The sequence below is a fragment of the Rhopalosiphum maidis genome, chromosome 2, assembly GCF_003676215.2.
Source record: "Rhopalosiphum maidis isolate BTI-1 chromosome 2, ASM367621v3, whole genome shotgun sequence".
NCBI classification, from domain to species: Eukaryota; Metazoa; Arthropoda; class Insecta; order Hemiptera; family Aphididae; genus Rhopalosiphum; species Rhopalosiphum maidis.
Window position 1 is genome coordinate 83,733,277 of NC_040878.1, and position 485,014 is coordinate 84,218,290.

General features: G+C 27.5%; 13 protein-coding genes, 1 long non-coding RNA gene and 1 pseudogene across 22 annotated transcripts; 8 read left to right on the top strand and 7 right to left on the bottom strand.

Moving 5' to 3' along the window:
* The first annotated feature begins 15,715 nt into the window (after nt 1–15,715).
* Nucleotides 15,716–271,563, top strand: LOC113555165 (solute carrier family 12 member 4). Of its 3 annotated transcripts, none has more exons than XM_026959520.1 (20): nt 15,716–16,211; nt 256,535–256,611; nt 258,933–259,196; nt 262,110–262,295; nt 263,151–263,386; nt 263,530–263,714; nt 264,239–264,400; nt 264,490–264,646; nt 266,214–266,352; nt 266,506–266,759; nt 267,355–267,474; nt 267,802–268,164; nt 268,238–268,427; nt 268,521–268,736; nt 268,826–268,933; nt 269,070–269,126; nt 269,876–269,992; nt 270,062–270,180; nt 270,269–270,408; nt 270,995–271,563. In XM_026959520.1, exons 1-20 carry the CDS (start codon nt 16,061–16,063, stop codon nt 271,084–271,086), a joined length of 3,333 nt encoding a protein of 1,110 aa, XP_026815321.1. In that variant the 5' UTR covers nt 15,716–16,060; the 3' UTR covers nt 271,087–271,563. The 3 variants fall into 3 exon arrangements, with proteins under 3 accessions (XP_026815321.1, XP_026815319.1, XP_026815320.1); XM_026959518.1 differs by lacking the exon at nt 15,716–16,211 and adding an exon at nt 218,699–219,273; XM_026959519.1 differs by lacking the exons at nt 15,716–16,211; nt 269,070–269,126 and adding an exon at nt 218,699–219,273.
* Nucleotides 271,564–282,727: 11,164 nt separating this feature from the next.
* On the bottom strand, nt 282,728–287,296 carry LOC113552806 (protein VAC14 homolog). Its single transcript, XM_026955744.1, has 14 exons — nt 286,686–287,296; nt 286,478–286,628; nt 286,181–286,411; nt 285,866–286,086; nt 285,541–285,661; nt 285,323–285,449; nt 284,839–284,933; nt 284,649–284,774; nt 284,343–284,566; nt 284,037–284,211; nt 283,644–283,762; nt 283,426–283,505; nt 283,214–283,364; nt 282,728–283,074 (listed from the first exon to the last, which is right to left on the bottom strand). Exons 1-14 carry the CDS (start codon nt 286,787–286,789, stop codon nt 282,912–282,914), a joined length of 2,088 nt encoding a protein of 695 aa, XP_026811545.1. The 5' UTR covers nt 286,790–287,296; the 3' UTR covers nt 282,728–282,911.
* Nucleotides 287,297–290,625: 3,329 nt separating this feature from the next.
* Nucleotides 290,626–295,407, bottom strand: LOC113552624. Its single transcript, XM_026955472.1, has 7 exons — nt 295,390–295,407; nt 294,576–294,860; nt 292,646–292,746; nt 292,236–292,386; nt 292,097–292,132; nt 290,943–290,996; nt 290,626–290,787 (listed from the first exon to the last, which is right to left on the bottom strand). Exons 1-7 carry the CDS (start codon nt 295,405–295,407, stop codon nt 290,626–290,628), a joined length of 807 nt encoding a protein of 268 aa, XP_026811273.1.
* Nucleotides 295,408–295,783: 376 nt separating this feature from the next.
* Nucleotides 295,784–298,912, top strand: LOC113554907 (exocyst complex component 6). The gene is made up of 2 exons (XM_026959001.1): nt 295,784–296,091; nt 296,480–298,912. The coding sequence occupies exon 2, from the start codon at nt 296,497–296,499 to the stop codon at nt 298,786–298,788; it is 2,292 nt and encodes a 763-aa protein (XP_026814802.1). The 5' UTR covers nt 295,784–296,091; nt 296,480–296,496; the 3' UTR covers nt 298,789–298,912.
* Nucleotides 298,913–299,404: 492 nt separating this feature from the next.
* On the top strand, nt 299,405–302,258 carry LOC113554908 (conserved oligomeric Golgi complex subunit 4). The gene has a single exon (XM_026959002.1). It carries the CDS (start codon nt 299,604–299,606, stop codon nt 301,779–301,781), a length of 2,178 nt encoding a protein of 725 aa, XP_026814803.1. The 5' UTR covers nt 299,405–299,603; the 3' UTR covers nt 301,782–302,258.
* A 604-nt stretch (nt 302,259–302,862) lies between these two features.
* On the top strand, nt 302,863–306,299 carry LOC113554909. Of its 2 annotated transcripts, XM_026959003.1 has the most exons (5): nt 302,863–303,487; nt 303,855–304,213; nt 304,560–304,754; nt 304,858–304,992; nt 305,068–305,557. In XM_026959003.1, the coding sequence occupies exons 2-5, from the start codon at nt 303,884–303,886 to the stop codon at nt 305,287–305,289; spliced, it is 882 nt and encodes a 293-aa protein (XP_026814804.1). In that variant the 5' UTR covers nt 302,863–303,487; nt 303,855–303,883; the 3' UTR covers nt 305,290–305,557. The 2 variants fall into 2 exon arrangements, with proteins under 2 accessions (XP_026814804.1, XP_026814806.1); XM_026959005.1 differs by lacking the exon at nt 302,863–303,487 and having other exon boundaries at nt 303,884–304,213; nt 305,068–306,299.
* A 1,361-nt stretch (nt 306,300–307,660) lies between these two features.
* Nucleotides 307,661–311,740, bottom strand: LOC113552869 (unconventional prefoldin RPB5 interactor-like protein). The gene is made up of 6 exons (XM_026955858.1): nt 311,416–311,740; nt 309,932–310,178; nt 309,723–309,869; nt 309,464–309,650; nt 309,086–309,389; nt 307,661–307,894 (listed from the first exon to the last, which is right to left on the bottom strand). Exons 1-6 carry the CDS (start codon nt 311,479–311,481, stop codon nt 307,766–307,768), a joined length of 1,080 nt encoding a protein of 359 aa, XP_026811659.1. The 5' UTR covers nt 311,482–311,740; the 3' UTR covers nt 307,661–307,765.
* A 16-nt stretch (nt 311,741–311,756) lies between these two features.
* On the top strand, nt 311,757–315,378 carry LOC113552870 (guanylate kinase). 4 transcript variants are annotated; one of them, XM_026955859.1, is made up of 4 exons: nt 311,757–311,925; nt 312,781–313,051; nt 313,128–313,354; nt 313,428–315,378. In XM_026955859.1, the coding sequence occupies exons 1-4, from the start codon at nt 311,772–311,774 to the stop codon at nt 313,535–313,537; spliced, it is 762 nt and encodes a 253-aa protein (XP_026811660.1). In that variant the 5' UTR covers nt 311,757–311,771; the 3' UTR covers nt 313,538–315,378. The 4 variants fall into 4 exon arrangements, with proteins under 4 accessions (XP_026811660.1, XP_026811663.1, XP_026811662.1 ...); XM_026955862.1 differs by having other exon boundaries at nt 311,791–311,925; nt 312,722–313,051; XM_026955861.1 differs by lacking the exon at nt 311,757–311,925 and adding an exon at nt 311,969–312,116.
* A 6,972-nt stretch (nt 315,379–322,350) lies between these two features.
* Nucleotides 322,351–324,402, bottom strand: LOC113552625. Its single transcript, XM_026955473.1, has 3 exons — nt 324,218–324,402; nt 323,403–323,601; nt 322,351–322,600 (listed from the first exon to the last, which is right to left on the bottom strand). The coding sequence occupies exons 2-3, from the start codon at nt 323,564–323,566 to the stop codon at nt 322,351–322,353; spliced, it is 414 nt and encodes a 137-aa protein (XP_026811274.1). The 5' UTR covers nt 323,567–323,601; nt 324,218–324,402.
* A 6,059-nt stretch (nt 324,403–330,461) lies between these two features.
* Nucleotides 330,462–337,157, bottom strand: LOC113553527 (ubiquitin-conjugating enzyme E2 R2). Its single transcript, XM_026956896.1, has 5 exons — nt 336,251–337,157; nt 334,726–334,812; nt 331,791–331,888; nt 331,430–331,564; nt 330,462–331,354 (listed from the first exon to the last, which is right to left on the bottom strand). The coding sequence occupies exons 1-5, from the start codon at nt 336,428–336,430 to the stop codon at nt 331,126–331,128; spliced, it is 729 nt and encodes a 242-aa protein (XP_026812697.1). The 5' UTR covers nt 336,431–337,157; the 3' UTR covers nt 330,462–331,125.
* Nucleotides 337,151–340,388, top strand: LOC113553528. Of its 2 annotated transcripts, XR_003405200.1 has the most exons (4): nt 337,151–337,307; nt 337,360–337,829; nt 338,672–338,835; nt 340,002–340,388. It is a non-coding gene; the product is annotated as an uncharacterized LOC113553528 (long non-coding RNA). The 2 variants fall into 2 exon arrangements; XR_003405201.1 differs by having other exon boundaries at nt 337,278–337,829; nt 338,672–338,781; nt 340,002–340,194.
* Nucleotides 340,389–345,635: 5,247 nt separating this feature from the next.
* Nucleotides 345,636–348,957, top strand: LOC113552626 (annotated as a pseudogene).
* Nucleotides 348,958–358,837: 9,880 nt separating this feature from the next.
* Nucleotides 358,838–390,841, top strand: LOC113551291 (titin-like). Its single transcript, XM_026953453.1, is given in 6 exon segments — nt 358,838–365,323; nt 378,546–378,782; nt 378,845–379,683; nt 380,151–380,248; nt 380,319–386,060; nt 386,063–390,841. Coding segments are annotated over 6 exon segments (17,982 nt in total). The 5' UTR covers nt 358,838–359,027; the 3' UTR covers nt 390,833–390,841.
* Nucleotides 390,842–397,917: 7,076 nt separating this feature from the next.
* Nucleotides 397,918–443,553, bottom strand: LOC113553255 (alpha-catulin). 2 transcript variants are annotated; one of them, XM_026956484.1, is made up of 13 exons: nt 443,215–443,553; nt 426,804–426,993; nt 417,606–417,766; nt 414,961–415,170; nt 412,339–412,562; nt 408,658–408,838; nt 402,548–402,796; nt 402,290–402,449; nt 402,091–402,203; nt 401,957–402,007; nt 401,522–401,860; nt 400,420–400,626; nt 397,918–400,110 (listed from the first exon to the last, which is right to left on the bottom strand). In XM_026956484.1, exons 1-13 carry the CDS (start codon nt 443,551–443,553, stop codon nt 399,976–399,978), a joined length of 2,559 nt encoding a protein of 852 aa, XP_026812285.1. In that variant the 3' UTR covers nt 397,918–399,975. The 2 variants fall into 2 exon arrangements, with proteins under 2 accessions (XP_026812285.1, XP_026812286.1); XM_026956485.1 differs by lacking the exon at nt 443,215–443,553 and adding an exon at nt 441,450–442,064.
* Nucleotides 443,554–453,706: 10,153 nt separating this feature from the next.
* Nucleotides 453,707–458,848, bottom strand: LOC113553161 (microspherule protein 1). Its single transcript, XM_026956338.1, has 10 exons — nt 458,646–458,848; nt 458,446–458,579; nt 457,703–457,980; nt 457,406–457,624; nt 457,207–457,345; nt 456,218–456,301; nt 455,995–456,118; nt 455,014–455,170; nt 454,735–454,950; nt 453,707–454,216 (listed from the first exon to the last, which is right to left on the bottom strand). The coding sequence occupies exons 1-10, from the start codon at nt 458,711–458,713 to the stop codon at nt 453,839–453,841; spliced, it is 1,797 nt and encodes a 598-aa protein (XP_026812139.1). The 5' UTR covers nt 458,714–458,848; the 3' UTR covers nt 453,707–453,838.
* Between the last annotated feature and the right edge of the window lie 26,166 nt (nt 458,849–485,014).

The following is a 485,014-nucleotide window of genomic DNA, read 5'->3' on the forward strand; positions in this document are numbered from 1 at the left end:
ATTATCCATTTTGATAATTTATTATATTACATATATATATATAGACGTATCAGGAATACCTAACCTACTCGATGATAAAATTTAAATTATTGAAAATACTAATATATAATATTTCAGTGATATTATATTACTGTAATAGATATATATGATATACTTACATGATAATAATATACTACTTCAATTCAATATTCCATTATAATTCAAATAACCCATAGTCATAGTATTTAAATTTTTTACATAATACGGTGATCATAGTGTTTTTTTAAAATGATAATTGATGAATGTGTTATGTAGATTTTAAATTGTAAACATAATAAACTCAAGAGTGAGTAATAACTATTAAGTTAATACAATTTATTATAAATATAATTATAAAATATTTCCAATTGTCTAATTTAAAAAATAAATATGTTAATATTGTAAACAAAAAATCTATTCTCTACAATATAATAATAATAAACAATATTAAACGCCGACCAAAAATATTTGGTGAATTTGTAAATTCTATACTACATAGAGCAGTGTTTGAATTTTCACAAAAATATCCTTAACAGCCCAATATCATGTTTTTATAAACTGTGTTTATTATTTAACTTGTAAGGTTTTTTAAAGCTGATTATGTTACCTACACTATGTTGCCTATTCTAGTATCGGAGTAGTCATAGCATAAACAGCTAGTGTAGGTGTATAATATAAGGAATAAATATAATGAGTGTTTTTGGAATGTTTGAAAGATACATTTTGGTAAAGCCTACTTATATTACAGTTTTATTATAACACTAAACAGTATTATTTTTCAGTTTTCATAGATGAAATATATCAACGAGGACGAAATTTGTTATTAAATTATAAAAATTCCCCTTTCCATTAATTTTTTTACAGTGTGTTCTTAAATTACATTTTTCATCAAATTATTATTTATTTATTGAAAAAAAAAATATGTAAATTTGTCAATACTTATAATAGTGTGAATAAGTAGTTTTAATTATTTCCGGATTTTTTAAGTCAAAGATCATAAAAACAAACACTGAAACACCACGGGATATCTCGTATTTTATATGTTATATACATTATAAAGTTATATAATATTATTTTATTTATTACCTATATATTTTATTGACTACATGTCAATGATTACGATCCAAAAAAATTATTAATGAACTATTAAAGAACGTATTATGATACAACATCATATATAATATGTACTAATGGTACGAATTTATTTCGAACCAACAGTTACTACAGAATGGTGATGCTGTCGGTAAGTGCACTGCAGAATCATAGAGCAGATAAGCTTATCATCGATCGTTCTAAGGATGTAAAATTTATCCAAATACATATAAATCATCGAGGTAATAACACAGGATCGATTGCTATTGGTAAAATTTATTTGGTGTTATAGGGTAGATCGATAATGTTGTGTAATATGGCTTAGCCATATCTCGGAGTCAGAATTTCAAGGATTATAATTCTAAAAACAATATATATTTGCAATTTTTATATCAGTGACCAGTTCAGAATAAAAAACTTCACCACAACCATACATCCAAACCCGCACATGTGAACCAATATTTTAATGAGTTTTTTTATATTCAACAATGAAATTCGTTATATTTGCTATAACGAATATATTGAAATAATGGTCCTACATGGATATGAAAAATGGATATTCGTCAACGTTCTTCAAGATAGGAAATGATGTTAGTATACATTAAAATAAAATGTAAATTATATTATAAATATACCAAACGAGCCAATCAATACGTGAAACTAAGTATTTCAAAAAATATTAATATTATTGAAAATATTTTTTGTACATAATTTCAAGTTGATGAAAAATTGAATTTTTATAAAAACAATATAAATGTATTAGTTTTATTCTCATCATTTTACATTTTTTTAAACTATTTTTACAACGTATATTTCTAATTTCTTATTTTAAGGCAGAATATTAGAATTTTGGAATACTACTTCAATATACCAAAATCAAATTTAGACGTGTAGATTATGAGTTATAATTTATTATTTGGAGTGCCGATGAACAAATTGGAGTAGTATACGAGTATATAAGGGTATCTCGTAAAATATTGATCCATTATTACTCTTATCTAAACTTTAAATGTTTATAATTTATAAACTACTCGTCTAAAATTTTTATTTTATAGATTGAAGTATTAAAAATACTATTCTACTTCAGAATATGAAATAAAAAACGTAAACTGTTATCAAAAATGTATAACTATAAAAAATAATAAACCATATCATTTTTACCAAAGATGTTATTTTGTTATAACTTTAAAATATGTAAAAATATCTTCAAAAAAATTAGTATTTTCTGGAATAATGAGTGTCTCGTGTTAAACGGATGACCTCTTTTAATATATATACATAACATATATATGTGCGTGTGTGTGCCGTCGTATATAGAATCTTCCTAGGACGTATAGAATAATAATTGGTCAGTCTGTGGATTGCGGTTAGGCGCAAGAGGAAAAGCTTCAACATTTATGGCTATAAAAGCACGGTATAAAAGGGTATTTAGCTTGTTAGTATGCGTCTCACCGTCCTAACAGCCACGCTAAAACTTAGGAGTTTGGACTAGAAACTCAATTATTTATTTAGGTAATAGGTGCACTATGTGACCCACTTTGTATTTAAACAATGTTCAATCATCTTTTGGTATTCATTTTAATTGTCAATTTTATTAAATTTATACTTCTTGGAAATATAATACTATATAGTGTGAATTCAAACCGTATTATAACTTATAATAAAAATTAAAAAATAAACCGATACTATTAATGATGTAAGTTATATTAACTATATAACTTTTATTAAGTTAATAGTGGTTATTACTTTTTTACTTTTAATTATATATTTAGATTGCCATTATTAATTGGTTTTACTGTTTTAGTAGTAATAACAAGGTAGGTTTAACTAATAAACTACAATTTTTTTAGTTCAATACGTTTTAAGTTAAAACAATAAATAACAATATCGTTCGATATGAAATGATTTAGTCATTTGGACTTAAATCATTCAGAAAAAATGTGTGTAGCTTTACGTAGTCAAAATACGTTTATACGTGTACAAAAAATTGTGATTATGTATTTTTTTTTTTTATTATTATTATGGCAAGATCAACTTATGAGAAGCTCTACATTAAAACTTACTTTCTTTTTTTTTTATTAAAATAGAAAATTTACAGTCTGTAACATTTATACAATAAGCAAATAAAATATAATAATATGGAAAATATTTACATGATATTACAGTATGAGAAAGGAGGCTATCTAGTGACAGAACCCATGCGGTATTATGGTTGAAGATTAATGCACCAGCGACTTTTTAATCGACGGGGGAATTTTCTGTCAAGTTGGATCCGTCTTGAATAGCTATAAGTGGGTTAGTGTGAATGGCTAGTTTGAAGTGGAAAATGATTTACTTAAAAACAAAAATTGTATTATACATAAATAAAAATAAAACTTAATTAGTAGAAAATGTTAAGTCTTTATAAAATATAAACCACACATAAAGAGTCTAGAAAATGTTTATGATTTAATGAATGTTTAATTTTTTGTAGTTATTTATTTTTTGAATTTTAATAAAATTAACAAAATCTATTTTGTCAAAAATTGCAGGTATTATATGAAATTCTATTATTCTGGTATTTGTTTCTTTTTTTTTATTTCTTCATTGTTCTGACAATTACTGTATATTTTTACTTGTGAATTTCTTGAGTACCAACTTGATATAATTTTTATCAAAAACCATTTTTAAATTTGAACATTAACAGATTTATTGCTTCAAAAGTTATGAATGTTATGATAGTTACAAAAATAAAAACAATAATCATTGTAAAACCAAATAAATTTATTGTTTCACAAAGAACCTAAAAGCTTCGATCAAATAAAATAAGTCACATGAATACATGATTTATTATTCAATTGTGTATTATAGAGTTAGTCCCGACTAGCATCAGATTACCTACTTTAAAACACTATAAGGATCCTCTCAGAATTTATTTGGCTTGATAATCATATATTTGCTATGCCATTAAATGATAATTCATTGTTTCAAAAAAATAATAATCTATTCATACATGCATGGGCGTATCCATGCATTTTTTATGGGGGGATTTTTTTACTATGTTAAAAGTATTATAGTATAATTGTATAATCTAAAAGGGGCGTTGAGTAAAAAAAGGTTGGGAAACACTGTATTATAAAATCAGTGGTTTGACCTTAAGAATTTTAAATTCTGTCAATTAATGGGAGAGGTCCAGACCTGACCCCTCCCCTATTTAGTACGCTCCTGCATATACACATGCGCGCATTGATCAGAATTCGGTTTAAGAGAAACAGTAAAAAATAGGAACCATATAAAAACAAAAATGTATAAGTAATATTATATTCTGCGTACTTTTTATTTTATATCGATTTCTGAGGATAGACATTATTTTTTCGTTTTTTTTTGTCGTGTTTTTGTAATGTTTTGTATTGTATTATTATAATTATAATTGTAGGAGCTTCGAGCTGGACAAGATGCGCCAATGAAAGATTAGGAGAATATTGGTAAAAACGTGAACAATTTAAACTGAGGTTAACTGTGCAATCTACTAAGTGTTTATAATTTTATCCAAATGGGTTATGTTTTAATCGGTTAAAATAGATTATGCAATCGATTGTTATAAGCTTGTTTTTTCCCAATATAAACATAATTTTTGGCGGGTGGATTGGTGCTATTTTTTTGTGTTAAGATGTGCAACTTTTGTTGGCAACGTAGATCATTTAAATGATTTTATTTTACATAGAGATATAGAAATTTTAAATAATAACAATAATACTGCCCAAAAACTTCTCAGTCCATTTTAATCTCGAGTGAATTCCGGTCAAAATGTTAAATGAAAAAAAGAAAAATAATTATAATAAAATATAGTAATCAATTGAGATAAAATTATTTTCTTAGCCTTTTTTGGTTTGAAATTTTTGTTAATGGTTCATTTACACTTGTGTTTCCAACCTTTTTTAAACTACGGTCTAATTTTGATAGGACCTTGATTTTAATGAGACCTTTTTTTTGCTTATAAACAACGTTCACTTTTTTTGCAGATTTTATATTTTACAAATAAAAACATAACATTTTAATTAATTAGGTTAAGTTGTTTATGTCATTAAAAACTTTATAAGATGCATGTAAATATGTTCAAAAATTATTAAAGTATGTTCCAGTACATGAGTAGGAAAATCATAAATTAGAAGAAGAATTTAAGTGTAAAAATGTACATATTTGATAATTTAAATGTGTTTTATTGATTTGATTAAATCTCACGGGTCGCATTTATACCGTTTTAAATGATTAACAGTGTATTAAAAAATACATGCTATACATAAAATATGTTTATGGACCTTAAATAAAGATAGGGTGGCCGCGGGAGAATTTAAAAAAATAAATATATTAGTGTATATTCCTTCTCGTTATACTTAATCAATATCACATTAACATATTTTATTTTTTTTAAAAACCTTCCCAAATCAAGCATTTTAACTTTTAAGTATGCCCTAAAACACCTTAAACGAGGGGTCTTTAACCACAACCCGTTTAGTATTTATTTTAGGTTCAATTTTATAGATAGCATACATTTGTATTCATTCAATACATTTTTAAAATTTTAAATAGTTTTATTATACGAGTGTGGTCCACGAGATAAAAAAAATAATACATTATTATGGCCTATTATCTAAAAAAGTTAAAGACCACCGTCCACCACATTAAGTAATCAAATATGACATGTTATGTCAGACATAAAATGCGTCAAAAATTGTATTATTCATTATTCGTTCAGTGTATACCTTTTTAATACATTTTTAATGGAAACTGTACGTATCGATACCAATACCATATCCATGCCAACAATGATACCAATACGGCAATACCTATGATAATTTTCATACGACTGATCGTAAAATCATGTATGACACATACGATCGTGTTGCGAGAACGAGCACTTGCAGTATGCACTCATAGTATTATTAAAGTATTATGTATATTAAATTGTATTTAGTGCATCTAATTCATTTTTTGTGTGACTTGGCCTTTTCTAGCTCTCTAATAGCCCCTATGCATAATATTATGTTAATTGGTATTGGCCACAGGGAGTATAATAATTATATATTACATCATTTTTAAAATAATATGATACTATGCAGGGGCGTAATTACCAGTAAGGGTTATGAAGGATATATCCCTACATAAAATATATTTTTAAATGTTGACTTAATATACAAATAGTTTAAATACAAATTTATAAATTATTATAAAACGAAATCAAATATAATGTTTAGTTATATTAGTATATAATTAGTTTATTACTCGGTATAAGTATAAGTATGATTTTTAAAATAAATAATTATTTCGGTTTCATCGTTATCTAAGTTATCTTATTGATTTATATAACACGAGGTGCCTTACCTCACATTGTACCTAATTACTAATTAGTAATTACTGTACCTACGTCCTACATGCTACATACATATGATAAAGTAAATAATAAATATTCCAATAATAGGTAAAATAAAATTGCAATTCCAAAAATATAATCTAATAAAAAAAATGTAATATCAAGATTTACAATAATTGGTATGAACGAATAGTGAATACAACGAAGTACGAACGCGCGCTGTCACACAGTACCTACATTGACTTTCATGACTTCGTCTACACACTAAACACTACTCACTGTGACACTCGGTAGCGACTAATATTTTTTTTAAGCAAATATATTAGTTTATTGTTAGAATTTTATACTTTACTAACCCAAAAATCAAAATAGAGCAAAAAAGGAAATAAACTATTAATAATACCACATTGAATTAAAAAAAAAAAAAAATAGAATTCAACAATTTATAATAATATTAATAAAAATTAAAAAAAAAATTTAATTCGATTCTACCTATACTTTGTCCAGCGAGAGGATGCGCCGATTCTGCGCATCCCCTGCGTCGCCGTGCTATCAAAACTACTTCGCTTAAGGCTGGGTATCGCTGAGGAATGCGCAGAAAAACTGATTTTGGTGGTTCTCTCGCTGGACAGAGTATATATTATATACATTTTATTGTCAATTATAGATTACAAATATAGAGAAATAAGTATACTGGCATGTAATGAGATATAAAATGTAGATATGGAAGGTGTTATAAAAAAGTTGGTTTTAAATACTCATTTCTTTATCCGCCCTCCCATGAAAATTTCTCAATTACGCCACTGATACCATAATAATATTTTATCCGTTTAATATTATAGTATAGTATTCATATTGTTTTGATTTTTTTCCATGTCACTAACCATTTGAATCGTACGAAACTACAGAACAGACGCTAAACGAGAAGAAAATAACGTATGAGTTGGCACTTTGTGATGTTGTATACCTGAAAAACAAATATTAATTTAAAAGTAAGGAATTATAAATACGAATGTTGTACGATCGATATTGTGCGGATTCGCCATTTCAAAATTATTATATGTCGTATAAATAATTGCCGTGTTCACTCCGACAAAACGACGTATTATATTATACTCACGACGTTTATATAATTTTAATCTTTTAGTCATCTGTACACGTGACATAGGTATAAGATAAATTCTACTTTCATATTTATAAATATAATGTATATTTCATGACTCGTGATAACATTATAAATTATAATAGTGAAAATGCAGTATTATTGATTAATGTTTTTAATAGGGTTAAAAACTGAAGATGTAATGTATTTGATCAGAATTATGGCATTTCAGTAAGAATATGATTTACTGTAAGAAGTACTACTCGTGACTCTTACAGTACTACCTATGTTTTGTAGAATATAGCCAACACTCGTCTTAATCAGTATGTAATTACTAATTTTCAATAATCCCGTTTAACTAAAGGCGATAACGTCTCTTGTTTTCGCATACCTACCTAAAAAAAAAATGTATATATTTGAATGTTTATATGAATGACAACAATTTATTTTCAGAATTTCTAGAGCCGATTATAAATTAAATATCTTAATACACGATTTTAAATTTAAATTATATTAATATTTTCTGTTTTTTACATATATGCTTAACAAGGTTAATACTTCTATTTGTAATTTTAATTTATTGTAATTCTCTGTTTGATTAAAATTAAGCCAATACTAACATTAGTTAAATCGCAACTATTATAATTTTTATAATATTTTAACGTAAATGTCTTAAATAATATGATTATATATATTATATATATAATTATTTATCTTTTGAATACGCTTTCAGTGATGAATTATAGTTAGGTATATTGTATATTATAATGACAGTGTTTTTTGATCCTTTCAAAGTCATTATAAACGGTTTATTGCTTAAAACGTATACATATAGTATACGAATTACAAAAAAAAAAAAGTAATTTTGTGAAGGATGGGTTTCCGAGCGCTTCATCCCCATCACCCTTGTCACTATATATAATATTATGCTTTTGGTTTATGACATTATTCGAGTTATAATATTATATATACTAAACGATTGGAAAAATGTTGAAATAAATTATGTGTATACTGTATACAAATGCACAAAGGCGGAAAATATTTTTGATTGTCTATGTATTATGATAAACTACAGTTTTGGAAAGTAAGAGACTGTTTGATTAATGAACTATACTTTACTATACGATATACATAATAGATAATACTCACGAACACCTTAATAATTTATATTAAGTACAAAGTTAACTACTAACAATCATGTTATTTTCATGAAACATTCCAAAACAAATTTGTGTCGCGACGATAAAATAATTATATAGGTAGGTAGGTGCCAACTTAACATTATTTAAAACAGAACAATCGTTTCAGAATTAATAGGTATCTCGATTTGTTAACAAAATAATATTCAAAGATAAATAATTACCTTTAATTTATTATACACGGTTTATACCACTCTATCGCAACCACTGTGTAGTAACAAACAAAATCTAAATAAATTATCGGGAGCCGAACGAAAAGAGTTATAAGTAATAATATTTGGGGCATGAATTGTGTGTTTCAGGTGAGAGGGCGGGGGTGACTAACTGTGTCGACCATCGCCATCGAGTCGCGGGTCATTGACACGATTCGTCAATAAAAATTTTAAGAAACGAAAGCGTTTCCGCGTAACGTCAATAATATCGATATCCACATTATTATAGTTATTTTTAGACTTTTCCAGAAACGCAGATTCTACGAACCGACCGAGCAAGCGCATTGGTCGGCAGTGGTTTCTCGAGTTCTCGACGTTTATTATATCGTAGTCAGTCCCTATTTTGATCGTACTAAACGACAAGACAAGTACCAACATTTTACTATTAATATGACTACGATTTTTAACGATTAAATCCCGAACCAAAACCCTATTCGCAGAAGAGAAATTAAAATATCGTTCCTTGGCTACAATTTTTTTCTTAAAACGTTCATTTATAATTGATTATAGGTGGGTTAATACCTACAAGAACGGCGTTACAATAATAAAATTACGATATTAGAAAATTATTGTAGGCTGTGTTATTATTAAAGTTACAGCCGAAGCGGTGCATGTGCAAACGTCGATGGAGATTTGTTGCTACCCGCGAGTCATAAAACGCTGGGTTTTCGACAGTTTTGGGCCCCTACGGTGGGGGTGGGGGGAGGAGGTTACGGGTTACAGCGTACAAGGGTCCGAACACATTCCGACCGCGACGGGCGAGCATACGAATTCTCACCGTTTTTCCTTTGTCCACCGTCGTAATAATAATAGTAATATAATAATATGTGCGAGACGACGTCTCTCGTTATTGGTAAACGAATATTTCCCACAAAACATTCCGCCGCGCGCGACCTTGGGCTTTGACGACAAGAGAGGACCAACCCGATTAGACCACAGCTGCTGCTGCTGTAGGGACGACAACGACAACGGTGGATCGGCGGAGGGAAACCGAACAACCGATTGTAGTATTTGTATATTACTTATATAGTTATATAATATTATTGTCATTAGATTTTCGCTCGTCGGAAATTAAATGCGAAAAGTTATGAGTTGTATTCCAATTTTTATCCACTCCTCGCAAGTCGTGCGGTTACCCATTAGTTAACATTAATTATATTTCATCTGTGTGCTCGATTATTATTGTTATTTAATTTAAAACAGTCATTACTTATCACTTATTATCATCGTCGTCCATCGCAGTCATCGCGGCAGTTATCTATTTCTGAATATTCGGTAAATAATACCGTGGTTAATACGTTGGTTGGAAATTGCTTTTCACCATTTATTTTTTATCTTGAATATTATTTTATGCAAGTGTCTGAGATAGCTTACATACATTAAATTCCGCAGAATAATAAAGCATATGGGATATAAAATAATGATCTTATAGTGATGTATACCTGTATACCTAAATAGGTATGTGCTAAGTATTTTTATATTTCATAGTAGTCAGTACAATACATAATAATATGAACATTATTAAAAGGATGCACGTGCTGTATCTGCCTTACAAACATACATTACAGAAAATTTTCATTCAGTAGAACCAATTGTGTGTAGTGAACTTTAATATTAGAATGAATTACCAAATTTAAAGATACAAACATTCTCTGTCCTTAAGTGTTTTTTTTTTTGGCATATCGAACAATCGTTTTATCATTTGTGTTGTGTTTTTGTCAAAAAAATTAGGAACATTTTTTAAAAATAGGATGTGATGTAACTGAATTGTGTAAACAGTTTGGAGGCAATAATGACTTTGAACAAGTATGCAAAAGAACAAAAAAAAAAAATGTTCGGTGAAAGTAATTTAGAAAATATTATTGAGTCTACTGTTAAAAATTTAAAATATAATGCATATTTCGTTATCTCGGACACATTAAATAAATACATTGAAACATCGTTTTCAATAATTCTCTAACATTATTAAAAAATTTGAAGTACTTCATACAAAGAAAATGTCCAAAGAAAACATAGATGGAAACCTTGTTTCTACTAAACATATGTCAAGTGTTATGAAATTGACATAGAAATGAAATGGATAAAAAATTGGATTACCGTTCATTTTGTCTGGTTTACCATCGAATTTATGATGAAATTGAATCTTTAAAATTAAACGAAGTACTGAAGTTGATCGTTCATGATATCTTGGAACATTGTTTCTTCGTATCTAAATTTATATACTTTGTATAAAATATTTTATATATTTCCAGTCAATACTTCAACAATACAACTGCAGAAAGAAGTTGTAGTGGGTTAAAACTTCTCAAAATATTTTCACTCAACTATAGCTAAAGACCGGCTAATAAATTTAGTAATATTGAACAGTAAGCAATATAGCACAAAAAATTGATTTTAATTATGTATTAAGTAGATACATTTGTGATAATGAAAAAGTATAACAAATTATTGTAATGTTGTTTATTTTTGCATACTTTTAACAATTATTTTTATTTTTATATATCATGATAAAAATATTAACTTTATTTATGTATTATGTATTATTTTTGTATTAAATAAGAATTTAGAACTACCTTCTATTATGGAAATGAAAACAGTCATTAAAAATTAAAATAAATAAATATGCTATAACTATATGTATAAAAATAAAATAATAAATATGTAAAATCCATTATCGAAATTTAAAACATTTAAAATTATTAAAATATTCCAAATAAATTTATTAAATGTGTATAAATTTTAATTTAATGTAGCAAATAAAATAAAAATTAATTAATAATACTTTAAGTTTGTAAATACGTTTTTAAGTTTACTTAAAAATTATTTATAATTATGATTTATGTCTTGTTACATTGAATGTTGGTATTAAAATGTGATATAAATATTAAATAAGGTAAATCGCGATTGACTTTGTAATAAATATAGACATACCTATTTATAGTAAACATAGTTGGTTGAAGCTTTTTCACAGTGACCTCTTATAAATTAGGCAAACTCGCTGCAGTAAGTACTAATATCCTAGATATAGTATAAGTTGTAATATTCATTTCTTTTAACGTCACGAGTTTATAATATAGTTTTAAGTGAATACTTAAAATATATTTATTTATTTATTTAATATGCATTAAACATTGTTACATTGGAATAAATTACAAATATTGTAAATTTGCATAATTGTATAATATTTGTATAAGTGAGTACAACTAAGTACATGACTTAGTTGTATGACGAATATAGCTAAATACATAATTTCAAATGTTGATCAAAAAATTAAATCCAAAATTATAATGCATTATAATGGAATTATAATACATTTAAAACTTTAATATAAAGTAAAATAAATAGAGTATTTTTTAAATGAATATTTTTAACCAGACTTGAAAAATTTATTTACACTTTACGATATCCCTTCAATTTTCAGTATAATATCTGCTAAAACTAATACAAATATTATGAACTTACAAAACACAACTTACTGTATTAATTTTTTCAACTTTAAACACTTTAAAATTCAAAAGTTATACGGACATTTTAAGTTTTATGCAGTCATATTTAATAAAACTCAGTAAAATTTATCAATAAAATCTTCATGAATAAAAATATATATTTTTTCCAACAGAAATTATTACTATTTTAATATATTAAAATAATATTCAACGTTCTTAAAAATTATTTATTTATCATTTTAAATTTTTGCTCTTGTATAGGTATATATTAAAACAATATTGTTATTAAAAAAAAACTATAATTTATGATGATTTAAGTCGTGTATATAAAGTAAGTTGCTTATTAGGGATTAATAAATTAAAAAAAATATCTATCTTGAATATATTTGAATAAATATATAGAAAACAAGAACTTTTTTTTTAAGTATAATCTTGGTTTAAAAATGATATAATATATTAATATTTTAATCACATATTATAATACAATGTAAAAAACATTTTTAATATCATTACCTTGAATAAAGACAAATGTGCAATAGATACTATACTTCACGTCCATTACTTTATTTCATTTTTTATGAAACGTATACAATTTCTCATTAACATATTACATTATACATTAATTACCTACATAATATATGTATGCATTGTAATTAAATCAAAATTCTAAAATACAAGCTTTTGTAAATATATATAAAATGTAATTAATCTTCAATAAAACATGAAATATACCCATATATTCTAATTTTTTTTTAGTTTTTCATTTATTCAACATTTTTTCTCGTATATTTAAAAACGTAATGATATTGAAGATATTATATATTTCTATTGATTAATTTTATGTCAAACAAGTATCTTATAATTTATTATATTCATATATTATATTATATTTTATAATGTTTACAAATTGTTCTTGAAATCATTATATTATATTTTAGTATTACAGACTTTATTATTTTAGAACTACCAAATTTTTTAATGTCTGTAATCTGTATTATGATTAATATCTTTAACTTACAACATATTATAGTAATAAAATTAGAGTGAAAGAAAGGTACTTAATTGTTATTTATAGTACCTATGATATGTGCATCATGCACATTATTTAAGTTAATCAAATCGGTTTACGGAAATAATAATATATAATATTATTATGTAGTGTGTACAGTAATAGATATAATGCTTTCAGTGTGCGTTATATTGGATAGGTACGTGGTACATAGAACTTATTTCAAGATGAAGAGTAATTCAAACACATATCAGACAATAATATACTATACAAATAATACAAATAAATTGACAGATTAATGTGAACATGTATACCTACTTAGAGTATGTCTAACTTATTGAAATTGTGTTATTACATGAAAGACTTTAAAAAAGTCTTATATTATATATTTACTTATATTTTTATACATACGTCAGCTATATATTTGATATTATTATACTTATTTTTTATCATCACAGTTTCAAATACAGACTGATTTAACAGTCATGCTCAATGATAGTCTCATTTTTTTTAACAAAGAATTTATTCAAATTTTGATTCTTGGAATTTTTAGTTTTAAGTGAAAAAAGCTAGAATATATGTCCATCTGAGAGTTACTCGTGATCCTCATAATAGCCAATGTGTTTAAGAGGGTTCTGCGGTTTTTCTAATAAAAAATAAGCACTTATTCATATTGTAAATTGATAAATAAATGATTATATTTTTAAATGTCGATGTACTTATTCTATATAGGTACCTAAATAAAGATTTAAGCAGGTAGATTTTGAGTTATTAAATTTTAAATACTATTGTAATACGTACTGGTTTAAAAGATATTATTGAAGCTAAGATGATTTAAAAAATATTATAAATTTAGATACTCTTTGAATTGTATATACATTTAAGTATTTAACAATACTCAATAATACGATTCTCAAGTTTATTTAAAAGTTCCAAAAACTATAGTTTGAATAGAAATTTACTAAAGAGTAAAGAATCAAAAAAGGATAGTATGCTTAGTGAATCACCCTGTAAACCTACGACATAGCTATACGTTATTACTATATAAGAACAAACGAAGCGTTTTATCAGCTGACACATAATATTATAAAGTCAGTGAGTCGTGGTGGCGTGGTGAGGGTTGTGAAGACACCAATATTCAATTAATGACGCAGTGGGGGTGGCAATAGTGGTATTTCATCAATGGCGGTTTTTCATTCTATTATCGTTATAATAATACTATTATATGGATATTAGTTGAAAATAACAGATGTATTCACCTTTTCTTCAACGTTGGTGTTAAAGTTTTTGAAAAGTGAAAAAAGTAGTTTTGACAATAATAATAATGATTACCTAATAAGTAATAACAATAGTTTATTTAATTAACTAAAATTGATCACCTACTGAATACATTCAACATAACTATTTCTAAAGCATCTAAATTGCATAAATCCTCCTTAACTAATCCAGTGTAAATTTCTAATACATGAAAATAAAAATTTGTCCTTTAAAAACTAATAAATTCAAGATATTTGATTTTCATTTATGGTAAAGTTTAATTATTGTATTATTGTCTAAACAACCAAACTAATTTTTGAATTTTTTGAAATAAACACCATCTAGACGTTATTCATTATTAAATATATGACTGTATACATTTCGTCTTTAGTACAGAGTATTGATAATACTATTGTATTATTTGTATTACCATTATAGCGATTATTATTTTGTTCACTCGGTCGGTTCAATTCGAAAATCGCAACCCATTCCGCGTGATAATACAATAATAGTAATAATAATAATAATACGAGCTTAGCTCGTTGCGGCTGCAGTGATGTACCCATATTTGCCTTTTTAAATCTGCTCGTATGTATCAGTTTTATATTCGGAAATCGAGGAGTATTGAAAACCTGTATTATAATATCACGATTATATTTTATATATATTATTAGGATAATGCTCGTAATTGGTACATAATAAGTAAATTTTTGTGTGTCGCGGACGAGTAGCTGCGGTCGTGTGGGTGGCGGTGGAGATGGTTGTTAGATGGCGGTAGAGAAGCGTTTTATTATTACGCTTCGACTTCCCCTCCTCCCCACCGCGGCCGAATGTACCTCACCACCGCCGCCGCCACCCCAAACGGCGCGATCCTCTGTGTCAGGATAGGCGTGCGTCGCACGGCGTCGGAAAACGCGCGCGAATCGCGTCCGCCCGCCACCGCTGTCCAATCCGTCGTAACCGCCGCCGCGCGCGTTGACACAACCCGACAACGGTCGCGTTGCCGCGGCTGCCGGCAGTAGCACATTGGCCGATCGGCCGTACGTCGCGTCCCTCGTCCGTCTCGTCCGTCCCGTCTCGTGCGTGTGCGGCATTTACGTGTGGTTATACCGACTGGCGTGCGATTTTTTTTTCCCGTTCTCGTTTGCGATTTCGTCGTCGTCCGATTTGTGCGCGCGTGTGGTTTTCTGTCGGTTTACAACACTTGAAACGTTCGTGTTGTGTATGGAAATAAAAACGAAAGGAACCATTTCATTTCCGTTCGGATATATTGCCCGACATCCGAATAAGTAAACACACCGCGTATTTTCCGCACGCATATACCTACCCTACACGTATATTATATTATACTCACGAGCGTGTGCCGTCCGACGACATGGAACGATTCAAAGTGATGAAAGCCTCCGGGTCGAAACACAGCCTAAACAAGTATTACGGTGCCACCGCCGAGGACATGGAGAACACAGCCGGATTGCTGGAGATGACGAGCGTGCTGGGCAACTCGCAAATCGACGAGAACGCTTCAGGTAGGACTGTTCATTACTGTAATATATTATTATATTTATTATAGCTGTTAATATTATAATATGATAATATGATAGTACCTACTTTAATAGCCGTCCTAATATTGTTACTGGCTAAGTACTATATATAGGTTTAAAGTCTTGCAAACTATTATAAATTAGTAATATAATTATACTTAAGATATACCTATTTTTATAAGGGTTGGGTGATAATACTTTATTGCCGATATCTGGTATGTATATATATAATCGATACGAAACTAATTTACGTTAGTTACCTACATTAAAGAATTAACAAACCATATTTTTGGAAAATATCATTTGTAGAAAAATACAAAAACTATAATTTATCATATTAGTATTAATTATTTATAGATAAATGATTGTATGCATTTGTAATAATTTACTAGTGGGTTTTTTCTTAATATTGATTTAAATAACTGAATAACTGATCTGGACTAAAATCAATATTATCAATATTATTTATATTGAATATTGTTTTATGTATTGGCCCTTGCCTAATTTGCATGTATCATCGTAACTTAGAACTATTTTTTACAAAGCTAAAATGCTTTCGAGGACTAAAATATGAGAACGATGTTATTGTGTTACACAATACACTTTATATTGAACTCGATAATAATAAAATGTACTATGTAGGACATATATTATATAGGTAACACAATATTAATATATTTTATATGTATCGGACGAAACATACGTCATAATGTGAACTACCCTGTCCATGCGGGTGGAGACGCCTCCGTAGAACGCGCATTGTAGATAATTATTATACCTAACATTGTATCCGATTGCGTGTGCGTGATAAAAAAAAATTAAATTAAATTAAAAATTAAAATGATTAGTTTTCCGAGGAGTATTCTTTTCTATCTATCTCTTTTTCTCTTTCCCTCTCTCTTTTTCACTTAAAGTGTCATGCGATGTTCGGATCAACAGGTTCCTAGCAGTAGATGTGAGGTGTGAGGTAGGGTTTTTGCAATATTTATTTCAAATTGCTTTTGATTCAAAACGTTCATCTTAACGTTCCAATTTGATATTCCTCTGTATTGCGTACTGTTTTTAACGAGCGTTCGTGCGTAAATTTCGAAGTGTAGATTTTAACCTCGGTTTTAACTATTGTAGGGGATGGTGGATGGTACCTACATAATAAGTAGACAAAAATAAATCTAAGAGAAGATAATAATAATGTTATCCATTATTATTTTTATGATGGTTAAATATAATACATTTCCTTTTTTACGCTATAGTACTATATTAGGTATTTCTAGGTTGCTTTATGATTTTTTTTTTTGACAAAACAAACGATTTATGAGAAAATGGATTCACATATTGTGTCCACAAAAGTTTTGTTATTATTTTCGTAATCGTTGGTCTTAGTGAATTAACATTTTATTTTCAAAACCCCAGCATAACAAAATGAAAGCGTCAAATATGAGATTATATTGTTATTTATATACATTTAGTTTGTTTAAAAAGTAATAGTTTTATACTCAAAAGCATATTATTATGGCATTTAAAAATTGAATTCAATGTTATCCTTATCAGGCATAATATATTATAATACCTAATAATACCTATAATATCTAATAGTTTTATTAATTCTTCTATAAAAAATCACCCAAAATCATCTTCAAAACACAAAACACATCTTCACAAAAATATATACTTACCTATACGCGAACCCTCTCTCTTCTCCACAAAAAGGTTTAAAAGAAAACGATGCCGTGACATTCTTCCCACTTAATGAAAAACGTGTAATCTAATGCCACAAGAAGTGTCGTCAGTAGGTGGCTTCTCAAATTCAATCCTCGTGTTATTATATACCTATATATATATATATATATATTATGCTTTTCATACGCAATTTGTATAGATTGTAAAATTGAAATAAAATTATTTTACTGGAAAATATTATTAAAACTTGAATTTTTATTTCAATAACATTTCTAATTTATTATGGCTACTGTTGTGTGTATACTTGTGTTTGTGTTCTAATTAAACTGCAATTGCCTGATTGACATCATTTGGCGTCATTGTTCAGTTCCGGTGATAATATTTGATAGGTAATATTGGTCATATTTTTATGATTGGTTAAACTTAAGTTACTATGGAAAATGTAAAAACTTTAATCTTCTTTGTTGTCCGTCCTTGTGAGAGAATCACATAGTCGTACAGAAGTACTGAGTACTTATGTAATTTCCAGTTCGCGGAAAATATATATAACATCCGAAAAGTTAGAATTCAAGAATTGGAATTCCCTAAGATTGAAAGATGGTTCACATAGACACACATAGTAGATCTTTATCTTGATATTGATGGTATTGGTATTGGGTCTGTAAAACCGTCCAATGGTTCAACCACTAAGCAATCAGTAGCGAAAATTGTACTTTTTCTTAGTTAAGGACGAAGAAGATTAAAATTGTTTTTATTTAATTTTGTTAGTTTAACATTTTTCAAATATTTAGTAGGTATTTTTATTTATGTTTACATGCTACTTGTTAAGTATTTTTACAATTCTTCTTTTTATTAGGTAATATTCTTGAAAGGCTTGCCCTGTGTAGGGGTAAGGCTGGTAGCGGAGAAGGCAGAATGTTGTGTATATATTTTGGATTCTGGGGGGAGTGATAAATATATTTAATTTTTTATATTTTATTTTGTGTACACAATAAATAGTTGAAAAATGCTTTAATGTTCAACGTTAAAGGGAGGTTTCTCTATTTTGCTCGCTATTTTGTCACTAGGCTACTAGAGTCGGGGCTAAACGTATGTGCGGTTGGTGACTCTACCTACCTCGAGGTGATATTACTCAAGATAGTGTTCAAATACAAACAACTGTTGGTGGGATATTTAAAAACAAATATTTTTACTAACCTTTTTACCGTCTTTTTTATCACAAGTCTGTAGATTATTCAGTTCTATTTATTATCGGTTATAATGGTTATATTATCAATCGTATTAATTTTACAAAACAATAAATTATTATATATTTTATTATCTTAGATTCTGAATGGAGTGATGAATGCATTGATTTTACAATGATGTTTTTTTTTTTTAATTTTTGAGTAGTTATAGTGCTTTGATTTTTGACTTCAGTCCCACTTTGAAAAGGAACATGAATCCCGTTGGTACTTTGGGGGGGGAGGGGGTCAAAAGTAAAAAATGTCCAATAGTTTTCAAAAGCGTCAGAAAAAACCTTGAAAAAGTAACGAAAAATGGGAATTTTTAAGCATAACTAGTTTTTTTATTTTGCTGTAACTTAAAAACGGATCATTATAAATACTTGAAATTGTTATAAAATTTTTATATTGGCGTTATCTATTTATGATTAAATTTTTATTTTTTTACGAAATTGCATAAAATAACTATTTATCCTAAAACGATTTAAAATATTTGTTGTTATTCAAAAAGTATAAGTTGTAGAAACTAGAAACTGGAAAATTTCATCAGTAGTTAAAAAAAAAAGATTACAATTTAAATATAGGTAATAATATAATATATCCTAGACTGACAAATTATCTCTGTTTAGAATTGTTTTTCGTGTACAATGATACCTGTCATTGCATTCAAATTTAACACATCCATTATAGTGACCTACTCTCCACCTCTACTCTAAAGCAGAGCGATACCCCCTTGTCCACCTTTTTTTATCCTATACATTTGAAACTCGCGTAGTAACATTACCTAAAATATTAGATTTTAATTTTTTGGTGACGTTAGGAGGTGGAGTTACCAACCACATATACACTTGGAATCGAAAATTGGGTAGTACATTTAAACTCATTAGTGATTTCACTGCAAATGTATTCACGGTTGCTCTTTATAAATCTATTTTCAGACGAAGTTAGTCCATATGTACAGTGAGTTGTATCTCAATTGCGTGCTTAAAATTTTAGAATTTTTTACTAATGGCCAGTTTTTACCGAATTGCATATACATATATCATATAGTAAATATATCTGGCTAGTAAATTTGGTTTACAGTAATGTATATTTTATTAATGGAACTTTAATATTATAGATTAAAGTGAATTTTCAATGATCTATATAAAACAATACATTGGCATTCAGATCGCTTAATTTAAAATTATTTTACTACGTAGATTCTGAGCAGTACGATCTTATAATGATGTGAATCATCCTTTCAAAAAATGTTTTTGATTTATGCAGAATAATTAACATTGTTATTGATCGATAAAACGAGTAATTTCGTACAAATTTGAACATTAAATGTGTATAAAAAATAACTGTCTACAGAATTTTTAGATTTCATGGTTTCAGTATTCAGTATGAACTACTTATGAGGAATATTAAATTACATGTTAAAGCCATAGATATAAAACGGAAAGTTCTTAAAAATGTCTAACTAAAATTTTATTATTCTTTAAAGTAAAAGTATGGATTGTAGCGGAATAAATTTATAATTTTATATTCCTATACTTAGATTTCTTGAATACATATTATTGCTCTATGGCAATAATATCAGAAACATTAATTATATAATAATCTGAATTGACAATTTGTTCTACAACTACATTTATACTTATTTATAACATTATAACTAAGTAGTTATATAGGTTGAGATACCGTCATAATCGTTTATCGTATACAATGATACCGTTTTGAATTCTAATTTAACATATTCATATTGATGGCCCTCTCGATACCTTTTATGGTACTATATAGCACAGTAGTACACATTTTACCACCTACTGTATAGCGGAGAGATATTCAATTGTTCACCTATTATGTTGTTTGATTTTTACAAACTAAAACTTTGAATCGAAATATTTTATCGAATACATTATTGCATACGTTTATTTGTATATATACATGTATTTTTTTTTTAATTTTAAAATTTTCGATATTTATAAATCTGAGATTTTTTACTGAATAATTATTATTAAATATTTCATTCGTATTTTGAACAAATCCGTTCTGTTGAAAAAACCACGCATGCAATTTAATCTTGATAATAATTTTAGCACGTAATTCGGAAATATCGGCTCAATGATAATGGCATCAATTGATTGGAGAAGAAAAATATTGCAGATAATGAAATACAGTGTAATTTTATACCCCCAGAGCCCTATCGGCCCCTCACTTACAGTGGGTTATGGGAAGCAGTTGTCATGTCTGCATGACATTTAGACATTTAGTTTAGACTTCTGTTAAAACTCTTCTCAATTTTTATGAAATGGTTACACTTCTATTTAAAATAAAAGCCATCATTCTTGAAATTCCACTGATTTTTAAATTTAATAGACCATCAAACTATACTGATTTAACATCAGTGCATTTACTTATACGGGTAGACCTTATTACCCATATGATTTTCCGGAATGTCTCCGCAATAAATTACATCATTGACAATTGATTAGTAATATCGTTCAAGGATTCCGAATACGATGGAATATTGAGTACTTACCACAATTCTTAGCTCGTGGAAAGTGGACAAAACTAATCCGAAACAAAGATTGTCCACTATTACTCTCAGCACTTATGCGAGGACAGTGAATAGTATAATAATATCCCTGAGATGTAAGATAAAGATCCCAATAAGTCATGAGAGGTTGTGTTTTTGTGCTCCATGACCACCCAGAGATGTTACTGGGACGCTTAATGCCAAGTCATGCGAGGTTACTGTTGCGATTTCACATGCCAATGTTCTTTGTTACGTCACATTGAAACTTCCGTAGCAGTCAGGTTGGGACTACTCATCACTGACTTCGCATGAGTGCACATAAAAAATGAATATCCAGGAAAAAAAGAAAAAAGTTCTTGATGGGGGGGGGGAGCATGGGGATATCGTCTACTCAGGTGAGATTCGAACCCGGTACTCCTACTAACTTAATGAACACTATGCCTAACCTACTGGACATGCTACTGAGATACATTCGTGATGGTATTGTAGAGTATTTAGAGTGTTTAGACTCGTGTAATGTAATCAGTATAAGACTACCTCAAAAAGATCTACCGTGCATTTTAGTTTGAAAGACCCTTATTTAAAACAGTTTAAAATATTTTATTATGTAGTGAAGACTCAAGATTGAGGCTTACCGTGCAATTGCTCATATCTACATCATTGGCTATGTATCATATATCCCTGAATATAGTGACTACATTGTAGTCACGCTAAATTTTGTAGAATGGTTGAAAGGTAACTTTTTAAATTGACCTTTATTGACAACTGTAGCTTTATTCTCAATAAATCTGTGGACTTTGTTGTTCTCTGCAGTCTTGTAAAGTATTTTCAAATACTTTTTAAGTACCTAGGTACTGTAATACGCATTCTAAATATATTTGAAAAAAGTATTTAGACACAGTAGGTATAGGTAGATTCAAATATATTCTGTTTTCAAATACTTTTTTCTACTTCATTTTTTATATTTGTTTGTTTTTTAAAGTTAGATAGACTATCTATAAAGTTTTTGAAACCATAAATTTTACAATAATAATAAATAGAAGAAATAGGTAAGTAGGTAGGTAAATGTATAATTAAATTTTGTTTTAAAACGTAAGTTACAACCTGATTTAACTTAGTTACCTATTTATGTGCTTATATAATTCATTTTCCCTTTCAGTTTTATGTGATGTATAAGTGACTTCTCGGAGAGATATAATGATTAATAATTAAACCATGTAACTTCTATACAAAGTCACACAAATATTATCTCAGAGATTTTTTACCGCGAGTTCTTTGGGACTTCAAAAATTATTTATAATAATTTTTAATTTATTGAATGGTACATAGAAGTTCAAATGTGCACTTACATTTTATATTACTTGGTGACTTTGCATGGATGTGAATCTTGCGTTATTGCACATAGTATGATTTCTATGAGATGTTACAAAGGATGTAACATGTACATCCTTTATTTGAAATCCCTTGGATATGAATTCTAATAACTAATTTTTAATAATTATTTTTACGTTCATAAGACATTGTCAGGATATTTTATTTGAGATGTTAAATTATATTAATTTAGAATATTTTAGATACGTATTATAGATGTTTGTTGCGAGGTTGCATTTAAGATTATAAATTGACCATCTCTGCGAAGTGATGTTACTCGCATGGCACAGTGGGATAGTTGATAAACTTAAATTATGTTTTGTTGTTTTGTCGTTTGTTATTTATTTTTCATGAAAGTGGTGTATCTAAAACAAATGAAAAAAAAAATGTTTAATTAATTTGTCTCGGTACTCCTAACCTAAAATATGATATTTGACTTATCACATTTTATTACACATTTAATATAATATGATCAATCAAATTATGCATGTTTTACACTGACAACATGACATATTATTACTTATTAGTGACTTTAGACACTAAAATATTATATTCAATGTCAGCTAAATTGAGAGTTAATAATTACTTATGTATAACAACAGGTGTCGGTATTCAGACACAAATTATATATTTTTTAATTGATATCGATAACTATATCAATCTCTCTTCTACTCCTCACTTCTAAGTTCAAATTACAGCAAACTAACCTTTGGTTTAAGTGTACAGTACTTTTCAGTCAATTCCTGAAACTGTCCTAAGTTATTCTTAATAGTGATTGGTAACATTATGAACTTTATATATTACTTATAAATATATATTATTATTACTATACATATAAAGCCCGTGGGCCAAATCGGTCGTCCAGGCGTCAATCATTATTTGGTCCTAGGAAGTATTCTCACTTAAATAATTTAATAAGTTATCTAACTAATCAGATTTGACTATCGAATTATGTATTTTGTCTCCAGTTATAAAATTAATTTTATTCTTAAGAAGCGAAGTACTTTTAAATTTTGAGAAAATTGAGGAAACTGTTGGCTGTTGTATCGTTTTTTTTTTACTAGAAGATGACGTGCTCTAATGTACATGGTTAAAATTTATGTATAGGTGTCACTTTAAACAGGATTTTTTCTTTATTTTTGTTAGTTTATTTATTTTTGTACGAAAAAATGTATGGTATAATCATTTTTAACAAAATATTAACATTAAAAAAAATTACCATTTTTTAATAAATATAATAAGGCTTTTTTAGTTATATTAATATATTAGTTAATGATTTCTTTTCTTGAAATTTTTTTTTATTGATTTCATACCTACCATACAATCTATGGCATAGATATTGATGTATAAATTGGCATTTTTATATTAGTTTTACATAATATAATGTACCTACTATATTCTTTATGTATAAGTTTAACTTTATTTAGTCAGATTTTTGTATTTTATAGTGTATTTATTTAATGCTATAAGTTGTAAACACATGGAGATTAATTCAGTGTATATCACATTAAAAATATTAGCCATTAATCCAAGAATAGCCAGAGCATTACCATATTTCAACCTTTTAAATTAAAATACATTGTAATTTAAGTATTATTTAATATTTTTTTTAATATTATTAAGTAAAATAATAATTTTAATTATTTTGTTTTACCTAATTCAAAAATATTATTTGTGTAAAATTGAAAATTTTACGTATTTCATTATATTTTATATTCATGCAATAATATTTTCAAAACAAGTAGGTTAATAATGGTTATGGTTTTTTTAAAGCTATTGCCCACCACTAACATTATTATTATTATTTCTCACACCATTCTACAGTAAGGTGGTATTGACTAAAAAGTTAATTACAATAATAAAAATATATAAATTTATAAATATTGTAAGAATTATTCAATATTAATAATAAATAAATATGCAATGTTCACGGTAAAAATAAAATAAACCTACCGAAACACTAATAGTAAAATCAATTATTTTAGTTACATTACTTTAATAATGATTTATCACTGAATTCAAATTTAACACACACGTAATATATGTCTCTTGTGACTTATTCAATGACTGATACATTCAACACCTCTACATTAACTATACGGCAGAATGGATACATACTTTCTTTTGATGTGCTAAATTAAATAGTATCTCAAAATAATTATACACTGTAAAATTCCCAGTAGGATAAAAATAAATAATATACAGTTATAGATAATATACAATTCTTTTAGTTTATTGGCTTTATTACTTATATTAAACTTACAATGAGATAAAGTTTTTAATATTCCTTTTAAAACCCAATAAATAATTTAATGATATCAAAGCTTACTTTTTCGCTATATAATACTAGATGAAATACTAGATGAAATAAATTCACAACAATTAATTTTCTTAATAATACTTCTATGTAGTATTTAAATTTAAAATGTTTCTTGTAATACTTACAAATGCTATTGATTGCATATTTTATACGATTGTTACTGATTACTATAAAATAACAATTTTTAAATTTTGGCCATTGTTTGATATAATAAATTGAAATATTATTGATTTACTGACAACAATAATCATCTTCAGAAAATTTAAACTAAAAAATACACTCCGAATTATAAATCTCAACTAAAAAACCCATATATTTATTTTATTTTATTCTTCAAGAAGATCATAAGCCCTATATTACCTATATTATATTATACATCAGTAATTAACTAACATTATGAGTTTTCATAAATTTATCTATTGATATTGTTATTTTTTTTGGAAAAGTTACGAAGAAGCAATATAACCATTTACGTATATATTATTTTTTAAGTTCATAATCCTGACTTTTTTTACTATTACCTAGTGTATATAATAAATGTTTTGTATGTTGTACATGCTTATAATATAGGTAAATTACCTTAAATATACTTAACAGTTAACACGTAATGTTATATCATTAATTATTGACGACGTTAGTCATGTTTCTTTTATTATTCTTATTTTTAGAAATAATATGTCCATAAGTCCTAATTGTGTTCTAGGAGTCTATTTATTTAAACTCAAGGATGTTATTGCTTGGCTTCATTATATATTTAATTTAATAAATCATTAGAGTCTCTACAATTTTTTCCTTTGCACTCAAAATTAATTATATATTATCATATAACATCATCAGTTATTTCCCCATCACAATTTTATTTCATATATCTAAATTATTCATAATGGAAGTAGGTAATGGATTACAAATTGTATTCGTTCTGCTATCGACCATATTCTTGTTTTTTAAAAAACGGTATACTTTTCCTTGAGAATCTACAAATATTCTGTATTCTCATTTATTTGCATACGCTCGTATATATTTTTTTTACTAAATAAATAATATTCCTATTAAACCTTGAGAGAAATAAATTTCATGGCGAATAGAAATATATCTAGTCTAGCAAGTATCGGATTGGTTCCAATCCGAAACCTCGTTATAGTTGAGGATTGTGACAAATAGCAATATTTTTCATAAGCTAATCAGACGATTATCGTTGTGCGGCAGAGATTTTGGTCTTCCGCCAGAAACATTATTACGTGGAGTATAAATCTATGACTTGGACTTTATTCTCACATATACTATCTACCTATGAAGTACACTGGTGTATATATTTGTAAGTAACTCTAATTTTTGGACTTAACGCCTTGCGCGTGTCCTCAAATACGGTGGCGTTCTTTGGGATTTCTTATATGATAAGTATACAAGACAATGACTCTTACTTTTTTCTGAATACTCCACCAATGTCTTGATTCTCTCAAGTGTCGTTGATCGCAGACATGTGTCTAATCTTTTATTTTTATCCAATATTTTCTGTGGGAAATCTGATTCTCCTACACTATCCCTTATTTCATTTAAAGTACTATCAAGTTATACTTGTTCACCTGTTACTTTCTTTATTCCTTAGTCTCTTTTAATAATTGTATTACTATACATCTAATGTAAATCACAAAAACGGCTATAATTTTTTTCATTTTAAGTTTAAATTAGTTATATACAACTACAAACTGATTTATATTTTGTAATCATCCATTACATTTTCGCATATAAAAATAAATATAATGTTGAATACTATCTTAACTAATTTAACTTGGTTATAAAATATAAATAAAAAAAATGATATAGGTAATCATAAACTTTTTACTCTCGACCGCATTTTATGCGTTTTGAAAAACGAGCTTCTAACTTTGAACTAACCATAATACATTTGACAAGTACCTAACAAATGCATTCATTGAGTTATTTTTTAATATATTTTATTCTTAACTCTGAAAAAACTTCCTTAATCAAACTAGAATATTGTTCTCAAATGATCTACGTATATTTAACGTGGACACGTAGTCACCATATTATGTTATATTATTATTTTTAAAAATGTTATTAGTTGTAAGTATTTAAATAAATAATTTATGAGTTGAGTGGAGTGCACCGGAATACCCCGAAAAAGGTTGCGGTTCACTACTCTAAATATCTAAACATAAAATACTTATAACTTTAATTAACTATAAGTTTTTTTTTAAATTTGATTTTTATAAAAGGTATTTTGTAGTCTTCAGAAAATAATTTTGTTTAGGAATATAAATTTAAAGAATACACGTTGAGTGCTGACCTTCAAACAAATAAAAACTTAAAAGATTAGTATGATAAAAAATATTTAATACGTTTTTTTCAAAAATCTTGTTTTGTAGTTCATTCAAATTATGTAAAACAATATTTTCAAAAATGTTAATAATTGTCGAGATATTAGTATTTACTGTTAAGAACTGTAACGTTGTTTATTTTTAGCAAACTTCATAGTTTTTTACATTATAATAAACTATAACATGTAGTGGCTAGTTATATGACTAATGTGTGCATTTTAACCTACATCTATATGTATATAATATAATATTATAGATATTTAAATTTAAAAACAAAACGCGAATAAAAAAAAAATTATAAATTAAATGAAAAAATAACATAATCTATAGTTTATTTAACATTTGGGATATGATAATTAATTACAGATAATAGGTATTAAGTACACTTTATTCTAGCAATGAGCATGTTTCTATTTATTTTTGACATTAAATACAAAAATGTGTTTCATGTAAAATGTAAATATAAATATTAAGTTTACTTAATAATAATAAATTAAACATGTGTTTCTTTAAATATTATTTTTAATAATATTACGAAAAATATGATTGTATCTATTTTTTTAATTATTATTCATTGTTAAAATATTACATATTTTTAAGTTTATTTTACGGAATAATCACTATAACAATTGAATACTTTCCAATGGTTATTAATTTAAGGCAACTACTTCTTTTTGCAAAAATAATTTTGTAGTATTTAAATGATTGAATCTAATAATAGAACCAATCAAATTTTCACGATTATTGGTAGTTAAAATTTTTATTAATTTTGAACTTATCATCGTATAAGTTTTATATTTTTGCATTTAAAATATTGATTTTTCAAACAGTTTGAAAGATTAAGTACTTAAGGTTTATATATGTATCGTCAATTATTATTAGTATTCGTATGATATTTGAAGCATCTTATTTTATTTTTATACAAGAAAAAAATTAAGAAATTTCACAATATGTATTGTTATATTTAGAATTGAGAATATTACAAATTGAGTATACTCAAACCACAAATGTATAAACATTTAATAATATGTTTATGTTTTAAATTTTTATTCATAGAATTATATTTTGCTTATTATTATTAATATTATTTTTTTTAATTTATTAAAAAACATCAACGAAAAACGTTTTGTTTTTTGGGTTTAGATTGTATTATATAATTGTAGTTGACTAGATATACAAAATTAACATCTCTATTATACTAAACGTGTATTCATAGTAAAATTCAGTAAATATAATAAACAATACACGCATTAATATTATGCATTATGCAATACATACTTATATATTATATAACTATATTTGTTAAATTTTGTTGTATTAGTAATTTTTTTGGAAAGTTAGTAAATTAGAGGAATTTTTTGTATATAAAATGATATACGATGTATATAACTATGTGCTAATACATTCGTGATTAAGTGTTTGAAAAATGGGATAATTTTACTTTTTAGTGAAATTTATTTAATTTATTTTCTAAATTTAAATTATCCAGTAGCTAATATAAAAAATGTTTGAAAAATAGTAAGAATTACAATATTTTATTAGTTGATAGTTCACAATGCAAAAAACATTCTTACCTAGTTACAACCATAATATCAGCTGTCTCGAATACAAAATTCCAAAGGAATATGCTATGTGAGTGTAGACGATTCTAAGACTAAAAAAAACGTGATATAGCCTATGGGAGTGTTGACAAGAAAATCCTTAAACTCTTTTCACGAAACTAGTAAAAAAACTCGTAAAAAAACGTTGTCATGTTTGAAATCTTGTTAGAAAAGACAGTGATGCGTGAATATACCATTTTCATATCGCATTTTTAAATTGTTGGATTTTTAGGTAACGCGTATCATATATTTTTTTAAATCATGAAATAGTTAAATACAACTTCCAAGTACAACTAGTATATGAAACCAATGCCCACGTTATATTAGAGTGGTATTTTTTTTTGTGACTACCTAGGAATTTTAATGAGTGAAAACGAAGCGACGAAAAAATGGTCGTGACTTGAATGAATGTAAAGGATTTAGTTTTGTACTTTTTTTTATTCATGTAAAGAGTATAGTTTAAAAAATAAATTTTCTTTTCAAGAAAATAATATATTGGATGCATATTAATATCAATATAATAATTGTTTTATTGTTGGTTATGATTCTAATTCCAACCTAATATAATTCGTTTTCAGTACAATTAGACATTATAATGCATACAATTTTAATAAAATATATTTTAATATTTAATAAAAACGTATTTAACTATGTAATTATAATATTTATATATTTCAATAATTTTGACAATTTTAATAGTATTTAAAGTTGAGAATGTACAAATATCAATCATTTTATTTAATAAAGTACAACATATAAACAATATAAATATGTATAATTAATTATAATGATTAATATGTATTTAGCTCTAATAGTTAAGGTTTTGAAACAAAATTAGCATAAATTAAAACAAAAGTATATGACAATATACATATTAGTAATATTTTGTCGTTTATCTATTTAACCAAATTTAAAATATCATAACATTAATAGCTGTTTAATTATTTTTATATTATTTATCTTATTAATAATTATAAAACAGAAATCAATCCTAATGGTCACAGTAGACTAAAATTTTGTTAAATAAAAAAAACTGATTACAATCGGTAACCATAATAATAACTATAAATTTATGTTTATAATCTAAACTATCATGATTTTGCAATATATTAATATTATAACATTTTAAAAAATATCGATGATATTTATTTATTTATTCAATTTATAATTTTTAAATTACAAAATTATAATACTAATATTTTGTGAAAATGTTAGTCCTATAATTGTTTATCGCTGAATAAAAAAAAAATTGGTTTGTAAAAAACTAACGCTTTGAAACTACTTTTAGCTAGATTTCCTTCTAGTTTTACCCAATTATAAAGAAAATTAATGACATTTACTTATTTTATACCTCCTAAGTAGACAAATTTTCAACGCAAAATAATTTTCAAAGTTGAAGGTTGAATCAAGTTGTCTCTGCTTCAATACGTAATAATAGACTTAAAAAAAATCATATCATTATATAAAACCATTTTCTGCTCAGCATCAAAATGTTGTTTTTTGATATAAATATTACTACTGATTCTATTACTAAGTTCTGAACATGTCTAAGGCATTGTAAATATAAATCTACTCTGTAATTAACGAAAAATTGACCGAAGCTGTGTTGTATAGAATCAAGTTATATTATGGTTTTGAATTTTGATATAGTTATGTGTTATTTAATATATGCTTTACAATAAGAAAAACTTAAAATAATAGCGTAGTACATAAACGTAATATGTTTTTTTTTCTATAAAATAAGTTAATATAAAATTATAATCATAATTATTTAGTTTAAAACCATCATAGAAATATATTAAATAATTTAGAATTAACATTTGTGATTAAAGTTAGAAGTGAAAATTCAAATAATAATAATTATTATTAGATTTTTAAAGATAAAGATGTTAAAATCAATAAAATATACAATGTATTAAATACGTAATAAAAACTATAACTTGTTATTTTTTAGTTGCATTATACTTTTTTTAGTATATTTGTGTAGGTATTAACATTATTTTTTTACTAAAAATTTACTAAAAAAAAAATGATAATAATAATACGTCGTCATGGCGTACATATATCGTCTCAATAATAACAAAAACATGGTATTGTCAAACATTTTTGTTACAGTAGAATAATTGACTGTTTGCTATTTTACACAAATCTTTAGAATGAAAATAAACTTAGGTTAAACAATGTAGTATAATACACATGTAATAAAAGAAAAATATATTTTTTTTAGAAAATATTAAACGTAAAAAAATATTTAACAAATTAAGTAAGTCATCTTTTTTTCTAAAATTGACGAATTGTGTAAAATTTGTAGAATTATGTTATTTTTATTTGTCTTTGTCACTTGTTATTATATAAAATTAATTTTAAGCTTGTTGTTCTATATATCTAAATTTTAGAGGATATTACAACTCATGGCTTTCAGCCTCTTAAATTTTTTTAAAATAATGACGTAATAATATTTCTAAATTGCTATTTTATACATTTTATATATTCTGTACTTGAATATGTATTATGCGAATTTTTTACGGATTTATTCAATACGCCATGATAAATTGAAAAGAATTATATATTTTTCGTGTTTTTATTGTCAAGTATTTTCCAACAATATTGAAGTAAAAACTTTTTACAAGTTTTCATACTTTTCAAATACATCAGCTTATTACCATATAGTATTGCTTTAAAAAAGGTTTGTAGCATTGCTAGCAATACATCATATCATCATATCTATTACCAGTGGTGAATTTAAGATTGAAATAATAGGTAGTCGAAAAAAAAAATAAGGGGGCCTCGATCATAACTTATCAGCGAGTCACGATACTTACTTACTTTTCACAATACATTTTCGTTATAATTTAGATGTGCTCTAAAACAAAATTTAGAGAAGTTGACTATATAACTGTTAAATTGAACATAGTCTATTACAATATAATAACTAATTGGTTTTTTTTTCTTTGTAATTGAAGATTTTGATAAGAATCTGTAACCTGAAATTGTAACTTAAATTATAGTTTGTTATAATTATTCATTATACTTACTCTTTAGTTGTTTTATTTATATAGAACAATATTTATGCATCTTATAAAATCAGATAAGTCGTACTTTTTATATCTAATTTTATGTACCTTTATATATATTTTTAAATATAATATAATAATAAGATTAGCGTATAGTATGTAGAAGTTTTGACTCTTTTAATTAATTGTATACCTAAATTTTATTAAAATGGATATTTATTTATGTTCAGTATTTTGGTTTTTGAGTTTGATCAAGATTTGCATGGTAAGACTTTTAGTAAATTAGTTTAAAAAAGTAACATGCATAATATTATAATGATTTGTCTAATAAATAACCACAGGAAAATAAACCCGGAAACTTAGTCATTGGGACACTGAAAATATAATCATGGAAAAATAACCCTATAATAAAAATAATTGTGTTTCTACCTAATTATAAATGTGTAACACAATGTCAATAATTTATAAATATAAAATAAATAGCCAATATTTTAAATTATGGTAAATTTTTTTGAAATATCAATAATTTATAAATAAATAAAAATTCACAATAAATGAGTAATACAATTTCAATAATACCTATATAATAATTATAAACAAATAGTCAATATTTTCGTAAATTTTTCGTAGGTATACAATAATAATTTATTAATGAATCCAATTTTAACATTTTTTGTGGTGACATCAAAATTGTACTTATGTATGTTATATATTGTACTATACACAATAACATAATACTAATATTTAAATTAATTGGCCAAATCTTACAAAATCTCATATGAGGTTATTTTTTCAAGGATTATTTTTTTTGCGGTACCTAATATTATATAAGCTAGTAAGTTGTAATATATATTTTACTATTTCGCAATTTATTGACTAAAAATATTACAATAAAAATCTTGACCACAATCAAACATCAAAATAGATGTATTAAAAATTATCAAGTTTTACAAAATACTTATGAACTTAAAAATAATAAAATATAAAACAAAAATTCAAAAATTAATCGTTAACTATTAAACATTGTGTCTATGTAATCAAACGAATAAGTTTTTGTTAAAAAAACAAAAAAACCACATAAGTTAGAAATACAAAAAATAATAATATATTTTTATATAATCTGAAATGTTTATGTTAAAATATCATATTAAACAGGACCTAAAATACATCTGATTTCAGGGGGACACTTATTAGTTTAACTGTTACCTTTGGGCTTTGACAGATTTCTATAGCAAAAAAAATCTGTGGAAGTTGTAACTCCTAAAATCTCCCTTCTTTTATGTATTACTTACCTGTCACATCAATATTATTTATATGAAATTGGTACTAAAAATACATAAAATACATACAAAAATAAGTTCAAAATATTTTAAATTGTGTTGAAATTCATAAAATATGTTTGTTATTACTTATTTCTGCAATCAAAACTAAAAACACGTTATAAAACTTGGGACACACATTTGTCATTCAGGGAACTCACTTTGATTTTGAGGGGACACAGTATTTTAGGCCTTGATATTAAATAGTATAATATAAAAATGTTAAACTTGGCCTAATTCATCATTTCTTTTTTTTCTAAATATGTAATAAAAATATAAAATAAAGTAGATGTAATATGCATTTATATATTATGTACAGTACGTTTAAAATATTCGAAACTATGCACAATTTTATTTTGTATTTAGGCTGGCATCATGCTTTGAATCAATAATAATTGTAACTCACTAATTTTGAATTCAAAATAAAATTCATTGATTTATAAAATGATTAAGTTCACAACCCTGAAATGTATTAAGATTATTTACAATTACATTGTTAAATTCATTTGAATGAAAAACTGATATAATGTATATTATCATGTCTTATATTTGGTATTAGTGGTATTACAGTTGTTTTTTTTACAAAAATTATTTGACGGCTGACTAGTTCTGATCTTAAAATAACCATATAACCTATACCTACTGTTTTATTTTAACGTGAGATGCCAAAGTGATGACGGTCGAACTGTACAAAACTGACAATATGGGTCTGAACATATTGGTTGTCTTCCAAAACTCGAGTTTTGTTTTTAATTCACCCATATTTAATGTTTATCAAAATTTTGTCTTTTTTTATTGTACTATACTTACTTCAAACCTTCTTAGAAAAGTTATGAAAACAAATACTCACGGTGGTTATTTTTACAATATTATGTAAGATAAAATAATCTTTGTATTCAATATTTGCGTTTTGAACAACGAAAAAAGAATTATATCCCTTGTGCAACTAAAAATATTCCAGAAGCGCCAGCTAAGAATTATCTAAATCCCTGGGAAAGAATTTTATAATTGACACGAAATGATTGATGAATCTGGACAAACTTAACACGCAAAATTAGATTTAGACACTATAAAGGTAATATTACAATCTCAATCTATTTAAATTTAAATTTAAAATAATACAGAATTATTGCAGTCGAAGTAAAATATCTACTGCCACTTACTGAATACATATTAGTTTTACAAGAATTTTTGATTTTACTACAGTATGAAAAAACTTAATTTTAAACCTTGTATTAAACTTTAAAATTTTTTTGGAAAGCCTAATTTTTTATGGGTATTTCTAGAAAAAAATTTAGGAATATCAAAAATTTCAATGGTCTATAAATAGTTTAAACAAATATTAAATATTTTGAAAATTTAATCGTAAATATATATCGCTAATATAATGTTAGTATACTAATACATGCGTTTTATTAAATTTATTGTATTTATTCGAGTTGTCCACCAAAAAAATCAATAAATAAACTAATAGATTTTATTCAGTTCGTATGTGTTGATTTATTTTTATCGAACAATTTTGAATTACATATAACACATATAATTTAATTATTAAAATTATAAATTATAATGTATTTGAGCTTAAATAACTATATATTTAGATTAAATTCTAATATTACATGTAACATACACATATTAAATTACATTTATATACCTACATAAGCGTGTGAAGGTCTTTTTGGCAGGGGATGAGGCAATATCTTAGCTAAGAAGGTCCAGATTCCAAACCCCTCCACCGATTTTTCCCAACTAAGACCTTGATGTGAAGCAACGATAATTTAAATAAATCTTTACTCAAAATCAAGTATATGGTTTTATTAAACCACGGTATTGTTCTATACGGTTAAGAGTTAGGTTAAACATAAGACTACCAAAAGAGATTTCAATAAATCCTTTTTAATAACAATATCTTTAACTATCAAGACAATATAATAAAAAATAATTAAGAATACATATAATAAAAAAAATTAATAAATAAAAAAACAGAATTTGAAAAATTTTTAAAATAGGTAATATGATGTTCCATATACCTACGTCGTTTAGCGGTAGGGGCTAATGTTTTAAACATTTCTATTACTTCTTCATACATTTTAAATGTGTATTTTGTTTTGTTTGGATCCAAAATGAAATTTTGATAAGGATTGCTAACCGTATGTGGCATCACACTAATTGTGGATTTTAATACTATTTACTAAAGCATAGGTATCAGTCATAGAGTAATAATCTATGGTACCACGATACCAATATTGAACATTTGAACATATTATTATTTAAATATTATCAAAAATTGGTAGGTATTAATGTATATATAAGATCTTTTGGAATTAGAAAATCTCGCAAGGGAGTCAGCTGCCTCCCCTATGCGCACGCTTATACATACCTATATGTGTTTCCAATATAAATAATAAAAGGGGGGTTAACTGAATCATTTAGCTTTACATTATTGAATTAATTTTTCTTCCAAAAAATCAATACAAAATTAAATCAAAACTGTATTGCTATGTTACATATCCAAATTACTTGTAAATAATATGTAAAAACTTGTAAAATCCGATAATATATTTAAATCAATTATGACATCAAAGTATACTACATGCGATTTAAAAAAAAATCAATAGGTATAATAATATCTATGTACAAATTATAAAATGTTATGTACTTATGGATAATACTTGATAATTAATAAATTGCAGTTTAAAATATTAAGATTTAAGACTAACGTTTAAATATTTAATGCTTAGCCTACGAGTATAATTTAACTTTAAGTCATGTCAATCAGTTATCACAGAAATTCGCTTTTATGAAAACGCACTTCTGTTACTTTTTAAATAGTCTACTAATCTGAGTTAATATTATTTAATTAAATAAGTTAAATATGTATATTTTTTTTTAATCATAAATTTTTTCGAGATTATATCTATATTGAGTGGTGAAAGAAAATGTAGCAGCATTTTATTGGAAATAATAAATTATTATTAATTGATTTTTTTTTTTATTCCGTGTCTTGATAGAGTTAGGGAAATTTTAGTATTAATTAAATTTGTATTACATAGTATAAGAATTGTTTTAATTCTATCATATTAATGTATTAAATATATTTTGAAAATACGTTTCTCGTTACTCAATTTGTTATTAATGAAATAAAAAATAATACAAATAATAGTAAATTTTGTATCAAATAAGTAGGTATATTATACACTGACTATTGAAGTTTAATACTATGAAACGTTTATTGTTTATATTTAGTTTATCATTATAATTTCACTTAAAATAAATTAGGATACAGCACATACATAATTTCATATCAACTCGACTCACGATTGTAGTGTGTTGTGAATTTTTGATATTATTATTTTGAATCAATGGTAAATCGCTTAAGAAAAATGGTGATATGTGGAATCCTGTTAAAACTCGTTTGTTGACATTCCATCAACAATTTTCAATGGTTGTCTGGAGTTTTACTTTACGTCTAGGAAAACAACCGAGAAAATCGTAAAATGACACCTACAAAGTATTAACTAGTATCGATTTCCATTCGACAGATGGGGTAACTTGACCATTTTGTTGGAGCACTTATTCTGCCTTGATATGTGTCTCAGAAAGAAATAAAATAAAAAAAAAAAATATTTATCACTGTGAATGATTATATTATTGGATTTCATTGTAGTCAAAAGTATATTCATATAGGTAATAAAACATGTATTATAATTATTTTACTATTATAATTAGTGTGTTATAAGTAGTGTATATTTTCTTATCGACTTCTCATTTTTGGGTAAAAAAGAAAATTGTCAGTACTAAAGCGTTTTTAACAGTTTGATTAATTAATCCATTAGTTTTCAATAATGTATTAAAAAATAAAATAAATTCTAAAATTTAAAGATTTTTAAGTTATACAGTAAGTTGTTTTGCATGATATGGAACTATGTAAAAATAATATTTTCAAAGAAGTTAAAATTTTAAAATAATATGTGTATAGACTATACACATTTAAACGGGTCATTTTGTATTTCTTCAGCAATGTAACTTACATTTATGTTATTTTAATATGAGAAACTATTATAAAATAATTCTGTTTAAACTTAAATTGCTTATTGATAAAATTAATTTGTATTTTAATTTATTCAGGAAGTAATAATAATCCTCACAGTTTTTCAAGTCACAGCACCTTTTGGAAACGATTGGGTTAGATCTTAATATTTGCACGTATTTTACCAATAAAAGAAAATACAATTCAAAAGTAAAATGTATTCATTATAAGGAATGAACTTTGATAAATATTTAGCTGGTGTAAATTTGTTGAAAATGTGATAAATTCAATTTTCATGTGATTTTTTTTTTCAATAGTTAGAATATGTATCAATTTTTAAAATAACTATTCAACAAAATCGATTTTGTATATATTTTAAATATACTGGTTTTTTAAACAAACACGCTTATATATTTATTCAGTTATCTTTACAGATTAAAATATGATAAGAAACAAATTTAATTTATGATATTAAAATGTAAATAACATACGATAGGAATTTATTATATAACTCAATTTTATAATCATTTTGAAATGCAATATTTTATAGTTTTACATCTGAAAACCCACATTAAAATAGTTTACTCAACCACTAATCACCACACATTTAAATTTTGAGCTAAGCTTAAAATTAAATTAAATATTTTAAATAATTTTTATACAGTATTTATTAGTTCATAAAAAATCATATTACCTTTAAAGTTTAAATTAATAGAATTTAATTTATTTTGTTATAATTCGTATTTTCAAAAAATTAAAAATTAAATGTTGATAAAATGTATTGATTTTCAAAGTGTTCATTAATAATGAATTATTATTATAGATTATTATTAAATATATGTTTATAATACGAATAGAAAGCTGAGCTCCGATTTAATTTTTTTTTTTTTTATGTGATGATGAGTAGATATATCACTATTGATTTTAAATGTACCACAATTCTGCAATGAGATGAAACCCAAACATTTAATTGTTGTACCTATTGTATTTTTTATTTTATTATTTTTTATTGGTACATGAGTAATGAAAAAAAAAAAATTAATATTAAAATTTTTCTTTTATATTTTATAATGAAAACAAATAATTTATAGTCGGTATTACGTAGTCAACTACGTGTTGACTTTAATATTTTATCCAGACATTGTTTTAATTCAACTGATTGATCAAAACTTAAATGCATAATAAACTCATAGATACATTTTTCAATGTTTATTTATTTTTATACTTTTTATATATATTTATTTAATTTACCCAACTTATACTTTTATTTTTGCTTATGAAAATATTTAGATGTCTATCGTTTTGAGGCTATACAATAAATTACTATTAAACACAAAAGTAACCGGAGTGTTGATGTTTTTATTATGTTCTCGCAGTTTGTTATGAGTTTATGTGTTATTAAGTCTTAAATATTTTAAACTTCAAGTTTATTAATTTGCTAAAAATACAACCAAAAATTAAAAACCATTGCAACTGAGGTGGTATTAATTCGTTAGCCAAGACAAAACATTAATGTCTAACCTAGCACTAAACTGGCAATCACGTAAATTGGACTTTATAATGCTAGGCTCATAAAGATATTATTTTAACGAGGATGGTTTAAAGGTGATGGGAGTGGTGACGTATGTTTCCTACCCATACCTGATTGTCTGACACTTGGGTCTTGTTCACGTGTACCATTGGATATTGGGTCAAATGACCAGCACTCGACGAAAACAGTGTAAGTACATTAACTAAACATTTTGACATATTGGCTTTTCGGTAGAGTTTAATGTGAAATGCATATAGATGGTAACAGCGACTGATTATACCTTTACGGTTATGCTTTATCATCCCTCCAGACCGTTTCATTCTGATTTACTTTCACTGCATCAAAAATAAAAACGATAACATGAGTTAAATTTTAACTGAAACATTGGATAATAATTTATTTTGTAAAATATGTTATTGTTTATATATATATTGTACAATAACATATTACCTGAAATGTAGGCTAATTTTTTATTTATAAGAAAAAAATAAAATGTTTATCATTTAAAAAGTTATATATTGATAATATTGAAAAAGTAATTTTGAAATCTGTTGAATTCTCAATGAATGAGAGTAGGTAATTTATTATTTAAAAATATAGGAAATTGTAATTTTAAGTAGATACATATCACTTGTACAAACTAATTGCTTCTATTCTAATATTATTGTACACATTTAACACTATTCATACGTACTCTTGAATAATAAATTAAAAAAAATTAAAATTATCAATTTAAAACTGAAATACAATTATTCAAATCAAGACTTTGGACAATCAATCAAATCTATACATGCGCATGCATAATATATCGATAGAATTTTAAAATTATGCTGAGGTAATAACCTCGTCGAGTATAATATTATTTTGATGACATATTTAAATGTTCTCTTAAAGTAGACATCGTTTGAAGTAGACTTAAATGTACTTAAAATTATCTTTTATAAAATAGGAATTCATGCAGAACATTTTTAATAATTAAAAAAATATATATATATATAATGTAAACGAGAAACGTGTTGATTATTAGATTTTCACGAGTTATTTATACATTTTATTAAAAAGTATGAAAGTGTACAATTATACAATTTACTTCATTTTTGATACTATGAATATTTTTTTATTCATTCAAAAAATAACTAATATTGATATATTTTCTTTATATTATCAACTAGTAATTCTATGAAATGTGTGCTATTTTTAATGTATATATTTTTAAACTATGGTAAAATGAAAATTATTTGTATTAAATATCTATAAAAAAATACACTAACATTTTCCTATAATATTTTGAATTAGGGGGTATCTAATTTTCCACTTAATAAACATGTTGTATAATTGTATTGTATGAATTTTTGTATCCATATTTTATATTTCTTACAGCTTTTATTTATTATCAGTATGGTATAATTTACTTAATGGAATAATATTAATAGGTTTGATTTTTATTGGTAAAATAAAATTATAAAAAAAATATAATTTATTTTGTAGTTATTTATATAATTATAATTTCTAAAATTTTAATAAATAATAATCGATATTAGGTAATATAATAATTATTTAAGATTCTGAACTGATTGTATATTATAATAAGTAATTTGCAATTATTAATTACATTTTTCATGTAAAAATGAGTTTTGTGTCATACCTTCAAGTAATTGCATTGCATAAATGGTAATTTAAAAGTGTCAGCATTTTTATAATTTCTTTATTAATTTTTATGTCATTTCTAAAACTGACATACAGTTACATCACTCAGCAACATTATATTATTTATTTTTTTTGTTTATTCATAAAATATATATTTTTAGGTCTTGACATTTAATATTTATTTAACAACACATATACATGATTTTTTGTGTAGGTAAATAATATACACAGTATAAAAATCAACTATATATTTTATTTAAATCGTTCAACATATATTTATTAGGGCCATCAAATCGTTTCATTAGTGTATTTAAAATACATGTATACCTAAATCTGGAAAGTCACGTTTTGTCAGGATCATAAATCATTACGGGTTTTCCGTGTTCGAGGCATGGGTGGATAAAAGAGAACAGAAGCCAACGTTTTGATCGGAAAACCATAGAAAGCCAATTAAAAAGCCATTAATGTTGGTAATTCGTCATAAGGCCTGGTAAAATTGTTCAAAAATTGTACAGCAAACACTGAAATTCGTATATTGGGGTTTGTTTATGAATTCAAAACCCTTATGTGTTTGAGATTTTCCATCTCGTTAGTCAGATCAGATTATCTGAAACATTTAACTTTTTAAACCAGATGTTAACCCTTACTGAGACTATGAAATATCAAATCTGATTCACATAATTAAAAAACATAACTAAATTTAACGAAACTTCTTTACATAAGTTATATAATGACAATTGTAATTCACAAAAAGTATTTAAAATGTTCAACAGTGCGAATTTATTTAAATTAATTTTAGAAAGTATAGGTAAAAATACCGGTGATTTCGTTCCGCTCATCTTAGTGCAGGACATTCGTGAAATAATTAATTTAAATTTTAGTAATAATAAATCATTTCAATTGAAATATTTTTCTATTGATATTAGAGTTTATTTTATCTATTTATTATTTGTTAACGGCGGCCGATAGTTTTTTACGTTCAGAAAAACTGATTAAATGAATTGAAAGAGGATTGTTTTGTAGCAACCACAAATGTTAAATAATTTTATTATTTAACTTATTCGCATTTCGTTTCACGGAGAATTTAAAATATTGTACTCTATAGGTATTCAGAATCTATATTAATAAGTAATACAGTCGAGACATCATAATTTTATGCAAATAACTATAAAGGAAGTGTATACATAGATTCGTATTGTTTAATTTGTAAATACATTTGTAATGTTTATAATATTTGATAAGTAATCAAATTACTAACTACATTAAATAAATATTGTATTTTATAATAGTATTAAATAACTATGAGTATAATTGCTTTATTTCTAGTATGTAAAACTATTTTAGCTTAAAGATAATAATTTGTATTTAAATACAAACTAGTTATTTGATATTTCTATATACACTTGAAGTTTTACTTTAAGACAAATATTTCAAATTATTTTATTATAATGAATCTGTGTATACAGTTTTATAATTTAAAGTTTTAAAAATATTTTTTCATTTTAAATGAAAATACTAGGTATCTATAATACTGAAATATATATATATTACTATTTATATAGATTTTAGTATAGAATTATAAAGAAATAAAATACTATATTTTATTAAAATGTGTAATACATATTATATTCTGCCTAACTAATAGTTTTTATTTAATTTTTATACGATTTTATTTGAACCATAATTCAGTATCTAATAATCTACAGAAAAAATATGTCTGTTTTTTTATAGTTTACAGAAAAAAATATTGTCGTCGTTAAATTAGTGTATTATTTTTTATAATTATTAAAATTACTTATTAATTTATGAAAAACGATCTGGAATAAAAGCTAGCTTTTAACTTTCCATGCTAACAATATTTTAGTTCTCTGCTAAGATAAGAAGTATTCTTAAAACTAGAATAAAAAAAAAATACATATATTAGGAACTTTTTGCTCACTAGTTTAGTGCTTTAGCAGAAAATTAAGTTTGCATAAAACATTTTTGATGTTGAATTACAATTATCTATGTTGTATTAGGTATATCTATCAGTTTAACGTTTACCAATATTATAATTATTGAATATAGGTAGTAGATATTTGTGATGAATTTAATTTTAAAAATACATGTTTCTAAATACATTTAGATAAAAACTATATTATATTTTATATTAAATCGGTTTTTGGTAGAATCGTTTTAATTATTATTAGCTTTAGTACAATATTGAATAACTAACTATAGAAAATTAAAATATTTCTATTTAAATTTTATATACATAATATACTTTTAAAATTCTTATTATTTATAGTTAATTAAGATTTATATTCGTGAGTAAAACAGCTAGAAAATTTAATTCAGCGTTCCTTATAAAATGGTTTTTATCGAAATTGAAAAGCATCGAGAATACAGTAACAATTTTTTTTTTTAAGTGCTTAAAATCAATTAATTATAAAAATCGTTAAGATCACAAAATTATAAAAAATATATTGTCATATTTAATTTTATTTTAAAAAGGTAAAATTTAATACAAGATTTCTCATAGGACTTTTTACTGAGATTATAAAATAAAAAGTTTATCATTATGCAATATGTACTTTTATATGAGTAATTTAAGTTAAAATTTGCATGAAATTAAATATAATGATTTATCCTTAACGACTTTTTGTTATTTTATTGGAATTTAAATAAAGTTAAAAAATTGTATTTTTAATAAAGTACTATTTTTATTCTATACACAACGAAATGTTCTTAGTATTTAGATTAATTTTAAACTATTTATAGTTATTTGACACATTAAAGGTTTTTAGTTTTATTTATTGCATTATTGGTCTAAATGCTTAAAAAATTTAAACAACATTTTTGACAATTTATAAAAATTTAAAAATATCGAGTATACTTAATATATTTACACATATTTTTTTTATAATATGCATTCAAAGTTGATATTTTGAGGAGATTGGATATTTAATAAATAAATAACGAATTTTAATATTTTTGTAATTCTCAAAAAATATTATTCTTTTTCCATTTGTCATAACTCATAACTATATAGAATGATATTCTCAAAATATTTAGGTTAATTTTATATTATTTAAAATACGAATATATTCACGCCGTGTTATTGACTTATAAGTTAATAGCAATTAATAGCTTAATTATATGATATATTTATATATATATATGATTTTGTTTTAGCTAAAAATAGTTAAAACTATCGTATAACTATAATATCTAGAAATAATCGATTACTTATAGTAGAATAAATGTATTATTATACAATATTATTTTATTTATAAGTATATGATAATAGATGGTCTCCGCTCAAAATCGTTTTCCGTAAACAAAATATTAAAAATTATTAAATTAAAATGTATCACATTCATTATAGTGACCTTCTTGATAACGATATACACTTTACACTTGTGATACATTATAGTAACTACCCTATTTTTTATAATGCTATTAAAACATTATATACATAGATAAAAAAAAATAATAATAATAACTACTGTCATTTTATTGTATTATTCATATTCCTATTACGTCAAAATCGTTGAATAAACGTCCATGTTAACTGCTAAAGATAAAATATGAGTTGTGATCTTGTACCTGAATCTGATATTATAAATGGGATACGGCTGAAACGCTGACAGTTGAGATATCGACATTTCAAAACACCGACGGTCGAAACGTCGCACGTCGACAGGTGCGAAATCACAACAGATTAAATAATATCGACTAATCAAAATAACGTTGAACAAAATAAAAAACACAATAAAACATGCCATAAAAAATTACCTGATTTATAAAATCTGATAAAATATAGGACTAGATTTTTATAATTCATTTAAAAAACAAAAAATTACCTAATAAAATATATAAATTGTAGTTCATTTAAAAAACTTGATTATAATTTCATATTAAATTTATGTAATTCCACGGAATAATTCTAGAATTGTACTTATAATCAAAATATTTTCATCACCTTAATATTTACACTAAACAATTGCTGTAATAATATACTTAAAAAGTATATGATTATAAACAAAGATATTATTTCCAATAAAGTTGGTTATTGATACATGTTACGAATAAAAAATATCAAATTGGAATAAAATCTATTACCATATATTTCATTATATGAATGCAATCAATTGTGCAATACATTGACTTATTTTTTTTTTTATATATAATAAGCATATTAATGTATGTTAATTAAAGTTATGAATGAAAATAATGTACATACTATGGGTAGTGCACTGGATATAATTATTTGTACATTTATTTTATTCCCTTAATGTACAACCATTATATTATTATATAAGTCATATCAGGTTAATGTTAAACGTCACACTGATCACAAAAACCTATATGAGATATTTTAGGAAATATTTTCTTTCATTTATGTGTTTTTGAAAATAATTGTTTTCAAGTTTTTAAATTAGAATAATTAGATAGTAATAATAATAATAATAATAAAATAGTTTTTCTATTACTTTTATGTATACACTGCGAAGGTTCAATCAATCTAAACTGTAAACATTTTATTAAAACAGTAAGATTTAATGACTGTCAAATAAAGTTTGAATTTACTAAATCATGTTGAACATAATTTATTTACTCTATATATCTTTTCTGCTCTTTCCAGTTAATAATGTGGTTCCAAAATTAAATTTATTTTAGGTTGCTCCTTTACCTGTAATATCGTATCTATGTATTATATTTTTGATTGTTATGAAACAAGTATCCTTAGATTTCAATCGATACTCAGATGTTTTTAATTAATTAGAGTATGCACAAGAAAGTTTTGTTTAAATATTAAAAAATTGTCGAAGGAAAAATCAAGAAAATTGTATTAGAGTAATAATGTTTATTACTTATTTTCAGAATTTACTTCATTTGAAACAGGATATTACTTGAAAATTTATTAGGAAAAAATATGTTTTATACTAAACCAATAAAATTTAATAGTATTTATAACTGATTTAGATTTTGCTATGTCTAATATTGAAATATCCTTTTAATTTCACTAATTCTAATTAAAAAACTTTTAACTTTTAAGATTATTTCAATCAAAGAACTAATAATAATTGATAAATAATTAAAGATGTTTTATTATTTGAAGTATGAAAAAAACAGTAGTAATGGAAATATTTGAAAAATAATCATTGCTCAATTAAATTGATTAATAGTTATTGTTATTAGCAATATTGTTTCATCTTTTATTATATTATTGGTTTGTGTTAATTGTATGCTTATTGAGTGATTCACAATGCATTTAAAATTTGTATTTGTGGTTATAAATTATAATATTATGTATAAGGTTACATTACCATATTAATAATAAATATATAGAAAAAAATAACTATATTTAGTAAAACTGTTGCTACTTTATATTAATTATTATAAAATATTCTTAATAATCGTATTATTTTAATGCTTAAATAATTATATTACATTTTTGGAAATAAACGCTAAACGCTTCTTAAATATTTTACTAAAGAAATATAAATTCTCACTATCCTAAAAATTAAACTTATGAGAAAAGTCATCTAAAATATTCCTGAGTTTAGTTGTATTACCAAAAATTATTAGTCTTGCGCATATTATTATAATATACATTGTATATAGTGTTCTTGGGTTCGACAATTATAATGGGCACTGTTATGATTTTTTTAATTTTAGTTTCAAATATTAGATATCAATTAATTTTCTATAAAATATCGTCATATATATAAGTTATAAATTGTTTTAAGAATCACATCATCATAAAATCAATACACCTTTTCCACATTTATGTTTATTACAAGGTTATGAAACTATTGTTCCGTATAAGTTTCATGAGTTTAAAACTTTATTGAACTACCAATATATTCAAAAAGTACTTAATAATTTTAATCAATAAGTACTAGTAAACGTCAAAGTGACCACAGTGAAGTGCGTAATCAATATGAGTTTGTTAACATTAAATCAAATATTCTTTGAATATTTAATAAAATTTGAAATAATAGATATTAATTTACTATTGCAGAATATCTATAACATAAACTCCTAAAAACGAAACTAATCCTATAACATGAGGTTTATGGTGGTGTGGCAAAGATTTTATCAGTTAAAGTATTTGTTAAGAAAGATTTTCGAGGTTATAGGTGACACATTTAAAACTAATAATTAAATAAGTCTTATATCTGTAATCTTTAGGACTTTTAGCAGTTGATTTTTTTTCAATTTGAATATTTTAATGATTAAAGAAATGCAAAAGTCAAATAAATTCCTATTTAGGACATAATGAGTATAATTCCAAAATCACATTGTATAGGTAATATTTATATTTACAGTCATGGTTTATTATTATAGTGTCACATGATTTTTTTTCTAATTTTCGTCGAGTTATACGTCATCTCTATGCATAAGCATCCATCGACGGTATTCGACAAAGTTTAACGAATAATTAACGAACTGTTAATATGAAGATAATGGGACACATAAGTGTGTATATAGTAATTGAATGATTTATATTGAACGAATTGATTATGATTGGGCTCGCTAGTGGTATTTGACTTAGTAAATGATGTAATTATAAGTGTTGTGTGGTTGAGATTATTTACATAGTAGTTTTATTTTGTAATACAATTTATAATTTTTAGTTACGTATTTCTTACTACTGCGTATATTTACAAGCTACTACCTGATCTACAGAAATATTTTTAATTTTAAAAATCTGCAAAGCTTTGTAATTCTTAAAAATTTGTAAGGGACAAAATGCATTAACACACTCAGACTGTTAGGTTTCTCAATTAATTGATGCAATAGGCAAGTTGGTGGCGACTATCTTTTATCGTAAAATCTTCTCCCGTTTTAAATTACGTTTCCCTTGCTTGGTGCAAATAAGATGGAAACCTAATCAATTATTGAAATTGAGAACACTTCTTCTGGTTGATCTGACTGACAATTCGTTGCGTATTAAATCGAACGGAACGCGCTGAAAACCGAAGGTTGTGCTCGGAGACCACAAATCCCTTTCAACGTGAACGACATCAATTATTACGTGGGCCACACAAAGGGCTAAGCTCATCGAATGAAATGTCGGTCGTCACTACGTCAATTTTGGGAAAACAGGAAACTGGGACGATCCCAGTCGATTGGTGTCTAATCGGGAATGATCATTTTATTTGATAAAACAAAATATTGTGTTTATGTTTTTGATTTATACTAACTGTCTATGTTATGACAATTTAATATAATTGGTATAGTAAATATATTCATAATATTGTATTTTTTTTAAGGTAATGCACAATAATTTTGTCAGTAATTTTTTTTTTTTACCAGTATTATTTTCTATATTTCCTAAGCTTTAAACTATAATATTTGTTGCTATAAGTCATTATTTAAGATTATACATATATAGTCTAACAATGATGGTGTCAGTATAAACATAAATATTGATTGAAAAATTTGTCCAAAAATGGAACTAAAGAGCACAGGAAGGCAGAACAGTACATCAATACAGTCATTAAATATGAAGTTAATTTTTTTTTCTATGCCAACTTTTTTTGTTTTTTGGTTAAAAGACTGCTTTATAGTGAGAATAAATAGTTTTAAGTATTTACCTATCAAGACATTTTCTTTTTTATTAACTTAGGATTTTTGATACAAAAAAAAAAATATATATATTAAAGAATAAAAAGAAATAAAGGTTTTATCAGCGATTTCACATTTTCCACTTACCCTTTTTCAGATAGCTATTTCCTTTTTTACTTATTGTTTTCTATGCTTTTAATCCAGCGATTCTGCAGACGTCGATTGATTGATTTACAACTTGCAGTATTTTTAACATGTTTCTTATTCTTTGTTTGGTTTTAGTAAGTCGTAAATGAAAATGAAAACTTTTGATTAAGTTCTATCAATATGTTAAATGTAATCGCTTTCAACTCGCCTAATAATTTATTATAACTCAACACATATAATTTTTGATTTTACTACTTGACCATTAGCGAAATATAAATTTACATTTTTATAATTTATATATTGTTAGCTCAATTAATTGTATAGTAATGTAATAATTTTAATTCTTTAAATCCAAAAATAAACTATAAGTACCAAATTAAATAAACACAATATGGGCTATATAGGTAATTGTAATTTAAATACTTTAAATCCAAGTAAAAAAAATATTTTAAATATATTTATATATTATAAATTTTTAAGCTCCAGATTAATATAATTTAAAGTCAATTACGATTACGATTACGATTTTTTAAACTTTGATATAATAATAATCTGCAAAAATTGTATTTTTATATGTTCAAGACCTAGATGGATAATCGATTTAAATATGACCTTGAGCTGTATAAATGATAAAAATAAATTGATTATAGTTATGTGTGTATTTATTTGAAATACACATTTAACGACATTTTAAATAAAAATTTAACTTAATATACTTTTCTAATTAACTAATAAAATGGTATTTAACTTTCAAGGTTGTCATTGTTTATGTAAATAATAATTCAGTTAAATAAAACTAAATTAAATCTTAATTTCGAAATATATAAGATCTATATATATACTCGTAAATAATAATTCACCGAGTATGCTTATACTCACCTTAATTTTTCCATTTAATAATGCATATATTTAATTTTTTTTTTAGAATTTTTAAACATACTTAAAAAATATAATTTCAAAATTGTGATATTTTTTTGTTCTACTCTTACGTAGAATACATGTTACGATGTAACTTCTATATTTCATATGAGATATCACCTCTTTTTACTGTAAATTATTTAGTGAAAAATATTTGTATACCTAATTTAAAATTCAAACAAATAGTTTTTAGTTATTAATATGCTTATATCAAATAAAATAGTCTTTAAAAATAGTTATACAAAAATATAAAATTGATGTAATTATATCGGTTCTAGTATTTATTATTTTTAGACTACTTTTATGAATTATAAAATATTAATAGATTAACATAAATTACTAACATTTTCAAATTAAAGTAACTTGTTTTTTATCTTTTAAATTCATTATCACGGATCTATTATGCTTAGTGCTAAAAGTTAAATAACTCAAAAAAACAAGTTAAAACTTTCATTTTAATATGTCAAAATTCTCAGAAAATTTGTCAATTACACAACTCACTGTATAATAAAGAGATTATGAAAAACACAAATTTGTGTTCCAATAAAACATTCATTAAGTAGTATAAACAACTTCAAGCATTTTTTTATGTGGTATTTAAGTATATTTTATAAAATTTTTAAAAATCAGATTTTATACAACATTATTAAAGAAAAAAATGAAGTAAACATTCTTGATGGATCACTCTATACATTCAATTAAACCTAAAATATATATTTACAAAATCATATATCGGAAGTTTGTAATATGCATTTAATGTTATTTTAATGTATTTTTGTAATGAAAACACTATACATACAAATTCGTTTTGCACGTTTATCAAAGTAGGTAAAAATGCAATTTGTTATTCATTTAGTTTTTATACACAATTATTTTAATCCGAAAATTTATCTTTGATCATGAGTATATAATTAATATTAGTGATCGTAGAAATAGCATTTTTATAGAAAGTAACTATATTTTTCATTTATACATTTCACTAAAAACTATAGAAAACTAATTTTAAGATAAATAAAAGGTATAAGTTTATATGTTATTATTGAATTACATTTACAGACTAGTTATAGTATTACATAATATACATCTAAGTTTATTTACTTAATTTTATAGGTTTTGAGTATAAGTTGTACTATACATTCATGCCGAAAATACTTTTTTATTTTTATATTATATTAAGTTATATATATTTAAAATGTAATAATTATGAATCTTACGCTTGAATTTACCACATACATATCTATTCTCATAAGTTATATTTTTATTTTAAGGTAAAATGATTAAAATTCAATAATTTTCTTGTTAAAATTTTTAAATATGTATCTCCTCTAAAAATTAAAAAAAAAACTAGTGATAACGATAAGTAGAAAATAATTAATGAATATTCACATAATTCATTTTGTCTAGTACATTTTATCTCAAACTCTGAACTCTAAGCATCATATGATATAAAAATAATAAATAAATAATAAATGTCTACAAAGAATGAGGAAAGCAGTAGTCTTATTTTAATTTTAATGAAAATCTTAAATTAAAGTAAATAACTTATTTTCTATAATTTGGATATAAACCAAAGTCAATGTATTATTTGTAATTCCACAAAATGTTGAGGTTGAGATTGAGATTTGTATGCAATACAGATAAAACAATTATTATCTATTTCATAAGACTAATTTAATATATACATTTATATTATAATTAATTATATACACTGATTATATTGTCAAAAGTAAAAATTATTATTTTTATCTGTTTTTAAAAATTATAGAAAATCAAAAGTGGTAAATATGATATTACCAGAAAATGGTAAAATTATGTAAAATAATATAAAAAAAAAAGAGGAAGTAGATAACTTTTCTGTTAGAAATTAGGTATGGAGTGTACCTCATCCTTAAGTAAATCATTGTAATTATGTTTGTTAAATTTGAATTAAATTACAAATCATTAAAAAGAAAAAAACTGTATTTTATTACTAAGTATATTTTAAGACTGTATTTATAATGCTATTTATGTTATTTATGTTAGTATTGTTAATATAGTTTGTTGAATCAAATTGTACCGAAAACCTTGCATTTGAAAATTACAGTATATTAATAAAATATAATAAAAAACGTTAAAAGTTTCAAGTACCCTCGAATAATACTTTTAATTTATAATATAAATTAAAAAAATCATATGTGCCAAATATCTATGGATAGCTCAAAAATAATTAAATTAAAGTAGTAGTTATTTTCACGTCCTACGTAAATTAATTATATAATTTAAGTAAAATGTTAATATAAAAGTCACAAACAATTTAAGTATCTAAATTCACTTTTTAAAACAAAATAAGAAAATAAGTTTCATCAAAAATCATTTCTCTATTTTGTTTTTGTTTTCCCGATTATTTTAAAAATACTAGGAAAAAAATACTAAATAGATTCACTTTTCTTCCAGAAAAGATATTAAGTTGAAAATTAAATTTGTTCATTATAAATCGTGTACTTATACACAAGAAAAAACACATCATTGTAAAATCAATACTAAAAATATAAAATATAAATACTTTTTAAAAGTATTTATATTGTTACTTGTTTTATCAATTACATGTTATTTTAAATACCTTTGAATATCAGTGTATGTATCTATCTATACTTGAATGCTTTAAAATGGTATTTTTTTTTATAACACTAGCTGCTTTTGTCCATTATTTAGTGTATTTATTGTATGTTTGAATGTGAATGAGCATTTATTTTGAATAGTCGATAACAAAACAAAAATCACTTCTTTTTACAAAATTTTTTTTTTATAAATATTTAAAAATATAAGTTATTTTATAGTATTATTATCAAACAAAACAACCAACTATTTTCCTTTTTTAACCATCTCTTTTGTACATTATAGTATTATAACATTTGTGATTAATGTACATTTATATGAATGCAAATATTTCTTAGGTTCTGAACCAAAAGGTTAGACCTCTAGAGTATACATTTTTTGGAAATTATATTAAAACTTTAAATATAAGTATGTATAAATGCGATATGTATTTATGTATAATACTATGTTTTTGAATATTGTGTAAGTGGATATAAGTGGATTATAAGATTAACTTTTGTAGTTTTGTGTCGAACATCTATATTGGGTCTATTTTATTACTTTAAATAAAACTGTCCAATGTTTTAAATATAAAAATGATAATAAACTAAAAGTTTTTATAAGAATGTAACCTTTTAGTTGTTGTGAATAATTTTTTTCTATTATTTCTGTAATTCAATTTTTTTAGTTTTCAATAAAATTTAAAATAAAAATCGTTTAAAAGTTAATAAAAATTGTATTTTTCTAGACTAAATTTGTATTATATAATTAGTAAATCTGTAATTGTTGCTAAAATTATTTAATTGTAAATTTATTAAATTTACTTTACTTAAGTATACATAATATTTACTTATAAATTTTAAATAAGTGTTTTAAATACATAATATTCATTGTCAATGTATTTGAAAATACATTCTTCGTTATAGAAAATACAATTTTTTAGTGTTACGAATACTATATAAGTTATATTAGATTCAAAATAATACAACAGTTTACTTTATCTTAATTTATTAATTATTTATGACCACGTGCCATTACTGTTTCAAACTTTCGACGACAAAGTATAAATTTGTGGTAGATGATACAATTAGGATAGTAATCAAAAATGTCAAATCATTTTTGTATATAATTTTAAGGAATCGTATTATGGGAGTAATGATACAACATGAATGTAATTTATATGAAATATGTTCCATTCATCATGCAGTGTGGCATACTGTATTTTAATCATTAAAATATGCCCTTAAAACCACGTATGGTTGCAAAACTTGTATTTAATTTGTTGTTAAAACTCACAAAATTAAAATTATAGCATTATATCTTATATGAATGGATGTTGAAATACGTAAATGAATATTTAAAGCGTTTTTATAAAATATCATAATAGTATCAAGATAGGCGTATGTTGAATGTCCACTGTATTTGAATTTTTAGAGGTGAACAGTTTTATGCTATTTAATTTATTTGATACCTCTACCTATGATTAACATAATGATATTTTAAATATAATAATTTTTACTATTTATTCAGATTTCCTAGTGGAAATTATTTTTGAGGGGCTGTTTTAAAGACATTTATGAAACTATTAAATTTACGATTGTACCATTATATAATTTATTATTTCAATAATTTAAGTTCCATATGGATCAATAAATAAGTTTATCGATTTGAAATTGAAGACATTGTATACCTAAAAAGAGATTTAAATAAAATTAAGCAAGTACTAATTTTTTACAATGGCGATCAATTTAAGAAATTTATTTTTGAACATTGTATTTTATTTTTTACCGAATTAATATAATTGTAAATTTTATTCATATTTGTTTTAACAAGATTCTACAAAACCATGTAAAAATTTTATTTTTTAAGTATATTCCCTTTCAATATTTTTTTGGATTCGATGAATAGTCTCTTTCAAAATTATCTTGAAAGCAATTTATTCCTGTAGTATCATTGTTCTCAAATTTATAATAGTAATATAACACTTTCTCAATTCCCTGCGGACTAACCAAGATGGTGACCCGCCAAAAAGCATAATACATTACCCCACGTATAAAGAATAATTTTTCTTAAAAATAAGACGACATTTTTATAATAAAAATAATAAACAATATTATTATGCGTATTGAAGACATAAATTATTAACATTTAAATTGAATACATTTATCTAAAGTATAAAAGTAAAAATGTATGTTATTTTTAATACATATTATAAAATTATCTTCGTATTATGATTGTTATATAATTATGTCGAAATGTTCTTATTGTTTTTCAAAAAAATAGGTACTAGTATTGTACAAATTAAAATAATATCTTGTATATCTTATAAAATTGTTAAGCTATATTAATTTAAATATTTAAAGCTATTAAAATAAAAAATAAATAAATATAAAAATAAAAATATCTTGAATTAACAAACGTTTTCTAAAACACTTATAAATATTGTTATTAATAATTAGTGAATTTATTATATTTAATTTTAATTTTGTTATTTTTAATTATTATACTAATATGATAAATATAATTTTTCGGTAAACAAAACTTTTATTTATTTTTATTATTAAATTTTTATTTTTTAAACTTAAAAATAAAATAGAAGTATCCTTAACTATATTTTGTGCATGAAACTTAAAAATAATTATTCATGTGCTTGTTACTAATTAGGACCAATACAATGTAACTGAAATCATAATTTAAAATTCCTAAAGTTCAAATTTTCTTCATATTTAATTCTAATTAATAATTATATTGTTAATAAATAAAATCAAGCTGTTTCTAAATAGGCCAGTCAATTTCTTTGATGCATCTAATAGATACAAATTAAGGTATTAAAGGGTGGATGTTTTTATATTAGGGTTGAATAGGTAAGGTCGGTCACACCCGATTTTATAGAGTGTGAAAGTCTCGTTAGAGTTGAATTGGGATAACGCCCTAGGACGTAATTTTGTAATGTATTGAATCCACTTTAAAGTTTGAACATATCATATCATTCTCTCGGGGTTTTGTTTGTAAATAACGAATACATTTAAAAAGAAAATAACTTGTTTTTATAAAAAATTATAGTTATTGGATATCATATATTTAACTTTTTACTAACACATTTTAAAATTATGCATTTATGTGCGTAATTTATTATTAATTAATTATGGTTTGAAATTGTAGTGCTTTTCGAAATTTAATAGATTCTCGTAACTAACTAGTTAGTTAAAAATAGAGTAATATGAAAATGATAAAAAAAGGAATATATACCTTAAATCAATTATTCAGAAACTAGAAAGATATTGTGGCTGTATTGGTCATAGCCTTATAATAGGTAGGTAATAATGTATACATTTTTTTTAACATTTGTGTGATTAATAGGCGAGTTATGTATTTAATAAGAAATTGAGTTTTATTTTTAGTATTAATCATGACATTACCAATAGTTATTTAATAAATATTAAATTAAATTAATAATGATGAAATATATTCTAAAATATTCCAATATAATATTAATATAAATACAAAATTATATTTTATTTTTATATTACATAGTTGATGTGCTGGTATACATTATTATTATTATTATTATTATTCTCAAGTGAAATTTAACTAGGAATTTATTATTGCATATATTGACGTCATTGATAATATTAAATATTCATTATAAATTATTCAACAAAGTATAACTCATAAACATAAAAATTCTATCAAGAATAAATTCTTAAGTAGGTAAAAAAATAATTTGTACGTCCATATTTAACGTATAAAATAATGAAAAATACTAATACAGAATATGATAATTGTTTTTAAAAATGTCCTTAGTTTACTGTAGGTACCTATAAAGTTAAAAAGCAGTAGGTTTTTAAATATATAATAAATATTAATAAACTTGTATTATTACTAAAAATTATGTAACGTATTTATATAATATAAATTAATTAATATTATTGAAATATGCTATAATTATTTTTGTACCTTATAACCGTGCAATTTAGTTTTTAGACACAGTATTTCAGAACCATTATGATATGTATTTAATTTACAATGTAAATACAATTATTCGATGCATTTTAATTTTAAGAACATTATATATACAGTTATGTGTTTGTTTATATTTTACTATAAATGATGTAGTTTAAGTAGTCAACTCCGTTTATTTTATGGTTATCTTTCTTCGTGTACTAACCATGTTATATATCGATGTGGTAGTAGCGGCAGCAGTACTTGTCACTATTGCGTGACCCAGTTGGAGTGAAGCCGATTCAATGCCATTCCCCCTTTAAACACGTATAGAACAAGTTTACCAGTATATAGTATACATACACCCTTGTCTAACTACCTCACCGCACAGGTATATTTCGCTTACCTTCAGAACGACCGAAAAACAGGAGAACCACTGTGTATCAGTCACTTAAATAGATCTGATACACAAACCAACCCTGTTAAACTATAAAGTTAAAGTTTTTATTATTACTATTCATGCGAACAACAATAGAAAGCCAATATTGATAGAAGTGATCGTAATAATAGCATTTATTAGTTGTGATGCAATTATTGGCTTGATAATATCCAATCATCGTCTAAATAGATCTTAATACAAATTTAAACTTGACATAACTTATGAACTTTATACTTGCATCTATAGTTTTCGATTCTGAATAGTGCATGGTATGCATTATATTGATTTAACTGCAATCTTGATTTTCATTAATATACTATTTCGGGAAGTAAAGGAACTTCAAAAGTTTCATGAAGCTCCACTGATCACATAAAATCCAAGTCTTTTTAGTTATTTTTAAATTTTATTTTTTAATTAATGCAGTAATTTCTACAAACGTAGTTAAAAATTAAAAAACCTGATTTTCACATTAAAGAAAAATGTATAGAAAATTCCGTAAAAACAGCTTAGCCTAGTTATTTTGATTAAATTATTTATTAATTATTTGTTTTAATAATTGTATACAAAATATTGAATCGCGCTTAAATAAGTAGAGCGATATGAATTATTAAAATTTGATCTGTTTGTACTGCCAACATTATTTTAACTTGTAAGATATTCACAGATTATAAAATAGATACAATCATGTGCTATTTTAGTCTTTTTATAAATTAATATGAGATACTTTTCTTTAAAATACTTGAAGTCTTATAAAACCTTACATATACAGTAAATTAAATATATTTCAATAACTGTATTCAACCAATTATAATTATAGTTAAGAATCTAAACTTTAGATAGAACTTCTAATCAAAAATAGAATTACCAATATATAGGTGTATGGTTTATTAATAATTCACAAAATGTAAATTCTAAATTCTCAAATAATAGCGGTGGTTGGTAGTCATGAGACTATAATGTAATGAAATATTATAGGGTAAGCACATTGTATTCACGTTAAAGACACGATACCCGCACTTGAACAATTCCTTTCAAATGATAATGAGAACTTTCTCGTGTCCCTTGGGTAACATATAATGTTTTTTACTTCTGCAATTTAATGGATAATACAGTTAGTAACTATTTCTTTTGTTTGGTAAAAATAAGATTTTTTTTTTCTCAAACTTATATTGATAAATGTACACGCACACATAAATACACATTTCTTCCAATATTATTAAATATTTAAGTTACAATAATACATATGCATTATACAATATTATACATATATATATGTATATATATGAATAACAAGTATCTTGCTAACTTATTAATATTATTTGATGCGAACAAAATAAGGAGAAACCACTGTTTTATTAAAATTTATGTGATCATTTTTTAAATTTATAAGTAGGTATAGTTTATTATTTTTTACGCAGTTGTAGTCTTAGAAGTAATATCTGATTGTATTATAAAATAACATTAAGATATTTTAAAAATTCTAGGTTAGGTTAGGTAAGGCTAGGTTTACTTTTTATTTAGTTACAAACAATACGTTTTATATTCCGCTGTGCAAGTAAAATTATGTTTAATTTTATTTTTTAGTAAATAAGCAAAATAACATGTTATTATAGCTAATATAAAATAATAAATAATAAAGAAAATTTTTATGTATATGAAATATATGGTAAAAATAAACAATTAAAAAGAAACAACTGATCGATAAACAACTTGAAAATTGAAAGTAATCATTTACCGAACCTAACCTTGTCAGTTGAATTACGAAGAATAATAATGAATTTATGAAAAAGTATATTAACTTTTTCCAATGATTTTAATTAGAAAATTAAACTTTTTAATATTCGCATATGGAAATTAAATGACAATAAAAACAACTTTTAAGATGCGCAAATAAAAAATATTTATATGCAATTAAAAAAAAAAAAAATAGTGCATATTTGCAATTAATTTTTAAAATGTTGGTACATTTTTGAATACATCAGAACAATTTGTGGAGATGGGAATGGGAGGAGCTATGTGAAATTGGCACTTAGAAATGGTTTTTACTTTTTTAACTTATTAAATTTTATTGACTTTTTGGAATTTTTAAAACTTTTTTATTTGGAATAATATTAAATAATGACACATTTTTCAACTAATCTGTCTATGATGGTTGGGGGGGGGGTTAAATATATGAATATGTTAAATATTACGTATTTTTATGCATATATCTACAAATGATATAAATTAGTCACTAGTGAAAAAATTAAAGCAATTAATGGTGGTAGTTATAAAAGCTTTATAGTTTTATTCATTTTCAAGAAAAAGCGTTTTGATTGATTCATTCGTTCATTGAAAGGAGAAGTTTTATTAATAAATTGAGACGACAATCAATACAATAATGACGTGTATATCTTACCCGCAGAAAGCAAAATATAATAAGTTACTTCGTTAATTCTAAAACGTATCAAAATAAATAATTTAACAAATAAAACAAAAGTAGGTAGTTAGATATGTTTTAATACTTCAAAAATGTTTTAAATTAAATATTACTGTAGTGAAATAAGATAAATATTATCGACATAGTTGTAGCTATTTTTATCAAAGTTATTAGATGGTATTTTTCAAGACTAACAATATAACCAAAATATGCTGAATCTTAAAAAGACAATTTTACAACATTACTTATCTAATATCATTATGGCTGTATTGTAAAACATATTTTGTCTTAGTCATTTTCACGTTTTTCAAGTTAAATTATTTTCTCATTCTTTAGCTAGTTGATGCGTTGAGTTCTTTTTTTTATTATTATTTAACTTGTTGTTCATTAACTTTTAATTAATTTATTAATAAAAAGAAGTATTGATAATACTCGTATGTAATCACTAAATAGATATTGGGTGAAAAATAAAAATAATTTTATCTATTAGCTAGGTATTATTTAATTTTCAAACGTTCTAACAGTTTAACGTTATTTTAAATGTTTTTTTACAAGTTATTCATAAATTCTTTAGATCTATAAAAATAATTTTCCATTTACCATTTTTATTTCGTTCAAATATTTGTTTTTATTATTTTTTTTAATGGTCTAAAAATAGAAAATTTACAATCTGTATATAATACAATGAGTAAATAACTTTTTAATTAATTACTTGATATTACGGTGTGAATTTAATATTAATGTTATTTTTTACATATTTTAGATAACATTAATATGAAATCACGCGGTCACTTCCGTTTCAAACGATGGGAAATATTGTTAGATATTGAGATAAAGTATAGGTTGGATATGAAAGGATTTGAGTGATTTAATATGTTGTTATAGAGTTTAGTAAAATAATAATAGGATGTACTAAAGTGTTGATATTGTTTGAATGTTGAAGTCATGGTTTAAATTTCTATAGCTAATATACGAGTAGTATCAGGGGTATTTTTGATGAATTGATGATTTATTGATTAAGGTTATACAATATATTTTTAAGTTAAACATTATTGTAATTCCCCAGAGTTGAATACCGTGAGTCATATCAGGACATATTAATTGTTTATGTATTATAGTTAGTTGCTTTTTAAAAAAATATTGATCGGAGAAGTTGTTTTAATTTATAAAATTTGAGGTTTAATGAATTCATTTTTGTTTTTATGTACCTATGTTTCCTTAACAAGTATTTTGCCCATATAGATATCTATGTATTTAGTAGAAATACTCATAGGGGTTATTTTGTCATTAAAAATATGGGGGACATATTTTTAGAAATGAGGGTTAAGGTGATATGTGTGGTCTTGGAAATTTATTGTGGTATAACTTATGCTAGATCTAGATGAGGTTATAACTGTATCATCTACAAAAGTGGTTAGGTTTGTGAAACTGGGCTGAGGTAGGTCTTTTATAAATAAATTGTATAATAACCTGAGGATATTAAATATTGTTATTATAATTATTATAATTTATCGATTCTTTATAAAGATAAATGTTTTAAATTAAGAGAAGGTGAAGGTTTCATTCTGTAGCTCTTTCAGAAATATTTACGTAGTTTTCACGTAGGTTCATTTTAGTACTTCGACAATACGAAGTAGCCTCAGAGGGTTATCAGTATAATGTATTAACCGTATATATATATTATACATATAAATGTTTATAACATTTATATAAGTAAATTACATACTCTCACTGCCCTATTTGATAAAGAACATTATTGTTGTAGCGAATCTCTTAAAGTACAGACTGTAACAATATTATTATTAATGCTAATATAAAAATGAAAACAAAAACAATAAAGCAAATAATTGCATTAAATCAACGAATTATTAATAATATAATAAAAATATTAATAATTATTTGAAAAAAAAAACTAATCATCGTAGCTCTTGCCAGCGCCCATATTAAATTAAAAAAAATTTGTATTTCAAATACTCTTATATTTATGAAGTAGGTAATGTACTGTTTTAAATGTAAATTGCATATGAATATAATTTATATGAGTTTATAAGAACAGAATAAATCTTATTCAAGTAAGTATACGTCGTAAAAAATATATATATATCCATAAAAAATAAAGGCATTTCGTATATCGTATGTACTATTCTTAATATATTGTACAATATCATACAATATTTATGTCATGCATGATTCTATATCATTAAAATGTGTCACCAATTTTTTTTCTTACATATTTTACTTATATATAAATTTAATACAATATTAAATGTTAGATATTGCAACAGGGACGGATCCAGACCAAGATAATAGAGGGGGGGGGCAATTTTGAAAGAGCACACATTAATTTTGATTAAGTATTTATTTAGGTACATACATAATACATATGTTACTTTCCACAGTCTCGTACAGAACAAAAAAAAATATATCACTATAATTTCGTTACCCTTGAAGTATAATTACGTCAATAACTAAAATCAGGGACTTAGACTATTTTTTTCGAGAGAACGGGGGGGGGGGTGATTGCCTCAATCGCCCCCCTCTAGACCGCCACTGTATTGCAAGTTTAATTAATTAAAATGTCTTACATAGTGTGTATTATAATATTATATATTTTTTTTTATTTATTAATCCTTGGTAACAATGACCATTAGTTGTCAGATTTTTTTGTTACAATAAAGTACGATACGATAAATTTTAAAACACATGTTTTCATATGTGGGATATCACTCAAAACCCAGGTGGTCTCTTATACGAGAATTAGTAACGCCGGGCGGTGCTTGACCGCAGCACCATTCAGTAACTACATCCAAACACGACGCCACACCATGGTGATGATATATTAATTATATTATCCTAAATATTTGAGTTTTAAATTTGATCAGCTAATTGTTAGTATTAATTTAAATTATTTTAAAAATGTCTGGTTCATCAATATATTCAAGTAACGATAAATCAATTGAATACGAATTAAACTAGAGCATTATCATATTTAAAATATAATTTACTTCAAGTATATATGCTAAACAGTATTGAAATTTATTGCTGGCCAATGGTCATGTAGGTGTTTTTGTTTTAAATGTACTTCTGCAGATAATATTTGTAACACTCGAAGCATTCATAGACAGAATTCTAGTTTAGATCTTAACCTTTTATGATTTTAAGGTGTCAAACGATAGTGTTTATTTATTTTGTTATTGATTAAGACTGTTCATATGAGAAAATCATCATTTTTTAAATTACGATGGATGTTATTGATCGGATGCGACATTTCCACGATATTTTGAACACACATTACATTAATTTTTCAATTTTTTTACGTTTCTCATTACTTATGTATTCTATTTTATATTTTTTTTTTTTACCAAAATCCAATAACATTACTTTTTAACATAACATGATCATGGTTTATGACTACGATATCTCAAAAATAACAAAAATAATATTGCAACAAATATTATGGAAAGCATAATATAAACATGTATTCAAAATATGTTCATATTATGTCAATAAAATAGATTACACAGTTAAAAAAATGTTAGACTAATTTACATATAAATGAGTGGTTTTCAAAGCTGGGAATTTCACAATAATAAATAATTATGTATGCATTGAATAAGTCAGCTGAGCAAAATTATAAAGGACTAGTTATACGTGCGATAGATCAGAAACAAAATTCAATTAATTAATAATACATAACATGTGTGATTTTAAAATTATATAATAGATAATAATATATTATATTATATAATTATTAAGTATATCAATGAGACTAAATTTAATAATTTGAATTATGCAATTTTAAAATTAGATTAAACGTTTATGGTTTTTATTAATATATTTTTTAATTTTATAAAGATTATGTTTTATAACTCGGATTTAAATTTTTATATTTCAATATAGATCTGAACTAGAAACTTCAGTTGCTGAAATTTCTTTAAAATATTTCGATGATTGTCATTAAGTTTTTTCTTATGAATTTATAAATCAATATAAATAACTGTTTTAATTGTACAAACTATAAGCTCGATCTTCTTTCTTTTTACTTCAGATAGCAGAAATATAAAAATAATTTAAGTACAAATTGCTATTGTAACGTATAAATCTATCGTTTTATTTAAAATTTAAAAATGTATGTTGCTTGCATATTTCAATAAGATACATTTTGCTAAAAAAAATTTTATAAATAATCTGAATTAGCATCTTATTCACTATTTTTTTTTTATTTTCATCAAATTTGTTATTGTGATCTATTGCAAATATTTTCAAGTTCCAAAAAAAATATTTTATACTACTTCCGTCAATATTTTTCTTGCATAAAAGAACCGATTAATTTTCCGCTGAATCATGTGTCGTGTTAGAGGACTTTTATATAGCTGATAAATCTATATCCAATATACGAAAACAACGAATAGACAGTAACGATGATAGACGTGGGTGTAAAAAGAGTGTTCAATACTGGGTCTCATCGATCTTTACCCGTGGTCAAACCTTTCAAGAACAGAATTACGACCAAGACATAGTAACGTATACCTTAAGATGTAGTCTACCATAAAGTATGCTTTGTATAATTTTTGTTGATTTAGTAAGCCTGTTTGGATGCTTCAATCTCCAAAATCTTTTAATTTATAATCGGGGGACTATGGACGATCACTATTTAAATAAACGAAACGTAAATGCTAATTATTAAAATGGTTATTAAAATTATATTGTTCGATAAAAAGTAAGTACTATTTATATGGTTCATATTTTAAACTATAAAGAAGACGAATAATTAACACTTTACCGTAATTTATTAATAATTTAACATTCTATAGTTTTTAAATATAATATGTATATACATTTTTTTCTTTTACAGAAAATATAACATTAATAATTTTTACACATATATTGAATAGTTTTGTTAATTTTACACCTTTTTAAAAACTGTACATACATTTAAAAATAAAAAATAGTTAAAGTTTTATCATATACTTAATAATAAATAATGGTTAGTTCTATAAAAAGTTATAGAGTACGATTTATACAACTTAAAAATGTTTCCAAAATTAAAATATTAAAGATTTATTGATATGTTTAATTTATGTCTCATTGTTCTGTAAAATCGAGTCTTTATATTCATGGTTTAACGACGATCTTTAATCGCTATGGAAATAATCGTAATTGAAAGTATTTGGTATTATTTTATAAACATAAATACATAAAGCAAGTCACATAAAAATTATGATTTAAATTTATTTTCCCATACAAATAAAATTACTTTGGTATCTTAAATTCCCATGTATTGAGTGCTATTTTTATAAAAATAATTAAGGCTCTTTAAATATTTGAATGCTTAAAATTTTTTAGTTCAGTAAGCATCATAACAGCTGGTTGAATTGAATCCATTTTAATTTTGTATCATTTGAGTAAGCAATGTTTAAAGAAATAAAGTGTGTTGTGGGTTGGCTTGTTGTGATGCCTTCAAACAATATGTTATTACTTTAATGCCCAAGCCCAAGCGTTATTTTATTCGTTATTATTTTAATAATGATGTTTTAAAATATTAAATATGATAGTAGGTACCACTATTATGAAAATTAAATATATAATGCATCAGTAGTTCTTTTGAAAATGAATATTTGAGTATTATAATCTATAATATATATTTAGTTTTTTTTTTAGTGATCCTTTGAAAATAATTCATAAATATGAGTTTGCATATAGTAGTTTCACTAATCATATTATTATAATTTACTACAGTCTGTATTTTAAAAGTTCGAAAATATTCAAATTCTGTTAGGCGTGGAAATTTTTTTTTTAAATAAACAATCGAAGCATATATTTTGTGTCTTGAACAATCTAGTTTAGTAAATTACATATATTTACACGTTTTATGAATTATATACAATAATTAATAGTAATAATAAATTATATTATGTCATTCGTGCATCCACTTATATTTATCTAAGTAGTAAGTGGAGTTAATTATCTCGCTGTTTTACAATCAAAATGTTATGAGCTTACGACATATTCTGCAAATGTCAAAATAATTATGTTATACTTCCTTTATTTTTAATATATAATGGTATACTTACATCATACACACTGCAGCACTAGATAATTGACACACTATTTTTGATGTAGTCTACTATGGGCTCAGGATTTTCTTTATCGTACTAAATTTCTAAGAGACTATGTTTTGATTGAAAATCGATTCTAAAATAAATTCATTTTACCAACCAATTAGAGTGTTTATTTTATATTTGAGAATTTAATAGCGTTATTTAAAGAAACAATTGGTGAATAAATAACATAATGTGCATTATGTACATTGTAGTGTACATCACAAATTCACAAATAAAGGAGTACAAACATAAATGATTTATTTAGACATTTAATTAACAATAATACAATAGTACACATTATGATAGAACTTGATATATGTACAGAAGTCAGAAGTTCCTGTAAGATTAAAATAATTTTGCAATGTTTTTAGAAGTATTAATCCAGGGATAAAATAATAACTCTTTAACATTATACTCAAGAAAAATCACTAGACTAGAAAAATAAAAAGCGTTGTATAATATAAAAAATAGCATTCTTTATTTTGTTCCTCAAACATAATATGAAATGGTTTATATGTATAAAAAAACATATTATTAAATGTTCATTTCAACTGACAGTCAATAAAAGAGTAAACGAAGTGTAAACAAAACGGTATACAATTTGAATATGTTCCCATTCATGACATAGTATTACAGAGTATAATCTACTGTCCTTGGCAAAAACAAAGTACAAACGATAAAAACAATTGTAAGCAGTGAATGTTATGAATATGTGTGTATATGTATTGTATAATATTCACAAAACACCTAAACAACAAAAAAACAACTGAAAACATTTGATTTTTCACTTAAAAACAACCGGGTACCTATAACTTAAAGGTAATATAGTTCGAGTATCTATAATATTTTGTGGTTGACATCTTAAGATATTTATGTTTTGAACATATTAAGCAGAAGCATGTTGAGTGCAGTTATCATTTTATACTTATACTTTTGTCTGTATATTTTTGTTGGTAATAAATACACAACCTTAGGTGATTTAGTGTGTACATGAAATTCAATTAAATAAGATTTATAAGTCTTCATTACTACCTATTGTTGCCTTTAATGGTAAACTAGCTATATTTTTTTACTTCGTATTATTTTTATTTCAAATATCTTTAACAATATTTCGCAAAACGAATATAATCACAGAGCTATATAAATATATTACAAAATAAAATATACCTATACTGTTTAAAGATATGCATATTTTAATACTATAGTTTAAAAAAGTAAAAATCGTTAAAGTAATTTAATTTTATAGTTTGTTTATTATTACACATAAAAGAGAATAAATTACTTAATTTATTTTATTAGCTAATAATTAATAAATGAGGAAAAAATTAATATTGTTGAATAATCGCGTTTATGTAACAAGCTTTAGTTAACTTTTGAAAAACTTCATATGATTTTTTATTTCATAGTTGTATTCAAGATTTTATCCGAAACAATGAAAATATTGTTTTCAAAATATAATGACGTTTTTTGTTTTTCTATGAACAACTTCTAAATTAAAAAAAAACTGATTTAAAAGTTTAATAAAATTATAACTATTATAAAATTAAGTGCTACTTATGGACCAATAAGTTATTTTTTGACCGTCTGTAAAATGTACTAAAACCGTATAACAACTTTTAAAAGATTCTGGTTGCTAACCAAAGACCCTTTTATAACGTTCAATTGGACTCTCCATAAAATATGTATTATATTTGTAGACAAAATCAAGTAATACGATAGTAGTATCTCATAAAATAATATGAGATCATACTTCCATTCTATTGAAATTAAATCTTATTTATTTTTTAAATTTTAAAATAACAATAACATTTATTTAAAAACTTAAAACTGTTTATTTTTAATTTGTAATAAGTAAATTTTATTATTACATGTCTAAAATACCGTTCACCACTACTAAGAATAGATTGGGTATACGAAACTTTCTGAGCACACATAAAAAAGTATGTTTACAAAAATAATCGTTAAAAATATAACAAAACAATTTTGTTAATAAAATATTATTAACGTTCTACCACTTACAATATAATTATTTGGTTTTTAATGTTTAGTATAAATATAGCTTTAAATATTAAAATTTTCAATTTATAATATTACTATTATTACAAATTAGTTATCAATTATTGTAATCAGTTAAATTTATCAAAATCGTTACAATTTTAATTATCAATACAACTTTTATTGATCACTGAAAATATGTATACTAAGTTAAGTTTTACACATTAATTTTCATGTTATATTTATGTTAAAACTTTTGATTTTATACCATTTATTTGTATAAATAAATTTTTTGGCCAGTTTAAGTAAAAACAAATTTATTTTTTTTAAAGATTTTAGGTGATGTATCGGAAATTTATAATGGCATTTTATAACGACATTTTAATTAAATAAAAAAATATGAATATTATCTTAAAATAGAAACGTTTCAGAATTTATTAATTTATATACGTTTAAAATGTTTTAATAGGTACACCATTACGTTAATTGTAGCACTAGCTACTAGGCTATTCAAAAATCAAACTAGTTTTAAACAATAAGTTGATACACTCTCAAAATATAATTATGTATTTATAATAAAGATCATTACAATATTAATTACATTTTCCCAAGTAAGACTATGACGTATTCATGCATGTTGAATAATATTCTGAAACATCTATATTAATATTCTCAAATGTTTAATGATTAACACTGAATTTCTTAATTATTATACAATAATATATCTATAAATATGCTTAAGGTATCCCGTTCTGTTCAGAATGATAGATGGTTCAATGTAGTGCCCACAATTATAATATGGATTATAATGGATTGTTTATTCAGTGGCTTAATAAATCACATTTTTTAAATTATACATAATATTATAAACATATTGAATTAAATGACAACTTATTTTATATATTATAAATTAGATTATTCGTTGGTTTTATATTAGTTCATTTTATTAAATTATTATCTTACTTTTTTTTTTTTATACTATAATCGTATAATATGCTGATTGTAAAGAGTTAACCTAAAAATAATAAGATGAATAAGTATTGATGATAATAGGTAGAAAACAATTTGAAGGAATATAAATACTATGATACGTAAATTCTTATCAAGACGAGTAATCGTGACTTGAAAGTTATTAAAAAGCTCATTTAGGTTTTTAGTGTAATAAGAAAATATATTAGTTTGAAAAAAAAATGAAAGTATATAATCCTCTTTGATTGCTTTTCAGTCTTTCTTTGAAGAAATATATTTCTGTCTCGTCGATCCTCCTACGGTTATTTCTTTCACCATATCAAACTTTTCTTTAGAAACTTTACTTCAATCGTTATCTACAAAATTTTTTTATTAATAAATAATAATACTGTTATGATCTTAAGAAATACAATACCAATTTTATATTTATTTGTTTTAATTTAAGTTTTTATCTCGTTAATACTAAAATATATTTTTGAGTTGTAAGTTATAACGCTAAAAATATTTTGATAGATCAAAAAAAAAAAATCTTATCAACTAAAATAAAACACAATATTATTTTTATTAAATTAATTTAGCTTATGGTACTTATAAGCAGAAAAAAGAAACTTGAAATTATTGTTTGTTATGTCAAGACTAATTCGAGTTTGATATAATTATTATTAGGTATTCGCATTTTAGGTGACCACTATGTATTTCATTTTTAATTTACAAAATTATACATAGTATGGTCATTTAAATATTTCTGCAGTCAAAACCTAAATTAACCATGAATTAGATATTATTATAATGTTACATACTGATTTTGTAATAGCACTTATTATATTTTTGACTATTCTTTGAATTGATTGTATTTTGTCATTTTGAGAATTATAAACTGAACATTCTTTGAGAAATTAGTATATAGGTAGTACCTACATAATTATCTAAATAATATTATATATTTTTTTATTTTTACTAGAAATAAAATGCATCAATGAAAATGTTAGATTATGGTACATTGTAATTTTTGAACAAATCTATACGTTCGTTTCTAGTTAAGTATTCCAGTAGTGATTGGATTCGCATACAAAATAAAATAAAGACTATATAAGCAATAAAACCCTGAGCCCACCTATCTCAAAAACGATATGATACCCAAAGGGACTTCCATAAAAAGAGAAACTACGCGCATTTCCTAGAAAAAAAATAAGTCATTCGATTTACATAAAGTTTCCGGTCGAAGGGTAAAAGTATTTACATTATCAGCAAAATCGCCTCCTTCATCTTGAAATATCATTTTGGGTGTCAATCGAGCTGAAACTTCAGATAGTTGTTTAGTAAATAAAAACTATATAAAATAGGGAAAATATATAGGTACACGTAAACCAATTGAAAAATTTAGTGTAATTAACATGTTTTATAAATAAAGATATTCGTTTTCTCTAGTGTAGTTAATAGTTGTTTGTTATAGTGATATGATATGTTATTTATATTAAATACACGTGTAATAAGTTTTAAAAATCCATCGAGGACAAATTATGATTTATTATATTCGTTTATAATAATGTAGAGTAGGTAAATACTTCTGCTTGTATATTATTAATAATATAAGCTTTAAGTATTCATCTGATACGAGATTAACGTTATACAAATTAGGTTATAGGCAAGATAAAAGTTATTAATGTTGATGAATGATGATGTTATTTTTTGCTGAAAAAATTTTAGAGCAGTTAACGTTATTCAAAATATGTATTATGTATACTAGATATATTCATAAAAAATGTTCTTTGAAAAGGTTACATAATTAGTTATTTTTAATAAGAAAAAAAAATATAATATTCAATGTTTTTTAAAAATAGTTGTTTGGGGTTTTCACCAATAAAACTTCATAATAATATTTCTCTGACATATTGATGTATCCATTCAAGTAGTAATGTAATAAACCATTATTCAAGAAGAACTACATAGATAATGTAAAAATGGATAAAAATGAGAAACATTTTTGCTGGAAAAAAAATATTTATTTATTTCATTATTAAATATAATAAAAATGAATAATAATTTGTTTTTTTTTGCACTTCTTATAAAATTATAAACTGAAAAAAATGGCATTTGAATTTGGTAAACAAGCTACATTAGTTTTGTAGGATATTATAGTTTTTACAATTCACAATAATATCTTGTTTTGATACTGAACAAAACTTATGTAAACATTTTAACTTTAAATTTCTATAGAAAACTGAAATAAGTATAGGTTTTGCTTAATTTTTGTCAATTCTATCCTTTTTGTTGAAATAATTTGTTTTTTAAATTGTTATAGGGTTTGTAGAGTAGGGTTATAAAATAAATGAAATACATGTAAATCCACACTTCTATTTATTCACATTTTCACGTACATGTATAATGTATATCAATACCTTTATCGGTGATATGCATAGAATAGCATACAACGAATCGTCATCACTCAAAAACTAAGTCTTTCTGACATGATCTGTTTGTACTATTGTGTGTTTAACGGGTAAGTAAAATAAGTTGGTTGAATAAATTATTCAAAATCCTATGGTGATTTATACATGCATACTGTAACGTTTCTCATTTATTTAATATTTACTTTTTTGAAAATGTTGGCTCATTATTTAAATTTAATATTATTCAATAATATGATGCATAATAATTATTTAAGTAGAAAAACGCTTTAATTATAATGTTATACAAGTTTTAAATTTTCTAAAAAATTATTTTTTTTACAATACTTATACAATATGAATTTTTAATTCTAAAAGATCTAGGTTATTTATTTTGCTAGTTCTTTTGAAATACTCCTCTAAGTAAACTTTTTAAGTTTACATTGTTTAATTACTATTAATATTGTATGTTAATGCTGTTTTTTAAACACAGGGATATAATTTGGAAAGGTTGACAGACCAATAGGTTTTGATAAGTGTCATGTCATAATTTATCCAATCATTAACCCCAAACGGTGATAGTCACACTTCGATACCAAATTTTGTCGTATTCTTATGTTTATGGATCTACTATATTATCAGTATATTCACTATTTTGCTATTCTTATTTACTTTCTCATTAATCATTTCCCATATGCAAAATCTATTTTGAAGAAGCTCCATGCAATCTTCAGTATATCCTGTTTGACTATCCTTCCCTTACTAATTCGATATTCTTATTTTTTTCTTCCCCTAATTTCTTATGTACATATCACCTATTCAAATTCTTGGTCCTTATAATTTCTTCTTAAAATTTTAAACTTTATTTATAACCAAGACTTGGTTCTTTGGTATTTGATTAATTAACATTTATATTATACTATTCTTTTTTTTAACATCTATACCTATTACCTACCTTATTTTAATTATTATTATTATCACTATTAACATAATATTGGCGTGCTATAATATAAATATACTTATTTATAAATACAATTTATGTTATGAAGTATTATATTTAATGTATTTTTTTAATAATATCAAAAAGGCTTAAAATATAATACAACAAATTGATCAAACCAATATGCACATGTTTTTCTTTGCTTCATTCTGAATCTAAAATAATTTTAGAATAAACAATAAATAATAACCATAACAACATTATTATTTACAAGTTCTCCCCTATAGTCTCCTGTGTTGTTGTTACGATTGTTAGTTATTCGATTTTATTACTAAATAGTATAATATTATAGTTGGCCTTATAGGGTTTATAAAACAAAAATAAACTCGAATTTAAAATAATATACATAATATACCAAATATCATAATATTAAATTGATAGGTGTTAGGGGTGGATGTAATATACAGGTATCTTACTGTATACTAATAAAAATATATAAAGAATATCGATAAGTTTTTGATAAAAATATATATAAATAATATGAATGGATAATCAAAACAATAAATTAATTTTTATTTGTAATGATTTTTGTAGATATACATAAAAAAATAAATACAGTTTAGGTTAAAGATAAAATTATTTTTTATAAGTAATATTACTATATTAGTTTATTATATCATTAATATCCTATTAGAGAATTAATTCAATGATTTATAATTATATTTTCGTTTTTAGAATAATATAAACTAAAAATCGTTCATTTATTTCATCTTATATGAAATTCAATTAAGAAAAAAAATGCTGAAATAATTCTAATTTCTATATTAATCATTTTTTTGTATATTCAACTATGTTATTTTTATTAAAATTTGTAATTATTAATAAATCATGATTATAAACCTCAGATAACCACTTAAAATAATGAACTACCCAAAAATGCAAATTAAATAACTGTTTTAATGTAGATTTTTTTCATTATAATATTATTAAATGTAAATAATATTATATTCTTTTGTTTACAGATGCTATTATGTAGTTTAATTTAGTTTACATATTTAATTTAAGTTTAACTCTATAACCAGACTATACAAAGAAAAACATGTCTATTTCAATATTTAAAATTAATTTGAAAGTTATTACAAACAGTATTCTGTTATACTTCATAAATAATTAATAGTTTAGTTATTGTATAAGTAGTACTAATCAATAATCATATTCGTTAAAATATAAACAACATACATACCTATACGAAATGCACCTATCGTGTTAAATTGATATAACAAGTCGCATACCTACCATTGAATCTATCTTTTTCTAGGTCAACCGTTATGATATTTTGGCATTTAATTTTACAATAGTCAATAATAATAAATCGACTCTCGACTACCCATTATAATATAGAGTGTATTATACAATGTTTGTAAGAGTGTAAATATTAACTAAAACAATATAACAATAAATTGGCCTCTAGAAACATTGAATGAATTTAGTAGACAACTCTGATAAAACCAATAATAATAATATCCATATTTAATCATTTAATAAAAATGAACTGACAAATACAAATTATAAATATCAGGATATAATATCTTGCAAAATGTATATTTTGTTTAAATTATAAAGTATATTTTATGTCACAATTCCATTTTACTTATTGCATAATATTGAAATGGTTTGATCGACCATCATGGTATATTTATCTTGTTCGACGATAAAATCATATATACACATATAAGGCGATGTGTGTTATTTTACATTAATTGTTCTATATAATCATGAAGCCCCACTACATCTAATTATTTATGATTGATTTATTAAATTTATGATAGATAATAATTTCTGGCTCGCGACAAATAATATGTATATCACACAGTCTCGTATCATAGTTATGGCTCCGTTACATTTATACCAGGCCATCGATAATGCAAAATACATGTATTTAAATACGTTATTTTAGTATTCGTTAAATTTTGTTTGTTACATCTAAGTGTTTTTTCAAATTAATTAATAAAATACTTTCATATTCTTTGATTTTGATGCTGATCAGTTGCCAATACATAATACGGGTGTCAGGTTGTATCGCAGATAGAAAATTCTATTAAGTAACATAAAATTACAATATTTTTAGATAATATTAGCTATACAATTCCAGAATACAAGTTAAAACGTTATAATTTAAATAACCTAACTGTTTTATATCTTTTCACTGTGCGTCATAATCTTATGACAATCGATGAGTTTTAATAATTGATTTACTCGTAATTTGTGATATTAAATTATTGAATTGAGACAACAAATATGGTTTGGTTGTTTGAGTTAAGTTCCTTCAGCGTTATACAGGAGACACCATGAGAAGGTAATTTCTCAAGAAACGCGTATTCTTGTTTTAATTGTTTATACGAGTAAATGATAAGAATACCACAGATTTATTTTTAACATATAATAACTAATTTTTCGTTTCAATTTTTATGATTCTATTCTTTGGAATTTTTTAAGATAACATTATTAAAGAATAATTAAAAAAAAAAGCACTTGAATGTGTTTTTACAACAATTTGAAAGTTGAACTTGTTCAACATGTTTTATATTCGAAACTTAAACTTAGAACTATTAATTATGAATTATTTGCTTTCACTTTGACACACACCCAGTGATTTTGTACTTAATAATGGTTATTATTAAAATTTATTAAAAAAATAATAAATGATTAGTCAAGTACACTAAAACCGAGATACAATAACGTAGCACTATACGTTAGTTTGGAAAGAAAAAATTCTTAGTCCATTCTATAAGTTAATAAACAATCAAGTTAATAGTTTTTAAAATCGTCAAATTATAAAGGCTTAAAACTATAAAAGGAATGCCACGTTGTCTATGTACGACGAGTATAAATAACGAATTAAACAAAGTTTGAACCACAAAATAATGTGTTATTTTAATAAGCAACGAATTGTAAAGGGATAACTGCTATGTTGCTTGCTCTCGTGTAAGCTCAGAAAACAATTTTTACTTCTATGCCCCCCTAATCATAAAATTGTGTAATATAGTTTATAAAGAAATATTAGAAAATCGATAGAAACTTTTAAGAATACTTTAAAAAAATATATTTAAACGCTACTTTTAAATAGTCAAAAAAAATTGCACGGGCAACATCGTTCGGGACTAAAGAAAGTCAAAAATATCATCTATATACCAAACATAAAACTAAAAATATCATTTAATTACATACATTACACTAAACTTTGTTTTATGTAATACAATTTAAGTCTGATGCATTTTGAACGGACAAAGAAGTGCACGGGAACAGCTAGTATGTAGTTTATTATATATGTTTCTCTCTTTTGTATTCAATCCTGAGATTGGTTTGTAGCAATTCTCCACTCTTCCCTGTTACTTGCTTTTCTCTTTGTCTCTTCATAAGATTTACACCTTTGGTCCTTCATTATTTGTTGTATATACTCCATTCGTGGTCTTCCCCTACAATTTTTACCTTCTACGCACCCTTCTATAATTAATCGCATCAACCCACCATGCCTCATTACATGTCCAATCCATTCATTTCTTCTTTTCTTGATAACATTATATAAAGTTCTTATCTCAGCTATTCTTTCCAATACTTCATCGTTAGTTACCATATCCATCCAACTTATTTTAAGCATCCTTCTGTAACGCCACATCTCAAAACCTTCTATTCTTCCCTGTTCTGCTTCAGCAATTGTCCACGTTTCGCTGCCATACAACATTATACTCCATATGCATGTCTTCAGAAAATTTGTCCTGGTGTGTATGCTGATATTTCTTTAAGTTAAAAGTTCTCTTTTTTTATTAAATGCTATTTTAGCTTGGCATATTCGCTTTATTATTTCTCTTTTACTTCTGCCATCTTCACTTATTATGCTTCCTAAATATGCGAACTCTTCTACTATATATATACAATATTATATTAGTACATTGTATATCAATAAAATATTTGAACATATTTAAAAGCATTTCTGACATACAACTTATTATTTTTTATTCAATTATTCTGCATGTTATTTAGTCTTAACATGCACAAAACGGAATACTCATGCATCTACATACTCGACAAATTTAATTGAAATTATAAACTTTTATAATTAATTTTGTTTAGTTACTTTCTGAGAAAATTTCCTTTATTTACATTTTATTTCTCAAAACGGCAAATTATACATTTTTTCCGTTTTATTTTAAAACAATTTGCATTTTAATAAATTAGAATTAATTTTTATGGTTTATAGTTTTACAGTTTTTTTTTCATTTTTATAATACAATTAGTCTTAATTTAAGGCTGTATTCATACAAAATAATATAGTCTTATTTGTTTGCAACAGTCATATTCTTCTCTTACTTAATCGGATTTTATTTATAGAATGTATCAACGTAGGTACCTAAACTATAATATATTTTTAGAAAAAAAAATACGCTTATAATCAAAAATGGATTAAACACATATTGGTTACAATAAAGTATCAAGTTTTGGAAAGTTTCAATTTTATAATTTATTTCTTGAAAATAATTAAAAAACCTACTACAAAATGTATTTTGTATTTTTTTAAATTTGATTGTTATAACATTTAGTTTTAAAATAAACTAAAATTAACAATATTGCTTGTAAAGTTATAAAAATAATTATTAGGATATGTTACTTGAAAGGGGTTTAGGTAAATTGGATCCGCAATAATTTGTGTTCATTTTGAAGGCGGTAAATTGAGTCCCGGCTATAAAAAGGAGTACCTAGGTCCTAGGTATAAGTTGGGTCCTGGCAATAATCCATTAGCACAACTATGTATAAAATATTAAAAAATTAAAACTTTAATATTTTATATTTATACAATTCAGTTTTGAATAACTTTGTTACAATAATACGTCATATTGCATATAGTAGTACATCGCTCAGACACCAATTAACATTTGTTAAATGTTTAAAATTTAAGTTTTTTTTTTAAAACATGATATTTATACGTACTAAAATTTGTTTTTCAGGACTCAATTTTTTAAATAGGTATTTATATCATTATTATTTATACCATATTGGCATATTATATTATTTATTTAGAATATGATATTATAAAAACCATATATATTTTAATTTATATATTGTTTTCTGAGACTCAACTTACCTACTATCTGGCACACACACGAATGAAACAATATAGAGTTGGACTGAATGAAAAAATTATCCTTTCTAGCTGTAGAGGTTCTAAATTTACAAATTAGAGGAAGTCAGCTTGATATTTTTAACTGCTGGTAATATTTGTTTTAGGTAATTACGGCAAGGTATTTCTCGTATTTGTGACACTGTTCAGGGTCTTTCCAAGGTATTGAAAACAATGTTATCGTTGTCATTAAATAATACTAAGAAATGTTTTAATGGTGGAAAACTGAAAAACAAACATTTGGACATTTCCTTTTGAATTATTTGACAACGATTACGAAAAATTACTGAATGTGAATAGCCATACTCCTTGTGAATTTAAATATTTTGAATATTTGGGACATTTTAAATTATTATCATTCGGTACTTGTTTATTTTTAATTTGAATGGAATTGGAACTGTTTCGTAATTTGGTGATTATACATTATTCATTTTCTAATATATATACATATGTACTAATATTTTTCAGTTACCCATTCAGTAAAATATTAAAGTGACTGTAAAAAGATATGGGACTAGACAAATAACGCAGTACACATATACACAATGTTGTATATTATTATGTTAAAACGAAACTGAATTTATTAAAATTTAAAGTTTAAACTGAATGAATGAGTTGAAGTATTAATGTCATGTATATTTTTATATGTAAATTTTTCGTTCTTGCAATATAAACTTCAAATAATAATAATAATCTATAAGCGCCTATTATAGTATTATTCCAAAATAAGATTAGCCTGGCCATATGCTAATTTTCTATAAAGTATGAGTTACTTTTTCTATCAAAAAGTAAATTAATAAAGTTTTTAATGTTTAAGTTTTCAATTTTGATTACCAAAAAATAATTTATATTTTCATTAGTCATTGATCAAGTTTTTAATAGTTTGTATCAAATTGTAATTTTCTTGTTTTTAAAAATAAGATAAAACCCGAAACCAAAGAAACCTTTATTGAAATTAGCAGATTTATTGAACCATTTTAATATTAAAAATATTTATTAGAAATGAATTAATACAAATATAGAAATAACAATAAATTCATTCGTAAAAACTAAAAACTATAAACCATTATTTTAAAATAAACACATTTAATTAATATAACATTGTATATACTTATTAGTAGAGTTCGGGACTTTTTGTACTTAAAATTATCGAATTATACAGTCAACATCGTCAAAATATAATTGAAAATATGCAGCTAATTTTTTATTTTGTTTTTAAAACACATAGTATAATAATTATAAAAATGTAATTTTAAAAATTAGAAAAGTACATAATAAAAACCATATAAAATAAATTGAGTATAATTTATAGTTTATAAAAAAAACTGGCTCATAATATATTGACTTATTAAGAAATAACGTAAAAGCGTGATGTGCGATCAGTTAACTGTAATTAACGAATGAACATATACTAATTTTCATTTCGTCGTACAATTTAGAATCTAGATAGTAGATGTCATTATGTTTTACCACAACTATACAATTGTCGATATTGTCGATAAAAAGGTTGATTCGTAGCGATGAAGAATGTATCGTAAACAGACTGTACGAGTCAGATACAACCGACTATGACCTTAATTTATTTAAAAAAATATTTTAATAATAATATATAAAATAATATGATTTCTTTCGACAATTATACTGTACATACATATAAGTTTAAAAAATACAAAATATGCACAGATATGTTGAAAATTACTCAAATATGCACTTTTCCTAAAGTATTACGAAATATGCAAAAATATGCAAATTTAAACTTATTACGTATTTGGTTTCACCATTTCATAAAACAAATTTATAATTTGCCTAGAATAATCTACGACCACTACAAAAAAACATGCAAATATAAGCAGTCCCAAACACTACTTATTAGTATGATATACTATATCCTATAAATTAGATGTATGTTAGTAACAATTACAATAAAAAATTAAGTTATTCAATTTTTAAAGGCACTTAAATGTATATTTTGGTCTAGATTTTAATGGATAAGATTTAGGATGTTATGGGTTGTAAATCATACTAAAAAAAAAAAAAAAAACTAAAGACAGTACCTAGATCAAATTTAAAAGTTGGATGCTAATTAATGTATATATTTTATTTTAAATAATACTCAGAACAAAGTTTACTTGTTAAATGTATAATACTTGAAATATATTGATTAGCTTACAATTGACTTTTAATAATATTAATATTTATTTCAAACGTTTTAGAATTGCATTTTAAGTACTAATTTCTGTTATATCGTGTATAATTAATCGATCATTAAATGAACAATTAAAGCTTAATGATTATTTCTATTGTTCATTGAAGTGAACAAATGGATTTAGTAAAATAAAGACACAATTTATTAGGATATTATACATTATATAGTAGTCGCTGCTTATTTGAGTTACTTTAGAACCAGATTATCATTTGAGTTCATTAAATAAATGAGTCAATAATTAGAAAGACCCAATAATAAATATATGTATTACGTATGTAAAAACGATTATAGATATATATATATTATGTAATAATTTTATTGAAATAGAAAAACCAATAAGCTATCTAATTATAAATATTCACTAAATTTTAAATTTTTAGTAAAGTTCATGCAGAAATAATGATTACAAAAAAAAATATTTTTAAAATAGAACTTTTTACGATTTGTTGATAAATATATAAAATATATTTTTCCTATTACATTGAAATTTGTATCATTATCTGAATACTACTACATTTCTTACAATTATGCAATATGTAAAGTTGCAGGGTTTATACAATATAGGAAGCACTTTTATTGTCATAAAAATAGTTTTCAAAGTAAATACATAATTGAAAAATCGATAGTACTTCTGCGTTTCGTTAGTTTAGAATCGAAAACGAGAATTGCATGCAATAATATGATTAACTTTTATATAATAGTTTATTTATTTAGATATAATAATATCGCTGTTGGATGTAAAGAATGTTTTCCGCTTTCGAAAAATATAACTTACGCAATAAAATTATAAGTATTTAGACATTATGGGAAGAGGTTACATTATACACTTCAATATTATAGTACAAGCTTTTTTTTTTTTTTTTTGAATCAAAGACCTAAATCTTTATAAATGTATTATACTATAATCTGTACTTAAATTTATTCATATGGTATCAAATATTTTATGAATAAATGTAGTTATTTGTATACTAAAAATATGCTTTATGCTTGAGCTTTTATTATTTACAAAATATACATTAGTTATTTATCCAGTAAATGGTAAAACGTAAACTTTTTTCAAAACATATTTTATTACTAAGTTTGTGTATTTAAGCGATGGATACCAACAAGAAAATTGTACTTTATTTCATATATTTTTTAATCAAATGAAATGCAGCACAAAGTTTTTTTTTTTAGTGTATTAAAGATTAAAACATAGACTTGTTTTATCTAATAGTTAATTAAAAATCATACTGAGTATTATAATATAAATCTGATTATCCAAGTTATCAAAACGAAATATTAATTTATCACACATGCGCCATAATGGCATACTTCATAATAAATTATTGTTTACTATTGTTTGTAAATACCAGATTTGCATTGTATAAAACTTTCCAAGTAAGTTATACTTTGTAGAGAGTCTACAAAAAACCTACTTATATTTAAATTAAAATATTTGCATCAATTTACTTTGTCAATAATATTTCATTATAATTGATATTGCTAAAGTCAGAATTTTTGTAAATTCCACTTGATTCACCTAGATTTTTTATTCAAAAATATTTTAAACATAAATTAGTCAGATTTAAATGATTTATTCGATTTAACGTGTATTATAATGGTGTAATTTTATAAAATGAAAAACTATATTTTGAAAAATACCGCTTTTTAGCGTCAAGAAAATATAATAAAATATATATGATTAAATAAAAAATCATAAGTTAAAAGTTAAAATAGGTGTTCAATAACTTAATGTCAGAGAATACTGGAATCATTCAACCATTGTAAGCATTTATTGAATAATAATATACTTACCAATGTTTATTTATTACCTAAATACAATTTAACAAGTTGACTACAATGAGCATCATACATATTTGATACTCAACCGCTTTTATTGCATTGCTACACGTTAATACCAGTTTTTCTTCCGTGTTTCCGTGATATTTTTTATATTTTGAAATAAACTAATTTTTATAGTTGTTGACGTTTAAATATAAGTATAATTATAATAACAGCTTTTAGATATAATATGAGACTCAATTTTGATACTTATGACTTATAGTGTCAAATTCGTAAGTATTAAAATTACCTTTTGAATTAATATTTAAATTAAATTCATAGAAGTTTAATAATATTTTATATTTTAATGCCAAATGTTTTGTTATTATAAAATTATTTTATAAAATAAAAACAGTTTTTTAACATAATAATATTGAAAAATTAATTGATAGTGGAAATTTGATTTATCTTAATTTAAATGTATTAAACAACACCAGTTATATGTTCTAGTACTGCAAGTTGTTATAACTGTTAAATAAATTCAGTTTTTTTTATTCTCTATTTAAAAAAAATAACATTACTAAGGTTTAATAATATGTATGCACAATTTTAACAATAACTTATAACAATAGATTTGATAAGGATATATAAAAAAACCATGTATATTTACCTACAATAAAATAAAAAATAAAATTAGTATTATAAATTATATTACACAATGATTTAAGTATAATATACAATAGAACTCATGTACACTAAATTATTTGTTCTGTTCAAAATTGTTTTTACTTATTACATTTTAATAGTACTCAGTATTTACTTTAATAGATATTAATTTAGTAAAATAATTTTAAGAATACGATTTATTTAGAACATAATTCTATTTTAGATAGATACAATAATTTCCTTACAGATATATATTAATAGTTTACAATACATTTTCAATTTTTACTTTTTTGGATGAAATTTAATGTCTGGTTAATGGTTGATTCGTTCGGATTAATATTATTTTATTATTGTTACTATTTCTATCAAAGTAACTTTTATTATCTACTAAAATAACATGTTGATTTTAGTCAATACATGCATTACTATAAATTTTACACTTCTGCTTAAGCTTTTTAAAATGTAAAAGATAAAATGTACGTCTATATCAAGAAAATAATTTTACGTAAGTTTATATGTAATAATTATTTACATATTTTCTATAGGTTTTAAAAAGATAACAATGAATAAAATATTGGTACTTAATTTAGTTATTATCAATGTTAAATGTTTTTATAAAAACGTATTTATAAATTATTATAATACATACAATTGGTATGTATGTTTTAAATAAATCTCACAAACCATGACATATATTTGTTAATTTCAATATTTCGATATTTTTATTTAAACTATTTTAAATTACCTAAATAAAAAGTCCTTCATTGCTATAATACATCAACGCCACCTAGCGATGTTCGCATATTCTTTAAAGGCGTTTTGTAGCGATCTCTCTCGGAATTAATAAAAACATCCAAACACTACTAAAGGCTGCAAAGATGGCGTTGCCTATTTATATTACATCCACACTGTAAATTTATAAAATAATATTTTAGGATTAAATATTTGACATTTGAAAAATTGCTAGCTTATTTGGCGATAATAGCTAAAGTAAATATGTATGTGCCATTTTTTTATTTTTTGGGGGAGAGGGGAGTGAGGTTTGAATGTAGGTTAGGTTAAATGATTCTGAAAACTTAAGATTTAAGTACATGATGATTCGTAGGAGGTTGTTGTTGATTACTGATTATTGAAAAATAATACAATTTAAAAAATTTAAAAACTATTTATTTCCATAACTTATTATTTAGGTATATTATTGGATTTTACTATTAACTGTTATGCATGTTACATATAATAAAAGAAATAACTAGTTTTTGGATTTTTAATATGTCTATTTATTATAATTTTATAGACTCCTCTTAATATTAGAAATTTACTATATTACTTTAAAACATGATATTTCTGTAGTTATAGGTAAATGAAATAAATAAGATACACATACACTTTTAAAATTATACTAATCTAAACTGAAGATTAACCCATATTTTTTAACTTGAATTTAAGTTTTCAAGTATTATCATAACGAAGAATTGTTGATACTAAATTGTATTTATTCTAGCACGGAATAGGTACTGCGAAATAATCGCGCTGCAAAATAGAATTTAAATACATTTGAATTAATACATTCGATAAACTAGTACAGTGTTGTTAAAATCACTGAAATATATTGTTTCTTCAAAACTATTTCGTAGTTTTATTGTTGCTTAAGAAAAAATTGACACAAATCTGATTAAAAATACTGACAGAACTAGAATTTCAGGCAATAGATAGAGCTACATTAAACTTTTTAAGTATCCACTGAATAAAAAAGTGTTTTCAAAAACTAATTCCAAATATTCTAAATAAATATTTTAAGAATTTAACATATTTTGTTAGTGTAATAAACATTTTTGTATCTTTTTTCCATCAAACTTTGGGTAGGTAACTGAGGGTGTATTCAATTATATCGATTACAAGTTTATGTTATTATATATAGTAGATACAGTACCTTTGGTTCTATAGTTATGCATAATATGAATTATTCAATAATTTACAATGAATTATTAAACAATAGTGATACACAGTTATATTTTAATGAAGTTTATTTTTATTGTTATCATATTATATTAATTGTATTATATTATAATATATTCACAACATAACTGATAAAACAGTGGCTATGCATGTCCATTGTTAATAAATAATTAGTATTTATGTTATGGACAAAGTAGAAAAATAGGGATTCTATTCAATGACCCAGACGATGTAAAAATGATCAATGCATGTGAGGTATATATTATATAGATCATCACATTAAATTACATAGGTAGGTATTTCATAGAACGATTAAGATTAAGTCAGCGATGTAAAATATAAATTTATATTTCTAGTTGTATTTAAGAATAACTACAAGGTAATAAAAACAGTTTTTTATTGTCTTGAGATTTTAATGTACCTACAATTTCATAAAGTAGCTTTGGTGCTTTGCTCTTTGTGTTACGTATGTCTATGTTATGGACATATAGACACTGAACATACGTGTAAAACTGATTTAAAATATTTTTATAAAAATTGTACTGTGGCATAATTTCAATATGTTAATCAATAATATATTTTCGGGTATATTATATATATTTTCATCAAGTAACAAGTTCTTGTAAATACTTACCTATTGAGAATATATTTTGAAACCGAAAGTACATAAAAATCATTAATTCTTATTAATTGTTTTTATTAGATAAACAAATTATTTAATTTTACTCTGACTTAAATTATTAATACATTTTAAGTTAATCCATTAATTATTTCACTAATTATTTTCCATATATTATTCCATTCATTATTTCTGTTTATATGTTTATAATATATTTTTAATGTTATCTTTAGTAAGATAATGCATTAAAACTATTTTTTGCATTTATATTATTGAAACTGTTTACATCTATGTATGACTTTAGTTGTCGGTTAACAATAATGATGTACCCATTAAAAACAAAATGTGTTTTTTTTAGATATGAATCAACCAATATTTCAATAATAGAAATGTATTTATTTTTCAATTCTGTAAATAGAGAATATACTATAATACTATATATTATAATGATTGTATATTTTAAATACTTATAACTATTGCTTAAATTATTAAAAGAGTAATATGATATATTTTTGGACAACAACTTGATCGCCAATTTTACAACTTTAATAGGGCTTTATGTATAGTCCAGATCGACATGCAGTGTAATTGATTTACTAATAAGTTAAAAGAAAAAAAGTGTAACGATTGGATTATTGATCATTGCCTAGTATTTCACTGATGTCAGAGTTGATTTGGTATATTTTTTATCTTAAGTTAAGTTAATTGAATCTAACCTTGAACGACGATTTATTATTTTTAATATTATTATTAATTGGGCAGAACCAATTTTATTATAGTCATTATTAAATCATTATATCTTACTATAGTGTATCAGATCCAAATTAATTAAAATTAAAATTAATATTTTTTATTTGTGTATTCAATTCACTTGAAGTATTATATTATTAAATTTATGTAATCAAATACATTAATTAATTTATAAAAACAATTAGTATTTTTTTGCTAAAATATAACATTATCGTTTTAGTAATGTAATTTATATTTTCTTTGGCAATTTTTATACCAGTATGTTGATTATATATTTTTAATATTTTTACATTTTAACAATTTATGTTTTTTTTTTTTTTTTTTAGGTATGTATGGAAATATATATTTCACAGTTGTTAAAATATTAAGTTACGAATATGTCTTAACAAGAATTCAAGGTAGGTATAAAAAGTGTTTTTACCTGTATTATGTCTTTAGAACTAAGCAAAAAATTATACAATCAAGTTAATTAAATACAATAAAATATTAATATTACTATTGTATATTTAATATTTTAAATAACTAATAATCTATGACGTACATTATTCAAATTAATTAGAGGAGATAATTGACTATTTCACTCAAATGGTCCAAAATGATAATAATAATGATATTGAACTATTCAAAATTGGCATTCAACATTTATTAAAAATTGTGTACAATTTTATCGTCATTTTTATCTTTTATAAGTTACTGATTGCATCCGAAAGAAAAGAAATCTTAAGTTAACACGATTATATTATAGGCATTATTAACTATTAAGTTTAGATGTACTGAACATAAGGAACCTATTGTCTCCTCTTATGAATTGGTAACTTATGGCATAAATGTCAAACTTTCGAGGTAATAATTTGCAGGTTTCTTTCACTATGAACAATTTACTTGTTCAGAATTGTTAGATTTAATGTTTCATAGCTATTTAAAATTACTAGAGAATAATAAATTGTCATTTATGGTTTTTTTTTAAAATTTTAAATTTTAAATTTTATAATGGAATTGGGCATATTATTATTTTCATATATTTATAATTATTATTTCTTATTTAATTATGATCTTAGATGTAAATTTTAAATACCATCAATGGAACTCTTTCAATGACTAATGCCTGTAGAGAAAAGTAAGTTATGAAATTATATAAACATCAAATACTGATAATAATCAATGAAGAATTACAAAAATTAAGTTATGTAAATCAACCAATTTAGGTATTTATATAATGAATTCCCTGATTTACCTCTTTTTGCTGTGAAATGCACATACTTGCTCACACTATTAACTTTACTAACTGTTCACACGAATTATCTGCAGGGCGTTTATTTAAGAAAATTCGTTTGTTCCATCACATAATTAATTTAATAATCATAATATTTAATTAATTTACATTGTTGGTTTTGCTTAAAAAAAAAACAATAAGAAAGTTTTAGTTTCAATTTTGTAATATTTTGTAAACGTCTTTATTAATAAAAACAATAATATGAAATGGCGTTAAATTGTGATGAATGCAACTAATGCAAGTTAATTAAATGAAAAAAGATTGTAATATATCTTTTAATAAAATAATTTTTAAAGATTGCAAATGATCCTTTATTGGTTTTAAATATAAAATATAATAATAACAATGATATGAATAGGTAATAATTGTCAACTTATTAAATATCTATACAGTCTACACCTAGTAAATAAAAGTGGCAACTTGTTCCGTCCTGTAGTAAAAATTCCTCCCTAAGTGTGGCCTAAATTTTAATAATTAAACATGTTTGATATATTAAATGATATAATCTAAACTTAATTTTCCTTCCCACTTTAGTATAGACTTAAAACTGTCTGTAACATCATTACTATAGGTAAGTTAAAAATGTTATTAATTTTACAAAATACGTATATATTATATTGCCGTGTTTCGTATCAGCTAAGATAGGAAATTATCTTGATAAAATGTTATAAACCTATAATATGACTGCTAACTGTAGTCGTTATTATTGTCAATAATAATATTAGAATGTGGGAAAAAATTAAACAGACCGTTACTTGGATACGCCATGAAAAAATCGTCGCAATTTGGATCAGACCTTTTTTCTTAGATATTTTTGGGACGCAACTATACAGTTAAAAATAATAATCATTGTCACATTTTGTAATTTTTACATGATTGGATATTTAAAAGATCTAAAAATAATTTAGGTATAGAGTAATTCAGTTTAAAAAAGTGAATAAATTGTTATCTTAATCTACATAATTATGATTTTAACCACGCATTAAAATGCATAGTTAGTTTTACAATCTCTTAGTATACAATATGAGTCATAGTATTCAAATATATACAAATACAATAATTTCCACATATAATAACTTTTGAAACATTTAATAACTCGAAAATTATTGAATTTAATATAATACATTGTTATTTTACATTCATTTTTCAGTGTATTTTGTTATGGTTAATAATAATAATTTTTAATTCAATTATAACAACGTTGAGGTTCATTAATGACTAATAGCACACGTATGTACGTATTTATATAATATATATATAATATTTATATATTATCAGTTATATAATAATATTATTTTAAATAAATACGTTATTAATGTTGATGTAATATTTTCCACGGTCTAGTTCTATGCTGCCTGTGACCCATGAGTTGGAAACCGGTGTTTTAGACATTAAGTTAATTTAAACTTATGGATAAAAGCTTGTCAGTATACTAATAAAATACCTAGGAAGATTTCAATCATAGGAATCGGCAAAAACAATGATTTATTTCAACGGTTGCATTCTGATTGCATGTAATAGGATTTCACTATTGCGACTGTGTATGTTTTACCTAACAAAACTTAGTGCAACATTGCTGTTGTTTATAACCGTGAAAATTTATAAAATAATTTATATTAGGAAATTATTGCGTACTTATCTTTGATAAGCTCTTATATAAACATTACTATACCTATATTATTCTCAGTGTTAAACTTTTCGGGGACTAACTATCAATACCAAGGTTTTAATTTATTATTTGTATTTGTGTTGTAAAATATATATATTATATTAATTGAATAAACTATTGGTTTTATTTCGATAGTTTTAATTATTAGAACACCTAAATTATTAAAAATGATATTAAATTATAATTTTTATAACATGTTTTCTACTTAACATCTTAAAAGTTAATTTACTCTATTTATTTGAAAACATTACTATATTATAATATTGTTAATACTGAATAATAAATAGTATACTCGAAAATGGTATACTATTATTTAATTCACATTTCAATCTATCGTTGGTAATATATATATATTAAACTAGTCACGTATAATATAATTATTTAATGGTATTATTTTCTACGGTATTCTGCATGAAAATTTAAATTAATAAAATAATATTAGTGAATACAAAAGTCGTTGAAAGTACTGTTGTACTCTTATCTTTTGAAAATCCACTTACTGTGTCTCGTTTATAATTGTATATACTTGTATATATACAAATGACTGATGATAATATTTTATTGAATAAAAAAAAATGTAAAGTAAATTAACCGGTAATACACAGTATAGTATATAGGTAGTATTTATATTAAATATAAAGCTATAATATTATGTATTTTTATCACAAGTGAAAAACTATACTCTATTATTTTTTGTCATTTGGTTGTTTAATTATTTAAAATATTTAAAATTCGTTTTTATAGATTAATAATTTAAATAAAATTATAACTATTAAGTAAATATTAGCAGATATTGGTATTTAAATTCACTCAAAAATAATTTTCCAAGATAATATTATTTTTAATAATAACAAAATTATGTTTCTCGAAACACATTGATAAAGAAATAATAATAATTTTTATTGAGATATATCAGTTTAAATGTCAGCAATTAATTGATATGGACTATAAATCTAATTATCCTAGTCTATGATGAATGATGATAATGAATTCATCCAGAAATAGCAATCACATTGGAGCATTAATTACCATCGACCTTTGGAAATTCAATTTTAGCTAGAGTAATGATCGTCAGTATTACTATAATATTATGGGCATAGGTGATGGATTGCTATGCAATGTAAATAGCCGGAAAATAATGAGTGTTTAATACGCAATATGACAATGCACACAATATGCCATCTGCAGATTTGTTTATTGAATTCAATGACCACATCAAATTATATTTTGTCGTCGTTAATGATACAATGAGGGCAAGCAAGGGTGCGTTTAGGTTTCGAGTTAGAAAATTATTAATCTTCTTAAAATGTTGACGAAAAACCGACAAAACTGTATTATAGTATATTATAACGATGCAAATCGTTAAAATTGATAAAGTATTTAGTAATGCGGTTTGCTTATATATTTTAAACTCATTGGAAAAGTCTGCAGCATTATATTATTAACAGCATACAGATGCATCACGTATGCAACTCGTGACAAATTATTAAAATTTCGTTTAAGTCTATACCAAGTATACCATATACGTTTGAATCGCTAACAACAGCGGAAAAAGAACAAGTCATTTATTATCAATTTTTTTTTAAACACATTAGCGTAATCAGAAAATGAAAATACGGGTTTATTTTGACAAGAAAAAAACAAAAGCAACAACATAAGCTTAAAAAAAATTCCGATAAACATAATTATTTTATCTTAAATCAATAAATTGTAAGTTAGGTATTTAGTTATTTTTCAAAAAAATGGAATAGATGACTAGGTTCTTGTCACTATTCTGCGATGTTAGCGATTTGTATATTATATTTTCATAATAGTGTCATCATTCATCGGCGCATCGCCGTCGTACATAATTTGAACTAGTGCTGCAAAGGCTACATACCTCGTATTTTCGGGAAATACGCATGATCTGATCGAGCACAGTAAAATGCATACACGCAATGATTTTTACGCGAATAAAACGCATGATTCGTATGCATATTATAAATATTAAATAGTAACCATAATATAATACAATATCGTTCGTATATTGTTATAATAATATTTCGGCACGCCATATGCCGTGAAACAAAGAAAATCCGTGTTGTGGCAGTTGGCTCATTAATTGCGATCGACGATTTTCGTGGATGATGGTCATAAACCTATGTCATGTATACGTATATACACACATATTATCGCAAAATGACAGTGGCAAGCGTGTCGATGTCCATGACACGTGAATGAGTTATTTGGACATTTTTCGCATCCACGTGCTCTGAGAACTCTGACGTGCCACTTCTGCGTTGTAGTTAATAATTTCAAATGAAAAATTTTCATATAATTATATTTTACTTAAACATATTTTCATCAAAACTTTTTAAAAATTATTTGATATTATACCATCGTATACTTAATATGATAACAAACAAATAGTTAATTTATAGTCATTATTTTTTTATGATGTTTATCGTAAGTTTTGCAGGCTTGCAGCTATAACTTCGATATAAACAGTATAGATTATTATGTATATTTTTTTTATATAAATTATACTCTACCATAATAAAAATTGATTAACACTTCATTATATACAAATAAAATTGTTCTTTATTAAAATTACAGTTGTACTTAAAGAATCAAAAATAAAAAGTTAAAAGTTAAATTCCATAAAAAGAATCTTGATAAGTAATTTATAAATTTACTACACATCTAATATTATTCAGTATAGCAATTATTATATATTAAAAAGATAGTCAGTAGTAATTGCTAGAGTAAAATGAATAAAACAGTGATACGAGAGCATTATCACCTTGTTGTACATGTACATAATACAATTTTACTAATTACATTTTATTATTTATTCCTATTATGAATGGATTAGAAACTATATTATAGTTAAATTGGGTAGTAAGTATTCATTAATAAAATAAATATCAATAGCAAAGTTTATATTAATAACTACATATTATCATTCTATTTTACCTATGTTATTTAATTATACTTTGAATCGTATAAGTAATAAAATACCTTATATATATATATATTATACGAACGAAATAGAGTCATTTTGAAAAATAAACATCGATGCAAATACAGTAAAATGTTTAGTTCATTTACTAATTTACAATAATGGGAATTTGTGAATAATATGAAAGGAATGGAAGTCTCATGGTTGACACATATTTTGATGATTTAGTTAATTTTAGATGATTAAGTATAATAGTTTAAGATCTGATTAAAACATCTTAGTGTATTCTCAGGAAGCGTATTTTAGCCTTTTAGGTTAGTTGTGAGATAATAAGCTGGTTAAGATTTGAATACGATTTGGTTTGAAAGTATTTGACAAAAAGTATGCTTTAACTGGTTGATGGAATACATTTTAAGATGAGATTAAAAGGGTTTCATTTGATATATACCTGACGACGCTATAATATAACTCGAATGTAGATATTCTGCAAACCTTAAATTGTTCTCCAAAAGGGGTGGTATTACCATATATAATTTTAATATTTAAAAAATGTGAAGGGAAATAGAAAGTAGTGATTACTTTTTTTTTTTTTAGAGAAAATTAAATAGTGGAAGAATACGGTATTTCATTTTTGGAGTAAAACAGTCTCTCTCAAAAATATACTGGATAGGTACCGTTTTCTAAAAACGATTAGTGTTCCAGTAAAATCAGACCAAATGGTAACCCGATTACGACTATGTAGTATGTTACTATAATTTCATAAAAATGTACAGTACCTGTATACATATATATATATATATATATATTGTATCTTGTAATTTGCATGCGTATCGTATGTCATGTTGTATATTCATAACATACAATATTGAGAAAAACCAAGATTATAAAGAATAATAATGTAGTTATAAATGTTTATAATACTATGATGAACTCTATTCCATTATAACATTGTGACGTGTAATATTACGTTCCATTATTTCATATATATCATTTTCGTATATTGTGTGCGCTAGTTGATAGATGGCGTGTTCGTACGTAAACTTTTACTTTACACATTATACGCTAGTAGGGGGAGGGGTAGTAAGTATTAGATAGGAGCGCAGCACTCGTAAACGGTATTTGGAAACGCCTTGGCCTTAGAACGAGTTTGGCTGCCGCGCGATATACAGGTGCGCAGGTATAGGCTGCAGATATTACCCGAATAATTATCGTATTCAAATTCGTTTACCCTCAACCGCCATCACCGACACCCTTCCGAACCCCCACTACCGCCACGCCACCACCCTCTCGCTAAGAAAATACAAATACCTAATTGCCCTATCGCCGTAGTATAATTATATATGTGTGTGTGCTATCAAAAATCGGTCGTTTGTTTTTCGCGTTCTCTTCCTCTTCATCGACACCCCCACCGTCGTCCGACCATAGGTCCTCTTCGTGCGCGGGCGGGCAGTTGCCGCCAGTCGAGTTAGGCGCCACTGAATTGTGTATTATAGATTTGCGTGTCGAAGCCAACAAAAATCGCCGGACTGTTAAAACGCGCACGCTAGTCCCCCGGCACTGCATATCCGTCCCCGAAGACACGCGGTCTCCGTTCGTCCGTCGCGTTCAGTTTTGATTTTTCTCGTCGTTGAATAATAATATTATTTTATTATTTTTAAAACCTAATATTATAATCACTAAAAACGCCTTTCCCTCCATTTTTTTTATAATCATTCATACACGTACACGCGGTTCGCAACAAAATATTCTATATATATATAATACCTGTACATCTTATCCGCCGCGAATCGAGCGCCAGACGACGAATTTACGACTGAACATCGTCGTTGTCGTCGCTCCTGTGCGTATACCTATATAGAAATATAGTATAGTATATATATATTATCTACCTACCCATCTATCTACCAGCGAGCTACCAACTTAAGAACTAAACTATCTACAGACGATTATCACGCGTGACCGACAAAAATGAAACGTAGAACTCGAGCTTAGTCGATGCGTACATAGAACTACGTGCGTATACCTACAGACCCACCGTTGGCTTTGCATATAAATAAATATCGTAAGTTATCGATTAGATTTACGTAACAGTGCACATCATGTTATAATATTTACGTAGCGTTTTCGCAATAATAATAATTATTATAATATTATATATTATTGATCGCGCAGTTTGCATTTAGACAGTTGTAGTGGGCACCGCGCTCGAGTACGGTTGATAATGGTATCTATGCTGATAGCGATACACTATTACTGTTGTATCTGATAAAACGGGTTATATTTTACTTATATTTAGATTGATGTGTTGTACGATTAAATAGCACACCTTATTGCAAATTTAAATTACGAGTTTTTAATAAATAGGGGTTTAGCACCAACAGTTATATTGAGAGTAAACCATTTCTCCGTGTTCTTTTTTTATATTTGATTCATTATTTTATGTATTTCCCCGACACTATTTTTTTTTTGTTTATTAATATTTTCAATGATATATTTTTTTTAAAAGGTTTTGAAGTACCAACTAATGACAAAATATAAGCTATGTATACTACTTACATTATTATAATACTTGCTTAAACGACTGAAATGTAAAATGACTCAATAGTATATTGCCATTCAGGTATAATAATTGTTTACGTGTTATAAAATTAGTAGTGTTATTCGGGTACATTATTGAGTGCTTTGTTTTATATATAATATTATTGTGTCAATCGAAGGTTAAATTGGAATATTTAAATCGTTTACAATACTATTTATCAGTTTTTAAAAGGTTAAATTAGTTTCAGGTGAGTAATATTATCTAAACTTTTGAATGTTTACATTCAAAAGTTAATTAAAATTAACTTATGTAAATTAATTAATTCAAAAATTAATATGATAATATTGGATTTGATAAATTATCAATTAAAAATGATATCTATTGGAATTAAAATATACAGAATATATCGCCTTTTAAAATGTCCACAAATAGAAATATACTACTTAAGTAAATACTAAATGCTTTTTGAATTTAATAAATATCGATTCTTTTATAAAGTAAACTTGAAGTTTATTGCAAGACCTTGGCTTACATAGCAATATTATTAGATTTTTTTAATATATGATTGTATGCTTATAAAAATTGGAAGTTATTGTAATTATATAATATAAATCTATTTTTCTTTATTTTATAATTTATTAAAAATACTTTTATGATATTTCTTTAAGACATAATATATAATAATAATTACAAAGTATATGATATACTTAAAATATATAAATAAAAATTGTTATCTGTGCATACAATTTTCAAACAATATAGCTTTATTGTATATGTGTTATATAATATTGTATTCAATAGTTTTTAAATCAAAAATCGTTTCATTATTTATATATTTATTCATTATATTTATGGCAATTATATATTATTAAAAATATTTGGTCGTAGTTTTATTAAATAGGTAGAGTTTAAGATATAAATGCAATATATTAGATAGACATTAAAGTATTCAATGGCTGCTTTAAAAATTCAGTGTTTCTATAAATTATTAATACATATTCAAATGTATTGAAAATGTATAATATTTTTAATTTAAAAAATATTTTTTCTCATATTGAATAATATTATTTTAAATTACAAATTGTTATATCATAAAGATATTGACAACAGAAAATGCTATATTATATGAATATTTAAAGATAATAATATGAAAAACACTGAATTATTGTTAAATTGATTTTTATTATATTTACACAAATTGACAATGCGTTTAAAATAATTTAATAAAAGTGGTAGGTGATATTGAAGTAAATTATTTAGTTAGTTTAAATTAAAATAGGTACGGAAACATTTATGTTAAGTGTAAACATATAAAAACATCAAATGAATAAAAATTAAAGCATTTATATTACCACCAGTTTATTTATTATCTAAAAATAATAGTTATTAAATAGGACTTTAATAATGTTTTTCTTATTTCATTATTCTCGTAAAATTGTATGTGACCATTATACTGATTGACATGAATGGTGGGATTTTTAAAAGTGTGTATACACATTTAATTCTTTCTAAACTACGAGACTCTTCCCTTAAGTTTTTCTCGATTTATCATAGTGACGTATACGTACTATGATAAATCATACACGTACGTTATTTTTTCTCCACTCCGGAACACTAATAATTTTGTATACAGTATTCCTAACCTTTTATATACTTCAATAGGTTTCTATTTCGTCTATTGAAATTAAGGTATATGTTATTATATGAATCGTATAATTAATGGTACGTTTTATAAACGATTTGCAATGTATTTAGTTTGGAATACCTACTATACAACTAATGAAATATTTACTTGGAGTTAAGTAATGATAACTATAAAGACTACCAACAAAAGTAGTGTGAAATAAATAACTCGTAAATAAAAATACATTAGAGTGGAAATTTATTTTTAAACAATACTTATTATTGGTAGGTGTATAATACAATTAAATTATAATTTAACTAAACTGTAATTAATGAATATTCCCACATAAGCTGGTTTACCCTTTCAATAGATAAAAATTGATGGAAAGTTTTGTTTTTAAATTGATTGTATGCAATGTGCATAGAATGTGAATTTTCTGTTTTTAATAACACGATAGATGTTACAACCGATTTCGACGTTAAAATAAAAATAAAAAAAAATGTGATTTATTATTTATTCACGCATTCTTAACAATTTAAATACAATTAATCAGTTAACCAAAACTATATAAAAGAGTCATCAGTGTATGAATATGTTTTGTTTGTATTCTATATGTATGTTTTATTATACATATATATTGTATCAAACTTAAATTAAAAATTATAAAATATTTATATTATTATACGCAATTCAAGTATAGCTAATAATTGGAGAAGTCAAGATTACAAAAAAAAAAAACAATGTAACGAGATTTTCATGAACCAGTTATTGCTATCTATATATTTCTAAAAGGTGTTTTCACATAAATTAAGATGGGTTAAATAATACAATGTCACATAAAAAACAAGCAGAAAAAAAGGAAAAATAACTATTCTATGATCTTTTATCAGACTATACGTTTTTTAAATTCTAAGCGGAGTAATACTACATCATGTATTGATTTTACAATGATAATATGTGTAGGTATGTTTGTGGTTTTATTTTATGCATTATACGTTGTATATCTTCCTAAATAGATTCGAAAAAAATTTGATTAATATTGATATCATTTTTAATTCAAATACGTTAGTTGGAAAACGAGTGATTATCATTAAAAATTAGGAAGTCGTATGCTAATTGAAAGTATTCATTATTTTATAATACATAACACTTATACATTACGCACGCTGGTTATCTATACTCTGTTTAGTATAGATGTTATTATAATAAATTAATAACTAATGTGATATAATGTATTTAAAAAAGTTATTCTGATTCTGTATTCAACATTAAAAAAGTAACTTAAAACACAGCATATTTAAAAAAAATATGTTTTATAACAAATGAAATCCTAAACTAACTTTATATTATAATAATTACCAAAAAAGTGTACTTTTATTTTTCATTACCCATTAAAATGTGTGTTAGCTCTTAACGCATTAAATATTATTTTTTAAAATTAAATTACAAAATATATATAGTATGTATAACAGATGTTTACCAAAACTGGTACAACAGTACAATTTAAATAATTGTAATTATGTGATAGTCGAAATTTTCATAATGGCCCGTTTTGGACATGGAAAGCGACTAATTTTCAAAGATGACAAGCAGAGTAGACAGGTGACTATTTGCTTAGAAATATAGTATAGTATAGTGTTAAAGTGATGAAATAAAAGACACTGGTGTTTATCATAGGACAGTGTTAGTTTGGGAATCATCGAGAAGCTGGCTGAGTTGATTTACGACTAAGATGTCGCCAAATGCGTGTGAGGGAGTGGCGGGGATTATCAAAATGCCCTTGTCAAGTAACGGACATTGTCGCAAAGTTAAGGGACGGTTTCCAATTCCATTATATAGCTAGGAAACACGGGGAAAAGTATACTTCGATAACCGTTTGCATGAGAGGCTATGGATAATGGGATGTAAAATGAAAAATCGCTTTACTGCTGCCGGTTTAGATACGATCTGATGGATGTTTAAATAAACTAAACGACGCATCGTGTGTTATTTGGTTAGAAGACCAAAATTGTGTGGGGTAAAACTCTTCTTAATACTATAATGGCATTAACTTATAATATTTGACCAAAGCATACTTTACCGAAATGCACATATAGGTATCTGAATTCTAAAGTAAAATATCAAATAAAATAAGAATTTAATGGTTTGCGAAATTAGTTTTAAGCTTTTCTCGATTATTTTCTAAACAGACTACAACAAATGAATTGTACAATATTATATGTAAACATCGTGTTACTTTATTTCTTTACTTTTGTTGAATTTATTGAGCGGATAAATATATTTTTATAATATTGAAAAAGATAATATTTTAATCGCATAGTTTGAGATTATTGTATCGAGAGTATTTTAAAAATATTTCGTTAAATTATTTAATGTGTGCCGTGTACGTTTTAATCTATATTGAATAATATTGATAAACAATTCTCACAACCGCCGATTATATCTACCCATTCATTATTCGTTCTTTGACACTGGCTATTCGATGTGGTAAGCACTATAATGACGCTCAACTACTGTGCGGATCGATAAGAGGTTGAAATTGCGTGACCGCATTTTCAAAATAGTGTAGACGGAAAATGGTATACACAATGGTTTGGGTAGTTTTAGTATCCAAGTGTGTTTTACATCACTAGCGGACAATGTGAAAAATAAATCAAAATGCCCCCCAGACTGAGAGCGCTATCTTTTTTCCACGTTTAAACTGCGTGTACAATAGTGAAAATTATTATTGTTGACCTCGGCCCCCTTTTACTCACCCAGCCATCATCATTATATATACGTATATACCTACACTTACCCCAAGTAAAAGTGGACAATAATACCTCACCTTTTACTGCCAGACAGCTTACAAAATGTATGCGTTTCAAGCATAATTATTATTCCACAAATAGTAGTATACAAATATAACAACTAATTAATATCATATTGTTTTTGTTTTCCTTAAATGTTTTGTTTCATTAAAATTTTATTTTGCTTTCATTTGAAAACAATTTCCGTAATATGTTTAGATATATAGGTAAACATTACAAATTTAATAACAAATTGTTGTGACATTGAAGGTACATTTAAATTAAAAATACATTGTTTTACTTTTTATTTAGAGAAATTATACAATCTACAAAATGTAGTACAATACGCATAAGGAGTAACAAATATACAATAACTTGTTGAAGTACCTAGATAAAGAACCATCCAATGATAGTATTTTTACGTCGCTTTGTTTTTTTTTAAGTTTGTTAATTCTTTTTTGCTTGAGCCTCCTGGGGGGAAATTCCGAGTAAGAAGATAGTCAGTAAATTTTGAACATGGGGGTTAAGATGATTTTGCAGGCGATTTATAAATTTTAGAGTAATGGAGTTTGACTTTCAGTATATGGATGTCACTGTGAAGAGTGCGATTTGAAATGTCTGAGGTATCATAAGTAATAAGTTCTAGGATTTTTGATTGGATGACTTGTGTTTTTTGGGAAAAACTCCAATTATAAATACTTTATGTGTTTAAGTATAAGATAGTATATATGTATTTTGGTTTTGAAAGATATTTTAGAATATTTTCCTAGGATGGGCCTGAGTAGTTTCGTCTATTTTATTTTAGTTTTGTTAAGTGGATGTGTTTGGCGTATGTTTGACGTTTTTCGAAGGTATGGCCTTCGGCTGTGTCCGTGTTTGTTATAAGTTTGTTGTTCGACTATAGAAAAGAAGGTTGATTTTAACGGAGAGCAAAAGTAGTGTCGATAGTTTATTTTCTTTGACTTTAAAGCTTTAGTCGGAGTATCAGTGTGATAAATTATTGATGTAATTTTAAAGAAATTTTGAGACTATAGCAGAGCTAATATGACTAGAGAAAATGACTTTTTCGTCAGCGTATTCAGCTATTTTAGTAACCAGATGGGTAGGTTTGTCCGCTAAGTATATTATATTAAGAAGTGTTGGGAATACCACAACGCCTTGAGAATCTTCAGCTAAAATTGTAAAAATACTGAAAAGTACTGTTCTAACCTGATCTGATTTAAAATATTTAATTTAAAATTTGACAAAGAATTTTATTTATTTATACTTTACAACAGATTAAATCTATATTTTAGTTTAATATAATATGCGTCGTGATAAATTGTAAAACTATATTATAATAAATGTTTAATAATGTTTAACTTGAAGTAAATTATAATTATGTATATTTCAATATATTAAATAATGTCACAAATTATAATCTCAATTAAATTCTTAATTCTGCAGTTATTACTTTTTTAAATTGTAATTATAAAACTGTTGAAAGTTTGAAAAAAAGAAGACTACAAGTTCCAAATTAAATAATTGCGATAGATCAATCAATATTTTGATACAATGATTATTGATAATATGAACAATACATTTTCAAAAACATTGTGTGATGTAATAGCTTATATTAAAATTACTCGTAGAGACTATCATAGAAACGTTATTATATTGTTTATTATATTATATTGTTTTTAAAAGTGTTATTGCTCTTATTTATTTTTATATGTATTATTTTCAGTCGTTAAATCTTAAATCTAAAAGAGGTTAGTTTTGATATAATGTCAGAAAGAAAGATTATTACAGCTTACGAAAGAATGGATGTAGAGATTTATTTTAAAATCGTCGGTTTATTTCTACTAAAAAAAAAAAGATTTTTGTTGTTCTCATAGCATAATTAGCGAAATAACATGTATCAAGTATTCGAGTTTAACACCAGCTGGGATGGTATCTATGAGTGATGTCAAATTGCGACCAATGTCATATTTATAAATAAATAAAAAATTGTAGTATTTATGCAAATTATGAAATATTTTAAACATAAAACACTTAAATGTCTTTTATAATTAATTTACCTACTGTAAAATACATATTAATGCATTTATAATTACAAGAAAATAATCAATGCTATGTGTAATAATAAGTTAATGTGCTCTTCAATAGGAATTCGCACAAACGATGTTCAAAACCAGCTGTTTTAGTAATACGTAATATTTAATATAGTGCAATAATTTGTGGAATTGCACCAAAACATTTTCTAGTGCGCATATTTCAATGGTATCGTTATAGAAATTTTATTTTTATTGCTCGTTTATATTATTTTCCTTATTTGCATTTATCGCCGAAGGTATCAAAAGCTCTTTCCATTGTCGACCATAATACCACGCATCAGCAATAGCCGTCATTCAGAACGGTTAAAATGGAATATACACTACTTGTAAGTAGGTATATATTGTATACTCGGGGAAAGTAGGAAAATAAACGCGAAGGGCGAGGGTGAAAAGATAGTGTGTGATGTATATATGTGTAAAAGAGAGAGAGAGAGAGAGAATATAGGGAGAGATAAGCAGACATAGTTAAAGATAAAGAGTAGGAAAGAGTGAGAGAAAGAAATTCGAAACACGTGTGAATATGGAGATAGAAACAGAGAAACGGAGAAATTACATTAGCGTCATAGTGTATAATATACATATTTGTTTATTAACTGTATATATAGGTATAATACTAGGCATACGTGTAACACACAGTAACCGCCGGCGTCGGTGGAGTAATATAAAATTTTGCTCAGCTGGTCTTATACTTTTGCAGTTTTGTTATGTGAAATAACGCGTACACGACTGTATGTGCAATATAATATAATGGTATAGCGAAATGTCTTGCGATGAACTGCCAGTGTCCGTCAACCGCATAAATTATACCGAAGTGTGTACGAACGAAATATTTCATTTTACTGAGATAGTGGTTAGGTTATGTATATGTTATATATTGCGAGTAGAGGACATACGCCTATATATTATACGATGCGCGTTTCCTAGAATTTCATCGGTCACGTCCTTTTTTTCCGTTAAAATATCACTTGTTAGAAATAGTGTTGAAGCATAAGATTTTTTTTCAACAAGATGGTACATATTTAATAAAAATATATTATTTTAAAAATAGTGGCTATCACATGAAGTTTTTTGGCCATCAAACTATAATAATAATATATCGAATAATGTTTTGGGTTTTGTTATTATCGTTGTTTAATATACCTAATATGAATTAAAGTTAGAACATTATAGCTTGAACACACAAATTATATGATTTAAAATCTTACAATTATGAATTGACAGTCAAACTATGTACGCCACTAATTTACTTACATTAATAGTTACTGACAAGTTAATATAAAACTGTCAAACTTAACCTGATGAACTAATAAGTAAACCCATTTGAAAACTTAATAGACTATAACCTATACCGACCAAAATACTATCAAATAAATAATACTCAATACTCATTTATTAATTATTATCATATACAGCACATTTTAATTTGATTTACGATTTATCAAGTGGTTTAAAGTTTAAATCGGCCTCTTAAGTTCGGTAACCTAGATATAGAATATTTAATTAAAAAATAACATACAAATTTTCATCATAATTTATTGTTAACATTTTTTTTTTTTTTTGGTTAGGTTGGCGTTTTTAATTCAGAATATTCAATAGTACATTTTAATCGTATGTTTGTATGTAAATCGTTCGGTTTGATAACATTTTCAAAGCACGTTTAAAAATGCGCATTTAAATAAATTGAATAAAATATTAATTTATTCATTAAATTTAGTACATATTATTATATTGTAACACTTGTGATATTTTAACAAAACTTTTAAAATTAAGTAATGTAAACAGTGTAGTTAGATAAATAGCAGTTCATTTGATTAGCCATGGCATGAATACAGAAAGTGAATAGAATAATTTTAACAGATAAATTTAGTATATATTATATTTTAATGGCTAGTATTATTTATATTTAAGTGTTTATGATTAGATTTTAAATATGAAATACCAAATGAGTTTTATTATATGAAATTTAAGATTATTTAAAATGCAAACTGCGCGATCAAAATAAAAAAATCGTCTCAACAGTATTATAATTTTCCTAGTATAAATGTATACTCATATGTAAACCCTTAAATTAGTATTCTTTATGCTCACAGTGTTAAATAATGACAACCAATACTAATGGAAAAAGATCAAAATCTCAAGGAGCTACGCCACTTATATTGTCCCCAGCTGATATCGAAATTGAAGGTAAACAATGGAAATTATTCAGTTATTTCAATATACCAGTATTAACGTATATTTTTTTGTTTTGAGAATGTATTTAAAACTATATACAATTTGTCAATACATATATGTATATAATATAATATAATATATATTGACAAATTGTATATTTTATGTGCATTAGTAATAACATGTTGAGATGATTATAGTGTAAGTAAAGTTCACAAACACTTAGTCATAATTTAAAACGTATTGCATATTACGGTTTATGATTAAAGTAACATTATAATTTTGTGAAACTTTTAGTAGGAAAATTATTCTACTATTCAAATTTCATAATATCATTTTTTATTATTTTTTTTTTTGTATTTATACTTTTAGGAAAAAATTATGTTATTATGTATTATATTTTTAATATTTGTCATTGGTAGTCAGAGAATGTAGTTTTTTGCTGACATCGAATTCGTCGGAAGGTATTGTACTATTGTTTATTAAATAATAAATATGCTTACAAATTTAAATTAATTAAAAGAGCTTCGTCAATGATGTTATTATCACTTCAATAACGTCCCACTAAAATAAAAAATAGATTATTAAAAGAATACATGTGTTGCAGTATTATATTGAGGTCAATGGCGTTGATCTATTAATTAATGATGTACTCGTATTTATATTCTTATATTTAAAATTTAAATAACTAAATTATACAAATATAACAATAATTTTATATTTTAACTATTTCTGGAAATGCAGATATTTTTATAGTAAATAACACTTTTAAAATATACTTTTTGTAGAGCGCTCAAAGTATTAAGTTTAATCAAACATATAACTTTTTAATTTAAGCTCATTGCCCCTCTAAAACTATTTATTATTTAATAAATTAAATTATAAGTTATTATTCCATCCGTTAGAAACTGTGTATTGCCCACGCTACATCTTAATATTCAATATAATATTAGTATTATATACATATATAGTGTAATTAATATACATTCTGTGATAACTGACAATAAATAAATGTCATTTATCTGTATATAATGAAACAATAAAATAATAACTACTTCAATGTTTTTATTAAATTTATTATTTTCAATTTTTTATTATAATAATAATAATTATTATTATTATTAAACCAAACAAATAACTTTAATTTGTGGTTCTACCTACTTATAATTACATTATTATCTTAGTGCATGTATATTAAATTCGTATTGATTAAAATGCGATATTTACCGTTTCTGTGCTACAAGTCGCAAAAGTTACTTTGAACGAATTGCTGTATATTATAGTGCTGTAGCTTTGAAGCTATAATATTGCTTATGTAGTATATTATTATATAAGCTATAGTATACATATATAATATATATATTTTGTATACAGGTATCGTACCACTTAGGCAATTATTCTCAAAAATGGCATTGCCAATCGAAGGCCGCAGCAAACATGGTCGCATTTATTTTGACAACAATATATATTTATTCAGTGCCGATGAATCCCTGTCTAATGAAAACACCGCACTAGGTTAGGTTTGGTTGTCTGTATAGCTGTTGTAGCCGTAACAAATTATCCTTAGTAGCTTCTCGTGGGTTGTTAAGTAATAGATGTCGAACGAATAACGTAGTAGCGAAACAGTATAGATATACATGTGCTCAATTTAATGAGTAATGAATATACAAAGGGTTCACTTCACTTGACATGTATATGTGCTTTGTTCGATTTCATCCCTCCTACAGTGGCGGCAACCACCGCCGTGGTCGCACCGCGGAACAATCAATTTCCCCGACCGCACAACACGGCCGTATATCAAAAACAGGCCAAAATACGGCTGAAAAACACTCATTGAAAGTTCGTTTATATGTTTTTAATAACAAAACCAAGCGCAACATAATATATTATAATACAGTAAGAACAGTTGTTTTGAATAAAAAAATAAATCATACATTTATTATTATAGTTGTATTATAATTAGTCGAATAAGAATCGATAACATCGTGCAGTATATGTTATAGACCAACTGAAAGTTTTTGGAGGGCCAATTTATAGAAAAATAAAATTTAGCGGGCCAGAGTATAGAGAGCAAAAACAGGTCATTCAAAATACGCATTTTAATTTATCATAGACGTAGTATAGAGTATAGACAATTGACTTTTAAATTTATGATGTAATTTGAAAATGTAGCACGGGTCAGATAAAAAAGGTTCGCGGGCCGCCAGTTGCCCACCCGTGTTATAGACTATAATAATATAATACCATACATTATGGTACATACCACATTACTTTTTTTTTTTAATAAACGATTAGTAAGTTTGAAATGACATTTGAACTTGACTATACTAGTGATCAATTATTTATAATTAACCATATATTATGTAGTTATAATCCCGTATAATGTTTATGTTTATAAGTAGAAACCTAGTTTCTGCTATGAATTGGTTATCATTCATTTTTCATTAATTTTCTATTAAATAATAATAATTATTATTTCCTCAATCTACTATTTGAAAACTATTTGAAAAATTATCCCATGAAATAATATTAATTTATGTTATTACTTATTTACAATAGTTATGTCATGAATCATAATGATGTTATTTTAAGACTTTGAAAAAAATCCATTATTTCTATAATTTATTTAAATTACTATAGATTTGGAAAACGTGTACCATATTATAATCAAATTGATTAATTATCCAATACATTTAGTGAATTACGTGTATAATAAAATTGTTCAATATCAAACAATATATTAAATTGTATCGTTGAATTTATTTGGGTTATTGCAAAAATACGTTCATGTTATATTAATTTTTAAACAATTCTAATTACCGCAGTTTTCATAATACAAAAATCAAACTGTTTTTAGTTTATCTCTAAATAATATTTATGTTTTAAGCAAAATAATTCTGAATCGTGTATTGAATTAACCTAACTTCATTTTAAATAATATATTAATGTTAAACAAAATATTCCACGTATGCATATTTTTTACATAATATTAGTTAAAAAAACTAATATCTATCATTTTTTTTTTTAGAAAATTAGTTCAATTTTAAATGATACCTATATATTTTACCAATATTTATATTACTTACTAATCCATCTTATTAATATTATCAATAAGGTAAACATTACTTCTACCTAAAAGTAGAGTTTAATCAGAATTAAAATAAATATATTAAAAAATAAATATTGCTTGAAATTAATAATTGGAAAGATCAACATATTTTATAAAAAATTAGTAGTCTTTTTAAGCGTTGGAAAATCTACAAAGAGTCATTACTTATTTATTTTATTATTATTCAATTATCTACTATTGAATCCAAATGTATTCAATCTTTACCATAAACTGCAATGAACAACATGTGATCTTTATACCTTGTTTGGTTGTCTATCTCTTTAAGTTTATCATGGATATTTTATTTGAATTCCACACTAATTTTATTCTTTTTTTTTTTGTCATCTTTTATACAACATTTTTGAAATAAATAATATATTAATTTGATAATACGAGTACAGTGAGTATACATGTGTTATATAATATTGTCTTTGCAATTCTATAGTGTTTAATAACGAGACTTATATTAGTCAAAAGTAAAAATAGTATAAATGTATAATATAATTTTATACAATATTTGGTAATGGTTAATGATGACTGCCACTTATGTTTATAATCATATAACAATTTTATGATATAAATTTTATTTTAAATTATGTAAGGATTATCATTCAACTTAATATATACGACCAGAATAAATAATTATATCTAGGTTTTAGAGGTATACAATAATTTAAGCAATTTTTATTTTACTCACAACACGATAATTCATAATATAATAAATTATGAAGGCCGAATTAAGTTGTATATTCTTAAAATATATATTTAATGTAATATTATCGTGATCGTCAAATAAAGACGTCAAAAGATCAACCGTTTTATTTCTTGGATTATTATTTATTTGAACTTATTTATGTGTGTATACGAGTTATTTAATCAAGATCCGTTTAGGATAATTTTAGTAACACTGCAGGTATAATTTTTACAATTTATATAATATTATACACATATTTATAAAAATATTATTACTATAATACAAATTTATTTTTTATTTTTTACTATAATAAAATATAATATATAATGCAATTCAATATAAATCAATATTAACTAATATAGTGTTTTAATAAATCGTATAAGACGAAAAATGATGAGGTAATAATTATTTCGAAGGTTCATAATAATAGATAAATACCTCAATAAATATTGAGATAAATTATAAATAATATATAATATGAACAATTATAATTACATTTTAATAGACGATGAAATAGCGATTAATTGGAATATTATTAAATAAGTACATACTATAATGTTGTTTCCAGTATATTATTTTTGGTTTACACATACCTTAAATTATAATATGAATACCTACCTACTAATGTATAATTATGAACCAGGTGCAAAATATAAAGTTTTGTGTTCTCAATATTTCATAAAAATTGTTGAATTATACATCAACGTACAAAGTACATATATAATATAAACTCACATTTTGTAAAAAGATTTATGAGTGGTATTAATGTATTTGCAAGTGACACAGAGAGATATGTATTTTTTTTCGTCGCTAAAGTAGTTTTTAGTGCTTCACTTGTTTTACTGACTTTCATTAAGTGTAACATTGATTTGAATTTTCTACATGGCTCCTTATACAATATAATATGTGTATAAATTAAACTTTCTTTTCTATCATTATATATTATTTTATTGGGTATACAGAGTGTAATATTAAATTATATTGAAACATTTTTAAAATCCATTTGTTTGTAGAATTTTAAATAATAGAGAGAAAAATATTTTGGATAATTACTAAAATAATAAAAGTATGCAGTATAGTATATGGTAGATAACGTTATTGTTTATTATCAGATGTTGGTTATTTTTTTTGTTATCTATATTCTTCTACTTATAACTTATACTAATTTTTTTAGATCTATATAGACATAAATCATAATATATACTAATACATAATTGTTTAGTTCAAAAATGTATGTATTATAATTATGTTTAACATACAAATTTATAAATTTATAAAAGTTTTATACAAAAAATTCAATTAATTTAAATAATAAGATATCACAACATTTTCAATTAAAATATACCATTGTTTTGAGAACTACATCTATTTCAAGTATACTGTAAATATACTCGTATATTTTGTGTTATCTGGGAATTGTGTCCAACTCAACCGTTGGAAGGAAGGGTACATATGAGCCAATCGATAAACACCGGGTGCACAGGTGTGTCTTATTCGCTGTGGAGCAGAAATACGAAACAACATTTGAACAAAATCAAATAAATGTAGAAAAATAAAAATAAAAAAAAAAAAATCATGGCTGATCACACGTTACCTCGCTTAACGTACTACATTTGTGATTACCGCTTATATTTAAATTGGTCATAATAATATTATGGTAAATAAGCGTGATTTGCACATATATAAATTATTAAAAATAATACTTACATAATATTCCCCCCAAAAAATATTGGCTGTAAAATTTGAAACTTTTGCTTTCGTGTATATAGAGTGATTTATTAAGGATATTTACTCAAATATGTATTTTTTAACTAAAAATGTATTAAAATTCTGTTTTTTAAATTTTTAAGTATATTTAAGAATTATTATATTTTCAATTTCGAGACTTATATAACATTTAAGGAGTGTTTTATGGCGATATCAACACGTTTATTTCAAATTTTGAGTGGAATAATAAACTTATTGATTTTAATTATGACTATAATATTATTCAATTGATTTTCAATTAAAATGCATCCAAATTAAAAAAAAAAATTCATCCAATAAATAATTTAAAATAAAAAATGTACGATACTCCGTAATCTTAAACAAATCTATGTTTTATTACAGTGTTTATAGTTATACTTAAAAATCTAAATTTGAATAAATACATAGTTACATACAAAGTTACGTTCATTTTACTTATATTAAATGGTAAATCACCCATTATTTATACATTTACGGTGAATTAATTAAATAAGTATGTATTTTAATTAATAATATAATATAAAGTATATTATTATACTTCATCAATGGTGAATCTGAATTGTTTAATCTATGAGCTAATGTATTTATATCTCGTTATATGTTTAAGTTTTGTTTATATTTTATATTTTCCATTATCTGCTTACAACTCTGCCTAAGCACTTCCGAAGTATAAGGAAAAATGTTAATTTAGCTGTCAAAATTATATTATTTGTTGTTTTTTGAACTTAAATAATTTTCATTATATATTTTTAAAATCAGTACTACGTTATATAAGTGTTGCCTTTTTCGTTATTTACGCGTCATGGTTGATTATTATTATTTTTTATTTGACTTTGCGCTACAATATTAACTTTTCAAGGTGATTTTTTTTATGACTTCTTAACTTTCTGACGAACTTGCCCTTCTTAACGCAGTGAAGTAATACATTTTAAGAAGTTACATAAGTAGTACGTGTATAGCGTCTTAATGTTTTCTTTAGAGACTGGCTTGGCAAAAAAAAAATCTATTAAGTTTATTAATAAGACACTCAAACAGCCATCTAGAAATAAAGTTTTTGTTAAGTTCTAAATTAGTGTGAATACATTTTATCTTTTAAGAGTTTTTTTTTTTTTTTATTGGATCTCAAATATAAAAATATACCGATGACATTGGTAAAATTACTTAAATTTGATACTTTTCTATTACAACGAATCAAAATAAAAATCATACAATAATATTATAACAATTTAATATATTGTTAAATATACGGTTATTATATATATATATATATATCACGAGTCATAAATAGCTTAAAGAGATTATCGTGGATAAATGAGACCTATGTTTCAAATCTATATAATTTTTTCAAAAAGTATTAATCTTATCTTAAAATTTGAGTAAATTTATAAATTTGTTGATTTGCAGTATTTTATTACCTTGTTTTTTTTGGAAAAGAAATAGTAGTGATCAAAAACTTTTAAAAAAACTAATTTTTTTAGATTGGAAATATTTATCTAGTTGAAATTTATAACAGTTATTTGTTTTAATTTTTTCAATCGTTTCATTGAGGTCATAACTGGAATTCTTCAATATTTTTTTTAAAAATTCAGTAAGTGATGTTTAATATTTATATGATTAATAGTTTAAGTAAACTTATTTCACTTATATGTATATTGTATAAAGTTTACATTTTTTATTAAATATAAAAGAATTAATTAAAACTAGTATTGTTACAGACCTTAGTAGATTTGTACTTGTTTAAATTATTCAATTAATAAAACAATTTAACTTATTGTTAAATTATATTTTTTATTATATAACAAAACCCAAGCTGTTTTAACTTTCGAGTAATACATGAATGTTTTGTAACATTCCAATAATATTCGTATTTTGTAACTATTGGGATTTTTTTTATGGTCTTATAAAGTTTCATTTTTATCAATCTATAAAGAGTTGTTTTAAATTTTTCGTTTTTTTTTTTAACAGTATAATTATAGTATTTAATTTTATTTTCGTTACCTTAACTATGATTTGATTATAAATCAACAACTGATTGATTAATTTACTAGTAATTTTAAACTTTAGAACATTATTTATTTTTTGCCGAAATTAATGTAACTGTTTTCTTACTTAGTTATCGATATGTTCATGTATAAGAGATTGGATTGGAATAGTTAATTTTTTTTTCGGGTACCCATTTTTAAACATTATTTTTATCATAATGGATAATTTTATTTAAAAGAACATATACATACTTATTATTATAACAACGGATATTTAAAAAAAAAAAAAAACATAGGTACATAGACTTTAAATTTTACCTTAAGCCGTATGACATAATGTGAAACTGGCACACATTCGTTTTGATATTTCTTGCAATTCAATATTTAATTAATGATTTTGGTGAGCACTACGGAGTAGTCCAAAAAAAAATCTCACAAAACAATAGCATGAGTTTGCGGCGTGTTGGTCGATCCATGTACTTGACGCTACGTGTTTCGTATATAATATTATTATATATTACATTTTCTTACGGTTCACCTCTGCAGCGGGCATGTGTCTTAATAATAATTTTATACTCAAGTATATGAAGCGGCACCACAGATGCTGCGCTGGTCGTCATCTTGCCGGTTGAACTGTTCCGTCTTTTTCGGCAAAAACGTATTACGCCGTAAACGACACGGAAATATTTATATATATATTATGGAATAGTTATTATGGGATACGTCGTTAACGTTAGCTTGGGGACGAATTTTTTCAAAGCCATAGTTTATTTATTTATAAGTACCAAACCTTGTGACTTTTCACTACAATTCGGTTCGATGCTATGTCTAACGCATGCGCGCGTGCGCTGCGTACCTGTTGTGTATGCATATTTAATTTGGCCTTATTCGAAGATTCCTAGTGGAACGACAAACCTATTGATTTTGCAACGCAGTTGCGTTTATTTATTTATTTTATGCGTCAGTTTATACAATATATATATATATATATTATTATTATATTATAAGTGTATCTGGCGTAGCAGTCGGTTAAAAGATTTTGGTTATATATAAGTCTCAAACCCTCCCAAGATAGCCGCCATTCGATTCTATTATTTCGTATAATTGTAACATTTTAATCAAATATAAATATATAATTAATAATACAGAAAACATTATTTCGGTTTTCACTATAAAATTATGCGTGTATTAAGCTTTATATATATGTGAAGTGTTAATATATTGAAAAATACTAATCACTGACTTTAAAAATAAAAAGTAGTAAAAAATCTAACTTTATATAACATGGATAACAACTGTATTGCTTAGCTTTAAATCTTATATTTAATATAAATTCACTATGTTTTGCATGCATTTGTATTTCAAAGACAACGAATACAACTGTAGAATTTTCTAAAAATATCAAAATGTATAGTCAAAAAAAAGCTAAAACACAATAGAAGAAGTAACGCAATACACCATTAGTCCGTATAATCAACTGAAAACACATAAAATACATATTATGTTTATTACTAATTTTATGTATCTATGAGATACTCGATTTTAGCCCTCTAAGAAAAGAAGATTTCGATTTTTGGACCAATAAACGATAAAGAATCTCCTGTATAACATTTATTTATATTATCTTTATTATTTTTATTTCATTTTGTTTTCTAATTACTTTTTGACTAATGTATGTTTCATGGGAAAATAATTTTTATAGAATTACTTAGAGTAATAAAAATCGTACTCTTATTGTTTAATTTTTATTTCAAGTTTATACGAAACATTGATTTTATAAGAATTGCATAGCATAGTGCGGTCAAGAAATAATTTCGTATTTATTTTGTGACGGTGTTTTTTTTTAGTATTTTAATAGATATCAATTTTGAATAAACACAAAAATGGATTGAAATATTATAACTTATCATAAACAATACTAGCCAGCCATTTACCTTTTAAATAATAATCTATATTTGAAATTTTTGTTGTTAATTTGAAGTCCACTTATGTAAGTACGTTGTACGTATATAATATTAGTATTCTACACTTGTTTCCTTAAATGTATTTAGAATACTGGAATCCTCTAGATTCGGTTGCAAACTGTACCGATGATGGCGCGGCGTCCGTATATAGGTAATATGCATGTAAGCAGTGTAAACATTAATTCCGGCGTCCTTTTGGAAAACTCGAATACCAGCTGCAACAAAGCGATTCCCTTAAATGGCAGTAATAATATTGCTACCCGACGATAAATCACTGTATTAAAATAATAGTGAGTCTGCTTTTATACAATATATTTAAACCCACATAAATTATAATTGGACTATCCGCGTATAAAATACACACCTCTTCCCTTTTTAAACACACGCACCTCCTACATCATACTTTCTATAACATTTATAATATATATATATATATATATATATATATATATATACATATCATTATGTTATAAGTAATTAGTTTTTGTTTTGATTTTCCGTTGCAACTAATTGCACTTAAGCATCTGTGACTGTGTAAATTGTAATCATATAATATAGTTTCTACAATTTTCAGTTGCTGTATAAACAAAATAATCAATAGTCAAGTTCAAAATCTCTTATAGAGGGGATAGTAAAAATAAATTAAACCATGCAATTTTCAAACAATTTTATTAGTAATTAACAATACTGTGTATAATGTACATTTGTAAAACTACATTTATAAACTTACAAAATTTAGAAATCATTGAAACAAATGTTTATGATTCCAAGTTTAATTTACAGTAGAATGTAGTTGTGTTATGATGATATATTATACTTTTAATAATTTATATATTTTTATATAACTAATACATTTTTTGTCATTTTAGCTTTGAAATAACACGTTATTCGAATTTTAGCAACAGTTTCATAATGTATTTTTGAATTTTTAAAGTCTTTCATCAAAAAAATATGAACATTTTAATGAGCTGAAATACACTCGATATCTTTTTTAAGTATGACAATAATAATTGCCGTTTTAGAATTTAGATATGATGACCACTTAAAATACGAATAAGTTTAAAAAAATGTTTTGGTTATTTTTGGTAAGAATTCAAATGATAACTTCAGTGTGACCAATGGGAAATGCACGTTTTTGAAATGAACAGTATTCTGTTATTTTTTACTGAGAATTTAAATTTAATAGTCAAAGTTGTTTGTAATTACATGCCATTCTAAACATTTATAAATAATTGTGAACGATTACGTCAGGTAGATGGTGTCTATCTATCCTCCTGAATGTAGTAAAAACCTGAAAAACTCTTTTTATCATAGAATAGTAGGTAACTGTATAATAAATTATAAGAATGGAATAAATTTATATTACATTATAATTATTTACATATTTACAATTTTATCTATTATTCATCAAAATTAAAAGACGTGATTAAACAAAATTGTATTTTTAACTTTACTAACATATGATAGTTTAATTTATATTAACTTATGAAGTTGATTTTACTTTTGTAAGTATAATATAAATATATAAATATACAATATACAATTTTATAAATTCTATATGTTAGGGTATTGAAATTGTTTTTATTATAATTTTGCAGTGTTATGACTGTATTCTCTAAATATTGCCACTTATCATGAACAATTATAAAAGTAAATAAAGTTACTCGCTTTGTACTAAAAAACAAAAAAAAAAATGTTTACCATTTAATTAAAATGTGACCGGAAATCCTTTTTTCACCAGATTCATTATATTTTTATGAACACAATGTTTAACTTATATTTATCATAGATATGTGGCACAAAAAAGGGTGAATATTTGTAATGCTATATAGGGTTTATATTGCATGTTATTTTTTTAATTGTTTTAAAAAACACTTGGTTGATGAATGGTTATATTTTTGTATTTTAATTGATATAATATATTAGAAAAAAAATGAACATATATTTTGGCTTTTGAAGTAAGCTTATAAATTAATTAATCTTATATCATTAACTATAATTTGAATACTACTCATGCATATTATAAATAATGTATAATTTGGTTATGTTTGTTAGATAACTAGATATGATTTTGTAGTTTTGTTAAAATTCGAAAAATATTACTTTTTTAACTTTTTGTCATTATACGTATATTATTATGTATAATAAGTTAATAACTAAATTTACAAAATATTTAGAGCATATATGAGCTATTCATACTACAAAATAATTCAAAATATTATACGGGAAGTGGTATTTTTGCTTTTAAGACAATAATGTTCTATGATAAAATATATTTCAATAATTAGTATTATACTTGAAATATTATAATTCATAATATAATAGATTAGTTTATATAACTAGTTATAATTATAGATGTTTTTAATTTAACATATCGTATAACTAATAGATTAATAAATTACTAATAATAAAATAAATACATATATTAAAATATCTTTATAATTCAAAAATATAGGAGGATGGTCCATATTTATTCAGAAACATTTTTTTTTTATTATTATGTACGTATACAATGATTTATTATTGAATTTTAACACATCCATTATTGCAGTAACTTACTCAATGATTTGTTAAGTTTGACCCTAGTGTGACTTCTGCGGTTTTTAATATTTGAATCGCTTAAAAGTTAAAAAAAAAATGAATTTGATAATATTTATACAAATAAATATATTATAGTTAAATGTTACTGAATTTTATAGAAATATTAAAATCAAATAAAAAACTGTTACAATTGTCTAAAAAAAAAAAATCCTAAATATACACGTTAGAACGTGTGAAACATATAAATTATGTTATTTAATATCTTTTATAAAATCCGACAAGACCTTTGCACAACAATGTATGATAAATAATAATAGCGACTAAACGTCATTAGAGCTATGTTATCCTTCTTGGCCATCCAGAGGGAGTTTAATCGGTGTTTAAGCTTCGTTTAGCTCAGATCGTCTACGGTGATGAATGTACAAGGTCTAATGTACTACTAGATGAAAAATACGGCTGCTTGGATATTAATTTTATCAAATAAATAAAATAAGTGAAAAATATTGTTTCAACATTTTATAATAAATATACTACAATGCGGGGTGATGAAAATTGTAAATTAATTAAAAAACGTATATAATATAAGTATTATTGTAAATTGCAGTCGTAAGTATTTTTTATAGTTATGTAACAGTTTGTAAAAGTTATTTAAGCTACTTTATAGTTAATCAAAACAAAATAATAAACAATCAAACAGCATAATTTAAAAATATATCACCATAACTAGTATAAAGAACATGTAAGTTCTGTTCTATTTTTAGTTCAACTAAATTATAATTTAATACGAAAAAGGTAAAAAAAAAAAGTAGAAAACTATACCAAAAAGACAAATTAAAAACATGGTGATCCCAAAAGCCATATTTTTACGATAACTCTCCTAGGTGCGATATTATATTGTTATCTTTAAATGTGTCTTTCGTTGCAAAGGTTTTTACTGTGGCTTTTGCAGCATGGCAAAGTCATCCCGCCGGACCCAAATCAATCGATTCGTGCGAGTAAGTACTTGAGTTATATTTTTCGTCGTATTGTTTTATTATTTTCATTTTCGCCATTCTTTTTAATCACTTAAAGTGGTCTCCAACAAAACGAGACGTGTCCTCTTTTCGGCGGAAGGCGTCGGCAGCTGGCGGATATTACGCAAAGTCTATTTATCCGAATGTGCTATTAGGCCCATCATTGGCCGGTATATAATGAATCAATATTATATCAGCGAAAAACACCACCGCTGTCGGCGCGGACGATCGAGCGAGTGCTGTTGGGTGTGTGGTTGGTCGGGTGGGTGGTTATATGGGGTGGTTGACGGAGTATGAGCCGGACGAACTATACCCTTGGACGGATGACGGTGTGAAGGGGAGCCGGGACAACGTATACGCGCGCGTACGTTCGACTCTAACGAATTCACGCCGGTCCGACCCACTTGCCATCACGAATTACGTGCCCGCAGCGTGTTTAGTAACAAACTGCTAATATATGTGTTCAACTATAGAGTAGAAAAAAAAAAATACCAAAGAAAAAAATAGCCGCACGTCGTTTTTTTATTTTTTTTATCGATCTCCCACATAGGTAATAATATACGCGTATTCAAGTCCCGTGTACGAAACACATATTGCATTACGTATACAGTGTATATATCGTATAGCCACGTTAAAATGAATAAACAGCATTTAATGTTATAATAATACTACTATACGGTATAATATTACCGTGTATAATATAGTAACGATAATTCGCCGGGTGCGATCGATACATATTTACTTATATTATATGTAGGAGTATACAAAAAGATATCGAAGAAATGAAGACGATTGTGTTCATAAGTCGACACGGTTGTAAATAGAATATCTACATGCACGCATACATTTTCATATAATACCTATACCGACATTACTAATACAACAACAACAATATTGTGATGTGCATACAATATAACAAGTTGCGTGGGTCGTTTGCATTATGCCTTTATATTTTATTATATAATAATATTATTATAAAAATTGTACTGTTTGGCACAATATTTGGTCTGCACAAACATAAGATGGAATAATGTGAACTCTCTGGTTGGTACAATAATAATAACATCGAGAATACGAAATCAACGGCGCGCGAATATGAAATATTTCAGGCTATAGTTGACTCTTTAAATTTGAAAGCAATCTTTTTTCTTTCAATCACTGCACATACGAATAACACGAACCGGAATAAATATCATCTTATTAAAAATACAGTCGATATTATTATTATTATTTTTAAATTTAGACACAATCAAATGTTTCACTGTTTCGGTTTATTAGTTTACATATTTTTTATACATAAAACTCTCGTAAACCAATTATGAATGCATAAATGATTTGTCTTAACGTTATGTACAGTGAGAAACAGTGATAAATTAATAGCTAATAGAGGTACCCATGAAATTTCTTGACTTCCTTTTTAATGTTAAACAATTTGGTAATATAAAATTAAAAAAATGATTTTATGCACCTACTTAAAAATTTTAAATCAAATAATACATAAAATTATTTTTATCGTATGTTTTTAAAAAGTTAGGTTAGGAGAACATAAATTGAACAGGCCGACCAAAAAATAAATAAAATAAAGGTATATGAATATCAGACACTAATCAGTAATCACAACTTTTTACTCAATAATATCTTTTATAATGAATTTGAACACAAAATATATATTTTTTTTTATTTTACGTATAACTATTCATTCCATGTTTAAATAACACTTAACCAACTTTTGTGTGGAAAAAAAAACCAAGATAAATCGATTTTTTATTATAATGAATTTTCACCATTCACTGAACAAATTTATAATTTACTCGGATATAACTGATAATAGCTGATAAACTATTCACTAATTATAGGATTAACATTTTGAGAAAACCTATTAAAACTCTAAATTAATAAAATGTTCTTAATAACGCATTGATGAAATGTACCTATATATTGTGTTTTATTTTTAAACAAATTTTGAAAGTAAAATTTATATAAGCTAGTCTTATAGTATAACAAGATAATAATATACGTAATATATCGATAAAAGAAAAGGATACAAATAGTATATAAGATTTAATTTTAGAATTTTTCAGTAGGTACACTTAAATAATTTTTATAACTAAAAATTATTATAAATTAATAAGCATATTTTTAGTGAAAAATTATTTGATTAGCTTATGTTTGTTTGATTACAATATTACTGTTGAAAATATTTTAAAGTAATAAATAATAACCATGCTATTTATTACATAAATAATAAATAAGTAGTTTCCATAGGTACTTAATTAAAAAATGCCTAAAGTTAAACACAAAAGTTGTTTTACATTTTAAAAATATTCATCATGGAATTTCCAATATCCTAAACGATAATTTTGACCAATCAAATGATTCATTTTGATATTTACTTGCAATTTGAATTTCTAATTGCAAATTGTATAATTGCCTTTAAGTGATTCTCACTACTAAAGTAGTACAGTGTATTGTATATACTTATAATAAAAGGTAACTTTTAATAAATTGAAATCACTCTTATATCATTAGAAGGGTTGGTACTTACGAACGGTGTATAAATAGATATTCAAAAACATCTATTGAACCACGCTTAACTATCGTTAAATAACTTTTAGTTACGATTAGGAAATAATAATAAACAATTTGTTTATACTGAAATCCTTTGACCGCATTGCTTGATAACTTTATAACAAGGTCAACCGTCGCCAGAATGCAGTCAAAGTATTAATACGTATATTTTTCGTATATATATATATATATTGTATATATTTAGATCACAGTATTTTACATGGGAATGAATTAGTCCAAATTAAGGTTAATGCACAAAAAAAAAATTGATTAAATCATATTATGTATTATGACAATTTTTGTATTGTGAATAACGTGTACATGATATACCAACATTTTAATTATTACTGTGGTATAATTTTAATACATCAATCGAATCTTGGTAGTGTTGTACATACCTTTTCCACGACGAGCCAAATTACTATAATCTACTTATTTTTAGTGTGGAATTTAACTAATTCCACACACAATACATACATATCATATATATTTATATGTATCTACTCGAAAATGAAAAAAAAATAGACGTGACGTATATATTAATGAACAGTAGTTTAGTTTCGTAGTGAAAAAGTAAATTACAAGAAACGCCAACTTAATGTACGTCTTTATTGATAAAAGTATTATAGTTGACTGTGGAGTAACACTTTGTTACTTTGTCTTGTGGGGTTGGGGGGAACCGTTGCGTATGTAATTTGTACGTATTTATTAATTCGCTGTGGTGACAATATAATGAAGACGTAGGATTTTCTGAAAGTAGTTTAATTTATAGTATCGTCATTAGATACGGACAACCGAGTAAGTGGTCAGAACTGGGCAAGTGTGGGAGTTAGTGACCAAGTCAAACCCTAAGGAGTTATTTTCACGCAGTTCTGGAAAACAATATACACTATTGTTATATAAAAGTAATTTACTACTGTTAATTGTAATATGATAATTATTAAGTTAAGTACCTAGTATTAGTTATGTTATAAATTTATAATTATTAAAATATAATATAACATTTTTATATACATTTTTATACGATTTGAATTAATATAAATAAGCTCATCCCTGAACTACCAATTTTATTTGAAAAATTGTTTTTGCATTTGGTTGCCCAGTTCTTGAGGAAAGTTATAGGCTATTTAAAATCACGCTATGACCTTTAGAAACCGAGCAAATGAAAAAAACTGTTGAGTAAAAACGTCATAGCACTGGTGTGCAATGTGACTGCAAGATGGCCAGAGAGTAGAAAATAACCTGCCCAATGTCAGTTAATGATGAAATAATTTTTAAAAAGATGGTGAAATTTTATTCGTCAGTTATAGATGTTTGTACACCGACAGTGTCCACTATCATAGAGTGTAATAACGAATTGAACAACATTTTAATAATATAAGAGGTGGTCAATTTGTACGGATAACAAAGTACACGTATACAGCTAGTAATACACAGGTAGCATTTATGTATATATACCTATATAGCAGACAGAGTTTAATATGGTTTAAGTCATGCTGAGATCAGTTTTAATAAAAGAGGTAGAATATAATTATAATTGATTTACAAATAATTTGGTAAACGATATAAAATAATTATAATATACAATTTATTTTAATAACTAACGTAAAATAATGATAGATTTTCAAAAATGTATTTTTAAATAAATAATTTAATGATAATATAAAAGTTTCGGAGTAATAATATCACATAATTTATTAAAGTAAATTACATATTCATAAAATGATAATCAGTGCAACACACATTGGTTTTTTATTTAAGCCTGATTCACGTATAGGTGAATAAAATAAAGAACATTATTATTATTACAATTTTAAGGAAAATTAAGATTAAGATATGTGACAACTCACCATTTTCAAAGTAACCATTGTACAACCCAACCCACGTGTAACAATATTGTATATTGCGCTGTTAATTATATAAATTATTATGAAACTAGAGCTACTTTAAAAATATGTTTGGAACAATAGTAAAATTATTGATCAAAAAAGAAAAAGTATTTAAAAAAGTCATACAATTTCATACAATCATCGATTTTACAAATTTTAGCACTGGAAGCGTAATTCCGTCCTTTATTTTACATAAGATGGTTTAGAAAGACGTTAATCGATCCAAATACTATTAGGTAAAGGCTAACAATCAATTGATAAGTTTTCCGATGATTACTTTTACTTTCCACGCTGAATTCCGGAAAGATGTTGAAACTACAACCGCAGTCGCATAAGAATAAATCCCTCAACAGATTTCAATAATACTATTTCTGAGTTTATTGCTAACTATACCATTATTATTATTTCTGTTACTGTTGGTGGTGATATTTTTTAAAATTAAAGGGGCGTTCATGGCGTTATTGCTGTCTACCAACGGTGCACTGACGATGCGCGTAAACGTATTTCACGTGCTGTCGGTTTAAATGACAAAATTAATCGGTCTCATGGCGTTTTGTATATGCAATTCATGTATGCATTGTTGACGCACTTATTAAAAGTAGAATAATAATAATGATTATTATTAATTATTAGTATTGAAGACGATGGAAATATAATAATAATTACAGCGTTACCGCTACCGAACAATGATCAAATTGTATGTGTATACGAGCATACATAAAATGTAGTGGGGACTTTTCAACATTACCCACACCACAAGTGTCATATTTTTACTAACTATATATATACGCAAATCTTCACAAAATCACTATTGAAACCGAATCGAAAATATTCACTAAATAAAATATCAAAAATTATAGGTATTATCTTACACATTTATTTTGTAATCGATACTGTCGTAATAGTTTAAAATTATTAATTTCTCCACTACAAATTGAATGTTAAAAAGCAAAGTTAGATTGGAAATATAATATGTATCGTGTTTATATTTTTGTTCAATAAAATATGTGCTCGTGATAATATGTTTTGCTTTTTAAAATTGTGTTGTTTGTGTTATGTTATTGCATTATAGTTATGTTTTAATACTATATAAATACACTACACTATATTATTTACTCTCATTATAATTTATTTATGTTAAAGTGTTTAAGACCTTTACGAATATAATTATTTAAAAATTTTAATGGATACCAACACAATAAACAATTTATTTATCTTTATAATAGATAAGCACTTACGTTATTAATTATTAAAAAATCAAAAATTACAACTTTTTCGGTTTTATTTATTAATTTTCATTCAGGTATTTCAGACCTTTATTATTTAAACATTTCTTTTGGCCTCTGCTTATAACTTTGCAATACTGTTATAATGCATAAATTTTTATTTTTTAAATGTTTTAAACCAACAATCGTTAATCATATTTAATTATTTAAGTTTAAACAGAATGTAAAGTAATATATCAAGCAAAATTTCCTTTTTATCGATTCATAACTGTTTTTAATTTTTTGTTTAATCCTTTTGTGAGCTGTTTATGTGAATATATGAAATTCACTATATGGAATTGCGGTGTAAAATAAAGTTTAACGTTTGAAAACCAATAAAAAAATAACAATATGTTTACTTATACTCCATGCACAAATTTTAATAACATTGTATATGCATATATATCATGATATAATTTTTACACGACGTCGACAACATTCTACAAATGATCCATAAACTAATGTAAACTTATTAATCTAAAAAAATAAATAATTTACATTTAAAAGTTTGTATATCAAGTTTATAAAAGAAATCGAGAACTTTTATGTCCAAATTATTTTACGTTTAGGTTGAATTCTTATTTCCAAAAATTATTCAATAAATTTAATCAAAGATAAGATACCTAAAATAAGTAAAATTACGACACGAAATAAAAAATAAAATACTATTCTATAACATCGTCAAGGGTAATTAATTTTAAAGGGTGATTAAATCAATAAACAGATCAATGAGCCAAATTAATTTTATTTGAATTAAGTTAAATTAAGATTGAAACCCATTTCACATAGTTAATATTTAAGTGTATTTTTATTAAATTAGACACTAATTTAAATTTTATAATATTTTTATTAAATTTAATAATAATACAATTATAATAAGCAATATTTAAATACATAAGTATATATTTTAATTTTTTTAAAGCAGATTGTTATTTATAATTAATGATTTATTTTAAACATTTCAATAGAATATGAATTCTTATGTGTAAGCAATAATTTTATAATCATATATTTTTCTTGTATTCACTTAGAAAATCGTTAAATAAAAATTATTTTGACGATTTTTTTACTAAAGAACGTGGATTTTGTTAAAAAAAAATTAAACATTATAATGTTAATGTGCACTTAAAAGGATCACTTAAATAGTTTTTTTTTTTAATTATCTCTTAAAAAGCACTAAAATATACTTTTAATATTCTCTTTGTAACTTAATATATACTCTTATTTAATTTAATCATATTAAATATAGTTGTAATATAATTATAAAGCTTGTTTACAAAACTTCTTTTACGACACATTAGTGTATACTGTTATTACTTATTAATAATATAATTTAAAATATAATATGAAATTATAAACTATTAATAATAATATTTTTGAATGTTTCAAACAAAACACATTTGTACGTATCTATGTATAACTATATATATGTACAATAGTTTTTTTCTAAAGTTAGATTTTTTAAACATAAAATAGTAATACATATTTTTATTTTTTGTTATATTATATTTACGTATTAAAAAAGTTTTTTTAATTTTTAAAATCTTGATTTGTCGACAAATTTTTGCTGTTATGTAGCTTTGCAATAAAAAAAAAAATACTTTCACATAAAAATCCCGTACAGTGGTGAAATTCCCAACAGGCTTAAGTATGTTTCAACTCAAATAATAGGTATGGTAAATGTTAAAATAAATAAAAATATACAATAAAATCTAAAATATTGATCCCTGATAGAAAGTGGTATAATTATTAACGTAAATGATAATTTATAGAATTTAGGTAGCGTTTTTATTTAAGTTCATTACCAATAACTGCATTTGATGAAAAACTAAAAATTATTTCACTCCTCTCAGGTGTTCAGGTTAAGGTATGGAACATATTAGGGCACTGCAACGTACATAGTGTGCCATAAAAATTTAAAAACACGCTTAAAGCATTGCAATTTTTGTTTGTTTTTAATGTGATTAAAAAAACAACTTATCTATTATGATTAAATATATTATTGTTATAAGTTATTCCTTAGAAACTCTATAATTCTACTCGATAATTGATGTAATTACGTGTATTTATATATATTTTATAAAACGAGAATGTGATGATCTTTCGTTGTATTGAATGGTGTAAAATATAATGCTACTACGAAAACGTTAGTAGGTATAACAGTAAGATATATTCTGTCAGTTTTTATGTTTTAAAAAGAAAGACAAGGTAAAAAATTATGAAACCCCGTCTAAAAAAAAAAAAAATTCTTAAATTTAACAATTAAAATATGATAGCTTGAGACTAATTGTAAATCATAAAAAACCTAAGTGACCTTTTGCTTTTCTCTGCTGTAAAATCGTTTGACTGGATGTGAAAAATTAACGTTTCGTTAGTAACATCGTATACCAAGCGAATACAAGCCGTGATTGTCTTGGTCTATTACGAGAGAATGAAAAATTATCAACCATTAACATAAACTGCTATGAATATAAATGGTTCGACGAAAAGTTTATTTTGACAACCCAATACAATTAAAACTATTCGATAAAAATGTCTATAATGAAAATGAAGTAAATATTAAAATAAAAGTAATTTAACAAGAAGTTAGATTTTCTATGTTATTTAGTAAATAACGTGTATAGTGCTACGTATACAATAGTAGCATAACATTAGAATACTAATTATTTGTATGATTATTAATGCAAAACAATTGAATAAATTGTTTACAATTAAATATTATATAAAATAAATATTTTGTTTAACCGAAATTATTTAAATAAAAACAGGTACACGAAGATACGCCATTAACATAAATTTAATGATCATAAAAAAATATCGTCAAGTCTAATATTTTTAACAGTGTTATTGACGTGTCTTTTTAAAGATCACGTTGTGTTAATATATATTTTGTAATTTCCTATATTATAATAAATTAAAACACTTGAACTGGCATAAGAAATCCAATATTAAATTAGTCCAATATGTTATATTACCGAATAAATGTAATATAAACCATTTTAAAATAACTTAAAAATAAATAATATATATTGAGTTTAAAAAGTACAAATAAGCTATCAAATAACTTAACATTTACGCAATGAATGAATAAATGTGACCAACTTACTTTAGTTTATAATGGTTTGTGATTCTAAAATAACGAGGGCGATAATATGTTCATGGGATATTTAACTGACCGTATTGTATTATTACGATAGCTTAAGTCGTCATTTCAACTTTAGTTATCAAATAATTTTAAAACGCATCTGTATTTAATAATTGGCATTTAATTATAATATGCACACAACGAGAGAAGATTAAAGAACCCGTGTCTATGATGCACATATTAATCATTATTGCAGATATTCATAAATTATTACAGACGACGGAAAATAATTTAAATATTGTTCACGTCGTACTGTTTTATTATATTACTTTTAAATTTAGCTATTACATTGAAATACTCAAAACTACCTTTTACGTTTATCTTATTATCATTCTTGTTATGTCTTTACTATAATATTATAACTCTTAAATCTTTAAAACAGCCTGAAGACCGATTGAATTTTTGCGTGCCCAAATCCTAATAATCTGTTTCTTTTCATCTCTTATCCTGTCAACATTAACGTAACTTTGATTCATCCATTTCTTAGTCGTTCAATTTGTTGTATTATGGCTCCTCCTACAAGCCGCTGTTCTATTGATTATTATGTTCCTGTTTTAGTTTTATTCTGTTTGGGTTTGATTTTATAAATTAAAATAAATAGATAAAAATAATGAATATTAGTTTTAAAAACAATTAAAACATTTATGCAATTATATCATCAGTATTTGTATTTATACATAGAAAAGTAGGCACTTTATATTACTATACAAATGTTTATAAAAAATATGTGCTCAATACGTACATGAAAAAATAAATAAACTTGAAATGAAAATATTATTGTTTACTTTACATTAATTAATTCATCTTATTAAATTTGTTTAGTTTACTCATTTATCACAAGAATTGTATACATTTAATATTCATATTACAGTTGTGTTTTAACTACAGGGAATTTCTAATTGGTTAGTTTTTAGAAAAATAAAAATTGTTTGCGATGAATTTATTTTTACACACAATATGAAAAGTCATAATAAATGATATATCGAGTTATTATAACTCACTGTAGTTATTTTATTTAGAATTTTACTTCAAAATGTATAGCAATAAATTATAATTGTACCTATACCTGTAAATTATATTATTTTACAAAGATTATTTCATAATACAGCTTTAGTAAGGTTTAAGTTTATTAACTAATAGAAAAATGTATGATAAACATTTTATAATTTATGTTTCACACAATGCATACATATTTCCAAAATAGTTGTACTTTGATAATGAATATATTATTATGTAAGATTACCTATAATATCATGTATTTAAATAATATATGACAATGGTTATTCAATGTTTGTTAATTTATATTTATCCAGTATTTGCATAAAAAAAATGAGTAGTTAGAATATGATATCTATAATAATTTGTTCCATAACATTCGTAATTAAATAATTAAAAACGAATTCTTTTAGAACTAAATAATATATTTATAAATACTTATTAATGATGTTATATTATAGTATTAATTAATATAAAGATTGTATATAACCAAAATTCGTTCTAGGTGTATAGCATTGTTATTGAGTAGCAACACAACAACCGATCAAATAGTAATTTTGAAAATATTTGTTGGTAAATAAAATTTTTATTGTGTTTGTACTTGTTATTTTCTGTTTATGTTAGCAACAAATTAATTAAATAAATAAACACATTGTAATTACAGATAAAACATTTAATTTTTTTTTATTTTTTGACATTCGTGGGAACAAAGTCATACATTTGGGTGACGGAACAAGTTGAGACAGATGAATTCGTTTTGATAAATATAATACATCATAATATATTAGGTTAAGGACAGGATTAGATTTGGGTTTGAAAAAAGTGAACTTTTGCGGCAATAGCTGCTAGTTGAGTGAGTGAAGTGGAAAGGGTTTAACAGTAGTAAAAATTTACCTCGAGAAAAGTTGGTTCAGTTCACGCGTTGTGTCGCTAGCAAACGAAAAACTTTTTCGAGACGGGTCGAAAATCGTTTTCATTTTACCTTCCATTATATGTAATTCGATATTAATATTTTTTCATAACACCGTCTACCCCTGGGAAAGGATTTGTGAGTTATTTAAATTTCAGTCACATAAATGTATCCATATTCTTCTCTAAACATTGTAGAAATATCATGCCATTAGACAAACAATTTTTAAGACAAAATATATATATATATCTGCTTATAATTTATATTCAACTCGAAATACTTACCATTAATATTTACAATAACGAATAAAATTTTATTCATTTAAATATTTGTTGAAACCTAATATTGTAAACCATATGATACATAATTATTATGGTGCATGTTCACCAATCTCATGATTAAATACCGTTTATGATGATGTTTAGTTAAATCGACCCGAGGTTTAATAAATGTGTGTTAAATCATTTGATAAAAAGATTATAATTTTATAATTATTTAAAGTAGATGATAATTAGTTATATGTATAAATTAAATTCTCAAAATATTTAAATTTTGTACGAAATTAATGATGTAAGTTATTGTATTATACTTATTTCATAAAACAAATACATATTAACTAGAAAAAATTCCATAAATTATTTAACATTTTTTTTTCTATGTTCTTAGTAAATTAATTTTTTTTATTGATTCATCAAGTCATTTTTATTTTGTTTTTAATATATTATTTGTTTGAAAATCTAAAACTAACTGATTATTTACAAAATAATATTGACAGTTGACGTTTTAATCGAATATCTACTGTTTACCAAATGTTATATTAAAATTAATTTTAATTTAACTAGAAATATAATATGTGTACTTATAAAAATCGCTTTCTTAATTCAAAATATTTTGAATTTAATATTATACTAGGTATTTGTGTACACCAATTGTTACAATTAAAAATATTTAAACTGTGCATAATTTAATACACTATTGGACATTAAAAAAGTATAATATTGTCCGTTTATACGGTTTTCTTTAGGTAGTATATTATAATATTAGGTATTACGTGGGTAAATAACCTGGAATAGAAATTAATAATTATCTATTAATTGCACTCCCAAGGACAGAGTTGGCCCTGAAAAATATACATTGTATTGCCGCCGATACGTCAAGTATCTCGTATAAAAACTTAATTTATTTGTATACGATGAAAAAAAAGATGGAAAATAATATCATAATAACGCAAAAGAAAAAAAACCATGTAAATTCGATTTCTAAAATGTTTGTTTTCTGTAAGTATCGTGCGATGATATCTTCTTTCGAAAACTATAATTGCCTCACGATTTGTATGCATTATTATTTTTTTCCACGCCTTGTCCTGGTGTTTAAAAGCCACCCGTCTTGGTTCTCAAAAGGATTCCATGCGTGCGTTCACAGTCGTGTATGAAATTTGCAACGTTTGTGTAATCCTCGGTTAGAATGGTTTAACGTGCAATTGTGTGGAAATCATGCATGCTATAACAGCTATCTAGTTTATACGAAATATTATATATATATATATATATATATATTAATATTATTATTATTAACATGTGTGCATACAATATGTCAACTATACGGTTTACAGTTCATCTAAACGCTGCATATTTCATTGTTATCTAATTATCGTATTAATTCGTATATCATATTATACAAATTATAGATCTTAAACACATAATAATAATACTAAATTAGTTGGTCAAAATGGACACACATTCGATTCAACATTAGTAGATGTTTAAATACTTTCAATCGGACTAGCTGATTATATGACTTTTATTAATCAAACTTTAAATTACATATGATCTATGAATTATTAGTATTATGTGCAGTTCGTCGTTAATCATTGTTTATGTATATATTTTAGTTTAACACCTGATTATGTTACAACATTGATTTTTTTAAATGTTATATTTTTTATTAGAATACATTTAAAACTAAAGTCTTTCGTAATAAACTAAGTTAAATTATTATTTCTCGTAAAAAATATTCCATTTAGAAGGGGTATCGATGCATAACATATGTATATTATGTAGAATAGATAAGATAATATACAGAAACAGATCTTAAAAATTAAATCTTTATAATACTTACATAAAAATAAACAAAAAACTCGCTCTGCATTATAGTAGGGGTGGAGAGTAGGTCACTATAATGGATAATGTGTTAAATTTGAACGCAAAGCTGGGTATCATTGTACACGAAAATCGATTCTGAACGGAGATGATTTGTCAGTCTAGGTTATATTATATTACTTAAATTAAAATTTGAACATGTTACAAAAACACATTATTACTAAAATAGTATCTGATAACGTAATAAAAAAAGTACTTGGCCAAGTCACCACTGAGATTTAACCTCATATTGGTAAGTTGCAGTCTTACAAATTGATTAATTATTTTTTATTTAAACTATCGTAAGGTTAAAGAAAAACGCAAAGGTAAAAATATATAGTATGGAATAAAAGAGAAAACAAAGATAAAAGTGATAATTTTCTTTATATATATTGTATACAAGAAAGATATAAGATAATAGACAATAATAATATATATTATATATATATTACAAATAAATAAGCAAAATATATTGAAAATTAAAGTATATAAAGAAAAAAACCAATTCAACTATTTTATAAAAGTTTCAAGTTTCTACGACTAGGAAGTACTTTTTTATTAATAACAAAAATCGTTTAAATAATATATTGTTATTTTATGCGTGGATTTTGGATTTTGGAAAATTAATACTTTAGACGCTCATAAAAATGTTTTATTTGAATAAATTATGCTCGAATTATTTTATAATTATTGTAAGAAAAACGTATGGATAGCCCTGTATAACATTTTAAATTCTTAGCTTTTTATATAAAATTGTTAAAACATTAATTTTTAACTACAAAATAATAAGCAAATATTTGTAATTTTCATTAACTTTATCAATATTTTAACTTCAAAAGTTTATAAAAAAAAATCGCCAATGTATTTTGATAAGTTTTTAATGACTGTAAGACCAACTTTTGTGAAATCTTTTATTAAATTTTTAATTTTTTTTTCCTAGTGAAAATGTGTTTATCAATATTTATACAAAAATAACTCAAAAAAATCAAATTTTCAAACGCTTATAACATGGAAGGCCAAACTTTTGAACTTTAAATGCTTGTAAACAAAAATTTTTTTTTCATTTTTTTTTATTACAATAAGTACAACTTATATAAATCTTGAATTAAATTTTAAAAATTTTTTGGAATGCCAAATTTTTTTTTAAAATAAAAACAGAAAAATCAAAAATTTCAAATGTCTATAAAAAGAAAAAATATTTTTAAAATTCAATCATAAATAGATAACGCTTATATGAACATTTAATGAAAACTTCAAGTATTGACGATGATTCGTTTTTGAGTAATAGAAAAATAAAAATCGATTTTGTTCAAAACTGGTTATGCGTGAAAATTTCCGTTTTACCGTTACTTTTTTAGGGTTTTTTCTGACGCTTACAAAAACTATTGGAAGTTTTTTACTTTTAACCCTTCAAAGTACCAACAAACGCGGGTAAAGTTCAATTCAAAGTACTATTACTACTCCAAAACGTGATGACAGACACAAAAATAAAAATAAAATACACATCATTGTAAAAATAATATATTCATCACTTCGTTCAGAATCTAAAAGTTCGAGCACTATTTTGTATTATTTTAATTTTATATTAAGTTTAAATTTAATAGATTTAATATTACGATTGTTGTTAATTAATTATGTAAAATAAATCCATTCACTGCAATATGGTGTATAACTAAAAAATAATGCGATAAATTATGGTTAATGTATTCATGCAATAAATGGTAATAATCGTTCTTTGAATAAATATATAAAAAAAATTCTATTATTATTGCTATATTTTCTAAAATACCTCCGCTTTACTAAATATAAATAACAGTAGCTTTAAATATAAAATATTAATAATGTTATATATTATATTAAAAACAAAAAGTTGTGTATACCAAACACTTATTTTTCTTCGTTTCATTTATCCAGTACAAAGTATTCACATAAATCTAACGTCATATCAAGTATAAAAAATAATAATAACAAAACAAACTTCGCTTGTATTTTTTTATTATTATTATTTTTTTTTTTTTAATAAGATTAAGAACTCAGATTTATATATACATTGACAAAATAGACTAAAAGTACTTTGTTATTAAATGAAAACTAATGTAATTTATAAACAAATAAAGTAACTTCACAATATCGCCATTAGTTATATATAGCATTCCTTACAATTTATTTGAATTTACATATATAATTTACATTTCAAGTTTTTTTTTTTTTTTTTGTTTTCCAATTTACATAATTGTACAACGCACAGTGTGCATTGTTTCGGAAAACTCATTCGTGTAGATGAGAAAGTGATAATAATGAAAATAAAATCATTGCCATATAAGATGTATCCAACAAAAAGTTCTGTTTTGGAGATAAAACTTACTACTCACAAGTCATTCAAAAATTAATTTTTAATTTTAGTAGAATTTTTGGTTTTAAATTTTCATTGAAATATAAATTCAATACGATTAATAGAATACAAGAAACTAGTATTTAAATTTAATATACTTAATATAAGTTTGTTAAAAGTTTAAATATGTAAAACAACATAATCTTATTTATAGTATTTTGTTGGTATTAAAATATATAAATTCATCAAATTATTATATTTCTGTATCTCATTTTATATTAAATAAAACTATGTAGAACATAGACAATTTGCCATGATATAATATTCTGTATTGCACATCATGTATAATTAAACTGATGTCTACGAATATGCATAGTATACAAGCAATATTCTATAATGATATATACCCAAAAATCATTGTAATAAACAAGCTTAAAGGTAATAAATAACGACTAGATTGTCACGCATATATAATAGGAACCTCTATCTTGGTCACTGCCAAAAGAGACGATCTGTATTTTTAAGGTCAAGCATTAGGAAATCGACACGTATTTATAATGATAAGATAAAATACATGTGTCTTTCCTACGTAAATTCTGTCAGAGAAAAAAGATAGTTAAAAAAAGTAGTTAGGAAAAAGCTAGTTCTTTGGAAGCGTCGAGGCCTTCTATAAAGCCATTTTCCACTCTCTGGTTGGCATGGCCGTATTATTTTTTCACCAATGCATGCAGTGCACCCAACTTGATAACAATTAGTCCTCAGAATATCAAATCATGTGAGACACAATCTAACCCTTATTTAATAATGTATTATATTTGAACTTCCTTATTACAATGAAATGTACGCATATAATTATCATTAATTCGTCTATTATAATAACCACGTGTATGAGTATAGTTTTGTCACAATATTGAAAATTAGCTATCTGTAAATGATTTGTACATTGAAAAGTTTTTTTATTTCATTTGAAAATCGCCATATTTCATATAAATTAAAAATAATTTTAAATTATAACAGAAGTTTTATTTGAATAAAACCGGCTGTGTGAAATAAATTACGAAATGATAATAATTAATGCATAATAATGTACGTTAAAATATGAAGGTAGGTCGTACTATATTTATTTTATTATAATTCATACAAAATGAAAAAAAAAAATAATAAAATGGGATAAATTCACGCATGACTCGTTGTGCATCTCTAGCAAGATAATATATTTATCGACAGCGTTAAAATTAATACCAACTGATTAATGAATAATTATTGGCATATCATAATGTATTATATAAACTAATCGTGTCGTTATTTTGCATATAAATTTAAAATGTCCAAATGTCCACTTGTACACAAAACCGATTACATTATTACCATGATATTATAAATATTAATATCTATTATCTATATAATATTTATTTTATCACTCCGATGAACACTGGCTATTATTATTATTATACTATCATCACTGAGTATGACGGCGCATTGTGTATGCAAAACACCTACAAGCGTGCATTCAGCCGAACGCATAAACGGAATAATATAAATCATGTTAGCACCATATTATTATTATACAATGATATTATTATTACTATAGTGTAGGTACACGTAGAAATCGTTCATACTTTTTTTTTATAACAGCCCCAGCACACTATACAGACGGTTATTATATTATTATTTCATATAATAACGTTCGACTTACACTCGCCATGTGTTGATTTGTCATGTTGCAACAAAACCATAATAATATATGCTATCATCGATGAAGTAGAATGCGCGATTTATCGAGTTTATGTTGGTACCGAATATTTCGGAGCTGGCGGATAATATATTGTGGTTACCATAACAATGATGGTTGTTATACTACGCTGTGTTTTAAAAAAGCGTTACGGGTCTATATGCATAGACCGTCAGAATCATAAAGATAAAGGATACAAACTTATATTTATTAAATGACAACCCGTACCAAAGAGAGCTTTGGTTACTATAAATAATTCAATAATTCAAACGAGTAGTCAATTAATTATTTAATTTTGTATTTAATGAATAATTTGGTTATGATAATGTATTTGGAAGTTATGTAGACTATGGTTACCTGAACATCTTAGTAATTTATATATTAATCTATATTGATATTTATAAATATATATATTTTAAATAGTCCAAGCAAAATAAATTCTAGATCAAATATTAAATCTATTTTATATTTTATAAAACTATTTTTAAAATAAACATTTTAGTACTACTCTAACTCTATAATACTACAAAGTTTGAATTTGGTGTATAACAATATTAAAATTATATATATGGGTTTACTAAGTTAATTACAGTATAAAATGGGGTTACTCATTTGAAAAACATAAGTTTGTATTGCCACACGAATATAGAATACTTCTAAAGTAATAAAACTAAATCTTAAGAATTAAAATATCCATGGTTTCAAGTACATTTAAAAATTGTAGCAATCAGAGTTTTAATAAATTCATTATTAAACGAAACAAAAGGAGTGTGCATATTTGATAAATCAGTCTGTATATTATTATCTTACAAAAATTGTATTTACTTTTTTAGTTTGTTGCAATTATTTTATTTTTCCTCGACCGTCTGGTTCACTAATGCAATTTGCTGCACATTTAATAATGCAAAATCACTATACACCGACGGTTACCTATAATACATACACGTGGGATTAAATTAAATCTGGTCGTATGTACATAGAACGCCTATACCTACTTATCTATCCCAAACAACTCTCTCTAAATCATAATAATATTATACATGATATATTTATATTACAGAAACTATATTTGGGCATGAGTATACAATATTAATAACAGTATCACATATCTACAATATTATTGTTATTATAATATGCGAGCCTCTTCAATATATATATATATATATTTTGTACGTTTTAAAATACACAGCTCTAAGTAGAAAATTTTATTTAAGCGATACTAATTATTTTGTGGAATTTAAATTATAGTAATAACAATATAAAATTGCATTTTATTAGGCCTTTTCGTGGTTTTTTAAAGATATTAATATCCCAGCCCTTGTTATATTAATACGCTACGCACGGAACCTATTAAATCAATTATTGTTATACGTTAACATTTTTTATATGTATATTTTATATTTTTATATATACATCTATATGCAGACGTGATTTCTTTTTACAATTATAATATATGATTGCAATCAATTATATGCTACAGTTAATTACACGGAATGTGATTTGTATGCTTACCACCAATTAACGATAAGATAATTATAGTAACTACATTTAATTGGGCTAAGACTTAAATGTCCCAAAAACAATCACGAAAAATACATTTTAAATATATTATTATGAGAACTTAAAAAATACAATAATGCATGTGTGAAAAAACGAAAAATATTAATATAATTATCGCCTATTTTGTTGAAATCCTTATTTATGAAATATTATATTTTGTATCCATCTCGAAAACGGCATCTACGAATACATCTACAATTTACATTTTCCATTATGTACTTATTATACCAACAGACAATTTTTTTTAATAAAAAAACATTTTGTATGAATTGTTCGTTCTCTACTTTTCTACAACAATAAAATTATTAATAAATTATGTTGTTCATAGACAATAACGATTTGTGAAAATGCTCAAAACTTGTTAACATCAAAAATGTCATATAAAATAAATGATCAAAAGTTCAAAATAAAATATACATTTTAATAAACAATATCACCTAAAACACATTTTTTTCTCGGAGAAGCGTTTTAGTATACCAGAAAAAAATTACATTGGAGCAAAGTCTTGTATATACACTATTACATTATCGGTTTCTGTGAGGCTCTTTCCGGCTATTGTATTACATTATATCGTTCACATTCGCTGTTAACGTGTGTATCCGTATATATAACATACGTTTAAGGTAAAATAGTTTGTGGAACAATATAAAATAGGACTTGTGGTGGGATTTTATGCAGAGTTGAACACGATAGAGACAAAATACCGTAAACATGTTAGTATTGATACGAACGGTAGGTGTAATATCAAATATTAGGTCGAATATTTCACTCTGGACAGAAAAGGGTATAGTTTTAGAATTTTACTCATTCTGATTAATTATATAAAATCTATGTAGGTAATTATTTACAAATATCAGTTGATGATTGGAAGAATAGTTTGAATTTTTAATATCTAAAATGTATTGTTTAAAACTATAACTACTATTAATTTAAGAATATGTTTGTTTTTCAAATTTAGGTTAGGTTACAATTTATTTAAAAATAAGTGTTTACGATTTTCTTAAATTATTAGTTAAGTCGTATAATTACATATTGTTTAATATTTAGAATACTAAATCGATCGACATGCATACATTTAATTCTCAACTAAAATTACAATTTTTAAGTTTTATATAATAATAAGATGGAGTGCAATATTTGAACATTACCTGCTTTTAACCAGAGTGCAATTCAAAAATTTGGGTACAGTTATAAGGAATGCATTTCGATAATCCTCCATATCAGCACTAAACAGACATTTTGACTATTGTAATCCAGCGGCTTTACGCGTTTACCGCAACGACACCAAATACATATAATACTCGTATACCTGTGCGCGTATGCTTTCCCAGCTCGAGTAAAATGTATTATTACGTTGACATTTCATTGGCGAAAAAACCAAAGGGAAACGGGTACGTCATCGATATACTCGCATTATAATAATTAAGCGTGTTAATATACAACCTAACCTTGATGGCAGATAGGTAAAAGGTAGACGCAGTTCAAGTATTTGAAACGACGTGTCTGAATAAGTACACGTGGCGGGTAAAGATTACACATCGTAACAACGAAATTGTTTGTGAGATTTGTTTTTAGCGCACCCGAGTAAGTTATTTGAGACACAAACAATAATTATCATAATAAAATATCACAAGCTTTACTTTATTTACTTTGTCTTTATATCTCGATGAAATTATATTTGCCTAATACGGATGTACTAGCGAATCGTAATATAATGAAAAAAAACGACGAAAATCAATGAACATGAATACTACATAAAAGGCATATTAGGTACATATGAAAATAACTAAATATAATGGCTTGAATTCAGCTAAAACATGTATACATTATCATAGCTACACATTATACGTTAATAATTTTACTGTTTACATGCACTAAAATCTTTACATATTAATGAGTAATTAATTAGGTGAAGTATAATACGGTGTATAATTTAAGCGATTATTGGCCACAAACTTATTTAGCTAATGTCTGTTAGTCATAAATCTAAAAAATATTAGTGAAGAGAGATTTTAAAATTGCATTGTATATTTCAATAAAATTTAAGCGTGCAATTCGACCAAAATTATTTAAGTTTTGGCATGTAATTTGGATATAAAATGTTTGAAAAATATTTAGGTGCACAAAAATTGGTCTGTCTATACAGAGGGGGTGGAAGTGGGTGATGGATTGTGGAAAAAAATCCATCGAACAATGCGGTTGTCGAGTAAGCCGACAGAAAACAGTTGCAACGATGAACGTGTGCCGTGGTTGTCGCGCTAACCGATAACGGTAACCGATCTTCCGCGTTGGAGTAGGGGCCATTTCCGTCCCAATGAATCGCATAATATATCTATTAATATTTTGTAATAGACGGCAGCAAAGTGGTTTTATCGCGTTTTGGCAAAAAAGATACCCATTTGTTTAAGCCAAATTCCGCATACGTAAATTCAAATAAATATATAGGATTATCATGAAAATACTTTTTCAATTGTCTGAATAATATATTTGACCGGGTTGTTCAGGTAGAACATTGTATATTTCTAATATATTGGCCTTGCAGCACAGTTATTTCGTTTTTTTTTTATCTTCTATTATTTATTCTACGCACAGTTTCTAGCCTGCAATGGATATGCGTTTAAGTTGTTATTTTTTTTTTTTTTTTAAATATATTGCATTCAAATAAGAAAACGTGAGACGGTGTTTACTCGTCTCTTAAAGTACTTATTTTCTTTTTTTGTTATTATTATTATTAAATTGTTTTAATCAAACTACCAGTAAACACAAATTTAGCTTTGATTTATAAATGTGTTTAAAAAAATATTCACTTATAGATATCATAGTAAAAAAAAAAAAAGGAATATCGATTTATAGAGGTATTGTAATTTTCAATAATCAAAAAATATGAATTTTGTAACTTATCACTCAATACTCCATCTATCACCATCTACTTGTATAAACTTTGCATAGGTATAAGTATAATAAGTATAATTTACATGCACCTTTGCAGTATTTGTAATTTATTTAAATAAAAAATCATAATTTAATTTTTTTTTAAATATCAATGCAATATTATATTGTTTTATAAAAGCCAATGTTCATACATTATATAAATATTTTCATAAGAAAAACATGTTAATTATTATATTTTCAAAAATTAATATATATATGCATATATATCTTCGGTGTATAAATTGAATCTTGAGTGCTATTAAGTTATTAGGTATCTTTATTCATTTTTAAACAATTTAACAACAATATTTTTTTTTGAAATATATTATGTTGTATGTACAAAATTTACCGCCATATATATGCGTGTATTATGGAGTGTATAATGTATATACTATATATATATATATATATATATATATATATATGTGAGTATGTTGTTTGTTTGTTTGTTTGTTAGCAAACTATTTTGATTTCCCAACGGAGTTTGACAGCATTGTTGTAGGGAGGTTAAAATAAAAACAAATTTCCTTCCTTTTTAAAATTATGTTTTGTTTTTAATACAAAAAAATACCAGGTCAAAAGTGAAAATGATAAAAGGTTCGCATACAATTTTCGTATGACATCGATAGAATGATGGATTATGCATTACTATTAAAGCAGAGTGATGGAGGATTTGATTTTCAACTTTAATATTCAATATCGTTTCCATTAATAGATCATGTACAAGCATAACATAACAGCGAGATAGTTTTTGAACTTTTTATGTAAATATTCATCAATTTAAGTAGTGTCTGTAAACTGTTATAGTATACCATCGTTCTTATATTGAAGTAATCATGTCGCAGTAAAAAATATCATATCAATAATATCGTGGCAATTATCGAAAGTATAAGAATATTATAATATTGTAATAATATATCGCTTGACAAATGTTATAAAAACATATAAAATTGTTAATTAAGAAATATTGCATAGCATTTAAATGCCTCAAGAAGATCTCACACTCCAAAATATACAATAACATTATATATATATATTATAACCATAATATAATAATAATTATGTTTAGGAATAAGTAGTTGAAAAATTATATAGTTAATGTTGAAAATATCGAGTAATTTAACATAATATTGTATACAATAATAACAATTTTCTTTTTATTAAATTAGAGATTTCGTACTTATTTATTATTTTTTTTTTTTTTGAGGCCTAACTGGTAGTAGATTTTTTTATTTTAAAACTATTTTGGCTTTATTCTTTTTTTAAGGAATTGTTAAAAATCCAGATTGACGGATGACGAAAAGTTATTTCCAGCTACCGAGAACTTAACATACTATTAAAACAATTTTACAACCCTCGATTTAATTTTGCCAATTTTACATTATATTTTATTGTGATATTTTTATAGAACGCTTTTTTTTTAATTGCAACATTTTTATCACTAAATATTTTTCATACAATTTATTCTGTTACATTATGATATATTATAACCTATAGTTGTATAATTCTAACCACGTTTAATTTTTAAAATGATTTATTGCTTACAAAAAAAAAAAAATATATATATTATATACATTTACTTATTTAAATTTTAACGTGTCTCTAAACATTGCAAATGTTGAAAGTTGACAATGTATTTATTATGTATATACAATCTACTATAACTAACGTGATACATAAATCGTAAAAAATAAAAATGTTCATTAAAAATATTTTTTTGTCCAGTATTCGGTAAAGTTGTACTAAAGGGTGTATTTTTAATATTGATTTACTGTTACAAGTCAATGAAGGTCAAAATTATCACGACATTTTGACAATCATCATATGAATGTTTTAATATTTAAAATACGGTCATTATTATCAAATCCCCCAACACATATCATTAATTTCTACGTAGATATGATGGGATGGTAATAACTTAATACTCTATTAATACTACTCTTATCGTTTTAGATATATCATTCATTTCGTTTTGACATACTATTTTTATTTTTTGTTGCTACTTGATTAAACTATACCAATATGTTACGCTGTTAAAACTCCCGGATGGTCTTACTTGCGGGATCATGACGTTATTTAACTAGGTATCTCGTAAGTATAATGTGATGAGAAAATCCACCACGCCATGTCACCCTTAGTTTACGCGTAACCTTATTAATATAAATACATTTGTGCAGGTAATTCATCAAAGGGAAAAAACAAATAAATATATTCACATATTACAAAATTAACTGAAATGAAATTAATATATACACTGATATATAGTATAATTTATCATAATATTATTTATCTAGATTCGTATAAAATAGGTCACATAAATAATAAATCATTATTTGTCCAATCGTATTAAAAATGGCTGTAATACTATTTCGTAACTAAAGTTTTTAGTGCATCAATTTGTTTTACCCTTTTTTTGGAAACATAACAAAATTGTTTTGTGACCGTCAAGGTTTACATAATATGTTATATTATTTATGTTATTTCGATAACATACATGCTATAATGTTTTATTTGACTGTGCATCTATAGGGCAAAGGCTATAAATATATTTAACTAGTACCCTAAACTGATGTTAAAATAGATATAATATAATACACCTTTAATATATTATATATTATTATTATTATACAAACATGAAAATGTCACTTACATTTGTCTAATATAGATATGAATTAACTTAAAGTGAAGGATATAATATTATACCATTATATTTCAGAATTAACACAGTTATTACTTATGGGTATTATAATATGCTAATATATAATTGTCAGTACACATTGCATTTAAGTATATTACATTATATTATTATTTGCGTTGACATTAATTGTTTATAAGATTTATATTTGAAATGGTACTTACCACATCTTACCATTATTATTCCAGCGAGCGCTTTATATAAACTTACTTTTCTAATAAACAAGGTAAGAGAAACTTAAACATAAATGAATGAAAAATTAAGTAGAATAAAACAACAATACATTATAGAGTGAAATGCCATCAAGAAGAAAAAAAACGTCAACTATAGATTTAATTAAAGATATGTCAGATAGCTGGGAAGCGTGTGAAACAAAAGGGTTTAGAAAGAAAATTAGCGTGAGAGGCGGGCTTGCTTAAGTATACGAGATGGACAATGAAAACGTATACATTTATATATAGGGGCTTGTCTTGATGAGTGCGGCAGTGAAGATGCGATTTAGAGATAAATAAATAAGTACGGACGTACAGATATAGAGAGGTTCTAGGCATGTTAGGTTTTCGTTTCTTTCAGTCTCCCTAACTTGGTATATATAAAGGTATAAACGATGTGTACACTGTTTAATCTATATTAAACTTTAATGATATTAAATTCGTAAACTATGATAAATCATCTCATTTAAAAAAGGACTTTGAGTGAAACTCCTGTTAGTGCCACATTTTTTGAAACCGCAGTTCCTTAAGTTTCTTCAAAATGTTTGCGACGGCTGTTGGCATTTTTTTTATTTTTTGGCAGTTTTATTCCGAGTAACGATAGAGCAATTCAAAAAAAGTACCTTTTCTATTTCAGTTTCTGTGCGGACAACGTTTGAGCACTTTTTCAACACGTATTACAGAATATAATAATACGAGTTCTAAACACAAAAATCATTATTTGTTATTAAATATATTGTGAATTCACAATTAAAATATAATATAATAATTATTATATAGACTGTATGTTTATAATGTTTTTATGCATGTTTTTTTACCACTGTATTAAGTCTGTTGCTATAATTACCTTTGTACTGTTGTAAGTAAATTCTTTATAATATAAAAGTAAAATTCACATAATTACTATTATTTATATTGTTATAATATGTGTATGATGGATATGCTAATTCACATTTCATATATCATAATATATTTTTATATAGACTATAACGCCTATAAGGATATAACCAATACTATAAAATCTACTCAATTCGACAAAACTGCCCATAATATTAACAAGTATATTGCTTATATTAAAAAGTGCCGTTGTGCATTTTTTGGTGCAATCTAAAATTAAATTTTATTCACTTAAGTAAATTTACGCAATTCCATTAATTTACGTACTGTAAATAATAATGCGTAACGGTAGGTAGTCAATATATTTCTGTGTCAACATTGGTACGGCTACGAGAAATTAATTATTATTAGTGTACTGATGTAGAACATTAATTGGTATACAATATAATATGTGTACTGCTAAAAAAATGCTTTTATTTATACTATTTCCTATGTATTTGATGAACGATTTTAGAAAACGAATTGACATATTAGGGTTGCTTTGTTGTTATGTGTCTACGTTTGGCTTAATTGATTATCCAGAAATAGGTAATGTTTATTTGGCCACAGTTCAACAACTGAATGCTTTTAATTAAATCATTTGAAATTTGATGACATGTTTTATAAATTATAATAATAAAACTCTAATGTTCCAAATCATACGTGAAAAATATATTATGCACAAGTGTTTTAGGTCATTTTTTACTATAGACCATTTATATTATATCATTACTGATATATTATTACATATAGGTTTAGAAAATATGCCGGTATATTACGCTTTTTAAGTACAACACAGGCTTAGTTATTAATCAGTGAACAACACGATTTCAATAAGCGCATTGCTCGAATTATTAATCAAGACAAAACATTTCGGAGATTTATAACAAATTACTCAATCTATCCCAAATTAACGCCGACGAGCATTGATTCCGAAACCCTTAACTATAAAATAACCGCCAATCGAACGCGCTCCTTCGAATTTATTTTATTCTCGTAAATCCTATTTATTTAGTAGTGATTTAAGTTCAATAGAAAACTAATTACCATTTACTAACAAAATCAAAATTTAATAAATAAAATTGTAATTTTATTATAATATTGAATTAATCTATGTATGGATGGAAAGTAATCACGGCAATAGTTATATCTTATAAATATTTTGTTTTTTTAGAAATTTTTAAAAGGCATACTATAAAATAATTAAAAAAAGTGATTTTAAATTGTTTTATAGAATCTGAATGTGCCTTACTTATACATATTTATTAATTATTAAAAAAAATGCGACGTATCCGAAATTCAGCACTATTAATGGGAACAATTTTTTTTCAGACTTAAGGTTGTTTAAAGTTGCCATTTACACAATGACATCAATATTCCTTTGAAGATAAAAAGTTTATTGGTTTCCTCTTGAGCAGACAACCTTAGATAAAAAAAAATCACGAAAAATATTAACAGTTTATGAAATCTTGAGCGTTTGGATATAATAGTTTTTAGTGTTTAAAAATATATTATAATTATTTTCTACTCTAAAATTGTTCGTCTAAAACAATGATATTTATAACAACTTTTTAAAATCGAAGTTATATTTTAACATAATATATCCAATTTGTATTGTATAATATTATAACGTTTAAATTTAATTTTCCACTTCGATGGATATTCTGTTCAGTGTTATACAAAATTAATTTGAATCAACGTTATGAATCATATTATTACGATTATAAACGATAGATGGGGAAATATAATACGGAGTCCTATTTCATACATGGTGTTTGTGACGAAAACAATTCATAATTTGACAATCAAATGGCATGCAATCTTGACAGTGTTATAATATTCGAGTGTTACAAATATCGTGTATAGTGTTTTAATGATAATCATATTTCACATGATAAAATTACCGTATGTATAAAAAAAATTTAGAATATTTAAAACCAAAAAAAATTGAATAGTTTATTTTTATGGTCACCTATATTATTGGTAAATTGTTGTGAAATTATCAATAAAAATATTGTTAATCTAATTTTAAATAAATAATGTACTAATATTAAAATATTAAATATTGCGTACAATTATTGCAATTTACAAATTTTTATAAAATGATAATACAATTTTTCTGATAGTAGGCACCTGCATTAGTACAATCAAAATATGTGTAGGCATTTTTGTTAATAATCATTATTACAATTATTATGTAATGATTGTCTTATGGTGTAGGATATTATTTTATGTATTAAGTTTATATATTAATAAATATTAGTATATTATTAAATAATCTTTCTATAATTATTATACCATGCAATTTTCTAATGACTCCATGTAATTTTCTAAACTGTTTTTCTGTATATTCAATTCTATAATATCTACCATAATATTTCTAGTATATAATTTATTTTATTCTAATTAATAATAATAAAACGAAATTGTTCCGTCAAAAATTTTATATTGGGGCTCACATGTCATTTTTCAATAAAAATCAAACAAAAAGTGATCCTAAAAGTTATTAAAAAGTGTTAATAACAATAAAATTGCACTAAGTGTAAAATTATAAAGGTTTTAATTTCATGAAATGGATAAAATTTGTGTTAATTTCATTAACCTAAAAACAACTTACATGATCGAAGTTCATGAAATGGATACCCATTCCATGGAAAGTTCGGTTACACTATGTGGATAAGGCGCTTTTATTGAGCATTCTAAAATGTTCTCGAAAATATAATAATCTTTCTTTCTTTTCTATCTTTCTTTGAATAAATGATATTTTCTATATTATTCTTATCTAATAGTATATAATATATTAAGATATATTTATATATATATATATATTATGCATTCAAGAATACTCGTATAAAATACATACCATAATTTTGTTTGATAAAAATTCCTGTGTTTGTTTATTTTTATTATACATAAAACCCCAAACATTAATTTATCAAATACAAATTTTCACATTTACAAAAATGTAATCCGATTTTGGTGTGGGTAAATCAAGTAAAGTAAATTGAATATCTCAATATGGGTATTAAAAACGTATACGTAATATGAGGGTTAAAAAGATTGTTATTCAAGAGCGTGATAAATGTAAATATATATATATATATATTTAGGTGTAAATAAGCTGCGTACATTAAACTGTCAGATTTATTATTTGTGTCAAACTCAATCTAATAGATACGTCAAGTTCATAATCAAACGCATAAACTACGGATTCGGTAATAAGTTAAAAGTAATATAATGTTATTCTTCAACGACGATGCCGGTGTGACAACATCAAAACTTTTCAAAAAATAAATTTTTAGTAAATAGCTCAACATTAAAAATTAGTTTTAGACGTTTTACTATTAATTGGTAATCATGTTTGGTATTTATAAATTAACCAATCAGGCATAACCATCATACACCATCATTAACCTCGTATCACACAGATTGAAATTAAATAAGGCACGTATTTGCTATCGTATATACTACCTATGTAATTTCACAACGTTTTTTGTGATCACTAATTGTAAATGATATGGTTCGTAAATATAGCTATTTAAAGCAGTCTGCTGAGCCAAACACCTGTTTTGAGTAATATTCTTTGGTTATCTCTTTTTAGCTATTTTATTAAGGAACATTTATAAGTAATACATCCATACAATAAAACAAATTTCAAAATGCGATAATAGAGCAGTAATTTCAATAGAAATATTTGATAATGTCATTGAAAAGACGATTAAGATTAGTAATTTATGAAAAAATTATCAAGGATTTTCTATAAATTGTTATTTACTGACAACATGATAATATTATGTTTTTGCCATTTTTAAAAAAACTAGCTGAAATTAAAAAAAAAAAAAATCAACCATATAAATAAAAATCTCTATAAATCCTCTATTTCCAACTTCCATAAATGTTTTGCACGAAAAGAGATTTCGTATTCTAACGTCAATAAGTGCTTATCAGAGAAAACAATGTCATAAAAAAAGCAACGCAGTAATAACGTCGTAAAACCAAACATCTATATATAGTAATATTGTTGCTTGGGGTCGTTTGGAATCTAAAACGAAGACCGACAACTATAAATAGGTACCATAATTGGGCCCACTCCGGAGACGTCACCGAACGATTGTAGTCTGATTAGGTATATTCTCGTTTTTTTGAATAGGTAACTTTTGAAATTTCTCTAAAAAACATATTTTATGTAAAATAATATTATTTGCACCATTTGTTTCCTCTCTCCGTCACGCAACATAGATAGCGATTTTTCTTTCAACTTGTAAAATTGCATGTCGTTAGCTTTAAGTGAATTTACCTATATTAATCAAATTTAATGTTAAAATAATATCCCAGGCACAGTATAGACTTGTATTAATATTTAAATTTTAAAGGAAGTTGTAACTGTAATATTTTACATGGTTATATAAAAATTCACTTTAAAATTGAAATATCAGTAAAAGTCTTTGAGGTGTCCTTTTAAATATTCTTACTTTTAAGTTTGATAATATGAAAATTATTCGCTCTGATATTATTAAAGCTAAGAACACAAAATTGGATTTTCTGAACGCAAATTTGCTGTACGTGATTCTTGAAAGAGAAAACAAATAGTGCACGACATCCTCTTAACGAGCACTCCACTATATTACATTATAACAACTGTAACACGCATTGCCGTTATTTTTCGTTTTAAAATTTTACAATTTTTCTTTGTCATGTTTATCATTGTGTCGTTTAGTATTTTAACAGTGAACCTTTGAACAAATTTAGCACCACTGTTCTGACTTTCTGTGCACCAGCTTAAAATATTTTTCTTATTTTTCTCTCCCACCCGCTTTTGACGTCGTTAGTACACAATATTACAGTTATTTCAGTCATGCCGGCTTTTATCAGCGCACTTGTTGTTTGTATAATATATATAATTTATTATCACTTCTCCAGAATGCAAATCTATTAGAATTTTATTTTTACGAATAAAGGCGAGAGTCGTTTTAGCACGACGCTTTTAAAATCAAAAATAAATTACTTAATGGTTTCAATAAAAAACAATTAAAAAATACAAACCACCATAGCTTAAATCAATATTGTAGACTTTATAGTTGTATGGAATATGTTTTAAAATCGTTTAATCAAACATTAAATCATTTTATTGAGTAAAATTTGAAACATTTTGACCGTTCGCTACGTTTGCAAACACCTGCATGGACAATTAAACATTCAAAATATTAATTTGATATTATTTCAACCATTTCTTTAGGTAAAAAATATAAAGTTGTGGTACGAAGAAATTACGAAATATTTTTAAACAAAATAGGAAGGTTTGACTACAATTATAGCTATAAAGTCTGTAACGATCGGTGCACCGTAACTGCGCACGCATTGTAACTTTCTTATAAAATATCTCTTTAACTCCGCATACAAGGTTTTATTTTAACGCCGTAACTCTGCACAAGATATATAATATAATATACTCATATTATTTATTATTGTATTAATTGATATAGTGTTTAAATATATGTCATTAAAGTTTAATAAACATAATATTAGATAAGTAATATCAGAAACAGCCTGAATATTCTTAATCTAAACAATTTATCACCTACATTTATATCAATTATTATATTATAAATAAGTAATAACTAATAAACAATAATAAAGAAAATTTACATTAAACGATGTTATCGTCGGTATTAAATTAAATTTATTACAATTAAAATGTTTTTTTTAAAAATGATTTTTTATTTCACAATCTATAAAAACGTTTGTACAATAAAATATGTAGGTGTTGTAAGTATTTGTATGAGTGAGTATGAATGAAGAGACCTTCCAATGATGGTATTTCGGCAAAATTATAATTTGAGTTGGAACTAAATATTAAAAAACGAACAAAACTTGTTCCAAGAATATATATATATATTTATCAATTTAATTTTCGTTAAATTATTGTTATTATTTTTTAAGATTTAAATTATATATTAGTTATGCGTTGTGTTTTAATTATCCTACTTTCATTATTATTGGTAGAATTTATTTTTATGTAATAATCTGTCTGCATAACTATTACATTTTAAATTAAAAAAAAGCAATAGTTGGATGTGCTGAAGTAAATAAATTACCAATTTTTAAATGGGAATATGATAATATACTACACACAGTTGTTTATTGTCCTCTTTAACGTTGACATTTTTTTTTTTTTTTGGACCAATATCGAGTGAATATGTTGCATCGTTTTTTTATGTATTTGTTGTCTAAGTAAGTGATAGTTTTATTAATTCGTGCATTTTTGGGTTTGTTCAAAATGTAGTTTGAATTTATTAAGATCTAGAAATATGGGACCAAATATTTTTCTAAGCAATTTTCTTATATTGGATTCTTTATTTTAATACTCTTGAACAATACCAATTCATTGTATTTATCTTTAACTATTGACAAATTTAAAAAGAATACTAATTAATAAGTTGTACAAATATAGTATTACAAATATATAATATATATATATATATATTAGAAAATATATTTTTCATACTTAAATTGATATTTTGAAATCGAATAGCCAATATTAAAATAAACCAAAATAAACATCAGAATGTTATAAGCGCAATTATATTCAATTTATAAAACTATACAGGACTATAAAAATTATTTTCGCGAAACAATATTTCTGTAGGTAAGTAAAATAACTAAAAGCTATTCATGATAATATCATTATGTTTTATGGTAATGTACTATGTATCACCTACTCTCGCCATCCTTGCGTTTGTATGCAATTTCTGAATATTGTACGTATCCAAACCATGCGATTAAATATAGTTACCAATTGTGACCCAATTATACACGCGGTAATACCATAAACCAGACCTTTAACTATAATAATAATACATTTTGTGTACCTTGTTACGACTATTGTAACATAATGGCGAAAAACCGTACTGAAATATTTACATTTTTGCGTATTAAACTACTATGAAAATTTCCGTTTTACCGATATGGCGGTGCCAATAGTAGTAGTGTAACGTTTATTTCATTATTTTGAATTCTGAAAGCATAACATACATACGATATATTCGAAACAAGAACGTTTTTGTGCAAATCAAACTCCTCGCGAAATATATATTTTTTATGCTACTTTTTTGCTATATTGCTATAATGCTATAACTCTTACCGTAGTCCAGAATTCGATATTTTTATATTCAGTCCAGCTGTTTAAGACATATTTTCGTGACCATTAAAATATATCTCGAAACACATATTATGTACACATTTATATGCGATGTATTAAAAGTACGCTGAAATATTACTGCGCGGTGGCACTGTGGAGGTACAAATCCACTAATAAAAACGGGTCTGCAGATAATAACTTGTTATTATTTTGCCCTCTTCCCCACCCACAACGTTCATGCATGTTTAATAATATAATACACTATTATCATTTTGTATTTGCGACCGTCGCCACACTAGCATTGTAGTCGAGTGCATAATAATTATAATGGACTACTACGATGGGTTAAGATGTTTGCTATGTGTATACGTTAGCCAACGGCTTAATCAATAGTACCTATATATACGTTGTATAATATATTATGGTATAATAAGGTCATAGTGCCTACTTTTATATGCAAACATGTGAAGTGCAGCACATTGTGTCTTGCCCGTTTCCCTGTCTTCATTTTAAACCGTATGGTCCACCCCTAACGAATAATAATAATGATAAAAATGGCAAAATAACGGCGAACCCGCAAACCGTGTATGCACAGCACCTATCATAATATATGATAGTATATCATAGTATATCCTATTGTATTCATCACAGTAGTATTTTCATGAAGGTTCGTTCTATGTAAAATGTATAGTCTTATCGTCATGATTTTTTTATTTCATTAAGCAGAAATCAGATATTTTATTGTTAGTACTGGTTATGTACTTTCTAGAAAGTTTTATGTTGTTTTATCCTCTTATTTTACGAAATAATTAGAATTTAAGAATATATTTATGGCAGTATCACAATATTATTTGTCATATATATTTATTATTCATCTTAAAATATAAATATCTGTAAATAATACAATTAAATTGTAAACCTTTTTCCAGAAAATGAATGAAGTTATAGAAAATAACACGTTTTTATTTTCTTGAATTCCAAATAAATACGAATAAAAATTTAATTGAAATTTTAATATTTTATTATTATTTGTATACTTATAACTTTAAAACCCATAAAGCTTCTTTTAGATTATATTTTCATCATTAATGGCAATTAAAACATTGAAGTTGTTTATTTATAATCAACACTGAATGGAAATGAGTTCTTATAACTCTAATATAGTGTAAAGTATGAGGTGTATATGACTATGTAAATAATAACTAGACATTTTGCCATACAAAAATAATAATGATTGTAAATTATAACTTAGTCTAGGAACATAATATATATTATTCTGTGGATATAATGGTATCAGAATATCAATTCCATAGTATCTATCTCAGTAGTAGGTTAGGTTAGGTATATCTGATTTCGCTTCTTTATTCATATTTAATGCTTTTTTTCAACACGTATGTGTATATAAATTACGTTTTTATATCACTGTTTCTCGTATAGTAAATACATTATAAATCTTCTATACAGCATGGATTAGTTTATTTATATTTATAAATTGTTTTACCCAAGTACGTTTAATGGCAATTTCATGTTTAAACTCATGAATTGTTTTTTAATTTATTAAATCTCTAATAATTACACATTTTATTCCACACAAAATAATCCGTGCAGCGAATTTAAAGTAGCTAAAAAATAAAAAATAAAAATAAAGGAGAGATTACTAAGTACAATAATATATACATATATATGTTTATATTTTATCACATTGTTTTATGTCTGAAAAATAATACGATATTGCTATTTAAATGCAATTAAAAGCAATAAAGGTCTAACCACACATACAAAAAAAAAAAAACAATTTATTGTTAATAATTAAAATAATATATTTATTTAAAATTAAATCTTCAATAGAAAAGAGTGCGGACAGTGTACAGAAACACTATGGATATCGAGAATCCGTTTTTTTATTGTTCGTTTTGGCACAGGACAGTATATGCGTATTATATTGCAATATTGTGCACTTAAAGCAACAATGAATCATCACATTCAAATAACCTAATCTGATCTAGGTCAATTTACTTATTGTTTCGTGTGGTAAAAAAAATTCAATATAATAAGCGTAATATGCATAAAAAAAATTTTTCAAGTAAAGATTGCATACAGCATTTATTAAACATTGTAATAGCGTGATACGAGTAGCAATTATCATTGGCTATGACGTGGTTTGGAAAAAAAATTAAAATCTTGCACTTTTTAAATTGCATATTATAATAATCTAGGTAGGTATATTGCAATTTAAATCAAAATCACCTAAACAGAACACGTTGTTTTATTATACTATAAAAAAGCGTTTTCACAAAAAAGATTACTTAATACCTATTTAAAAAGAGTTTATAGCAACTCATCCGCTTTGATCAAAAAATCTAATATTTAAGATAATACGCGCACTGGCCATATGAAGACTGTAGTAATGACACTGGACTACATAAATAAATATTAATAAATGCTCGTTATAAAAATGATAAAATGTACAGTAGCATCACTTTTAATGATTAACAATCAATAGCCCAATAATATATTGTATTGTCCGGCAACATCGATATGAGTCGTATACGTATTATAGTATTATAAACTAAACTACCAAATTAGGTAATCCTTCAATTCGTTTGTATTCCAATAACGAATTTTATTTACATTTCATTAAATTCGACTAAGGTTTGGTTAGATATTAAAGTGTACGTTATGTAGGTACTCGTATAGGTACATCGTTATCAAAATGTCGTTTTATACAAATAAAGTTTGACGACAATGTAATCATCTTGAAGATTACACGTCATTCCCGTATCATTAACCTAACACTTTCAACATTTTATGTGCACAATGATTGAAAGCAACGAAAAAATATGATAAAAGGCCACATGATCAACGCGATACTCTCATAATATGCGTCGTATAAGAGGGTGCTCTGCAATGGTTTTGATCGGGGAGGGGTCGGTCGCATAACAAATAATATAATAATATTACGTCGTGACCGCCGTAAAATGCATTCTATAAATAATAACGTAATCGGGCGGCGGCTGCGTGATTAAATTATCGTTTAAGTTGAAACGCCGTTACGGGTACCCATTGAAAACAATTTACACTTTTTGTTTCGATTAGTATGTAGGTAGGTAAGTAGGTAGGTAGGTAGGTAGGTAGGGTTTGACCGACTGAAGTTGGGCGTCTGTATTGAGCGTGTAATAATAATGGTGTGTGATGGTGTTGGTTTATTAATCCCGAGAGGGTAGTAATGGGCCACAGGGTCGCCGATGACATTACTCTGTAATAATTATGAGTGTGTCAAGTCAATGGAAAATGTATTATTACTACAAAATTCCACTTGACGATTTCGACAACGTTCGGAAAACTAGAGATGTACATCCACACGTTCGCTGTAATAATAGGTATATTATAATATAATATATATAAAAATACAAAATTATACGCGTCAAATCATTATGTTACCAGAACGATCGAATACGCGAGGAGACTTGTCTTATTCGATTTAATACGTGGCGGCGCGCCAGTAACCTCTTGACCAAGTTTTTTAAACGATAAAATAACGCATAATATACAGTCACTAGACGAGACCACAAGGACATACTATCATGATATATTCGATGAGGGTTATTATGGCGATAAAGGGACACTGCAGCCATGTCATCATGTTATTATTATTATTATTATTATTAGCCTAAATACAGTGGTGTGTGTACACTACATATTAAACTTCTTTTGTTTTGTTTTTTTTCATTGAAAATAATACTATCATACATTAAACTAAATTATAATTGCATTTTCTGTTTCAGGTAAGAATTGTGCAGCAAATGATTTGATAAATTATTATAAAACGTCACAAGCTCGTAAGTATTGACACTCCTACGAAGTATAATATCATATAATATAGTTTATAATGTATTTAAAAATCATCCTTTCACTACAGTTTATTATTTATATATATAAATATAATTTTATATTATAATACTCCCAGTATTTGGACGGTATTAGCTAGTTAACAAAATATATTGATATCTCACGCACCTCGCATTAGAATCGACATTATATATAGTTGTGCACGTAACATTATAAAATTATAGAAGGTAAAGCGAGATATTGTTTTACTCTGTGTTCTGTGAAAAGTACAAAAATAAATTTCTAAATATTTGGAAAATTTAAAATAAAAAGATACAGAAAATATTTTTGAATACGAGAGAATCTCATTAATAAATTCTACTCGTAGCCCCTTTAATTCGTTAATCGCATCAAGCAATAAATTTTGTGAAATTAAATATTTGAATTCCATTCAGTGAAACAAATTTAATATATATTTATGGTCATACTTATATGTAACGATTTGTGGGTATTTTAATCCTGTACATGTCACAAATAATGTTAATTTAAAAACGTTAACATAGTCTGGTTGTATTTTTATTTTATTTTTTGTTATAAACATAAGAAATATTTAAAGAATATAGTTTTACTTTGACGGAACAATATAGTATTATGCGTGTGAGATAGAATAATATGATAAAATATTACAAAGACATCAAATGTTGCGCTATCTTGGTATTTATATACATTAAAACATTTCAAAAATCATTCCGATTCAATGTACAAAGTCTCGATTTTGTTCTCTAGAGTGTAAATATAATATCAATGTATTGATCATATCATTATATTATTTTGTACATGACGTATTATACCGAGAAAAATCGAATTCACGACCTACATCTGTAGTAGTTCGCATATTTTGATATTTTGATATTTGAATTACAGTTATCATTGGAGCGCGGATTTGTATGTAATTGTATATGTTTTACTATTATATTTTCGACAGTTGAGTACCTATCCTAACCAAACCTAACCTAACCTAACCTAACCTAACCTAACCTATGAATCGTAATAGTTTCAAATTTTTTTTTTTACGATACGACTATATTGCATATTTTGATAACATTTGATTGAATATTGATTATATTGCACATTGAAGTGGAGTTTAATTGTATACTGCTTAAAACCCGATATAGATGTAAAATTATATTTCTGACAATCCTAATAATACATGTTTTTGACTATGATACTATCGTTTTTAAATAGGCTTATATAAATTATATTTTTTTTTAAACAGAAAGTGAACTTTTTTGTTAAAAATCTTGCCAAACAATCTCACTGAAAAAAAAAAATATTTTTTGTATGTCACCTAATTATATGTTGTTAAATGTATTTTAAATTATTTTTATAATCAATAAATTAACAATTATGATATAAACGAACTCAGGCTTACAGGAATATTATATCTTATATTATTTACACATTATATATTTTTATATGCAATAATAACAAAGTAAATCATGTGTATTATAATAATATATACTTATACTACCTATTTTTAAATATTCGTAGGGTAATATGTTAGCGGTTCTTACTTCATATACTATAACCTATCAAGGTATTTTTAATTGTATAATTACGAAAACAATCGTTTCATTTAGATGTGAGATAAATTCTAGTATGGGCAGTGGGTACGGCATGATGTTGTCGACGAGCGTAAAAAACAAATGATTAAGGATAACGATACCGATACGTCTGTACAACGCGGAACGTGTTTCCCTCTGTTGTCGTGGTGGTGAGGGTAAATCGCGCATTATCTCTGTTTCAAAAAAAATTACCATAATAATTTTTATACATTACGCATAACGGCTAGTAAAAACGAAATACAATATCGTCGTATTCGATGACAGCGTTCCATGCACCTGCGCGCGTTACGCCTTTATAACGACGGTCGTCCGACGGCCATGCGATGTATACATCTCGCACACAATTCGTATTGTGTACATCATGTGAATAGTAAACTATCCTTCGTATTGTATGTATATATATATATTTATATAGGTGTTGAAACGACAACCGATGAAACGTAATCCATACGTGAGACTGACGATCGTAAATTTCGGAATAACGCAGTACACAATATTATACCTCTGCGTATACTACTCGTATATCGGATATGAAACAGAAACTGTTGCGGAACAAGCGGTGATGCGCCGTATAATAATATATTATATACTTATGTTCTACGGTAATGTGCAGGCCTCGTGATTATTATTGTTATTGTTGTTGTTGTTGAGTATAACGTTTTAATTGACATTGATTTCGTATCGGTCATCACGTCGTTTCGCACACAGCCCCGCGTCCGACAACAACAAGACGAGCTGTAAACACGCGGTGGCGACATGTCGTCGCGTCAAGTCCGAGATCTCCTCCACCCCCCTTGCGGTCTGCGTGGCGGCGGTGGCTGGGAGAGTCGATATTTTCTAAACACGCGTCGTGCGTCAAAACCTCTTCCGCGCCCGTCCGATATATAATAGCTCCGGCGCTGTCGCCCCATCGCCATCCCCCTCAGAACGGTTTATATAAATATAGGTGGGAATTATAGGTACGTCCGACGTCCGGTGCGCCTCGCTACACCGGCGTGGTGCAGTTGGTCACGGAGTCGGTTTAGGTCAATATTTCGGCCCGGTCCCCGTATCCGACAACCACTGTAAATATAGTGTACGGTGTTCACCTATATACAATATCGCGATACCGCCGTTTCGTACCCTCCACCCCCTCCCAGCCATTAACCTTTAGTCGGTTTTTACTCCTTTCTTTCCGCGTCGTATCGCAGCCCCCGTCGTCGTCGTCGTCGTCGTCGTCGTCGACGTCGTCCCCAACGCGCGCGCCCTTCTCGCGGGGCTGACGACGACGCCGAAACTTTCACCACTACCGCCACCACCACCACCGCCCCCCGTTCCCCTTCACGTCGCCACCCGGTTCATCTTACTGCGAAATCCACCCACCCCGTCGCTCACCATGCTGTGCCACTATCCTCCCGACCGCCCCCTCGCCTAACGGCAGCAGCGCCAGGAAAGCTTGCGTGGCCTGGCCTCGATCAATAAACCCTCCGAGCCGCACACACACTCGCGTGCACACACACACACACACACACACACACACGCACACGCACGCTGGCTTACAATCACATATATTATATAATATGCACACACACACACACACGCAAAAATTACTATGTGTACATTATCGAACACGAAGACGACGTTGCGATTCGAAAACGTCACTTTGATTTACATAATATTATATTTTATACATTATTATATTCTCTTCCGTGACATCCGTGCATGTGTGTATATATCACACATAAAATATGTGTATATGCGTGCGTAACGCGAGCGAAAGGTAAAAAAAAAAATAAACGAGTCGTAAAATAATATAACGACAAGATAAAGTACGTCAAACGAGCGCGTGCGAAAGACTATAGGAAAATTGCACAATTCGATATACGTATTATAGTAGTACTACTATAATAATAGTATACGTACTACACCTATCGCATGTGTGTAATCTCATCGTCTGCGAAAGCCCCAGGAAGGGTGTAGATCTCCGGAGCTCTCCGTTGAATATAATAACATATAATAATATTTAGTGTTATAAACACGTCATAATTTTACGTGTGTGCGGTGTTAACAACATAGGTGTAATGATATCGATATAATATACTATTCCCGAACGCGTAACTTGAACCTGACCAATATAATATAATATATTTTATATTATATATATATTTACAATTCGCTGTGTAGTACGGTTTTTCTCGGGCGCCAAAGAATTTGACACGATTTCCGTCTCCGAAGGTTATTATAATTCCATTCGATAAACGCATCAGTGTATCTCCGGACTTCGGAGACGTCTCCCGCGACTTCCACCGCAACACCACAACTCCCGTCCATCGTAATTGTGGCGCGCCCGTGCAGAGACCGACGTCGTACCGTGTACAACACACCGAACTGAATTTTCGCTCGGGCGAACATAATAACATTGCAACGACGGTGGCGGTGGCATTGGAAAACGTTGCCAACAATTTGAATTTCGCTACCGCCAAACCCCATTGTAATGCCGATTATTACTGGGGAATTTCTTGAAACGTTAGTGTATTATAATATTTATATATATATATATACGCGTATTCCTAACGCAGTAGAGCCACAAAGAGAAAAAAACTCAAACATCTCTTTTTTAATATATTTCTTTTTAGAGGAGTTTTAAAGCTTATTACCCTTTAATATATCCATGTTACAATATTGCATAACTCCATTTTATCATTAATAAATTATATAGATCGTCATGACCATTATCTTGAGACGATCAATAATACAAATACACAATACCCATATATAGTTGTAATAGTCATAAATAAATTAGATAGCTGAAGAAATCATTATTAAATATTGTACTTAGTATAGATTTCAAAGGCAATATTAATTATTCGATTACATTTGTTGAATTTGTTAACTTATATTTGAAATATATACATTTTATGTGTATTTTAACGGCTATAAATAATACTCTATTTTTTGCTGAAGAAGTTAATATTCTTACATATTTATATGATATTATGTAGCGTTTAATCTATACAAGAAAAAAAAAGAAATACTGTTTAAAATATTGTAATATATATTATATACACATACTTGATTTTGAATTCAATTTTAAATCATATCAGATATTCTGGCAATGACAATGGATGAAATGTGACGTAAGAGAAAATCCTATTGAAATAACTACATTTTATTTTTTTCAACTAACGATGCACTTACATGTCTTCAGCAGTCCATTTTGAATAGTTCAACAAGCTTTATACGGTTTTTAACGATCTACCAAAATTATTTTTATATTTGTCGACATGATATATATATATAGGTAGGTACCTATTACTGAAGGTATTGTGTTAAAAAAAAAAGGTACTCGTAATTTTATGGAAGTTGAGCATGTTATAGTTTTTTTGAACGTACTTTATAACAATTCTAAATATTTATTATTTACTACGATATTTCATTTGAATAAATTCGTTTGTAAATATATATATATATATAGTATATACATTATATACAATAAGTAAGTACTATAAGTACTTATGTTTAATAATTATTATTACACACCTTACTTTGAGTGTTCAAATATTTAATAACCAATTAAATTTAGTTTTTAAGAATTAAATTTCAATAGGTGATCAAGTACGATATATTAGGTCAAACTATTATTTTCGTATAATTGTAATTAATGTGATATAATAGCAATCGTTTTTTACTTAATAAAATAGAAAACCAATTGTATTGATACTTTATTTTTTAATTGATATTTTATTAATACCTAAATATATCCGGCTTGTAACATAACTATTGCAGCTGATGGCCAATCATATATACCTAGCACAGCACAGAGAAAAATTTGAAAAATAATCCTATAAAAACAAACCATCGATTTAGAAATTCTCTTTTTTCTGCGTGTTCTTATATATTGTTTAAACCTACAAAAAAAAAATAAAAATAAGAGACACATGATAACTTCAATAAGGTAAATAGGCAAATAATGACAAATCAAAACTCTTATAATTAAATCGTTTTTTATTCGAAAATATGGTCAAATTGTGTTGTAGAAGAAAAGTGGTCAAAAACAAAAAAAAAAAAACCAATAACGAAAAATCCTGGGTGGAGCTTGACTAGCGTTGGCTGCCAAACACTTGGTAGGCTAAGGGGAAATAGTGGGAATTAATTAAAAACCATCAGGCAGGCGAAACGTAATTGAAACGATACCAAAACGAACAATTTCGTTTAAAAATACAAAAATAAAAATAAAATAAAATAATAATACAGATTGTGCCAACAAACTTTTTAGCACATGCGAATCGAAAAGTTGACTGTATGGTTGAATTGGGACACCGTTATTTTTTTAACAAGTAAATTTACTTAGGCGCATCTGTTTCACTCACTTTTTAAAATGTTTAAACCAGCATTTTCTCACTACGTATATGGTGTGCGAACCTCAAAGAATAAAAATCTAACCATTAGATATAGCAGGTAGTGGGTACATTACATAATTTAGTTATAATATATATCATCCTTTTTTGAAATAATATGAAATTCAGATAAACCAAAAATAATTCACATTCTTAGTGTATTTTTAGTGTTCCTTTCTCAAGATAATTCAAATTGTCATAAAATATCATAAACTACTATAGTTTTATAGATGAAGTTAAATTATCAAAGATTTATTTATATTTTTATACATAAAAAAATATTTTAATTTTTCATCAGATAGTATGAAATTACTTCGTGTTTCTTTGTATTAACATCCTGCTTAATGGTTCAATTTAAAAGCTTAATAATTAGTATATTGATTATAAAACAATAAGCCACATCTCATGCATTAATATTAAATAATGTTAAAAATATTACCTAATTACCTATAATATATTTTAAATCGTGAGTGGTGGTGAGTGGTGATGTGTGTGTGTGTGTGTGTGTGTGTAGGTATACACTATACACAGTAAGAATAGTCAAAAAAATTGTTTGTTTTTTAATTTTGAAAATAGTTTTAGATATCAAATTAGATCTAGAGATAAAATAAAAAAGTCACTAGTATTTTTGAAAATAATCGAGAAATTAAAATTTTTAGTAATTAGAGTTATTGACGATTTATTTTTTTATTTTTTTTATGTAACTTATAAACAAATAACTATACTAACTTAAAATAGTCTTCAACTAGTTATATGATCATTTTCTATACGTAATATAATTTTAAAAATATTTTGACCGTTTTTGGCTTTTTAAAGATAATTGACAATTTTTAATTTTTTTTATAAATACCAATAAATTTTTTTTTTTTTATTCACTGGATCACAGTTTTTAAAAACTGACGTGAAAATTACTGCAAGTATTTTGTAGTAAACAAATTATTAAGCATTAAATATTCATAATTTTAGTATAAAAATTGTAATAGTTGTATTTTAATCCGAGATTTTAAATAGATCAAATTTATGACCATGCTGTATATAATGAATCTTTTAAGTATATGTCTATTTATCACTATCGTTTTAAAAACATTTGTTAACTAACTAATAATAAAATATTCAATCTATTCAACATTATTAAATCATAATATTTATCAGTTACAATTAAATACTCTATTATACTTATACTATCATGGTCCATATTATTATTGACTCACTATATATTTTATCAATTAATACAGGAGTTAATTAGACGAATAAAATAATTATATTCTATAAAACATGATTTAATAATATAATATAAGAAATTAATTATGTACAAAAACTATTTTATTTATTATCAGACAAAAGATTTTTTTTCTATATCAAATCTTAAGTCGAGTAATTCAGTACCTCAAACTAAATAGTTTAATTAACTAATTAATTAATTGGAATCCATTAATTAATTTTTCACCTAAACGTGAACTTTACTATATCAAATCAATATCAATTTAAAGAAAACAATGTCGACCAATTTAACAAGTTTAAGTTTCACTTTGAAGTTTGAATGATTGATATAGATATAATGGATCATTAAATATTTTTTTTTTTTGTGATACTTCGAAATGACGTGGTTTTAACGTTTTTTTTTTCCTCATAAAAATTTAACAAAACGTCTTACATGAAACATCATTTTTTTGGTTATAAATTTGTGAAATTATCTAAAAAATCAATACATTTAGTTAAGTACCTAAAACATTTATCATCGCACGGAAAGATAACAGATTAACCTATTGATTAGCCCTTTTAAACAAAAATCTAGTAAAAAAAAATAACACCAAATAAATCGATTGGCTCATTCAAAATCTAAAATGATTAACTACCATACTATAATGTTTAGTGTTAACAGATAATACTGTTGAGTGTTGATATTTATTTATATAATTTAAATTGTCTTACTTTAAAGTTAATACCAAATGCTAGTAGTAACTTTTAAAATAAACTTAATGAAAATGCTAAATCACAAATTACGAGCATGCTAATTTTTTGGTTTTCGAGCATAATAAGCATAATATAAAAGTTTAAAATTGAAATGTTAAGCAATTAATTAATGTTAAAATGTTGCCTATTGACACAGCTAAACCGACAAACACGTCTAAACAACACTTAATAAATACGGGTCAGGACATACATATATAGGTGTGTATGTGTAAAGTTGTGCACTTCAAAAAATAATTGTAGAATATTTAATTAGTTTAATGAAAACTAAATAATTTGCCAGGTTCCATACCTACTATTAGAGATAATAATAGCTCTCGCAGGAGTGTGAAATAAAAAAATAATATGGTAAAATCAACAATGGTTTTGGTAACCTGTGTCAGCAAATGTCATGACAAATGAACATAATGGGCGCATACCATTAGGTATTCTGCACTATGCCGTACATTGTATATTTGATTTATAATTATGAAATCGAAATACTATATTAAATCGCAATGTTGAGTATTTAAAACCCACTTATATTTCGCGTAATATTTTCGTAATCCTAAATAATCTCAGAGGCAAACGTATAATATGACTGTTATTATAATTATTATAAATTTATAATGGAATAAGGATTTATCATATAATAATTATTATTGTTCAAACCAAGTAGTTGATACGGATTAAAATCTAAAAATAATTAAAAATAATGTTTATATTTCACAGACATTTTAGACTATATTAAAGTCGATGTGATTAAATGAAAATCATTTTTTTCATTTTTACTTAAAATATAGTGTCTAGATTCTTATAAGACTATTCGTATTTAAAGTGCATAGGTAATAACAACATTAAATATAGATAAATACCAGATTCTTCGTCAGTATAATAAAAATACTCTTATTTACATTTTTTCTTTACAAACAGTATATTATACTTTAAAATGATAGAGATTTTATTTTTTCATTTTATTAATCAAATTAAAATACCAAAATCATTAATTAAACGTTAATTTATGATTACGATGTGACAAAATTCATCTCAATTATATTTAATTAACATTTTACAATTCTTAACTGTTTATAATTACATGTATACAGGCTGATTTATCAAGTACCTATGCTCACCACCATTTTTTCACTCAGTAACGAATTTATTTAAATATTGAATGTAATTATTAGGTTAGAATTTAAAAGTTATTTGTATTAAAATCAAAAATATTGAGATAAGTGATCTATATATTGTAATTTTCATGCTTACTTTTTCAGTTAAGACGTATAATATAAATTAAGTTTAGCTTATATTAAATAACTTATAAGAAAATATTATAACATAATCATTATGTTATTTAAAAAAAATATACTACTCCAAATTAAAAATTAAATTATTTTATTATTTTGAAATAAAATCCAAAAGTGATTTGTGGATTTACTAATAATTACCATAATAATTAAAAATACAAGGATAATAGGAATATAATTTTAGAATTATAATCTCTTCTAAAAATTTATTATATTTTAAAAATAATAAGGTTTAATTAAAAAAATTATCCAGTATATAATAATATATATTATTATATGCATAACTACAGTATAAGTAAGAAATACATTTTGCAATAAAGACAGTTATCTGCATTATGAATTTGGTAAGAGAATATTTTTGAAGTAATTACAAAAATAATTAAAGCATATTTTGTTATTAATCGAACTAATTAATCAAAAAAACAATGTCTATTTGGCTCATAAATTTTCAATTCAAATTATATTCAACTGGGTTAAATAGAATTTTTACATTTATTCAAACCTTGTTCTACATAAAATTAAAATACATGTGTAAATTTAAACTTATAAATTTGCAATTGTTATTAAAAATATATAAAATATTTAAAATTTAATAGAATACAAATAATAAAAATACGCTTGGGTGTGTGTCACTGGACATTGCTGAGTAGATATATATATATATATATATATATACATAAATATAATATGTTTACTTGAATATTTCACTTATTATTAAAAAAAAAATAACAAATAAACTGAAAAAATATGAGTTTTGATAAAATATGCAAAACAATCATTCTATTTATATTTCAATACTATTCAAATCGCTACTATTACTAAACAAAACTGTATTATGATGTTTCTAAAAAAAAAACACTGATTTAAATGTAATTAATAGTTTTAATTATAATATACTTGGAACTGAATGCTAAAAGTGTCCACATTTTTAAATTTTTATTATTTCCTGTTATAAAAAATTTAATTAACCCATTATGGGTATGAATTTAAAATCATCTTTGGTTGAAAAGGATAAATATTATGACAAAATCACAGTCATTTTTAACTATGCTATAAATTTGTAATTAAAAATTCATAAATTTTCAATTTTAGTAGCTAAGGCTTGGAAATGTTCTTCATTAGTAGTTTTTATTTTAACCAATAATTTAAAAATATATATGCACAATATTTACATTGACAACGATTTTAATTATTTTGTCGAGATTTAAAAACCTTAATCATAAGAATTTGAAAGTTCTTGTGAGTTTTATTTTATTATATTTTTGAAATGCTTAAATTAGTTTTAAACTATTTAAATTATTAACTTTTCATACAATTCTACGATACGTCAGTATTTACTTAAAAGTTAATAACAGTAATATATTATAATAATATAGTCGTATATATTTAGATAAAATATCTATATTAGCATACAGAACATATAGTATATTATTATGCAGTTTCAAAATAATATTCAGCATTTTGTTTATTAAAAATATAATAATATTAGGTATAGTAAAGTTATACAGTTTAATTTCGTTAGCGTTAATCTAAAACTAAAGTACTAAATTTTATAATTTAGTACTTTAGTCTTGCAAATTATTTTGCAATTCATTATTAATTGTTTAAATAATTTATAATATTTCGTTTATTATATACATATAATTTATATTTTTCCAAGATTATGAATACAGATTGTATTTAATTTGTTGGACGTGTGTATTATGTAGTATAATACAAGAAACAATAGAATAGATAACATTAGTCAATTATGTAACTTTTTTTAATTACTCATTTATTTATAGTTTTTAATTATTAAATTACGTTCAATTATTCATTTTTATTTTTATCTGTATCTCATTTTAAAAACGAAGCAACACTTAGTATTATATTAAATTTAATTACATTTAATTTATGTACCTACAATGTTTAATTTTACATTTTTAATATTGGGATATTCTACAAATAATATTATTATGATTTTTTGTATTAAGTTATTCTTGTTATTTTTTGGTTTTTAAAGGACATTGAGAACAATTTCACTACATACAGCTTCCTTTACCTAAAATACCTATTCTGGGCTACCGCTTTCCATTCTATATACAAGCTTCCACTAAAACCTTCCTGACTTAATCATTGTTTTGGTCTTCTCAGTGGGTTCCCACATTCCATTTAATAACTTGCTTAATATTTTCACTTGATCTCTATAGTTATCCAGCCTATGTCATTATTCTGTATCTTAATACTGATCCTATGGCCGGTTTCTTGTATAACTAACGTCATTTCATATTCTATATTATCTCTATTATTCGATATTACATAATATTATCTTAATACGAAATACTCATAGTTTGTAAATGGTCATGTCCATTACAAATTTTGTCAACATATGAATCTCCAATATATATAAAAATAATTTTACCTATGTATTTTTATACAAGTGTAAAAATAGCTGATGTGGGGTATTTTATTCAAATTTTTGAAGATTTTTAATCAGTGAATAATTTTTTATTAGCATTTATAGAAAAAAAAACATAAAAAAAATTGAAAATTTTAATTGTTTAATTTTTTTTGGTTTTTTAGCTTAAAAAAAGTCAAATATTTTTATTTTAATATAACAAATATAGAAAATAATAACTCAAACATTTGGTGGAAATTTTTAGTTTCAACATTTTTTTTGAGTAATAACAAAATAAAAAAATAAATTTTGTTGAAAACTGGTTTAGTGTAAGAATGTCTGGTTCCATATAATTTTGAAAACTATTGGGAATTTTTTATTTTGACCTTTCAAAAGTAATAACTAGATCAAATTTGCCTTACACGTTATTACTATAAAAATAACGATGAATACGATTCATCTTGGATAAATAATTATGATGATTAGTACTTAAAATCACAAATTCAATCATTAAGATTTGAGATTAAATGTTACAATTTATATATTATTATTTACGTAGGATAATTTGTCATGGAATGTTATTGCTATGATAATTTTAGTTTTGGGATATTTTGAAATTTCATTTCTAATTTCTACTTTATACATATAATGTGTATTTTAATTTTAATATCCAATCGTTAACTCTATTTTTCCACTTGTCATCAAACATTTTTACTTAGTACCTTACTTTTTAAATCCAATTATAAAATCAAATTAAGTTATTCTAAAATGAATAACTTTATTGTTATTTAATACGTAAGAATATTTTCAATGACGTATTATTGTTATAACACAATATGGTTAATAATGTTATAAATGTCCACAACAACGAAGTTGTATAAATAATATTGAATGCATATGACACCGTGTCAGTACAAAATGTTTTAAACGACTTCATTCAGTAAAGTTATAATACTAGTATATCTTGCCCTCAAACTATTATATTTACCAAATAGCACCCGGTACAGGATTTATATTAATGGCATTGTCTTTAATAAACATATATAGAAGGACTTCAAAAACAATATATCTAGTTTTTAATCTTTCATGGTTATATATGTATTTGTCATTTGTTTGTAATTTTATTTTTTTCTTTAAGAGAAAAGTTGATTTCACTTTCACGTAATAGGATTAAAAGTTCTATCCATTAATCAGTTCGATCGGAAGCATTTCCTTCCCCCCTCCTTGCGTTTCGGTGTCAGAACAACAAAAACTCGACGTCTCTACCGCAATTTGCCATACCTATATATACCTATGTATTATACGCATGGTATTAACCCCAGCAGCGTACAGGTCACCGTCAGCGATGCTGATGCACAGGGGCGGTTAATGCTGTGTGTATAATATAATAGTATACTTTATTGTATAGCACTCACCCTATAACTCCACTCCCACCCCATAACCACACCCCTCCTCCAGGTCAGGTTAGATTAGGTTTAACTAAACCATCGCGCGTCGTCTTGGATAATTTATAATAAAAAAATATACAGGCAATAGCGGCGCATTATTAGGACGCGGGTGAAAAAAATGAAATCGTATTTCGTCTCTCCGTTTTGGTGACGAAATATAAATAATACATAGACGATTTTGTGTGATATTGCTGACAGTCCTACGCGCTCTGTCATACCAACGTATATATTATATTATATATAATATAATTTAAACTATTATATACATATAATATATAATATATGAGTTATTGATTCAATGTAGGTACTGTTTGCACACGTCATGTGACAACGGGTTTCACTTTGATTGATTTCATAACCGTAAAATCCACCAATCATATTCCCAATTAACGTTTACACTTGAGCGGCAGCATGGGAATATTAGTATAGGTAGTACTGCATCGGACAAATAAACGACGCGCGTGCGTGTGTGTGTTTTTATATACAACTTTATGGTATATAAATTATTATACAGCGATTTTTCGACATCACGTTATTTATTGTTGAGAAATAAAATCTATTTTTTTTTCTAGTTATTTTATACATTAAACCACAAATTTTCAATTTCTCAACAAGGTAGAACATTTTTCTGACACATTTTGCTTTAGGATTATTGGTCATTCTATACAATATTTAATTATTGTTAAAACGCATTTAAAACATGATAGCTTACCGGAGAGTCAAATGGCATCAAGAACCACACGATTTGTAAATACTATATTATATATATATATATATATATACATTTTCAACATATATGTATAAATAACAAAATATTGATTATCGATTAATATTATTTTTTATATAAATATAATATAATAAAATTTAAAAAATATTTTTAAATAGTATAATAAATATCAAAAAATGTTATTCGTAGCATTAAAAGAAAACTCTTTGGACGTTTTACATAATATGTGTTCATTGTTCATGTATGTGTGTGTGTGTATTTTATTTTAAAATTTTTAATTTTTAAGTTAATGAAAATTTATATTACTAGTTCACCAGTAAATAAAAGTATAGATTTCGCATTTAATAAAGAGGGAAAAATAATATTTAATATATACTAAAATAACTTAAGAAAATAGAAAAATGTGTCGATTTATGCTACCGCACTATATATTATGTTGACGCGTAGTTACACCTGGGTGGTTCTAAATTATGATTACTTCTACATTCTACTATTAATAAAAAATATTAAAAGTTGAGGCACGAAATACAATATCATTCTTAGTGCAGGGTATTTTGAAATTAAATAGGTATCAGATAATATAATGAACTAACACACATAATGTTGTAATAATATAACAATATGTGTAATTTGATGTTTAAGTTAATAAATAATCATACTTTATTAGATTTTGAGTTGATCATATTATAATGATAAAGGCGATTTTTTTTTTCACCATACATTAGAACGATGCTATGTGTTATCCTTTAACAATAATTTCAGTATAGTAAATGAGCTTTAAAAGTTTATTGTAATTTATGCCATTAATTGGAAAACAGAATAATTTACTGCTTTAGCAAGAAAAGCATTTCTACGTACGGGAAAGAGGCTTAACTTAGTGTACAATTATATATATATAACACATTAATAATACTTGGTAACTTTTAATATAAAAGATTAATTAATTTCAACACGGATAAAACATTATTTTTATTTTTAAAATATACCTGCTTAAATAATCTATAGTATTATCTAGTACAATGTATTGTGAAGCCAACAACAAAACAATACATTTATTGCATTTTACAATATTATTCTAGATATTTAAACTGATTGTATTCATAATTTAAAAAAAAAGCGTAAAATCGTTGTATTTATATATCTACTTAATATTTTATATTACCATATTTTAATATCTACAACTGAATTCATTTGATCTATAAATTTAAATTTTAAATTAAAAAAATATAAGTTATAATGAAAGTTCTTAAAGCTTACAAATCATAATAACTAATTTTTTCTTATTCATCTAGTTTCAAAATACATCAATTCTACAAGAAATATATATATATATATATATGTATAATTTAAAATATTTTTATGATATAACATGTTTAAAATTAAATCTATAAGTATATCAATCACTGAATATTTTAGGTTATTTACAAATATTTTTTTATTTATACTATTGTAAAATTAAGTTTTCACTTCTGATATTTTAAGTCATTGGCAGTGAATAACATAAATAATTAAAATTTAGGTATTCAAATTGAAAGAGCTGTATTTACATTTAACACAGTTTGAAAAATCATTTGCAAAAGATTGATAAGTTTATATTCACTGAAAATGTGTATTATTGTTAAGTACTATTATAGTACTTAAGTAGATACCAAGGAAAGTTATTATTAACTTATAATTAAATGTAATAAACGTAAATGATTATAAGTAAATACTAAGAACATAATATAATTATTAATTCTACACATTTTACACATTCTTTATTCTATCAAATTTGGATATAATGTAAATTGTTTGAAATTGTGAATTAGTAATAGTTATAATTTTTTTTTTTTTATATATAACTTTGATCTCACTCTTTCAACGTTCCATCATTAGTGTCATTAACTATTAAACGTTGTTACTATTACATTTTTATTGATTACATGTTTTGTTGATAGTAATATTTTCAAACATTTACCACAAATGTTTGGACTACAAAATCCACCATTTGAGAAAAAATAAACAAGCGTCTATTGATTTTACAAGCAGAATATAAAAATGGTTTTCGGCATTATTATTTTCTCCATTTTAACTTCGTGTAATTTGATCGTTTGATATTCCACTGTATAACTTTTCTACAAAAACTTTTCTTCCGATATCATTAAGTTTTCACTTTCTTGTATAAGCGATCCTACCATTTCAAAATTGACCCACACTACCTAAATAGATTATCATTTTAGCAAACCTACTCACTACGTCCGATAACTTTGCACTCGTGTTGTAGCACAGCGTTGGGTAGTAACTAGTAAGGTTATGCTAACATTGATAACGAATGGCCAAAATACATTTCACGAGTTTACTGGTTTCTCGGTAATCTAAGGATTACCAAAACCATGTAAGCTTAATAATTATTTTTTTTCAGAAACTATGAATATAATTGGACTATTATTACCTTGATGCTATAATGATAAGAGTAGTGATTGAATATTGACCTAATAACAACCAATAAATGTGTACAGTAATGATAATATTGATTATATTATATGGCGTATTATTGTTGGTACTATAAATTTCAATTTAATTGGCTAGGCTATTTTTTCTGTAAATAATATACTACATCCATTATGTACTAAATTGTCTTTATTTTAGAAAAACAGTTTGGGTTGGAAAAATATATCGTCAGACCAGTATAAACATAAATTTGACTTTCTTGGCGGTTGGTCAAGAACAGGTCATTGTTTACTGGCTTGAAATAAGTAAAAAGTTTTATATCTAATCGAATAAAGTTCACAGTGCGTTTATAGACCCAACAGGCGATATTTTTCATAGCATTGTGTTGGTCATATTTTGATGAATGGAAAATGTTGGACATTTTCTTGCATACTAGTTAGCTATCAACATAATTTAACATAAGTTAGTATAGTTTAAAATTGTTATCAACTTTTATTTTAAAACTTTCCCTATATATTTTCAAGTTTATGACAGCAATAATAATAACAAGTTCGGCTATAATAGTATAGTTAAAAATATAAATGAAATCCTTTATTTTAAATTTTCAAACATTTAAATTTCTAATTATTATTCCAATATACTAAAATATTGAATAAAATAATTGTTAAATAAACATTCAATATTGTTATATTAAGTATAGCGCAAAATACTTAATATTATATCTTATTACATCCTCAATCTGGAATTTTTTTATAATACTTAAGTCTTTAATTTACAAACGGTTTTTTTTTTTTTTACAATTCGTTAAATTCTTATTATTTAAATAACAATTACACCATATTAATATACTTAATAATACATATTATTATAATATAAGGAATATTGAAATAATAATAAATTATAAATATTAAAATGAAAATGTGTTTATTTTAAATGTTAAATAATCAATTTTATATTATTAAAATTTAAAGTAATTATTTAAAAAAATATATGTATATTTAAAAATATACATTGTAATATAATACTCATACTTTAATTGATTCAAATTTTATATAAAAAAATATATATTATATATATTGCAAATAAAATACATTTTAATTGTTTATATTGATATTGTATTATGTATAATGGCTATTGCATAATACTCAGTAAACAACAATGAAAAATGTACATTGGATTTAATGTTTATCCATTATTATTATTTTTTGGATTAAAGTATCAAAAAATCAATAGTTTTCTACAATTTTTAAATTATTGTTATATTTTTCAAGCTTTATAAATTATAAATAAAAGGAAAATACAATATAATGTTCAACAAGGGACCGTTCCGTCATTTATTTCCAACACTTTTCAGCCAACTTACTAAACCATCCGACAAATCATCCATTACGATTTTTTTTTTTTACTCTACCATCAGCTATTTATTTCTATTGGTTTTTTTTTTATGGTTATTTTTATTTTCAATCCTAAGTGTATGCAATACGTATAAGATAAAAACTAATTTAACAGAGTAAAATATTGAAATAGCCCATTCAACAGATTGGAAGTTTTCATTTTATGTCTTGAATGTGAAAATTAAGTGGGACATTAAAGGGATAGGTAAACGATTCTTTCAGTTTATTATAATTCATTAGTTACCCAGCTCATGCGTAATAACATCGGATTGAATAAAACGTATTTCAAAACATTGTGTAGAATTAATATTTAATTTAAACAGACAGTATACAGAAAGTAATTTTATTCTGCATTTCATACACATAAATTTGGTTATATCTTATATGTCTATATCACTATGGTCAAAACACTTTCTGTTATGAAACTTAAAACACCATTGAGTTTCCCATTGCATACTCTTAGTTCATGAATGAATCATCCACAATAACTTTTAATGAAGATTTTTTGCAGTTATGTATTTAAAATATAACGGGTTATTAACTAAATTTAAAAAAATAATCTTTGTATACATTTCACTATTAAATTATAATTATATATAATAGACAGAGATTTATTATATGAATTTATAATTAGAGAGTATTTCATAATTCGATGTACTTTGTATTCAATTAAATTAATTAAACATTAAATATAAAATAAAAAAAGCCTTGACTTGATAAAATAATTAAATTCCAATCTATTTTTTTTTTAATAATAAATGGGGAAGGATTGCTTATCTATTTTTTCTTTCTAATCCACATCGTTTATTAGAAAAATAAATAAACACCGTTTTGGGTGGTACACGTCATACCTGTTCCCTTCTAATAACAAATAATTAATAGAGGGAAATTTCCTTCCAACTTGAAACTTCGGCCTACATATGTCATATCTATTAACGTATTTAGGTTTTTTGTTTCTATAAGTAAATATTAACTTTTTTCTCATCGGTCCATTATTATTTTCTAATCGTGTGATCTTTGACCATCTGATATCCTTCTCGTTCGTTGTTGATTTATTTATGAAAGATATTCGGTGTGCATATTCTAAAGTATATATTTAACCTGTTACTTCTATTTTCTCATATTCAGTATCTGTATCGGTGCAATAAGTACATATTGGGGACTGACTTATGCTAGTACAAACTATGTTAGAATCACCCGCCCGCACCCGATGAACCATGTTGTGTTCAATACATTTAATTATAGTAGTATTAAAAATAAAGATACACACCTGCGTAATAGTATTTTATGATAAAAGTATTGCGATCTTCCAGGCTGACTGCAAAGTGTTATTGTGTCTAACATGCATTAAATGACTTAAGCATGACTGTTTTCTACAAATATTTTTTCATTTCATTTGATATTAAATTTAATCAGTATATTATTATTAGCAAATTTACAGGTAATATTTTATTTTGTTATATTCTTATTTTCAACTTTTGACTAATATAATCGATTATATTATATTATATTAAGTACTTGTATTTATGTATATAGTATGTAGTTAATATACATTAACAATAAAATATAAAAATAATGAAATTAATTTTATATTTTTGCAGTAAAAAAAATAGCTTAAAGCATTTATTACTGCAGTACTTATATTAAAAGTATACAATTTCAAATTATCAATAACAAATAAAAAATACATTTTTATCGTCTTAGTAGTGACGTATAAATTTAAACAAACTCTAAGCGAAGCGATTACAAAAATGTGTGTTTTATTTTACCTCTTTGATAATATTTTGACAAAATTGATCAAAACATGAACATTTATAAATCATTTTGTACGAGTAGTTATAAATACCTAACATTTTTAATGTTGAAAGTTAGTTGTTTTACTGAATTTCAAAAAAACAAAGTTTAATAACAAATATTTTTTTATAAATATCTGAGGTTTCAATTTTGATAAAATAGGATATTGACGCGTAAAATAACGATAACTATTTAAACAATTTTCTTATTTTGTAATAATTTAAAAATGAATTAGAGTAGATACTTAAACTTTTTATTAAATGTTCGTATTATTTTTATATAATATACATGATAACATTTCAAAAATATGTTAATAAATTTCGAGCTGCTATATAGACATTTCAATGTTTTTAAGTGGTTTTTTTTTTTTTTTTTGTATTTGGGTTGATAAAAAAATGTTTGCCTGTACAAAGATTTTAGAAAGTTAATATTATACATTATCGTATTACTAATTGTAAAGTAAATTATTTAAATATTTTATTAATAATAATATGTTTATATGATAATAGGATCTGTTCAGAGTTATTTTTCATACACAAAAATGTATAATTGAATTCAAATGTAATACATCTCTTACAGTGATCAACTCCATGATAAGATACATTCAACTCATACTGTATGATGTATATTAAGGAAGTTATCTAGCTTGCCTATTTTATTTTTGAATTTCAATATTGTATAACATTTTTCATACTTTGTTTTTTTTCGAAGGTAATTTACATGAACAAAATTAAATTATAGAAATGATAAACCTAACATAAATTATATGCAGATATTTTTTCTAAAGAAAGACATTTTAAAAAACCCATTATACTTTATCACGTAGAGTTATATACCACAAATGTATACACTTATTGAGAATTTCAGCACTATAATATGCATTGTATTTCAATTAAATATCGTACCGTCAACAACGAAACGTAAAACAAATTTCATGGTATATTTACTTTATATTGGAATTTTTATGTTTTTTTTTTATGAATAGAACTTGTGGAATTAAGTTTTAATGACTTTCTTTTTATAAAATGTGTATCGATCAATTGTCATAGAAAGTAAAAGTACAATATCATGTATAAAAAAATATCGTAAAAAAACAATATCGAAAAATAAGGTTAATAAAACATATACAATTAAATTAATAAACACAATTTTTAAAGTTATTTGCATATAACATATAAACAAAGATGTTTGATAATAGTCTTTATTAGCCAAACAAACATAATATTTACTAATTATTAGGTATGTACCTATGTATTTTAATTGCATAATAGGGTATTTAAAAATAAGTAAATATTAAATAAAACATTTTTTCCCACTTCAAAACATATATTTAAGACATTGTGTATTGGATAGAATCATCTTTTAATATTATGACATGCGTCGTACTATATTTGTATTTTTCTAAAAATAATAGTAAAAATTGAATCAATGAGGAAATATTTTAAAATAAGAAATATATGTTTTGCTATACCTACTTATAATTTTAATACAAACTAAAAAAATGAAGTATTCAGTGTCCTATTGAGTAAAAGTGTTATTTTACTTTGTTATTTCACGTATTATATAATTTATTAAGTACTCGCGTATGAAAGTTATAATTTAACGAAAACCTCATCAAAGTTTGATAGATTCTAATAATCTGACACAAAAATAATGTACTCATTGAATGAATATGTTTTTTTAACTTTATTTGGCTTTTAATATTAAAGTTAATTTTCTATATTTATAATGTAACTTTTATATTTTCAATGATCAAAATTATTTTTTTTCAATTTAAAACAGTGCAAATTTATTTTTCGTATAACTATGTGACCCATATGAAAAATGTTTCAGTTTAAATTAATTTGTAGTGATATTGCTATTTACTATTTTATAAATTCTTTCTTATTTATTTATTAAAAAAAAAAAAAAACCAAACCCAGAGTCGATGCATTGGCATAATTAAATTAGGTATTTCAATCAGACGCTCTGAATCCGTAAAGACTAAATTACTGTAAGTAACATGTTTCTTTTTAAACATTTCGACCACCAAATCCTTTTGATGTGAACGTGATCTTTCAACATCATATTATAGTATTTTTATTAGATTTTCTGACGAAAACTAAAAACATAAGTCATTATTCGCAGTCTTTAAAACTTCTAAACAATATAAAGCTGCAATGCAACCCGAAATAATTTTTGTTTTGTACCAATATAACATTGTTAAATAATATTAATTTTATTTACGTTAATTTTATACAAAATAAAATAGCTTACTTGCTTGAACACTTAAATATAATCCTCAAAGTTTTAATAAAATTCGATGTATTACTATAAGTTTTTGTTCTATACATTAATGATATGTGTTTTTTCCGAGTGCTAATTTTTTTTTTTTTTCATAAGCTGCACATAGCGAGCTTCTGAAAAATTATAATTGTATTTTAAATTGTTTACTTACATGAAAACAGTACACGTTCATAATCCATATCCAATTCAAATTTGGATTTCGTTTCTAGGTCAAATTTTCACACAAATCTAGATGAATTCAATCCTCAATAGCCATACCTATAACTGACCGATGAATAATGATGATATTGTAAGTTTACGCAAAGTAACATGTTGCTTTGAAAATATACGAATGTCGATGAAAACTTATATTAATTAGTAAATAGTACGTGCATTTCAGCTAGAGTAAAAATCAGGAGTTATTAAACTTGGAAATTGTAGTTTAGACATACGTACCTAATTGAATTTTGAATCAAAAATATTGTGTATAAAATACTTGTGAACTAAACTATTAATAATATATTCTTTTAAATGTTATAATCGTTTGATATTTCAACATTGCGTTGTCGATGTTTAATATTATTTGTCTTTCCCCTTATGACATGTATAATGGTCCTAAATATATATGACACGTGTAACCATGTTCCGTGTACATTTAATTACTATTGTATATTTATATGTATGTGTAATCACATATCGTGACGTGCGACCGTGTACGTAAAGTATAATCTGTGTAATGATATACCGTTGGAACCGAACGTTTCTCCGACCGAAAAAAAAAATCAATCATAGGGTAAGTGGGCACAGTTTTCCCGACGTTCCGTTTATGATTTTCGCGAAAAGCGTCACACAGGTACAGCGAGTGTCTATATAATAATAAATTACCATAGTGTACACATATCGTGTCACACCGCGATTGTTATTCTTTTCCCCCCTCCCCTCCATCACGCATTATTTAACATACTTCAGACGTAATATTGTGTACTCCTTTTGTGCGCGCGTAGCCGTCGCCGACGGCGGTTATGTTGTACACACACACACACACATATATATATATATATATATATACGGGGTTGATGGTGCAGGTATTGTGTGTGCACGGCGGCCGAAAGAAAAACACAATAATTTTCCCAGGAGGCTCTCGCCGGGGCTGTTGTGTGTACACAGCGGAGGCGGAGGTGCGTGCGTGTGTACAGATTATATAATAATACGGTTTACCTCCGTGTACGGTAACGGTATCTTTGTTCCGAATTAACGTGGGGCCCGGGTGTGTGTGTCTGTGTGCGCGCTGTTAAAAGGTTACCTATGTGTAACAGGATGAATGAATAATGTTCGGAGGGCGCACGCGCTCCCGCGCGCTCGACATAACTGAAAAACCTCTCTCGCACACACACACACATACACACACACACACACGATACATAAATGCGAACTCTTCAGCGGCCGTCACCACACCCATTTTTATGCGTGTACATACGTGTGCGCGTGTGTGGGCCGGCGCCCGCGCTTGTATACGCTATTTACGGATTTTTCGACCGTCATTGCCGCGGCTTATACTTCCCGGGATTTTTTAATTTTTTTTTATTTTTTTTGCTTTTCCACTCCCTCGTTATTTTTTAGGTCACTGATGTGTTACGGTATGGAGAGGCACTTGTTTCAGTCAATGAAATCAATATACAAAATGTATTATTATACTATTATAATACGTAAAACCCCATCACATAGGTTATAACATGTGCATACGTAATAGCATGCGGATCCGGCACACTGTTAGCGCGGAACATGAAATGTTTTATCTAGTCCATCTGGCCCTCAATCCGTCTATCTCGATTGGTGTCCATATAACTTCTCCGATAGGCTATCGTTTGTTTCTGGATAAACGCGATTCATCAAGTGCGGCCTAAATTGTATTCGTACGGTTTTAACCGAAATCGAAGATTTCCAAACCAATCGCCTTTTTGATTTCTACCGGATACTAAATCTTACGTACGATTCTCGCCCGAAATCTTACCGCGAAAAAAATTAAGTGTGCATCTACACGCCAGACGCCGACAGCCTGGAACTTGTCAGGCGTCACGAAAACCTCGCCGAAGAGATAATTATTTTCCCCACATCAATGACGAAGAACACACAACTCACACATGTAAAATAGTTTTACATTTATTTTCTTTAGTATTTTGGTAAATTATTGTTTTCAAATCTTGAGTTTTAGAAACAGTAAATCATTTTTTATTTTAATACTGTGCGTATTCACAGTATACATTTTTTATTCATTATTGTCATAACGTATGATCATTATTCATGCGACTCACCCAAAATTCGTGCCTAATTAAAAAAAAAAAAATGATAACTTAAACATATCCCAACTTTCCTGTACTAGCTCATCAACCCTTTCTTGAGTGCCATTGTTATTTATTACTGTCACTTTTTATTATTGATATACATTTCTCTGTACGTGTAAAAAGATATATTTTCTCTCTTGACATATTTATTTATCGTCTTTGTTTCCGGTCATTTTTTTTAACAGCATAATCTGGGTATAACACTTGCCTTTTGGGGAAAAAAACGTGACGCAATTTACTTGACTTTTCCCAATGAAAAGACCATGAATACCTATACGAATTCACCTAACCTATACATAATATTATATACAACTATAGTCGATAAATCAAACTTCATACTCCCTTTTACACCTTTGAATTTATAACCTTATAGTATTTTTTTTTTTAGTTGAAAGTTAAAATTTTTAAATCTACACAGTCTTATATGTGTATATATAATTTATACATGTTTTTATTATTATGGGTATATGTATATAATATAATATACTCATAAATCATACATTTTTATCACAGTTGAATTAGGTAAATCGATTATTTTATTATGTTTCCAAAATATTTGATAACAATTTAGTACTTGATTTTAATTATTTTTTTTTCAGTAATATAAGAACTGTAGTATTTTATATAATTAATAAACTATCAAGAGAATTATGGAAACCTTAAGCTTTGATTCTAAGTAATTGTATATTTATTATTTGTATGCTACAAAATTGATAATATTGAGAGGTTCGTGATATATATAATATAAATTATTACATAATACAAGTTTTTAGTAGAAGATAAAAACGTTAACCATCAAAAAAAAAATCAAATTGTATAAGCTTCTATTAAATTGTAATAGAACCAAACCCAACAGGGAATATCCTTCCAAAAACAATGATTTATAACTGTTTACATAACTAAAAACAATAACGAAAAACTAGCGTGAGCGTATATGAGTGATGTGTGTACTTAGGTCACATTGTTGTACAGGTATTAACGTTTTATATAATGAGCCGCTTTTATATAAATAGCTATGTATCATTATAATAAATAAAATATTTACTGAATATTTAATAAAATTAAGTTCAATCGATCATCGGTAACTTAAAAATTAAAAAAAAATGAAATAAATTCCAATCATCTGTGGTTTCAAGTTATAAAATTCAAAAATCATAACGTATACATATTATAATAACCTATGTTCAAAATGTCGATGAAAAATGTACAGCATATTATATGAGCCTATAACTACTTACTTCGCGTATGTAAATTCTACTATAATCATCATAAAAATGTTTGTATATGCATTAAAGTTGCCTATTGATTTTATTTAAAAATGTAATTTTAACAATAATAAAATCATATCTTACGTATAATTGACGCATTTATTGTTGGTACTGACTCCAAAAAAGTCAACATAATTGCTATAATATTTTTTGAATTTTTCACTGTAAAATAATAATATTTTAATAACACTAATTGATTTAAATATTAATTACTGTTCAGTATAGAAACAATATTAAAGATCGTATTCTGTACACGACTTTGTCTAAAATTGACTTTTACCAAATCACAAAAACTTTTGTTTATTGATATTTTGTACCATAATCACCAGTTTCGTTTTTGAATTGTAGCACATTTTTCAAACGTCCTTCACAGATTTTGTACAAACACCGTTATCTCCTACTCACCGAAATATCCCATTATTTTGCGGCATTAGCGATTATCCAAATATTAACACAAACGCTGTTTGTTCTAGATGTCCATTTGGCTTTTGTTTGGTATAGTATGTAATATAATCCTTGTATTCCGTGCTCTGCGAATAGTTTAAACTAATGTTCCATTATTCGAATCCCGAAGTACTCAAAACAAACGTAAATAGGTCACAAATGTATCAGTATTAATTACTGCTGTATATTATTTCACTGGATTCGAGTGATTCTTTAAATTGACATACAAAGAGTTTTTCTAAAAATAGAGGTATACATAATATTATTCTGTTTTCAAAAATAATATGTACACGTACCGCTCTATAGTGTGTTTGTTTTTGTATCTTTTGTTGATATGTTTTACAATTATTATTTTTGAAAATAAAATCCATTTACAATATGACGTACTTCAATATGTTACTGTTGACATGTTTCGAGTCCACATAGAAAATATACAATTATAATGTTATTATAATGTAAACATATATACTTAGTTACACGTTTTTTTTTATTAGATCAATCTTCTCGTCACATTATCAATCAAATAATAAATAATAATTTGACGGACAGCTATGAGCAGTACATTTTTTTTTTTTTTTAATAAATGAACGTTATGGTGATTGTTATCACCCCTTTATTGTTAGACGCAAGTTATCCGTATAGGTATACTTTGTAATGTATGTTCCATTAAACTAGAAGTAGGTATCAGTTACTGGTTTGTGTTAGACTTATCGATCGTTTTTCTTTCAGTGGACGTAAATAACAATTAGAAAATATCGAAACAACAAAATCAATTTATATTAAAGAGTTTGTATATAATATAATTGTATACAAGAAGAAAATTATACAAATTAATTACATTATTCGTGACATAGATCTACTTAATTTACGCCACATGTATCGCGTATATAATTGTTAAGCTTGTCGAGCATTTTAGCTTGTCGCGTATATAATTGTCGCTTTAATAGTCGAGCACTGTACGTGACATTTTTGGAAAAATAACTTATATACTCAATATTATTATTAAATATATTGGTAGTTTCGACTGAAAATTGTTAACGTAAACTATAATCGATTGCTTCAAAAAATATCAACGCATTTCTGTAGAAATATTTTATTTATTTTGAAAATGTTTAAAAAGGTTCAAGGTGCCTAATAAAATATTTGTTGTTTTATTGAATTATTCAATAGAAGTATGCTTTGATAATAACGAAAGTGTCGATGTAAGTTATATAAGAATGACATATTTTCAAATGAGGTGTATTATATAACTGGGAAAAATAAAAAGACATTATTATTAAACAAAATTTGGGAGTATAATAAATAATAATATAGCGATATAGAATTTATTATTTTTTTTTTTATATATATATAAATTATTAGTTTCAAATTGAATAATACAATATTACCGGTTCACCACTAGCCTAGAAATTAATCTATAATAGCCATGGATGCTTACGTAACAAAATTATTACTTCAAAACGCTCTTGATTTATGCTTTGTTTTTGTAACTTAAATTGGCAGTTTTTTTCTACAGTTACGTATCATAACAAATTTCTTATAACGTTATAAATTAATGATGTTCCAGAAGAATATACACTTAGACAGTTATATCGTTATATACATTCATAACTTTATAGATTTATTACGTTCCATACCGAAATACACTGTTGGCGTCCTAAATAAAATTGTTAAAATATGTTCTGATACGCAATAAGTTTGTGACGTAATATATGAATTTTTAACACTACTATAGTGTATATATTATTATTGTTCTGGAACATACCACATCTTTAAAATTATAAAAGTTTATTTATATTACTAACAAATGTAATGAATCTGTGACGTTATGTAGGTATGTATTTCGTTACTTGGAATTATTAGGAATGTAAACTATAATTGTATACAAATTTGGTAATTTATTATGGAATAGAGCACTATACAAACAAATGAGTTGATAAATCATCCAAAAAAAGTTTGAGTCTATTTTTAAAAAAGAAGATCACTTATTGCAGTGTATTGTATTATAAATATTATAAACGACAACTAAATTGCTTCGAAAACCCGGAACAAGCCGGTATGCATACCTTCTGCAGATGGTTTCCGCTGCATCTGTACTCGTATTAATAAACTAATCAACTTTATCGTATTATTAACCGCCTATATACGTTTTCAATGCCATATAAATCATACAATCGTGTCAGCGTTTTACTTATTTAATCTCATCGACGTGCGTACGTTATTATGTTTGTTGATCGTTCAAATTACGGTATAGTCGGCGTGAACCACCGACTAAGTTGAAGGGCTCTGTATCGGTGGTTCGCGAAGCTTTGCCTGTTCTAGACGAACAAGACAAAACGGTGGATCGTAAATAACAACACGGCCGGGTCGTTCACGAGCCACCGCTCATCCACCCACGGCCACACCCGCCAATCACTACCGCCACCCTTCCTGTCACTATAAACCTTCGCCTCATCACCACCCCACACACACACACACCACCTCTTCGCGGCCGCAATCAACCGACGCGATCTATAAGCGCGAGGAAGATTGCGGTTTTTGTCACGGACCCGCGTGCTTCAATGCCACACGCACCTTGTGTGCAAACTTTACACCACCACACTCGAATTTTATACCAAATGCTCGCGAAATTATTTCACCGAAACGCCGTTTTTCTTGGATATTAAATCATTGTCATTTGAAGGGTAAAACCTTAAAACGAAAAAAAAAATATGAAAACACCACAAACCAACACGACCGAGGCTAAAATAAATAATAATAAAAAAAAAAACAATCTATTTCAAAGCATGGTGACGGACTTAGTGACGCAGCCGCTGATTATTATAACAACCTTTGCAGCGGTGCTCGCACTACTGCATTACCGAATTGTATACGTTCAACGAAACGGAACGGAAAAAAAAATCATGAACCCACGATTCGAAATACACGATTAGATTTTTCAACCGGTCACCATGACCAGGCTTAGGTTCGTTATAACGAAGTCGCAAATCAAGAAATTAGCCGGAGCCCCGATGAACTAGGTGAACTGACGTGCCGACGAAAAGCGTCAACGTATTTTTACTCTAATCAGTATAATCATGGCTAACTAACTATATTATTTATACGATTTGTATGCGGTTAATGCCTTTTTTTTTATTTATGTCAAGTCACAGATTACTTTGATCTGTTAGTGCAAGGTCAGTGGTCAAAAATAGCGAATGGCCTCTTTGACAAAACAATCAGCTGACAAACGATTGGTACGATCAACACTACCGCGATACATCAATTTATGACGATTTTATATCATTAGTAAATCTATCTAAAAATGCGACTAGTTTCTAACGTGCTGAAAAACCAACAATTTGGTACAAAAATATTAGTGATTTGTCACGAAGTACGACAAGCGGTCACGGCTCGTATAAAATACAGGTATGCGAAACTTAAACTTATACCTGATGTAGTAGTTGAATGGGCTCTCTAAAATGCAATCGTGCAAAGCTGTGAAATAGCAGCGTCAGCGTTTCGGTGATGGACGGGTTTATTTGTCGAGGCATATCTCGTAGGTAGGTCGCTACGATGATAAACCGTTGACGTGACATACGTTAATGGATCCGATTGGAAATTCCTTTATATTTGTGAAGTAAGTTTTACTGACCAATATGCATATAAAAGACGGTTGATCCGTATTGATTATAATTACCCAATACTAATGCATCATTGATAGATGAAATTCAGCTGCGGTTCCGTCGATTCGAAACAGACGATGTCAAATCGAATACAATTTTTTATGTTTTACTAGGTAGTGTTTACTTTTTTTTTAAGTTTAACATAATGCCAATTTTAACGAGTTTTAAGAAAAAATAAAATTTTATTTAAATCCCAATTCGAAAATGCATGTTTTCACAATAGGTTATTATTATATTACTTCTTTTGCGATCAATAACATTTGGAAACATGATACTATTATAGACATAATTAGGTATATTTATATTTTTTTTTTCATAGATATATTTAATATTTGTTGTCAAATTTAATGTACAGAAAGTTTTATTTTAATATTTTTTTTTATATTGTACATTTACTGTTCTGAATTTAGACATGTAACATCCTCTCAAATATAAAACAGCAGTGGATGATAAGTAAAAAAATGTTCAAACCACTTCACCCTTGATCCCCGACCATTAAGAATAGGTATATCTCATCTATATATCACGCATCAGCCTCAACTGGCCAACGATCTATTTTCCTATTTTCATTCAACAATACGCAAGCGATTCCCGACGATCTATATAATACGCAATAACCACGACACGAGATGGGTACAATAATAAATCATTATCGCCGGCGGCGTACGAAATAATATTCAACTCGCTCCCCCGGGATCGTCGTCAGATCCTCCGAGTCCAGGCTATGTACCGACCGACCAGAAAACCGAATTCCTTGAAACTGTGTAGATATCATCTTTCACCCGCAGACGTACCCCGAACAACGCACCTTAACCGGCAATATTGTCAAGCACCTACATTTAACACGAAAAACCCACAATACGGTGTAACATATTTTTATTGCCAGTGAAATATAAATCTTAATCGTACTTGAAAAAAAAAAATAATAATGATCTGCTGTAACAATGGAAACTTATTACTATTACCTAGGTAGGTATAACGGTAAAAACTAAAAGTCTATGTGACTAAAAATTAAAAATGTCTGTCTTTGAACGCCATTATTGCACACGTGATTACCATTAAATATTATAATAATTTATTTGAATCAATAACCTATAACGATATAGAAACAACAATTTTATTCACAAAAATAAAATACATAGTTTTTTTCGAGCTCATATTCAGAAGAAAAAACACTTTCTGATTGATTTTTTTTTTATTTAATTTTTTTTTATTTCCATTGACTTACAATAAACTTTTGTTAAATTATTAATGTCTACATTCGATCGATAAATGTTGTTAATTCTTCATATTTGACTAATAATATTTCAAACATCATTAAGATTGTATGATATCTAACAAGCTTAATAATTTAGCTTTTATAATATATATTATTTGAAAAATACCTTAGATAACTATATTTTCTCATAAATAAAAAATATTTAAAGTAAACTAAACTATTGTATATCAATTTTATATTTTAGGTACATTATTTATGGTATATATCGTAAAATATATTCTATTTGAATTGTAGTTAAAAAATACTTTTAAACTATATTATAAGAAAGTTAAGAAAGTATGTTATAGTGGACATAGAAGTTTATAACATACATGGGTGTCCCAAGACGGAGCACTTGCTCCCCGCCACTAGAATAAACATAATAATGTACTATAAATAATAAAATAAGTTAATAAAAATATCTTCATTTATTTTTTAAATTAATTTACCCCCCCCCCCCTCTAGTAAAATGTCTGAGGACGCCAATGACAACATAATAATAAAGACACATAACATAATATATAAAATTGTTCATAGATGAAGTCGAAAAACAAACTTTCAGAACAATAGTAAACAGAGCCAATCGGGCATAATTAACTAAACAAATTTAATATTTGTTCTCGAATTTACTAACAACTAACAAGGTGTCCCGTGATCCACAAAAATAGTAATTTTCAAATGAAATGATTTAACCAGAGGTCTAATCCTTAATTACATTTAGTAAATTAAATTTTTGTAAATTATTAGTTCATGATAGCTACAAAAAATGCCTATAAATTTCGCCATTGGTCAATAAATACTAAAACCAATCTAATATATATATATATAGTATATATAAAGCATTATGTAGTTCGGTACTTGTGTCTATTGACGTTTTATTCTAAATATAACTGACTATTTAAGTAGAATGAAATAGGGTATTTTGGAGTAATTTTCTCTTAAATATTTCATGTAAAAGCATAGCGCTTTCTAAAAAACAACACAATACACGCATCTCCCAAACTCGAATAATTTATATCATGTAAAGGCAATCTGCAATATACAAATGAAATATTAACTGTTATCAAATATTGATTTTAAAAATCAACCAATAACATATATTAAAAATTGTACATTATCGAAATAATAACCACCTCACTCTACTACATATACATATATTGCAAAAATTTTGCAATTATATTCTAAATATTTATATCTCTGAATATTTGCGTTTCCCTACTTAAATATGAACTGAGTGTTCCACTATAGTCCTTGGCGGACCATTAACTCGGGTGAATCATTTAATTTAAAATTTAATTTTTCATTTTATCACTCACACCCTAATATTTTCGTGATGATCAAAGTATTAAATGAATTTTAAATTAATGCATACATTCGTATGAATAGTTCAAATAAACAAAAAAAAAGTTATAGGAAGTGACCAAAATGATAAAAAAAAAATTATCGAAACTTAAATTGCCAAACTTAACAACAAATAAATTAACAGTTTGCTATTTATAACTAATGCATGTCATACATTTTTACCTAATATTGATTTATAACAATATTATAGATTTTTTTAGTACAATTGTTTTTTAAATTATGTAACAATAATATTGTTACATAATATTGTTACATTATTATATTGTATATATATATATATACCTGTGATTTATTTTTATATTATCTACATACATTTCTGAAATAAGCGATTTTCTGAAATATTTTAAAAATTGTTTAATAATTATTAAATATAATAATTTATACGTACCTATACCTATATGTTTTTTTTTGTATAGACATGCCTGACTGTAGAATTATATCGTTCCGAAAGCATCGTTTGAGACGCAAATATCCCGTCAATAAATACAATAGATAAGTTGTGTCCTAACCATTATTTGGATGTAACTTTTCTCTGATAATAATTGACAAGTAACTTGCATCCAAACTGTTTGGACGTAAGTTACCAGCTATTATCAATTTATGACATAAATAGTATGCACCGACAGTGATAACATTATGTGTAGATGCATAAACTTATATCCTAATGCGTATACGGTTATAGACCAGTTCAAACCTTTAAAGACCTATAGAATTTTTTCCGTAAAATCCCTTTTAAAAAAGTAGTATGTCGTGCTAGCATTTACAGTTTTTAAGATTTTGTTGTGTATCCAATTATTTTACAAATATATTAATAAAATTAGATTTGTATTTTACTTGCTCGTTTTATGATCACAAAGGCTGTTATTGCGCATATAAGCCAAACAAAATTGCTTAGATAAAATCATTTCACACGATTATATAAAATGATTACAATAATAGTATTTTACAATAACTCATTATTTATTACCCATCTATTCATAAAGGGTTAAGTCGTGTTTCATGAGTTTCATCTAGTGTTTTTTTCGACTGTTATTCGACGTAATCATTGTCTCATGTAGTGTATGTGAAAAAAAGGTAATAAGGATCTGTAGTCTACCTAGATATGTAAAGTCTTCCGATGCAAATAATACAATTTCGTGCAATTTTTGTTCAGAGATTTTCATGCAGGAAAATAACCTCATCAGACATAACAAGAATAAACATCGTACGTATGTTTTTCTTACTATAATATACATATTATTATATTTTACATATTTATTATGTATTAAATCAAACTAAATAGTATATTATTACAGTAAAACATATTTTTCATTTTATCAATCGCATAAAGGCAGCGAACTAAGTGTAAATTGTTCGATAAATTAATATTTACAGATAAAAATATTATAATTTAGCACCTTACAACCATAATCGAGAGAAATACAATTTTTTGTTATCATCAACCTAGTATATTGTATATAAAATATCGAAATATCGAATCACTATTATAATAGTAAATATTTTATTCATAACTTCAAACATATTCATTTTAAAAAAAATTGACAAATATGTAACATTTAAATTGTTAAAAAATATCATATTTTCGGTATAATAGGTTAGGTAATTTATTTAAAAATTTAATTTCACAACATTTTTTTTATTTTTATTGATTACTAGAAAACCAATTATAACATATTTTATTCAAAATTGATGTTCAATCAAACATATTTTAAAATGAACGGTTTTCATAATTTCATTATCGCAGTAAAGCGATAAAACACACACACAAATTATAGTACTATTTTGTAGAAAATTTACCTTTTTTTACTAAAATATTTTAAAATATTGATTTACACCAAAATATTTTAAATAAAAATGTCATGAAACATTTTTTATTACACTAAACTTTTTGTTACTCAAACTACATACACATATTTATTTAAATAAATTATTAGATTACTGTACTTTTTAGATAATCATTAATTAATAATAATGTATTGTCCCTATGTGTTTTTAACTCTACGTGCTTCATATTATACTGGTATTACGCGTATTCATCACGTGAAAATTCAAAAGATGCAATAAATGCTAAAAATACACGCTTACATATCGTCGAGACTCTTCAATCAACCCACAAAAACCCACCATGGTCATGTAATTATTTTCAAATGTTACTTCTCATCATTTGATAATCAACCACGGACAAATACACAAAGTGGACAAGTTATCACTAAATCAACACAAATTTATATGTGGAGTGGCACAACACAAACCATATGCCTGCAGCCGAATCAATGTTAGATTTCGATAGATGAAGTAAGGCTCAAAGGTAATAAAACATCAGCTTTTCAAAACATGAGCCAATTAGTTTTGGTAATTTTGGTTTTATATAAAAGCTACAATTAAACTGTTGGAAAAGTTTAATATACCATAAACATCAGTAACTTTTCGTGGTAATAAGTAACATTAACAATACGTAGTATAAATGTGATTCGTAAACAAAGTGATCGACTTATGGAGATTGCAAGAATAGCTTAAAACCAAAAAACCTATCATAATGACCGAAAAAGAGCAAAAAGCACATATAATTAAAAATACTTGACGTTTATTTATATTGAATTTTTTTTGAAAAACAAAACAATAAAATGGCAGACCACTGTCATTTAACAAAACAATTTTGACAAACGTTATGACGTAATACTTGCAATCTGAAAATTCAAATCCCAAATGTTGTCCTATGTTTTTTGCACAATTTATTAGATTACGATGCTCACTTTATAATAATCATCTAGTTAGGAAATTACATTAATGCAATTTTATTCTAAAATCTAAAATTGCTGATTCGAATGGTCATGGCTCCCATTGCTGAGAGAAAGAAAATTCCCGGATTATTTTCCGACGAAACCGATTGATGTATTCTCATAATATTATATAATATGATAGTTAATAATCCTCAAAGCATAACCATATGCTTATTTTTTAGAAGACAAAAAGCAAATTAAAACGAAAGGTTTCTGACCTTGTGTGGTTAAGAACTATATGCTATTCTAAAATCGTACGGATTGTTTTTTATCCGGATATGAAGAGAATAAGTTTGGGAAAATATCTCTATTAAATCATTTAACCATGAGATTTAAACGATAAAATTAAACAAATTATGTTTCAATCGACAAGATAATAAACGGATATGGATAGCGCAGTCCGATAGAATTCATATATTTTTAATTTCGTATTCAAAAACGGAATATTTTTCAGAATTAGTTTAAAATGGGCTAAATAGCTTAGTTTCTGATTGTGAGAAAAATTGGAGATTATCTACACTTAGTAAAAAGCATAATGGAAATAAAGATTAATCATTTGAACCATTGTTTTTTTTTCATTAAATAAATTAGTATGTATATAATTTTTTTTTTTTTTTTTAGATGTAGACGAATGTATCAAATACTATTTTACTATAAACAAGCTTTTAAATTAAGAAAAAATAAAATAAAATGTAGAATACCTAACAAATAAAAAAATCCTTTAGGCTTTTAGGAGTATATACTTTATAGTACAGTACAGTATAATATACATAATCTATACTCTATAGAGTACATAAAAATTTAGTTGTTAGAAATAACATTGTTTTTATTGTTCTAAAATATTTATATTAAAGAATTTAATCTACTATATTAGTTTGTATATTTGTGATTAATATGAGTTTATCATTAAAAAAACAATTTTTAACTATAATAATTTAATGTTGACACTAATAAAATTGAGTTTTTGACAAAGAAGAAATTCGTTTAATTTTGATGGATTTTTTTTAAAAAAAAAACGATTTATCGACTGTGAAGTCTCATTCTATACTAAAGTACTTAAATTATCAACATATCAATCACTACAGGCTATTTATCAACTTTAAATCCTGTATTTACCTTTAATTTTATTTTAACAGAAATGGAATGACAAAACATTTTTAATGAAAACGGTTCTTATGCACTCGACTTGAGTCTTAAAATGTTTAATTTTTTAAGCTGAATACAAATAAATAAAAAAAGGTGGGCAAGTGGGTACCGTTCTGCTGTATAGAAAGTTTTGAGTGGATTACTGTAGTGGATTAAATTTGTATTCAATGACATATCATATTGTTGTATACATGAAAATGATTCTGAGTGGAGATGATCTATCCGCCTAAATCACTGATTATATTTTATATGTTTATTGATGTAACTATTAAAATACATTTTTCTATTCTTAGTAATACAGTAGTATGAATTAATCTTTACCGAAAATATTGTATTTATTTTATTATTACTAAAAATTTATTAGTACTTAAATTTTGTAGTAATATATAAATTATTAATATAATATTACAGTATTGTTGTTAACTTTGAATCAATACCACCTTACCATAAAAAGAGTCATGATATAAAACTAAAAATAGGTAAAATCTTGAAATTAATTTACATATTTCAAAAATTGTTATTACGTACAGCAAAATTCCTAATATACGTAAAAGTTTAAAGTCTCCATGAAAAATGCTCTGTATTTTCCTTATATGAAACCTTAAATTACATTTTCAAAAACTTTTGTTTTCGAAATTTATAAAAAAAAAAAAAACTAATAAAGGGTGAATATATCAAGTGTCTAAAATTAGTAAAAAATTTTCCAAAATATATTAAAAATGTTATGAAGCATAAAACACGATTATTTATACATTTGGTGAAAATTGTTATTATCCATGGTTATTAGTTTTTGAATGACTAAAAAAATTGATTTTATCAAATACTATTTTACATAAAAATTATTGTTTTCCTTAATTTTATTTTTGTTGGCTCTTTTGAAAAGTACTAACATCTTCAATTCACTACCAAAAACCATCCCCAAATATGAAACTTAGAGCATTTTTACTGTCTCAAAAGGTGATGACATACAGAAAAAATAAAACACGTAATTGTAAAATCAATACATTAATTGTTCTACTTAGAATCTAATATTTTTAGCATAGTATAAGTTAGTTTTACTGTAGAAATAATAATAATATATTATGCCATAACTCATGAATGAATTTTATCAATTGAATCATTTATTAAAAATGTTCTTGCAAAAATACCTTCTGTTGATAATATTAAGAATTGGACTGGAAATTAAAATAACGTATTTAACACAAAGTATAAATGGTAACAAATACTTTGCGAGTTTATGTTTATTCAAATTTAAAGAAAACTAAAGAAAGCATTTGAATAATTTATGTAAATACAAACTTGGTATTTAAGTAAAATTTCTTTATTGAATAGTATTAAAACTTGTAATAACTTGGATCCAGTTTTTTTTTTTTTTTGTATAAGATATAAAAAGTTATTTTATACGAATATTAAATACTTAATTTAAATTTTGACCTAAAATGAGCTTATATAAGTGTGAATATGACTAAAATCTCCATTTAAAAAAAAAAAAATGGAATAACATTTTAAACTTGGAAAAAAATTATAATAATAATTGTTATCCGTAAATACTTTAATTATAAATTTGTAATAAATTTGTATATATATATTTATATTATTATATACGTGTAACCGATAATATCTTTAATTATTATAATATATTATAAAATTGTAATTATAAATATAATTTTTAATGTTTTTCAGGTATGTATTTTTGAAAAATATATATTTTATTCAATCGGTCATTACGTAAGTAAAATTACTATTTTTTTCAGTAGAATTTACATAAATATTATATTTTACATGCCTAAGTATAACATAATATATCTTCATAAACATGTTCATTCAAAAATAGTTGTGTAACAAAAAAACGTATAAGCTATAAAATACAATATTATATTTTTGATCTTATGAACATAAAATAAAATTTTCTATACAAAAAGCCTAGAATATATTTGAACAAAAAAAAATTAAATAAAATACACATTATACATAACTAATAATATTTAATATTGTGACTGTTATTTGATAATAATTTTTAAGTTGCTAATGCTAAATATCAAATAATTTCATCTCATCTAAAAATTACGTACATTTTATACGAGTAGGGTTATCTAAATGTATAAACATTTTAAATTCTAAGCTGAGCAATGAAAGTTTTACAAAAACAATATTATGTGTAGTATTTTTTGCGTTTCATCGCCTTTCGGAGCAATAAAAATACTTTAATATTCAATTACGAGGATGGTTTCGGGTAGAAATTGAATTCAGTTGTTTCTTGTTACTTTGAAAGATCAAAAAAAATCCTAGTACTTTCCTAAATTTAATAGACTGAAATAAAATACAATTATTATTATTATTATTAATATTTGTGAAACATCAAGTTATAACAAAATAAAATTTTGTTATTGTTCAAAAACAAAGAAACATATAAATACTTAAAATATTCAATAAATATCATCGTTTTATTCACATGATAATATTTTCAAAATATATTGTCCCTTATTTAGATATTTATAGGCATTTTAAATTGTTTAAATTTGTATTTTTATAGTTAGTAGTTTACTAGATTGTTGACGATATTGTATAATAATAACACATTGATATTTTATCTATTCAAAACCAACCATAATTTCTTTATTAGCCGTCGTTTATTTAAGCATTGCAATATATATCAAATCGGACGTACTTCGACAAAAACTTCGGATGAGATTATAAACCGTTTATGTCTGTAGTAGTAACTGTAACTTTTCTTTCTGTAGCCATTTTATCTACCGAACGTTCGTGGTCTAGATATTATGTTTTATATTTCTATAACTTAATAATATTATTCTATCCATCTTAAAAGTGTCAGAGTTTTCATATGACGAAAGTCATAAATAAAAAAAAAAATGCTCATAGAAACATGAATTGTGTATAAAAATATATAAAAAATATATATATTTATTATGTTATATCTGCAGAAGAGCTGGGAATTGGACAGATGATAGACAGCTTTGTTGGGGATTCACAATAACTCTTGAATCGGCTAAAATTCTTTTTTTTCCAAAACCTCTATTGAATTTTTTAAAATATATGTACATAAAATATGGTAATATAAACTGATATGATATTTTACTATCGATGTTACTATAATCTGTAAACCATTTTTAAATTTTATAGTTCAAAAAGAAATTAAGATAAAGTTATAACATACAAGTTTTTGAATAAATTTGTTAAAAACAACTACAGTCGAGTCACAATAACTCGAAAAACTTGATAACTCGAATTTTTTTTTTTTTACCCCTAGAAATATAAATTCGAGTTAGATATCTCAAATAATTATTTATATCTCGAATCAAATATTTATCTCCCTTCAACTTCGAGTTATCGCGACTCAGCTGTATTTGAAAAATAAAAATAGCATAAGACTTTTGGCTATTATCGACTATCATAATTCGTTAGTAACTCTGTTACCATAATAATTAGACGTATATAATAGCCTACTATTGATATTTATAATTTATATTTTATTCATTATAACAAATATTGGCAAAAACTTTCATATTTTATTATTATTTATTATTTATAACATTAGATAGTAGATAAATGGTATTTACTTTGACTGTACTTAATTCTTAGTTTACATTAATTGTATCATTATATAATGAAATATAACGATAAACTGCATGTTAATCGTTCAAAAAAAAAAAAATACTTAAGAGGCCGCAACGCGCGTGTGTTGTCTCCGTCTTACAATTACGTAATATAGCAAATTTATGCTCATTAGATCACGTTTAGCTCCGTTAGTTTAAAAATTAGAGTGAATTGATCTATTATGAAACTTGACGATAAGAACATTATCTGTGTTTGTATGTTGGTTTTTTTACAATTATTAAGTTTTTAAGTGAGTTATAAGCATTTTTAATTTACACTATGTTATATACGCATAAATTGCTAAAAAATTAAACTATCGTAAAAAACCAATATACAAACACGGATACTTTTCTTACCATCAAGTTTCATAATAGATCGATTCACTCTAATTTTTAAACTGACGGAGCTATACGTAATCTGCTGAGCATAAATTTGCTATGTTACGCACTTGTAAAACAGAGACAACACATGCGGATGTGACGCCCTCTTAATTTACAATTAAAGTAAATAAAGCGCGTGTGTTAGCCGATCATTAAACTTACTATTCATTGTTATTATGACAGTAATATGATAATCTTTATTTGTTTTATAAAGTTTTAATATAACAGTAAGAGTATTATGGTAACAATCAATGTATTACAAGAACAGTTCTTTTTTCAGTTAGTTGTATAATTTTAAATAATTTACATGCTGTAATTATGTCGTATTTTCTACCATTATGAGATTAGCATGAGGCATAACTATTTTTAAAGGGTCGTCCTACTAGATAGTATAGGGATCGTAGACCGAACTTTAAGTCTACATACTCTAAAAGTGACTCGGGGCAAGAACAATCTAGGAATTAACAGTGTGAAACAGTAATCCATTGAGAAAATTAATCCATCAGAGAACAATTACTGATATGTAAGCGTAGATAAAGTACTTTAATAACTGGTTGATAATCACGCGACTCGTACGTTATACCAAGAGTTCGGGTAATAATTTTAGAAAATTGATTATGTGCACATCGAGTTTAAGTACATCACAACTACTGTCGTAGATCGTTACCACCAAACGATTTATTATTATTATCTATATTGTATCGGTTCGCAACGAATCGGCTAATGTAAGTATAATAATGATATACACGCGATCGCGCGTGTGCGTAAGAGCCCCTTTAAAAGTTTGACCTGCGGTGTTAGTTTTGCGGACAAACAATTAGCTTATACCACTATTATAATATGTATTGTAATTATTATGTGTGTACGCAAGGAGCTGTCGTAGTATTCTCGCTGTACACAATGTGTATTTTAATCCTTGTCGCGTCCGCACTCGAATTAACGAGAACGTATTGTTACGATATGATTATATACCATATCATTATTATACCAGACGTACGGGAGTAACTTGTCGACTTATGCAAAACCACGATAGTGTTATTGGCCGCGTACCTACATAATAATATAACACACCTAACAACTTTGAGTTTTGTCGTACCTTGTATCCGGTTATAGTGTTTTTTTTCTAGTTGTATTTGCTGTGCAAGGCGTGTAGTCAGATTTTTTTAGAGAGGTGTTTTAATTTGTATTTAAATATAACATTAGGGTGGAGGGGAGAATTTTAGACACTATACATATCTAAATTTTAAAGTCATACATTTTAATATTAATAATGTCAAGTATGAAATATAGAACCATATAATAACATATTTTATAGAAATCTAAAGTAATAGTAGGTACAATAGGTACATATATATACTAATGCTTTGCATAATTATGGCCGATGGGTGATTCAACATCCAAAATGCTCCTCTGGCTACGTGCTATATATAATTTTTAAATGTTATACTGCAAAAGAAAATCACGAGGAAACAGTAGGTATTTGGTTAGCGTTATGGTCACATAATTTATTTATTTTTATTTGCACTGAATTAACACCTGATAAGTGGTAGGCTGTTCAATTATGTACATAATATATAAAACTTATATGTATATATAAATAAATACTTGAATAGCCTACTACTTATCAAGCGTTAATTTAGTGCAATTAAAAGTAAATAAATAACGTGACCAATACGACAACCAATATATATATATTTATAACTAATTCATTCACAATTTTATGATAATATAATATAATTAACATAAATAATTTATAATATAATATGAACACTGCCTATAAATATTGTAAAAATACTAATTAATAATATAATTGAAGTAGTGACACTTAAGTTCGAATAGACTATCAAAGAAAATCAATTTAGTTCAATTAATTAACTTCGGCAAAAACCGATTTTGAGGATTATGTATAACCATAATTACTTACGGCGGGTTTGAATGAATATTAGACATAATCAGAAGTACAATTTTGATGAATGAAAAAAATATGTTTAAACAGTTAAGGGCAGAATAAAATACCATTTAACAATTTATACAAGAAGAAATCGACGATTTGAAAAGGAATCTAATTTTATGTCAGTCTAAACAGTTATACGGTCTAAAAATGATATCTTCAATATTAAAATACAGATTGATTTACCAAGCATGCCTATCCCCTCAACATTATATTCGATTTCTATTTTTAAAATGAAAACCCCTCCTTAAATTATTTATTAAATGACTTTTTTGAAAATTTTGATGTATCTAAATTAAAATTTGAACGAATAGTTTCTAAATTAATACCATTTTTATACATAATAGTCCTTTAAAATAGCTTTAAATATATTTTATATTAATCTAATTTTTTTGGTCTAGAACAATTACATTTTTACAAACTATATACAATGTTTATAAATCAATAATAATTACTATAATTTTCAAATCATTAAAGTTCCTTTATTTTCCGAATCTACTATCCTTGGTATGTGGAACATTTCTAATAACTCAGAAACTCCTCATTTAAACTTTGATTTATACACATCTGAATTCTCGTAAAAATTGTCTACTGAATAATAGAGATTCTCATATGAAAAACAGAATTTTGTATCACCACAAGTTTCTTAAATGGAACAAAATATATTAAGTATATTAAATAATATAGTCTAAGTATATTTCAAATTTCCAAAAATCAGATTTTGATCACGGTTTATATAATATGAATACTCGACAAACATTTGGTGATCATAATGTATCAATGTATGATATACACAATATTATATTATATTAATAAATATGACGTCGACACAGAATATAAACGTGGAAAACACGTAATGTTCAGCACTTAATTTTTTTCAAATTTCTAGTACCTATATTTAGGGTTTCTTTCGGATGGTGTATTTTTATTTGAGAATCCATTATTATGCATTTATAATATTTGTATGATGTTTTTTTTTTTTTTAATGGACGATAGTAAACAACCTACTGTACATAACCAGTGTTTTACTTATTGTAATAAAATAGCATAATATTATATCATACCTATTTATTAACAATGCATTTTCCTCATCACAGATTATAGAAAATAATTCATATATTTAAAAAAATTATATAGGTACTATAGACTGCATTCTTGTTTAATTATACAAATATTAACACATACTTCAAGAAATAGCCTACTATCTCGTATAAAGAGCAAATATTTTATGAATTAAATAGCATACTATGTACGCTTATACTATATGAATTAAATTTATGTTTATTTTTATAAACATATAAATACTGAACCCCACTAAAAATATAATTTACCATTTTAGAATCTAATTTTAAACCCTAGTGTATAATATTGCGATATTACATACATACCAAGAGGCTCCAGTTAGAATTCAGAATATTTTAAAAGTTTAAAAAATAAAAATAATTGAAGGTTTTCCATGTATAAATTTACTGTGTCCAGAGATATGTAATCACTGTTATATACGTAACAATTTTAGTTATTAAATATAATTTTGATTTATAAAGGTATTTGCCTCTCGTGCTCTTATTTTTTTCTAAATACTTTTTCTTAGCTATAATTAAAGACTAGTTTAATTTTCTAATGTTATTTTCTTAATTTACTAAAGCCAACTATAATCAGAACAAAATTAAAATACATAATATGGTTAATTATTACTTATATTAGTTATGCAGAAAATAAATAACTATTAAATAATACAAATTATGATCGAATTAAATGATATAATAAGATATTTCATCTTAATTGTGTACAAAAAAAAAAAAACACCGAGAAAATTAACATACTTTTAAAATAAAAACATTTCTCTTTAAATGGTATATATTCTAGTTTTTTCTTAGTTTCATTAATTTCATATTTTTTTCATTTATCTATTTTTATAATAAATATTATACTAAACTGTATAACTATATTGTATTTTAACAGATTACTGAGAAAATATAAAAATAAATAAAAACGAGTGTTTATATAGCATAAACATTAAAGTTTCTAAAAAAAATTAATATTTTATGAAAATAAGAATTAACAAAAAAAAACGAGTTTATGCATATTTATTTTATTTTAATCGATACTCCAAAATTTAATTCAATAAAATAATGAATGGATATAAATATTTCATTTTTAAACTTTCAGTCAAAATCAATACTGTCCAATTTATTATAATATGTAATAAGTCTAGCTAAAATCTCGGATTACGCATACATTACAAAAAAATAAAAAATAAATAAATATAATTCATAATATGTAAGGTCATAAAAAGTACTATTTTATATTCTTATTCAATACAATTTGCAATTATTTACTGGCATCGTATTTTATATTATCAGAAATGTGTGACGATTTATTCAGAATCAGACCCACAACAAAATTTCTCTGACATTATTGTCCTGTAAACAAATTTATTATATGTATAAAAAATATATACGAAACACCAACAAATAATAAACTCAAAGCACGTCCATGTATATAATATTATATTACCTTTAAATGTAGATAAATTATTTTTCATAGATTTTTTAGTACTCCTTCTCCTAAATGCAAACTTTAGTAAGCTCATAACGTTTTCCAGGTCAAATAATTTATATAAAAAAAAAACTAATATTAGGTATACATTTTTTTTTCATTTATTCAATAAATTAAATAATTTAATGGTTTGCAATCATTGTAATGTAAAAATATTTCTTATAATATATTATTGATTATAATGTTTAAAAATAATTTTTCTTAGAAACAAAATATCACGTATCTATTTTACTAATTAAAAAAAAAAATATTCTTATTTTCAATATTTCAATATTATACTCAATAATAATATAACAAAAAAAATATTTTCGACAATTTTAATTCATATGTCTTAGTATCATACAGATTCATTGGCATATAATTGTATATGTTTTTTTATAATTTTAATTGCATATTTTAACATAAAAAATATTACTATTTTAAGTTATAAATAAAGTCCTACATAATTGTTTAAAATAGTAATATTTATTGTCTTACAATAATATTTAATTATGGAATGAAAAACAAAAAAGTACATTAGAATACAATTTCGGTTACACAATGAAAATCTATTATTATTTATTATTATCATTTTTTTTCCACTTGACTTACATTAGAGGATTTTGAAATATTTTCCATCCATCGGTTTTTTATAAAGGTTTTTTAGACGTTATCTCAGACAAGAAATCTTTTTAGAAATCTTTTAACATTCCAAGTTAAGCTCGAAAAAAATAATTTTACAAATAAAACATTCAATGCATTTTCATTATTTAAAGATATTATTCTTACATTTATATAAAGTTTCTTAGTGTAGTACGATATTTGATGATTCGTATATATATGTTATTCTTTAGACTTAATTTTATGTTGCTTACAATATTTCCTATCTCATGACCAGAAACATTTAATAAAATTATCTTTTGATTTAAATTTGTATATTATACCAATAATAATATATATAATATATCGGTAGTCCTTGTTTTAATACTATACTTTATTTAAACAAAAATGAAATCGTGAGTGATAAAGGCCTTACATTATTTTTATCAATAACAAATTGAGACATTTATAAATGAACCATTAAATAACTACCGGTTTTATAAATGTATAGGTTACATGTGACTATCAGGAACATGCTGTTTTAGATTATATATATCCAGAATAAAACCTTATACATTTACGATTACAATTAATTTAAAGAGCTCTTTGAAGTACCGAAATTTCGTGAACAGAATTTAACCAGACTTCGGAATAATAAGAGAGAGAACGACGATATCTGATTCCGCCGGAAAGAAACTGTCAATTGAAATCGAAAAGTACTACCACGAATGATATGGCCCATTAACAGACATTTTTCGCTAGTACTTTTGGGACCAGGTGCGGCAAAGGATTGGTGAGGTGGAAATGAGTAAGAATATTTGTTGGGCCGGGATTTCCAGTTAGTTTTGCAACTCATCAGCCGTTTCGTGTGCACATGTAAAGTCTGCACGTGCTGAAACGTTTCCGCAAGTATGTCAGTGGCGTCAGTGACGGTGGCTTTGCCCGTGCGTCGGGTTGATGACGTGAATAATGCACCGCTGTTCGCGGTCTAATTAATAACTGCTTTTAAACTACCTACTTGGCGACGTTGGCGGCCCATAAGCCCCCGCTCTAAAACCACACCCTTAGTGTCTCCTTTTAAACTCTCTCGTTATACGCATAGCTATGGTTTTGACGGTGGAGAAACCGCGAGTGTTGTTCATTTCGCCACGAGCCGACAAGCAAACGCCACCAAGCCGCCACCGTCGTCGGTCTGCCGAACTGAAATATATTAATAATATTGTTGTTGTTACGTATATCAGCAAGGTCATTAAGATTGGGGTATGTATCTTTAACCAGACCTATAAGTCAATAAACCACCATGATGGCGTACGGCAGAGTCCTATTTTTTTATGGGGTCTATGCAATACATTATTCGTATACGTTATAACATCTTGATACTATACTAAATAACTTAAATGATTCTAAAGATATATTATTAGTAATATTATATAGGTACAATATATATATCGTATAACTTCATAAGAAGTTTATAATATTAATATAATAAATACAAATTAATAAAATATGTAGTTCTGTTTGCTTGAACTTAAAAAAAAACAATCAAAATAATTGTGTTTGTGGGAAAGCCTGGAAATCTGAGATTTTTAATTAATTTTAACGTTTTAAAAGTTTAATATTACCATATCTTATATTACGAATTCAAATAATTATGAAAGTTTTAAAATTTAAGCAAGAGAACACTCAGTATAATATTATATACTTAATGCTAGCTGGTAAATGTAAAAACTGACAATGTCTCGCGTGTCATATTATAATATTTTCAAAAATAACTCAGTCACCTCCGACGAGGCATATCTGGTATTCCCGTGGATTATTATTGTTAGTGTATCATAATCGCTTCTTTTTCAATATAATAAGCCACGCAGTCTTATATCCAACATTATTTTATTATTTCAAAAATTACTCAATGCTCGTTCGTTCTTTATGGTGATATTTTTAGATATTTTTATGAATAGATAATATATACCTAATAGTCATTGGCACAGTGCATTAGTAACAACGAAACTATCTGTGAGATAATCTGTAGAACCTATATGATATTATTATGTATACTCTCTATTACCCCACATCGTGTGAAACAACTATGTAGCTATATACATATTGGTATATTGTATACAAATCTGATATAGCAAAATTTTCTATCGTATTATAAAATTATTTGTACTGATTTGTCAATATCTTTCAACGAAATGTTCAAAGTTGTTCTAAAATAATTGATAAAAACAGATGAACTGCACAAAATATACTACAGTTATGTATTACATAATATATACCTACTGCTATTTTTATTATATCACACAAAGTATAAATATCTCGAAAAAAATAATATTCACTCACTTTATGTCAATAATATTTTATTAATAACTTACAATTTTAATGACACGCAAATAAAACATTCGTCTGTCAGGGTTTTGTGTACATAATATTATATAAATCCTTCGACGTACGTAAGAGATTTTTGATTGCACCATCAAAGTTTTATCGTTTTAATATATTTTCTGTATTCAAACGACTTTTTAAATAATATTGACATTGAAAGTTGAAAATTGACGACGCGATTAATGTACAAATAATGAAAAGACGAATTTCTCGTTTGGTTTTCTTTGTGTATAATAAATAACAGTATTTAATAGGGAGTATTGAATTTCGTTATAAAATCATTAAACTAATGGATTAAAAATAATACAAATAATTGACGTGCCCCCAATCACTATTACTTATATTTATATGTGCTGAATTCGTATTATTTCTCAAAAAATAACATAATAAATGTGATTTGACTGAAATTCGATTTAATAACACATTATAGTCACTGTCAAATTGAAAAATGTTTAGCTTTAAAAAATAAGTAAGTTAATTTATTCATCAATTTCAAGGTTTTTCATAGATAGGTATAGAAATAAAAATTTTAAAATATAATATTTTAAACAAAGTTATTGTGATGGATATTTAAATTTTTAATTCAGAACACTATAAGGTAATATTATCGAACAAACCATTTATTATTGGTTTTATTTTTTTTTATATTTACACGTAAATATATTTTATTATATTGTGTAACCTATTGGTTATTCACCATGTAATATTTTTGAGCTATTTTTTCTGTTTGGAATTTACATAAAATATCGATCGTCAAAAGTATAATATCCACGGCATATATACATGTATTTAAAATAATGTAACTTATGACAATGTAGATACTAAGGTGAGTTATTTGATGGATACTAATTTTAGGTCTCTGAAAATTATTTTAAAATTGATTCACATAAACACGTCAAAGTTTAATTATTTATTACATCTACAAGATATATTATATTAAGTTTGTTTTTACTTAACCGTTTAATTTTTATACGTATATCTTTAAGTCTAGTTTAAAGTTTACACCCATTAAAACTTTTCCTTAAACCATGAACATTAAGCAATATTTGTTTAGTCTATAGTCTCTTGTATATTATGTACTCTACAATATTCCTATGAATCGAATAAATATTTTTGAAAACATGTTATATAATATTAATACTGTATATAGTGTCTCGTGAGGATTTACCCATTGCGATAACTCTTGAAATAATATAGATGTCATAACTCTGGTTTTTAATAAGACTTACAGGGACTACACGTATTTCATGTTTTAATTTATTTTAATGTTTAGGTAAAAAAATTTAAAAAGTATATTTTTTTATTTAATTATTTAAAAACAAATTGAAGATAGCTATTTTGCAGAGTTAATTTTTCTAAAAATATTGATATTTCAGCATTTTAATTTAATTAATCCCCTGATTTTTAAAAATTTTCTAGTTTCGAAAAAAATGCGAGTTATTTAATACGATAGTGGTACCATTGTATCAAACATGTCAACATGTGGCCCACCTGCTTGTACAGGTACGGCCAACAAACGCTTTCAGTATGGCTCGCAATAAACATATTTTATTTCTTCAACATTGTTGAAATTTTAAATAAAAATAAATAACTATTGTACAAAATTTTAATATTAACATCATTGTTACACTTAGTATTAAATAGAGCTATATTTAATAATTATAATCAATAGATAAAATAAATTTATTTTTTTTACTTTGGATTTAGTGAAAAAAGGTTTTTTGTTCGCTAACGTATAAATACGTAATAGTTCTTATTATATGGCCTGTAGGTAATTTGAGTATGGCATAGTCCGCAATTTAAATAATTAAGTGTTTTGATATTATAATTATCAACCTTTTTTGCAGTATTTTCGTAGTATTTGTAATCAATGATACTACTGTGGTTTAAAATAATTCGCAATTTTTCTCGAAACTAGAAAAAAATATTAAAAATCAGGAGATTAATGAAATTAAAATGTTGAAAAGTCAATATTTTCAGAAAAATGAACTCTACAAAATGGCTATCTTCGATTTTTTAGAAAATAATTAAATACAAAAATATATTTTTAGTTCTTGTCCCTGTGAATCTTATTAAAAAACCAGAATTACGAGATCTTCATTATTTCAAGAGACATTTATTAATCTAAATAAATACACCGTACGCGGAGTAACTATAATTTATAAATATCAAAATTATTTAGTTATATTGTTTCTTATAATAATTGTACTTATATATAACATATATTAAGCTATAATATGTTTTTATTATTTCGCCGACACGACTTGTGAAGAGTATTAGCAATACCTATTATCAACACATTAAACATGACAACATATTATATATGTGACAAGAAGCTAACATAGATAATTATAGCATAATCTTCTGGTTTAATATTAATTTCAACTATAATAATCCAATTATATTATGTGAAATGGATCACAAGTTTTAATTATGACACTCGAGTAAGTAAAGTGATGAATCACACTATTTTAGACCTATTGAACTCTAAGTTAAAATATATAGTGGTTAAATAACACTCGATTTCAATACGGGGTAATTAACAACTTTTAATAAGCAATAGGTTTCATAACACATATGATATTTGAGTTGAGCTTGCAAGAATTTTATTTTCCTAAAACAGTGATTGTCAGTTTCCACTTGATATTCGACAACCTAACCTAACCTTACACACTTCTTTAAATAAAACACATTACAACAGTGTTCAAAAAAACATTAAAGTACGTAAATCAACGTTTATATATAATATTAGATTATGATATTCTATTATATAACTGTTATGTATGTATATATATTGTACAAAAATAATAATATGCTATCGGTGTGCACGATATGTTATCAGAGATTACCTGTATAACATATATATATATAATATTATTATGTGTACCGCCGTCGTGCGTTAATAAGAAATAAACCAGTCGTACTTTGTCAACGCGTGTGATATGTGCCCTCAGATTTCCAGTAGTAATATGTAACATTTAGCGACGAAAAAAAAAATGCGGTGAAAATATTTTTTATGTTTTTTGTTGTTTGTAGTTATATTGTCAAATATATCGCAATATATACCGGGTTCGAAATTATTTAGTAACTATTTAGATCGTCTAAACGCTCAGTTGGTCGTTCTAAAAGTTAAAGAAGCTGAAAAAAAATCTTATTTGATCGCATACATTGGATCGAAAGCATACAGTCAGTTAAAAGATGCTTGTCTGCCGGATGATCCACAATCAAAGTCATATGAAGAATTTATGTCCAAACTTGAAGAAATATATACACCACGTCATCTTGTAGTGAGTGAAAGATTTATATTTAACCAACGTACACAGAACCAGGGTGAGCCAACTCAGGAATACATAACGGCATTAAAAAAATTAGCGATTTCTTGCGTATTTGGCTCGTTTTTAAACGATGCTTTGCGAGATCGTCTTTTTGTGGGGCTAAGTGATGAGGCGTGTCAACAAAAATTACTTTGTATAGACCTTCTGACGTTTGAAGAAGCATATAAAGTTGCTTTGGATGCGGAGTTGGCGTGTAGTCAAACACAATAAATGAATAATAGATCACAAGTAAATTTTGTCAATAATGGGAAAAATGTATCTCGTCAGTCACATTCGTCATCGAAGTCGGAACCCTAGTGGAACGAAAATTCTGGAGGAAAACCGTGGTCTGGGAAATCATAAAAACCTGGTCAAAAAAGTGGTCAGTCAGTTCAGCACGGTAATCAAAGTTCACGATCTCTTAAGTTTGACCAATGCTATAGATGCGGAAGGAAGCATGATGTTCGTACATGTCCAGCCAGAGTGTGGGAATGCTTTTCGTGTAAATTAAAAGGTCATACGTCGAAAATGTGTAAAACAAAAATTAAAAATAATTTAGAGTCTATTGATTTAGTAAATATTATGTCTCAGAATAGTGGGGGAATTCCACTTGTGATTAAAATCAAAGTCAATAATAAAGTTATTCCGTTTGAGGTAGATAGTGGAGCGTCAGTTTCAGTTATGCCGATAAAATATTTTAATATGTATTTTAATAATTCGTATAAATTAGAAAAAACATATTAAATTAAGCTCTGTAAATTGTGAACCAGTTAAGGTCTTAGGTCAAATACTTGTAAATGTCGATATGTCAAATCAAAAAAATATCAAATTATATTTAATTGTAATGGAAAATTCTGTAAAAAAAGTTTTGTTAGGTCGATTTTGGTTATTATGGTTATATTGTATTCGAACCGGAGATTAAATTTGTGTACAAGTAATAGTGTAAATTGAAAAATTAGGGGAAATATGAACTACGTAAATAATAGTAATTGTGTTTTAAGTGAAATAGATGTAATGCATATTTGCAATTACAAGTTACGCCTGAAAGTCGTAAGTTTCTAACAATTAATACTCATAAAGGGTTGTATTGTTTCAATCGTTTATGTTATGGAATAGCGTCAGAGCCAAGCATATTTCAGTCAGTCATGGAGAATATTTTACGAGATATTTCTAGAGTATAAGTATATTTAGATGAAATTTTAATTTGTGGCAAGGTCAGATTGTGAATAAAATATTAATGCGGTGTTAGAACGCTTAAATGAGTATAGAGTAAAATTAAATTTCGAGAAATGTCAGTTTTATTATTCAAGTGTACAATTTTTAAGTCATAAAACAGATTATCAAGGCGTACATCTCGATGAAAATAAAATGGATGCGATAAGAAACGCACCGTGCCCTAATGATGTAGTGCAATTAAAATCATTCCTCGGTCTCATTAACTATTATCAACGTTTTATTCCAATTTCGTCATCTATATTAGCTCTCTTGTACAATTTAACAAAAAATAAGATACCTTGGAATTGGTCAGACGAATGTCGGTTAGCGTTTAAAAATGTAAAACAGGCATTAATAAAAAGTCAATTATTAGTTATACATAATCCAGATTTACCTCTAGTAGTTACGTGTGACAGTTCAAGCTACGGTATTGGTGCAGTTCTTAGTAATTTAATAGAGGAGGAGGAAAAGCCAATTTTATCCGCGTCTAGTATCTTATCAGCAAAAAAAATTATGCACAAATTGAATGTGAAGGTTTAGCAATAAATTTTGCAGTAAAGAAATTCCATAAATATTTATTTGGACGTAAATTTATTTTAGTAATTGATCATTTATAGTTAAAATCAATTTCCCATCCGTCAAAGAATATACCTGTAGTAGCATCATCTAGAATCTAGATTCTAGATTACAAAGATGGGCAATTATATTGTCTACTTATCAGTACGAGATTCGACATAGAAAATGGGTAGACATTAATAACGCAGACGCGTTATCTAGATTACCACAATGTAGTAATACTGGGGAAAATGCATGCTCAATTTTATTGTTAGAAAATTTACCTTTAACGTACAAGGAAGTGAGCAAAAAAACAAGTACAGACAAAAGAAAGTTGGCCGGGAGAAAAGTTATTAAATTCTAAATATCAACAATATTATAAAAGACGGGAAGAATAATCGTTAGTAAATGACTGTTTGATATTAGGTAATCGTGTGGTAATTCCAAAGTCATTAAGAGAGGACGTATTAGTGTTATTATATAAAAACCATCCGGGTATTGTTCGTTCGAAAATGCTTGCAAGGTTGTATGTATGATGGCCTAATATCGATTCTGATATAGACAAATTTATTAAGACGTGTACGGAATGCCAATGTTATCAAAACGATAAGAAAGTTAGTGAAAAAGTGTATATACCATGGGAAAATCCATCAGATTCTTTGAAAAGAGTACTAAAAAGATTTTTTAGAAATGAATCAAGCTAAATTATTAATTATTGTCGACAGTTTTAGCAAATGAATTGAGAATTTTGCAATGGGAAGTACAGCGGCTACAAAAGTAATTGAAGTGCTAGAAAATTGTTTTTGTCATTTTGGTTCGCCAGAGATATTTGTGTACGATAACGGTCCACCGTTTGGTGCAAATGAATTTAAAAAATATTGTGAGAAAAATTGTATAAAATTAGTACATTCGCCGCCTTACAATCCTGAGTCAAATGGGTTGACAGAGCGAGGGGTGCAAACGATAAAAAACTTATTAATAAAGAGTTTGTCTGTAGAGAGAGATGTAAAAAGAATACAATCAAAAATTAATAATATTTTAGTATCATATCGTAACACACCAACAACAACCATAGGTTGTAGTCCGTCAGAATTAATATTTAATTTTAAACCAAAAAATCATTTGTCCATATTAAAACCACCAAATATTTTAGAAAAGAATAAAAATATTAACATTACTAAGTACGAAATAAATGATAAAGTTCTTGTTCAAAATAATTCAAAAGGGCAGAAATGGTTAACTGGACGTATAATTAAAATGATAGGAACATGCAACTTTTTGGTTCGGGTAGATGAAAAAATCAGATTAATGCATGTCAATAAATTAAAAAAGAGTTATTTAAATGACACGGTTCACCCAGGGAAACTAGAGTGAAGTGTCAAAAAAAAAATGTGTATTATCTATTTAAGTTATATGTGTAATGTATAAAATTGTAAATATTGAATTATTATTATTATTTTATAAATTGTATACATTTTGTATAAGTTAATTTATTATACTAAAATTATATTAGAAGGGAAAGATGTTATGCATGTATATATGGCTGCATCCGAATTGGTTCCCATACCTGAAAATTGAAATTCGAATTGGTTTCCGACATTCCAGGCAACACACATCCGAATTGGTTCCAGATAAAGACTTACGAAAAAGCAAAATACGAATAGAACGAACTACTAATTGCTGTAAATCTTTTCACAGCAAATTCAACAGTTGCTTTTATTCTGCACATCCGAACATATTTCAATTTATGGATGTATTAAAAGAAGTTCGAATTGAAAATGATATAAAATTGCGAAGTTGCGAACAAACTACATAACCTGAAGTCTAAAAATAAGGAAATATTCATAAAAACAGAAATGGAAAAATATAAAAATAACGAAATCAGTAGATTTGAATTTTTAAAAAATGTTTGTTTTAAGTTATTTTAAAGCCACAACTTTTAACAACCCGGGAACCAATTCGGACGTTTCGGTACCAATTCGGACACTCCGGTATATATATTGTACAACAATAATAATATGGTATAGATGTGCACGATATATTATCAGAGATTACCTGTATAATATGTATATATAACATTATTATGTGTCCCGCCGCCGTGCGTGTTAATAGGAAATAAACCAGTCGTACTTTGTCAATGTGTGTGATGTGTGCCCTCGGATTCCCAGTAGTAATATGTAACAATAACAACATATTATTTGTCTAGATTTTTGTTGTGTTTTAGTCTTTGATGATGTTGCATGAAAGTGTATACATATTTACACTGCTTTGAAGTGTTTTCCATTGTACAGCCAATAAAAATTCTTTTTAATAATCTAATAATAATATAACTTATAACCATTATATTTTTATATTATAATATACGCATAGAATTTTGATTAAAGTTTATGTCACACTCTACAACTCTTTATAATATGATTTTTAACAAGAACATTTAATTTTTTGCCAAATAACAATTTGTTATGATTTATTTGTGAAAATTTAAATATTTCAATCTCAATGAATTTCAATTAAAAATAAAACTCAACCGACAGCCATCGCCTTTTAATACAATATAATACATCCACTAAATATGTTATCGTTCTTATACGCACAATAATTTAAATTCGTTATTCTAACAATTAATTATGGTAAAACATACAAAACTATTAAATCTACTCAACTCAATATAACCGCAGGTATATACCTTATGTACAAGTTACATTTTACAATGGAACTAAGTAGTTAATGTAGTTGTGCTACAATTGTATACAAAATACTTCATCAATTATTAACAATTTGATGAAACTTATTGGTGTTTATAAACTATAATTCTCTCGTTTCATTTACGTAAAATTGTATAATCCTAATCTCACTGTACTATACATTGTATATATACATATACTTATATACATTCTGTACACAGAATAAACCATAATCGTGTATAAGTTTATAAACAAATTTATATTTTCTGGTTGTTATATAATCCAATTCTAAAAACAATTTATCTAATATCACAAGTACATATCATATTTTGTGTTAAATAATTTGCAAACTATATTCAGAAGATATTTGATAAATACCATGTATTTTGATATTCCCTACAAGAACTCACTTACATGATGGAATTGTTAAACTTCTTTGAAATAGTAAATACTGCTAAAGCGATATTTATGAATGTTATTATCATTGTTGCAGTAGGTAATAAAATGCTATACTCTGTGAATGATATTGGCTTAATGCATATAATTATTTTGATAGTCAAATAAATTATTTACATCAATAAAATATTCAAAAATGATTAACTAACAAAAAAAAAAAAGGAATACATTATATATATATATACTTATTATAATTGTACACATATACTTATATTTACGTAAGACTGTAAACCGTTGAACTATGAATTTAATGTAAATGATAACAATCAAAAGTCAAACCCCACAAAATAATAATAAGAAATAAGCTATATAGTTAACTACTACCTTTCCTCGTAATATGATTTCATACATAATGTTAACAACCTTAAATTATATACTTTTATAAACCCGCGTTAAAAGAAAACCCATAAAACTAAACTTAATTAATCTAAAAATTCAAAATATAATAATAACATCAAAATATTGATGTAATATATAATTTTATATTCTGAGCAGTGATAAAACTATTGATGTAACTTTTGATATTTTTTTTTTATTATAATTTTTTATATTTTTATGCAAAATTATTATTTCAATAAGTTTTATAATATAATATAACCTTTACAGTGACAATACATTTTTCTTATATTATTGGTGTTTTAAAATATTTCAACAACGACAGTATATACGATGTATATTGTACATAACATTGTATAACAGGCTATAGTTATACGTAATATTTACAACAGTTAAAATATTACTTATGTACAAAATAAAACGAGATATTAATCTTTCCTCCCAATGTAGCAAATCGTTACCAACCATAATATTTATTTATATTGTATACATTTTATACCTATCTCACATATACTAATTAATTTACCAAATTAAACTACATATAATATCGTTAAACTTTCACCGCCATATTAAATTGGTAAGTTTAATATTATTAATAGAAGATTCCATGTATTACTTTTGAAATATAACATCATCTACTCTGTAATAATCTTAACATGGGTAAATATTGAATTTAAGCATATAATTTGTAAGGTGTTGTTCCAGTTAAGATTGTTGTTAATATATTAAATATTATACTGAATTCCGTTTATTAAATAATCGTTTATAACAACAACAATTGTTTATGGAAATTATTGTGTAAACAAAATACTAATTAGACAATTTTAAACAAAACACAGGTGCTAGATTTATAAGAAGTAATTTTTAACAGTAAACACACGTAGATACGTAGTTATTCGGTAATTATAAACGTTTTTGAAAATATTTGAAATCATTAAGAAATTTATTATTTATTACTACTTGTATTTTCGTGATTTTTAAGTATATCAGCTTTTTCAATAGCAGCATACATTTTTACCTTCTTATTCTAAAACAAAATATTTTTTACCGAAAATTGCCATGGATAAAAATCGAACTTCAAACGAATAATAATTAATTTGTTATACATTTTTGTATTTTTAGATTTAGATACTTAAACTGATTAATAACCAATAATTTGTGGGGTATCCTATACCTACTTAACCCCGTATTTAGCTAATTTATCTATAATCTTTGGATATTTAATAACTAAATGACAATTCGTTCAAAATTTGGTGTTTTTAAATTGAAATAAAATGTTTATTTTTTTATAAACATTTTGTTTTAAAATTACTTCAAATTAGGTAATAAATATATTTTTGAAAACTTTCATACTTTTCGAAATATTTTTTGTTAAAATTTCAGTCTGTATAGACGCCACTATTAAAAAACTTGAAACTCTATAATTATTGGCAAATAAATACTATTTTATAATTATATAATATACCTATATATATTATAATTATATAGGTATTAGGTATATCTGTGAATGTATTTAGACTAATATTTATATTAGTTAAATATTAATATTTATATTTATATACTCACAATATTATTGTTAGCATATTTTGTCCGAAACTTATTTTACTTTACTTTTTTAAATAAACGTATACGTACTTATAGGTCTGTTTTCATAAATTGAAAATCTGAAACATGTAATAATAATGTGATACATTTGCTATTGTGCATTACACCGGCATCCGAGAATTTATTTCGTTTTATTGTTTAAAAAAACTTATTGTGTGTATACCTACCTATATGAATTCTTTGTTACCATTTTTTCGGTGATTTTTTTTTTTTGTCCACTGTTTAACGCCTCACACTACGCGAGCTTTGCCTATATTAGTATAGGGCCCCGAGCCGAATCGCGAGAGCGTCATTAACGGTTTGCAAAAAAAGTGCATATGGTACCGGAAGGAGTCCGGTCTACACGGTGAAGTGGGACAAATTCCGTTAGTAAAAGTTTAATATCCACAATAAAGGAAAAAAATTATGTACTTTTCAACAACACAGGATCGTATATTATTATACGATACGTTATAAAAATGGCTCGTGTAACCAGAAGAATCTCCGAGAATATTTTACTTCATATCGATTTCCTATACAGTATTAGAATATCAAACCCTTTTATTTATAAGCAGGTACCTACCTAAATAGAAACACTGCATTGTTTAAAAAAAAAAATGACGTATCCATAATATGAACATTAATTGAACGTGTGTGTGTGTGTGTGTGTGTGTGTGTGTGTGTGTGTGTGTGTGTGTGTGTGTGTGTGTGTGTGTGTGTGTGTGTGTGTGTGTGTGTGTGTGTGTGTATGTGTATGTGTGTGTGTGTGTGTGTATGTGTTTCATTTCACCGATTGACCCAGTGAGTCTTAGTGAGAAACCCGTCAACTATATATTTTAAGGTTAAGTATATAATATTATGGCACTGTTTAAAAATGGCTCGAGTTTCCATATCATCGGTATAGTAATGAACATTTTATTATTATTTCGGTAGTTGTGTGCCATAATGTAAAAGCCATTACCTATACCATTCGAAATGCATTGTTGCCTTTTGAAATAGATTGGAAGTTACGATAGAAAATAAAATAAATTCAAACTTAAACATATATTAAATTAAAATAGATATAAAATATACGTATCAAATATATTATAATATTTTATTAGTGCATTTAAATTTTAAATTGAAACATTTTTAATCAACAATTAAAAGTAACTACAAATTTATAACTAAATTTTAATGATTCAAAAATAATTATAAAAATAGGATAGAATTGACATATACTGTAATGTAGCTTTCAGCAACACATAAGATATGTTACATCTGTAAAATTGTTGGAAAAAATATTAAAAAATACATTTTCAAACCTTATATACCTTATAGATTATGTTCTTTTGTACATTATTATGTATGCAGAGTTATTTTTTGTTGGATTATTCATTTTTTTCTAATTTTCTATAGCACAATATAACGTTTTAAATTAAAATGGCAACCACAAATTTAATCATGAATTATTATTATTCATACATCATACTAATATATTAATTTTTTAGGTGAGCCACCCATCCCTATAAATAAACATCTTACTGAACACAGTTATTTAAAATATTAATACTTTAAAGTGAATTAAACTAAATTCATTTAAATTTATGAATTATTTTTTATTGATAATATTTTTCTCTCCAAAATTTTAAATGTTGTATCCATACATATTTTAAAGCACTATTTTTACAGTTTAGCTGATATTTTTAAAATTCTAGACTGTTTATTTAAATTACAAAAATATTTGCACCATAAACGTCTGACGTTTGTAGATGGTAAGATAGGGTAATGTTTCTCCGAAATGTTTTTCTCACCTTAAATTTATGTATATAATGATGAGGATCTACTACACTTTGATGATTTTTACATATTTTTGGAGACCTAGCTTTTTTTATTTCTAAAACTGCATTTCAATAACATATAAATTTACATCACTAATTTTATTTTTTATTTATTGATATTTTTAAGGTTATTTTTAACTATTCTTCACTAATTAAAATAAATCATAATTTTATTTATTATTATTTTACATTGTTTTTTTCACTTGAAATATTTATTGGCTAAAATTCAACACATACATTTTTGTTAAAATTATTTTATATGATACATTATATAAGTTGAGTAAAAATATTATATTAATTTATACAATATTTAATATTATATCAATAGCTGTTATTAATTATTAATTTTTTTTAAAAATGCATAATTTGAAAGATTTTAAGAGTATTTTTTTATGATTTTAGGTTTATACTCGTAAGTCTTAAGTTCGGATTAAGCCTAATAAGATATTTCAAAGGTGATTATTCGTGATATTATTTTAATGTATGATAGAGTATTGAAACAAAATTATTACACCGAATTATGATACACGATTATTAGTTTCACTTTTACATTATTTTACTATACTTAAAACTACTGTTTAATTATACACCATGGGGTAATTGATGTTTAAAATTTGAATAAATGTATCTTACTTTATTTGCCTAACATTTTTACTCATATGTATTCCTATTAGCTACTGTATTTAATTATGATAAAAATCTGATAGTATTTAATTTGTTTAGAGTGCATCAATTAAAATAAATGATGTAATCTATAAAATATGCTCATAACGATATCACTATCTATTATAGTGAACGAAATTACCAATTATCTTAATCAGTCATGTCGTACACTTCAAACTTATTATAGACGACTAGTAGTTAAATCGTATTCGATTGAAGCAATTGTAATGATTTTGGTAGTAGTAATATAGTGTTGCGTACATTTTAGTCGACGATTTTAAATCTCTAATAAAAAATATTTTAGTTAATGCATTAATTAAATTAAGTTAATCGACAAAAAAAAAATTAATTTGTTCCGTTTAAAATGTAAAATTACACTTTGTATATGCGTAGTATTATAATAATATAGTACCAACGCTTTAAAATTCTCATAAGCACGTATTTTCTTTAAGTTTTTAATAAAGACATAGATAATACCTACCCGTTTTTGATGAATTAATTAATAAACAAAAACTACGAGTTGATGTATAATGATATAATAGTTAGTTGGCGAATTCCGAAACAAAAGACTAATAGTGTTCATCTGAATAGGTTTCTGGAACTGAAAGAGTGTTCTGATTGTTAAGCCCCATAATTGTCCTAAATTCTGATTGTGTGTTAAAGCTCTATTCAAAACTTTCACGACTTTACAACTTAAGCCCTCAAAATATAAATAAAGCTACATAAATATTCCGTACACTACACCGGCATGCACACTCGAAGAAAAACGTCGTCTGCGGTACAGCGTCCCTTGTGGTTGATTTTCCATGATAGTTATTATTATTAGCTTAGCGAATTTACGAATGTGCATTTATTTTTGTACCATATATCATATCCCCCATAAGTCTGAGGTAATTTTAAACCCATTTCATTTCATTTGAAGCCAACTTGTAAGCCGTAGTAACTTTAAATTAACTATAAGATGCTATAATAATATGTGCGAGTGGCAATCTGTATCCATTTATGTACTGTGTCACATCACAAGTCACTCAGTGGTTTTGTTTGGATAATTCGTGATTATAACATTTAATACGAAATTATTCTTATATGTTTTGTATTAGTTAACAATACAATCAAACATTAAACACAAGAAAAAACATCAAAGCAAATAAAAACAATTGGATAAAGTTTTTGAAAGCAGCTAAGTACTGTAACATTAGTATTTGTATACAACAATATCACCCGATATTCACTATACAAAAGATACTTTTAAAGAGGTATACAAAGATTTTTCAACGTGAAATACCTACCCTAGAAAATCACCTAAGCCCTTACTCTTGGGATGATTGGTATCTCGCCAGCATGCATCCCATTTACACTGTAATAAATTGACAGTGTAGTTCTGCCGACAACCCGGTCAATAGACGAGTACGTAGGAATGAAAATAATGAGTTTGCTCGCCTTAGCTAAACTCATTTACAAAAATAAATAAAAATGAAAATTAGATTGCAAAGTCGCTCAACCCAAAAGCAGTTAGCCTTTAAAAGATGGTAAAAATGTCATTCCCCAATTAAATAACGTGCGGACAAGATTTTAGTGGACGCATTTACAGAGGTCGAAGGAAGTTGTTAAAAGAAAATGAAAATAAGTATTATCGATTACAGGAAACATCATCATCATTTTACTTAAATATCTTAAATGTATATAGTGTTAAGTACAATTTTTACAAAGAAAACTATCATAATGTTGTTAATAATATTTAAACCGAAAGTTAACAAATTATATAATTTTATAATACTTCAAAAATTACCAATCATATTAAAAACTTTTTTTTTGCTTTCGTATATTAAAATAGAACTAAAAAGTTATTTTGGTTTTGTGGTACACAATATTATGCATAATACTAGTTTAAAAAAATATGTAATTCAATTTAATACCGTTAAAATAAAATACAATTTAAATGTTCATTGGATGACTATGTTGAATATATTATTAAAATTGTTATATATTTATTATTATCTTTAAGCTTAAAGTAAAACTTATCGATTTTAATATATTAGAGTTGTTTGATTTATTTTATTTGTGGATATCTATGATGATTAGGTAAACTAATACAATAAAAAAAAAAAAATAAAAATAATTATACACAAAAATAATTTGAAAAATATACTAACCTACACTTTTAAATTAATTTGATAAATGTTGTTGTACCTACGTATTTATTGTATAATTTTAATCTAGATAGATAAAAAAAATGTTTATTTAAACTGGAATCAAGAAAATAATACAAAACTACTGAAAATATTTGATCAGAACTAATTAAACTTTTGGGAATATTTTTTAAGAAGAATTATTTTGTTATTAACAAATATCCGCGGGGTTTATCCACCTGGTAAGTCAGTCAGAAATAAGTGCTATTTTCTGTTGGTGTCACTTTCAAAAAATCTAAATAATAACACAGAGGAAAACTAAAATCAAACTCCGCAAAATGCTCGTTGGATACTTATAATGTTGCGTAGCAGTATTATCGCGAGGTCGTGTCAACGATACGGGATGGAAATATTGTACGGCACTATATTATTTGGAAAAAAATTGTTCTCCACTTCGGATGAAAAACGATACGAAGGCCGAACAATATATATATATATATATATATATATGTACCGGTATATGATCTTAGAAAAGAATTCGTGCGACGAAAGAGTAACGGCTACCACATAAGTCAATAAAATATAATCTGTACCGGACGTGCGCGGAAAGTTGCTGCAGCGAATAGCTGGTAGGTATTTGAACGTGACGTTACACGGAACGTGTAAACCGGATATGAGGAAATACAGCGTAGATAATAAATAATATAATAATGATAATTATTTAAATTATCTATCTAAACCGGGACAGGGAAGATGCTGGTCATGGTTAAGGGTAGTATAGTTTATTGTGTGGCATTATAATATTATATATATATATATATATATATATATATATATATTGATGTAATGTAAAATATTAGTTTGGTATAGTATGGCGATGGGTTTGATTATTGACGATTGAGGCGTCGATTAGCCCGACAGACTGGCTCGGAATAATGTGGTTTCATATACGAGAGACAAAAACATAACGCACACAATAAATATTAAGTAATAAAACATTAAAATAAATTAAGTTATACTTACTCTACTTACTTATATAATATTATTATTATTGCAGTTGTGGTTTTTTATTTTTTATTTAATTTACGAGTACAATACCTGTCGTATAAACTATATTACATACAATGTATATAATATATTATGTTATTTTATCGACTCTAGATTATAGCTTATAATTTTCTGTACGGCAGTGGCTATATAAAATTGGTAGGGTTAGTGTCCCTCTTAAATATACAATAGCGTCTATTGTGCTTAGGTATTTCATTTATACTCTACAAAATACTGACCTGAAATTTGGTATTATGTTATACGCGCATATATTTCGTTCTTCTTATAATTATGATCAAACTATACTAAGTCGACCACGGGTGTAGCGTGGCATGGTTTGAAATGCGCTCCAACAATGTGAAACTTAATAGATATACATCAGTTATTAATTACAACCTTTTTTAAAAATATTAAACTGTACTAATATACCTATTGGTTAAAACAACAAACAATCACGTTTTGAATGGTTAAAAGTTGAATTAATTAATACCACTAAAACGTACGTAATATTATATTATTATACCACAAGATCTTTCATATTTTTTAAAATATTTTATCAATCAACAATGTTACAATATCGTATAACACGTTTTTAACACTGACTTAATTCACAACTAAATTGTATTCAACTGAAAATTAGTTAAACACTTAAAAAATATATATCAACCTAATTGTAGTGTACAACTATATAATACTATTTACGTCCAAAGATGACATCAAATATACATCAATGAATTTAATTGAAAAATAACAAATGTTCAAAAATCCCTACAGGTAAAAATTTGTACATAAAATAGGTCACTACTTTTGGTATCTAAGCATTCTACGCCATTAAAGTGAGTATTTTAGATTCATACTGTATTTTGAAAACCGAGAACTGCCACGAGGTATTGCATTAAACATTTTATAGAAAAGCCGGAAATTATACAAATACCACACGTGCCAGGCACTCATGTTGATATAGAACTGCGGAAGTGAACAAATTGACCTCTGAATCATATATTATAATTTTCTCGATCTTAAAGTACTGATAAATCCTAACATTTGAATACAGCTCATCTGATTGGAGCTTAGTTCAATCATAAATACTCAAAATTCTTTATCTTTTTTTTTTTTTATCACATATCCCTCAAAATGACTGAGAAAATCTAACTAAAAAAGTTCATCCTCCTTACGTTAGCTTCATATTTAGATAATATTCATGAGTCATCATATGTAAGTAATTATTATGCATTATTGTGAACAAAATTTCAAGTACGGTTAGCGTACTCTCAATAACTCCAAGGTCTAAGGAAAAAAAAAATTGGACACGTCAAAAAATGCTATAAAATATTGAGTTTTAAAAAGAGAATGTTTTTCAAGTGGAAAATAATTTTATTCGAGATTACGAAAATTTAGATATTTTATATCGATTGATACTTTTGTTCTTTTCACATTAATAACCATTTTACTATGGGCGTTAATAATATAATATAATATAATATATTATGTATATTACTTAAACCTATAAATAATATTTAAATTGTTAAACATGTTACGTTAAGAATTGATTCAACTGCAAACGATTTGCTTAAAATTAACTTTCTATGCCTTAAAATTATATTTTAGCTGATCAAACGAATTAGTTTTACAAAATTACAAAGTCATGTTAACGTCAAGATACGAAAAATCAATTACTGGGATGCAATAAAATACAGTTTTAAATGTAAAAAAAAACCCTGATAATCCATTAGTTTAAGCGAACGCAATAATTTAAAAATATTATCTCAATTTCGTAAGTCTGTATAGTCTGTATAGATAGAATCTATCCAACGCAATATAAAATATTCAGTATCACTATTAATCCACGGTGGTTGTGGTTATATTTTCGAAAAAACGATTTATATGCTGATGGTAAAGAGAAGCGTTGGTAAATGAAAAAATGCACGCATAATATTTCTCCTAATAATAAACGACATGCAAAAATAGTAGAAAATGACAAAGTTTATTATTATTACGTCTGTTATATAATTTGCCTACAACACGTGAATGTATACTGTTTTAAACAAGTATCGGGAAAAAGAGTCCCAGCCATGAGCATAAGCTATAGGTAAGTTCCCGGTTTCTGCACGTAATTAATGTGTCCATTAATAATGAAATCTAACTAGTAATTAATGTTATGTGACCTAATCGAATGAGTTACGTTTTCAAATTTGGCATTGCTAAAACAGTAAAAACGTCTAAACAACTCGCCATAAATAAAACCACTGATGTATTGGAAAATAGTAACGTATTAAAAGTAGTATACGTGTAGATGTAAGAAATAATAATAATAATCGAGTATTTAATTAATTTAACTAAATCACTATTGAAAAAAGTCTATTATATTGTTATATTTTCAATAACAAAAATAATATGAGAAGTGTCTGAAAAAATATCGAGCAAATATGTAGGTACTATATTTTTTATACAAGATTAACAATGTCATTTTATAAACATTATTGCTAGTTGCTACGGAATTAAAGTGACGGACGGACACAATAAGAATACAAGATAATTCGCAAGGTATGTTGGTATGTGTAATAAAGAAAAAAGGACAAACTGGTATTTAACGACTTCCAAGATGTAGCTCTGTTTTAATGTAGGTACAAAACTATAGCACACTGGACGGGATTACACCACGTTCACAAGAGAACTTTGATGATAACCGTGGCGGGATTCGGCCAAAGCTGCTGCACATAAGCAGTACCCACACTTTATACATGACCTTTTCGTTTTACGACAGATGGTGCAGAAAACGAGGAACGTACGACGGCGGCAGATGACCGCTTATTTTTCGTATAAGCTTATAAAAAACACGATTCCGTTTACAAATTAACATGGTATAAAATATGGTACAGGTGAATGGAGAATATTAAAAGTGTGCTAAAAACTCCAACTGCTCTCGGGAAATATTTTTTGAAGAAGAAGAAGTAGTAATAATGAAACGGTTATAGCAGATTGATGGTTATTACAAATCAAGATGGTTTTCAAACTCAGGGGAAAACACCCCTAATAACTGTAGGGTGTTAAAGACTGAGGCGGGAAGATAGAATTGAAAAGAGTATTGTAAGTAAATAGAATTCCGGAGGTACCGATGAATAACTGAAGAAGTGAAGAATTGTTAGGGAAGACTGCAGGCAGAAAATACGTAGGTACAACGGAATAATGGTTTTAATGGCCAATTTACCGACAATAATAAATGGATATTATATAAACGGTGGTGCTTGCCCTATACAGCAACGTAAATCGAACCGATTACTGCTGTTAACGACTCGGGGGAAACTATGTCAATCGAAAGTTTCGCTTTTCGTTTGTCGATATATCTATATAGTATAGGTAACTATTAATTATTATAAATCGCCGTCACTCCGCATCTGTAGACACGTGTCATGACTATCGAGCGGCGTGACGTTGATACCCTGCATCGTCGGACAAGGAAATGATTTCCGGGAAAATCCCCCGCACGGCTGTCACGTAGCTCATGACAAATCACAAAACCGGGAGGGGGGTTAGTGGTGGAGATATTCTAGTTGTCGGCAAACGTCGTCGTTTACTATAATATAATATTTTCTAAACCGTCGGCAAATATTTCATCAGTTGCGTGCATAGTATAATGTAATTAAAATAATAGTAACAATAATGATAATGCGATTCGGTATAGGGGTGGAAGAGAGATGATAAATAATAACTACTTTCGAAATGCCGCAAAAAAACCAGCATCCAGGTATGGGCCGTTCGTCTCCCGAAATAGGGACAAAAAATAAATAAAACTGATTCCTCGCCGGTCGTCGTCTTTTAGTCGTCGTCGGCGGCGGCGGCGGTGGCGGCGGTGGCGGCGGCGGAGCGCGCGAGAAGAACAACACGCATCGGGGTCAGTCGGCAGCGCACCTCCTTCTACCCCCCCCCCCCCACTTACATCACCGCCATCGCCGCCGACACTGTATCCCGAAATCACCACACATATACACACGGGCGCGCGCGCATACCGCGGTAGTGGTAGTGGTGGCGAGCACGCGACCGACGGTTGTATGCACTATTATACGTCTACGTGCGTGTGTACCACGGTTTGTGTATGGGGAGGGGTGAGGAGGCGGATGCTGTGCGCTAGAGCGGGCGTGGTACGTTCTGGTACCACCACCAACACCACCGCCACTACCGCCGTCGGTGCAAAATGTCCCCCTCCCCCGCACCGCGTCCGACGACCATCACACTCCACGCCTGCCGTAGTTGGGTCGACGGCGTCCGGGGACCGACGATGACGACGACGACGACGACGACGACGACGACGACTACGACTACGACTACGACTACGACGACTACGACGACGACGGTGATAGCGGCGGCGGGCACAGCGGCCGGGCGGTGGACAGGATGGGCTAGCAGGAAGGCGGCGGCGGCGGTTGAGGAGTGCTCGGAATTATCGAACAGCGGCCCCGAAACCTTTATGACGGGGGCGAAGCGCGCGCTTTCCGCAGCCTCGCTACGGCGCGCCTGGGCCGCGAGAGAACGAACGCGGCGGCGCAGCGCGGGCCGGGGAAAGCGGTGTAGAGCGGACCGCCGGGCGATGGCGAAGGGACCACCGCGATCGGCGGGAGCGGGGTGGGACGCGCTAGGCAGAGCGTGTGCTGCGCGCTTCCCCAGCGTCCGCCGTTGCCGTCGCTGCCGCCGCCGCCGCCGCCGCCGCCGCGCGTGGTGTTGATGATAAACGAATACGCAGTCTGGCCGTGCGGTGCGCGACACACAGACGCCCGCGTCCATCGCCGCTGTCGTCGTTGTCGTCGTCTCGTCGACGAGACACCGCCGCGCGTGCCGAAACGCCGATTGGCATCGAGAACCCGCCGTCTGTGACGACCTATACACGACATACTGTTATTGTTTACAATCTATCAGACGTGTTCCCGTGCCGTGATTACACGTCGGCGTGCACAACACAATAACAAAACAATTCCGGAGAACACGTTTCCGTCTGCGCCTTCCCGATTTACGTTCCGATCGCTGGCGTTTTCCGCCGTCGCGTTCACTCGCCGCCGTCGACTTTGTCGTCTCTGTCGTCTCTGTCGTCGCCGCGTGTAGGGTGTACGACGCGCGCGCGACATGTCCGACAATCCGGGCGCCGTCAACGGCGCCGCGTCTGCCGAACAACCGGTCTGTGCCGAGGCCACGCCGCAGTCGCCGCCGCCGCCGGTACAGCAGCAGCTTGACGAGGGTTCCCGACCGTCGCCAGCTAGACAGCACCACCAGAACGGCGGTTCGTCGGCGGCCGCCATGGCCGCAGTCGTCCCGTCACCGGATACGCCGCGGAAGAGAGGTACGGACCGCCTCGAGGGCGAATTATAATAACATGAGTACCATTACAGTGCATATACATATATAGTAACGCCGCAGTTGTTTAGTCGTAAGGCAGGTTCAATATTCCTGCAAAATGACCATATCTGCACAGCGTTTGAGTCCATTGCTTTTGAGCACCGTGACGTCCCCCTACCCCCGTCAAACTTCAAACAGGTCGCTTTTCTTCTCTATTTTAGAAATTAAAGTCAATAGTCGTGAACTTAAAAACAACCGTTTTTTGTATGTCAACCGTCGTCGAAGAGTGCCCACTAAAGACTACAGTGAGCATAGCAATGAGCATAAGAGACGTTTACTTAAGTGTCATTCCTCTTAAACTCTTTCCAATAACACGTCTTGACCAACTGGCAAATATCATGATATCCAAAACGTCTTTAATGACCTGACAATTATCAAGCAGTTTTTGAAATTATTTTATTCTTATATAGTTTATAGTTAAGACAAAATTGTTTTTTTCTGTATATAAATACTCAATATCACTATTCCTGGTCGAACCGGTTCGCAAAGGCCGCATAAGTCCGTCGTTTAGGCCAGTCTTGGATACCAGTAGTCCGTAAACGAGATGATTGAGCTAATTTATTTACGTTTTTTAAGTACGACGTTTATGTGAGTTTCTCGAGAAACGCGTATCACGTCGTTATTATTAAAACTGTGCAAAAATGTTGGAACGGAGACGGTCTACGCAGCCAATAATAATAATCGTCTACGGTGACATAATATAATATTATATTATTATACACAGCTGCGGTGGCTGTACCATATTATAATATTAATATTGTTTTCCATCGAAACACGTCGTTAAGACGACAGCGCGTACACATATTATTATCATAATACTCCGAAATTTTAAATAATATGTACCGGCTAAACGGTACGAGACCGATGAAACGACAATCATATACTACTATTACATGACGTGATCATGTCATATCGTTGTCTCCGCACAAGACCCGTACGCATATATTATACTTATGCGTATATTGTATCGATTGATTCCATATCCGACCGACGTCATTGACACGGCCGTCGTCGTCCGGGCACATTATTAAAATAATCAAAAAATTCACCATTATCACCCATATTATATTGATATAATATATTAGTCGTTATACAAATTCGTATCAATCCATACATTCTATATATACAGCTGCGTATATTGGCACACTTTCATATATTATATTATGCAATATATTATTTCGCATAGTGTGTGCGCAATTCGATGTCACCATAAGACTTCCGAGAACGGTCGGAGACGGATTTTGGATGTGCGTCAAGACGAACAATTTCCTTATGATATTATTATATCCCGAGATTACATTTAACTATGTTAGGTATGATAGTTCATACGTGCGCATATTAATATTATATTATACATCTTTAAACTTTAAAGTCAGGGTCGGAATTGTAGATCCACAGTAGATGTAACCATGATGTATGGATAATATTATAAGAATGCTGTATACTTTATTATGTACCTATATGTATTACATCAAAAACAAAGCATTATTATAAATTAAACAAACAAACACATAAAATTGAAGAAAAAATATTGTAAGTTATTTCAAATATGTTTAAACCGTTACAAAAAACCGTGTAAAACAAAAACAAAACAATGTTTTGAACGAATAAAACGTTTGTCTTGTATCATTAAAAAATAAAACTGTTATTTTTCCAACTCCGTAATAAGAATATAACCTAAAAGCATATAGTTGTTAATAGAAGTTACAATTGACGTTAACACTCAATTTTAACAATATCGTTAAAATATTAAACAGTGTTAAAAACAATAAAAAAGAGAACGTTATGATTCTTATAACTGATAGTTGAGGTCTTCGTATAACAAAAAATACAAATTTAAAAACATATGCAGCCGAGTATTTCATTAACATTCCGTTTTCGGTTTAAAAAAATACAATGAAATACATAAAACAACTCCGGTGAGAAATTATAATAAATTTGTCCGGGGAGACAAATGTAACTTAACCCATCACACCCCCCCCCATTAACCTCGTGGGTCTGCCATCGTACTCGTGGTATAGGTAAATAGTTCCAATATAAAGTTATAGTTGTAAACTATTTGTAACTATGTGTGGCCGAAAACCGCAGCTCAAACCGATCGCCAATATTATAATTTATAGTTATGCGATTAACTGTGAAAAACGTGTACTTACTTATGTTACTTATTATGACATTTCGGGTACGTTTATACGTATATTTAATAATAAAAATGATTTTTCTCGTACAGCCATTTTACCGCATGTCCTTAAATCGGTCAATTACACTCCCACGGTTAACGTTTGCAAGCAAGCGTAAAAATAATGATTACACTATCGATACAAAGCTATTATATAAGTACATATACATTTAAGGCATTTATAGTCCTTGTACTGTATAATACACACACGCAACCGTATAATTGGAAATCATAAGTTTTTATATGTGAAACTATGAAAGTAATGGCATACGTATATAGCACTTTTCTGGGTGCACCATCGAACTTATATAAATTCGTACAATTCATGGTTAAAAATGTGTAAAGATATAGGAATGCCAATAAGTCTTTAGTCATCGTAAAAGCTGTACAATTCTGCATTTTCAAGAAACTATTCTTTATTGCGGTACATTATTATTGTACCTGCCTACATTTAATGTAACTCAATTATGGCGAGAAACATTAACCCATATTAATTAAATTAATAATTAATTACCGAATGTAATGTAACATCAATAAACCAGTGCCCACAATATCATAATAATTACAGGAAACATATTTTAACAAAATTTAAACTCTTTAGTCAAAGAAATTGTTTAAGTCTTCAAACAATAATAAGACGAAAGGACGTTCAATAATAATTCAATTTTCCAGACCTAACTCAATTAAAATACAATCAAAATCTGTTCACAAAATAATTATGAATTCAAAATATTGCTTTGATAATTTCCAATTGATTTTAGTCGGAAAAAATTAGTTAAAACTAGTTATCTTAGTTATCAATAAAAAAAAACAAATATGACTTATTTTTAATCGCAAATCTACAAGATATTATTGAAAATTAAAAAATAATCATCCTTATTATAAAATATTTAAATATGTTTAAGCTTAATAACAAATACAGTTAAAGTTTACGTGTTTTGATAAAAATTATTGAATTTAGAAAGGTAAAATCATAACATAATATTAAAAAAATAAAAAATTTTGTCCTATTTTACACCTAATTTTATACAAAATAAAATTATATAACAGGTTATATTGTAACAATTTATATTAATATTATTATTACTTTTTTATACAAAACATATAAAGCTAATTTTATTCCATTCACAAAAATATTGAAATAATTTATTAACATTTAATTGGTATGTCAACTGGTAGAGTTAATATAAATTATAACAATAGCTGTAACACAAATATAATTAGGAATTTTATAAGGAAAGATTCAAAAATGTCAATTAAGTACCATTTTAATGAAAAAATGTGGAAATTTTTGTATTTTTTTTTTTATAGATAAAATTATACGACACACATATTCGTTTAAAAATCAACTGACAATTGTCATATCATTGTTAAGTCATACGCTTTGCTTCGCCTGATCAATTAATATATTTCAATTAAACAGAAACCATTTTACATTCGTTGTCAAATGTTTAAACAGATGATTTATAATTTTAAAAAAATTCTTAGCAATATTACGTGATTAGAATATAGTATAATATTATGTAGAACCATATATCTATAATTATAGTTACGATTTCATGGAAACTAAATTAGCATTAAAACATAATAAGTTTGAATAAATATATTTTTATATATTGAGCATGGGTTTAACTAAAAGTTTAAAAAAATTCAAGCACTTACTTTAGTTAGTGGAACAATTAATATTATGATTCATATTTTTTTTTTCTTAATACAAATAATTAAGACTTGGAATTTCAATTAAAATTGAACTAGAACCACTTCAACCTTTTTAAAATATTGAAACTGGATACCGAAACCTTACCGAAATCATTTTTCTATTTTCTATTTTCTTCAGAACTGATACTGATATTGGTAGATAGAGGATGTTTTGAGTTTTTTCGGTTCCAACATTATTTAGCTATTTTATTTATTTAAGTAATAATAATTATCGATTAATTTATATGATTGCAAATGTGTACGTGGATTTATAATTTTCTATTTCTATATCCATCAAAAGTTCCAGAAAACAATATGTGCAATTATCAACATTTTAATATAATATAAAACGTTACCGACCCGCCAATTAGTTATTGTCTATTGACCCATCGTTATGATTATTTCCTTTTAGTTTATTTATAGTTTTGAACGATGCTTCTAGTGACGTTGATGAGTGATGACTAATAAATTGGTTATTAGAACCGATTTGGGCCCATTTCGCCGAATCCCATCTCGCCGAAGCATAGTAAAATATAATTTTGTTTTGTTATAATATTAATTTAAAATATATAGTCAAATAAAATGGTAAAATAATAAAAAAATAAATGAAATAATTACATAAAAATAACTAATATTTAGTAAAAATATATGAAAATATTTGTCAACAATTTATAGTAAAAATTAGTAAAAATAATTAATATTTAGTAAAAGTATTTAAAAACATTTGTCAAAAATGTATAGTTTTAAGCATAATAAAAGAGAATTTTGTTTCGTTAAAATATTAATTGAAAATATACAGCCAAATAAAATCGTGATATAATAAAAAATAAATGAAATAATTACATAAAAATAATTAATATTTAGTAAAAATATATAAAAACATTTGTCAACAATTTATAGTATAAATTAGTAAAAATAATTAATATTTAGTAAAAACGTATAAAAACATTTGTCAAAAATTTATAATTTTATTCAAAATGGAAGTGGTAAATAACCGCATCTAGATATTCCATAATAGATATTTGTCCATTTCCAAATGTTTTTAAACATACATTTGAGGTATTAATATTATATTATAAATATATAGTTAATTAATTAGTATTTACCGCTCTTTTGCCGTTTTTAATCGGTCTTCTAAAGTTTTGTACTTTTTTCTCATTTTTGGAGCTTGGTTACATTTTTTTTTTGAGTCATAATATCAAGCTCTTTTAAATAAGAAAAAAGAGCTTAAAAAAACTTTAAAAAAAAATTTTCAACAAAATGGGATTCGAAAAAATAGCATTCGGCCAAATGGGATTTGTTATCAATCTGTATACAACTAGTTTTTTGTCGGTAAAGTGGAATTCGACAAAATGGGATGATACCATCAGAACTATCATAAATACGTATCCATAAAAGTTGTTATCTTATAGTAACAAAGACTAATAAATATATAATATAAATAATACACCTATTTATTTATGTGCATAATATTATGTGCTCGATAACTAATGAATATTTTCTTATAAAAATAAAATAGCATATTATACTAAAATATTTAGTACCATTTCATCATTTTAATTTAAATTTAAAATAATACCAGGTATTGTACCAGGTACTATTAACACAAAATATAAATTTTATAGAAAAAATCTTGATATATTGACAATAAAATACGTACAATAAATTTCTGGTATAAATTGTAGTAGTTTCAAGTTTAAACTTTACTGAAGCTTACAAGTAACAACTTCTAACGGGAAGTCTACACAAACTCACAGAATCACAGCTATTCAGTAAAATAATTAAGACTTTAAAAGATGTACAGGGTATTGTATAAAACTATAAAATTGATTCTTTTGACTAATGATAACATGATATCAATATTATACTTTTCAATCGAAGGAAATTATATACCTATCATTCAGGTATTCAGTAAACAATCAACATTTACAACTACAAAGTTAGTCACATAGCTATACAAATATATAATATCAAACAAAAATCTATTCTACTAATCAAATTAAATTACTTTTGACAATTGAGTATTTTATTGTATCAATCTATGCCACTATGATGCATTAGTATTGCAACTTTTCACAATGCATTTTAACCTGTTTAAAAAAAAAATGTTTTTAAAACCAAAATAGTATAAACTTACTTAAATTATTTTATCCTATTATTTGATCTTATCATTTTGTATGTAAAGTTTGCGATTACTTATTTTTTTTTACCTTTTGAAAAAAAAACTTTACCTATAAATATACCAGTTTTTATCGGAACATTCCCTTTTAAAAAAAAAGCAGACTTATAACCGGGAACAAAAAAAATCATAAAGGTTTCAAGCCTTTATTATAACGATTGAATCAAAAATATTTATTTAATATAATTATAATATATACAAGATATACAATATACATATTATATCATATTTATTATAATCAATATAATCAATAATTTATTAGATATTATATAAAAAAATATATCAAACTAAAATTATGTTAATAATAAATAACTGATAAATATACTGATTTTGATAAATTTTAATAGGAATATATAAAACTTTACGATAATACACTTACATCATAGATTCATATCAAAATATTCATTCTGGAAACTGCACCTACAATATCTAAAGTAAAAACATTATTTTAAATAAAAAAAAGTTTTCAGAAAAATTATTTCTATATTTATTTATTTATGATTATATTAGAAATTAAATAACTTTACCTATGTATTTTAAACAAAATATTCATAGTTAAGATCTAATTTTAAAAACCGATTATTATGCCTGTATTTAATGACTCAACAATAATAATAGTTACCACGAAAGATACATTTCAAAAAGCTATAATGCTATGTAAATTGTGTTAAAATCCTCTGCTGTTGTTGCCAAATGTGGAAATGAACATTTGGGGGATTCAATTATCCACATTTTGACTTACCTATGTTATAGTTTCAGCTTAATGTTCTACTATTGTTACAAATCAACTAAATAATCCAAAATTAACTATTGAATAATTAAACAGTATCCGCGAATGTTAGCAGCATGATTAATAAGCACACAAAGATACTAAATTAATTAATTCCAACATTTTAACGAGTGTTTGTCGAATTTACTATGCAAGCTCAGCGGTCAGTACAGTAATTTTTAGTTTACACATTACATTATATATTATACAAAACAGACGTGAATATCTCATCCATAAATACATGACCACTCAAAACCTTGACATTTGACTGCGGCTCATTAATCGATGAGATAAATAAAATTTCACCAAATTTTATCGATTAAAATATTTTATCATACGCTTTTTACACTCACAAGTGATCAAACTCAAGACCCAGCGCTTGTATCTACGCACATAATAATATCGACACGTCATAAACACGACTTAATTCTACATTTTATTTGCTATGAATTTCGAGCAACGCCTATTCAGCGAGGAATTGCAAATGGTTTTGATTTTCGCTTTTTGCGATAGTTGTTGGAGTATTACGACAAAGATGAAATCGCCGCGCCTCCGACACAATCTCATCCTTCGGTCGTACAACTACTACCTACTACAGAAGACAAGTGTCGGTAGGACAGTATAACGGGCGCTGGAAAGGGATGGCTATAGTTGTGGGTGGTTTCGGGAGCTGAAGGATTTTACTGGGTCTCAGCCAACGGATAGGCCGATGGCGGCCGGGCAAACAACAGCGTGCTTAACGGCCAGAAAAAAGGCCAGTTAGGTACTACCGTGGTTTCTCGTTGTACGTATTATGAGCGCTTTGGAAGCAAATTGAAAACAAAATCTACAGTAAACTGACAAATGCGGGCACTGGTCCAAAAAAACCTTTCCTGCAATCCCTCCTCAAAAAATAAAGAAAAAAAAGGTGTAACCAGGGAATTTATCTCGTTTTTGCCTCGCAAAATGTAAATTGCGTTTTAACCGTACTCGCCTACCCGGCCACCCATCTATAATCACACGAGGGATTACCTAAATGCCAGCGATTAACATAACCATAGGATCATAAAAAAAAAAATAGTGTACCAAGTCGACGTTTAATGTGTTTTTCATTTATCGGACATTCGTTAAACGCTTTGGTCCAATAATCCGAAATTTATACGATAAAATGTATTGACTAAATAATAATAACTATAATTAGTAATAAAAATAATTATTAAATTTATATGTCATGGCATGTATGGTTTTTGATTATTTCGAAGTAAAGTTATTGTATTCAGTTTATATTATATTAACAACGTTTCTTCTATTATATTATAATCCACATATTATTTTGAAACCAATTCATTTTAATGACTTATGTGCCTAATCGGTTTTTTTTTGTAGCGCTTATTAGATTAATGTAAATCAGCCAGCATGTTCTTCTTTGGGCGTACCAATTAAATTATTATTATTTATAGTATTTTACTATCTATTTGACCATTCATGTATTCCGTTATTCGCTTATATTATAATATCATTTAGCTGTCAACATTATATTGATATGTTCGAAAATCTTTATCTTCCATACGTTTAAAAAGGATAAAGGTCGCCCGTGATAATATTAACTACTTATATTATGTACATAAAAAAAAAATCGAATGTAATCACGTCGCGTCGTCCTTCTAGCGAGAATCAATTAGAATAGGAAATGTTTAAACGTCACTTTAATTTGTATAAGTTGGTTGTACTAATTAATTGGCACTGTAACGGTTTTAAAAAAAAATACATAGGAACAGGACAGACAAACGATGTAATAGCAAACACTAAGGCCATTATGAAAATGTATAACGATTTTAAAACAATAGTGTTATATTATGACACCGAAACGGTAATTTAATTATTAAATAACAATATTCCGGTTTAGGTCTTTCTACGCGGATTATGCATTTATTTTATACCTTGCAATACCTATAATAATAGTTATTATGCCCCCGTTTTATCCGACGCTATGTCTTCCACTGCCGTGGTTACCGATATAATTTTATTTTTTATTTTTTATAAAACAAAAATACGTATTCAACACGTTTAAAATATTTTGATACGACGCGGTTGGCCTAACACTTCTGAAGTTAAAATAGACGACACAAGAGGTTATCAGAGTCTTTATGATATTATTGTCATCATATTTTGTCTTACTGTCATTAAATCATTAATTAAATTGTCTGCATGTAATTCGTACGACAACCACTATTTATCAAGCGTTGTTTGCATGCGTTTACATAAACTGTTTTAGTAATGTAAATTTGAACATGGTGTGTATTATATACTATTAAATTCTATTATTCTATTATTATTTATTACTAAAACATTATCAGCTTATTGGATAATAGTACATTTCGTTTTAAATTAAATTACGCATGGAAACCAGGGAGTCAGCATTCTCGTATAATTATACAATATGTAGAGCATACTTAACAAATTATTCGCATACTTATTATATTAGAATAGAAAATTGATCATCTGTAGTGCGGTTTAATATAATTTTACCGAATTCAAATTCGGTACAAAATCGTAGAACTATAGGTGTATTATAATTATTATTATTATTATTTGAACATTTATTCTGCTTGACGTTCATACTGACAAATTATATACTTTGCGTCCATCAATTTTCTCTTTTTTCTATTCGTTATAATAATAATAATTATTATTATTATAATTGATGTTAATTATTACAATAGGTACACGGTAATAGTATAATTATTAATTATTACCTTATACAACCAGAATTGTGTCAAAATAATATCGAGTAACAAATACGTAAAAAAATATACTCAACACATTATAATATGACAATAATATTATACAATATTATTCACGATAATTACATAGACGCGTTTGTTTATCAAACTTCGACGACTAAAACATTCGCAATGCGATTATAGTTTTATTTCGTTCGTGGTTCGCAGAACATCGCCAAAAACTTTCACGTTAATGTTTTTCCTGCGCACCGTACTTTATCCCCTTTACTTATATTATTATTTTTTTTAATTCGATTTAATATGAAAAGTTTGTAGAGATAGTACAGCGTAGAAAGCAAAATTAACAGTAGTATGCACACCTATCACCGGAAGTATACTTAAAAAAAATTAAAGTAGACGAACAAGAAATTTTAGACACCGTCACAATATAGGAATGCGTGCAGATTTATAAAATTACAAACATAACTGCGGTCGATCTGCGCGTCCGCGTATAACAACGATTTGGGCGATTTTAGTGCACATTTTTTTTTTTTTTTTTGCTACCTCATAGTATTGCTCAGGCGGGGGGACACTTTATTAATATAATAATCGACTGTGTGGCGGCGTTCGATTGCGACGAGAAGCCAAAACGGGTTAACCGCCCAAATCAAAACGTTAAATTTATTGCCGTTTAGCCGCGAGAACAATGCGTGAACTGGACGAAAGCCAATCGATCCGGATAATTATATATTAAATTATACATGGAAATTACATCGAACTATCGTTCGTTTCAGAACTGTCGCGTAAACTGTGTAGGTACAACATATTATTATATACATATACGGAACGCGCTAAAAGCTGAAACTAATATATTATATTATCGCTCATCTGTATTTATGTACCGCCGGGCACGCATAATATTTCACAGTATACTGAAAATCGTTTAAACAAATGATTCATTCTAATTTGTAATTTTAATCCTCGGAAGTCGTGGCAGTCGACTGCAACAACGGCGTGACCTATGTAAATAGTATAGATACCCGTCTACATATTGTGCATGCATTACATACGCCTTGCGTGCATTGAATACAATATAATATAGTAAATCATTTATATTGTAAATTCCTTCGATTCTGTATACGACTATGATCAATATCCACACGCCGCCGTCGATTAAGTTTAACAACCTAGCCATATTTATCTTATGTTGTATACGTGTGTAATATTATAATATTTAATTGTGTATACAAAAGCATCAGGTATATAATATAAGTAATTCAAATTGCATTTTCCGGAAAATTATACAAATTTCCTATTGGTAAAATATTTTAAAAACTCTAAAATTACACGACTCAAATTAAATACATAACACGTGGCCGTTGATCAAAGTTATAAATTATGTTATTAAAATCGTACAAAGTTATTTTTATGAATAAATTTAAATTTTCTTAATATACCTAGTTTATACTATATAAAATGTTTAAATTCAAATACGCTTTAGACTTAACAATTTTCAAAAAAATAAATATAGAAAGAGTGAAAATTAATTAAAAATAAAATTATGATTTTGATTATGAAACCTTAAACTCCTCTTAGCAGCGCATGAAATATGTTTATAGATAAACAAATTTATAATTACATTAAAAGTAATTTAATTTAAACACGAAGCTCTAGGTATATTTTTTCTACATTTGTAAGTTTATAAAATGCAAAAACAAAATACTAATTTTGAGCTCATTATACTGTTGTAGAAAAATTGACATACAGTTGGCATTTAATAACGTTTTTCTTATTTCAATTAAAATAATACTATATAATAATTCTAGATTAAAAAAATAAACCGTTAATTATTAATGTTAAGTAATTTAAGTTGCGTTATTAACCGTACCTTATTACCGAAACAATTGTCATTATCTCTTCATCGTTATAAACACTATTAAATTTGTTCGCATTTACATTATAAAGAGTGTACACTGTACACCCTTGGGTCAATTAATTTTGAAACACTAAAACATAGTGTACAATTAACATTGATCCGGCAATGTAAATTAAAAATACTCGTTCAACTTTATACACGTTTTAATACTGACCTTCATTTATATCGCATAGCTAGTTTGATAACAGAAATGATTTAGCTACTGAACAATCATCTTTAATTAATTGTTTTATTAAAAATATTTTCATGATAAAATTACGTTGGATCACTAGTAGGTACGCTGATCAAAGTCATTAACTTCAAGACATTATGCTCTGCGAAAAAAAAACTCGGTATATCTATTATATCTACTGATATTATATATTATTTTTATTTTTTGCTTAAATTTACATTTCTAATACGATTCTCAAAAATATAGTTATTACAATAATATATTATTACAAATTCGTATAATATAATAATCTACCCGCGCAAAATAGGACCCCGAGGACATACATCAACCGATTTAAATGCGATCACGTTACATTAATTCTTTAAAAATGATTTATAAATAAATAAGTTAGAACATATTCACTATTTTTTAACATTTAACATACCTTCTACCGTTAGTAGGTAGAGATTATCACACATATACAGATTATTTATAGAATAAATTAAATTAATTGATTATTCTATTATATTATACTTACATTATCCTTATAACATGTATACAATTGATGTACCTACTATATGTACATTATTAAAAAAAATATAATTTTGTATTCCCATTCGATAATATAACTTAATTGATAAACAATTTCAATTACAACCGTAATATAACATTATTATTTTTATCATTTTACATACATTTTCAGAATGAATGTACATTTTTGTTCATTATTATAAGATTGTCCTTTTAGAACATTATCTAGTTGTATCCATATGATGTGTACTTTGTATAATAATGTACATAAAAATAAATACATACTTTGTTTGATTAACAGAGTTAATAAAAATTAGTCATTTCAATGAATTTGTATATTTGATATTTAATATTCATACATTCTGTGTGACCGGATACAACAAATAACACAATTGTGAATTATTCTTAATTGAATAAAAGTACTAACTATAAATGTATCAAAAATCATATTATTTACTTGCAGAATAATGTTATTCAAGACCATTAGTTTAGTTGATTTTTTACAGTCAAGTATCAATTTAATTTAATTTTAATATGAAATTAAAATATGTGATCTTTGGTTATCGTGCTAACGATAAAGTGGTGGAAGGTGATTGCCATTTTACGCCATTTCCATAAATAATCATATCGGATAACAGCTCAATAATTACTACGGTCACTCGTATAGTAGTTTAATAGTCTCAAAAAATAATATATTTTCGCATCATACATTCACAAAATACAGTTGCGCGCTATGGCAATGTTTGCAATTGCGAAATTGTACGTTCTTTTGCAAATGACGTAAAACATTTGCGATGCATTTAAGTCATGACCAGTTTGGCGCCAGATGACGAGTGGTCAGAAGCTGTCAAATAATTACTTGTCGACTGTATTTACAGTCAAGCGCAGAACGGGGTTGTCCTTAAAAATAACAATTTCTCCGACCAGAGGGGAAGGTTGGTTAAAACCTCGCAAAAAGAAACCTTCCTTTAATTATTCACTGACCCAGTTTCGGCTTACTGGCGTCGGGATTTGATTTTCTTCTAACCCTGTTTTTTATGTCATTCCAAAAACTTCAAAAATTAATATCAAACACGTCGTGGATTTTTTTCATTTCTGAAACTCCAATACTTAGAAAGAGAAGAGAAGTTTCATGTACTCATAGTGTGTATACTCTACGAAGAAGCCATATTGAATTTATCATCTAATATAATTTATATTTTACACCATAAATATTGCCAAGAGTTAATAAAATCTGTCAACCATAATATTAACATCGTAACTAAATTGTACAATGTATATCAATAAAATGTATACATTATAGCTTTAATATAAATATTAAAAATATTTAAAAAAAATTTCAGCTGAAACTTCTACTTAAGTAGTAATTTCTAAAATATTGAGTAATTAAATAACGTTTATCATAATTTAATAATATTAAATATTTATTAAATAAACATTTATTTTTATTTTTATTAATATTAATTTATTTTGAATTATCTATTATTTTGTTATGTTTTTAATGAAATTTGGGTGATGATAATAAACTTGAACAAATAAAAAAAAAAATCGAAAACGAAAATTGTAAACCGGCATACTGCGACATAAATAATTTCTACAGCGTCTAATCATTTATCAAAATGCCAAAACAATATGAACGCATATTAAATAATTATTGTATCATGATCGTTATTGACATGACATTATCCGTATAACAACTGTGGTATGGAAAAATAAAACTAAATTAAAATTTATTATCGTAGTATGTTACCGCCTATAAGCAATTATTAACGGGCCAGGATTATACGATAAACGTTTATTCACGTAAGCCGTATGAAACGTTTTATAATATTGTGTAATAGGTTCTGTAACTCTCCGACGATGGGTATTTTCCGGCGGGTTTTATTCAGGCTCCAGACGGATAGAAAATAATATTACGAGTGTATACCTATGTGCTTTCGTAGTTTCGTCCGACAGCCCCTTTGAAGGAGCACTCTATTCGAACCGAAATAATAACATTTAATCATCCAAAAGACTTGCATGCACGTGAGGCGACTAACGTCGTTCACACCGTAATTTACCTAACCTATACAGACACGCAAAGTTATACCGATATGAGATCTCCGCTAGTACGCGTAGTGCTTACTATACGTAAGTAATATATACATTTCTGCGACGACCGTATATACACTCGAACGGAGATAATTACGTTTTGCCGTTGACACCCTGTGTGCAGATTATGTGGCGCGGCTGCGTTTAATGACGGAAATCCGTCCACCGTATATAATATATTATGTGAGAGGGTGATTCCAATTCGCCAAACACTCTCGCTTCCATTTTTTTCTTTGATATAATGAATTAATTCAAATTCTGGTTTTTGAAATTTTCATATTATAAATCTACTGCGGGACCATGCTTTCAATTGCTTAGATTTTGTATACTGATAGAAGAGTACCCTGTGGTGATTTGGTCGTTTTCGAACAAAAACCTACCCTTTTTTGCTGTAAAGAATGAAGCAATTTTTTTGAAATTACTGATATGTCTAAAACAAATTTCAAACTAGTAATTTATTAGTTATTTATCTTTGTGTACTTATGTGATAATAAATTCACGATAATAATGGGTTTGGATGATAAGGAGGTTATGATAATTTGAAGATTTAAATAATTACTCGTATAATTAACAACTATTATTATATTAATCTATCAATATTTTATAACTTGTAAGAATAGTGGGAGTATAATAAATATCAAATCCAATATTAGATATTATTCTATTTTTATATTTTTTCTATGAACCCATTTTAAGGACTATTATCCTTTATTCCGTGCATATTAATAAATCAGAAAATAATTGTTCAAATTTTGATTTAGATACATTAACATTTTCAAACATAAATCATCTGATTAATAATATAAAATGTTGTTTCTTATTTGAAAAAAAATAATTTGTGTCACCATAAACTACTCATTAAATTGTATAAAACAATCTAAATAGATAATTGAAAATATAATCTTTGAGTTGGGCAAAACACCAGAATTCCAATAAATAAATTTGTAATGAAAAATTGATGTAAGATGTATTCAATGAAGTTTTATAATTTTTTGTCGCAAGTCTCTTTGGTAAAAAGATAATATATTTTGAAGCAGAGTATTTTGCTGAAGAATAGCTTTTCGAATATTCGGCAAACACATTACTACAGCACTCGAGAACCCAGCGTAATCCCCGCCCTTTTTGTCATACAACATTCGAAAAACCCTTCGTTGTACATGCGAGGGTCGTAGGCGTCGATGGAAAAAATTGAAGTTTTCGAAGATAGGAAAATACCCGCATATGTCAGTCTGACTTGATAAAAACGCTTTGTGAATGACAACCTACCCAGAATAAGGATTTGATGTAACGATAATAACAGTAATAATATAAAGCCGTCTGGCGAACTGGAGAACTCGTAAACTTTGTGGTAAAGATTCCCTGAAGTACGCGTACCATACCTTACCTACGCTAAACTATAAGTATATTGTATATGGTTAGTAGGGCCATCATTCTTGTTGCAGTAAACTTTGAGTTAGTCCGATTATCGTCTCCGTTTTATTTCGCGGAAAGACGAATAACTGCCGCAAAGTCCCTTTTCGGTCCACTAAATTTCCTAATATAATACCCATTTCTGTCACAACCCCAATCACACCTCCTTCCGACAACGGTCACTCGGACGGTGTTTGTTATATACATATCTTCGGGCAGTTTCAACAACTATACTGTAAACGCGCGATGTCAGGCAATATAATATGATGTGCATTTATACTGTATTTTACTTTTATACTCCATCTGTGTACATGATAATATGCAAAAATTATTTATTTATAACCAATTCAGTTTAAGCTATTTATTATAGTATAACATAAAATGATCATTATTTATAAGTTTTACATTATATATCTTATTGAAATGCGTGACAGCAGAATTATATTATTTTCCTAAAAATGTTGATCTAAAAATAATATCGTTTGTCAAACAAATAACAATCTACAATTATTATTTTTAAACATATAAAAGCTTATGTATTAAGGAGGAACGGACATAGTATCTAATTATTTGCCCGGTGAACTTTCAAACGGAAACATTATTTTCTTTACAATGGCAGCCGTTTAAATTAACTGCGTATAAAACCAAAAAACTTCCGTAACATAAAATATAGTGGTTATTTATTTGCAAAACGGCAGTGAGATTGCCCGCGCCACAATAAAATCGTATTTATTACATTTTATACGTATACATAGGCTATACGCCGCTACGGATAAGGCGATAACCTGCCGTAAAAACGAACATATTGCATTAAATATTATATCGCCCTGTACACTTATTAATACGCGAGCGTATATATAAGTTTGTATCAGAGTGAAAAAACTTAATCTATGTAAAAAAAAAAACAGACATTTTAAGTACCTATCGTATACATATAGTTAATGTATTAACAAACAAACAAAAAAGGTCATTAGTGTACGAAAATATAATTTTATGTGAAACTCGAAGCCTCAAATCCAAAGGCCTGGTTACCCCAATATTTATGGAGGTATATGAAAGACCCGTGAACTGTATAATAACACGTATAAATATTTCACACAAATTTATAGTAAAATAACTTGACGACAAAATTCAATATTTTTCTTTTAACTTCAGTAGGTTACCGCGATTTACTATGAATTGCATCGTCATTTGTTTAAAATACCATCGCGTTTTATAATAACATTATATTATGTGAAACCGTGTGTGTAACTAAAATAAATTATTATTTCATAATAATTCGTATAAAAAAAAAAATGATCATCGTGTGGGATCTAACCGTATATACCCGCTCATGTATAAACGCCAAATTGTCTGCGACGTGAGACAGAATCATAGATGTGTTCGCCGTACATAATATATTTTAAACATAATCGTGACTGTGGCATACACAGCGATGTACGCGACGGGATAACATCGGACATTGTGCGGGAGACGACCGCGTAGATTTCATTCGCGCGCGTCCGTCCTAAGATCCGCGAGCCATCCGTTTGTCGTGACCGAGTTTTTCGCGTGGAACAGGTGTTGGGCACTCGGCCAAATAGGAAATCAGCCACGGTGACGTGTTTCTGCAATGTATATAATAATATCATAATATTATACTCTGCATAGTCACGCGCTTAGTGTTTTTAGGCGTTTGATTAAAAATATTGGTACCGACTATACAGTATGAAGTATAATATTATGATGTATATCTGCGTGTTTTGCAGGTCGTATATCTCAAATTCGATAATCGTAGAAATTATCGAATGAAACGAGCCGTTTCCGTGGGATTTATTTTTTATTTCTTGTACAAATGTATTCAAAATAATGAAACAACTTATATAAAGTAATATTTTGTTTTTTTTTAAACATACTCGTATATATATCCCCTTTAAGTAAAGAGATAGTTATACATGTACATATTTTTTTGAATTGCTTACATAATACAACAGGGAGAAAACAAAAATATAATACTTTTTTCGGTATTCCGACAAAATACCGTGTAACCAAAAAATCGCCAATAAAATATCGTAAAGAATTAATACCGGCAGCAAAATATCACTCGGAAAAAAATTCGCAATATAAAATATAGCAGCTTTATAATAATAGCGTATATTTATGACTCAAATTCGAGTCATTTAATAGTTGGCGTTCAATATATAAAAATCAATAGATTTTATTAAGATACATATTTTAAAATTAGTAAAAATATTTTTTCTACTATCTTGTATTTATTATTTTAGAATAATCAAAAATTAAAAATAATTAATGTAAATAACTAACTATTAATTATTAATAAATAATAATTATACTCGAATACGGATTATGTGCGTACACCTTATACATATTATACACTATAATATTTTACTGATGCATTTTTTCTTAAGAATTTATAAACTAAAAACATATATAGGTATAATAGATACTTTAAAAAATGTGTGAACATATTTTATATTTATAATAACTAATGTTTTTAGATTTTATACATAAAACTTTTTTAGTTTCCATAATGGATCTGTAACATGAAAAATAAGACAGATTTTCTAAGAATGTATGACCAAAATATGTATTTGTATAATGTACTATGGCATTATTTTATACTCGCTTAGACTTTAAAATTATTACAATACAAATCAATTAAGTAAATGTACTATTAACTACCCGTAAAATTAAAAATGTTTTACCGTTCAATAAAATGTACATTATGTTAATCACGAGTAAGTTATATAATAATAAAAAATGAATTCTACAAGAACAAGGTACAAAATATTTTGTAAGTCTGCTTCGTACATTTGGTAAAATTAAAATTCGTGCTATCACAGTTCACAACTGTTATTGCCATTAAATACGTATTTCGGCGTAATTTTTAAAACAAAAGGCCCTGGTTATTGATACAAGTATAATGTCTATAATAGCTCGCAATAAAAAAATAATAAAAAAGATAAGTCCAACTTGATACAATGTGAAATACTTCAAGGTACGCCTAGAATTCTTTTAAAGAGAGGGTTTCAGTATTATTTTTCATAAAACGTCTCATATCAGACTTGTTATTATTATTGTTTTATTTTACGAGTTTTCCTTGTGACGGCGGGTGATCTCTAGCGTCGGGGCAAATTAATATTATTATTTAAACATAGTTCTGGGCGTTTTGTTACACCTGCTAGGTCATTTCGACGCGTCCATAGTAGTATACCTTTATTACACTCGTGTGCCACGTCTACTGTTTTATGCGTGTATATACATAATATATTATATATTTATAATATATTTGTTTTTTTTTCCTCGTTTCTTGGCAAACCGACGTCGGCGGGTGCTTAGCCGAACTCCGTCCGAAATTTCTATCTAAAAATAAAAATATGGCCGACGGGCGTGCAAAATATTTCACGTTTTCCCGCTCCCCCTCACCCTTCGACCCCCTCCAAAACTCGTCTAAAATTAACTGTCATTGAAAAACATGAAAGCGGAAAATTACTGTCATCGCCATACAGCCGCGCCGCGTAAAGCGCAATACGCGGGCACGTGCGCGTCCATGTTATAATATGTGCCCGCGCCACGCTACTTACAATATTATATATACAATATATAATATTACTAGGACGACCGCAGTAGGTTATGACGGGAATCGAGTTTTCGATCGAATACCAGTGTCTGGTCGTTGTTATTATTATAATAATATATGTGCAGGTCAACGGAGGGAGGGGGGATATCCGTTAACACAGAGATGAGTTTGTATGACAACGCCCGGCCCGTTTATACATAATATAATATATTATATTAATGCATTGGTCGGGTCAGACCAGATATATTATTACAATATGCGTATAACAATATAAAACCACAACAAACACAAAATGATCAATCAAAAATGCTCGAGATGCCATGCGTATGATTTAATGTGTGTGTAATGTCTATGTTTGTGAGCTCGTGTGTGCCAATTTAATATCGTTTTAGTCATAAAATACGAAATTTTAATAGCTATACGGTTTTCAATTATCAAATGCATTTCGCGTTAAACGATATAACTATAACGTTATACAACTCGCAGTTCGGAGTAAAGTTTATTATACATTTTATATTATATATACATATATGTGTGTGTTTTCCGTGTCTCTGATCGTTAGTACTGTAATGGAACATTATACATATACATTCTTTAAATCTATTTTTTTTTTACGACAAATCAATGTTACCGACAATAAAAATATTTTAGTTTTCAAAATTAAAATTGATTTATGACTAATTGTTCGTTATATGTCCTTTCATAATTTGGATGATGTTAACCAACTCAATGGACATTTATTTGGAAAATGTATGGTTCGTGATTCCATAATAATATTTGAACAAACATATAACGTAACAGCACCGTATTTAACAACACTGTAGTTTATTCATTATTTTGAATTTTAAATGCCGTTGTACATATTATTTTGTTAGTAAATTACAAAAAAAAATTATAGGGTAGATTTGTGATGCTAAAATGTATTTATTTTTCATAGTTCTATTATTTTAATTTTAAACATATAAAAAGAGTATTAAACAATAAAAATATGCCCACGCTAGATTTCACATGTTATATTATTATCATTACACATATTACATTATTAAAATAATGTTTTTATACCTTTTAATTTAATTTCTTTAGTATGCATTTTTCAAATCCCTTATAAACAATCACAATACGATCAGCTTTTTATTAAAAATAATATGGTTATAAATTTATTATCTTCAGCATCAACTAAAATATTGATGTTAGAACTGATAAGCATGCTAATCAAATTAAAATATTTTGAATTTGTTGAGTTAATTTAAAAAAAAAAGTTATTACAACCTTGAGTAAATTTCCTATTAAGAATGTTTCTATAATAGTTTAATCATTATAATTTACAATGTATTTATATTTAATATTGTATTGACTTTTGAAACATAATTACTATAAATACATAAAATGAACATTAACTTTAATCATAAACCTTATACGATTTTATTTACACTCACTGCAGCAACATCGTATCCGACATACCAAAACATTAACTTAAGTCCCAAATAGCACTTGTTAATGGGTGTTGCACGTTTTAAGATACCGAAAACTTTGACCGTTCATTTAAGATCAACGAAACTTTGTAGAAGTTAGTTTACGCTTTCTCTGCACTATTATACTCGGATTTCGTCTACTCAAAACACGTTAAAATCTTTAAGGTGAGATATGTTTAGGTAAAACAGCCAATAAAAGGGATTGAATTCCGGAAACAGAACCCCTTAATGCTTATTGTCGGAAAATAAAATGCTCTAACGTGTATGGTGTGATATTGAGATATAAAACTATATCTTAGTATAAAGTTAAGTGATGCAACACTTGCCATGGCAGTCCATTAATATTAATGTATCGACGGCTTAATTGACTTTTAAGCCATATATCCAGTATAACAAATATCTCATCATAAAAGTCAATATATTTGTATTATTAATTATAGTCATTAAAATAATATTATAATAATTAATAACATTATACGAAATCATTAATCTACTACCCCTAAGTAACATCACATCATACAAACAACTACGTGATATTTTTACTTTATAACCGTTTTGATTGGTTTTACTCATCATTCTCATCAATCTGTATCTCTTGAGTTATTTATAATGTTATACTTTTATATTATTTATTATATTTACAGTTACAATTTAACTTATTATTATAATTATTTGATATGAAAAATATTGAAAAAAAAATTCAAATAAAATAAAATACATTCTTATGTTTTGTATAATAATTAGTGTATAAAACACAATAATATATTTAATGATTAAATAATTAAATCTAAAATAAGTATAGAGCCTAATTAAATTAATTATGTTCAAAGTAATAATTATGTGGTGCTTTTTGTTGTTGTTTCTACTATACACATAAAGTTTATATCGTACGTTCGTATGTAGTTCAAAAACTTTCAAAGTTCAAAGAATTTGATTTGTATACTTTAAGATTACTCAGCACTATGTAGACTTTAAAAGTTTAAAGTAATTATAAAATTGTAAAATAAATTAATTTACCTAATTTACGTAATAAACATATATATTAGATACATTTATTTCATTTGGGAAATTATTAAAATACTCATGACTTCGTAAAAAGTCATTAGATTTTTATATATATACATATATAAATTTATCTATATTATATATAAATATTATGTTGTGGGTTTACAGTTATATTTTAATATTTTATGAGTCTGTTGGACATTAAATGATATTGTCTTCTTGATTTTAGTATTTTTTTAAAGAAGTATCTACTTAATGTAGTTACAAAATGATATAAAGCTATTTTAATCTCCTATTCCAAACTTTATTATTTAATTTGTTTTATTATTATTATTTCCAATCCTTATTAATTCTTATTATTAATTAATAAGAATATAATATAATTATATATAGAATATATATTTAATATCATTTCGAGAAACATTTTTATGTGGTTTTTTTATGTCATAAATAAATATTATAAAAGTGACAACTTAAAATGTATTGTTAAAGTTTTCAAATAAATAATGTAGCAATACAATTTTAGTGAATACACAAGCCGAATTCTTCTTTATTTAGTTTTTCTATATTTTTAAAAGTGATATTAATATTTTTGGTAATCTCAGTGCCACCGATTGATGCCTCGTGATTTATTATATTATTTAGTAAAAATCCAATAAAATTGTCATACGAAAAATAATTACAGTAAACGATCATGTTGATGGATCTTCGATAAATTTTAACCCTTTACTATAGTATAAACAATGAACGAATTAAGTACGAAATATTTCACCGCTAATAAAAAAAAAAAAACAGGTGCATGCTTTAGTAAAATCTTTTGTAGTACATTTTAGACACTGAATCAAAATTTAATGCTAAATTTCATCGTCTTAAATAAATTAAAATTTCAAAAGGGTACACTTCATTTTTCAATTAACGAATAGATCTAATTAAAAAGCAAATATTATCCTATCAAAACAAAATACAATTCATCTCCAATTTATGACGATTACACTAAACTAGTGTCTAGATATGAACAATGAAAAGATGATACACAAAGCTAGAAAATAAACATTGGGGATTCCAAACTTTTGGCTTATTTTCACGAAGATTTAATTATTTTATTTGAAAAATTGTGTAGTGTAATCATACTATGTACTAATCTTCAGTCATTTGACAAATATTAGAGCTAATCGGTTGGAAAAAATATATCGGGTACACTATGAAATTATATTTCGCACCCAACTAATGGTTCACGAATAAAGTATTGGTCTTTAATATTGAATGTCATATTTGTAAAAGAAATGTAATGATCATGAGTGTATCCTATTACTTAATAAAGATAAATTCATATTCGTAAGTACCTACAGTCTACGAAATGTATTGAAGTTAGAGAAAAACGCGTCAGAAAAAATATCAAATATCAAGCGTTAAGACAGTATAGACACCGATCTTTCTTTTAGCAAAAGTGTTTATTGTCTATCGTTCTTTAATTTATTTATATTATTCAACACTTATAAAAACGTAACAATACCGTATCTTTTAGGATAACTAAGAATACTACAAAACAGCGATTGCTAAGGCTATAGAATGTTATTTAGACCAGAAATATTTATTTTATTTGTCTTATGGTAATGAAGCAGAAGAATCCAATTCTTCTGAATAGGTGAGTCACGGATTGATAACTCGTTAAAAATTATCTATGTTAGACAAGATGTAGTGCTGTACTATGGAAAACAAGGGTCTTACTCTGACAAATGTATATCGTATATATATATATATATATTTATTTATTTATAAATAATATCAAATCGCGTGTAAGATATAAAATTATTTAATAACTGTAGTTACCTATGTGTTGAAAAAAAAAGATTAAAAATATAATGAAATATGAATGAAATTTTCAAACTTCTGCAGTAACACGCACTTTCACTTAACCAACGTGCCAATGACTATCTATCACGTTGTTTGTACACGCCTGAGTGCCTGACATACCTGCTTTCATCATAATTTATAATTATTGTGTAAAATACCTGCAGCAGCACCACGTGACCGGACAACAGCTGATTGGCCCCGTGGGTGTAAGTTATAACCACGTTTTCTAACACAACTCTGCTATGCCCCGGTGGAAACTCTTTTGTTAATACATCAGTTCATTGTTAAAATGTATCCATTTTTTATAATCTTTTTTTATTTATTTCAAATTTTCAACGAACAAGGTTGTCGGTTAACAACGTAAAAACTGCGACTGTTTACGGTACCAATAGTTTTATTTGATATCAAATAATCGTAGGTATAAATGGGAATTCATCGATTTCGCTAGACATTTTTTTATTAATTAAAAAGATACATCTATGTATTTCACAATTACAAATAGTTGATAAATAACCAATAAATCGATACTATTAAAATTATAAATTGTAAGTTTATCGGAACCAGTACAGAACATGAAAATATAAACTTTCGAACAAAACTTATAAATCATAATTTCAACCATGATTTTTAAATTTATTTAGACACTACACTAATAATATGTATAATATAGTTAATTCAGAAAAAATGTACATGTATTATTATCTAATTTTTTAATAATATGTTGTATATTAGTTATACTTCAATATTTTATAGATAATTAATATATTTAAATTATGTACATTTTGAATACATGTACTATATATATTATTATGTATCTATAAAAACGTGAAAAAATATTTCCAACAATTGAACCTACGTTTGATATTGCACAAAATTTAGTTACATGATAAAGCTAAAAAGCAACCACAATGGCCACAGGTAAAAATTTATAGGTAGTGGAACAATAGGTTGTTAAAACTACTTATATACTAGTAGAATCGATGGGCCCCTGTGTTATAAAAGCGTGTCTCGTCACACACACACATATACACATACCTCGCACGCGTCTTTTATATGCGGGAACACAATTTTAATTGGAATATTTGAGATTTTTAGTCCAATTTTTAATACGTCGTTTCCCGATTCCGTTTCTGTATAAGTACGTTTGGCACTAATTTGAGGATAAAGTCACCGCAATCGCATTAATTGATAGCTAGGTGTTATGAAAATGCGTTACTATATTATTGTGTCTGACATGTCTCGCGTATTTTAAATTTCGTATAAAATACTTATTATTCCTCTACAACCACATAAACAGTACGAGTAATCAACACTGTACGTAGATATCTGTTTTTACACTATGCAATGGATCAACGACGGGTATTTTAAACATTTCAAATGCTAGTTTTCAAAACTTTCAGTCTCACTGGCCGTATATTGTATTAAAAATGAGCTTTTTTAAAAACATAACCAAGGCTACAAGCTACCTGCATTAGATAATCGTCCTTTTTGACGATGGACGTTGGCAGGGTTTGGCACTCACTTATTTTGCTTCAGCCAAAACGATATCATCGCGACATGTCACATAATATGATACTTGCAACGGTAGTATTATTATATATATATAATATTACTCAGACGAGTGGGTTTTGGGGTTAAGATTTATTACATAATAATAATAATATATACGTACTTATAAACAACGAACCGGAAATGTGTCGATGATAATAGTAATAATTGTTGTGCGTATAATAATATACCACATAATATATTTTATTATTATGGTTGTGACTTGGGCTGGCATGATTTGCCGCAAACAGAACATAGAAAAAGTGGAAAATATAATGACTGCATGCTCATTCGCCGTTTACAGTAATAATTATATGATCATCATTTATCGAATTAACCGTGACACGCGGACCCCAAACTTTTTCGGAGACAAAATAGATAAAATATATTATTATTATTATAATATTAATCGATAACGAGTAAAATTCTGACGACGAATCGCGAACCACGAGCTCGACAAATGGACAGTAAACAATAACAGGTGTGGATTATTATTATGATATTCATTTATTGCGATTATTAAAACTGATGATAAATGACAATATTAGTATAGTTGCTACGTCTGTTGTCGACCGCCGACCCAGCTTCAGAATTTCGACAAATTTTCACAGCATACCACTCTGTCGGCGTTCTTAGTCCACAGAAGACAAAAGGCCTTTATTTTATATTTTATATGTACATCTAAACTCTAAACCGATACGATTCGTTTAGTTTCCAGCTGACGTGACGGGCCGTTCAACCCGCAGGGCTTACGCTTTCCTGTTTCGCACGTTTCGCAGACCATACCACACAAACCCCACCAAGAAGTATATATATTATAACGTCAGATCGTCTAGCTGTACATATTATTTTATAGACATACATGTGTGTGTGTGTGTGTGTATTACATATATAGGTATAGTTTTTATCGGTTAAATGGACTTGCTTCTGTGATAAATCGCACTGGCCACCATGTAATATAATATATTATACGTAATATCGTCCGTGACCGATTTATCAACCACATTGAACACACAAGCCTAGGTGAATTGAGTACCAGAAAAAAAAATAGAAAAAGAAAAAGAAAGAAAAAATACTGTTTGTATACTAAATATAAAACATATTATTATTATATTGATAGCTAATATTACAATCTAGGCAATCGTAAATTTGTGAATACTTTGTATTACAATTATTGCATAGTATAATATTCGAATTATTCGTTTATAGTGAAAAAATAATAAATAAGCAATCACTCTTCAAGTTAAAAAAATTTCGCGTCTTTGAAATTCATTTTATGATAATTTTTATGGAGACTGTATTAACTATTGTAATTAAATTTTATGCAACTATCGTTATTTTCGTTCATATCAGAACATTTAATATGTTATGTATTTAATGTGCTATAATTAATATGTTTGACATAGGTACGTACCTATAGTTATTAATCTTTTGTTATTCCTCGTGATGAATATTTTGTAAGACAACTGTTGACACCACGTTTAAAATATTCTATATCAACGCTTCTCAAACTGTGGTACGCGAAAGACTACATGGGTACGCCGATGGCCGTTTTTGGATAATAAACCCATACAATTAATTAATTCATATCTTATTTAAAAAAGAATAATAAATAAAAGATAATTATACTGTAGTTGTAGTATTTTACTGCCTTTTATTATTTAAAAAAAATGTATTTAACTGTATACTTTGGATTTTGGATCGTTCTATTTTTAGTCATTATTGGTACGTAAAAAAAGTTTGAGAACCGCTGTTCTATATTACCAATATTTGCATATTGAAAATCAATCACTGACATTGTTAGTGTACCAATTATTTTAGATAAAAAAAAATAAATACTTAAGCAGATATTCAATTCTATACAAAATATTATTATACTAATTTGAAATATTCTAAACTTGGATATTACAAAATATATTATTACAATTAACAAATGTACAAATTCTATTTTTAAAACAAATATACTAACCACTATTTTGTGCAGTAGGTGTAGTGTATATATTTAGTTTGAATTCAGTGGTAAAATCATTAGAAACAAAAAACGATTCTGAGCAGACAGTCATATAATATTACCAAGTATCAATGATGATTCATCGTTCATCATAATATGTTTTTTGACATTGATATTAAAGTAATTTATTTTACTATTAGCATTACGTTAAGGTTAAATTGATTTAATTTTTACCGAAAACATTGCATTCATTATACTATAAATATTTATTTATAATAATAGTACATATTTATATAATAATTTATTATTGTAATTCAATTTTGACTTAAACCCGTTTAATCATAGTGCATAGAATGGTGTTATTACTTAATAGGTAATAGCTTAAAACTAATTTAAATGTAAACAAAATAAAACGATAGATAAACCTACATAAAAATTTCACAAAAAATATCTTTTTATCACAACAAATAATTAAAACTGTTATTCTTCGTTTAAATCTTATTTCGTCTATCCAAATTTTATTTTAAAATATCTATATTTTTATTTCAAATAAAATATGCAAATATGTATCAATAATATTTTTAAACAGCTTCATAAACAATATATAAAGAACCTTGTATTAAGATTTCAAGCTTATCGACCGATTACAAAATATATTTATAGAAAAAACAACTAAATCAATGCCAATGTTTATAAATAATTCAAAAAGGGTCAAAATATTTTGAAAATTAAACTATGTATAGAAAATATCAATAGAAACATTTGATAAAATATTTTCGTATCTGTGGTTCTTAGTTTTTAATTAAAAAAAGATAAGAAAATCGATTTTGTCAAAAAATAGTTTTAAAATTCCCGTTTTTCCGTATTTTTTCTTCACAATTATTAAGAAAAATACTAAAACATTTTTACGGTTTACTTCTAAAAGTACTCACTATATTTACTTTTTATCAGAAAATATACTAAAGTTGAAAAATGAAACATTTATTCTACCATAAAAAATGTCTTCAGGTACTTAAAAAAAAATACACTCACATATGACTGAAAATCAATACGTTCATCAGTCCGCTCAGAATCTAAAACCAACATTATTGTTTTTTATCTTAAAAAGCTAGAGATTATATTATTAATCATTAATACTTACATACAAATTATTCTTTTTTATGTTTACATGAACATTCGTACGAAATTTATAAAACCAATGAATGTTTTATAATCTATTAAATCTATATATTTAAAAAGTATTACATTACTTTAAAATCACCTAACTCTAACTAACTAATAAGGTCATTTTTATCGTGCCATGAAACATATTACGTTTACTTTTTAAATTTGTAGTACCAACAATTAAATTGACTCGATAAGTTAGCAAAGTTATAGATTAACAGTGGGTTTATACTACAATTCGTAAGATGTATTAATTATTTATTAAGACTAATTTAAATAATTAAATAATTTTATTTTCCTATTATTTCAATTTTTATAATTTAAAGTTTGGAATGACACATTGTACTATGTAGGTGATTTTTAATGTTAAACAATAATAGCTGAATCTTAAGTAAAATATGTGTCGTTCTACTTTTGTTTTTGATTCTAACCTCGGAACATTGCCAACATGTGTTGATTATTAAGCTACTGACAATGAATAGTTATAAGGCTACTCTATATATAACATGCCTGAACGTCAATCGTTATTTTAACTCTCCAATATCATGCTAAATGGTGATTTTATACTTAAACTATTAATATGAATAATTAATTTATTTTTTTTTTTTCAATAAAGCAATTATTATAATAGTTTATTACATAGTAGAAAAGTAGAAACACACTACAATAATTTATTTAAATGTAAGTAACTAATCGAGAGAAAAAATAATACTAATTTATTAATGTTTATTTGACATAGGTAAAAGTACAATTTTAATAATATTTCTTTGTTTTACCTTAAATTTATGATCGCACAGTAAGTTATTATAGAACTAAATATCTTTTAATAGGTGCATATATTATCGCTGTCAAACACATTTAACTATTTCCTTTTGTTAGCCTAACAATTTGATTTTGGTCTTATTAAAATAATAGCTCGATGTTTATGCTTACATACTCATCATAATGAATTATTTCCGTTAGTTTCTGATTGGATTGATTAAACATTCTATTAATAAGATATTGTGATACCTAATACGACGTCGGTTAAACAAAATTTAATGTTACTATGCGTTTATTGAATAACTTTATTATTGAGTAACTTATCATTATAAAACAGTTTGAGTTACATTACACAATATAAACGTATTTTTTTGAAAATATCAAATAACAGTTTTCAGTTCTATAATGATTTTCTGTCCTAATTTTGTTTATTTGTACTAAATTATAAATTAATTTTACTTAAAAGTTGGTATAAAAAAGCGTTTTGTACTTAATTACTTAAAGTTCTTGAAAAATGTTAATGACCTGGAAGATAATATACTTTCATCGACGGCATTATGAAGTTAATGATTAGTTATATTTATATCTAATACTTGTGGGTTTTATATTAAATTATTATAATAAAAAGTTTGATGTAATATCCAAAATAAATTTTTAAACAAAATTAATTTTTAAAGAATAATAATAAATAATACTGGAATATTTATTAGTTTTTTTTTGTATATTTATAGAGTTAATAATGTAATATTTGAAAAAACTATTGTCATAATAATAAAATTTGTTCCTACTTTAATAAAAATCTTGTCAGTGTATAATAACTAATTGCTTGTCTTCTTTTTCCAACACCACAGTTGTATCTGATTAGTAGGACATTGCAATGGATGCGATTTACTGGTTTAGGGGTAACAGATATATATGATAAGAAAAAGTGCGAGACAATGGAAAATAATTAATTTTTTGCTAACAAAGTTATAACTTTAATGAAGAAGAGAGACCAAACGCGCTTTGACGATGAACAAACAGTCGTCCCTATAACAATCGTTGAATAATTCATTCAACGTGGGGAGGCTGGTGAATTAAGGATTAATTAAGGGACTTTTTTGTATTTCTCTTTTTCATAGTTTTTTCATTTATAACAAAAAAAAAAATTCATAAAGAACTTGAAACAGGTAAAAGGTGAGGAAGAGAAAGACAAAAAACATTATAGGCACTGGTGTTATAATAGCGATTGCGTAAAACATTCAAGTCGCCAGCAGTTATGTTATTATTTGTCTTTCATCACGAACAAAAAATAATAGCACTAAGTTAACTTTTTCAGAATAGCAAAGCCTGGTTAACTTACCATTGTATATTTTTTGGTTTTATTTTAAGCGAAAACACCGTATGCATTGTTTGGTAGGTATGTTTTGAAGTTGCTCTCGAAAACTTATGTTATTTGCATCACATTAAGTGGAAAAAATACCATTTGCCTTTTTATGAAATCAACAAATTTTATTGTGAGGTACCTACCTACGTTCTTAGCAAGTGCCTCAATAACCATCAATGCGAACAATACCTACGCTCTGTCAAGAGGTTCCTATATTTTATTATATATTTAATACATTCACAGACTAATTTTAAACTAAATTATAGAATCAATTATCTGTTATACCTACCGTTTTTATTTAAGATAAGAGTGTATATCATATTAATATGATTCTTATATCATATATTTTATAGGCACAATAAACGTCTTGAAATCAAAATATCTAACCATATCAAACACAATATACTATACTGTTCTAAAAGTATGTTAAATATTCATATAAATTTGCATTAGACCTTTTAGATAAAAAAAAAAAATCGGCTGAATCATTAAATAGATATTAATATATTTGTACTTATAATACATGTAACAGTTTTATAATGAGCAAAAATTAACGGGGCCAAGTTGTATATCGTGTAAATTATTTATGTCTGGGTACTATTATATTATTCAAACAGATATAAAAATCAAATCTTAGTCCAATAGGTGAATACAGATGTATTTATTTATCTCGATCTTGACTACAATATAGTCTTCTAGACAAGTCAATGTGATTGTCACAGATCGGTAGAATCGGCACACCAAACACACGTGATCTGCATACAAGTGGTTCATATTTCCCCGAGGAACAATAGTTGTTTTTTCTGGAAACCGTTTCAAACGAATGTCTACGTTTCGAAAGCTCGTCCCCGATGACGGGCTTTACGCGTTCGTCGGTGATTTGACCCCGAGAGTTTTAAACAAGCACACAACGCGTTCATCCAGCACAGCAATGGTTACCCGGGTTTCTGCGAGAAGACCTTTTTGTTTAATGGAACAAAAAAAAAAAAAGAAAATAACAAAAAATAAAAGTAATAAATCTATTGAAAGGAAGCCCTTGATGTTCAAACACAACGAAGGAGGATTGGAGAAGGGCGTACGTATGAGCTGCCGTTATTTACGATCCCGGAACCCCGTCGATTTTCCGGCGTGTCCCGAAAAAAAAGTTCTATTTCACGGTCGCTTAGAATGAAAAAAATACTCAAAAAACTTTCTTTAGAAAACTCATATTGTACATACCATATAAATACCTACATATTCACTGGATACGGCTGAACAATTTTCGATAGTATAGAGTATGAAAAAATGTCAACTGCAGTTAAATTAAATAAACAATAAATAGAATAGTATACATTTTAAGAGGATGGAATGCAATTAATTACTATTAACTATACCTACTTTGTATTCTGTGTAAGGTATCTGTTACCGATTGACTATTACTTTTTTGTGATTTATATTTATTATTATTATTATTTTCTTCTGTGAAAAATTGCAAGTGAAACGTGTATTCAAAACAATTCATGATCTAGAACTCTTGCAAATCAAATAGTATTTTAAGATTTTGTAATTATTTTTTTAAGCCTAATAGCTACCGATTACGATAAATATCGTATATATTTCAGCAAATGAGTAAAGTTCAAACTTTAAACATTCAAAATTGTTTGTTTTATATGTATGGCTTATTATTAAAATTAAATTTACTTAAATACCACATCATAATTATAAGGACATATCCAGTGTTGAAGTGGTTGGAGTGATCTATATCTGATTTGTTTTAATATATATGTGTGTCTAATAAAATATTTTAAATAAATGCAGAACTATATATTATAATAACTGCAAACAGACGTTTTGAGCATTCATTAATTAAAATATAATATTTTATAAAGGTTTACTTTTTGTACATATGAAAGTTAATGAGATTGTAATTATAATAATTTAAAAGCGTGAAAAAGTAAAATGTTGAAAAAAGATTTTTTATTACAAAAAGTCTTTACTCTTTATATTATATAGTTGTCCTTTCAAATGTAATAAGCGCATTAAAAATATTGATTTTTTCCATCGAGATGCGTTAGCACAAAGTGGATATTTTGAGGTTTACTTTAAAGGTCAGTCGAATTAACTGTGCATTGAAATTTACACATCCAAATCATTTGCTGAAAATACAAAAAAAATAATTAAAAGAGATATTTTTTTTTAAATTAACATATTGATTTGTTACAATGAAATGGCGTATGGTATAATTTTAGAAAGGATTTTTTTTTTTTTATACTACAAGTATTACATTGTACTAAAGCTATGACAAGAATTAAATCAAGAAATTTAACGTTAAAATAACTTCCAACAAAGTTCGACTTTTAAAGAACAAAATTTATTGAAAAAAATATTTTCTATTCAAATATTTTTTATTATAATATTTTATGAGAAAAAAAACTTTCGAATACATTTTTTATTTCAATACACAGTATCTAAAACTTTAAGACGGGTATAACGTTTAAAAAATTCAAGAGAAAATGCAATACGTACAAATTAATTACTAATTATTAAGAAAACTAAAATTAAAAATTTAGAATTTGGGTGGCTAATTTTGCGGGCCTATACCTATAATACGTGTGTGTTAGAAATAATTCAACAGAAGGAGTTCTGGATCGACGAGGGTAAAAATTGCATTTATAACATGGGTATAGACTATAGATTAATAATTAATAGTAACCTTCAGTAAGGCATTTATAATCTAATAGGCTTTATATAATCCATCCTTGACGTGTATACAATTCCAAGGTATCTATATAATAATATACAATAGATGGGTTGTACATATATATATACGATGGCGGTGGTTGTAAACAAATAGCAGTGCACTATAAATATGCTCCGACCGTACTACCCAATAATATAACGTCCAATTTTTCAAATATAATTTTATGGTAAAATAAACGAAAATACGGGAAACGTGAACTGCGTTTTGAATATTTATTACATCCATCGTATAATATATATCTATGTACATAGAGTATATTATTCTGTTTGAAAAGTGTTATTTTTGCTCTGTAATGTTATCGCTACTGGTGCTCTCATTATTACATTCGAATGATTGTACACGATAAAAACAAATCGGAAGAATATAATATTTAATTTTGTTTTGTACACATATATTAAAAATATTGTATGTTTGTGAATTTCCAAAGTCGAAGACACGACAAACATCGGACTCTCGAATTACCATCGAGGGACGTTACATAATTTATTTGTACGTCGTTTACCTGCATGTCTATACATAGTAATAAAATATCATAAACATGCACAGTCGCCGTGCAAACGATTTCAGTTAGGACCACTACCACCCTCGATAATAATTAACTACCCCACATAGACTTCGACCTCTCTTACTCAGTATAGTAAAATAATAATAATAATAATAATAATATTGATGTAAATAATAATGATGATAATAACAATAGATGTCCATATATATATAATATGTATATTGTATGTTCTATAACTCATATAGACTACTATAAAATATGAATGTACCATCGTCGTCATTAACGGCGATAATAAATTTCAAAAGTGCGTGAACGTCAGTGCGACGGTGAACATATAATATATTGGGGGCGACTGGGAGTAATGGGAATCCCCAAAGCTTTTTATTTTTATGTAGTTTATTTTTTGTATTCCGTTCGCCTTTGCGTCCTTCGACTGGTTGTTTGGAGTCGGGCTCAACTCCCACAAGCATCGGATATTATGTTTTCTCACATTTTCGGGTAGTTTTTATTATTTTTCGGGATATTTTATTACTTCCTACGTGTCTACACTCTGTCAATTTAATATAATTATAATAAGTGGGCCGAGGGATTTTCACTCGTTTTACGCGATATTTTGTAATATTATTATTTATAAGTGAAATATTAATATTTATGTATTTGTCGTGACTATTGCCGGCACAACCGGATGGAATCGCGTGCCTTAAATCCCACCTATCCACGATATTTCCCACCAAACGGAGTTCGTTACGACAAGCATTACTAATCCAATGGAAATTGGTGATCCGTGATTGTATTGGAGGGGAAGAGGGCGTGTAACACGTATAGCACGAACCTGATGTCAATTCCGTCGGTATGTGGTCGTAACGCCCACTCCCGATTGTAGTCATCCAGAGACGACGTATGGTCGTCCGACCCAATACCAGGTTTGGCGTAGTATTATCACCGAAAAACTAAACTTAAAAGTTCTCGTCTCAATCTGCGAGCGAAATAAAACTATATGGGAAAGCTGGCCAATGTCAATAGACGTGTGTAATTTATTCAAACGATATGTGTAACGATGGGTATGGTTTTTAAAAACAGTACGACGTCGATATTTATTATTTTTTTTTTTTTTTAGGGGGGGGGATAATATTTTTTTTTAATACTGTTGTTTTAATGTATAACCACAATGATAATAGCGAAAGATGCTTTGAACAGCGATTGTCCCTCAAATATTCAAAAGTCTGTCTATACATAATACATATCTGTTTTGCGTTTCGCGTTGAATTCCGTTAATAATAATAGTTGGATTAGTGACGAACGATTAGTATGGTAATAATAATTTATGTGGGCTAGTCAGTTTACAACGATCACTGCAAGACTAAAACGCTCGATTCTGACGGTTTTTAAATGTTCTCTGACTGAAGTGTAGGTATTATAGGTACAGCGATACCACGTCCGCATACTCCAAGGACAAAATAGTTAATGCTGATCGCATTTCACGTTCACGACGACGTGTAAACAAAATCGCAACGTTTCGGTTTAATTGGTATAATTGCAAAATTAATAGCGTCGCGCTAACAAAAGAAAATTAATTAAATCATCGCCAATAATAATGCTTAGCGATTGATCAACATAGTTCGACAGAATACTGAACGCAAGGGCAATTAAAATATATACACGCGATAAGACCGTTATAATTCCTGCTGTTGACATCACATTTGTACCGACTACAATAACCGTCAAAAAATATTTATAATATTTCGTGAACTCATGCTATAGTGATTTATTGTTCGTAACTTTGACGTATATGTGTTATATCTATACAGTTCTCTCGATTTTAGAAAATAATCGTAAAAGTGTTTGGAAACGTTTACATAATACGATATACCTACGTATATATTTTGTTTGCATAGTCTCGAGGATAGGTTATTACTTGTGTCTAGCCACCGTTTTCAAGCGTACAATTGAATACTAGAACGTAGTTGTGTAATAAAATAACGAAAATGTTGGTAATTTGTCAAAAAATAAACATGCACTAACGGATATACTTGATGTGTTACCAAGGGCAAGCATATGGAACTATAATACCACAATATTTTTTTAATTGAGGAATCGTTTACACTTTACTTTCATACGAGTCTATTATTGTTTCAATTGTATTAAGGTCTGTCGTAAATATAAATTATATTAACATTATTCTGAACTACAGACAAAATGTTATTTAATAACTTATTTTAATACAATAATTTTAGTTGAAAAGTTTATGCCAAATATTTAAACTAATTCGAATTAATGATTAATTATTGACGCATTTTCGTCCTAATGACAAAACTTTTGGAACAATTTATTTTGTTTATAAGTTTTTAAATAGATATTTTTATTCCTTGGAAACTAAATGATTTTACATAATTTATAGTGTATTTTAATTTACTGTAATGAGTATTTAATGTGTTTATTTTTCACATTAAACTCTTTATTTAATAAATCAACTTTATATAACTAAATTTTACTTCTACTTTCTGCACTATTTTAATTATTTTATGTCGTGGAGTTTCAATTTTTATAATCGATACTAATAAGTATATTAATATTAAAATATTTGTTATACAATTTATAAAATATTACATCGTTTTTCTTCCTTACATCAAAAATCAATCTATAGCTATAAAACAGGCCACTTATTTTTTATTTAACACATTAGAGGCGTATACATTTTCGACTTACTTGATATTTGAGTGTGTCCATACTCCATAGGGCTATCGTTTGGATATTTGTTAATCTTTTTCTCGTTGTTTTGTTTATTGTTAATTTATTTATATATATTTTTTATCCATTTGGTAATCAGCTGACAGTAATTGATATTTTTATGTGAATTGTGGTGAGGGAAGAGTTGCAGTAAAAATAAATACAAATAATAAATGTAAAAAGCCTTTTTTGTCCCTAGTTTAAAAAAAAATACCGTTCGTTATATTTTTATTGAAGTGCAAATCAATAGAACCGCTTCCACTGTCCTTCACTCCCTAACCACAATAATGTGCATTGCAAAAATGGGTCAGGGCATAAATGAAGATTTCCCAGCTCTCACTTGAATGGCTTAAATCGATGGACCACGGGTGTTGTATTTTTTTACTAAGTACCTAACTGATAAATAAAAGTTTGGTTTGTACATTTTTGAAATACATATTTTGAACACATGTCATGTGGTCTTAGAGATCCTAACTTTACAATCGTTTAACTATCTTGTAGTTTTCTAATTATGTAAAATAGTCAATCTGTTTTTTTTATTTCTAATAAGGTTAAACATAATCTTATGTATTATTATGATAGTATTTAATTTAAATTGTCAACATTATTTTATTAAAATGATAAAATTTTAACTGTTTGAACCACACAAAAATATTATTAAGTATTTATACATAATACTAATATATTATTCTTATCAAAATAGTAATATATATTATCATATGTTGCATTTAAGTATTTTTTATGTTATACATAGATTTCGTAATTTATTGATACAATATAATTTCACTTTTTTATATCAATCTTTATATCTTTTTATTATTATTATAATTATTATATTATATTTTTAATTACTTGTTCCACAAAAAATAATAATAATTTTATTTACAGGTGATGTTAAAGATGAAACGTACTCGTCCGAAAACAATAGAAACTCTGGATATGAAACGAATTTATACCTCTATTCTGTAAGTATTATTAAAAAAATTTAAATATTCTAGTAAAATCCTGAAATGCATTTTAAAATATACCTCTTTTTTTTACAATTGAACGTAAAAAAAATTTAGTAGTTTAACAATACTAAATCTGATAATATAATTGTTGGAAAACTTCCAAAAGAAATTAATTAGTTTTTAAAGGGATACTGTCTGAAACTGGGCTATAATGCTAAATTGTACATGTCTCAATAAATATAAAAAAACTACAATGAAAATAGTGGATTAAATTAATATATTAATATGTGTGGAAATTTATTAAATATTATTAAAACTCCTTAAAAAAAACTTAGAATCACAGAAATAAAATAATATTGACTTAAATAAGTCTTTATAAGAACTTTATTATTTTATTAATCGTGTATTCCTGTCGTTTATAAACTATAACATTATAAAAATTGGATTAAGTACCATATTATTAAGCCTTCTATTTTGTTGTACTAGTACGTGTAATATGTTATACATTACGTAATATATAGAGACGTGATTGACAAGCAAATAATAATAATATATTACTCGTATTAACATAATAATTACACAAAATACATGAAATTTCTTATATTTGGTGTTCATACAAAGTTTGTGAATACTTATTAAGAATAAGATAATATTAAACAAATAAGTACAATACCACCAAAATGATTTCCCTTTACACATTAAAAAAATTTACGTTGTATTTTAAAATATAAAGGGATTATTAAATTACATAGATAATTACTATTTATCTGCTACTTTGAATACTTAAAGTTTACTTCTTTTTACAAATCTCAAACAATTAATATAGATACCTACAACAATAGTTAGTAATGTTGTTACTTTAATTTATTAGATAGAAAAAGTTGTTTCTATTGCCAAAAACCGTAATAACCCAACACTTGGAAGTCATATTTCAAGGTTTGGACAGGCTTACTCCATTTTATTGTCTTTTTATTTTATATTTTTAAATTCTATTTTTAAAATTTATATGACACCTCGAATATTATAACTAGATCACGATTTAAAATTGTTTGTTAAATTTTCGTGAATATTTCGTACCAATCCATTTAGATATTTAGAATACAAGAGGCTGGACTAACCCTTAGTATAAACATTATGTCAAAAAAAAAGTCATGTATAGTATTTTATGTTAATATTTTTATACAATTAAGTAATTTAAGCATTAATTTATTAGTATTAAACTGAATTTAAACATTTTCATTAATATTTAAAATTTAATCATTTTACTCGGCTTACTTAATTTATAAGTTTTTAGTTTACATTTACCTTTAACCATATTATTATGCTATAGATATCAAATAATTAAATTAACGGAATTTAGACACTTTAAAATAATATTTAGGTAATACATTTCATCCAAATTTTATGAATTCTACATTTCATGATAACTGAATATCAGAAATAATATGAATTTCTATAAAGTGTCTAATCTCTTTACGTACACAAATTAAATTTTTAATATAATCTCCCACGGATATTAGAAACTGAACTAAATCGAATGGTCTTAACACCCTACTCATAATTCCTAGTGTTATTACAAAAACGACTGACGCAATTATTATTATTTAAAAACGATAATTATAATGTACTTACAATGCGTATATAATATACAATATTATTATCAATTATTACTGTAACCAATAAAATACAGATTTATGATTATCGTGTACATGGAAGACGTCACACCCACATTCTCCTATTTACAAGCAAATTAAATGGACAATAATTTACATTCAGCAGTTCATGTTTACCTTCTCCAGTTTAAATGGTGAATTAAATTAAGAAGTATTACTTAGGGATGATATTATTTTCTATGTTTGCACCTCTGTATTTATTTACTTTATTATTCTAATTTTTGTTTTTGAGTGAGTGATGAATATTTAAAATATTGCAATTTAAAAATGATTTTAACGCGTTTAAAAATTAAAGTTGTCATCTTAAAAACCATCGTAAGAAAACGACTTTGTTGTCTTAAGTTTGATAACAAGTCGATTCACATTAATATTAAAACTATTGATGTTAAACATAAACTACTGAATGTAAATTTTCTATGTAATGCAGTTATGTATAAAAACAGATAATATCTCTTAATAATGTTTTGGAATCATTGAAATGAAATTAAAATCATTGTGAACAGATACGAAATTGGTACATAATAAAATACAAAAATTATTTAAAAAAATATAATTTGGTACAGTCAGCCCAATTGTATCTAGATGGTCGGACAGACTGCAGCAGTACAAAAACACTAATTATGATTTAACAAGTTTTATTATCGTGTACCTGACTGATTGCAGGATGAAATGGATGACCGGCCGCGGGTTCCAACTTTCCTCAACTCGATCGCCGATTACTCGAACACCATCCCGAATTTGGCGGAGTCTGACACCAAGTCAACCACTGCCAAACAGGGATCGTCCAGGATGGGCACGCTGGTCGGCGTCTACCTGCCGTGCGTACAGAACATCTTCGGAGTCATTTTGTTCATTCGGCTATCGTGGGTTGTCGGCACGGCAGGCGTCGTCTACGGGTTCGGAATCGTGTTCACCTGTTGCTGTGTGGTAAGCCTAATATATTATGTATAAAAATATTAATAAATAAAATAATATTAAATACAATGACACCGACAATAATAACAACACAACAATAGAATTATGGGCCAAATAACTTATCGTTGAATATGATTGCTAATTATCACTCGCTTTCCCTTTCAAACTCATAACATTATCTGACTTCACGATTCTCGCACTAGTCTCACTAGAACCATTGTTCTCTTTTGTACATAACTCCATCTTCCTCTGAATATTTGGCCAACTACCCTCATATTTTTGTCTCCGCAGCAATAACATTTCATAGTTATTTTCCCAATATTTTATGGACACCTCTCATCACCGATTTATTTTTTTTGATGTAAGTATGTATAAACATCTGATATACTCGATATTAAATTTAAAAGCACAGTAGTTATTCTTTAAAATATTCCATTGGACGACCACTTGTTATATTATACCTAATTTATAAATATAATATATACTACAGGGGTGGCCAACAAAATAGAAACTGTCTTATTTATTTAATACTTACATTGTTATCACATGGATTAAATTCAAATTTAATTACACAAAAAACTAAGAAGTTCGTCGTGATTTTAAAACTTTTTTAATCATATATGACAACATAATATATTAGTTTTAACTTGAATAATATTTTATTGTTAATAGTATATGCTAATATGTAAATCGCGCATTAAGTTAACATTTTTAAGTAATGAAATTTAACGAACTATAGGGTACAACAAATATATATTTGGAAATTGTTCATAGTTTGCATAATTGTATTTTTTTTTTGCCGGTATTCATTCATTTGACTGCGATTCATTTTAGTTTTCTAGCGAACAGTTTGTAAAATGCTACAATATTACAGTCGAACAAAACAACTGGTATTCTGCTTATTCAAATACGCAAGCTGGTCTGACCAATGTTTTGTATTGTTAACGATCAATTAACGAGCTTTTTTGTAGCCGTTAAAATCTCCTACCCCATCAGTCATTTCACGAAAAGTATACTTACCACCAGCGCGTGCTCGTTAAACGTAAATGAGAGGAACGTTATAGCCGTTTTGGTTAAAATTTCATTTTTACCCGTTTGCATTACTATAGTTAAAAAATAGGTCGCTCATAAACGACCGGGTGGTGGATTCTTTAAACTTGTTTGTTATAATGTACTCAGTAGGTGTACAGAATTCGAATTAAGTTCACACAAGCGTGATGTCTCTTGTGCGTCACAGCATGCCGTTATAAACTCTGTATGCCTCAGAATTCCGTATTTTAATCAAAAGTTATTCTTTATGAATAATTACAGGTTTGAACATCGTTAAGACGGCACGGCGTCTTTCGAATATTTCAAATATTAATTTATCCTCTGGTGCATATTTTCCATACGTTATACATTATGATACGCCGCTACTATTAATTACTTATGCGTTTCTGCTACTAGTTTACCGTCGCTTTTATATGATATAAGCAGGGCAGATTGCTTTGTATTTACATAAATTCCATTGATAAAATAAGTTGCTTTGATGTGAAAGTCTATACGGATGACCAAATACATGTAAAAACATGCAGACCTTTATGTGATATATAATCATCGAAACAATCTTATTTTTGGAAATCGTATTAGTAAAGCATTTACACGCATATACATGAGGCACAAATTAAATCCTTTTAGATATAAAATATAGTCCTATAACGAGTTGCACAACCAGTTAAACTACTACTCCCCTCTCCAAAATGTTTTATTAATTTTTAAGGTATATTATAGAATACAATGTTAATATAGTTATCTGACAAATTAACATTTTACAGTTATATTAATAATATAACTCGGCATCGCTTGAGGAAAAAAATAATAAATATAGTGAAATTATTCAATAGTATTGTCAAACAATTGGAAAAACGGTATGTGACTCCAACGCTACATAATATAACATCATAACATAGTGTACATAATATCCTATTGTAGCATATTCTATTTGAATATTTGAAAATGGCCAAGGGATGTAACAGTTTTCCCCCACAAATATGATTTATACCCAATATAATATAAGCCTCCTCCGAAAGTAGATTCTAGTCGCGCCACTGAATAAACGTCTCCATAAAACTACACTAAGATATTTCCGATTTGCTATATTGCTATATCTATGTATATTAAGTATGTTATTATTCCAAAAACTATAAACATTTTCAAAATTTTCTGTTCAAACGCACATGGTGTTTGGAAAAAAATAAATAGGTTAGCTAAAACGGATTTTTTGAACTGGAGGCACCGTAATAGCACACCTAAAACCATGAAAACGACGATTAAAACGACGTTTATGATTTTTTTTTAGATTTCATTACATAAACCGTTACATTTATAGGTTAAACGGAAAATCCAACAACCGTGATATGCACGAAGGGATCATTTTACAACCATTATTCATAACGTTCATAATATCACTCCGTATTACATTTATGGTTTAATTATCTTAATGCAACTTATTATACACTATACACCATACTATATGTATGAATATGTTTACATATTTATGTATATAATATTTAATACACACACAAACACACACACACACATGTATATATATATATATATATATATGTTTTCCGAGCCATTCACCCGCGCAAATATATAGACATTATAATACTCGTATATTATTATTGTTTTTGTATGCACGCGTATCACATTATTTCTACGGTCGTCCAATTACTTAAATGTAAATAACGAAACAATGATTTTTAACGATTATTTTCTTCTCTCTCGCGGAGATTGAACTCCGACATCAACTCGGCCAACTTGTAATACACCCGTGATGCGAAAACTTTTCTCATCCTACCCACCAATTATATAATCTTCCATCATTTTTAATATAATTTATCTCCGATCAATTTTAATAAACGCATTTAAATTTTATTTTTTCAGACAATGTTAACTGCTATCTCTATGAGTGCCATAGCCACGAACGGTGTTGTGCCAGCTGGCGGGCCGTACTTCTTGATATCCAGATCGCTGGGTCCCGAGTGCGGGGGAGCTGTCGGTATGCTCTTCTACACCGGTATCACACTGGCCGCGTCCATGTACATCATCGGAGCAGTTGAAATCATACTCGTGAGTATCTTGTCAATCAATCGAAGGGGTTAAAATAAACAGAACAATCTTAAGGGAAAACTATACACATAAGTACTTAAAAATAATAAGTGGAAGTTAAGAATATCTTTAATATACACCTGTTTATGAAATTAATAGCTAAACAAATTGACTAAGTTTTTCATTTTAATAAAAGTGATTGGTAATATTGTTACTTAAAAATATTAAATTTCATTTTCAGTATAAATTATATTATACTCGTACTTTGATAAACTATAAGTTACAATAATGTACACATTTTTAAAACATAACACTGTGATAATTGTGATTAAAAAAAAAACATTATAAACATTTTTTAAAAAGCGTATTGTTAATTAAAATAGCTTATGTTTTATTTTTTAACATACAGATGATACTTAATGTTTTGAATGATAAATATAATAATGTTTTAACGAGAGCTACACGATTCGTAGTTAAAACTAATAGCTTACAAGAAGGGATGCAAAATGTACACTTTAAGTATAGGAGGTAGGTATACTTAGTTCTCTCTATACGGGTCTCCCCATCTAACCACTCATCGGACGTTAATCATATAGTTTACTACATATAATAAGTAATATAATATTATGTAATATATGGTAAAAACTAAACGAACTATTCGAGTACAATAGTACGATACGACGTCTATAACTTCCATTTATATTTCAATTCTAAATGTATGCTGGCGCATCGCATAAAAGAAACAGCGAAACAATAACGCTTTTTCGAAAACATAAAATATATCAATAATAATATAATCGTATGTTGTAAGTCATACGCGTGTAAAACTTAAAACGGCTTCTATTTCAAACGTCGAACTTTATTATTTTTCAACAGACGTACATGGCGCCAACCTTATCGATTTTCGGCGACTTCACCAAAGACAGCGGTATAATGTACAACAATTTCCGCGTATACGGGACAATATTGCTGATGGTCATGAGCTCGATCGTATACGTCGGCGTGAAGTTTGTCAACAAATTTGCGTCCGTGGCATTGGCCTGCGTGCTGTTGTCCATATTGTCTGTATACGTGGGCATTTTTTATAACTTCCATGGCAGCGATAAACTTTAGTAAGCACCTGAGTACATCGGTCCCTCTGTGCCCGTATCGTAGTTTTTTTTTTTTTTTATCGTTATATTGCAAATAAAATATAATTATAGGTACTGTGTTGGTCATATTTTAACGTTTTACGCACACGCGTGTTACTTTTCAGCATGTGCTCGCTTGGTAATCGGCTGCTGAAAGACATGGATTTGAAATACTGTACTAAAGCGGTGGGTAGTTATTTGCACAACATGTACTGCGCCAATGGAACCGGACCGTGCGATAGCTATTTCGAAATGCATAACACATCAATTGTAAAAGGCATCCGGGGCATTAGCAGTGGTGTTTTCTTCGGTTGGTGTCTTATATATACAAAAAAATCAATTAATATTAGTTATGAAAATATTCTCGTCGATAAATATTATTTACCCAAGTTGTTATAGGTTAGGACTCCAACTACTCGTACCTATAGATTTCCAGAAATTACCAAGTAAATATTAAAACGTTTCGACTACAATGGCGATCTATACGCAAAACCACTGGATATAGACATTTTTTGCGTTTACCAAATCAAATTCGATTATTTCTATTGCTATTTTCGTATACAGTAAAACATAATATCTTATACTTCCGCTAAAAATGGATTATAAAAACATAAGATCTTTCATTAACAATATTTATATTTTCATACTGTACCTTAGAGTTGTAAACTTATTCGAAACATTGTATAAAAAAAAAACATTTCTATTTGATACAATTATTTACTATACGTTATATTTTTAATTTGTTCAACTTATAAAAATCATAATGTCCGGATCAAATAAAAACGATACCGACGGTGTTTGTTTTAACTATAAGCTGTGCTTTTTATGTCACAGAAAATATCTATGGTAACTTTTTGGAAACTGGACAGTACATAGCCAGAGGTCATAGTCTAGACGATATCCAGCCATTGAGTAAGAATACGTATAATATGGTGATGGTAGATATCACCACAACATTCACTATACTTATTGGCATATTCTTTCCGTCCGTAACTGGTCAGTATTATTTTCTATTATTTGTATGTTATTATTATTATTATTATCATCATTGTTGTTAATTTTATTTATTAATTATTTTTACTTAGGAATCATGGCCGGTTCTAACAGATCTGGAGATCTAGCAGATGCACAAAAATCAATTCCCATTGGTACAATATTGGCTATTCTGAGTACATCGTCGGTTTACCTATCTGCCGTTCTACTATTCGGAGCCACAGTCGATAATTTACTACTTAGAGACAAGTAAGCATTCAAAATCAATCAAAATAACAGTATATAAAGTCAAATTTATCAATAAAAAAAAAAAAAACGGACAATGAAAGATATATTCAAAAGAATATAATTTTAGCTGAATATCATATAAAAGAGACTATACTAAAGTATTGTTGTTTTCCTGTTTTTATTTGTATGCTGTTTTTTGCATAGGTAGTCTGATAAAGGACTATATTATTTGAATCTTACATTGTAAAAGAAAAGATAATATTTTCAACCATCGTCGTGCATTGTATACTCCACGTATTTTATTAGACTTTTATAGTAAGACATAATAGCGGTGGCGTCTCGTCTACTTTGTAGTTTCTTTCATATACAAACATTTTGAATTCAATAACGCATCAGACATTATCTTATCGTACATAGATGTAAAATTCAAATCATCAACTTTGAAGAGCATTACACCAGACTAAATCCACTATATCGCCAACGTTGGATTATGAACCGTGTATTATGGGTGTATAGGGATATAGTTACAACAGTTGTCGACGTGTAATGCCTGAATATGATAATACGTATACGTATAATATACATTATACATAATTATGTAAAAATTCAAGTTTTTTTTAAAAAGATTTAATATTTTTTTCAGCGTCTAAGAAAACTATATTTCAATAAAATATGTTATAGGTTCGACTATATCTTACTCTGCTTCTGTTATCGACAATGAATGTTTTTAGCATATCAAACCAAATTCAGGTTAAATACATAGTCGATAATATAATAACAATTATGTAGATACCTACTTTTTATTACACACATCATATTTTATATCATACAAATTTACTTTCTTATTGGTGTTAATATTTAGTATTTATCTGCTACCTATTGAATTTGGTATCTTCGGCATTTATTGTTGTTTTTTTAATTCCTTCTGACTTAAATTAATCGAAATAACTTAATTCTACTAATTAATAATAATATACAAAAGTACAGCAAAAATTACAGTAAAAAAAATAGTTAAGAAATTAAATTATAACGTTGTACTTCAGTGTATTCTCATTTAGTTTAACTAATCGTTTTCTCGAGATTAAAGTACACCCCTTTATTATGAACGAAATAATCATCGAGATAGTGAACATGACTTATAGTCGCTTGTATTTTATAAAATTTTCAAGTTTCTGTAATTTTAATATAAAACTTTACATTTAAGTATTTCTTGATAATAAATATCTAGCACAAAATTCAATAAAATGGTCTATGGAAATTCGGTAACAAATAATCTCAATTAAGTAATTATATTTTTTTCGTGCGTAAAATATTATATTGCATCTATACTACAATAATCTCGATTAATTGTTTACAAGTAACGAATTTTAAATAATAACCACTACTTCAGAACTCAACGGTTATTATAATATGATTTTTTCTTTTAATAAACTATTTACATTATATCAGTGATTTGTGTGACAATATTATTGATAAACATTGTAATATAATTCAAAACAAATCCATTATTAACATTAGGATGTTTTTCGGTGATAACTGTTTATCAATCGCAACAACGTTTACTCATGTGTTTCTAAAATGTTAATAGGTTTGGTCAAAGTATTGGAGGACGTCTGGTAGTGGCTAATATAGCATGGCCAAACGAATGGGTGATTTTGGTGGGAGCGACACTGTCGACTTTGGGAGCAGGACTTCAGAGTCTCACTGGGGCACCGAGGCTGTTACAAGTAAGTCGCAAAATCTTAAAATATTAAAAACGTGTGAGATGAATGGTCGTCGATTGTCCGAAGCTCATCGATAATTAATTCATTAGTTTTACAAAAATATTAATATTACGTGTTATTATATAATAACCGTTTAACATGGGGTTTTGTGTACAGGCAATAGCCAAGGACGATATCATACCGTTCCTGCGGCCGTTCGCCAAGTCTTCAGCATCTGGCGAACCCACTAGAGCTCTGCTGCTGACCGTAGCTGTATGTCAGTGCGGTATACTGATTGGAAATATCGATAATCTCGCTCCACTCTTGGCCATGTTCTTGTTGATGTGTTACGCGTTCGTCAATTTGGCGTGCGTCTTGCAGACGCTGTTGCGCACACCAAACTGGAGACCTAGGTTTAAGTACTATCATTGGTACGTATAGTGAGTTTCCACATACCGCGCGCAACGTACAAATCAATATTGATAATAGATCCGTGACCAAACCAAATCGTTGAGAGAAGAGAACCACGTTTTAGGATTGTGCCGGTGGTGTATTATAAAAATAATTACCTAATCATTACTATTTTTATTATATTTTTTACATAAAATTCAAAACGCTTAACTTATGTCCTGAACATTAACAAATTAGAATAAAAAAAAATTACTCAACATGTAGTAGTTACTGCAGTTATATAAATAAGTACTTGTATATAGAAGCGATTAAAAATTAATTAATTTTCACCATATCGATAAAAACTTATAACAAAAACTTGTTCTCGTAAATGTAATAATATACTTATATTTTTAAAATTGTATTACCTAAAATCGATAGCGCATTTTTTTATAAATCAAATACAAAAACTTTTAATTAAAAAAAACTTGCTAGGAAGCCAACGGTTAGGTTTATGGATGGACAGGGCAATTCATCTGGTCATCCACCACGAGTAGTTATAGGCCTGATTATATAGCGCCACGCGCGAATATATATATTTTAATATAATTCGATTTCATATGAATTATTCCACAGGACACTATCGTTCACCGGACTCGTGTTGTGCATTGCTGTCATGTTTATGTCAAGTTGGTATTTCGCGCTGTTAGCTCTGGGCATGGCGGGAGTAATTTATAAATACATCGAGTATCGAGGGTGAGTTTGCAATAATAATTATTTTGGTGTATATATTATATTAAACCAACGAACGAGGAAAAAAAACAAAATACGGTGATAATTAATTTCATCGATTATAATGTTAGTTAGGTACATAATAAAAAAAATATAGGTACACAGTCCTATTATTTTTATTAATCGATTTTAAAACATTTTTAGTCGAATGTATTAAATATTAAAATATTATTTCTGGTTTATTCGGGACGAAGACCAAAATATAATATACACTCAATTACATGCAATACACAATATAATACGATAAATCATTATTATTATTATTAAATTATTCGTTTTCATAAACACTAGAGCCGAAAAGGAATGGGGTGACGGTATGCGTGGTTTGGCCTTGTCAGCTGCGAGATACAGTTTGTTACGACTGGAAGACGCGCCACCGCACACCAAGAACTGGCGCCCGCAGATTCTCATGTTAGTCAACTTCAACGCCGACCTACCAAAATACCGTAAGATATTCTCACTAGTGTCTCAACTCAAGGCGGGCAAAGGACTCACGGTAAGCGCAACTGTCATCGAGGGCGATTACATCAAGAAAACTGGTCATGACGTACAGTCTACCAAGAAAGAACTAGTCAGGTTGATGGACGAGGAAAAGGTGAAAGGATTTGCGGATGTTTTAGTCTCTAATAACACGTCAGAGGGACTCAGTCATTTGTAAGTTTTCGTATTTAATTTCGGAGCGATATTGTTATTAATGTTTTGTATCTTATTTTCCTATCTTATATAGGATACAAATCGCTGGACTTGGAGGATTAAAACCCAACACCGTGATACTAGGCTGGCCAAACAGCTGGCAACAATCTGAGAACGACCGATCTTGGCAAGTGTTTCTACACACTATCCGTATCGTAACAGCTGCTAAGATGGCCCTAATTGTACCCAAAGGCATAAGATCGTTCCCAGACTCTGCGACAAAGGTGATATTAAATAATTTTTTCATAACAATCTTTTTTGCACAACCCGCAGTCAATAAATCAATAACTGTATACACGTTTGTAATTGTATAATAGCTGTCGGGCACAATCGATATTTGGTGGATCGTTCACGACGGAGGCATTCTGATGCTCATACCTTTCTTGTTGAAACAACACAGGACCTGGAAAAACTGTAAATTGAGAATATTCACTGTGGCACAGACCGACGATAATTCTATTCAGATGAAAAAAGATCTAAAAACGTTCTTATACCAACTCAGAATACCAGCAGAAGTCGAAGTGGTTGAAATGGTAATAGTTATTACCGTTATTGCGTTTTGAATAAATTCTCAAAAATAAATTCAAACAGAATACGTATTAAAACAACTTTTATATTTCAGACAAATAACGATATATCAGCTTATACATATGAAAGAACGCTGATGATGGAACAACGAAATCAAATGTTAAGGGAGCTCAGACTTAATAAGAAAGAAAGCTTTGGAATGGTAAGTAAAATGTTACATTTTGTTGTATTAAACTTTACAATAAACTAATAAATACTTTAACTTCGATAATTTCTTCATTTTACTATCTTTAAACACGGCTTGTGGTTTGTTGTTTTCTCTTTTTGGCTTACAAAAGATGCGTAATATCATAGATTTCAATCGAGAAACACCGACGGGAGAGAATACACCATTGGTTTGTTTCAGTTTATTTAAATTTTAGGAACGCTTTATAGAGGTTATGTACTTCGTTGATACTTGAAATTCAGTAGATAAAATATTAATTATGTACCCACGTAGTGTAGAAAGTACGTAAATAATTAATATTAAGTATTAACACATACATAGATTGCAAGACTTAAATGCTTAACTGTGTAGAAAATATTGTTTTGGTATTATAGAAATTGTATTTATTGATTCTGTATTATTACTTTTTATACTTATTAATATTGCTTCTGAATAAAATATCAACATAATTTTAATTATTTTTATAAATAAGCAATTTTATTTTATGCTTAATTTTTGAAATTTTTAATACTATAGATACATCAAATTTATTATGATGAATCTACCTAAATAAAAACTCATGGCCGTTATTATGTAGTTTCTTCATTATCTACTTTTTCATTTATTTAACCAACATATTATTGTAACGATAACATTACAACGTAATATCTGTTGTCATTTCGTATTACAATAGTGTACCTGTATCGTGTATATATTATTATAATTAATTCAAGAGTAATATAAGCTTGATATTACTTGTATAGTTGTTTTCAACCGTACATTGTGCTGTGTATTTGATATAATTTTATTTAATCCAGTTTGTCAGCATAGCTGTGCATTTTAGACGGGCATCCAAACCATGAAACGTTTTGTTATCTTAACTTGCATCATACCTTTTACAAATCATTATAGCCTAACAGGTTGTTTCAATATATATAGGTACAATCCATAATAGACCAGCATCATAGAAAGGACGCGTCGGAAGGAAGATCGGCTCCTAAAGTACGTTTCCAGGAAGAAACCAGTGCGGACGACGAAGCAAAAAAATTAAAACCCGTAAGCATTACAAACGTAAAATCGTATGATATAAGTTGTAGATGCAACGCTAACTCTTTTAACGTACAGGCCGAATGTGCATTCGATGTCGATGATAAACGAACAACTGGTAATGGTGAGAAATCGGGAGTGTTAAAGGATTCGCTACCAAAGGAAACAACAGATTCGTCAACATCGACAATGCGACCGTTAGTATAATATAATATTATAATATATATTAATTCTTGGTAACTGATAAGTATTAAAGTGTGTTTCAAAATACTTTTCGTTTTTCAGAGACGAAGATAATGTGAGAAGGATGCACACAGCTGTTAAATTGAACGAAGTCATTGTCAGTAGATCGAGAGACGCTCAATTGGTTATATTCAACTTACCAGGACCGCCTAAAGACACCAAATTAGAGAGAGAATCAAACTGTATCCTTTCTTATATACCTACCTACTTTAATACTATAATATTATATTATAGTCATTAACTAGTAAACGTTATATTTTATTTTCAACACGTTTTTACAAACATAATTCGATAATATTCGACTTACCTAAGTCAATATAAATATATGTACCTATTTAATTAATTTCAAATACTACTTCCACTTTAACATTTGATAGAGTTTTAAACGTATGCGATAATGACTTAATAAGTATAGAGTACAATTATATTAAACACGTTAATTTATTAAATCATTTTATAAAAACAGCTATTTCTTATCTTGTATTATTTATAGAAATCTGATTGCAATTTCACCATAAATTTTGCAAATATTTTTTAAATTATAAAAATAAACTAAAACCTCTCTACGTAGATTTTAAATGCAATAAAAATTACCCTTAACCCCAAATAACTTACCTACCTGATGTTTCAAATATATTGCTATTTTTTTCTCTCGTGGTTCATTAGAAATACTTAAAATATAAATTTACGTATTAAATAATGAACAATTTGCAATTTTATATGGCTCATTAATTAACATAAATGTGTCCTTGACTTATCTCTTTATAGACATGGAATTTTTAGAAGTAATGACCGAAGGCCTCGACAAAGTGCTGATGGTGAGAGGCGGTGGTCGCGAAGTGATCACAATTTATTCATAAGTAACCTGAAGCTCACGTCTCGTCCGTCAGGTACGATTTTTTATACTTGTTTACACTAATTTTATGTTGGCCGGCAACTTTCTCAACACGCCAGGCGTCTATCGAATGGTTTTGTTTTTTATTTCAAATGTTTTGTTTGTTTTTTAGTATTATTACGTTAAACAAATTGTTGCACATAATATAAAATTGTTCATTGTATTTGATAAAAATCATTATCACTGTTTTCTAAAATTATGGTTATTGTTATAATTTACTCGTATGCCCTCATATAGGCACTTAAGCTTAAAATTATATATATATATATATATTTACATAGGTTTATATTAAATGTGACCTTTAAAAAACAATGCGACACCAACAACATTTGTCGGACTTTTTTATATTCAATTTATCAAAATCGGCTTTAATACTTAGTTTAATTTAGGCGGACGAATAAAAAAAAAAAATGAAAAAAATGAAAAAAAAAAAAAAAAAAAAGCGCGTAGGAATTTGTTCGTCCTATACCTATATTTGGTGATTCGTCTTCTCGATAGTATTGACTTAAATAAATAGTGCGTTGGGCGTAGCATTGTTTTACGAGGCTGTATTTTTTTTTTTTTTTTTTTTTTTTTTGTTTGTTTGCTGTACATATTTAAGGAAAATTGATTATTATTTAGTATATTTACGAACATAACATTTCGTCAGCTGTTCAACATTTTAAAACCATGAAATCGCATTTACACCACCGTTTTGAGTTGCGATCGCGTATTTCTACTTAAATCTTAAGGTTTATTGAAACCCAATGGGGCCGTTCTACTTAAACTTGTTGACCCGAAATATCATAACATGCCTAACACTACCATAATTATTCTACTACCCACATTATTACAATTAACATTATGTTATGATAACAACATAATAATTCACTGCCAATTTCAACTGTAACACCTGTGAATTGTAAATGAAAAGAGACTATCGGAATACTATTATTTCTTCGATGTTATTAGATGTTGTCGTTTTTTTCATGCGTAAAATCAATTAATTTTATCATCCTGTTAAATACGCCAAACAAACGCAATGTAATGGTTACCGTAACACCGACCAAACAACCAACATGGTTATTTGCCTTGTCGTCTGTATTTTGTGTTATTAGCCTATTTGAATAGTCGTTGTATAAATTGTAACTTTTATTTGCCGACATTCCTTAACACGAGAATTCTTCACAATAATTGACTGCTGTTCCAATGAGATATTATTTTACAACATATTGTTGTTATGGTTGTCAATATACTATTTAAAGTTTAAACAAATATTTACTGATATTAAAATATTTATATTATAATATTTCGTCTGTAATTTTACTCTAATATTTTTTTTCTTTTTTTATTTATCTCGTAAGTAACACCATTAATTTTTTTGTGATTATTTATTTATTATTATTTTTTAGAATATTTTAACAAAAAATTGTATCTATATAATTATTGTTTTTGTTTTGTTATTATTATATAAACAATAGTTTAAAAATAATGTTAATGAACAAAATATTATTAATTGGTTAAAAACATAAGTTGTTAAGTAATCGATTTCCTTATGTTGTTAAATAAATAACCGAGTTATGGCATTGGAAATGTGTTGTATATTGTTTTTTTATAAGTAATTAGTTGGTATAAACTAACGAAATATTTGTTTGAAACAAAATGTGTTGTGTTCGTTTAATTTATGCGGTGTAACTTTTATGATTTATTAATTGCAATCACTTATTGATCGTTATTTAATTTATTTTGTTCACCGGATGGTAGAAGTGCGTACCTATATGTTATTATTATTTTTATAAACAATTGCATATCTCAAAAATACTTACATAATGCCAAATGCATTATTACAATTGAACGAATCAAAATATGTTGTATTCAATCAACAAAACCTTAACGAAATTATTGCAATCGATAAATCATGAAGGTCCGCTGTGTATGTATTGCTAATTTTATTATAAATAATTATTATTATTATATTTTACGTAATATTTATTATGATGAAAGATTTTAGTGAAATCGTATGATATACAACTATATTTAAACTGGCTCGGCCATCGCTGGCTTTCGTCTGTTTATGTATATCGATATGTACATACATCTGTTGCTTAGGCTTAAATTTGTTTTCCGTTTCTTCAGTTAAACAGATTAGTGAGTTGAAAAAATAATGATTAGGTAGCGTTGTCAAATCTAATTCAAACAGCCTTATTAGTTTATTATAATACTAATTATTACGGTACTAATAACAAATTATATTCTGCGTAAAATGTGTAGCATGTACACACGCATTTAATGGATATACTATTTAAACATTTGCTCTTAAAAAGAAAAACCGCAATTTGAATAATCTGAATAATCATAAATTTACTAAACAAATTCGCTACGTAGACGTAGTCGTCGAGTTAGTTCATTATTGAAAAGTCTAGATTTGATTTTTAAATATTTTTTGTAAGTCAATTATTAATTTATCATAATAACTTTACAATGTTTATTATATATATATATATATTGGGCGACCATATTATTAACTTATATTTATTATTATTAATATTATGTTTCTCGATCATATTGTTTGAAATCTAATAACATATTTCTTATCAAACTGAAAATTATCGAGGTGAGATTTTCCTTTTTGTACATTCATAGTTGAAATAATTAATATGAAAACTAACTTCATTCGATATCGACGTAATGTTTAAAAGAATAAATTTGTTAACGTTTGTACATAATAATTATCTAACCAATATAAAAATGTACATTGGTATTTAGTTCCCATTTTTTTCTTTTTCTTTTTGTTTCGTTTTAGACCATAGTCTTAACTTTATTTAATACTAAAAGATTGTTAACATTTTATAATAAATAAAAAGAGTAATTAGTTACGATTTATGTAAAGTATTTGATCTAATTTAGATTCATGACTTTCAATAAAAAAAAATATGTATTGGATTATGAATTTTACATTAAAATTCCACAAGTACATTGTAGCTTATTATCTAAGACATTTGTTATATTTCAGTTAAATTAAATATTTTAAATAATTATATGCCTACCAAATATGTGTTTCGCCGATTCGCAACAAAGGTATGCTTTTAATTTTATATCCCTAAATCTGTTATACCTTTTCCAAACTGAAACATAGTACAAATTTTACCCAAAATAAATAAATTTCATTCACTTATTTTGTTATGTGATATAGTTTTTATGCTTGAACCCACGCAGATTAAATGCTATGCAACATGATTCTTGTGGCATTAAATTACACTGCATTCCGAATGAAATCAATAATTTGTTAAAAAAAAATCGGTAAACTATAATATAATGTTATGTTTTAATCAATTATATAATTTTTTTTATTATTATTTTATTTTACTCTTATCTAAATAAACGTCCATTTCTCCCTAGTCTGTTATAACTATATTAGTTGGATAAAAATAAAATACCAAACAATTATAATTGGGACATTTTACTATAAATTAATATACATTAATATAAAAAAACCAGCTCAAAAATTAGATTATACTTAAAATATTATTTTAAATATCATAATTTTCTGTCTAAATAATTTGGCGAAGGCTGAAGAAAATCTTTTTTTTTTATATTTGATAATAAACGAATAGAATGTTACTCAAATTGTTGTACATGCCTGATTCAATTGGATGCAAATTTAAATATAGGTATACACTTATATTTTTTAAAACAATGATTATGTGCCAATTTGCTTAGTCATTATAGTACTTAATATACAGTTTACACATACAAAATACACATATATTTCCCTAATTGAAATTCTGTAACCAATGATAGTACTATATAATATTCACAATATAATATAATACAATAATAATTGTATATCATACATAATAATAACATACCTAATATATTCAAAGTTACGAATAATAAAATAATATATTATATTATACAAATAAATTATACGTGTCAATGCACTTATGTTAGTAGTTGACGCACTGTTGTAAGTTGTTAAAAATTTAATATTCTGTTCCTATGTATGAATTTTTGAAAATGTAAAAAGAAAAATCAAAAAAAAAAAATGTAAAATTAGTGATTATGACTATTCGTTTGTTATTTTCAAAAAAAAAAAATTGTTTTTATTTTCCTCTTGCTGCGTTCCTCTCAAATGCGAGTAGCATGTAATAATGACAAAAATACGATGAACAATGGTTTTAATATTGAAATATTGCGTGAACTGCAATATCTTTTTACGTAAATATTTATTTTAAAAACATAATATGAAAGTGTGTGACGTGGTGAGTATGTACAAAGTAAATATACTTAAAACTTATTTTATTTTTGTTTTTATTAATTAAATCTGAAAATATATTATAAATATAAACAGCTAGTATACATTTATCTAGTGAAAACAATCCTCTGTAAGCGTTGCTTATAATTGAGGAAGAAAGCTATGATAGTATAGAAACATAATAATTAAGTACATAATGTGAATATATAAGTAATATTTTTATTTTAACATCATTTGCAGTACCTACTACAGGTAAGTATAACTTCATAATGAACTCATAATTCTGTCCTTTTAATACGACTTGTAAGCTGTAACTAAGTAAAAGCTAAAATGATAAATTATATTATATAAAATATGTTTTATTCTTAAGCTTTTATTATTCGCTTACTCAGATTTATTATCGACTTTCTATACATCGTCTACGCGATGTGAAATGGAAAAATCGTATCATAAAAACAAACTTTTACAATTTTTTCATAACAACAAATATAAATACCTATGTCAGCAGTGTGTTTGGTATAAATAAATTGTAACAGTGTATTATACCAATGGGAGAACAAATACGTTAGTTTTAAATGCGATTAGGTTGTAAGTATTTTCGTGATGATAATGTTGTTCTTTATAGCAAACGATTTTTATCCATCATCCAGCATTCTTCACTCTAACACGCAATTTGTACGAGCTATGTACTCAAAAATCAAAGGGACAATAATATTTTAATATTATTAAAGTCGAACGTATAACTTTACCTTACAGGGTATCAATAATGGACATGAATACTGTAGCTTCAGATGTTGCTGTGCAGGTAATTGTACACCTATTTATTCACTAATAAGTAAATGAGTAATATTTATTAATAGATTTTAGAATCTTCAAATCTCGATTTTTGGCTTTAACTTTCAAATTCTTTAAATCATTATAAATTCTGAATAATTTATAAATTGCATGTAACACTATTATATTTCAAACAATAATGCACTTTATACAAACTTTTTACAAAAATTAGAAGTTAATTAATCATACTGTTTTCATCGGCAACGTGATTATTCTAAATCTGTAGACCAGATGTATTGAGTAGGTTATTGAATTATTAAATGTTATTTTTGAATCGATTGTTTTAGATTTTGATTTTTTTCTTAAGCTTTAATCGGTTTTTAAATTTTCCATAGCTTTTTCTTATAGTGCTGCTGCCATCTGCAATCATCAATTTGGTTCATTCCATTTGGATAGAATCATTCCATTTGGATAGAAGGCAACAAATAGTACTTTTTATTTTTTCTAAATCTTTTCCTAATTTTCCTCAGTATGTCAAGCCTGAAATATGTCATAAAAATTTAAAAAGTATAATCAGCCACATTTAAATTTTATTCGAATAAATATATGAATTTTTATAATGGTCGGGAAAAGGATAAAAATGACTTATTCAAACTAGACGAAATTTTGAATAAGGAACGGACCTAACCTTGGTATATTAATTAAACCTACGATATAATACTATGTATAGTTTTAAATCATGGATGGTGCTGATGAAATCCCATCATCTCGGCTTCGTCCTATATCTGTCTTCCACAACTGGAAAACTAAGATAGTACAAAGCCATACAAGTTACATAGGTATCAAAATAATATTGTCGAATATTTAGGTTGGCGATGTACGTACACAGCGGTGCTTTGTTTTACATTTCGCTGGACCACAATAAATAACAAAGACTTCCATTCGGAACCGACTACATAGACGCCTATAATAATAATAACTATTATTATCATTACTGGTGTCGTCATTGTAGTTTTTGCAGAGCACAGTGATCGGTGGTGTAGCGTGTTTATACAAATGAACGATGTGTTGTTATTAAGACTTGCCTGCACTCGACACGCGCATATAATATACGTTACATTATTTATATCGTATAAAATACCTACTCGTAATAAAAGCGTTTGACGGCACGTTGCTGTTATTGCGTTCCGTAACCCCCTCGACAGCGCGATATTATTATGACATTATCGCCTCGTGTGTAGTGTGTGTACACACCTTTTATTATCATCTATTACGCACACGGTTCGGCGCCGTTCTCGTCGCATTAATGGAGTTCGGCTGGTAGCTGCAGACTTTCAATATCATATGGTTCGACTACGCTTACAAAGGGTTGCTGCTGCGACGATATTAAATTGTGAAATATAACGACCCGTCGCGGGACGAGTGAGTGAAAAAAAAAAAACGAAAAAATGAAACACTCACGTGGATGTCATATATTATAATAAATATGCGACCGTATAAAAATTGTATATTTGCATAATATTATAACTGCAGTCGTATACATTGCAGGCTGATTATTATTATTATTATTATTGTATGTCATATTATTCGTACGTCATTAACGCGCGTACCTATTGCGCGAGTATATATCTGGTGCCCACGCGGGTGGGTACGGTAACGACTAAACAAATGACCTGATTGCACTCGGTTCGGTGAATTCGCTCAATGCGATATCGCATATTCGCATATTATACAATAATAATATCGTGTTGAACGATGCTGGTGTATCCGACTGCTTGAAGCCAATCGCTTTTAATGTTATTTTTTTTTTAATATGTTAGTGCTAAAATACCTTAGAAAGTTCGAACCTTTATTTCTTTATTAGTTTATTACACCACAGTAAAATAATAATACAAGATAGACAGGCACGTAATTTAGTGAGGTGATATGAGCGATCGCCACTCCTCTTCAAGAATTTGAGGGTCCAGTGTTTATAAAATACAAGTTATACAAGCACATACAAATATAAAACTTTATTTGTACGCGTTTATAATATGCTAGTTAGTGCGTATACTGTTTATTATGTATAAGTATTAAATATAATAATATAATAGTGGTGTTACGGACGTTGCGGTACTACAACGGTACGCGTACCAACTACAAATTGACATCATAATACAAATACCTACAAAAAAAGATATGTAGGTAACCAAAAATCACTTTGCTGTACAATAGGTGTCGAGTGTACTTCATCATTGGAGAGTAAGTCTATAGTGTATGTGTTAAATTTGCATTCGATAATACATCGTTGCATATACGAAAAACGAATCTGAGCACGAAGACGGTCAGCCTAAATTATTACTAAGACGTATATCTTATGATATAATCATTTTGCTGTTAAAACAATTACTATTGCGGTAAGTTGAATTAATTTTTGCAGAGAACTTTACATTTGAAAATGTCGTTATGTGTATAAAATATAATGATATAAAAGCCAATATATGTCTGTCTGTCCTTTACGTATTCATACACTGTTCATCCGATCACTACGAAACTTTGGGAATGAAGTAGTTCCGCAAAGGTTTTTGGTACCTATATTACATCCTATCCTAGGTATATGTACGCCAATTCATTTGTAAAAATGATTTTCTATTAATATGAAATCATCAGATAACCGGGTTTTAAAAATAACTCAACAGCGAGGCTGCAAAACTAGGAGTATCGAAATGATGCAATATGGTATCAAGAACGACGAGATCCGACGACGACGGGGATTGATCGATGTTAAAAATAATAAAATTTCCCTCCAATAATCAGTTATTTAACACGGCGATACGAATAATTGCGTATCTGCGTTATATATTTGTTTTTGTGTTATTTATTTTTGTATTTCGTATTATTTTAAAAATTATATCATTTAATTATATTTTTTATTATTAAAAATATAGAAAAAAAATTGTACAACCTGTATACAAATATAGTACAGTAAATTTTATATTAATTTTAGTGATAAAATCGCATGGCCATTCTAGTTTGAGCCGACGGATGGATTTGTTGACGCGTTTATTATATATTATCATTGATGTCGTTATTATTATTATTACTTTTATCTGTATTATTATTATTATTTTTATTATTATCTAATCTCGCCGATATCTGTTCAATTGATGTCCAATTATTTTAGTGTGTTTTTAACAGTGTGTCCGTGAACATATGTGTGTCACCGTGTCCGTCTTCACAAATAAAATACATTGTTTAGATGTACAAAAATAATTAAATCTTAATATATTAATAAAAAACACATTAAACTTATACACTATACATTCCATTAAAACCCGACGGCAACATGGTTGTTAGATAATATGGTAAATCCTAGGTTGGCGATGATAAAATTAGAGTGATTTAAGACATTTTGTGTAATTTATAATAATTATAGCCTATAGGCTATCAGTGTTGATATTGATAGAACGCTGAGATCATGACGCAATGATCAATAGCATACGGCATTAGTGAGGGGTCAAAGGCTTATTGATTGGAATGATTGAAAGATTTTTAGGTTGGAGTTATTTGTAATACCTACCCCAGTCCCCAAAGCGTTTCAATTAAAACTATTTTTACTAGTCAATACCAGAATTGATTAAAGAGATTTTTGGAAACTAGTTTTGGCGGATTGTTACGTATAAATATATACACATGTTCTAACCTCGAATCGTTAAAGTGACGTGATAATATATCCGGCTATCCGATCCGACGACACGGACAACGATCAATCAACGGTTTTCATGAACTTTGCGGACGACGATGCAGAAATGGTCAAAACGATCCAGTCGATAGACAACTGCTGGTCGAACAAATACAATACAACGATTCATTAACCATTTATCGGGAATGAACCTCCACGACTTACGACAAAAGTATAAACCTATAAGATAATAAATAGTTACCTATTTGAGCGTAATTGCAGTTTTCCAATTATTATATTATGATACGGTTTTCTGACCACGGGTACCACAGCCGGTACACATATTGTGGTCAAATGTAGAGAGGACAGTCACAGTCCCGTTTGGTGGAACGGCGGAAATATCATTCAACTTGACAATATTTGCGACTATATGATCTTAGTATGGCTGACAGGCCGTTTTTTGTTCAGAATCGTTTTACATATGCGATTATTTACCGTTAAATTCAAATTCGACACGAAAAATACAGTAAATATAGCTCAGTAACGTGGTACACTCGACACCTATTATATAGTAAAGAAGTAACCTACTTTCCTTATTTTATAAACGGATTTTCATTAATTACTTGGGTATTAGCGTGTATTACCATGATTTTTTTTTTTTATGCCCTATTATTCATATTATTCCATTATTATTATTAATATTTATATGTTCTTAAATCCGTATTGTAATAACGATAGTTAATCACGACACCATAAAAATAATATCATAATCGAATCTATTAATGAATCTGTTCCTGCACGCACTCAGGGCACCTGCAATATCGACAAAAAAAACTGACCGTCATTCAACAGGAGGTTGAACTCGTGAACTCGATAGGTATTTCCGGTCGCAATATTTCTATCACGTTATTGGTCAAGCATACACGATTTCATACTTTTACATTTACAGACAATCGAATTGCGCTCGACATTCGGATAAAATTAATGAACTCTTTACGGACAACAAAAACGCAACCGTTCTATTGTCTTAACTATTCCGACGATTTGTTGTCCGTGTGATTGGGAGATTGGACCCGGTTATCGGTTCAGTTTTCGAGATGTACACTACGATGAGTTGAACAAAAAAAATGAACGCTGAAGCAATCTTAGAATCACGTAAGTGTAGAGATACATTTAAAAATAACCGTTCATTGTTTTTGATTTTTATGTACATTTAATGACTTAAAATTACTTTTGAAATTTACGATTTCGTTTAGAAATAATGATCTTAAATCATCTGTAGGGTCCACTCAAGTGGCGGCTCGCAGTAGTTTGGCACAGGAGTGCGATAAAAAAATCAAAGAACTATATAATACATCATACAAAAAATTAAAATGATATAATAATAATTACAAAATTAAACATGTAAATTGTACATGTTTACATGTTTACATAATCAAACATGTTGCAGTCCGCGATTTGAGCGACAAAATTCACCGAACATCATACGCTTCTATAGTCGTCGCGCCGTTGTGATGACATTATTACTCGTATATTAATATTCTGTGATTAAACCTGCAGTTTATACGGGAAACCAATATTTTTATGTGCGATTCACGATGTCACACAAGCTACCCGTATGATAACATCGCGAGTTCCATAACGATATTATAATAAACTATGAAAATAATTTTATTAATAATTAAAAATATATTTAATTGTTAATTTATTAATGTTTAATATATTATAAACTAAAATACTGTACTTATTTATTTTGTAAATATATTTGTAGTATGTACTACAAAGAGTTTAAATTGTTCATTTCTGACCGCACCATCGCACATATGCACGAGCCGCCACTGGTCAACCCTATTTGAAACCATCTCCATCTCCAATAATTTGGCACCAGGAACAATTCTATAGATAATATGTAATATTATACAATACGTGACGAATTTACACATCTGCTACTGAAATCGACCATTTTAGAATACCATAATAATATTTAAACTTTGTGTTGGACGGCGCATTATGTAGGCAATTTAGGTACATTGATGTGTATACAATACCGATCAGGGTTATTGTAAATTAATAATTATTATTATTACTATTACACTATTGTCTATTTTTCCTAATTAGAGTCGTTATCCTTATAGAAATATGTTCGGTAGCAAGCTCAGGTGTAGTGGGATAGTCGTTATACACTTACACTATACGACAGTCTTCAGTCATAGTTACTTCACAAGTCATCCAAAATAAAAGACGAATAAACGAATCAACGTTTTTTATGTATAGTAGGTAATATCTTTGTATAGTGTATACAATATCAATATTTATCTTGCGCTTTCCCGTTAAATACCTGCTCTCTCCAAAGATAGCGCTTCTCACAGTTTAAGAACTAAAAAATAATATTCACACATATAAATACATGTACATGCAGATATGCATTAAAATAATATAACAACTTTATGTACTTAAATTTGAAACAAAAGAAATTCAAATTTAATTATTGAATTATCTATTTAAAACAAATTATAAAAACTTAATTATTCACAACAGTATCCTAAATATAAAGTCTTTTGGATCTGATTAATAATTACAAATTACCAAGTTAATTAAGCTACTAGTTTTTGTAATAATTTCATTGTCTTAAACTTCTTAATAGAATTCAATAAAATTTCAACTATAAAAATGATTAAATTTAAGATACAATAAATCCAAATTGTCATTTTATATATTACTTATCAAGGAGGTATTTGTAGATTTGTATTGTACATTAAAATAACTTTAGAAAAATTATTTAAATAAGAATAATTAATTTATTTATTATTTCATAAATATATTTCAATATAATAATACAACAACAATAATATAATTAATGCTTTTACGATGAAATATATAAATCATATATAGATACAACATAAATACAAACAATTTTAGATTAAATTAAATGCCCAGTTTTAAATACAAACATTTTTTTGTTATTCTAAAACAAATAACAATGATATCGACATACGGCTTCATAAAATTTAAACACAAATCATAATTTAAAATGCTTAAAACAATAATTGGTCTTTGTTTAAAAGGTATTAGGTAATAATGGCAAAATAACATACTATAATAACTTGAATGGTTATGATGACTATTGTATATCAATTTTGGCAATAGCTTTATCAATCTGCTGACTGGAATTAGTGTTTATTCGGTAATTCCTATGTTTTTCTTGTAATGTTGTAAAATGATTTAACATTGTACTTGTGTCAAACATCCCTTTGAAATCTTTTTCAACATTTCCACTGGCTGGCCTAAAATAACATAAACAGAATATAAATCAATGATTAACTGGTCAAACTGAAGTCATTTCCTTACAGGAAACAGGTTCAATAATGATATTATATATTATATTAAACGTAAAATCCTATGTTTTAAAGATGCAGTACATACATTTCAGTACCCATTCTTGAATGAGGAACACATTTCAACCTATGTCGCAATAAATGAAAAGCGTCAGATTGAGGCATTATCATCAAAAGTCCATAAAGTGCTTTAATTAAATACTGATTTACTGGTTCTTCCAAGAGCTCCATTCTTAAATCTAAAAATATTCAAAAATGTCAATAGGTACAATAAGTCTTTTCCATTGTATAAAAACATACATATAAATATTGGAGATTCCAATAGCTGAATTAGTTTGTCTACTTCAATAAGCAAATCAATAGTAACATCCATTGATGCACTGACATAATAATGGTTAAGGAAAATGTTAAAAAAAATAAAATTAATAAATGAAAATACAATGATAATAATATAAGATGCCATGTGGTGCTGGTAAAATGAAATTAATGTATAATTGAGTTTTACTGAAAAAGGATACAAAGTCTGCAACAGCTTGCAAACAAGAAAATAATTTTGAGTAAGTAAACACAATGCTACTGCAGCCACTGGATTATGACACCACGTTCGAAATAAACACAAAAACATTTCTCGATTTTCCTGAAATAAAAAATAAATAAATAAATTATCACAGTTGTTAGATTTATATATTAAAGTATTATATTATGTTATTTTAATACATTTTTAAATTTGAACAGAATACTTTTGAAATGTATAATCATTGAAGAAACAAGTGAATATATAATTTAATATAATAGAAAATATTACTTTTAAATAAACTTTGCACATTTAAATTTTTCAATTGATAGTTGATAACTATCATAATTCATACTAGATAGTATAAGTTTCAATATATATAAGCAATGTAATTTACTTGTTTTTCGACATCCCGCAACTGAGTTCGCAAATCATAAAGTTCAGGAGATGTTAACAATATTGTATTCAGTGTTCCTATCATCACAGATGCAAATTTCATATTCTTCTCCTCCAACAGGAATGTAGATAATGTTCGGTAAATATCATTTGAATTTAATAAGCCACATATTTGTCTATATATAAAATTTTAAAACTTAAGGATAGATAACAGAAATATTAAACAATACATTTAACCATAAACACTAGGTAGTTTAGTTTTACTTTTAAATTTCCATTCAAAAAATATCATACCATAAACACAAACCTTATAATAAATTGTCCACGTTCTTTTAATAATGTTCGATCACAACTAAATTGTTTCAATAAACTTAAAATAAATTGGTCAAAATATTGTTTATTATTTGTTTGAGCTGCTGACGGAGAAATTATTTTTGCAATAACTTTTAAATCATTTTGCACAACTTCTTCATTCGGATATGATAATGTTGTTAGCAATAAAGGAAATATTGACTCCATGTACATAAGTATCTGTTTGAATAAATTAATCAATGCATAAATAAAACTATATAACTTAATTGTTTATATGTAACCTAGTAGCTTACCTACTTACTCTGTTTGGTAAATGAATAAACAAATGGTAAATCCATTTTAATACTGTTATTTTAGTTTCAACTGTAGATCCACCCAATTCTTTAATAAGTACAGTAATAACTGATGCAAGATCTAAATTTTTTCCCTAAATTTCAACAATGGATTATTAAGTTTTTTTTATTGTTTTCATATAACTTTTAATTAATTACTTCCGCATCTTTTTCTGTGTCATCAATTTTATCTTCTACACCATTAATTAGCTCCATCAATGTTGAATTGACTAATTTTGCTGTTTGTTTGATACCTGATAATTCAAAAAACATAAATATAAGAAATTATTTTCATTTAAATTCAAAACCAATAAAAAGTAAAAGAAAAATTTTAATTATTATTAAATAGATATTATATCTACATTGTTATTCGTCTTACAAAAACACCATATACCAAATTCTGTGTTTAGAGTAATCTGTTTAACTCTGTTATTTTTAAAATTAAAGTGAATGATCTACTATCAAATTTATAAATAAAAATATAATCTAGAGCCTCGCATATTATGCTTTTTTAAAAAACTTACAATTATTCATTAAGTTTTTAATAAGATAATTAGATACCTATACATATTACCTATTTTAATTTTTTTTTGGTAAATGGTAATAATTTATTAATTATTATTAATAACATAACAATAATTACGTATTTGGGATTCTATATCTTGATTTGAATTTGATGCCATTGAAGCTTTTAAAATATTAGATGCAAATGGTAAAATATTTGAACCATACATATCAATGAATTCTTTTATCCAACACATTGCTGTAAACTGAAGAAAAAAATAATATTAATATATTAAATTAATATTCAATTATATTAAAGAATTTGTAATACTTGAGTAAAATCATATTTGTATTTACCTGAACAAATTCATCAGTAGAATATGAATAAATAACAACAGTATTTATCATATCTGTATAGTTAACTTTTTCAGGATTACGATGCAAGTCATCTAAAAATTTTTTTAAAACAGCATCACACCTGTAATAATTATGTTTAATTTTATATGAGAACATGGAGTTAATAGTTTTACCTAATTGCTGCTATTAAAATATAAAAATCATATATCTACTAAGATATGCAACCTTAAATATAATTTTAAAATAGATTAACATAATATATTTACAGGATTTATTATACTGTAATAGATAAGATTTTAGTATATTACACATTTTTTTTTCTTACATTTTTTTAATTTCAAATGTAGGATCAGAAAGCATTTTAAACAATCCATCTAAAATTTCTGGTAAATATATCACTAAGTCAATTGAAGGAACATCATCTAAGACAGTAATCCACGAAATTATGAATTGCTTTGCAAAAGTATTTTCTGTATAAATGCGCTCTCGAAGCAATGGTATAAAGCCAACAAGATCAAAAATGTTTGAATTGTCTGTAACAATATCCTTTAAAAATAATAAAATATATATGATGTATAAGTTGCATTTTCACAGGTATAAGTATTTATATAAATTATTATATTTATTATTATACACATACCTTCATTAAACGATCTAAAAGCTCAGAAGCATTTTTAACATTTTGATCAGGATCAGTGGCCAGTTTACTTAAAGATTTAAAAATATCAGGAAAATGTTTTAAAACTGCACTGCGAGCAACTTTAGAAACATTATATAGTGATTCACTGGCATAATATCGAACTTTTAAATCAGCGTCATTCAAATTTACCAATATTGGTATAATTAAATCATCAATATAATTTACAGAATCCTAAGATTTAAATAACGATAAAAATTAATAAATTGTTTATATTATGATGAAAATAACTATGTATACTTTTCCCAGTCCAACAGCCATAGCAGCAAGTCCTATGAGTCCTCCTTTTTTAGTATTAGCATTTTTTGACATTGAAAAATCTTGTCCCAGTACTTTTAACAACCGTCGTATTTGCATGGAATTGTTGACAGCTGCAAATTCTTTAACCATCCTAAAGACAACAACAAAATAATTTAATAAAATAATAAAATAATTTATAAGCACTTACTTTTCAATTTCCAGCGCTGCTGCTTTTCTCTTATCGTACATTTTATCGTTCAATGCCCGAACACACGCAGCACTAAGCGGTGCATAATCACGGTCCATACTCATTATTAAAATCAATTAATTAATGTAGAAATAGAAACTCTCGACCTCAATAGGAGTTAACAATTAAAGAATACTTGAAATAAGTATAATGAATACCAAAAATAAAATTAAAACTATCTAGATAGTAGAGAACATTTTAAAGGTAATCTACTACCTTATAATATAATTCTGAAATCAATTTAATTTTATGTAAACAGAGATGTGTAGTCAGTAAATGATATGTAAATAACATAACATGTATGTGTGTGTGTGTGGGCGGGTGGGTGTATGTCTGTGTGTGTGTGTCTGTGTATAGATAAAATAGAAAACAATTCCTTACATAAATAATTATATAATATTAAAATTAAAAACAATCAACTACAGCCTACTAATTATTAATTATTATTGTCGAAACTGTTGCAAGACAACATTAATCGAAAATTATCAAAAACCAATTGATAAATGTTATCACCACAAACAAAACATTCAAAAATAATTATGCACACGTCTGCACAGGACCATAAAGAAAATATTAAATAACCACAATCAGATTACATGTCACAGAATGTTTTGAGCACCGGTTAGTTCTCTCGGAGTGATAAGAAAAAAATCATTTATTTCAAATTCATTATTGCCAACTTCTTAGAAAAATAAAAGTCCCACCAATCTTGATTGATTGATATCAATTCACCTGGAGCTCATGTATATATTTTTTACGTACGGAATATTCAAGCCATCCAAAGTGTGTAGATACAACGAAACTACGAACTTTGCAGAATATTCAACTATGGTAAAGCTTTTGATACGCACTTAAAAATGCTCAGAGCTACTATAAATTCACTTCTTAGGATTAAGTTGGGTCTTATGTTAACCCACTTTTGATTTTTTTTTTAACCATCTCGTACAAATACCCATATGATATTTAATAGATACCTACTTATAAATAGGGCTCGGATTTCAATGCATTTGCATATTTTTTTTTGGATTGTCATACCTACACGATGCTTTTTATGCTACAAATGTGTTTCAAGTACTCCGTGTTTTAACCACAATTTTTTTTTTAGGGAATTTTTTTGATTTTTTTAATTTTATATTTTGTAGGGTTTCTTAGGTTATTTTTGTCCTTTCTCGTGCATGACTAAACAAAATTGTAAATTGCTTTTATTGTACACTGCATTGCAAATATAATTGAATTTTTTACTCATTTTTTGTATTATATTTTTTTATGTAATATTTTGAATTTATTTAATGAATAATGTTAATTGTTAATTTTAGTATTTTTATTAGGTCATAAAAGCATTTTTTTTTTCATTTTCCGGTAATTTTAAGGACATTTATATCCAAGCCCTACAGTTATAAATTATAAATACCTACTTATTAAGTATTATTAGTTATAATTAATAAATTTAATACAAATTCATGCACAAGAAATTTCATGTAATCTATATTACTTCAGTTATATAGTTTTTTTTTTCTTTTATTAAAATATATATTTACAATCTGTATCATTTATACAATAAGCAAATGTGATAAGTAGCAGAAGCTAACATAGTTTAAATATGACATGATTTACATGAGGAGGGAGATTATCCATTAACAAAACATTTCAGAACATGATTACTCAATTAATTCAGGAGATCTCTACACCATCGTCTTTTGAGACGAAGTGGAGGGTTGTCGGGTAGCGTGTGTGACGATAGGTGTGAGATGAGTGGATTTGGATGGTGTCGTAGTTGCGCATGAAATTTGGTATAGTAATTTTTGGCTAGTTGGTCAACTTTGTCAATTTTTAGGTCTTTATGTAGTACTTTATTTGTTATATACCGTGGAGCTGAGGCTATAAGTCGGAAAGAGATTGATTGGAAGGCTTGAGTTGACCGGATTTGGAAAGGTTTGGCGCACCCCCAGATTTGCATGCCGTAAGCCCAGATTGGCCGTAAAAGGAACTTGTATAAAATTGATTTTGTGTGAATTGACATTTTTGACTTGAGTATAGGTCTAAATAAGTATAAACGATTATTTAGTGTTTAACGTTTAGATTTTAGGTGAGGGCCCCAGGTTAGGCTAGTTATATAGTTATAAATTATAATGTATAGGCACGTGTATCTTTAAAGAGATTAATTTAAATTATAATTTTATGACGGAAAATATTAATAGATATTATTTTTAGAATTCGTAAATATAATAGTGAATTTGATAAAAAAAAAGTCATATTATATTATTAATTAATACCAAAATTAGAACCAAAAATATTATTTTTACAACACCAAAAAATTAAATTAATAAGGTTGAGTATTAACACCAGTAGCGTACTAACGGATGGATGGGGAAACCCCCCCCCCCCCAAAAAAAATGTTTGAGTTTTAATTTATTATGAAAAAACTAAAATTTCTAGTACCTGTAACCCATAACCCCCCCCTCCCTCGCAAAAAAAAATTCAGGTCTAAGTACGCCACTGATTAACACGCTTAAAAAGGTGGGCAAGAAGCAAGTGGATACTATTTTGCTGTATAGTAAATATCGAGTAGCTCGTTGTAATTGATATGTTAAATTCAATGGTACATCATATTGTATAATTTGTATACGAAAAACGATTAACGAAGACTGTCTGTCACCCTATATTACTAGACACTAAGTATATTTTATGATACCTACCTATATATTTTGATATTGCTATTAAAGTAATTAATTTAACTAGCAGTAATACGGTAAGTTAATAAGTTGATTCAGTTTTTGCTGAAAACATTACATTTATTTTACAATGATTTCATTAATCTAGACTTGGTGGAACCGAACCCCGTCCAGATTACCGATAGTCCAGATTAAACGAATTCAACTTTAAAACATTTGTAAATCAGTTTTAGATACAAAAAATAATTTAAATTAATGAAATTTTCTAAATTATATGTTGATTTTTATGAATTATAAAAACAACAATAAATAAATATGCATATACAATCAAAATTACAATTGGTTTAAAAAAGATTGAGAATTTTTTTGATTTGGTACTTCGCGCCGGTCCGGATAAACCAAATGTCTTATTTGAAATATGTATGCAGATAATATAATTTTTTGCAAGCGATTTGGTGGGTGGTATATTTTCCATTGAACATGCTACCCCGATGTATATTTGAGTGTGCGCCACTGGATATAAAACTATAAATAAGTAATATCTTAAAATAAATCTACATATTTTAAGAAGAATATCCTTACGTAAAGTAAAATTCATAGTTTATATAAAAGTTGTAAAGTATGTTAAACTTGTATAATAAATTAGTAATATAATAATAAGTAAACGCATTAAAAAATATATGTTTACTTTTAAAATAAGCTATATCTATGGGAAAAGAAAATAGTAAGTTAACTCAGAACTACAATGTTTAAATCAATGAATTTCTTAAGAGAGGTTTAGACACCCGATAGCCATGAAACATTGACGACTACACCCTCTATGGTTGTGTAACTACTGTAACTTGTCATTGTCATTGACGGAGAACAAATAATTATGTAAATGGTAAATCAATATATATATATATACTAAATGTATAATGATATATGATGTATTAATGAATAGTTAAAATATATCTCTTATTTCTGTCTAGTCGTAATACATATCATATAAAGACACTATATAAAATATACTAAATACCGAGTATTAAAAAAGGTATTCAAACTTCTGTCCTAATGTATTAAACCAATGTAATCAATATTTAACATAACCTATGCTATCCATTATCCAAATAGGTACTTAATTATCAATACCTAATATGTTCTTACATAATATAAATTATAATATTATGTATATCATATACAATATTTAATATTGTATCAAGCAATTGTATTCAAATTACACGAGAGAACTATTTTTTATCCACATATTTATTACAAGTATTTAAACATTTCAGTTGTGATATATGTAGTATTTTTTCCAATTTACTGACAATATATTTGTCGTTTTGAATAGGCTTCAAATCGTTTCGTATTTTTTCTAACTCCTTGAACAAATAATCGAACCGTTGGTCCTAAGTATAAAGTAAAATAGCAATATAAAATGTAATATGAGCATGCTATCATATTATGGTACTTAAACTCGAATTTCGATAATAACCATATAGTATATACATTAAGCGATCAATATTTAATAATCATAAATAAATCAATTTGAATAAATATTTACCAAATCATTTTTTCCGGGAAACTCAAGCTTGCCATTGTTTACAGAATATGGCCACTAAGTATGTACAAAAACATAAAAATGTATTATTAATTAGATGTATTTAATAATAATAATAAATTTATAGTAACATCACAAGTTTTACAATTATAAATACTATCTTGTAGCACCCCCGATAAACAAAGCTTGTGCTGGGAGAGCAGTTCTTAAGAATATAAAAGAGAACAATATAATTTGGTATAAATAAATAAATAGTATACAGTCGAAAATATAGGAATACAATGGATCATCCATTATTTTCATTTTAAAGTATCACGTTCAATAGAAATAAATTAATGTAAATGTAATACAAAATATAATAAGCAGAATTAATTAAACATTTTAGAAAACATAATAAATAAATGACATAAAATAAATTAATTTAAGCACAAGCTAAATCTAAATGTTTAATCCATTTTTTAAAAATAATTGAACTACTAAAATTATTTATATATTATAAGTTAAACATAATTTCAGACCCATACATAAAATACACTGTTTTGTCCATACCTTTTATACAATTTGGAAATAAGGAATTAAATAGGAATTAAGTGTTTATTATGTTTAAATAGCTAAATGTATATATATATTATATATTTAAATGTACTCATTACTCGGATATAGCCAATATAGGTACATAATCCATAAACTATTAATTATAATAGTTATTACTTATTACTTATTAATTATTATGTACCTATTATATAGACAGTAAATGTAAACAATATATACCTATCTACTTTATTATGTACATAATTTTACTGAAGAAAATTATTGTGTTATCAACATGAGATAGAAAATTGAAAATTTAATAATAATTATGTATTTAAATTATAATTATATGACTGTATTAATGTATTATTATGATACTCATTATAACTTGATAAATGGTTATGATTGTGTTATATTTATTTTATACTAAACTAATAATAACAAGACGTTAAAAAGAATTTATTGATTCTTGTACATATTTAGTATTTTTATTTATATAGGTAAATAAAAATAAGGTAATAATAGTAATATATAATATAAGTAAGTTAAAACTTATTTATAATTTAAAAATATACATCATTAAATTAATAAATCCTTATAAATTACAATATATATAAATAACTTACAGAAATATATTGTTCCATTAATAGATTTGCACGAATCTATAATAGGTAATAATAGGTACATTTATAAAAAACTCAATTATGCAGTATTAAATATTATAAATAAGATGTACGATATTCGTATTTTAAGTCAAAAACTTACTGTTTTCTTAAGTTCAGATTGTAGTTGATAGTTCATTTTTAACATGCACTCTACACGTTTCCTTAAAATCTCCACTTGTTGCTTTATGTTTTCAGTTTCATTTTTTTTTATTTTCTCTGAGATAGATTCTTTACTATTCGAATGGTTGGTTCTAAAAATTAGAGTTCGTATATGATATAAGTAATGAATCAAAACTAAATAGTAAATAACGTATGAAAAATCAGCTGTTTCGTGGATATTTATACTGTATATTATATTTTAAAATGGTTATTTAGTCACGAATAAAAAAACGATATTTAAAACTATATTTTAAATATAATTTTATTCACGAATAAAACTATAATTTAGTTTGAGTATAAATGTAATAAATAAATAATAATAATTAATATATAATTAAATTGTATACACACCGACAATATAATTGAGGTTTATTCATACTGCATTTGCTGCAACTATTGTTTTCATCGAGACATCGATCGGTAGAGCAATCATTCAACAGCGACGTACAGGCCTATAAGTACAGTGAAGTAGTATGTATAGGTAATAGGTATATACTATATATACATTTAAAAAATATGAATTTATTGTTATCCGCATTGCGTTTGTATTATATGTACGTCGACCGCTGTAGCAGTATAACTGTTATAATAGAATATAATATATAAATATATACATTATACACATTATATTATATAATATTTAAGGTCACAATCTATAGTATAATAAATAGAAGATTCTACCAGGTACGTCATTTAGGGGAGTAGGAGCGATCGTCCCCCTTCAAAATATCGCATTTTAACTATTAATTAATAAAAAAAAAAAACATTTTTTAAGTCTTAACTATTATGAAAAAGGTTAATCTTCCCCACAAAAAAATAGATAAATAAGCACCTTTTTACGTGCCTGCCTTCTACTGTAAACATAGTCTCAAAGTTTCAAGATCTCACTTTTCAACTTACACGAAAATGTGTCAATAACCGATTTTTTTAAATTTATATTTTTAATTATAATTTTGAATAATAGTTTCTTTATTATATAGAATCAAAATTATTACGATCCATAGTATTTATTAGTTTAACTTAAAATAATTAAAAATAATAACAACAACGTTTTTGTTTTAAAAATATAAGATGGCATATAATTAATATTTTGATAATATTATTACGTAAATGTTAAATTGTATTACCATATTGCCGTATTGGTAAGGGCTGACAAAACTGATAGAAAATTATATATGAGTATATGACAAAGATTAATCATTTTTCAGCGTACATATTATATAAAAAAATCTTTACATGGCACGCCCTGTACCACACATAATATAATTTGTATATGTATATAGGGTATAACAGCTGCGCATTGCGGAAAAATAATTTTCTGCTGTTCCGTTTTTCAGGACCAAATATTTGTATCTTAAATTCCTACATAATACATAGTATACACAGAACATAGCACGATTTTTATATTTATAAAAACATTATAAGCCATATATATTTTCAAATACTTTGATTTCTTTTTTTGATTTAATTATAGTTTTATATTTTATGGTAATAGCAACTCTTTTTTTCCAACAAAACAGTTTTTTTTTTACTAATAATTGTTAAGTATAGATATTTTTTTTTGAAAACTTTAATGTATCACCATTTTGCCAGATCATCTAAGCCGACATTTGAACAAATATAATTTCTGAGTTATTAATCCTTATGTATTAAAAAATATTATAATAGTCCATGCTATTTATAAGTTTAGAATTTTTTATTTAGAAGATATTATTTGGGGTTAATGATTATTTGTGCATTTTGAATATTACATTAATTAATAATAATCGATTAACATTTTAAAATTTGTAACTATTGTCTGAATATAATAAGTAATACAGCTAATCTAAAATATATTAAATATCTAATTTATTGTATTTTGTGCAAAACCAATATTCAGGAATCTTGAGTATATAAAGGCTTATAATGTTAAATATGTAGCTCAAAATTTGTTCGTTTGCATTTTTGAATTTAAATGTATTCAACATTTACAGAAAAATCATCTACTCAACAACTTTCATTAAAAAATGTTTTTAAAAAAAATCAGGGTTTTAATAAATACATTAAAGAATGATAAAAAGGGTGAGCAATGAGTGTACTTGGTGAATCACTCTTTTTAAGGGTGTGCGAAAGGGTGTTATAATCACATCGTTTTGTGTCATAGAGGGTTGAGCATTACTCACATAAAGGTTATTTTATATAGGGTTTTGTAGGGAAAATATTACGACTATTTATGTATCAATATTATAATATTAAGATTTTAGATATTTTAGATGTCTATATAAATATAAATGTTTTATACGGTTGAATCATGGTTGATAGTTGAGAGCTGGTGACAAGAATCGTCACTCCAACCAAAATATTCGGTCTTAGACGATTCTCCTCCGCTAGTGGGGCACTGCTGACAGCCATCACAATTGCTTGTCATGTTTTGTGTAGTTTTGGTTATCATTTGTGGCATTTTATTGTCTCTATAGTTATCGAACGACGCTTCCAATCGATCGAATATGAGCGTGGACATTAGATCTTTCCATTTCACACCATCCTGAGTGCTGTTCAACCTACAATTGCCTTCGTCTGGATTTTGCTACGTAAAATTAATGACCACAGTGGTACTCGTTGTATAATTTATAATATATAGCTTATACATATGATATACCTTTATTATAAATAGCGTATTATACTATTATGGAAATATGACAATTTTACATTAAAATTATCTATGAATGTGTTATATCATTGTGATACCACCATACACTCTGTATATAACCGCACAGGGCATAAATTATGATTTAGGAATACCTGACGATTGTGTATATGTAAACAAATATTTAAATATATAATACACTAAAATGTCAGATACTCAGATGTTAAATAGTATTGAACTCTGTAGTCATCTGTACAGAATATTTATCATTTAATACATAAAATATACCATGACTGAAATGCATCATAACTATTTTTAATTAATTTAATGATTATTAATTTAATTGCAAGCCGAAGAGGATAATGATAATAAACTTAGTAAAACGATATACATAAACGTCGGTATCAAACGGATTGTACAGGAAATATGCCTCTCGAGACGAATAGAATTAATTTGAAAGGGATCTTACCGGATTTTCATCGGCCATTATATTATACAGACCTCTACACGTTGTTTCGTTGTTTTATAATATGATTTTAGTATATTTATTTACGTCACGGTGTAATTATTATTATTATTTGTCTCGGTGTACGTACATAATTTTAACTTAAAGGTTTGGAATAAAAGAAAAATTTAAAAATATTTTAATAATCACTATGTAACATGTAATAGTTGATTTGTTTATTTTATGAAAAATAAAAAACGCGATTCCGTTGTCACACTAATTATTAATATTTTCTCGTTCGAATAACCCGCCGACGAAGGTTGGTCACACTGTACCGCGGCGTCTGCTTAGGTCGGCTCACTGTGTTTACATTCGATTTTTTCTCATCTAATATTTTAATCTTCACTTTTGGCTTTCTGCAGCAGCGCCAGCCAGCATATCTGCATATCGCGAAACGCTACCCTAGGCTCTCCTTCGTTATAGATATTAATATTGAATTCCGGTCGTCGACTCGTAGGCTCGTAGTGGAGACGTAGACCGTAGTCTGTTGCCGAACGACAGAACTGTGTCATATCTGAATTCATAGCGATTAATGAGTACAATTTTCCAATTTCTGTGTCATCAAGCACTTCCTTACCGGAAATAAAAGTCGTAAAGTTTACTCGCTGAATAAGTTCACCAGCCATTGAGATTGATGTCTCGTTCGTATCACGTATCTTTATAAATGTAAGTAACAAAATTAAATAATAAAAATAATATAGTTTATCAAATTTGTAGTTTGTAGCTTATAAGTAGTATTCCTGTTTTTTTTTTTTTTAATTTCATAGTTAGCAAAAATTATTTTTTATTTCGATTATTTTCATGACTAGAAATTATAAATATCTTGGTCTATAGTATATTTATACGTTAGCTGGCTTGATTTTTTTTTCCCGTAATAGTATTGTGTAGGAGTTATTTAGTATTTTTGGGGTGTCCAAAGGTGGGTTGACAATGTTTTGTACCAAGATGGGGGTCTTATATACAGTTAGGGCATACATATCCATTTTTAATTAATAGGAATAGGATTTTTGTAAGTTACAAAAAGAAACCAGTTATGTTTTTGTTTTTGTGCTAGCTTGTTGTGTAGAAAACATGCAGAACCAAGAGCATTTGCTACAAGAGATTGAGGGCATTGATGATTACTGGGGCCCAACATTCCGAGCCATATACGACCAAGATGACGACAGTCGCAAATTCATTGACACTTTGGACAACCGCATTAAGCAGTACGACAAAGAAATTGAACGTATGTGCAATTTCTATTACCAAGGATTTATAGATTCTATTAGAGAATTGCAGCAAGTAGAAAATCAAGCATCTAAATTGAAAAAACAAGTTGTTCAACTAAATTCAAATGTACAAACCATTGTTGCTGAAGTCACAAGTGCTGGTGAAGAGTTGGTTAAAGCTAGACAAGTGGAAAATAATATTCAAATGGCTATCAATAGCTTATCTTTATGTTTGCCTGCACTTTCTTCTTACAGTAAATTACAAAAACAAATGGCTGACAAACGCTATTATCCTGCCTTAAAAACCTTAGAACAACTTGAACAATTATATTTGCCACAAGTATCTCATTATAAATTTTTTAGACAAATGATAGAGAAAATTCCTAAGCTCAGAGAAAATATCAAAGAGTCATCCATGTCAGATTTAAATTGTTTTTTAGAAACCATACGAAAATTTTCTTCCAAAGTTGGTGAAGCTGCTATGAAACATAGTGTTGAACAACAAAACTTTGATTTTGGTTTAACTAAATTGAAGAAGAAAAAAGATTCACCAGAAGATAACTCTGACGATGAAGATTCATTGAGTGCACAAGACCTTATTGATTTTTCACCTGTTTATCGCTGTCTTCATATTTGTACTGTATTGTCTTCAAGAGACACCTTTGATGCTTATTACAGGCAACAAAGAAGAGAACAAGCACTTTTAACTCTACATCCTCCTAACAACATGCACGAATCTATTGCAAGCTATTGTTATTATTTACAATGCATTGTCGGATTTTTTGTTGTAGAAGATCATGTATTAAACACTGGTAATGGATTGTTGACAAGACCTTATTTAGAAGATTTGTGGAAAATGGCTTCTGATAAGGTAGTAAGCATAATGAGAACAAATACCGCGTACTGTACTGATGCAAATTTACTCTTAAGAATTAAAGATTTAATTATGGTTTTTTGCATAACTCTTAGAAGTTATGGATATCCTGTTAAGAACTATATGGAATTGTTACACGAAATACAAGAACATTACAATGAAATACTTATGCAAAAATGGGTTCAAGTGTTTCGGGATATTTTATATAGAGAAACTTTTTGTCATCTTGAGGTTGACAATCAAGATCAATACGATAATGTTGTTCGGACTTTTCCATATCAAGATGATCAATTAGAATCTTCTACATTTCCTAGAAAATTTCCATTTTCTTCAATGGTGCCTAGTGTTTATGACCAAGTAAAACAGTTTATATTTGCTTGTCTAAAGTTTTCAAATGACCTAAATTTTAGTGAAGGTGAAGTAGATGAAATGGTTCAAAAATCTACCAAATTACTATTATCTCGAACTTTTAGTGGATGTTTGTCTTCTGCATTTCACCAACCACGACTTGGGCTTTTACAAGTAATACAGATTATTGTTGACACTGGATATTTAGAAAAATCATCAAAATCAATTCAACAGTTTGTATCTGAAGCAACTGGGTCTACTGGTGGCACTGTTGGTGATGATGCAGGCATAACATTGGGTGTGGCTAGAAATGATGCTGAACATCACATGTATGATAAAATGAAATTAAAATTGAATGAATTTTTGGATTTAGAAGACTACGATTGGATGTTAGTCGAACCAACTGGTCAAGCTTCTTCGTTCGTTACTGATTTAATAAATTTCCTAAGAGTTGTTTTTAATGCGTTAAGAAATCTTACTGAAGAAGTATCTGTTCATGTATGTCAAGTAGCATTTGAACACATATCTAAATCTATATTAAATTTATTACTCAGTGATGATATTAAACAATTATCTATGGGTGCCTTAAATCAATTGAATTTAGATGTTATACAATGTGAACTGTTTGCTGCATCAGAACCTGTAGGAAAGACTGATGAACCAGATTTTTCTCAACATTTTGCACCGTTGAGACAACTTTTGGACTTACTCCTAAGCTGGGACTGGTCAACATATTTTCATGATTATGGTCAAGAAACATCAAAATATTCTCATGTTAAACCAACTACAGCCATTATTGTATTAGAAAAATTAAAAGAAGCTGATAAAAAAAGTGTATTTTCAGTATTAAAGAAAAGTGAAAGGGATAAAAAGAAATTATTAGAAACTGTTTTAAAACAGTTAAAGCAATTAGCAATAACTGTTCAACAATAGTGATTTACATTATATTTATGTATTTTAATACATTGTTTATAAACTATAGCTATTTAACCAAATACTTATTAAATTAAATCCACCGCCTAACATAAAGGTTTATAGCATATTTTAATTCTACTAAATTATAAAAGACATTTATAATGTAAATCTACTTAGTTAATACTATTTAATCATGTACATACCAATAAACATAATTTTAAAATATTTATTTAAGCTTCTTAAAATTATTTATTTATTTAATTATAGATGTTTATGTTTTTAAATTGTTAACTAAAATTTAGAAAATTTGTTTTTATTTTATTTGTGAAAATCTAAAGCCAGTTAGTTGTTTATTAAATACTATAATGTAAGGTTTCAAAGTATGTTGTCATTTTGAACTGAAATAATAGACATATATCATCTACACATTTATACATTTTTTGTTATTATTTTTACAAAACTTGAATATTGGTATTTTTTGTTTAAAATTCCGTTTTTCACCATTTATATGGTTGTATGTTCATGACATTTATAAATAGTAGATAAAATAATAATAATGGAAATTATTATTTACTATTTAATAAACCATTTTAATGTTTTATACAATTAAATTCTGGTTTAGTATTTAATAGGTTCTAAATTATATTTTTCATTAATTTGGTTAAAAATTGCCTACATTTAAACACAAAACTTACCAGACAATAAATATAAAGGTTTATCATTTTAGTATAAAAAATATAAAATAATTAGGTAATAAAATGGAAAGTATAATTGTATACTGTTACAACCTAAAATAGTTAAGTTTTTTCCACATTATAATTTTGTTAAAGGTTATGATGTCAAGTAACGAAGACTATATTACATTGGATGAAATAAACAATGCACTGGAGTTACTGGAGAAAGATGAAATTGCTTCAAGAAAACGTTTGGAAACATTTACCAATCAATGGCCCACTGTTATTAAGGAGGTTGACTCAGTTACAAAAAAATTTAGTTCCTTAACAGCAGTTAAAGAAAACTTATCTCAAATTCAAACTAGAATTCACGATTCTTCTAAACTAGCCGAGGACATATCGTCCAAAGTCCGACAGTTGGACAAAATACGTGGACGTGTATCAGAATGCCAAAAACGAGTTCAAGACTTATTAGATCTACAGTTATGTAGTGAAGGTGTTCAGATTGCGATGAAAAACGATGAATTAGAACAAGCCGCCGGACATATACATCGCTATCTGTCAATCGACCAAACGAAATTACAACGCACAGCAGACGACATGGCTCAAGACTGTTCAATGATCACCAGTGCTCTTAAACACTTGCAAGAAGCTTCAGAGCTCCTCCAGGACACAGTATCTAAAAGGTTCGAGCATGCGTCCTTAGTCCAAGACACGAATTCTATAGAAAGGTACTTTAAAATATTCCCATTACTTGGAATGCACGAAGTGGGTTTGGAAAAGTTTGTCGATTACTTGGGGCGGTTATTAAAAGTGTCGGCGGACAAAAATTTAAAAAACGTCATAGATACGCCATTGTCGAGCAACCGTGCTAGTGTTATTTTCGCGGACGGGCTGACGTTTATTTTCGAGGAAGTAGCCAAAACGATCGAGGTCCATCAGCCGTTAATCGAGACCCACTACGGTCCCGAGTACGTGTTGAAGTTCTTATCCCATTTGCAAGTGCACTGCGACACGTTCGGTGACATCCTGCTGCGGACGTTTCTCAAGACGCGCAAAATCAAAGAACTACTGAAGACCATGTGGGACGAATCGGACGCGAACACCGTGGCGAGGCCGGACTCCAAGGACATCGATCTGCTAGTGGAGGAGATCGTGATGATTCTGGCGCGGTACGATCTGTACGCGCAGTTCGTGTGCAAGCGAACGGTGAACGCGGACGGCGTGGAACCGAAAACGCGGACCGCCAAAATGATGTTGGACAACAGCCGGCTGTGCTGTTGCATACAGGAGATGATGGGCAAATACCTGGAGCTGGAGAGGTACTACATGGAGGAGAGCATCAGAAAAGCTGTGTTGATGGACACGATCGAGGGCGACGGCGGGGACGCTGCGCTCACGTCGAGCATGGTGGACGACGTGTTCTTCATCGTGCGCAAGTGCGTGATGCGCTCGCTGCGGTCTGGCAGCCTGGACGTGCTGTGCGCCGTCATCAACAACGCGGTCAACGCCCTGGAAACGGACCTGTGCGCGGTGTTCGCGCAGGTGCTGAGCGCCGGTTATCCGGGTTCCGGTTACTTCAACCGGTTCACGCCCGACCTGGACAAGGTGCGGCGGACGTTCCTGGCGGCGCTGAACAGCACCGAGGTGGCGGTCGAGTACTCCAAGTCGCTGTCGCAAACGTTCCGGGACGAGGTGCCGGCCAGGCTGCGCGGATGTCACGCGGAGAAGCTGGACAGTTGCCTGCAGGACTTTGGCCGGGTTAACGCGTCCCTGGTGGCCGCCAACCGGACCGGGTTCAGGCAGCTGCAGAGTTCGCTGGTCGAGCCCAAAACGCTGGCGTGGATGGAACCGTTCTACGAGCAGAACTTCACGCTCGACGAACCGGAATTCGCGCAGACGGTGGCCGACAACCCGTTCGTGGTGGCGCTGGTGCGGAACATCGACGGCACGCTGGCCGAGTTCCGCGCCCGGCTGACGCCCAACAACTACGACATGCTGGTGGTGGCCGTGGCCGCGGAGACGGCCGCGCAGCTGGAGCGGGCCGTGATGAAGACCGAATTCAACCGGCTGGGCGGCATGGCACTGGATAAGGTGGTCCGGACGCTCATCAACTACTTCGGCGGGGCCAGCGCGTGGCCGGTCCGCGAGAAATTCGCCCGTCTGGTGCAGGTCACCACCGTGCTCAACTTGGAACGGGCATCAGATCTAAACGAGTTCTCCAACCCGGACAGCGGCATGCGGTTCTCGTGGAAGCTGACGCCCGATTGCATACGTCAGATACTCAAGCTCCGAGCGGACTTCCGGGAAGACGACATACGGAAAGTCCAACTGTAAGACCGTGCAGTCCGGCGGCCGACTTTGCAAGCGAACCCATCACCGTAATACTGTACGATTTCTTTCCGATGTGGCGTCATATCGTCGTTTTGGCTGACGTGTGTTTTATTTTCAGACCCGTGAGTAATTAAAATAAAAAAAAAAAAAATTATATACCTACTTACGTTATATTCGAAGCCTACGTTAAATTTAATCTCGTATTTAATATACTGACATACTACAGTGTTAAGTATATACTATATTATGTGTCTGTCGGCCCTGTAACGCCGATTAGGGGTTTTTATTTTTTTTACCTCAATTAGTATAGTTGGGTAGTACCTATAGTTAGGTTCCATACATTATAAGTAATGCCATCGTATTATTATTGTATAAAATACCCACTTTTTATTGCAGATGTACTAGTAATATTGTTATTGGACTTAAAATAAGCACTATTTATACCTACTTATTTTATGTTGCGTGTATTTGAAAATTACATTATACCTATATAATATATAATTGTTATAATTTTATTTTTCAAAATTTTTTTTTTTTTGTTATCGCACACTTTGTTATGTTTTAATAATTATTATGTGATTTATTTTTATTGATTTAAAAATAAATAGTCAATACTTCTAGTACTTAACGATTGTAATTTATTTTTCGATACAATCAATACTTTCCATTTCTTATTATTTTAAATAAATATATGTTATTTAGGTTTTATACTCGATTAACGACTTACTTAGGTAGTAAAAATAAAATTATTTATTAGTTTTATTATCAGTTGAAAATAAAAATGCTACTAAAAAAACAATGTAGTGATAATTACTATTTACAAAACAATAATGTCAATGTAAATGATATTAATGATATAATTTTCATGGTAAATACTGAAGTTTTCATTATATTTTACACTGGCCTTAAATAACAATATGCTTGTTTTTAGTTTGTCGTTCTAAAAATCGATTATAAATTTACTGTATTTTACGCAAGTATAAATACGAGACATTAAATGTCCATGTATAATAATAAAAAAAAAAAAACTTATAAAATAATTCACGGGAGTATTTTAATTTTGAAAAAGTAAATATTATTTTTTAATTAAAAATGTACAAACACTACAAACTTTAGATTTCGATTAATACGAGTTCATCGTTTGAAACAATTGTATGTTATATACAAATGCATTAGATTTTAAATAACTTAGAAGAATTAATACGATCCAATTAGTCGTTTGAAAAAAATATCGACCTCAAATAAAAAAAATATGTTTGTCGTCGTGTTTGTGTTGTTTTTTTTAAATAGACGACATCTCACTGTCGCGTGGGCTTTATCTATTCGCATTCTCCCCAGAGAAATTTATAATTCAAAAGGTTCGGTCGTTGAACTAACAACCCCTTCCATTATTACTTTAAGCGAAATGCTTTTCAGTGATGTACAATTTCCCATTAGTCAGTTTATGTGTGCATCGTCATGTGCAACCCTTTCCGCATAAACGACACTGACGCCGCGCTGGTGTTCGGCTCATTTGACTGACAGTGGCAAAATGCTGCAGCCGCCGTATGTACTTACCTATTAACCTACCCATAAAATATATTATACGTATTACACTACACGCCTCGGGGAACAATGTATAAATGTGTACATTCTCTGACACAGAACAGATCGTTGTTATCGTTGTTGTATAAGACACCGCTACGCATTTAAGCGTTCTTCTTTTTACCGTAAGCGTTATACCTATTATATTGTATTAATAATATATTTTGTATTTCGTGTGCATGGTAGGTACGTAGATACACAATAGTTAACAGGTTAAGTTCGCGAGATAACGAGTCGCACACATCCGTTATTATATTTATATAGTCGTTTATTATTGTATGTATTTAAGTTTATTTGTTATTATTGTTATTGTTTTCGAATTTTTTTACGTAGCTTTTTTTTCTCGCATGACGCGTGTTTTTATGCTGGAAGAGTTTTGTTTTGATTTTTATCGTCTTGCCGAAACTTTTTAATCTCAGTATATAATGTTACATTATACAAAATAATGACGGGAATATTATACTGGACGATGGACGGTGTGATGTATGACAGGTGGTATATCAGGTGTCTGCTGAACAGTGATGCAGCGGGGCCCAGCCCAATTGAGTTCCGTGTCAGACCTGTACGTTAGCGACGAAATATCGGTGCTGCTTGAAGAGATCCACGACTTGGAACCGAAGGGCAACATCGCTCCCATCGACGACGAACAGGAGTTCGAGATCAACGGCAGTCAGACGGGCGGCTCTTGGTTGGAAGTCACCAACAGTATGGCGGGCACACCGGGATCGTGGGATTCGCACGCAAACTATAAACATCAGGAGGCGTCTAGGGCCAGATATAACGGAGTGGTGTTGCATTATGACAAAAGGCCAATGAAGACGCCGTCGGGCGTCATCCGAGTTCTACTGCTGGTGAGTCTCACTTTATTCTGCTTGAGTTAGGTCGAGATGTCTGAGAAGTCCGGACCCATTTTTTTACGACTAGACAAAAAAGTTCTTATTAACATGTTTTTCGAGTTGGACAAAAATTCTGAAAGTATAAATTATAAATCAAATTAACGAATTTAAATCAATCAAAACGTATATTTAATTTTCTTCTACATTGTTCTTCGTCTACACGATTTACCTTTAACCTATACCTACAAGTATTATTGTTCTTAAAAAAAATATATCTGATAGTATAAAAAAAAATGAGTTCGAATCTTTCATACTCCGAGAATCGTAACACATACTCTAATCGTGACGTGTCTTTTTCCAGGTCACCTGTGTCTTGTGCATGTTTTGCCTGTGCTTTGCCGGCACTTCCCGGTTAGCATTGTTCATGTTGCCCATGCTTAATCGGATACGGTTCATACTGTTTGTCACATTATTCAACTTTCTAGTCACTGGAGCTATACTATTTTTGGACGTCACGCACACCGTGTACCTATTTCCGTTCAATTGGGGAAAATTGGTAAGCACAAAGCTGAGAGAGCACGTGGCAGCGCGTATACTAGGCTAGTAATAACATTGTGTTCATGACTTCAACTTAGTGTTTGTTTATTTTATTCCACCAGAATGTACTATTCTATGTCATGATGACCATATTGTGTCTCACGAGCTCCTCGCTGGTCCTTCATCAAGTATATTCATTTCACGAGTTTTACACATGGGTACCGCGTGCTACGCGTCATCAATTGCTCGCTGCTGCAGTAAGTAATTTAAAATCGTACTATTGAAACCTAACATTATTAACATATTTGTGTGATATTTTCAACCCTAACCAGGTTTTAGGTTATTTATGTGCACTGGAAACGTTGTTGCTGGCCTTGCTGAGTCGCTGTGATGGTTTGGGCGGTCTACATTACCGCCAAGTCAAAGATGATAATATGACAAGTCCACCCAATACACTGGCTCTGCGTCAAAGAGTTCCACCACCACCCACAGTTGTATATTCACCATCGCCGTCTCCTTCATTTTGTTTACGATCCATCAATCCCAAATCATAATCATCATTAGTTTACAATATTACACTTATGAAACAGATATTTCACCCAGAAACTTATAAAAGTTGCGACTAAAAACTACTGTACTTTCTACAAGTTTTAATATAATATATACACAGTATGTATTGTGGTTTTATATGTGGAATTCAATTGCGACCAATTTAAAGTATTATTAAGTAAAAAAAAGCTCCCCCAAAATACTTCATATATTTTTGTACTGAAATATCTTCTACTAGTTTTTTTTTAATATTAATGTATTTTCAGATTTTTACATATTTTAATTTGCACATATTTGTTATTAATTAATATAAACAAAATTCTTGGGTTTATCAAACAGTATCTACTATTTGACCAAATTAATATTTTTTAGATATTTGGTTTTCATTAAACGTGTGTATTTTTACATTCTATTTACTTTCCATGTATTCTCATCTTAAATATATTTATTTATATTGTTAAAGTATAAGTTTTCTTATTATTGGCCGTCCATTTAAAATAGATAATTGTGCGCTTTACACAGCTACTGAATAAAAGCTGTAGTGCTTTACAACATCTAAGGTTATTTGTATGCCTAAATCATTAAAAATTAAAAAAAAATTCAATATTATTATTTATTATAATATACTCTCTAACAAAACTTTTGCATTTAGACTTTGCTAGTCATGTATTCAAAAAATGTAATATCTTATCTGAAAAAAATATATGAAAACTTATTTTTATCTTAATTATTTTTAAAAAGGCTTAAGTGTGTTAACAAGCTTATATATGCATACTCATTATCAATTTTATCAAGTATTTTAATTGAACCCTAATGATCAAACTACCAAATTAAATAGAAGTCATCTTATTACAACGGGAAAAATTAATGTAATTAAACCAAATTCAATGTAATCTTGTTACTTACTAGAAACCAAAGTTCCCGAAATTTTGTCATATCATTGTATAGCTAAAATATTATGTGGTCTGAAATATACTAGTTAAAACAAATATAGGTTTTACTGTTCATATTTTAATATGCATTACACGTTTTTATTTTTATTATCATTTAATTATATAATTATTGACATAGCTGATACTTCATTGTTTTTAAATGTTTAACTAATTACTAATAGTGTGGTTTAATGATGTATAGGGACAAATGTTAGTTGGTGCTTACCGTCTTATATATTATCAGTTCACTGTTGTCACTTTATACTTTTGCTCAACAATTTGTGGCAAAAGCATAGTATGTTTACTACAAATGTAACCCTGTATTACCATAATCGTTAATCTACAGTATTAGGTTGTAAAGTACAAAATTATTGTAACATATTAGTTATATCACTAATATAATAGCCCTGTTTACAATGCATGTGACATAAATTGAAAAAAAAGAAGTTTAATTGTAATAATTATCATTATTTATTAGAAACTATTATATTTAGTACAACATTTTTACATAAAATATATTTAACGGGTGTATAATCTGAGCATAATATTGATTGTAAGCAATGCCCTTGCCCTTGTTATATTTATATCTAATATACATAATACATATGGGATATTGAAAATGAACCCATCCGTTTATTATTTTTTGTCAAAATGTTTTATATAATAGTGTTTATAAGCTATTCATCTTTTTTTTTTCAACTAAAATTATTCAAAAAATTGTAATTAATAAAATTTCTGTAACTGAATGTGATTAATTTTCATATTTTAAGTGATAGATTAATTTTTTTAGGTATACACTAGTGTTACCGTCCTTAGAATTAATTGTGTAATAATGAAAATATATTTATCAAAGTATTTTTATATGATGGTTACTATAATATATTATTGAAGGTACAATCTAATTGTCGTACATTTAAGTGATGGTTGGTTGTGAAGGAAATTGTATGTTGAATGGGTATTAATAATAATTAATTAATTGATGCAGTTTATAAAAAATATAACTTTCATCTGAATGTAAATTATATTTAAGTTAAATAGCTACATTCTTGACTTAAGACAAGTCATATTCCATATTATAATTAATTATATAATAATGCTCTTTATGTTAAAACTATGATTAGTTTTAAGTTTTACCATGTTAACCATTCCTTTTCAGATCTTGTTAATTTGGCACATTATTTTATTTTCACATAATTAATCAAAATTGTATTTTGTGGGAAATCTTTTTTTCAAACTGATAAAATTCTTGCTATGATTTTTTTTTTTTATATTAAAATATCAACACTAAATATTTAAATAAGAACTTTGAAAATAATAAAAATAAATGTTTATTTCATGTATTTTAAAAAAAAAACATCACAATTTTTAATGATTATTATATAATATGAAAAATTGGTTTTTAATTTATACACTTAATAATATAATTTAAATATTTATCATTTATATACAAATATATTATGATGTATACAATAGCTTTATTAGCTGCTTAAATTAACCAAATAAAAAACAATATATATGTATACACATCTGATATTTAATTTTATTGTTCCTACCTATTTCTTCGGTTGGATTTAAATCTACTAACGGGTCTTGTATTTTCTTCTTGATCATCAGTTTCATTATCCAGACATGTGTCAGAAACTCTTTCCACAATGTCATCTATTTCCGTAACAATTAACTAAAATGACAAAATGTACACAATTTATGAGTATTAATATTATGTTTAATTTTATATATACTAGTGGGATGCTGAAGTAGCAACTTTTTGTGTTCAGGAAAAAGTGAAATCATAACAAAACATTTTAAGATATTAGTATTTGATAATTTAGTTTGCTCAACCGAGCCCATTATAAAATGTATCATGTTATATTATGTATTATTTTGTAAATAAATAATAATAATGTGATACATTAAGGGTATTATCAAAATTAAGGTAAGAATATTATTTAGAGCATCACACAGGCTTTTATTGGTATTATAATTTTAAAGTGTGTTATAAGCATGGCTCAGAAGTTATAAGACTAAAAAGTTTATTTTTAGCGTTTTAATATGCACCTAATACTACTAAAATATGTGCAAAAAATAGCACTAAAAATTAATATATAAATATGTAAAATAAAATGTTCAACATTTTTTGAATATAGCAGTAGATAATTAGTTAAGCTCTGGAATATAAAAAGAATGACTCCGATAATTGCAGTACAATGTTTCTAACAAACATTTTAAAAATAACCGAATTATTGAAAAAAATTGTCTGATGTTTTCGGTGATAATATCTAATAATGTACCTACTATTTTAGAATCACAATACATGTTTTTATTTGCTTATTTGTATACTTTGTAGGAGTTGAGTTGCTTATTTCCTGTATTATACCATATAAAAAAATATGTCAATAAATAGCACTTAAAACTCTAAATTAGCGAAACAGCACTAGAAACAGTAAATATACATAAATCAACAAAATAAAAATTCAGAGTACAATATCAGAAAGTGTGAAACAAACTTGTATAATACTTTCAATGTTCTTAGGATTACCGAAAAAATATGCATTTGCATGAAATTTCGAGCCCTGATTATTAGCAATTTAAAATTGTAATATTTTGCATAAGTAGTTATAACTCACTTTAAAATTTCAATTAAATATGCAACAAAAAACCTAAGATAATATTTTAACTAACTGCCCAGAATAACAAAAACCACATATGTCATGTAAAATTTTCTTAAGAAATTATGTATGTAAGAATTTGATTTATCACACAATTAAGTATGTATATTTTCTTATTTTTACTGTAGAACTATTTGGGCCTTTGAATAAGTTTTAATATTTAAAATATTGAATAAAATAATGTAAAATATAATTATACACACGTTTGGACTTTTAGATTCAGTTGTGGTTTCTTCTCTTCGACGAATGAAATGTTCACCAGGCCTTGGTACAAATTCTTTAATTTGAACATCGTTATTAAATGATACTTGTTTTTTATTATTTTTTTTTAAGGTTCTAGTAGTTTCAGGTATATCATTGGTGAAAACAATTTCTATTTTACTATCTTCATCTTCATCTTCATCTTCATCTTCATCATCATCATCATCATCATCGTCATCATCTTCTTCTTCATCATCATAGTCATCATCGTCATCCTCGTCACAATTTTCACTACCACTGTCTTCCCTATAACAAGTTATAATTAAATATTCAAGAATTACCTATTTAATTATTAACATAAAAAATAAATTAATACAAACCCATTCATAAGTGTATAATGTACTTTAGATGCAATAAACAATGTTGGTCTATTCAATCCACTGAGTTTGTCATCAAACCCTACCGATTTGAATTCATCTAATATTTTTTGACGTTGCTCTAATTCCTGTTGCTGTTTTTCTTCAGCTAAACGTTTTTTATATTCTTTTACCTTCTGTTTATGGATTTCTGGAGTATAAATACATATATATATAATTAATATTGATATAACAAATGTATTTTTACCAGACAATACTTTACCATTCCAAGCTGCCTCTTCTGCTTCATCATAAGGTTCATTTATTTCTACTAATTTTTCTGGAACATCAACAACTTCCTGTCTAGCACAAATATTATCTACGAATAGTTCTTTTTCTTTTCTTAAATTTTCAAGCATATCATCACACCCTAATAACATTATTAACTTAAATAAAATTGTTTTTTTTTTTTATTTTATAAACAAAACATACTATTGATTTGCCTTTTGCAGGCAGCTCTAGCATCATAAGCACTCTGTTTAGTAAAAACTTCATTGTATCTAATAAATACTTCATTAGTGTTACATAGTTGTGCACGTACAAACACTTTTGGTCCAAGTGGCATCAATATTGGAACAGACAATTGTTTGGGAAATTCTTCCAAGCATGTATGTAATTCTTCATATTCCTTTTTGAAATTTTTCCATTTTTGCTCTAATGAAGAATTTAATTCTAATGCCTAAACAAATAATTAAAAATTTCAGTGGTGTGGTTTTTATTTTTTCTAAAATGTTTCATAATCATTAAAAACATTAAAATACTATTATATGTATTATTTAATCATTGAACTTTGTTTATAAGATATAAAATGATAATTACTACTTGAAATGAACCTTTGTAAATAAGTTCATTTTCCCAATGACTTTTTATGAGATGGCTACATAATAATGTTTATATTAAATATGGAATAGTACAAAGAATCTATTTAGAATACAAAGTTATAGATATAGTTAGATAACATATTAATTTAAAATAAATATAGTTATTATAGTTTAATAATAATACACCAATTAAAATTCTATTTATATTTTATTGTAGGCAAGTATCAATTAGTATTTTATTAAAATATGATAAAAAACATTTATTATTAGTAAAACGATAGATATAAAACTTACTTCACAAAATCAATCAAATGTTTCAGTATAAATGTGAAATTAAACAAATTAAAATTGATAATTAAAACTATTATGTTGAATAATTCTAAAGATTAAACATTTTTTTTATATTTATTTTTATATCAATAAATGAAGTCCAATATTAAATTAAAATACATTTCAATTTTAACGTAAGGACATTTTATAATACTTTTGAAGCTCTCTGGCTATGTATTTAGATTTGATTTTAGGTTTCATAAAAATATACTTATTACATACAATTAAAACTTAGGACTAAAATAATTGTATGTTATCATCATAAGACTTTTTTTATAGCTTAATTTATTATAAACAATTTATAGTTGGATATAACCTGATAATATAATCATTTGTCGAATCCAAATATGTGTGTAAATGGAAAATAACCCTTTCTTCTACTAATAACCTTGATGTAAAACTGAAATTTGATATGAATTCAAATGAGTACAACTCAATTTATCATACACGATAGTAGTATAATAATAAACCTATAAGAAAATTGTTGTGATATTTTACAGTTAATGAGTCAAACGTGAGCTCATTGTGAGGTAGCCAATATTATGTAATATAAATCTATAATAACAAGAAATTAACCAGCAATAACCGTTGTTATTATATCATAAGTTGTAATTATTTCATTATAAAAATATTATTAGTGGCATGAAAATGGGGGAGGGGGCCTGGAGAATTTTCTAACATTCCTAAAATTTCAGTATTTCAGCTACGCCACTGAATTATATTTATAATATATTACGCGTAACTAGTTTTCGGACCACTGCTCACCTCCGCGTTGAATTTCTGCACCAGGGGGACGGCGTGCAGCTGCTGTTCGGATGACGGCGACGTCATGGCGCACTGGACTTCTGACGACGAATTCGTGTGGACGGTCTTAAGGTGATTTTTTGTTGTCTCGACGTACAGACGATCACGACTGTGACTTCGGCACTGTTGGAGCGAACGACTACACTCGTACTAGTTGTAGTGAAGCTGCAGCAGCACTAAAGCTAGCGGTGTGCAGCTGCAGCTGCTCGTGAGAAGAAACGCAGCACACACGTGAGTCGTGACCGATAAGGCGACGAGTCGTGTGGACACTGATAAGTCGATAAGTGATAACGGAAAACGGCTAAGCGCCATGCGCGATGGCGCCAATCGTGTCAGACCGGGCGGTCGGAGGGAAGCGCATCGTATTTCTGATTTCGCAGTTCGCCCGCCCCCGTCGAATTCCCAAGTACTGCGACGGCGATTTCGTTTCGCTGTCCGGCCCAGTTTTCCGTCTACCGACTTATTGCACAGGTAACTTCGCCAATCGTCATTCATTTTTCATCTTTTCGATCTAATATCGCAACACGCACTCGGCCACCTACGACGACAACAACAACATACAACAGCCATAAATAGTGTTGAGTGTTGATCGATTCTGCGATTATAAATAATAAATAATAATATTATGTTTTGGCGGACCCCACTAATGACGATCATGGGAGGTGAGGATTACGACAGGTAGACGAGCGCGGAACCAATGAACCTGCGCGGTCACTGGTCAGTCGCGTCGCACGGTACGGTGGCGTGTACCGATTTGTCTGTGTATGTTGTTTACCGCAGCCGCTCTGCTTATAACGATTTTCACTCGTTCCCAAAATCCCAAGTGCGGACTGTCTTGTCGTCTTGTACAGTAATTTCGCAAATTCGTCGCTTCCTCGTGCGTGTTAATTGCGTCACCGATTTCGTTTATTACCGCGAAGTTGAACGCGACTCAACCGTGGTACCTGCTTTGGTGGCTTGGTAGTAGCGACGTTTATTTATCGGTGCTGCAGATAGTGCACGTCCGTGCGGAATGTTCCCGTAACTACTAATTTTGTACTTTTGTGGTTTCATACGACCGCGTGGTTTTCGAGAGTACGGGCTTCTTTCTACTCTTTGTCTTCAGTCATTTTGTTTATTTTTTAATTCGATTTTGCCGAGGACACCTACAAACAACTAGCATCCGATATTATATCAATTATCAATAGACAATAATAATAATATCGATTCCCGCGCGCATTTATCTTATCCAGCTTTTCAATTTTCAAAGCCTTATTTGTGTTTGCAGAACTCGTCTCGCACAGTTTTCCTCAAGTGTTACCGTGTGATCATATTGTACTATATTAGGTGTCGCGACGAAAATGGTACGACAAAACTCGAGGCTATTGGTGGTCTGCGGTCCGTCTGGCTCCGGTAAGTCGACGCTGCTACGCAAGCTGTTCGACGAGTACCCCGACAGGTTTGGCTTCTCGGTATCGCACACCACCCGATCTCCTAGGCGTTTCGAGGTAGATGGCCAACACTATCATTTCACCACCAAAGACGAAATGCAAGCATCTATCGATCGTGGAGATTTCCTCGAGCATGCCATCTTCTCCAATAACATGTATGGCACCAGGTAAGATCAGCTTCTTTATGTATTTTTCAGTGCGTCTTCATTATTTGTGTTTTAATTTTTAATGTTGTCTTATTAGCCTTAAAGCGGTACAAAATGTTCAAAAGTCTGGAAAGATATGTGTTCTCGATATTGACATGCAAGGAGTCATTCAAATCAAAAAGATTACTTCTCTTAAACCAGTCAGTGTATTTGTCAAACCTCCCAGTATTGGTGAACTTGAAATACGATTGCGCAGACGAAATTCAGAGTCTGAGGATAATTTACGAGCTAGATTGAATGTCGCACAACAGGAAATTAACTACGGTCAGTACATTTAAACCTTTGATAAATTACTGTACATATTTAACTCAACATAACTGTTCTACATTTTTTCTAGGAGAAACGCCTGGCAACTTTGATTGTATTATAATAAATGAGTCTTTAGATAAAGCATACAATGCTTTCAAAGAATTTGTTTTAAAATCTTTCGAAAACATAGAAAATTAAGTATACAGTTAAATAGTACCTAAAGTATTCAGTATTCAAAACTCAGTCAGTAGATTTTAGTTATTTTATTTGTATAATGTTTTTGTTAACTTTATAGAATATTGTTAAAAAACATTCTAGAATAATGTTAAACCTCCTTATGTTAAAATTAATTTTTAAATATTAATGGTTTTTCAATTGATATTGAGTAGAGTAAAATAATTTAATTTAGTTAATAACTAGAAAACACAAATACGAATTCAATATACCTTTATACATATAATACATACATACTTTCATAGTGTATTAACTATCATGAAAATTTAAAAAAATATTTATTTAGAACTTCCATATTTTTACTATTGATCTATACTATCTTTTATTTTGAAATTTTAATTGATTTTATCGATGTTTATAATTTTAGTGATACAAATAGACTAATGTGATTATTGGTTGCCTTTATTATTTTCTAAGAAAAAGACATCATAATACTTCTAATGCTCTATGTATATATATTTTTATTTAATTTTGTATTTAAAAGAAATTTGACTGATATAATTCAGAGGAACTAAATTAATAGTAAAGACCTTATAAAGTCTAGAATCCATATTCATTCATAAACAACTTATGGTCTCAATTTTGTACAATCTATAATTATTAATTACTATCCCTAGTATCATATCCACATTTAATTAAAATGTCAAAACTTCTTTTTATTTATTCCAATTTTAAGTTCTTTTAATTTTCTAACACAATTAATCTGTTTACTTCTTCACTTACATATCATGATTTACACACTACACAACATACATTTACTACCCAACTATTTTATGTTGTGCCAAATAAAGTTTTTTTTTATTAATTAAATCAAAATTATAATACTTTTATTGAAATACAATAAAAAAAGTTGCAATGATTAAATGTTTTTAGTTCAACTCAAATTTAAGTTGATTATTTTATCATAAGATAATATATTTCAAACAATACAAGATTAAATTAAACATAAAAATATGATTTCTTGTTCAAAATAGAAAGACTAAAAGAATCTAAATGTAATACTTCTTGTTGGTTATATCTGATATAAGAATGAGACTGGTATGATATAATATTTTTGTATACAATGTGTGTTAATAATATGATATTTTAACTGATGTGAAGAATACCTTTTTGAGATCCAATTAACTAATAAAATGATAATTGCATTTGTCTTTATGGTTTCTTATTATATGGTTTCCAAAAGTAAAAGGTTTGTCTAAAATTTATGTTCTTATAGATATACATACTGTTGGCTTCGTTTTTGTATGGTTACTTTATTGAATATATATATATATATACATGTTAATGAATAAAATAGATATGTAGTTGTTTACTACAATATAGTATTAAGATTTTAAATTGTAAAAAAAAAACTAGATGATAAATATTTTATTAAAAAGATAATATTGCTTACCAAAATGTACATTATTTTTTATTTTTTTTTTTTTTAGTATACACTTTTCTTTAATTAATGTGAAGTTAAAGATATTGTATCATTTTTTAAATAATATTATACAGTATGAAACTAAATTTTCAAGAAAATAATGTCTTCTAGTTATTTTTAATTGAACTATTTTAACTCGCATCATTATTTTTAAGTTAAAACAAAAGCGCTAATGTAAATGTTATATTTAGTTTATAACCCAACAATCATGTATACCACAACAATACCTGTGTCTAATATTAAATATAGTGCGTCATGGTGATGTTTAAACCATGCTATTAACTATTTAAGTAGACTAGTATTAATTACGATTGTCAATATACCTATATTTAATTTATTTTTTTACCTCAATTATACGCAGATTAAGTTAATCTAAAATATATATTTTATTGTTTATTGCTATTAAAAATACAATTTTTTTGTTGTATATTTTAGTTATTCATAATTTATATGTATATTAATCTCTTACTATTCATATTTTATTGTTTCAGACAACATACAAAATAGTAATTTTAATCAAATTGTTGAGAACCATTATGTTAGGTTTCTCTATTTAATAAAATAAATTATTAACAATTATAAAAACTGAGGAAGTTGCTCTGCTTTACATATAGTAAACTTTGAGTGTACCTCATTGTATAGGTCATACTAGTGATAGATGTGTTAAATGTGAATTCAATGATAAACTATTTCTGATCCAACTCCATGTATTAGTCTTTATTTCTAAGGATATTTTTTAAACATAATTTAATAATGCCTTAGGTCAAACTGGTTTTTACCAAAAGTATTTCATATTACATTATACCATATTAAAACTTAAATTAGCATAAAACACTTGGAAATAAACATTCTAGAATCAAAAAATAAAATTCAATTGATTTTAAATAAAACTTAAATAATAAAATTCAAAAAACAAAACTATTTTGAAAATTATATGCTTGTATAACTGATATAAGTAATTATTTCAAATTTTCATGTATATTTTAAATATTAAATTTGAACAAAATTGTTTTTGTCAAAAAATTATTTATTGTATATGTTAAATATAATTTATATAAAGTTTAAATAACATTATTTTCTCTATAAAAAAAAATATTAATTTAATAATTATAAAAGAACATTTGACTTCTTATTACATTTAATTGTATATTTGTAAGGTGTTGATGTCCTAGCCTTATCAAGAAATACGGAATACCACATGAAAACATAAATAAGAAGAGGGATAGACCTTTTCATTTGATTTCTACAATTATAGTTTTGATAGGGTTTAATCTTTTCCTGAAAGTATTGAATAATTTGATATGTCCCAATATTTGAACTATTTAATTGTATAGAAACCAATACATTACTTGCATAGTATTGAAATATTCATGGTTAGTATTTAGTAATTTTTTACTTAACATATTTACTGTAAAGTTAAAAAACTATTGAATCTCGAAATTAATTATTTTCATTTTCCATGAATTGCCCTGAGGTAGGTAATAACACTAATAATTTATTATATCTGCGTAGTTTTGAATTGTCATCGATTTGCCGCGTTAGTTTTGGTGTGATGTAATTTGACTTTGCCGATGTTAGTTGGCAACACTGTTTTCGCCGTCATAACGTGTGACGCGTGGATGCTGGCGTCCCTCACTCCCACCCGTGTTAACCAATAACCGGACTATTTAACTGTTTTGCCGGTGCCTCTTACTCCGATGCTGATCATTGTGATGCTGTGTCTGTATAGTGTATACGTAAATATTAAATATCTATTTCATTTTGTGTAGTGTTAATTGTACGAGCCACATGCCTCTTCCGATTCTTTCCACGTTTTCACTTCTGAAATTTTATCCGTTCGCATCGGAGCTCGAGAAATCCCTCCGTCGTTGTCGTTTATGAATTCAGTTTGGGTGAGTACTTAAATGCTTAAGCACTGTTAATACTATTCCGCAGGTATATTCGTATTATTGTCTCTGATCGAGATCGACGACAAACCGGAATCTATAGATCACTCGCAGGTCACAGTGTCATCTCTGATTCACAGTAAGACGAGTTTCCACATTTTTTAGATTCGTATGCTGGATCCGGCGTGATTTATAGACACGAGTTTGGATCTGAAAGACTACAACTGTTACTGCACCACAGGGCACCGATCTTATATATGAATCGTTAGTGTGACAAATGCCGTAGGTAATAGACACCTAAAATTGGTAAAACCAGGCTTAGAACTACCACATGTCCAGAGTTTATAAAAATTTCTGATAGTTAAAATGGAGTTAATGAGTTTCAGTGGCAGTGGCGGCTTGGGTCTTCAAAACTCAAGAAGCTAGTCTCACGACAACCCACCCACTAAATTTACTAGGATCAATATAATATTTTTAGGTTCTTTTTATTAACTTATACAATTTATGATATAGATACACTTATTTTATACTTAAATGTTATGAATTATGATTAAACCTATTCAACTTGTAACAATATTGTTTTCCCATTTTCAGGGCAGAAGCAGTCGCTCCTAGTATTCTTATAGCAAGCCACCCTGCTACTGGATAGTAGTTATATTATTATTTACAAATTTGTCATAGGCTACCACTGCACCATATGTCCTTGATTTGAGTAAGCTGATTAGGTTACCCCCCATGTACGACACTTGTACTAGGGATTTTGACACTCTTTGATAAATTGTTAAAACTTAAATTTAATAATCTTAGAAACATTTTTTATGCCTGTTATCTATTTGTATGATACCATATTGCATGATTGTAATTTGTAACTATTATTAATACTCATATATATGTCTTAATTAATGTCATATTTTATAAGTTGAAAGTTTTGGCTGGAAAATCTTCCTAATAATTAAAATTATTGTACATTTAATATTAATTACAGAGCTTTGACCGCTATTCTCTTAAATTAATCTATCTTATAAAACTTTATTTTATCGATTTTTAAATACCCATTGTACTTATACTGTACTTAATTTTTTTTAAACTACATAATATACACTTTGTTATGATACATTTTTAATTACCTACTATTGTTTATGTTTAATTTTTAGTATTTTTAAATGTTAAGGTATAGAAGAAAGGCTATATTATGAAACTCATCTCTGAATAAATGAAAATTCTGAATGTTTTTGTAGACATATTATTTTAATTGTTACAAAACATTCAGAATTTTCTGGTGTACAGAGTTATCACATGCACCTGACAAGACAATACTACATCTACTATAGGGGAATTTGTTAAAAAGTAAAGTGTGCTTTTTATATACTTTGCTTTTTAACAAGTTTCTTGATAATAGATGTGTTTACTATCAAATTACAATGGACGAGAGCAGCCAACCAATCTATGAATATTGGGGGATTTTGAATGTTATTGTATAATTTTTAAAATTACAAAACATTCAAAATTCCCTACTATCTTTAGGTACATACTACTATCAAGAATTCATTTAACAAGAAATATTTATTTTGTTGTGTATATTTTTAAGTTTTATTTAAACAAAATTTGACGACTGTATTTTAAATTAAAAAATGTTATTGCAATGTACTTACTTATTAGATATTTTTTTTAGGAACTACTTGTTATTTATTCTTAACATACTTAATTATAAGAAAGTTTTATATGGAAAAGAGAGTATTAACTTTTAATTACTGTATTAAAATTTAGAATTTGTTCCTGGCATTGTTGTAAAATGTATCCATTTAAAGTTGCTGCATTCTTTGATATCTCATACTAATAATATAATACATAAGTAGGATAACGATCACTAATAACATAATAGAGTGGGAAGGTATTCATTATACCTGGGTGGCAAGCTGACAACACATTAGACCTAAATACCATGAATGATAATAATAAGGGGGTAAACACCACTGTGACTTAAACCTTCAGAACTGGGGGATGAACAAATTCTGTGATGCATTGTAGGCCTATAATCGTTTTCTCGGTCCTGGGGAACTCGGATATGGCGATTGCGGCTAACCACTTGTGCATGGGCAATCTCACCCTGACGCACTAGGAATAGGCTAAAGGGGGCATAGAGAGGACTTCGGCAAACATGATTTTACCAGAGTTGACACAAACACTATCATGCCAGTCAACATCAGAATCTTGTCGTTTGGACTTAAAATATTTTTGTCTTTTTTCTTCATTTGACAAGACTACATCATACCTTATCTACATCCAGTTATGGGCCTACTATAAAGTAATAACCAAAAATGATAGACACTTAATTTCTTCTGTACTTTTAGTTTTAATTATTTTTATTTTAACATTTCATCAAAACGGTTTTAAAATGCTTATAAAAATATGTTATCACACTATCTTGAAACAAGTCAACACTACTTTTACTATAAGGGAATTTGTTAAAAAGTAAAGTATTCTTTTTGTACACTTAACTTTTTAACAAGTTTCTTGATTGAAAACGTATTTACTATCAAACTATAATGGATGAGAACAGTATTTATCCAAGCCAACTAATCTAGTTATTGGAGTATTGTACAATTTTTAAACAATATCATAGATACATTCAAAATTCTCTACCATCTTCAGATACATACTACATATCAAACCAGAAGATCAATCTACACCAACAAATCTATTGATATTGGGGGATTTTGAATGTTTTTGTATGGCATAAAAATTACAAAACATTCAAAATTCCCTACTATCCTTGGATACACACTGCATATCAAACTAGAAAATCAATCTACACCAACAAATCTGCTGGTATTGGGGGATTTTGAATGTTTTTGTATAGCTTAAAAATTACAAAACATTCAAAATTCCCTACTATCCTTGGATACACACTGCATATCAAACCAGAAAATCAATCTACACCAACAAATCTATTGGTATTGGGGGGTTTTGAATGTTTTTGTATAACTTAGAAATTACAAAACATTCAAAATTCCCTACTATTAATCTTAATTTACCTATTGTTATTTATAAAAAAGCACACGTGTCATGTACTATCTACCAAGAAAATAATATCTACACAAAACTATGTACACATGTCCTATGCTATCTCATTTTTCCTCGATGTTTAAACCAATCTGAGACTGATGTCCTCTACCAGTAATTTATTTTGTTAATTAAACATTTTTTAATTGATTCACCCAGCACCAAACAATTTATCCACTGTTATTTTTCCATTTCGATCAATGTATGTAAAAAATGGGTTTTCTTTACGAATATATTACCATGTTTGACAACCCTTTTTTTGATATTGTAAATATTTTGTTACAATAACATCTTTGTTAAAATCACGTTTCCGGCTTTTTTTTTTTAAAGTTTCTTTCATTTCACTACCACATTGTTTACTAATAGAATTTTTTAATTTTATAATTCACGATCTTTAAAAAATCATATACAAGTTTCGTCATTAAAAATAATTTTTCTATATTATTTAACCAAATTACTCATTTTATAAAACTATAAATTTATAATTATCAAACAAACACAATTACGATGTTTGATCGCGGCGAGCAACGAACATATACTAAATTCTGAAATACTAAATGTGTCCATTATTAGAACTGTACAATATCCTACACCTATATATCCATACAGGATGATTCTTTTATCAAACAACACTCGTTATATTTCAAAAAATATTAATGTTTTTGAAAATATTTTTTTACATAGTTTCAAGTTATTAAAAAACAACGTTTATATTAAAAATTTATATTTTTAAATATTTTTTATCCTTATAATTTTTTAAGTTTTTTACTTTTTTTAATGCAACATAGTGTTTTAATTTTATATTCCAAAGCAGAATAATTTTATAAGTATTTTGATACATAAAATTCGAATTTAGGGTGAGTAGTTTATGAGTTATAAATAGTATTTATAATCAATGGTTATACTTATTTAAAGTTTAGACAAGCGGAGTAGTGGACAAACATTTTACGGGGTAACTCTGTACCACTCCACTCTGCGCAACTAAAATTTAAATACGTATAACTCATAAAATACTCGCCCTAAATTCAATTTTTATGTATTAAAATACTCAAAAAATTATTCTGCTTTGAAATATGAAATTAAAACACTATGTTGTCATTAAAAAAAAAAAATAAAAAACTTAAAAAATTATAAGGATAAAAAATATTTTCAAAAACATTAATACTTTTTGAAATAATGAGTGTTTGATAAAAGAATCACCTTGTGTAAATAATCGTCGATCCGTTAATATAGACTAAAAACTACGCTGTAGATAACATAAGACATCAAAAATTTGTTCGTAGATAGCATACGACACGTGTGCCTAAAAACAAATATGTTTGCTGTGTAATATAAATGTTGTCGTTCAAACAAAATTATTTACTTTTTAAATTATAAGACAAGTGTTTTTGCATTGTGATGAAAAATTTGTAAATTGTAATTTTTAATAATTTAAGAGTAATACCCTAGCTAGATATTGGAAAGGTCTAAATCGTGTCTTTGAAATAAAATAAATAATATAATATATAGTATAATTTTTTCATGCTATGAAATACTTTTTTGAATGCTTATAACTTGCTTCGAAATTAAAAACCTTTATAGAAGAACCTGGATATTCTTAACTAAAAATTTAATTGTATGTTATCTGTGTTTGTAAGATGGAGAAAACATGCGAATAAAACATCCTCTTAATTTAAACTTATAATATTATATAATGTAAGGCTTTGTGATTATTAATTGAAATATTTTCTCAAATTTCAAATGATAACTGTTTTATTAACTACGGAATTTATGTGTGTTACTCTACAATTTTTAACTATACATACCTAGTATTCAAAATATTTGAAGAAAAAGCTATTAGTATTATTTTTACATTAAATACATTTATTAACAAGATGGTTATGACTGTCAAAGTTTGTTTTTCAACAAGTTTCACGATAGGGATAAATGAATAGAGCTCAATTAAAACTATGACAATCAGATTATTGAGAAATGTATTACGTTTAGATCGTATTGTCATAAGGTAATAACTATATCTATCATAGAATTCTTATTTAAAGCAAGATATTTTCATCTTACTCTATTACATGGTTGTTAAGTTAAAATTATTTATAATATATACTTTACCACGAATGCTTCTGATTTTATTTTAAGTTAATTTATCCACTATAGGTATTATGTGATTTTTGATAATCTTGAAATGCGAACATTTATAGAATACAGATAATGTTAATATTATTAAAATTGTATTACATTTATTTATTTAATTCTATGCCTTTGGCATTTGCCTCATTGCTTTCGCGTGTTTTGTAATTCCTGACTTCCAGATAAACAAAATTGACTAGATTTTCGTAATTTATAACATTTTTTATTATATATGTGGTAAGAATTGGATGGCTCGTTGATTATATTATTATTATAATGCGTCATTGCCAAAGATCATCGATGGTCAGGTAAACGGCTCGCTTGTGACAGTCTTTTCGACCAAATGTCTTGGCTGGACCATTATTTTTGGGTAGGTAGTACCTGTTGGGAGCCGGCGCAAGACATTCAATGTCCTCAGGACGTCTTTGTTGTATGGTCGAGTGTATCGTCTGTCCGTACTTATAATTGCCGGTCGATGGTAACGAATAGGTATTCGGTGCCGGTACAGCCTCAGAAACCACTTTAAATCGCCTAAATAATAAGTTTTTTGTCGGTTATCTCTAGCTATTACAAATTCTTATTTATATATATTTATAATTAATATTAACCTCAAAATCACTAATATTTTATACCGCCGATCCTTAGTACATCAACATATTCGCCTCATACCCTACATCTTCCATCTATCACATTGTCCATATACACTTCTCGATTGCTTCAAAATCATATACACACACGTTTGTTTCTGTACTATATATCTTTTATTTTTTTCCTTTGGTGTTCGCTACTTTTTTTTTTTTTTAGTCTCATTCATTTTTTTCTTCCGCGAATTTCTCACTGAACCAACATCCTCTATGGCCCTATATATATATTTCTTAATATCCATTACTAAGGAAAGTATACTTGATAAAGTTAAACTGAATTATTTTATCTACGATCTATCTTAACATTATTATAAGTGTACATTTTAGCTTTCTTTACCCCTTGTTCATAATATACACTTAAACTATACGTCTATACCAAATCTCACACTATTCTGTAAGCGCAATATGCTTAAAAATAGGTACATCTTTTCGCGTATTAATAAAGATATATGTGTTGTATGGACAGTTAGAATTTTTTAAACTTTTCCTAAAGGATATAGAAATTTGTCTGAAAAAATTCTACCCATCAGCACCGAAATTGTAGGTAATTAATAATCATAATTTGATTGTAGTACAAAAGCGTATGTAGGTAACGTAGTTTAGTAGTTACAGAGTCTGCATAGTTGCTACTTGTTATATTTCGATATTCTAAAGTCCTATAGTTTCTCCAGATGGCATTACGAACTTACGGTGCAGTCTTCTTGACGTATGCCGATTTTTTCGACCGCCGATATACATCCGACAATGGCAACGTGTATGTGTTCGGACTCGGGTAACAATCGTCAATACGACCAAATTGCAACGTGCGACTTTTAAACGATGCTTTGGACGCTTTGGGTCGAACTAAGTCCATATTCGGATAATAAGTGTTCGGCGCTGGCAAATGTTCTTCGATATCAAAACAAAATACAAAGAGTATGTATATTTATATATAATATATACGCTTAACGCTTTATTTATTCATCCAAATTTTGTTTACATCATTACATCTATATCGTACAACTGTTGATGTGTAGGTTTATCACACAATGCTATTACTTTTATATAAATGTATACTTGCACACCTACGCTTCAAACCTATTAACCTAATAATACTTCAGATGAAATATTTTTTAATTATTTATTAACATATAAACATAAAATATATAGGGACGGGGCACAGGCAGGCAGGCACGTTTACATGAAGAGGTTCAATAATTTTGTGTTATTGTTTAAACATTATTACTATTTTAATTTTAAACATTTTCAAAAAATGTTTATGGCTAAATAACATATATATATATATATATATTATTAATAAGTAGGTTAGTTAATTACTGCCTGTTGAAATACATTATATAAAGAAATTCAAATTAAACAGTAAATTATTTTGAAAATAATGTAAATCAGTACTCTATAGCCTGCCCTATATGTATACGTATTATATTACCCTCTTGTAATAAATTTAATGTTTATTAATATTGTTATTTATAATTTTTAATATTAAAATAATTATTTATTTTACCTTGGAGCAACGGTCTCCTGCTGCCCAATCCGAAATTAGGCTGGTAGAGTCTTCCAAAACGGGTCTGGTCTCTGATGTTATATAACAGTCCGTGGCCATAGCCAGGGCTATTAGCGCGTTTCCGTCCGATCGTTACTGACGGAAGACGGCATTTGGTCAAAGTGTGACTAACAAAGCCTATACTCGCAGGTATGGTATAAGAATTGGGCGCCGGTCCTGTGGTGTGAAAATTGTTTTATAGTAAATAATATATAACGATATAAACTATATTTTACTGCAGTATACCTATGCAATTTATTTATTATCATTACAAGTGACTTGTTATAATAATTTGTATATACACAATCTAAAAAGTTCACAGCAAATCACAATCATGGGTCAGTAGGTACCTATACGTAATATTATATCACTCATTATAAACAATGAATTGATACATTTAGGTGTATATTTGGTGTCTACTTTGTATAAATTTTACATTTATTCCAATTTGTCTGAAATTTAAAAAGATTTAAAATTTTGAGCTGTATTCCTAACTGTAATTGGCTTTAAGTCTACGTCTTTGCATGCTGTACAACAGTTGTCTTTGGTCTATTCACTCTATTCTGATATTAACTTATAAGTTGCAATATAGGAGTAATAGAACAATATAAAAGAGTTTATACAGGCTTATTGCATATACATCATGTCATATATCCATTATATAAGAAAAAAAAATTATATTTTGTTATGGTTGTATAATTTATTGTCAATGTTTATTTTTTTCCGTCTCAGCTTCTATTGTAAAATTTAAGTTTTGAAAAGTTCTATTTAATTTGTAATACAAAAAATGGGGTATAATTCTAGGATACCCTTGTTAGGATACTAATACTAAATTAATACATTTACATATATAATAATGTTACCTCCTTCCATGGTTGATAATTATATATATATATATATATGTGTATATATATTCTTAACTGTTACGATGACACTATACTAAAACGATTTGATTCAATATTATATTTCTACCTATTTATTATGTTATTAGTTACTATGCAATTTATAAAAATATTTATATCCATAGTGACATTAGTATCTATGATCTACCTACTATAACTATTGTCTATTAAGCTATCATCATTTAGGCTATATAGCTGTAGTGGGTAATAAGGTGTATCTAAACCTATTTAAGTTCTAATAAGCTGCAATTTTTAATAAACATACAATAGGTATATAGGTAACGAATATTAATATTATTTATTTTCGTAAATAAACATATTTATTAAAATGTCTATAAATATTTTAATATTTACAATATAATAGTAAGTACCTATCTAAATTTAATATTTAAAATTAATAATAATATTAATATATTAATATATTTTAATATTTATGTAAAAGTAACAATAAATAATGATGTATGGCATTAATATGATTAATTCTATTTAAATATAGGTAATGGTAAAATGAAGTATTACTTTTTAGTTATTAGTATAGCATTTATAACAAAATAAATATGTAGTATATAATTATAATATATTTTATATTACGTAGTACGACCGCAGTTATTCATATTGTTGTTTCATCTTAATAAAGTGCATCATAGACAATATATAGATAATGCTTAGACAAATTATGGTCAGTACTCAGTATATAATGTATAAGTATACTAGCTAGGTACCTATAGTTTATGTAGGCCTGACTTAAGTGTTTAAACTTACCTAGGCCAACTTGAGTTTTGCCGCTCCTTACATGTAAATACTACATAAAATCTATAATACAAAAATGTTAAGTGTCGTCTCTGAAAAATGTCGCCCTAGGCGTGGGTGGTGGGTCTATGTCGCCTATCCTTTAAGCCGGGCTTGAGTTTATGGCGATTAGTTTAGTTAATATTAATATCATAATAAATTAACGTGGTATTTATCATACTTAAATAGTTAAATGAAACAATAACAAAATTGTATGTGTTAATTGGAAGATGTGTTTTTTTTCAGCTTACGATATTTTAATTTTGTCTCAAGCTGTGGACAATTAAACGAGACTACTTTGGCACACGTAATACTATTTAGCAGGTCCACAAATTATTATTATCTACATACTAACGAATCACAAAAATGACTGAGATATATATTATATTCTTATTAAAATAAATATACAAATTATAAATACAGCAGAATGGTGTATGTTTACTGTGTTTTTACTATTTATACTGTCACTGACCAATGGCCACTATGCTATATAGTACGGCACACTTTGAAATTTAGTATTATGTACACATTTACACATAATTATATAGTGTCGTAGGTACTGTGCATTATTTTAATTATTAGATGTGTATTTACGTATTGATTATTTTCAAAAAAAAACCTGCTTGTCATGTCATGGACACGTGATTTCTATACATATACGTCGACTGGCATGCAACATTATGTAAGCATCATGAGCTTTTGTACACTCAATTCATGTTATTACATAATGTTGGATACAAAAATACAAATAATAATGAATTAAGCAACAAGTTTTATTTAGAAAAATCATTAAAATATTATGAGTTCCTACATTACTATAGTGGCGGATACAAAACCAATGACATAAAGCCGTTTTAGTAAGGTTGTTTAGCTATATCCAACTTATTGACCGTTTATTAATTTTTTAGTTGTATAAATGAGTAGGTATACCAGAAGGCAGAGGGTAGACCGAGTAGACTAGAATAATAGAGTTACTTATTAAAGTCGTATAACGATTGGTCATGTTTTTATAATAATAAGTGGATACCTATATTTATGTTAGGAAAAACGAATAAAGGACAAGCCTGGAGGTTCATATTCAAATAAATAAATAAATAAATATAATGAAACGGTAACGGTATTATTTATTAAAATATATAATAAATTCATGTCACGAAAAGCGATAGAACACAGACTAACAAAATTATATTATATCAATAACCGTGCAAACGATAAAAATAACGAACACGGAACAATAAATAATTATTTTACGATCATACATTACAGATTGATAGATTGTTATACTATTATATTTTAGACTTTAATTTACAGTAAGTACTTTGTTAATAGATAAAAATAATATATCTACAAAAGGTGGGAAAATAGATAGGTAGGTACTAGGTACCACTTTGCCGTAGGTATAATAAACAGGCTTCAAGTGGGTCATAATTGTGATGGATTTATTAAATTTGAATTCGATGACATATCATTATTATAAACAAAAAATTACATGTTCAAAGAAATTAGAAAAGACGGTCTATATAATATCATGCTACAATATTATCAAGTATTTAAATACCTATATTTCATGTTATATTTTTTTATATTAATTTAATTTACTATACGTAATAATGCAGTATGTTAAAAAAATAATGTAAAAAAATTCCATAATTTCTCATACTTTCCAAAGATGCTTAGCTAGATTCATGGACATAAATAACTACATAAGCATAGATAATAATTATTGGATTCAATATACCGCGATGGCATGATTTACTTGTATAGTTGTATGGAAATTAAAAGCAATAATTAATTATCACACATTTTGCCATTTTGGTTACAAATCTGAAATCATACAATCTTTTTAATAGATTTCAAATTCTAAATAGTTGTATTAATGAACACTTTTTTACCGGAAAGTCGGTAAATCGCTACCGAACACTGTTTCAGATATAGTTATCGTTTTTATGTAGGTACATCAACAGTACGCGTACCTAAGTACCTTAACTATAACTATTAATGGTTTTACGTAAATGGTGTAAAATCGATCAAGCTTGGCGCAAGGTCTCGGAACTCGGAAGTCCTACGGCGATGACGCAGCGTTCGAATGTATAAGGGCACTAATGCAAATATAATGATATGGGTAAATATGGAAACTTGCGTCATCGGAAACGATACTATATTATAACGTCTATATGGTATTTCGCGCGTCTATAGTGTCTACAATCATTTTATATATTTCTCTATAATGACGTGCTCCATACACAAGCATTTATAGGCGAGTATGTAGTAGTTATATCTTATTAGATGGCTTTCCAAGGGGACGTGCCAAACATGGATCGATACGGTAGTAGCAGCCAACAGACATAAATTAGGAAATCCCGTTTAGGCAATTTTGAATATATATATAGGTAGTATATAACGTCTGTATAGGTGACTACGGCGTAGGTGCGATTTAGGTAGGTATACTCATCACTTAATATATATATATATATATATATAATTATTAATATTTAGTTACCTATTTATTGATGGTTTTTTATTATTTTTATTATCAGCATCGTCGCGTGCTAGGTATAATGAGTGTAATAGCGTATGGAGCAAAATTAATTATTGCGTATAAATAATTTAATATTTGCCATTAAGCTTAAGTCTAACCACTCTAACCCAATTTCCGCCAATGATCCACATAGAAAACCATATAAATTCATATTAATATTATATGTCTATACCTATGTCGATGACTATTAGTTTTCAATACAGGCCTCAACTACTAATATAATATCATTTAAATTTAATTTAAAAAAAATTCAAATTTAGGCACTTTTACAATTCTGTGCTTGTGTAGATATGCTCATATTAAATAATCATTTACTGTACCAACAATTGCCTGATATCTATTAAACTTGAAACTAAAGTATGCCAGTTGATAACGGGAGGGGCCAATAATCATTTTTCGAAATTTATTAACGAGCTGTCAACTAGTATAATTAAATTATACAATACAAAATTTAGTTCAAAATAAAAAAGGCATAAAACCATCATAAAACTAAATCTTTTCTTATTTTAGAAACTTATATTATCCACTCAGAATGGGCACTTTTGAAGTAGATCCATAGTCCATAAATAATAAATCATCTATGATCTGTATAATTGTACACAATATGCAAACAGTTACAATACATTAACACACTTAGTTCTTTTTATCTCATCCTAAACAAATGTGCAATAAAAATATAATATCATGATTATGTGTAATATTATATTTTTATTGCACATTTGTTTAGGATGAGATAAAAAGAACTAAGTGTATTCATGAGGATAAAAGTTCATCTTCTCCTACCAATAGTATTAGGTATATGTATTTTAAAATATCAAATATTTTGTTAACTCTAAGCGCTGGGGAACATATTATGGTTGCGGCATGCAATAACAAAAACAAGATATTATTACAAAAGATACATCTTACTATATTATATAATACATTCACACATTAGATTTCAAAAGTCCTGTTTACATGGTATTTATTACTTTTGTTAACAGTAAATTTTTTTTTAAGCGTTGGCGTTTATCTTACGTACAAAAAAAAGTAGGATAATTTTCTACTTATAAATAATGTTATATTGTTGATTCGTACACAGTTTTAACAATGACAATCATACAAATAATTTATAGTCAAACATTAAAAAATACTTTTATGTTATATGTATATATATATATATATATATATTAATATTCAATGTTGTATATCACGAGTCCTGTGGAGGTCTATAGATTTTAAACGTAGATTCTACCAATTACTTAGATATTTAAGAAAATAATATTGTTGTGTTATCGTGTCTCTCGAAATAACAAATGTTATAAACATATTTTTAGTTTTAAACAGTACTTCCTATTTCTACAAAATTTTATTTAACCAACAGTTATATAAAACAAATAGGATTGATTAAAGTTATGTTTCTCTTTTAAAGTTCGTATGTCCAATACAGCAATCACAGGTTTTATTTTTAGTATGATACATAAATACATATTGTGAAATTTAATATGTGTATTGTGTTAGACCAAATTACACAAGAAACATTGTTGTAATTATTACACAACATTAATAAAACCACCAACTAAATAATAAAGTCTAATAGAATACAATATTAAAATTAATCTCTTAATCAACTATGTGAACTTATATAACTCATATTTATTTAATTTTTAAGTAGGTATTTGCACCAAAACACGTATACACATATATTCTTAATACATTTTATACGTTAATAAAATATAACATAAAATGGTCTGACCAATTAAAAAAAATGTGCAATGATTCATCTTAGTCGTGTCTTTATAAATATAATACCCTAATAACAAATACGTAAGAAGTATGTAGATCAATAGTGAACAAATTAAAGACATCATTATAATTTATAAATACATACATTGGTAGATATAATATTTAATTTTTTTTTTTTGTTTATTTTTGTTTTATAATTCTAAACAAAAATTGTATAGTACCAAAATAGACAAATTAAAAAAAAAAAAAATGAATTTATCATGAAAGGTTTATTTCATATTATGAGCTCATTTTTTCTTTTTGTTATCACATATTCATATATAAGACATTAGTAGTCAAGACAAGTATTAAAAACAATAATAAACATTAAATTCAATTTACTATCTACATGTGTGTAGCAATACAATATTTAAATTTGACGAATAATATTCTCAGTCATTTTAGCTGCCTATAAAGAATAAAAAATAGAATTAATTAAAAAAACTAAACACTTTAAGGAGTATTAAGTTTATAGATGATGGGATGAACGAGAATAAGCTATAAATTATGTCAATAGATATTATATTATTATTACTTTTTTTTTAGTAGTAGTAATTTATTAAAAATTATACAATTTAGTTAAAATTTGGAGAAAGCAAAAAAATAATATGTATAAATATATACTTATGTATGTATATGTATTTATGTATACAGGGATATATTAAAGTCTACCGTGTATAAGTGACTGTAGGATATAAGAACAATGTCACATATTGTTATCTTAAAAATTAAGATCACATGCAAAGAGATACCATTGACCCCGAAACAGAACTTAAATTATTTTGTCCAACACAGACAAATGTTTGATAGCAATTATTATGTCTGTTTATTAAATATTGTTTAATGTTTTGAAAATGCCTAATAGTTGTTTGGTTTCATGATTCACCATTGCCACTATCAGTAGCATCATCCTGATACTCTTCTTCCGAGTTTGCATCAGACTCAACATCTAAGTCGTAGTCTTCTACATAAAAATCACTGTCCATTGCAGCAGCAGCAGCTGAAGAACGAGCAACTTGGCTCACTTTACAATAATCTTCTAGTGTAAGTGGAACCACAACTCCATCTCTATCAGCCTCTAATCGGCCGCTTACAACTTGTTTTCTGAAATAATTGGTTAAAATTAACACAGTGACTAATGTTTTTTTAATAATATTTTACAAGTAAAAAATAATTTACTTAATTATATTTTCATATTCTTTATCTTTTCCTTTGGAATCTTTCCACCGTCTGTACATGATGGAAGCATCTACATTAGCAGGACTGAATGTATTGGGTTCATTTAGTAAAGAAATTACAGATAGTAATACTGTCCTATAGATAAAAAACAAAATAATTTAAATAATTCTGTTGTTTCATTTAAAAACACAGTTATTGGCTACTTTTAGGTTAATGTAATTGTATTGCATACTAAGTTAAGATTATATCTGTATAATCTAATAAGTACTTAGATTGAGCATAATGTACTTTTTTTTCACAGACAAACAGTGAAAGCGTAACATAAAATAAATTGCATATTGTATTTAAGAGTGTTAGTTACCTAACACTTTGGGTAGGATTCCATCTTTCGCATGGTAACTCTCCAGATTGAGGATCATCTATTGGTGGGTGAAGAATTGAAATACATAGATCACCATTCTGAAAAAGCGTATAATATGAAATCAAATATTTTATTATCGAAAAACAATTACCTTGACCTAAATTTACATGGAACATGAATAAAAAGTAACAGATCACTTTATGAGTAATTATATTTTTTTTAAGGGAGTCATATAAATTGTCAGGTATATAAACAATATTAAAATAATAAAATGTCCATTGAAAATTGGGTTAGTTGTTCAACTATAAAAATAAAATAACTAGAGGATAATTTTCTATAAAACATTTTTTTTTTTTCATGAGAAAGTGTACACTTTCTTTGTTGATTTATATATATATATAATTCAAACCACTATTAGTACACTCTTAATTTTAAGAACACAAATATTTACCAGATAATTCAAATGCTATATCATTTAAGCCTTTAAATTAAATGTATTCATCTATATCACCCATGTAGTTTTTGTTGTTGATAAATTAATTATTATTAGAACATAATTATCTTTTAATATTGGTCAATAGATAAGAAAAATAAAATTATGTAAAAGTAATCAACACAATTATGTTGGAATACCCATATTAATATTAAATTAATAATATTGTATTAAGTTATTTTATTAAATTTTAACCTTTTATTTCATACAATATTTTAATGTAATAAATATTGGTCAATAGATAATAAAAATAAAATTATGAAAAAGTGATCAACACACAATTATGTTGGAATACCCATATTGATATATAAACTAATAATGTATTAAGTTATTTTATTAAATTTTAACCTTCTATTTCTATACTAATAATAATAATGATCACGACCTATAGAATAATACACAATTTAAATGAATATTATTATTGCTTAGTAGTCAATATGACCTTCTTTACAAACGAATAAATACTGAACTCACTTGGGGCTATAAACAAAATCCTACTTATCATTTTAATATGATTACCTTGATGTTACAACTAAACAAGTATTTTCATAATACATAGTGGTATCTCAAGTAGTAATAGGCTCAATAGAACCAATTTGTTCTTTAAAAGGACAAGAACTTGGCAGTGACCTCCTAGGTTAGTGTGACTTTCCTTATATTTGTCCCTGATACATAGAGCATTAAAGCAACAAAATATTTTTATAACATTTAATATATTTTAACAATTTTATTATCTATTATTATAGTTAAAAATTAATATTTATAATTTAAAACAACAATTACTAACACATATTAAATTATTATAAGTTTATTATGATAAATTTATTAGGAAAATTTTTAGTAGTAAAACATTTTAATTTTGATGTTTAAGATGTTAAAAAATTATTTGAAATATTCCAAGTTGAATTCTATAAAGTAATATTTTTTTAATTTGTTTATATACAAAAACTTTTTAAAAGATTATGTAAAAATCGATTTATTATTTTCTCTGCAAATTTTAGTGCATAGCACAAGTGTGTACAATTTATAAATAATAATAATATTTTCTTACTCAACTATAATGTTATTATGTTAATGTTATAATATTATTGTACCAAGTAATTAATCTGATGCTTTAGATATTTATTTATTTATTAAGAATTAAACGGGTGAGCCCAATTACAATGGTAAATATGGAACAAAAATAATATATGCATATTAATTATTTCTAGTCCAGTAAATTTGCAAATCAATTAAAAAATTTATTTTTACACTTTATATTTTTTGTTTTTAAAAATAACAACTTTTGAACTTTTTGGTTTTCAATAAACTAAGAGATTGATAATAATTTTCTAATATTGAAATACATAATTATACCGTGTGTTCAATTTTAAAGGTAACAAGAAATATTTCAAATGCATGACTTTAAGTTTGATTCAGAGAATTGTACTGTGTACAGGACATATAAATACATCTGTTTTTGAAAATTCTAATTTTTAACAATTTTTATCTGCGCATGCACAATAAAATAAAAATTTCTTAAATAGGAACCACTATGTTTGTTACTGGATTTGGATTAATTAATTTTTTTTAAGCAACTTTGATTTTTAGTTTTTTTCAAAATTGAAAAAAGTTTTAAATTTAAATTTAAATTAAATTGAACACACGGTATAACAATTAAAACCCTATACATTTGTATTATTGATAACATTACAGTATAATCATTAATCACAATACAAAATTCAAGATCCAAATTAAAACAACACATTGTGGTATTAATCTTTATAATAATAATAGGTAATAAAAAAATAAGTTTTTTCACTAAAAGCCAACCTAGTATAGTTGAGTAAGTTTTGTATTATACTTGTAATAAGTGATATGATTGATACTATAAAATACCTGATTATTAAAATAATTTTTTACATATAATCTGTTAGTAAGAGTTAATAAAAAATAAACCTATCAACATTTAAATTATGTAATTAAAAATTTTTTTAATGTACTTATAAAAAAAAAATTAAGAATAATAATAAATTGTATTGCAAAATAATAAAATACCAAATATTAAATTAAATTTTTTTTTAAATAAATAAATACCAAGATTTTTTTTTATGAAATCCACAACTATTATAAAGTGAAGTTGATAAATTAAAATTATTATTTGAATTTTTTCACGCTGTATATGTGTAACTTAAAATGAAGCATCGGCGATTTGTTGTTTCCGTCTATTATACATGTAACTTAACAAATTTACATGTTGCATAATAAATACAGTTGAATTAGTTAATAATTAGATCAAATTGACCTTTCATTATATTATAATAGGTACCTATTGAAAATATTATTATATGATCTGATTTAAATTGTATTTTAAATAAAAACTTACTTACTTATTATATAAATAATTTTATTGGTTGCTTATTTTAAAATTAAAAATATTAAGTTAAAATATAAGTAACATACCTCATACACATTAGGATGCCATACTTTTGTCAGAAATCTTATAGTTGGTGGTGAATATGGATAGTCTGCCGGAAACTTCATATGAGCCTATAAAATAATATGTTTAATTGATTACTAATAATCAAAATAAAATAAATTATGATCTTACATAGGTAGGATCCACCTAAAAGATTATGATCTTAAGTACTTGACTAGGTAAGTTAATTCCAAAAACAGATTCTAGGTGTACTTTGAGTATACATTTAGTATATTGAAAATACCTGAACAGGAAAAAAATAGAGGTATTCTACACAAAAGTTTGCATGAAGTTTGATAATTTTTTTTATCAAGATTTAGTTGTTTTTGACCATTAAACCATTATATATATATCAATATCCCTCATCAATCCACTAAGAAGACTTAAATCTTTGTTTTCAATTTATTTATACTAATAAATGTATATACAAAGAATAAAAAAACATAAATAAATAAGAGATACTGTTGTACAGTTTACCCACTTACGTCTACCAAGTAAAAAATAATTAATATGGTACTTGTAGTATTTTGTACAGATTAGAAATACAATTTTAATTAAATGATAATAATAAAAAAACATTAAGCAAGAAATCAATAATAATGTATAATTTTATACTCAACCCACGTCTTCAAATTGTATCCCTAATGAGCCTACACTTGGATTAAAAAAAAAGAAACTGAAATCATAATTTATTTTAATCTGACAAAATGATTATTTTGTTCTCTTATCTAAATATAATATACTTTAAACTTATACGTGAAGTATAACCAATGGGTAATTTTCCCTATCAAACGATCTACATTACAAATATATTTTGATATTATAATAACTTATTGAACATATTTACAATATTTATAGATTGTTTATAGTTTTAACAATAAAACAAATAGGTAAATAGATATTTAAAATATAAATAAAAAAATATTTTTACTTAACCTAAATGTTTAGAATACACTTACTCAAGTAAAATGTTTGGCTTTTAATCCTTATTTAGTGCTTACCTATACTAATCTCAAGATATGTAAAAAAATTACGTATACCTAAAACAGTCATATTTTATAAAATAATAATAACATATTATACTATGGATATATTAAGTCGCCTATATTTAAGATATACAACATAGGTACAATATAACAGGTATAGTCATGAATTAGTGTTTGTCCTCTGAGAAATATAATAACTACCTAGGCACACAACAGTGACTGAAATGTTTCAGTTTTAATACTTATTACTAATTTTATTCAATCAAGAAGTGTATTATAAAAAATATACCATATTTCAAATGACATACTGTGGGAAGTTATATAGTTAGGTAGATACCATCTTGGGAATGTAAATTTCAGATTGTAAGTAATTTATTTGAATTTGGAAAAATACATTAAAGATAAAATTATATTGGTGACCTACATAACTACAATTAGGCATTTATACATTAGGCACGTATAAAAAGAACTGATCAGAGAATATAATCAAAAGCAAAAAAAATGGTAAACGCAAATAAGGCACCTTGAAATATCCTCCTTGGTAAAGGGTTTCCGGTGGTCCAAATATGGCCACTTCCCATTCCCGTAGGTTGTCCTCGATCAACTTGACCCTGAATCCCTCAACGGGTTCATCCTGAAGACTCTTGTACTCGTGCGCTAAGGCTCTGTGGGCGCTCGACGACAGTATCTGATTGATAGCCATAAATAATGTGTCGTCGTATCGATCAGCACGTTTGTAGTGTATTATTGATGTAAATTGAATATCGTTACGATACGGATTTCGGAGAAAAATCGTATCACAAAAGGCGCATAACTATGACGCTGTGTTCTTCTTCAAATGACGGTGGCGAGCACACTGCGCATTATTTTCTTTATTGTTACGATTGTTGTTACGAAGAAAACGAAACGAGCGTACACTCTGCAGAATGACGACGATGCACCGCACCAAATATATATATACAATATTATTATTGCACGGCCGTGTGCGTGCGCGTACGATGTTTGACCGTCGCGCGGTCGTGTCGGGACGTAATATTTTATTTTTATTTTTTTGTATTCGTCCGAAAGTTGTTGCTTGTGCGTAATAATAATAGCAATAACAACGGTAATAACGATAATAAAAATAACACGGTTTTCATAAAATATATATTATATTATAATTACTATTGCACGTATATAACAACAATAACAATATGTACGAGTGCGACCTGTGAGCGCGATGGTGTGTCCCGGTACGGCAGGCTGTGCTGGTGCCCGTGGTGGTGGCGATCAGAGAGAGGTTGCGGCCGGGAGTGTGTAAAAAAAATAGCGAAAACGAACGAACGGAAAAAAAAAAATAACAATAACAAAGATAACGGGACGACGAGTTGGAACGAAGACTGTGTAGAGGAAACGCGGCGCAGATCGTCGACGGCGGCTGCTGAGTCGTCGCGCGTGTTGTGCGTGTTACGGGTCGCGACGGTATCGGAACGGCCAAGACGGCATCGGACGGGGACGACGGCGAGAGAGCGGAAACAAAATAAGAACGTTTCACACGACGGAACGATACGATACTATTACGATACACATTACATATACATGTATTATGTTTTATATATATATATATATATTGTTATTATCATATTTTATCAGCGCGCGACGGACGGAGGAGTGAGGAGGACTACGTCGTTCGTCACGCGGCGTGTCGGCGGCGGCGGGAGGAGCACAATGGAACAAGGTTGCCAGGCAGCCGAGAACAGCTGAGCGGTGTTGGCCGACTTGTCGTGTGCGCCGTGCGGAAAGTCGACCGAACGTACACCACGACTGTGAACTCTTTTCTATGGGTGCACTAGTGCATTGTTACACTGGTGCGCGCGTGGATGTAGATAATAAAGAATATGATATTAATCGATGAGAAAACGTCTGCCTGGTTTGTTGCGAGTTTGAAACTTTTAAAATCCTGTGCATTATTTTTCACTTAGTTCTTGATGCATTTTCTTTCACCAACTATTCCCTACTCCCTTCAGAACTGACCCACCTCGAGGACATCCAACATTAGGCCAGACCGTTGATATTTAAGTATTCAAAGCATATCCAAAGACTAATTAAAATTCAATATTATAGTAAGCATAAATTATAAAAAGTAGAATTAATATTTTATTGTTAATTGTATCTATCAAGATTTGAACAGGGGCAGAGTGACCGGTCTGGAAATGGGAATTTTCCAGATGGCCTAGTCATTTTGTTAGATTTTTTTTTTAATTTAATTTATAAAATATTAGTAAATGTTAAATGCGTCTAATTTTTCAATAGAAAAATTTGTTTATAAATATTGACTTAAAATAAAGTCAAAGCAATATATTGACGTAGGCTGGTTATTTTTATAATAAAACTCCCAAGTAGTGCCTAACATTTGGCACACCAAAAAATCTTTAAAATTAATACAAGGTTTATTATAAGTTGTTCTTAATTGTAGTAAAAAAAAAAAATCAAAAATCGTTAGTCATAGTTTTTGTTTATAAGCATTTAAAGTTTAAATGTTAACGAAAATTTACAAGGAATTTTGAAGTTGAAAATTCATAACATTTTTGTGATTCACAAACCTAAGGTTAAAAAACTAAACATAAGATTCTCCATAACTTTTCTTCAAAGAATTGTAATAAAAATTCTAGCGTCAATATAGAAAAAATTTTATAGGTATGAAATTAAATTTTTTATGTAATCGCGTAAATAACGATGTATTGCAATTTAAATATAGGTAATACTATAATATATTCTTATGCGTTAGAAGGCAGAAGTTAAAATAAATAGTAAAATTGTGATTGAAATACTTTTATGATACTGAATGTAGTAATCATAGATGTCATATCTATCTACATATTTTATAAACAACTATAATTACAGTACAATTTTTTTTATGAATTGTTCTAAGTATTACTCAATGATAATTTAAAAACAATTTCAGGTTTTATAACAAGATTGTTCAACTGTTCAATAAATACAATTTGCATTGTTCCTGAAAATAATATTGGATATTTATGTTCACATGCTGTTCATCTGAGTTGAAGAATATCAGTAACTGTTAAAATGCATTGCAGTTGCAATATAAAGCAGTATTTTTAGAAAACTGTAATATAATTGTTTGTACCAGTGACAAAAGTTGTCACATAGTACATTTTTTAAATACTTTTACATTATTAACCTGATGTTTTTGACTCATTAAAGTATTCATGTGTAAAGATACAACAATAACAAACACAAACTATGAAGTTGAACATTTCAGATGAACATAATATATCAGAAATGAACATTTGAACTTTCTAAAGATAAATATTGTAATTAATCAAAAACGTCAGGTTTAAATTACCATGGATATAAAAATGCCAATCGTAATAAATAATGATAGCATAATAAACTAATTAATGAAAGTTTCAACTTTTTCAAAAACAGATAAAATTTTTGATATTGAAATAAATTAAATGAATAATTGTTTGTATTACCCATTAAAAACTTGAGTCCTTTCTTAGTTTTATTAAAGGCAGTTTACTTTTTTAAACCATATTAGTATTATTAGTAAATATATTATAGTTCTATTTTTATTTTAAAGATAATTAAATTGATCATTAATAGTAATTATGCATAAACAGTAAAGGGGTATTTTTCAGTTGTTACGATTATCTGTCCAATTTTCCGATAAGCTATTATATTGTTATATGATTACCATAGGTTAATACTGGATATATTGTTTTAAAGCAACTTTGTAATTTAAAATACAAAAATATAAAAGATGACCCAAGTAAATTCACGTTTTGTTATAATTAATACAGTTTTATTATTTATGTAACAAGTGTAGATGAAAAATTACATTTTATCAAAACTAATAATGATTATTTTTTAATTATTCTTTAATATTTGTATTAAATATTTTTTTATTACCCTGTATACATATAATTTTGTTTATGGGTAAATACTAAATTTACTTTAAATTAATAAAACTATAATGATTATTTTGGACATGTAATTATTATATTATATATAAAACAGATACTAACAAAAGCAAATACCAGTTTGTTATCTTAATGTGTTGGGTTAAATTAGTTTTACGTCTATCTTTTGTATTTTTACTTGCACATTTTTCTAATTTTTAAATTATTGAATATAATGATTTTTTTTAACTAGGAACTAAATATTAAAATAATTGAATATTTTATGTATACTTATGGTTTGATAGCTGATAATGTTATATTGTATTTGAAAATCACAATAAACTTAAATAGATTTTTTTAAATTTTTAGTGGAAGAATATTTTAACAGAATTGAAACTATAGAAGATCCAAAGTTTACTTCAACAATAAAGTTCAACAATTAAAAGTATAATGATGATTGATGAGTTGTTTTAAAATTTGGCAAGACACAGTATATAATATTATTCTAATTTAGATGCATTCAAGTATAATCATGGGTGAAATTAAACATTTTCACTAGATTAGAACAAAATACAGCAGAAGCACTAGAAGTTGCTTATTAGGAACACTTTTGGAGCAAGGTGAAATATGTAAATTAACTAATTTTATTTTGTAATCTATTGGTTTTATTTATTAAACTTTAATATGTACCAATGTACCTATAAAAGAATAATGGAAAAAAATGTATAATTTAAAATAAGTTTAGAGGTATTATTATATATTACATAAATACTTTAGTATATATTTTATTTATTTATTTATTGAAATCAACGTCAATCGGCTTTTACAAATAATACATAATATGAATACAAGATATTGTTTAGTTACAGTATTGTTTACATAGAATTAACTTAAGGTCTAATAATAATAATAATGAAATGACAAATAAGAAACTATAGTAGCTTATATTAATTTTAAAATTTTAAAATACTCATATATATCTATTGAATATAAACGTCTATTTTATTGTATTGAGTAACTTGATGATCATATTTTTATAAGAGTAAAGCTGCTGAACGCCTTTCATTCACGTGATGCTGGACTTTCTCACTAAGAGCTTATATAATATTTTGTTCGATGGTAATGCTTTACTGTTTACTTCTTCATCCTCAGTGTCAACTTGTTCATTTGTTTGAGGATTCATAACCATATTACAGATCTCTTCTATTGGAACTTCTGCAACATTGAGGTATGAGTCCACATCAATCCAATCTTCATAAACTTCTTTCGAGAGATCAGCTGATTTTTCAGGAAGACTATTCATATTCATCACCTATTTTGAATAAACCGTGGTAAAAACAATTTTGATACTGTCTTTGCACATACCTTATTCCTTTTTTTCACTATATTGTACCGAGCTTAAGACTTATAATTGTTTCAAATAATCAACGTGGTGTTTTCAATGATTCATTTCTCAATGTTTTTATTCGTAGCCGGTCCATTCTGAGACATTTTGTTTTATTAACATGATTGTATAAATTATCCATGTTTGTTATAGGCGACTTCTACTGCACATCAAAATTGTTTACCCAAAAAAAATTTTTTTTTTTTGACAGTTTTGTGATAAATAAATTCTTAAAATACCCATTTATGTATGATCAATTGTACTCATTTACTTTCCAGGTATCAAGTTAATTTTTTAAATAATAAATATATATTTATTTTATTTTCATTTTTGTAAATTTTATTTGTAGTTTACCTATCATTCATAAGTTGTTACAAATACAAATAATATTCCTAAACTTCAGTGGCGATTTTGGTTGTATTTTTAGTGCTGCGACATGTGTTATTCCTCTACAAAAATTAAACTTCACAATAATAGAATTTAAAAATATAATTTTACATAATATATAAACAGTAATTAATAATATAATTGTTTTGTACAATAATTAAAACAATTAGCAATGGATATATAATATACATAATAAACTAAACAAAAAATTTTAAAATTTTGTAGTCCCGAAAAGGACTTTTTAAGTATGCCTAGTCCTAAAATTATTCATAAAATAAAATAATTATGTTTTGTATGTTAAATTTATACTCCCATATTTTCGACTAACATATATGTTTATAATATCATCGTAAAATGATTCAGTTTCTTTAAGTTGATAAATCAAGGACTTTTCAATTGATAGTATTGCAATAGAACTTGAATGAAGTTGTGAAATACTGTTTTGTGAATAAGTTTTAATTCTTTTGAGGCAAGAGAAATTTCTTTCGTTTGATACATTAGTTGATGGCATGGTCAAAATAAGAGTAAATAATTTATAAACTTCAGGTAAAATGTCTTTTAATGCATCTTGTTCAATAATTTTAACCATGTCATAAATGTGTAATAAATTATGATATTTTATGTTACTATACAAAACCTCCAATTCAATTTTTAATTTATTTATATCAGAAAATATATTGAAATAACTTGATTTCAAATTATTTAAAGCATTTTCTGGAAAATTACAAGAATATTCTTCAAATTTAGTTACATCAGCTAACTGTAAAAAAAGTAATTTATTTGTATCTTGAAATCTGGTATATAATTGCATTAGGATATTATCAATTATTTCATAAAATAATATTTTAAAATTTAATTGGACGTTAGATTCATTACTAGTAGCTTTTGGGGGTTTTGTAAGAGTAACTGCTTGATTAAATAATTTTGAAAATTCATACTTATTTTTTTTTTTATTTATAAGATCGCATGTTGTATTTATTTTTTTCAAGCAAAATTCTACATCAAATGGTTTATTTTGAAGTGTGTCAAATAAATCGTCAGTACATTTAAATATGTAACTAAATATTACCGCTAAAAAAGCAAATTCAAAAGATTTAAAATTTTTTAAATGACCTACAGCACCACAAATAGATTCAGGCGACGATTTTGGATTATTGCTAATAAATTCAAAAACATTTATAAACCCAAACCAATCATTAATTATTGAATGTAAAATTTTTGACCGTGAGAACCATCTAGTTTGAATGAATTGAGGATTTCGTTTGCCTAAAATTTTATCTACAACATTAGTACGTGAGGTGGAATTGTGAAAATAAGCAGCGATACCAGTTATATTAGCAAAAAATATACGACATTTAACATTTATACTACAACCATATTGCAATACCAAATTTAATTTTTGATTTAGACAGTGTGTAAATAAAGCACTAGGTGCAATTTCTTTGATTATAGCCTGTAAATCTATTAAATGCTCAGGCATTACACATGCCCCATCATAACATTGGGCAATTAATTTATTTTTTAAATCAAACTCATGTAAAACAGAATTGACCAAATTTAATAAACCTTGAGCCGTACGGTCTTCACTAACATGAAAACCCATGAAACGTTCAACTAATTGAGATTTATCTGTAACATATCTAATTATAACTGAACATTGTGTTTCTTGATTAATATATGTACTATCATCTACTTGAATAGAATAAAATTTACATTGATTAATTTCATTTATTATTTGGTTTATTAAAGATTCAGAAATACACGAAATTAAATCATTTTGTACCGACTTAGAAAAACCTGTAAATGTGTTTTTTATACTCTTGTAATGATTTTGCACTTCCTGAGAACACCTATTAATATGCATATCAAACAACTCTCTAAAATTCCCTTTATTTAATGAATCATTGCTATTATCATGATCACAAAATGCTAACTCTTGTTTTCCTAAAAATAAAACCAAATTGATTAAATGCTCCATAAATAAACGATTCAATCTCACGTTTTCATTATAATTTTTTTTAAACAAATAGTCATGCTCATTAACAATATCTACTTTATTAAAAAAATCTTTTTCTAGACTTTTTAATCCTAAATGATTCTGAATATGTTCTCTTGATGATTTATGTATTTGTATCGTCCTGGATACATTTTTTAAATTACAATACCCAACACTATTCCAAACAGACTTATTTTTACCTATTAACAAACACGGCCAACAAAATAATTTTTGCATATAATGACTTCCACATAACCAAGCGTGTTGTTGATATAAATTTGGATTAAAAGATCTACAGAATACCTTAGTTTGTTTTTTGTCGGGAACCAACACTGACAAAATCGGAATTGGTTTACCGACATTTAGTAAATCCTTTTTACTATCAGACTTCCAATGTTGAAACGGCGTTTCCAACAACATGGCAACCACATCTGTTACTGGATTCATATTTCTGAGTGCTGACAAACAAAATCTATCAGTAACCAGTGTGTAAAAGGTTGAATATAAAGCACGGCGGCACACGTTAATAAATTTAAACGAATCAACACGAGCGACGAATCGATCAAGACAGAAGTATAATTATTATATTAAATAATAAAAAAAGCATAAAATGGTTTCATAACCTATAGTCTATAATATTTTTTTCTCTATGGCCTATAGCCTATAGATAACGTTTAACGGATTGAAATGATAGCGCTCTAGTGGTCACTAGATCAACTAGTTTCTGGACGTTATATTCTTTTTCTATGATGCACAAGAGTACAAACACGTAGGCGACGTTAAGCGACGCCTCTTTGACGTCAACCTTATTCCAAAAATTGCTGGCTGAAATACCACCGTTTGTATAATGTATTATGTAATAATTATTATTTCGTGCATCCGTGCATCTCTTATCGGTTTACAGCTATTTTAAATTTTTGATCATTTTTTGCATTGGCGTGCGCACGGGTGTTGCAGGGTATGCTATAGCAACACCTGCGAGATTCAAATAGCAAATGTAGTTACAGTTTTCACTTACAATTTTTGTTTTTTCTAACTAACTAATAACTATTGTTAAACGTTAGTATTGACAGTATTGTTAGTAGTTAGAATTTACAAAATACAATAACATAACAAATCAAATTTATTAATAAATTATTTCAAAATATTTTACAATAAGCTTGTGTTTATTTATTTAGAAAAAAAATATTAACTCATGAGTAGGTAAGTATATTTGGTATCTAATATCTATACCTATTCAATAGTGTTTTATAATATACTCATAATATTCAGTATAATATTTTTTCAATTACATTTTCATATACTACATTTTTTATTTCTTTACTAAATTACATAGAAATCAATTATTTATTGATTGAATATAGAAGCATCAATCAGAACATTCATAACATTATGATTTATTTTTGTATCAATTGTATACATTTTCAAGACTGAAGAAAAAGTCCTATTATTACAGTGTAAATGCTCTTTTCTTAAAGCTTAAACATATATAAATGAATAATTTTCAGCAACACCTACCAATAAGTCCCGCGCACGCCTATGATTTTTGGCAAATACTATAGTATTTGTTTTTGGTTAGACACAGAATATTATTAAATTTCGTAAAAAAGAATTTTTTTAAGTCATAAATACGTTAAAATTTTTTAGCGAAATATGTATTATCGCCCATTGGCGAGCCAAGAAGTATATATTTTGAATATTATTCCCAACAACATTTTAGGTGAGGCGCTGCCTTAATTGCTTTGCCATCAAAGTCACCACTGCTAAACTAAGGTTATTTAAATGGAATAGGAAAATCCTTTAAATGTCTAGTAATCTTTAATCTTTGTGACTTTGTATGATAGTAAAATCATTAAAATCACAGAATAACTAGAAGGGACACTGGCTAGTGGCTGAGAACTCAAAAATACTGTTTAATTTGTTGAAATATTAGTGTATCCATAAAATCACAAAAATGTAAAATTCTTTTTGTCTGGTTACTGGTTACACTGATTTGCCAATTTTATAGGGCCTCGAACAGTTTGGCAGCATCACGATTTAACATTAATAAAAAGGAATTAGAAAATGTTCAAGATCAAAAAAAAAGTTGTATATCTTGGAAATAGCCTTAATGAAATAAAAAATAAAATGAAACAAATTTATCAATCAAGACTTGAAGAACTTTTAAAAGATTCTAATATTTCAAACAGCCAATCAGATGTAATTCTAAATTCATGAAATTTTCAAAGCAGCTAAAATGAAAAATCCAAAAAGTAGACGATATAGCGAAAATTGGATGTTACTACTATGTATGTTTTTACAAATAAGGTATTTAATTCAGCGAAAATAACATGTTATCTGAAAATATGATTAAATAATAATTATAATTATAAACTAATTACTTAATTTTATGTTATTGGTCAAAATATTTTTGGAGCTCCTAGTAGTTATTCATTTTTGAGGAATAATAAAATATTACCACTGCCATGTACTAACTCTATAAGAGCACATTTACTAGCAGTTGAAATAGGATGCGGGTTTGATAAAAAATTTTTTAAACTTCTAAAAAAAAAATGTATAAACTAATCTGAACAAAAAAGACAAGGTGTAATTGTGCTCGATGAAGTATTCTTGCGAGAAAGTATAAGTGTTAGCAGCAGAATACTATCATACATAGTACTAGAAGACTGGAGGTGAAATTGTTACAGATAATTCTCAGAAAGAAAAAGCTAACCATGCATTGGTTTACATGTGGCAAAGTCTGGCTGACAATTTAGTATAACCTATAGCTGTCTTTGTTACCAAAGGAACTGTTAAAGGTTTTTTAATAATAAAGACAATAAAGTAGATAATTTTAATAATACTAATTGAAATATTATATTTTAGGTATTGATCTTGCTAAACTTACTATTGAAGCAATCATACTGATGGAAAATGCTGGTGGCCAAGTAGTTGGTCTTACAACTGATTGTGCAAGTACAAATAGAACAATGTGGGGCCATCTAGGGGTAATTTGAGTTTTTTTTATTATATATATACTACACAATAAGGGATCCCATATTATTAGTGGCGAGAAGGTAATTATCTTCTATCTAATAATAATTAGATTGAAGACTAATAGTATTATTATTCAAGAAAATAAAGTTTAATATTGAGAAATTCTGGGTAAAAGAATAAAGTTAAACCTAACCATATAAAGTACATTCATTGTATACAATTTATATAATTTTAATATAAAAGATTTTTTTTTCCAAAATATTTTTATTTATATAAATTATAATTAGATAAGTGCAAAACTGGAAAATTTTCAAAATTATTTCCAAAATCCATACGATTCCTCAAGAAATGTATTTGTTTTCTGATGCACCTTATTTGTTAAAAACAATTAGAAATCGCTTAAACGAAAAAAAAACAAATAATGGTGAGTATGAAAATCTACCATCTTCAAATTGTAAATAAATAATTATAAAATACTTCAAAAAGTGTGTACTCTTATAATACACTCTTATTACTTTTTGTTTTCAGATGCATCTTTCAAAAAAACCAATAAAATGGGAGTATTATTCTAATATTTTCAAGGTCGAAGCTAACTCAATTTTTAAAGTATGCCCAAGATTAACAATAAGTCATTTTGAGTTAAATAATCTTTCCAAAATGAAAGTGAAATATGCAGCTCAGGTAAAGATATCAAATTAAATAATTTGTAATAATTCATTACATAAAATTACAATATTACATAGTACATATTATGTTATATCTATTAAAAACTATAACAATAAATATAAGTACCTACATTGTATAGTTACCTATCTATATTTTTAATACAATAATACCTTAAACTATTAAATAATACAGAATTATCTTTACAAATTACACTTTTTAGTTGTTTGGTATGTCAGTAGTAAATGGTATGAAATTTTATAAGAAAAAGAAAATTGAAAGTCTTTACACGTTGACTAGATTACCATGTGGCCTCCGGCGGCCTCAAGAATATTTATTATTTGTACGCCAAGTTCATTTTTCAGTCATTATAAATTTGTATATTTACTATTGAATTTGAAAAAAAAATTACAATTATTCCCACTACTCTACAGCGTATTTCCTAGATCATTATTATAGCGCCACGGAAAAGTTATTAATATAAATCCAAATTAATTTACAGCAGCCTGTGGCCGTATGGCCTCCTACAAATGATATGGTATGGAAGCCGGCGGTCTAAAAATTACCAATACCTAATTATATTTATACCGTCGCCAGCGGCCGCATGGCAGTGTTAAGGACTGCGAAGATACCATCAAATTTACAGTTATGGTCATTAATATGTTTGATGCAATCAATAGAAAATTCTCCACAGAAGGGGTTAAAAAAAAATAGCAGAGACTTGGAGGTTTTTTATATGTTGTGTGTACTGTGTATGTGTTGTGACTTGTTATTCACGTGTAGTACATAGGTAAGCACCTATCTACCAAGAATTACTTAATTGTTATGTTATATGTTGCTTCAAAAGTGGCTTAACTAAGGCATGGTATTGGTATTAATTTGTTTGAAGTTTAGGGCAGATACTTGATAATTTTTTAGTTCCACTACTTTTTTGAAATTGAATGTTGTACCCAATAAAAGATAAAACTAATATTTATTTTACAGAAATTTTTTTGGAATTATACGACAAGTAGTTGGTCTAAAGAACCATCCATCTTGTCCTTCTTTTCTCCAACTTTATAGAATGCTTTTAGTATTTTTATTGATTAAGCCTCCTAAAAGTGGGAATTGTATGATATTCAAAGGTAAATTATTTTTATCTATTGAAATTCCGAGTAAAAACTAACTAAATATGCTAATATAGTAATATATGTACCCATTTTATAAATAAATATATTTTTAAATATTGCTCCTATTATAACAATTGCTGATTTAAAACAAACTATTAAAGATCCAGCTAACACTTTAATAAGGGAAGGAAAAATACAGGAACTAAAAAAAAAATTGAATACTATTTCAGAAGAAGGATGCTGGGATGTCGATAACATTTTTCTAGAACATGATTATTCTGATTCTACTGTTTTTGACTGTATTGTATATTATTTAGCTGGGTATATTTTTATATAATTTAAAAAAAAAACAATTTTATATTAAATAATTTATAATTATTTATTAAAATATAATTTAATTTATCAGATACATGACCAAGCAATTAACTGTAAAGACTAAATGCCAAGTATGTGCATCTAGTTTCAAAAATCTCAACATAACAATATATGGCACTAATGTAGATTTAATAATGGCTAAAAGTCTAGAATATCTTTCTCATCCTAATAGCAATCTTTTCACAATAATTAAATCTTTACAACTATTTTTTGATAAATTTAAGGACTCTCCAAATGTATTTGAAGAAGCTTTTGAAGATTTTTTTAAAAAAATATGTTTTTTAAATTTATTTGTGAACACAAAAAAACAGTATTACCAGATATATATACATATTATATTGTAATGAGAATGAGGCAATACCATCTTTCCAGAATCAAAATAGTAAAAAATTAAATACAACAAAAAAGAAATTGTTAAAATTAGTGACCACTTAGTTATTTATGTTGATTATATATTTTTGTTAACTTTATTATTATTTAATTTGAAAATACAAAAACTTATAAAACCATCTAACCATATTATAAGTACATCAAATGTATTTATTATTAATTAATATTATATTATAAGATTGTCCTTTAATATTTATCAAATACATACATTTTTGTCTATAATATAAATAGTTGTGAGAGTTATACTATTTAGTATTTTGTCCATATGGAGTGTTACTATAATAAATAAAGTGAGATTCACTTATGGTCCTTCTCATCTCAAGTCGATGAGCAACCATACTATCTTAAATCGTGGTATGCATACAATTCTAGAAACTTATCAAAATTCAATATAGTTTTCTTTTATAACAAAACTTTACTAAGTTGATGGAACTTTGGTATTTTAACTGATAATTTATAATTATTATATAAATACAATTTTTACCTAATACTTACCTATTGTTTTATATCAGTTCAATAAATTTAGTTATTGAATCGATAAAAATTAAAATACGTTGCACAAAGCCATAGGTAATAGTGGTAATACCTTATTGAATCAATAACTTTTCGACCATTAGTCACTATTGATTCATTAATTTAAAGATCCGATTTTGGTCCAATAAGTTTTATCGGTTCAATAAAATAAAATTAATGAAAATTTATCGACATAATAATGAGATATTTGTTTTTTATTATTTTTGAATAAAATGTCAATCTCCATATAATTTATATTTATATTTCACAAATAAAATAAATATAATTCAATATAATAATATAAACATTATAAATAATGATTTGAGTAATGATTTTTAATAATTATCCATAGATAAAATATTTTTCAAACCGATAAATCTTATGGAGCCCATAAATTATCAGATCAATAAAATAAGTATTGGATGTTTTTTGTGCAACCAGCCATTAATGTTATATTAAAATCATAATGCATATTTTTTCATCGATAGAATGTTTGATTAAGTATTGTGTTCAAGTTTATGTTTATTCTTATTGAAATGCATATTTTATAAATATAAAATAATGAACTGCATATTTAAGGTTTTTTAGTGCATATTATATTTCATTGTATTTTAGCTCATTAGATTTCAAGCACTATCAATAAGTATTAATTGTCAATTAATAATTGATACTTGATAGTTAGTATTTTGGGCGATGACTGATGAATAAATGTCTAAAAGAGAGGTCCTGCTATCTAATATAGTATGCATTTTAAGTAAAAAATTATTTTAATACTTAAATTAATATTTTTTTTTATTTAGGTACACATTCTTATGATAAAACTATACTACATTAAAGTTCATTAATGATGAAACTTAGTATGTCGGCACAATATTTGAATATTGGAATATATACCGCTGTATATTAATTTAAAATTGTATGTAATTCATTTTTCTACAACCAATTTGCTAATAGTTATTTAAGCAATACTAATTTAAAAATAAGTAAATTTTTAAGTAAACAATTTCAAATAATAGTACAAAATCCTATACATTGAAAATTAGTAATAATCAAATATTCAGTCTAAATAATTATTTCTCTGACATAAAATACATTGAAGTATTATAAATTGCCTATACTAAAGTATAGCTGGGTAAATTGTTAGTTTGTTTTTCTTTTGCAATTTGTATCCAATTGCCAGGTTAACTACATAATTGTTATGAATCAATTGTATTCAATGATATTATTGTCATTTAAATTTACAACTTACATAAAATTGAAATGCATATTCCAGAGTTTGCGCTAAAGAAATATTAGAGCTGCACAGTGCACACCCTGTTTGTTTTACAGAAGTAAAAAATAAAATAAATTAATAAATAACACATACTAACAGAAATATTATATATATATTATACATCATAATGTATAAATATTGACGGTTTAAATAACAAAATTCCTTAAATTATCACTATTTTCCATTTAGTTTTGGTTAATTTGAGCACAAATGCACAATTACAATATTTGACGGCATAACACAATGGTGATGAGTTAGGGCTCGAAAGTTGATGACCTTTTTAAAATCATTAAATAATGACCTAAAAAAATATACAAATATGACAAAAAATGTCCTTAAAAATAAAAAAATTACAAATATTTGTTTTATGTCAGTATAAGTTATACCGAAAGACATTTATTAAATAGCTTACTTATTAAAAATCCTAAATATTCAATTATTAAATGATATTTTATGTAATTATGATTGTTACTATACTTTTAAGTTCTTATTGTATTCCTTCTATATCAATACCCAATTTTGTGAATATTTTGCTTTTTAAATTTTATTCTTTATTTTAAATTTAATTTTTAGTTTATTCATTACATATTATTTCTTTATGTTTAAAATAACAATCTAGATAAGAATATACTACAAAAAAACAATAAAATTTAGGTACTATAATATTCAGTACAACACGACAACCAGGACTGTAATCGGTGAGATAAAATCGGATTGGTACTAATCTTAATCTTTAGTTCATTGTAATTTTAAAGTTTTAAGTAGGTTATTGGCACAATAATTGACAAGAAACATTAAGAAGTGAACTAATGTGAAATCAGTAAAAATGACTAAAAATATGGGAAAATAACTTAAAAAGTAATAAACACCAACAAATGCAAAAAAATGCAAAATAAAAATTAGTTGTTCAGATTCACATTCTAATAAAACATATTTGTGGCCAGGAGAGCATCGTCAAAAAAGTTCCTAAAAAAAAAAAAAAATGCAAAATGCATCAACTTCCGAGCCCTATCTATGAGCTTATAACATAGGTATCATTTGACATTATTTTGTTTACTGAATTTATCTATTAGGAATTATGATTGAAACATTGATCATTAATCTATGAATATCAAGAGATTAAATCCACGGGATAAACCATGGTCATCACTACAATTAAAAATTCAAAACATACTATTTTTTATGAACTGCACAACGTTTAAATAAGAACTGCACATTTTTTGCATAACTGCACATTAACGCAAGCTCTGGCATATTCATTTCTTACTTTTGTACAGAAACTGTAATAAAATGAATTGAAAGCTAAATCGTTATGTTAAAAATTAACATAGATCAGTACATTAACTTACCTCAATTTAAAAAATGATGATTTACTTTTTAGTAAATTAGTTCGTGGTTTACATAAAGAGCAATTTTTAATTGTTTTTTCTAATTTCTTAAGATAAAATAAACAATTGTGTTGATTATTAAAGGTTTATCATAATGTTCCTACACCTATTACCTATATTTATCATTAGTGTACCTATATGATTATTAAATTATACACATTTCAAATAATAATTAAAAAATATTATTTTTTAAATCCAAAAGCAATTTAAGGTTATATAATAAGTAAAAAAAAGATTATTATTTAATATTTTTATAAAAATGTTTAATGTGTTAAAGTTATCTTTTTAAAAAAAAACTTTGAATTCAAAATATTATAAAATAATTAAATGCAATATTATAAATTATACATATTCATTTTTATATCTATTATGGTTTAATACAAAACTGTAAAAAATTACTTAAATCAGTAATACCAACCGTTTGATTAATATATTTTGTGTCTGTCTATGTATATTATTATTTATTATTTTATCAAAAAACAAAAATCTATTACTATAGTTTTATTTTAAACAGTGTACATTTGGAATTCATAAAAATTTAAAATCGGTTAATTGGCGAATTGTTCAGTGACGTGGAAAGACATCAGGCAATTAATGTTATAAGGCTATTAGAACAAACCAAAAATGTTAAATACTTTTTTAATGTTAACTTAATATATTATTCTTAAATCAACGTATTTAAAAGCCAAGTTATCTCAACGGTGAATTAAACTAGGTAAGTTTGTAAAATAGAAAATAAACTAACTAGTTAAGTTAAATTATTTTTTTAACTTGTTAATGCCCACCTTTGCATTCAAGCTATAGTTTCTGATGAGTAGGTTTTAAGCTTTTTTGCATTTTAATTTTTCTAACAGTAAACGTATACATATGATTATGATACGTAAATAATAGCATGAACCATGAGTACACTATACAGCTAGGTACACACAATAATCCGATTGAATAATTCCCACGTATCCGTGTACCTATATTTATTGTATTCTGCATTCAGACTTTTCTTTTCGAAATTATTATTACTGCGGTGGCATTAATACACTTATAATAAATAACTAGATACATTTTATTTTGTGGTCTTAGCGATGCCATTGTTCAGAAAAGATATGAGCTTGTAGGGAGGTATTTTCAATTACATTTTACAAATAATAAGTGTGAAATTCGAGATAAATTTTTTTCCAATTGATACTTGTGGAGATACAAAAAAATTAAGTATAAATGTATAATACATTTAGCCCGAACTAGAAATAGGAAATACAGACAGTGATCACTGAACAGTGAGAACTTATACAATTAAAACAATTATACTGGTGTTGGCACTTAGTATCTATTAATTTTTATAATAGTAATAATAGAATAAGCGGAAATCTATTCAAATTTCGAGGGGGGAGAGCTAACTTTTTTAGTATTAAGATGAATCTATAAAATAAGCCTATAAATATTATGATATAAAATTATATTTTTGACCATTTTTCTTTCTATTTTGCCTATGTACAAAATACTATTATACTATTATGTTTGCAAGCATCGATTAAAAACTAAAAAATGTCCAGATAAATTCAACGTAATATGATGTTAGATATATCTACTGCAGGGTACTAACATTTATAAAAATTAATAATAATAATAAAAACATGATAAATTTTCAATAATAAAAAAATAGTTCATATTACTTATGTGTATTTGTATATATTTTTATTGTTTACATTGAAAAATAATTTCCCTATTGTTGATTTAAAACTAATGTATAAAATAATCAAAAATGGCAATTGCATACCAGATTACCACCAGATCAGTGGCGTGTAACATAAAGTCCAAATGTTGCAACGCCTTTAAGTTGGCCGGGAGGGTATTGATATAAAACAGACAGTGAAATAATTTAGTATTTATTATAAAAAATAAAAGTAATAGAAATGTAGGTACGATAATAAAATCGATAATTGGTAGGCTTAATAATAAAATTATTTTCCAAATGATGCGTTCTATACTATAATATATTATAGAGAAAAATCTTATCTACATTTCTACAAAATCGAATCAAATGTACAGATAAATAATATAAATTATCGGTATAACAATATTACAAGGGGTAGGACTGAGGTCACCTATAGTCATTTGAACAACACTAATTTTTTTTCTGATACATCAATACATGCTACAGACTACATCATCTACATTATTTTTATTTACCAATAATTATCTACTGTTAATAATTATAATGCAGTGTACTTTAATCATACATTGTAGACTATTTCCTATAGTTTAGGTACCTAGTACCTATAGTACCTATAATCTATTAGCAGTTATGTTTATGTGCCATACGAACACAAAGATACCACATCGCGTATGGGACTATGAGACATAATCATTAATCGCCCACTCAATATTCAAACCCGACTAAAATATAATAATAACTTGGAAGTGTCCGCTTCTGAATAATATCTTTTACTAGTATACCTACGTAGTTATTATACAGCTGAAATGTTTATTATTTACACATTGGTCATTAAAATATATTATTTTATTTTACGTTCAATCAGTGGTCAGAATCACGAATATTACGAAATTACATCCCGATGACATACCTACACAAAAGTGTGTGTTTAATGTGTTTGTTTATAATACGGATTCTAATATATCTGTGTAATGGTAAATGGTGACGTTTGTTTTAGAGTTTTTATTGTGTAAATAATATAAATATAAAATTTTTATCGATTTGAAATTGTATGCGCGATCGCAAAATTAAAGATTTAAGTATTGAACTCACAATATTATTAGTTATTTCGTAGTTATATCATATATTATACATGTACCATGTACCTTCAACCAGACCTCCTCATTAAAATTTGAGCCCCCACACTAAATATTTTTGCGGACCATATACAAAAACGTCCATAATAAAATTGTTAAAAGTTAAAAATAATAATGTCTTTTTATTACAATATTATTTAAATGATTCGGATCTGGGTTCAAACCATTCAGCATACAAAATACGTAGTGTATTGCATAATATTTATCAACTAATAGTCGGTCACCTGTTCTAAATTAAATTTCCCCCAACTTGTTGTAGGGGCTCTGTCATCACCGATGACGGTGTATGATCTGCAGGCTGTCAAGACGTAAATTTGTTGTCATAGATAACTCATAAATCCCATAAATACATTATTGCATTTCCATGTAATGACTTGTAGGTGGATAAATGTAAAAAAAATAGGTCAGGTTACCCGCAAGAGCGATTTCCGAGTAGTAAGTTTAACCATCTGGTCACCTATATAATAGTCGGATCGACCTGGCGGAAACTGACACAATGGCCGCGCTGACTGCAGTTATTATACGTTTTTATTCATAACATCAGTCAAACACCGTGAAGTAGGTACTAGCTACGCGATAATAATCTGAGTCAGTAGGACGTCTATATAAAACCCAGCTATAGTTTTTCTGCAGACGGCAAAGTATAACTAGAGTGGGAAGTCGTTCGCGCATATGCACAAACATACAGTACTTCTGCAATATACTTATATAAATATAGCTATATATTATGTATATATAATCTATACAACGATATTGCGGGTCACGTAGGTGGATATATTACAGGTAAAATCTGTTGGATGGATGAGCGGCAAAGTAGGGATTAAAATGTGCTTTTATAACTGCAGATTGTCCATAGCTTTCCTCCAAGTCCCACTACGTATTAATCGTCTATCCACGGTATATCGTATATAGTATAGCTGGGCATCACTGTAAATAGACATGACTAATATATTATATCAATTTTGGGTCATTTATTATGTATACGGAATACATGAAATGCCGCGCGTCGCAAAGAACAATTTTCCTAGGAAAATCGCAAACGGGAACCTGATTGCAAAAAAATGAGATATACACCTATACGATATATTGTATAGTTTAATGATAGTTGAAAATCGAGGAGGAGCTTTTTAACGTGACGCAAATCTTATTTTCGCGGTATGCAATAGATACAGTATCGAAAATGAATAATTCGGCGAGATTGCGTCTAACAATACAGTATAAAATATATTATATTATGGCGGCTGTAAAAACCGCCAAATATGGTCAATCGCGGCGTTATGGAAACATTGGAATCGTTAATCAGACTTTATATTTATATACATATTACGTGCATATAAATATATACCGACGTCGCGCGCGCGTGTGCGTGTATTTAGGTACCTACATACGTTCTCCTTCGATTTCCATTTTGGGTATGTCTCAATATCTCGCGTATTCGCGCCGGATAAACCGGCTGCCCACGTATATCCCGCCGTCTTGCGGAGGAAGGCTGCATCATCGATTTGTATACGAAGGTTTGAGTGGGAGTGCCTTACATGGTCCGGAGAATCGGAGAAGTAAATCGTAACGTGCGACCGGTTTGATACGTCGCGCACGCATAATATAACAACAAAATATAATAATATTATTGTGAAAAATCTCGACCGCACAGTTTTCATCTTATTATTATTATAGGTAACCGCGGAATTAGGTAGGAATGTATATAATAATAATAATAATAAACTCAAATCATCTCTGAAAGTTATAATAGATTAAGTTAATAAATTATAATACAAAAAAATAATGATAAATTCTGGTATTTGAGATGATAGTAATTAATCCCCAAAGACCCCTCCCCCCCAATCATTATTATCTTTACGTAGTGCACTACAAAGGCACTGATAATTGTTGTTAACAGGATATAGGTTTATTTTATGAAAATATACCTACGTCTAAAATTAACCAAAATAAATAAACATGACGCATAATATAATTAGTTAAAAATTTAAAATTTTGAATTTCCGTCTATTTTCTTTTTGTTACGTAAATTACGCGATACAATTATAACGGTGGCAATAATATAATTAAGAGGAACATAATCTAAGACACACCTATCTATCTAACATATTATCGTATAATTCATCAAATAATCAAAATAATACGATTTCTTCATACTATTTTTTTTTCGGAAACTCAAAATAATTTGAAACAAATAATATTATTTATGTTTATGGCTTTTTCATTTAATTTATTGATCTCATTAATGCAAACATTATTTTGCTTGGTGAGGATTGTTGTAACAATGTGATTTTTAAATTCGTTTATTATAAAGGAATAAGCCAATAAACAAACTATTTAAAATTGGTTAACCTAATCTAATTGATGTATAAAGTTGGAGATTAAGATATTTTAAAATTATTTTTGATGGATTTGAATAATATTAATAACATATTTTAAATGTGTTTTTATGACCAAATAATGTTCTATTTTTAAAATGAATATAATTATAATTGAAATGCTTAACAATAAACATATTTGTGGTATTACGTTTAACCTTTCATCTGTTTAGACCTCGAAGTAATTCTAAAAAGTGTCTACAGTACTAACTACTGTCTGCTGATCTTATTCTCGAAATATAATTTTGTATTGCTAAATACGGTTACTTACTTATCTACTACCTAAAAAAGTACAAAACACGTACCTATTCATTGCAAGTTGCCTGTCACTAGCCTATTTTAATTAAAAAATAAAATAAATTAGGTCGTGTTAAACAGACAATATTATATAATTAAATATCCACAATATTTTTAAGATTTATTTAAAGTGTTGGATAAGAATGATCTTTATTATTTTTTTCAGTGCCTAGGCAAGCTCGTTTAGTCTATCTCGTATATTGGATACAACATCAAAGTGTATGTTTTAATTAAAATAATGTTATAATTTATTGTATTCAATTAATAATATTATTTTAATTATAGTACACTATTATTTAGCTATCAAGCGAAAATAGATAATTTAAAAATAAACACAGGTCATGTGATAATGGAGTAATCGATATTGTAATAATAATTTATATATTTTTTAATTTAAACTTGCGTATTTAAAATGTTTTTAAATACTTTTAGCGTAATAGTATTGTTTTTATTATAAATACTATGTTATTATGTAGTATAATATATACGTATAGTATGCACTAAGTGTAGCTGTTATATAGATAACTATATATATCTTAGTATCTTACGAATATTTAATAATACATTTCAATTATAAGTAAAAGATTTCATAAATTGCAATTTCTCATTAGTATGAATTTTTTACGAGTTGTTTATGCTTTATAGGTAAGCATTTTAAATGTAGATGTATACCAATAAAATCTCTTACGTTTTAATTTTTTTTATGTTACTATAACTATATATTAACAGATAAATATCAACAACTAAAATAACTAAGCCTATACGGCTCTACCTACTAAGACATGTGCACAAATACGACACTAATAGAAATTAAAATATATTATAATTTATCTCAACATATAACTATGACAGATAAGACGTATTTTTATATATTATTATATTAATAATTGATTAATAATATTTTATAATTTACATGAAATGTTTATGTGAGTTGTATAATTTAAAATAATAAGTAATAACTAATATACAATAAGTAGGTAATGTATTATTAACGTATAAGCACGAACCATTGATCTATAGAAAAATAAAACAAAACACTATTACCAAGATTTAAATAATACATTAATTTAATTTAAAAAATAATCGACTACCATTGATGAGTAAGATAAAAAATTGTCATAGGTAATTGGCGTAGGACGAAACTGGTTTAAGAGAGTTGCATTATAATAGTGCTGTGGAGGATTGTGAAGGCGTATCCCACTTATTGCTGGCCACCTCTTCGATTCACGAAGCACAGCGTTCAGCGAGATTTTCGTCGGCCGTCCGTCAGTAGTCGAATAACACTGTACTCATTCGCTCTGTTGTTATACTGTTTATTTTATTTTTTTTAATATTAATATTTTTGTTTGTGCGATCGTTAACGTGCGTCGGGTGTTTTGTTTTTGCTATCGCAGTGCTATAAGAATTGTTAAATTATTATTGTTTATTATTTGTTCGGTTACTTAAAATAATAATAATAATAAAATGTTTAAATCTACAAAAAAAACCAAAGATCCTACAAAAAATCGAACTGTAAGTGACACCGCAAAGGTAAGTGAAAAAACTATTATTAAGAATGAAAACTCGACGGTGGTTCCGAAACAAATGTTCAGCAGTAAGGTAGCTAATGAACAACCACTAAATGTGAGCGGTAAAGGGCGCAGTTCAACACCGCAGACCGCGAAAAAGACGTTGGTCAAAGGCGCTGTTTCCAGACAGGCTGCAGAATCTTCGTCCACGGCTTCCATTTCAAAATCACTGAGTTCATCTTCCATAAAAAAAACTACAACTGGCAAAAGCATTCGGACCATCACCACGGTCGATCAAGATGGCAACATTCATACGACTGTGGAAACAGTAGACGATGTACCGCAATCGACCACAGAAACCACTACCGAAGAGTCGAACACCTCAGATTTGACCAATGCGTACGTCGAGTATGCTGACAAATATTGCTTTGAAGGTGGCACAGAAACGCCGGAAGTATTAAACTCGCCGCGATACTCTACTTCAAATTTGTTGTCGCAAAACTTTGAAAACGAATCTTCGTCGGTTAATCAATTGATGTCTACTGAGACTAACTATAATACTGTTACCTCACATGTTAGTTCCAGTTCCGAATCAAAACAAATATCAGCTGTAAATGATGCAATACAACACGAAAATACAGTAAGGTCAGTAAATGGAAAATTAATCAAATCAATAGATGATAATGTATCACGAGATAACTCAAATTATTCATATCAACCAAACGTTAGTGAAAAAGTAGATTTTATAAATACAACAATTAATACAAATATAAATTTATCAAAAAATGAATCGTTAAGAACTACACAACTTGACGAAACAAAAAATCATTTTTATGGTAGTGATCATCAACAAATTGATAATGAATCAAAAAAACTAAAAACATCTGAGAATACTGTAAATGTATTAAATGACACTAAAGAAAAAACTACCTTTCAGAACCACGAAAATAAAAGCTCAAAAAAAATTATTGACAACCAGGAAATAAATTCGGGATTAACAGTAAAAATGGTTGGTGGAAAATTGATAAAACAATTTAATACACCTGTAAAATCTAAACAATCTCAAAATATCGTGGATACTAAAGAGGGGTATGTAACTTACACCATGGATAATAATAAACAACAGTATAATAATAACGTAGAAACTACATTTGAATCAAATATAATTGATCAAAATGTATCTACTAATAAGTCCGATGATTTTAGTTCCGAGATGTTCATTACACAAAAATATATACCGATATTTTCTAGATCAAATCAAGAAATTGATGAAATAACGTCAACAAGTGATGGAAATTTAAAAACATTTTATGACAAAAGTATTAAAACTAATGATTCTAGGTATAGTACTGAAGATAATACGAAAGACTTATTTGAAAAAAATAAAAATGATGAAAATGATGGGTCAACTGTACGTATGGTTGGTGGAAAATTAATAAAATCTTTTAAGGAACCGACAAAAACTCAAAAAACTGTATCAAATATTTCATTGTCAAATAATTTATTGAACAGTGACATTTCATCCGGTGATATCACAACGTCAACATCCTTTATTACAAATGAACAATCATCTATTTCGAGCTCATTTGGGGAAACAAACTTATTTGATAAAACAAATGCAGAAACGTCCAACTCTGCTTATCAAATATCAGATGAACAAAATAAACTTAAAAACCAAAAACAACAGAATGTAAAAAATAATAAATTAAAATCTGAACAAATTATTGATAATGTCAACGAAGAAGGTTTATCAGTGCGTATGGTTGGAGGAAAATTAATCAAGACTTTCAAAGAGCCAACTCCTTCCAAAAAAAATACCATTGATGTATCAAAATCAAGTAACATTTTAACCAGTGATATTTCATCTAGTGATTTTACAACGTCAACGTCATATTCAACAGACGAACAAACTTCGTTTTTGAGTTCACATGAAGAAAGCGAACAGTCAAATTTGAAAACTCCCAAATCTATGTATCAAATAGCAGACCAAATAGAAGAAACAAAAAGCACGAAACAGTCAAATACTATAAAAGATAAAATTAAATCAAATAAATTTGTTGAAAATATCGACGAAGAAGGCTTGACGGTGCGCATGGTCGGAGGAAAATTAATAAAAACTTTCAACGAACCAACACCAACAAATAAAAACCGTCTTGATGATTCTAAATCGAGTAATATTTCAACTAGTGATATTACAACGTCTACATTGTTTTTAACAAATGAACATACTTCAGTTACTAGTTCATATCTAGACAGTGATGAATCCGATTTTAATGTGTCTAAATCATTGTATCAATCGGAAGAGAGATCACACGAAACAAAAAATACAAAACAACCATACACAAAGAAAAATGAATCTGTATCAAATAAATCTGTTGAGAATGTTAACGAAGAAGGTTTATCAGTACGCATGGTCGGTGGAAAATTAATCAAGACTTTTAAGGAGCCATCACCGTCCAAAAAAAGTACTACGCAAGTATCAAAATCAAGTAGCAATACAATTAATGATATTTCTTCAAGCGATGTTACTACGTCAACATCGTTTATTACTAATGAACAATCATCATTTTCAAGTTCGTTTGGAGAAAATGACCAATCGGACATAAAAACAACGACCACATCTAAGTCTGTAAATAAAAAAACAGATAAACCAGACGAGTCAAGAAATAAGAAACAACCAGACGCGAAAAAAGACAAATCCACACCGATAACTAATGTTGATATTGTCGACGAAGAAGGCCTATCGGTACGCATGGTCGGTGGAAAATTAATCAAGACTTTTAAGGAGCCATCACCGTCCAAAAAAAGTACTACGCAAGTATCAAAATCAAGTAGCAATACAATTAATGATATTTCTTCAAGCGATGTTACTACGTCAACATCGTTTATTACTAATGAACAATCATCATTTTCAAGTTCGTTTGGAGAAAATGACCAATCGGACATAAAAACAACGACCACATCTAAGTCTGTAAATAAAAAAACAGATAATCCAGACGAGTCAAGAAATAAGAAACAACCAGACGCGAAAAAAGACAAATCCACACCGATAACTAATGTTGATATTGTCGACGAGGAAGGCCTATCGGTACGCATGGTCGGTGGAAAATTAATCAAGACTTTTAAGGAGCCATCACCGTCTAAAAAAAGTACTACGCAAGTATCAAAATCAAGTAGCAATACAATTAATGATATTTCTTCAAGCGATGTTACTACGTCAACATCGTTTATTACTAATGAACAATCGTCATTTTCAAGTTCGTTTGGAGAAAATGACCAATCGGACATAAAAACAACAACCACATCTAAGTCTGTAAATAAAAAAACAGATAAACCAGACGAGTCAAGAAATAAGAAACAACCAGACGCGAAAAAAGACAAATCCACACCGATAACTAATGTTGATATTGTCGACGAAGAAGGCCTATCAGTACGTATGGTCGGTGGAAAATTAATCAAGACTTTTAAGGAGCCATCACCGTCCAAAAAAAGTACTACGCAAGTATCAAAATCAAGTAGCAATACAATTAATGACATTTCTTCAAGCGATGTTACTACGTCAACATCGTTTATTACTAATGAACAATCATCATTTTCAAGTTCGTTTGGAGAAAATGACCAATCGGACATAAAAACAACGACCACATCTAAGTCTGTAAATAAAAAAACAGATAAACCAGACGAGTCAAGAAATAAGAAACAACCAGACGCGAAAAAAGACAAATCCACACCGATAACTAATGTTGATATTGTCGACGAAGAAGGCCTATCGGTACGCATGGTCGGTGGAAAATTAATCAAGACTTTTAAGGAGCCATCACCGTCCAAAAAAAGTACTACGCAAGTATCAAAATCAAGTAGCAATACAATTAATGATATTTCTTCAAGCGATGTTACTACGTCAACATCGTTTATTACTAATGAACAATCATCATTTTCAAGTTCGTTTGGAGAAAATGACCAATCGGACATAAAAACAACAACCACATCTAAGTCTGTAAATAAAAAAACAGATAAACCAGACGAGTCAAGAAATAAGAAACAACCAGACGCGAAAAAAGACAAATCCACACCGATAACTAATGTTGATATTGTCGACGAAGAAGGCCTATCAGTACGCATGGTCGGTGGAAAATTAATCAAGACTTTTAAGGAGCCATCACCGTCCAAAAAAAGTACTACGCAAGTATCAAAATCAAGTAGCAATACAATTAATGATATTTCTTCAAGCGATGTTACTACGTCAACATCGTTTATTACTAATGAACAATCATCATTTTCAAGTTCGTTTGGAGAAAATGACCAATCGGACATAAAAACAACGACCACATCTAAGTCTGTAAATAAAAAAACAGATAATCCAGACGAGTCAAGAAATAAGAAACAACCAGACGCGAAAAAAGACAAATCCACACCGATAACTAATGTTGATATTGTCGACGAAGAAGGCCTATCAGTACGCATGGTCGGTGGAAAATTAATCAAGACTTTTAAGGAGCCATCACCGTCCAAAAAAAGTACTACGCAAGTATCAAAATCAAGTAGCAATACAATTAATGACATTTCTTCAAGCGATGTTACTACGTCAACATCGTTTATTACTAATGAACAATCATCATTTTCAAGTTCGTTTGGAGAAAATGACCAATCGGACATAAAAACAACGACCACATCTAAGTCTGTAAATAAAAAAACAGATAAACCAGACGAGTCAAGAAATAAGAAACAACCAGACGCGAAAAAAGACAAATCCACACCGATAACTAATGTTGATATTGTCGACGAAGAAGGCCTATCGGTACGCATGGTCGGTGGAAAATTAATCAAGACTTTTAAGGAGCCATCACCGTCCAAAAAAAGTACTACGCAAGTATCAAAATCAAGTAGCAATACAATTAATGATATTTCTTCAAGCGATGTTACTACGTCAACATCGTTTATTACTAATGAACAATCATCATTTTCAAGTTCGTTTGGAGAAAATGACCAATCGGACATAAAAACAACAACCACATCTAAGTCTGTAAATAAAAAAACAGATAAACCAGACGAGTCAAGAAATAAGAAACAACCAGACGCGAAAAAAGACAAATCCACACCGATAACTAATGTTGATATTGTCGACGAAGAAGGCCTATCAGTACGCATGGTCGGTGGAAAATTAATCAAGACTTTTAAGGAGCCATCACCGTCCAAAAAAAGTACTACGCAAGTATCAAAATCAAGTAGCAATACAATTAATGATATTTCTTCAAGCGATGTTACTACGTCAACATCGTTTATTACTAATGAACAATCATCATTTTCAAGTTCGTTTGGAGAAAATGACCAATCGGACATAAAAACAACGACCACATCTAAGTCTGTAAATAAAAAAACAGATAAACCAGACGAGTCAAGAAATAAGAAACAACCAGACGCGAAAAAAGACAAATCTACACCGATAACTAATGTTGATATTGTCGACGAAGAAGGCCTATCAGTACGCATGGTCGGTGGAAAATTAATCAAGACTTTCAAAGAACCATCTCGAAATATTTTAAAAAATAATTCTAAATCCAATATATTTAATACAAGCAGCCAACGGACAGATTTAAATATAGATACTAGTTCTCTCGTTTTAAATACGACTTATATTATCGATGAATCATTATCAAATAGTGAAGTAACAAAGATTGTTAAGACTAGTAATGACAGTAGTACAACTACTGTTGATGGGAAAACAGTAAAAAATTTTAAAGTACCCGAGAAAATTCCTCGAAAACCGAAATCTGGTGTTCCAGATGAAACGAATACGGACATTATGTCTTTTGATAATAATTTTACTACGTCTGTAAACGATATTAAACACGTTCACGATGTATTTTATGACGTTTCTGAAGAATCTTATATTGAATCTCGACAGTTTTCGGAGCAATCTATAGTGCAAGATTTTCAAGTAACATCGAATACATCCGAATATTATCCTGAGAGGCCTGTTAGAAAGAAAGATATAAGAGATGATATTGTTGTTCAAGATATCACTGACTTCGTGTCTGTTTCAAATCGCGCAGAAGTAATAGAAAATAGAACAATATCCGAAGCGGTGTTCGAAAAATCAGTAGTAAAAGGTATTACCGAAAATTATGAAAACCACGTATCTTCGTCGAAAAAAGTCCGTGAAAATAAAGTAGATAAAAAGTCGAAAAAGGATCAAAAGGAAACTACTTCAATCATAAAGGAACAGTGCATTTGCGAAATTTGTACCTGTGGGTAAGTCAAATCAAATATTCATATGTAAATAAAATATTATAATAATACAAAATATTTTCTAATTTTGAGTAAGAACATGTTAAAATCACATTTGAGGAATCGAGTATAATTATGCTGACTACTATAAATTAGTAATTACTTTTATATTTAATGTAGAGACGTCGTCCCTGAATTTAATGCTTTAACTTTTCTATTTTTTTGATTGTTGAGATATAACCTTGAATTATATAAGCATTTAGTGTTAAATAAGATACTAATTTAGAAACACAGGATATGTTATTTATAGATGATATGCTGTTAGATTTGTTATATTTTTACCTTTTCCATTAAAAAAATAATGAATAATAATAATAATAATTTATAAAAAGTAAGTTATTTAATAATTGTATATAATGAACCTCTTGATATTTTGGGTAGTAACTAGTTATACTAGACTATTCGGAGTATATAACCATCTTAATATAGAACTGTAAAATATAAATTTTTAAAGTAGACAATAGTTATAGCTACTGCACGTGATTTATGCAAAACATTTTAAAGTATTTTTTTAGTGTTATACAACTTGAATATAGTTAATAGTTATAACTATAAAACTATAAAAGTGATAATAGGGCATACAAAAACATTATAAATGTAATAAATCGTAAAAACAGAATAGATATTTAAAATTATGTAAACTTTGAATGTGGTACACAATAATGAAGGGAGCGAATTACCTGTATACTCGTATATCTAATGTCATTTACTAATTTGAAATATGTAGGCATTTTTCACTTGTTGTGCAAGGATTTAATTGATGCTTGCATGATTATTATTTAGTTTTTGCTAATGTCTACTATTATAGTATTTACGCTTTTGAAATATTGGTATTCCTTACGCGTTGGGAACTAGAGCGCATTGTACACAATTTGTTATGAAATATGTTTGCTTTAAAACATAGAACATCTGAACGAGGAAATGAAAATAAACTGTTATACATTTATTAAAAATAAACTGAAATATGTTTAGTAAATATTTTAAGAGATAATGAAAGGCATATAAAAATATATATATATATATATATATTTTAATATAGTAATAACTAAAATTTTAATTTTTTCATTAAACGCAAAATATATTTTTAAAAATATTGATCTTTAAATATCGAATGTCAATGAAATAAAATGTCTATCGATAATAAAAGTTTAGATTAATCTATGTGAGACTAAAATTCGAATATCGGTATCACCTGTTGTACCATATAACTACACGAATTTAAAGTTTAAAAGCATATATCAATTAAAATAACGAAATTGTTTAATATTTGATATGTAACCATGTAGGCATACATCATCATAATTAAAAAAGTAAATTTCAGTATATATAGAATGAAAAAATGTAAATTATTGTTATCATAGAAATTAAAACCTTTTGCAAAAATAGTGTTATAAAAACTAAGCAAAAAAAAATATATTTCCATTGTCACAACAATTGAGTAAAAAGTGTAATCTTAATATCGATCATTCCGTAGGTACCTACATAAAAATATATGTTTAAGAATAAGTTCACACATATATTACACAACAATTTTGTCATAAAATTTATTATTATTAATTGGGTGCCTACTTCACTATTATTCAATATTAGAAAAATAACATTGTAATAATTCACCGTTAACAAAAGTTACTATGGGCGGTACGGTCGGATGCTATGCTCTTAGGCACAACAGTACAGCACATCATGACGTACGTACATACGTCTATGTTAATTTGTATTTATATTTAAATTAGTAATGCATTAATAATTGTCCATATAGTAATTATTATTATACAAGAACAGTTTATTTCGTTTGCAGTCCCATATACTGTTCTTCGACCGTATACACATTTATTTCGATTTATGTAGGTATGTGTATATAGATAGAATACGTGTACTCTATGCATAACCGTCGTAAGTTCTTGTAATAGTATATACATGACAGTGTATATATTTGTTATAACCTAATCATTCTCCATACAAAAATAATCTAATAATATGCGCAGTAATTTGTGAATGTATTTCTTTTTTAAATCTATAGTCCACCGATCAAAATCTGCAATAAAAAGCGGTACCTATAGGATCATTTTTCGTTTAAAAATAAACACGTATATTATAATCCCAAACATAATATAGGTAGGTGTGTGTAATTATCGTCGGCGTTCCGCAGTTGGCATACACGCGAAACGATCGTAAACGGTTAACACATATATGGTATATACATGTATTATATTACGTCATGCGTAAAACGTATAGCGATCATTTTTCGCACGACGCGCCGCAAGAAAGTCTACGAACAATATATTATTATTATTAATAATTTAACTCGTTTTATTCTCTCGCGCGTTTCCCGTCTCCAGGGATCCGACGGCAACTTTTTATCCAGCGTAGTTACACCGTTGCCAATTCGACCACAATCGTCGACGCCTTATATACATTATTAACGTTCTGTCGATCTGACAATACATTCGTGTATACATGTAATGAAACGCAATGTTGATTTTTGCGATAAAATACGACTAGTTTGACAACATTGGGCCGACGCTTATTTATTATTATTATTATTATTACGCAGATATCTACTTACGGTATTGTGATCGCAAATTCAAAAAACCATTTGGTTTCAAATGCTCGCAGACCAGTTTTCTATCGATAGTTGTTTTTTTTTTTCGATAAAACGAATCCAAGAGCAGCAGTTCTCAATATTATTTACATTCTCATACCATCTACACAGCTTATAAATGTTCATTTACCACTACCGTAACCTAAAAACCCTATTTTTTTGTTTTACTTATCATAACTTAACCAAATAATATTTAATGTTAATTAACATAAAATATATATTTTTTGTTGTTGTAAAAACAGATTTTCTTTGCTCATTACCTGTGAGCTTTCCATGTACCATGAATTAAAAAACGCTGTTATAGAATTATCGGTGTTGGTCAAAATAAGTAAAAACTCTATTGTTAAAGACGATATAGCTTAACCGACCTATAAGGATTGCAGATATAATTTAAAATTTATAAATTCAATTACATTCATTGAATTTGTCGATACCCTATAGTAGGATTCAATATAATAGGTACCTACATAGGATTAACAACAATTTTAAGTATATATTATTAAAAAATAAAGCTTAAATAAATCGATAAACTTATATTCTTCATAATATGGAGTACGATTAACTTCAATAATTCAAACATTGCGTATTTTGATATCAATAATACATGATTTTAATTCTTAATCCGTTGGTATTGAATAATTCAATGAAACTTATCGGTTTAAGTTGTAGATTTTGTTTGATAAACTCTAAGGTCCCCCTCGGTTACGACAGTACTGAGTTTTTAATCATTGGGCAATCATTTTTGACCAAAACTGCGAATAGTTTCTGTTGCGATCTTAGAAACCCGGTCCTACAAAACGATAAATAAACTAGTGTTTTTTATTATTTCAATTGGTGACGTGCGTGTTCTTTTTGCAAGCAAAACCATTTTAAATGTTTAATGCAAATTATTATTGGACGTATTTCGTCGACATAATTAAGATGAGGGTCACAGGAAAAAGGTCCGGAGACTGCTATTACCGTCGTTGACGTGGATCATTTTTTACATTTCGCCGTCGACGTTTATGTTATTATTATTGTTATATTATAACTACAGTTGCCGTCTCGCTTCGCCTCGCCGTCCAATGTTTGTCCGTTCTGCATAAAATGCTCGTTTGCAAACCCATTGTTTCATCGTCGTTAAGTCGGGCGTGTACCCATACTTAAAACACAGTAGCTATAGGTCGCGGGCAACCGGTTCTCGTGATAACACTAAAACCGAAATGAAAAAACGCTCTGGGGTGCCCACTTCCCGGATGAGCGTAGGTATTTCGTACATATTTTTTTCATACATATTTTCACCACACACTTTAGTATACATTACAGCATTATAATATTATACACCATATGCACATCGCACACACTCGGTAAATACACATAAATGAGTCGTGTCACAAACGATCAATATTTATTATTATCGATTATCGCGTGGTAAAAACCGACAACGACTGTATATAACTGATATTATAGCTAATGCTGCTAATGTATTATAATGTGTTTTGTACTTTTGTCAATTGTATAGCATACGAAATCATCGAGAGCCGTCTGTAGGATGTGTACCTTTTGGGCGGTAATTTTCTTGACATAATTTCGCAGCAAAAAATAAATTTTCGAAATTCACTCCGATGACGATACTAATTATTGTAATATAATATGTATAGCTTGCAACAATATAGTCAAAGTCGACATCATCGTTTTTGGTTGATACAGCTATACACCTATACCTACGTCGTCGCCACGCCGTTTGATATTGTCAGTTTAAACGGGTCGTAGTGTTGCTGCAACACATAATGTTATATTATACATACATACCTACTAGCACCGTTAAAGATTATGTCGACATACGAGTGATTTAGGAGAAAGGATTTGTTCGTCGTTCGGCTAGATTTTGTGCTAAAATGAAGCGTTCGTTTAGGAAGTCGACCAATTTATTTTTGTAAATGCCTATTACGAATTTGCCGTACTTTTTGTAAAAAGCCACGCAGCTAACGTTTCTATTAAAATTTTTTTTCGTTTTTTAACGTATATAATACCTAGGTATATATTTAAATATGATATATATTGAATAAATCTAAGTAATAACTATAATAATGCCCGGAAAAATATTTCTGAAGTGGTCAAATGCAACGTTATAAAAGTTTGTGCACTAGAACAGAGTTTCGAAAATCCAGCTACACATATGGCAGGCCATACTAATTAATTAAAGTACATATTCAATATTTAGACCTCATGACTCGAATTAGGTTAGGTAGTATTAACGAATTATTAAATTGAAATTACTCTTATTATTTGATTTTATAATCTATAAGAATATTTTTTAAACATTACATTATATTTACCTAATTTATAATTTGCTTTTACCTTTAACTTAACCTGACTTGACATTTTATCTCGTCCAAAAAATTTATCTAATGGATATATTTTTCTGGAAATAATTTCTGTTGACATTTTTCAGTAGTAAACCTATAGGTGCCTACCATATATGACTGATCGACGGGCGCCACATTACAGATGGTTGGCATTTACTCAATTAGTCATCGGAATTACATATAAATCAACCTCCAAGTATATATATATATATCTAATAGTTCCATTTACGGTCCGCATATAATCAACTTTTGCGAGGTCAACCCTTTCCGTCGTCCGTCGAATATATACAAGAGTTTATTGCGCACACATACTCTAAACGTATATTATGTTATATGATGTACGTAGTACATACGTATAATATTATTGTCGTTCCTACTTGTATGAGCAACGATTTCGACGGGGACTACGACGACCAACTGCTTTCTAACTAGGTTTTTATTATTATTACCGTCAATAAAAGAATAATATATTATTACTATATACCTAAGTATTGGACTTGGTCGGACTCTACTGCAGTGCCGGGAGACATGACAGCCATCAGCGTGATACATAAATATTATATATTATATAATATATTATTTATTTATATTTATATAAATTATATATTTAATATTCATATACAATTAATCGTCAAAGCGCTTTCACGTTCATTATAAAATATACTACGTTTATTCATAAAATCATAATTTTAATTCGTTTCTTTTTTGATAGCCTTTATTTAGCCACGCTGACCATGTGTATGCAGTATGGACCTTATAGATGATCGACTTTCCTGTGTACATATTATCATTATTGTATACTTCCCGTTGCGCAAAACTGCACGATGTTTTAAATCATCCATATTCAGCCGCATATATTATAATAATTACATGTGGGTTTTATGACAATGGTATATATAGTGTAGGTAATAGATATTGTATAAAGACGATCTGAGAACTTGGAACCTCGCTCGTCGGATGTTATTCATGAAATAGTTAACACTGCAGTCATTTTGCGATCCGCGATCCGCGAATAATAATAAATATTCATATAACTACATGTAACAGGCGTTATTTTCTTTTATTATATCGCATACCTACATAGTTACTGAAGCAAAAATAGATATAGCTAGTATAATATTATGTAAAATATTTTGGTTGTACTCCTCATTAGTTATTTTCCTTTATTTGTTCCATTTAAAAACAATAATATTGTAATAACGACGAACATATTATAACGTTGTCAGAAATAATCGTACTCATATTTGCACCAAGTGTTCAGTAGTAAAACATTTCCCGCAATGATACATAGTGAATTAAAAAAGAAAATTAACGATTTCATTAAATGGCTGTTTTGATATAATCGTGTATAATTAAGGATACAAACCGAAGTATAATTGCAAGGCATATTATATTTATGTCCACTAATTTTTAAGAAATAACTGATAAAATATGAGACCGTTTAATATAGGGTTAAATTAAAATACACAACAGATAGTTTTAATACCATTTGAGAGATCACATTCTTTGCTTCTGAAAAAAATTAAACATATAGGGTACTGTTGAATATATTTATTAATCTATTAAATTGCGTCGAAGAAATAAAACTCACCCATCCGGAGGCTAAATGAATAAATCAAAAGTTATTATAAATAGGAGGGATAGACAAATTGGCGTACAAAAAAAAAAACAGTAAAAATGATTTCATTTTTTACTCGGGTATACATCGGTTTGATGAATTATACTTGTTTCTTTGTCGCGTGTAAAATTTTTTTAGAATCTAATTTGTTTAAATAAATAGCTCATCAAAATGTATTTTCCGGTTAACAACAGCTAGCACGCAATCATTGTATTAGTATTCGGTATGCAGTAGTAAATACAATGATTGCTAACGTTTAAACCATTTTTCGGAAAAGTGTTGCTGCTATTTAAATGAAAATGAATTTAAAATATTATAATCTCGATTAGTGATCTTATACGTTTCATTAAATATATTTGGGCGCCTATAACTACCAGCTATAACGTTTACCACTGTGTTCGATCGAGTATATGTTGTGTTACGTGTGGTGTCCAAGTAAAAACGACCTATGAACAAATTGAGTATCGGTAATTATATGCTTGGTGACTCTCATTTTCGACACTTATTTTGTTTTCAATTATACGATGTCTATCACCATTTTAAAAAGTACACGCGCCCGCCGACTATGTGAACTCGCGTATGCCTAGTCGTAATATGTGTAAATAATTTCAATCGTGTCTGGCGAAACAAGTTGAGCACGCACATCATACGTATTATAGATATCGCATATTATAATTTATCGCACATTAGCACGAGCACGAGTCTGTAAATCCGTCAATCGGCTAAAGTGTGTGCGGATGTAGTCGACTACCTATTATAGCATTATATTTATTTAGATCTGAACGATTTTCAGCATGCAGTAATAATTACCAATTTTATATGAACATAAAAGTCTAAATTAAATAAAACTTACAGATAGGTAAATTATATTGTTATAATTATTGTGTTATAATATTTTAATGAGTAAAATGTATTAATTTTTTTTCGTAAAGATGATTTTCTAACGATATTACGATAATGGTGTACCTAAATGTTGTAATCATTATTACTTATTATAGTCTTGCACATAGTGTAATTGGTACATATCGTACGGTTATTTTTCGTACATAATAATTTGGCTATTCTAATTAGTCGGCAAGTTCATTGTATACATCAGTCATGTGTAATGCAATATCCGTAGTTTACTAATAATGCCCACAGTGTGCCCTTGATGTACCTAACTATACATAATCGCGTATTGGTCACGGACAATTAAGTTTTAAACTATAAAATGTATTATTTATACTATACTTTATTCGTATATAAATAATAATGCTCGTATAGCACTATCACTAAATTAGCATCGAATTCTTAGAGATTTTATTTCATTCATAACCGTATGTAATCATCTAACTACAAGTAGAGTGCCAGAATAATAGTATTAATAAAAAGTTACTTAAAACAATTTCAGATATTCTTATTATTTTCTGATCTATAATATAATATATAGGTAGTAACTACTAACTAGTAACGTTGAATTATCGTGAAAATATTTCAGTCTATTGAGTCATATATACGAATGAACGGCGCAAAAGAGGAAGAATTAATTTAGTGGCCATCACTTAGTACGTGTCACCATACTACATGACAAATTAAACACTCATCGAAAAAGGAATTAAATGTATGTCAGTGCGAACAAGAATGTTTCTACTATGAGTCTACAGTTTAGTTATTTAATTCTTGACATATTTATCCCAGAGATCTTAGTTTATGATTACATATCAATTCTGCGAAGTTCTAGGCTGGGTAGCAAATTTAGTATTGTTCAATTGTTTGCTATTGAACAGTTTTATGTACGTGTATATTATGTGTGTCTACTTTTTAAATTTTTAATCACATTTATTTAATTATTATTATATCTTGTATAGACTAAAGTAATATACCATATAAAATGTATTATGAAAAAACTTGTTTTGTCTTCTGGTTTAAAATTAATAAAAAAACATACATATTAGTTATGTATCAAAGTATGTATAACCAATGGTCTTTAGTAGTCGAGTAATAGAAATTAGAAACATGAAATAAAAATTACATAACAGAAAGTATACCTACTAATTTAATAGGAAATAAAATTTTGATTAAAATTATGTTTATAACTCATAATAATAGAATTAGATTAAAAATTTATTTTTATCAAAATAAGTTAGAAACAATTTATAAATCATAAGTACTATACAAACCTATATAGTTAATTTGAAGATTGTTAAACAGGTTTAAAAATAAATTATTAATATAATACTTATGATTTACTTATGACTTAGAATGAAAGAAAAATAATTTTCTTATTTCATTCTAAGTCAGGTTTTTTTTTTATTAGACATTTATCACTAATTTTAGTTTGTCGTTGTTTGATTACCTAATCGTTTATATTTAACATGTACCGCGTCATCAAAATTCCATGTTATTATAACTATCCGTAGGTACTGTAATTTATTATTTTTTTTTTATTATTATTCATGCGTTTTTAAGACTACAATTGTTCTGTATACAACATTTACGCCATCATATTCTTAAATAAAAATTGTCACTTACTTTACATGTTATTTTAACATTCCTATCATATTACCCACTTCCAGTAACTATAGTCTATAACCTACCTATCTAAACTACGTTATTGCGTTGTCCCTTTCACTATATCTACATTATGGTTACTGTAAATGGTCATTATTCATTTATCAAAGTGAAACCCATTCGTTTGTAGTTTATTATTTTTTTTTTGCTGTTATTATTTGAGTCACTTGAGTTACATACAAATTAAATTATCGAAATATTTATTGTCGTGTTATAGAACGGGCGTGATCCAAGTATAGGTACCTACTTATTTACTACGCGTATTCTTATTTTGAATGATTTTAAATGGCCACGATTGCGAGTCACGTTCTAATGAGTTTAACTGCACAATATAAAATATGCATTCCGGATGAGAACAAAACAACATTGCCAAATATGAATAAAATATGTCAAATAACTAATTTTTTTTTCAAAACTTTACAGCTCTCGTACATATGAACAATATATTTTAATTTTTTAAGCAATTTTTTTGACGTAATGTTAAATTTTGTCACATTTCTGTAAACATAATTATTATATATTATTATATTATGTATCAAAATATGTTACATTATAATAATTTTTCTTGTCCTCAGAATTTTTTTTGTGTGTATTATGACGAAACAATGTATATTATACTATGTAGTGCAGGTACGTGTAATACTTGCACAGGTACCTACTGTATAGTGTATAGAGATATATACTTAACATTTCAAAGCAGCTCTAGTGTTTTGTTTAGTTTTTTGTTTTGTTTTGAATAAGCTTATTATTATGGTTTATCATTACAATTTCATTAATATTGACAATATCGTAACACGGTTTTATAACATTTCAGACACAATTATCTAGCAAGGACTATAATGTGTCAGTTTGATTATTATGATTGAGAATAAAAATATTAAAATGATTTTTTCAGCCTTAGCAACGTGTGACTATTGTTATATCTACCAAGGTTAGTCTATGTATGTATAATAACGACGTTACACTCCGCAGTGCCACACCTCACCCACGGTTATTATTTTTAATTTCTAAAAACCGTCGAGTCTCATTTATCAGTTCTTCAAAGTGCTACAATCGTCAAATTTAAAAATATTGGATTTATTTTTTTTATTTTTATTAAATTATACGCAACAATTAAACAATTGTTCATTTATTCTAACAAGAGTCTACAATGTTGCGTCCATCTAAATAAAAAAAACTAATAACTAATAACTAATCACGTATATATATTTATTATATGCTTATATAAAAACAAATAAAATTATTATTATTTATTTTCAAAAAAATATTACTTCATTCATTACCGGTTGGTACTTTATCTTGTTAACACTGTTGATTGTGTTTATACCAACGTTAAACTATAGGTAAATAGATAACCATACTGCCCATACTAACCAGTAACTGTATACAAAAAGTTATTTGCGTGTACTTACCACGTATTTTAGCATCTATATCCAAAATACGTAACCATGTAGTTATAGTTATATAAATTTAATTATTTAAATTTCTTTAGTTATTATACATTTTATGCAATGTTTTTTAATTATTTAACAGTAATCTTGTACTACTCTGTAGTATACAATATACATGCTTCAACACTATGCTTGCCCGTGTTTATAGCAATTCGGCCCTATAATATTACAGAACGAATAGGAAATTTTAACAGATATGTTGTTCAATATTACAAATAATGTATTATATACAATATATATATGTTTAAATACGTATTAAATTTAAAAAATATTATCTGATGTGCATATCTAATTCTCAAAATAAACTTTACTGTTATGAATTTTATTTTATTTGCCTATCAATGCCCTAATGTAATTAATGATAATAAAAATGGTCAATGGTGGCACGTTCATTTTTACAAAAATTGTATAAATAATTTCATTAAATACTTGGTATTTAATGAATTTGCTATACAATTTCTAACACAATATTTACACTCTGATTTAATTGATATCCTATGCCCATTAAATGAAAGACCTGATACTAATTGTATGTAAAAGTATCATTATTAAGCTTATAGGTGTATCCAATTACTTAAAAAACAGAGTTTCAGTTTTCTTATACACATCGACCTGTAGCTTTAACTGGTTATTATTTTTTTATTTTATTATTATGATTTGTGTAATGGGATCTTTCACTGTTTCTTTGTTTGAGATTTCCAAACAGAACGTGTAAGGAAACAATACAAGTAAAATTCATTGAAACATTATCTCTTTTGCCAATATTATAATATTCTAGTGACAGTTTAAAGTATTCATATTAGATTAAAACGAATATGTCAATAAGCAATATCTACCCAAGGTAAAATATTAACACTAGCTTAGGTAATACATTACTACATTAGTAATTTAACAAAAACGTTTTTTTTACAGAAATAATAATTAGTAAAGCGATATATATATATATATTATTATTTATCTTAATGTTTTGCCAATAACTCATATAGTTCATAATAAATTGTTACAACTAAAAATAAATCACGAAAGAATTTTTTAGGCAGTATATTTTATCTGCAATATATACTGTTTAAGTTGTATAGAACACAAATTTACTTTATTATTTATAATATTTGTTTTGTTGACAACTGAAAATGAAGTATACATGTTAAAATAAATATGCGATTTTATGTTTAGTTATTAGTTATATTACTATTATTTTATTATAAAATAAGAAAATCCTAGCCTATATAGGATATCTAGGTATATTTATAAATAATACAGAATAATAAGTTTGAACAAGATGATTATAAATAAAAATATATTAACAAGTGTGTACACAAGTGATTTATTATTTACTATTGTATACAAATTGTAGAACAAATTATAAAAAAAAAATTTAAAAATAATAGACGTACTATGGATAGCAGATACAGTAATAGGTTAGGATACTGAGTTATATTATATTATATTATTAATTAACTAGGTATAAAAGAAATGTATTGGTTCGGGATAATGAACCATATCAATGATAATAATATAGTGTAAATATTCTGATGCGATTTTTTTTATACTGTTTTAGATCAAAAACGTTTTTGTTAGTGTGTATATTACTTCACTAGTGTACCTACCTATTAAATATATCGACACGAATTCATGTAATTTTTAGTATCCTGTGAATTTCATTAGTTTTAAACAATGAATGATTTTATTTTATTATTGCAGATTATCCGAAATAAGTATACTTTTATATAAAATATTGCATCTTTATTAAAGATTCTTTAAACAGTTTAAACAATAGTTTGATATTCAGTCTACATTTTGGGTAGGGATAAATTTAATTGTCATGTAAATTATTTTTAATATTGCTATTGTATTTTTTTATTCAATTTGTTTTATTAAAAATACATATTATACTAATATTATTTAGATTTTTTAAAAAATACGTCTTCAAAAATTACATATTTTTTTTTTAATACGTTTGTTTGAATTTTTCATCGTGCATAGTATCAATATTTCAGAAGAATGATTTAGTTTTATTGATTTTATATTGTTTCCTGATACGAGAATGCTGCTTGAAAATTAAATTATTAAATTTTAAAAATGATTGCTTTATTTGAAGACAATACACACAATACCAATACTTGAATGAATTTAATTTAATTAATTAAATCACACATTAACATAAACATAAAATATATTATGTTTTATAACTTAGGTACAAATAATAAAAATAGAATTGACTATATATCAATAGAATTGTACGAATATAAAAAAATTGTTTTACCACCATTAATAACATTCTGAAAGATTGATTATTTTGGGTTTAATGTTATATACATACTTGATGGCAAAAAACTTTTAAATTAACATCAATGTTTGACTATACAGTGCGTACAATTGGTGCAAGCGGTTCAGTACCCTATTGATTAGTCTGTATACAAATTCGTAAACGTGTATTACCACATTTTACATTACCTTTTAAAGAATTTCCATTTAGTTTGCATTGGTGTACCTAAACAATTAGTATATAAAAATGCTTACTATTTTTAGTTAGCCGGCAATATTTTTCATAGAAATTAGTATATGCTTTAAAAAGTATTTATATCTTATATAAAATATTTTTATTTCTTATTTAAAGACGTCATCGATGTCCGCATACACCTGGAACAGATAGGTCTCCACTAGATTTGGAGCCTATATCGTCTCCAAAAATATCAAGGACTAAAGAAGAATATCAGCCAATACCATTCGACCGCGTTGAAAGGCCTAGTTTGCAAAGACTTAATACAGAATTAACTCTAACCGAAGGAAAAATTGAAACTACCACGGCCTACAGGTCGGAGTTTGAGGAAAAATATGCAGAACGTCAAGCCAGGTAATAATAACTTTAAAATAATTATACCATTGAATTCTTATTGTTGTTTATGTTTGTGATAGATATAAAATGGAAGATCAACTTCATCTCGAAGGTGAATATTCTCCACAAAGAAAACAAGAATATACGGGACTTCCTGGTGATCGTTATTTATCACGTAAGCCACAAGATAACTTAAAACCTGAAGGCGAATTTGAAAGACCAATTCGTGAAAAAATGACACCCGCAGAACGACCAAAACCGATAAAACCTAGTGATAATTTAAAGCCAGAGGGTGACTTCGAAAGACCTCAACCATCGAAATACGGGCCCGGCGAGAGAGCGCCAATTGTCAAACATCTGGACAATTTAAAACCTGAAGGCGAATTTGAAAGACCAATTAAATCTAAAGTAGAACCAGGGGAACGTCCAATACCGTTTAAGCCAAGTGACAATTTAAAGCCAGAAGGTAATTTCGAGCGGCCAACACCTACAAAAGTGCAACCTGCTGATCGACAGAAGCCAATTAGACCAAAAGATAATTTACGACCTGAAGGTGAATTTGAAAGGCCTGTACCATCTCAATATGGACCAGGTGACCGAGCACCAATAGTTAAGCATCCAGATAATCTTAAACCTGAAGGAGACTTTGATAGGCCCGAACCTAACAAATATGCACCTGGTGACCGAGCGCCTATAGTAAAACATCCAGACAACTTAAAATCTGAAGGAGATTTTGATAGACCAGAACAACCCAAAGCACCAAAAAGAGGAGAAAGAGCACCTACTAAGAAACCTATTGACAATTTACGACCAGAAGGTGAATTTTATGGAGAAAGAACAGTAACAAAAATTGTAAAAGGAGAAAGAGCTGAAATTCGAAGACACGAAGACCAACTAGTAATTGGTGGAGAATTCACAGGTTAATTATTTTATTATTCACAATTAAAACCAGAAATTTAAAATAACAATGTTATTAAAAAAAAATACCAAAGAAAAATTTAGAAACAATACATAAAAAATGATTGACTTATTGATTAATATTTAATAAGTCTTTGTGATAAATAAATATCTTATACTTAATAAAATATATAAAATATTATTTTTATGCTTGAATAACTAATTTTATAGTATACAAATTATAAATAGGTTTATAGATTTACGAGTGAGACAAGTTCAATACATGGAATATTAATTTTTAAATTTGACATCTTGAATATTTTCATATATTACATGTTAAATATTTAAATTTAGTGCATATTAATGATCAACTGTATATAGTTTCTATAATTACTTAAAATAAAGAAAATAAAAATATTAATTTATCAATTAAAACATTAATTATTTATGCATTCAAAATATTTATTTATTTATGATTTTATATTATAGATACCACTACACAAAGAATGGAGTTTACAGGAGAAACAACTGAACGACCAAGAATGATACGTAGAAATACATGGACCAAACTAGAAGGAGATATTTTGGTAAAAATAAATTAAATATTAAAACGATGTTTTTAAACAAATAACTAAATAATGTAATTATATTTTATAGGTAGTACCAAAAAATAAAGAAGATTACCCAGAACGTCCAGTGGTTCGACATGAAAAAGGAAAAAAGAAAACTGATACATTGAATATAACAACAGGCGAATTTTATTCGAACACATCATCTCAAGAAGCTTATCAACGACATGATATGCAAAAAACTGAAATCATAAAGAAACGAACAGACAATTTGATATGCGAGGGAGAAATGTCTTTTGAAACATCACGAATGGCCGATTACTCAGCAAAAACGACAGAATTAGAAAAACCGGTAAGGCGACGTACTTGGACTAAACAAGATGGAGAAATATACTTCCAAACTACAACTTCAGAAGTGTTTAAACATCATAACGAAACAAATATAAGACACACTATCAAAAAACACACGGATAATATAACTATTGAAGGAAAATTTGATGATAGAACACATTCTAAGGAACAATTCAAAAACATACACACCGAGAGGACAATACAAAAAAAACCAATAGATAATTTAAAACCTGAAGGTGAATTTGATCGACCACAAAAAGAAAAATATAAGCCATCAGAGAGACCTAAACAAATAAAGCCATCCGACAATTTAAAACCAGAAGGTAAGTTTGAACGCCCGAAACAAAAAGATTACAAAACAGCAGAAAGACCAAAACAAATTAAACCACAAGACAATCTTAAACCTGAAGGCGATTTTGAGAGACCAATCGAAGAAAAGTTTACGCCGAGTGAAAGACCGTCACCATTTAAACCTTCCGATAATTTGAAACCAGAAGGAAAATTTGAACGACCCATAAATGACAAGTATAAACCAAGTGAGCGACCAACACCATTTAAACCTACGGATAATTTGAAACCAGAAGGAGAATTTGAAAAACGTAGGCCACAGAAAGTTGGTCCCGGTGATCGTGCTCCAATCGTTAAGCCTAGAGATAATTTGTATCCAGAAGGAGAGTTTCAGAGACCTAAGCCAAATGATTATCAACCATCTGAAAGACCTAAGCAGGTTAAACCACAAGACAATCTGTACCCTGAAGGTGATTTTGAAAGACCGGAATATCCAGAGTATTCGCCATCTGAAAGGCCAAAACAGTTTAAGCCAACAGATAATCTAAAACCTGAAGGTGAATTCGAAAGACCAGTAAATGAAAAATTCAAACCTAGTGAACGTCCTACAGCTTTTAAACCAAGTGATAATTTAAAACCCGAGGGTGAATTCGAAAAACGTACACCACAGAAAGTTGGTCCAGGTGATCGTGCTCCAATCGTTAAACCTAAAGACAATTTGTATCCAGAAGGAGAGTTCCAGCGACCAAAACCAGATGATTATCAACCATCTGAAAGACCTAAACAAGTTAAACCACAAGACAATCTGTACCCTGAAGGTAATTTTGAAAGACCAGAATATCCAGAGTATTCGCCCTCTCAAAGGCCAAAACAGTTTAAGCCTACAGATAATCTTAAACCAGAAGGAGATTTCGAAAGACCAGTTTATGAAAAGTTCAAACCAAGTGAACGGCCTACGCCATTTAAGCCATCTGATAACCTTAAGCCTGAAGGTGAATTTGAAAAACGTACTCCACAAAAAGTTGGTCCAGGAGATCGTGCTCCAATTGTTAAGCCTAAAGACAATTTGTATCCTGAAGGCGAATTCCAACGACCAAAACCAGAAGAATTCCAGCCATCTGAAAGACCTAAGCAAGTTAAGCCTCAAGACAATCTATTTCCAGAAGGTACTTTCGATCGTCCTGAGTTACCTCAATATTCACCATCTGAGAGACCAAAACAATTTAAACCTACAGACAATCTTAAACCAGAAGGCGACTTTGAAAGACCAGTTTATGAAAAATTCAAACCCAGTGAACGTCCTGCTGCATTTAAACCAAGTGATAATTTAAAACCAGAAGGTGAGTTCGAAAAACGTACGCCACAGAAAGTTGGTCCAGGCGATCGTGCTCCAATCGTTAAACCTAAAGACAATTTGTATCCAGAAGGAGAGTTCCAGCGACCAAAACCAGATGATTATCAACCATCTGAAAGACCTAAACAGGTTAAACCACAAGATAATTTATACCCAGAAGGTAATTTCGAAAGACCAGAATATCCAGAGTATTCACCATCTGAAAGACCAAAACAATTTAAACCTACAGACAATCTTAAACCAGAAGGTGATTTTGAAAGACCAGTTTATGAAAAATTCAAACCTAGTGAACGCCCAACACCTTTTAAGCCATCCGATAACCTTAAACCTGAAGGTGAATTTGAAAAGCGCACGCCGCAGAAAGTTGGTCCCGGAGAACGGGCACCAGTTGTTAAACCAAAAGACAATTTGTTCCCCGAAGGTGAATTTGAAAGGCCAGAACATCCCGAGTATTCGCCATCCAAAAGACCAGAACAATTTAAACCTTCCGATAATCTTAAACCAGAAGGAGATTTCGAACGTCCTATACATGAGAAGTTCAAACCCAGTGAGCGTCCAACTCCGTTTAAACCATCCGATAATCTTAAACCCGAAGGTGAATTTGAAAGAAAGAAACCAGAAGAATTCCAACCAGCTGAAAGAGTTAAACAAGTGAAACCCCAAGATAATTTATACCCAGAAGGTAATTTCGAAAGACCAGAATATCCAGAGTATTCACCATCTGAAAGACCAAAACAATTTAAACCTACAGACAATCTTAAACCAGAAGGTGATTTTGAAAGACCAGTTTATGAAAAATTCAAACCTAGTGAACGCCCAACACCGTTTAAGCCATCCGATAACCTTAAACCTGAAGGTGAATTTGAAAAGCGCACGCCGCAGAAAGTTGGTCCCGGAGAACGGGCACCAGTTGTTAAACCAAAAGACAATTTGTTCCCCGAAGGTGAATTTGAAAGGCCAGAACATCCCGAGTATTCGCCATCCAAAAGACCAGAACAATTTAAACCATCCGATAATCTTAAACCAGAAGGAGATTTCGAACGTCCTATACATGAGAAGTTCAAACCCAGTGAGCGTCCAACTCCGTTTAAACCATCCGATAATCTTAAACCCGAAGGTGAATTTGAAAGAAAGAAACCAGAAGAATTCCAACCAGCTGAAAGAGTTAAACAAGTGAAACCCCAAGATAATTTATACCCAGAAGGTAATTTCGAAAGACCAGAATATCCAGAATATTCACCATCAGAAAGACCTAAACAATTTAGACCTACAGATAATCTAAAACCAGAAGGCGAATTTGAGCGACCTGTACACGAAAAATTCAAACCTAGTGAACGGCCTGCTGCATTTAAACCTTCGGATAACCTAAAGCCAGAAGGAGAATTTCAGAAGCGTATACCAGATGAGTTCAAGCCTTCTGAACGACCTAAGCAAGTTAAACCTCAAGACAATCTATTTCCAGAAGGGACTTTTGAACGTCCAGAACATCCAGAATATTCTGCTTCCGAAAGACCGAAACAGTTTAAGCCCACAGACAATTTAAAACCTGAAGGTGAATTCGAACGTCCAATTCTTGAGAAATTTAAACCCAGTGAGCGTCCAACACCATTTAAACCATCTGATAATTTAAAACCAGAGGGTGAGTTTGAGAAGCGTACTCCACAAAAAGTAGGTCCTGGAGATCGAGCTCCAATTGTTAAGCCCAAAGATAATTTATATCCCGAAGGCGAATTCCAGAGGCCAATACCTGAGGAATTCCATCCATCTGAAAGACCTAAACAGATTAAACCACAAGACAATCTGTACCCTGAAGGTGACTTTGAAAGACCAGAATATCCAGAGTATTCGCCATCTGAAAGGCCAAAACAGTTTAAACCTACAGATAATCTTAAACCTGAAGGTGAATTTGAAAGACCAGTTTATGAAAAATTCAAACCTAGTGAGCGCCCTTCAGCTTTCAAACCAAATGATAATTTAAAACCCGAGGGTGAGTTCGTAAAACGTACACCACAGAAAGTTGGTCCAGGCGATCGTGCTCCAATCGTAAAACCTAAAGATAATTTGTATCCTGAAGGCGAATTCCAACGACCAAAACCTGAAGAATTCCAGCCATCTGAAAGACCTAAGCAAGTTAAACCTCAAGACAATCTATTTCCAGAAGGGACTTTTGAACGTCCAGAATATCCAGAATATTCTGCTTCTGAAAGACCGAAACAATTCCGTCCAAGTGATAATCTTAAACCAGAAGGAGATTTCGAAAGACCAGTTTATGAAAAGTTCAAACCAAGTGAACGGCCTACGCCGTTTAAGCCATCTGATAACCTTAAGCCTGAAGGTGAATTTGAAAAACGTACTCCACAAAAAGTTGATCCAGGAGATCGTGCTCCAATTGTTAAGCCCAAAGATAATTTGTATCCTGAAGGCGAATTCCAACGACCAAAACCAGAAGAATTCCAGCCATCTGAAAGACCTAAGCAAGTTAAGCCTAAAGACAATCTATTTCCAGAAGGTACTTTCGATCGCCCTGAGTTACCTCAATATTCACCATCTGAGAGACCAAAACAATTTAAACCTACAGACAATCTTAAACCAGAAGGCGACTTTGAAAGACCAGTTTATGAAAAGTTCAAACCAAGTGAACGGCCTACGCCGTTTAAGCCATCTGATAACCTTAAGCCTGAAGGTGAATTTGAAAAACGTACGCCACAGAAAGTTGGTCCAGGAGATCGTGCTCCAATTGTTAAGCCCAAAGACAATTTGTATCCAGAAGGAGAGTTCCAGCGACCAAAACCTGATGATTATCAACCATCTGAAAGACCTAAACAGGTTAAACCACAAGATAATTTATACCCAGAAGGTAATTTCGAAAGACCAGAATATCCAGAGTATTCACCATCTGAAAGACCAAAACAATTTAAACCTACAGACAATCTTAAACCAGAAGGTGATTTTGAAAGACCAGTTTATGAAAAATTCAAACCTAGTGAACGCCCAACACCGTTTAAGCCATCCGATAACCTTAAACCTGAAGGTGAATTTGAAAAGCGCACGCCGCAGAAAGTTGGTCCCGGAGAACGGGCACCAGTTGTTAAACCAAAAGACAATTTGTTCCCTGAAGGTGAATTTGAAAGGCCAGAACATCCCGAGTATTCGCCATCCAAAAGACCAGAACAATTTAAACCTTCCGATAATCTTAAACCAGAAGGAGATTTCGAACGTCCTATACATGAGAAGTTCAAACCCAGTGAGCGTCCAACTCCGTTTAAACCATCCGATAATCTTAAACCCGAAGGTGAATTTGAAAGAAAGAAACCAGAAGAATTCCAACCAGCTGAAAGAGTTAAACAAGTGAAACCCCAAGATAATTTATACCCAGAAGGTAATTTCGAAAGACCAGAATATCCAGAGTATTCACCATCTGAAAGACCAAAACAATTTAAACCTACAGACAATCTTAAACCAGAAGGCGAATTTGAGCGACCTGTACACGAAAAATTCAAACCTAGTGAACGGCCTGCTGCATTTAAACCTTCGGATAACCTAAAGCCAGAAGGAGAATTTCAGAAGCGTGTACCAGATGAGTTCAAGCCTTCTGAACGACCTAAGCAAGTTAAACCTCAAGACAATCTATTTCCAGAAGGGACTTTTGAACGTCCAGAATATCCAGAATATTCTGCTTCTGAAAGACCGAAACAATTCCGTCCAAGTGATAATCTTAAACCGGAAGGAGATTTCGAAAGACCAGTTTATGAAAAGTTCAAACCAAGTGAACGGCCTACGCCGTTTAAGCCATCTGATAACCTTAAGCCTGAAGGTGAATTTGAAAAACGTACTCCACAAAAGTTGGTCCGGGAGATCGTGCTCCAATCGTTAACAAAGATAATTTGTATCCTGAAGGCGAATTCCAACGACCGAAACCTGAAGAATTCCAGCCATCTGAAAGACCCAAACAAGTTAAACCACAAGACAATCTATTTCCAGAAGGGACTTTTGAACGTCCAGAATATCCAGAATATTCTGCTTCCGAAAGACCAAAACAATTCCGTCCAAGTGATAATCTTAAACCGGAAGGAGATTTCGAAAGACCAGTTTATGAAAAGTTCAAACCAAGTGAACGGCCTACGCCGTTTAAGCCATCTGATAACCTTAAGCCTGAAGGTGAATTTGAAAAACGTACTCCACAAAAAGTTGGTCCGGGAGATCGTGCTCCAATCGTTAAGCCCAAAGATAATTTGTATCCTGAAGGCGAATTCCAACGACCGAAACCTGAAGAATTCCAGCCATCTGAAAGACCCAAACAAGTTAAACCACAAGACAATCTATTTCCAGAAGGGACTTTTGAACGTCCAGAATATCCAGAATATTCTGCTTCCGAAAGACCGAAACAATTCCGTCCAAGTGATAATCTTAAACCGGAAGGAGATTTCGAAAGACCAGTTTATGAAAAGTTCAAACCAAGTGAACGGCCTACGCCGTTTAAGCCATCTGATAACCTTAAACCTGAAGGTGAATTTGAGAAACGTACTCCACAAAAAGTTGGTCCAGGAGATCGTGCTCCAATCGTTAAGCCCAAAGATAATTTGTATCCTGAAGGCGAATTCCAACGACCAAAACCTGAAGAATTCCAGCCATCTGAAAGACCCAAACAAGTTAAACCACAAGACAATTTGTTTCCTGAAGGTTCTTTTGACCGTCCTGATTATCCAGAGTATTCTCCAGCTGAAAGACCGAAACAATTTCGACCAAACGACAATCTTAAACCAGAAGGTGATTTCGAAAGGCCAGTTTATGAAAAATTCAAACCTAGTGAACGGCCTACGCCGTTTAAGCCATCTGATAACCTTAAACCTGAAGGTGAATTTGAAAAGCGCACGCCTCAGAAGATTGGTCCAGGAGATCGGGCACCAGTTGTTAAACCAAAAGATAATTTGTTCCCTGAAGGAGATTTTGAAAGACCAAAACATCACGATTACTTACCATCTGAAAGACCAAAACAATTTAAACCTTCCGATAATCTTAAACCAGAGGGAGATTTTGAACGTCCTGTACACGAGAAGTTCAAATCTAGTGAACGTCCTGCTCCATACAAACCCAGTGATAATTTGAAACCTGAAGGTGAATTTGAAAAACGTACACCACAGAAGGTTGGTCCTGGTGATCGTGCTCCAATTGTTAAGCCTAAAGACAATTTGTATCCAGAAGGTGATTTTGAAAAACGTGTTTATCAAAAAGTGGTTCCAGGTGACAGGGCTCCTATTGTGAAACCTAAAGATAATCTGTATCCTGAAGGTTTATTGGACACATCGTATGTTAAAAACAAATCTGTAGTTACTGTAGGTGATAGAGCTGCTATTCACATTCATGAAGATAATTTAAAGATGACTGGAGAACACACTATTTTTAAGAAAGATGACTTTACGCGTAAAACTGCTACTCGTTCTGAAATAGTTAAGCATGACGATAATCTTAAAATTGAAGGTGATCTGATCGATAATTTTAAACGAACTGATTTCTCAGCCACTAAAGGGGAAAGATCCGAAATTATCTACAGAGAAGACAATTTAAGAATTGAAGGTGAATTTATTGATATGCGTTCAAGAAATGATTATAGTAAGCATGTTTTGAACAGAGTAACTTCTATATCGAAACATGAAGACAACCTTAGAATGGAAGGTGATTTTGAAAAGCGTGAAAAAGTCTCCTTTGTTTCTGCTGAAAGACCTAATCAAATTAGGCATCCAGATAATTTAAAACCAGAGGGTGAATTTGAAAAACGTTCTCATCATGTTGTCGGACCTGGTGATAGAGCTCCTATTGTTAAGCCCAAAGATAATCTCAAACCTGAAGGTGAATTTGATAGACCGTCTCCAGATAAGTATAAATCTGGTGAACGACCTAAACAAATTAGGCATCCAGATAATTTAAAACCAGAAGGTGAATTTGAAAAACGTACTCATCAAACATATGGACCAGGTGATAGAGCTCCTATTGTTAAGCCCAGAGATAATCTCAAACCTGAAGGTGAATTTGATAGACCGTCTCCAGATAAGTATAAATCTGGTGAACGGCCTAAACAAATTAGGCATCCAGATAATTTAAGACCAGAAGGAGAATTTGATAGACCGTCTTCAGATAATTATAGACCGGGTGAACGACCAAAACAAATTAGACATCCAGATAACTTAAGACCTGAAGGTGAATTTGATAGACCATCTCAACAAAGTTACGGACCGGGTGAACGACCAAAACAAATTAGACATCCAGATAACTTAAGACCTGAAGGTGAATTTGATAGACCATCTCAACAAAGTTACGGACCGGGTGAACGACCAAAACAAATTAGACATCCAGATAACTTAAGACCTGAAGGTGAATTTGATAGACCATCTCAACAAAGTTACGGACCGGGTGAACGACCAAAACAAATTAGACATCCAGATAACTTAAGACCTGAAGGTGAATTTGAAAAACGTACTCATCAAACAATTGGACCTGGTGATAGAGCACCTATTGTAAAACCTAAGGATAATTTAAAACCAGAAGGTGAATTTGATAGACCATCTCAACAAAGTTATGGACCGGGTGAGCGACCAAAACAAGTAAAACATCCAGATAACTTAAAATCAGAAGGTAATTTTGAAAAACGAGTCGTACAAAAAGTGACTGTAGGTGAGAGGACCCTTGCTTATAAACCTCAAGATAATTTACGGATGGAAGGAGAATTTGAAAAAAGAGATCGAACTTACACAGTTCGAAAGGTTGAACAAGCTGTAGTCAGAAAGCATGAGGATAATTTGAAAATTGAAGGAACAATGCACTTTACTAACAAAAACATACATTCCGATCATAAGTCATTAGATACTGGATATTCTCAAAAAATAACTGAAAATAATCAAACTACAGGAGATCACAAACAGATAAATCAAGTAGCAAAATCACATTCCTCTTCAAAAACAGAAAATTATTCTTCAGTACATAAACATCAGCAGAGCAGTACAAATACTAGAAAGCATATTGAATCTCAAATTTCTTTAGGGGATCATGTTAAAGATTCAAATACAAATGAAAAAATTAGTGTCAAATACGGACAATCACAATTTGAAGGAGAACTTAGACAATCAGCTGAATCACAAAACGTTGAAAATCGGGTTACTAAACAATCATCTGATTCTTCGTTCCAAAGAAGCTCAAAATCAGAAGAACACGTTGGTACAGTAGAAAGAAAAAAATGGGAAACTTCTCAAAAGAGAGATTATTTAAAGGGATCCGTAACAGATTTAAGCAGTACTAAAAATGCATCATTATCAAAGCAAAGAATAAATCAGACAAACGATCAAAGATATTCAGATAATGCAATTCGTCAACATTCATCCAATCATTATATTCACATGTCTTCACAAAATGTTAGCAGTTTAAATCAGCGGCATGAAATAAAAAGTGAACACATTTACTCTTCACGCCCATCTGAAGAAACTAGAGGACAAATGAATCACGATAGACTACAAAATGATAATCTTGTTGATAGAGTACAAACTACACACCATAGACATGGGCATTTAAATAATAACGATAGTCAAAATTATGCATCACAACATAGAAACCTTCAAAACATTAGTCAGTCTAGTCAAAAACACACCAATGAAACCAGTGGTCAAAACTATAAGCAAAGCACTACTACTAGCAGTTCGAAAATAAGTGATCAAATTCGACGCCCCGAAAGTTTTGTTATAAATCTGTCTGACGAAAAAACAACAAATAACCGAAATGCATCGTCTGTAGATCTGCGTTCTGAACACTATTCAAATAATCAAACGAGTAAAGTTCACAAAACCCAAATAGGAAGACAATCGTTGATTAGCGGAAATATCAACGAAAATAACTCAATTACCCGTGATTATTCTTCGGGTCTGCATTCAAGCAAATCATCAGCTGTGTCAAATGAACAGTTAAACAAAAGCAACCGGTATGAGACTAGCAGCCAAAATCGGAATGAATACAATCGGGACCATTCTCAATCACTTTCGTCACAACAAAAATCCGAGCAGTCTACAAATCGTTCACATGGCACCGAAGTAAAAAGTTATTCCACTGCAACGTACAGGAAGTCTTTGCATAGCACTAGTTCTAACGTGTTGAATATCGACTCGTCCGTGTTTGATCGAAAAACCCGAAGTGACCAATCTCATCACCGCAAGTCCATAATAAGTTCGAACACCGATCTGAGTAACTCAGTGTTGCACCGCAAAGGAGACGTGACGCATATCGAAGCACCTCATTATACTTCTTCAGCGGCCGCTGCTCAGAGGAAGAGTATCAATACGTTGGACTCAACATTCGTGATTTCACCTCCCGACAACCGGAACAGTATTAGCGCTATGCACCGTCAAGACAGGGTGTCGAGGTCGTCCACGAACAGGTCGCATATCAGTCTTGGTGATTCGTCAATGGAGTCGAGTACTAGTCATTACAGAAACGAATACAAACCGAGAGTGAGTGGCCCATGTCCTGTGCCGTTAATTGAAAGAAATCAAGCACCTTTCAGACACACCCGTGATACGAAAACGCACAAATTCTATAAGTCGACTACAACAGACGGAGATCGTAAATAAACTTTCTAGGTTAGTAAATCATGTTTATATATTTTAATAATATCAAAAAATAGTTTATCACTCACCTACTTGGATACTAGATCATAAATCGTACCTTTTCGTATTTTATTCGTCTTCATACGTATAAAATAAAATTACCAGTCTAGAGCTGAGGAGGGAGAGTGTCTTCGTAGTTTTTCATTCAATTCCTTAATATAAATAAGTATCAAAAAATGTCTATTGACAAATACTTTTATACAGGTAAATTATGATATATTTTTTAAATAAGACAAAAAAATATATACAACTTAAGTTGATAAACACAATTTATTTTTTTAATATCTATATTTCCATTATTTATCATATACTACGCTGGATTGTCGAAATAAATATTTTAATAATCTACAAAAATCACATACAACCAAGCATTTTAGATAGTTAAAATCACTGTTGAAAAACATTAACAATTTGGTGGTGTTGCTGTACCTTCTCGAGGTCTCCTCTGTAAGTAGTGCTTACCAATCCATATGTTCAAAGTTACAATACTGCGAATCTTATAATGGAAGCACGAAACGAAACAGCAACAGCACGACGGCCAAACGTCTCAGGACTTCCTGGCCATATCGGCAAAAACAACCATTTTAAGGGCTACCCACAATATAAAAATAAAAAACCAAAAATAATAAATAAATGTAATAACAAAGCCCAAATTAACAATGACAAAACAGCAGAAGATCGGATGATAAGAACTCTAAGAGAAATATTAGAATTGTACAATTAAATGTCAAAGGTCTAACAAAAGCAAAAACAGAAATTTTAGGGAAGATGTTTTATGGAGCTGACATACTGACATTGCAGAAAACATATATATCGGAGGAGAAAAAAGCGCCTAATGATTCCGGGTTTCAATATGATTGATTACATAGGTCACAAAAAATACGGTATAGCCACATTTATGAACAAACAGATAAATCAACAACTCGTGAAAATATTAGAGGGAAATGAACACACAATAAGAATAAGATTAGGTGACATCACGATCTTTAATATCTATAAGCCCCCCTTGAGTACTTGGAGCCCCTCTGTGGTCCCAAAATGTCAACATCCTAGGTTTTAAATTGGTGATTTAAACGCACATAGTACCGAATGGGGATACTCCTCGGAAGACGAAGACGGAGAGCGACTCGTAAATTGGTCACAAATAAATCGCATGTTCCTAATTTATGATGCGAAACAGGGAGGTACTTTTGACTCAGGTAGATGGGGAACAACAACATCCCCAGACTTATGTTTCGTCACAAGTGACCAGTCAGGCCAGCCACTAGTAACCAAACGCATTATACTGAAAAAAAGTCAGCACCGGCCAGTAATATTAGACATAGGTATAACCTTTCCCAGAATTAAAAAACCAGAATTGCCTAGATGGAATCTTGCAAGGCAAACTGGGGAAAATACACCAAATACGTCGAAGAAAACATCAACCGCATCAAACCAACGACAGCAAATTACACAAGGTTTATCAAACTTATTAAAACATCGGCAAGTAAAGCGATATCTAGAGGCCACAGAAATAACTACATCCCGTGCTGGACAAAAGAATGTGAAAAATTACTCGAAGAATATGAACAAAACAATAGCGAAATCTCAGCAAACCTATTAATAAACCTACTAGATGAAGAAAGAAGAAAGAGATGGATATCGGCAACAGAAGAACTGGACTTTACACGATCAAGCAGGAATAGCTGGAGCCTCTTAAGAAAGCTGGGGACTGCCAACCCAGTTCGAAAAGAAGACAATATTACGCCGAATGAAATAGCTAGCTTGTTGTGTAAAGCCTCGAACATAAATCCAAGCAAACAAGTAAAGTCAGAAACAAGGAGTTCATTTGCAAACGTACTCTTAGATTGCGAAGAATCTACCACTCTGGCTGACGAGTTCACGATAAATGACATTGAAGTAGCGTTAAAAACAGTTCAGAATGGTAAGGCAGCAGGAGCCGATGGTATTCTCTCGGAATTCATCAAAAAGTTAGGTCCTAAAGGGAAAACTTGGTTAGCCAAGCTATCAACAGAAATAGCAAACACAAGTGTTATACCGAAACTATGGAGAGAAATATAAGTAATAGCCATTGCAAAACCGGGAAAGCCAACAAATGATACACACAATTATAGACCAATATCGTTATTATCAACGGTCTATAAGGTATTCGAAAGACTTCTATTACAAAGATTATAACCAATAATAGAAAAGGTACTGCCAATAGAACAGGCTGGATTTAGAAAGAATAGAAACTGCTGTGATCAAGTGTTAACCTTTACCACACATGTTGAAAATGGTTTCTAGAATAAAATAAAGTCTGGAGCAGTCTTTCTTGACCCATCTTCAGCATACGACACAGTTTGGAAAAAAGGATTACTACTCAAGATGGCAAAAATAGTGAAATGCAAAAAGACACTAGAACTATTGGAATTCATGTTATCGAATAGAAAATTTAAAGTTTTTCTCAACGGCAAAGCAAGCAAATACAGATACCTCCAAAATGGGCTGTCTCAAGGTTCCGTACTTTCGCCAGTGCTCTTAAATATCTACATTTCTGATATAACATAGCCGATACTTTAGAATCAGTAGAAACCATACTAAATCGAGACCTCAACAAACTATACATATATTTCGAAAGATGGTACCTAACCTTAAACTCTAATAAAACAGTGGCACTGGCCTTCCACTTAAATAATAGGGAAGCAAATAGGAAGTTAGAAATACAAATTAACGACATCGACATACCAAGTGAAGAATGCCCTGGGTATCTCGGAATAAAAATCAATAGAGCCTTGACATTTAAAAAACATCTAGAAGGGTTGAAAAATAAACTTCAGACGAGGAATAATATTATTTCAAAACTAGCAGGATCGACCTGAGGAAGTGACGCAACAGTTCTACGTGTATCAGCATTAGCCCTGGTATACAGTGTAGTTGAGTACTGTGCTCCAGTTTGGTTCAGGAAGTTCTCATTGTAAAAAGATGGACACGGAGTTAAACCAAACGATGCCAATTATAACAGGCACAATAAGAACGACTGAAGAATAACGGTTACCGGTCTTGGCAGATATAGCCCCACCGGACCTACGCAGATTGATACATGCAGAAAGTATAGTGGATAAGAATAAAAGAAACCCCAAACTACCACTATATAAAAATATTATTACACACCCTCATAGAAGGCTTAAATCGAGACACCCAATATGGGACCTTACACTTCCAGTAGAAGCTCTATCGATAACATGGAAAACGCGATGGAAAGAATCGGGTGTACGAGGAGTTACCTTGATCGAAAACCCAGACACAAGAACCCCGGGTTTTGATTTTCCACGGAAGCTATGGTCGACCTTGAATAGAATAAGAACTGAACAAGGCAGAAGTAAAAGTTTACTACATAAATGGGGAATGGAACAATCCCCTCTTTGCTCTTGTGGAATCGAACAAACTATCAAGCATATTACTAAATTTTAAGGAGGAATAGCAAAATTACATGATGCTAAAACAGAGGCAATTAATTGGCTAATCAATCAATCTATAAATACCACTCTAATAAGCAACAAAGTTCCTGGCCCGGTTACCTTTAAATTTAGGATACATATAGGATACTTAACACATTTTAAAAGCTGTTATGTTATTGTGATTTTAAGTTTAAATTTATCTAATACCTATTTATTGTTATAATTTCTTACTCATTTAACATAGTTTAATGTATCTCTGTCTACTTTATTGTATTTAACAAACATTTATATTTTATAACTAAACCAATAATTCATATGCAAATTAAAAAAATAAAAATAAATAACAATTGGATTATAGTAAAATAAAATTGTATTGTTGATATCAAACTATTTATAATGTAATCTAAAATAAAACCAATTTATATTTTGTTTTAGAAAAGAAATGAAACGGATTCAAAACTAAATACTCAACATTTATAATTATGAAGAGCTTGAACTATATTCTACTAATAAATATTTAATTTAAAATTCAAATCGCAAAAATAATTAAAACCATTTGATTTTTATTATATTAAGAAATTGTATCTATGAATATTATAAATTATATGAACTAATGATAAAATATTTTGTAAAAATCACAAGGTCATTTTTTGTCTAGAGTCATCAGATAAAACTGTGAGAAAAAAATTAATGACAACGGATACTAAAATAATCAAAAGGAGAAACATTAAATATTGTAATATTTTATAATTATAAATGCACCTTATTCAATTAAAAGACAAACACATCGTAGTTTTCTACGACAGTGACGTGAAAAAAAATCAAAATAACGATTTTAAAAGTCATAGATAAACGTACATTTTGATTATTTTCATAAGAAAAAATAAGAGTACCTATAAACAATATGCTCTTATAAAAATTGAATTGATAAATGTTATACAGTTCATAATGTCTAATGTTTCTTCGACATAATATTATACCCAATATCTATACAAAATATGTATCTGTTGATTTTCATTTGCTCACCATTATTTCGAGACAAAAAATGTATCCAGTGTTTTTAGCAATTACTTATTAAATTATTATGATTTATAATAACCATTATAATTAAATCTAACAAGAAGTCACCTACAAAATACTTGTTAAATTATACAAGAGCTTTAAATAATCATGTTTTATCCAAGACTAATACTTAAATTTAATATATATGTATATATATATATATATTTATATATTGTGATTTTGTTAATTTATTTTATGTATTGAAAATTGTATTTAATGAGCTGTGATATCTACTTATGAATTTTACAAACTCTACAAATTCTTAAAAATTGATTGTATTTTTTTATTACATAACTCAAGTATTCATTAAGCTACTACTTTATTATTCTTTATATTATTTTATGCTATCATTGTTATATTAATAAAATTGTTTTCAGTTAAAAATAAATAAACTATACAAAATCTGAAACTAACAAATAAAAGTAACTTTTTGCTATTGTTTTAAAAAGGTTTAAATAAACGACAATTATTTTTAATTGTATTTATTATTCAAGTGTTTTGTAACGAAGATGTACAATAAAACATTTACAAATATATTTTTTTACATGCATATAAAAAAACAATTCGAAAAAAATGACGAAATACAAAGTCAAAAACATTATTCGGACAAAAACGCGTTCTATTTATAATAATTAATAAATAAAAACAAAATCACCGACGCTTTACAACGGTACCACAAATTAATACAATTTATGTTCAATTTTAGACTTGTCTAAAATACAATACACACTCAATATTATTTATATAATGTAATAAATACGTGTATTTATGTATTTATATAATATAAAACATATGGATGTGTGTGTGTGTGTGTGTATGTGTGTATGTGTGTGTGTTATAAATATTTAAATAATCTTAATTAAAATTCAACAAATTACACACTAGTTTTAGATGTACAGATTGATGTAATCGTTCGTATTTTGTATAATAAAGGGCTTTCAGCGTCGTTCGACATTCAACACGGTAAAAAAATACTTATATTTTTAGCTATAAAAACAAGTTCAAATTTCAACTTAAAAAACAATTAAATCGTTGGTTGGAATCCAACTAACGACTAAGGGTTAATTAAATAAAAAAAAAATACATCAAAAGATTGTCTCTTACCGAAGTATATTAAATCTTGTTATATGCTTAAGCACACTACTACGTGACTATGTCGAACTATTATTTTAGTCATGAGTAAATGTAACAATTATGTCCAAAACGTATCTGAATCAGATTTCAAATCATTGATTTAAAACAAAAATATTGTTACCTGTTGACAAGCTTTTGTTCAAAAATTATAATTTAAGTACCTAAATGATAAAAAAAAAAATATATATATATTTATAACTCTTAAATACTAGAAATGCAATCTAAAATAATAATATTTAACAACATATTATACAGCAATTAATGTACTTAAAGGAAAAAAAACCATTACTATATAATTTTGTACAATATATTTAAAAATCTGTATAATATAAACTAGCTTTAGTTAAAATGCGCTTTTAATGAATATAAAAAAATAAAACTATGCTTTCAACAATTTAACGAGTGTATTTTTTACTAATGTGTTGATATTTGATGTATAATAATATTGAGGAAAGCGTCAAATAAGACAAAGTGAATCTATTACCCGTTTCAATTGATAGCTGTAAAAACTCATTATCGCTCTTTAAGAGAATAACCATCATACAGTTTTTATTAGTAAATTTAATAATATATATATTATAATTATTATTGATCATACATTAAACAAAACAATAACAACAACAAAAAATATTAGATGAGTATCTCTCTTCAACTTAAGAGATTAGTATTTTTATCTGTAAACAATAATAATGTAGAATACTCTTTTAAAACATGGACAATAAATTGAATTACACGTTTTCAAAGAGAATCAATAACCATAACAATATTAAATAGGTAATTATTAAATTGTTTTGTTTATACATGTCTAAATCATACATAATTTGTTTAATGACGTTGGTTAATTCTTTTAGCGATCATAAAATAATTTTTAATTATTTTATCGGGAGTTAGGAGATTTTGTAAAATATTGATCAGAATCAGTTAACATATATTTAATTAATTTACAATTTGTTAGATAATTAGAGAAAACTATAGTAAATTATGAAAAAGTTAACTTATGAGTAACCTAAAATGTTTGAAAACTATTTATGCAATGGCTTGACTAAACAAGATTATATTTTTTAAATGTGTTAAGTATTCCATTCGTCTATAAACTGTACAAAAAGGGGAACAATTTTAAATTCACGCATAAGGATTATTATAAGCAAATACTTGCATTATTTCAAATTGCATCAATTTATTTATATCGGATTCACGATTCTTTACAAAAACAAAAATAATATATAAATCCATTTGTATACTGATCTACATTTTAATTTTTATAAATATTATCGTTTTGTATAACATATTTTAGATTTAATAAAAAAAAATTATCAATTCAGTTTTAATATTATAAAATCAAACAAATGTATAAATAAAAGCCCCTAATAACGTGTATTATAATAAATAAATAATTATTTAATTATCGCACGAAACAATTGATTACAAAAAAAAATAAATATTATTATTGATCTTAAAAAAAAATGATGAATAATTGTTGACTGCATTTTATTATGCATATTTATTTTTTAAAAAAAATGAACGCATTTAAATCAAAGTTTATACTTCAAGAAATAAATATGGCTCAGTATGTAATTCGTTCAACAGTTTTATGTACACGGTTAATTGGACATCAGTTCAAAGCAAACGATATTTTTTCTTTATCTATTGTTATGCGTAGTGTCTATTAATATGAACGATCTTATTATAGTAATACGATAACGATGAAGAAATTGAAATTTTTCACTCTTAATAACAAATTGTATTTTGATAAATTTACATAAAAATAACACGGTATACAAATTATTTAAAATTGATCAAACGATGTTAAAAATTTGGCACAGTCTAATAATGTATGTATTTACAAAATCACTTTTAAAGATCGTTAAAAAACGTTAAAGCCAAAAAAGATTTGCGAATTTTTAAAATTTGGCATTTAAATAGAACGCCATAATTATTCGAAATTGTATTAAAATAATCAATTCATAATAAAATATTGATCAACAACTAATTTTTTTCAGAGATCGTTATATCTAATAAGTTAAAACACACGGGAAGTTACAGGGCAATGGAACACAATTTGGGGAAGACACATAGCTTAATATTCTACTTTGAAGTTTTTTTTTAACATGGAAAACTTTTTTTTTTTTTTGAGTGGAAGACACAGTCTTGACATCTCAGAAAAAATATTAATAATTTTCATAATTTTCACATTGTAGAAAATAGTCAAATATTATTTGAATCGTTATTGAATGAATTTTGATAGTTTGGAATTAGATGTCCAATGCAAATGAAATCGTATAGTATGTGTGGTAATATTATAATTATTATTTAATAATAGCTAATTATTAAGAACACATCTATATTGCGATGAATTTATTATGACTTAAAGCCGAATGATATCAAAATTCAGGTTAAAATTGTACAGTCAATAGTATTTTTATGTACAAGTAAATATCAAAACAAACCAAATAATAGGTACTCAATATGAGCAGTCAGGTTAAGTCCATCGTAAAAGATATCCTAATGAACACCGTTTTATTACTCATATATTACACGCATAAATATATATATATATATATATATATATATATATAAATATATAAATATATTATATTATACTTTGTAGTTAAAATATTGATTTCATATTGTAGATCTTTCTTAGCTGTGTCCTAATAAATTATATTGCCTGATTGTCTATAAGCTTAAGATTGTGTTTAAGTTAAATAACATTTTTAGTGACATCGTTTTATTATGATTCAAAAAATCAAGACATTTGTTGAAAATTATTTATATTATATAAATGTATGTGTATACATTGCTGTTTGCCCAAAACATTGAACCTACAATCTTATATTGTCAGTCAAATCGTATTAACGTGTCGTTTTTATTTAGTGTTCACTATACTTTAGAATTGTATAGTTACCATCCATTAGCGTACGTTATAGCATCGTTTTGTTTCATACGATTATAATAGATACGCCTCATACCACGATACATTATTAAAACACACTCGAACTCGGAAAAACTGTACTCGAATGATTGTTTAACTTAGGTGAATCGCCGTTGATAAAATATATTAAAAATTAATAATACAAATAACACGGTAAATCGATGCGAATCGAACGTTAACAGAATCTATTCGTCTAGGGCGCGATTGAGTTAAATCGATCGTATCACGGATATAATATTGTAATAGCCATTCCCTCCTGATGCGGCGACGGCGAATAAACATTATTATAGACAAATACAATGTAAATATATTTTATGCTACTTTTATTTGTTGAGCGAAACTTATCCGGTAACTTTAGTAATCCAAATACCGGAAATGATTTTCCAGTAGTATTGGTTGTATGCAGGGATTTGGAAGCCATGTAAATAGTTTGTGGGTTTCGTGCTGGCTGTGAGTGTAGCTGCACGGGCTCAGAAGAGTAGGAACGACACGCGGGTGCGACGGCCATCCCCTTTGCTCCTCCGCCCCATCCCAAACTGTCACATGGATCCATCCGAGCCTGATCCTCCACTCAGTTTGCCACCTTCGCCTCCGGAACCAGCACCACTACCGTCTTCGCCACGGTCGCCGAAGCCCCCGCTTCTGGTCGACAGACCTTGGAAGTCCAGGTTGTACTAAAAAATAATAATTTAATATTAAAATATGAGCTTGGATGATGTGTTTAAATAATTATGTACAAGGTACAAAAGGACAAATGCATATTGAACGGAAAAATAATATGCGAGATACTTGAGATCACTGATTTTTTGGTGAGAAAAATAGTTATAAACTAAAGTACGAGTGAGTATACGATATGCGAGGACGAAAGAAGGACGATTATTTATACGCATAAAATAAAATCGATCATTGATCGGTTATTACAATCAGTTTATAAACATTTTCTCGTGGTTTACGGTACACAATATTATGAGAATAAAACTTACTTTAGTAGCACATACGAAACAGGTCGTGACTACTTTTGATATAACATTCATTAACGTTTTAGTTTCGTTAATCACACTGTCAACCTTTGAAAACGTAGCAGATTTACCAACCGTAGGCATTTTTACGGTGAATTGCAACTGTTGTACGTATGTTGGAACTTGATCTAACTGTTCTAAAAGTTCTTTTTTGTTTGCACCCATAGGAACCTAAAAACACAAATTATCAGATTTAAAATTAGAAAATACTTTATTACAACATGAACCTGTTAAAGTTAGCTATAAGCTATTCGGTTAAATGGAATTCATAGAACACAAAATCATGTTCCATATAAAAATGATAAATTTAAATTATGCGATGTACAAATATTGCTATAGTAAAACGAAAAAAAATGTTAACTAGTCTACTTTTACAAAACCACGCTGTTAAAACATCACATTAGCACACTAAATTTATATTACATGAAATTCAAAACAATCATAACAAGTTTAATGATCAGAATATTCAAGTAATACAAAATAAGTACCTAATATAATAATTTGGAAGTTTCACTTTAAAATTAGTTACAGCAATAAATAATAGAGGTATATAATATGTAGAATTAGTTCGATGATTAAATTATTAATTTATTTACTTATCACACACAACGGACAACTTTTAATCCACTGTGGCGCGTAGGTAGGTACTACGCGTTTAAAAACAGTAGACATCTAGCTATGGATAATATTATTTTTTGGAAATAATTTTAAATATTTTGTGGTCCTATCTATTTATTTTTGCAATGAAACGTTATTGCATATATTTTCATTTCTATATAGGTATTCTACGAAATCATAATTATTATAAATCTCGAATTTTGACAGAATTTACCATGGTATGCCTTAAACCCTTTATAATTCCTTCTGTACATTATATTTTATTTGGTATTTAAATTTTTTTTTTTAAACGTAATAAAAAAAAAATACTATTAAATGGTGGCCAAAAAATATTTGAAAAACATTTACATTTAAATTCTTCACAATTAAATTTCAATTTTTTTAAAAAAGTTTTGTTTTACTGTGAAGAAAGAGTATAACATCACGGAAAGCAGAATATATTATTTACCTGATACGAAAATTGTCTGACCAATTTGTACAGCCTATTAGCCTCCTCAGCCAAGTATTCCGCCTGCGTGAACAAATCTTGAGTGGTCCTCAGCGACGAACCGCCGTCACCCTTGGTAAACTCGTACATGCTCAACGCCATACCCGACATGTTTTTCGCCCTGCGCACAATGTCGTTGTCTTCGTGTGCTTTCGTCGCATTGCCCCGTTCGTCCACGCTGGCGCCTTCTTCGTTGGCTGCGTCATCATCTTCGCCGGCGCCCCACCGATCAGCTTCCGCATCTACTTCACTCGATGCCAATTTCATTTCCAGACCAGCCTTAGCGATTTGATCTTGTTCCTGCGTGAGATGGGCCGGATAGAAAAATCATGGTTAAAAAAAAAATCTCTTCGACCACAATTAATAGTTCTATACAATCATAATTCGATATCTTACCGATAAATCTAGTCTCACGGATTTCAGTGGTTTCGTCGTCGTACCATGTTTCTGTAACGAATTCAATATTGTCATCAAAATCAACAGTCTTTAAAATAAACACAAAAACTTAATTATGTTTTATGTCAACTTACGCCTGGCCTGGGGAGTGACATGTATGTTTGTTTTTCCGGTATTTGTTTTTCCATAATTTCTTTACACACCGTAGACACATCTTGAGTTAAAGCTTGCCACATATCCGCAAATACTAAAACAAATTACATATACGTTTATATTTTTGAAAAAAAAAAACGATAAAGACATAAAATATAATTATCAATGATGATGACCGACCTTCTAAATTTTCCTTTATGATTTTTGAACAAGGATAGTGAGCTAATGCTTGAGCAGCAGTAACAATTTGTGGTGCGTACACTCGTAAATTAACTTCGGCATGTTTTGCAGAAACCTGAAGAGATTCTGCAGTCGCAATGTGCCTGAGTACTTTACAAATCTGAAAATCAAGACACAATATTTTCGTTACGATTTTACGGCTCTTATTATTACTAGTTACTATTACTACTATTATTATTTTTATATATTTTGACATACTTCTCCGATTTGGTCTACGACTTCTACGAATTGATCACCGTACTTGTTGAGACTATCGACATCTCCGTCGGAAGACGTGGTCTGTATGCACGTTACGAGATCGTACCCGGTCCTAATTATTAAAGGTAAGTCATGGGATTGTTCTTTACACGTCGCTATGAGCTGCAGTCTGAGTTCTTTGGTGGCGTCGAGGCACTGGTTTACGGCGACTTCCAGCGATTTCGTAGGTGAATATTCGTCACACTGTTCCTAAAAAATATTCAAAACATTGTTTTAAATAATATATCCCCGAGTTGCAGCATCGTGGTTGTTATGTATCCAATAAAATAGCAATTTTAAAATTAAATTAAAATTAGGACATCAATAGATTTTAAATTTATATGGATTCGATCCAATTATTTATATTATTCATGGTACAAACGTTCATCCAATTACGCATAAACAACAAAGTCAACGATTTATTACAAAGGTTTCGTTGGTAAATTTAACCGGTGTGTATGAAATATAATTAGTTTAAATATTTTTGGAATTATACAAGACACTGAACATAATATTATATTATATTATTTAGTATACAACTTAGAAAGCGTAGAAATTAAATAATATGCAAGCACCGAGGTTCGAGATTATAAATCGTAGTAATACAATTTTTTTTATTTTAATGGTCATATTTTTAGTGCACTTAAGTGGATTTTTAAAAATTTAATTTATCCACTAAATTGGTTTATAATTATAATACAGTTTATTTAATTTTTTTATCCATAAATTGTTATCAAATATAAAAGTTAATTTAAGTGGACATAAAGTTATGGTATGACACGACAAATATTTGTTCAAATTTTACGTAAATAATTTTAATAACTTAAAATATTTTCTAAATAAATCTAAAATAACAACGATAATAAAAATATAGTGTAAGAACTATTATTTTGATCCATTATTTTATGAAGCTTAAAATGAAAATTAAAACAGATTTTATAAAAACATTCTATATTACTAAAAATTATCATGTACCAACCTACCTTTTGTAATATAATCAATATCAGTATATCACACCTATGCATCATAACCAGGGTATAATATTGTTCAATAAAAACAAAACTTCAGACTACCATCTATCATAATTTTGACAGTATATTTAATACAGAATTATACATTTTTGAAAACATGTTTTTCTTTTCATGTAACGAACAGAAAAAAAAACAAGAAAGTTTTTCATACACTAAACTTTATTTTTCATTTTGACAACATGAAATTTTAACCATTACTGTAACTATATAATATAACTTTAATAGTATAAATCAAATTTTACTATAGTTTAAACAGCTTTATTAATATAATAGGTATTTATAATGAACAACTATTAAATTTGTAAAAAAGAATATATTTAAATGTTTTGTTACCAATTATCTAACTTAAATTATATTCTTATAAAATAAAGTGCTAACTGCCAGTATAAAATAATTATATTGTTACTAAAATAGAATGAGAAACTTTATGCATTTTTATGTTTATTTTAATTTAAAAAATATCTGATACAAGCAACAATGGTTACAGGTTTATACTTCAGATAGAGGTTTTTTTAAACAAAGACTGAAAGAGTCCAAAAACCTTGAGTTGGTTTGAACTTAAATTAAAAACAACAAATTAGTTGGGTCGTTGAGCCTATTAGAATTCGTAACACATTTATGTATTTTATTAAATTTTTAACTAAAGCAACCGCTAACCGCGTATGATAATCGAATTTAAAAAATGATATTCATCGGAGCTCTGTGCTTCTGTCATTCAGAACTTTAATTTCTTAATTTATTCAACACTATAGTTTATTGTTGTGTCATTAAGATCAACTATCAATAAATTTGAAATATATCATCACTGTTATTAACTTATTTCAATACATCGAAAATTATGAATCTAATATGATTGTAAAATAACATAAAAACGAATATTTGAGGAAAATAAAATTATTCATTCAGTTTAATATTATTAAGTAGGTATATTACATATTTGTACAAAGTATTTTATACCAATATCGACTTTGTGCGTGTAAAAGTATTTTCAACAGAGGCAAAAATAATATTATAAAAAAAACAGATGTAATATATTTTTTATGTACGTGTATCATGTAGGTATGTGTGAATACAGCTATTATTTATATACATAGTACATGCATATTGTATTTACAGTCAGTGTCTTATCCGGTTCAATCGTTACGGTATTTTTTTATTTTTTTTTTTTCAGTATTATTTGACCGAGTTCTGTACACTGACATACACGCGCTACATAATAAATATAATAATATTATATCGATTTATTACTATCCTAACATCCTAACATATTTTTCTGTTGTTTTGTTTTGATTAATGAATTGAAATACTGTTTTAATCATTTAAAACGTTTAACAGCCAAAAATGATTTATTACTACTGTTTTATTATTATTATCATCGTTGTGCATTTTATCGTCATTGTTATTATCGTTTTACATTCTCTTGACTCAAACAAAAGTCGATAACACAGTGGTGCGCCAATTGACGCACGCACACCTATTATTTTAATACATATATACATCATTATATACTTGTTGCCCGTACCGCATTGAATAAACATTTTAGCTTGTCGCACTCAAACAACACTAGACTCTTTCATTTTTTTTTTTTTGCAGCCCCTCGTCGGTGTTTTAACCACGGTTACCATATTTACCACCAGATCCACCACATCATCGAGTAAGTTTGGCGACACTCATGCGAATTTAAAAACGACTAAAATTGGGCTAGACTTGGCACGAATAATGTTTCAACTGTATAAACTGCGGTTTAGCGGTAAAAGTAAACCTAATGGCGAACGATAACACTATAATTCTATAATATTTCGATATTTTTTTAAATACATTTTGTGTCATTATTTATATTATATTGTGTTAATAAAATACTACGTGCATTTTTATAACAGCTGGTCACACGATACATTGTTTGTATTGGTTTATGGGCTGACTACAAATTAAACGCGACAAGATCATAAGAATAAAACATAAACTGTCAAAACCAAACGGGACACGTAAGACTTTTTAATAGTTATTTTTTTCTTTTGTGTTTGGGTATCTGAATTTTAATTATTGTATTTAAGACGTGACTGAGTTCTTAGTATTCTATATTTAATTATATTCATATAGAAATACTTAAAATATTATTTTTATACACGTCTATTTTTTTTTTGTTTTTTGTTACACTTTTTTTGTTATTTTGAGTCAAATTAAAGTTTTTTTTTAATATTATTATTACTTTTTTAATTTTTATAGTCTTATTGACTAACCAACTATTATATATTTTTAATTTAAACATTTTTTTTGCACGTTTTTAAGATTCATATTCTTATTTGAGATTCTGTTTACCGGTATTATTTGTGAGAATTCTTAACAGTTAATTATACGAATTATGAAAATAGGGTTTTTTTATTCCGTTAACACTTTTGGAAAAAAAACTTGTAAATTTTCTCAAAAACTTGAATGAAACGTCTAAAAAAATATTAAGAATATAATAATTACTTATAAACGCAAATTCATATCAAAATTCAAAATAATATTAAAATATTAATCAAATGCATACGATTTTGCAAAAATGATGCAAAATGATGCAAAAACACACGTTTCAAGTCAAAACCACATTTGAGACAAAAAATGTAACGTAATGAATACACTACCAAATTATTTTTCATTTTTCATAAATAGATCGAAAAAATAATGTAATAATAAAATTCTATCCGGTAAGTACTTATAGGTATAATATATATATATATATATAATATAGCTCCTTTATTACATAGGTGATTATTAACCATAAAAATGGTGTAAAAATAGTACTTTAATTATTAACATAATACTTATGGTAGAATATCAAATTAGAAATAACGATCATAATTAAAACCGTTTTAATTTGAATTGTTTAAATCCATACAATGCGTCTAGAAGTTGGCAATGACAGAGTAGTTAAATTAGAATGCGTATAATGTGTACAGTTGTGTTCATTCATTATTGATGTGTGCCTGAGTGGATGGATGGATGTTTGTGTAATAAGAGGGATGTTTAACCTACATAGGGATGATATACCGTACACTTAATTGACCGGTGTCAGACGAACTAAACCAATCTTAAACCCTGTCTTAGTATTCCCGGTGTTATGCTATAATTAATTACCTATATAATAAATCTTCGACGATCAAAATAGAAAAATTCAATATTAACGTAAATAGTTAAATAAATCTAGTATATTTAATTAGGCATTCACAGCTTATAATAAATGAAAATCCATGCTAAAGTTTTAAAACTTAAAAAAAACTTAACTCTTGTCTTAAAAAAGACTTTTATGACTTATTTTAGAGGTTTTATATTATGATGTAATGAAGTAATAAAGTATTTTTGCTATTGTATGATGTATTTTATTCACAACGTTCATACTATCTGATCCAAAACTTTATGAACAACCAATGTATCCTTTTAAAAAGTCAGTAAACTTTATCTTTAAAATAACTTTTGAAATGATTTAAACTACATGTATAAATAACAGATATTATTTTATTATACAAGTAGAAGTTGGTTTTAATAACCACTTTCTATTAGAGATATTTATTATACCTGTTTAAAAGGATTTAAGAAAATTTTCAATCCTGGAATCAAATATAAGTTTAATTAGTTACATTTACAAAAAATTATCCAATATAATATCTAATAATAGAAATTAATATTACTCAATCATACTTGGTGATTCAAAAATTCGTATATATACTATAGTTATACTATTTATTTGATAAAATGAATGAGTTTACTAGTAACTTTAAGTTGCACAATTTAGCAGTTAATTTCAACGTTTTGAATATTTTATAAAATGGATATTTTTTATAAATGAATTTAATTTATTGTTTCTTATTGTTTTTTCATTAGTAAATTAATAACACCTGATGGTTTATATTTCAGATTCAGTGTAAACATACATATAATACATTAATATTAATTTATATAATTTTATAAATATATACAATATTGTACATTATGCACATTTATCATTTATGTAACCATGTAGAATGTGGATTGTAGGTATATGTTTATGTATGTGTGAATAAATTTGTAAGTAAAATATACATATATATTTTTATTGTTGTATACTAAATAGTAAATTTTTCAAAAGCTTAAAATCAAAATCAATTTTATTAATATTAAAGTTTCAAAATTTAAGTTTTTAAATTATTGTGTGTTACTTTTCAATGTTGGTTATAAATATTTTATTTTAAACAATTTTGTAATTCAAATAAAATTATTAACATCAATATAATATAATATTATTGTTGTGTACTTGTGTGTTATTATTACTATAATGTATATTATGTAACTTGTAAATATTAAATAACAACTTAAATATTCACGGGTTAATTTATTTAGTATACTACAGAGTTTCTTCGTCGTTCTAGTTTATATGCGGTCTTTTCTGCATGTATTTAAGTTCAGATCACGTGTAAAGTTCTTTACATTTACATGGAATGTATACTGTAAATATTTCGTGTTGACGTGACGTTCAAAGTGATTTTAAAAGTGTTCGTTAGCGTGTTTTACATTGTCTATCTGAGACACATGTTATGTTCAATTTTATATTTTTCATACTCTTTGAACTACTTTTGTGTTTTTAAAATAAGAAAAATCAAACCTATTTAAATAAAAATTTTCAGTTGCACTATACGTGTAAGTGTAACAAACAACTCAACAAGGAAAATCACGTTTCGTAAAATTTGTTTTAATAGTAATAATAATGTACAACTACTAGAATAATTTGATTAAATGTCAACGGCGACTATATTATACTGTGCCTCGCTTGCCATTTATACATTAACCCGTTATAATAATAGTATGACGTATATTAATATAATGGCAGAGACAGTTCTAGAAATTGCGAGGGCCACGTATTTACGTCATATCGTTATCATTGACATTAAATATTGATAGTACCGGGTATCAGAAACTTTATATAATGCGAGCATTGAAATTTAAATCGTTATTTCCGCAAACCGTTCGTCCACCGAAGGTACCTATACAGGCATAATAATATGTTTTGAACGCATAACTTACCAGTCTGGCTCCAGCTCTGATCAACTGGTCGAGATGCGTTTTGACGCGATCGCACAGCGTCAGTATATTTTCCCGATGCTCGTGCCTGGTGTACGCGCTGTCCGTGAAGTCTTGCGTGCGTTCCATGATCACGTCCATGGTACGCAATAGCGTTTCCTTCTCGCTCAGCACGAGTGTCAGCCTGCGGACACACAAACACACGCACATTTGTAAATTAAAATATATATTAATAAAATACAAGTATGCTAAGTATATACATAAAATAAATGAATATGTGATATATAAACGCACGCGATTGTTAACAACCCCGCGACGACGGTAATCGCGGCGACGCGTAGATCGTCCGGACAAATCGTTTTTTAATGAGCCCCACAGCTACACAACATAATAATATATGTAGGTACACGACACCTCGAAATAACGATATAGTGTTTGACAGTTTACATTCTATGCGAGTGGCGGATTTACATGAATAAAAAAAAATATATACGTACAAATGTAGCTAAAGTAAATGGATCGCAAAAGACAAAATAAATGATTCGGACATCGAAACGGAGTGTAAAAATAAATGATTTAGTAGCGAATCCTGCAAATCGGCACTGTCATTATACAATGAGCGTTTATTAAGTTATAATAATATTATGCGTCCAGGACTGACGGGAATAAACATTATCAAAATGATGCATTAACCAACGTCACGTGGTAATTTTAATGCAGTATTTTATAAGATTATTATAATATTTATTACTGTTTCACATTAGACCGGTGAAATATTAGTTGCCTACTTAATGTCGGTGTCATATATGCATTTGTTTTCGGCGAGCATGTAATAATGGATTTTTCACTAAAGGACCGCGTACTATACCTATCTACACGAGCTGCTGATAAATATATATAAATAGAAATAATGTAGTCTCGGAATAGTTCTGAATACGAGTGCGGAGAGTAGTTGCTGGATTTTGGGTGGTGTGGACTTATCTCTCGTGAAGAGAACGGCTGCCGTATCAAATTATCCTTGATGTCAGACGAAACTAAAGGATTATAGTAGCAACCTTGAAATTAGGATCAGAAACTTCACTAGTAGTTTTAGTACAATTACGTTAGTTATACAAGGATTATTTCATTTAACAAACGTCGCTGAATGCTATATACTCTATGATACATAATTAAGAGTCTGCTGTGAAAAAGCAGAAGAAAATCTTGATGTCTCATCTAAATAATCTTTTAATTCAAATGATATATTATGTCAACATAGTGCTAAATTAAAATATATATGCATAGAAAAATATTTATGTACGCATTACGATCAAATAATAATAATAATAATAAGTGAAACCAAATTCACAATGCCACGGCACATGTTCATACTTGATGAGCTAGACACAATATTATTTATTTTTATTTTTTTTATTTTTATTTTTATTTATATAGTATGTAATATGTAATATGCACTTTAGTTTGAAAATTACAAGAACATTTTTCAAACTAAATATCATGTCTTTTAATCTTAAGTACATTTTATGATCAAAATAAATTTTACCAGACAACTAAATACATATTAAATCTACATAATATATTATTTTATAAGAATACAAAAAATATAATGTGTATGCATGTATTATACTATATACATATAATATACATATAAATATAATAATTTTCTTTATTTATACGTAATGCATGAATGCATCTACATTTTTAAAGGTTTCTATGTAGATTTTTAATGAATTATTTACCATGTTATTTTTCATAAAACACATACATCTGTCTACACCTTTATTTATAATTTATATTGTAATTAATTTGAATAACACACCTACAAAAATGAATCGTACATTTTTCATTTTAAATATAATATTAGATAAAACGTTTATTATAAAACTTAAATAGGATTGTAAGATGAAATATTTTATTAAAAGATAAGTTAATTTGTAAATTATATAAACAAGGTGTCTTACAATTATCGGACATAATATTCAAATTTAATTTTATCATAACATTTTCATATATTCATGGACCATGATACACAGTGTATATACAATATACATAAAAACATTAATATTTTGCTTAAAAAATTCAAGAAAATTAATTTTTTGATTTAAAAATATAAAAATACCTAGGTATTAAAATATTTATATTTATATACACAACGCATACATTATACATATAATAATTATCTAAAGTATAAATTATATTAGGTAAATATTTCTCTTCCATAAAATAAATAAACTTCTTACGAGTTAACCAAGTCTAAATGCAAATATGGATCAGCACGCAAAAATATTGCATTTATAATATAAACAACAAATTTTAAATTTTAATCAAGCATCTTGACCAAAACGAATTAAAATGTATAAAAATTCACGATGAAATCCTATATGATGTCTAGATATATGAACTTCCATAATAGTCTCATTGATTTTATTTAAACACAAAAAAAAATATTCACAAGAGTTTTTTTAATCACTCAAGTCTACGTTAGAATTTTTTAAAAATATGACATACTGTGTATTACTTGTGTAATATTATAACTATACATTTCACATGCAATACACAAATAAGTAACATGTATACATTATAGTACTATGCATATAATATTATTTGACATACCTACTGGTAAAAAATATTCTCGATTATAACTATACATTATTTTACTTTAAATAAAGTAAACCTCAAGAAGCGTTAAATTCTTTTATAACGTTGACAGTTATATTTTTTGATCAGATAATAGATATAAGTATAGGGTTTACTATATGTAGAATTTATATAATTTATAGTTTTACGATAATGTGTAAAAACTAAAATGTAAGGTTTCGAGAACCATCGACCTCCACGAATAATGAGTATAACTTGACAAATGATTTGTATTTTTATAAAAATGTATTGAACTATGCGTGTCCCAACCAAATATGATTTCAATCAAGTGAAAAATCTGAATTCAAACTCAACTTTTTCACTAACGTCAAAACTACACGAAATATATTTTTATTTCATTCATATTCTGATTATTTTTCTTGAATTTAATTACTTTTGTGCAGACCGAAACGTTGGACAGAATTATGAAAATAAACTGTCAACGTTGCGTATTATTATTACAGTAAATTCATATATTTCGTACACGTTTAAATTTAAATATACTACGGTTTGTTTAAACTAAAAGCTAGCGAACAAACAAACTTGTTTACGGACTGCTTTCGTGTAAACGTCGTACGACTGTATCGTTTGTGTGCTGGAATTTGCTTAATTTATTATATAGATATAAAGTTATATAGGTACACGATGTGCGTGTAATTAAAACTTAAAACGCAATAATTTTTTTTTTGTGTTACGAAATTTTTATTTTTTTTTACCTTAAAGTCAATTTATTTTAGGTTAGATAAAATATGAAAAAGATTTAAATTCAATAATAATAGTCCTATACCTATAAAGTCTTCTCGCGCAAACGTCGACAAATTTAAGGAAACCGTATAGGTGCTTGAGCTTAATATAATATAATATACTGTATATAGCGACTACCCGCGATGGCTTAGTGAGCGCACAACTACAAATTTTGGGACGCGTCTGCATTGTGTTTGTAATAAAAAAAAATATAGCGACTCGGCACCCTCTACCCACCCGCGTTGTATTATTATTATTTATCTTAATAATATTATTTTTATAACCAAATCACACTAAATATACCTCGTCATGTCGACAAACGAGTCCAGGACGTTGAGCGCGTGGCCAAGTGTGTCGCCACCGTCTTGTTCCGATATGTACGGTGTCAGGGCCATGGACTCACCGCCACCCTCCTTCACGCCGTCTTTGACCACGTAATGGATCAGGTCCATGGCCCTGCGCATCTGGCAAAACACCGTGTCCCGGTTTTGGCTGGCCTCCGAGCTGTCCGGGTGCCTCAGACACGCCTGTAACACACACACACACACACACACAAACACTCGTCTAATATTTATTATAAAATATCGTATTCACGTGACGTCCACGTTCTGTATAAATATATATATATATTATATATAGTATACACTCATATAAGATAATATTAGGATTCACCCGTCGTATTGTACATAAATATAATAAGCTCTAAGTATTATGTTTTATATATAATATATAGAGTGGTTGGCCCTTCGAGATAAAATGACTGAGCGACGACGTGGTGGCTGAGTGTATGGAGGAGGGAGGGGTGAACAGGGATCAAAAAATGAATGGTAGTTTATACTTTATACGTTATATATAATCATCTCTATATTATGGTCAAATTGCATTTTCATTACGTGTTTACCCAAGCGTCGAAGTTTTTGGCTTTTATATTATAGATAAACGGTAAAGGGCGATGGAAACATTTCGAATACTTGAAACGTCCACTATACTCTAACAAAAATTTAATCGACATAGAAGTCTGATAAAAAATATTCCTATACAAAGTTGCCGATCACCACCGTGCGTCGCCCCCGCCAATGATATTAAAACGTGATGCATACGCGCAATTAAATTAGGGTTTTGTTAATAACGTCTGCAGAAAATAATTATTTGACATACGACACAAGTTATAACTTATGTAACTGACATAGGAACCAGGTTGAAAATAAATAGTCATATGTATTAGTACTTTACTCGTGTCTATCAAAATATTTTTACCCAAATAAAAAACTAATCTTATCAGATCCAATGCCTTGTGTTTTGAAGTAAATTTTTAAGCTAAGTCTACATGTTATCTGGAATAATACCTAGAAATTCAAATTTCATGGGGTCATTAAGGGATATTTTGGAAACTCCCCCCACCCAAAAATAAATCACCCAAAATACGCTACTAGTTAAAAATATTATACACAATGCAATACATAATATAATAATTATTAATCTATAGATAATTAAGTACACGTTTATAATCGAAACTTTATATTGGTTATTCGATTTACGTAATGTACGTTCGTGATCGTCTTGAAAATATTCTTCAGTTCTTCTATAGTTATATTTATGTATTACAAACTGTGATTTTGAATAAAAAACGCGTTAAATTAAATATTTAAATATATATTATAGTTTCTATAAACATAAATATTAAGCATTAAGCATTAAAAACGAATAATAAAACAAGTTGTATGAATTTTTACTTAAAAACTGTTAAAAGATAAAAATACCGATTATAAAATTAAGTACCAGAAAAAGAATGTCTAACGATAAAAAACCGTTCGGAGACAGTCACTTGTATATCCATAGCAAGATTTACAGGCCGGATACATGGTGGGGAAACTGAATATTTATATTTATTGTGTAAGGAATTGTTTAATTCATAACTTATATAACTCATCTTAATATTAAATCAAAGGCTCTATTTTGTTATATTTTGCTATAGACCTATAGTTACACTGCATTTTTTAAAAAATATTTTAACAATCCTTTTAACGATTATCGATGAATATCTTTAAAATAAATTATAAATGTAAATAAATATTTATAAATATAGTAACCAATGAATATTAAATAATTAAATAATCTATTTTTAAGGATATATAATATTATATAATAAATTGTTCTAATTACACGTCATATTATTGTTCCAAAGAAAATTTTCGTGTTACTGTTTTATTATTTTGTTTTGATTTTTAAATTCTCAGATCTAGGTCTGGTGATGATGCATCACGTATAAATCTTTAAACACGCATCAACTAAGTATGTTGTATTGTTAATTACGATTTAGCGTTGTCATATAAGTACACGTACATCCGAATTTTCTGTCTTACAACAACGAACTGTGTATTAGACTATTAGCGCATAAAAGCTAGTTACGAGCCGTAGAGGTGACTAGTTGACTAGTCAAGCTCAGATCGTTATATGAACCATCAATACCGGGTCAGACCCGTACCTTTCCGAGTCCGGTCGTCTTGCACCTTAGAGATCCTTCCTCCTACCAAGATGAGGTGATTTGTTACTATACTATCGCTGGTCCCACAACCACCACATTGCAACCGATATAGGCTCCTCAACCTTGAGGGACACTTCACGAGCCAGCTAGCTGGTCCGCTCGGTAGTGCTCCCTTCTCCCGTGGCATTAACTAGGTTTTAAGTTGACGTTAGTTGGCCAACCCAATTGGAACCTATCTCTCAGCTTCACACACTGGCTAGTGGTAAGCTTAACGGGGAATTTTCACTCCATGTGTGTTGGACACAAGCCCCAGTTTAAGGAACAGGTTATCCTTATCCTGTTAGTCGCCTCTTACGATCAAGTTAGATGAAACTGTTGATACTATTCTTATCCCTACCAACAGGTATTGTCATATAGGATATACAGTTGAATGTACACACCTTGGACGAAGTCAACAGTAGCATGGTGGATCGTTCTAGTACCTGCCGAGCCGCGGCAATCTGAGATCGCCGCCGTTCGTCTTTCAGGTCGTTTTGCCGTTCACCCGTCAGGTGAGCCAACTCCACCATTTCGGTGCCAAAGTGACTGAATGCCTTGACAAACTCCGTGAAGTTGTTGACGCCTTCTAACCGGCCTAGACTTCGTGACACCTATACAACGTAAAAAAACATCCTAGTTAAAGCATTTTTGTTGTAAGCTGTATTCTGTGTAATACATAGATACATCGTGTGTTAGTCTTCTACTTAAATAAAATTCCCTTATCAATCTATGTATATGTCACAAATTCATGACTAAATTAATAATGATAATAGGTATGTCAATTGAACAATAAGCACGTTAGGTTACTATGTATGGATGAACGTTATTATAATTTATAATATATAATAACTATATATTGTACTATTACAAGTTATAATGACAATAATAATTCTATATTTATAGTCAGAAATATTTTGTTTAAAAAAACTGTTTTTATATTATGCATTATTTTACAAAAATAAAATGACCTTTGTCCACTATATTAAACTAACGTAAATAATAATTAAAAATAATACAAACAGTAATATAATTATACGTCAGATTTAAAAGATGGCGAGTATGATATATTTGTATATTTCACACAAAATCACAATTTATACAGTTTTTTTTTTATTATCACCGTTATTTGGTTTAAGTACGTTTCATTATTTCATTATTATTTTTTATTAGCATACATATTTACATATTTAAAAAAAAAATAATTGCTCCAACCAGATGGGTTAACACAAAATATTTCTGATTTTATTTACGTAAGCTCAAACAATAATTTATGTAAAAATATTATGATAGTTATTATTATTATCATTATTATTATTATTATTATCGTCTATTCAATTGAAGAATATAAAATAGTTCTAAAAATCATGATTGATTTTGTAAAGTCTGGAGTATTATACATTTATTAATTAGGTAAATGGTTACTGTATATATATATACATATATAACAATAATATTGCCGTTCAATTCTAAAATATTAAGACATGAAAATAGGTGGCACTTATATGTGCATCAAATTCAATAGCACCTATAAATAGTAGTAAAATCCTTAGCTTTACTGAACCTTATATACATAAGTGGGTATTAACTTCGGTATACTTCGGTAACTTCGAGTAATAATTAGTGACAAATTATGTTATTCTCTAGGTATATTATCACATAGTTTCATAAAACATAGTCTGTATTAATCTATAATTAAAATATATAGCTGTATAATATATAATATATATCTTCTATAGAATTACCCTGCCGATTAGTATAATATACTGTCACATTAAACCACAATATGACTCCTCTATTGACTATTATCCGGATTAACATGAGTTAAATCCTTGAAAAGGGGATTGATGCAATATTTGTACCTTTATTATAAATGCCCACGTATAATAGTATTTTTCATTATAATACAGTTAAATGTTTGTATAGTTTATGCTATTTATGGTTTCGAAAATTAAAAGTCCTAATGATTACAATGTCAAATAAAATCGACTTAGTATACTTAGTCAATTTATAACTGAGATACTTATGTAAATTTGATTAAACTAATAAAAAATAAACAAATGACAAAATCATAATCCAATAATTATTAAATAATTAATAATACTAAATATTACAAAATAATTTAATATCAAAATGGAATTAGATTAATTATAGTTTTGTATTATCATTTTTTCAAATAATAAATATCACTAAATTATATTTTATTTTTAATCAACTGCCTCAACAAGGTTTTAAATAATTTAAGTATAATAATACCTAATATAGTATCTTTACAATATTTAAGGATGCCAGATGCAAATGTAGAAAAATTTACAAATATCAAAAATCGTTTCTGTTTGTTCGTACCTAGTCGTCTTTTAATCAAAGTGCTGTATTCTTCTTTATACTCTATTGTTAAATAATATTATGTTAAGTATTAATTATGAAAACATTTGAATTAATTAAAGGAAATTTCATCATAGTTCAGATAAAAATATATAACATTTAAAACAATAAAGAACTATACAGATTATTTCATAAATAATAATGATCGAGTTATTGGAATGTTAATTGCAGGATGTAACCCCTTGCTCAGTGACGCATTCACTTACTTCTCCCCCAAATTATATCATGTTTAATTATGTTAATTATAAGTATTTAATAAACACATAATAATTTAATTTCCCACTTAATTATTAATTTATAGATTGGAAACTTCTTTAGCGTTAAAATTTGAAGCATTTAAGTGCTGGATATTAGGAGTGAAATATTATTAAATGAAAAGACTATTTTTATTTAAAACTAGGATTAAATACTCTATAGTAAACATTTAAATTAATTTAAAAAAAAAATCAATATTTCTTTAAATTTACAATATCTGGCGGTATTTGAAGCATATTTTATTATTTACCAATTGTATATCTACTTAGTCGTCAACGTGTATTATGATCAAAAGAAGTAATATACTATGAATCATGTTAATACATAAATCGCAATTTATTTAATATTTATTTAATATTGTACTCAAATATTATCTTGTACATTTAAATTGTTTCGTTGACATGCATACCTTGTCTTTGACTGAAATTAATTGCTTAACGACGACTACATCTGCTAATAATAACACTCTAGTCACTGAACTCAACAAGCATCGGGCAGCTCTTATCACAGATGCTCGATCATTAATCGAATCTTCAAACACGGCTTCGCATAGTTTTTCGATGGAAGCACCTGAAAAAAAAGCATCCAAGTTAATACGGTTATGTTTTCAATTAGTTAATGTGAATACCATATATAGGTACAGTGTCCTTTAAATTAATACTGCGTCACGTAAACCAAGATAATGATATAGCTGAGCTGGGATTATAAGTGTATTAAGTACGTAACTATTTTATTAAGTCCCAATCCACGAGTATATATATAATATATTACATATGTAGATAGGTAGTACAAATAACATAGTCTCCATTTACTGTTTACTTTTAAAATTTGTTCTATTCAACGTTCGAAACAATATACATAAATGAAATGTATCAGTGATAGTAGTTTTAAACCAACAATATATTATAATTGCATTCATTGTTATCATTATTATTTTTTTTTTATATGTAATTGTAATTTTAAATAAGCTAATAACAAAATATTAACTATGATGAATTATATTGTACAATATTAAACTATTATACTGTAGTCCTTAATATAGTAATAGTATATGAACATAAATTAATTATACTGCAATATTAATATGGCCGCATCATAAGAATTAAATTAATATATTATTTTGGAAACTATTAGATGGGATTACTTACTATAAAAATTATACTGCGTATATTTTTTTATACCCTAAGTAAACCAAAGATTAAAAAAAATTGAATTATAATGAGCTTATAAAATTGAATTAAAAAGTATGATAAAACTTTAGACTCAGGGGAGGATTAATAAATATTTTTTGCACCCGAAATTCGCAAATGCAAATAAATATGTATTTAAGTAATTAAAACATTATTCAACACTATTCTGAACATGAATTCATTACTTTTTACCTCGACATTTTTCAAACTCTTTAATGCAATTATGACGATACTGTAAATCATATTATTTTATTACCTTAAAATTAAAAATGAACATAATAATTAATGTTAGTGGTGTTACTAAATACTTGATGCCTATTAAACATACTCAATTTAATGGTAATGGTAAGAAAAAACAATGGTGACTTAAATTGTATTACTAAAAGTTTTTATTGTTAAATAAAAATGAAGTTGTTAGCTGTTACTGAGTAGTAAGTATACTAGGACAAAATTAAGTTTCAAAAAGTAAATAACTTATAATTTATATTACATTTAGTTTGGGCAATATGTGAAAAGTTATTTTCCACATGACCTTAATATTTTCAAATAATCATCATAAGTTGAAGTAGTTAAACATAATAAAATGTATGTCAGCGAAATACAATAAAAGCCTAGGCCTTTCCGTCACAACCTATACCTTATTTTTAACACAAATGACTTTTGGTTTCCGGATATCAATGATTAATGACTCGAACCTTTCAAAGTACATACATCGTAAGTTATATTCATATAGTTTTACATTCAATTTATACTCATATTTTTTATTAATATAATATCATTATATTAATTTAAATAGGTATTGTAACATATTTAACTTATTTCAATTTTTAAAAAGTTTTAATAGCTGTTAAACTTTAAAAACATTTTATTTCTCTAATAATTTATAAAATCTTCGCTAGAAAAATATTAACACTTACACCAAACAAAATATTAGAGAGTAAATTGTAAATTTTATTTCAATACTTACTACTTACACTATAAGATCAAAATTACTTGGAGAATCTTATTCAATATTTATAGGTACATTTTATTTCTTATTAAAAATGTGAAATTTTGACCCATATGATGTTATTTTCCTTGATGACTACAGCAGGACCTAATCTGTTTTAAATAAGATACCATCACCCACCTTCTTATAGTCTTATTTCATATCTTGCGCATAGTGATCATCACGTTTCAATATATGCTAAAAAGTTCTTAGGTTAAAACAGTGGCGTATTTAGGATTTTTCTGCCTCGGGTACACATTTTTTTAATGCCCTTTCCTCTCACCGGTTTTTTTTATAGTGGTGATTTTTCCAGGAGTGGTAAACTGAGTCGTGGATATGGAGCTAGGTAAATTGAGTCCGGAAAATTTTAATATGCTAGGTAAACTGAGTCCCGAGTAATAATATTTTTCGAAAAAATAATTTATAAATATCGACGATGTACCTACTTAAAATTAAAGGTCTCTACATTCAACGAGTACTATATCGTGACTATAGTCACCAATTAGTGATTATCGATTATCGATTTGCTTACTTAAATACATTCAAATAGATATGTTTATATAAATACGTAGCATAGAGGTAGGTAATTAAAATGAAAAAAATAACAATGGAAAACAATTTTTTTTGAGACAAGATATGTTGAAATAAGAAAATAAAAATATTTCAAGATTTGAATTCGTTAAGAATATATCAAATACATTTTTACCATGTATATAATAACAATAAATAGTAATAAATAAAAAAAAAAATTTGTCTTGAATTTGTATATTATATGTTTAATTAATTGTGATTTTTATGTACAACGTAGTGAATTATATTAGATATTAAAAACAAAAAAAGCACATTTTTAACCATGCCAGTTATGTTAACATAACAGATAGTATTAAGCCTGTACAAGTGAGAAGGAAAATGTGTTGTTTTGGAAACTAAACCTATTATAACCAGGGACTCAGTTAACTACAAAAACGGTATTTCGGACTCAATTTACCTAGTCCTTAATTTTTCTTACCCTAAAAAATCTTACAATACATGTGATATGCTAATAGTATCATGCAGTATAAAAATCCATTGAGTGTCCTAGAATGTTGAATACCGTAGGTTTTCTCAGTAGTACCCATGATAACAAAATAATCAAAGCTTGCAATTGTAAAATTTATTAATTTATTTTCATATCATATTTATTTTCATAATATGTTTATACAACAAGAATCATTAAATTAATATTATAAAAAAAGTTCCCAGTTAAATTTACTGCCCCCAAAATAGTGCTGCCCAGGGAAATTTTCCCCCTTGCCTCCCCTAAATACGGCACTGGGTTAAAAACATATTTCTGGCGATTAAGAGATGATAGAGGCAGTTGAAAATTGGCTAAATTAAGAAGGAAATTCAGTTCTTAGATACTAGTAACAAAATCTGATATAAAACCCAAGTGTATCAATTTAAATTATGATTTTGTGAAATAATAATTTTATGCTTGATACAATCTCCGTTTAAAAAAAAAAAAAAACATTTCAACCTATTACTTTCTGCACGACGCGTGATAATCATAGGTATACCTAATACGATAATTAATAATTTAGTCGTTATAATAATTAATCTGGAATATTTTTATTAACAGTTTTAATAGTTTTATGTTTTGTATTTTTCTAATATTATACAAACGTATTGATCTTATTTTAGGCAAGAAGCCAGAATGTTTTTTTTTTTAAATCACTGCAATATTTCACGGACATATTTTATTACGCTATTGCGACTATAAAATATTTCCCGACTTTTTTGTATTCTATGTCTTTTATGGAATCAGAAACTCGAAAAAATAAATATTTTACTCAATACTCAAATGTATATGAATACAGAATATTTCATTCGGATATATAATAATATGTCAATACAAGTTTGCAAGCGTACGTACGTTTAATAAAGAAACCCCATGTGGCATTGGTAGAATACTATAACCCTTAATATCTTAGCCTTGATTATAATATAGATTCTCATATATGTGCGTGTATATTATATATAAGTACGCTGTCGTTTACACACAGAATATTCAAAACATAATAATAAATATACATAATTATAGGTATATACACATTTAAATATGGATTTAATCGAAGTATCTACTAAATTATATCAACAAAATTATGAATCACAAAAACTTTGGCAGACTTATACTATAGGTATGTTATTGTTTCACCATTTAACATAATGTTGTATACGTAACGAATGAACTAGTATCACGTATATTTCCAATAAATGCTAAACTTACGATAGTATAGCATGTATTTTTTAAAGCCCAAACATTGAAATAAAAACAAATATATATATATATATATATATATGTTTATAAATATGCTCATTAATAATAGAAAATACAGAACTAAATAAATATATTTCCGATTGATTCAACTATTTTTACATAAATAATAACAATGCATTTACATGTATGTATATCTAAATATAAACGAGCGATGATTTGAAAGTCAAAATCTTGAATGTATTTACAATTTATGTTTTCTATTATACATTTATGATATAAAATGTATTTAATAAAATTATGTTAAAAGTGTAAAAATTAAGTGAAGTGTTAAATTCAAATAACTGAAAGTATTAATATTGATTTCGAAATACCATTAAGAATCAACGAAGTTTTCCTTTGGAATTATGAATAGGTACCCACCAGTAGTCAGTACGGACATTAAATTAACGAAAGCGGAAAGAAGTGTGTCAAGCACAAAAAAACACTTCTCCAAAGTATTTGAGGTGAATTTTTTTTTAAGCCAATACAAATCGAGGTTTGCATAAAATCTTAAATAAAAGAGTAGCACATTTTAAATAAGTTGCTCTCTTCAACATGCAATTTTTTCATTTTATACCACTATATTATATAATATGGTTACATTAATCAATATTAAAGTAGTATTTACAATGAACTTAATAAATGTTAATTTGAAAAAATGATTGCTATAGTATCCGTATAGTAGACGGATATAGTAGATCGGTAGTGTATACTGAAAAGATATTTAAATAATTATGTTGTAGTCTACAGCCAAAATCTGAAAACAAAATATCATATATTATAATATAGACAGATTATTATCATAGTTATCATGTTTTTAAAGTATATTTATAAGTATAAAATTGGAATGATACACATTATAAGTTATAACTAAACAGTTAAACAATTAATTATTTAAGATATCAAAAATGATCTTTATAAGTTAATGTCACTGCTTAGACTTTATTACTCGTATTTAAATCTTTAGTATAATAATTATGATAATAGGATAAAACAAGTTCAATAATATATTTAGGTCAGAGTCTCTGGAGTCCTATTTACGGGGCCCTCCAATTACGTCTAAGTCGATGGGCCTTGGTACTTTTATCATGCCATTAAAAAACTTTATTCAAAAATTTAAAAATATATTTTTTAGAATCAAACGAAAGCTTGAAAAGTTAATTTTTAATAATACAATTTTATTATTTTAAATAAATATATAAGTATATTAAACAATTATTATCATGATTATGATTGATTTCATTTGCTTCCAACATTAAATTCTTTCTAGTGTCACTATTTAAAAATGTAATTTCCGTGTTAAATGGGTGTCTCTTATGTATCCTGTGGCAACCAAGTTTCATGCTACGGCGCTACTCAATAATTTTAAAAATAATATTAATATAACTATAAAATATAATTTAATAGTATTTGTAGGTATTTACGATTACGATACATAAACATTTTTTTAAAAGATATTGCATACAAATAAACGACATAACGGTCAAAATCCTATTGAGTATAGGTTCCATGTGAAGAAGTTATACAATAATGACAATATTATGTAGGTATAATATGCACCGGGCAACAATTTTAGTATTATCTACAGTCGTAATTTGAAGAAATACTGAAAAGGTCCTATTGAATATCATGAGGACACGCAAGAACAATATTTTAGAGTTACGTTTTACTGCCATTGAAATATTCCGGATAATGCCAAAATAAATGGGCCATTACTCTCGACAACATTGTTTCCGCGTGTTCCTCAACACGTTCACAGAAAGCACAATAATAGTAGTTACACTTTCCATTCTCCAATGTCGAACGAACACGTTTTACGCGTCCTTATCGCTACATAGCTATGAATGCAATTTGTTTTATTTCATCGGCACATCAATACCAAACAATATATACTATTTCGGTGACACGTAAATAATTTATACTTTCGCCCGGGAAACATTTTACCACACGATAATAAAAGAATATTGTTTCAAATCGCTGCGGTACTGTAATTTATCGTAAATTAATATTGAATTATCAAATTTATGCGTTTTTAAACGAAATAAGAATAAATAATTTAGAGAAATATCAGTAGGTGTTACACTATTGTAATACACACCCTGTTATGGCTATTATAATAGTATAGGTAATAAATAGTAATAAATTATACCGTAAGTTAAACCGTTGTTTACCTATTACTACGAAGTTGCATAACAATTTGAATCATTTTTAAGAGTAGGTATTATATTATTGAAAAGTCATTTTTTGAATATTTTTTAGGCATTAGTCGTACAATTCGGGCACTAATAACAATATTCTTAATACTTATATTATGTGTCGTGAATAAAAATGGCAGATAGTTGTGATGAGATTTGTTTATAAGTTGGCTGCATTACTTTACACGACTTAACAAAAGACGTTCCGGTTAAATAACAACCTAACATTATAAGTGAAGACGTAGAGATTCATATTTTAATGAGGACAGAAATTTGGTAATTGCACGTTTTTTTTCTAAAATGAAGAGACAACGAAAACTTTTAATTTACTAAGTTACAAAATTGATTTATTTATTTATATTTATGTATGTATATATATATATATATATTCACACAAATCATATTCTAATAATTATTTGCATATATCTATCTACATGATACCATTAATTTTCATATTACACACGTGCGGTTCTGCTCATATTAAATTCACCAATATAATAAATTAATATGTATATAATATAAACATTACTAACGAACTTGAATTAAATGAATACATTATTTCTTATGGATAATAGTATCTTAATTTATCTAAAAATATTTAGATTGTTAATATACTTATAATATTATTAATTTTCTCGGATAAGTATACTACAACACAAAATATTAATTTTATGTTTAGTCTAACTCTAATTTAGTTTTATTTATTTTATCTTATTAAAATAACAAAATATCGTTATACTCATATATTATTTTGTTACTATAATAATATAAGATATCATATGCCGATGTAGAATGTACATTTTACTTAGCAGATGATATATTGGTGTTTATTATCATTATAAACAAGTAAAAAAGAGGGAAAATAAATAGATACAAAATGTTTACTCTCATCATTTAAATGCTCAGTTTTTATTGAGAATTGAAAAAAAAATGTTTCTTATCGTTTTTCAAAACTTATTTATTAAATATTACAGAGTATTTTTTTAATGAACCATTATTTTAAAATATTTATTTGTCTTAAAACATTTTGTTTTTTAAGATTTTGGATACTTAAAATTTTAAATTTGTACTCATACATTGAAATATTGTTAATCTTTTGCTATGCTACAAACGTATATGAAATTTGATTATTTTTTCGGTTTGAACCATATCCAAAATAACAATATAGAATACTTTTCTGTACATTTTTATGGATCAATAACCTCGTAAGCCCCACAAAACCCTTACAAAACTAATAGTTTGATAATGTTTAACAATTAGAAGAGTTGTAAAATAAAAATGAACGATACTGAACGATACTGTGATAAAATACTTGAAGTTTCGGTAGTTCTACATGAAAAATAACTAATAAACATTGAGATTTCTATATTTTAACATAATAAGAAAATTTAGATAGCAGACACAATTTTGTATAAGACTATAATTGGAAGTTGACTTTTATTCTATAATAAAATAGTTTCAATTATCTAGAAAATAAAAAACATTTTTATTTGAAACCGAAACTTTAAATACTGTATCCGTAGTTTGTGGTTGTCTGGGTTAACGTCATAGCGCAAATCGTTAGAATTTATAAATAAGGTCATATAACTTACTGTTTGTTGTTTGTAGTTATTAAAAATAATGTTGTTTACTTAAACACAAACATAAACAGGTTTATTACCTATTATTTTGAAGTATTTGAATGACATTCTTACATTTTCTTAGTTTAATTATCTAACTTGTTATGGAATTTCTTTTAGTCTTAAATAATTAAGACCCTAAAACCAGAATTGCATTGTACCCAATGACGTGTATACAGCGTATAATTATTATAACAGAACTCAGTGTAATTAAACATTGAACACGCAGGTAAAGTAACTTCTCGTTTTATTTATTTCGTATTTTATTCAATATCGCGAAAAACGCAAGGAAAACATTACAAAAGTCGTATTAATAGGAAAAATGAGACGGTTTTTTATAATATTTGTACATATTTTTTGGATATTTTTGGGTGTCTGATCAAGATAGGTGCAAAAAATGGCTAAAAATACATATTCATAGTCAAAACTATGTACAATAATCTGTACACATACAGAAACGTCACCCGGGCAAGCGATCTGTGTGTTTTTCTCTATACAGATCTGCAGGCCTCCTCCGGATTAATTGTATAAGCCACGCGTCATCGGATTTGGAAGATACTCACATCCAGATCGAATAAAATAAAAACAAAATAATAACAAATACCACTAAGCCATGATAGAAACAAAAAACGACGAATTAAACATGTTCAAATACAATAAGATGGTTTCAGGAGGAGTGTAATTAGCGGTGAGTGAGAGAGAGAACGTAAGAGAGAGAGAGGGAAGAATAGTATCATCGAGACTTGTCACCGCAGGGGCAGATAACGCACCGCGGTGGGTGCGAGATGACGTGGTTCGAAAGGGTTATTATAGCGATAGTCGGATGAATGGTTCCAAAAAAATCGGACCCGAAAACATTTTTCCATCATACCGCCGTGGCTGTGAACACGATAATATTATGCAGATACGAGTGTACCGCTGGAACGCGAAGACAAACGCACACATTTCACATATTTTATACAATATTATTATGACGTGACAAGTCGAGATAAAAAAAAATTGCTCGACTGAACGCGTACACTGTTGTACGAGTACGAATAGGAGGGTGCTCGCGGGCGTACACTCCGGCGACCGGGTGGCGCGGCGATTCGGCCGGTCGGACGGGGTCCGTTTCAGAGGGTAGGTGGTCGATGTACGACAGCGTTCGTGTGGGCGGTGGCGCGCGCGGGTGTGACGCGGAACGTTCTGCTCTATATATCTCGGCGTGACGCGCCTTTACACACCCCTTATCCCCCGTGTGCTCGCGGGCAATCCTATATTCATATTATGTGCGCACGTATCTATAGTATATATAATATGCACGCCGTGCGTACACTCACCTGCCGCCCTGGCCTCCTTGCACTCCAGGTACATGTCGGCCTTTATCTCGGGATTGTCGTCCGCAATGGTCTCGCCGACAGTCACAAACCGCTCGATGGCTAAGTTCACCCCCTGGCCGACCCTGGCTATCGCCCTGGCTGTCCTCTCCGTGCAGAACGGTCGTTCCCGGTGTGCCACCAACGTCGATATCTGTAACAAGACGTGTACAACACCGTTATTATATACATATGTAAACATAAATAGTAGCCTCTTATCTTCTTGAACGTCATATACGTGTATATATATATATATATATATACACGTATCTATTTAGTGCAGACATGAGAATTTTCTTCCGATATGATGATGTGGATGAGAGAGGGTCGATGTGAATAATATAGCCAAAGATAACAGTAAAAAAAAATAAGTGAACACGGTTAAACTGACCGTAAAACGTCTCCGAGTATACGGGGCGGTGGGACTACATTTCCGACGTGTATAAATACTGTCATAATGTAATGTACTGTTGATTATTACTGTATATTATTATGTATATAAAATGCTGCTGGCTAGTACCCACGTATACATGGACGGTGCTGTATATTATAGAGTATTCAGTAGCACTATGATAAACTGTGTTATCGCTTTATTATTATCGAGTTATGTGCATATATATATACCTAGTTGTAATATCGTTGTACAATAATAAACATTTTATAGTTTCGTGTTGGCCGTTGGGCCGCGTATGCGAAATCCGCAAGACGACTATTGACTGTACAAACTATACTTAGGGACTATATACTTAAAACATACTCAACGTATATGCGTGGAACTACCAAACGATGATGACGACATTTTTTTCGATCGAAAAACTCGGGGATTCATTGTGTAAAAAAAAACAATAACACAACGCTTCTGGTTCCAATTATACGCGCATATACGAAGTATGACTGGTATGTATATATAGGTTGGGTACTCGTCAATGTTATTGTTTTCTTTTTTATTATTATTTCTATAGGACATAAGCGCGTTTTGTTAATTCAACACTGTTCAGCCCTTCACAATCACTACACATCATACAATAATGCTTATAATATACCTACAACGGATACATATACTATTTTGTTTTTTACTTTATTAATTATTATACACCTGTACCACAAAGAGTTACACAATAATATTTCCTGTATTCTGATATAAACAGTTGAAAATAGTTCTCCAATTTAAGGCATTTCAGTTGATTTTTAAGTCGTCTAAGAAACAAATGGCTGAAGAGCTTCTATCGATCGATTGTAGAACTTTGACAATTCGACTACCAATGTGATTGAATGCAGTATTGATAATAGTAACTGATAAGCACGTAAAGATAATATGTATAATTTACCTATTAAAAAGTTTATTTCAAATAAAATTACTAATTAGTAATTATTTTAATATTATACTGCAAAGTAATTAAACTGAAATTTCATCAAAGTTTTACGGGTTACTATTAATATTCGATAACCTCCAGGAAAGTAATTGACAGTTCGTACATTAACCCTTTCATTGGATAATTAATAAAATATTATAATAAGGTGAGCAATAATCACAGTCTTGCAAGATATAATAACAGCCATTTTAAAAAACGATAAACGTTTTAGTTAATCCGCTGAATCTTCAAAATGATTTATAAAATATTTTGGTAAGTGTGAATATTTTTTGTCAACGTTGTTGGAATATACATAAATGTATTAAATCTGATTTATCTACATTAAACAGATTCATGAATACAAAATTTGAAATTAGCATGCCATAAGAATTAATATTTATGAATTCCCGGGAAACAAAACACGCAATGAAATTATAATAACTGAAAAAATAACGCGAAACCTAATTAAACTGAACAAATATTCCAAACGTATTTAATAAACAATTTCTAAAGTTTATTTTATAAAAAAAAATTATTTTAATTTATGTAACAGTTATTAAAAATAAATAACTATAAGTAGCTCATACTAGTAATAGTGTGTAGTTACTTGTACATAAAAAAAAATTTGAATAATAATTTCTGTTATTATAATTGAATTTTTCTATTCTAGTATATTTAATCTCTTTCAATGAATTATAATATTATCATAGTACATTTAATAAACGAATTTCAATCATTAATCAAATTAATATTGCATATATTATACCACGAGTACCTATATACTACATAGTATTATATATTAGTAGTTATATTCCAAAGTAGTCTATAAAAATAAATTGAACAAAAGTGTATAATGTTATACTCGTTTAGGCGTACATACATACACCTAAAGTAAGTACTATCCTCCATCTCTTGAAACAATAAAATACGAACAAAAAAATATTATATTATTCGATGCTTTTAAAACTCAGATACTTGTACAAGAGAATTTCGACCTTAATCGTTTTTTTTTTATTATATAATGGTTTTTATGTATTGTAAAAATAAAACCGATGAATATATACTCGAGTTTTGTTGTTATGTGAAAAAAATTAATCGGCAATAAAATTATTTGTACATCATCTGCTTGACAAATAATATTGTACAGTCCATGTAAAGCCACAGTAAATATTCATATAATGTTGTGTAATAAAATAACATTTAATGAATGTTCATTACAAACTATATTAGATGTATTTTTTTTTCATTTAAGTTTCATAACCCTAATCACACAAAACTAATGAACAGATAAAACCTTTCCACATTTAAATACCGAAAAAATAACAGTGCATCTTATGTAAATATAAGGTATACATACAATAAACACAAATTTAGTCTATTCGGCGGCGGAAGAATTATATAGTTATATATTTTATTAATTAGAAATTTATTAGGTATTTTAATTAATTTGTGTTGTAAAATATCCTTAACGTTATAAAATAAATAATGATAAGATATATGATTATGTAAATATAATAAAAAAAGATAATTATCTATCGAAAAAAAGTCCTAAATTTATTAATTTGATATAAGAAAACAGCAGAGGCGCAATTGCAATGAAAAAACTGGGGGTGCTGAATCACCTCTATATTTTTTCGTGTTACCTTATGGTTATGGATAATTATTACTATTAAAATCTAAATTAAAATGAAACAATTTGGAGGTGCTAAGCCTTCTGCCAAATTGCGCCTATGAAAAACAGTCAATGAATATTACTGTTCATCAACTTTCATATAATGTTTACTGCCTTTAGTGTTCCATACAGTGTTATAAGAAAATGCGACTAGTGTTTGCCAAATGGATTAACTTTACTGTAATTAAACGTTAGCAAAAAATAAACGTTTAATTTTAAGATAATTTTATCGGCCGCAAACAATTTAATGGGTTTGTATCAACGTGTCTAATGGGACTACTGTCCAAGTAATGAAGGAACGTACCAAATTGAAATTAGGACACGGAAAAAGTAAACGTATAAGTATATTATAGGAAAATCTATATGGGAACTCGCCAAATTTAAAAATGTGAACTAACCGTGCATTGTGGTTTGTTGAACTACAGCTGATGCGTGGTACTTTGTGTTTCGTTCAGTGAATCAGAATATAATAAGAACTCTAATTAAAACAAACATAGATATTCATAAATATTTAAATTAATGAGGCTACAACACTTTTAGAGTAAAAAAACAGTAAAATCGTGTTAAAATATTTGTACAAGATAAATGTATGTGACAAGCAAAATTAGACCAAAATTTAGATTTTATAAAGATATAACAATAATAATTAACTTACCTACCATAAAAAAAAAAATGTGTCATTTTAATATGAAATGTTGGGACTTGGACCAACAGGTGTTCTACACTATTTTCAAGGAAAACCCCAATATGTTTAAAGTTTAAATATCGCCTATTATCCGTTGTTTTAGATATCATATTTTTTATAAATATAAAAACCTAAATACCTAAATTTTACTTCAATTAAAATAATTAAGATTTATTTAGTTAAATTTAAATCACATGCAATAAAAATATTCACAAATGTATTTCTTATATTTATTTTTATTCAAACATTAAAAACATATCTATTGTATGAATAATAAAAATAATAAAAAAATCTTAAAATTATATGTATTTAAAAATTACAACTACACACTAAAGTCTAACAACAAATAAATTAATAAAGTAATAAAAATATAAATTACATAATATATGGCAGACACAGTATAAAAAAAAAATTAATTAAAAATGTAAGATATTTATTATTTAATTAATTATAAATATGGTGTGTATATATATAAATACAAATTTAATAAAATATAAATTATCTTCCTTTTAAGAAAAGCTGTTGTCTATAAGCTAATTATTCTGAACATTGTATACAAATCCATATCGAAATTGGATAATCGTATAAACATTTATTCTTAAATTAAAATATTAAAATGTAATGATTTAGGAAGTCGGTTATGGCAATTCAATTGTTAGCTTTAAAGCTTAAAGCCATACGAATAATAATAAACCATTTTACTATTATTGATTTTATTAGCTATACAGGATATTGGATACAGGGACGTACGGCGTTATTTAAATACCTACTAATTTTTATGCTGCTGAATAATGTACTTCTTATCGCGGTTAGAAATATAAATTATATACAATTTACGCACAGCCGTCAGTCACTGTATGTTTGAAGCAAACAAAATTAAAGAACTTTATCCACAACTACGTTTTTATTTCTCAAACACACGACTCATATATCATTTATATTAAATAATATATAATTACCCACATAATAATAATATGTCATCACGCGATCCAGGCGTTCGAAATTTGAAGCTAAAATGCAATGAATTATTGCATTATTATTCACTAATATATATTATTATAATATGCCATTCAATTATCATGAAATTATTTTTCATTTATAAACGGCACATTAAAGTAAGTATATTATGTATTATTATATTGTTTAATACGACATTATACATTCTTGTAAAAATTATAACCATTAACTTGTTGTGACTAATTTAATTGAATAATAATGTTTGATTAAAATAAACTAATTCTTCATGCCTATGTAACATTTTATATAAAAAAAGTATTGAAAAAATCTAAAAAAAAATAGTTGAATGAAAATTAAATCACATTGCAAATAATAAGTCAATTTGTTAAAAATTAAATAAATTATTCCTAAAGAAAATCAATTTGATTTTACATTTGTTTATTTTTACGTTGAAATAAAACATTGAATGTATTATTATTATTATTTATTTACAATTTACCTATGTTTATACCTAAATAACTAAAAGTGTATAAACAGTTTTTTTCAATATAGGGATTTTAAGCTGTATCCAACAATTTCATATAACCATGTATAAAAAGTGTAAATCCATAAATTATTAAAATTTCGATAAAATAGTCACTTGCATTTTTTTCATTCATCACGTTACGTAATATGAAACTAGAAGTTTAAGTGGTCGTGTGGAATTTCTCAAGTATCTTTATTAAAGGAGAAATAATGTCGCTTCGCATCACTAAATTCTGCTCGCTGCACTACGCATATTAGTCAAACGAAAACGCCAATTAATTTTCTTTTTTAGGGTGTATATGAACTGAATGATAATATCTCGTATTTCATTATAAATATATGTATTTTATCAATATCCCGAGTAGGTACCTCTTACTTACAGATTTTTTTTATTTTAGTGATGTATAACATGATTTCTAGCTGTGAGCCATATTATCTCCATTAAGACAGTTTCGTCAATATACAACGTATATTATAATATCAAAAGTTCACGTATAATGATACTATTTTTTAACACCATATTATTATATTATGCACCACGCGGTGTCATCCTCGAAAGTCTTAAACTATATTATAACAATATAACAATATAACAACAATATGTAGGTACATATTATATCAACGGCACGGCATAAAAGGAAGGTATGTGGAATGCAAATTACTACACGTCTGCAACACGCCTCTTTCCGAATAGGTACCTACTGCTTTGAACGATAACAATGCCGCCGGTGACCAAAAATTGTAATTATACTATAACATAGACTTAAGACTTAAGAGGACGCCACTCCTGCATGTATTATTGTCTACGTCTTAGAAATGTACGACATACCTATAAAATTTGTGTTGAGCAATTCCAATTCTGTGTAAGAACTAATAACCTTTAATAATAGAAAGGATTAAATTATCATCAAACATAAAGGTAAGTACTTAAAAGCATTATTTATGTTTTTTCGTGGGTTTTTTAGGGTTTTTATTTTTAAGCAAATTATGAGTATCTAAAATATTACAGTTTAAAATTAAAATATCGTAAAACAAATATGTGAAAAAACACAAATAATCTTCATACAATCTTTCGTTATTTCATTATTTTTTTTTTTTTATTTCGAAATTGAACCCACTAATTATTATTAAAAATAGCATATTCAATATATATGTATAATTTTTAATTTAAAGTTTGAAATATTTCATACTGAATTTTTAACACAATTATTGACGATATTAATGCATTGTATGGAGTGATTCGATATAGTAGTATATTACTATATTAAGGTTTTATTTTCGAATATTTATACATGGAAATTTGTATATAACGATTTTTTTATGATTTTGTAACATTTAAAAATGTTTTAATGTTTTTGTTAGTACCATTTTAAATACTTTTATAATAGGTTTTAAATAAAACAATAACTAATAACAAATGTACGTAAAAACTTATTAAAAAAAAACTAAACCAAATTTGATATTAATCATAAAATTTTCAAACACTTGGTGCCAACTAGTATAAATACAGACGATTATAAGTTATTATAATATAAAATAATTATATAACCATATATCATACAAAATATGACCCGACAATGTAATATTTTATCACATGCATACACTAAATACTATATATAACATATACGAGTACTGTGTGATTATCACTACCTAGTACCTACTCCGTTTGTTTAATAAATATAAAATAGTGATCATTGAATTTGAATGATGTTATTGATGCAAATAATAATTTGTGTTTGTATGTTTACTATAATGATAATGACTATGTATTTGGAGATGTGGAAGTTACGCCCCGCGTTTTTTTAATCAATATTATTGGAGACAAACGTGACTCCAAAAAATTGGCTTATTTACGCATATGAGAACATTACAGTCAAATATTATTATACAGTCACCGCGGTCATTTTTGACAGAATAAAACGTGCCGAAATAAATAAATAATTTCAGAATCTTTTAGGAAAATTCCGGCATACGATAGTTAATATACGCGCCGCAACACGTTTGTGTCCTCCGATAAACGTAAACTATTGACAACATAATAGTGTATACCCACCAACACAACGCGGAATTAATATAATTAACCGCCAACATAATATTATAAGTGCATAAGAGTTATTTCTCTATTCATTATTATACCGTCAACCGTCAGTAGCTCGGTGGTGCGTTGAAACGTTTAATTTTATAACAGCGGAGTTTTAGTCCTCGTCTGTCACGCTCGACGCGGAAGCCTACATATAAGTACTAATATCAGCCAATGACAAAACATCTTTGATTATCAACAACTTTTCCGAGCACCCTGGAAATTGTTTACTGGCGCATAATTGATTTATGACACAGTTTTCTGTAGTTATTTCATAAAAGTTCTTTGTACACTCTGCACGCACACTCGTAACAATAGCTAATGTATTTTCGGCGTCTATTTTTCCACGTTAAACTATATCAAACACGCGTACTCCAACAAAACAACCGATTTTTTATAAGAGAAGAAACTTTTATTTTGGCGATTGCATTATTATTTTAGTCGCTCATACCTTTCGGTCCTATATTCGCTCATCTTCTCTTTTCTTGAACAAATCGCTCGTGCAGAGTGGTGGTTTCCGATTAACGATTAACATTAATTTATATTACCTATATTGGCTATATTTCTTATATTCTACAAATAAGTCGACTCTTATTGTTATAAATAATGTATACGTCGACACGTCGTCGTACTTCGCATCATACGCAGACAAATACTTGCAGCCTTTATTGTAAATTATCAATACGTATCTCATTCTTTACTGTGTATTTTATAGTTGCCCTCTCAATTTCTGTTTATTAAATTTTGTTCCCCAAGAAAGATAACAAAAATAAAATAAAAGAAAGCATAGATAGTAGATACAAACGAAGATGAAAAGCGCTGACTTTGTCTTCATTATAAAGCGTAATCGATCTACTGAATAAAATATGTATAATATCCATTCCAATCATTTATTCGTGTGATTATCTATTTAAGCTATACGAGATACCCAACTTCATTTGCCCTTTCTTGTGTTTGGCGAAAATGTATTTACCGAGAAAACTGTTCGCACCATTGTCACTCCACATTAAATGCGTTGCTTTTCTAAAACGTAATTGACGAATTCAGAATAATGTCAGGTACTAAAATACAATTTGCTAAGAATATACAAATACTATACATATATACTTATACCCAAGGTTGGACAAGTTTACGATTTTTGATATCTCGTTAAGTTAAATTAAAATAAGAAAAAGTGAGTTAAATAAAAAGTAAACTAATATATTTTTTATAACTTCATTAAGTAACAAATTAATGGATAAAAAAAATTAACCAAGTTAAAATTAACTTAGTTCAAAAATGTAATTATTTTTGAAAAAAAAATAGGTTAGGTACCTACAAAATAAATGATAAATTCCAAAATTGTTTCAAGCTCAGATTTCTGGGTCCATGTGATCATCTATGTAATATGCTTACAGTATTTACTGAGGATTTAGGGTGAGCAATTGACGATTCATCCAAATATTCTCCCACCCATTAAAGAAGGGAAGAGTTAAAATAGTATAAATACACAAACGATATAAGTTCTACTTAGCTGCTACACGTCAATATTTGGAATATATCTGTACTAAGTATAAACACAATCAAAATTATATATGGTATACATAAATACATACCTAACATAATATTATGTTTAAATAAAATAATTATATTTACATAGTTACCCATTGAAAGATTTTGATTTTGTATGAATAATTATTGGATACAAAATACATTTATTTTCTACGATATCTAATATTTCTCAAGCCAACAAAGTCATAAATGAATGGATTATATAGATTTTAAACTTAACCTAATTTTAATAAATCTGTATACAATTAACTTATTTAACTTAAGTTAATACGTTAAATATCTTAAAAATTAGTTTCAAAAAAAAAGTAACGAATTACTTAATATTAACTTAATTTTAACTCGTTAATGCTCATCTTTGCTACCTGTTTAAAATACATTTATGTTATAATATGGTAACACTAAACATCCTCTGTCGTCTTTGACTTTAACTACTTTGATATTAATTGTACAAAATATGCCCAGATGATCGTTATGATTTAAATTACATTTTAAATCACCATATTCACAGGAATATGTATACAAACAATATTTTTATTCGACACTACAAGGAATATCATCATAGCCGAAGATAGATTTAAAAATAATACCTTTAATCTTTATTTCTCGGCTCTTGTTGATTGAAATGTTTCGTATGAACTTTAATGCGCCAATATCAAATGCACAAAAAATTATTATGGTATTTACATATTTAAATATTTTCATTGCAATTCGATTCGTGAGTTAATCATACCCATTAGTTATATCCAGCAGTCTTATGAGTGGCATACCCATCGGGGGTGTTAATAAAAATGGGGCATTTCCTTTTTTATACTATACAAATTTATATGTATATTTTCATACCCACTTTTGCGAAAGTTTTGAGTACCTACGTCACTGCCAGCTGTATGTGTGTTTCGTAAATAAATACCAAACGTTTCATTAGTTTTATCATAATAAATTGTTTAATCAGTTTATTATTCTAAAGTATTCTGTTTAAAAAAGACCAAACACAGTTTTAATTATTCAAAATATCGCTGTATCATCTGAATTATTTTGAGACGATACGCTTTTTTTTTTATGTCTTTTCACGGTAATCTGCGCTTTACTAGATACAACAAAGTTTTATTTATTTTTTCAGAAGCAGATAAAAAGAAACAATAGTTGTGCCCTTAAGATATAAATAAACTATTACATTTTTTTTCCATAACAATTTAGTAAATGTTTTTCATTTTAAATAAAATAAAGAAAAAAATTATAATAAGGCTTGTTAATACAAACGGCTATCATTAAATATAGCCTATAAGGTAAATTTACTATACCTGCCTATACAATGAAATTGCTGTACAGATAACAGCATTCGTGACTTTACTACATGAACTACATAGAACATATTAAAGATGTAATAAAATGCACTTTTAAACAATTTGCCAACATTTACTGACTTTTTATTGTACGTCAACGATCACCAGCGACTGTCAGCGTCCATACACTGACACTGACTACGAATATTAACAGTTAGCAAGACGTGCCAGTTACGAAATACGTTGAAATGCGTGTGTATTTGAACGCGTAATGTGTTGGTATAAATTTTTTGCAAGTTTAATATATAGTGCTATTAGTCAAATGAAAATATGTATTACAAAAAAATTTCAAGCATTGATTCGGCCCCGCCGCGTTAAGAACGTTTAATTTTTTTAAGTAACACGCAACCGAAAAAACTACCGTTCCCGAGGCAACCATATTCCAAGTTAAATTTCAGAGCATAACCCGAAAGGTCTGACCGCCAAGCTATGTTGGTCGAAAAATGGTACTTTTTTCCAGGCAAAATCCTGTCAGCATAAACATTATTTCCACCACACGTGTTGGAAGTACTTTAAAATGTGAAAGTATATTGGTATTTTTTCCTTCCATATCGCTCTATATGAACTCGGCAAGCTATATAATATATTGAACACAAGTTCCACTTAACGAAAAAAAAAATGTTTCAGACGTAAACTGTCTGAAGCGTATACATTATTGATGCACTGATGTCGAAATTGAGATAAAAAAAAAAATAATACCACTGCGTCAGTAAAATGCATATGCATATATGTTTCTTATACACAGTTATATACAATTCATTGTACCAGCTATACAACGTGGTTCTTTATATACATTTTAAATCACCTATATAATGTGGTCACATTTTTTCAGTTTGCATATTATAATAATTTGAGTTATTAGGTACCTATTAACATGTATACAAAACAATTTAACCATTTATGCGAAATTAATAACTTCTTGAATAATTTTAAAATAAGTAACGATAATAATAATATTTGTTGTTTCACGTTATTATATTATTGTGGTTTGACAAGTCCACTCTTAATCTCTTATATTAGTTACATTGGCATAATTTAGAAGGAGCTCGTTGAACATGCTTAGCATCTCCAATTTTGAAATTATCACTCCTACATAATTTATACCATTTGTGGTTAATTAGTTCTTATATGTTTTGTTAATAACGCCATTGCAGTCGTTATTAAAAATTGATTATTCGATTGGTGGCGTATAAAGGATGGATGTTCGACGTATAATCCGTTATCATAAGACTGACCAAAAAAATAAAAAAAATATTGGTCTTCAACACCATCATAGCTTTTTGTTGAAATTGAGCCCCTGTAATCACAGTATGAGGGATTTCGAAAACCAATAATCGTACATAATATATAGTAGTATAAATGTATAATACATACCAAAATATATTTTACTACGTTACTATACGAGAAAAGCATTTTATTTTTACTACATTACATTTACATGTGTTGTGCGTATAGCACATACAATTTATGAAATTCACGAGACATTAAACATGCGTAAAAATTAACGTGGCTAAGGTAAACAAAAGCATAGTGATATTATTTTTAGTGTATTAGTGCCCACGTGCATGGTTATAGTTTAGGTACTCCGAACACGGCGTGTAAATATTCAAGTAAATTCCGAATTAAATGACCCGTTACCTTAGGCAATATTACAACTGAATTTTTTTTTCTTTTCGTTTTTTTTCCAGATGATTTTGTTTACTTTATTAACAAAAGAAAAATCATTATAGAAAAAAAATAAAATGTTACGTATAGTTGATTATATACGCCTTAAATACAATAGTATAACTACCTGCCGACCTCTAATGTGTTTCAAAAACGATGATCGGTGGGTGGGTGGGTGTGAGAGTGTTCGCCTATACACGAAAGTTGGCCGTATTTCACGTGAACTTGAGTGGTTTTCACGAAAGCCAATTTAATCGTATTAGTTTGACGTTAATATAACTAAACTCCGTATAAAATGTGGACAAAGACTGTTGCGGTACCTAGTTGAAATAACTTGACAATAATAATGAAGTCAAACGTTTCGCAGTGATAGACAACTTAATAGACACGTGACTCCTTGGCGGTATCGTTTCAACCCATTGACCGTGCATTGTGCATAAATCTTTTCGATAAAACGAATATTTTGACACATTATGAGCGTAGATCGAATGTTACACAGCTGGATATAAAATGACCGGAGGTCAACCCGTACCGCGTTCACCCTTATATAAATACAAACTGAAAACGATTAATCAAGCCGAGTTGACTAACTTTGTCGCCAAGTGTCAGACATCATTAAAATTGCCCGAAGAAAAATAAGAAAAAAATAACTATTTGAAATTAATAAATAAGCTTAACTGCACTGCATACTACCATTATTGTTACATGTATAATATTTAAAATTAAAATCGAATAAAATATTAAAAGTGCCTACCATTTATTAAGTACTTAACGCACAAGTGATTAAAATAATTGCCTATAACGATATTACAATATCACCCTAAACGTATTAGTTTTAATGAAAACTCAGAAAATGTGTAACTGACATTATTAATTTTACAATCTATAATATACTCGTATATAAATCACAATAAATTAATAAATTCATTACCTAAAAAATTAATCAGATTTCAATCGTTGTTTATCTAATTATATAATTTATCTTTATTTCTTACTTTAATCGAAACTATGATTAAATTGTCTCTGTTTTCTAAATTATTGTAATATTCGCGATTTTCCAAATCGTATCGAATGGAAGTTAAACACATCTAACGACACAGAATCATCCTAGGTAGAATATTGATAATTTTTAATTTACTGAACTATACTTAAATACTTTCTTTGATTAATTTTATCATAGCAACATCATGTTTGGTCTGTATAAAAAAGTCAGTAACCCTGTAAAAAACGTTTAAGGTCGACTCACCACATTAGCCCGAATGACCAAACACTAGGAACAAAAACTTTTCAAACAACGCTATTAGTTCTCCGACTGATAGTAAAATAATGTTGAAATTTTTGATGAATGACGTTTTTATTCAGACATTCATTGTGTGGGCCGTACCCCGTATCCACATAAATGTTTAAATGAAACGAACCCGCCTACAATCTTTTGATATTTAAAGAAAAACACTCGTACTAAGAGTCCCAAGGGTACAATCAAATATCCTTTGGTCGGAATAATCGAAAAAAACGATTCGCCATCCAATTGATAACGAATTTCCGATAAAACATATTATTATATTATAAATACTTATAATATTTTTATGATTATAATATATTAATATCTATCTTTATACCATACTACAAGTATTTTCATAATAACGAATAAACTCAGCTACGGTTGTTTTGAAATTCAAATAAAAAACGAATGAAAAAACCACTGGACTCTACCATAATATAATTTTTGCTTGTGTGGTAAGATGTGGAAATCGGTACGACGGTATTTAGCCACCGAAAAATGGTTTTACCTAATTATCAAAATATGATTAGGGGTTGCAAAGTACCTATTGATTTGAAAATAATTCAAGTTTTAAAGGTCCTACGTTGTATTCGTTTAAGAAAACTCAGTGAAAATAACAATAACATTAGCAATAATTTGATTATCATAACGGTTGTTTTACTGTGTTGTTGTTATAATAATTATCAAAACCGTGATTAGGATAAATCTGGCTTTTTGTTCATCATCTATGTTTTGTTTAAAACTTTTGAAATAAATTTGATGAGTTTTTATACACACGTTTTATACGTTAATGGATAAAAATCGGGAATGGATATCCGTACAAAACATAAAAAGGGACAATACAAAAAAAGCGAACTTCGCAGAGAATAATATTTATATCAATAACATGGTGTATAACGTTATGTTCTGACCTAGGTCTATGTATATAGTAACTGATAAAAAGGTATGCATATAATACAGTCGGAATCACTGTAACTGAAACCTCGATATCTCGGTTATTCCGACTATAAGAAATTCAAAACACCTTTAAATAAAACACTTGATCGGTTTTTGATATCTCCATTCTCCAGAATATTTTTAACAACTCGATCTTATATACATATATGCGCGAAGTAGCCTAAAAACACTAGCTGCGGTGGTGTGTGTGCGCGCTTATCAATATATAAACCAAATCTTTCGGGATATGATTCAGACGCGGTACGAGCATGCGGAGTATTTGGCTTGGCCACTGACACTGTCCGTCGCCGACTATCGACGCACTATCCGCAGAGAAGCTTTATATTATACCCGGTCCCGCCCGCGCCACTGCCTCATCTGGAATACACTCTCCAAAACAACTCCCCCCTTCAAAAAAGCTCTCCGACCTTCATTCGCGAAAAACTTTCCCTCTTCCCCAACCAAAAACGTTTGTGTGTGTTTGAGGACCGCCGTGCGGCGTATCGGACATTCCGCAGCGGCCCGCGCGGTATAACCGCGTGGTACGTGCGTGGCGGCGGCTTACCTGCTGTCTACCGCAGTGGTCGCCAAGCAGAAGAGCCATGTCACGGCGTGTCTGTCGATCGGCGTGAGCGAGGTGTGAGCCGGGTGTTCTGCACTGTCGATTCCGCCCGCGTGTGCGGCGCACAGCAGGACTCGCACTGCAGCAGGTCCGAGGAGACGTCGGGAAAACCGGGGGAGGATCTTGACGACGACGACGACGACAACAACGACAGAGACGACGCGTAAGACCCGTTGTATACGTTACGATGCGAAACTTACGACGAAAATTATATTTTTATAATAAAAATAATTCAATAGTAATAACAGCGATGGTGATGGTGATGATATAACGACGAGAACAATAATAATATTTTGTATATACGATTATTATTTTAATATATTATGATAATAATAATATATTGTTTGGTGAAACCGCGAACATTCTATTAAAATTATATCATTTTTTTTAAATTTTGTTGACAAAAATTAGCCGTACGAAAAATACTGTAGCATTGGTCATATAGTATTTTGTGTGTGCGGTGCGAATTTGTTTTATTTTAAATAATTATTTTTATATAATATATTTTATTTTATCAAATTTAATAATATAAAATATCTTTACCGTTGTGTGTAAATGTATGTGTGTATGTGTGTGTGTGTGTGTGTGTGTGTGTGTGTATGTGTGTATATATGTATGAGAGTGTATGTGTGGTGTGTGTGTGTGTAAGTTTCGAGGGGGGGCGACGGCAGCGGCGGCGGCGGCGGCTGCGGCAGCGACGGCGGCGTCGGCGGCGTCCGGCGGCGATCTGCTGGTGCTGGTGCTTGTGCTGGCTGCTGCTCGTCCGGTGCGTTTGTGCGTGCGCGCGCGTATAATTGCGCGGGCGCGAGCGCGTGCTCGGCGCTGGTGCGTGCGCGCAACGCGCGCGAACGACGACGCCGAACCCGCCGCCGCCGACAATCAATAAAAACCCACCGCCGCCGACACCACCGACCTGCACACCGTCACCTCCAACGCCGCCGCCGCTGCTGCCACCGACAACGCCACCGTCGTCGTCACCGTAGGCACACGCCACCAGCGGCGGTGGTGGCGGCGTATCTTTTCATCATGACACGGTTAACCTCAAACCGTATAGGACCCGACGGGAAACGTTCCGACGGCGATACGCATCGCTTTTTCCTGACCACCGCCGTACATCTTTTATTATCTCTCCGTTTCACTCGCTCCGTCTCTGCGACTTTTGGCGTTGTCGTTTTCGGCATGTGCGAACGGCGGTGATACGCGGACAAACGGAAGCCGGTCAAGTGTACGCGAAAAAAGGTCACCCGGCTTAATGTACACGTCTATTACCTATTATCGTCGTCGTCGTCGTAACGCTGCACGCGTAATGTGGGTCACACCTGGCGTTCTATTTTGGTTTGAGAACCGAAGCTGTTCTCTCACATACCGCACCGGCCACCGCTGTTTACAAAACGGTATCACGTATATACACTTTAGATTTTCACACGTGGACCTATGCAAGCCGCTCCGCGCCCAAATATGCATAAAATATATACATGTATATGCGTGTGCATAACTACTGCGGCGGCGTGGTCGTCGCAGCGGAACGGTATACATCTGGAGACACAGCGGCGCGGTCAGTCACTAAGCCGGCCGGCCATGGGACGGGGACGTAGTGCGGTACATTTCGAATATCGCGGCGGCACATCACACGTCACCGTGTGGAGGTGGACGCGGCATAATAACATCATAAAATACTATACCTACGTATTGTAAGCGTGACACGTACCTGTTTGACGAGCGGCAACAGCGTGTGTTCGATGCTCTTGAGCGTAATCTCTGCGTCGCCGTCGTAGTGGCAAGACTGTCCGCGGCCACCGCCGGCTCCGCTGCCGCTGCCGCTGCTCGTACTGCCACAGCCGTCGCCGCTGGACGACGGAGACAACGGAGACACCGCCGGCGATGTGGCCGTCCACTCTGGCTGGCGGTGACGCGTCGCCGCCAAAGCCGCCGACGCCGCCGACGGTGATGTGCAGCGTGATCCCGCCGCGGCGACGGTGACGATTGGCGGTGATAGCGGCGACGGCGGTGCGTTCGACGACGGCGTCGCAGCCGGCGATTTGGCCATTTGGCATTATTCCGCGGCGCGCCGCGTGCTTGTACGGGGTGTGCAAGCGTGCGTGTGTGAGCGTGTGAGAGGGCGCGCGCGCGCGTGCGAAACGTTCCGGCGGCGGAGGCAGTGTGATTCGGTGCGGCGCGGTGCGTGCACGCGTACCTATATTATTTTAATAATAATAATAATAATAATAATATGTCGTACCGGCGAGTGGGCACGCTACTGATGCGATGTGTACGCGGCGCGCGCGTCCCCTCGTGTAAAAAGCTCGTGGCAGCCTGTAACGCTACGGAGCGGCCGGCGTGTGCGTGCGACGTGTCGTCGTCTGCGGCGGCAGGGATTGAGTCTCGATGGAGGTGGTGGTGGCGAGCGCGGTGGAGAAGGACACGTCCGTCCCCCGATTTTATTATAACTCGCCGTCGACGAAAACGGCCGCGCGCCCGAGCGCGTGTGTGTGTGTGTGTGTGTGTGTGTGCGCGCGCGACGGAGGCCGTCAGCGACCGCGTGCGCGAGCGCGCATACAGGGCGCGTGGTCCACACTCGGCCCACCCCGCGCGACGGCGGTTGAGCGACCTACTCGAACGAGTGAGCGCACGTGGTATACGCGCGGCGCCCTATAAATACGATTTCAAGCGCGACCAAAGGCCGCCTGCCCGAATGGAGTGTGTGTATAAATAATATTTACGCGAATAATGCGATGATGGCAATGCCGAAACTAAAAAACACGACAAGCGTGACCCTCGTCCGCTCGTCGGCGCACAATTCGTCGTAATAATATATTGTTATTATTGTTAAGGTCGCGTGCGGCAGTCAGCTGTTCGACGCCGAAAAGCGCGCGCGAGTTCGCTGAGCCAAAAAGTGTTGACACTCCCCCGAACGCCCACGAGCTCTACGGACACCTATCTGGATAGAATTTTACCTCCAAAAATCTCCCTCCTCCCCCTTCCATCTCCACGACAAGTCAGTGTTTGAGGGATATGATAATATAAGAAATTATAAAGCTATATTTACCTACTATATTATATACTGTGTCAACGATCGTAAGACCAGCAAGGACGGAATGCATGTCTGCAGCACAATATACTGAACAAGTTGGTAAATCCTTTCTGTCACGAAAACCATGCGATCAATGAATATTATGGGTAAGGTCGAATAATGCACTCGGATAGTTAGGTCAAAAAAAATAATGTTCAAATTGCACTCATTGTGATTGCTAAAAAAACCTATTACATAAGAAAAAGTATTATTAATAAATTGAGAAAAAATGAGAAAAAATAAAATAGATACCCGCTCAACATAAAATTGAGTAAATTAAGATTACATATTGATTTAATCAATCGTGAATTAAGTGAAAAATTAAATTTAACATTTATGAACAGCTGTAAATATAAATATAGTTATTGGATGTTGTCCCACTAAAAATGTTGTTGGTAAATTTCCTCTAAAATTCTTGATGCATCAGTTATTCCTTAAAGTATAATTATGTTATACATTAAATGTTGTCATTATTAAGACATTGAGTTCTATTGTGTCTCATTTTTAACATGTTTATACCAAGTCAAGGGCGCACCCAAGGGGGTGGATAACGGGCTTTAATCCCCCCAAAATGGCTAGCCCCAAACATTTTGATAATTTGATTAGGTATATTGACTTTAAATTATTATATAAAAAAATTATCAACTAACGAAATTAAAATATTAGGTATAATATTATATATTTATACCTGTCATTCCGGGCCCCGGGAGAGATCTCTAGCTGTTTATAGTATTATAAATACTATTAATATTTAAAAATGATTTGAATTTAGCCCCTGCCAAAAAAATATCCTGGGTGCGCCCCTGTACCAAGAACTTGAGTGACTATGGACAACTTTAGTATAATTATAATGAAGTGAGTGACCGAGTGAGTAAAAACCAGAGTAACTGAGAAATCCGTTTTGTACACGATTAATATAATGTGATATACTGATATGTCTATTTTCGGACAATACAAAGGTTAACCAGACTATACTACTCCAAATTTCATTATAGATCAAACCGACGTATTATAAATTAAAGTAGCAGAAAACTAAGAAAATTCAAGTTTTAAAAATCTGAGTTACCTAATTAGTTAAGACGACAAAACCCAGTATACGCATTTATTTACTATTTATGTAAGCTATGTATGAATAGAATGTAAAAGATGAAACAAAGATAATATACTTTCACTTCTTTTACTATTATGGACGCCAAAGCCTTTAAATTGTAAAGAAAATTTTCCGAAAATAGATACAAATTGAAAGTGTTTGACTAGACTTGAACAAAACATGCAAGTAACAAGTGGTTTCCAATACCAATAAGTGAATCTAAAACATGAATCATTAAGCCACGATGGACAAAATCTAAGGTTTTTTCAGTCTTTTATATCTAGATAATATTGAATAATATATTGTAAAGTACTTAAGTCAATTATATTACAAATTGTTGAACTTAATGGGACAAAATTATTTTAATCAAATAACAAAGTGAATAACAGTGAAATTGAACTCCTCCTAACTCCACGGGGAACCCTGTTCAAATGATTTCCCTAAAAAATAATAAACCGGATATAATATGTCCAATAAGTGTTTTCCAAACAGCAACAAATCTTGAGATTGAAAAATAGATTTATTATATAAGTTGATTAATTTACCACTAAACCGTGGATGACATGATTTATTGTTATATTAATTTCGTCTTTAATAAAATAATTCAATTTGTCATCCCAAAATCTAAAATTTTAAATTCATATTTTTGTTCTATATTAATACTACCAAATGTTTTCAAGTCATTCGACTGCTTGAGAATGAAAAATGGAAATTTGTAAGAACGTTTTACTTATCCGATTAGAAAAAATATATACAACGAAGGGACTAGGGAGATATCTTACCATTCCAGTGTAATAGAATTTGTTCATTTGTTATCAAATGAGTGAAATCAAGGTGATAATGGGTTAAAATATAATCATAAAATGAAAGGTTTATTATATTTAATACATAAATATATTAATGGAGGAACTCTATTGCACAAACATAATTTAAAGAGGAGAATTCGAAATATTGTCTTGACGTTTTCATGGTGTATGGTTGTAAGTGCTTAAAAAACCAACTGAATTGTTTGAATACTTAATACACGTCGTAAAATGTATATATAAAAAAAACCTTTGAAACATTTAGATAATGTTTATTGTTTGTGAATTGTATAATATATCAATAAAATCAATACATATACCTATACAAACGCATCTACCAACCATATATAAGTTCGTTTACATAATCTATTACGGTAAAATGTTACTCGGCCTTAGGGATTTGTAGGTATATTGTTGTGCAAAGTATAAAATCCAATTTCGTTTAGATAGAGACAAAATAAACTTAACTATCTCGTTGTATAAATAGTAATTCATTTATGTTTAATGTGTATAAGATATGAATTTGTTACAATCTAATTACTTATTTATAAAAAAATGTAATATTAGAACATACGCGTAAGTTGTTTTTTATGACTATGATAACGCTTCACCAAGAATAATATTTCATTCAATTTAATTTAAACGAGTGATTGACGCATAAAAAATAAAAATTATTTAAAATGCAAGATCACATTAAATACTAGTGTTTTCTTACTAAATTTGGAAAACCTAGATTTCCTTTTCCACAAAATAAATGCATTTTGTAAATAAATACACCAATAATATCATTGTTTTATTATACTAATGTACGATTACCTACAAAATAATATTAATGTTTATAGGAAAAATAGGGTATTTTAAATTCTGAGCGAAGAATTATATCTTTTTACAAATTTATAGTGTTGTGTATTTGTTTTCTGTTTTTGTATTTGAATACTTTTTTCCTAATAGAAAACATTCTTAGATTTTCTACTTTGATAGCATTTCTGATAGCAAATTTGATTTTTTTTTTTTGGTTTTTTGAAGTTAAAAATGTTCAATAGTTTTCTTAATAATAATTGGGAAAAAAAATTAGGGAAAATGTTGTTGTAATTCATAAACATATTACCATTGATGTAAAATTTCTTCAATTACTTATATTAGAAATCATAAAAAAATTATGGTATAATTTGACTTAAATTATTATTTTCAACAATTGTCAAACAAAGTTTTTCACCTGTTCATAAAACTCGAAAGTGTAATCCTGAAAAGTCTCTCATAAGTCGTTGAAAAATATGAAATACACAAAACATTTTTATAAACATTTTGAAATTCAAAAATTAATAAAATTTATCTAAATTATAAAAATTTGCAAATCATAAAAAACAAAAAATGTTCAAATTTTATTTATAATAAAATGTAATACAATCTTTTTCTTAAGTATTTCATACTGAAATCTTAGCCTTATATATAAAAATATATATTTTTTAAGCATTATAAGTTATTAAGTTTAAATTTGGCTGTAATTAGATATTTAAACAAAGACTAACAAATTTGGTTATTTTGTTATAATTTAAAAATACTATTAGAGGTTAGAGGTTAATAGTAACTTAGAAGTGTTAGCAGAGCAGTTACCTACTTTTTTCATTAAATTATCAACTAGTACAATGTTTACTATTATATAAGTTTTTAATGAGTAATTACTTAAGTAAAATATTTTTGATAATTTTAATCATATATTGTGTATGATTTATGAATTTATGACACGGTTCGATTTTTTTTTTAGTTATATGGATAGAAAAAAATTTTTATAATAAATATATGTTATTAAAAATGAAAAAAACTAAATTTTAATGTTAAGTTTAATTTATTTTTATGAAAAGTAACAATCTTTTGTGTAATTTTGGCAGAAAAAGGAAATTATCATTTTAGTGGATAATTGTGTGCCAATAATCCATGTAGCCAATAATAGCTTACGAGAACAATGTAAATATTTATAATATATTTATATAAAGTAAAGAGCATTGAATTTAGTTGTTAGAATAACGATTAGATAAAGGAAATGTATAAATACTACAATATCAATGGTTTGAAACAAAACAGACTTTTTAACTTAAAATAAGTACAACGATTGTGTATTATAAATTTTCTTTTCGTCAATACACAAAATATACCTATCAAGATGAAAATTAAAAGTAATCATTGCGATATCGTTAAAAACCACATGTGTACATTAGAGACTTGTGTTTTTTTAAATTTAATTGTTTTGTATTTATACTACACTGCCACACTGGTCACGTAGTTGTTCCAGTATACGATATAATTGTGTACACGCACATGTGTTAAATGGCTTAATATAATATATATGTAATGTGTACGCACGACGAATATATTAATGTATCTGATTTGTGCTACAGCCAGGTCTATACAATAACGTTAAGAGGCCAGAGGAGGCATAATAAAGATAGATCGCTTCCACCAACGATCCAGCTTCTTCCATGACTATAATTTTTATTTCACTATTGTTCGTCATTCCTCGATCGCGCGTTATTATCGATCACAATATAGTTATTGACGTACCATGTATAATAATTAATAACTTTTAAATATAAGGAAGAGACGCAGAGTATACAGTTAATATCAATAATATCCTTAGAAATTTTCAAAATATGCAACCTCTTGTGCGCTTAAAAACTCTAAAATATAAAATAAAAATTGTTTTTCTAGTGATTTAATTAATAAATACTAAACATAAAATAAAATAAATAACACCTAAAATAAAAACGAGTCAAATAAGTGTCGGAAATTGATCGTTTTGATAAACATTATTTCGACGGTAATAAAATAAAAACAATATACAAGACAATAGTCGCATGCGTATAATAATACGAAGTAATCACCAATCGGTCGCTACATTTCCCTTTTTTTCTTTATATTTCTGTATTATTTTTTTTTTTTTTGTGCAGGTAGGTAAGTCGACTCCCAAATAAAGACAGGGAAATTGAATCTCAACCCAATAGAAAAAAAGGTATTCATTTAATAATTAATCGAGTCCCTCAAAAATCGCGTCCCATTAGCGTTACCTGGGAAACGCACTACGTATATTATAAAAGCAAGAGAGGGTTGGCCGTAAAGTCTCCCGATGATTTCATTTATCGCGTTATAAAGTTACGTATCAAAAAGTAATCAAGTATACTGCGCAACATTATACTACCATTTAAGATGTTACGCCCGTTATAGCCGGTACTTAAATGATAATATTATATTACAGTTTTAACGAAATATTGTTGACGATAATAATGGTGAATTTTTAATAAACTAAATATATAAACGAAATTATGATCAATTACTTACTGCATGATAGTAAAATGTATCCTTATAGTAATACTATAATAATATAGAGCTTATTATCTTTTGATCACTTTACACCCGGTGCTTCTCTACGATTCGCGTGCCGGACTGGCTATACCATATACATACGTGCGTGTCGTGTCCGAAAGTTCTATAAATATTTAGATGCGCATACAACCTATGTGATTTATTGTTTGTCTTGCTGTTATTATAATCGTTCGTCCGACCTAGGGGCGTAATTACAGGGTGGGTAAGGATTTGTGTGTTTTTTTTTAAGACTATCACACCGATCTAGTTTTAATACAAAAAATCTGAATACTTATGCAGTTATGCTAGTTATATTGTACATAACTAATTTAATATTACTTCATAATATATACAATATACTATTGCACAAATATATTATATTGTATTATGGTACAATTGGTACAAAAATAACCCATTAGTCGAGTATAATTTTATCGCGGAGCATCAATACACACATCAGCAACGTCGCATAGGTACAACCTATGTACAACTTTAATATATAAATTATTGTTTTATGTGTACATTTAAATATCATGCAATTATTAGTTTCCATGTATGCATTTACTTACACAGAATGTTTCTGAAATGAATGAGTGAGAAGAAGTGTCCAATGAATATATTATTTATTTTTATAGTATTGTCTAAAATTTAAAATTAATAATAATATTTCTAGCAATATTCTCAAATGAATCGAACTGTGAAAATGCGACATCGTTATTGCACTTATCGCGCGTTTCCTAAATCATAATATTTCAATTTACCATCACAACAAGACTAGCCTCAAATGTTATAAAAAGTCTAAGTTTTTTAATCCACTTGCTGTGATATACTAACTACCTTTATATTTTTAATATTATTCTTACAAACTATACCTATGTACCTATATGTAATAATATGCAATAAATTCGAAAATTAAAATTTTTATACCCAAATAATTATTAATATATTTTATACGTAATTTGTAGATAAATATTTATGTAATATGTTACTATATATTTATTAACAAAAAATGTAGGTATTTAAGTATTTATATTTTTATCTACTTACTCTACCGTTGATTGAAGTTTATCTATACGCATGTTCAATTGGTGATTGATTACATTTTGAAATTTTATAGATGGGTAGATATATCATCCGGTAGGTAGTTCAAACCAGTAGAGAGGTGACGAAATTATTAATATATTTAATTTCAGCAATAAATAGCTTAGTATTAACAAAAACTTACTTACACAAACAAAATTTCCCAGCGACGTCGAGTAAACCAACTGCTATAATAATTCACCCTGATTTTCGCGAAAATTAAATAATTAATGCAACCATAATTACAAATGGTTTTTGTACCATATAGGTAAGGTACTAAGGTATATAAACATTATAACAGATAAAGTATAACTGGTCTGCAGAATTTAAAATGATAGACACAGAGATCATAGAGATCCCGCGATGGGTCCAATCGTTTGCAACATCAAAAATGTAAGTGGTAATTACCTTGTTTTCTGACCAATACTCGCTTTCACCAGACATGAGGTATAAAAATCTATAAAATGATATAGCTCCGTCTACATTTATTTAAAGGACTAGGTATAATAAGTATATATCTATTATTGAAAAACTGTATTGTATTATACATTTAACTTATTGATTTTTAATAACTATACTTATTGTAATAAGTACAGCTTTTAATAGCAAAAAAATTGTTTTGGTAGAAACCGTGGTCAGTATCTCACGTATACGGCTGCAACCGCCTATATAAGAGTAGGCAGAGTAGGTATAGGTAAGGTAACTGCATAAGACAGTGCTACACACGTTTAGATTCAACTTGCAGATCAGACGAATAGATGCAGTAGCCTGCTACAGTAATATTCAATCTATGCTGTGCCCTGTGGTAATATTACGTTCCATATGTCCTATGCCCATTAACAGTGTTGCAACTACCAATACTAAAAAGAGAAGTCACGATAACATTATTTACGTTTTACAATAAAATATATTGGTAAATGGTAATAATAGCTAATAATATTTTATAACTATGCAAACTTACCTGCTTCTCCAATTATTATTTTAAACGAATAATTAGCATATAAGATGTTACGCTGTCGAACGGCGTTCAAATATTAACACATTGCAATACGGTTTAAACACTACATTTTAAGGCTTTAACTTTTAAGTGCACTTAGTTAAGTAACACACCTACTAGTCTACCTTGTGTTTTATTTTTTATACATAATAAGCATTTCAAGCGAAGGAATCTATTTTATAACTCAACCATAATAGGACAATCGTATATATTCGTATAAATATAAATCTTCAATTTACAGCATATTGGATATTGGCAAATATAGTTATTATTACAATATTATTATACGCACACGTCAAAGCATATTTTACCATATAAAGTAAGTGGCATGAGTGTCACCTCGTGAAAAATTAGTGCCACCTTAGTGTTGTTAATGAACGTGTCTCGTACCCCATGACTCAAGTCCCGGACCACATTATTATTATTTATCAACAAATACGTTTTGATTACTGTTTTAGTGTTTTCAACTGTTTTTCTAATCGATCATCATCGGTCAAATTATTATAAAAATAAATATTAATTATTATCAATACGGCTGAAGAAAAATATCAAGACCAACTTTATTGTCCGCGGTTTTTTCGCCACTGTATTGATAATACAATTATTTATTAATCTAATCTTTCCGCTTTCGTCTAAAAACATAAAACATCGGTTATGATTCATAATTGAATGATTCTACATTTTACAATATAAAAGGTACCCGCTGCTATTAGATACTTGGCCTAGTCCTTATGGCTTATAGTGATAATGTCACCTAATAAAAAAATTCTTAAAATATGCTCTGGCACACATTTATTACTTTTAAGTTATATTCAAAATATTATTCGCAAAAAAATAATTACAATTATTTATTTATCATCTTTTAAATTCTATTATTCAAAAAAAAAAATATCGTTGTTATCAAAAAGACATAAAATTATATGCTCTCTCTCTCTCTCTCTCATAAACACGCACAACACAATTTATATATAGACATATAAAACTACTTAGTTTGTTAGATTTAACATTTTAACATTACTGGATTACTGTTAATTGACCTATTAATTATTATCAAGCATAAAAGTAAAAATATTATCTGTGTTTTTTCGTTGGTTATGACGTACTATATTATAATTTTTAACAACTTACACATTCATTCTTGCTTAGAAATTAAAAAATCGTAAAAAACCAACGATAGAACATCACAAGTATTGTTTTTTACCTTACAGTTTGATAGTGAGTAAATTTACCTTAGTATTTAATTGATTTAATTTTTTTTTATTTAAAACAAAATTGGAACTACTAAATGTATGTTTTGATAGGAGACAACAACCATGTGCAATGACTGTTTCACAGTTCAAGCATAACAGTAAAAATCTATTGAGTATAAACTGTATCGCGAAAAACAAAAGAGATGTAACGTGTCTTGACAAAAAATGGATATTCTTGCACATCCTCATGCTACTCGGAACCCAATTACCCATAATTCATTCGCCCGTTATCGGTTCATAGCTCAGTCAATATGCGTAATATGATACCTTTCTTTCCTGAGACAAACTATATAAACAAGATTGTTCAGACATAGGCACTAAGAGTTTTCATTCCTGAAAATCCAATTAGATTTACTATAAGATCAGAAAAAAAATCAACTACAGGGTTTGTAAAATTAACATGATTCATCAACTAATTATAATAATTTAAAGAATGATTTGTTGGTATTTAATACTAATTAGAGTAAATAAGAAAGAATACCTATTTAATACATAAATTTGTTTCAAGTATATCAAACATTGTTTAATCAACTAGTTTAACATAAAATAAAAATAAAAAAAAGTAAATATTGTCCCATGTACAGTAATATACGTCACAGAAGTTGCATATCTAATATTAAATTATACAAAAAAATATTTTACTTAATAAATATAAAATATATAAATATTAACTTAATCAAAAAATTTACAACAAATTTTGTTGACGTTGATTGTGCTCTTCTTCTTCTGCTTCCAATAATTTTAGTTGTTGTTCTAGTTCATCTTGTTGCTGCTGCATAATTTTTTGTCTCTGCTCTTCTAATAACATTTTTTCATGATCTTCCAATTTCTGTTTTTGCTGTTCTTCAAATAGTTTTTTCTGTTGCTGTTGCTGTTCAATGGTCTGCACAGGTTTTTCAGCTTTTGTAACAGTAGTTTTCTGAGACTTTTGATTGGTATTCTGTTTCTGCGGTGTTTGGTTAACTATTTGTACTGGTAACTGGACCTGATTTTGTGTGGCTTCTTGTTTAAATGTGTTGATCAATTGATGATTTATAAGGAAAAGAAATCTCAATCCGGCAATCTAATAGACACATATATCAAATGCAAATTTGTTACTATTACTATAAAAGACAGGATATAATATACATTTTTAAATTCATATTCCTTAACGAAATATAATGGAATGTTTTGATACACAAAATAAAAATTTTGACAAGTAGTTTATAAGTTATAGGTATTTAAAGTGAAGAGATACAAAATATTGGTCGACCACTTTGCTTACCATTTAATTAAAATATTTATCTCATAAATAACTTGTCCAAATTTCAATTTTGATATATCAAAATACTGCAGAAAATATTTTGTTTGGAATATGAAATAAAAAATGTATGTTGGTATTCAAAAAAGTAAAAAACTAAAAAATTATAACACACACATTTTTTTTTCTTAAAAAAAATGTTGTTTTATTTCTACTAGAAATTATATAAAAAAATTTATTCAAAAACATTAATAGTTTTGGAATACTAAGTGTTCTTTAATAAAGAATTTTAGATCCTAAAAAAGAAATATCCATTCATTATTTTCAAATTGTGTACAAACCTCCAAGACAGAATTATGATTGAGACGGCAGCGACTTCCAGCTGCCAAAGGTTTCCCATCAACATATAAACACTTTTTACCTTCACATGCAATTAAAAAGTCTCCAGTATTACGCAAACGTATTGTTGCTTGTCGTCTAGATATTTTCCAAGCAGGTCCTTCAAGCTTTAGGTCAACATCAACTTGTTGATATTTTGATGAACGTCCAATGGTTATCTGAAAACATGTAGAACTTTAGTCAACCCATGCTCCTATCAAACATTTATGAAATTAACTTACCTCCCTCGACCTCATCAAATATCTGACCAATCTACCACGTAACACAGCTAATGTTTGAGGTTCAAACTCTACGGGATTGATACCAGTCATTGGAAATACTAATACTTGTGCTCTAGGTAATTCGTCTTCTAAAACTTTTATTTCCTTTTTTATTTTTCTATAAAAATAACCAAATAAATTTAAATTTATGCAAATAAATATAAAGTAATATTTGTTGGTATTTTGACAATAAGAAAACTTAAAAGGTTTTACAAATTTAGATACTTGAATGGATTTAATCTCAAAAACTAAAATTTATTGTATGCTTGATATAAAACAATAAATTAAAATTACACACAATAAACTATGAGTTTTGAATCATAAAAAAAAAAATTTAATTTAAATTGTGTTTGCAAATAAATAAATTTAAATAACAAAATTGTTAGTATATCATCCATAGAACAAAATTTACCAGAAGCTATATTATGCATTTTATATAAGGATTATAAAAGTTACTTTAATTAGTTTTTCAAAACATAATTTGATTACTGTAATAAAACATATATATGTATTTTGTTTCTATTGCAGAACAATAGGCGAAGAAGTATTGAATATGTAAATGTAGTATAAATTATCATGTTTTAAATAAAGAATATTCAAATAATATATATATTATAATGGAACTTCATCCCTACTACAAAAGTAACAACAGTGAAGTTTTGAAATATTGTTCTCCAGGAAAAAATAAATTATCAAGTTATTAAAGAAACAAACAGAATTATAGTGTTTTATTAATTTCAGTAGTATTGTATTAGATTATTTTGTTGATTTGTTCTGAAACAATACATGAAACAAAACTGAATATGAAATATTTTAAATTAGAATTATATAACCAAGGAATAATTCATAATTATTGTGATTGTAGATAATATTATATACATAAAAATGTTAAGCTGCAGTAGCAATTTCACATAATATTTTTACTAAGATTTAGTTTATTACTTATTTGTTAGTGCAAGATGTCTCTCAAGTACAGGATCTGGCCTTTCCATCAATAAATGTTGATCATTTAATAAGTCTTCACATTCAGCAAATGTAGGAATATGTTCTGAAGTTAATGTGGTTACTTAAAAATAAAATAATTGTACAATTATTAACAAATTGTCATATTATATACAATTATTGTATTTATAATAATAAATTATACATTAGGTACATATTATACCTTCTTGTTCATTGTTAAGAATATGAATATTTCGATCTTCAAGTGCACTCATCAATGGTATGGGTATAGGATTTTCTAAAGCACCTATAATAAAACAATTCAATTTTCTCCATTTATTAGTAACTAATGATAAAAGAAAATTAAATTCTAAACAAAATAAAACAAAACTAGATTTTACAATTCGTCTCTTATAATAATGCATTTCTGCAGAACTCAAACTTTAAATTAAAATGTCTGATGTATTACTTATTTCTAGAGATTGGATTTTTATAATTTTACATATTTGTTTCTATACTTTATTTAAAATGTGATCATGACTTGGCGGCGACCAGTTTTTGTTAAGCGGGAGTCAGACAACACCCATTTGTCGACCTCACCGAGTCAACTATGTGTACAACTGCTGTGTACTAAATCCACACCCATGCATACAAGTTGACCGCTGAGTCACAATCTCATTTTGAACAGAGTTTAGTATATGCAGTTAAATGATAATAAGATATATTAATGATTTGTGAAACATAGAATTTATAGAAAAAAATGTTGTTTTGTTTAAAAAGCATATTTTATGGTTTAGACTGTGTAGAGTATATTTAATATGTTAAAGAATATATTAGAATAAAAAACAATCATTTTATTTTAGCAAATATTTTTTTAAAAAAAAAAAATCTAATAATTAGATTACTTATTATTTTTATGTACCAATTAATAGTTACTGTCAACAAAATAAAATAAATTTAAACTGAATAATTTTAATAATTTTTTTTCCCAAAGGTTATATTTCTAAAACTTTTGATAATATAAACCATTATTTTTAAGACTAATTTAGACACGTACACTAAAATAAATTTTAAATTTATTTTTTACTCTATTTTTAAATATAAATAAAAATGAATATTTCCCAACAATTTTAAACATCATGTTGAGTAATAATGTGTATTTGATACAGCAAATTGAAAATAAATAAACATGTTTTTTTAATAATTACTTACTACACTGATCTGATAATAAAGAATATCGTTTCATCTGTTGCCAATGACACATAAGAATTTTAGCTGTGCGTCTTCGATGGAATATATTTGGATTTTCGGTAAGCAAGTCTTGAAATGTTTCAATAGTGGGTTGTGAGTTCTAAAATGATTCATTATAAATCATTAAACTATTTATTAAAAAAAAAAATACTGAACATACTGATTGTATAGTAGCCAAAAGTTCTTCTTCAGCAACAGAAAATAGAGCTTTAGATTCTATATTAGCAACACTTTCTGGATGTAAATTACGCATTGCTGATACGGCAAGTCTAGAAATTGTTGGATCATATAACAAGGCATACCACCTCTGTGCAATTTCTTTAAGTGTAAATCTACAACTAAATTTAACACCTCTATGGACAATTGGTAAATTATTGGTCTATAAAGTGTTACAAAATAATATATATTAGCGTTGGAAATGACAGAATAATTTATTTATCCATTAAATTAATGTTACCTGCAAAACACTTTGTATTAACATTAAATCATCTGTTGGTTTCCAACGTCCCAAATCTTTATTCAAATTCTTCTGTTTTCTTGATCTATTTCGATTTGATGACGATGAAACTGTTGAAGTAGATGGTACATTAGCAAAAGTATTTAATGTAGTGGTACTTGTAGGAGTTCTATTTGATGGAACTTTCCGTGGTTGAGTAGTTGATGTAGATGGGGTAGTGTTTGCAATAATTACTGCATCAGGAATACTATGAACTGGTGACATGGCATTATCCATTTCTATTAAAAAAGAAACATAGGTATTTAATGTTAGTTAATATTGTTTTATATAATTTATAATTTTTACTTATAATACATAATAAATGTAAAACAACAGGTATAGTCTGCTTGAGATATAATCTAGACTCTAAAGTAATTACTAAATAATTTAGATAATTATTAAGTAAATAAGTATTATATAAATTATTAGTTAAATATCTAAGAAAGTAAAATAATAAAATTAAAAGAGCAATGAACATGGAAACCACATTTAATTAGACCAGTTACCATAACACTGTATTATGTCATGTCTTTAGATTTATAAGTGTATAACACAAAACCATAATATATTACCTATAAATTGAATATAACTCAATTCAAATGATACAATTAAGTGTAGAGGCATAAAAATACAATTAATTCAACAGTACAAAACAATTTATGCTGATTTATAATAAATTATGTAAACATCAAAGGTTTACATACCCAAGCTTGTAGATGTCATGTTTAACGACTGAGTACGAGTGCGCTGCGTTTTCGGTAAAGGTGATCCGAATCCTGCGCCTAAACTCGATTCAACTAGTTCATCATCAAACTTTCTTCTCTTTATCGAACGTGAGCTAGAAAAAAATCCATTATTTTAATTACATCGAATACAGGACAAAATCCTATCACCGTGGACTTACCTCCGCCGCTTAGAACTGTCATCCAAAGCCGCAGCGATACTGTCGTTCATATTTAGATTCGAAGCCATTCTTCCGTACGTGTACAATAGTAAAAGATGAAAGAACAACCAGATGATCACTTGGCCTATACGAAATCTCGCATAAAACCAATTAATTAAATACTAAAACAATTAATTCCAGTCGGCGGTCGGTACTCGGTTTGTCCAAACAACAATAACAGAACACAATAATGATATAGCTCCGTTAACAATCGCTTGGACAACATTGTGATACCGGTCGTTGATAACATCGCAGTGTGACCAATAAACACATATTTACCCTGTAGCTAGCACGGTAATTTATACAGGCATATATTTTTCTATATAGTCGATATCATGCACATAATTTTGATATAATTATTATTGTGTATGAGATTTATGAATAGTGATTTCAAATAATATTTTATTTAATATTGTAAATCCTGGTGGTGAACCGACGAATTTATTGGCACAGAATAAATTAATGGTATTGGTTTATTATAATTAAGTTTTTTTTTTCGTGTCCGTCATCGCCTTTTAAAGCAATAAAAATACATTTTTGAACAATCTTCAGCGCGGTTTATGGTACCAATAATTTAGATAATAAATTCTAATCATTTCTCATCTTTTTAAGTAATAGATACTTTCTCTTGTACCGAGTAGTTTTTAGTGCTGACTACTAGTTATTTAGTCAATAATAAATAATAATATCGATAATTTTTTTTTTTTACTAATTGATATTATTATGTATTTATGGACGATGGACCTATACTGCCTATTATACATCATACATAAAACATTTAAAATGCGACAATATTTATTGAAGTATAGTAATAATTTTATCGGTTGTCAGTACCTAGAAAACCATCAGATAACTTATAACAATCTACAGGTAAGATATAAATTAACATACTATTTTACATATTTACATAATAATAAAAATCGTATCTATCATTCAATTCATTCATATTCATGGACTTATTTGTGGTTTATTAATTACCAGTCTACAATTTATATATTTATTTTTAACCTAACGTACTAGGTACCTTATATCTGTCTACTTTAAACTTTTGATCTCGTAAAAAGTGTATAAGTTTAAATAACATAATATAATATTGAAAGTTATACATCTTGACCGTAAACATGGATTGTTCTCACCGATGTATTTAAATTTAAATGTACAAGTAAAAAATACATACTAATATAATAAAAGTCAATAAGTGAAAATTATTTTTTTAAATCATACTCGTAGGCCGTAGCCATAACTATTAATTATTTCCAAAATGTCTACCAATTACGATCATATCGTGAGCATTTTTAATAATAAATAATAAAATTATATTGTATAAGTTGTAATTTTCACAATAGTACATATATTATTATTAGTTAAAAACAAAAAGCGTATCCGAATGAAACTATTATATGGTGAATATACTGCAATATACATTTCTTTTATTCTTCACAAAATAGTTTGAATTAAAAATATTTTCATTTTTATTTTCATACTACACTTTTAACAACTGTATCTAACATATTACACGTCACGTGTATTGTAAATGTACATAATGTACGTGTACGATATATTTTTAATCTTCCTGCATAAATGTAGATCTAGGTATATGCGGCCATGCCTGAGTGAGTTCGTATAATAAAATATAATATTATTACTTTTCAGGAAGTTGTCGGTTCGTTTTTAAATCAATACACCAATAATACGGCATGCAAAAATTAAATTTAGACTAAAAACCTGATGGGAAAAAGTGAATATTCAAATTTAATAATAATGACTTGATTATCAATACCGGAATTCACTCCATACATATTATTCTAAATTGAAGAGTGTATATTTTATTTTCAAACTGTTGTCTGTCGATTGATATAAAAAAAAAAAAATGATTTTGATGGCTAACATAATAGCACAATATAATAGCGAACTACTGCTACCACATATATGCACATATACATATAACAATGTATATATTATATGCCGATGCCACTACGGGTACACAAGTAGGTCGCAAACCGGCGTGTTAATATATAATATATAGTAGGTATATTACAATACGCCTACATTATAAATTATAATAGTAAAATAATACCTATACACGCAACTATTTACGATTGTATATGGCCACCAAAAATCGGGTGTATCTATATATTGAGTTGAACACACTGCAGACCGAGTATCTATAATGTATATTATAATAAGTTATAACATATACCTACATAATATATCAATAATGAAATAAAATCGCACCCGTAAGCAAAAAAATTGCGATTTTTCTAAATAGCACAATTTATAGTTATTCGTTATAGAAATGTAATCATAGTCCATATTACCTATTATATTACAATAAGTATACCATCATGGTATAATTCCAAAATGTTTATAATATATTGATTTTGATCCCGCGGCCTATCACCTACAATATTTCAGTAAATATTCGTTATTTTTTTTTCGTATTATTATAATTACTGACTAATATATATTATAGATGAACAATGTATTACTGTACTATAATCATTATATAGTATAATGTGAGTACAATTACAATAGGTGCATATATAATGTATTATTGTTATAAATATGATAAAAAAATTGTTCTTATAGTATTATATTATAAAAAAAAAACTTATATCAAACTTGCTCATTCATATGTAATTTGGATTAACTGTTTTTGCTCGATTAACAATTATTTCAAAATGTATTAATAAACATTTTTTTTTTATATATAAAAATATAATGTATTATAAAGTATAATACCGCGGTAAAAGATCAAAATTCAATATTTTTCAGGAAATTAAAAAAAAATATCTCATTTCTGTACTGATTTTTCATTCAAGCTTCACATTAAATTTAAGACAAAAATAATGTATCAATAATTTATGATTATCTCATAAAATGTATGTTACAAGAACTTATATTCTACAAAACAGCATAATATAATTTTAATAATTTAGAGCATTTAATAATCAAAATATCGCATGAATTTACTAATTTATTTTTATCTGAATTACCGTATTCTGAGTATTATATATATATCACTATATCAGTAACTATATACTCACATTGAATCTGATATAATATAAGGGTTTTAAATAAAATTTATGAAGAAGAAAGTAGTAAGCGAAGTAAGTAAGTATATATCTATATTTATGTATCTAATAATATATTAACCAACTCTGTTCCTCCATAAAAAACCGGTTACCCGATGTACAAATAGCTATTTTTCACGAAAAATATACGATTATAGTTTCCTCCAAAATGAATTTTTTTTAAAAAGTATTTCCATCAAATATAATAGTCAAACTGCGAACGGGAGTATTTGTATCTAAGTTAGTTTTTAAACTAAGTGGTCGTACTTTATTTTTAATATATAATATATAAGGGGCTAGTATAATATAACTATAGTATTCGAGGACAACGAATTTAACCTAAATCTTAACATTTTTTATGTATGATATATTTTTTAACATTTCAATCAATATGCTATCGTGATTTAATATTTGTTGTGAAGATTTTAAAGTTCATGCTTAAGATTGTTCAACCAAACAAACATTTGAATAATAACTTAATTTTACATATTTTAGGTTTACTGGAACTGTGACACTTTGGTCTTTTTGTCAACGCCTCTAGTCTCCACACTGATTATGAAAAATATTAGACATTCAGACAACTGAGCGTTTAGTGTCGCCACTGAAACCGTTGTAAATCTAGATAACACGGTATAAGCCTAATAATAGAGCCAGAATATTGTTGTACCTACGTGTTATAGTTTCAACCAATAGAATAATTACGTTAGAAAATTGAAACATAGCACAGTGGATTAACTGTATTTTTTAAAAAAAAGTAAAGACTAACTGCATGAAGGCACTGTATAATTAAAATAAACACAAATAAAAATAATAATAATGATCTCATTACGTCTACACTAATATACTTGTATCATCATTCCTAAAATAGCTAAATTGAATATCACACATTTAAGTAAACGTCCTTAATCTTTGAGCTGCATATTTCTTATTGCTTATAACATGATATGAATAATGATCCATTATTTATCAAAGAAAACTATGAATATTAAACATTTAATTAACAATCGTCAATCAAGTACGAGAATTATAAGGACATATTTTGTAGATTAAACATGGTATCGAGTATTTTATACTAAGTATTATACAAATACAATTATTAAATGGGTAATGGGTATATACTATATATAGGTAATACAATATTTATGTACAGGTTGTCAAGTTAAGTAGATTATACACATACTAAATGCCGATGTCATAACATAAGAACACTAACAATAGGTAGTATGATTTTAATTGCAAACCATGTGGTTGCTGCGGAAACGTAAAGTATATACTAGTTTAGTACCTATACTAAGTGATTCTTTTATCAAATAATACTCATAATTTCAAAATCTATTAAACTTTTTGAAAAAAATTTTTTATAATATTTTTATAGGGTAAAAAGTTAGAACAAAATTTAAAATGTTATGAGTGAAGTTTGAATTTTAACTACTAATGTTTTGTACCCTTTCAAGAGACGACTATAGTCCATAGGTGAGATTTTGAAAGACCCCATGGTATTTATTTTATTTTACCATACATATAAAACTCATTACCTATATACTATAAATTTTTACATTTTAAATGACACCATACATTTCTAATTTCATATTCTAAAGAAGAATATTTTTCAGGGTATTTTGATACATACAAATTTTAATTCGGACGAGTAGTTTATAAATTATAACTAATAACTTTAAACACTTATAGCTCATAAACTACTCGTCCAAATTTCAAATTTTGTAATTAAATGAATGAAATTAAAAATGTATGTTGTCATTCAAAATAGTAAAAAGTTACAAAAAAACTAAAACGATAAAAAAAATATTTAAAAATATTATTTTATTTCAATTGGAAATTATATACAAAAATATTTTCAAAAACTTTAACAGATTTCGAATTATTGAGTGTTATTTGATAAAAAAACCGCCCTGTATACATTAATACATAATCAGTAATCTTTATAATTTATTATTACTCATACACTAAGTTATTATTATACTGTTATAAATGTACATCATATATAAATCCTATAGCACTTTCATAATATTATTATGTATGACATAAAAATTGACGAATTTCAGTGTTTTTGGTTTCTACCTAATAATCCAAAAATGGATAAATCAGCGATAAATATTTGAACTGTAGAACATTATATTGTATATAATTATTATATTATATTATATTATTATCTACAACACAATATGTTTTTATACAATAATTTTCACAGACACGAACGCATTATTTCGGTATAAATACCTAATTTTTAGCGTACGAACTTCCGGCCCTAATTTATATTCATAACACCCAGTATATTATAATATAGAGGTAATAGTATCGATACAAAATCCAACGTTGATGGTTATTTATTATTATTGCATTATGTGATTTCGCGACAATAAAACATTGGTGATTGTATCTTTAGACATTGTCTCACCGGAAGCAGTCATCTTAGAACACAACATACATAAATATACAATGATCCTCCTATAACATAAATAATACAATTGGTGTTTTAACAGATTATAGATATGATTTGAACAAAACGCCGCAGAAAACAGAAGGCATATTGTTTTCTGGTAGTATAATAATATCATAGGTATTATTAACACATTTCCACCAAATAAGTGTACCTTTGAACTTTTCTATTTTCCACTAAATGAGATATTGACCAATACTCGTTTCCACACAAAACATTTTTACACCAGCAACCATATTGTTATACTTTTTTTTATCTATTAATATGAATATACTAGTCCGTTTGTTATGAACTGTTTGTAGATTTTGAGAAAATTTGAACTTCAGTCTATAAAAAAAATGATAGTTAATTATTTTTTTTTAAGTACCTACAACATATAATTACAATGTTAAAAGTATTCGATAAAAAAATAATACTAAAAAAAGTCGTTTGATCAAATGTGTGCCGCTCTGCGATACGGTAATTGTCCAGTGGGTCTACTGATTGTAATGGATGTATGACTATAAGGATATTTAATGATATTCTTTTCTTAATTTCTTTTTCTTTTTTTTCCGACTATTAAAAAAAGTAATTGTTACTTATAAGTTATAACTTACTCTCCCCTCAAGGTAGCAAATAGATCTAATTTGCTATCATAAAATACCCCAAAGTTCAAAATTGAAGCATCAATTATACTACCTCAAAAGGTGACGACACGCGAAAAAACACACTATAATTATAAAATCAATACATTCATTATTTCGTTCAGTGCCTAAAATATAGGTACATAATAAATATCATACTACTCAAATTAGAAAAATGATTAATATTGTGATGATTGGATATAACAGTCTTAAAGAAGTGTACTAATCAATGATTTCGCTCAATTCTATTTTATTAATAACAAAAAAATATTAATTGACCTTTTAACTCTGTAACCCTAAGATATTTTTTACCTCTCGTAGTAGTAGTTTTTATGGTAATTAATACTATCGTGCATTTTTATATGTAATACATAAATAGGTACATTTATTTTTAATAGATAATATTACAATTTAATTAAATAGTCTATATTCGACAAACACAAATAAATCATCAAATTTAAATAAATAATTAATTAATTACGGTCTGTCGCTATAAAGCTCTTTGTGAAGCAATTGCCGATACAGTCCAAAGTGCCCAATCGCCCCAATCTGACTCTAATATTATACATTTATACTCATCTATCGAAAGGAATACATTATATTATATTTGTATAGATAATAATAATATAATATGTCATACCTACATATTGTATAGTAATATATATGCTGCACGAGCGCTTATGATTAGACCTGATCTGCTCGGAGGTGGATTTTATTATTTAAACATCGCGACATGAGTGGCGATTACAGCGCTAGCACTGCAACAAGCAATGCATTAATAGCTTAATTTTGTTAATTTTATTTTATTATTTATTTTTTTAATGTACCTACCTATATATATTTTTCTGTATAATAATATACGATATAGCTATAACGAAAACATCAGTAACATCAGTTGTACGATTAATACAATACTAATAATAATATTAATAATATTAATTAATCGTAACAAATAACGATGATAGCGTTATAATGTATCCATATAAATTATCGTGCATATGACTGGTTATATTATATCGCTTACGCAAATATATAATAAAACTTTTGTCGCTTATTATATTACGTAACTATAATACTATATAATATGATATTCGACGCAGATAATAATTTTTATAACGTTATGGTTTACTTTGATGCGTTCGTATACGCATTATTGGCAATCGATACAACAACGTTGTTTGGATAATATGTTACATACATAATATCTACCACTGTCGCCTGTCAACGATCAAAGAGGTTGTACAGATCGGTAGTTATAAATGTTATAATAATATTATGTAATATATTATGGTGTATACTGTATATAGTTGTAAGGTACATATGCGCGTGTTTGTAACTTTGTCGTTTCTCATAATTGTTATAATAATAGAAACACCGTCAGAAGCAAGATGCTTTTTAAAAAAAAAAAAGAACGTAAACGCACGTGAGTTTTCTACGAGTTACGACACGCACACTCGTGCTTACATGGATATATTAAAATATATTTTAAATCAATGCTTTAGGTATTATGTAAATTGTACATCTGTTGCGATTGCATCGAAGGATTCGTTTGTTCTCTCGAAAAAAAACCAGTACAAAAATATAACCACGAGTTGCATATAATGTATGTACCTACGCGAAGATAATAATACCTAGAATAGCAGCGACCAGTATAAATGATAATAATAGGTATGTTATTATATTGCACTTTTATACTTTTCCTATTATATTATATACTTGTATGTCGTCAGTCGTCTGCAGTGCGCCGTATTTATATTATATCTGTATATATTATACATCTACTTGTGACTCGGTGCAGTAGGTATCTACACAATTATTATTACTATGCATACATTTAGCTGCACTATTGGCGGCGTTCGGGTGCATAATATATTTATGTGCATAAGCGTCACATTGTACCTACCGTTATATTATTATGTAGATACAACGGCGGCGAACTTACATAATAGAATATCGTATACTATAATAAATTAAATCCTGTGTATAATGTGCGTTGTTTGATGTGTGATAAAACAAACAATATAATAATATATATAGTTAAGTGTGAATTCTATTTCGAGCTAGAATGCTAGATGATGTGCTCACAGATGATGACAAATGTGTGGCGCCGACTGGGCCGAGAGATTTATTATATTATTTTATGTATATTGTATACGCGCTACCCTCGTCTGTCTGCTAACTCGTTCGATTTAACATGTGAATGATTTATTTTTTACACAATCCCCGTATTGATCTTTTGGGTATTCAAATACTCTTCTGCAAATCTGCAATATACGTTGTGTTGATAATTGTAAATCTGTCGATATGATAATCAATATTATTATTAAAATAATAAATACCGTAATTTATTACCACTTTACTACAACTGAAAAACAGCGTGGATATTGCGTAAAAGACTATTTCGTTTTAAATAAATACAAGTGACAACCCATACTTATATTTCGACAAATCACAACTATATGAAAATGATTTATGAGGGTGGATAATTATTAATTTATAAACATTTTATTGTAAGTAAACAATAATATAATATATGCATTAGTAAATGATATTGGGTGATAGACGTTTCCAGTTTCCGCTAATTATGTCCTTGCTTACTCTTTTCCTCTAAAACGGTTATTTCTATACCACTAATACATACATTACATTATATTAGTCTTAAAATATAATAACGAATTGGTTCTCGATAAAAATTACTCATCATCATAAAGTACCACTGTACCAATTATGGGAACTTCCTATAGGACAAACATGTAATAACTAATAAAGTTAAGATTTGTCTGTCATTTAATGACTAATTTTCTATTAAAAATATGGACAGGATTTATTTAGAATTATTTTTCAACCATAATTGAAATTGATTAAGTTAATTAAAACATATAATTTTATTATTAAAATAATAGTGTTCATCGGAACCAATTCGTATGTTAGGTACTTTGTAACAGTTGTAACTGCATGTAAGCCGCTCGGGAACGAAATAACCAATTCATATGTATATTATACCCGATAACCAACTATTCGTCCATGTAAACTATATAACAACCCGATATTAATTTGCAGAACGGTCTATGCGATTACATATCAAAAAAATATAATAATATTATGTGTATCAGCAGTATCTATTTTTATATTATTTATATGGTTATATATACCGCCGATAAGAAGTGTAATATATAGCTTAACTTAGTTATTCATGTACATATATATTTAATGAATATGATAATAATGTAAATATATACATAATATTATATAAACGTACATTTTATATTATTTGCCATACTTATTATATTATATTATTTATATCGTAAACAAATTAAACTATATTATATTAAATGGTGTACATAATATGTAAAACTACTATACTGGAAATGAAATAATAAAATGGCGGTGCATAAAATTCGTTTATGGTGGATATTAATATTTTATCAATTTATGAAACGCTCCACTTGTTTTACGACGGTTGACTCGATAATATATTAGGTAAACCTAATATAGGTTGTATATACCTACGTGTAATATATAATGTAACATACCAGTGTCCATTATATAGTTCATTAATCTCCCTAATAACTCTTTGGCAAACAACGAAAATTCAAAATCGTGAATATGGATAGAAATAATGAAAACGACTTCACTATGACTATATACAATATATATACATATATATATGATATAACATGAATACATTATCAAGATGTACACAACAAATGAATCGCGAATAATTTAGGTACTAATAATCGATTTTACTCATTTTTGACCGAATAAACGAACTCGTTGAACATTGAAGTATAACAATATTATCGTGATTCGTGACCCTATAATATATAAATATATTATTTATACATAATACGAGGAACATTCTCAAAAGTGGTCAAGTGGAAGACAATATAATTAATATATAATTCCTATTTCGTACATAACAACTGAAAATGTTGTGAAAAATGCCGCACACTTATATGTTTATAATTTATATAATAATACAATTGTGTATTATTTTTAATTTATTATAATAGTAGGTACACTGTAGATTTCGATGGAAACGTATTTATAATAGGTAATTGAATTGGATGAGGTATTGCTATGAAAAGAGGACGAGAAGAAGGTTGATAATTTTATGAATTCCCTTTTAGGATAATGATTATTTTAATATATATTCACACATATTTTTTCAAGGGCCTTTAAAATTCTGTGCAATAAAATTTGTATTCAATGTACACAAAAACTTTACTTTAATACCACTATTTTTATCATTATTCTCAAGACTCTACTGCAGTGTTATAGGTATACCGTATACATAATGTTAAGTTAACAAATGAGAGTTATTATCATTTACTATTTTTTTTTTATAGTAAATGATGATAATTAATTTAGTTGATATTTAGTTTTTAAAACTACAGCTTGTACCAGTTATATAAGTTAATAGTAATATATTATGTTTATTTTAGTGTAAGCTACAACCAGGCAATGCATAAAATACAATCTTTTTATTTTGTATATTACACTCGTTACAATTTATTTAATGCACTTAAGTACTAAACAATAACAAACAATTAAATGACAACAACTGAAAAGTTACCATCTAGTATCTACTCCAATAATTTTGTTACGTGAAAATACACTCCATGCCTATTCGAAATTCCCAAATCAGGATTAAAATTTTTATACTAGAATTATTATAAAGGCTACGAGTTATTATAATATTTTTATAGGGTAAAAATGTAGAACAAAATTTAAAATGTTATTAGTGAAGTTAGAATTTTTTTTTTTTTTTATTAACATAAAGGCTTCAATTACAAAGATTATTAGCCTATAATTACAAAAAGTTATAGTTTTACAATATAAAAAAAGACATTGTCTTATTATTGTAGGGGTACAATGAAAAAATTGTAATATTTACATTTTTTTATCTAAACCTATTTTTTTGAAAAATTTAAAAATGTTGACGGAGTTATGTCGACTGAAGGCCGCTTCGAGTGATCTTGGATTATTGAGAAGACAACATGCGGTTGAGTATTTGGGGCAGACCATAATGATGTGTTCCATTGTAAGGGGAGTCTTACATGTGTCACACGAGGGGGGCCTCTTTGGTTATCAAATATGAGTGAGTGATGTGAGAATGACCTATTCTGGCTCTGTTTATAATTATTTGTTCTTTCTTGGTTGCGTTCTCTGGATATGCCGATTTGGACACAATTTTTTAGATGTTTCTGTGTTTGTTGCTGTCGGGGATTGAATCCCAGTGATTTTGCCATGTTTTTATAATCCGTTTATGGGCTTCATTCGTGAGATCTTTATTTGTGATTTTATTTATGAAGGTAGAGGTTGTGGATGTAACCGCTTCATTCGCCATTTGGTCGGCTTTTTCATCCCCGGGGATACCTATGTAAGAAGGGACCCAAATAAACTTAATATTGTTTTTCAATGAGGAAATGAGGTCTTTGGTAAGTTGGATTACTTCATTTTGAAGGTGGTAATCTTGTAGTGAGACCAGGGTGCTAAGAGTCGCTTATTATGAGAGTATACTTGTAGTCTGATTGAATGGCGAATTGGACTGCCATATATAACGCATAGGATTTCGCTGTGAAGATGCTGGAGAATGACGGAAGACAAAAAGTTCTAACAAGCGGGCCGTCTACTATTGCGAAACCTGTTCCGTTCATACTTTTAGATGCATCTGTATAAATAACTGTGTAGTCGTGGAATAAGAGGTCAACAGATTCGTAGAATAGGGAAACAATGAACGAGTTTGGAGTTATGTTTTTATTATATTTGAGAAAATCCGTGTTAATATCCGAGGACCAAGTCCAAGGCGTTTGTATAGGAAAGGAGGACTTGTTGGTTAAATCTATATTAAGGTTAATATTCTTCTTTATTCGATTGAAGTTTTCAAAGATCGTAGTGGGAGTCTCCGCTTTAGTATTAAGAAAATTTTGGTGGAAATTAGAGGAGGATATATGTTTTGGTTGATTTGAAATCACACTAACAATAGGTAGTATGATTTTAATTGCAAACCATGTGGTTGCTGCGAAAACGTTAAGTATATACTAGTTTAGTACCTATACTAAGTGATTCTTTTATCAAATAATACTCATAATTTCAAAATCTATTGAACTTTTTGAAAAAAATTGTTTATAATATTTTTATAGGGTAAAAAGTTAGAACAAAATTTAAAATGTTATGAGTGAAGTTTGAATTTTAACTACTAATGTTTTGTACCCTTCCAAGAGACGACCATAGTCCATACGTGAGATTTTGAAAGACCCTTGGGTCTTTATTTTATTTTTCCATACATATAAAACTCATTACCTACATACTACAAATTTTATTTAATGATACTACAATAGATCAAATTTCAAACATACATAACATATTATATAAGTCTTACACAATTTAGAACAGAAAAAATATTTACTAAATTTTTTTATTTCTAGTTACATTTATCATGTTTTTAAAGTCAACAATTGATTAATATTATTGTCATTTATTTAAATATCAACTATATTTAATAACAGTACGTTTACAATACTTATAAGCTGTATTATAAAAGGAGATAAAATATTTAAAAAAAAACTTAATAAAAATCTGTTAAAAAGTGTAGATGACGCTTAAATTGTACTATAGTATTGAAAATTATTACCCTGCTTAGAAATTATTTTGTGTTTTAAGCAGAGCGATGAATGTATTGGTTATATTATAGACTTATATGTTCTACTAGATATTTATATTAGTATTTCCTAGACAAAATACAATTGTTTAGACACTTGAACCTTATTTGTTCTATTTACAGATATTTTAAATTTTCTTTAGTCCAGATAAACAAAAAATATAGTTAGAAATATTAGAATAGGCTTTTATTTTTGTAATAAAGCTTTCGCAGAGTTTGGCAGCTATACTTCGCTTCAACATAAAACTGCCACATTTAAATTTTGTTGTGGAGGTCAAGCCGAGGCACCAATATAGGGCTCAGCATTAGTGCACTACTGCCTACACTCATATAGATACGATAATAACAATATAACATACATTTGTATTTTTATTTACTAATAAAACATGTGCAATAATACCTTTGGTATTTTCGTCAGGCCTATAACAACGGCTTGCGCACAGCCCTGGAGCATTTTAACGTCAAACAATGAACAAATTGTTTTATTTCGAATCACTTTTTATAACGCATGTAGATATTATAAAATATAGGTAAGAATATAATTTAAAATTCGAAACGTAGGTTAATACATTACCCTACCAAACCCGAATGTCTTTCGGTTTTCAAATCAACCCTTATTGTAGATACCTATTACCTATATTGGTTTTATGTAGTACTAGTACCTATAAATATACGTTATGTCATAGGTAGTCGTCGTATATTGAAAAACAAAATCGAAAACCACTCTCCGGGACAGAAACGTCTTATCAGTGAGTTGTATACACGGGTCGAAAGGAGGGAGGGTCTTTTGTGTGTTCAACCCTTCTCGTCCCATCGCTGGAAATAAATTGCCGTGTTGGCCACTGCGTCTGATATATAATAATAATACTGTGCACACGACAATCGTTTCATACGCGACGCGCAAAATACGGTTATTATTCTTTTGATGTTTGCGATTCACCGGTACCTATTATATGCATAATATAATATAACATATTAATCATATTATATTGTAAAATGTCTGGCCTAGAATACTACAACAATATAGTACAATCTTTGAATATAATGTATGTTTACAAAACGCGCAAATATATACTACGGTATAATATGTAGAGCACTGCTGTACCCACTCGTGTGTGTTTATGACAATAATATAAGTTTAGCACGCAACTGGCAGACTACACACGCGTCGTATACTGCGAATTATATATTGTATCGTATTGATTGGCCGTTGGATCGATAAGTTCCGCAAGTTTTTAGGTGGAATATTGGGAAAGTGAAAACAACGAAAATTCGACACGTTATCGACGGGTACGGCCTATATAATAAGTATATGTGTATATTGTATAGGTATATTCATTGTATTGTATATAGTTTAATATGCATATTAATTGTATACTTGTAAATTCATTATGACATAATAAACAGAAATGTATTATATAATTTATTTATAAACACCATTAGCGTACTAGGATGGACGATCCCCGTCTCCTGATTATTCCGGATCCCACTAGACCAACTCCTAGAGCTGTATCAAATAATTTATGTAAATTCATTTAATCAATAATATAATATGGCTATAACTATATAAGTAATCATCTAATGACGACATGATAGTTTTACAGTACGATAACATAACTATGATGGAGAACGTTTCGTAACGTTTATCACATCAAATTAAGTATGGACCGCTCCCTTCCCTTGAAACTCATCTGCTGGTTGCGCCCATAGATTTTATAATTGGTTACACCACTGATCAACATTCAACATGTTATTCGGTCAATAGCTTTTGTACACGAAAAAGGTGTAGGTATAGTATGTATTATACGTTGTATCACGGACTCCATAAAAATAACTGCAGTTAGTTAGTTTTTTTTTGGAGGAGGGAGGGCAAAATTGTTCTTGTTATTACATTCATATCATATAATTTTTTAAACACAATATTTAGGTCTTAAGATTTGATTTTAGGCTTTAAATACATAATATTACTATTAAAGGATGAGGCCAGGTCCCTCGTTCCCCCATCCCCCGCTTTGAATCCGCCACTGACTGTAGTATAAATTAATGACGTATGCATTTTGGTTTTTAAATAATAATATTGAATTATGGCATTATAGACAGCATGCAATATCTATTAACAATAAAGTACACGATAACAAGAAAAAATTTACAGATGAATAATATATAATACCAAATACCAATTACTAATTAGTATATATTACACAGAACCTATAGTGGTAAAGGTACATAGGAGAAAGACAACCGTGACGTTTAGAACGATAAAATTAAGAACTGAAAGAAACCGCGCAGTTGAACTACGAAAGGACATTTGTATAATACACAACTATAAGTATATGCCGAGGGTGTCATCGACGGGGAGGTCGTTAAAATCGACGAACAAGAAGAAGTGTTCAGGAAATTATAGGGAGATAAGGGCGGTCGAAAAGTATACATTGGTGGTCGCAAATAATGATGATGACATTATTGTCACGATATTCAAATAGTACACGAAGCCATCACGAACGAGACACGTATAGGTACATTATTGGTATACCGTTTATTATAATACATTAATACCTATTAAGTATTAATACATAACGGTAACGAGTTACGACATTATATAATATATGTGTACAGATATTAGATAGCAATATAATATATACATAAATGGCATTTCGATAATAGTTACCTCAATTATTACCGTTATTGGCTGCGAAAAAATTAAGAAAATCAATCTAATCGGAAAAGGGTCGTTTTGACCGGAAACGAGCTACCCGACCGTTATTATGCAGATACCTATATAATGCTATAATATATAATGTTTATTATATTATATAGTATATATACTTACCAACCAACCGCCGTCTACCAACAGTTTATATACTGTACACCGAGACCTGTTGATTGCAGTATAAAACGACGTAATTAGGATATTTGCCGTGAATGACGGCATTGACCGCAATTTATTTAGCTAAGTACCTACACATATACTGTACATATACAATAGTATATTATACATAGGTATACCTACACCCCTGCGAATTACATATTGGACAACGGAGGGTATTGCCATATTATTTAATTAAATTAATTTATATTATATTGTATATTTAATTTAATATGAAATATTTACTATGTACTTCTGTACAGCGCTATGCAAAAAGAATGATGGTTTCTGAACATGAAACTTAGTCTGATCATAATATTATTGTTGTTATCATATTATGCACTTGCAGGATCTAAATCTAAAACGTGTCACGAAACAATAAAAGTGTGAAAAATATTTGAAACCGCCCATATTCGCCTAAACAGTATACACCGCATGAATTTAAATTGTTGATAGTAAAAGTAAGAGTTTCTACTGATACGGAACGACGAAAATCTGTCTAGGGATTCGTCTATACGTACGGTAAAACTTCGCCTGACCATCACTCTTTTAACCGTTTGACCGTTTAACCGTCATGGTAAAAAGAAAAAGGTGATTACGGAAGACTTTCGCTCAAAAAGCGCGAGCCTCGAAAAAATAGAAGATGATTACGGATTATTAAGTATAGTTGGTATGTATTGATATATATTTGTACGAGTATGTAAACAACATACATACGTTTATTTTAGCCTACTTTTGTGAATATTATATAGTATTATACATATACGTTGTGAAATATATGCCTACGTTTATTGTAAAATTGCTGTACAAGTATCCAGGATCCTATTTATTCTTGTTGTCGTACTGTAACGATAAATTAACGGTTTACTTAGTTTTCCATTACTAAGACAACATACCTAATACAATTGAAGAAGTCCAGTTAAATAACAAAATGATAATATTGTTTTCGATGTTATGGTTGTTCGTTAGATAGGATAACCATACAGGTAGAAGCTATATTATGCATAGTTATGTATGGTTTATTGTATTATGTAGTGCTTTGCCGCTATACATATAGCTATAACCAGTATAACCCTATAGCCCGGCTATAGTGTATAATATCAAACAATTTTTCCTAAGTTTTCGTCACGTGAATATTTGTAGTTATATTATTTCTTTACTATACATATTTTTTAATATTTATATGCATTTGTCTACTCATTTTAAGTCGATACAATGTATAGCACAGCTGTTAATATCGAATTTTATATGAGCAAATAAATTTTTTTTTTTAGAAACCTTGGTTTACACAAGGTGAATCGAACAATTATTGATAAAACTTAATATTTTAATATAAATATCATGTAAGATAAAACAAAATTGATGTTTCATAATCGTAAGTAACCTATATTGTTATTTATATTATATCTAAAGCTCGATGTATGTATGAAATTATATGCAAACATAAACACGTATTTGAAACCGATTATTATTAAATATATGAGATCATCAATGTAACCCACTTTAAATTTTAGGAGACCATTTGAAATAGAGGGTTAAAGAAACAACGCCGAATAATAAAATTATTACATTTTTACTGATTTTGGACAGTTCAGATAAATTAATCAGCTCAGAATAGAGATATGATGTTTTAAAAAAGAATAAATAGTTCGTTCTATCATTTTCTCTAAATAGTCATATAGAAATTCATATAACTATATAGTACATACTATTAATATATTACTCAATTAATGATATCAGGACAACATTAATAAAAAAAATAATATAAATAAATTAAATGGATAAAAAAAAATCCTAACACTAAGGTTGTTAGTGTAATACCAGTGCGAAATTATAATTATATATATATATATATATAGATAGATAGATAGAAAGAAAACCACCAAATACATAAAAATAACTTAATTGAGTTTATTTTTTTTAATTACTTTTAACAATATTTTTTAAACAAAATATAAATACAAATTAATAATATAGTCATTAAACGACAACCATTAATTACCTATTATTAATAACCATTAAATGAGCGTTTGTAGTTACTTTTATTATAATTTAATAACCGACATAAACTTAACAACGCATTTAAATTCTCACCATATTATATAATTTTTAATCGACCATAATACATGGCTACCAAATAGTCAATTTGTTTTGCATAAAACCAATATAATTTTATCTTGACGTGTATATTAGAGAGTGAAAGATATATTGTTAATAAAACACGCGTATAGCAAAATCTCTCTTTAGCGGTCTTTATAAGCACATTGAAATCTATCGGCTATAAAAAGCGTTATTTTCCCACGTTTCTATAATAAATATAAATATTATTAATGTCAAGGAATTTAGAAGTATTTTGAGAGTTTATTCAGTAATTAATTAAAGGGTGTTTGTGTATAGAGGTATCTCTGGGTGCACGACGCATGTCCATACGATACATATTATATAATACAATCCATATTTTTTTGTGCCGTAACAAATGACAAATAGACGAAATAAGTTTGCTTAACAGTTACAACCCTTAAAAGTGGTTTGTCTAGATATACGGTAAGGAATAAAATGGTTAAGTGTGTAGTAACAAAATTTACAAAAATAGGGACTGATGTAATATCATAAAAATAATATAAAACATCACACAAAAGTTAAACATTACCTAATAAATCATACAATGACTCATTTAAATAGTATATAATTAATTTAATATAAATGATTCAATAACAAAAAATAGACTTTACGTTCGAGAATGATGAAATATTATAGGTACAATTAGGTGCATTATATTACCTTTATAGTGAAATCAATATACTTATACGCATACAAGCACGATCATATGGCTGTACAGACAATATAAAATACACGAGTTTGATACCCCTAACCAACCTACAGGTCACTGCAGTCAACAATAACAATATTCGACACTTATATTTCGTTACCAGTGCATATACATATATAGGTTGTTACCTATCCAGTATCCAATATTATGTGCACACGCGATATTATAATAATATTACAATATATACAAACGTAGGTACAACCTACTTACACGTGGGCATGGATGGGGATTCCGATTCCAAGTGCCTCGAACGCCGCACCACCGCACCACCGCCGTCCACTGACCGGTGGTCACAGACGATTTGCATTTTTTTACTCGGCGCGCGATAGACAAGCGGGCACGTATTATATTGTTATGTTTATCGTAATTAAAAAACCCCGGCGGTGAATCAAAACGCCATTGTGTTCGAAAAACGTATGGGTATAACGTGAGCAGGAAGGTACTAATAATAAGGCACTTGTTTACTTCAGGTTGGTATACCATACTACCACAATATTATATATTAATACGACGAATCGGAGACCGTATTGTGCATGTTCGAAACACATATCGCCGCGTGTATAGATGAGGTTATAATAAATTATATAGTACATAATAGCTAATATTATTATGGCAAATTCGAAATCTTTAAACAGAATATTATACGAGATACGAGTATCGAGTACATAACACATTGTTATTATTACTATTTTTTACTAGCCCCAGTGCGCACTTTGTTGTAAGTGCACTTCGTTTTGTCCGGAATACCTACCATTGGTCGGAATTACACCTGAGCCAGAACTTCTAGGCGACATGTATTTATGTGAAAATTTCCTGTTTTCCCGGCGGGGTATGGTAAACCCCTACAGGCTACAATGGTAGGTAAGGTAATCTACCACATTGACGATGTTAGCTTTTACACAAAATATAGAGTTGACCCATATATACAAGCGTTTATTAAATGAAAGAAAGTATAAAAAATTATCGTTTCCTTAAGACAAACAAAACACATTATTTTTTTAAATATCAGTATTTTAATATTATTTGAATACAAAATCATACACCTATTCCAAAACCAATAAATTAAAGTCTACGTTGAATGTGATAAATTGACTCACGAAGTCGCACGAAAAACTATCATTTTTTTTATTTGTATATTATTGCCATTGGTAACGGAAAATTAAATAATTATCGTGATTAGATATAATGTTATACACCTGTATTTTATAATCGGTAAAAACACCTACCAATAACTGTGTTTAAAATATGTGCAGTTTATAATAATACGGGTAAATCCACGTATACACCGTGCTATAGATCATAAAATATATTTAGTGGCATAACGAACAGTCGATTTTCGTGTGCGTCGATTTTTCATATTGGATTAAAATATAACACGTTCTTACAGTACTTTAGGTAGTTACTTGACATCTACTGTATACAGCAGAGCGATTATGTACTTTTTTATACAATATATTTATTTTGTTTGTTATGTTATTATCTTAGATATGTAGGACATTTTTTTGATTTGTAACCTTATATGTTTATATATCAATAGTATATAGGTACCTAATTATAAAATTTACGATAATTTTTAAAAGGTTATCTGCACGTCAATCATCCACACCACAAAATTGTTGTACAATTTTATTTTTTGTTTAATTTAATTTAGTTTTATCATTCGTTATGTTCGTTTTATCATGTATGTATTATGAAATTCGAAATTATTTTATTATCTACTATACGACTCCCTCTAATGATCATATTATAGGTGTGGTACGTTATACAACGGTAAATTAGTTTTTAACTTTATTTTTAATGCTTATTTGATTATTCGCACCCGTTCGGTCCAAATTTGTTGCGGATAATCGACGCTCTACTGAGTCTACTGTATATTTTTATTTTAAGCTATTAATTATTATAGTTCTAATAATATAATTAAAAGTAATTGATATTTTATCACAATGATTTTTAAATTTAATTTGTTTCATATTTTGTGGTTACCTTTTACATAAAAATATTCAAAACAATTTTCTAATCAGAAAATTATACATTTATAATCTATATTAATAAGGAGTTGACAATTTTTCATTTTAATAAAAAAAGAAAATAGTCTAAAGGGGAGGGGAGAAAGAGAGCCATTGCACTCTCTCTCTGTATGTTTTTGTAACTTACTATACAGTATGTCTGTAATTTACATCACGCGTATAGTATACCATATGCCCGTCACATATAGTAAATAGTTTATAACATATCACTGAAATAAAACATTTTTAAGCTTATCAGTTATCACTTTGTCAGTACCTATATGATAAAAAATATTTCGACATTGTCCCGAGTTGAATTTTATCCTGCGGGCTTGTTGTTTGTTGGTATACATATTATTATGATAAGTTTATGTTCTACTCAAGTCTAAACACTCGATAATGCATTTGCATTTGATAAAATATATTGTTGTGGTGCCTATACCACATTCATCCATAGATAACACATTCTTCATTAGGGTCCGGAAGTACAGAATACTATATGTTACGCACAAATAGATAAATAGAACATATTATATTTAATACACAAAGCTATTATATGCGTGTTGCCAGACTTCCAGAGAAGATTTTACACAGAAATGTAGAAACTGTTGACTGTTGTGTTTATTAGCCACTAGTTGTGATTGTTGTGAACATATTTTTTAACACTTCGCCAACGCGTATAAACCATACAATTAGGACTTTTTGTACATTGCACAAAGTAAGTAATAAAACATTTAACATAATGTATATTTAAAATACCGATAAATTATTATCTTGACAGTTTACAAACATATTTTTATTAGATGTTATCGGGCGACAAACCAGAGTATTTGGCATCCATCGACCATGCATCACAATTCACAATAATTGTAAATATCCGATTAAAAAATATGATAAAGACATTAATGCCTCCTACATCGTATTATGTTTTTTATTATATATTCAATAATTTATATTTATAACTGAAATTCATGTAAATAATTATTATTTTATGGGACAACATAATATAGTCTTACACGACTACAGACATAAATAAAAGTTAAATAACTATATGTTGATGTTTCTAAGTGTTAAATTACTGAACATCGTATCAAATAATAATAAGCCGAGAAAAAATTTACAAAAAGTCCAAATCGTACACGTTTAACGCGTGGCCGGGTGATAACATTTAAAACTGTTCGATAATAGACTAATGCCGATTTGTATACATAGTTTTGTATTTATGTAGTCTGACGCGACATTTGACAGATGACATTTTACCAGTCCCGGATACGAGAATGATGCGCATAAATTAATACTATGATTTATGACGAACAATGTTTTTGATTCGTGATCGAATAAACAATGACATAATATAAGCCAAATGTCTAATATATTATTTACAACGTAGCGCAGTGCTTTTAAAAATCGGCAATCGTATGCAATTTTTTGTTTTACTAATAACACCTCGAAACGCTGCGATGTACACATTTTATAGGTTGCCGTCGGAATAATTGACAATTTATCGTCTAGACTAACATGTTGACTACGGTGTTTGGTAGTTATATAACCACACAATTGTCAAAATCTATTTGGTTTTGTCTATGTGCGGTTATGTGCCAATACAATCCAAAGTTTTTTCCGCTTTCCTCGAAATTCGAAAAATATTATGCAAACCTGAATATCATAAAATTAATACATCATCATTATTGTGTATCACAGCGTCTCATATTGTGTAAATACTTTACTTTCTTACTTTTTTTTTTATGTACCAAGCCGAGAGTAGCGTAAATTTATTTTAAGATTTGAATATTGAATGATTTATACGTACCTATAGTTGGTTTACACCATAATTTCGAATACAATCATAATTCGATGTGCCTATAGATAAATGGATTTTTTTTTATTTTTTTGAAACGATGTTTTTATTATTTTTCATTTATAGATTGTACCTATATACACAGACACGCGTACACCAAACTATTTATATACACACACATATATACTACAGGCGTTGGTCTGCATAATAATATATTATGTTATAATATGTCGTGCTACAATCGTTTAACATCGACGCAATGACGGAGTGTCAAAACAGGCACGCACAAACCACCGCCTCCAGGTTTATACTTTTATTAATTGTTCACATCAATACAGTCTATCTAATGAAAAAAAATCCCTCCTCCGGTCTGGACGACCGTCGTGATACACCCCTGTGTCCAACACTTGTGCGAAAGTATAATTATTAACGATATACAAATAATGAAATAAATACATAGTACCCACATAATACCCGTGGTGTTGGTGCTCGCAAAACCTCCTTATGGGCATACGGTATATCCGAGAAGAAGTGGCGGCGGCGGAATGTGTAATATAAGTAGTGTTAGTATATACGAGTATATTACACAATACACGCTGCATTTCGGTCGTCGTGTTCGGCCATTGCTCATTATAATATATTAATTATCATCGACGTTATTGTTACGTCAAATAAGTCAATCGAAGTGCGCATCGATTTAACAACCAGCGATGTACGCATAATAATAATAATAATACGTATAATATCGTGTGTCATAGATATACTTACAACACGCGTTGTGGTCGCTCGTTAATATATTCAAATGTAATTCCCGATTCGGTGGTTGACCGGGACTATCCAAGGGTCACGGACGGTATTTTTTTTCCATTCCGTATATTATACGATAAAGGTGTCCGGCGTTATAGTTACCACCCGGTTGACTCTTCGACGCGGCAGAGACAATAGCACGCGGTGTTTAAAAACGCGTAGGTACATTATGTTTTGTCGCAAACCGCTTATAGGTAGATATCAACCATCGTTGCACAACGAAACGGCGGTTCCACGTGCCTATTCCGTAAATATAGGAACAATTTTTATTCGACATGGAAAATCCGTTGAAAAACAAGGAAAACAAAAAAATTATACACAACAAATTATACACATACCCTGTATATTTCACAACACTTTGCAAATCAAAACAATAGTGTATTCATATAAATACCAACGAAAAAAAAAACATAATAATATATAGGTAGGTACCAAAACTAAATAACAGTGTAAGCTACTCGTCTGTGATTTAAAAAACACCAATATCGATATACAATTATATAATAATATAATATTATATAAAACAATTCAAAATTTAAAATTTAAAAACAAAAAAAAAAACAATAAAATATTTTAGTGGGTTGTTTTTTGCAAGTTTTGTTTCTTTTCCCTTAAAGTACGATAGTTATACATACATATCTATTATACATATATATAAAATCTCTTCGTGTAAAATACTAAGCAATACAATAATGCATTTTATATAAATATATTAAAAAAAAATAAATACAATGACATTATAATGAGGTGTTTGTATAATATAAAATCCAAGTCCGTACCTACGAATAATTATAATAATACGATTACGACGATATAATATATAGGTAATATGTATATGTAATATGCATATAACTAAACCACATGTTTTTGTGTGCGTTTAAATTCGATCTCACGCGGCATAGTGTACAAAACGGTGAAAATCAACCAGTGTTGAAATCATAATCGCATAATACTACATCGCTAGCAATAATTACATTGCTATAAATATTCTTTTAAACGCTTAAAATCGGAACTACCCATACATAACGACGACATAATGACGTTTCATGTTCTAAATTATAATTATAAGTACAGGAGTCGCGCTTTTTTTATTACTTGACACGAACAAATGCGGTTCTCAGCCCACGGTAGTATAACACAGGCCACATATTATATTATGATATGGCCATATTGGTGTAGGTATACATATAGAGGTGCGTGTTTATTATTTATAAAAGCCAATTTTTTATTGATTTTTTTTTGGTTTATAAGCGATGAAGTCTATCAATATACTTTTTATAAAATTAGAAATTAGAAGCATGCATACCAAATTTTAGCAGTATGATGGTTTGCGCCAACCAAAAATTCGACGAACAAGAGGCAAGCTAGTCAGACAAAAAGTCATCTCTAAGAGAAAATGTTGGCATACATAACGCGATAAATTAAAATGATGAATTTCGGGGTTGTCGTCGTTTCAAGACACTTGGTTTTCACGCTACGCTTTAAACAAACAGTTGGTTTAGTTATATTTAACATTAAAATATCCATATACCAATAATATTATATTATATTCTATAATATTATGTATTTTATTTTACTTCCATATTTTTATACAATTCATTATTACTGAGATCTCAATGAGTTTATATAATATAATATAATTTTAATGTGATCAGTCTTAAAAACAATATAATAGTTGACCTGCTTCAATTAACACCTACAGTTGAATTAATTTTTTTTTCGCCGACTTAAATTCAAACTCTTAAACTAAGTAGGTACGTAACTTAACAATAAATTGTGATTGAGATAATTTGTTATCAATTCAAAATGTATACAATTATGGTTTCTTAAAATCTAAGTGAATACAATATATTTGGTCCGTTATTATTCAAAAATAAGTAAATAATATATTTTATGTACCAATGTGTAGATAAATACAAAAAATATAGTAATTCTGATAAAGGCGTGTTTATTAAAATAAAAATATTTAGTGATAAATACACCAAAAAGACAAATAAATTGTTTACCTAACAATTTATTAGAGATTTTTATATCACACGAATATGCAGTGCAAAATAATCAAAATTCACTAAAATAGAATGAATAAATATTGTACATTAATTTTGATAGTTGAAAATTTAGTTTAACAAAACAATCATATGCACGCGTTAAAAATCGAATCAAGCAAGTATAATTTAAATTTTTTTAATATTTTTTCTCTTCAAAATTTCAAGCAAACACATTTTTAAAATATACTTGACTAGGCATTTAAATTTGAAATTTAAAAAAAAATGATCAATTCAATATAAATTTAAAAAAAATCATTGAATAGATATTTAATTGGATTTAAAAATAATAATAATGTTTACTAACATTTAACCCTTAGTGTCCTTTAACTATGTAAAATAAACCACCAAACCGTTAAATTAAACGTGAAAAGTATGTATCAACCATAACAAATATTATTTTAAATAAAACATAAACATATTCCATTAACAATTCTCAGAAGATACTGTTTAAATTTATTATGATCAAAAATCACGTTGCAATAATTTAGAATATTAATCGTTTACAAAAATTTAAAGCTCGAGAAAAGTTATTTTATAAATAAATTAGAAATATTATAATCATTTTTCGTCAAAAATACCTTTGGGATTTAGCTCATTAAATCACAGCCAGTTAAATCAAAATTGAAATCATTTGGGAATATTTTTGGTTATGTTATGTGTTAATACAGTATTTAAAATGGTAATTAACATTTAATATTACCAAAGAAAGTAAAGAAAGATTAAATAAAAACGATTAATGATTTTTTTTGTTTTTTAAGCAAAAAACAAATAAAATATACTGACTAGGAACACACTAAAATAATTAGCAGTAAACAGACTTGGTGATTGAGAAATATTTTTGTGTCTAAATTACCGTTAGAGGCCGAACGAAAGTTATTAGTAGCCACGGACGAAACGAATTATACAATTTGCGAATTTAATCGTTCTTAATTACCATTGAGTATTGCTTTAAAGCAAACAATTCATTTTAATAGACATTTTCATATAATTATATTTGTACTAGTTAGTAATTATATGTTATAAATTGTATAGAAAGCAAGTGCATAAAACAATATTTGACTTGATAGTTTTTTTTCATTATAATTGAATAGCAAACGTATCACCTGACAGAAAAATCACGGCGAAAATATTTATTATTTTTAAAAGAAAACCCTTA

Excerpts from the sequence above, each read along its gene's own strand:
- LOC113552869 (XM_026955858.1), bottom strand. The coding sequence starts at position 311,481 with ATGACGTCGCCGTCATCCGAACAGCAGCTGCACGCCGTCCCCCTGGTG. Across the intron at positions 310,179-311,415 it reads TGCAGAAATTCAACGCGGAG|GCATTAGAATTAAATTCTTC; the intron begins GTGAGCAGTGGT and ends TTATTTGTTTAG. Across the intron at positions 309,870-309,931 it reads CTGCAAAAGGCAAATCAATA|GGTGTGATGATATGCTTGAA; the intron begins GTATGTTTTGTT and ends TAATGTTATTAG.
- LOC113553161 (XM_026956338.1), bottom strand. The coding sequence starts at position 458,713 with ATGGCTTCGAATCTAAATATGAACGACAGTATCGCTGCGGCTTTGGAT. Across the intron at positions 457,625-457,702 it reads TAATACAAAGTGTTTTGCAG|ACCAATAATTTACCAATTGT; the intron begins GTAACATTAATT and ends AACACTTTATAG. Across the intron at positions 454,217-454,734 it reads ATCATAATTCTGTCTTGGAG|ATTGCCGGATTGAGATTTCT; the intron begins GTTTGTACACAA and ends TGTGTCTATTAG.
- LOC113552624 (XM_026955472.1), bottom strand. Across the intron at positions 292,133-292,235 it reads AATCTGAACTTAAGAAAACA|ATTCGTGCAAATCTATTAAT; the intron begins GTAAGTTTTTGA and ends TACCTATTATAG. Across the intron at positions 290,997-292,096 it reads TAATGGAACAATATATTTCT|TGGCCATATTCTGTAAACAA; the intron begins GTAAGTTATTTA and ends GTACATACTTAG.
- LOC113553527 (XM_026956896.1), bottom strand. The coding sequence starts at position 336,430 with ATGGCTATCAATCAGATACTGTCGTCGAGCGCCCACAGAGCCTTAGCG. Across the intron at positions 334,813-336,250 it reads ACCAAGGAGGATATTTCAAG|GCTCATATGAAGTTTCCGGC; the intron begins GTGCCTTATTTG and ends ATTATTTTATAG. Across the intron at positions 331,889-334,725 it reads GGCATCCTAATGTGTATGAG|AATGGTGATCTATGTATTTC; the intron begins GTATGTTACTTA and ends ACGCTTTTTCAG.
- LOC113554907 (XM_026959001.1), top strand. The coding sequence starts at position 296,497 with ATGCAGAACCAAGAGCATTTGCTACAAGAGATTGAGGGCATTGATGAT.
- LOC113552625 (XM_026955473.1), bottom strand. The coding sequence starts at position 323,566 with ATGGACTTAGTTCGACCCAAAGCGTCCAAAGCATCGTTTAAAAGTCGC. Across the intron at positions 322,601-323,402 it reads TACGTCAAGAAGACTGCACC|GCGATTTAAAGTGGTTTCTG; the intron begins GTAAGTTCGTAA and ends CTTATTATTTAG.
- LOC113555165 (XM_026959518.1), top strand. The coding sequence starts at position 219,060 with ATGTCCGACAATCCGGGCGCCGTCAACGGCGCCGCGTCTGCCGAACAA. Across the intron at positions 264,647-266,213 it reads AATTTACTACTTAGAGACAA|GTTTGGTCAAAGTATTGGAG; the intron begins GTAAGCATTCAA and ends AAATGTTAATAG. Across the intron at positions 267,475-267,801 it reads AAATACATCGAGTATCGAGG|AGCCGAAAAGGAATGGGGTG; the intron begins GTGAGTTTGCAA and ends CATAAACACTAG.
- LOC113554908 (XM_026959002.1), top strand. The coding sequence starts at position 299,604 with ATGATGTCAAGTAACGAAGACTATATTACATTGGATGAAATAAACAAT.
- LOC113552806 (XM_026955744.1), bottom strand. The coding sequence starts at position 286,789 with ATGAGTATGGACCGTGATTATGCACCGCTTAGTGCTGCGTGTGTTCGG. Across the intron at positions 284,934-285,322 it reads AGATATAGAATCCCAAATAC|GTATCAAACAAACAGCAAAA; the intron begins GTAATTATTGTT and ends TTGAATTATCAG. Across the intron at positions 284,775-284,838 it reads ACACAGAAAAAGATGCGGAA|GGAAAAAATTTAGATCTTGC; the intron begins GTAATTAATTAA and ends GTTGAAATTTAG.
- LOC113554909 (XM_026959003.1), top strand. The coding sequence starts at position 303,884 with ATGCAGCGGGGCCCAGCCCAATTGAGTTCCGTGTCAGACCTGTACGTT. Across the intron at positions 304,214-304,559 it reads TCATCCGAGTTCTACTGCTG|GTCACCTGTGTCTTGTGCAT; the intron begins GTGAGTCTCACT and ends GTCTTTTTCCAG. Across the intron at positions 304,755-304,857 it reads CGTTCAATTGGGGAAAATTG|AATGTACTATTCTATGTCAT; the intron begins GTAAGCACAAAG and ends TTATTCCACCAG.
- LOC113553255 (XM_026956484.1), bottom strand. The coding sequence starts at position 443,553 with ATGGCCAAATCGCCGGCTGCGACGCCGTCGTCGAACGCACCGCCGTCG. Across the intron at positions 402,797-408,657 it reads TCAGAGCTGGAGCCAGACTG|GAACAGTGTGACGAATATTC; the intron begins GTAAGTTATGCG and ends AATATTTTTTAG. Across the intron at positions 400,627-401,521 it reads TCAGACAATTTTCGTATCAG|GTTCCTATGGGTGCAAACAA; the intron begins GTAAATAATATA and ends TTGTGTTTTTAG.
- LOC113552870 (XM_026955859.1), top strand. The coding sequence starts at position 311,772 with ATGGCGCCAATCGTGTCAGACCGGGCGGTCGGAGGGAAGCGCATCGTA. Across the intron at positions 311,926-312,780 it reads TCTACCGACTTATTGCACAG|GTGTCGCGACGAAAATGGTA; the intron begins GTAACTTCGCCA and ends GTACTATATTAG. Across the intron at positions 313,052-313,127 it reads AATAACATGTATGGCACCAG|CCTTAAAGCGGTACAAAATG; the intron begins GTAAGATCAGCT and ends TTGTCTTATTAG.